The 537,514-nt window shown below is 42.5% G+C and overlaps 3 protein-coding genes, 1 long non-coding RNA gene, 1 other non-coding gene and 1 pseudogene across 7 annotated transcripts; 3 read left to right on the top strand and 3 right to left on the bottom strand.

Moving 5' to 3' along the window:
• Positions 1-94,692: 94,692 nt before the first annotated feature.
• LOC132432982 (U6 spliceosomal RNA) lies at positions 94,693-94,796 on the top strand. The gene has a single exon (XR_009521036.1). It is a non-coding gene; the product is annotated as a U6 spliceosomal RNA (small nuclear RNA).
• A 20,521-nt stretch (positions 94,797-115,317) lies between these two features.
• TMEM170B (transmembrane protein 170B) lies at positions 115,318-155,952 on the bottom strand. The gene is made up of 3 exons (XM_060023641.1): positions 155,363-155,952; positions 131,129-131,299; positions 115,318-120,529 (listed from the first exon to the last, which is right to left on the bottom strand). The coding sequence occupies exons 1-3, from the start codon at positions 155,676-155,678 to the stop codon at positions 120,399-120,401; spliced, it is 618 nt and encodes a 205-aa protein (XP_059879624.1). The 5' UTR covers positions 155,679-155,952; the 3' UTR covers positions 115,318-120,398.
• A 440-nt stretch (positions 155,953-156,392) lies between these two features.
• Positions 156,393-257,890, top strand: LOC132432829 (uncharacterized). Its single transcript, XR_009521001.1, has 5 exons — positions 156,393-156,506; positions 208,255-208,360; positions 242,416-242,466; positions 246,997-247,126; positions 257,738-257,890. It is a non-coding gene; the product is annotated as an uncharacterized lncRNA (long non-coding RNA).
• On the bottom strand, positions 179,522-208,161 carry LOC132431866 (52 kDa repressor of the inhibitor of the protein kinase-like; annotated as a pseudogene).
• Positions 257,891-263,636: 5,746 nt separating the features above from the next.
• On the top strand, positions 263,637-450,954 carry NEDD9 (neural precursor cell expressed, developmentally down-regulated 9). Of its 3 annotated transcripts, XM_060023642.1 has the most exons (9): positions 263,637-263,912; positions 307,546-307,659; positions 338,746-338,933; positions 426,493-426,939; positions 443,982-444,083; positions 444,571-444,672; positions 445,473-446,699; positions 448,045-448,134; positions 450,328-450,954. In XM_060023642.1, exons 3-9 carry the CDS (start codon positions 338,922-338,924, stop codon positions 450,835-450,837), a joined length of 2,490 nt encoding a protein of 829 aa, XP_059879625.1. In that variant the 5' UTR covers positions 263,637-263,912; positions 307,546-307,659; positions 338,746-338,921; the 3' UTR covers positions 450,838-450,954. The 3 variants fall into 3 exon arrangements, with proteins under 3 accessions (XP_059879625.1, XP_059879627.1, XP_059879626.1); XM_060023644.1 differs by lacking the exons at positions 263,637-263,912; positions 307,546-307,659 and adding an exon at positions 313,765-313,953; XM_060023643.1 differs by lacking the exons at positions 263,637-263,912; positions 307,546-307,659; positions 338,746-338,933 and adding an exon at positions 407,889-408,091.
• Positions 450,955-497,062: 46,108 nt separating this feature from the next.
• On the bottom strand, positions 497,063-512,558 carry SMIM13 (small integral membrane protein 13). Its single transcript, XM_060023645.1, has 2 exons — positions 512,454-512,558; positions 497,063-501,331 (listed from the first exon to the last, which is right to left on the bottom strand). The coding sequence occupies exons 1-2, from the start codon at positions 512,527-512,529 to the stop codon at positions 501,144-501,146; spliced, it is 264 nt and encodes an 87-aa protein (XP_059879628.1). The 5' UTR covers positions 512,530-512,558; the 3' UTR covers positions 497,063-501,143.
• Between the last annotated feature and the right edge of the window lie 24,956 nt (positions 512,559-537,514).

Raw genomic sequence — 537,514 nt, 5'->3', positions numbered from 1 at the left:
CTGCGCTCTAGAGCCCGCGAGCCACACCAGCTGAGCCCATGTGCCACAACTACTGAAGCCCGTGCGCCTAGAGCCCATGCTCCGCAACAGAGAAGCCACCACAATGGGAAGCCTGCGCACCGCAACGAAGAGTAGCCCCCGCTCGCTGCAACTTAGGAAGACCCAACACAGCCAAAAATAAATAGATAAATAAAATTTTAAAAAAAGAAAGATATTGTGACCATTAAATTGATTTTCTTTTTTTGGCTGCAGTGGGTCTTCCTTTCTGCACGTGGGCTTTCTCTAGTTGCAGCGAGCGGGGGCTACTCTTCGTTGCGGTGCGCAGGCTTCCCATTGTGGTGGCTTCTCTGTTGCGGAGCATGGGCTCTAGGCGCACGGGCTTCAGTAGTTGTGGCACACGGGCTCAGTTGGTGTGGCTCGCGGGCTCTAGAGAGCAGGCTCAGTAGTTGTGGCGCATGGGCTTAGTTGCTCCACGGCATGTGGGATCTTCCCGGACCAGGGCTCGAACCCGTGTCCCCTGCGTTGGCAGGCGGATTCCTAACCGCTGCGCCACCAGGGAAGTCCTTTAAACTGATTTCTTAATACAACAATAGGGTTGCAACCAATAAGCTGATCAACGCTGCACTCCACTGTACTGTAGGATTCATTCACTCACTGAACAAGTAATGGTAAAGTGCCTACCACGTGTATGGCCCTGGCCATATGCACGTCATGGCCTGAGGACAGGAACATGGTGGCCATCACCCAGGCCCTTGCATTAGGGTTTGGGATTTGTATCCTTTCATCCTGCAGCACCTTTGGGAAAGCAGAACCAAGCCTTGTTTTTCCAGCTCATTCTGTTAGCAGCTGCTCTGCCAGACTCAGCTCCTCTGAGATGCTGACAGGAAGAAGAGAAAAAACACTTCCACTACGAGAGCTTACAAAACCTTCCGCTGAGGCTTAAGTCTGGCCTGAGCCAATATATTTGGTTATACTTTTGGGATTTGTTTTCACTCAACACTTAATTTTATTAAGATTCAAATTATGAAGTTAGATGACGTAGAGTTAGGAAAACAAATGCTATACGACTTCTACTTTGCCAGGAATCTGGTACAGGGTTCTTAAAACTCTCAATCTAGGCACGTTTTACTCCATTTGAAAAATTTTCTAACTAAAGTCTAAAATGCACTCGTGTTGACATTTTATGTACATGCATTGACTCAACTTTGCCAATTTTTAAAGTCATGGGGTTAACTAAAATTCTTTTTACTGTAAAATAAATTGCATTGGCACTGCCTATATTTTCCTCTGCCAGACTTCCTGCCATCGTGACCTTTTAGTGCCCTTATATCACCCAACTCAGAGGAAGAGGCCGAGAGATCTATCTGCAGCCAATTCAGTCAGTCTCCCTGCCCAGCGAAGTGGATTTCTGGGTAAGCTTCACGTCAAGAGAAAGAAAAGACCTGTTGCAAAATATTCTTCCAACGTACAGATGAACCTCTCCCGGGCCCACCTGGGAGCCACATTAGACCCTAGGCATGGAGTATTTGCAGGGGTTACTTGTGTGACTGTATCACCAACGATAAAGGGAGACTTTGCCGTACATTCCAGTGGGTTCAACGAAAATGTCATGTGCACATGAATCTCTGGTCTGTGGCTGCTTATTGGGACAGAGATTGAAATCACAACTGCAGGAGCGGGTGTCCAAGGATGAGAGCCAGCAAAGTCTGAACTAGCTGAGTGTGCGTGTGTTTATGTGTGCGTCACAAAGGGTTGTGCTAGTGCACCTGAGATCAAAGGGCAGGGAGCCCTTTTCCCCTGACTGGTGGGTGGACGAGCCCAGGGCAGGCGGCAATTTGATTTTTACGTATTGCCTTACTGCCTCTCACGTGGCCCCCTGCTACATGCAACACTCGTTATTTCACTCCATCTCTCAAACGGTCACCCTTGAAAGACCCTCCAGGTGCCAGCGGCCTTGGCTCCTAGCACAGAATATCATCAGACTAGGCTGTTTATCCAATATCTAAATAATCCTAATTAACAGTTAGCTAAAATTTTACCATTTCTAAATTTAATTATATTTACGATATAAATTCATTTATAGTTCCAATAACCCAGAAGTACTATATTACTACCTAAATTGTTTTCCTAGAGCTACCATAACAAAGGACCACAAACCAGGTGGATTAAAAACCCCAGAAGCTTATCCTCTCACAGTCCCAGAGGCTAACGGCCTGAAATTAAGGTGTCCGCAGCACCATGTGCCCTCTGAAAGCTCCAGGGAAGAATCCTTCCTTCTAGTGGCTTCTGATAATCCTTCACCTGTGACCACATCACTCCTCTGCTTCCATCTTCATATGGCATTCTACTTGGTATGTCTTTGTGTCTCTTACCTTAGAGGAAATCTGGAATCTGTGTCCAAATTCCCCTCTCCTTTCTTGTATAAAGACATGAGTTATTGGTTTTAGGGCCCACCCTAAATCTAGGATGATTCCATTTCGAGATCCTTCACTGATCACACCTGCAAAGACCCCGTTTCCTAATAAGGTCACATTCTGAGGTTCCAAGTGGACATAAATACTGGGGGGATGCTATCCAACACAACACATTATCCCTGTTTTACAAATGAGAGAACTGAGGGTCAGAGGTCACTGGACATCAAATTTTGGCTTTTAATTCCTCTGTCTTGTCTGTCTTAAGTCAAGCAGTTACCAGCAGTTCATACCATCTATTGAACGCCCACTACAGGATAGCCATTTACTTATTCATTATCTCTAGTCCCTCCCTATCTGAAAAGCAGACATTATTATCCCAATGTTAAGGATAAAGAAACAGGCTCAGTGAGGCTGATGAATTTGCCCAAGGAAGAATCACCCCAGAAAAATGGAGCCCAAGCCCAGTCTGGTCAGTTCAGATGCCCCCTTTTCTTTATACCATGTAACTTCTACCAAATCTTGCTTCTGTTTCCTTCATGATGTCTAGAAGATCAACCCTTCCTGCTGGCTCCTCAAGGTCAAAACGTTAAACATTTTAATTTTAAACCCTCTGATACAATGTGAGAAAGTGCAGGCCCCAGGAAAATCACATTATTGTGGAAAACTCCCTTTCCAGAGCCCTAGCAGCTTGAATGGCCATGGAAACGGGTTAAATGGACATTGGGGGAGCCTCACATAGGGGAGGTGGGGAAGGAAATGCAGCTGACCCTTGAACAATGCAGGGATTAGGGGCGCCGACTCCACACAGTGGAAAACCTGTATATCACTTATAGTCAGCACTCTGTATCCGAGGTTCCTCTGTATTCACTATTCCACATCCACAGATTCAACCAACAGCAGATCATGTAGTACTGTCGTATTTACTACAGAAAAACATCCGTATAAACGCGGACCCGTGCAGCTCAAATCTGTGTTACTCAGGGTCAACCGTAGAACAAAGCTGCTGGAGCTGTATATGGCAGAGCTGTTCAGCCTGGCCCGTGCATCTGGAGTCACCCGGGGAGCTTATAAAAGTACTTGTGCCCAGACCTCTCCTCGAGAAATTCTGAAGTGTTCCCAGCTATGGATTAGGCATTGGGAGTTTTAAAAACACTTCTAGGTCATTCCAATGTGCAGCCAAAGTTGGAAGCACTGATATATGGGAATTCTGATCGAATATTATTTGGAAATGGCAGCAGCTGAGGTCTGATTGAATATAAGAAGTTGCAGTTGCTTTCAACGTCTCCTGGGAGAGCCACCGTCTTCTACCCTAGCTGCCTTCTGAAACCCCGCCATCCTAGTGCTTGGCAGACCTGGTGGCATAATTGACTGCTCGCTTCGCACGCAGTATCAGAGGTGACCCTGAGGCAGAGTGAGGGGCCAGGCTCTGAGGATGCTTCACAGTGCTCTCCGGAGCGTCCCGGTTGGGCTTTCTCACGTCTATCCGCCAATCTCAGCACAGCTCCCTAGCGGTGACAAATTCCAGACCGGCAGAACGCAGCCGCAGCCGTGGGGAACTCTGCCAGCAGTCGGCCTTTGGGCTTGACTGCCGCCTGGGCTCTCCTGGGTCTCCAGCCCACCGGCCCTCCCTGCAGATTTAGGTCTTGCCAACCTCCGCAACAGCATGAACCAACCTCCCTGAAACCTCTCCCTCTCGCTCTCCATCCCTCCTTCTCTCCACACACACACAGCCCTCTTGGTTCTGCTTCTCTGGAGAATCCTGGTTAGCCTCATTCACTCCTCTGCCTTTCCTCTTCCCAGGCTTCACTTCCTCCCTCCCTGTCTGCACCCCACCCTTTCCAGGCTCCGCTCCACGCCGGCCCCGCACTCATTCACCCCTCTCCCCATCACCTGCCTGCAGCCCCTGTGACTCACAGGCCTGTAATAAGCCCTCAGGTTCTGTGTGACAAACTCTCTCTCCCCTCTCTTCATTCAAGAGTCTCCCAAAATCCCACATCATCCAATCAAGGAAACAACAGTCTGTCCTCCCTCAGATGAGTCCATTCAGTGGAACAGATTTCTGAAAATATCTAATAGTATGAGTTTTGCTAAGAAAATTAAACTCTGAGACTGTTCCACACATGACCATAAGGGGACTTGGTGTTTCAAAATTCTCTGCGTTAGGGGCCAGGCTGCAAGAGGCGGGGTCTGCACTGCAGAGGTTTGTCTTTGGCACATGTTCACATGTTCTAATGATGCTCACGAGGCCATGGTCTTGGGAGTGGCTTCCGGACTGAGTGCTAAAGGCCACTGCCCTCCATGGCTACAGATTTTATAACCAGCCTCACACTACCATCCTGCTCACGTGACACTATTTACCAGGTGAACTGGGTGAGGAGGTGTAAAGGGGTCAGGACAAATCCAGAAGCATACGTCCTCCTGGGGGCAAAGCCCATTCTTACACAAGCTCAACACAGATGATCAATATGTACAATCATTCTGGTGGCTCATCCACCCTGCCTGTGTTTCCCTGCAGACCATCCAACGGTCAGAGAACGTTAGTGTCTGGGATGAGAATAGCCAAGGCCAAACCATGGCGGTTACTGCAAGAGACCTGCAAGGGTCTTGTCACTGCCCCCTGCACTCCGGATGATGGAGGGCTGGGGGACACTACCCCTCCCTTTCCTACCACCTGTGTGGAGGGGCCTTGTGATGCTGCTGCAATCACCATTAAACCACACTCTCGGCACACGCTGCAGAGGCTACGGAACACACTGCTCAACCAATGAGCTACACTTCCAAAGACCCCTGAATGGCCTGGGGAGAGGACTCCTTGGGTAGCCAGAGGGTAAAGAAAACCCAAGGTATAAGCTCACATTATGAGGGCTACTGCAATGTCAGAAAGAAGATGAGCTTCACGGGTAGGCAAAATCCAGTTCGCCCACAACATTTACCATCTTGGGTGACTCATTCCACCTTTCAGGTCTGGGTTTCCTCCTATATAAATTGGGGGAGCAATACTTACCTTGTGTTAGAGTTACTTTAGGGATGGACTATAATAATGAAGCTAGAACACAGCCCAGTGTGTGGCACTCAATAAACATCCACTTCCTTCTCTGCTCTCTTAACTCAAAGGCTCTATTAATCCAAGGAGGGATACATTCATAGGTTGTCACTTGTGACCTTGGTGGATTCAGTGTGAAATCACAGAGCACAAAGCAGCCAGTGGGGGCACCAGGAGTCAGAAGATTTTAATGGGAAATCTAACTTACTGTCTGCATGACTTCACAAAATCCACAAAAGGGTCCCAATCATTCCCTAACTTAAAATACAAACAGGAGACCATTACGAGTGACCCAACAATATAAAAATGAGAGAAGGCAATGAAAAACTGTAAATGCCATAGACTCCAGCAATCCTAGGTTTTAGAACCCTCTAAGTCTTCATAAAGCCCTAACATTTCAGCAAACATCACCACTTCAGGTAGCTTACATTAGGCCTCACTGTAACTCCCCACTTCTTTCCACCCGACATATGGGAATACCTCCCACGCGGTCCTTGCCTTATTATAGGGCATGAGAGAGAAATTCATTTTTCGATTAACAAAAGACAAGGAGCCCCTCCTTGCCATTTGGAGACAGAGTATTTAAAGCAAGTTTGCTAGTTTCAATTCTCTCATCTTGTAATAAGATGACTTGGCAGGATGTCCTTACAATGGTAGTATAAAGTCAATGGAGTGGGAAAGGATATATACCCTCTTCTGGTCTTCAACTGCACTTTTCTCTATCTCATGAATAGTTCTAGGCCTACAATAAAATGGAATGATGAGAGCCCTCTGCTGGCTAAATTTACTCTTCCCTTTCCTTAGAGATATTAAAACAAACTGTCTTATGTTTTGAAAGCCCTACGCATTGTTCTCATGAGCAACTTGCTGCATGAACTTCACCTTTTCTCCACCTGTGATCCCTCACCCTCAGATAAAGAGATGATGAGATATTTTATTTTCAATTTATTTGAGGCTCACACTCTGCAAATATCTGGGCAGATAAATCCTTCTGAAAAGATAAAACACACTTTTAAAAATTAATTTTCAGACATTTATCTAACAAATATCTGTTGGGCATCTATAACAAGTCAAAGACCATACTATGTACTGTAAGAGATACAAGGAAATTGAAAATATAATCTCTAATTACAAGAAGCTTATTGAACAGTACAGAAAACAAGAGGCTTTAGTTTTTTAAAATGCGGCTTTTCTATAAAACTTAATTGTCTTATAAAATATATATATTTTCTTCTAAGAGCTATACCCTTAGGTTCTCTACCTTTCTATCCTCTTGGGTGCCTGTAGCAGGAATCTGAGCACCTTTCTGGACACTTCCTTCTCCTACTCACCACTCCAATTACTCACCATGTCCTGCCAATTCTACTTCTCTTTGTTTCTACTGACACCAGTTTAGCTTAGGGCACCATCATTTCAGGTTATTACAATATACTCTTTAAAATATTTTAATTATTTTTGAGTGGTTAATGCATGCACATATTATAAAATTCAAAAAGTACAACAGGAATGCATAGAAAGTAAGTCTCTCTCATACCCTTAATTCCCTAGCCACCCAGGTCCCCTCTACAAAAGCAAACGACGATTCCAATCTCTTGCGTATGCTTCTAGAGATACTATATTCATGTACAAGCATATATATATATTTTTCACAGTAGTGACATGCTGTTCTGCACCTTGTTTTCACATCTTTCAGTTCATGTTGGAGAAAATCATAAATGTGTGTAAAGAGGGCTGCCTCATTCGTTTTTAAGAGATTAAAAGAATTCTATTATATGTATACTACCGTAATTTATGTAATCAGTTCCCTATTGATGGAAATTCAGATGGTTTCCAATCTTTTGCTATTATAAGTGGATGCTGCAATAAAGATCTTCATACAGATACCATTTTGCATATGTGCCAGCATATATTTAGGATAAATTCCTGTAAGTGGAATTGTTGGATCAAAGGAAATGTGGGTTTTTTTTACTATTGATAGTTATTGCCAAATCACTCTTCATAGAGGTTTTACCAATATCTATACTCACTGACAAGATATGAGACCCTGTTACCCCAAATCCTCAACAATACAGTGGGTTATACAATCTCATGGGTAGAAACAGTATCTCAATATAGTTTTAATTTACATTATTCTTATTTTGAGTGAGGATGAGCATCTTTTTATGTTTAAGATATTTTAGTATGTATAATTTATATATATTTCTATGAACAGACTTTTATATCTCTTTTCCATTTTTCTGTTTTGAGGGGTTTTTTTTCCTTATTGAACTGTAGGCACTTGTAGCAGGCAGCCCCCAAGATAGCCCCAGATGACCCCCACCTCCTGATATTCACATCCTTGTGCAGCCCCGCTCAGGCTGTACCAGGGTTGGTCTGAGTGAACCAATACCAATAATGGCAGAAGCGATGGTATGTCATTTTCAAGATTAGCTTGTAAAAGATGTTGTACTTCTCTCTTGGAGGTGCGCTTTTTTTTTTTTTTTTTTTTCGGTACACGGGCCTCTCACTGTTGTGGCCTCTCCCGTTGCGGAGCACAGGTTCCGGACGTGCAGGCTCAGCGGCCATGGCTCACGGGCCCAGCCACTCTGCGGCATGTGGGATCTTCCCGGACCGGGGCACGAACCCGTGTCCCCTGCACCGGCAGGCGGACTCTCAACCACTGCGCCACCAGGGAAGCCCAGGTGCGCCTCTTTTGAGTTCCTCACTCTGAAGGAAATAAGCTGCAATCTCAGCCAGCTGCTGATGGAGAAGGCCAGTGCTGAGGAACCTAGGCCTCCAGCAAGTGGCCAGCAAGGAAGTGAGATTTCCTGCCAAGAGTCACATGAATGACCTTAGAAGTGGGTCCTCTAGCCCCAGCTGAGCTTTTAGATGAGACTGTAGCCCCAGCCAACAGCTTGACTGCAATCCCATCATGAGAAACACTGAGCCTGAGCCTCCCAGCTGAGCTAACTGCTCCCAGATTCCCGATCCTCAGGAACTGAGAGATAATAAATGCTGGTTGTTCTAAGCTGTTAAGTTTTGAAGTAATTTATTAGACTTTAATCAATAATAATGTATAGCTCTAAATATATTTTTTAAAACCAGTCCTTTCTTTCCTTTGAGTATGAGCTTATTTATATGAGTTTCAAATGCGTCTCTCCATTTGCTGAATGTTTATTACTGGTCTTCTTTGTGATTTCTTTTTTATTTCTTTTCTTTCTTGCCATGCAGAATTTTAAAAATTCACTATGTAGACATATGTAAACATAATTAAATTTACCAATTTAGGGGAATACTTTTATACTCAGAAATGGTGAAAAAGAGACCATTAAAAAATGTTCCAAATTTCATTTTCCCCCTTTTCCCATAATAAAGAGCTGGGCCATTTGCACCAACCCTCCTGCTAAAAATGTGTCAGATAATTTTCCTAAAAATTTATAAAATAATTTTCCAATCTCCTTAAAAGCATCAAAGGAAGGACAAGATAATGAGGAATTACCAGACCAAGTTCTAAGAGACTCCAAGAACCCAGAAAGGCAAGAAAAACAACCAAAACCTTTTGCCCTGAGGACATATGCTGGGGGACTTGTGTTACTGTTTTGAAGATCTCACAGAGTAAGAGAGACAAGTCAAAGCTCAGGGTCCACCCAGGGTGAAAAGTTAATATTAGACACCACCTCTTATGTTAACCTAGAATCCCAAAGGGAGAACCTACAGGAGAAAGGTAAAGAAGTAAAACTACCTACCCCTCACTCCCCATTTCCCAAAAAAACCCAACGGTCCAAAGACAGAGATGTCTTAATAGAGCAAAGAAGGGACACACACACACACACACACACACACACACACACACACACACACACAATCTGTCCTCATGTAGTTCTACCCAGTGATGAGCCCTCTGAGAATTTATAGCATAAATTCAAAACCCAGGAGTGGTTCAGAAAACTTCAAGCCATTACTTTAGTTTGAATTGGTTACAGAGAGGCAGTGCCCCTAAATGTCTGGAGAGGCAAATGCAAGACTGCCTGGAGAAGGGCTCCTCACCCAAGTCACGGGAATCACCCAAAACGATGTCTCATGGGCAGTGAGCAAGAAGCAGCAGCAAAAGATGTAACATACATGAAGCACAGTGCAGTAGCTGGCACTGAATAACTGCTCAACACAGAACTGTTGCTGCTGCCCCCCTTGGCTTGTTCACACCATGGTTCTTGTTCATATTTCCATTCCTGGCCAACTCGTCTCTCCCTGGTAGGTAGGAGGGCTTCTAATCAGGCTCCATGATTCTCCCTCTCTCAGCCATACTAAAGCTTTGACCAAAGCAACCAATCAGAATACCCGTTAGAAAAGTGCCTGTTATCAGTCACATCAGGTTCCAGCAATAATCAAAGTATTCGCAAACATCAGTGTCCTTTGTTCTCTCAAGACCTTTAATTTAAAGACTGCAGTTCTGATTTTTCACTAATGTGAATAAAGTGAACTGTGTGTATAAATCAGTGATCAATTTTTCTAAACATAAAGTCCCTCACATATAGACACATTCACTTTTATATAAACCAAGGAATATAACTTAAACTTTGTTTAGCTGTTTGTTAACTTTTGAGCCTTGAAATACTGAAATTATATTATCCTTTACTGGAAGCATCATTTTCATAGGAAATTTAAAAGCTACGAGGTCTCACTAAAGCACAGGCCATGTTCATAAACACAAACCGAAGGGACAGAGGCAGAGCTCCTCTGACCTCATATCAACCAGAGGGGTTGACGGCCAGGTTGATTCTGCTGCATCCATTGGCACACAACCATTATTCGCAGCCAAGCCTATGCCTGCAAAATAAAGCGACCACACAGATACCATCGGGACTCTAAACACTGCCAAGTCCCCTGGCCACCCCCTGTCTTCTCCCACGCTGGGGGATGTACCATTAATGTCGAGTCAACATAAGGCACCTCAGGGTAACAGGTTCCTCCAGGACAGATCCGGCCAGGCCTGGGACTGCCTCTAGACTGCTCCTCTAAACCTGTCACCCACCTCAGTTTGGGTCTGATGCCAGTGACGTCAGAGGGCAGGCCTCCTGCCCTTGCTCTGCTTTTCCTGCAGCTGCTGCTTTTACCACCAATGCACTCGGTCTCCCCACTGATTATCACTTGGTTCCTGGCTTTCTGATACAATCATCATTTCTGTTCCAAGCGCTACAGGTAAACTGCTACCCGAGGTTGCTATGTTTATTCATTTTGCCAGCTTTCTCTATTGAGGCCATGTTGGTAGCTTTTTCTCTATTTAGGAACTTCAGTGAAGTCCTCTGCTTGTTTTACAGGGGAAGCTATTCAGCAAAGCTCATGCGACAGCCCAACTCCTCTTCCTCCTACCACGTTCTCTGTGCTCTAAAGAGAACTCTTGTTCTCTGACTGCCTCCAGCCCCAAGTTGGCCTTGAGCTCTCCAACCACAGCTCAGAGGCAAAAACCTCATTTTCCCTCGCTGGAGACTAAATGCAAATGTCTTAAGTGGAGAAAGTTAGGGTTACAGTCTTTTCCCTTAAAATACAGGGCTGCCTTTTTGCATAAAGGGTTCCTGGAGCCCCAGTGGCCATATGTGAACTAACCCAATGGTACTGGGTTTAGACAGTCAGAACAAATAGATCAGCCATCATCAAACTTTCATAGCCTCAAAACCCTAACATGTAAATCTAAGAGCATGGCTGCAAGGACTGCGTGTAATTAGCTGCCCAAACTCCTATCCCCTGAGGTGGCTCTGATAAATGCAGTGCAAAGCATGTAAAGCCATGCTTTACAATCATTTATTTTCACAGATGATTTTTTCCATTGCATTTATTCCCCAATCTGCACCTTTCAGTGGCAGGGATATAGGAAGTCTGTGAAGATGTGTACAGATTTGTGGTTCACTGCAAGTGAAGATGTGAATCTGAATCAACTGCAACATATGCTTCCAAGCCTCAAGTCCATTCAGAAGAACGGTCAAGGAAGCATCCTGCCTGGAGATCCTCACAGTAGCAGACACATGTTTTCTAAATGGTTTAAGGCAGGCAGAGATTGCTCCGTCTGACCCTTGAGTGTTACTGAAGGCATGTCCTTAAGCCGAAATAAGCCCTACAAATTCCCAGAAAACAGTCCCTCTTATGAGCTCCTAAATGTTCTCTTTTTTTTTTTTTTTTGCTAATAGTCTCATTTTCACACAGACTTACATATTACTTCCATTTTTTTTTGGAGTAAAGGCATATTTATTTATTGGAATATCAGCATGCAGATTGACACCAAGAATTATAATAACTCAAAGAGAGCCAAAAGTCAGACATATGAGCCTGAAGGAAAGTGAAAGCAGAGAAATAATTAAAATGGTAGTTATGCTTGTATTATTTGTCAAAGTTTACAAAGCACTTTTACACATATGATGTATAATAATCCACATACTTGGTGGCAAGTAACAGAAGCTATTTCTGGCTATTGCAGTGGAAATAAATGTATTAGAAGGATAAAGAGTAGTTCACAGAATTTACATACACACCAAAGCATGGAGAACAGTCAGGAACTTAAGGGACTTTGTGGCACAACCGAAGTCATGCCACAGTCACTTCTGGTCTGAAAGCTGCCCCAGACTCTGCCACCACTGGGAATCTGCCACCACTGCTGCCATTCTCTGGGGCTGACCTCTTACAGCACCGGAGTCTTTGTATCCTTCCCTCCAGATTCAAAGTTCCAGGTGGGCACGTCTGATTGGCCAAGCCTGTGCCCTAGCTGTTGGGGGCGGGTAAGAAAAGACAATACCCACTTCCTTCACCTCTCACCTCTTGGCGTTCGGTACTGAGTATGTTAGTTTTTATTGCTGCATAGTAAATTACCACAGACTTAGCAGTGTAAAATGACACAAATTGATTATCTCACAGTTTCTGTGGGCCAGGAATTCTGGCATAGCCTCAGCTGGGCTTTCCATTCAGGGTCTCATAAGGCTGTAATCAAGGTGTCAGCTAGGCTGCATTCTTATCTGGAGGGTCAACTGGAGAAGAATCTGTCTCCTAGCTCCCTCAGGTGGAGACACAATTCATTCATTTGCAGCTGTGTGTCTGAGGTCCCTGATTTCTTGCCAACTGTCAGCTGGGGACCATTCTCAGCTCCTAGATGCCACACTCAAGTTCTTGCCATATCCACAGGTCCATCCCTCATGGGCAGTTCACAGCAAGGCTGCTTGCTTCTTCAGGGCCATCAGGGTATCTCAGGCTTCATATCTCCCTTCAGGAAGGCCCCACTTCCTCTTTTAAGAGTTCACTTGATTAGGCCAAGTCCACCCAGGATAATCTCCCTTTCGATTAACTCAGAGTCAAGTGATTATTAACCCATTCATAGGAGTAAAATCCCATCATATTCACAGGTGGTCACCCACACTCAAGAAGAGGGGGTTACACAGGGTACGTATACCAGGGGTTGGAATCTCGGGGTCCATCTTTGCATTGTTTATCACACTTACCAGAAAATGACAAGAACTATCTCATTTCATCTCATTGGAGCAGCAAGTCAGGCATAAATGTTTTAATTTCACAGAGGAAAAAAATAAGACTCTGAGAAGTCAGGTGATCTGGCCGTAGCCACAGAGTTAAGAAGTAGCTAAACTGGAGCGTGACGTCCAAACTTTTGACAGTGCTTTTTTCAAAGACAAATGGAAGCAATAGCAGTAAATATAAACATTCATGAAAATAAATGATTTGACAACTGATGCTACACGTTCTGATGGAAATAAGAAAGGAAGAATGAAAATGGAGAATTATGACTAACGAGGCTATGGCCTGCTAGGGGAGGCCATTCTTCAGCTACGGGAAACGATGCCAACCAAGAACATGAGCTGTCTGTTTGATGTTAGAGAGAATGACATGCATCTGTGACATGACTGCTATTTTTTTTTTTTGCGGTACGCGGGCCCCTCACTGTTGGGGCCTCTCCCGTTGCGGAGCGCAGGCTCCTGACGCGCAGGCTCAGCGGCCATGGTTCATATAAGCAGCAATTGAGAGCAAGTTTCAAAAGTGAATATTCAAGGTGACAAAAGTCTCCAGAAAAGCCCAAGCAGGAGCTAGAAAGATCACTGCCAAGGCCCTGTAGTTTTCACCAGCTCTACCCCTCTGTGTGTTCTTTGCTTCCTGTTCTCCCCTTTACAGTTCAGAGACCACCCTGTATTCCGAGGAACCCTCCTTGGGTAGGATTATCAAAGAGAACTTGAGTTTATGTCAAGCTAACCATGTTATTTCCTTTATCATCATAGTGAAAGGTTACCAAAGAAGCTTTTGAAAGGCAGGATTTAGAAGGATAAAAGGGGTAAGGTTCTCAATGATTTAGTTTGATATTCTACAAATAACAACATTTTGTTGTCTAAGGATATATAAGTAAAAGTTTAATAGGTCTTTGAACCCATGTCTCTGTATAAAAACCTAAGTGTAGAGAGAGCAGTTTTAAAAAAACATTTAAATGTGTCTGAACACATAACAGCACATTTAACCTCTTCTAGTTACATGTATACCACATGCAATGAGCAACAGTAAGTTACTGGAAAACCTCTGTGCTAATTTGGACCCTGCCACCATCCAGCTGCGTGATCTTGGAGATATAATTTCACCTATCTAGGCCTCAATTTTCTACTGTAAAAATAAGAAGTTAGAAAATTTGATTCCTAAAAGCCCTTCCACCTTTAAAATTTGGTAATTCTTCAATTGGCTAGATAATGCGCAATAGTCAATATTTGGGGAAGACCATCTTTAGATGGAAGGATGTTAGTTCACTTTAATCACAGGTGACCATGAACTTGGTTACATTTTGAATTACATTCAGCTAAGAACATCTTCCAGCCCCTTTCATCATTTTGGGATATTTGTCTACTGTAGAAATACTTACCATAGCCATATATCTAGCTATCTAGATTCCCCCCATGCCAACACACACCAGAAATATAAAGACAGTTAGTGACCAGGTTAACAGAGTGGAAGAGAGGAGTAGCTGAGTTAGCAGAGATCTGCAGAAGGAGGGAAAATAGAAGAAATAGTACACAGCTTTCCCAAATTGACATTATCCATATGCATCACCATTAATTATAATAATCATCTCCTTCTACAACAAGTGCACTGTTTGACCCTATGCCTATGTTTTACTTACTTTTTTTTAGCATTTCCTTTCTCCTTTAGGCTGTTAATTAACTGCAGTGAAAGATTAAAGATCTCCATCACATGGTCTTTTTGGCCTGTCTCTGCTCTCAACTATCTTAAAAGACCCCCAACACTTTTATGAACAGCGGTACATTTTAGCATAACCAACAAGATAGCCAGCTCTCTTCTCTCCTCTTAACCCCTCGTGTTCAAGTTTTACTGCAGAAGAACAAGGCACAGGAATGCTAGACCAGCGTCCAAACTCTGTCTGAAACATAAGTGGAGTATCTGGGATATGTGCCCATTTTGTCTTTCCAAACTATGCAAGAGGAATGCATATTCTTGCTAAGACCTTCTTAAAAGCCAACTGTATTCTTTCCCAAAGAGATATGGAAACACATTTTTTAGGAAAAGAAAAAAAGACTTTCCATTTTGTTGTCATTTCGGCTTCACATATTCCTCCAACCAATACAGACTGAACATCCTGTAAAGTCTTTTTCATTGAGGTAACTTCCTCACTTAACAAATGGTATTTCAACTTGATCTATAATTCAAATTTCAATGACGCCCTACCTGTGTACTATCTTACACTATTCTCTTCACAGCCAGAAATTACCTACAAATTGCCTTACTCAGTGGGCATGTGCTTTCACTGCCCAGCCTGAGGTCAAGTCACTGTTAAGCACTGCCTCCCTCCTTTGGATCCGGTGCCTTCTCCTTCTCTTCCCTTCTACCACTCTGACCACTCCTTTTCTGTCTTTTGGGGGGGCTTTCTTCCTCCGCCTGCCCTGAAAATGTAGGCATTCTTCAGAGCTCCATCCCATGGCCCTCTGCTCCTCTCATTCTTCACACTCTTCAGGATTACATCCAAACTCATGGTTTCACTTACCACCCACTCAATGACTGCTTCTAAATGTATTTCTCCAACAAAGACCTCCCTTCTGGAGTCCACAATTATGTACTGAAATACCTACTAGAAATCACCATTAAGATGTTCCCCAGATACCTCACACTCAACTGGGCTGTTTTAGTGTGCTCAGGCTGCCATAACAAAATACCACAGAATGCGTGGCTTCAACAACAGAAAGTTATTTCTCACAGTTCTGGAGGCTGGAAAGTCTAAGATCCAACTGCCACCTGATTCAGTTCCTAGTGAGGCCCCTCTTCCTGGCTGAAGATGGCGCCTCTTGCTGTGAGCTCACATGGCTTTTACTTGGGGTGTGTGTGTGTGTGTGTGTGTGTGTGTGTGTGTGTGTGTGTGTGTGTAGAAAGAGAGAGAGATTTTTTGTTTTCCTCTTCTTTCAAGAGCGCTGATCTCATCACACCCTCATGACCTCATGTAACCCTAATCACATCCCAGAGGCCCCATCTCTAAATACCATCACATTGGGGATGATGGCTTCAACATATGAATTTGGAGGGGACACAAATATTCAGTCCATAACATGGGCCAAAACCAAATGCCTCACCCTTCCCTCTTACATATGCTCCACCTCTGCTGTGCCTCAGCTCAGTGCAGGACAGCATCACCCATCCAGTAGCGTAACTGGTAACCGGGGGCCACCTTCTAGGTTCTCCAAGCCTGTTTTCTCACCTGTAAAATAAGGATACTAACAGTATCGACTTCACAGAGAATGAGATTAAATAAGTCAGTACATGTAAAATGCTAATAAAATACAGGACACAAAGTAAGTTAACAGTAATGTTGCCTATCACACTTTTTCTTAAATCTCTTCTTTTTACTAACCCCACAAAAATGTTTGAGATCTTACCTTACATAATATTCTTTGACTTGCAAACCTTCCCCAGCCCTGGTCTATCTCTACTACCTTGGTTTTGGGCAGTTCACTGCACACATGGTATACTGGAATTGCCTCCTAACTAGTTTTTCTGCATTCTCTCAGCTATCTATCTAATCCTTTCCACACATAGCTATGTGAGTAATCTTTTCAAATTCTGGTTATCATCATCACAGTTCTCTGGTCAGAAGTCTTCAGTGGCACCTCAGGCTTTTGAACATAGCTCAAATTCCTTAGCACTGCCTAAAATTCCCTTCATGGTGTAGCCCCTGCTTAACTCTCTAGCCCCTGTTGGAAGAGACAGTCTACCATGGGTGCTAAGTGTCTCTGCCCTCTGCTGAGGGTGCCAAACTGCAAGACTCGTCCATCTCCTGGTCCTGAGCAGCTCCTATAGCTAGTCGTCACATAAGGCAACCACAGCATGACTAGTGCGTCCCTTGGAGAGGGGGACTGGACAGCTGGCTGCCTGCATAAAACGTGCTGTGCCCCGGCTCTGGGTTTCTCGGCTGCTATGCAAACCCACTGAATATGTAGCAACCACCTAGGTCCATCACATCACCCGTGTGGGACGTTGAGGGGAAGGGAAACCAATGCAAATATGCTGATGCTCATGATATGCTTGCTATACCATTAATAATGAAGTCCTTTGTCTCTGACCCAGTAACCTTGCGTCATCTGCCAGCATCCACAAGACTGTACCAAGCTAACTTATTAGCTTGCAAATAGGGGGAAATTCCATATCCTTCACTTTTTGATAGCCCTACCTCCTCCTGTCTCTTGTTCTATCTCTTGTCCTATGCTCCAGTTGTACTGAACTATTTCCTGCCCCTGTGCCTTGAAAGATGCTAGTCTCTCTACCCCAAATTTTATTTCCTTTGTTTTCAACCAGCTAAAAGCACTATTTCCTCCAGGAAGCCTTCCAGACTTTTAGCGTGATTTTGAACCCTTTCTCTCTTCTTCTCAGTGCCCTGTGCAAGCCTCTGCAGAGCTCTTGACACACCGTGCTGTGGCTTATTTGACTCATGCACTTCTCCACTGGACAGAAGGCTTTTTGAGGATAAGGGCCATGTTTTATTTGTCTTTGTATGCCTGGTGTCTAGAGACTTTGTATCCTGCAACACTTGGCATGTAAATGTTTAATAAACGGTACATGCCTGAATGAATGACTGGACCCTAATAGGTTGAACTCATTCTGAAAGATGAGCTTAGAAATAAATTACCCACTATCTCCCTCTTTGCCCTCCACACATTTCTTTCTCTTTTTACCTTCCCACCACCTTTTCTTCTATTCTAAGCTACACCCTATTCTGTGTGCTTAGCTAGATGCAAACAGACTTAAGTGAGGCAGAAGTATGACTGCAAAGCAATGAGGTGGATTCCACGCGCCATATGGGAGAATTAATCTCACCCTATATAATCAGTGCCTAAAGAGAGAGACTCAAACTTCCTTCCCTCTCTCAAATTTCCTGAGAGATTGCAAAAATGGATTAAGTAGCAGGGATTAGGTAATGTTTCTATTTTTTAATATTTTAAAATCAATCTCTCTCTCTCTCTCTCTCTGTCACACACACACACACACACACACACACACACACACACACACACACACACCCCTTCTGATGATAAAGAATGGGCCATGGTAAAAAAACAAAACAAAACAAACTGCTTGGCTTCAGACAAATTTGCTACTGCCACAGTGGAAATCTCAACTTTAAATGAGCCCTCTGGGCTTCCCTGGTGGCGCAGTGGCTGGGAATCTGCCTGCTGATGCAGGGGACACGGGTTCGAGCCCTGGTCTGGGAAGATCCCACATGCCATGGGGCAACTGGGCTCGTGCGCCCCAACTACTGAAGGCTGCGCACCTAGAGCCCGTTCTCCGAATTGAGAGAGGCCACCACAGTGAGAAGCCCACGCACCACAACGAAGAGTAGGCCCCTCTCACCGCAGCTAGAGAAGGCCTGCGTGCAGCAACAAAGACCCAACGCAGCCAAAAATAAATAAATTAAAACAAAAACAAACAAAAAAAAATGAGCCCTCTTTTCGGGAGACAATCCCCAGGAAGCAACACCGTAAACCTAGAAGGTACATCTTGACATATGTTAAATAAATGTATGAGCTAATAAATAATGTTCATAGTAAAAGTGAGTAATCCCATGGAGGCTATTTCAGAAATAAACATTTTCGCAGGGAAACTAATAATATTTTCCTTCCTAGGGAAGGTATGTGTCCTCTCCTACTTGCCTAATTACTGTCCTGACTCTCACCATGTCTATAAGTGTACTAATGATAAACGGCTAGGATTTCATCCTAGTGCACTTTGCTAGTGAGCCAGTTATTAAGCTACTCTCTCTCTACGTCAAACCCATCCTTCCATACTTGGCTTTGTGATTCTGGCACTGACTCTGCAAACTCCATTTCTGCTTTGCCATTCCCTTCAAGTCTGCCTCTTCCATTAGGGCATAACAGAATAACAAGGGACTTGCTCCTTGTTTGTTTACCATTGGTGTCAGTGTCACCCAGCCTCACTTCTTCATAATTCTAAAGAACCTAATTCTCCCATAAATGGCAAAGAGCCCATCCCCGTGGGGCAGCATCTTCATCGCTTGCTTTCCTGTTCACTTTTGCTCGCTAATAGCACTCACGGCAAACACTCTGCTCTCCTTCCAGTCATGTCATCGTGCTTGTCTCTTGCCTTTCTTCTCTCCCTTTTTCAGCACTCTGTGAGATCACAGCATTGTCCATTTATAGAACAATCGCTAAAATAGCAACTGAGGTGCTACCAAAAACCAGCAGCCAAGAAATAAATATTTGTGGTTGTGTGCTTAAAAATAACCGATCTGGAATGACATAATTGGAAAAATCCAGATAAAACAACATTTGCCCTGCCGTGAAGTCACAAGTAGCTTTACTGCCGGATGCACTTTTTCCTGATGGTACCACAAATATTTAAAAGCAAAAGTAATCTCCTGCATTCCTTAATCTTCCTTCTCTCCAAAACACACTAAGCAATTAAAAATTTTCACTTAGTGTCCAGCATTACTTATTCCATTTGAAAGAGGAATACACTGAGGCGCCAGCAGTTTTAGTATAAATCTCGTAAATTTCAGCTCAAATAAAAACTTAAAGCTTCATTAATTTCTTGAAGAGATTATGCAGCTTTGTGGGGGTGTAAAGAAAAAGGAAAAAGAAAGGCAGCAGCAGCGACTGACACTGCTGCCTGAGTTGCTTACCAGGTGAGCACCACCTTGCACTGTGCTCCCCTCCCCCTCCCCACCTTTCTGTGTTCTAGAAGTAGATGGGAAACTGATGAACAACCTGCAGAATGCTGATCAGCAGCCTGGTTGTTGCCCCCAGAGTCGTCTGAGAAATCTACCCTAGAGCTCTTAACAATTGTTCAGGGTTAAACGACTTGAATAAGGATGTCAATAATGTTCAAGCAACTGTAAATGGCAATTGGTAGAAACGCTAGCTAAAACTTTCCACGGGCAAAGGAGAGTCCAAAAAGATCTCAACGAGCAGATCAACAAGATTAATTAGGACATTCAGGTCCAAACTAATGTGTAAAATAAAGGAAGGCTGGCACATGTGATACAAATGAGGCAGTTTTATTGACTGAAGATTCAATATGAATAATTCATATGACATGGTTATTTATATGATCACACATGATTGCATGTTAGGGACCCCTGCTATGTGTTCTCTCAGTGCTCTGGGCTGAATGAACCCTATTACAATGCTCATCACACAGTACTGCAATTGTCTATCTTCCCATGTACACTGTAAGTTCTCTGAGGGTGGGGACTGTCTTTTTTCTTTTTCTTTTTAATCCACAAGTCTAGCATAATATATAACCCATTGTGGGAACTTCATGTCAACTCTCAAAATGAAGTGGACAATAGCTTTTAACTATATTTATACTATAACAAAATGAAGTTACTTGAAGACTGCAATACTATTTGTATTGTATTGAGGTGAAGTTACATGAGACAGTACAGTAGTGAAGGATGAGTGCTCTGCAATGAGTCGGCCTCGGTGCTAATCCTGCCTCTGCCACTTACTGGCTGAACAACCTTGATCAATTTCCTTAGGCCTTTTCATACCTCGGTTTTTGTATCTATTAAGATGGTGATATATAATAAGCACCAATTTCATAGGGCTACTGTGAAAATTAAATGAGGTAATACACATACAGTACTTAAGCGGGCCCGGCAAAAGGTAAGCACTCAATATATTTTAACTATATGGGTATTATTAATAGCATTAAAATGATGATGATGATGATGTGATGATGATGATGATAACAATGACTCTGTAACTGAAGTTATAAGACAGTGACATACTGGGATACAATATTTGCAACGTATGAAACAAAGGAGTAGCATATAAAATATATATACATAAAGAACTTCAAACTTCAATTTTAAAAAATAATATCAAAAAATGAGGAAAAGAAATAAAAGGCAATTCACTGCAGTAGAAACTCAAATAGCCAACAAATATTTAAACCCAAGCTTATTAATAATTTGGAAAATGTAAAGCAAAATCCATGAAATAACATTTCTCACCTATTAAGGTGGCAAAAATTTCAGTCTGATGATATCAAATGTTGGCAAGCATCTAGGGTGATGGGAATGCCCATACACAGGTGGTGGAAGTGTAAATTGGCCAAACACCTTGCAGGGCAATTTGGCAATATTTGTTAAAATTGAGCATGTGCATATCCAAGAATTTGGTTGTCTTCACACCAGAGCTATTCAAAGAGTTCACAAATATAGAGAGTTTTACTGAACTGGCCTAAGAGCCTGCAAATGTTCGCAAAAGCCCTTTCTCTCCACATCCATCCCAAATCTTCAGTGTATTGCTCCTGAGTTCCAAAACCTTTTGTTAACTAAACAAAAGAAAGCCTCTTTTAATGATTACTTAGAGCACCATAAAGCCTTCTGTCTTCCAGTCTTTCCTATGTAACACACATTTCTGTTAAGAGTGAAGTTTGGAATTAAAATGGGATACTCTGTTACGTGGTAGAGAGGCATGGAAGTGATAACTTCTATTTTTTTTTACCTCTATTATTTTGCCTCTATTATTCCTAGACTAATGTCAAAAATTGCAACACTATTGGCAGTGGTGGGGTAGGGGCAGTTCATGAGAACAAATAATGGGTAAGATATTTTTAATACTCTAACTTTTTCAGGTATAGGCAATTTCAGGTGTAGGCAATTCCTTTAGGCTATCCTCAAAATTTGTGTCTAAAATGTATCATCAGCTGGAAAGAAAAGCAGCATTGACTAGCCAAAGGAGTATATGTTAGTGACTGATTTTTTTAAGTGTACTTGAAATGTTTTCCTGGAACTACCAAACTGCCCAAAGTAAACTGAATAAAATTCACATATGAAACATGTTCATAATTTCTTTCTGATCTGCTGCGTGCGCTTCAATAAAGCAGTTAAAATTCACATGATAAAAGCGTATCATTAAACATGTATTCCAGTTGAAGTTATTTCTCATCTAATTTTACTTATAAAACACTTAATGCTTTCTACTCCTGTAACAAAAAAATAATAAAATTATATGTTTGCTTCTAGACCAATGAGTTTTAGCAGTAGGTAGCTTTCTCTTCCTTTAAATACTAGGAAATGTTTTATCCTGAGGTCTAGAAATTAATAGCATTATTTATGATATAGTTGGTTCTAATTTAATTATTCCTCATAGCAGAATACCAACAATCAATATACGCACATGAACACGTCTGCTAAAGAAACACCATGCTTTTTATCATATACCTCACTTCAAAAATAACTTATGATTTTTGCTAAATAGTACGTTACATTATTATAAATTAAATAATGAGAAATAATATCTCAATACATTTTCTTGTTTGTATAACTTACTATAAGGTAAATAAATTAATTATATTACATCTGCATCACTTAAATCTCTTTACAATATGCATTTTGAAATTTATTTCTTAATAGTTTTAGTAGTATTTAATATTTATTCAATATTAGATGCAAATTAAATTCAAGGCATACTTAATGAGATTTTTGAATCCAGTATTAACATTTGAATTAAAAATGAAGCTAGGGGCTTCGCTGGTGGGCCAGTGGTTGAGAGTCCGCCTGCCGATGCAGGAGACATGGGTTCGTGCCCCGGTCCAGGAAAATCCCACATGCCGCGGATAGGCTAGGCCTGTGAGCCATGGCCGCTGAGCCTGCAGGTCCGGAGCCTGTGCTCCGCAACGGGAGAGGCCACAGCAGTGAGAGGCCCGCGTACAGCAAAGGAAAAAAAAAAAAGAAGTTAAACTATTTCCGTCAGAAAATAAGTCTTATTTTGATGATAGGTTTAAAAAGGGTATTGGTTTTGTTTACATGGGGAGGATATTGTTTTATAAATTAAATTAGATAAATCTGCAGTTTCAGGTTTGATGAAAATATATTTTAAAACATGGTAAGAGAAATATTTTTATCAGTAATAAAGTTAACAATTTTTTTTATTTTTCAGCTAGTTCAGGAATTATTGATATCCCGCTGTGTATCCTAATGGCCCACCTGTTGAGTTCACTTCACCTAGTGCAAAGGGCCCAAGTCTTTCTGATTCTCAGCTGTAAAAATGGGGTTGGGGCAGAAATAAAATCAGTGCAGAAATCTGTACTGTTCTAGCATATGCCACTCAACAATGGATACAAGAACTAATTAGAGAGAGGAGCACCATTTCAAGAGAAGCATTTTCAATGATATTTTTTTTTTCTGTTTAACGAATTACAATATTGTAAAAGAATTTTATCTTGATCAATTGTGTAACAATAACAATTGCAACAACTCAATCTACAAGAAAGTTTAAACACAGCCTTATGATTCAGGAAACAAAACATATTTTAAAATTTCAGTTTCTATCTACAATTTTGTCAAGGAGAAGTATGATAGGGTGGTTCAAAAAGAGACTTTCTGGCATGAAAACATATTACATGAAGATAAAGTTCTGTGGGAGAATTGGAATAGAAAGGAGAAAATGGAAAGAAAGAAACTTTCCACAGGAAATTACGCATGCATTTTTCATAATGAATTATGGTTACTGAGTCAAATTGTTATGGTATTCAGATTCCTTTAGATACACTTAAACAGGTAACCGTTTTATTTTAAAGTGTTAATATTTACAAAATGCCAGAAATTTTATTCTTTGGAACTTTTTAACCCTATGATTTAAATCCTTAAATGTCAATGTTAAACTGTGTGAGGGGCACATAGTTTTTCTAAATTCTTTTAAGGGTTATACAAAAAATCAATTTGCAGACTTATAGGTTGAATTGTGTCTCCCCACCAAATTCATGCATTTAAATCCTAATCCCAGTACTTCAGAATGTGACCTTATTTGAAGATAAGACCTTTATAGAGGCAATCAAGTTCAAATGAGGTCATTAGGGTGGGCCCAAATCCAATACGACTGGTGTCCTTATAAAAAGGAAAATTTGGACACAGAGGTAGACAGGAATGACAATATGAAGAGACACAGGGATAAAACAGCCGTCAACAAGCCAAGGAGAAAGGCCTAGAACAGATTTTCCCTAAGAACCCTCAGAAGGAACCATCCTTGCTAACACCTTGATTTTGGCTTCTATCCTCCAAAACTGTGAGAAATAAATTTCTGTTGTATAAGCCTTCCAGTCTGTGATACTTTCTTATAGCAGTCCTAGCAAACCATATACAAAGACCACTCTCCTGGATAAACTCTCTCACTTGTAGACAAAGAGAAATATAAAGGGACATTACTGCTTCATTCTTTGCATTAGGGGAATGGATAATTAAAATGCGGTATCCCAGCATTCCCTGTTTAGTGCCGGGAATGGGTTCCTGGAAATGGGAATGCAAATCCAGGTCCGCTCCTGGGTATCTAGAACTGGCAACTGCTCTTCCATTCTTTTCAAATGTCCTAAGGGCATGCATGCTTTGGACCAGTTTCCTTTAGCTTCTTTCCATGCAAATGTTTGGCAATCTTTGCGGTTGCAGTGATATTTCTGACACCCTTGACAATGTCAAAGGACTTCTACCAGTTCTTAAATTGCAGGCTAATTTTTATCCTTCACATTCTTTTAAATGTGCCCCTTCCCCCTCATCTATAAAACTTGGATTTTAAAATCCAGCATGATTCTCTTCCTTTGTTTCTTTGCAACAAGGCTGATTCTATTCCCTATTCTGTTAAAGGGCAAAACTGGCAGAATCTAAAATAAATGACAGCATCAGAAAAACAAGGTGGATTGATGTGATAGATGGCAGAATGAACAGACAGACAAGTATGTGATAAAGTGAGTGTGGTAAAAGACCAACAGTAGAATCTAGGTTGGGGATGTATGTAAAAAACTATCGTAAAAACTTAAAACTTCAACTTTTCTGTATGTTTTCAAATTCTCAAAATATTGGAAAACAATGAAAAACTAAATGGCAGACAGAATGGCTACAGCACAGAGTAAACAACACAAATTACAGAATATATCTAACTTGGGTGACCAAGGTTGATATCAACTGTGATAACTCATGTTGATAACATGTGTGCTTGATATGATGTGATGAAAATGGCACTTCACCTCTGTGATTTTCTTACCTCACCCTGTTATCTAGGCCTTCCTCTGTCTCCTGGAGTCTCCTGCTATTTGTTCACTGAGCCGTCTCCCTCAGCCATTTAACTCTCGCTTATTCCTTTTTAAAAAAGGCTTTAGTTGGCCCCCAAAAAGGTTTAGTTCCAAAGTTTTGGGTTTTTTAAAAAATGACATTATACTGAAAATTGCCAAGTCTTTCCATATATATGAGCTCGTTTGATTGTTACAGAAATCTTAAATACTCCTTTATTGGCTAAGGAAACTAGCACATTGAGGGTAAGCTGAAGGGCATCCCTGACTCTTGACATTGGCCATTCTTCCTCTTGTCTACGCAGCATCTGATTACCCTTGTAGCATGCGGAGAATCCTCCATCTTATAAGGTAAGCATGCCTCTGTTCTCAGCCTCTGTTTCAAAGTACACACTTTTTGTCTGGCTTTTTTCACCCAGCATAATTATTTTGAGATTCAGCTTGTTGCAGGTATCAATAATTAATTCCTTCTTATTGCCGAGTAGTATTCCATTGTATAGGGAGACCACAATTCATCTATTCATCTGCTGACGGGCATTTGGGTTGTTTCTAGGTTTCGGCTATTATAAATAAAGCTGCTATTAAGACTCACATATAAGTCTTTATATGAGCATATGCTTTCGTTTCCTCTGAGTACATACCTAGGGTGGAATGGCTGGATAATATGGTAAGTAATGTTTACCTTAAGAAACTGCAAAGAACTTTCCAAAGTGATTGTACCATTTTACATTCCCACCAGCAATAAGAGAGTTTCAGTTTCTTCATATTCTCTGCAACGTTTGGTATGATAAGTCTTCCTAAATTTTAGCCTTTCTAATAGGTATTAAATGATATCTCACTGTGGTTTAATTTGTATTTCCCTAATGACTAATGATGTTGAGTATCTTTTCATGTGCTTATTTACTATCCATATATATTCTTTGCTGAAGTATCTGTTCCAATATTTGCCCATTTTTAATTGAGTTGTCTGCTTCCTTATGACTGAGTTTTGAGAGCTCTTTACATATTCAGGATACAAATATTTTCACATTTTCTCCAGCCTGTGACTTGCCATTTTATTATCTTAAGAATTTCTTTTAAAAATCAGAAGTTTGGGCTTCCCTGGTGGCGCAGTGGTTGAGAATCTGCCTGCCAATGCAGGGGACACGGGTTCGAGCCCTGGTCTGGGAAGATCCCACATGCCGCGGAGCAACTAGGTCCGTGAGCCACAACTACTGAGCCTGCGCGTCTGGAGCCTGTGCTCCGCAACGGGAGAGACCACAACAGTGAGAGGCCCGCGTACCGCAATAAAGAGTGGCCCCCACTTGCCGCAACTAGAGAAAGCCCTCGCACAGAAACGAACACCCAACACAGCCATAAAAAAAAAATAAAAACAGAAGTTTTTAACTTTGATGTAATTTACTTTATAATTTTTTTCCATTATAAATTGCTTTTAGTATCACATCCAAGAAATCTTTGCCTAACTCAAGGTCTCAAAGATTTTCTCCTATATTAACTTCTAAAAGTTTTATAATCTAAGGTGTTACATTTAGCTCTATGATCCTTTTGGAGTAAATTTTTGTATACGGTGTGAGATATGAAGTTCTTGTGAGTGTGTGTGTACACACAGGTATTTGACTGTTCTAGCAGCATTTGCTGAAAATACTATTCTTTCTCCTTTGTGCCTTGATAAAAAATCAGGTGTCTAAATATGTGTAGGTCCATTTCTGGACTCTACTCTGCTTCACTGACACTTTTATCTATCTTCATGACAATTTTTATCACTCTAGCTTTAAAGTAAGTAAAGACCTTTCTCTTTACTTATAAAGGCATTTAGTACCATAAATTTCCCTTCAAGTACTACTACAGTGGCATCCTACTAATTTTGATATATTGTGTTTTCATTTTCATTTAGTTTAACACATTTTCTAATTTTTCTTTGACTCATGGTTTACTTAGAAGTACTATTTTATTTCCAAATATTTGCACAGTTTTCAGATTTCTTTCTCTTATTGATTTCTAATTTAACTCTTTTGAGCAAAATAACATACTCTGCATTACCTGAATCCTTTGAAAATTGACACTTGTTTTATTGCCCAGAATATTGCCTATCTTGGTAGATTCCACATGCATTTTAAAAGAATGCCTATTCTACTGTTGTATAGTGGGTCTTCTATCAACGTTGAATATGTCAAATGGGTTGATAGTGGCTTTCTCACTTTCTATATCTTTACTTATTATCTCTCTTCTTGTTCTGTCAAATATTGAGAGTTGGGTATTGAAATCTGAAACTAAAAATGTGGATTTGTCTATTTCTCCTTGCTTTTGCATTTTAAAAATGCGTTACTATTGGCATAAAAGTTTAGGATTATTATGTTCTCTTCATAAATTGACATTTTTTCATTAGAAAATGACTTTTTATTTCTTGATTATTCTTTGCTTTGAAATCTACTTTCTCTGACATTAACATTGTCACTCTAGCTTTCTTTTAATTAATGTTAGTATGGTATATCTTTTTCCATGATTTTATTTTTAATCTATTTGTATCATTATATTTAATGTGGGTTTCTCGTAGGCAGCAGACAATTGGACAATTTCCATTTTTAGATTGAGGTATTCAGACAGTTAATGTGATGACTGATATGATTAGGTTTAAAGCCATCATCTTGCTATTTGTTTTCTACCTATTCTTTGTTACATAGCTCCTATTTTTCTGTGTTCTTTTGAATTAATTGAACATTTTTATAATTCTACGTTATCTCCTGTGTTGGCATCTTAGCTAGATCTCTTTGTTTTGTTATTTTAGCAGTACTTTAGCATTTATAGTATATAGTACACATCTTAAACTTATCACAGTCTACTTTTTAGTAATTTAGTCTGGGGCTAATTATTTTCCCTCCTACTGAGGTAAGACTCTTCTAAGCAATCTATTGAATGACCCATTTTCCAGTCAGGCTGAACACAGGAACTATTTGTGGCATTGTATGAGCTCTAGATACTGTTTCCTCTAACCACCCTTTCACCTTTTAGGAGTTCATTCTCTGGCCTCAGGTAAGGTTTGTAACCATGAGTGCTCCTCAGCACTCATCTGAATACTCAAGGGACCCTTATGCATATCTCCAGAGTTATCTTTCTGTACAGCCCTCTCCGTTCTCATACTGCAACCTGAGAGCTCTAGCTACCTTGGACTCCCTAGAAGCTCCACCTCCTCAACTCAGGTGTCCAGCTGGCTCCTCCTCCCTGCACTGTAGCCTAGAAACTCTCAAGGCAGCAAGGTGGGGCATTTGAAAGGCTTATCTCCTATTTTCTTTTTATCATCTCTCAGGGATAACTGTTCTTCATTGCTTAAATGTCCAACATCTTGAAATCCATCGCTCATATATTTTTTCTAATTTCTTAGTTGTTCCAGGCAGGAGGGGAAATCTTGTCCCTATTATTCCATTTTGGCTCCAAGGAGAACTTCATTCTGCCAATACCCTTCTTATCACTTCCTTTCAACTTAAATATGACAGAGGCACTATCTATTGTTCACAAATAAGAATTCAAACACATACATATGTACCTCTTGCTTATCTCATATACTCAATTTATTTCCTGGTCCTGTCAGTTTTATCACTTAAACATCTTTTTAACAGTAATAGTGTAAGTTTAGATAGATAGATAGACAGACAGATAGGTAGATAGGTGAGACCAAACTCCTTAAAATGCCTGCAGTGCTCCCCAAGGCCTTGCCCTTCTCCACCCAGCTTCAACCCTGCTTGCCTCTTTCTCTGCCATCCAGCTACAATAGACTTTTTTCAGAACTCTTGCTCTCTTCTGCCGAAGGCTCTTATTCACGCTGTTCCCCCCACCTAGAGCACAATTCCTGACCCCTTTGGGGCGATTCTTTGTCTCTTTTGACTCAACATAAGATACCCAGCACCTGGCATAGAGTTGAGCACACTCCATATTTTCCAAAAATGAATAAGTGAATGAGTTAGGTTAAGTTCCTTGACTACGGTGACACGGCAATAAGTTGGGAAACTGGAACTGGGCTTCTGGTTACTGGCCCAGCTGTCGGTTTCATGTGGCATTTGAATTAAAAGCTTGAAAGAACTTCTTAACTGCTGTCACCCTCTCATATCTGTTTTGGAGATGTTAGTAATGATACCCAGCCTGTAAATCTCTTAAAGAGTCAGTCCCTCCATGTCCCACGATTAGTTGCTGGTGCATTTTGCCTAAAGAACTGTTATGCTCTGTGGTTATTTATGGGTGACTCTAGTCTTTAGGAATTTCAGTGGATCCAATAATTGGTCTAAGCATTAGTTTCTGATGATTTAGCTGTGTTCTTTGTGAATTAATGATGACTAATGATAGGGATTTAGAACTGACACCCCAGGTATTGAGCTGTTTTAAATAGCACATTAAACAATATAACACTTAAAGTTCATGTGCCCTAAAAAATATTTTATGAAAACCCAAGAGGTGAACTATAAGTGTTGTATTAGTTGCATTGAGAAGTAATTTCATAGCTCCAGAGGTGAAGCCAGAAGCAGATTCTTTTTCCTCTAAATGAATGTACCCTTCACTAAGAACACAGGTTCATAATGACTGAATAGTATACACATTCCTGTTCCCAAGCTTCTAAGACCCAGTGCCTAAAAGGGAGAAGCATGCAAAACTGAATTTAGCCATGAGTAAAAATCAGATAAAACTCAAATTGAGAGACAGGTCTCAAAAGTATCAAGGTCATGAAAGACAAAAAGACACTGATGAACTGTCCCAGACTGGAGCCATGACAACTAAACGCAATTGTTGATGCTGACTTGGATCCTAGATCTTAGAAAAAACATTAGTGTGACAACTCATAAAGTCTGAATAAGGTCTGTCAACTAATCAAAGATATTGTGTGTACTGTTTCACAGTTTTGGTTTTGGTCACTGTACTATGGTTACATTTGTGGAAACTAGAAGAAGAGCATGTGAAAACTTTTGGGACTATTTTTACAATTTGGTTATAAGACTAAAATTATTTCATGGTAAAGTGTTTAAAACATACCCAAAATGAATTAATAAACAAAAAACAGAAACAGATTACTACATCCAAAGAGAGAGACACAATTTCTATGCAAAGAATGTTATAAATATTTAAAATTTCAGGGAGATTTCAAAGCACAAAACCAAGATGAACAGAAAAACAGAACTGATTCTCTTGAGCTTACAGCTCAAGAAAACTCAGTTCTTCTTTAAAGCCACCACCACTGGTCTCACTAGATGCCATAACAGTAGCACAGAACAGACACCTGACCTGTTGCCTCGGGCTGCCCTGCAGATGGGGGCCTGGAAGCCCTAATTCTTATGGGGCCTGTTGGGTATAGGCCTATTTTTTCTCTTTAGAGTTGCCTTACACGTTCTAGTTCCTTTGCCTTTCCATGAACATTTTAGAAAAATATTGTCACTATCTACAAAAATTCTTGCAGTAATTTTGATAGGAATTGTATTTAATCTGTATATCAATTTGGAGAGAATTCACATCTTTACTGTGTTGAGTCTTTCAATTCATTAACATGGAATATCTCTCCATTTATCTAGATTTCCTTTGATTTCTTTCATCACTGTCTGGTAGTTTTGAGCATATGAATCTTGTACATGTCTTGTTAGATTTACATTGAAGTAATTTATTTATTTTTTTTAGGAATTGTAAATAGTATTGTATTTTTAATTTCAGGTTCCACGTGTTAATTGCTAGTATATAGAAATACAATAGGTTTCTTATGTTGATCTTGTATCTATACTGAACTCACTAAATAGTTGCAGGAGTTATTTTGTACGTTCCTTGGGATTTCTATGTGGAACAACATGTAATCTGAAAATAGGGACAGTTTTATTTCTTCCTTTCCAATCCATACGCCTTTTAATTCCTTTTCTTCCTTACTGCACTGGCTAGAGCTTCCAGTTCTATGTTGAACAGCAGTTGTCAGAGTGGATATCCTTGCTTGTCCCCCATTCAGCTTCTCAGCATTGTCTGATGTTAGCTATAGGCTTTTTTATGAACATTCCTTACTAGATTGAGGAAGTTCCCCTCTATCCCTATTTTGCTGATAGTTTTTATCATGAATGGGTACTGGATTTTGTCAAGTACTTATCCTCCATTGACTGATAATATGATCATGTGACTTTTCTCCTTTAAGCTGTTAACATGGTGGATTACACTGACTAGTTTTCATATTGAACCAGGCTTTCATCACAGAACAAACCCCTGTTGGTCATGGTATATAATTCTTTTAAATTTCATTTACCATTGCTGTTATACAAAAATAATTTTATTCATGCACACTGCCCTAGAATGATCTTTTAAAACATAAATATGACTGTGCAATCACTCTGCTTATATTCTTGAGCTACTTCCAATTTCCAGCTGGAAGTGGGGATTACTCCCTCACTGGCTACTCTTAATGATAATGACCTCCAGGATCCCGGGCTAGGGGCCAAGTTCTGCAGCAGGTTTCAGGGCCCCTGGATCTCCCAAGTTCTTTTATTCAGAACCCTCCCACAGTCTGCTCCATCGTAATATAGGGCTGGATAAAGAAATCCCTGGCTATGTCATATGTGGATGGTAAGATTTTATTGCTCTTAATTCCCCATAAAATCTTTTCCTGAAGAAATGGAGATGAGTCCCAAATACACTGAGTACAGTTCAGCTCTCTCTGGAAATGAGCTATCTTCTTCTACCCCAAGAGTGAGAGTCCTGAGAAAATGATTCACATTTCCCTACTCCACTGATTCAAGGGAATGTGCATATTGTAATAATTACTCTGTGACCGCAAAGTAACATTTCTCATTACCTCCTTAGTGCAAGATTAGCTAAAATAGGGGTGTGTGTGTACGTGTGTGTGTGTGTATGTGTATGACTCAGAAACTTTTTTAAAGTTTCCAGCTGCTCTGTTTGCTCTCTTAAATCTCACCACTGTTTTTCTTTCTAGATGCACAGGTTCCCTATGCACATGTCAGCAACTCCAGAATTTACATTTTTAGCCTTGACTTCTCTCCGGAATTCTACCCCTAAATGTCTATCTGCTTGACAGACCTTCCCTCTGGAAAATTAACTGTGAATTCCTTGAAAGCAGGAGCAATGTCAGATTTAATTTTATATCCTCCATGCCTAGTGCAACATGTACTACAGAGTAGACACTCACAGATACTAAAAAAATGAATGGATATTATGTAAGACTATGAGATTATGGAATAATGTCTGTGGAAAGCACTTAATAGTCAAATGTGTTGCCACTGGTTACTATTTTTTTAAGTAACAAGAATAACAACCAACACTTGCATTACATTTGAAGATATGTTAAGATTGAAGTAATGGATTAATATCTTAAACTTAATTTATCACCATCTTACTCAGTGTGGCTGCAACCTTAGCTCCTACTCCTACGAACTAGTAAAATTACTCTAGTTACTGTCTCTGGAACACATTATCTTTATTTCTTTGCTTCTATAATCCCTTTCTTCTAAAATTGGATTCCTATTTACTCTTATTTAAGTTTTCTTCGATGATCCATCTAAACTCCCACTTCCTGTATAAAGCATCCACGCAGCCTTCAAGCCAACACATCTCTTTTTATCTTCCGAATTCATAAAACTCATGGTCTAACCTCCTAATGGAGAGTCAAGATACAACTATATGTCTAAATTCCAGCTTTAGCACATTCTATGTAAACTTTCTCAGTTACTTAACCTTCCTGAACCTTGATCCCTGATCTGTGGAGAAGAGATACTAATATCTACCTCTCAAGATTCTCAAGGGTTACATGAAGTAATGTTTCTAAAGAACTTAGCTGGCATGTCTTAAGTATTCAATGAAGAGCAGCTATAATGTTATTATATGGCACGTACTATCTGCCATCTTGTTTCGTTGTGGACTTTCAATGTATATATCGTAACTCCCTAGACTGGAGGTATTTCTTTGTAATTCTTTAATCACCAAGAGCTGTGTCTTACTGAAGTGCTTCCTGATTTATTTAATCATGATTGTTATTGTTGTTGTTATTGTTATTATTATACCTCCGGCTTGTATAATACTTTACAGTGTACAAAGCAATTTCATGTACATTATCTCAGTTTATCTTCATAACCATCTAGTGAAATAGGCCAGGCAAATATTGTTAGAACCTATAATTTACTGAATAAGAAATAGACTCAGAGGACTTTCACTTCCATCCAAATTTAATTATCTAGTACTACACTTTTTCTTGCGCTGTAAACAAATATAAACCTAGACAAAAATGTATGAAACAAGTGTTTTTAGTTACTGGAAAGTAGGCAGTGCAAAACTGTAATCACTGAAAGAACAAAAGCAAGTAAGGTGAGCATGACAATTTGGCCATCTTTCTTCCTGCAGGCAGTTTCTGGACCTTGACACAGGACAAGGGAACCCAAGCAGAGCATGTCAGTCTCAACGAATTGCAAATACAGACATCTGAATCCAGGGAGGCTAAAGTGGTTAGAACATATGGGACAAAGTACCGGAGAAATCAGAGCTACATAGAGAAAATGCTTCAGAGAGCTGAATAGGGCTACCCTTGAATTTTTGCTGAATATTAAGTGGTATATATATACATATATATATATATATATATATATATGTATATATATAGGGTGAATTTCCACAAAGTCAGGCCTAGAACAACTATCATAGATTATAAAGCTGAACAATATCTAGAGTTCATCGTAGCAGTAGGAGCATTTGCATTCCAGCCAGCTACACCGAAGAGAACACACTGAACACCAGGACATTAGTATGGGCCCCAAAAGAGCCATACTTTAGAAGTGGAGCTAAATTAACCCTAAAATAATGGCTACCCTCGGGCTGCCTTAATAAAACTTTAAAACAGCCTAAAAAGAACCAAACTGATCCACAAATAACTTAACTACCTGGCAAAACAAAATTCAAACTCATTAAAAGATGAAAAAGGAAAAATCCAGCTCCCAATCAATTCACACCCTCCATCATCCCACCAATAATCCCTGGACAAAGAAGCAGGGAAATGGGACAAACAATCAAGGGGAAAATCGGTAAATCAAGACAGACTCAGAAATGACAAAGATGATGAAATTATCAGAAAATACTGTTGATACAGCTATTATAAATATGTTCAAGTGTGTAAAGAGAAACACGAATGTCTTGGGGAGAGACAGAAAATATTAAGAAGAACCAAGTGGGCCTTCTAGAGATGCAAAATTTAATGTCTAAAATTTTTTATTTTTTGGCTGATAAAACGAGTTAGCATGTTACGTTGCTTTATAAACTGCTGATATACGGGCACGCCTGGGCAGCAGAGGGCCACCTGGGCCACCGGCGCCCTGAGCCCCTAGCCGAGCCCCTAGCCCAGCCCCCAGCGCACTGACGGGAAGGGTAGCCGGAAGCGGAAGCGAGGGGCCCCAGGAATCTCTGGACGGCGCAGGCGGTGACACCCGCGAGGCACCCAGGCCTGTCCTTACCGTGAGAAGGCCGTGCCGTCCTTCACGCCGGGACAGTCTCAACGCGCTGGCTAATCTCCTCAGGATGAGGGGCCCCAGGCCCAGCGACGGGAACTCGCGGCTGTGCCCACAGAGCCGCCGCCGCTGGTGGACAAACAACTTAATGAACTCGTAGTCAGAGGCAGGCACGTGGTCCTCGGGCCGCAGCGCGCGAACGTCTGGAGCAGCGACCCCAGCTTGGGCGCGGCGTCCGCCTGCGTTTAGGCCCCAGCTCAGTTGTAGGCGCGCGGGTGGCGGCGCCGACTTGTGGTGCCGGGCGCGCGGGGCCTGGGCGAGGCGTGGCTGCGCGCGCACACCCGGCAGAGGCCCCGCCCGCCTCGGCTCGTGCGGTGCCTGTGTCCGCTTCTGTGGAGACACGGTCACTTTTTGAAGGCCCAGTGGAGGGCGGGTGTGGAGGCCTCGTCAAGTATGTCTCTGTCCAGCACGTCGGACGGGGCCTGCGCGTCCACAAGCAGGAAGACCCACTTCTCCGTGCCGGCGTCACCAAGCAGCACGTGTACCCAGGCCCCCCCGCTCGGCTTGGCGGGGGGGGGGGGGGGGGGGGGGGCGAGCGCCCGTGGTGGAGCCTCTGGAACTTTGCGCCTGCAGACTCTGTCTGGGGGAAATGCCCCGGTCCTGCGCTGTCTTCAGGACCACCAGGTGCTAGGCGTCATCCCAGAAGTAGGAGGTGGCGGCAGTGTCATGGATGCGAACCCTGGATGGGGTCGCCCCCAGCCCTCCAGGCCGGCCCGACATTGGAGGCAGACAGGCTGGTCACAGCATCATGATCCCGGACAAGTGGCCGGAGCCGGAGGGCTCTGTTTGGACTATCAAATGCGGGACCTCCTTCCTTCTGGAGACATCCAGGCATCCTGGCTGGACGTTAACCCACGTGAGTACTTCATCTCCTCCTCCATATTGGCTCTCTGTCACCTTCTCCTGGGCTTTCTCCTCTCCACTCTTTCCACCTTTTTTTTTTTTTTTTTTTTAATGAACTTCCCTAGTAGAGTTCAAAAAATGAGAAAAGATGAGGTCCAAGCAAGTTAAAGATCACCAATATTGAGGAAATTATCAAAGGGAGAAGAACTTATGGAGAAGCTAGTGAGAAAAAAAACAAACAGGAGAGAGTGGTCTCATGGAATTCAAGAATTCGGTACAGTGTGGTCAACAGGATCAAATGTGATTAATAGATAAGGAATGAGACCATGTATTATATTTGGTAAAAAGGTCATTGTTGACTTGTGAAGAGCAATTTCATTGGAGTGGTGGAAGCAGTGTGGGAAGCATATACTGAAAAATGGAAAATGAGAATAGGAAATACAGAAAACTTTTTCAAAAAGTTTGCCTGCCAGGAAAGAGTTCAAGGGAATTTTGTAGTCAAGGGCTTTTCCCCCTAAAGTACAGGAAAGTCTTAAGTATTTTAAATGTTGGTGAGAAGGAGCATGTAGGTTCTGAAAAGGAAATGATGACAACTTTTTTATCATTTATCAAGTCCCATATTAGCTGGACCCAGGACTCAGAGGAACAAGGAGAAGCTTAAGTGTCTGGGCAACACTTTTTTTTTCTTTTCTTTTATTTATTTTTTTATACAGCAGGTTCTTATTAGTCATCCATTTTATACATATTAGTGTATACATGTCAATCCCAATCTCCCAATTCATCCCACCACCACCACCACCACCCCCATCGCTTTCTCCCCTTGGTGTCCATATGTTTGTTCTCTACATCTGTCTCAGTTTCTGCCCTGCAGACCGGTTCATCTGTACCATTTTTCTAGGTTCCACATATATCACTCTCCACCTTTTAGCAACACTCACTTAAATGGCGACACAGTTCCAGGCTTCATGCCCTTATTGCCCGCCTCTTCATGCCTCTTGCCTGTCATCTCATACAGACCCGCCTCAAAATTGAGTGACATTAGAGCTAGATGGTATTGATCAAATTGTAATGCATTAACCCTGTCTTAATTCAGTGTTTTATCCTGGTCATAGAGAGGAGGACTTTTGGCTTTATTATAAAGACAGTTGTTTTTAGAGCTCTTCTATACAAAGTTGAGAGGAATTTGCATGTTTGATGGTTTATAAAGTTAAAAACTCCACATCTTAGGAGTTCTGTAGTTTTGTCTTCAATGTTATTTTAGTTGTCAGATTTCATCTATTTCTGGGCATAATAAAACCCTTATGCACACAAACAAGATTTTTGGTCACAATTTAAAAAGCTATTTGGGGCTTCCCTGGTGGTCTGGTGGTAAAGAATCCGCCTTCCAACGCAGGAGATGTAGGTTCGGTCCCTGGTCAGGGAACTAAGATCCCACAGGCGGCAGGGCAACTAAGCTCATGTGCCACAACTACATGCCACGTGCCCAGGAGCCTGCACACCACAACTAGAGAGAAGCCTGCATGCCACAACGAAGAGCCCTCATGCCTCAACAAAGATCCCGCCTGCTGCAACTGAGACCCGACACAGCCAAAAATAAATTAAATAAATAAATAATAAATAAATCTTAAAAAACATAAAAATAAAATATAAAAAGCTATTCTTAGATAAGATGATATGTATATATGTATAAATATATAAATACAGGTTTCCCCTCCTATCCAAAAGTAGAGCATTCGTAAGAAACCTTTCATAAGCCAAAATGGTATAAAGCAAAAGCAATTACCTCAGAACAGATCTTGCTAATGCATACCCAGAGTAAGTCAAGATAAAATACAGATGCTCACAGACACAGTTCAAAGCTCTGGTGGCTTGATGATGAGATGCCGAATGTAGTTCCCAGGGAAGGAGCTTGATGATCCACTCTCCCTGCTTGGGATGTGTGCTGCCCCTATAATGGCTTGCTGCAAAACAAATACCAAATGCTATTTTCACTTTTTGTCTTTTTTTCATAAAACTGAAAATCCTCTTGGATTTCGTTCACTTAGTGTAAACAGGTACTCATGTAAGTCTTTAATAATAGCAAAGTGGCATAAAGCGAACTTTTGAAAAGTATGAGATACCTGTATAAATATTAATATCTATCATGATAAATTATAAATTTTTTCTATGTTAAGAAGTAGTGTGTAGAGCAGTTAAAAAACACCACCTCTAAAGCAAGTGATGGCTTAATATATGTTTATCACTAAAACAACTTTCAAGTATCATTAATTTAATTAAGGAAATAGGATGATTTTATACATTTTTATTTTATTTAACAAGATTAGGGCTTCCCTGGTGGCGCAGTGGTTGAGAGTCCACCTGCCGATGCAGGGGACACGGGTTCGTGCCCTGGTCCGGGAAGATCCCACATGCCGTGGAGCGGCTGGGCCCGTGAGCCATGGCCACTGAGCCTGCGTGTCTGGAGCGTGTGCTCCACAACGGGAGAGGCCACAACAGTGAGAGGCCCGCGTACCGCCAAAAAAAAAAAAAAAAAGATTATATGCGTAGTTTTATTTAACAAGATAATACGTCTTTCACTGAAGTCCTCCAACAACCAAATCTAGAAAACTATGAAAGGGTGAGATACTATTTAAATAAGTCAGACCACTGAATGTTCAACATTGTCTAAATATAACGCAAATGACTAAACATAATGCAATTTTTCAAGTTCCAAATTCTTCAGTACATAGTATCAATAGTGTATATATGTCAATCCCAAAAGATAACTAGTGAGAACCTACAGGAAACTCTACTCAGTGCTGTGTGGTGACGTAAATGGGAAGGAAATCCAAAAAAGAGTGAATATATGTATATGTACAGCTGATTCACTATGCTGTAGTAGAAACTAATACAACATTGTAAAGCAGCTATACTCCAATAAAAATTTTAAAATAAATAAGTAAAGCAAGCAAGCATTGGTGTTATATGTAAATTTCTGATGTAATTGCCTCTTGGGCTTTTAAATACTAAAACTATATGATTGAAAATACTATTTTTATTTATTATTTCATTAAGATTTTAAGCAAACTGATAAAATGTAAGATTTTAGACAATAGCCTATTTCAATTAAAGTGACATTTTATTCAAAAAAAATAAAATAAAAGTTGTGTGTGTATAGAGCAGGAACCAAAACTGATGAAAAGCTAAAATAGGATAAGCATCTAGAGAATTCACATTCCTGGGGTCAGCTATTATCTCTAATATAAGACTTGGGCCAGGTCTAGAACTATCAAGATCAAGATTGGCTTAACACTAGCTTGTAATTCAGCTAGCACTTGTTAAAGTGGTTCTGCGTAGAAGCCCTAGGGTAGAGGAAGTCATATTGGTATTTGTGTAGGATAGAGTACTTCCAGCTGGTCTCAAAAAGTTCTATTCTTATGTCTAAAAAAATGTTAAATCCACTTGATGGGAATATCAACAAATTAAACAGCACAGAAGAAAAGGTCAGTGCCCTTGAAGACAGAGGTGCAGAAATTATCCAGACTAAAGCACTGAGAAAAAGATTGAAAAAAAAATGAATAGAGCCTTAGTGGCATGTGGGATAATATTAAGAAATCTAACATAGTATAAATGGAGTCCCAGAAAATAAAAAGGGGAAATGGAAATATTAAAGTCATAATGGATAAAACATTTCTAAACTTGATGGAAACGGTAAACTCACAGGTACAGGAAGTTCAGTAAACCCTAAGCAGGATGAACACAAAGACAACCATACCAAGGTACATCATAATTGAATTGCTCAAAAGCCAGTGAGAAAAAGAAAACCTTAAAAGCAGCCAGAGGGAAAAATATGACTCATACACGGAGAACAAAAATAAGTATTTCCAAAGACTTCTTATCTGAAACAATGTGAGCTAGAAGATATTGGAAGAAAACCTTTGAAGTATTGAAATAAAGAAAAAACTGTCAGCATAGAATTTTATGTCCAGAAGAAATATCCTTCAAATATGAAGGTAAATTTTTTTTTAGTAAAACGAAAGCTGAGAGAATTTCTCACCAGCAAATCTGTACAATAAGAAATGTTAAAGAAAGTTCTTCAGGCAGAAGCAAAATACTAACAAATGGAAACTCATCTCTGTCCAAGGATATGAAAAATGTCACAGATGGTAAATATGTAAGTAAATGTGGGTAAAACTTGTGTATTATAAGTGAAATGACAATATTATTTGAATATATTCTGTGATGATTTTAAGATTCGTTTTGTGAATCTTAGAGAAATCACTGAAAAAGGGAACCAAAGAGATACAGCTAATAAGCCAACAGAGGAAATGAAACGGAAAACTAAAACGTAATTGATGGAGAAGAAGTCAGAAAAAGAGGAAAAGGAGCAAAGAACACATGGGACATACAGAGAACAAATACCAAGATGATAGACTTAAACCTAACTCTATTGTTAATTACATTAAATGTGTATAAGTCTAAGCACTCCAACTGGAAGACAGGGATTGTCACAGTGGGTAACAAAGCAAGATCCAACAATTTACAGAAAATCACTTTACTATAAAGATACAGATAAGGTAAAAGTAGGAAGAGAAAAATATGTACTATGAAAACACATACACATAAAAATCAGTATTGGAAACCATAATCAACCCTTCTGACTTAATTAACAGTTATAAAGCACTAGACCTAACAACTACAGAATGCACATTCGTTTCTAGTGCGTGTTGAACATCCACCACGCCACACAATATACTGGACCATAATGCATATCTCAATGAATTTGAAAGGGTAGAAACCACACTAATAATGTTTGATTAAATTAGATATTAGTAACAAAAGATATCTGGAAAATATCCACATATTTGTCATCAAACAACAAATTACAAAATTTCCAAGAACTGAAAAGGGAAGTTCGAAAATATTTTAGCTGAATTATAATGAAAACACAAATATCAAAACTTGTGGGATGAAGCTAAAGCAGTACTTAAAGGGAAATGTATAGGTTTGAATGCTTAGAGTAGAAAAAGATCTGAAATTGATGATCTCTACTTCAACATTAATAACTTAGAAAAAGAAGAGCAAATTAAACTCAAAGTAAGTAGAAGGAAGGAATAGTAAAGATAAAAGCAGAAATAACAAAAAATGGATAAGCAATAGAAAAAAATCAATAAAAACCAAGAGCTAGTTCTTTCAAAAGAACTATTTCAAAATAAAATTGATAACCTCTACCTAAAGAGAGAAGATACAAATTACCAATATAAAGAATGCAAAAGCAGACATCACTAAAGATCTATGGACATTGATAGCATAAAAGGAAAACATTATGAATGATTTTATGCCAATAAATTTAATAGCAGAGGTGACATAGACAAATTTCTTGAAAAACATAAATTGTCAAGACTCAAGAAGAATTAAATAATCATTATAGCTTTATATCTAATAAAGAAGTTGGGGCTGATGGAAAATCATATATCTTGATTATGGTGAACATATCCATTTATCAAACCTTATCAACTGTACACTTAAAATAGGTACACTTACTGTATGTAAATTATACTTCAATAAAGTTGATTTAAAAGGAAGGAAGGGAGGGAGGAAGCTCAGAGGATTTACTCGATTTACTGAAGACCAGGTCCCAAACCAGGGTCCTCTGATTGCCAATATACAGCTTTCCCCACCGGAGCACATTGCCTTGGGATTACCATGGGGGAAATTTAATCATTACACTCTTTGAGATGAGAAAAAGTAATCACATCTTTTCAGAAATTGCCACTCATCATCTGTTTCTAATCGAATTTCCAAAATTTTAATTCAGTCTGCGTTCTGATCTCTGCTCAGGGCAACACACACATGAACCTGGTGAGTGAGCCTAGGCTGGGGTAGACCTGATGGCTGCCCATGGGAGTGATTTGTGACTAAGTAAGGAGCGTGCTCAGAACCTCTCCTTTGCCTCTCATTGCTCTGCACCACACTCCTCTCCTTCCTGCCAGAGCTGCTAGGACTGTGCTCTCCCAGTTCATGGTCCAAGGCTTTTGCTGCTACGCTAGAAGCAATATCTACTGTGAATTAGTGGTGTTCAGCCCTATACTCACAGTTTATATGGATGTATGCTTTAGAGGTATTGGATTGAAATGGACATCTAATTTACTCCACAGCCTCAAGGCAGAAAGACCTGCTGCTGCTTTACCCTTCTCCCATTAACATATATATTAACTAGATTAGCAAGCTATCAGCACTCAGTCCTGAGAGCCTGGGTAGTCCATTCAGTGCATTTTACAGTCTCCTGACTGTGCATTTCAGTGAGAGTAAGGAAAGCTGAAAATAAAGAAGGAAAGAGAGTGAATGTAGGGCACTGGCAAAGACATGCATGCCAGGATGAGATAGCTCAGGATCTGAGCAGCATGGGAGACACCGAGGCATCTAAGAGAATGCACCCAAAATCAGGGGAAAGAAAAACACCTAACGCATGCAGTTGCTGACTAATGTTTTCCTTAGAGCATGGGACAGTGCAGTTTGGTGGAAAGTACATGACTTTCAAAACCAGACAAATCTTGGTTGAGTGCTGTTTAGTTTCTGAGTGAACTCGAGCAGGTGACTTAACCTCTTTGAACTTCCACTTCCTCACTATGCAGTGAAAATAATAAAGTCTTCTTGGTATTATTAGAAGAATTAAAGGGCCATGACACATGAAAAAGCCACAATGCCTATTTTTGTTCTTCCCTTTCTTCTTTTCCTCCATCCCCTCTTCCTACCTCCCTCGATATATAAAATGGTAGAGATAGAAAAGACCCTAAAATCCTGTACTGCAGCACCCTCCTCATACAGGTACGAGAAGCAAGAGACTTGCTCGTTTCCCACCACTGGCCACTGGCAAGGCTGAAGTCTCCTGAATATAGTGTGATCTTTCCACCATCCCATTTGGGGTGGGGGGCACATGTAGCTGGATTAGAAATTCTAAATACCAGTTTCCAAAATGTACATGTGCATGAACTTAAAGGTCCAAATCCAAGGGGATATCAACAAGGATAGCTCTCTTATCTCATGCTTTTTACTCAAGAACTTGAACTAGACCATTGCCTATTTTAAAAGCTGCTCTGATGAATAAACCTCTGGTAGACTTTTATAACTCAAGATATAGTTGATGTCTCCCCACAAGCACTGCTGAGTAAATTCTACTTTCTGGAAGGAGGCAGTACCAGGAGTTCCCAAGATGGAGCCCTCAAGATCCTCAAGGTCCACAGCTGTTCAGAAGACCTAGACCTCCTTCAGTCTTTGGGAGGAGAACTCCCCTATTTTGTGAGTCTTAGGGGAAGTCTGGACTCTGACAGCTGCAACAGAAGGACAAGGGGGCAGATGTTCCTTCTTCCCACTCGTACAACTAGAACTGGGTCACATGATATATCCTCTGTCAATCAGATGTTCCTATCAGACCGTGATCCTTAAGAGAGTGATGCTATGATTAGAATTCAAGGCAGCACCATCAGGGGCAGCAGTACAGCATTCATGTATTCACTACTGTGTCTAGAGCTGTGTTTCTCAATCTTTTTTTCATTATTGCTCTCATAAGGAGATTTTTTGGACTTTTTTTTCCAAATTTCCCCCACCATGTAATTTTAAGACAACAGATATTCAGTATATCTGCTTACATACTGTATATATATATCCATGCATTATACATAAAGAGTAGAATTTATGTATTTTGCCCCTTCAGGGGTGGTATCACTCCTGTTGAGAATGCAGGGTCTAGGAGATACGGTGTCCAGCAGGGGCATCCCAACCAGATGTTCCCATGAATCAGTAGTGGCAGTGAATCTTATTCCCTGGCATCTCTGTCCCTCACTCGTCTTCATCCATTTGTGAGTTCCCTGGGATTTTTCCAATAAGGTTCTATCTTGGTTTGGATTTGCCTGGAAGCAGATCCTGAGGTAAGAATTCTAGTACAAATAGTTTATTTGGAAGGTGAGCCCAGGAACACCAGCAGGAGAGCTAGGAGGGAGACGGGAAAAGGAAGCCAAGCAATTGGGTTCATTACCAAGCCAGTTACCACCATGGGCAACTGGAGCTCAAGCCCACGGTGTGCTCTAGGTGAGAAAGTAAAGCGTACGCCAGAAGCATCCCACCCAAGGGACACGGCAGCTGGAGTGTTTGTACACCAATTCCCACCAGTCATTGGTCGAGTGCTACTGCCACGGTTGCTCCTCCCCAGCCCTTCTAGTCTGCTGTGCATGGGCAGAGGAGTTGTGGAGGCCAGAGAAGGGCTTGATGTAAAGAACATACACGCTGGCAGCTAGAAGTCTGGCATGTGTGCACTGAAGTGAAAAGGGTCAAAGGGACATGGTCAGGGCACTGACATTGAAAGACAGATGAAAAGCATGAAGTCATGGACTTTAACCAAGGATTTCAATGACTGTGCCGAGAGGATGGGGCCAGGATAGCTGGAAACCAAAGGTGAAGTTTGATCTGAGATTACTGAATTACCTTATCAGCTGAACCCGTATCTTCATGGTGGCTTTTTGTCTGTTTTGTTTGTTTGTTTTGCATGTGTAAGGACATTGATCAGAAGAGAGCTGAAATGGGGATGTGTGGGAGGATATAGAGACCTCCAGTTTTCCCAACCCTCAGCCCACTCTTAGCCCTTCTTGCCTCCCTTAGCATCCTCCTCTTCCCTACCTTGATTAGACTCTTCATGTCTGGCCTGAGAACACTGCTACCTTCTCCAGAGGCCATTAGTTACCTTGGAAGAGGGAGCAGATTCTCTTCATGCTCTATCTCCACCCCATATACAGTGATTCTTGATATTCTGAGACCTGTAGCTGGAGTCAGAGTCCAGCATTTTCCAAGGGAGGAAGGATATTTACAATGTCAAACCCAGTAGGAGATTTGCCCACCAAAAGATTTACAGGACTTTACTCAACTATATTGGCAAAGTTCTGAAAATGTGTGAATCAAGGGATCCCAAGGGCTACTGATCACGGAGGAAGGAACATCATTTTGATCAACGTAAATTTGGATGCACTTAGCAATAACTCTGGGTGTAGTGATGCTAGTTGGAGCAGCTGAGAGTGGTTCTGATAGTTTGCTTGCTGGCTAAAGAAGACTTGAGATCAGTTGGGAGTGTAGCCTAGGGAAAGTTGAGATGCCGGAAATGGTGACGTTCAATTAGAGAAAGGAATTCAAAGATGTCAAGAGATAGGAATGTGGCTGTAGATTTAGCCCTATAGATGATCTCTCATCATCAAGGCCTGAGATAGACACCAATAAGGGAAATGCCAGCATCTTTGAAAAGCAGTGTAGTGGCTATTCTCTGTGGGTTTGGGAGACTGGTAGAAATAGGACTCCTTGATTACAGTGAATGTGAAAAAGTCCCAAGATGGCAAACGGCAAGTAGTTACACTAGAAGAGTCAGATACAAATGGGTGTGGTTACTTTAATAGACATTAGGGCTCATTAGAATAGACGGACCTGGTGAGATTTTAGGGTATGGTAGATTGGTCATGGAGATTCTGGCCCAGCTTGATGTATGTAACTGAAAAAATTTCAAGTCTTTTGAATCAAGACTACCACTATATATGAAAGTTGGGGCCATTTCATTTTTCTTTAATTTTTATTGGAGTATAGTTGATTTACAGTGTTGTGTTAGGTTCAGGTGTACAGCAAAGTGAATCAGTTATACGTATACATATATCCACTCTTTTTTAGATTCTTTTCCCATATAGGCCATTACAAAGTATTGAGTAGAGTTCCCTGTGCTATACAGTAGATCCTTATTAGTTATGTATTTTATATATAGTAGTGTGTATATGTCAATCCCAATCTCCCAGTTTATCCCTCCTCCCCTTCCCCTCCTGGTAGCCATAAGTTTGTTTTCTACATCTGTGACTATTTCTGTTTTATAAATAAGTTCATTTGTACCATTTCTTTTAGATTCCATATATAAGCAATATCATATGATATTTGTCTTTCTCTGACTTACTTCACTCAGTATGACAATCTCTGTCTGACTTACTTCACTCAGTATGACAGTCTCTAGGTTCATCCATGTTGTTGCAAATGGCATTACTTCATTCTTTTTTATGGCTGAGTAATATTCTGTTACATATATATACCACATCTTCTTTACCCATTCCTTTGTCGATGGACACTTAGGTTGCTTCCATGCTGGCTTTTGTAAATAGTGCTGCAGTGCACATTGCAGTGCGTGTGTCTTTACTAATTGTGTTTTTCTCTGGATATATGTTGAGGAGTGGGCTTGCTGGATCATATGGTAGCTCTAAATCCCAGTCAGTTCACAGAGCCACATCGTCTAATGATGGGGGAAAGAGAATGCCTAAGGAATCATGTTCTACTAATATTGCAGCTATATTCTATAAATTTTCCTCCTTGCCTTCCCCAAAGGTACTTGTGTCTATTTATATAATTCACTGTAATGGGGAATGTAAAATGCCCAGACTTTTCAGAAATACTAGGTCATTGACTTCAAACCAACAATACTATAAAAGCAGGAAATTAGTGGGGATCAGGTGATTAATAGACTTTTGGAGTGTGGGTGTTGGCCTTTTTTATTTAATGGAGGGAAAATATAATAAACACAGAGAAGAGTGCAAAAATCATGATGAGTTTTCACTCCTGTAAGAGCATCCATTCTCCCCTTCCATCGCTGAGTTCCTTCCCGACCTGCAGCTCCGTGTCTTAAACTCTCCCTTCTCCCTCCCATCCCAAGGTCTTGAGGTCACTGCTGTCTGGTGTGAACGTTCTTCCCAGCTCCTCCCACCCCTTCACCTAACTAATTCCTCCTCATCCTTCAAATCTCAGCTCTAGGCAGGGTCACTTCCCTAAGAAACCTTGACTGCTTTCATTTCCCCTCGAATCTAAGTCAACTTCCTTGGTTCAACAATACCATGCGATAGTGTTCCTTTCCTTCAAAGCACTTCCCTCAGTTTGTTTCTATACATTCATGTGGGTGACTTGATTAGTATCTGGTTCTTCCACTAAACAATAAGCACCACAAGAGCAGAAACCACATGTTTTTCTTCATCACTGTATCCCTGGCTCTTTAGTACAATGTCCAGCATGGTGGACACTCAATAAATATTTTTCAAATAAATAAATGGTAAATGCATTACCATGCCTTTTTATTTTTAAAGTAAAGTCTTATAAGAATGAAAATTTGGCACAAATTGCCCAATATTTTTCAGGATCCTTAGTATGGCAGAATTTTCTTCTGGTGACTCTGAACAGAGGAAGAAAAATATCCCCTTCACCACACACCTGAAAGTGTGTGTCCTTCCAAAACAGGGCCTGGATCAGTAACGTCACTTTATGATACTCTTTTCTAAATAGGACAAAATTTTAAGCAGACTGTAAAAGCTGGGTTGGTGTCTGAAAAAAATAAGGTAGTGATAAAAAGGGAAAATTGAACCATCCACCATCTCACTGTCCTTTGTTTCAGCATCCTGTGTGCTTGCAGGCCTAGAAGGGGCTGGCGGAAGGGTTTGTAGGCTGAGAGACTGGACTTTAATTGGTCGGCAAAACTCTAATAAAGCTTTGTTTCAAGTCTTTAATTTCACCATACTTCCCTTTTAACAAACTTCAAGGAAATAACTCACCCTGAACTACAACAGTGTACTGCCAAAGAGCTACCAAATAAGAAATGCACATGTTTCCTGAATTTGAGTGAATGAACCACAACACTCACCTAAAAGGCTTTTTTACTAGCAGGGAGGATGCAAACGAGGTTTTCTTTCACAGTGTTATTTTTCTAATGAAAATATTTGGTGCCACCTGCTGGCAAAATCCACGCTGACTTCTTAGCATTCACAGAGTGTAAATACGTTCGTTCTCTCAAATGAACTAGATATGAAAAACTCTGATACAACTTATTTGGTAAACTTCTAAGAATATAGAGAATTTACATTTCTTACTGAAAAAAATTCCCATCTGCGATACCTCACTACTTGGGGCAATTTGTGTTCCTGCAGAGGTGTCCTTCTCTAAGTGAAAATTGTTCTTTAAAGTAATATATTTTATGCAGAGTTCATTTTTGAGCTAAAAGAAGGAAAAGTGAGAGAAGGAGAAGGAAATGCCCAGAAATTCTTTAGGCCCCTTCCAATCTCTAACATGCTAGGATTCCAAAAGGTTTGAGAATGTTTCTGATACTAACACTTGGTCCAAGCAAACTCACGCTTTCACTTGGAGAAAAGGTTTACATTCCACACCCTCAAGTAAAACATAAATAGACCCAATTAGTCCCTCTGATGTTTTATGAACTGGAAGTGTACTTCTTAACCTACCATTCATTCCTGAGTATGAGAAAAACAAGAAGAGTGATATTTAATGTCTTAACAAACCCATGCCAGGTTACCAATTTTAGCTAGCTGACATAATTAACACAAATTCTGTTTCAGGGAAATCCACCCCCTTATAAATCAACTGTGTTTTAAAATCTCCATATGCACAAGCCATATATTTGAATAACAAGGATAAAAAAATCATTTTCCTGGAAATGTGTAGGTTGATTAGCAGAGACAAGCCCTATCTCCTCGTACTCTAGAGGAACATTTATGGTAAAGGCATTATTTAGTGTGCCAGGCGTAGGAAATTTGGTCCCAAGTATCAGCCAGTACAGAAAAACATCTACAAGACTTAGCAGAGTGGTAGTGTCTCGTGCACTGGGTGGCTCATCACCAGAATTTAAGTCACTGTTTGAGAGAGAACAGCCCCCAGAAACAGCCCAGCAAGAGCCTGAAGTCTCTGAAAGATCTTTCAGTTCAAGCCTCTCTTTTTACAGACAAATAAACGGAGGTCCCAAGAGTTTAGGTGACTTTTCCGTGGGCCCTTATCAAGTTAGAGAAGAGCCAGAGTTGGATGTGAGGTCTCCTGATTCTGCACTTTCTGCTTCTCCCTCCCCATAATGCTTGTTGTAACCAATGTCCTCCTTTCGGGTGATGCAAAGTACAGAGGTGACGGGAGAGGTGGCAAGAGCCACTCTGGAGTATAATAATATACATCACTTAGACTGAATGTCTTTCTCCTTCAAAGAAAGAAATAAAGCTCTTAATGTAAAGTAAAGGGGGAAGGGAGAAAACCCTGTCCCAGCTAGGCAGAGGGCATGCAGCAAAGCAAATGCTGCTGCCCATGTTGTTAAGCATGTACTGTGTGCCCAGATACTTTTCACACATTGTCTTCAAGTCTCATAAACACTCTCTAGTATAGCGTGATTATACTGAATAATGTCCTGCTTCAAGAACCTAAGGAGGTGCTGTTTCTAATAAGCGAAATTAATACAGAGAGCTACCCCAGGCAGTGTAACCTCAGTAGCTGTTGAGCTCAGCATTTGCCTTTAAAATGAGAATTATTGACTCTGGGTGAAGACTTCAGTTCAAGCATGAGTCATGCAGCCTAGGAGACCTGGTTTGTTTTTAGCCAAGTGTCGGGTGTGTGTGCTCACCAGCAAAGCATGTCACAGAGGATGCAGATACACACATACACTCATCTGCCTATTAAGGCTGCCCCAGACGTCTCTCGCCTGACAGAGCAGGGGCTGTTTCCGACCCCTACACATCCTTAAGGAATGTGGTCTTTGTGGAGATCATGGACAGGAAATGACCTTGAGGAAAGTTGCTTGATGTCATTCTTTGAATGTTCTGCTGTCAGCTCCCAAAACTGTCAGGAATGAGGTAGTATCTCCTTCAGCTGTACAAACAGGGACGACCAAAGGATTTCAGGAAAGAAAAAAGCTGGTAGTCATAGTAATTTACATTTGGACCAAATATGGCAGCACCAGTAGGAGGCTGCTTGGTATTGTGATTCGGACAAACTCAAGCTTAAACCGTACAGCTGTGATTTTTCAGGGTAGGACATTGAACAGCATATTATAACGTCTCAGTTTTCCCATCTGCTTGGTGGGCCTCAGAGCATGGTACAAGCAGTCAGTCCCCGATAAATGCTGCTTCTCATTCTTTATCTCTCCAACTCCCATGATGTGGTTAGAAATTGCTGGTGCCCACCCGAACAAAGGACTGTGGCCTTGCAAAGGGCACGCCAGCCCAGCTTCCCCGCCATTGATGCTAAAATGGAGCAAACTGGCAAGCTTGATGTTTACTACAAAAGTGCTTACATCAGATTCTCAAAAGGGTACATTTCCCCCCAGACATGTAAGAATCACTACTATAAATTCTTCCTCGGAGCTCCCAGAACTGTTCCCTCTTCTTCTTGGTAACTGTCATCACTTCAGTTCGAGGCCTCTTCACTTCTCTCCAAATACTGCAGCCCGTCCTCCCTGTCTCCCTGCCTTCAGTCTGCCTCCACCACCCCATTCTCCACACTGCTGCCAGACTGAGCTCTCTGACATGTCAGTTGAAGGCATTGGAGTTACCTCCCAGCATCATTTCGCTATCTCCTTGGATTTTATTCAGGGATCCATAACTCCCTTTACCGCCTTGTGTAGAGGAAACTGTCCCTCCCTCCATCTCCTTAAGTGTGCCTGATTGGTCTAAGAGTCAGACTATTTGCCATAGCAAAAAGTTTAGTGTTGGTCCACATCTCAATTCTGAGCAGTGATACGTGAAGAAAGGATTTTGGCTGTTCCTTGAAATGTTCGTCATCACTCTTATCTGTAGGCCTTGAAACATTCATAACTCTGTCGTGATACAACCCCCCTGCTTTATTCAATGACATGTTTTGGTCCCCACTGAGACTATAAGCACATGGCGTAGACCTTTTCTTATGCTGCTTTTCAATCTGTTCCTAATGCAATATCTGGCATATAGTAGGCCCTACGTAGGTAAAGAGACAAAGATCCTCGTTCACAATAAAAAAAAAATATATCCACTTGGTGATTCTGTTTGGCTACAAACTCTCACCTGTTGTAGCTGTTTTCTAGAACATGACGCCAGGCCAGATTTCAACCTTCTTTCCTAATTAGGAAATGGTTCCTAAATGATAGCACACAAGGAGACCTCTCTACAGGATGTTATGGTCACAACAAACCAAGGTTTTAGGACACCAAAGACAGAGAGACTTTCAACACCCTGTCTTTTCAGCAGAGACAGTATCACGTACTGGCCTGAGTCATCAAAATCAACAAGACAGGTAGTCAGAAGGGATCCTGGCAACACCTGCAATAGGATGAAGTGGATTTAAGATATACGGTCTACTCCCCTAATCACCAAAATCATTAAATTAAAAATCCCGCCTGTCCCTACAAAGTCCAAATTAGCAGCCTTGTACATAGACCATTTGCAATTAAGAGCAGTAATTTAGCTTCTGTTCCTGTAATTACAACTTCTCCTGTGTGGACAGACAGATCCCTCATTGTGTCTGGAACAATCACAGCATTCCAAACACAAAGCAAGCCAAAGTAGCATACCCCAGGGCCGACTCTTTCAACAATCTGTCGCTCAACAGCTCCATGCTGCAGCCAGCTCGAGGACCCGGTTTCCTGCCATTGTTAGCACATTGAGCCTGGAATTCCATCCAAATGGATTTGACCCCTTTACTAAACAGCAGTGCATATTTCCCTGATTAGTATATTCCTGTGTTTAGACGGGAAGTGGCAGGATTGGGGGAAGTGAAGGGAGAAAGACAAGAAAAATAACAAGAGAAAAAAACAACTTCATTCTATTCATGCTATAATGATAACAACCTGGAACTCTGGCTTCATCCACAAGTGTAATAAAAGTGCTCACCCGTACATAAATACACATACATCTATCAAAAACCTTGTGTTACATGTGTGCAATAAAGTAACCGGACTGGGCATGAGCAAGCGCACCTGGCTTCATTAATAAACAGTTATTGCTACGGGGCTCTGTTTATTTTAAACAGGAGAATGCAGAAAATTATAAACTATAATCTCTTATGATTGTCCTTTTCTTCATGAGTTCTGTTCCCTAAAGATATTGTTTCTTCTCATGATGACACTGATTAGGGGACCTTTGGTATTATGCAACTGGAGTGATTCCTAGTTATACAAGACTGCAAGGGCCCTTCTCTACAAAACACTTTCAGACACCACACCCTACTGTTTTGCTGTTTTCTCTAATATTGAAGCATCTATCAATTTTATTGTCCTTTAGGAAATTCCCTGGTGGTCCAGTGGTTAGGACATGGCGCTCTCACTGCCAGGGCCCAAGTTTGATCCCTGAAGAGCCCACGAGCCGTGTGGCATGGCCAAGTTAAAAAAAAAATCATTGTCCCTTATATCTAGCTGAAACTACCTCACATAGATCAATACACTGTATGTTCTTTAGCACATATTTAATTACTACATGTATAATAAGGTCTATATGTAAATGACCCAAAGACAGAGAAAATATAATTCACCATTTGAAAGCCTATGAAGTTACCAAATTTTAAAACTTACGTGCCTTAAAAGACACCATCAAGAGAGTGAAAAATCAACCCACACAATGGGAGAAAATTTTTGTACATCATATATCTGATAAGGGATTTGAATCTAGAATATACAATACAGAGAGCTGTTACGACTCAAGACAAATAACACAATTAAAAGTGGGAAAGAATCTGAATAGACATTTCTCCAAAGAAGATATACAAATGGCCAAAAAGCACATAAGAGATGCTTAATATTGCTAGCCATCAGAGAAACACAAATCAAAACTACTGCACATCCTCTAAGATGCCTATAATAAAGAAGACAGATAACAAATGTTGGTGAGAATGTGGAGAACTTGGAAGCCTCAGACACAGCTAGTGGGAATGTAAAATGGTGCTGATACTTTGGAAAACAATCTGGCGGTTCCTTAAACAATTAAATGTAGAGTTACCATATGATTCAGCAATTCTACCCCCAGGTATATACCAAAGAGAAATAAAAACATATATCCACACAAACACTTGTACGTTAATGTGTATAACAGCATTATTCATAGTAGCCCAAAAGTGGAAACAGCCCAGTGTCCAACAACTGATGAATGGATAAACAAAATGCGATAATGCCATACTGCGGAATATTATTCAGCAATAAAACACAATGGAGCGCTGGCACATGCAGCAACACAGGTGAACCTTGAACACATACTAAGTGAAAGAAGCCATCTGCAAAAGACCACATATTTTATGACTTCATTTTATGAAATGTCCAGAACTGACCAGCAATAGAGAGAGAAAGTAGATTAGCAGTTGTGCAGGGTTGAGGGGGCAGCATATCTGAATAGAAGTTTCTCCAAAGAAAATGCAGAAATGGCCAAACAAGGGTATTTGGGACTGACAGCTAAGAGGTGTGGGGTTTCTTTTTAGGGTAATGAAAACATTCTAGAATTGATTGTGGTGATGGATGCACAGCCCAGTGAATATATTAAAGGCGCTCTGTACAGTTTAAAGGGGTGTGTTAGGTGAATTGTATTTCAACATTAAAAAAAACAACTGTGAGCTTTCTGCATACTCATAATTTGCTGACAAATTTCATTGCAAGAGCATGAATCTTCGCTGTCTTGTCCTAACACTGACCCTACTCTAAACAGCTAAGTAACCAGGCATGTCCCTTTAGTCTCCAACCTGTGTCCTCACCTCCGAGGTGAGGTGAGCAAATGCTTTCTGAGGACCTTCTCACTTCTAATTCTTTCCAAAAACAGTGACATCCCAAACAATTGTGCCGAGAAAACAGTCTAACTGTTCTTTGAACTCTCTAAAGTTATAATATTCTTTTCCTTGGTTTTTAAAATTCCACCAAGAACTCCATTGGGTAGTTAAAAATAGTAAGTTAATTGTGTTTGATTTCAATGAAAGCAAAGCATTTTAAATTAGCATGATTTGTTTACATGCTGATAACAGCCTTTTTCTGTGTGCTGGGCTGGGGGTGAACTAGCAAAATCTGCTTACTTAGAACCGGGCTCTGGGGGCACCCAGCTGAGGACCTGGGAAGCCCCTTTGTAATCACTCTAAGTAGGACCCACGAGTCCTTCTTGTTTCTCCCATGCTCATTCTTCTGTCTCAGGGCCTTTCCTATATGGTTTTGAGACTATTAGGTTGCTAGCCCAGCAACACATAGACCTGCAGATTAATCCTTGCCTGTGGGTGAATCATATCATGGTCTAACATGTTTTGGACATGAGTTTTGTTGTTATAGTTTTGCCTTTTTTATTTTTATTTTTTTACTTAACGGTGGTGGCACAGGGTGCTCTGTCTGCTAAGCTGCCACGTAAATCACTGGCCAGATGCCTGCTTGACACAGTGTAATTCAGCCGAGACTGGCTGCATAGAGGAGGGGACAGGGCCCTTGTCTCCCAAGCCCTCGGGTTTATGGGTGACTCCGCTGCACTGATGTAGAGGACTGTTTGCTTTCCCTCTTCCCCGTGCCCAGCCCCTTGGCTCTGTTCCAAAGATTCCATTTTCCCCATCAAAACAAATGTTTATGTTTTTAAACTACAGCTTCAGTTCAAATCCTATCTTCTTTTTAGAGCCTTCTTGTCTACCTACACTGATCTCCTTTCGCTGAATTCCATTACAATAATGGCCATGAGCACAAAGTGCACAGAATAGGTCGCTAGTTATTTAATGCCTGTGAAATGGGCATCTTCAACCAGCTCTTGAGGCCAGAACTGAGTCTAGTGTTTCACCACTCTCCCCCTCAGTGCCTACGTAGTCATAATAGACATTAAATAAACATTTAATTCGTTTTGCTAAACATGGAACTCGGAATACCTACAAAGATGTCCATGCCAACACCGTGAGACAAGTAAAACGTTCACAGATTTCTGAAAACGGAAGTAGGAAGTTTTCAGAAATATTATGGTCGTGCCCTACTTATAATCCAGTTAGAACTTTTCTCGAGGTACATTTAAGCATTTTCTAGAAACAACAAAGTCATCATTTTCCTTCTCTAACTTTTCTGTTGGGATCAGGGCGAGAGGTGGTGCTTCTGCTCATTGTTTCCATTCACTCCGTCCAGAGACGAGGTCTCCATCCCTCCATGCCTCCACCTGTCTTCCCTGGTGCTTTAGAGCAGATCTTCACCTATACTCTGAAGACCTCCCCTAAGCTGTCTTTTTATACTTGCCTTTTTACACCTTCTTCCTCATCTCACTAAATCCTCTTCAACAGTAGCCTGTTTTCCTCACACTATTTTTGGAGTAATAAAAATGTTCCAAATCTGCGTATGTAAATTCTACATTACATGTACAGTTTGCAACCCTCTGAAAAATAGAATTATTGGAAATAACTTAATTCACTTGGGTCATGGACAACTTTTGGAGTTTGGTTTAGTTTGCTTTGGTTTGGTAGATCACAGTAGCCTTCAAAAATATTTGAATGGGCAATAATTAACTTTCCTCTGCAACCTCATTAGCAAGTCATTATGAGAGCAAGGCTCAGGCCAGATCTCTTACACAGACAGACACCTATTTGATAAACATTCATTAATAAAGCAGGCTCAGAACAGTTCGTCGGCTGGTTCTCTAAATGTGACCAAATCCCAACTCTCTGTTCCTTTAGGTACTCTAAACATGTCCTGTAAAATGTTTGCTCATAGCAGATACAGCAGTATTCCTAGGTAAGAGTCAAAACGTTGTCATTGACACCATCTCATCTCTTAAACCAATGACTGGATGTAGGACCAAATAGGGCTCAAGCTAAGAAAATATCCCCAAGGGGACTGGGTCCATTGTTGAGTCGATTCTTAGGAACTGTTCATTCACAGAGAAGGAGCACCTCTGAGCTCTGATTTACACATTTTGAATCCCTTTAAATTCACCAATGAGAAATAATTAACAAGACTCTAGTTTCATCAGTAAAACCCCATTGTTGATACCTAATATAAGAATTATCAAAGCAATGGTAATTGAACAAGGAGGCCTTGTGAAAGATGGGAATGGCCTTTCTGATATAACCCTGGCTGGCCACCTCCTAACTAGGTCTTCTTGATTAGCACCTGAGATTGACCTAAAGTAACACACACAGTTGCCAAGTATTTCTAAGAAACTTGTAGGTATCACAACAGGCCTATAAATTAACATTTTATAAATTGAACCTCTCTTACATGTGACAAAATGCTGGTACTATACCAGGATCACTGTACCTGTGAGCATTTGGAGGGTCTTCTGAATAAGTAATGAAGATGGAAGATGAACGTCCACCTAGTGACATTGCCTGCTGCCTGAAGAAAGGCCTTTTAAGCAATGTTGGAAGCAGCGGGACTACCGCTCCCAGCCTGGACTCCCCACTTCACTTGTGGGCCCCTATCTCTTCCCAAAACGGTTGTGTTTGGGGACCTTTCTTCCATGCCACTCCAGTTACACACTGAAAAGGCTGAAGGTCTTAGTTTTGTGGTTCAAGGACCACTTTGAGAATGTAGTGAAAATCTGTTCGATAAAAATGCATGTATGCATGTATGAAAAGTAAACTTTAAATACCATTTCGGAGAGTTTACAAACCCCGCACTACCACCACAGTCACCACCACCACCATCATCACCATCATCACAATCACCACCACCACCACCACAGTCACCACCATCACTACCACCGTCATCACCATCATCATCACCATCACCACCATCATCATCACCACCACCACCATTACCATCACCACCACCACAGTCACCACCACCATCAGCAGCATCACTGTCACCACCACCACAATCACCACCACCATCATCACCACCACCAACACCACCACCACCACCAGCTTCATCCTCCAATTTTCCAGGAGTCCCACTAAGGTTTTCAATAGATCACCTCTGGTAGTATGACATCAGGAAAACCAGTTCGCCTCCCTGAGTCTCTGAGTTTCATCTTCTCCATGATCTTCTGTCACAGTGCTTCATCCTACTCCATCACAATACTCTGAGGAGGAAGTGAAATATCAATTATGGAAGTGCACTGGAACTGCAGATTGCTGTGTGAATATGTGGTGATTCTCTTAATGAAAGTACAGCCCACAGGGAGGATAGGCTTTAGTCCTCTGTGCCTCTCCCTGGACATGTAGGATATTACCTGGCACCAAGTCTGCTCATGGTCTTCTGTGTTTTATCAGAAGCAGACAAGCAGCACTGTTTTCCAGGACGGCCCTCTGCAGTAAGTGAACCTTACCTTGGGTTTCTTCTCCCCTCTCAGAACATTGCCCCATGCTTTTAACCTCTCAGTTTTCCTAACCTCTCAGTTTTCCTTCCTACCCATCCTCACTCAGAGCTAACACAGGGCCCTGAACTGCTGAGTTAATTCACACTGAAGTCATGTGCAGTGTTTACCCCAACAGTATTTCGCATTTTAAAGGCAAGCTGTACTGTTAGGGTTACAGTCAATGCTAAAGAATGAATCTCTAATATTGGAATTCCAATAGCTATTGCACTGGTCTGGGGTAACTAGTTTTTAAGTCAATTGTGTAGGCTATCACATATTCCTCATAAGCTGAAAGACTAAGTTTGCCATTTGCTTGAAATTTTTAGGGAGATAAGATCCTCCTGTATCTAGGCAGGAGTATTTCAAAAGAGATAGTGAAGAATTCTACTCATTTTTCTGTAAGAGCACAGCTTTTCCCTAAAAGGAAGGGGAGAATCAGGTCTCTGTCAATATTTGTGGTATCAGAACCCAAGTTGGATGACATTGGTTATCCCAAGAGCTTCCATTTCCACTAGTCCTGGGGTAAGCTAGCACTCCTGGCCCCCCTGAGCTCATGGCATGTGTTCTGGGTAGGTGTAGGAGGACCACTAAGGGACTGCTCTGGGATGGAAGGCCCACGACCTTACCCCACCTCTTACCTCAAAAGCACTTGAAGATTCACGGTCGAGAGCCCCATTTACCTGTTCCCACCTGGCCCTTTCCCACCAGGAGCAAATCTGGGCATAGACCCCTCTGTGACAGCTATTGCCTTACTCAATTATTTTGTCTTACGTGAAACCAACAGCCCGGCCCTTGCTGTTCTTCCTCCCGTGCTGCATTTTCCCCATCCATGACCTCTCCCTGCCCAGGATCCTGCTTGCCTAATCAAGTCCTGGCTTGAATCTATTTGAGAGCCTCTAGGTCCAACTCATGCCCCTCAACAATTCTAGGCCACCCCAGTCCTGCAGGGCAGAAACAAGGCTCTCCCTGGCTCGGGTTGCCCAATCCTCTAAGCATACAACCAGCTCTGCCAGTTTTTAACCAGAAACTTACATTCCAAAGGAGAGACTTGTAAGTTCATATGCTTTCCTAGAAACCAGTGATGATGGTGCAGAGTCTTCTAATGCAGTCATGTCATTTAAAGAAAACCTGAATCTTCCTTAATTTCGTTTTTCATGTAGTCCATACAAGAATCCTGGACCCTATATTTCCTATCCACCTTCTATTCCATCTTCTGTTGCTTCTCTGTCCAAGTTTGAATGGCTTAGCTGGAGTTGAGGCCATATTTGCTCCTCATGTTTGTTTGAACACTTCGGTTCTGTAAAAATATTTGCCTCCCAAATTCCAAATGACAGATGTCCTAGCTCATTGCTGTTGTTAAGTATCTTGGCAGGGAGAGAATTGGCTTCATATTTCAAAGAATCCCTTCTTTACTAAAAAGTTTTGGTAGCACCACACATAAGCACTTACAACATGCATTCACAAAGTGGGGCCATCAGGACCTCTTAAAAAGAAAAGGCAGTGCTTCATTTTCTCTCAAGCCCCACTAATTAGGTCAGTGACCTCACGCTTAACCTCTCCAGGCCTTGGTCTCCTCATTTGTAAATGGGGGATTTGATTTTCAGGGTTTCTTGCAGCCATGACCATCTACGATTCCATCAAAATAGGTCATAGGCAAAGGAAACTATAATTTTATTCTGGGCACAGGGATTTTCAGGAGAATATCACGAATCTACAAATAGAGTTTAAGGTGGCATCAATCTGCTTGCTAACAACATGCATTTCCATTTGCTCCTGCTGCACTCTTTCACTGAGTAATTGGAAAGAGCCTTGAAGGGTAAAGATCTGATGGGCCTCTAGGACAGCAGGGTTCATTCTCCTGCCTTTAGATTCCAAAGTTCAAAGACTATTGAAACCAGTTCCTCTCACCAGGCAGATCCAGCAGCAGCCATCTCAGTTGGATCCATCTCAGTGTCAAATGAAATGAATACGAACACATGTTTTCATAAATGGGACAAGTGTGAGAAGGACCCTAGCTCACTCATTCATTCCTTGTTGTTTCACTGGCAAGGCACGCTTCCCCCTTCTGGAATCAAAAGTAGAAGAGAAAATCCATGATCTGTTGCAGCTACCTTTGACACATGCATCCACCCAATCATTTGTTCATTGAGTCGGGGCTGCACTGGGCCCCTTAAGTTCTGAAGGTGAGGATGTAGGCGAGTGGGGGAGACACAGTCAGTCATCTGATGATTTCTCCTGAGCCAAGATGGGAGTTGACTAACAGAGGTACAACTGCCACTCCGTTCCTACAGCCCCTGACTTCCCAGCACGTTTCTAAAATGTCTCTGCATAGGAAAGGGCAACTCAGCAAAAATGTCCCTGATCACTTTAACTGCACCGTGAGTCTAATAAAGGCCGAGGGGTGAGCTATAAAGTAGTTAGCTGCAGAAACTTGGCCTGTTTCCTGGGGGTTATTTGGCCTTTTCTCTCCCCTAATTCCCTGGACACTGTGTCTGTCACTCTGCTGTTCCTTTGGGCTCTTATTCAAACCCACAGTCTGTGTTTCTATGAACTAGTACTAAATGGAGAGCTAAGGTGTCAGTTCCGTGCACCAATCAAAACAAGTCGCCAGTTTTAGCCCTGTCCCCTTACAGAGTTACAGTCACATAGGAATATTTTTGGCTCACAATTCAGTCTTCAGCCTCCACTCCTCCACATACCTCTTTTCTAATGAAAAACAGTCTGGGGGGGAAATGCACATACACAACTAGCTGCATCTTCATTTTGTTTATTGTTTTCTGTGAACAAAAATATAGCTTTTCATTTCTTTCCATTAAGCACATGGTTATGTGTAAGGGGAATGGCTTGGAAGAGGTATATTATGTTCAAGATTTCATATTTCTTTAAAAATATTTGCTGTTATGTTTTAGAATCCTTTCTACCAACTATGGGTTCAGAGAGGTCAGGGAAAATATTCACTGCCAATGATTCAGTTTATAAAGGTCTAGGGAAACATTCCATATGGAGAAAAATAAGACCAAGCAAAGAGGAAAAATGGAAGCTTCCTCTACCAAAATAGAGAAAGGGCCCTGCAAGAAACCAGGTGACAAGAACATCTCAAAGGAAAAGCATTCCCAGGTAGCAAAGGCACACGTGCATACACAGACACACACATATACACATATATGTATGGACACATAAACACACACTTATACACATAGATCTGGACCCTTTGGGTGGGTGCAACTATGCTCATGTTTCATGGGCTTCTTTTGTGTTTTGTCCATGATAAACCAGTAAATTGTAAATTCTGCTACAGACACAGAGCTCTGTAAAGGTGAAACAGTGTCTCTGTAGTTGTTGTTGTTGTTGTTGTTTTTGCGGTACGCGGGCCTCTCACTGTGGTGGCCTCTCCCGTTGCGGAGCACAGGCTCCAGATGTGCAGGCTCAGCGGCCATGGCTCACGGGCCCAGCCGCTCCGCGGCATGTGGGACCTTCCCGGACCAGGGCACGAACCTGCGTCCCCTGCATCGGCAGGCGGACTCTCATCTGTAGTTGTTTTTTGGAAGCACAGTAACTCCTGACTGTATCTCTTTTGGCTTTCTACCAGAGATGACTATTCATTTACTCAACAAATATATTTTGTGGTGAACCTCTACCATACTGTAGGCACTATGCATCCTAGAACGCTGGCCTTGACTTAGGGCACTTCTGTCTGGTGAGTGAGATGGTCGCGAAAAGAGACAATTAGAATAAAAATGTTTGGTGTGAAGCAGTGTATACACCACATGTGAAAACACAGATAAAGGACTGACTAACTCTGTGTAGAGAAACATCTGTGCTGAGTCTAGGAGAATGAGGAGGGTCTCACTAAGGAAGCAGGAAGGGCATGATGAGCAAAGGGGAGAGCATGAGCAACAAAGGAGGAGAGGAGGAGTGTGGAGGGTTCAGTAGACAGCAGGGGATCTCCTGTGGCTGGACCTTACGAGGTGATTCAGATTTTGAAAGTCTCTGACCACCACACTAAGAGATTTTAGCTTTATAGCATAAGCAATATGGCAGCATAAAGGGATCCTCTTTCCCTCTCTTTCTGCCTGTCTGTCTCTCTCCCTCTCTCTCTTCCACCCCTGACAAGCATCACTGTTAATTTAGGGATTTGGTGAGATCTTTGCTGCTGTTGGATAACTTTGGCCATAGTGAGAAGAAAGGTCAGGAGGTTGGTAAGGCAGGGAAGTTAGTTAGGAGGCTGTTGCAGTACTCCGTGTAAGAGCTGATGCAAGAAGCCCTGAGTTGGAAAGTGAGAAGAGAGAGGAGGATTCTTAGATGTAGGCCGGGAATGAGCCAGACCATCCTGTGTCCTTCGTCTGCTAGATTCATCTCTCCTGGGGGCATCTGTCTTCTTGGCAGCCCCGTGACTGCAGCGTCCTCCATGACGCTGCTGGGAACAGCTGCCAGGCCCCGTTGCAGAGGGGCGGAAGCACCCAGCTCTTACTTTCACTCAGGCCCCTCATAGGATCAGAACTCCTGTGAGGTTCAGAGCATGGGGAACACAGGCGTCCTTCTCACAAACAACCTTCAATCTGGCTCATTATGAGGATAAAGCTGGCAGTTTGACTCACCTTTGAAATCAGTTTGAAAAATAAAGAATCCGTTTCCTGGGTTATCAGAAGCAGCTTAGTACTGAGGATGAGACGCGAACATACTTTTTTGTAGCTCTGTCGTTACACACCAGGATCTCCCTTGCCTTGAACACTGTCAATTCACAGTTTCCAACAAGGTGACCCAGTTATGAACAGATGAGAAGATACCCAGACAGGCTGTCCCACAATTAGAAATGTGGAGGGGAACGAGGGAGGCTTCTGCGAGAATGAGCATGAGGTAGGGTTGAGGTTCATCCAACTTCTGAAGGCAGATTCAGAAAAGGAAGGTGGATGGTGAAAGTCACACGCCCTCACTTCATCCACACAGAGCCCTCACCATCGGCAGCAACCTTCAAACAGGGAAGCACAGTTAACGAGACATCAACAAGGATGGCTGACTTCCCATATTTACTTTTTCTTTTAAGCCCCAATCATGGCATATTATTGGTGCTCAGTAAATGCCTTTTGAGTGAATAAGAAGGTTCGACACAGGCGGTTTTCAAACTGGTCTTTACCAAGGCCTCAGGTTTTCCCAGAGAAGTTATGGGACCTGCGGTAGGGAAAGGTGTGCTGGGGCCCAGCAGAGCAGCTTCATCTGTGTTCCTGTGACTGTCTGTATCTTCTCTGATGTCAAGAAGAGTCTCCACAGTAAGACTAGGTGATTGCTGAAATCCTCCCCTTCCTAAGGTACCCTTTGGATCCTATGCAGCAGCCAGACCTCAATGAGCTGATTGCCAGTGCTCAGTGTGCTCTAGCAAGTCATGGTTAACATATTTTTAATTCAGTGGTGACAGATAAAAACCAGCTCTCTTCCCTCACATTTGGGGGAAAAAGGATTTCTAGAAATAGCCTGGTTTAGGAGGAATGAGGCTGCCATCATGGGGTTTGCCCAGCTTGCTTTATACATATTATTCTACCCTGTTCTCCAGTTCTTCAGACAGTTGGGGATACAACTGTGGCTTAAGATGACCAGCTCTTGCCTGCTCTCTGGCCCTCACTAGTCCCCCCCAAACATTTCTAGAGAAGCTGGACTTCCAACCCAGAATGAATTCATCACCACCAAGCAATGGGACCCGTATTTTTCTCTTCTTAGGGTATCTTGCTAACTCATTATTTCCATAATTAGCTTTAATGACCCTCCTCTTTTCTTTCTTTCCAAACAACACACATTCTCATTCTTGGTGGGTATGGCAGACCTCCAAGCTTTTGGCAACTCTCTGTTTGACGGAGATCCCAGGGGAGAATTTCAGACGGTCAGCTGAGGGTGCCGAGGACAGCTGTGTGAAGAATGAGGCTTAGATGGGGGGGGAGGGGGTTAGGGAGGAGGAGTAGAGGGAGAACACAACATTACAGTGGAAAAAGGACTCAGACAACATTTATTCCAATCCCCATTTCACAGATAGGAAAGCTGAGACCTAGCGAGGTGAAGCAGCTCACAAGGCTGCCATGGTGAGGTCTTGGCATACATCAACCTATCAAAGCTGGGGCAGGGTTGAAACTGAGACTGTCCTTTGTTGGCTTAGGTGGTGATCTGAACTTTCTGTACTTTTCCAAGTGAAATATGGAGCCGCAGGGTCCAGATTTTTCTGGAAACATATAAGGCATATATGTCTCAACATATAAGGCATTTAGCTGGTGAGGCCTCTTTCGTAGATACAGCCACATGTCCCTGCTGGCTCTGCCTCAGCTCTCTCTGCCAGCGTGCTCAGGGTCTCCATGGCACCAGGTCCAGGGCAGAAGGAGATGGGGAACCCCCTCATGTAGAGAAGGGGGTTCACCAGCACAGCAGACAGCTCCCCGCTCTTCTCCTATGGTCTCCTCCCCTCCACGTGCTTAAGCCTACCACGTTTCACACGTGTGATTTTGAACACAACCTCTCATACACTCATTTGTGAGTCTTAAATTACTGGGACATACAAGCACCGTTCCCTGTGCACTGCCCAGAGGTTCTGTTCCCCCACGGCCTCCAGCCTGGGGTGCGTGCCCAGCCTAGGCCTGCTGACGGAAGGCAGCAGGACATACTTCCTCAGGCTACAGGGCCGGAACTGCTGCACCCGAAGCACTCCAAGAGGAAAAGACTGAAGGAGGCAGAGCAGTGGGCAGAGAGGGTCTAGGGGAGGAGAAAGAAGGACTTTGTCACATGGCTTTAGTTGACACAGTAAGTTCATAACTGGGTAATAAAGAGACAGAAGCCAGTGAGAGCCTCTGCGATTTCCCCAGAGAATAGAAAGGTGACTTGAGGTCTGGAAATTTAGAAAGAAGAATTTAGAAAGCATGACTACATAAAACTAAAGATATGGGAAGGGAAGGAATGAAGTAATCTGTGTGCTGGGAGCAGACAGCCTTGACAAGGGACATTGGGGAGCATGTTGTCCAGGGAGCCAAGGAGTCCAGTGCCAAGATGAAGCCTCCTGCAGGGGCGACTGCCCAGTGCAGCCCAGTCTCAGAGAGAAGCGCTCGTAAATTCCTCTTAAATTCTCCGTCAGCAAAGGCAGCCATCCTTCCCTTAGGTAACACACTGGACTGCATACGACATAGAAGAAAGAATGACATGGAAAGTTCACGGTACATTGGGCTTTGTATTTATTACAAAGTAATAATCAGTACAATACAAATTATTTATTATAAAGTCATAAATAGAGCATGAACCCATTTTGTTAAAAGTAAGCACACATACACTCTCACGCACACACACGCACACAAAACACCCACATTTCCCTAAACCACCTGGGCCTCTGGGAAGAAATGGAGTCACTTTAATGACAGTTACTGGAATTTCTCACCTTGTGCTCCCTTTGCTAATACGGAACTCCCAGCCCTCTGAAGCCACCTCCAAGTGGTTCTGGAGTCCCTTGCGGGTATCTTTCATCTGGCTCATCACTGTGTCTCGGCGCCGGTTCTGCCCTGCTTCAGTGAGGTCTAAGCAGCGTGAGAACAGTGAGGGCAGAGTAAGAGGCAAACCGAGCACGGGTGGGTGGACACCAGGCCCGGCAGCACCCACCTCAGTATGAGTGAGTCAGATCATGTCTGGGCCGGTCCTCCTCCCGATGAGCATTCGGCCCACACCTGTTTTGTTCCTCATGCAAACAGGCATCTGGTAAACCCCTCTCACCTAGCTCAGCCAATTCCTCTTAAACTCAACCTGAGGCCCCAGAAAAATAGACACAGGCCGGGCCACAAGCTCACACACGTACAAAGACATCACGGAGAAAACCAGAGAACAGCAGGGAAGGATTGCTTTGTGTGTTTTTTTTGGTGTTGTAGTTTCTTCTCTTGGTTTATGTCTCTTCCTAAATTTTTCTCGAGTTCTTTTGAATTACTAATTCAATTTAAATACCTAATAACAAAAATAAATATGTTATTTATAAAACTCCTGTGAAAAATGAGTTAAATAGGCACAGTGTCTCCTGCATTATGCTTCATTCATTCATTCAACAAACATTGGTTTTTACCTCGTTTGCACTTAATGCTAAGGATTAGAAGGGGACTCAGAGGTTATTTCTGTTCCCAATCTATCACTTATAAAGAAAAGAAAGATACATTGAAGACATGGGTGAAATAAATTGTGTAAACTCAACCCTGATATTACAATATGATCACAAAAGATTTCTTAGCATCAGTTAATGATCAGTGTGGAACATTATCTCCCCAAAAAAGTTTCCAGCTCAACCAAAGAGTTAAAAACCAGACATTTCACACTCAGGCCAAAAAGCCCACAGGTCCAGACAGCCTCTTGCGGTGGCTGGAGGCCTTGCTGGCCATGCCTTTCATGCCTGCCCCTCCCTCAGGTTTTGGGGTGGTGTCAGACAGTGACAGCCAGGTCACGGTGCCCTGTCCTCCCGGCAACGCAGCTAGGGGCCCCATTTTGCTCCTACCTGACAGTCCGTGAATTTAGTTCTCCAGGCTTGGGGCTACCAGCCAGGGCCAGCAGGAGCCAACAGCTCTTTCTTGACTTTTTCTCTAAAAGAAAAGGTGTTTTACAAGATATCCCTCCCTGGGATGGAGTCAGGAGTGCTGGGAATGGATAAGAGGCTGAGCTCTGTCCAGGCAATCGAGATCCATCGCTATATTTCAGTTTCCCCAGAACATGAAAAAGAAATGCATTTTTCCCCCCTCCATTCAAATTGCAAACACCTTAAAATAAAACAATGGCCTGTAAGTACGTCATCCAGTAGCCAGCTGATTTTTGTACCCCAGGAAATCCCTGGAATGAGCAAGCCGGTCCTATCTGGCTCCATCAAGGAAATCTTACATGGGCTCAGAAGTTCCCTGAGTGACCCTCTCCTCCACTGAGCCCTCCTTTGGGCATATTATAATTTTTATTAGTAATCAGATCAAATAAAATTATTAATTACATTATTACCTAATCCTATTAATGGTTTACAATATGACTAGCCCTGTGCTTAAAGTCAATTATCTCATCTAATCCTCACGGAAATGCTGTGGAATGAGGTTTATTCCAATTTTATAGAAATAAAAATAAGGTGTGTAGGTGACACCCCAAATAGAGTAACAAATCCACAACATGATGGTGTTGCTGATGTGACTGTTGTGTATTGTTACAGGTTATTTTTCAGAGTTCCCTGGGAATCGTTTTTTCCTCTGTGTTGTGATAGTTGAAAGACAATAATGCCACCTGAGCAGAAAATAAGACCTGCGCAGGCACAGAGTATACAGTCGTGATCAGATAAACTTCAGAAACCAGGTTAATCTGACATGTGAAGCCAGTCACGGCCAGAGCTTGGCTGCAAGGTACTTGAGTGAACTGTATAGGAAGGGAGTAGCCACACGTAAACTTCCCCTACTTAAACGTTGGCCCCTTCTGGCCTCCAGCCTCTCACTTTCCAGCCCAGCTTCCCAATGTTGGCTTCTCTGAGTCTGGCCTGCCTCAGGCTGACTCTGAGGCATCCTGTGATCTAGAAAGTTGTAAGACCAAAAGAAAGTGATATTTACAGTCCAGTTAACTAGGACCTAGCTTATGCCTCACACATAATAGATGCTCAACAAATACTTGCTGAATTACTTACTCTTTGCCAGAAACTTTTATTGGCCAAGTGAGAGCGGCCCCACTCCACCCCACTGTGGTCCTGAGTTGGGCTTCTTCAAAGAGACCCATGGTGCTGTGGATGGCAGATTATTGCCAAACTGACATCTCCAGCTGGGTCCACCAGAAAAGCTAAGCACGGTGCATGTGGGTCCATGTGTTGACCTCTACTGGCTTTTCCCACCCCCAGGCCTGATCTCAGGCATGCAGGACTGAAGGGTTTTTTTTTTGCCAGGTTTGGAGGCTTTCAGGGTCCCCCAAAGCTGAGAAGCCACTCAGGACTGGTCCTGGACATTCATGGAGCAAGCCTTTGTCTTTGCTGCTGCCTGCTCTCCTCTCTGTTCCTAATCTTCTTGGTGTCCAGTCTCCCATTCCTCTAAATATCCCACTAAAGCATTAATTGATAACTAAGGTAGAATATTTACATTTTAAAAGCAGACTCATATTGGGAAACTCTCACACCCAAAAGAAGAGAGTCCTGATGAGGGAATCAGTGAGGATGGGATAGGTGAGGGCAGGAATCCTTGCGTGATTTCCCTAAAAATCATACACCGGCAGTTATTACTTGGAACAGCTACTCAAAAGGCTGATGCTGCTGCCCACACTCTACAAAGGTCGGTGTGCAAGGAGGTCCCCATTATAACAGCCTCACCTGAGAGATACCGGGGTATGTCAGCATCATTTTTTATAAACCATCTGTTTGAGGAGAAGAGAGAGAGGGAGAAGGAGAAAGAGAGAGGGGTTCAGCAAATAGTTTCAAGACCTGCTGTTTACCAGCCACTCTGCTAGCCCTGGTCCTGGGCGCAGAGAAGATAGAAGATTAATGCCATCAAAGAGCTCATGAAATATAAGCAGATACTGTCAACATCATGTACCAGGTCTTGTGAAACCAATAGGATCAGGGAACACATGGACAGATAACCCACCCCTAGCCTGGGATTTCAAAAAAGTTTCCCCAGAGAGACTTCACTCACATTAAAAGATACATGTTTGGCTTGGTTCCCGATCATTTAATGCTGGAGATTTCCCCCACCTGGCTCTCCTCCATCAATACTCTTCATAGAGCAGCTCTCTGTGCGTCAAACACCTCTAGCTGGAAAGCACCTCAGTTCAGCCATGGAGGACCGACTGCCTATCCTGCCTGGCCCGCAAGCTTCAGACCCATGAAGGAGAGGGATTGCCAAGTGTCGTGGGCCAAAGGTGTAAGGGGCAGGAAAAGCAAAAGTTTGCTGAATCTCAGGAAATGCTTGTCAACAATGTCATCAGACAGACCCAGGTTTTGTGGATCCTGAAGTTCAGACAGTTTAGGGGACCTCTTTAAGAAAAAGAATTGGAAAAGATTCCTTCCACAAGTTGTCAAAAGCCTATTACTTATGAACACATTGCCTGGGTCCTTCGCAGAAAGGAGCACCTTTGCAAATGAGGGACCCCAGAGCTCAAGCTTCACGGACTTCATGGCAAACCCACCTTTGCTCAGAAGCCAAGAAATGGTCTTTCTCCAGAGAAAAGAATTGGGATCGACCCCACCTCCAATAACTTAACCATCATTGAACTGCAAAGGCAGAGCGGCGGGTTGTCTAGGACAGTGAGAGGACTCCCTCCCTGTTCCCATGGGTCTCTAGAAAGATGCCATGCTATTTTTGGAGCACACACTTTCTTCAGCCTTTCAGTTTGGCCTCTTGAAATTTTCACAGCAAAGCAAAATATAGGACTGGGTGGAAACAAAATAGCTTTCATATTGCTTTTTGTTGTTGTTATTCTAATGAGCCAAGGACAGAGATACTAATTTTTAAACAACATATCAAAAATATTTGCCCTTAATGCTTTTCTTTCTTTCTTTTTTTTTCTTGGAGATTAAAAAGGTCAGAGGTTCAAACGCCTTGTATTAATGGCAGCAGCATACTTATTTGTTTTCCTCTAACGGACAGCATTGCTTAAGATTAAGAAAAGGAGTCTCCTGAGCAGGTGGATATTGATAACTCTTATCTCCATCTTTATTATTGTTATGTGCCTGTTACTAATACTAATTAATAATAGTAGCTAGCTCTTTCCCTCGGAGTTCACAAGTGAAATGAATAATGAATGGAATCATCAAATACCCATCTAAGCAGAGTTTAGGAAACGAAGAGTACTGGAAATGCTGGCCCAGTTGCGTTTTTCACTTCAGATCCCCACCCATGAGGCCTCCCATGATATTCCAGGCCTTGAAGCACCCTTCCTCTTCTAAATGCAGCCCAACGCTTAGAATAGGGCCAAGGCAGCAGGCTAACTCTTTAGCAAAATCCATCCCTCCTTCCCCAACTTTCCTCCTTAAGGAAGCCATCAGCCATGTGACACAATCCTGGCTGGTGATATGCAGGCTGAAGCCACTGGGGAGGAAGAGCCTGCTAAGAGGAAGCTCTTCATTCTTTGGGCCACTTTACCTTCTTTTTCTCCCTCTTCATCTCCCTGTGGTACAGCCTGGAGGTGCAGCTGCCATAGTGGAAAACAAGGGATGGCAAGTATGATGAAGGGCTCTATGTGCTAAGCATAACACAGTGGGAAGACGAAGGTCCCAGTCCCTGGGGCATGGGGAGCCACCCCTCAGCCCTGGCCTGGCCTCCTCAGACTATTATTATTATTTTGTAAGATGAACAAATCCTCATCTCTCGAAGCCACCACTAGTCAATATTTCTGATACTGGTTGCCAAATACACTTCTAATTGATGCAATAGAAAGAAATAACCTGGTCCCCTCTGATTCCATCGTAAATGTATTAGCAAATAATAGAATAACTATAATAGTTCTGTGTTCTCTAGGCTTTAGTCTTCTCCGGGGTAACATAGGTAACTATCCTTGGCCTCCATCCTCATTGAGCTCCTCTGAGGGCAAAATAATATACAGGCAGACCTTGGAGATATTGCAGGGTCCATTCCAGACTGCCGCAATAAAGTGAGTCACAAATTTTTTGGTTTCCCAGTGTATATAAAACCAGTATCACTGGCATTGGTTTACACTATAGTGTATTGGTTTACACTGTACTGTAGTCCATTAAGTGTGCAATAGCATTGTGTCTAAAAAAGTATGCATACCTTAATTTAAAAAGTACTTTATTGTTAAAAAATGCTAACCATCATCTGAGCCTTCAGCAAGTCATAATTTTTTGCAATAGCAGCATCAGAGATCACTGATCACAAATCACCATAACAAATACAACAATAATGAAAACGTTTGCCATGTTGCATGAATTACCAACATGTGGCACAGAGACACGAAGTGAGCAGGTGCTGTTGGAAAAACGACACTGAAGACTCGCTCAAAGCAGTGTTGCCACGTAAACCTTCAATTTATTAAAAAAAAAAAATGCAGTATCTAAGAAGCACAGAGGAGCGAAGCAGAATAAAACAAGGTATGCTTGTATGTGAGAACACTATGAAAAGTGTTCATTGTACAGCATTAACTGTAGCAGGCACCATGCTAGGAGCCTCGTTTGGGAGCCTGCCTCCCGTAGGGTTTTAGGGTCAGTGAACAAGAGGCCTATTTTGTAAGTCTTCCTATTGCTGCACTGGAGAGAGTAAAGGATCAGCTAATAAGACCTATAGAAAGCAGCAATAAAAATTAGAGTGGGGGTCATAGTGCCCCGCTAGCAACGCCAGAAGCAGCACAGACGCGTGGATGATCAGGATTTTTCAGGTACAAGCCTCTATTAGCTTGCTGGAGCTTCTGCAACAAATTACCGCAAATTGCGTAGCTTAAACCAACAGAAATTTATTTCTCACATAGCTCTGGAGGCCAGATGTCTGCAACCAAAGTGCCTAGCAGAGTCTTTGCTTCCAAAGGCTCCAGGGGAGAATCCGTTTCATGCCTCTCTCCCAGTTTCTGGTGGCTTCCAGCAATCCTTGGTTTGTAAGTTGCATTATTGCAGTCTCTTGGTGTTCTCCTCTTTGTGTTTCTATGTCTCCTTCTTTTTTAACTCTTGTAATAACACTCTGCACTGGATTTAGGGACAACTCTAAATCAGTTTTATCTCAGTTTGAGCTCTTTACCTTAATTACATTACCTTAATTATCTTAATTACCATAAGATACTTATTCCAAATGAGGTCACTTTCTAAAGTTCCACTGGGCATGTCTTTTGGGGGCCACAATATAAACTGCAGTAGTGACACCTAAATGCTCTTTGACCAGGGCCCTGGGTAACTGGCCCACATTCTTGCGAAAAGTGGAGTCCAAGATCCCGGCTTTGAAAATGAAGACTTTAGTGCCTACTGCTCTTGGTCCCCATTGGGCATTAACTTTGCTGAGTCACCCACCAGAGGTCACTCGTCCTCCTGGAACAACCACCTCCAGTAGGTGGCTGACTCAGCGTATAAATGCCTGGTCCCTCTTGCCAGCTCAGGACGTCTCTGAAGGGCCATCCCTGCTTCAGAGCCCCTCCCACCCTTGGGGTCAGCTGAGACCTTGTGATGAGGCCGCATTGTTGCCCAGCTTCTGCCTCTGCCCCCACAGGCCTCGATCCTGAGAGGATCAAATCCCTACAGGCAAATATCCCCAGTCAAATCTCTGCAGGCAAATCTCCATCGCAGAGTCGGCTTCCCTGGGAGCCAATGGGCAGAGTTGTCCTAATTACAAAATGTAAGAAGGAGAAATCTCAGCCTGCACTTAGCAGTCTAAAGTGCTCGCATTAAGGCATCCTCATTTTTACAAGAAAATAACTTTTTTCCCTTTTAAACAATCACGTTATAAAACAGTTTTGTAAAAATAGCATTAACACCAAGCCAGGTCTTATGTAGCATCCCATACTGGCTTAACAAGGGCCTGAAGTGACTTCTTAGCCTACCATGGGTTCTTTTAACTTTTTAACACTTGGCGTAAATGTTAACAACCTATTGTCTGATTTTTATGGACTTTGAAACACTGCTGCCAACCCTTCTGGAAAAGATCTGGTTTTGTCAGCAATTCAGGCATGAATATTAGAATTTGAAAACAAATAAAAAAGATCTAGTAAGCTCATGGGACTTATACTTAAAATAGTTCCCATGTATAAACACTGTCCTCCTACAAAGCCATGTGTGCTCACCGTTCTACAATCATAGGTATATTCATGACCAGATGCATTCTGTTTAGGACTGGAGTAATCATGTATAATTTAGATAAAATGACTTTGTGCCAACATCTGCCTGAGTTATGGAGGCATGAATTTGAATTCCATGCCACCCAGGTGGGCTAGGAATTCTGGGTAGTCATAGGAAAGAATTGTAAAGATACTTAAGAATTTTACAAAGAACTGTGGCTTGGAGAAAACTGTATAGTGAGTTCAGTACAAGGGACCTGAGCATCGGAAATGATCAGAGGAGGACTGAGTTTGGTTCAGGGAAGTTTCATGAGCTAAGTCCTAAGAAGTCACTGAGTTTCAGTTTGGGCAACTGCAACACAGAGAAGGCCATCTACGAGAAAGTTCTTGGTCTCAGAATGGAGTGTAGAAAAGGTCTCAGAAAGATTTTGTTATCATAATAAAGAGAACTGGAAACAGCTATGAAAGTTAGATTTTCTAGCCAATCTTGAGATTTACCTCATGTTACGTTGAATAGCAGAGTGTCTTGGCTGAAGCGGACACAGTGGGCAAGTGGTATGGCAGTGGCAGGCGGGAAAGAGCAAGGCGTCAGGGACCTGGGCAGAGGCAGAGAAGCCCTTAAGACCCCAGGTGGGGATCACTCCTCCAAGTGTCACTGGAGTTGGAGAGAGGGCCAGAGGGATAGATGTCCTGGCTTACCTGATGTCAGTGGTTCTTCCCTTTCACACACATCACCACATCACACAAATCACTCCATTTGTGTGAACAAAAAGCCCAGTTCTGTCCACAGATTTCAAGAGACAGGGAGCACATATCCCTATGCAGAGGGATGGGCCTGTCCATGCCACAGATGCTTTTTCTTCTTGGACAGAGCTAGCTCAGACATGCTGGCTTCCCCATGCCCATGAGGTGGCCTTCCCCAAAACTAGGAGGCAGGGTGGGGCTGTTGATTATACAGAATCTTACAGAATAATCCTTGGCAAGGCAGGCATTCAGGGAACAACCTGTTACAAGCTGAACTGTGTCCCCCTAAAATTCATACAGTGAAGTCCTAACCCCCAGCATCTCAGAATGTGACTGCATTTGGACATAGGGCCTTTAAAAAGGTGTGTAAGGTAAAATGAGGTCATACAGTGAGCCTTACTTGAGTATGACTGGTATCCTCATAAGAAGAGGAGATTAGGACACAGACACATGCAAGATGATGTGAGGACACAGGGAGAAGACAGCCTTCTACAAAACAAGGAGGGAGGCCTCAGGAGAAGCCAATACTGCCGACACCCTAATCTTGGACTTCTGGCCTCCAGAACCCTGAAGAAAATAAAATTCTGTTGTTTAAGCCACGCAGTCTGTGGTACTTTGTTACGGAGCACTAGCAGACTAATGCACCATCTCAAGACCAAAGTTTTAAGACACCCCTGAGTGTGCTCATGCTGGTGGGACCACATCTATCTGGCTTACCCTGTCTTCCCAGGGCCAAGCCCAGTGCTCGTCCTACAGGATACTCAGTCATTGTTTGTGGAATAAATGAATGACTCAGGATAAACTTCTCTGGAATTGAAACTTTCCAGGTGGTCTCACTTGGCAAGCAAGTTATATCTGAGTGGCTGCCAGGAATCTTGCTCTGTCCCAAGAGGCTATAAATGCATAGCGGTAGTAACCTGTCAAGGATAACAACCCTCTGGGGAGAGGAGAGGGCTCACCCTTTGTAGTTTGCTCTCTTCAGTACTCAGCACAGCTGCCTTAGGCAGGTCAGTGCTTAATTAGTGTTTCTTTTGATAGTATGGGCTGGTACCACAACATCCGTGTTTAGTAATACTAATGCTGTCTAAGAATTTTTCCCTTATGTACACATTGCTGCAGGACTGACCCCATTTGATTCCTCCCCCCATCTATCAATGGTATCCCCAGTCTCCCGTGGCTCAGACTCAAACCCTCGGAGTCAGAGTTGATTCTTCCTAATGCTTGAAGCTCTAAATCCCATCAGGAACAAAATCTTTTCCATTTTGCCTTTCACTTGCCTCTCCTATCTCTCCCTCTCCAGTCTCATCACCATCGTAGCCCGGCCCATGCCTCGTGGCAGGGGAATCCTCACTGATCCCCCTTGCACGCCATTGCATGATGTGTTCTGCGGCCAGACTCACCTTTGTCAAGCCTCAGAAACTCTTTCATAGGGCCCTGGATAGACAGTAAAGAAGGTTAATCCTAGTGATTTTATGCCTGGCAGCAGTAGCTAAGAAGTTTGAAGAAGTGGGGAGTGGGAGGCTAGTGAAATTGCTGGAAATACCTGCTACACTAATCTACAACCATTGCTGTGGGGTCTCCTGGAATCAGAAACCCCATTTCCAAATGCTACTATATAAAATGCACATAACCAGATTCACCTTAGGTTGTTGGATACAAGAACTCAGCTTTTACAACCTACCAGAGTTCATATGCAGACTGTTAATTATACACTCTTTCCTGTTTGTTTATTTTTGCAAGAATTGTTATATGATGGGGCGGAGTTAGGGGTTGGGAGGTGGCATGTGGAGGCCAGAGGGACATGGGGAGAGAAGACTGCTCCCAGGAACACAGAGTAATCGCCAAGAACTATAATTCTAACCTTCGCCCTACATGGTTCAGTGGCTTGTGGGCTGGAAGAAGGAAAGTGACATCTGTGATGGAGTCCATATGAGATGCTTGACCTCCCCAGCTTCATGCTTCAGCAGGCTCAGTGTGGGGCTGAGGCCAGCAAACAGAGCAGGAAGTACAGAGCAGGGGAATGTTGACAGAAGAAACATTCATATGTTCTCTGGATGCTAATTACCGAAAGCCTATCCTCCTACAGACTGTTTCGTGGTAAATTTTCTGCTTATATAAATTTTTATAACAAATCAATCCATTTGGTTTGGTTAGCCATGGAAGGATGACTTCCTGAACACTGACACAATTAAAACACCTGCCTCTGTCCTGAATTTTTCCTGAGACCACGTTCCTGCATGTGTCACTGAAGTTTCTGTAGCTGAGAGTCCCATAATGGCCCATGGCTGACCCCAGCTCTGGGCCTAGGATCTCCATGCTTGACATGCAAAGATGGTTTGGAATTAATAAAGGACTTGTGAAAAACAGGAATTGTTTTTCTTGTTAATTGTTACAAGTTTAGGCGGAGGCCCATCATCCCTGACGTGTCCACCAAAATCCCTGAACCCTGGATTTACTGCCTCACTCTGCCTCCCCTGCCCTCCCCCAGCGAAGCTTTGACCACCCTGTCCCTGTGGCTACCCTAAGAGCTGAAGCTTTGAGGGAAACGCACAGAAAGGCATCTCCAAGAGGATCTGGCTTGGATCATCCAAAAAGAAGGATTCAGAGCTCTTCTTATTGAGTCAATTCTGTTTCCTCGTCTGGCAAATGGAAAAATATTCTGGCTGATGTAGGACCTCTTCCAGCACACAGATCTATGATTTTTAAATATTGCTCTCTTAAGCATTATTAAACAAATGCTAACACACATTACCATTTATTCATATCGTTAATTGATTACCTATTTTAATTGACTCTGGTAAACACACAAAACGTATGTGTTGCTGAGTGATGTGCTGGCAAACTGGGTCTTCAGCTGGCGGCAGCTCCATTTCCATCAAACTCTTACTGAGCTATGTGCCAGGAACCCAGCTCAACCCATGGCCCACGAAAGATATTCAATAAAAGTAAATTAAATATGAATGTATTCTATAACAGGGTCTTGAATTACAACCATTAGGACACTTTACAGTTTCTGTTTTCATCAAAGTTAAGCAGATACAACAGGCTGTTGGCCAATTAAGTGGGCAAAGAAAGTAATGAGTGATACACCAGAAAGCAAGATAAACACTGTTGTCTCTAATGATGTCTGGACTCATTCTGCTGATGCCCTAGGTTAGACCAAGTTTACCAACAGCAGAGAGTTTCTGGAAAATCTATAAATATACTTTCTTCAGGGAATGTAACTTTAGTTATTAAAAACCACATGCAGAAACAGCATCTCTACTAACAAGTTCCTGAACACTGACCTAAAATGGAAGATGTGCAGATAGCCCATAATACTTGTACAGTCAGTTTTCTCATCTTTAAAACAGGCACCAATGCTTGCTTTTCTGACCAGTTGTGCAGATTAAATGAGATAATATGTGCAGAATGCCTAGAACATGCTAGAAGTTCAGTAAGTATGTTTGATGATTATTACATTCTTTTAAGCCTCCACAACCCTTTTTTATGCTTTCTTAGTTTTTGATACTGACTTTATCCCAGTAAAAACACATCCCTAAGGTCTATCAAAAGTATGGTTCTGCCTCCTCCTCTCTGAGGCATTGTTACGTAGTATGATTCCAAGCAGCTCGAGGTATAGGCAGTAAGTAAAATTCCACCTTAGCTGTTGGAACAGGCTGAAAGGTCACAATTTCAGTATTTTTGTCTTTTAGGCTATGGTAGACAGAATAAAAGCCCCTAAAGGTGTCCACATCTTAATCCTCAGAACTATGACTATGTGATCTCACCCATGGCAAAAGGGACTTTGCAGATGTGATTAAGTTAAGGATGTAATCACCAAGGTTCTTATGAGAGAGAGACAGGAGGTCAGAATCAGAGGAGATGTAATGATGGAAACAGAGGTTAGAATGATGCAGCTGTGAGCCAAGGAATGCTGGCAGACCCTAGAAGCTGGAAGAAGCAAGGAATGGATTCTCCCCTAGGACGTCCAGGAGGGACCAGCCCTGCTGACACTTGGACTTCAGCACAGTGAGACACATTTGGACTTCTGATCTCCAGAACTATAAGATAACAAATTGTTGCTCTAAGCCTCTACATTTGTGTTAATTTGTTACAGCAGCAAGAGGAAACAAATACATAGATAAACTAAGAAACATGGGTCATGAGTCCCAGAAGGGGAACAATCCTTTCTCTCCAAACCCCACGTGTAAGAAGAAAAGATACAGTCTCCTTGACCTATGACGGTGTCACTTTCTCAGATGAGATTTCTTCAGAGCAGGAAAGTACTGGTCACCAACAGGCCCTGAACCCTCCAAGAACGTACAAGAAATATAACTTAAGTCAGGGAATATAAAATGAAGAAGGCAAGCAGTTAGAGGTGTAGTGTGTAAAAAAGTTATAAGCCATCAGGATTGTTGAACTCAGGTGGTATGAGTATATATGTTTGTTTGTTTTTTAATTTTAGAATGGTTCAGAGCAATGACATTGTAAGTGGATCAAGGAAACTAAGTGAAGGATTTTCCAAGTAAATATTTGAGGAGAATTGGAAAATGATGACCTCAACTGAATTATGGCCTAGTCTTCCACGAAGGAATAAAAGCTCCAGCTTAGAACAGATTAAGGATGTTGTAAAGCAATTGGAAACTATTTGTTAAGAAACAATCCCCTCCTCGCAGGGGTCCTGGAGCTCTTTCATGACCTCATGGGGAGTGTAGCCTGAGTCTCCTAGTCTTTGCTGGCCCCATCCACTGACTGTGAGCCACAATTGTAAACTCCAGAAGGACACAGGTCATTGGCGAGTGTCCTACGTATTCTGTGGGGTTGGCAGAGAGACCTGAAGAAAACAGAAAGGAAGGCAGAGGTTGCTGGCCATCTGGCTGACACCCTGGACTACCATTTGGTTTGCATTGTCCTACTTTGCAGAAGGCCCCTGCTGCTTTCTCTTTCAGCAAAATGCTTTTCACACAGAGCTGCTACTTTAAATGGAAGGCTTTTCAGTGGGTTCCATCTAATATGTTTTCATTGTGCTAGCTCAGAAAGCATATGGAAAAGGAATCATTAAGAAAGATTTTCATTACATATATATTGTCAAACATAGAAGCACAGGAGTATCTTGGGTAGGATACAAGTGAAATTGGTTAACAGTATGTACTTTTGTGGGTGGAATTAGAAAAGCAGTAGGGGGACTTCCATTTATTTGTTCATGTTGTTAAATGGTGATATTAAGGGTGTTTTTCCTTTTTTTGTTTCATTTCAGCTTTTTTTCCCCAAATACATTTCTTTTAATAGAAAATAAAATTTTCCTTTTGGCTGAAAAATAGTAACACAACAGACCAGAAAACAGGTAAAGTTCTGATGGTACCCACTGAGTTTCCTGAATTCAGTCCTTTCTTCTTAAAACAAAACTATCCTGGACTAGTGCAGTGAATGGCTGACCTGTCTCGTGGACGTATAGGACAGTGGACGTATAGGACGTATAGACAATAGCCTCTATTTCAGGAATTCTAGCACAGAGCTTCTCAACCTGAAATGTGCACGTGAATCACCTCAGGATCTCGTTTAAGTGCAGGTCTGATTCGGTAATTCCAAGGTGGGGCTGAGATTCTGCATTTCTAACCAGCTCCCAGGGGATGCGGATGCCGCTGGTCCATGAACCAACTGTGTGTTGCAAGGGCCCAGACCATTGTCAGACCAAGTATCAAGTCATGTGTTCTGATTTAGGGATCAGAACGCAGAGCAAACCAGCAAGTGAGAAGCTTCATAAAGCTCGGACCAAGGACTGCCCAAGATCAAACAGTGGATTCCAAAGCCAGGTAGATAACTGGTGGCTAGAGGCACTTGCTTGAGGCTCACTGATCTCAACACTGGATGCCTAGGAAGCGCTACCATAGCACAAACTGTCTGGGTTTGAACGTCAGCTCTCCATTTCTTTACTGACTTTTACCATAAATGGAAAGGCTTTCCCTGGGAGCTCCCCAGGGATCTTATGCTGCAGTGTGGTCACTGTTGTTATCACCAATATTACAGTAAGGACTGTGATGGTAATAAGCTGGAATGTTTGTTCCAAACGCCAGGATGTCGAGTTCTTTGTGATTACCCTTCAACGAGAACCTCTGGTATTTTGAAACTGACACACTTATGAAAAAAATTAAATACTAGATGATCAGCCAGGATCTGAGGGAATTTCCCACCCTGAATTGCACATGCCAAAACTAACCAAAACACTTGGTGGTGTTTTCCTTTTTTACTGCTGGCACACAAGCAATACAAGCATTGAAGTTTATGTGGGAGATACGGTATAACCGCTAACCAACAAAAGATCAAAACAGGCTTTATTCTAGGACTCTCTGTTCTGTGGGCGAGGAGTTCATGAAGGATTTCTACTGGCAGGTCCTTGGAGTGCAAATTGGATTCCTTTAAGCCCCCAGTAGGCTTTTTCCTATAACCAAGACATTAATAAGGACATGGCTGCCTGACGTTGTCTGTGCCATTGCTTCTCTGCAGTTCCAGCCGTAAAAAGGCATTGCCCATAGTGGGGGTTTCCCTTCTTGCTGCGATGACAGGGGGCCAATCTCTGCCTCCACATGTCTCTGGCTTCCTTACCAGTCTCTTAGGGCCATTCGGATTCAGAATCGTAGAAACCGATTTTTAACAAATTTCGGAAATCATCAAGCATAATCTCTTCAATTTAAGGATGAGAAACCCAAGGCCAAAAGGAGTGAAGTGCCCAAGCTCATCTAGCCAGTTCGTGGCAGAGCCAGATCCAGAACTCTGTCTTCTGACCCCAAATCCATGAGTCCACTGCCCTCCCACTGCCCTCAGATCATGGCTGACACTGAGGGGTCTCCCACCCCGCACATCCCAAAACCTCCTTCAAAGTCCAATCCACCCACAGTGCATGGACACCATCTCCAGAGTCACTAACTAAGAATCTGAATATCTAAACAGTATCTAATTATCAGATTAATAGTCAAAAAAAAAAAACCCTCACGGGGTCCAAAAACTGAGTTTACTTCTAACGTTGAGTATATTCATGGATGATTCAGTAGTTCCTAGGTCCTCTTCTGATTCCCAAGGTTATTAGAAAGGTCATTGGGAGGAGGCATTATTCTAACAATCATTGCATAGTTAGGTTTGATGTCCACATACCTGAGTTTGATTCTTGCTTACTGCCAGCAGGCTTTGAACAAATTCTTTAACTACTCTAGCCATCAATTTTCACATCTTTAAAAATGAGGTGAAGACTTTTATCTCATAACTTTGTGGAGGAATAAAATGAGATAGACATTACATCGAGTGCATAACAGAGTGCCTTAAACATAGTAAGCATTCAAAGATGCAACCTGCTACTCCTCCCTCATCATCGTCATTGTGTATCTGGTTTTCCTTAACGAGACTTTGACTTCCCCACAGATTTGGTTTATTAAAGTGAAAGGCTGACACATAGGAGACACTCCATAAATGCTTTCAGTTCATTTCAGAAGCAGAAGAAAACAGGATGCTCTCCCTTGAGGAGCTTTTACTGTCTGCAGAAAAAACAGGAAGATGAGCTAACATGTCGAGCATGTAACGTGCTAAGTACTTTGCATGAGTTCTTTCATTTAATCCTGTGGTACCTCTATAAGACACATGCTATCACGAAGCTCATTTTACACTTGCAGATACGTAGGCCCCAAGAGATTATTTTACCCAAGATCACAAATCTACTGAGTGACGGAGCTGACCTTCAGAACTCTTCGCACCTGGAGCCAGGTGCATAGACTTGCCACCTTTCATGCCCTCAGACTCTGATGCCACATCATTTCTTCCAGGGTCCACTCTAGCAAGGAACTGTGTTTCACAGTTTTCTTACGGAATTTTTTCTAACCATGTGTAGTTGTTTGCCCAGACCACCATAACAAAGTACCACAGACTTGGTGGCTTGAACAGCAGAGATTTACTCCCTCTTAGTCCTGGAGGCTGAAGTCCAAGATCAAAGTGTTGGCAGGTTTGATTTCTCCTGAGGTTTCTCTCCTTGGCTTGTAGATGGCTGTCTTCTTGCTGTGTCCTCACATGGTCCTCCTTCAGTCTGAATTTTCTGTGTCCTAATCTCCTCTTCGTATAAGGACACTGGTCATATGGGATTAGGGCCCACCCTAGATACCTCATTTTAATTTATTTACCTCTTTAAAGACCCTCACTCCAAATACGTCCTGTGATGCTGGGGGTTAGGACTTCAACAAATGAATTTTGGGTGGACACAATTCAGCCTATAACACCATCATTAGCATTACACATGTGTGTCTCCTCTTAGCTCCTGAAATCCATGGTGTAGAAATGATGGACAAAGGTGAGGGGTGGGGGAAGCAGGGGGTCTAATCTCTGCTTAGAAAGAGCACAGATTTCTCTTGGAATACCTTTCTGTAACCCCTTCTGCCTCCTTGAATGATTTTACTACTTCATCATTCCCCACACCATGCATATGCACTTTATACTATTTGTCTCTGCTCAGCACCACCATGTACCCGCTCCATAGGTTGTGCTCTGCCCAAAGATGCTTGGGTCGGGGGTGAATGATGGTTGAATCCAGCCCTGAGTCCACTTTCCAAGGCAGGGGACACAGGACTACATCTTCCTAAGAGTGGGATCTTTTTCTTGACACAAAAAAGCACATTTTTCATCTTTAACGTTCATCATTTGTGGCTCAATGCTAGAATTTCTTCCCTGTCTGTGGGTATGGAGAGAGACAGATAAAGACAGAAAGGGAACAAGTGGGGTAAGAGGGAGAAGGAGAGATGGGAGGGGGAGTATTTGATCTCTTTAAAAGGATCTTTGAGAGCAGATTCCTCTTCCTTTACATCATTGGGTGTTTAATAACTCCTAAAACAATTACTCAAAGAGAGAGAGAAATTTGCATAAATTTATTTTTAGGACAGTAAACCTGGGCCAGGGATGGCAGTGGAGGTTTCAACTTGAGAGTCTAAATTTAGATTCCTATCTGTGCTTCCCCATACCTCTAAGATTCTGCCTTTTCTCCTGCTGACCCCTAATATGCCAAGTCAAATTTTCAAGTAAACTCTAAACTCTGTATGTTGTTAAATTCTTCCCATTCATTGTCACTTTCTTCTGTTATTTAGAATCTCAATAAAGGAAAGAACTATAAGAGTCTCTCAGAAGAGTCTCTCAGAAGCAAGCGCACAAAGGAGCTTTAGTCCTCTGCCCCTGGCCAAAAGGAAGGGCTGCCTTCCTCTAGAGTCTCACTTAGCATCCTTGTCTCCAAATCCCGCCGCCATCACTAGTATCTTTCTTCTTCCTTTGGTCCTACAGCACAAATAAGATGTATTTCTTGCTCACATCATGATGCTGAAGATCAAGTGCTTTCCTGGGCATTTTTGTTCTATGTGGAGACTGGAATCTGGAGAGGAGCTATTGGGAGGAACTGATGTCATGGATGAGGGGACATTGCTGATGCTCTTCATTCCTTTGTGTAGACCCAGCTTTTTATCTGGCATCATTTTCCTTCTGCTTGCAAGATTTCCTTTAATATTTCTAATGGAGCAGGTCTTCCAGTGACAAGTTATTTCAACTCTCAGATGTCTGAAAGAGGCTCTATTTTACTTTTGTTTTTGAAAGTTAATTTTGCTGGGTATAGAATTTAGGTTGATAGTTGTTTGTTTGTTTTTTCTTTCAGGACTTTAAAATGTTGCTCCACTGTCTTTTAACTTGCATTGTTTCCAAAGAGAAGTCTTCTAAAATTCTTATCTTTGTTCCTTTGTATATAGTGTGTATTTTTTCCTCTGGTTATTTTTAAGATTTTTCTCCTTATAATGACTTTTTTAAAATTTAAATCTAAATCTAAAATTTTTTTTTTCATGGACTTTATCCCCACCACCACTTTTACCCCAGGTTGAATCTGATTATGATATGCCTTGGAGTCATTTTCTTTATATTTTGTCTGCTTGATTTTTGTTGAGTTTCTTGGATCTGTGAGTTTATAGTTTTCTACAATTTTAGGAAAATTTCAGCTATTACTTCTTCAAATATTTTTTTCTGTTCCCACCTTTTACAACTCCATTTACATGCAAATAGGGCCACTGGGGGTTGTCCCACGGTTCACTGATACTCTGTTGAAGTCTGTTAGTCTTTTTTCCTCTGTGTGTTTCATTTTGAACAGTTCCTATTGCTAAAGCCCTCAAATTCACCAATATTTTCCTCCACAGTGTCTAATCTGCTGTCAGTGCCATCCAGTGTAATTTTATCTCAGACATTGTATTTTCATATCAAAATAGTTGACTCAGGTCTTTTTATTTTAAACTAGATTCCATGTTTTCCCTCAATATGTTTATGATTTCTTCTATCTTCTTGAATTTATAGATTGTATTTGAAAGGACATGATAGGGTTCCTTAGTCATTTGTGTTTCTTAAAAACTCACTGCCTTCCTTCTGCATTCCAAGTGCATTCTGGTTCCAGTGGGAAGTGTGCCATCCTGGGAAGGAAGTGCCCCTCCTCCTTCCCCACCCCCACCTTACTCAGCAATAGACATGCTTACCTTGTGTTTGCTTGGAGTCTTCCCTACACTCTGTCACAATCGTGGGTCCTGTGGAATTCTGTGCTCATGGGGCATCATGAATGCTACACGTGAACGGGCAGCGAGGACCAGTGGACACCCATATATCTCCTGACTACTCAGATCACATGCATGCTCTGCTGACCCAATGGACTTCGTACAAAACATGAGTTCAAAGATAACATTATTAAGGATTTCCAAACGGCAACAGCAGACCGTTAAACCAAGTGTGGGTCCCTTCTGTCAGCTGCACGGGTCACCGGCTAGCCCTCATCCCCAGGCGGCAGAGAGAGGGGAATGCAGGCACACTGAGTACCGAGAGGTGGGAGTCACAATTCTGCATCACAACCATGCTTTACCCAATGGGATGACCAGGGGCAAGGCTCTGAACTCTTTGGCCATCAGAGTCCTTATGAAACGAGTGTCTTGTATATGATATTTACAAAGGTCTTATTTCTACAATAGTATCATCCTACCAGAGTGAGAGGGCTCCCTAAAGTTCTTTACCGTGTTTGAGCAGGTCTTAATGAAGACCTAGAAAGAATTTAAAGGACACGCCTGCCCCTTTCTTTGGGGTTCCCCTGCTCCCATGGGTGCCACTTAGAAAAGTGAAAAAAACCCCACAGCTTTAGAACATATTTGGCAAGAGCAGAATTCTTTCTAGACATTAAGATAAATTCCACGCTTATTTTTCCCTTAAATGCTAAAGGTTTTGCAGGCTTTCCATAGAGTGGGTTTTAAGCCTGAGTGTAGCCATGGACACACACGCCTTTGGCTTCATCTCAGTGCCCACGTCCGCATGGTGTGGTCACTAAGGCTGCTGTGCCCCTGGACCTGCGGCCTGTCATGTTCCCTGATTTCCAGCTGTGTTCACTGGGCCTGCCTTCACCTCTGTTCTGCACGTTGCTGGTTTTTCCATATCAGGTCTGTGGAAGAACATAAACATTTCTCCTTTTCTGAACGAGACTTCCAGTGAGTGTGTGTATGTGCGTGTGTGTCTAACTTCCTAGAAACCAGGGCTGTTTTCTCTTGCCAGGCGCCACAGCGGGCCTTCCTGTGCAGGAGGTCATTTCAGTAAGGACTCGGAGCTTAGTAAACGGAGAAAAGAAGGTCATTCTCAGACAGGATGTTGGGAAGACGCCCTGAATGAGCCTTGCTGGGCAAGAGACGCCAACGGGACCAAGAATGTGGGCCAGTCCCCCAGGAAGTTATTCATGAGCCTGCACTGTATGATAAACAGGCAACCAAAGCCTTTTCTAAACAACAAAAATCACAATGCTCCAAATTCCAGAAAATCCTCAAACAATGACTGGACATTCCTTATCCCCCATTTGCTTATTTGTGTACCAAGTACTTTCAAATAGACCAGAAACTGGAGTCCTGACTTGGGTTTTGGAGCAGGAATGAAGTGTGCGAGAAATGTGCTGGCAATGGCCGTGCCTCCCCAGTGTCATTCCTCCTTTCAGGAGAGCGTGAGTCTCGCTCACTGTGCCAACCCTGTTGTCCGGAATCCCTTCTGCTTCCAACAGCCACCTTGGGCTGAAGGCCAGCACGAAGCAGCTTTAAGCCTGATCAGCAGGACAGGGTCAAAAGGCAGGGAGATGCTTCTGTGGTTCATGTTACCACGAGATGTGAATTGGTCAGGTTTGAAAGTCCTTCCGGAATAAACGAACAGACTATTTGGAGAACTAGAAATTTCCTGTGTGTCTATCTACCTGACTTGAAAGTTATCAAAGCTCCTTGAAGGTACATATTTTTCAATTAAATTGTAACGTACATATGATTATATATGTGTATATATAATTATAAAATAATATTCTGAATATTATTACATAATTATTTTATATTCTGAATATTATTTTATAAATAAATGAAAATATTTGCAGAAAATAAAATGTTTCCACAGATAGTGATATGTTTTATTGGCAAGACCAATTCTTCACAAGAAGGAATAGAAGCACTTGTTTGTCATTTTTCTCACTCGTTCAGTAAAGTTGCACTTGAAAATTTTATTACAATCTTCCCTTCCCCACTCCACCTGCACACCAGATGTCCCTTTACCTGCTGTATGTTTTCTACAGTATTTATAACTTCTAATATACCACGCAATTTATTGTTTATTGTTTACCATCTGCTTCCACACTCCCTTCCCACCCTTATAACGTAAGCTTTCAAGACAACCATTTTTGTTGTTGTTTCCTTGTGTGTCCCAAGTACACGGAACAGTGATTGGCATACATGAGACACTCAAAATTAACTTTTGAATGAATGAATGAGTGAATGACTACATCTGCCTTACCTCGAAAAATCAAAAGCATCGGATATTTACACAGAAGCAACAAGCACTTCTGGTCAGTGTGAATCTAAATGGAAGGCTGGGTAGGTATTGGGGTGGCGGGTACACTCTGGAGGATGGATGACTCAAACTCACAGGCACGTAATTAAGATGTGACAAAAGAGGTGTCCGGGTGGGTATAGAACAAACAGGATCGATTTTAAAAGGACCAATGCAAGAACCTGAAACCACCTGGAACAAAACACAGAAATGAGCCCCCAGAAAGCCTGTGGGATCCCCACTCTCAGATATCTTTGAAACCAGTTATCTGAAGGGGTCAGTTTCCAGAGTGCCTGCTTGCAGGACACAGGCTGCACAGAAAGAGTCTTTATAAGCTTCCCATGCTCTCTTTTTCTGAGATTCTGTGAATTTCTCAGTCCATCCCAGTGGCAGGAATTCACACCACATCAAACCAACCCCCTGACAATGCTGGCAACACGACTGGTGTGAAAGGGACTCCAGACTTGGATCAAGGAGAGAGAGAAGAGGGTGAGGTTGAAGTCAGAAACCAAGCCGAACAGCCTGGGGAAAGAGCTAGGGGAGGGCTGGCTTTTGCTCTGCTCCCTTGCTCCGGATTCTACCAGACGCACATTCATTCTGCCGGGCTTTCAGCAGGTCTTTCCCTGGCAGCACTCAGAGTATCTCTGAAATCAACACAATGCATTTTACAGCTCCTTCCACAGACTGTGATGTGGTGATGGAGATCTTGGGGAGCCACAGGGCTCAAGAGCTGGAGCCGGGTCATGAGGTTGAGTCCCTGAGGAGTGAAACAGGGTGTCTTTTGGGTTGAGACCTTAATTCCATCCATTTTACTAAATCCCTATCCCACTCGTCCACCTGCCCAGCCCATAACTGATGCCAACTGTGTTATCTAGTCTCTCTTCTCTGCATTCCTTAGGTTGTCTATTTTAATAAGGCCAGTGAGATCCTTAAACCACCTTTGGGTTCTCTGAATAAGATGTACCTCTGTGGGGTTGTGGACGTGCATTCGTTTTCGTGTCACAAAGACGCATGTGAGGGCCTCTTTTGGCGTGGCTGAGCGGAGCAGAGCATGCTATATATTTCATGTCTTTGAGACAGTAATCTTGTTAAGAATGAGGACCATTCTCAATTAAATCATAAATCACCATCCCACCAACAGCAACAAAACTCAATACAAATCTCTTTATAGGCAGAGATAGCTTGGAATTAAACTTGGAATTGAATTTGGGGAGGAGCGTCATTTCTGGCTTTCAAGGCAAGCTCAGAATGAGGCAGTACCACTTCCTGTTGGGGGCGCTTTCCACCTCGAAAGTGAACAGTAAGCAGGTAGATGACAGTTGTTTAAAATTTAAACCGTTTTGATCTTAAACCGCTTTGGTCCTGTCATTCAGCCCTGGCAACTGATGATGAGACACTGAGCTTGGGTCAGTAGCTGAGGGGGACTTGTGTTTGGAAAAGTTAGCAGCAGCCCAAAGACCCTCCTGCAGACCTAATGGCTTAATTCTTACTTTAATCAGAAGGCCCAGGTTTCTTGAAAGGCCTCTTCCTTTCCTTCATTTTTTGACCCAACTGGCTGCACTCATAGCTGATGGTTCTAAGCGCACTTCAGTGGCTGCCTCTGTCCTGACAGGGCAAGTGGCCAACTGGATCTTAAACCAGCCAGTAAACAAGATGTACTGGAATTGACGGAGGGTTGGTGGAAGTGCCTGCCAGGGGCAGGAAGCCGACCACGGTGCAGAGTCGTTAACTCCGAGGTTAACTACCCATTGAAATGCAGTCTAAACCGAGCCCTGCCCTTTCTTCAGCAGGTTTTCATTAGCTGCTTGATCTGCAAAGGAATAGAGATACTGCATGAGATAAGGGCTGGGGACAGCCTGCCTTGGTTCACTGGGTTCTAGCAAGCTTGCCAAAAAGCTGAAGGGGGTGGGGGAGAGCATCTGCTTTTTAAAAAGAGTCTTAAATGTAAAATTAACGTACCATATCTTGTTTTAGGAACACACACGCCGCAGCAGCTCTGCTGCCATATTTCTATTTGAACTGTTAGCGTGGCTCATGTCAAAGGCCTACCCCACCCTCCCACTGGCCCGGCTACACTGCATTCAACCGGGGCAGCTTCCCAATAAGCCCATTGCCCAAGGCCAGGGTACCTTGCTCAGAGCAAAAACTCCAAAGCAGTGGCTTCACTCCACTCCATCAGATGGCTTTACTCAACGTGGCTTTTCAAATTTCACTTTCACACCGATTTTACCCACGGTTTGTTTTCCTGGGAGGCTCAGGATTTCTTTGCAGATGATTCCCCAGGAGGCCTCCACTGTTTCCCCAGTTCTGATTGCTTTATATTCTATTTTCAGCCTCTGCACACAGATAACTCTTTTGTTGTGTTCGGAGCTGTCATGCTGACATGGCGTCCTTCCCCCTTTATAATGTCTGTCTTTCTGTATATTTATCTCTGCAGGCATGTAGCTCCGAAGAAAGAAGAGTCAGCTACGCGTTGATTCCCTGCAGCCTACTTGGCTGTTTATGTCTCTACAAAGCACTCGCCCCAAAAAGAACGTGTACAGCGCTAAACATCCCAGAAAACAAACCATCGCAACATCAGGTAACCGAGTCAGGCACACAGGGAACTCACAACAAATCTGTTTTTTCCTTTGTATGAGAACAAATGGTGCCCAGGAGTGCCCACACTCGAGTGGGAAAAGGCGGGTGTTAGGAGAAACAAGACAAGTGGTGTTGTGATCAGGATTTCTTCCTTTCCCAGAGCTCCTGCACCCGCCCTCAGGGCAGCCAGGCCAAGAACAGGAGAGGATTCTCCAGCGGAAGCCTCCAAACGAGACTCCTGAAGGTTCTGCCCCGGAGTTCCTGGAGGTGGTGGTGTGTGTGGATCTGGAAGTCCTGTCTGGCTTCCGATGAGTCCCTTGTAGTTATGCTACCCATTCCAAGTTCCTAAAATAAAGGTGATTAACAGATGATTCCAAAAGGAAACTTCTGGAAGCTGACAAAAATGGGCTGCTTTAGGCTCTGAGGAAGAATGGGGTTTTGTGCTGTTGTATTCTTCCACAGGACCTTTTACATAGACATGATGAAATTTTAAAAGGCAAGGCACAGTCTAGGTAGTGTAGTTGTGAAAGATGCTGGGGCCCTCCTGCGTTGAACGACTAACCACGACAGAAATCAAATGAAGAACCAAAGCACTGATTGTCAGCCAGGTGTCCTCCCCTCCCCACACCTCCTTTCCCTCTCTTTCCCACTTTCCCAGCCAACTTAAATCATCCCGGTGTTACTGCTGTCTCCAGGGGTTAAGGTTTCTCTCTCAGGGCTACTGTTTTGGGCTGGCCTCAGCCTATCAGTAGAGATGCTATCAGCTAGGAATGCCTGGGAGTGCTCACCTGGGCCCCTGCTACTGCTAGGAGCCCCCCGCAGACATTTCCCCACGGAAGCAGCAGTTGAGACTGGACCAGCCCTTGTGGTTCTTGTTGTGATTGCAGGGCACACCTCACTGACGGCCACCAGGGAACTTTGAAAAGCCAAGGTACCTAACTCACAAGTCCTGGGGGCCAACAGCGAGGTCGTGGGGACAGAGAGAGAGAACACACAGACCTGGGGTTCTGCCTTTATCGGGGTCGAGGGTGAGGCGCCTAGGGTTTCGTGGGCTCACTCTTTATTGGTGAATTTAAAACATGAGTGGGAATTAAAGCACAGGAAGGGGGAAGCACGTGACTCAGATGGCCAGCAGTGTAGGTCACCCAGGGCTTTCTACCAGGGGAGCTTCATGGGTGGGGCGGCCTGGCTCTGATCTAGCTGTGTAGCTGGAGAAGTGTTTACTCCAGATGGATGTCTTTGAAGTGGATGCCTCCGTAATCAAAAGGTTAATGTCATGCACTTAGAAACAATAAAAATGCTGATTGTCTGGCGCTCACACCACAGCTACCCTGTGAGAAAGCATCACTTCAACCCCGAAGGCCAGTCCCTACCACCTGAGCACCGTCCTGAAGCTGAGCCTTGTGTAGGCAGTCTGCTCACCTCCAGACAGTGTCCTACACATTCAGTTCTACCCACATACGTGACTGGTCGTTCGTCTAGCCACTGTCTTCATCCAGGAGGGCGAATTCTTGATTCTTCTGTTGCTTTTCTCTGTCACTTCGTGCTCTGCAATCTTAATTAGCTGATAATGTGCTCTGGCCCAGCTCTCCAGGGTAGGATCCAGGGGTGACCCTTATCTATATATCTCTTAGACAACCCCCAGCTTGGATGGGGGCAGCCCAAGAGTTTGGGAAATTCACAGCCTGGCCCCTAACAACCCGAGTGTTACTGTGGGTGAGCGGTCCTGGGCTGGAACCTCCTCAGGACTTTGAATTTCAGCCAGGATCCTTGAGCCTCAGCCTGAGTGAGGCCTTCAGGATGGAGCTTGACGAGAATGGTCTCAGAAGGGAACCAAATCATTTTCTCTCCTGGCATGAGAGCTTCTCTCCAACCCTGACTCCGCAGCCTCCCTCGCAGAAAGGCTCAGTCCCAGGTGGCAGAGAGACCCCAAGAATCAGCCCTTGGTGTCATTTCTAAACTGTAGTCCAGACTCAGGATCCCATCAGCCTCTCTGGCACTGGCAAAGACATTAGCTGCCTGGCCGTTGCTAGTGGAACTCACACAGGAATCCCCAGAGCAGCTAAACACTGCACGTGTGTTCAGATAAGTGCAGCAGTGACATGGCCAAGGTCTCCCACAGCTATAGTCCTGATGCAGTTGAATGTGGCAGCATTTATCTAATGCCTGTTACAGGCAAGATGGTTTGGCCATCACAAAAGGGAGTAAAAAACCAACTGTTCCAGTAATGAAGATTGATACCATACGCAAATAACTATAATAAAGAGCAGGGTGTTTATGAATAAGAATGTGTGATTACAGACCCAAATAAAGTGCTGTGGGAGCACAAAGAAGGAAGCAGTGACTTCCACTGGGAGGGGGAAGTAAGAAGAGGGAGAGGATCGAGGCTTCCTTCATCTGGGCCTTGCAGGCAGCATCTTGAAAGGATTCTTACTGAGTGAGACCAATAAAAAGTCCTTCAGGGTAGCTGTTTCCCCTGGTTGAGGCAAATGGTAGAAGCTCATGACACCAGAGTTGCATATGTTATTTTATGGTGATTTGACAGTTTTTGAGGAAAGAGTGATATTCAAAATACTTCAGGAAAATATCTAAAAGTGGAAGTCTGTGGATTGATTGAATGAGGGTGAGACTGGAGGTCTCGGCAAGAAAAAGAAGGGCTATAAGAACAAGGGATTTTTTTTTAAGATTTTTTTATTTTTATTTTATTTATTTTGGGCTGCATCAGGTCTTAATTGCAGGTCTTAGTTGCGACACGCGGGATCTTCGTTGTGGTGCCCAGGCTTCTCTGTAGTTGTGGTGCAGGTTCCAGGCGCTCACGGGCTCTATAGTTTGAGGCACGTGGGGTCTCTCGTTGAGGCATGCAAGCTCAGTAGTTGTGGCGCACGGGCTTAGTTGCCCCACGGCATGTGGGATCCTAGTTCCCTGACCAGGGATCAGATCTGCATTCCCTGCATTGTAAGGCAGCTTCTTTACCACTGGACCACCAGGGAAGTACACAAGAGCAAGGGATTTTTGAATGGGAATGACAGAAGGAGAAGAAGACACAGATGGTGGAGCCAGTGTGAGGGGGTAGCAAACTAGAGGAGTCAGGTGTGACATTATGGAAACTTAGGGAAACAATACTGGCGTGGCTTTTGCTGACACAGCAGCACCGGAAGAACAGGAAGAGATAATCCGTTCAGTTTGAAACCTGTCCAGTATGAAGTGTCTGTCACCAGGGGATGCCTAGTGAGGTGAGGATATGCTTGCAAGAAGGAATGAGAGGGGCGAGGCGGCAGAAGTCACCAGACTTTCCCCCAAAACTCACCCTGCCCTTCAGGCTACCCCTCCTCACATCTCCTCCTAAACACAACTTCCTTAGGGAGAGCCTTTCCTCACCCTCCCTTCTCGCATTCTGATTTAGGTGTCTCTGCTGGGTGCTCCCGTAACATCCTGTACCTCCCACCTCACAGCACTTAGCACGTTTTACTGTGATCGCTGTTTTAATTTTATGGTACAGAACTTGGCCCACAGAAGATGCTTAGTAAATATCTACTGAATAGATGAGAGGAAAGAAGGGAGGGAGAGAGGAGGAAAGAAGGGAGGGAGGGTGGGAGAATGGGAGGGAGGGAGGAAAATCCGAAGTTCAGAAAAGAAGTAACTCCTAAAAGTGCTAACTTACATGTTATTCACAGATGAAGTCAGAATAAAGGGGAAGAAAGACAAGAGAGTGTTTGTGGAGGAAATGGACTCTAAGCCAGGACAGAACCTGCATGTTTGGAAAGGAGGAGGATGGGGAGAGGGGACGAAAGGAGGAGAGACACACACAGTAAAGGAAGCACAGTGAGTTCAAGGGTTAGAGAAGAATCACGACGGAGAAGGACCACTGCAAGGGGCAAACGGGAGGCTTCAGGCCTCGGCCGGGGGTGTTACAGTGCAGCATGGAGGATGCGCATAGTGACCACAGGGAAAGAGGGTTTCGGACTCGACCTCCAGGAAGCCTGTGGTGGGAGTTGGGGAGAGAGTGAGGATGGGCCCATGCACACCTGGGCTGAGAGCGAAGGTTCAAAGAGGAAGCACCGGAGGGGTAGGAGGATGTGACGGCAGCTCAGAGGAGAACGGGCCACAGACTAGTCTCCACTCAAGGAGACCAGGGGCTATTCACAACCTATGTGGAGAGAGCCACTGGGCCAGAAAGAGAAGACGCATGGTAGAAGAAAGCCAGTGGGTTTGTAGGAGGACTCCAGGTCAAGGTCAGAGACAAAGGGCGTTGGCCTTGGAGAGGAAGAGGGGGCAGGAAGGAGGGAGGGACAGGCAGGGAGAGCAGGCAGGTGAGAGAAGCGGAGGGCCCCCCTAGGATGAGCCAAGGTTATTTGCTGAGTGAGGGAGTCTGGTAGGAGGGCAGCAGAGGTGGGACTGGGTCTTGGCAGGAGTGAAAACGGTGAGGAAATCCCTCTCTGGCTAAATAGGAAAGAATGTTGATGCGTGGGAGGCCTGGAGCCCACAGAGCCCTTAAGATAGCAGCACGCAGGCTCTGGAGGTGCGTTCCTCTCCAGCAGCCCTCAGGGGTCCAGGGGAGAGGGAGCTCGACGAGATTTTCCGGGCAAAGGAAAAGGCTTTGCATCCATTCCAAGAATGGTGCCAAGCAGTGAAGTCAGACTAGTAGAGCAGCTGGGACGACCAAGTCACTGCCTGCAGGGATGGCCGGCCCGCTCTGCCACCTCCACCTGGTGACCTGTCTAGTTTTCACCCCTGCAGCCTGCTCCCTCTATCCAGCAGTGAGTATCCTGGGAGTCATGACCCCGGTCGTATCTGGGGCCAGCCTAACCGCAAGAAAGAGCAGGGAACTCCCTGCAGGAAGGTACAACTGGGTGTGCACTGGAAATACCTTACTACTTTGCAATTGCTGCCTATTTCACTGTTGGAGATGAGCCTTTGAAATCGCAGTGACGAGACAAACACAGCAAAGAGAGGGGCCATTCATTGTGGTCACCTGTGGACTGGCTTAGACTCATGCTGACTCCTAAAAATTAGCCGATATCAGCTATCCCAGGAAATGAGAGTGGCGCAAGGTCACTGGGACAGGCTATTTCGGAAGATAAGAAAGAGGGCAGAAGTGGACAGGTGCTGCAGTGAACTAGACAGCAAGACCCCTCGGGATTTAGGGTGAAGGGAAGGAAATGGAGATGCGGAGCCTACAGAAAGAGGAGGTAGACTGGAACTAAAGCAAAACAAAACCCTGTATGCTCCGTAATTTTACTTGGAGTTGACTCTTTGGGGGGCAGTGGAGTATTCTGAGAAAAAAAACCTATTATCAGAGAATTTTGCAGAACACAGAGTGGGATTAGCTCAGTTTCTTCTGTCAAAATAATCCACGCAGGCACAACGGAATAAAGTCAGGGAGTACTGGAGTGAAAACAGAAAATACAAAAATCAAAGGAGGTCTGGATTGGGCATCCAGACCTGCTGGCTTATCCTGCACTCATGTCCCCTTGGGCAGACAGTCAGCAGGTTTCTGCAAGCTCCTCCCTTTCTCCTGAGAACTCAGTTTTATTGAGCACATTACATGTGCTCTCTCATTTAATTATCCCAACCACCCTGCGAAGCAGGTACTATTGTTCCTCCCATTACACAGATGGGGAAACTGAGGCCCAGAGAAATTTAGTAACTTGTCCAAGGTCACGCATAGAGTAAGTAGCAGAGTCCAGACTCAGATTCAGGCCAATATGACTGAAGTCTGTGCTCTTAACTGGAAGCTTCATCACCTCTCTTTTCCTGGAGACAGTAAGGAAAATAAGAAGGAAGAAAGGGGCAAGGAAGGAGGAGGAGGGAGGGAGGCTGTATGGGAACATTTTGAGAACTGAGAAATGGTTCTGCAGACACATTCCGATAGGCAAGGGATGCAGTTATACCAGATGCAAGCGCAAAGCTCCAGTACCAGCCAGTCCAGAAAGACGAGCTTCTGGGCACACAGGCCCCCAAAGTGTATACCACAGACTTGGATATTTTTACCCCTGGCTTATCCCCCCACCTTCCTGCCTCTCTTCCAAGTATTAGTAACATAATATTCTATGATAATTTTTCCTTTTAAAGGAGATACTACTCTTACTAAAAGGTCAACCACCGAAAAATACTTTGCTCTGATTTTCCATGAGCTTTTCTGCATGACTTCTTTGCTTCAAGTCTTACCTGGGAGAAACAACTGGAACATTTTTCACCCACAGAGAGCCGTTTTCCAGGCACTGGTGCCACGGTTTCTCTTCTCCTTGTTCCTTCCTGTTTTATCCCCTTTGGTCTTATCAGTAACTTTCAGAAGAACCAAAAGAAAGATTTTATTTTCAAAGAGAGAAACATTGCTTTGACATTTAAAGGCAAAGGCCCTACATTCCTTTTTAGTAAATCCCTTTACAAAAGCAAAGGCAGGGTGCAGTTGTGCGTGAGTTATTGAAATGAGAGTTTTGCTTGGGGCAGGTCCTCCAGGTGCCACGGAGCACCTACCAGTGGACAGCTCAGCAGCTGTGCGCCAGATAGAGAGCTTTGAGAGGTGCAGGTTTCCCCTGCAATCCACAAGTAGAGCGTTCTTATGAAACCTTTCATAAGCTGAAATGGCATAAAGCAAAGAAGAAATGACCTTAAGACACATCTTGCAAATAGATGCACAAAATAAATCGAGATAAAGCATCTGTTATTTTTGCTTTTTGCCTTTATTCTTAAAATTAAAAATCGCCTTCAAATTTCTTTCAGTTTGCAAAAACAGGTACAGGCATATCTCAGAGATGTTCTAGGTTCAGTTCCAGACCATCACAATAAAGCAAGTCACATGGTATTTTTGGTTTCCCAGTGCATGTAAAAGTAATGTTTACACCATACATAGTCTAGTCTATTAAGTGTGCAATAGCATTATGTCTAAAAAACAATGTGCGTACCTTAATTTAATAATACTTTCTTGGGACTTCCTGGTGGCGCAGTGGTTAAGAATCTGCCTGCCAATGCAGGGGGCACGGGTGCTGCAACTACTGAAGCCCACATGCCTAGAGCCCGTGCTCCACAACAAGAGAAGCCACCGCAATGAGAAGCCCGTGCACTGCAACAAAGAGTAGCCCCTGCTCGCCGCAAGTAGAGAAAGCCCACGCGCAGCAACGGAGACCCAACGCAACCAAGAAAAAAAAAAAAAAAGGACTTCCCTGGTGGCGCAGTGGTTGAGAGTCCGCCTGCCGATGCAGGGGACACGGGTTCGTGCCCCGGTCTGGGAAGATCCCACATGCCACGGAGCAGCTGGGCCCGTGAGCCATGGCCGCTGAGCCTGCGCGTCCAGAGCCTGTGTTCCGCACGGGAGAGGCCACAACAGTGAGACGCCCGCATACTGCAAAAGAAAAAAAAAAAAAAGTGTATTGCAATGCTTGCTTCAGCAGCACATATACTAAAATTGGGACGATAGAGAGAAAATTCGCACGGCTTCTGCACAGAGGATAACACACAAATTCATGAAGCAGTCCATTTTTATGAAAAAAAAAATTTAACCCTTTGAGCAGCAAAACATTTTTTTAAATACTTTCTTGCTAAAAAATACTAAACATCATCTTATCTTCCAGTGAGTCGTAGCAGTAACATCAAAGATCACTGATCACAGATCACCATGACAGATATAATAGTGAAAAAGTTGGAAATAGTGTGAGAATTAGCAAAATGTGCTACAAAGACATGAAGTAAGCAGATGCTGTTGGGAAAATGCTGCCACTAGACTTCTTCCTCCAGTGTAGTCATCCCTACACCATGGTGCTGGTTCCCGACTGAACAGAGTCAGCCCTACATTTTTTACCAGTGTCATGAGTAATTTTTTATTAACACATTCTTTAACCAAACCCAGGGCACTGACAGGGGGCCGGGGGTATGGACCTGGCGGGGGTGCTCTGGCCAGGCAACCTGAGGCCTGAGGGGAGGTTGGGGTCCCTAAATACCAATGTTCACCTCCATCCCTGGTGTGCCTGCAGCAAGCCCTTGCCCTCAAGGTGTCAAATTCTCCTCATGTCCTATTAAACTTTCAACCTGTTACTACTTCCCAGTCAAGGAGGGTTTTTGGTTTTGGTGGGTTTTTTTTCTGCCATTAAACATTTTTCAGTTTAAATATGAAAAGTAGTCTGCCTTTTTTTGGTTCAAGGTTTTTGATGTTTTGAGGGTATCTTTCAGGCCAAAAACAGTCCTCGTGGGAAATTCTTGTAAGACTCAGAAACTTAGGAGGCCAGGAGTGAACAGTAGAAAGTGGAGGTGCCCAGGGGAGGGTGAAAGTAAAAGATGAGTGCAATTAGTTTTTAGCCATTTTCCCTCAGGATCATCTCCTCCCATAAGGAGCTTCCTTTTAGCACAATACTCTCCTGAGATTTTAGAACTGGGTAGAGATCATCCGATCTATCCCGGACACACCAATGCTGGTTACAAGCAAGAAGAAGAAAGGCCACAGAGGCTGAGATAGAGGTGAAAGTACTTGCTGAAAATCCCGACGCTTTCCAGGAACAGGATCAGGACGGGAATCTCCAGGTCTTAACTCTCAGCTGCTGGCAGAGCTCAGCGGAGCAGAGCATAGCGCCCTGACTTAAAAGAAGCTGCTAACTTGTCCAAGGACATTTTTAAAGAGTTCTTTACTTTTTATTGGAGTATAGTTGATTTACAATGTTGGGTTAGTTTCAGGTGTACAGCAAAGTGAATCAGTTATACATATACATATATCCACTCTTTTTTAGATTCTTTTCTCATACAGCCATTACAGATTATTGAGAAGAGTTCCCTGTGCTATATAGTAGGTCCTTGTTAGTTATCTATTTTATATATAGTAGTGTGTATATGTCAATCCCAGTCTCCCAATTTATCCCTCCAATCTCCTTTCCACCCGGTAACCATAGTTTGTTTTCTATATCTGTGACCCTATTTCTGTCTTGTAAGTTTATTTGTATCATTTTATTAGATTCCACATTAAGCGATATCATATGGTATTTGTCTTTCTCTGTCTGACACTTCACTTAGTATGATAATCTCTAGGTTCATCTATGTTGCTGCAAATGGCATTATTTCATTCTTTTTTTTGGCTGAGCAGTATTCCATGGTATACATATACTGCATCTACTTTATCCGTTCCTCTGTCAATGGACATTTAGGTTGTTTCCATGTCTTGGCTATTGTAAATAGTGCTGCAATGAATATTGGGGTGCATGTATCTTTTGGAATTATGGTTTTCTCCAGATACATGCACAGGAGTGGGATTGCTGGATCATATGGTACTTCTATTTTTAGTTTTTTAAGGAACCTCCATACTGTTCTCCATAGTGATTATAGCAATTTACATTCCCACCAACAGTGTAGGAGGGTTCCCTTTTCTCCGGCATTTATTGTTTGTAGACTTTCTGATGATGGCCATTCTGACTGGTATGAGGTAATACCTCATTGTAGTTTTGATTTGCATTTCTCTAATAATTAGCGATGTTGAGCATCTTTTCATGTGCTTTTTGGCTGTCTGGATGCCAAGGACTTTTTTTTTTAAGTCGAAGTATAGTTGATTTACAATATTGTGTTAGTTTCAGATGTACAGCATAGTGATTCAGTTATTTTTTTCAGATAATATTTCATTATAGGTTATTACAAGATATTGAATACAGTTCCCTGTGCTATACAGTAAATCCTTATTGCTTATCTGTTTTACGTACAGTAGTTTTATCTGTTAATCCCAGGACTTTTTCATTAGTTCACCTCATTTGAATCCTGAGGTTCTGAAGATTTGCTTACACAGGAATTCTTGTGTAGAAATAACCTAGTGGTTGTATTTGGCAATTTGCAAATAAGCCATTTAACTGGCATTTTATAGCTGCTGGGAAAGGAGTTCCTGCTACTTCTCTCTCTGCGATAATCAGGGAACACAGTGAGCCGGGGAAACCAAACGTCAGCTCACAACGGGAAACGCAGGGAACTCACTCTCAGGGCTCCTGCACTTTACTGGCATGCCTGGTGTGGAGGCAACCACCCAATAGACAGTGCAGTTTGCAAATACACCCTAAACCAGAATCACCTGACTCAGCTTATTTCATGAAAATATCAGCTGGAGCCATCTCAGTCTAAAGGTTAAATTCAAAATGTGGATATATTATATATGTGTATTATAAATATATATATACAGTCGTCCCTCTGTGTCCTCAGGCTGTGCATTCTGGGATTCAAGCAACAGTGGATGGGAAATATTCAGGAAAAAAATTCCAGAAAGTTCCAAAGCGCAAAACTTGAATTTGCTGCACTTTGACAACTATATACATACCACTTACATGGTATTTACAACGATTTACACAGCATTTACATATTATTAGGTATTGCAAGTAATCTGGAGACGATTTAAAGTACATGGGAGGGAGCATCATCCACCAGAGGGCAGACAGAAGAAGCAAGAAGAACTACAATCCTGTAGCCTATGGAACGAAACCACATTCACAGAAAGATAGACAAAATGAAAAGGCAGAGGGCTATGTACCAGATGAAGGAACAAGATAAAATCCCAGAAAAACAACTAAATGAACTGGAGATAGGCAACCTTCCAAAAAACGAATTCAGAATAATGATAGTGAAGATGATCCAAGACCTCGGAAAAAGAATGGAGGCAAAGATTGACAAGATGAAAGAAATGTTTAACAAAGACCTAGAAGAATTAAAGAACAAACAAACAGAGATGAACAATACAATAACTGAAATGAAAAATACACTAGAAGGAATCAATAGCAGAATAACTGAGGCAGAAAGACGGATAAGTGACCTGGAAGACAGAATGGTGGAATTCACTGCCATCCATGGAACAGAATAAAGAAAAAAGATGAAAAGAAATGAAGACAGCCTAAGAGATCTCTGGGACAACATTAAACGTGACAACATTCACATTATAGGAGTCCCAGAAGGACGAGAGAGAGAAAGGACCCGAGAAAATATTTGAAGAGATTATAGTCGAAAACTTCCCTAACATGGGAAAGGAAATAGCCACCCAAATCCAGGAAGCACAGAGAGTCCCATACAGGATAAACCCAAGGAGGAATACACCGAGACACATAGTAATCAAATTGGCAAAAATTAAAGACAAAGAAAAATGATTGAAAGCAGCAAGGGAAAAATGACAAATAATATACAAGGGAACTCCCATAAGGTTAACAGCTGATTTCTCAGCAGAAACTCTACAAACCAGAAGGAAGTGGCATGATATACTTAAAGTGATGAAAGGGAGGAAACTACAACCAAGATTACTCTACCTGGCAAGGATCTCATTCAGATTCGATGGAGAAATCAAAAGCTTTACAGACCAGCAAAAGCTAAGAGAATTCAGCACCACCAAACCAGCTCTACAACAAATGCTAAAGGAACTTCTCTAAGTGGGAAACACAAGAGAAGAAAAGGACCTACAAAAACAAACCCAAAACAATTAAGAAAATGGTCATAGGAACATACATATCAATAATTACCTTAAATGTGGGTGGATTAAATGCTCCAACCAAAAGACACAGACTGGCTGAATGGATACAAAAACAAGAGCCATATATACACTGTCTACAAGAGACCTATTTCACACCTAGGGACACATACAGACTGAAAGTGAGGGATTGGAAAAAGACATTCTATGCAAATGGACATCAGAAGAAAGCTGGAATAGCAATACTCATATCAGATAAAATAGACTTTAAAATAAAGAATGTTACAAGAGACAAGGAAGGACACTACATAATGATCAAGGGATCAATCCAAGAAGATAAAACAATTATAAATATATATGCACCCAACATAGGAGCACCTCAATATATAAGGCAAATGTTAACAGCTATAAAAGAGGAAATTGGGGCTTCCCTGGTGGTGCAGTGGTTGAGAGTCCGCTTGCCGAGGCGGGGGACACGGGTTCGTGCCCCGGTCCGGGAGGATTCCATATGCCGCAGAGTGGCTGGGCCCGTGAGCCCTGGCCGCTGAGCCTGCGTGTCCCGAGCCTGTGCTCCGCAACGGGAGAGGCCACAACAGTGAGAGGCCCGCATAACGCAAAAAACAAAAAAAGGAAATTGACAGTAACACAATAATAGTGGGGGACTTTAACACCTCACTTACACAAATGCACAGAAAATTAATAAGGAAACACAAGCTTTAAATGACACAATAGACCAGATAGATTTAATTGATATTTATAGGACATTCCATCCAAAATGGGCAGATTACACTTTCTTCTCAAGTGCACACGGAACATTCTCCAGGATAGATCACATCTTGGGTCATAAATCAAGCCTCAGTAAATTTAAGTAAATTGAAATCATACCAAGCATCTTTTCCAACTACAACGCTATTAGATTAGAAATAAACTACATGGGAAAAAAACGTGAAAAGCACAAACACGTGGAGGCTAAACAATACGTTACTAAATAACCAAGAGATCACTGAAGAAATCAAAGAGGAAATCAAAAAATACCTAGAGACAAATGACAGTGAAAACACGATGATCCAAAATCTATGGGATGCAGCAAAAGCAGTTTTAAGAGGGAAGTTTATATCAATACAATCCTACCTCAAGAAACAAGAAAAATCTCAAATAAACAATCTAACCTTACACCTAAATAGAGAAAGAAGAACAAACAAAACCCAAAATAAGTAGAAGGAAAGAAATCATAAAGATCAGAGCAGAAATAAATGAAATAGAAACAAAGAAAACAATAGCAAAGATCAGTAAAACTAAAAGCTGGTTCTTTGAGAAGATAAACAAAATTGATAAACCTTTAGCCAGACTCATCAAGAAAAAGAGGAAGGGACTCCCCTGGTGGCACAGTGGTTAAAAACCCGCCTGCCAATGCAGGGAACGTGGGTTCGAGCCCTGGTCCGCATGCTGCAGAGCAACTAAGCCCATATAACACAACTACTGAGCCTGTGCTCTAGAACCTGCAAGCCACAACTACTGAGCCCACGTGCCACAACTACTGAAGCCCGCGAGCCTAGAGCCCATGCTCCACAACAAGAGAAGCCAACGCAATGAGAAGCCCGCGCACCGCAACGAAGAGTAGCCCCCACTTGCCGCAACTAGAGAAAACCCGCATGCAGCAACGAAGACCCAATGCTGCCAGAACTAATTAAATAAATAAATTTATTAAAAGAAAAACAGAAAGAAATGTTCCAACAAATTCCAGGACCAGATGGCTTCACAGGTGAATTCTATCAAACCTTTACGGAAGAGCTAACACCCATCCTTCTCAAACTCTTCCAAAAAATTGCAGTGGAAGGAACACTCCCAAACTCATTCTAGGAGGCCACCATCACCCTGATACCAAAACCTGACAAAGATACTACAAAAAAAGAAAATTACAGGCTATTATCACTGATGAATATACATACAAAAATCCTCAACAAAATACTAGCAAACAGAATCCAACACCACATTAAAAGGATCATACACCATGATCAAGTGGGATTTATCCAGGGATGGAAGGATTCTTCAATATATGCAAATCAATCAATGTGATACACCGTATTAACAAACTGAAGAATAAAAATCATATGATCATCTCAATAGATGCAGAAAAAGCTTTTGATGAAATTCAACACCCATTTATGATAAAAACTCTCCAGAAAATGGGCATAGAGGGAAGCTACCTGAAGATAATAAAGGCCACATATGACAAACCCACAGTAAACATCATTCTCAATGGTGAAGAACTGAAAGCGTTTCCTCTAAGATTAGGAACAAAACAAGGATGTCCACTCTCGCCACTATTATTCACCATAGTTTTGGAAGTCCTAGCCATGGCAATCAGAGAAGAAAAAGAAATAAAATGAATCCAAATTGGAGAAGAAGAAGTAAAGTTGTCACTGTTTGCAGATGACATGATACAATGCATAGATAATCCTAAAGATGCCACCAGATAACTACTAGAGCTCGTCAATGAATTTGGTAAAGTTGCAAGATACAAAATTAATGCACAGAAATCTCTTGCATTCCTATACACTAACAATGAAAAATCAGAAAGAGAAATTAAGGAAACAATCCCATTCACCATTGCAACAAAAAGAATAAAATACCTAGGAATAAACCTATCTAAAGAGGTAAAAGACCTGTACTCAGAAAACTATAAGACATTGATGAAAGAAATCAAAGATGATACCAACAGATGGAGAGATATACCATGTTCTTGGATTGGAAGAATCAATGTTGTGAAAATGACTATACTACCCAAAGCAATCTACAGATTCAGTGCAATCCCTGTCAAATTACCAATGGCATATTTTACAGAACTGGAACAAAAAATCTTAAAATTTGTATGGAGACTCAAAAGACCCTGAATAGCCAAAGTAATCTTGAGGGAAAAAAACGGAGCTGGAGGAATCAGACTCCTTGACTTCAGGCTATACTACAAAGCTACAGTAATAAGGACAATATGGAACTGGTACAAAAACAGAAATATAGATCAATGGAATAGGATAGAAAGCCCAGAGATAAACCCATGCACCTATGGTCAACTAATCTATGACAAAGGAAGCAAGGATATACAATGGAGAAAAAGTCTCTTCAACAAGTGGTGCTCGGAAAACTGGACAGCTACATGTACAAGAATGAAATTAAAACACTCCGTAACACCATACACAAATAGAAATAGAAACTCAAAATGGATTAAAGAACTAAATGTAAGACTGGACACTATAAAACTGTTAGAGGAAAACATAGGAAGAACCCTCTTTGACGTAAATCACAGCAAGATCTTTTTTGACCCACCTCCCAGAGTAATGGAAATAAAAACAAAAATAAAAAATGTCATGAAAAACCTAGCGGTGAAACAGGAATAAAGACACAGACTTACTAGAGAATGGACTTGAGGCTATGGGGAGGGGGAAGAGTAAACGGTGACAAAGCGATAAAGAGGCATGGACATATATACACTACTAAACGTAAGGTAGATAGCTAGTGGGAAGCAGCCGCATAGCACAGGGAGATCAGCTCGGTGCTTTGTGACCGCCTGGAGGGGTGGGATAGGGAGGGTGGGAGGGAGGGAGACGCAAGCGGGAAGAGATATGGGAACATATGTGTATATATAACTGATTCATTTTGTTGTGAAGCTGAAACTAACATACCATTGTAAAGCAATTATACTCCAATAAAGATGTTTAAAAAAAAATAAATAAATAAAAAAAATAAACTAATGGGACCTAATGAAACTTAAAAAGCTTTTGCACAGCAAAGGAAACTATAAACAAGATGAAAAGACAACCCTCAGAATGGGAGAAAATATTTGCAAATGAATCAACAAAGGATTAATCTCCAAAATATATAAACAGGTCATGCAGCTCAACATTAAAAAAAACAAACAACCCAATCCAAAAATGGGTAGAAGACCTAAATAGACATTTCTCCAAAGAAGACATACAGAGGGCCAAGAGGCACATGAAAAACTGCTCAACATCACTAATTATTAGAGAAATGCAAATCAAAACTACAATGAGGGCTTCAATGGTGGTGCAGTGGTTAAGAATCTGCCTGCCAATGCAGGGGACATGGGTTCGAGCCCTGGTCCCGGAAGATCCCACATGCCGCAGAGCAACAAAGCCCGTGTGCTACAACTACTGAACCTGCTCTCTAGAGCCTGTGAGCCACAACTGCTGAGACCGTGTGCCACAGCTACTGAGGCCCATGCACCTGGAGCCCGTGCTCTGCAACAAGAGAAGCCACTGGGATGAGAAGCCCGTGCACCACAACAAAGAGTAGCCCCCGCTCGCTGCAACTAGAAGAAAGCCCGCCTGCAGCAACAAAGACCCAATGCAGCCATAAAAAAAATAACTACAATGAGATAACACCTCACACCGATTAGAATGGGCATCATCAGAAAATCTACAAACAAATGCTGGAGAGGGTGTGGAGAAAAGGGAACCCTCTTGCACTGTTGGTGAGAATGTAAACTGATACAGCCACTATGGAGAACAGTATGGAGGTTCCTTAAAAAACTAAAAATAGAATTACCATATGACCCAGCAATCCCACTACTGGGCATATACCCAGAGAAAACCATAATTCAAAAAGACACATGCACCCCAGTGTTCATTGCAGCATTATTTACAATGGCCAGGACGTGGAAGCAACCTAAATGCCCATCAACAGACGAATGGGTAAAGAAGATGTGGCACATATATACAGTGGAATATTACTCAGCCATAAAAAGAAATGAAATTGAGTTATTTGTAGGGAGGTGGATGGACCTAGAGTCTGTCATACAGAGTGAAGTAAGTCAGAAAGAGAAAAACAAATATTGTATACTAACGCATTTTTGTGGAATCTAGAAAAATGGTACAGATGAACCGGTTTGCAAGGCAGAAATTGAGATACAGATGTAGAGAACAAACGTATGGACACCAAGTGGGGAAAAAGGGGGTGATGGTGAGGGGACGTGGTGGGATGATCTGCGAGACTGGGATTGTCCTGTATACACTAATATGTATAAAATAGATAACTAATGAGAACCTGCTGTATAAATATATTAAAAAATTAACTAATTAATTTAAATTTAAAAAATGAAGTATATGGGAGGATGTGCATAGGTTATATGCAAACGCTATGCCATTTTACATAAGGAACTTGAGGATTCTCAGATTTTGGTATCCGTGGGAGTCCTGGAGTCACACCCCAAGGATCCGAAGGACAACTGTGTATAATATATGGCCATACTATATATGTGTATTATAAATATATATATATATATATCTTAACTTTTTATTTGAAATAATTTCAGAGTTACAGAAAAGTTGCTAAGATAGTACAAAGATCTCTCATACTCTCTTTACCCGGGTAAACCAGATTTTAACATTGATCCACATGTGCTTTATCATTCATTCTCTCTTTATGTAATTATTATTATAATTTATAAATATTAATATAATTTATATAACATTAATGCTAATATAATGAGTCGGTTACATACATGATTCCTCTTTACCCCTGAACGTACCAGTGTTTGCCTGAGAACAGAGATACCCTCTTATGTAACCACAGTATAGTTATCACATTCAAGAAATCTAACAGTGATGTGATATTGTTATCTAATCCACAGTTCATAAAATATGGCTACAGTGTATCCCAGAAGTCTTAGTGCAGCTTTAAGCTATTTAATGTTTTAATAAAATGAAAAATGTTCTACTCACTGCAGATATCATTCATGAGAACCTTCCTACCGATTTATACTAAAAACAAATCATTTGCTCCATAAATTATTTATTGATCTAGCTATTTTTAGTTTGTTTATCACCTAGCACTGAAAGCTTCTAAATACCTGTTTATAAATCCAGGAAGATATTCTGACAATCCTGCTGGTATCACGTTGATTTGAAAGATGTGTTATTTTATTATAAATGCAATTAAACAATAAGAAGTTAAAAAGGTAAAATATAGGCTTTAAAGTTTTAGCAGGATTTGGGCTTCTGGGGTACACAAGAATGAAAATGTGGATTAGGAATGTTCTTTATGAAAATTACCCCAGTGCCCATAAGGCTAGGAAATGCACAGTTAACAGCCACACCAGAACCCAACAGCGAGAGTCACTAACCAGGGTACAGAACCGTCTTGTTCCAATGTTCTTCCTTCTTAAAGGGAAGGGGAAAGTGATGTTTTCCACTGGGAGGATGTGTGTATGTGTGTGTGTGTGTGTCTGTAGTCATTTCATAATAATGTAACACAGAACTGTAGCAATACCACCTACTTACCCTCAGGCACACTGGATCTTACCTCCCTTTCTTCAGAGATGTCTTACCAAGTCAGGGCTTCCCCCCAACAATCAATCACTATCTCTCTCTCTCCTCCTCTTTCTCCCCCTCTCCCTCTGTCACCTTTCCCTCCCTCTCCATTGGCTTTTTTCCTTACGACCTGGAGCCTACTCAAGTCTTTCCCCGGGAGCCAAGTCCAGGTACACCTCACCTGGAGCAGGCTGCAACGGTGGGTGTCGTGCCTGGGGGGAGGTGGAACTGGAACGTGCAGGGTCAGAGACAAGGGGCCGAATGGACACATGAGGAAGGAGCTACCACGTGAGGACAAAGTGAGGCCTTCAGTCCAGAAGGAGAGAGCCTGGGTTGATGGGAGGAAGTTAAAATTAACTTTATAAAATCCCCCATGGAGAGATAGTGTATGGAGAAACAGTACATCAAAGGACATAAATACATTTCTGGCTAGTAATAGCTATTTGCTAAATGTCTTATTGTCTAAAATAAACTCTCACAGCATAAGAGTTTACTTTTACTTATTTTCAGTGCCTTGAGCCCAGGTAGTGTCCTGATAAGAGACATTACAGAGAATTCCCATCTGGCATTCCTTCCCCCAATTAACTAGCTTTAAAAAGAAGAAAGGGAGAAGCTACAAAGGGAATTTTAGTTTTCCAGCTCTAGGCAAAAACTGCCGGGTTGGGGTCAATTGGTTTCACCTCCTCTGACCGTCTTCTTTGCTTGGGAGGTAACTGGGCAGATTGGGTTTCAAAAAGTCATACTCCCAGAGCCAGTCCAGGTGGCTGCCTCTGTCTGTTGATGACAGCAGACACTAATGCTAATGAGGAGAATGGAGAGATAAGGGCCTCACCAGCGACCAAATAACGCAACAACTCAAGAAGGAAAAATAGGGTAACAGCATGGTTCTCTCAGTTGTGGGCAATCAGGGCGGTGTGGACTCAGGGATCCTGCGAGGCACGAGCAGCTGACCACGCAGCACGCCGGTCACGTTGCTGGAAAACTACAGATCAGAATGATCTCTAAGTGCACGGCTTTATTGAGCATGTCTGCAGCTGTGTTTTATTCCAACAGCACCGTCACTTTACAAGTACTGCACTGTTGAAGCCTCACAACAACCTGAGGTAGCTTTTGAAATCATGCCATACGTGAGGAGACTAAGCTTCCGAGAGATCATGTAACTTTCTCAAGCCCATAAGTGGCAGTAATAGGTGGGAACAGATGGAGGATTCTGACTCAAAAGCCCTCGTTCTTTCCCACTAATATCTAGAAAGCTGACACGTTGATGTAAAGGCAGCACTACCCCACACGCGCCTTCCGTGAATTTCAGATGGAGGTGTACTTTTCCTTCTCAGAAAGCTTCTGGTTTTCCTCTGCCTGTAGGATACAATTCAAATTTATGTGCCTGGTATCTGGTGTGTGTTTACGTTTCAGTCTTACCTTCCACTGTCTCCCACTGCAGCCTCACCTGTCTGTAACTCACTTCACATATCCTGATCCCCCCACCTGGGTTTCCGTTGTTCTCCCACCTGATCTGTCCATGTCCACCCTTTTCCTCTTCATTATGGGCCACCACTTCTGCCTTTAAAAACATCCTTCAAGGCCTGTCCTACTGCCAGATCATCTGTGAAGCTGCCCCTGAACTTCCCAGTCCCCAGGGGACTTCCTTTGCTGAAATGCTGTGACATTTAGCCAGCACCTCTCATTGGACACTTGCCAGATGCAACCTTGAACTTTATATGAGGGTCCCATTTAATATGACTAACTTGAGCCTGGGCCATGCATAGCAAAATGCCATCCAGGGAGCTTGGGCCTGGGACGTCCCCAAAGGACGTGTAAGTTAGGAAGCGCCTGACACAGACCTGCCAAACAGGGCTGGGAAGGTACCGCTATGCAGAGTCCAAGCAAAGGATGAGGAGCCAGAGGTCAGCAGACATTGGAGGCCAGAGAGGAGCAACACTGGGAATAAAAAACACAGGTTAAAACTTAGATATTAAAACCCTGCATCATCGGGGCTTCCCTGGCGGCGCAGTGGTTGGGAGTCCACCTGCCGATGCAGGGGACGCGGGTTCGTGCCCCGGTCCAGGAGGATCCCACATGCCGCAGAGCAGCTGGGCCCGTGAGCCATGGCTGCTGAGCCTGCGCGTCCGGAGCCTGTGCTCCGCAACGGGAGAGGCCACAGCAGTGAGAGGCCCGCGTACCGCAAAAAAGAAACCGAAAAACCCTGCATCAGATTTAGTGTGATTGAGCCGGAGATCTACCTGGTGATGCCAGGTAGAACTTTTTAAATATGCTTGGAAATGCTTTCTAGGAGTCCACAGAATCAGCAAGCTAGAGATTTCTCTTATCATGATAGACATTCTTCAGAGAATTCATGGCAATGAAACAAAGCCAAATAGGGTTCCTAACTCAAAGCTTTTGAAAGTCTTTAACATGCTTGTGTGAATTGTGAATCTCTAAGACAGGGATGTAGAAGACAAGTTTTATCACACTCACTTGTCCAGCTAATTCTTTTTCTCAAGATCCTCTCCCAGCGAAGGCTCTTCAGCACACACTTAATACGTGCTATTTACATTTAGTCTGACCCGTGTTTCATTGTGGCTTAAAAAACAGATAAGCCTGGGAAGTTTTAAAGAGATTGGGCCTTATTTTACCAAATTTATCATTATATAAAAAGCCAGATTTATTGGTAGCTTTGGACAAGAGGATGAGCCCAGACTGGATTAGTAACAGCTAAGATAACCATCGAATTTTTTGAGGTATACGTCATAAAACTGGAACCTCACCAGATGATTTGATACATTTCTCAGGTTGATACTTTCCAGTATTAAAGGTATTAGCTTGATTGTCCTCATTTTAGCTTATGGAAAAAGCCCTGCTTTAGTGACAGAACCTATTTGAAGGGCTCATCTTGTTAACTTTGGGGACCGTTCTTTTGCAAAAAATCATGTCTACTTGGTCCCTCTTAATTCTCCATCTACTGTGCGTGTAAAGAAGCCCTCTGACTCTTGACCACCTCTGCCCCCTTCTGGACATGGTGAGCGAATACAAGGTTTATATCCATTTGAGAAAGAAACGCTTGAAAATATAAAGAGATCTTTGCAAAGTGGTGCAAATTTCAATGTCAGGCAAAAATTCCTTTAGGGTTACTTGTCAGGTTATTATCTCTGCCTCTCGTCCTTCCCTTGTAGATGGGTTGTCATAACGTTGAGCTGGCCTTTGTTCATGGGCACTGTTGTAATCTAAATGTCTGTTCAGGCCTTTAATAGTTTCCCAATACAGTTTCAGATACCACAGATTCCTGATGTCATGGGTGGATGTGTTTTTTCTTGATCCTGATTCTGAGGTTAATCAGCACGCTGTTCATGTTTTCCATCGTAGCCAACAAACCTGCTGCTGACACACTGCAGGCCTCAGTCTACAGATTTTAGTAAAACGCTGCCTCCCATTTCTGTGATACCAAAATCACCCTTTTTTCTTTTGGTCTGTTTTGGATTCAAAATGTCCAGGAAGACTTAAGTGTTTTGCTTTGACTTGGCAACTTTTCCTGTCCAGATAATTGGTGGTATGGATAAACCAGTTAAGGTGACACAAGGGTCTCTGAAAATCATGCTGTTTTATTTATGAAAGAAAATATCTGCTCAGTTAAGTGAAATCTTGGAAAACAATTAAATTTGGTGGCACCTCTACTGATAATGAGCATTCTGTCAACACTGTCATGTAACTCTTATGTCTGAAGATGTCCATCACAAGTAAGATATTTCTGATAGAAGAAAACAGGTTAATGCCCCAGTAAGATCTTGTGTGAACACATGTGGGCCTTTCTGCATCCTTAAGAGTTAAAAACTCTTAAGCCGAAGCATTGTGGCAGGAGAATGAGCCGATCATGGGTTACCCAGGAAGTGATCAGTTTCCACGGGGATCTCTTCAGGCCTCTAGGCTGCTGCGGCCACTTCAGGTCTGCTCTTATTATTGGCATTTGTCCAAACAGCTGCCCAGTTCTCATGAAAGACCTGTGTTTAACCAGGTAAATTACTTTGATTAAAAAAACAAAAACAAAAACATTTTTTTCTTTTCCTCCAAGTAAGAACAAATTGTGCGGGTAAAATGAGATTATAGATGTGAAAATGGTTTGAGAGTGAAAGTTGAATGCCAACATTATTACAAGGTCTACCTTATCAATAATATAGGCCTTACATAGTTTATCCAGATACTTGTTAAAAAAATACAACAGAAGTTATACTTTAGATTTGAAATGTTCATCCCTTCTAATTCACCTTGCAAAAAGTCTCCAAGTTAGACAATCTTCAAATAAATCTAAAGATGGATTAAAGCTTAAAACTATAGTAGATATGGCACATGTCAAGTTCAAGGTGTCAAACTGGTCCAGGTCTAAAAGAGTTCCAAGAACAACAGACCTATACTGATGTTGTCCCATTGAAAGTTTCAACCTGCATTAAAGAGAAGACAAAAGAAGCTAATCTATTTCCATGTTTATCGCAGAAGAAATTGTCATAGAGAGATTAAGTCTAACATGAGCTCTCCTGTTGCACAAGGGGTCAGAACCAGGGAGAAGACCCAGGTCTGATACCCTCCCACTCAGTCAACATGCACAGGGCCTTCAAAAGTCTGAAGTCTCTCAAAATTGTTGTTCCCTCAGCCCTACAATGCCACCCACCCATCTCTGTACCTTCTATTATTTTCCACATCAAAGACAACACAAGTGTCTTCTTGTAGCACATCCTGTAGTCACCCACCAATACCAGTTCCCACAAAAAAATAAGCAAAAGGGACAGGAGAGGCGTCATTTTATGAAAATCTGTTGGGTCCCTTCTCTGATCTCTTAAGTGCCGTTCTGATTGCTTTAAGACCTGGAGTGCATGTTTGTCTCCGAGGCTATTACAGACCACGCTGTGTAGTAAGACTTGAGCTTTTAAGGTCAGACATTCTGGAGCTGAAGAGACCAACACTTCTCTGTGTTTGAACCATTGGCTGTCTCTGCAGAACAATAAACAAAGCCAAGAAGCCCACTTGCAACAGGATCTGAGGTGGTGGATGACTATGTGCACAGCTGACAGGCGAGTCACGACCATCTTTCGGGGGATTTATGTTGGCTGCTTTGGCTTCCTCATCTTGTACATATTTGGTTTAGAGAATGCAAGGAATTTGCTAGCTGAGCAAGTTTATCCACTCTGTTCTCTAACCAGGCTCTTTTTCACTGAGGTCTGTTTCTGAAAAATTCCCTCAGCCAACTTTGCTGCCAAAGCAGCCCACGGTTCAGTGGAACAGTTTAAACCTGAAACAAATCCTCTCTAAAATCCCAGTGTGCACTGTATGGAAACAGACTTTGAAAATAGAGGTACCTGAACTTATTATCAAAACTCATATGGCAAAGTCCAGAACAACATCATCTTTCTATGTGCACATGACACACGAGAGGAGGAAGCCCATGGGACAGAGTGTTTGCTGAGCCCCCAGGAGGTATTATCCTCATTTACTGATGAGAAAACTGAAGATCACAGAAGTAAAATAACTCGGCCCAAGTTAATATCCTAAGTGGCAGAGCAGGACTTCAAAACCAAGTCTCATGGTGTAAGACTGATTGTGATACGTTGGTATATTCCTTTTATCCCAACAAGTTGACCAACTATGCAATTAAAAATCATTAAAGTATAGACTATTAAAGACCATTATGCATTGAGCTGGAACACAAATTTATGAAGAGTACATAAATCAAGGTCCAGATTAATGATTTGCCAAAATCACAAAATTAATGTGATTTTCTAATTTGTAAATAACCCCTGAACACTGCTTCTTAACCTTCTTTGGAAAATTAGTGATAACATGGAAACTCTTGGTTTTTCTTGTATTTAATTTCGTCACGTGTATTTTTATCCGAACAAAATAAAATGAATGTATTTTATGGAAATGAGTCCAGAAGTACAGACTGATTTAATTCGGGTTGGTTCATAGATAAGAATGGCCAAGACAAAAGCAAGGGAAAAATAAAATAGAACTACTGCACCATCTAGTGATGAAACTCTTTCTTTGCCAGAAAACCACCTAATGCAATTCCATTTTGCAATTCAATCCCCAGAACTCTGAGCCTGAAGAATACTCATAAAATTGGCCAAAAGAAAAATGTCTGATAACAATGAATAATGGAAAATTAAAAGCAGATAAACGGGAATAGTGAAATGGGACAGACTCTTCTGTTAAGATTCTATTGGAAGCTGGAGGTGAACCCCAATTCTCCTCCTCAAAGATCTGCCATAGATCCTGTTTACTTTTTTCTTTGTACCCTAAAACTTTAGGTACCATTTTATGAATTAACAAGGGTTCAACTTCAAAACATAGATGACACAAGTATCCATTTGATAAGTCTGAGATATTCTTCCTCCACAACTCATTCTTCATCAGAAAGCAAGCTCAATGTAAGAACTGAGCATCTTTCTTCTAGATTACCTTTCCCTCTGGTCTTGTTCTAAACAGGTGGCAATAAATCTGAAATTCAATGCATGCTTTCAACGCTCAGTGAATATCAAAATACCCAAAGATAGCTTTTCCTATTACAAATACTATAAAAATATTACTTCAAGAGCCAAAAAGAATAAAATCAAGAGAAAATTTCTTTTTAATCTCAAGATTTATATTTTGTTCAAGAACTCTTTAAGACTCACGGTCAGGAAGGAAATATATTTAATAACTTTATAATTCTTACGGTTGAATGAAGAAGTTACCTAGAAAAAAATACATTTCAATGTAGTAATTACATGAAATATGTCAGTATGTGTGAAAAAAATGTTTACTTCCACTTTCCTTGCACAATTTTTAAAGTTAAGCGAGTTTTTATTCCATCAGGGTTTGTAACAATTTCAGTGACTGGCTCTGTTGGCCCCAATCTCTCCTCAGGCAGGAGAATTAGTGGAAGCTAGTTGGGTACCTAGTACCTTCCCTTAGGAATCCCTAACAAAAATTCAAAATATGCATAGTTTTGGCAATACAAATTCTGAGTTGATAATTTTGAAAATCCCCATAATGCTGTCTGGTCTTTGTCAAAAATGAGATCTTATCTCATTATAAGAGCTCCCAGAATACTCTATTGAAACCAACATAGCACGGTGGGGAAAAAACATAGGTTAGAGTAAGAAAACCCCAGTTGAGCATTAATAGCTGTGTGACCTTGAGAAATTCATCACCTTCTCTGAACCTCAAATGCTTCATTAGTAAAGTGAAGGATCACGTTCATAATTCTTAGTAATCCCTTTAACCTAAAGGTTACCGTAAGTGTTAAAGAATGCTTACGAGGTGTCTAACAGATACTAAGCACTCAATAAAGCATAGCCATTTATTAATAAACGTGACAGTAGGCTCTTTAAAACAGTAATTCTTAGAAGTAGATGCTTATGTGGCCTAGCACTGGTCCTTGGTAAAACTATGAACTAGGCCAAGTTTGTCTTTTAAACTCCTTGCTCACCTTTTCAATGCTACCTTCCAAATCCAGTGTAAAACTGGCCCAGAAAACCTGACAAAAGGGTAAGAGGAAACACTTGAGTCTACAGTGAATGAGTTAAAAAGATATGTCGTAAAGAATCAAACACCCCATAAAGCTTTTGAAGACAGGTTTATTTATATATAAGCGCATGAAACTGAATACAGAAACTTTATTAAAATACTGTATATTACAAATTTTTAATCCAATAAATTCTGTGTAATGACATTTAAGTGCTGGATTCACTTTTAACAGTTGTTTTGTGTGTATCAGTAAATAGTTCACCCTGTATATTACAAAGAGGAGAGACACATGTGGACCTCAGAAATGGTCCTGAGATTAGACAGTGGATGATGTTAATTGTGCATCTTTTCTTTAAAGCAGTGAATTGGAATCTAGATCTTGTCTTTGCAGACCAACTTTCTATAATCAAAAATAACTTGCATATATTTATTGCTGCCCTTTGAAGAAAATGAGTGGTGAAAAATAATTTAAAATAAAGAGCAACATTTCTATGCTTACTACAATTAAAATAATTAAAATTCACTGCAAAGTCTGTGTTATCCAGGAAATTATGCTATATACACAATGAGATTTGTACATGAATTGGAAATAAAAAATTGCTTATATAAAATTAAAAATCAATAGTATACAATATTTACAGCTTGTTAGGTATTATAAATAAACATACTTTTTAAATAACCCTTCAAAATTAAACTGTATTATGTAAACATGCAGTACACATACTCATACAGTGTGGTTTATAGTCTTAACAGAAGGGGGAAAACTGTGTTCACATAATGTAGGATACTTCATCACATACGCCTTTGTTTTTATGCGTTACCCCTCCAAGGCTGCTTCTTCCTGTCTTTAAGCTTCACAGTACGTTAAGTATTTCTATAGTAAAAAAAACCAAAAAAATCCCTGATGGTAAACATATTCCTAAAAGTTACATGAAGTGTCTGCCCTTGTACTACAATATAAAGCTCAGACTGTTCACGCTAGACTCTCTAATTTACAACAAAACCGAATTTTAAAATTCCACGTTTAATTGTCTTGACATTTTCTCTCATTTCAAACTTACTTGGAAAAAGAAAAAAAGACAAATACCACATCATGAAAATGTAATGAAAGCAGTTGTCATCTGTCATAGTCAATGGTGAAATAACTGATTTTTACTAAACCGCAAGGACCTAATTCAATTACACTGTTCCTCACCTCTGAATCCCCAGCAATAGGTGTACCAATCCTGAATCTTACTAAATTCACTTTGCGAAAGTATCTTAACTTCCAAGGCACTAAGGCATCATTTAGCTTTTAAAAACTGCACTGTGGTTTACTAAATGATTCATCAGTGGTCTGAGAGTTAACACAATTTGAAAGTGAGTTTTTAATACCTAGCAGGTAAACTATATTTTTGCTGTGTGAATAAAAACATTTTCATTGATTAAGGTAAAGTTGATCCCCTCATTCTAGAATGACTAGAATTGAGAGTTAATACTTTACAGTAGGATCCTATGAATTTTACCTAGTTATATGACTGAAATGAAAAATACTGTGGAATTTTATATTGGTAGAGCTCGTGTGTGTGCATGTGTTTGAGAGACGTACAGAACTTTTAAAATTCCTCCATCGTAAATGCATCCGATATCACAAATACCAAGAAAGTGTCAACAATTAGACTATCAACTCATCCAGTATTAAAGTAAATCATTTTTGATTACTTTTCAAACAAGTGCCTCTATTTTGCCTTCTATGGAGAAAACTTTAAAATGTTCCTTCCCAAAGATACTCAGTGATGATGTATAAATACTTTAATTTAAAAACAAAGGAAACTTTTCACCACCAATAGTACTGTCAAGTTATCATTCATTTATACAGGGCTATAAAAAAATGATGCTTTTTAGAAATTATCAATATGTAATATGTTTAGGAGAGAAAGTGTTATAGTTATGGTGATTATGCATTATAGTTCCTCTTCCTATATATTTTTGTAACACTGCTTTCCAGTTTCAGTTACATACGTAAATACAGTTCCCAAATGGGGACAGTCATGTCACCACTGAGGGGAGGTATATACGGGCACAGGATATAATTTAAAAAAACATGCAGGAGGTCCACGCTCTCTTGACTTGCTTATAGTATTTAATTTTCAGCAAGATTATAGCTGCATAACCATAAGGTGTTAAGAACATTCTCTTCTAAACCAGCACTTTTGAGTCTATCAACAAACTGTACATATGTTTAAACTTTACCATATGACATCTGTATGGAAGGGGGAGGAATATTTTTAAGAAACTGCTAAATTAGTTCTCAAAATCAGGAAAGGGTTATTACATAAGTTCAACATATGTGCAATGAATGTAAAGAATGTGAAAATGAGTCCCCTAAGCTCAGGGTAGATGGCTACAGTTCACAGCTTAGTGCTCTCAGAAATTTGGGTGTTTCCACTAATGTAATAGTGTATTAACTGGTATATCTCCACATTTACTGAAAATACTTTATATATTAAGCATTACTTCCTCTAAACAAATTCATAGATATATTTTTAGATAACAACTTCAGCAACCTCCTCAAAAACACTGCATTGCCTACACTGAACAGACATCCTTAAGTTAGTAGGCAAACCTACCACCACACGCACGAAAATGTAGTACGATTTCAAAATGCTTTGTGGTAAGTTTAGTCTCACATATAAAAAAACACTGCATTTTGCAAACATGCACTAAATGTACTCATACAGTGTAGTTTATAGTCTTAACAGAGGGGGAAACTGTGTTCAGTTTTTTGTTCAGTGTTCACATAACGCAGGGTGCCTCATCAAGTGTGTCTGTGTTTTTGTGTGTAACCCTCCGACATTTCTTCCTGTCTTTAAACTTCCCTCTGCTATAAATGCTACCACATGTTAGAAAAAGTTAATCAGTTTTTAATCAAATAATGTCCTTTTTATGCTGTAGAGTCTTCCTCCACGATGTTATAAAAAGGACAGGAAGATAAGGGAAATTACTAGTCAACTTTAACCACTGAGATTCTCACCCGATTATTAAAAGAAACAACCGTTTACCCAGTTACCCAAGTGTTGCCAAACTTCTCTGCAATCTAGGTCACTAGAATTTCTTCAGTAACTTTCCACATTCTTCCATCTTAAAAACAAATGGCAACTCTTTGAAGAGTTCTGATTAAGACTTTCTGGGAGAAACATTTGTAATAGTGAGAGTGAAGTAGCTTGAGAACATTTCAGAAAGTCCTTTTAACATCTTGTTACTTCTTGAATTATAAAATGGACATAAATTAAAAATAAAAGTATTTCCTTTTAAGTTAAAAACAAACAAACAACAAGTAGGGCTTAAGCACTTTTGGTCCATGGAAGGAGGGACGTGGCAGACACTGCAGCCCAGTTCTGTTCTCACCCGGCACGGTGAAGCCACAGGCTGGGGCGGTGGGAGGTACACAGAGAGAGGGGACACCCCTCCACCCCGAAAGCAAGGAGAGTAGGTTGCGTGTAGTGGAGATTCAATGAATATTGGCTGAGTAAATCCAAAAGAAGCAAGCAGGATAAGGTAAGGGCTAAATCCCGGCTACTTCTCCCTTTCCCTGTTTTAACTGGTAATAAACACAGCCTGGTGTTGAATCCGGCTTGCCTGCCATTTCCATTGCCACCAATTCCCAAAAGTGCTCTTAGAAAACTATCTGCTGATTTAAAAACTAAAGAGGTGGAGAGGAGAAGCAACATTATAAGAGAAATTTTTGAGTTTCCATCTTAAAATACATGTAGGGAAAATGTAGAAATGGAAGAAAACAGTTGAATCTTACAAAACAATATATTCAATTGGTATTGCAAAGTGTATTTTAAAAAAAATTATAATGACTATTGATCATTTACTGTTAAATACTGAGTCGTCTCTTAGTATCCATAGTGGATTGATTCCAGCACCCGCATGGATACCAAAATTTGAGGATGCTTATAGAAAATGGCCATTATAGAAAATGGTGTAGTATTTGCATATAACCTATGCATATTCTCCCATATACTTTAAACCATCTACTGGTTACTTATAATACCTTATACAATGTAAATGCTATGTAAATGGTGTAAATAGAGTGTAAATGCTATATGAATAGTTGCCTGTGTGGGGCAAATTTATGTTTTGCTTTTGGAACTTTCTGGAAATTTTTTCTGAATATTTCAATCCAAGGTTGGTTGAATCCCTGAATGCGGAACCGCAGATATGGAGAGCTGACTGTACTGTTTCGCCATCATAAACAAAAAGTCAACAAGTGGGAGGGCCTGGATTCAGATCTATGTCACGGTATTCCATTTGGTTAATAAACTGAGAAAAATCAGAATTGGGGGAAAAGACAGGACGTAAGCTCTCAGCTAGAAGCAAGATATTCTCCCAACTGTTTTAGGATTTAAATCATCTTGGTAGTTCCTGGGGACTCAAGGGTGGGAACCCCATCTTGGTCATCCTTGTACTTACTACAGAAAATACCAGGTTCAGCACTTTGTACATAGTAGATCCACCAAAAATGTTTACACAACTGAATTCGCTAGCGTGTAACTGCCAGCTTGGGCACACTGACATGGCAGCCCCACTCTCCTCATCTTAATTAGAGGTTCTCTAAAGACGTTTTCCAAGAACATTTTAAAAACTATTCCTGTTCCTTACATCACAAATATATGATACACAGGGCAGCTCATTTCTTTATTTCTCACTTAAAGTACAAACAAAACCCTCACATTTTGGGGGGGCAGTAGAAATGTATGCTGCAAATACTAAGAAAGTACATTGGGTTACAAACTATAACACTGTTCAGTAAACACTAAGATCTAAAGTAAGAATAATTAACCTGCAAACACTGAATATGGCCACCATTTAGGACTCTCCTTATGTTAACTCCCTGTGTTAACTAATTAACAATTAGTTTGGGCATATAGGACTCTCTTCTCTGAGGAACTGATTTCACTGTCAGCAATATTTTATTAAGCATTTTTAAAAATAATGAAGTGTAAACTGCAGAGGATTCTCCCCTTCCCTCCTGCATTTTTCACAAAGAAAATTTACTGCTAAGTCACATGTAAATTTTAAGAAGATTTAACCCAAATACATCAATAAGGGCTTTTGTCACATCACAAACAAGGATCTCTACCACTATTAAACCAAGAAAACTTTCCCCAAATTAAAAAATCTCAAAGTTCCTTAAACCTATTTAAAAGATCACTCAACTGAGCAAATGTATCAAATTCTCCACGATAATGTCCAAGTGTTCATTGAACAAAAGCTTTCCAATTAGACTGTATTCATATATAGCAGCTTTATATATATATGTGTATATAATGATATATGTGTATGTAGATATATATCATTAAATGTTACTTGTCTCTATAAGAAAACCAATAACATTTTAAAAATCTCATCACAGAAACAGCTATTAAGACATTTCATCAATTCACACTATCAACTGCATTTCAAAACATCGAAATAGTAACAGTTGCACAAAATCCCAATGGAAGCAACTAAAAACAACAAAGAAACCAAAAATTCCCCCAAAAGTTAAAAGCACACACACACACACACACACACACACACACACACACACACACACACACACACACACTCTCCTCATAACGTAAAGCAACTTGATAATGAGATAACTGCAGGACACTCTACAAACTGATCCACCTTCTCATACTTCATTCTAGAGCAGAAACAGGAGTTTCATTCTCTTTGGTCCATGCAGCCATACACTTAATGTGTCCAAGTTATTTTCTGGCTAATTTCAGATTCTGAACCATGTGTTCCATGTTACCTTACCATGGTAACTTTCTGAAACATAAAATAACCATGTGTTAAAATAAATATTCATTTCTGTAGATCTCAAACCATTTCAACATGTTACTGGTAATTCCTCCCAAAGAATATGAACACTTTAAATTATTGACCAAAGAATTTAAAGAATTTAAAGAATAACCAAAGTAAAGGAAGAACACAATTTAAGTCTAACAGAAAAGGAAAAATCAAATTGACTTGGAAGATTTAGGCCTAAATTTAATTTAGGAAAATGTCAGGAATATAAAGAACACATGAAAACAATTTCAGGCTTGAACATAATAAAAAGAATCAATTTTAAGATTTACTTTAAAGATCTCTAAGAATGCATACTTGCTTCTTGGGTTTTTAAAAACAAATTTCCAAGCCACAGTGTTATTAAACTCCCGCACCGCCCCAAACTGGCTTCCGTACTGGTAAAATACCCCCAGTTCCTCATCGGTGAGTTGCTGATACTACTCAGCTTTTTGGTGGAGAAACGGTGCCGTGGGTAACAAAGGTCTTATATTTGCATGGAACCTAATAGAAACGTACGTTTTTCCAAGTTAGGTTATAAAACAGTGAGGCTAGAGTATCAGATTATTGTTTGGATTGTCCTTAACTTACATCTTCTGCAGTTGGCTCTTCCTTTGAGTTACCATATATATAATTGTACCTGGTATTAAAAAAATCTCAGTAGGAGACAAATTCCACCAGGTTCTGTGTTGCCCTTACTTCTTGTACTCTTAAATACAATTACATATTGCCAAAACCTCTTAAAACCTCTAAGGATTTTTTCATTCTAATAAATGTCATCACAGATTCTAGTAAACTTAAATAACAGCATAAAACAAGAGCTGAACAACTGAAATGAATAACTCAAGTATGCATTCAATACTGTGTTGATATGCTGAGATTTGTTGCCAAATTTTATAATTATTTACTATATTCCCCAATTTTTACTCAGAGAAATTATGATGCTACCACATACCCAAAGTAAGATAGCTTATTACTCTTCCTATATGTTTCTTATCTACAAATGAGGCTTCTTGTTTTCATAGCCTAATTTAGGCCACTCTTTAAATACAGTTAATACTCTAGAATGAAAGACTGCTTATGTTTTGTCAAAAATCAAGGTATATGCAACAAGTGATATAATCCCACTGAGATACTAGTTGTAAAGATGTTTCCTCCATGAGCTACATGGCAAAAACTTTCTTTAGAAGGGTCAAGAATGCAACGTGCATTTCAGATTTCTTACAAAATTTATAAGAAAATTTTCAAATTATACTTTTGTGACACACAAGCTACAATCAATGTGTATGACCCATAAAGTTTTTAAATTCATATCAATAGAATGTTTATGTATGAGGGAAACTATTAGAAGAGTGTTACTTAAGTGAGTGAAAAGGATGCACCCTATAGATCTACTTTGAGTCCTTAAAAGAGTTCAGCAGTTTTCCATTAAGTATTATTTTTCACGTAAGTAACAATAATGCCTAATTTATATGAAAGCCCTAAATCCCAGAAACGTTCAACATTAAAAATCAAATAATTTGTCTCCTATTAAATGATTCGGTATGCAGCACTCATACGGGATTTAGCATTACAAAACAAAACTCTCACTACACCACCTGAATTCATGTCAGATATGTTCACAGCACTCATCTACATCTACACTTGCAAATTTCACATGATCAATGTTAAAAAAAAAGAAAAGAGTTTGGCACATATGTCAATTCTTCAAAACGTCCCTGTAACTTAACACAACACTGTTAAGAACGATGATTCAACGCCAGTGTTAACCTGATTGGCAGCTAAACAAGGTGCTTTTTCTTGTAGCTTCACGTAGTGTCATGCGCCTTGCCTGGGACGGAGGCACGTAAGGTGCGGTGCGGTAGTGCAATCACTTGAACACCAGAGGGCAATCTTCCCACACAGCTCAAGGCCTTATGTTTTGACCTGCTCCTTCCACATTCTTGTACAATTTCATTCCCTTGTTAACAATGCCATTTTCAGAGAATCTGTACATCTGCTTCCTTATGTGAAGTAAGACATGCCCACAGAAACCTCAGAGTGTGGCGAGAATCCTTGAAAAGGAGATGATTAATGTCAGTACGGTCTGTCCAACACCCCACACCAGTGCTTCCAAGGGGGCCATGTTCTTCCCGGCCACTCTGTAAATGCCGGCGACTGCTGCACCTAGACGAGAAAGAGGGAGAGACAAATAACACCTTCATTCATTCTGAGACACGCTACATGGCTGTAACTTAAAATCTCTTTTCATCTGAGCCAAACAGTAAATCATCAGTCATTCTCATTTTATAATTTTCTATGAAAGAGTTCCCGTGTGATTGGTAGAAGTTACTCTACCATACCGCATTTACCCACAAAATTGAATAACAGACTTTTCTATTCAACTGCAAAATATGTATTTATGGTATATGCTGCTTACTTGACATAAAATATGTTCATAAAAAACGAGTAATTCATTATTGTAATCTCTCAGCTGGGTGTTAAATCGGCCAGACCTCATCGGCACATTCATAAACATATGACACAATATATTGGTAATTATAAATAATAATACAGAAAACTATACAATTTAATATAATTTCTAAATTATTCAAGAAAAAAGTTAATATTAAAGGAATTTTAATTTATTTCAGTAAAATGAATGAATTCTTAAATGTCCCATAAAATATCAGAATTGTGACTAATGTGCTTCACAATCTACCATATAAAATGGTTTCAGTGTTTTAATAAAGCATACAACTGTAAAGTTATTTGGAGATGAGTATCTTGACATCTAATAAAAGTGGAGTATGAACCTGACATCCATCTGTTCTAGGAGAAATTTTTAGATAACGTGCATTTCTGAGAATGAGAGAATCTCAGGAGCTTCAGAGCCCCGAGGCTCGGTTCATCTGATTGCTATAGTATGTATAATGATGTGGTATCTATGAGGCTGATTTTAAAAGTACATTCAGAAATCATAAAAGGAAACATTTAAACTATGGTTATGCCATCTCACAGGTTGAGATGGCCTTACAACTCTTCTCTAGAAAAAACTGTCTATGTATCCTAGAATGATCAAACAAAAAGAACAGAAATAAATTATTTGAAGACACTGAATTATAATTATTTGAGATAGAAATTCTACTCATAAAAATTAGCTAAGAATTAACTCCAGAGTTCACTTAAATTCAAAATATTATATTCCTCCATAGAAGATTTAAATAGGAAAAGCAAATTATTAATTTAAGCCAAGGGCTTTCATAGACATATTTTAAAGAAGGAATTAAAATATACAGTATATTTACAGCATACTGTGTATCTTGACAGGAACTTTATCATCTTAAATATGATACCACTCCTGAGTATTATTACTTAATTTAAAGATGAAAAAAACAGAGGTTCAGAGAGTTTCATTTACTAGCCCAAGGAAATATAGTAAGTACAGAGCTGGAATTTCAATCCTGGTTAGTCTGGCTATAAATTTCCAAATTATTCTATTATTTCACATTTACACCTAGTGAAAAAGAGAATAAGGAATTAATAAAATAATAAAGTAACTGATAATCATCTCAATACTAAATAAAACTCCTAGTAGCACCAACGTTTACTTAATCAATTAATAAACTTCACTAGTATAATCATATCCTCAAATTTTAGAACTGGATAACATTCTGAAAATATTTTAAAGATCTTAGCCTTCTTTGGTATCAGAAATTATGTTAAAATAAACCTGAGAAATACTGTCTTTACTTTGGGTTCACCCTAGATTTCCATGACAAACTTAATTTTAAAAACTACAATTTGGCCTCCATTTCTCCAGCATTAAATTTTCAAAAATGATCCAAAAGGTGAAAAACATAGCAATTACTAGCTCAGGCTGCCTGGGAAGTGCCAGTTTGTTAATTCAAACATCTCATGCTTATATAAAGTTAAGAGCATGGATTTTGGAGCTAGACTTGTGGGTTAAAATCCAAGCTCCACTAATTAGTAGCTGTGTTACACTGAGCAATCACTTAACCTCCCTGTGCCTTATTTCTTCAACTGTAAAATGGGTGGGTTTGAAGATAATACTTGGAAAGTGCTTAAAATAGTGTCTGGTCCCAGTATGTACTCCAAATTTTGGTTAGTAGTTGTTGCAGTAGTAAATGATAAAGGAATTTCCAATCAGTGATTCATCATTCAATAAATGGTGTGGAACAACTGATAGCCACTTGGAAGAAATAAATTTAGGTCCCTACTTCACACCACTCCCCAGAGCAAATTCAGACGGGTTAAAAACCTAGACGTTAAAAGCAAATAAATAAAATGAATTTCACTTTGGAAGGCTTGCTGTTTGAGGAATAACTTACAAAACCACCAATAACCCACTTTTCTTTATACTCTTTCAAGAAACAGAGGATAAGATCTTCAACCCTATAATGTAAGGGGAGAAAAACCACTGTAAAACTCCAGAGTTTCCAAAATCAAGAGAGATATTTATAGTGTTACACAGAAAATAAAACCAACTACTGTTTTCCGCCCAGCAGATAATCAGGAACCAATTTGTAAGTTACAACTTCCCTTCAAAAGAAGCAGATTTACACTAGCTCCCATTGCACTATATCATTTCACAACCCAGAAGCACTAGTCAGAAAAGACTGTTCCAGTGGAACTCTTAATCGAAAAGATCTGAAAGAAAACAATTTTGTGTGCCTATTAAATGATTTTGGAAACACTGCTATTAAATATTGAGCAGATATGAAGGAGTATTTATAAAATACGTGTAGACTGTTAAAAAAAACACACAACAAATTCCCAAGTACCACCATCCAACTGAAGAAAAGAACATTACTATTTCATTTGAGGTTCCAGTGCAGTCTCCACAGTCACATCCCATTCCCTCCCAAATTTGGTTTTTATCATTCCTTTGCTTTTCTTCAGCTTTACTGCCTGCCTATATCCTAAGATATCTGTTATTTAGTTTTTTAAATAAATGAATTTTATATAAATTGATACTCTAAGTATTTTGGAATTTTGGGCTCAAGGTTATATTCAGAAAATTATCCATCTTGTTGTATACAGCAGTAATTCATACATTTCCAATGTTGTACAGAATTCCATGTATGAATATACCACAACTTATTTATCCATTCTACTGGGGATGACATTGTTTCTAGTCCTTAACAATGACAAACCCTGCTTCTGTGAACATCCTTGTAACATGACCTCTGGCACACATACGCAATCACGAGTTTCTCTACAACGTGGGTAAAAGCAGAATGGCTCAGTCCTATGTTATGGGCATTTTCAACTTTACTAGGTAATGCCAACTTGTTTTCCAAAGTAATTGTACCAATTTATATCCCAGTTACTCCATATCCTCAGAAGCAGTTGATATCTTTAAAAAAAATTTTTGTCAATCTGGCAGGTAAGAGATGTTATCTCTGCAATTAATTTGGGTTTCCCTGATTTTTAATGTCATTGAGCTTTTCCTCACATATTCTTCACATTTGGCCATTAGGGTTTCTACTTCTATGAAATGTTTGTCAAATCTTTTGTCCATTTTTCTAGTGGATTGTCATTTTCTTATTTGATTCATAGGGTTTTTTAAAATATAGTTTGGATATTAATCTTTTTACATTTATATAAGCTAACAAATATCTTCCCCAATTTGTGCTTTAGTTTTCACTCCTGTTAAGATGTATTTTGCTGAACAACAGCCAGTTGAAGGAGTACAAATATTGTGATCGTTATTTTCTTGGTGAAGTGTATGCAAGAATGAAGAAGGCAGAAGTGTATAGGGTGCCTGAAATAAATGAAACATGTTTGGAGCTGCCACTGTGAACAACAGCAGAAGGTATCAATTAGAAATATGTAAAGATTCCCAAAGTATTAAGGAGCTAGAGAAGACTGGCATAGCAAAGATGAAGTGGAGAAAGCAATTCTGCTGAGCTGAGCTGAAGGTAAATAACAGATGTAAACCTGCAAGGACAAGGGTGACTAGGAGAAGAGTCACCAGTGACAGAGATGTCCATATACAGCAACATAAAGTGTCTGCAGAGAGGTGGACCACTGAAAAGTGATTTGATCTGCCCTCCACATTCCTGAGAGAATGCAAATATAAAGGTTAAGGCAGATTTGGTTCTAATGGTGTTGATTCTCTGTTTGTGTAATCAGATCAGGGGTCAGCAAACTATGATCCACAGGTCCAGTCTGACTCACCACCTGTTTTTGTACAGCATGTGAGCTAAGAATGGTTTTTACATTTTTAAATGGTTTAAAAAAAATCAAAAGAATAATAATATTTCATGATACATAAAAATTATATGAAATTCAAACTTTAGTGTCCATAAATAATGTTTTATTGGCATACAGCCGTAGTCATTTCTGATACTGAACTATCTTTGCACCCCTAGGATAACATTCTTAAAGTAAATGAACCTATACTTTTCCATCCTTCTGTAGTCTTCAACTTGTTTAGCAACAAGATTACTTTGATCCAGCAAATATGCTGTGCACAGTTTTTAATCTTTCCATTTCCTGCAATAATTTGGAAAAAATAGGAATTGTTCCCTGAAAATTTGGTAGAACTCATCTGTAAACCTCATTTGAGCCTGGACTTCTTTTGGGAGGAGGAGTCTTCAACATTTCAATTGTTTAAACATACTTATTGTATTATTCATATTTTCTCTTTCTCCTTATGCCAATTTTAGCAACTTATATTTAGGAATATATAACTGTTTACAAAACTGTCATTTTTATAATCCTTTATTCTACCTTTATTATTGAGTCTGTAGTTATTTCTTCTATGTTGTTCCATATTTTACTTTTCTGCCTTAACTATTTTAGAGTTACGGCAGCAATCTATTCACCTTATTATCTTTCCAGAAAACCAGTTTTTTGCTTTGTTATTAATCTCTCATAAACTCAACTTAAAAACTTAAATGCATTTCTCTATAAATAATATATATATATATAATAAAACTAAACAATGTAATTAAAAAAGATACCATGCACAACAACCGTAACATAGTAAGAGTTTAGGAATTAACTTAATCAAAATATACAACCCTCCTATTGAAAAAAAAAACTTTTAAACTCTAACAAAAGATGTAGAAAATGATCTGAACAAATGGAGATATATTACATGTTCCTGGGTGGGACTTAATTTAATATGTCAATTCTTCCCAAATTAACCTCTACAATCAATTAAATCCCCATAAAAATAACAGTTATACTTTTTGAGGAACTCAGTAGACATATTCTAAAATTTATATGAAAGAATAAAGGTCCATGAATAGTTATGTTAACTTTGAGAAAGAAAAGAAATGAGAGGGACCAGCCCTACCAGATATTAAGAAATACTACAAAATAATAGAGACAAAAAAATGAGGCCTTGCTGCAAGAACAGATAAAAAGACTAACAAACCAGAACAGAATTTGAAGGCAGGTCCATGTACCTTGAGAACACAGTACACAAAAAAGGATGAATCAATGGATAGATTTTTTTAGTGACGTGGTAAAAATTGACTTACTACATGGGAGGAAAAAAAAAATACACATGGAATCCTATCTAATTCCAAACACAAAGATAGACTCTAGACCAGAAGGCAAATTATGACCTGAATGTCAGACATCTGTTTTTGTAAATAAAGTTTTATTGGAAAAAGCCATGCCTATTCATTTACCAATGTCTATGGCTGCTTTTATGCCCTAATGGCAGAGCAGAATAGTAGTGACACAGACCCTCTGGCCTGCAACGTTTAAAATAGTTACTGTCTGGCCTTTTAAGAAAATGTTTGCTCAGTCCTGCTCTAGATAAATTAAAGACTTTAATACAAAGGTAAAACTATAAAATTAACAAAAGAAAATATATCAGAGTATCTTTTGACCTTGGTGTGGAGGAGAACTTCTTAAATAAAATTCTAAATTAGGCAAAAAGACTCTTTAAGCTGATTATATAGAATAAAGATTTCTACTCAATAAACAACATCATGGATGAAGATACTGATAAAAGACAGAGAAGTTATTTGCAAAGTTCAAAACCAATAAGACACCAATACATCTAAGAAACATCTATCGTTTAATAAAAAAACAAGAACCCCAAAAGAAAAGCACAGAATTTAAAGAAGCAATTTGTAGAAGAAATCTAAAAATATGATAAGAATAGAAAGAGATGTTCAAATTCATTAGTAATCAGAGAAATGCAAATTAAACCAACAAAGAGGTGTCACTTTAACCCTCAGACTCGCTAAAATTAGACAGCAATACAATGCCAAGCAATGGCATTATAGAGAAACCCATTTCCTCCCAATTCTGGTATTAACTATCAGTACTAACTGAAATGAAAAATCACTCTATTCGGGAAACAAAAATCTAAGAGGGGGCTTCCCTGGTGGCGCAGTGGTTGGGAGTCCGCCTGCCAATGCGGGGGGCGTGGGTTCGTGCCCCGGTCCGGGAGGATCCCACGTGCCGCGGAGCGGCTGGGCCCGTGGGCCATGGCCGCTGGGCCTGCGCGTCCGGAGCCTGTGCCCCGCAACGGGAGAGGCCGCAACGGTGAGAGGCCCGCGTACCGCAAAAAAAAAAAAAAAATCTAAGAGGTAGTAAAATATAATAGATACGTATCTATATTCAGTCAGCCATCATGTGCTGAACTGAATATACAGCTGTGATCGTGCTATAGCACTCACAAAATACATTAAGAAAATAAATGCAGTTAAATATTCACAGTGGCTAGTTTTCTTAATTCAAGTGTTTGCAGGTCAAAAAGCCAGAAGAAATTTATATGTTTTATTGTTAACCTGCATATAAATTTTTACTTGAAATTGTGTCAGACATATTTGTAAGGATTTTTAAATATAACACTGTGGTTTCCAAAATCATTAGCTTATTTTATTCCTGACTGAATTGAAAGCAGGTAATATGTAGATACACATCATTAGGGAAGTAGAATCATGTTCTCTTTAAAATTTCACAATAATTTACAGCAATAAACACACATACAACACACATACTACTTTTGACTTGGGAACAAGCTGCTCCTTCTTCCTTCCTCCTCTGTTTACGGTTCCACAGTTGTAGCAGTGGCCCACATCAAGAATGTCAGCAGTCCCTTTCATGTCTCTTTGTATGCCACCACAGTGAATAACAACTAATTTGGATTTTTCCCTTTGCCACAGTCCTGACACCAACTCCTTTTCCAACCCACCGCCACTAGTCTAGTTCAGATCTAGCCTCAATTCAGATCACAGCTAATGCCTCAACTCCTCTTCTTTCCCCTTTTTCCTCCCTTCTTCCCTCCCCCCACTTTCTTCCTTCCTTTCCTCTGTGCTTCCTCCCTTACTACATCCATCTATCCAACCAGTATTTTCTGAGTATCTGTTCTATTCCAGGTACTGTTTTATTGTTGGAGATTCAGCAGTGATGAAGACAGACAAGGTCCCTGCCCTTTCAGAGTTTCTTCTTGGTTCTTTCTTCACATATATTCTACATTCAGCCATAAAATAGATTTTCCTCTTGAATTGCTTTGCCCCTTTCCAACCCCATTCTAAAATATCTAGTTGTTTTCCATGACCCACAGAATAAAGTCCAGACTCTGGCTGGCCGTCCAAGACCCTTGAGGATCTGGCTCTTTCCAGTTGACTTTCCTGCTACTCCACTCTGCACATTCGGTGCTTCAGCGAAATCTGATTTCTTGTTTTAAACTCTACCTATGGCAAAATGAATGAAGTACCACATGAGAAATTTACAGGTTGGATGCAGCACAAAGAAAACCTAACGCAAGATAACACACAAAAACCAAATAGTAAATGAAGACAGGATGAGGAAATAGACTACTCCCTATTTCCCACAACTATTTTATGACTGTCTTATTTGTGCCACAGGACAAACCCAGAGACGTGGGAACAGGGCTCTCCCCTCAAGGCAAGGCATGCTGATCACTCTGGGAAAAGGTGACTGTGGGACACAGAAGGAGGGAGGCCTTGGAGCCATGGAAGAAAAGGACTTCCTCTCATCTCTGGGGCTAAGAATGAACTTAGAAAGGAAGAAGCCCTCGGTGGCGAGTCTTGAAGCAGATCCAGCAGCGACAGCCAGCTACCCTAGCCTCCCAGAAGCCGGCCAGAGTGAACAGCAACAGAAGCTCTGCTGTTCACCTGCAGTGACGAGACCACACAGCAAAGAGAAGCACCAGTGTCCGGCAGAACCACACGAAGGAAGCAGCTGAGGGCCCTCCAGGCTCAACAGGATGCATCTAAGTTCTAGCTCATCTAGCACAGCAGAACCCAGGCTGGAGTTGGGGCCTAAGTACAGCGCTAAGAGGAGAAGGTCAGAGGGAGTGAACCTGAGGGCTGTAGGACACGCACATAAGGCAGCACAGGAGAAAACTTGCAGACAGCTGGAGGACACCGTAAAGTGGCTAATTTCTAGTAGGCCAGGGGAGACTTATGTCATAATAATTTGTGTTTAAGAAGGAAGTGCACTATTATGGTCAATTAATCTGCATACGACAGAGGAGGCAAGAATATAAAATGGAGAAATTCAAAAAGTGCTGCTGGGAAAACTGGACTGCTACATGTAAAAGAATGAAATTAGAACCTTCTCTAGCACCATATACAAAAATGAACTCAAAATGGATTAAAGACCTAAATGTAAGACTGGATACTATAAAACTCCTACAGGAAAACATAGGCAGAACACTCTTCGACATAAATCGCAGCAAGAGTTTTTTGGATCTGTCTCCTAAAGTAATGGAAGCAAAAGCAAACAAATGGGAACTAATTAAACTTAAAAGCTTTTGCAGAGCAAAGGAAACCATAAACAAAATGAACCTATGGAATGGGAGAAAATATCTTCAAACGATGCGACCGACAAGGATTGATTTCCAAAATATACAAACAGCTCATACAGCTCAACATCAAACAAACAAACAAACAACCCAATCAGAAAATGGGCAGAAGACCTAAATAGGTATTTTTTCAAAGAAGACATACAGATGGCCAATTAGGCATATGAAAAGATGCTCAACATTGCTAATTATTAGAGAAATGCAAATCAAAAATATAATGAGGTATCACCTCACACCAGTCAGAACGGCCATCATCAAAAAGTCTACAAATGATAAATGCTGGAGAGGGTGTGGAGGAAAGGAAACTCTCCTACACTGTTGGTGAGAATGTACATTGGTACAGCCATTATGGAGAACAGTATGGAGGTTCTTTAAAACACTAAAAATAGAGTTACCATATGACTCAGCAATTCCATTCCTGAGCATATATCCGGAGGAAACTCTAATTTAAAATGATACATGTACCCCAATGTTCATTATAGCACTATTTACAAGAGACAATACATGGAAGCAACCTAAGTGTCCATGGACAGATGAATGGATAAAGATGTGGTATATATACACAATGGAATATTACTCAGAATAAAAAAGAATGAAATAATGCCATTTGCAGCAACATGGATGAACCTAGCGATGATCATACTAAGTGAAGTAAGTCAGACAGAAAAAGACAAATATCATATGATATCACTTATATGTGGAATCTAAAAAAAATGATACAAATAGACTTATTTACAAAACAGAAACGCACTCACAGATGTAGAAAGTAAAGTTATGCTTACCAAAGGGGAAAGGGGGGGAAGGGATAAATTTGGAATTTGGTATTAACAGATACACACTACTATATATAAAATAGTTAAACAACAAAGATCTACTGTATGGTACAGGGAGCTATATTCAATATCTTGTAATAACCTATAATGGAAAAGAATTTGAAAAAGAATACATATATATGTATAACTGAATCACTTTGCTGTATACCTGAAACATTGTAAATCAACTATACATCAATAAAAAAATTAAAAACTTTAAAACCCAAGAATTTGAAAGGAAAAAAAACATGTAATTGCTACTTCTAAACTTGCAACTGTTCTTAAAATATAAATAAACCAATTTGTCCTGAAATTTATTAAAATGATTAAAAATTAAGACTATGTGAAATAACAATAACTAAAGCTTAAAAAATATTTCAAGTATGTCAAAATTAGAATTTATTCCAATTTTAATTTCCTGGTTTTAAAGAAGGCAAATTATCTGTAATATATTTAGAATATCCTTTTAAAAAAAGAAGGAAGTGCACTTTTATTTTGTAGTCACAGGCAGATGACATCAAGGACCTAAGAGCTATATCTTCACTTTTTTTTTGTTTTTTGGTTTTTTTTTTGCAGTACGCGGGCCTCTCATTGTTGTGGCCTCTCCCGTTGCGGAGCACAGGCTCTGGACGCGCAGGCCCAGCGGCCATGGCTCACGGGGCCAGCCGCTCCGCGGCATGTGGGATCTTCCCGGACCGGGGCACGAACCTGTGTCCCCTGCATCAGCAGGCGGACTCTCAACCACTGCGCCACCAGGGAAGCCCTATCTTCACTTTTTTTAAATGACAATTATCACTGGCATATTTGTGTGCCTACCTCTCTCCCTTACCACATAATGAGCTCCTTTAAAGCAGAAACTACATCCACTATAAGATAAATTTTCCCACGAACTGCTTTACCTCTTGACAATTTCTACAAGCTTTTCCATTTCCCCAAAACCTTCCATAATGAGTATTCATACAGCAGAGGTACCAAAACTATCTGTTCAGTAATTAAGCGAACTGATCTTTACCTTCTAGATGAAGTGTGGTTAGTGCTGAAAAATATTCTACATGAAAGATTACACTGTTGCATTTACAATAAGAATAAAGTTACCAAAACTGTAAGTGCATATAAAATTATGTGCTTAAAATTAAATCAACTTACTAGTAATCATTGCTCCAGTCACGGAAGCCAGAAATCCGATGCTGACTGCAATGACAGAGATTACTCTCCCCTGCCGATGCCTCTGTAGCATCACGAACATCAACACTCCTGCAGCACCATGGACAAACAGAGAGGAGAAGAGAGCCCAGAGGAAGATCCAGTACCACATCTCTGAAAGGAAAAGCAAAATGTTAATAATTCTGTTGAAAAACATCTTAGAAAATCCAGTTTAACAAATAGTGAGCACCTATGGTCTGGAAAAAGGTTAAATGAGATAACAGATTAAAAACATGCCTCGTACAGGACTTGATACATAGTAGTACTAAATAAATTTTAACAGTTATCATCATCACTATGCTTGATGGGGAAGTCATTCCCTCCATGACTTCAGAAGGTCAAAGCCTCTAATTTCCTCTAAATGTGCCCATCATATAGCTATAATCTATTAATTTCTCTAATAAACCCTCATGTCTGCAAATCTCTTGCAATAAATTATATAAGTTAATTAACTGCTGTTAGATATATAATTTTCTATCTTCTATACTAAGTGCCCAGACATTTTTAAAAACTACCACTTAATTCAAATAATAAGTACAATAAGTACAAAAACTATCTGTTCAATAAATAAATGAACTGATCTTTACCTTCAGAATTCAGAAATAAGTCAGTGATTTTTATCTTTTATGATTTTAAGAATTTCAGTCCATTTCCCTCTTGGCTCTCACCTTTACATACTAAAGAATCAGTCAGAATTTTTTTAATGCTTTGTCTCTCAGGTCGTATGCTAGTCCTCAGCAGGAACTCCTCAAGCTCTATCACTCTTTCTTCAATGTAGTCTCAGTTACTGTTCATTGAAGCCTGGTTTACAGACAGTTGATGAGCATGCCTTTCATTCTCTCTCTTTCTGGCTGAATGGTGGTTGCCAAGGACTTGGGGGAGAGGGAAATGGGGGACTTCTTATTTTAAAATGGCTACAAACACAAGGGATCTTTGTGGCAATGGAACTGCTCTGTATTTTGACTGTGGTGGTGGATACATATACAAGTGATAAAACTGTACAAAACTAAACACACACACACACAAATGAGTACAGGTATACAAGCAACACTTGTGGAATCTGAAAAAGGTTGGTGGGTTCTATCAATGTCAATATCCTGGTTTTGATATTATACAGCAGTTTTCCAAGATGTTCCCATTGGGTAAATGGGGTAAAGGGCATGTGGGTTTTCTCTATACTATTTCTTACAACTGCATGTGAATCTACAATTATCTCAAAATTAAAAGTTTAATTTTTAAGAAGAGAGAATATATAGAAAACAGATTTTTTTAAAAATCAGTTTCAGCCTGTTAAATTCTTAAGAATTGACACTTAGAATGGACTTATAATTTGAAATCATTTCAAGGAAGAGACATCTGATATATTTTTCTGTGTTAAAGTACCATGCATGCTTCCCTATGGCATAAGAGAGAGATGCTGGTGATTAAGGAAAAACAGACAAAGCTTGCCTTTTAGAGGTCTTTCTCTTCCAGCTTTCAGAGAAGTAATGCTTTCACACTGTCACTCCCAAACAAATAGCTTCAATTTATAAAAAATAAAGACAAAAATGCTTAACTTGCCCTGAAGAATATTTATATTTTAAAAGATATAATTTTCCAGAGTGACCCTAGCAAAGCGAGACTATGATACAGCAATAACAGGGTGGGGAGGGATGCTCATCAAGGCGGTTCTGAGATGAGACAGGCGCTGGAACAGGCACCTACTCTTAATAAGAGCAGCCATTTGCCTTGATCCCCAGTCCTGCTTCTCACCAGGGCGACCCCCAAAAGCACTTTTATTTGTTGTCCTTATAATACAGGTAGAGTGAAAATTTTCTTGACTATATGTAACACTATGAACAGGGATTATCTGACATTATAAGTAATGTTGTTTGCCTACTGACTATATAGCTATAGTCAGCATACCTAATAATTAGGAAAATTAAGTCTAATGTCTTATAAATCCCCAAGCTATCAAAGAATTATACAACTGAAACAGAATCTCAAATGGTCCTCTAATGTCCAATCCAGGATTATCCCTCAAGAAGACTGAGCACAATCTGCCCAAACTCAAATTTATTTTTATGTTTCTTTGTTTTTCTTAATCACACTATTTATCATGGAAAAAAAAACGAATGCTGCTGAGAATATCTACAATTAATTTAGGTTTCATGTTGTTACTACTTTTTTTTTTTTTTTTTTTTTTTTTTGCGGTACGCGGGCCTCTCACTGCTGTGGCCTCTCCCGTTGCGTAGCACAGGCTCCGGACGCGCAGGCTCAGCAGCCATGGCTCATGGGCCCAGCCGCTCCACGGCATGTGGGATCTTCCTGGACCGGGGCACAAACCCATGTCCCCTGCATCGGCAGGCGGACTCTCAACCACTGCGCCACCAGGGAAGCCCGTTACTACTATTTTAAATTACCTGATAGATCAATACAACCATGTCAGTGAACAGGGCCTCTGAAGACCTGGTTCTACTCCAGATAAACAAGTCTGTCTAAGGTCCGACTCACTATTGGCAAACACAGCAAACCTGGAGAACTGCAGGAGCCTAAGAGTAGAGCGAAGACAGATGCCCCAGGGCCCTAGAGAAAGAACAGTTGCTAAGAACGGGAGAGGAGTATGACAACCTTTTCTTAACTTGTGCAGGCTTGTATGGCTAACGTGAACACCCAGAGGCCCAGTTTTCTCTTTCCACCCATATCCCACCTAATCCAAGCTTCTTGCAACTAAGCAACAATAAAAGGATGAAGCCAGAGGGAGAGTTTTCTGGTGCTAAACAAAATACAAAATGAGAAATTAAAAATACACTTACAAAACAGAAACCTTGAAGCATGCCGTCCATTCAATTACCATAATTCACTGAAAGGAGATATTCCGTCTTCATTAAAGCCCTTTCATTATTTTTCCCTATTCAAGGCTGTCCATAATCTTCATCTTAAACTGAATTGTTGCAGTGTGTTTGTTTACTTTTAGTGGGATAAGAGGCAGAGGAGTAGTGATTTGTTCCAGTCTCCAAACAATTCTAGAAATAGCCCTGTTCCCAATCTGTATCTCTCTCAGCCCTGGTTGCCAAGTCACTAAAAATTATCTTCTGTGCTTTTGTTTGTTTGTTTTGTTTTTTTGCGGTACGCGGGCCTCTCACTGCTGTGGCCTCTCCCGTTGCGGAGCACAGGCTCTGGACGTGCAGGCTCAGCGGCCATGGCTCACGGGCCCAGCCTCTCCGTGGCATGTGGGAATCTTCCCGGACCAGGGCACGAACCTGTGTCCCCTGCATAGGCAGGCGGACTCTCAACCACTGCGCCACCAGGTAAGCCCTCTTCTGTGCTTTTGATTTTAATCTTTGGACAAAATTATTTATGAGAAATAAATTTCTCTAGATATCTAGAATATATTAACTAAGTAAAAACAAATCAAAGAATGGTACATATTGTATGATCCTTTTTGTTCAAAAATTATAGGTACAGAGAAACACATAAACAGATTCTAACAATGGCTATCTTTTAAAGATAAGAGAGGAGATGGGTTATATTATTTTATTCTTTACTGATTATTTTTTAGCAACCAGCCTGGTATTTTTTGTTTGTTTTTTTACTTTACTGCAGATACACTGTCTTTAAAAGATAGTTTTTCATTCTAGAATTCATCAAAGGAGAACATGCTCAATGAAGCCAATGCTTCTCAACCCAGACTGCTCACAAGAATTACCCACAGAGCAACTAAAACTATCACTTGAGGGGGGACCTAGACAATTATATTTTCATCAACTCTACCAGATAATCATGACATGCAGTAAAGACAGAAATCACCACTCTAGGCTAAGGTTACAGAAGAGGTACTTACTAAAAAAATCCAAAAGTCATAAAAACAACAAAACCTATCTCAATAGACAAACACTAAACATAATTTTTAATCCTCTATAGCATATCTAACCCTTCTAACAAAATCATTAGCAAATAGATACTGAACATTTATATGTATTCAACATACTCTAAGCCTCAAGGTGAAAATAACAAACCAGTAAGACTAAATTTGGGGGCTGTTCGTAATTTCTATCTTCTTTATAGAAATGGTCCTCATTATATGTTTAAATAATCTGTGTTCAAATTTGGTTATCTCAAGTTTGTTTTTTCATTCCAGCAAATCTAAGGTGAGGCAATCACTCCCCTTAGTTTCCAACACCAGTGACTTCTCAGTTTGGGGATGTGTCCCACACAGGCAGCTTATTAAATTCTCAGGGAGATGATGCATTTATAATTTGAAAAAATCCCCTAGATCAGGGATTGGCAAAGTATGGACCATGAGTCCTATCTGACCACCAACTGTTTCTGTACAGTCTGCGAGGTGACAATGGTTTTTACATTTTGAAATGGTTGAAGAAAACCCAGAAGAACAATATTTCATGACACGTAGAAAGTACACAGAATTCAAATTTCAGTGTCTATAAAGTTTTCCTGGAACACAGTCATACTCATTCATATTGTCGATGGCTACTTTCATGCTACGATGGCAGAACTGAGTAGTTATGACAGAGGCCACGTGGCCCACAAAGCTGAAAATATTTACTGCGGTTACTATATATATGCTGAGTATGTTAAATACTGGTCCTTTATAGAAAAAGCTTGCTGACTCCCGGTATAGATGATTTTGACATATGCTCCAGGGGGCTGGGTTGTTACCCCACACCTCACTGAAAATTACAGTCACAGTACTTTCATATATTATCAAGACCTGATACTTTGGGTGTTTAACTAATGGTATGTCAATGGCATATATTCTAACACCACAGGTTCTTCAGGGCACAGTATGCAGCTGTCGCTATGGGGTACATACACCCATAGTTACACAGAACAAGAGGGAGAAATGTCAAGAAAGATCCCAAGAGAATTCGTTGCCACCTGAATTTTTTTTTTTTTTTTTTTTTGCAGTACGCAGGCCTCTCACTGTTGTGGCCTCTCCCGTTGCGGAGCACAGGCTCCAGATGAGCAGGCTCAGTGGCCATGGCTCACGGTCCTAGCCACTCCGCGGCATGTGGGATCTTCCCAGACTGGGGCATGAACCCGTGTCCCCTGCATCGGCAGGCGGACTCTCAACCACTGTGCCACCAGGGAAGCCCGCCACCTGAATTTTTAAAATAAACAGGACTGAACCAAATGATAAACACACTGCAGATGGAATGAGGGTGAGGAATGGCGAGTGGGGCACTCGAAGCTAACGGTTCTCAGCCTTGGCTAGATGTTGGAGTTACTTGGGAGAGCCTGAAAGAAATATCACCCTCAGAAATTCTGACTTAATTGGGCTTCAGAATTTTTTAAAGTTTTGATTCTTAGGCACAGCCAAGAATGAAAAACTGCACTAAAACAAAATGATCTAATCATGGAATTATGTACAACTGAGAATATGCAATTGCAAAACCTCCAGTTTGGCTAAAGCCGAGAAATGTGGAGAGAACTGGCTGCAGATTATAGAGGTGTGCTGGAGCAGCTTTTGTGGGGAAGGGAGGGCGCTTACAGACCCTAAAGGTGTGGACTTTATCCTGAAGATTGAAGGTTATGCGGAGCCAATGAAGGACTTTAAATAAGGAAGTGATACAATCACATTCACCTTTTAAAAAATTAATTATCCTGGCAAGTATGGGAAAGGGGGACTAGAAAGAGATGAGAGACTATCAGAATATTTCAAGAGTCCCGAGAGAAACTCAGGCCTGGACTTAGGCACTGGCCTCAGGATTGAAAATAATTTGAAATATTTAGGATTTGCTGATGGCCTGGATGATGGAGGTGAGGAAGATGTGATGTCTGGCCTCCCAGATTTCTGCTATGGACAGCTGAATAGACGACAATGCTGTCAGGTTTGGAAACATGGGAAAATGTTTCATGCATCAGCAATACTATTCAAATGTTGGTGAGAAGCAAGGAGTAAAGAAGCTAAAGGCAAGAATATGTCAAGTAGGGCTTCCCTGGTGGTGCAGTGGTTGAGAGTCTGCCTGCCGATGCAGGGGACACAGGTTCGTGCCCCGGTCCGGGAAGATCCCACATGCCGCGGAGCGGCTGGGCCCATGAGCCAGGGCAGCTGAGCCTGCGTGTCCAGAGGCTGTGCTCTGTAACCGGAGAGGCCACAACAGTGAGAGGCCCGCGTACCGCAAAAAAAATAAAAAAGAAAAAAAGAATATGTCAAGTAGAAAATGTGAAGATTACCTATACATGCATATTATGGGCCATGTTTTAAAAAGCAGTAAATCTCAAGTTTGTTGTGTCAGCAATCTTCCTAAGTTCATGATCTGTCAAATTTTAAATCTATGATTACTAAAACAATTCTGTTATTAGATATAAATTTGAATTAAATTTAGGATATAGAAAGCTATAAAGAATGTCACTCTCATCCTAACAATGAGAAAAAGATAAACTACAAAATCATAGCTCTTCTTTAGCCCATCAGTCAGGTGACACTACAAGATAACAAAGTAACCTGAATTTCAAAGAGGGACAAGACCCTCCAAGGAGACAGGTGACATACTCACTATGTTTCCTGTGGCAAAGCACAGGAACAGGAAGTGGGTACCATACAAGTGGGTAAAAAGAAATCTGCTAAAATTTTAACTGACAGTTAAAGTCCAAGTGTGCGATTAATCGGTCAGCTTGGAGTAAGTGACACAAGGAAAGTGCACAGTCACCTGCAAGCTCTTTTCCACAGGTCTCTACCGAGCACTCCCTAGAAAGACAGAGACTGGAGAGAGCCACCCCACTGGTGTATGTCGGCCTATAGGAGGTGATCAGTGGCTGCTAAGGGAAACAGACAACCTGGCGTGCTTCTTGGATACCTTTTTCCTATTCAAAACAAGCCTTAGCCATTGCTGGAAGGCAGCAAATCCTGTCACCCTCAGGGGACAAGCAAAGACCCACTGCAGCTCCAGCTTGGGGAAGAGTAGAAGGAAAAATCCTTTACCCCTGGGGCAGGGGCAGAAAACCATCCAGGACCCAGGATCCTATTCTAAGCAGAGTCGGTTACTGCTGAGGGAAGGATAGAAGACTCCTGCCCAAGACCAATCACAGATACTAGGGAGAGTGTGGCTACCACGGTTCAGAAAGGCAGGACCGTGGACAACCCCACCCAGATACCCCACCACACAGAGCTTGCCTGAGACTAAAACTGGACAGGACAAGAGAGAAATTTCCCCTGCCCCAAGTAATGAGCAACACAAGGCTGTGGCTGGGGGAAGGCAAGGGTGTGGAGAGACACTTCTTCCATGGTGCAGGCTTGCAGAGATGGCTAAAAGCTGACAATACAGCACTAACACTGATACTAACCCTGCAGCACCCAGCCCCCACCCTGCGTACAAGGCAACAACAGCACCTTCTGGGGAATTTGAAGCCTAGGGTGTGCTGAAGGTAACCATAACAAGAAAGCTCAAACTCAGCTCACTCCTGACTAAATTAAATCAACCTTCACCCTACTGGTCTAGCAGAAGAAGCCCATTTCCAGGCATAAATATTGATATTACATACCTCAGTCACTACTGTTATACATATAAAGTCCTTAATTCAATTAAAAAAATATTGAATTAAGACACCTTCAGAAACAGGAAAACCAATTTATTGTCAAGAAATAAAGTGATCAGACTTAGAGATGATCCAGATTTTAAAACAACCAGACAGAGACCTTAACTATAATTAACATGTTAAATACTCTCCTGGAAAAGGTAGACAACGCACAAGAACAGATGGGGAATTTCAGCAGAGAGATGGAGAGTCCAAGAAAAAGTCAAATGAAACTGCCTAAAAGAAAAACACAAGAAAATGCAAAAACAGAAAAACCATAATATCAGAGATGAAGACTTCCTTTAATGAGCTCACCAGCAGACTTGACATAGTTAAGCAAAGGATCAGTGAACTTCTCATAGCAGCACTATTTACAAGAGCCAAGACATGGAAGCAACCTAAGTGTCCATCCACAGAGGAATGGATAAAGAAGATGTGGTACATAGGTACAATGGAATATTACTCAGCCATAAAAAAGAATGAAATAATACCATTTGCAGCAACATGGATGGACCCAGAGATCATCATACGAAGCGAGATTAAGTCAGACAGAGAAAAACAAATAGCAAATGACAGCGGTCCCCAACCTTTTTTGGCACCAGGGACTGGTTTTGTGGAAGACAATTTTTCCATGGACCGGGGCGGGGGTGGATGGGTCAGGCAGTAATGCAAGCAATGGGGAGCGGCGGATGAAGCTTCACTCACTCACCTGCCACTCACCTCCTGCTGTGCGGCCTAGTTCCTAACAGGCTGCAGACCGGTACCAGTCCACGGCCTGGGTGTTGGGGACCCCTGGCATATAATATTGCTTATATGTGGAATTTAAAAAATGATACAAGCGGGCTTATTTACAAAACAGAAATAGACTCACATAGAAAACAAACTTATGGTTACCAAAGGGGAAAGGGGGGGAGGTATAAATTAGGAGTTTGGGATTAAAATATACACACTACTATACATAAAATTGATAACCAACAAGGACCTACTGTATAGCACAGGGAACTATACTCAATATCTTGTAATGACTTATAATGGAAAAGAATTTAAAAAAGAATCTATTTACCTATCTATCTATCTATGTATCTATCTATATAACTGAATCACTTTGCTATGCACCTGAAATGAACACAACATTGTAAATCAACTACATTTCAATAAAAAATTTTTTAAAAATAATCAGTGGGCTTCCCTTGTGGCGCAGTGGTTGAGAGTCCGCCTGCTTATGCAGGGGACACGGGTTCGTGCTCGGGTCCAAGAAGATCCCACATGCCGTGGAGCGGCTAGGCCTGTGCGCCATGGCCAATGAGCCTGCACATCCAGAGCCTGTGCTCTGCAGCGGGAGAGGCCACAACAGTGAGAGGCCCATGTTCCGCAAAAATAAAAAGATAATAATCAGTGAATGTAAAAGTAGACAAATAGAAATTATTCAAATTGAAATATAAGAGAAAAAGAGGGGGGGAAAACAAAGAAGCAGTAGGAGGGAAAAGAGGAACCATCCAAGAGCTATGGAATAATTTCAAATGGTTTAACATACATGTAATTGGAGTCCCAGATGGAGAAGAAAGAGATAATGGAGAAGAAAAATATTTAATGAAACAGTGGCCGAAAATTTCTAAAACTAATAAAAGATATCAAACCACAAATCTAAGACTCCCAGAGAATCCTAAGCAAGAAAAAGACCTCCCAAAAGAACTAAAAAATAAAAAAACAAAAATAAAGCACACACACATACCTAGATTCACCACAGTGAAATGACTAAAAAAACAAAGATAAAGGGGAAGTATTGAAGAAGAAATAAGGAAAAAAGAAAGAGAGAACAAAAGACATTACACACACAGAGGGACAAAGATAAAAAGTACAGCAAACTTCTCATCAGAAGCAACCAAACCAGATGACAAATTACAGTAACACTTTAAAAAACTAAAATGCAAAGTCAGAACCTATATTCAGGAGAAACATTTTTCAAAACTGGAGGTGAAATGAAGATATTTTTCCAGGAAAAAAAAAAAACTGGAAAAATTAACTGCCAGTAGACCTGTGCTACACGGCATATTAAAGGAAGCTCTTCAAACAGGAGTGTAATTCTAGATGGAAACTTAACGCTCCACAAAGAAGTGAGCAACAAAGAAAATTAAAATGAAGGTAAACATAAAAGATATGTTTTCTGGGCTTCCCTGGTGGCACAGCGGTTAAGAATCCGCCTGCCAGTGCAGGGGACATGGGTTCAAGCCCTGGCCCGGGAAGATCCCACATGCTGTGGAGCAACTAAGCCCATGTGCCACAACTATGAGCCTGAGCTCTAGAGCCCGTGAGCCACAACTGCTGAGCCCGTGTACCACAACTACTGAAGCCCATGTGCCTAGAGCCTGTGCTCCGCAACAAGAGAAGCCACCACAACTAGAGAAAGCCTGCGCACAGCAGCAAAGACCTAACGCAGCCAAAAATAAATAAATTTTTTAATATGTTTTCTTATTTTTAATCATTCTAATATTTTAACCAGATTTAAAAATAAGTTGTTGCGTTTTTTCACTTGAAGCCTCATTTAACATAGAAGTTAAAGCTATTGTAGATATTTTATAGCTGCCTGCTTCCACTTCTTAAAAGAGAGCAAAAACATTAGTTTTTAAATTTAATTGTGACACCTTCAAGAGCTGCTTGAATATACTGCCTCTCTCAAAGCTTACAGCAATACTGTTTATTACCCACTTAAACCAAATTACCCTTTCACCAGCTAATTATATAATTTTAAACTGTAAATTACAGTACTCATCATTGAATAGAAAAAAAATTCTTAGAAAAATAAATTTTTAATTTAAAACAATCAGAATATCATTTGCTGTAAAAAAAAAATCAGGTTAAGGCTATTTAAAATAGTTCAAAATTTGCTTTACATTTAAGCCACAGCACTACCTTCCTAAAAGATGCCATTCAATTTGTTCTTTCCCATAATCGATTAGTTACTCAGTTATAAAAGTTATAAAAGATCTTCCCGGACCGGGGCACGAACCCGTGTCCCCTGCATCGGCAGGCGGACTCTCAACCACTGCGCCACCAGGGAAGCCCTATCTTGAAATTTTAATAAGTCTTTAGCTATACTAAACACTCCACATTAACTTGCATTATATATCACAACACAGTTACAAATTGATCACAGAAAAGCTTCATTTTAAAAAAATCCAGTGTTCCCAATCCTTGAGTTCTCAGTAATAAAATCGCCTTAAGAGCTAGTTTAAAATGTACCTTCCTAGGCCCTGGTCTCAAGGATTCTAATTCCATAGCTGTGGACTGGGTCTATGGACTGTACCCTCAACCAGCCCCAGGTAATTCTGATATGTAGCAAGATTTAGTAACCATATTGGATTAAAGTAATTCATGGTAGGGACTGGAGAGAGGGAGAATTTTATAATGAAAACATATTAGCGGGACTTCCCTGGTGGCACAGTGGTTAAGAATCCTCCTGCCTATGCAGGGGACACGGGTTCAATCCCTGGTCTAGGAAGATCCCACATGCCACAGAGCAACTAAGCCCATGTGCCACAACTACTGAGCCCACGTGCCACAACTAATGAAGCCCGTGTGCCTAGAGCCCGTGCACCGCAACGAAGAGTAGCCCCCACTCGCCGCAACTAGAGAAACCCTGTGTGCAGCAATGAAGACCCAATGCAGCCCCAAAATTAATTAATTATTAATTAATAAAACATATTGGCTACAGTTATCCAAAAGCAATATAATACTTTAAAATTTAATCAAGTCCTGGTGGTATTCCTGAACCATCCTCAAAACAGATCACCTCTCCTCTCTCTCCATCATCCCTTAAACAGGTTCTTTCTCTACTCTCTACCTCTTTTGTTGTCTTCAAAGTCCCATTACCTGGTTCTCCCTGAACTCAGCAAGCCGCCGAACTACGACTTAACCTGAAGGTTAGTTCGCCTCTCTACACCATGAGCCCCTTATGGAGAATGATTGACATTTTCATTTTTGTTTATCAGTGTTTGCCACAGAGACTGGCAAATGCTCATGATCAAGAAATATCCAACAAGCCTGATCCTTGAAAATGCTAGACACTGCTTCTTAGTATAATTCTTCTATATGCATTTAATAAAATACATTGTATGGCCACTTCAATTATAGTAAGTAAAATGCACGCAAAATGCTTTGTACAGTACCTGACATATAGTAGGTGTTCAATAAATATAGCCATTGTTAGAATTATTCATCTGATTCTAAGGTAAGTCCAATGCACTGAATTCTCTGGGCTCTCCTCTTACATCTGACCGTTCTTAATTCCAGTTTCCTTCCCTGGTTCCAATTCCTCCTCCCCATCTCTGCCTCATCCTTCCTCTTCTGTTTAGAATTCCTTTCTACAGGAAAAATATCCCTAGTTATTCTAACTTTTCCTCCTGAATTATCTTACTTTTCTGGTCCTTTATTCCAATCACTAAACAAAGCAAAGATAAATATATTTATATTCTGATAGTTAACCATTTAAGAATCAAAATCATAGCTTACACAGTCCTAAGACCTATCTGGAAATTGCTTTAGGTTTAAGAAACATCATCTGGACCTTGGACATGGTACCGCCAGAGGATACTGATATATGATTCAAAGATAAAGAGATGGGTATTAGGAATGTAAAAACCTGAAGATGGCAATTCTAATTTTTGAAAAATTACAGTGGCTTCATTCTCGATAACACAGGTAAGTCTTCCAAATGGCAAAATCCTATAAAGTACAAATCATATCAGTACTTATTAATTGGCTCAGTACCACAAAAGAGTAAGGGATTTTTCACATGTATTTCAGAAAAAGTAAATTTGGGGGTCTGGCACAAATATTGAAGAGTAGCACATTGTCTTTAGGGCTACATTTACAAAACATAAATTTCTATAATTGGACATCTGAAATAATTTTATCTGCATAAACTCACCTCCTATAATAGAGCATTTAGGAGGAGGAACTTAACCTAATGGGACACTAGAATACGTGCAGGGACTGAGAGAAGCATACCAGTTTGGGAGCACCACCAAACGAAGTTGCTGGCTCTACTAGTATGAGGTGTGAACAATTACAAGTACGTATACTAGGTACCCAAGTTTTCCCCCTTTCTCTCTTTTTTTTAATCTGATAATCACTATTAACACTAAAGTGGCTTAGCAACTATAAAATCTAAATGGGAAATATAACAGTGTGTATGTATATAGTAAAAATAAATAAGCACATATATATTTTGTAAACACACACACACACACACACACACACTTGACCTTCATTCCAGTTTGAATTCCCAGCTTCCCGATGTTTATACCAATAGAGAGGTGCATCTGCGCCCACATTTGCTGCTGACACAGAGAGGGGATGAGCCTGAAGCCAGACTTTGCCTTTTTTCCAAGGAACCAATTATTCCTTTCCCAACCCGAGCCCAGCTCTGTGTTTATCCGGGGGTTTAGGGATCCTGCCTCCTTCTAAGTAAAAAATTCTTCTCGAAACTCTTAGCAACCAAATTTGGGTGGGAACACAAAGTTGGGAGCCAAAATAGTTGAAGAAAATAAAAGTAAAGCAAAAGGAAACATTTCATTGTAGATCGTTATTTTGAAGTTAGGTTACCCATAAAACTGAAAGAGTATATACATTCTGACTCTAATTTTAGGTTGTGGTGGGCAAGAGGGATTTAGGACATATTCAGAGAAAGAAAAACTGTATGGGAAGGAAGGAAGCCACCTATCTCTCTACTTGAGTGAGCTGAATAAGCATATAACCTATACACAGTTAACAAACAATTTAGGAATCCTGAGAATCACACACTGTGGGAAGTGACATACAGAAGAGAACTCTGGCAATAGTTACCAAGTGACAAAGATGGGGTCTCCAGGTGTTAATCTCTATATGAAATCCCCATAGTACTACTGTCTTCCAGGAAGGAGAAAAAACAGATTGAACTTGGTAGGATTTCTAAAACTAGATATATAGTAAATATGGATCACTAACTTTTACATAGCCTATGGCAACTTAAAATTTTAGAAAGATTATTACTATTATCACTATTCAATAATATCTTACATTGTACAGTATCTTTTATTTCTGGACAAAAATTAGTTCCATTCATCCATTCTTGGGCTCATTTGGGGCAAATACTTACACAGCTATTCTTAAGTGCCTTAAGATTTATCATCTATCAGACCTGCCTGAGTTAAAATCAGATGTGGAATAAAAGCAAAAGGCACAGAACTGAGAGTCAGTGAACAACAGTTCTAGTCCTGGCTCTGTCATTAAATGACTGTTTGATCCCAGTCATGTATATCTCAATATTTCTAAAAGGAAGTAATCAAACTACATAACTTCTAGCTCTAAAATGTTGGCTAATTCTAATTTCTAGTTGTCGTCACTTTTAAAAAATATATTTCTATCAAAGTAATACATACACAAGACTACTTTCAAGAGATTGGCCTCTGAGATAAAAAGGTCAAAATTCTGCTTCACCTATGGGATAAGATACAGACAGAGGAATAAATCATACCTGTTAACTGAAAAAAAAGATGAGGGTACATTACCCTTTTATTTACTTTTTAATTAACCAGAATTCCTATTAACGAGATTTCTGCAAATCCTTCACAGTCATTTCTTAAATCTAAATCAGTCTGGTTACACTATGCTCCTTTCTATTACCTGTTTCATTTTCAAGTTTATGATGATGACAAAAATGCCTTCTGACTTAATATGTGTTATCATAATCTGAAAAAAGGTAATAATTTTTCACTTATTAGCTACCAGATCTAAGCAAGTTACTCTTTGCTTCAATGTCTGAACCTGTAAAATAAGGATAAACACTAATCTCTCTCAAGATGGTTGAAAAGATTAAATAAAATACATGAAAGAATGGTAACTAGCACAAAAAAAGCATTTTTGTGTTTTAAAAGTATGACAATTATCTATATAAATTGCTTAAACACTTTATGTCCTAGTTAAAAGCATATTCACTCTAGAGACTTTTTCTTCCCTCTTTGTTTCCTGGTGCGCGAGGAGAGGGGATTAAGAGCACTGCTTAAAAGAGCTCCAGAGACGGGCGCAAGTCGCGGCTAACAGCGCGGACCCCAGAGACGGGAATGAGGCGCTAAGGCTGCTGCTGCCGCCACCAAGAAGCCTGTGTGCGAACACAGGTCACTCTCCAAACCTCCCTTCCGGGGAGCCTGTGCAGCCCGCCACTGCCAGGGTCCCGGGATCCAGAGACAACTTCCCCGGGAGAAGGCACGGCGCGCCTCAGGCTGGTGCAACGTCACGCCGGCCTCTGCAACGTCATGCTGGCCTCTGCCGCCGCAGGCTCACCCTGCATCCGTACCCCTCCCTCCCCCCGGCCTGAGTGAGCCAGAGCCCCCCAGTCAGCGGCTCCTTTAACCCTGTCCCGTCTGAGCGAAGAACAGATGCCCTCCGGCGACCTACACGCAGAGGTGGGGCCAAATCCAAAGCTGAAACCCGGGAGCTGTGAGAACAAAGAAGAGAAAGGGAAATCTCTCCCAGCAGCCTCAGGAGCAGCGGATTAAAGCGCCACAATCAACTTGATGTACCTGCATCTGTGGAATACATGAATAGACAACGAATCATCCCAAATTGAGGTGGTGGACTTTGAGAGCAAGATTTATTATTTTTTACCCTTTTCCTCTTTTTGTGAGTGTGTATGTGTATGCTTCTGTGTGAGATTTTGTCTGTATAGCTTTGCTTTCACCATTTGTACTAGGGTTCTATCCGTCCGTTTTTTTTTCTTAAAAAATTTTTTTTCTTCTTAATTATTTTTTTATTTTAATAACTTTATTTTATTTTATCTTATTTTATCCTCTTTCCCCTTCCTTCCTTCCTTCCCTCTTCCTTTCTTTCTTTCTTTCTACTTTTTCTCCCTTTTATGCTGAGCCATGCGGATGAAAGGCTCTTGTTGCTGCAGCCAGGAGTCAGTGCTGTGCCTCTGAGGTGGGAGAGCCAACTTCAGGACACTGGTCCACAAGAGACCTCCTAGCTCCACGTAATATCAAACGGCGAAAATCTCCCAGAGACCTCCATGTCAACACCAGCCGCCAGCTTCACTCAACGACAAGCAAGCTACAGTGCTGGACACCCTATGCCAAACAACTAGCAAGACAGGAACACAACGCCACCCATTAGCAGAGAGGCTGCCTAAAGTCATAGTAAGTCCACAGACACCCCAATACACACCACCAGACGTGGACCTGCCCACCAGAAAGACAAGATCCAGCCTCATCCACCAGAACACAGGCACTAGTCCCCTCTACCAGGAAGCCTACACAACCCACTGAACCAACTTTAGCCACTGGGGACAGACACCAAAAACAACGGGAACTACAAACCTGCAGCCTGCAAAAAGGAGACCCCAAACACAGTAAGATAAGCAAAATGAGAAGACAGAAAAACACACAGCAGATGAAGGAGCAGGATAAAAATGCACCAGACCTAACAAATGAAGAGAAAATAGGCAGTCTACCTGAAAAAGAATTCAGAATAATGATAGTAAAGATGATCCAAAATCTTGGAAATAGAATAGACAAAATGCAAGAAACATTTAACAAGGACCTAGAAGAACTAAAGATGAAACAAGCAACAATGAACAACACAATAAATGAAATGAAAAATACTCTAGATGGGATCAATAGCAGAATAACTGAGGCAGAAGAACGGATAAGTGACCTGGAAGATAAAATAGTGGAAATAACTACTGCAGAGCAGAATAAAGAGAAAAGAATGAAAAGAACTGAGGACAGTCTCAGAGACCTCTGGGACAACATTAAGCGCACCAACATTCAAATTATAGGGGTTCCAGAAGAAGAAGAGAAAAAGAAAGGGACTGAGAAAATATTTGAACAGATTATAGTTGAAAACCTCCTTAATATGGGAAAGGAAATAGTTAATCAAGTCCAGGAAGCACAGAGAGTCCCATACAGGATAAATCCAAGGAGAAACACACCAAGACACATATTAATCAAACTGTCAAAAATTAAATACAAAGAAAACATATTAAAAGCAGCAAGGGAAAAACAACAAATAACACACAAGGGAATCCCCATAAGGTTAACAGCTGATCTTTCAGCAGAAACTCTGCAAGCCAGAAGGGACTGGCAGGACATATTTAAAGTGAGGAAGGAGAAAAACCTACAACCAAGATTACTCTACCCAGCAAGGATCTCATTCAGATTTGATGGAGAAATTAAAACCTTTACAGACAAGCAAAAGCTGAGAGAGTTCAGCACCACCAAACTAGCTTTACAACAAATGCTATAGGATCTTCTCTAGGCAAGAAACACAAAAGAAGGAAAAGACCTACAATAACAAACCCAAAACAATTAAGAAAAAGGGAATAGGAACATACATATTGATAATTACCTTAAATGTAAATGGATTAAATGCTCCCACCAAAAGACACAGACTGGCTGAATGGACACAAAAACAAGACCCATATATATGCTGTCTACAAGAGACCCACTTCAGACCTAGGGACACATACAGATTGAAAGTGAGGGGATGGAAAAAGATATTCCATGCAAATGGAAACCAAAAGAAAGCTGGAGTAGCAATTCTCATATCAGACAAAATAGACTTTAAAATAAAGACTATTAGAAGAGACAAAGAAGGACACTACATAATGATCAAGGGATCGATCCAAGAAAAAGATATAACAATTGTTAAGTATTTATGCACCGAAGATAGGAGCATCTCAATACATAAGGCAAATACTAACAGCCATAAAAGGGGAAATCGACAGTAACACATTCATAGTAGGGGACTTGAACACCCCACTTTCACCAATGGACAGATCATCCAAAATGAAAATTAAAAAGGAAACACAAGCTTTAAATGATGCATTAAACAAGATGGACTTCATTGATTTTTATAGGACATTCCATCCAAAAACAACAGAATACACATTTTTCTCAAGTGCTCAGCGAACATTCTCCAGGATAGATCATATCTTGGGTCACAAATCAAGCCTTGGTAAATTTAAGAAAATTGAAATTGTATCAAGTATCTTTTCTGACCACAACGCTATGAGACTAGATATCAATTACAGGAAAAGATCTGTAAAAACTACAAACACATGGAGGCTAAACAATACACTACTTAATAACGAAGTGATCACTGAAGAAATGAAAGAGGAATTCAAAAAATACCTAGAAACAAATGACAATGGAGACACGACAACCCAAAACCTATGGGATGCAGCAAAAGCAGTTCTAAGAGGGAAGTTGATACCAATACAATCCTACCTTAAGAAACAGGAAACATCTCGAATAAACAACCTAACCTTGCACCTAAAGCAATTAGAGAAAGAAGAACAAAAAAACCCCAAAGTTAGCAGAAGGAAAGAAATCATAAAGATCAGATCAGAAATAAATGAAAAAGAAATGAAAGAAACGATAGCAAAGATCAATAAAACTAAAATCTGGTTCTTTGAGAAGATAAACAAAATTGATAAACCATTAGCCAGACTCATCAAGAAAAAAAGGGAGAAGACTCAAATCAATAGAATTAGAAATGAAAAAGGAGAAGTAACAACTGACACTGCAGAAATACAAAAGATCATGAGAGATTACTACAAGCAACTCTATGCCAATAAAATGGACAACCTGGAAGAAATGGACAAATTCTGAGAAATGCACAACCTGCCAAGACTGAATCAGGAAGAAATAGAAAATATGAACAGACCAATCACAAGCACTGAAATTGAAACTGTGATTAAAAATCTGCCAACAAACAAAAGCCCAGGACCAGATGGCTTCACAGGCGAATTCTATCAAACATTTAGGGAAGAGCTAACACCTATCCTTCTCAAACTCTTCCAAAATATAGCAGAGGGAGGAACACTCCCAAACTCATTCTACGAGGCCACCATCACCCTGACTCCAAAACCAGACAAGGATGTCACAAAGAAAGAAAACTACAGGCCAATATCACTGATGAACATAGATGCAAACATCCTCAACAAAATACTAGCAAACAGAATCCAACAGCACATTAAAAGGATCATACACCATGATCAAGTGGGGTTTATTCCAGGAATGCAAGGATTCTTCAATATACGCAAATCAATCAACATGATACACCATATTAACAAACTGAAGGAAAAAAACCATATGATCATCTCAATAGATGCAGAGAAAGCTTTTGACAAAATTCAACACCCATTTATGATAAAAACCCTGCAGATAGTAGGCATAGAGGGAACTTTCCTCAACATAATAAAGGCCATATATGACAAACCCACAGCTAACATCATCCCCAATGGTGAAAAACTGAAAGCATTTCCACTAAGATCAGGAACAAGACAAGGTTGCCCACTCTCACCACTCTAATTCAACATAGTTTTGGAAGTTTTAGCCACAGCAATCAGAGAAGAAAAGGAAATAAAAGGAATCCAAATTGGAAAAGAAGTAAAGCTGTCACTGTTTGCAGATGACATGATACTATACGTAGAGAATCCTAAAGATGCTACCAGAAAACTACTAGAGCTAATCAATGAATTTGGTAAAGTAGCAGGATACAAAATTAATGCACAGAAATCTCTGGCATTCCTATACACTAATGATGAAAAATCTGAAAGTGAAATCAAGAAAACACTCCCATTTACCATTGCAACAAAAAGAATAAACTATCTAGGAATAAACCTACCTAAGGAGACAAAAGACCTGTATGCAAAAATTATAAGACAGTGATGAAAGAAATTAAAGATGATACAAATAAATGGAGAGATATACCATGTTCTTGGATTGGAAGAATCAACATTGTGAAAATGACTCTACTACCCAAAGCAATCTATAGATTCAATGCAATCCCTATCAAACTACCATTGGCATTTTTCACAGAACTAGAACAAAAATTTTCACAATTTGTATGGAAACACAAAAGACCCCGAATAGCCAAAGCAATCTTGAGAACGAAAAACGGAGCGGGAAGAATCAGGCTCCCTGACTTCAGACTATACTACAAAGCTACAGTAATCAAGACAGTATGGTACTGGCACAAAAACAGAAATATAAATCAATGGAAGAGGATAGAAAGCCCAGAGATAAACCCACGCACATATGGTCACCTTATCTTTGATAAAGGAGGCAGAAATGTACTGTGGAGAAAGGACAGCCTCTTCAGTAAGTGGTGCTGGGAAAACTGGACAGGTATATGTAAAAGTATGAGATTAGATCACTCCCTAACACCATACACAAAAATAAGCTCAAAATGGATTAAAGACCTAAATGTAGGGCCAGAAACTATCAAACTCTTAGAGGAAAACATAGGCAGAACACTCTATGACATAAATCACAGCAAGATCCTTTTTGACCCACCTCCTAGAGAAATGGAAATAAAAACAAAAATAAACAAATGGGACCTAATGAAACTTCAAAGCTTTTGCACAGCGAAGGAAACCATAAACAAGACCAAAAGACAACCCTCAGAATGGGAGAAAATATTTGCAAATGAAGCAACTGACAAAGGATTAATCTCCAAAATTTACAAGTAGCTCATGCAGCTCAATAACAAAACAACAAACAACCCAATCCACAAATGGGCAGAAGATCTAAATAGACATTTCTCCAAAGAAGATATACAGACTGCCAACAAACACATGAAAGAATGCTCAACATCATTAATCATTACAGAAATGCAAATCAAAACTACAATGAGATATCACCTCACACCAGTCAGAATGGCCATCACCAAAAAATCTAGAAACAATCAATGCTGGAGAGGGTGTGGAGAAAAGGGAACACTCTTGCACTGCTGCTGGGAATGTGAATTGGTACAGCCACTATGGAGAACAGTATGGAGGTTCCTTAAAAAACTACAAATAGAACTACCATATGACCCAGCAATCCCACTACTGGGCCTATACCCTGAGAAAACCATAATTCAAAAAGAGTCATGTACCAAAATGTTTATTGCAGCTCTATTTACAATAGCCAGGAGATGGAAACAACCTAAGTGTCCATCATCGGATGAATGGATAAAGAAGATGTGGCACATATATACAATGGAATATTCCTCAGCCATAAAAAGAAATGAAATTGAGCTATCTGTAATGAGGTGGATGGACCTAGAGTCTGTCATACAGAGTGAAGCAAGTCAGAAAGAGAATGACAATTACCGTATGCTAACACATATATATGGAATTTAAGGGAAAAAATGTCATGAAGAACCTAGGGGTAAGACAGGAATAAAGACACAGACCTACTAGAGAATGGACTTGAGGATATGGGGAGGGGGAAGGGTAAGCTGTGACAAAGTGAGAGAGTGGCATGGACACATATACACTACCAAACGTAAAATAGATAGCTAGTGGGAAGCAGCCACATAGCACAGGGAGATCAGCTCGGTGCTTTGTGACCACCTAGAGGGGTGGGATAGGGAGGGTGGGAGGGAGGGAGATGCAAGAGGGAAGATATATGGGAACATATGTATATGTATAACTGATTCTTTGTTATAAAGCAGAAACTAACACACCATTGTAAAGCAATTATACTCCAATAAAGATGTAAAAAAAAAAAAAAAAAAGCATATTCACTCAAACAGATGTAGCTGAAAATAAGGCGACTAGAATGTTTTAATCATGCGACTGTTAAGTATTGTTTTAAAAGCTCAATTCAATAAACATGCATTGAGCATATACTACGTGCCAGATACAATACGCTAGGATTCTAGAATTCCATGATTACAACAATGACCCCACCCTCAAAAAGCTCACAGTCTAGAAGAGACAAATAAAAATTATAATGTAATTGAAAAATATAACAACAAAAGCATGTATAAGGAGCAGAAGGAACAAGATGAAGCACTTAATTCATTCTGTTTATAGAGAACAGAGAAGAAGTAGCTAAAGCAGCTTGGAAAGGGGGAAAGAGTAATTCTGTAGGCAGAGACGGGTTTCAAGCCTAGCTCAGCCATTTCAAGCTATTTGATGTGGGCCAACTTTACCTCTCTGAGCTTGTTTGTAAATCTGCTTTGGAGAGTTACTCTGAAGATTAGAAATAATATATGTAAATTTCCTGATACATAGCAGGCACTTAATAAATAGGAGTTATCTTGTTTTAGAAGTTGTGTGTTTGTTTTTAATAGACTAAGTTCTAAATGGCACTGTAGATGCAAGAGGGAGGGGATATGAGGATATATGTATACATACAGCTGATCCACTGTGTTATACAGCAGAAACTAACACAACATTGTAAAGCAATTATACTCCAATACAGATGTTAAAAAACTAAACAATTTTAACTTACATCTTAATTATGAAGCCAAAAACAAATAAATGGCACTGTAGGAGGCATCACTTAACTAATGACCAAGCTGCATCTGGGATCGCAAAGGTCACCAGCATGGAGAAGGTCATGATGAACCACATCAGAATGTTACCACTTACGGAGTCTACTTTTTAGCAGTGATGGGGTTCCTAACGTGGTACATTCACCTGCTGGTGAAGCCTATTTCTAATCTATTTTCTCCATTTTTACAGAATTTTGCGTACTCAGACTCTATTTAAATTTCCTAGAAGAGGTTCCCATGCTCCTCAGTCCCCACTCAGTCCTGGTTTTGGATGGTCAGCATATCCCATATCCTTTATAAAATGGCAAGTCCAATGAGCAACAGCTGATTATTAGGACTATGTTAGGAGATAATTAGAACTAACCCTGGGTTGAAACTACTATTGTTAGCCTAACGGTTGACCTATGGGAACAGGAAGCCACTGTAATGATTCAGAATGTTAAAGTAAACATTTTAAAATATTGTTAAATCTGTCCGAGAGGTAAGTTACATTTACATTTACTCTATGGTTCCCAAAGCTAATTTTCTCTAAATACCCACCGATGAGCTAAGCCAGTCATTAACATATACAAATACATATTCTTAAATCCTTATTTTTCATTTTACTCCAATAAACATAATTCATACAACATTTGAAACAGTAACAGTGGATAAACACAAGGAACGCCATAAGTAAAATAAAGCGGTCTATCTCAAAATTCAATTGAATTATGAAATGGTTCTTATGTCAGTGTAGGTTTTCAGAACTAAAAACATGTTCCTGACCTGCAACCAGCATGTAAGGTCAGTGTGCTCCAAGTTAAATAACCACAGATTAAAAGTGAGGGCACTATAATCCAATCCAGAATCCACATTAATTTTATTTATTTATTATTTATTTACTTTGCGGTACGTGGGCCTCTCACTGTTGTAGCCTCTCCCGTTGTGGAGCACAGGCTCCGGACGTGCAGGCTCAGTGGCCATGGCCCACGGGCCCAGCCGCTCCACGGCATGTGGGATCTTCCCGGACCGGGGCATGAACCTGTGTCCCCTGCATCAGCAGGCGGACTCTCAACCACTGTGCCACAGGGAAGCCCCCCGCCCCATGTTAATTTTATATAGCAGTTTCCACATTCAAGGCACACAGCGTCTTTAAACTCAACCTTGTGGTAAATAATCCCAATTTTTCTCTATGAATATCTGAATTCCATGTAATGCTAGATTTTATAATATCTTGTATCCTATCAAGACAGGTTATATTTGTAAAATATTCTCCATAGTCTTAACCAGTTTAACATAATGCATTCTGAAATACTAATGCTCTATCAAAATTAGCTGTCTTACACATTTCCAAAAATTAAATCCTGAGTATGTTTTTAAGATTTTTCCGTGAGAAGCACGCACTGAGGAGTCATCAAACTGCAACTGAAATTACTTTCTTGTAAACACTAATCTTTAGCGAGTATTTTTTAAAGTCAGGGTATAATACAAGCATTTCTGCATTAACCAAGCCAGAAGTTTCTCCACAAACCAGACCTACAAATTTGATTTTTAAAGTTTATGAGTATTATTGCTCACTTTTACAACTAGAAATTGATGTTAATTACTATAATATATTAAGTCCAATTCCCTCCTGATAGCCTTGACGTATGAAGGGAAATACACAAAATTATCAAATGTCACAGAAGCAGCAGCTTGAGGCCAGAGGGAGTCAGACAGACAAAAGGAAATAGGAGAGGGAGGAGATATACGGTTAAAGCAAAAAGTGCTTAGAATTCACCAGACCTTGACCCAGCCCGTGACCTAATATAATCTACTTAATGAGTCATTTATATCGCAAAAAAACAAAAATTAACAGTTGAAGCAAACTGATCATTGTGAGCAGGGAATTTAAGTCCTGCATTCGATTTGAGATTTGCAAGAAAGAAAAAGAGCTAAACTAGAAAAAGACCTAAAGAGCAAGAAACGCGCGCGCGCGTGTGCGTGTGCGTGTGCGTGTGTGTGTGTATGGAGGTGGGGAGATAAATAAAGGCTAACTGTACTCAAGTCTCAGCGCTAAAGCTATTCCACGCGTACTACAGAAGCAGGGCGGTCGCCGGCCCTCCCCATGCAGGAAGGGAGGGGAGGCGGGGGTCGTGGATTCTCCCCCAGCGCTTCTGGAGCCGGGGTCTCGGGGGACTGGCGTCGGCGCCCCCAGAACAGGAGCGGAGCGGATCCAATTAACACCTTCCTCGCCAGGACTTGGGACCGCGAGCTCCCGAGCGGGGCGCGCTCGGGGGTGGGGCGGCGAGGAGCGCTTCCCCTCCGAGGGAGGGAGAAGGGAGGCAAGGGGCGGCACCGCATCCCGGTCCCCACCCCGGGCGCATCAATTACCCGTAAGGTTCCTCAGCACCGTCCCGTGGGCCCAGAGGCTCAGGACCTGCTGCACCGACAGGTTGATCATGGAGTGGTCGCCCCCCTCCGCCTTCATCTTCCCTGGGGGGCGCCCGCCGCCCTCTCCTCCGGCGCCGGGCGGCGGCGGCGGCTGCGAGGCTCCGGGGGCGGCGGCGGGTGCGCGGCTCCTCCAGGCCGCCGCCGCCGGGGGAGGCTTCGGGTCGCCGGGCTGGTCGCTGTTGCTGCCGCCGACGGGCCTCCGGGGGGGGCCGCTCAGCGCGTCTCCCAGGCAGCCCCCTCCCCGCCGGGGAGACATCGAGGACGGCGGACTGGGGAGGGGAGGGGGCCGGGCGCTCTCCCTGCTCGGCCCCCGAGCGATAACTCGGGTCGGAGGAGGCCGCTGCCGCTCCCTCTCAGGGGCAGCTCGGAGCCGCGGGGGCCGGGCACGCGAGGAGGCCGAGGTCACGCCGGGAGGTCCGGGGTGATGGGCAGCCGGCAGGTGCAGCCCCCGACGGGGCTCAGCTCATCACCGCGAGAGGACGAGCAGACCCGGGACTCGGAGGAGGCAGAGGCGGCGGCGGCGGCGGCGGCGGCGGCAGTGGCCGCGGCAGCACCTGCCGCCAGCCTGCCAACCCTCCTGCCGCCGACACTCGAGGAACCGCCCCCTCCACCCGCGGCCGCCCCGGGCCGATCGTGCGCGCGCGCACGGGTCCCCACCTCCCCCGCCCTCCCCGGAGCTGCTGCGCATGCTCATTCTCCCTCTTCCCGCGACCCGTCGCCCTTCGACAGCCGGCCGGCCCCAAAGCCCTCCTCCTCCTGCTTTGCGCGCGCGCGAGCTCGCGAGGCTGACGGGGCTGAGCCTCGGCCCGCAGTGGGGCGGAGGGAAGCGCGGCCTACGTCACTAGCGCCACCGCCGGGCCTCGCTGCTGACTGGGCGCTCCAGGGGAACCAGCTCCACGCCCTCCCTGCCCCCCGGCCCCCCGGCCCCGGGCGCGCGCCCTGGGAGAATCCGGGCGGTGCTGGAGCTCCAGGCTGAGCTGCAGCCCCGACCCTACGTGACGGGGAGCGAGGTGTCAAACTCCGTCAGGTGGATGCTGTGACAGTTCACATCTTTGGCTTCGAATGAAATACATTGGATAAAAAGGTTTGAGTACAACTTTTTCTAACAAGTGTAAATATCTCAACATTGTAGATTTGTCAATTTGTGGGTTTGGGGTTTGGGGTTTTTTTTGGGGGGGTGAGTCACATGACCTGGGTAGGTTACTACTTGCAGAATATGTCCGAAAGCCATTAAAACAGAAACAGACCCACTTTACGATTCATCCAGTCCTACCCACAGCCAGAACCTGGGCCTCCCGTGGTTCCGGCATCTGAAATCACCTGGAGTCCCGGGGCTAGGCAGGTGGCCTACACCTCAAGGCCACCCTCGGGGCTAGCTCATTTTTCGTTGCAGTACTCTCTTTACCTAAATTGTAAAAGTCTCCGTTATCTCCCCCCAGCCCCGCCCAGCTCAGGACTTAAACTAGTCCTCTCTTCCCGTGGTTTGCTGCCTTTCTCCATATCCACCGTTAGCCCGAGGAACTGTCTAAAATTCAGCCACAACAAAGTGAACTCCTCCTTGAAGTCTGAAACCTTTTATCTTGAAAAATAAGAATTAAATTTTGGCAGTGATCACATATGCACCAGTCAGCCGCCTCTCCCCATCCTTTTTCAATCTCTTTACTGTCTGAAAAGAAAATCTGCAAAGGACGCCGAAGTTCATGCTGGAGCTAAATCATCAAGTACTTTGGGCAAAACGCAGGAGGGTTGGCTCACCTGTAAAGGGTGTTCTTGGGGACCACCTTAAAATATACATATGCATATTTATATACGTATGTACGTGTCAACGGAAATAATGTACAGCGAGAGAGGTGTGAGTTAAGTTTTATTTGGGGCAGAACGAGGACTGTAGCCGGGGATACAGGCTTTCAGGCAGCTCTGAGCAGCTGCTCTGAGGAGGTGCGGAGGTCAGTATATATGTGACTTTGGTGAAGGGGACGTATGTGCCCTTAAGCACACATTTTGGCAGAAAGTTGCTGCTGGTCACAAGAAGGTTGGTGCTGGTCACGAGGAGCAGGTGTCTCTGTTAATGATTTTAGTGCTTTTGTAGATGTGAGAAGAGGCAAGAAATTGGGCTCATAAATTCTCCTGAAAATACCTAACTGAAGACCTGTTGTGCCAGTTTTTCCTGGAGCACGGAGGGCCTCATTCCTGATCTCCACCCTGAACTCCTTTCAGGGTGTGGGGAAGTTTAGCGGCTGCAGTGGCTACTGACTTCATTCTTATAGAACCAGAAGGCAAAAAACAATTTTTAGTTGGCATATGTATTGTCTGTTTGATGTCGCAACACAGGAGGAAAGGGAAGAGTCTGCATCACTAATAAGAACTGAGCCAAAACTCATAATGTGGAGTTATCGTCTTCTGAGGATATAGAATTCATGAGATCTTAATTTAAGATTATAAAATAATCAAACTTAAAAGAGGCTTTACCACTTTGCTAATTCACTTTATTCTACAGATAGGGGAAACTGATTCTGCAGAATTAAGTGCCTTAGAGAGGTGACACCACTTCACAGCCTAGTTTCTGAATTCCTAGTCTGTTCATTCTTTCCAGTAGCCACATCTTCCTTACCTAACTATCAACTCCATACCTTTAAGGTTCTGGATGGGGAGATGCAGGTTACCTAATGATTACCAATAAGAGATTTGACATGATATGATTAGCGGTATTAGAGAATATGACTACATTCAATGAAGGGTTCATATCAAACTCTCTAAGCAGCAGCTCATTAAACTCTCACATCAGGAACTTTTAGTTAGTTTACACGGAATCAGTGGGGTTCTTATTATTACACACTACTGTTTACAACATGGTAGCATGCATTTAAAATATTCAGAACCTGGGACAGTGCCTAGCACATGGTGTTCATCAAATATTTGTTGAATGAATAAATGAATAAACTTAGAAAAGTCAGCATTTTTCTTGTTTCACATAATTTTTTTAATGGAACCTAAGTGTTGATTTCTGGAAATGAGAAAGTAAGACACAACAAGGAAGACCCAAATCGATAATGCACTTTGATAACCAGACAACGTTTCCCTTGCTATTCAGCTCAATTCAGTAAGCATTTATTTGGCATCTGTTATCTGTAATAATGTTCTGTGCTAGGCATTACCTACAGGATTTGAAGATTCATAAGGTCTCAGCTCTCTAGGCTAATACCTTGCATTCAACTTGTGTTTGCCTTGATAAAGCTAATGATAAACATAATGATATGTTGGAAGCGTATATTCTTAAGTGAATTGAACATTTCCCAATGACCAAGGTTATGAAACCCAAAACTGAATTAATGCAGGTGGAAGTTGTGTAATTTCTTTCAGTATTGAGTTAATACACCGGTCAAGGAATGGTTTAGTCACATTCCTGCCAGAAATCAGGGAACACCCCAAATAAATTCTAGAGGTCTCTTTTAGCCCCGTGCCCTTGCATGTGAAATAAATAACAATTCACAAAGAGGTCCTAGTTTATTTCTTACACACAAGTAAGGGAACACCCATAAGTCTTAGGAATCCTATTAATTGTCCAGAGAGGGCCCAGAAGAAAGCTTTTAAAGTCAATTAGAATATAAAATGATATTGATCCTTTGAGAAAAACATTAACTATGAGGACATCTTTCTCCTTTATTATCTTCCTTTCTCGCTGTACAGTACTATATCACAGAATCACATTACATAGGCAACCTAATTTCATCTCACGACACATTTCAGCAGCTCCAAACTCTGAGTGATGGGGCAGGTTTAAAAGATTCATTATCTGGAAAATATGGTTTGAACACTGGCTGCATCACTTACTAGCTTTAAAATGGGAATACTAATGGTACCTCTTCAGATTTTTGGCATCATTTAACTAGTAGTAATAATCAACACAGCTCCTTCCTCCTGCCAGACCTTGTGCCAAGTACAACATATTAGCTTATTTAATTTTCACAAGGATGGGTTGAAATTTCATAACACTAATTTAATAGTGTTAAATTTTATAACACTATTAGACAATTTTTTTTTCAAAATCTATACACAAAACCTCACTTCTGCCCAAATCTTGTTTCTTGTTCTTATACGCACACGCACACACACACACACACACACACACACACACACAGCGAAAGCACTGTTGGTTTTTTTGAAGAAGAATATAAAATTCTGTTGGAAGAAATGACAGAAATAAGAGGAAGAAATGGTCGTGCATATTATTTTAAAATAGGTACTGCACTGAAATTTACTTGTTGAAATATTTCTCAGAACCCCTGTTAAGAGTCAAGAGACATTTCCATCACAGTAAAGCAGAAAAACAAGGTATGTCCTATTTTGTCTCCGCAGTAAGATATGGCATACCTAGGGTGCCAGGTCACCATTATGGGGCTACTGAGGGGTCCAGCCCTGTCCAGAAAAGAGCAGAGAGATGCTCCATATTGGCAGTGGGAAATGACATCCACCCACAGTCCTGGAGGGTTAGGAGCATGTTTGAGATGGAAGGACAGGCAGGTAACTGCCCGTGCCTCTAGCTCCATTTTCCACCTCATCCTTGTTGTCTTCCCTCCACCTGTGCATACAAACCACCTACCTTCCAATTTCTGCCAGATGCTGCCCAGCCCACTCCCCACTGCCGTGTAGCTCCTTGTTTATTATCCTAAGTCTTTAAAAAAGGTAATATACGACATTTGAACTCTAAGAATTCATTCTCTGAGGCCTGAATATGAGTGTAAAGAAAGACTCTGCTAAAATCACACGCATACAAAATCCTGCATTTGGCAACACAGGAGACTCAGTTTCCCCCCTAAAAACCAGTATCTGAAATTACCCTGCATCCAGTCTGGTCATATTATGGATGGAAGGCCAAACATAAAACACATAAAATAGTGTGTTGATTAAATGCCACTTGTAGATTCATGATGCATAATCCACACTAAACTCACTTCTTAAAGTACTTAATTGTTGAGCTAAACATCATAACACATTGTATGCCAAGAACAAAATGGTGAAAATGGTATTTCACTGTATTTTATTGGCGATTTTCTGATTTTAAGTGAGGTGACACATTTTATGTGTGTGTGAAGGAACATATTGATTGCCTTTTCTAGGCACTTCTGCCCATTTTTCTTTGGGGTAATTTATCTTTTAAAACCTTACATGTAGGAGCTTTTAAATATTTAACAAATTAACCATTTGTGCTATGTACTGTATACATCTTTTTCAGTTTGTCCGTAGCCTTTTAGCTTTAACAAAACTCTTTGGTCATGTAGAAATTTCTGATACTTATGTCGTCAGCCTTTTCTTTTATGGTATCTAAGTCTTCCGCCATGCTTCCCTTCTCAGATTTGATTTTTTTAAGTCTCATATCTTTTCTAAAAATTTTATGGGTGTCTTTGTTTACACCTTTGGTCCACTTGGAATTTTTTTAATGTAAAACGTTTAGTAGAGATCTAATTTTGTTTTTCCAGATGGCAACTGAATTGTCCCAAAACATTTATTGAAAAATCCATCATTTTCCCACTGACCTAAAACACCAGCTATATCATGTTCAAAATTTCTGTGTATACTTGGATTTATTTCTGGACTTTCATTTTTGTCCTATCTATCTATTCATGTGTCAGCACCATACTATTTTTATTTTCTTTAACTGTACAATATGCTTCAGATTCTTCTAAGATAGGTCTTCCTTTTCTATTCATCTTTCGATTTGTTTCCTGATTAATCTTGAATGTGTATTATTCTGGAAGAACTTTAAAATCAGCTTCCTAATTCTAAAAATATTACTGGTTATATTTTCACTGAAGTCGTGTTACATTTATAAATAAATTTAAGGGATGTTGAGATACTTTAATGTTTTATTTTATTAAGAAATTTGATTTTGAAAAGTTGTTGAATATGTCTCTTTTTAGCATCTATGGATATGACAATGTGATTCTTCCTTTGGTCCTAAATATATGAGGATTATATTAAAATTTTCCTAATACATTTTCTTTGAGTTTCTAGAGTTAATGCCACTTAGTCATGATCTCTCATTCTTTTAATATGCTACTTAATTCCATGTCTTAATCTTTTATTAGAATTATGTCATCAGTATTGTGAGTGAGATTGATCTGTACGTTTCTCTTTAGAATTGTGTTTAATTTAGTTTGTGGTTTTTATTTTTATTTTTTATTTTTGCTAATTAATGTTGTGTTGGCTTTATACAAAATATTTAGAAGCTGTCCTTATTTAGATTTTTCTTTTCCTTTGGTGTTTGGTGAAATTCAACTGTAAAACTGCTGTCGATGCTTTAGGGAAGCAGCTCTTTGTCAGTTTTTTTCTAGGTAGTGTTTTTTCCTATGGCAGTTTATCCATTTCGATATTTTTTCTCTTCCTGATTTCTTTCTGTAATTTTTTCATTTGAACCATTTTTATCTATCTGATACAATTTTTAAAAGTAATTTGCAGTTTTAATCAATACCTCTTGCAAATCTTTTAACTTCTCCAACAAGTTGCTTATTTTGCGAACGTACACATTCTCTAATTTTATCTTAATTATATTTGCTAATCATTTTATATTTTTTCCAATTAATCAGCTCTAAGATGTATTTATCAGTTCTCTGTGTTTCTGTATATTCACTTTTTTTCTTTTATCATTATCAGTTAGTTTCTTCTGCTATTCTTTGGATAGTTTTGTTATTTTTATAAATATTTAACTTTGAATTTGCCCTGAGCACTCCTTAGGTTGTATCGTGTAGCTTTTTTTTTTTTTTTTTTTTTTTGCGGTACGCGGGCCTCTCACTGCTGTGGCCTCTCCAGTTGCGGAACACAGGCTCCGGATGCGCAGGCTCAGTGTCCATGGCTCACGGGCTTAGTTGCTCCGCGGCACGTGGGATCTTCCCGGACCGGGGCACGAACCCGCATCCCCTGCATCGGCAGGCGGGCTCTCAACCACTGCGCCACCGGGGAAGCTCTATCCTGTAGCTTTTGATACATGATGTTCTAGTAACATTTCCTGTTGTTACCTTCTAGAAATTCTGCCATCTTACTTTTGATTTCTACTTTGAAGTTATGTAAAAGAGAGATTCTTTTTTAACTTTCAACTTTCAAAGGGAGGCAGTTCTATATTTTTTTAGCAGTTCATAGTTTAATTACTGTGTAGCCAAAGACTGTTATTTATACCATTTCCACTTTGAGGGATTTACCGATGTTTTCTTTGTAGCCCAGTATATGGTTAATTTGGGGAAGTGAGTACACAATTAAAGAAGGTGCATTCTCTGTTTTTAGGGAATAGTGTGGTCTATATGAATAAAATCTACCATATTTATTACGTTACTAAAGGTCTTCTATAATCTTACTTATTTTTGTCCACTAGATCTGCTTTAGGCTATACCTTAGGTTTCACTAGACCATGCTACATAACAAAGAAACTTAGAATCTCATTGGTTTAAACAACAAATCTTATTTCTTTCTGGTGTTGCATGAGAGCTGCAGCCCTGTTGCGGTTCCCCTGGGATCTACCTGGATAGTAAATATCTGGGGTAACTGGGAATGAAATGAGAACATCTGGCCCACTGTAAAAATATAAGTTTGAACTGAAGTTAATAATTTTCATCACTTATCTTTCATTATACTAATCATATGTGTTAAAAAATAAGAAAAACACTGTTCCTTCCCTTAAAGACCCTAGCATTGGTTTAAGAGAATAAAACATGCATTAGAAACAATAGAAGACACTTAACAACAACCTGTGACTGAGTATACGCTAACATTGTATAATTATATATATGTAAATGTATGTTTATTATGTATACGTGTATAATGTAGTGCATAATGTGTTATTATACATGTATATAGTATACATTTTAATATGTATTATATGTAACGTATAGTAATATGTATAATAATATACATATATGTATTGTATATTGCAGGAATAATATATATTATATATTTTACATATGTTACATAATATATGTGTGTAGTCAGTAAATAATATTACATATATGTATATATTTATATATGTAATACAATGCGTAAACTCAGTTACGGACATATATATTTACTATATATATATATATTCCATAAGTGCTGAGGGTATTATAAAAATAAGACAGGATGATTAGAGCCTTCTTCATAGCCAAGGTCACGTGACCCAGTTCTCAGTTGGGGAAAAGGTAGTATCAAGTAGGGCACTTGGCTCCTTCTCTTAGTTTCTCCATCACTCCTGATGACCAAAGGAATGGAAGACTGTGTCTTAAAATCAGATTAACAGGGGCTTCCCTGGTGGTGCAGTGGTTAAGAGTCTGCCTGCCAATGCAGGGGACACGGGTTCGAGCCCTGGTCCAGGAAGATCCTATATGCTGTGGAGCAGCTAAGCCCGTGCACCACAACTACTGAGCCTGCGCTCTAGAGCCCGGGAGCCACAACTACTGAGCCCGTGAGCCTAGAGCCCGTGCTCCACAATAAGAGAAGCCACCGCAATGAGAAGCCCGCGCACTGCAACGGAGAGCAGCCCCCACTCACTGCAACTAGAGGAAGCCTGCATAGGGCAACAAAGACCCAACGCAGCCAAAAATAAATTAATTAAATAAATAAATTTTAAAAAAAGAAATCAAATCAAATTAACAGATGTTGATTGAGTGAGGAGTAAGTTGTGCAATTGTTGAACAGATGTCATCTCTCACGATTAGCCAAGAGTTCTGCGTAACCAAAAAGTTGTACAACAAAATGCAACTTCCTCTCTGCAACCAGGGCGCATTTCTTGCTTCTCAGAGTCTGGCCTCCGAGGGAGCCTCCTCTTTTATTTCAACCTCCTTATATTTTTCCTGGATTTCCAAGCTCAAATAAAGTGCAGGCTAGTATTTCACTGTGAAATATGACACAGAATGCAATAGAAGGATGAATAAAGAATTTAATTTACTCCAGCGTGAAGATGAGGCAGTGAAAAATTTGTGTTTCATGTGAACTAAGAGTCCCATTAAAAAGATCTCATTTTAAGCAAAGTGACTTTTTTTTTCATGAAAAGGCATTTTATCTTAAATATAGCAGTGCGTACATGTCAATCCCAAACTCCCAATCTATCCCTCCCCCAACCTTTCCCCACAGTAACCGTAAATTCGTTCTCTAGGTCTATGAGTCTGTTTCTGTTTTAAGCAAAGTGATGTTTTGTTAATGATCTTTTTTTCTTTCTTTCTGTAATTTCTGGGAAAGTTACAGCAGGGTCAAGTTAAAGATGACCCTTTTTCCCTTTGCTTGTCCTTCTTCCTTTCTGAAAATCTGAACACGATGTGAATAGCTTATTAGGCGTTTTGAAATCATAGTTTATTCCTTTCTGTTCTTTGTAAGCCTTTGAAAAACAAGGCCATTTCCTTCTCATGCATATTGAGGTATAAGAAATAAGGAGGAAAAAATAAAGCCATGTATTTAAATGTACTTAGAAATTGCTGAGTGGACCTCAGTTGGAAATTCACAAGTAAAAATACCATCATTGCTTCAGTGAGTAGCCAGTTAGGGCTTAACTGTTGAAGTATCCGGGGAAAAATTGATATATAATATGTACTTAAAAAAACTTTTGTCAAAAGCCTTGCCTGGTTTGAAGTCATCAAGCATGTATGCCAACAAGATTGATACTCTATTTGAAATCAGAATGTTTTCTTTCACATTTGGGTATTTAAGACTACTTTGATAAATATTTGGCACACTTTTAAAAAATGCCCTCAATGGTACTAATGTTTATAATTTAAGGGTGGACTTGGCATTTGGAAAGAGTCAGAAGTTGCTTGGTGTAATGTCAGTTGAGTGGCCAGCCTGGCAAGAAACGTCTTCTGAGTAAAAGTGAGGTGTGTCATGAGTGGTGAAACCTTTGTGTAGTTTGGAACTACCTGGTTTGGAAGAAAATTAAAATGTGTTTGAAGTAATGGCAACGCCATTAGAATAACAATCTACCTTCCAGATTGTCTTCTCTGAAGAATTATATCATTTTGGAACTATAAATGGTAGTAAGTCATTAAAACATGCAATCTATTACTTTATAGTCACATCTCATGAAATCTTTCATTTGCCCTGGATTTGGTCTTTGATGAAGATATATATTATCTCTAAATTCTTTAGTCTGTTCCTCTCTCTGGAGATTTTATTTATTTTCTGTGTTTAAATATGCACACATAACTCCTACTTAAAAAGAAACAATTGGCCCTGAACCAAGATGGCGGAGTAAAAGTACATGCTCTCACTCCCTCTTGTGAGAGCACCAGAATCACAACTAGCTGCTGGACAGTCATCGACAGGAAGACACTGGAACTCAGCAAAAAAGATACCCCACATCCAAAGACAAAGGAGAAGCCACAGTGAGATGGTAGGAGTGGCGCAATCACAGTAAAATCAAATCCCATAACTGCTGGGTGGGTGACTCACAGACTGGAGAACACTTGTACCACAGAAGTCCACCCACTGGAGTGAAGGGTCCGAGCCCCACGTCAGGCTTCCCAACCTGGGGGTCTGGCAGTAGGAGGAGGAATTCCTAGAGAATCAGACTTTGAAGGCAAGTGGGATTTGATTGCAGGACTTCGACAGGACTGGGGGAAACAGAGACTCCATTCTTGGAGGGCACACACAAAGTAATGTGTGCATCGGGACCCAGGGGAAGGAGCAGTGACCCCAGGGGAGACTGAACCAGACCTACCTGCTAGTGTTGGAGGGTCACCTGCACAGGCGGGGGGTGGCTGTGGCTCACCATGGGGACAAGGACACTGGCAGCAGAAGTTCTGGGAAGTACTTCTTGGCATGAGCCCTCCCAGAGTTTGCCATTAGCCCCACCAAAGAGCGCAGGTAGGCTCCAGCGTTGGGTTACCTCAGGCCGAACAACCAACAGGAAGGGAACCCAGCCCCACCCATCAGTAGTGAAGCAGATTAAAGTTTTACTGAGCCCTGCCCACCAGAGAAACAGCTCTACCCACCACCAGCCCCTCCTATGAGGAAAGTTACACAAGCCTCTTAGATAGCTTCATCCACCAGAGAGCAGACAGCAGAAGCAAGAAGAACTACAGTCCTGCAGCCTGTGGAACAAAAACCACATTCACAGAAAGACAGACAAGATAAAAAGGCAGAGGGCTATGTACCAGATGAAGGAACAAGATAAAACCCCAGAAAAACAACTAAATGAACTGGAGATAGGCAACCTTCCAGAAAAAGAATTCAGAATAATGATAGTGAAGATGATCCAGGACCTCAGAAAAAGAATGGAGGTAAAGATTGAGAAGATGCAAGAAATGTTTAACAAAAACCTAGAAGAATTAAAGAACAAACAAACAGAGATGAACAATACAATAACTGAAATGAAAAATACACTAGAAGGAATCAATAGCAGAATAACTGAGGCAGAGGAACAGATAAGTGACCTGGAAGACAGAATGGCGGAATTCACTGCCGTGGAACAGAATAAAGAAAAAAGACTGAAAAGAAATGAAGACAGCCTAAGAGACCTCTGGGACAACATTAAACACAACAACATTCGCATTATAGGGGTCCCAGAAGGACAAGAGAGAGAGAAAGGACCCGAGAAAATATTTGAAGAGATTATAGTCGAAAACTTCCCTAACATGGGAAAGGAAATACTCACAAAATCCAGAAAGCACAGAGAGTCCCATACAGGATAAACACAAGGAGAAACACACCAAGACACATAGTAATCAAATTGGCAAAAATTAAAGACAAAAATTGTTGAAAGCAACAAGGGAAAAATGACAAATAATATACAAGGGAACTCCCATAAGGTTAACAGCTGATTTCTCAGCAGAAGCTCTACAAGCCAGAAGGGAGTGGCATGAAATACTTAAAGTCATGAAAGGGAGGAACCTACAACCAAAATTGCTCTAACTGGCAAGGATCTCATTCATATTCGATGGAGAAATCAAAAGCTTTACAGACCAGCAAAAGCTAAGAGAATTCAGCACCACCAAACCAGCTCTACAACAAATGCTAAAGGAACTTCTCTAAGTGGGAAACACAAGAGAAGAAAAGGACCTACAAAAACAAACCCAAAACAATTAAGAAAATGGTCATAGGAACATACATATCGATAATTACCTTAAACGTGAATGGATTAAATGCTCCAACCAAAAGACACAGACTGGCTGAATGGATACAAAAACAAGACCCATATATATGCTTTCTACAAGAGACCCACTTCAGACCTAGAGACACATACAGACTGAAAGTGAGGGATTGGAAAAAGACATTCTGTGCAAATGGACATCAAAAGAAAGCGGGAATAGCAATACTCATATCAGATAAAATAGACTTTAAAATAAAGAATGTTACAAGATACAAGGAAGGACACTACATAATGATCAAGGGATCAATCCAAGAAGAAGATATAACAATTATAAATATATATACACCCAACATAGGAGCACCTCGATATATAAGGCAAATGCTAACAGCTGTAAAAGAGGAAATTGACAGCAACACAATAATAGTGGGGGACTTTAACACCTCACTTACACGAATGGACATATCATCCAGACAGAAAATTAATAAGGAAACACAAGCTTTAAATGACACAATAGACCAGATAGATTTAATTGATATTTATAGGACATTCCATCCAAAAACAGCAGATTACACTTTCTTCTCAAGTGCACACGGAACATTCTCCAGGATAGCTCACATCTTGGGTCATAAATCAAGCCTCAGTAAATTTAAGTAAATTGAAATCATATCAAGCATCTTCTCTGACCACAATGCTATGAGATTAGAAATGAATTACAGGGGAAAAAACGTAAAAAACACAAACACATGGAGGCTAAACAATACGTTACTAAATAACCAAGAGATCACTGAAGAAATCAAAGAGGAAATCAAAAAATACCTAGAGACAAATGACAATGAAAACACGACGATCCAAAACCTATAGGATGCAGCAAAAGCAGTTCTAAGAGGGAATTTTATAGCTATACAAGCCTACCTCAAGAAACAAGAAAAATCTCAAATAAATAATCTAACCTTACACCTAAAGGAAGTAGAGAAAGAAGAACAAACAAAACCCAAAGTTAGCAGAAGGAAAGAAATCATAAAGATCAGAGCAGAAATAAATGAAATAGAAACAAAGAAAACAATAGCAAAGATCAGTAAAACTAAAAGCTGGTTCTTTGAGAAGATAAACAAAATTGATAAACCATTAGCCGGACTCATCAAGAAAAAGAGGGAGAGGACTCAAATCAATAAAATTAGAAATGAAAAAGGAGAAGTTACAGCAGACACTGCAGAAATACAAAGCATCCTAAGAGACTACTACAAGCAACTCTATGCCAATAAAGTGGACCACCTGGAAGAAATGGACAAATTCTTAGAAAGGTATAACCTTCCCAGACTGAACCAGGAAGAAATGGAAAATATGAACAGACGAATCACAAGTAATGAAATTGAAACTGTAATTAAAAATCTTCCAACAAACAAAAGTCCAGGACCAGATGGCTTCACAGGTGAATTCTATCAAACATTTAGAGAAGAGCTAACACCCATCCTTCTCAAACTCTTCCAAAAAATTGCAGAGGAAGAAACACTCCCAAACTCATTCTATGAGGCCACCATCACCCTGATACCAAAACCAGACAAAGATACTACAAAAAAAGAAAATTACAGACCAATATCACTCATGAATATAGATGCAAAAATCCTCAACAAAATACTAGCAAACAGGGCTTCCCTGGCGGCTCAGTGGTTGAGAGTCCGCCTGCCAATGCAGGGGACGTGGGTTCGTGCCCCAGTCTAGCAGGATCCCACATGCCGCGGAGCAGCTGGGCCCGTGAGCCATGGCCACTGAGCCTGCGCGTCTGGAGCCTGTGCTCCACAGCAGGAGAGGCCACAACGGTGAGAGGCCTGCATACTGCAAAAAAACAAAACAAAACAAACTAGCAAACAGAATCCAACACCACATTAAAAGGATCATACACCATGATCAAGTGGGATTTATCCCAGGGATGCAAGGATTCTTCAATATATGCAAATCAATCAATGTGATACACTATATTAACAAATTGAAGAATAAAAACCATATGATCGTCTCAATAGATGCAGAAAAAGCTTTTGACAGAATTCAACACCCATTTATGATAAAAACTCTCGAGAAAGTGGGCACAGAGGGAACCCACCTCAACATAATAAAGGCCATATACAACAAACCCACAGCAAACATCATTCTCAATGGAGAAAAACTGAAAGCATTTCCTCTAAGATCAGGAACAAGACAAGGTTGTCCACTCTCACCACTATTATTCAACATAGTTTTGGAAGTCCTAGCCACGGCAATCAGAGAAGAAAAAGAAATAAAAGGAATACAAATTGGAAAAGAAGAAGTAAAACTGTCACTGTCTGAGATGACATGATACTATACATAGAGAATCCTAAAGATGCTACCAGAAAACTACTAGAGCTAATCAATGAATTTGGTAAAATTGCAGGATACAAAATTAACACACAGAAATCTCTTGCATTCCTATACACTAATGATGAAAATCTGAAAGAGAAATTAAGGAAACACTCCCATTTACCATTGCAACAAAAAGAATAAAATACCTAGGAATAAACCTACCTAGGGAGACAAAAGACCTGTATGCAGAAAACTATAAGACACTGATGAAAGAAATTAAAGATGATACCAACATATGGAGAGATATACCATGTTCTTGGATTGGAAGAATCAATATTGTGAAAATGACTATACTACCCAAAGCAATCTACAGATTCAATGCAATCCCTATCAAATTACCAATGGCATTTTTTACGGAACTAGAACCAAAAAATCTTAAAATTTGTATGGAGACACAAAAGAACCCGAAGAGCCAAAGCAGTCTTGAGGGACAAAAATGGAGCTGGAGGAATCAGACTCCCTAACTTCAGACTATACTACAAAACTACAGTAATCAAGACAATATGGTACTGGCACAAAAACAGAAACATAGATAAATGGAACAAGATAGAAAGCCCAGAGATAAACCCATGCACCTATGGTCAACTAATCTATGACAAAAGAGACAAGGATATACAATGGAGAAAAGACAGTCTCTTCAATAAGTGGTGCTTGGAAAACTGGACAGCTACATGTAAAAGAATAAAATTAGAACACTCCCTGACACCATACACAAAAATAAACTCAAAATGGATTTGAGACCTAAATGTAAGACCGGAAACTATAAAACCCTTAGAGGAAAACATAGGAAGAACACTCTTTGATATAAATCACAACAAGATCTTTTTTTGATCCACCTCCTAGAGTAATGGAAATAAAAACAAAAATAAACAAATGGGACCTAATGAAACTTCAAAGCGTTTGCACAGCAAAGGAAACCATAAATAAGACGAAAAGACAACCCTGAGAATGGGAGAAAATATTTGCAAACAAATCAACGGACAAAGGGTTAATCTCCAAAATATATATAAATAGCTCATGCAGATCAATATTAAAGAAAGAAACAACCCAATCCAAAAATGGTCAGAAGACCTAAATAGACATTTCTCCAAAGAAGCCATTCAGATGGCCAAGAAGCACATGAAAAGCTGCTCAGCCTCACTAATTATTAGAAAAATGTAAATCAAAACTACAATGGGATATCACCTCACACCAGTTAGAATGGGCATCATCACAAAATCTACAAACAACAAATGCTGGAGAGGGTGTGGAGAAAAGGGAACCCTCCTGCACTGTTGGTGAGAATGTAAATTGATACAGCCACTATGGAGAACAGTATGGAGGTTCCTTAAAAAACAAAAATAGAATTACCATATGATCCAGCACTCCCACTACTAGGCATATACCCAGAGAAAACCATAATTCAAAAAGACACATGCACCCCAATGTTCACTGCAGCACTGTTTACAATAGCCAGGTCATGGAAGCAACCTAAATGCCCATCGACAGATGAATGGATAAAGAAGATGTGGTACATATACACAATGGAATATTACTCAGCCATAAAAAGGATCGAAGTTTGGTCATTTGTTGAGACGCAGATGAATCTAGAGACTGTCATACAGAGTGAAGTACGTCAGAAAGAGAAAAACAAATATTGTATATTAATGCATATATGTGGAACCTAGAAAAATGGTACAGATGAACCGGTTTGCAGGACAGAAATTGAGGCACAGATGTAGAGAACAAACGTCTGGACACCAATGGGGGAAAGCCATGGCGGGATGGGGATGGTGGTGTGATGAATTGGGCGATTGGGACTGACATGTATACACTGATGTGTATAAAATGGATGACTAATAAGAACCTGCTGTATAAAAAAAAAGGTGCCTTCTTGATAAAACGTTTAAAATAAAAATGTAAAAAGAAGCAATAACAATATTTACCTCACCATATGTGTGGTTTTTTAGGACCACTTTTTCCTTTCTTCCACACCAAATTGTTCAAAGAAAAAAATAATATATGACAATATATAACTGGGCTCTTCCAGTGGGGCAGACACTGTGCTAAGCATTTTTCATATTATATTGCTAACCCTTCCTATAATGAGAGTGTTAGTATCCTCACTTTAAGGATGAGATTACCAAGAATATTAGTTTACTGGAGCTGCCATAACAAAGTACCACAAAATGGGTGGCTTAAAACAACGGAAATGTTTTTTCTCATAGTTCTGGGGTCTCGACGTCCAAAATCAGCCCTGTTAGCAGGGCTGTACTCTCTCAAGTTTCTAGGAGAGAATCTGTTCTGTGCCTTTCTCCTAACTTCTGGTGTTGCCAGGCATCCTGAGTTTTCCTTGGCTTGCAGTTGCATATTAATTCCAGTCTCTGCCTCCATCCTCACGTGGTCATCTTTCCTGTGTGTGTCTCTTTCTGTGTCCTTTCCTCTTCTTATAAGGACATCAGTCATATTGGACTAAGGGCCCACCCTACTGTGGTATAACCTCACCTTTACTAGTTACATCTGCAACAACCCTATTTCGAAATAAGGTCACATTCTGAGGTTCTGGCAAGGACATGAATTTGGGGGGATGCTATTCAATCCAGTGCATGGAGACTTAGGTCAACTTCTGTGTGTTGAGTTGCCCAGTCTGGTTGGAGCCAGGATTCAGGTAGAGTTGCCATCAGACCCTGTCCTCCTAACTGCTTCATTATTCTGCACATGTCCACTCACTCATCACTACATAGCTCCTTCCCTCCCTTGTCTATGTGATCTGGTTTCCAGTCCCAGATCACTATTAACTCTTCTCCTAAAGTCCTCATCTTCTCGCTCCTTCACCTTCTTCCAGCACTGGTGACAGCGTCCTCCTCCTTAACCACTCTGCTGCCTTAATTATCTGGCAACACTATCTGAGTCTCACCTACATCCCAGGCCACATGTTCCCTCTTGCATTGGCTCATTTTATTTGTCCTATGCCCTAAATGTGGGTGGTTTCCAACTTTCATTTCTCTGTTCTCTCCTCCACATTCCTTCTTTGATGAATCCTCCCTCATTCTCTTGGCTTCAGCTGTCGCTTCTATATCATTGGCTAGTAAATCTATGTCAATCTACTTCTTCATGCTGTCCTCTTCCCTAAGTTCCAGCCTCATACCTCCCAATTCCTTTAGACAAGAAGTTCTACCATCATCTCTGACTCAGATTGCTCAAGATCAGGTAGTTTTCTTGTTTGGAAAGCTCTTATTGGTCCTTCCTATTTGCGATGACACTGCCCTCATTACCTCATGGAAGGATCACTACAGCAACGCCCTGGCTACCTTGCCAGATGCCAGTCTCTCTCCACCCTTCCCAAGCACCTTTCATAACCTTGCCCAACTAATCCTCCCAAACCAATTTTCATCCTATTATCCCTCTGCTCAGCAATTCCCTATGTTCTTCATGTTTAAAATCCTTTGACTTCTCTTTTTCACCATGCTCACCCAGTATTATTTCCTATGGCTTCCAACGCTAGTACGGTTAATTGCTCCTCTGCAAACCTGAATGTATTCTCATCTCCATACTTTGGCTTATGTTGTCTACTTAGCCATTTATCCTTTCAAATCCTGTGTCTTCCTTCAGGTCCCAAATCAAATCAACTCTCTAGGAAGTTCTCTCTGACCATTTCAGCTTCAGTTCATTTCAGTGGATCCCCAAGAAGGGAATGACAGAAAAGTTGTCATAAATGCAAGATATACTCTCTCTATATATCCTCTGTTCTTAGCTTCTTTGTTTACTTTTTTTTTCCATTTCTCTCTCCCCCATCTCAGAACTTCTAAAAATCAGCATACGCATCACTCTGCACTGTCTTGTTTTATTACTCTTACTCTGTATCTCTTCCCAACTACTTTACCAGGTAAAGGAGGGCAAAGGCCACATGTCTTTTTTTTTTTTTTTTTTTGGCTATAACACCCATATCACCTAGCAAATGTTGAATATTTATTGAATAATTTTTGTTTGATTCACTTAATTTAATAAAGTTTCACAATAGTTTGAGAGTGTGAAGAAACCAAGTTTCTAAAACATAATGTGTCCTACAGACTGGTTTTCTAAGCTAAAAGTATTTCACCCAACGTAGAGTCTGCAATATGACTAGTAAAGATAATTTTCTAAATCATGTGATGAAAAATTAGTATCAGGACATTTTAGGGTTGTGTTAATTCTCTGCTATCTTTGGTTTTCTAGACATATCCTTAGAGCTACACTAACCAATAAAAATTATATTGGTAATACTGGAACTTTTTTATTAGCAATGTGAGTGAATTTTCCCTCAGTCACTAAAAATATGTCATGTAAATTTATGCTTCACCCAAGGCAAATTTCTGAAAACAGAACTCATTGACATTCAGAAGCCAAAAAATCTCAAGTGCTTTATTCTCACAGTATTAAAATTATTGACTACCTTGGAAATAATAGTAAGACAAATAAAACTTGATTTCCTTTCTAAGAACAACGCAAAGGAATTAGAATTAAAAACATCTGCAGGAGTCACTGAATATCAAATCCTATGCATTTTCTGACAATGTGCTCTCTCAAATCAGGAAACTATACATAAAAGTTTGACATTGATGTTTCAAAAGAGCAAAGACGATCTAGGTAACCCTACAGTCAGCACCTTAGTGAGTGAGCAGGGAACACTACAAGTTTACAGCTAACATGGACCCTCAGATGGAGGGAGTAGATCAGAGAAAGGCCATCATCCAAAGCCAAAGGATATACTGATCACGAATATGTTAGTTGTTTAAGGGATAAAACTTCCCATAGTCCATACTCATTTCTGTATTATTTGGGCCCCTTTACCAAAAACTTAATTCAACAAAAAAAAAGTTAGAAGTTGGTATTACAATGATTGAGGGGTTTCACAGAACCCAAAGGCAGGAACGCAACTGGAGTTCTGGAAGGAAGTGAAACCAGCAATTAACAGCTGGCAGAATCCAGGAAATGCTCTTGGTCCATATCTGCTTCTCCTTTTTGCATTTCCTCTTGTCTTCTTTCTCTTTGAAGACTCCGTTTCTCTGGCCTTCAGTCCACAGTGTGTGCTACAATTGCAGGCAAACTTTACTCTGGACTTAATTTCGGAATTCCTGTGTGAGAGAGTAATTGGCCCATTTAGTTCAGGTTGCCAGAACTTTAACAATCACTTGTGGCCTTAGAACAGATTATCTACTGTAAATTTGGCTGCCTAGAGATTGCTTCTGTGGTTTTTCTTGTAACAGGATACTTAAAAATAATTTTGAAATGCTCAGTTTTGTGACCTGCCGTAAATTTCATCAGGGGCAAGAGAACAACTAAACATATGAAATAAATTTAAAGTAACAGTTTAAATTTAAAATAAAATTTGTTCCATGATTGCTTCCCTGAGTCATGCTTGTTCAATAGTACAGTTACATTTTAGATAGGGGATTGTGAAATGGACCATTGCCATGGAAGAAGAGTCATTTATGAGTTTGGCAGATACTCCAGAAATAGATGTCTGTTGGAAGTGCAGTGTGGATGTAGCTTACAGTTAAAATTTATGTCTTCAGGAAATGCAATTACAAGTGTCATAAAAAGATGTTAAAATGAAAGCTAATATCATCATATTACATGCAAACAAAAATAAAATCTCAGAGTCTTGGAGAAAGAAAATTACATGCAAAATAATATTAGATTAAAAATGCAATATACAATTTTATGACACTATATACAGAAGATTAGAAAGACCAACCCAAAAGGTCAACTTGGGTGATTTCTGGTTTTCTTGTGTAATCATGGGTAATTTTGTTTACTTTATACTTTAACATATGAGTTGTCATAAGTGAAAAACTATTGCTTTTAAAACTTAAAAAGGTTATTTTTATAAAAAGAAAAATAACACTTTTGCAGTAGGAATATTATTATAATAGTGGAAAAAGTGCTTTGATAGGCTAATGTATAAATAGAAAAGAACAACACATCAGATTAGTGTATTGAACAAGAGTAATGCTGAAGAACATCCAGGTTCCTTTTGAATAAACATTTCCCAGTTGAATATCTAATTATTCCAGTACCTTTCATTAGAAAGATTTTCCTTGTCCCCCAATGTATTGCTTTGGTACCTTTGTTGGAAATTAATTGATTTTACGAGTGTGAGTCTATTTCTGGGCTCTCTATCCTGTTCCATTGATGTTTCTCAGTCCTTATGCCAGTATCACACTGTCTTGATTAATGTAGCCTTAGTAAATTTTGAATTCAGATAGTGTAAATCCTCCAACTTTGTTCTTCTTTTTCAGATTTACTTGCGTCTTCTAATCCATTAACATGGTACATATGTCCATTTATTGGGGTTTTCCTTAATTTCTCTCAGCAGTGTTTTGTAATTTTTAGTGAAGAGGTCTTGCATGTTTAATTCACTTCTAAATTTTTATGTTTTAGTTGCTATTGTAAATGAAAATTTTTAATTTTATTACCATTAAATCAGTAAGTTATAAAAGAACAATTGATTTTAGAATATTGACAATGTATCCTGCAACATTTTAAAATTTGCTTATTAGTTCTAGTAGTTGCTTATAGGTTCCCTAGAATTTTCATACAAACACATTAAGCTCTTTACTTCATTTTATTGCCCTAGTCCACTGGCTGGGGCCTCCATTGCAACGTTAAGTGGAGACATCTTTGCCCCGTGTCCAGTCTGAGAGGAAAAACTCTTATTCTCTCACCACTGAGCATTATATTAACTGGAAGGTTTTCATAAATATCCTTTTTTTTCCTGGCCATACCGCACAGCATGTGGGATCTTAGTTCTCCACCAGGGATCGAACCCATGCCCTCTGCGGTGGAAGCGTGGAGTCTTAACCACTGGACCGCCAGGGAAGTCCCCCATAAATATCCTTTATCAGGTAAAGGAAGTTCCCTTCTGTTTCTGGTTTACTTAGATTTTTTTTGTTAATATAATATCATGAGAGTTTTTTAAATTTGTCAAGTACTTTTTATACATCTATTGAGAAGATCCTATGATTTTGTTCCTTTTATCTGTCAATACAATAAGTAATATTGATTGACTTTTAAATGTGAAACCAACCTTGCGTTCCTGGGATAAACTCTACTTTGTCATGGTATATCATTCTTTTAATATATTGCTGGATTCCATTTGTGAATATTTCGTTAAGGAGTTTTGCATCTATGGTTATAAAGGATTTTTTTGTAATTTTCTTTAAAAAAATAAAATGTATGTTTTGTTTAGATTAAAACACATTGTACAACATTTTTCTCACCAGAAAAACAGCAATAATTTCTGTATTATTTTTATATAAGCAAAAAAAATTCCTATTTTTCCCAGGTAATTTTTATAAATCAAAACAAGGCAGGGCTTCCCTGGTGGTGCAGTGGTTGAGAGTCCGCCTGCCGATGCAGGGGACGCGGGTTTGTGCCCCGGTCCGGGAAGATCCCACATGCCACGGAGCAGCTGGGCCCGTGAGCCATGGCTGCTGAGCCTGCATGTCCAGAGCCTGTGCTCCGCAACGGGAGAGGCCACAACAGTGAGAGGCCTGCGTACCGCAAAAACAAAACAACAACAACAAAAAACAAACAAAAAAAAACAAGGCAGTAGGTATGGTCATGGAGAGAAAAAACAGTCAAATAGATGGTCAGTAGCCTTGGCTTCTGATTCTATCTTGACCATGAAACAAAAGTGTTCAATGTACACCTGCTAGAAAGACTACACTCAGCTAAGGTATAAATTCGACAATGATTGTAAATAACATCCAGAAGAAGAACCACAGTGGATTGCTTTCTATTCGAACTTCAATTTTCTACTTAATGGAGACAAAATCTACATTGCAATCTCTGTTTGGTGATCTCAAAGTTTATTCTACTTGTTGGTAATTTCCTTAACTGCCCATTACAGATTTTTAACCACATACTAAAACACCTACTAGTCAATGGTCAGTCCTGAGCTTTATTGCAGTATTTTATGAAATATATTCCTTCTCCCCACACCTCTCCAACATTTATTTCCTCAAAGAACTGGAAACTAATACCTAATAATTTGATTCATGGCAATAATAATGTTCTATTTCAAGTGACTCAACTAAAATTTCCCCGGAGTACCACCAAGAGAAATCACAGAGAAATGAAATGTTCTTTCAATGCTGTCTTCTGAAATGAGAGGTTTTCAGAGAATAAAAGTTCAAACAGCAGCCATTTAACCAGCAGCTTATCAATGTTTAATGCCTTCAATGGAAGGCTCAGAAGCAAATAGTCAGTGATTGAATGGCCTACATACACCTTAGAGCTTTTCCTCCAAATATCAACTGTAAGGATAAAACCAATTTTTAAAACTTCTCTTAGGTATTTTCAGTGTTCTTTTTTTTTTTTTTTTTTTTTTTGCTGTACGCGGGCCTCTCACTGTCGTGGCCTCTCCCGTTGCGGAGCACAGGCTCCGGACGCGCAGGCTCAGCGGTCATGGCTCATGGGCCCAGCTGCTCCGCGGCACGTGGGATCCTCGCAGACCGGGGCACGAACGCGTGTCCCCTGCATCGGCAGGCGGACTCTCAACCACTGCGTCACCAGGGAAGCCCCCAGTGTTCTTTTTAAAGTACTTGTAGGAAACTCTGGCTTAAATTCATAGTTTGATATATGTGTCTACCATTAAATTAAGATCATATTTTATATCAAGATTTATGTTAAACAAAGTAAAGTTATTTGACCTCTGGTCTGTTGAAATATTTCTTAATTATGCTTAAGATGCTTTCATCTAATTTCATTGCTCTCATTCTCAAACTTCATCAGGGAAGAATACACAGGACCTTCAGCCATGTATAGACATTAAGAAAAAAATTGAAGTGAGACAGGTAGGGGGCTTTGTACATGGTTAATGGAAGTTCTGTGTCCTTTTCTCTGTGTTTTGTTTGATTCTCCAACAATGAAGGTTGGCAGAGAGTGTGTTGGAAATGGATAAGTCACTTTGGTACATGTTGGCATGGTGTTGAATGTGAGCTGTTCCAGGACTGGTGCTATAAGACATAAGCATTTAAGAACTGTGAGGTGCCCATACATTTGTTTTCTACATCTGTCTCTATTTCTGCTTTGCAACTAAGATCATTTGTACCATTTTTCTAGATTCCATATATATGCATTATTATATGATATTTGCTTTTCTCCTTTTGACTTACTTCACTCTGTATGACACTCTCTAGGTCCATCCACATCTCTACAAATGACACAATTTCATTCCTTTTTATGGCTGAGTAATATTCCGTTATATATATGTACCACATCTTCTTTATACGTTCCTCTGTTGATGGACATTTAGGTTGCTTCCATGTCCTGGCTATTGTAAATAGTGCTGCTATGAACATTGGGGTACATGTTTTTTTTGATTTATGGTTTTCTCTGGATATATGCCCAGTAGTGGGATTGCTGTATGTATGGATACCAATGGGGAAAAGAGTGGGGTGGGAGGAATTAGAAGACTGGGATTGACAAATATACATTATTGATACTATGTATAAAATGGACAACTGATGGGAACATGCCGTATAACACAGGGGAACTCACCTAGTGCACTGTGGTAACCTAAATGGAAGGGAAGTCCAGAAGGGAGGAGAGGGGATATCTGTATGTGTATGGCTGATTCATTCTGTTGTGCAGTGGAGGCTAACACAACATGGTAAAGCAACCATACGCCAATAAAAATTAATAAAAAAAAAAAACTAAGAAAATTTAGAAAAAAAAGAACTTGTGAGGTGCTATTGTAAGAAAATATCTTTAACGTCCTGAATAATGTGTTTCATTGTTGGGATACTAAGTATTTGTTTATACTAATTCTCAATGGTTAGTTGAGATTATCTTGCTGAGCCCAGAGGAAGTTCCAGGAAATTCCATTTAAATATCAAGTTTGGTGCTCAATCATGGCTTTCTCAAATCAAAATTTACGATAAACATAAATATTTCCATCTCTTCATAGAGTGCAACTCTACTGCAAAGAAATATTGGAAATGCGGCCCTGGAAGTTTTTTCCAAAGGCTATTTTAAAAAATAGGATATTTTTATGAACAACAATAATAATTAAAACAAAATCTGTTAATGCACTACAGAGAACAAAAGCTCAACCAACTATAAAGTTATTCTATCTAACATTCGTTAGATTCGTATCATTATTTATACCATCTAAACACAAAACGAGTATTTACAGGAGTTCTACAAAATTTTCAAAAGCATCATACCCACCTATTCATTGAGACTGGCAAAATTCCTTCAGTTCATGTGCCTTTTATCCTTCACTGTTCTGAAAGAGGACAGATATTACATTGTTAAGTTCTAAAGTAGTTGTGATCAACAGAAAAAAGAACAAACATCTTTAATTTCTCCCAAAGCAACAGATACTCCCACAACAGACGCTGCTTTTGACAACTACGTATTTAAGGCAGAGGAAGAATAGACTGTGTAGATATTTTGGGGTTGTTTCTCTAAAAGTCTAGTTACCATGAGTTGCGTTTGGGAGAAAGTCCACTAGACATAATCTAAGCCAGACCACATCAGTGCTCCATGTTTGTCCCCCACTCGTCCATTATCATAGTGTGAAAGTTCATAGCCAGAATTTCTGCATCAACTTCAGAAGGTAGAAAGCTCATATTCCTCTGTCTGGATTGAGATTCATTGATGAACCTCACCAGTACTGGTGATTGCTCCTCCCCTACTATGTCCATCTTATTATCAGTGATAATGGAAGAGGTGAGTCTCTCACTTCCCTGTTTCTCTCCAGTGGCACTCTTGCAGTGTCCAGCACGTATTTCTGCTGTGTTTTCAAAAGGATGGATGTGTAACTGCTACTGTCTCGAAGCACTTTCTCAGAACTGCCTCACCAGAATATCCTCTGCACTCCAGCAGGAGAAAAGATATCTTTAGAGATTTTGTCAGCTTCATGTTAATCCAGACTTGTGCTTTATAAAAATCAAACTTCAGATGAAGATTTTAGCTGCTCCTTGTTTTCTTTCTCTGCGAAGTTTAAGGATAAAAATGCCTTCAAATCTTGTTCTTTACCTTCTTCCTCTGCGTTGGAGTGGTGAGGATTGCTATGGTTTCTTTATTTCTGAGTTTGTTCCTGTTCAGAAGTTTTACCATTTCTTTTTCTGTTTGTGTTCTCATTTCATGATCACTCAGTTATTCTACTAAATTTCAATGTCTCCACGTGGATTGTTCAGATGACTGGTGAAATCAACTACTGCTGGCATAGCATAATCTCAAAGAACTCCTTTTTAAGTACTCGTTCTACAAACCATAGGTTTCTTAAAGCATTTGGCAGTAATGTTTGCTTAGCAGATCAGGTGTTTTATCTTCTAAGTCACATATCTTACATTTCTTCACCCACTTCTGGCTTCTGTCCAGATCTTTCAGGAACCTAAAGAAAGTCAGATTGGACTGCATTATCTTCCATGTTCAGTTGGGGGCTGTGCAAAAGTTTGATATTGTCGCCCACCAGCCAGCCAGCCTGCTCTTCCCTCCCCTTCCCCCAATTCAGGGAAGCTTGTTTGCCTGTTGGTAGTGGAGGAAGGAAACTAAATTAGGTGGGCAGTTTGACATGACTGGTGTTTTAATTTTCTTTTTTAAAAATGTCTGTGTCAGATTTAGTATCAGGGTCATTCTAGCCTCATAAAACACATTGCAAAGTGCTTCCTCCTCTTCTGTTTTGGAAAGCATTTGTGTAAGATTGATCTCTTACCTAAATGTTTAGCAGAGTTCACCAGTGAAACCGTCTGACCCCGATGTTGTATTTGAGAAAAGATTTCAATAACAAATTCAATTTACTTAATAGATATAGGGCCAGTAAAATTTCCTATTTCTTCTGTGTCTGTTTTGGTAAGTTGTTTTATTCATAAATTTCATCTAGTTGTTGAATTTATTAACATAAATTTGTTTACAATATCTGTAGCATCCGTAGTATGTTCACACATTTATTCCTGATATTGGTAATTTTTCTTATTTTTTTCTTTATCAACCTATGTAGGGCTTATCAACTTTGTTATTCTCTGAAAAAGAAAAAAAATTTATGTGTTAATTTTCTCTTTCATTTATCTATTTTCTATTTCATTGATTTCTCCTCTTTACTATTTCCTTCATTCTACTTCCTCTGGATTTACAGATCTTCCTCAACTTACAATGAGGTTATGTCCCAATAAACCCATTGTGAGTTGAAAATATCCTAAGTCGAAAATGCATTTAATATACCTAATCTACCAAACATCATAGGCTAGCCTAGCCTACCTTAAACATGCTCAAAACACTTAACAGTAACCTGCAGTTGAGCAAAATCATGTCACACAAAGCCTATTTTATAATAAAGTGTTGAATATCTCATGTGATTTATTGAATACTGTACTGAAAATGAAAAACAGAATGGTTGTAAGTGTATCAGTTGTCTACCCTGTGATTGTGGCACTGACTGGAAGCTGCAGCTTGCCACCACTGTCCAGCATCCCAAGAGAGTATCATACTACGTATCGCTAGCCTGGGAAAGACCAAGATTGTAAATCCAAATCCTACTGAATGCACATTGCTTTTGCACCATTGTAAAGTTCAAAATTTGTAAGTTGACCCATTGTAAGTTGGGGACCGTCTGTACTTTGCTCTACATTCTCTAGGTCTTACTGTAGACTCTTAGGTCATTGATTTTATACCTTTATCCTTTCCTTATCTAGGCATTTAAAAGCTATAAATTTTCCTTTAGCTGTAGCTCACAAATTTTGATATGCTATATTTTCATTATAATTCAGTTTGAAATATTTTCTAATGTACCTTGTCATTTTTCCTTTACCCATAAATTATTGACAAGTATGTTGTTTAATTTCCAAATATTTAGGTTTTATCCCTCCTACATATCTTATTGTTGTTGATTTCTAACTAATTGCCTGTGATCGGAAAACATAGTCTATATTATTTCAATCCTTTAAAATATATTAGAATGTGTTTTATGGTCCAGCAAATGGTTTGTCTTGGTTAATATGCCATGTGCACTTGAAAAGAATGTTTATCCTGCAATTGTTAGGTGTAGTGTTCTATAAATGTCAATTAGGTGAAGGAAGTTATAGTGTTACTGAGATCTTTTGTCTATTTGTTCTGTCAGTTGCTGAGAGAAGACTCCACTGTAATTGTGGATTTGTCTCTTCCTTTAATTATGTTACTTTTTCATCTAATGTATTTGAACCTCTTTTAGTAGGCACATACATGTATGATTCTTATGTCTTAATAAATTTATCCTTTTTATTGTTCTAGTGTGTCTCTCTTTATCTCTGGTAATACTCTTTGCCTTGGCATCTGTTATATCTCATGCTAATCTACCTATTCCAACCTTCTTCTGTTTTCTGTTTGCATGATATATCTTTTGATATCATTTACTTTCAACCTGTTTGTATTTTTATATTTTAAGTTCATCTCTTACGGAGAGATTATGTTGGGTCTTATTTTTTTTTATCTATTCTGAGAACTTCTGACTACTATTTGGAGTGTTTAGTCCATTTACATTTAATCCAATTATTGATATGGTTGAGTTTGGACCAACCATTTTACTAGTTGTTTTCCTTTGGTCCCATCATTTTTGTATTTGTTTTTTGATTCTCTGTTCCTACTTTCTTAATTTCTTTTGATTTAATTGAATCTTTTTGAGAATCCCCTTTCAAGGGATTGTGGCATTTCAGTTATATCATTTTGCATTATTTCAACTGGTTGCTCTAGGAACCACAATATATACAGTATCCTTAATTTTTCACATTTTTCTTACATTTAATATTGGACCATTTCATACAAAATATAATGATCTTTCAAAAATATAGATTTTTAAGCTCCTTTCTTTATTTTTTAGTTGTCTATATTTCATCTACAAATATTATAAATCAAACAATAAAATGTTATAATTTTTGCTTAAACAGTCATACGTATTTCTAAAAAACTACAGAAAAAATCTTTTATATTTAGCCACACATCTATCATTTTTGGTACTTCACTTTCCTCTGAACATTTGAATGTCCCTTTGGCATCAATTTTTCTCAACTGATGAACTTCTGTGGTTTTTTTGTACTGCAAGTCTGCTGATAAAAAGTTCTCTTAGTTTTCATCTATCTTTATTTCGCTTTCATTCTTGAAGGATATTTTCACTGCACTGAATTGACTTCTTTCTTCTTTCAGCATTTTAGAGATGTCATTCCATTATCTTCTTGTGGCCAGTGTTTCTGACAACAAATCATTGTTAAATCATATCATTCCACTGCATGTAATAAATTAATCTGTAGCTAGTCTGCAGTTGCTTTCAAGAGTTTCTTTTAAACTATGGCTTTTAGAAGTTTGACTCTGATGTGCCTAGATATGCTTTTCTTTATCTTTTTCCTGATTGGGGTTTACTGGACTTGTTAGATGTGTAAATGCGTGCCTTTCACTAAATTTGGGGAAATTATCACTATCATTTCCTTATATTTTTTTTCTCTCTTATTCTAAGACAGCAAGTACACAAATGTTAGACCTTTCTACGGTGCCTGCATAGCTCACTGACACTCTTTATTTTCTCCAACCTTTTCTTTCAATTTTTCAACTTAGACACTTTCTATTGATCTATTTTCAAATTTACTTACTCTTTTCTCATTTTGGTCTGTGTCAAGCCACTTTGTAAATTTTTAATTGTAAATACTATATTTTCCATTTCTAGAATTTTCAATTGGTTCTTTTTTGTGGTTTCGTTTCTCTGCTAAGATTTTCTATTTGTTAATCATAAGTGTGTTTTCCTCTAAATCTTTGAGATGGTTATAAATAGTTGCTTTAAAATCCGTATCTGCTAATTCTAATATCTGGGTCATCTCAAGGTCAGTTTCCACTTATTGCCTTTCTTTTAGATTTAATTGGCCTATTTGAAGTTTACCCCATGTGTATGTAGTTCAGGGATCAACCAGAGATTTTGGCCAAGTTTATATACAGAATCCCCCTCTCCCCACCATGTCTATTGCTTTCACCTTTCCAGGATTCCAACCCCCCTCAGGTTCCAGCTGTGTGGTCTCCCCAAACTCTGACCTATGGCTTTCCAAGCCAGTAAGACTACGGATTTCTATTAGAATTTTAGCCACTCAGCAAGCTGAAACTAGGGCTTAGCCTCAAACAAAAATCTGTATCAAAACAGGAAAATTACCCTGTGCCATTTACTTCTTTCAAATATAGATTTACTTCGTTTCTTTTAGTTCCGCTGACTGCCTTCAACTTATTATATTTTGTATTTTAGTAAGCGTTTATAGTTGTTCTCTGAGAGTGAGTTGACTGATAGAAGCTACTTTTCCACTACTGGAAATCTATTTGCATTACTTTTTAATTCACTGAGAAATCAGAGATTACTAATTAGTTTTCCCATTACCTCTTGTAGCAGTTGCCTGGTGTTGGTTGTAAGTAGATTTTCTTCGACTCTACCACTGTAAAATGTTTAATTTATTCTTTTTTTTTTAAGAGATTCTCTCTTTTTTAAATTTATTTATTTTATTTTTGCCTGGATTTTGCCTGGAATGGGTCTTCGTTGCTGCACACGGGCTTTCTCCAGTTGTGGTGAGCAGGGGTTACTCTTTGTTGCGGTGCACGGGCTTCTCATTGTGGTGGCTTCTCTTGTGGAGCACGGGCTCTAGGCACACAGGCTTCAGTAGTTGCAGCACGTGGGCTCAGTAGTTCTGGCACACGGGCGCTAGAGCACATGGGCTTCAGTAGTTGTGGTGCACAGGCTCAGTAGTTGTGGCTTGTGAGCCTGGTGCTCAGGCTCGATAGGTGTGGCTCATGGGCTTAGTTGCTCCGTGGCATGTGGTATCTTCCTGGACCAGGGATCGAACCCGTGTCCCCTGCATTGGCAGGCAGATTCTTAACCACTGCACCACCAGGGAAATCCCTTGATTTATTCTTTGATTGATTGGTTGTGTTTATCCCCACATATTTATCAAGGATCTGCTATGTCCTAGGTACTGGATACATAAAAGTGAATAAGGTACAGTCTCTGCCCTCACAGAGCTCAGAGTCTAGTGCTATACTTTTATTACAGTAGTGACTAGAATACATATAGAACATTTCAATCATCCAAAAAGTTCTAATGGACTGTCTTGGTGTAGTGGAAGAGAATGATATGAAAATGCATCACTAAAATATAGCGTGAGAAAGTGTAAGAATAGAGTTGTATATAAAGGTATGGCAGTTGAGCAGAGGTGATACTACTTACTTGTTATTAGAAAGATCCAAAGGGGAAATGATTCTTAAGCTGAATTTTTATTGATTAGAAGGATTTGATCAGTTATCTTAGGAAATATAAATAGCGTATCAATAAACTCTGAAGACTTGAAATGGATAAGGGAACTACAAGAAAACTCCTGATTCTATGTATCTATTTTAGGGTTAGTTTTACTACATAAAGCTGTTCTGTAGTACTTTCTCACAGGAATTAAAAACATTTACTTAGTTAATTATATTCAAAAGAGTATATATTTTGTTTTTCTTAATAAGAAAAAGAAGAGCAACTACAGACATGACTCTGAAGCAACTGCATAATCAAATTTCAATTCACGTAGCCTATCCCTTTGCCAAGATAGTTAGTGATATTGAGGAAAGAGCTGTCTGTCAACAGATTTGGCTACCACTGCTTTTAGATAACTGAAAATAGTAAATCTCAGGTGTTAGAATATCAACCAGGAACTACATAAAAGTTCTTCTCCATTAGGTTTTGGACAGGTAACATATATTTGCTTTTAAATATCTTGTTAAAACTGAAAGTTTTACTGTATAAAAAAAGTGGTAGTAATTTGTACCACCCACCAATTGAAAATGCTGCATGAATGATTAAAAGAGTTTCATGTCTTTGTAAAGAGTTCTAAGAACATAATGATTTATTAGTGTTCCAACTGCTGTCTTTTTCTTTCCTTTCGTGTCTTGACAATTTTTATCATACATTCCTTACTGGTGATCTAGTAGAAGTAGTAAGAAGATCTTAACTTGAAAATTACACAACTCCCTTATTTAAACTGCAGGCTATTTGTTCCAATTGCCATTTTACTTATTTAACGAACTTTTATTGATACCTCATTATATGCCAGATATTGTTTGAAACTGGGGGCCCCAAACTGAAAGCATAGTCTCTTTCTTTAATGAGTTCATAGTCTAGTGAACATATAGAGAAATATTTGCGGTAAATTTTGTAGTAGAGGGATGTTCAAGTTGCATGTGGCGGCTAGCCTAGGCAGTCTTCATAAAGAGGTTAAATTTCAGTGTGATATTGGGAGTATGTCAATTTTTAAACCTCATTAAATTGAACACTTATAATTTATGCATTTCAATGTATTTAAATTTTACCTGAAAAAACTGTAGAGAGATATTGAGCCCTAGTTAATAGGATTGCTTTTTACAGGGGTATGGGTTGGCAATTCTGAGAAGTCCTTCTGTGTATTGTAAGCTTAATTTTTATATATATGAATGATATAGATATAGAAATATGTTCTTAATGTTAAGCATATTGATTGTGATAAATATACTATTGTTTATAAGGAAAAGTCCTCACAAAAATGATGTTTAAAGTATTTAGGGTAAAAGATACAATGACTCCAGCCAGTTCTCAAATAATTCATAAGATATATAAATACAGACATAGGTAGATAAATATATATAAAGAGAGAGAAAGGCAGAGAGACAGAGAGAGAATGATAAGGCAATGAGGCACATGTAGATAACTGATGAATCTGGATACAGTTTATTTAGGAGCTTCTCATACTATTTTTGCATCATTTATCTAAATTTTAAATTATAACAAAATTAAAAATTATGGTAAGTTTCACTTATCCTTAAGATATAGAAAACTAGGGACTTCCCTGGCGGTCCAGTGGTTAAGACTCTGCGCAGCCAATGCAGGGGGCGCAGGTTCCATCCTTGCTCTGAGAACTAAGATCCCACATGCCGTGCAGCACGGCCAAAAGATTTAAAAAAAAAAAAAATACATATATATATATATATATATAAAGCTATATTTTAGAAAGAAAACATCACTTCCACAATAATACAAGAAAGTGCAAGATAAACTATAAAATTATAACTCTTTTGAACCCGTCAGAGAACTAAGTTTGCAGGATAGCCAAGAAGTCTGAAATTTAAAGAAGACAGGCCCTTCTAAGGATATAAGCACTGTCACACCTGGGTCAAAGCATGAGAGGAAGAGAAGTTGATGCCATATAAGGAAAATAAAAGAGAAAGAATAGGACAGACAATATTTGAAGTGCTAACAAAAACAACGTAAGGAGAAAGACTTCAAAATGCACATCCAGGAATTACAGGAAACCCCAAGCATCATAAATGTGAGAAAAAGACATCCACCTATAGACAAATAACACTTAAACTGCTGGAACCCAAAGATAAAGAAAAAAGCTTGAAGGCAGTCCAAATAAAATTACAGCAGATTTCTCAGAATATATACAACCCAGAAGATAATGGAGTGACATCTTTAAAATACTGAAAGAAAAAAGAAAAACCTACCAACTCAGAATTCCACATAGATTCAGAGAACTGCCACTTCAGGGAAGTTTTCAGAAGTGCAGTTGTCAGGTGCACACTGGATATCCCCTCCAAAGCCGAAGACGAATCGCTGCATCTTGAAGCCCCACCTCAGAGAAGGAAGCACGGTACCTCGTAGGCCTCTTTGAGTTCTAGAGGCAATTCCTTCCACAGCTAAGAGCACATTGGGTGGCATGATGGCTACCAGCTTTGAGTGGTGCCTGAAGCAGGAAAGGGCTCTGCAGTAGATGCAGACCAGGATGCAGGCCTGTAATCTGTGAAAGGTTGGTTGGGAGGCAGAAGAATATGTTAGGAAGGGTCTCAAATTGCAGTGTTGCCTTGCAAAAGTCTCAGCCAGCCCAACGGGAGGTCCAGAGCAAAGGTTGCCTGGTGGAGGGTTTCCACATTGATCAGAAATGGCCTAGGCCCTGGGCCATTTACAGAGCCTGGCCTAATCAATAGTAAATAATCAAACAAAGTTACCTTCCCCTAAAACAGTGGTTCTTAATGGGGCCAGAGTTGCAGTCCCCCACCGAGATATTTGACAATGTCTGGAGACATTTTTAGTTATTACAACCGAGGGGAGGGAGGGAGGGGATGCTACTGACATCAAGTGGGTAGAGGCCAGGGATGCTGCTAAACAGCCTACGATACACAGGACAGCTCTTACAACAAAGGTTACCTGGCCCAAAATGTCAGCAGTGCCCAGACTGAAAACCATGTACAGATAGCACTTCACATGGCTTATTAGACAATGCTCCAGTATGACATACAAAGGACATATGAAGCACAGTTTTAATGTCTCTTGACCTCATTCCCTTAACTGTAAAATTGGGATGATGATAGTAGCAACCTCATGTAGTTTGGGGGAGAATTAAGTAAAACAATTGTCGATTGTATTTTTATACAAATGGCCACCAAATATATATCCCATCCCAGGTGGGGTTTACGTTCCCTCTCCTTGAGCCTGGGTGGCCCTCTGTAACTGCCTCTTTCAGTGGGGCACAGCAGAGGGGATACTGCATGACTTCTGAGGCTGGGTCATAAAAAGCAATGTAGCTTCCCCCTGGCCCTCTTCGTTGGGATCCAACCTGAAAGAAGTCTGGATATTCTGGGGAATCAGAGGAGGGTCTACAGAGAGGGCTCTGTAAAGTTAACATTCACTTATAGAAGATCTATACATTGCAATTTATTCCTGTCCAGTAGAAAAAAATAAATCCTACCGATTGTGCTTTTATTGTTTTATAGGACATTGATCGGTTTCCATCTAATTTGTAATCTTATTTCAGCATTCTTTTCATCCACTGACTGGATATAATAGTTCTTCCTCTCCTTCTTTGAACTATCGTTGTCACTGTGCCAGTTCCTTCTTTAATGCACTAAGTAAATCTGTGCGAGTTGCACAGACACACACAGACACACACACCAGCATCTTGGTAGAAAGCAGAGAGAGAATTCTTTCCAAAGGGCAGGTACGGCCATCATGGAGAGACAGGGAGAGGTGCTGGATGTTCCAGCCCCAGCTCTTCCAGTCTCACCAGCTCAGCCACCAGACGTGAACAAACGAGTCTTGGAGATGCCCCAGTCACCATCTGACTGCAGTCTCGTGAGGAACCTCCAGCCAGAGCCATCCAATGGAGCTGCTGTGGAATTCCTGGCTTACTGAAACCGTGGGAGATAATAAACGATCATTATTTTAAGCTGCCGTGTTAGGGGACGGTGTGTCCCACTGCAGTGGACAGCCAAAGCACCAATGCTCATCCGGCCCTTAGTGCAATGCTTGGCACATAGTTCGGGCATAATTGGTCACTTTTTTCCTGTAGTGTTAGTATTTTGTAGTTTTCATTTTTTCATGAGTATTTAATTAGTAATTAGCATTTAATTTGTAGCTTTACTCTGCCTCTATGCGCTAGAGGGCACTCTTATCCGTTGGCAGATGGTCTCAGACATGCAGCTGCGGTTCTCCAACCAAGGCACCAGGGGGAGCCAGCCCCTAACTTTTCACTATCCCTTTCGGAAGGTGAGCTTGACGGAATGGAAAAAGGCTTCAGTACCAACGAATTAGCATACATAAGAAGACGTTTTCGAAAACCGTCGTAAACACAGTCTAAAAAACAAGAAAGCTTATTTCTGATGAATAATGCTGCCCCCAGACTGGATGTGCAGACAAAGGAGAAGAAAATCCCCACCCACACTTCTTTTTTTCCATTTTAAATGTGGTAGAGAAGGGATCTGCAATGCTATGATTTCTAAACAACGTTGTACCGAATCTTTACTACATCTAGAAACGTGGCAAAAGCAGTGTCTCTGCCGCAGTTAGCTTCTGATGGCGAGAGGGTAATTCTGATTACTGTTTCACAGTGTCCCAAACAATATTTGTACCACTACTTTAACTTACAGATTTTAAAGTTCCCATTTTTTTCTAGGTCTTTATTTTATATACACAGGATTTGATAGTCTAGTGACTGTGAAAATGGACCATGATTATGATTGCAGGAAATTGGGGAACCCAAACCCTTAAAATGAATTGCCTGAACCAAATACATTGTAAGTCTCCCCCTCTTCCAACAAATTCAAAGCAGACTTTATCTATAATCATTCACAGTAACCTGAGAAGGTTGGCAGCCTGCACGATGATGACGGTCTGCCTGTCTCTAAGTACCTCCTGAAGTCTGGCCCTCCCCTGAGGGGGCTCAAGTATAGCCGGGGCTTGAATGGAGCAGGGGTTTTGAGAATAAAGAAAGGTTTATGGTGAGCTTATCTGATTAGAGCCTTACGCTGTGAGGTCAGAACTCTGCAGGCTGGTAGATTATAAATCAAAGGGGACTAGAGTGGGAGAGAACTGAACTCTGAAGAGCTGATTCTTCGAGGGTGTCCTGTAACTGACTCAACCCCCGCTCTAGCTGACCTACCATCTTGATGATCAACCACAAGGGATTTGATCAACTCCGATCCTGTTATTTTGTTTTAATCCCCACCGTAGGGATTAAAACAAAGCCAAAACAAACACAAATGTATGGTAAAGGTAGTAGAATGATGTTTCTATCTAACACGTGTCTGTAAACGATGGGATTGCTTTTCGGGTATAACTTGTGGCAGTGTCTCATCACTTGGTGTTCAGAGGATGTATATGTAATATACTTATCTGTAACACACTAACAAACGCTGCGCTCTTTGGCTTAACCACAAATTGTGGACTATGAGACCTCAGAGTATCTCCAGTCTCTCAGCTAGTAATGGAAATTTCTAGAGCATTTCATAATGCACTCCTAAGAAGCCCTAAAGCTCCCCAAAACCACTTTGTAGACCCGAAGTAGCAGATGTGACATACCCAGTGTGCTGTTTAGAAGCTGCGTGGCTGGGTCCCCAGGTCACTGATTCTGCCCGTGAAGAAATGGTGGTGGATGACATTAGGGTGCATCATTTAAAATTCTATGAGAATTCGCAGGACAAGGGAATAACTTTGAGTTGGGAAACTTTCAAGGACTTCATGGAGGACAGCCCCCCCAGTTAGGAGTAGGGTTGGGCATACAGTGATGGAGTGAAGGGTACTCTGGGCGGGGCTGGGTAAGCTGAGGCATGAAGGCAGAAGTGAGTAGGTATATTTGGGAACAGTTCAGTCTAACTGGAGCATTATATGAAGGAAAACAGCAGCAGAAGGGCCTAGAAAGAAAAGATTTAAGTCCTATATCAAAGTCAGAAATTTTAATCTAGTGAGCTAGGCCAGCTCTATCCAATAGAAACTTGTGCAATGATGAAAATGTTCCAAATAGGAGCTGTGCAATATGGTGGCCCCGAGATACATGTGGCTATCAAATACTTGAAATAGGCTGGTGCAACTAATGAACTGAATTTTTAATTTCGTTTAAATTATTTTTTTAATTTTTATTTTTTTACATTAGGGTTCATTCTTTTTTAAAATGTTAATGGAGTATTGTTGATTTTCAATGTTGTGTTAGTTTCTGCTGTACAGCAAAGTGAATCAGTTTTACATATACATATATCCACTCTTTTATAGATTCTTAATAGTCATATACGGCTAATGGCTGCCGTATCTAGTAGTGCATTTCCAGACAGTGGAGAAAGGACATGAACAGAAGGGTGCTTCGCTTTAAATGACCTGAAAGCCAACTATAAAGCGGATTGTAAGGGAGGTACTCTGAAGATAGAGTCTTATGATGCGACAGAATCAATACGTGGGCCAGTGGGGTTTTTTAAAAAAGTAAAATAAAAAAGGTTTTTTCCAAGAACAAACAAAACAAAACACATAACTGATCCTGTTTAAATGAGGAGGCAGGAACAGTCCCTGTGAGGGGCCACACCACTTTCTTGCCTTCTGTAGGACACCTACAGAAGTCCTTGAGGAATCTCCCTGGGATTTCCAGGAGCTATTCAGAACTCAGTTTGTTAACCACTAAGCCAGGTCAAAGGTAGTGGGGAATTCTACCAGGGTGACAGGGATAAAGAAGAGGAATAGATGTGAGCAATATTATGGAGGTGGAATCAATAGATCTTAGCGTCTACTTGGGTATAAGGAGTAAGGCTTAAGCATCTGCACATCTATTTTTTCATTCATCTGAGTCCAAACATTGGTGTTATCTGGAATTCCTCCCCATTACTCAATCATCGCAAATGTGATAGGTACACAAAAATAAATGTATTGAATGGAATAGAATTAACACACACAGTGCTGCACAGATGTTGAGTGGGGAGAATCAGGATGCAGATCCAGAGCCATTGACTCCAAGGCTTTCCCTACAGCTTGTGGTCCACTTTCCATCCCCTGAATAATGCAGTCACAGAAGCCAAGGCAAGAGGCTTTGCAAGTAAGGGTGGTCCATCAACAGTTTTAAGTGCAGCAGCAAGTTTGAGGAGAAAATGACAAACTGATGTTAAAATTGGAAGATAATTCCAGTTAGAGTTAAGGAAGGTGGGCTCAGAATTTCAAGGATTAGGATAGTAGTGGATGAAGGTGAGAGAGTAAAGGCGATGAATACAAACTACTCTTTAGCTTCCTGGTCAATGGAAGGAAAAAGGTGAGATATGCTGCGAATAGTTAGCGAGTTGACTGCTGGCTCTACTTTCTACTTTTTTGAAATCTTAGAGTACCTAGAACACCTAATGTCATCTCAAAGGAAGTCCTCGGCCATTAGTCACCTTACTTAGAGCCATGTGGTCTCATCATGAGGTTGATAGGACCAGACATAGACAGCTGACAGGAGCCAGCCATTGCTAAGCTAACCAATATCCAATGGGGTGGCTTGGTAGAAGAGTTCTATCCAACAGAGGCAGTGCATGCGTACTGACTGATAACTGGCCAACCACTCGTCCTCTGTGTCAAGGACGTAGAACTCAAAGACATCAGAGAGACTCAGGGAGCAGTAGAGGTAGAGATAGAATGATCATTTTGTCACCCGAAGTCACTCTGAGTAAAGAACAACGGATATCTTCCCTGAAGAAACGAGCTGTCTAGAACCTTGGAATTTCATAGTATTTTTAAGTGTTTCATCCTCTGCAAAGCCTTGCTGAGATTCTGTCTTCCTTACTTGCCCTTGTATCCTTATGGAAAAATAAAACAACTCAACAAATGATTTAAAAAAACCCAAGCACAATTCTGTTTCTTGCAATCTGAAAGAACATAAACAACACGTAAGTCTGGAAGGCAGAGTAAGGTGGAAGTGTTGGCGTCCTTGCAAAAAATAATTGCAGAAAATTCTCACAGTGCCAGGTCCTTAACGAAGAGTCTCCAATGGCCATGGGCTCAATGGTCCTGTCTTTAGAAAAAGTGCAGAAAATTCCTGTTGACCCACCTACTGTCTGGAATGGTGCCGCCTCCCCTACTGAGTAGCTTTAACTTAAACGGAGGAAGACTACAGACAGCCTAAAAGTGCAGCCTCAGTTCCCTGCAGTCTATAAAGATAGCAGGCTGAGTCTCTCCATGTTAGAAAAGGGAAGATAAGCTAATGAAAAGGCAGTATTTGAGAGAGAAAAGAAATCAGAGAACTCTGGAATTGAAAGGTACCCTGGAGACTGTTATGAGCTGAATTGTGTCCCCCCAAAATTCATATGTTCCAACTGCCAGTAACTCAGAATGTAATTGCATTTGGAGATGGGACCTTTAAAGAGGTGATTATGAAGTCATATGGGTTGGCCCTAATCCACTCTGACTGGTGTGCTTATAAGAAGAGAAGATTAGGACACAGACATGACGTGAGGACACGGGGAGAAGACAGCCACCTGCAAGCCAAGGAGAGAGATTTCAGAAGAAACAAAACCTGCCAACGCCTAGATCTTGGACTTCCAGGCTCTAGAACTGTGAGAGCATACACTCTGTTGTTTAAGCCAGGGGTGCCCAACTCCCGGGCCATGGACCGGTACCTGTGCACGGGAACCGGGCCGCACAGCAGGAGGTGAGCGGTGGGCGAGCGAGTGAAGCTTCATCTGCCGCTCCCCCTCCACTCCCTGTGGCTCCCCATCGCTCGCATTACTGCCTGAACCAACCCCCGCCCCCCTGGTCCGTGGAAAAACTGTCTTCCACAAAACTGGTCCCTGGTGCCAAAAATGTTGGTGACCACTGGTTTAAGCCACTCCATCTGTGGTACTTTGTTATGGCAGCCCTATCAAACCATCTGGTCTAACTCTTCCTCTTGACTTCTGAAGAATCTGAGGTCCAGCATCACACAGCTCGTATCAGTTGGTAGGTCCAGGCTCCAGGGGTCCTCATTCTCAGCCCAGAGGACTTACACCAGCCACACCCCTGAATTTGACTTGTGTGCATTTCCAGAAAGGAGGGAGAAGGATGATGGAAAGAGCAATGACCAGAGTTGGCGTCTAGTCCATTATATGGAAGGAATGGATGGGAAAATCGTTCGCTGGTTTAATAGCATCTCATAAAATCCTATGACTCTTGGGCTACCTTACTGATGACTTTTTGTTGTTTTCTATTCTACTTTCTGTTTGTTTTGTTTCTATTGTTTCTGTTTCTATTGTTTTCTATTTCTACTTTCTGTTGTTTTCTATTCTTATTCCCATTCTTACTGGGAAAAATTCCTAACTGGGAAAAATGATTGGTTGTAGACATTCCAAAGTGACTTCAGCATGATTTTTAAATACATGAAACCATGTTGGACTAATGGGCATACACGTAACCAAGGAGATCTTATTCTTTTCTTCCATGTTTACATCTCTGATCTGTTGATTGTATTACAGAACCTCCTTTGATGAGAAAAATCTGGGACAGCTGGGCGATTCGTGGTGGGAGAGTTTAAGTAATTTGTAATTCAATTTTATTTTAGTTTTAGTATCTGTTGTTGTCTTTTTTAAGCACGTGGACTTTTCATTTATTTTTAAGGCAAGGGCCTCAGAATGCACTAATTTTCTCTCTCAACCCCGTGTTGGTTTCAGATGACAAGCTTTTAAAAGCACAGCTCTTGTTAGTTTTAGGGAAGCTTAAGACTCATTGTCTTGTCGCCTTCCTGTCCCCTGCTACACTCTTGTTGTTGCCACATCCCAAGGTGTTCTAAATCTCTGATTTCCCTCTTTGAGTGGTTGTCTCCCACTTATTTTATTTACAGATGAGGCCAAGCTTTTGAATCTGAATAAAGCATGGCGGACTGAGCTTAGTCTGTTGGTATCTCTGGATAATCCTGATGTTAAAAAAGGGGGAAATGCCTACAGGCTCTTTCTCAGAAAACCCATCCTCTTCTCCACGCTATAGGTGCATTACAAGCTTCCCCACCTGTTTCCACTGATTGGTGTGATGGCCCAGTGCCGGGCATTGTACTGTGAGCCTGGTGGCTGGTGGCCTGGGCTGCCCGTCACAAACACCAACATATGAAGCTGAGACTACTGATCGAGTCTGCACAGACTGTCTGCGGTTATTCTGCTCATGGATACTCCAGATCAGAAGCAGGGGGCCATGGAAACTGTGCTTCACGTTCATTTTCAGCAAACGGAGAGGAAGTAAAAACAGGCCTGATTCGTAAGGACTAGTAAGGGATACAAAAGGTAGTGCTTATTTAAAAATAGGATTCAAAACAAACATTCTAATCAAGGATTTGACTTTGGCACCGTAAAGTCGTTGAACTGCCAAAAAAGATGTATTAGGAAACAAAATTCTAGTTTTAATTGGTGTTTTGTTTTGTTTTGCTTGTTTATTTTTGACAGAACTTTAGAGCGCCTTTTAAGTTCTGATCCCTGAAATTTTTTCTTAGTTATGTGGTTACCAGCAAATCATATGTGAACTAATTAATATTAAGCCTTTCAAATTAGCTTTTTAACAATGATAAACAAATGCATTTTATTCTAATTAAAAATAGAAACTCTTCATACTGAATTTCTTTTATAGTAACTAGGTCCAGATGCAAAACCAATTGCTTCCACTTAATTCCTTATTAATCTACTGCTTTCCCCCCAATAAAGTGAAGTTATAAATTAAAGAAAGAAACTGTCTTCCTTGGATTTTATTAACCACAGGATTTTTGGGGAAGACAAGCAAAGTTCTTATTTCTTCTATTTGCAATCACTTAAACCTCCTTGGAGAAGTTTCTTCAGTGCATGGCTCAACTATTTGGAACTCTGGAGAACTTTCAAGGAAAGAGAGCACAAGTGATAAATAGTTTGGAAATGAAGATCAAAAAGAAAGCATTGGGAGAACTGGGAATGTTTAGTCTAGAGAAAAGAAGAAGGAGTAGAGTCGTACTTTTCCTAACTGTCATAAGCAGGACGAGGGTCGTTCTTCTTTTTCACCAAAGAGTTAGGAAGAACAAGTGAATACAGGCAGGAGCAAAGCATTTAACTAACATAATTTATTTTAATTTTTAAAAAAATAATAATGGAATGCTTAGGGACTCAGGAAATTATCCTAGAATCATTTCAGAATACTATTCCACAGATCAATCTGGAGATTAAGAACACAGCAATACCTACCAGGAGGAGTGGAGAATTAAGTTATTCACATAACAGAGTCAGAAATACTTTCCACTGATAATTGAAATAGTAGTGATGTTTACTTCCAACAGGAATTTAACATTCATCACACATTGATTGAAGGCCTATTCAGCCGTGGGCACTGAAAAATTCATCATAGCGAACACTTGCAGAAGGCTTGGTCTCTGAGCACTGTCCAAAGTGCTTTGCACACAGGAATTAATTTAATTTTCACAACAGCCGTATGAAGTTAGTGCTATTCTTTTCCTGTTTTTGCAAGTGAGGAAACAGAGGCAAAAAAAAAATTAATTATTTGCCTGAAGTTACATCTTGAGGTTATAAAATAAAAGAGCCAAGATTTGAACTTGTACCCTTATAGGTTCTCTGAGAACAAATACCAGGGTGAGAGTAGACACAGATGAGGCTTACTGGGACAAACATCTATGACAGATAAAGAAGGAAGAGGCAGGAGGAGTGGGCAGGGACAGGCTTCAGACTGAGATGCAGGTGTGATATTTGTGAAAGGCAAGAAGGAAGGAAGGACTGGGTAGCGAGAGCCTCAGACTCCTGTGCAGGTCTGGGAAAGCCTCAGACAGACTGATGGATGGGGAGTCCCTGGGTCAAAGTGGGAGATTCCCTCAGGCAGCATGAATGGTGGAGTTTCATAGCCTCCTGTTGCTCAGTCACGGCTGGGAGGAGTCTAAGAGAAGTGTGGTCTGCCACCAGTGCTGCAGGGGATCCAAAGAAGCCACTGGGGGCTCTGCCCCTCTCTCTTGAAGGGAGGTCTGAATGGGGGGCTACGGAACCCAAGCTGTCTGGCACCAGAGTCCATGCTTTTACTCATTCTGTTATGCTGCCCTCCTCATACCTTGAGGGTGTGCAGTGAAGGATGTAACCCTGTAGCGATGAAAGGCCTCAGTAGGAAAAGGGGACACTTTGTTACAAAGATCTGGGGCCTCCACTCACACAGAGCTCAGTGCCAGCAGTGCCCCGAGGTCGTGCAGAGCGATGGCTCTGGTAGTAAAGAGCTGAACAGCAATCTTCCGATCCAAACACACTGTAGTTTTACCCTGAATCAGGCACCTTCATGTCATAAAAATCTCGTAAAACTTTTCAGCCAATATTTAAATATTTATTCAATACTTACCAAATACGAGGCATTGTGTTAAGTGCCATCAGAAATATTAAGATCGGAAAGCCTGAACCCTTCCATCCAGGGTTTACCCAATAGGGTGAACTGAAAATAACTAAAAATAACCATATATACATGAGAACACGTGAAAAGTGGCGCAGATATGGTGCTGTGGGAGTTTAGGGAAGAGAGAGATTACTTCCTGCTGGAAAGATTGGGAAAGATTTCATGAAGGAAAAAGCAATGGTGTTGCTTCCTCAAATGAAAATATGAAATTAAAAATTTGAAGCTGTCTTTAAAATTTGTATCTGCCTAGCCCACCACCCTTACCCCAAGCACTGGTCTTTAGGAACTGGTGGGAACATATATCGTAGGTTAGAAAATGGGGTTCAGATCATAAGATTGAGAACAGGGATATTCTGGCCGTGGTGGAAGGTTGGAGAGAGATCAGAGATGGAAATGGAGACTTAGTGTGACTGTTTATCCCTTTATTTTTTGGTAGCAGTGTCTAATCTTTGAATCCATCCCAAGCTCCTAATTACACTTAAAGAAAGTGCCAAGTTTCATATTCACTGTATCCAAGCGGCACCATAAACGTACAATTTTCTGTGCACCCTTTAGTCCCCAGACAACACATTTCCTTTTGTATATTGTCCTGATGGCTCAATGGGATTTTTCCAGATTCAGGTCTCACTCTTATTTATATGGTGGAATCATGATTTAAAAGTACACTATTAATTTGTCAAAGTTTTTCAATAATTTTTCTAAAACTGTACTCCTTCTGCCTTGCATTTTATTCACTTTTTCTTTTTTGTTTGTTTCCTCAGCTAAGTTCATATTTAATTGCTCTCTAAACTTAGAGCCATTTCATTTGAGAAAATAAAGTCCTTTTATTTTCTGACATTTCCCAAGGTGGCAGGGGGTCTGGGGTCTGGGGAATGTGTTTCCACCTTTAAGCTGGAGGAAGCTTTGAAAACACTTTAGCAAGTTTTGGATTCTTGTCTGATTAAAAGCTGCTACAAATAATAAGTGGAAGAAACAAAAATAGAAGGTAGATAGGTATGAATACGAGTGTTAAAGATGCTTCTTTATATCCCTGCTCTGTGATTTTAGGAATTATAGAAAACAAATTGCAACACTTTTACTCAGACTTTATATTTTTATTACAGAAGGCAAAAGATTTGTCTTAGAATACACGTTTGAGACCTGAACATTTCCTAGGTGTGGCAGTGTCTGCTTTCACTTGGGTAGTATAATTAGCTCCGCCACTGAGGGCTGGCTTCACTCCTGTAAGTGCCCTCCTTCCTGCATCAGCAGGCTTGCAGCCCTTCTAGATCATTCCCTCTGGAATACTAATCACTTGTCTGGCTCTCATCTTAAAACAAAACAATGCAAAACATACAAACAAAAACGTCCTTTAACCCCACATCCTCTTCCAGCTTCTGCCTTTTTGTCTTCTCCCTTTTGTAGCAAAATTCTCAACAGAGTCATCTATGGTTTCTGTATCCACTTCCTCACCCCTGCGGATTTTCCTAAGATATTCTTGTCCACATCCCAGAAAACTTCCATGTTGCCAAATCCAAGACTCTTTTCAAGGTCCTTCTCTGACCCAGTCCCTCAGTATCTTTTACCACAGCTGACCACTTCCTTTACTGGAACCTCTCATGTCTCTTAGTCTGTATTTACCTGGTTTTCCTCATACCTCTCTGGCAGTTCTTTGTATCTTCACTGATGAAGCCTCCTTTTCAGCTTAGTCTCTAATATGTTGGAGGGCTCCCAGGGCAGAGTTCCAGGCCCTTTTCTCTACCTGCATTGTCTTTCTAGGGAAATAATCCTTCCTATCCTAAGGCTTGAGATGTCATTGATATGCCATGACTCCCAGGTTCTCATTCATTCCTGAACTCTCCTCTGAGCTCCAGACTTGGATATCCAATTTTGTATTCATTACCTCCATTTGGCTCACTAAGAGGTATGGCAAATATAGTTAATTTTCTCCTACCCTCCATCCTGCTCCTTCCCAGTCCTCCCAGTCTTCGATAATGGCCTCACTACCCACTCGGGAGTTCAAGCCTTGATTTTTCTTTTTTTTTTTCCTAATCCATCAGTGAGTCTGGTAGCTTCATCTTCAAAATAGATCTCAAATCCATCCACCTCGCCTTATCTTCATTGCTATCATGCTAATCCAAACCATGATCATCACTTTGATGACTGCAGTCGCCTCTGAATGTCTCCCTACTTCTGCTTCTCCGCCACGAACAATCCACTTCCACCCAGCAACCAGAGAGATTTTTTAAAAATATAAATCAGAGCATGTCATTTCCATGCTTTAAACCAACCAGGTATTTCCCTTCCAAAAGCACTTAGAATAAAATGCACCTCTGTTCCCCAGTTTGCAAGACTCCAGTTAACTTGGCCCCTACCTAACTGCTTGTCACCTTAAACCATTTTTCTACCTCACTTCCTCTCTCCCAGCCATGTTGGCTGTCTTCTTGCTCCTTCAATATGCCGAGATGCTCTCCCTCTATCCCTTTGCTTATCTGGCACCTTCTTATTTGTCTCAATTTATATGTTACTGTTAGCCCCTTAGATCAAACCTCCCTGATGACTGTTCAAAGGAAGTGCTCTCCCAGCAGCACACCCAGTTCATTCCTATTAAAGCCCTTACTACAGGTTGTAATTATAGGCTTGTTTTCTCATTTGCTGTCATTCATCTCCCACAAGAATGTGAGCTCCATAAGAGTAAGGACTTGCTCTGTCTTATTCATACCTGCATCACTGCTGTCTAGAACAATGACTGTCCACAATAGATGTTCAATAAGTATTTGTTGAGTGAATACATCAGTTTTTAGATTATTCAAGCCATTTGGTTGTCCTTGATTGTTTGCCAGTCTACTCCTTGTAAAGTATCTGAGCATTAGAGTAAGGAACATGTTTCATTTGCAACTTCTGTTCAAAGAGGATATGGAACTTTAATAGATTAGAGGGAGATCCGAAGCTTTTAAGTCTTAGCTTTTCAGCAGTATATCCCTTAACGATGGCAAAAAATCAAAGATTAAGTTGTGAGAGCTATCAGAGTTTCACTAGCAAAATTTAATTTTTTCTATTTTCTGTCTGTTTTGTGCATTTCATTTTATCTGAATTTAGAATGTGAGCAAAGCTGTGGAAGGGTTAGTGTTGCTTGTACGTGATTTTCAATCATTGGAATTCTAAAAATGCTACAAAATTAACATTTTTATTTCAAATACATTGATCCCAAGACTATGTGATACTAACTCTTCTTCTTCTCAAGAATTACAAAATAAAGATGCTGATATGGAACTCATTGCAACAATACCTCGGGATATGAACTTGTATCTATGAAACACTGATGTAATGCTATGAGCTCATAATATAAATGGATGCTAAACCATCTGTGTTTTGTGACACACTGTATCATCAAAAAAATTTTGTGTATAATTCTAAAGTAAAAAATAAAACAAAATTTCAACTAACAGGTGTGTTACTTCAAACATACAATTCAGCAATTCTAAATCCCGACTTGAAACAATGCCTGAAACGCTGAAGGTCAGGTGAAGATATTACATTTAACACTCTTGAAAATGTCAAAGAATTACCTCTAAAACATAGGGAAAAATTGGTAAATTAAATATAAGATGTTGCAGATCAGGATAAAAGAGTTAATATAAAATACTTTTTTACTGGAAGAAAAGAAGAAAAAGGGAAGAAGGAAGGGCAAGGAAAGGAAGGCAGAGTTTGCCGAAGAGGGGCCACTCCTGAGTCAGTTTAACCACTTAGCTCGGTCTCTTGGGCTGTGCACTCAAGAAAATGACGGTCAGTATTTACCTGCGTGTGCTTGGGATTTCCATGTTCTGCGCGTGCCTCCGCTGTGGAAAGCGTGAAACTATGATGAGGACTATCAAGGCAGTCAGAGTTCAGCAAGAGGCTAAAGGTCGGTGTGGACTGGAGAAGCAGGAATTACTCTACGGACTGAGCTGGACTTCCGCTAAATCTTGTTGAATGCAGTGGATTTTGATAGAGACAGATGTGAGCAGTGAGGAGAAAGTGTGAAGAGAGACACATGCACAAAAACAAAATAAAAAAGGTAGAAAAAATAAGTTAGAATTCCCTATCCCTAGGAGAAAGTTTTAAAGGGTACCCTGATTGAAATGGAAACATTTAGAATAGTCATAGGAAATGATGGCGTGAAGCGGCTGTGGGTTTTAAACTCCAGGCTGCAGGGTGAGAAGGCAGTGAGAAGCTGGAGAAAACCTCAAGCAAGGGCGACACGAAGGAAGTGATGTTTTAGGAAGGGAAAGGATTGATGGCATAAGGCAAGGTGGGTTGCAAGGAGGTAAGCTCGAGGTCTTATCATGATGCCATTTCTGCAATAAGGTTGTAAAACGTAATAAATTAAAGATCTGCACTCTGATGATGGTTATTTTATTTTTATTTTATTGAAGTATAGTTGATTTACAATGTTGTGTTAATTTCTCCTGTACAGCAAAGTGATTCAGTTATACATATATATATTCTTTTTCCTATTCTTTTCCGTTATGGTTTATCACAGGATATTGAATATAGTTCCCTGTGCTAAACAGTAGGACCTTGTTGTTTATCCATCCTATTCAACTAGTTTGCATGTGCTAATCTCAAACTCCCAATCCTTCCCTCCCCACACCCCCTCCCCCTTGGCAACCTACAAGTCTGTTCTCTATAATCTGTGAGTCTGTTTCTATTTTGTAGATATGTTCATTTGTGTCATATTTTAGATTCCACAGATAAGTATGGTATTTGTCTTTCTCTTTCTGACTTACTTCACTTAGTATGATCATCTCTAGGCCCATCCATGTTGCTACAAATTGTATTATTTCATTCTTTTTCATGGCTGAGTAATATTCCACTGTATGTATATGTGTGTGTGTGTATATACATATATGTACAGCACATTATCTTTATCCATTCATCTGTCAATGGGCATTTAGGTTGTTTCCATGTCTCGGCTATTGTAAATACTGCTGCTATGAACATAGGGGTGTATATATCTTTTGGATTATAGTTTTGTCTGGATATATGCCCAGGAGTGGGATTGCTGGATCATATGGCAATTTTAATGGAGATATAGGAGTAATTCCAAGAGGCAGTTTGAAGGTAACGGAAATAGACATTTATCAAGGGTTACGTGCTCTATACTTTACTTAATTCTCACAACCACCCTTCCAAATAGGTATTATTATTCCAATTTAGAGATAATTGAGTTCCAGAAACTTATTAAATAACTTACTCAAGGTCAGACAGTGAAACCAGGTTTGAGAACCAGCAGATTGGATGGGTGGTAGACTAGGATGAATCAAAGCATTTTCGTTTGTTTGTTTTATAAAAGCTGTATTTCTACTTTATTTTATTTTTTTCTCCTAAGTCTGGGAGCCAAACATTCATTTGTATTTGATTGTATATCAAAGACAAGGGCTGAGTAGGTAATGCCCAAAGCTGAGAGTGATGGCCAGATTGGTTTTAGTTTTGCTTCTTCATCCTTAAAACTAGCATTTGGTTTTAGGTGAGTGAAAAATGAGTTCCTAATAATAATAAACAACCGTCTAATAAAGACTTATAATGAGGGATTACCAGCTGGTTAAGGCAAGCAGCCTTCAGTAGGTTTGCTCTCAGTGAGTTCCTTTGGGTAGCTGTGACCGAGGGGTCACAAAGCAGAGGTCTCTGGCAAAGGGAGTCTAGCCTGCATGTCTTCCACCCAATATCCTGGTGCTCAGTGGGACCAGGTCACCCACTTGGGCAGCTCTGAAACAGCATAAAATAAGCTCGCAACACCAGGGCTAGAGAATAAGGTGGGCTGAGAGCTGAGGACACAGCACAAGTTTTAGATTCAGATTTTCAAACCTGGAAAACTCTCTTTTTTCTTTTTTATAAAGAAAAACAGAAGTTCACGGTCTCGTTTCATTACCCACCGGTGCTTTCGAGCCATGAACTTTCCCCCACTTCGGAAACTTCTCTGGAAAATTCATTTCATGCTTGTCTACTCCAGTAAAACCCTTGACTGAACTCGTTACAAAACAGGAGACTTGGCCGAGGGAATGTGAGAACTCACCCGACACGGCAAAGCCAGTTGGCATCCTTGAGAGCTGTGTGGGCTTTCAACTTCGGGTTTACCTGTCTTCTTGGACTGTGACCTTCTCCCAGCGGAGGGGGAGTTCTGATTGTTCCTGTGCCCAGTGACTGAGAGGGGGCGGTCACAGCACACGCATCACGTTCCTTGACACACTGAAGAGTGCCTCTTAGGATGAGGGGGGCTGTGGATGTCCTGACTTCAGGGCTCCGCACTCACCAGCATGTGAGAGGAAGTCTTAGGAGGCTTCTTGGTAACTATCAAATGTCTCTGAAAGCCTCAACTAGGACTTTTGCTCTTACAAGGTAGTGCCTGCATCATTACCTTATTGCTGCTAATGCTGCCCTTAAACTAATGTGATAAAACACCCCTGTCTCCTCTAGAGCAGATTTTTTCCCAAGGATCCTTACACGGATCCTTCGCCAGTCACTCTGCCCTTCTCCAGCACAGTTGTTTCTGAACGTAACTTCTTTTCTTAAGTTCTCACCCGATTCTTACCCCCTTTACTCTCAGGGGGTGATCCAAGTTCTTAAGAAAAGGGAGTATTTTCAATAAGAATTCATTGGGGGTCTTCCCTGGTGGCACAGTGGTTGAGAGTCCGCCAGCCGATGCAGGGGACGCGGGTGCGTGCCCCGGTCCGGGAAGATCCCACGTGCCGCGGAGCGGCTGGACCCGTGAGCCATGGCCGCTGAGCCTGCGCGTCCGGAGCCTGTGCTCCGCAACGGGAGAGGCCACAACAGTGAGAGGCCCGCGTACCGGTTAAAAAAAAAAAAAAAAAAGAAGAAGAATTCATTGGGTACCTGCTATGAGGCAGGAATTATGCTAAGTTTTTGGAACATAAAGACAAATAAGTTGTGATCTCTACCCTGGAGGGGCTTATAGCTGGGTAGAGGGAGATAAATAGACAGGAAAACAAGTAAGGGCAGTCAAACCATGTAGGTGAATTAATGCATAGGTGTATAGGGTAAAGGGAGAGTAGGGGAAGAGTCATTAATTCCACTTAGAAAGCGGGACAAGCGTCACAAAGACCATCTGGGATGAACTTCCTAAATTCCCTTCCCTCTGCTTCCCAAGTCATCTATAGCTACAGATATTCTTACCATCTTTCTTCCTATCTTAGAAGAGGTGTCTAGTCTTTTCTAAGGCTGTTCCTTCAGATGGCTCTTAAAAATAAAGTTCATCTTCCGATATAAAAGTGAGGTAAAAGAACTGCAAAAATATGTAAAACAACAACATAGAAAAATTAAGAAAGAGAAAATATCTCCCATAACCCAGCCAGTTCCTTAACATTGCTGCCGTCATCCATTTTGTGTATTTTAATCTCCTTTCTCGTCCTATGCACATTTTTAAAATAAATTTTATTTTATTTTTATTTTTGGCTGCATTGGGTCTTCGTTGCTGTGCTCGGGCTTTCTCTAGTTATGGTAAGAGGGGGCTACTCTTCGTTGCTGTGCGCAGGCTTCTCATTGCGGTGGCTTCTCTTTGTTGTGGAGCACAGGCCTGAGGTGCACAGGCTTCAGTAGTTGTGGCACTCGGGGTCCGTAGTTGTGGCTTGTGGGCTCTAGAGCACAGGCTCAGTAGCTGTGGCACACTGGCTTAGTTGCTCTGCGGCATGTGGGATCCTTCTGGACAAGGGCACAAACCTGTGTCCCCTGCATTGGCAGGAGGATTCTTAACCACTGCACCACCAGGGAAGTCTCTGCACATTTAAATAGGTATAATCATCCCCCTGTAGCCATCTCCATTCCTCTACCCGCTCCTCTGGGACCCGACTCCTTCCAATTCTACACCTTGACTGTCTTTCCCATTGGAAAGTTCCATTCACTTCCCTACTCACTTAAATCTCACCCATCCTGCAACACTGGAAGCCACCACTTCCTTAGCTGAGCTAGAGCTAGACTGTTCTTGCAGATTCTTTAATGACCCGTTAAGGAGATCAAGTCAATTTTCTTGTTGATCCCTTCCTTCTTTCTGCAACTTTTCTCCCTTGACTCCCTTAGTTGTCCATTTTTGAAGTTATTTTGGTTTTTTTCCCCATCTTCTCTGATAACTCTTTCCTCCTCCATCTCTATATTAGTTCCTCTCCCTCTGCCTACCTTTTAAAGACTGGCGGTTCCAGGGTCTCACCACTGTCAGTTTCTCATCCCTCACTCCAGACTCTCCTGGGGCCCCTCCTATGATGTCACATAGTCACTGAGTACTTCCAGACCTGTGTCCCCACCCTAGACTTCTTGCCTGAACCTCAGCCCCACTGGTATCTTACTACTGGGCATCCTTACCCTGGCATCTCCAACTCAACAGTTACCAACTGGATTCCTCTTCTTACTTCTTAGCTTGGTCAAAAGTATTACCTCTTACTTCATCCACTGTGTCAGGAAAATGGAAACCATCTTCATTTCTTCCTTCTTACTTAGGCACATAAACTCTTCCTACAAGTGTGTCTCAAATCCATCGCTTATTCTCGCTGCCACTTTTTAAAATCAGACCCTGACTATTTCTATCTGGTCTATTGGATAGCCTCCCTAACGAAGACTCTGTTTTCCATTTCTTTTGACTACACTTTTTCTTCCATGCTATTTCACAAATTACGTTTCTAGAATACAGATTCTTTTTAAAAAAATCATTCCTTAAAAAAGAATTAATTGGGCTTCCCTGGTGGCGCAGTGGTTGAGAGTCCACCTGCCGATGCAGGGGACACGGGTTCGTGCCCCGGTCCGGGAAGATCCCACATGCCGCGGAGCGGCTGGGCCCGTGAGCCATGGCCGCTGAGCCTGCGCGTCCGGAGCCTGTGCTCAGCAACGGGAGAGGCCGCAACAGTGAGAGGCCCGCGTACCGCAAAAGAAAAAAAAAAAAAAAAGAATTAATTAATTAATTTAAAAAAGCATTCCTTAAAATAAAAATTGTTGATGATTGTCCACTGCCTGCACCAAAATTCAAATATCTTACATAACACTCAAGAGAGTGTGTCCTTGGCCCCCAGTCTACTTTTCCCACCCTCCCTTCTTTCCTGCTCCATCCCCATACATCCTCTGATGTAGCCCCTCGTGATTACTACATGCTGCCCTGCTTCCCCAAACATGCCGTGGATTCTTACACCGCCCAGGACCTACTGTGGTTTACCCTCTACCTAGAAAAGCCTCATGCATTTGTTGAAATCATATTCATGCTTCTAAGCCCAGCTTAAATGTCACCTTCTCTGTGAAGTCTTCCCAGCCCTTGTTTTCTCCTGCCCCCTGGAAAATCAGTGGCTCTCCCCTCTGTGTTCCCATATCAGAGTGGTTCCCAAACCACTAGAATCAACTTTTAAAAGATCCCGTTGCCTGAGCCTTACCTCATATGTTACCCCAGAATATTTCAGGGTAACCTCTGTGCATTCGTAATTTTTGAAATCAGATCTGAGGTGCTCAGAATTTGGCAAGTTCAGATATTTATTCATGACTCGATGCACAGATTACGAAGCGTCATCGAAGAGAACAAGACTTACTTTATTCTGGGATAGCCTGGTTCTGGAACAAGGAATTACCTTCCTGGCTAGTTAGATTGTCTCCAGGGTCTCTGTCCTTGTCCCAGAAACTGAGGTTCTTTGAAAAACCAAAGAAGACAATGGACGAAGTGATCTGCTGTGGTATTCGCATCTTGAGAAAATTACCAGGGTACTTTGGAATAGAGTTCGGACATCCCATCCTGCTGTTCTTTGGTTGTAACATTTAAAATCTCCTCTCTCCCAGGCAAGTGTATGTGTCAGAATCTCTCCAGTTCTACCAACGTACCTACAGACAAGACTAAATGAATCGAAATGAAGTGTTCTCTGCACCACTAAACTGGGGTCTGAAGGTAAGTCTGCTGAATACATTAAAAAAAAAAAAAAGATAGTATAACATTTGTAAGTGAAATATTCTCAATACTCACAGTGAAGTTTTTTATGGTTCAGATGGGAAGTAGTGTAACAACTTACAGTTTGTCTTGGAAAATCAAAAAGGTTCTCATTTGAGAACCACTGCAATAAGTTTGCTATTACTGGGATGGACAGGAAATCAGCAAGTTAATAGAAACGTTTTCTTGGAAGCTTAAATTTATTAAATAACATTTAACTATGATTTGTAGGAGTTTTTAAATTCTAAAATTCTTTCCTGTGTCACCGAGCCCAGCCATCGTCCTGACCCTCAGGGATGTTAAATGATGAAGTATTTGTATGTTTCCTGAGTTGGGTAGTGCCAGAGCTCTCCACTCTTCCCACACACACCTGCCCTTTGCAAGGATGTGCACACACCACACACGTGTGTACAGGGACGGATGTCCACGCCCACAACAGCTGGCCTGTCTACAGCCTGGGTCTAGAAGAAACCTGACTTTTAAGGTTGCTGTTTCTTTTCTTTTAAATCATGATCTTACTGTTGAATCCAAAGCTCAAACAAACATGATATCAGGGAAAGTCACAGCAGGGTAGTTTACGGAGATTAGATTTCTTTAAGTTACCAAAACCGTGAGAGCAGGAGGTCCTTAAAATCAACAATTTATAACCTGAATCATGCTCATGTTTTTGCTCCTTTGCTTAGAAAAACAGTATAGCAAGGTTGACCTAAAACTGGCTAGCAGTGCGTGGCACAGTTGGAGAGAAGCGTGCAAACACTAAGTAGCGTCCGAGGAAGGCTCCTCCTGCCTTCTGGATCTGTGCCAGGCTGAAGTTCTGAGACTCTGGAGAAGATCCTTTTCTTCACTCACAGAAAAACATTTATATAAGAACAGTGTATTAAATAATATTTTTATTTAAAGGTTTATTTTAAGTTCCACTGTTCTGAACCCTAAAAATGAGCATAGGTGAATAGACCTGCCACCGATCCCCTACTAGCAAAACTGTCTCTTTACTCTTCGAAGTTCAGTTGAATACAGTGGTTCTCAAAATGCAGTCCCCAGACCTGTAGCAGCACTCCAGAACTTGTTAGAGAAACAGATCTCAGGCCCCACCCCAGACTTGCTGAATCAGAAACTCTGGTGTGTAGGACCCAGAAATGGGTGCTTTAACTGGCCTTCTAGGTGATTCTGATGCAGGCTCAAGTTGAGGACTACTGGATTCATCCAATTCACTCTGTGAAAAACCGACTGGTGTTGAATATAAGCCAACCATATGCCGTTGCTTACTGATAACATAGAAAAACCAATAGAGTCTCCAGAGCACTTGAGCCTTATTCCTAACATTTTTCTCATGTCAAAGAAAAGGGAGTAATGCGGGGATGAAGAAAAAACATGTTTTTCAACCAAGTCCCATTGATGTAAAAAGTGAAAAAATTAATTTAGTGTCACATAAAGGTACAAAAAATAAGCCCACTTAGATTATCTTTTTGTTCCTTCCAATAAGAAATAGAACATGTTCAATTTGCCTTTTTTTCCAGTTAACTATGAGGAACAAAAGACAAAGCCAGGAAAAATAACTGTTTTTTATTGTGGTTAATTAAAGGAGAGATACCAGATTCTACAGAAGAGCTTATTTTCTTGAAGGGCAAAGGCTTTCCCTATATTTCCTTACGCACTTAGCGCACTCCTTAGTCTGAAATAGGTATCTAATAAATGTTCATTAAAATTGACAGAAAAGGCAAATAGGGGAAAAGGAAAAGAAGCAAAAAAGAGAAAAATAGAAAAACACCACAGGGAGAAATATAAACCTGAGAGAGAAAAAGATAGAAACATCTACAAGAGAAGGAAGACACCAGGCAGAAAATAGGAGAAAATGACAGAGGTCAAAAGAAAAGAGATGATACCCCGAGAAACAGAGAACTAACCTGATTTATCAATTATATAAATAAGGCTCATGAACTTCAAATGCAATGATCTAGCTACTCAGGCGTGCAACCGTTTCCCTTTTAAAAATTATTTCTTAAACTCTTTGTCCCAAAATGCTGGCCAAGTTTCAAGGACCAAGAAGCAGACTCTTAGGGACACAGGGTTCTACCTAAAGAAGGAACACCTTTTGTCAAGAAGAGATACTTGGATCTGAGATGAGTTGCTTGTGAGGCAGCGAGCACTCCGTCACAAGGTATTCAAGCCAAGGAGGACAGGTGACAGATGCTACGAGGAGTGTGACAGATGCTATATCAAAAGAAGAGGGGGAAGGGGGAGGTTGGTTCTTTCAAAATCCTCCACTTTACTGAGAATGTTTCTCAGAGTTTCAACTCATAGCTGCTGTTTCACAGATAGGTAAGCATGGGAAACATGGCTCAATGGACCAAAGCCTGTGAATTCTCACCTTGAACCAAAATTCACCTTAACCTCTGAACCAGTCACTACCCTATCTCATGCTTGGTTTCATCTCAGCAATGAGAATATGACCTAATAGCAGACAGTGCAGATAACTAAGAAAAGTGGTCCCGAGAACTTAAAAAATGCAAATGCTCAGTGATTACCCTTTAAAATTTGTGAGAAGTGCTTTATAGCAATAACTGAAGAGTTCAAGAACAGTTGTAAGCAGAGTTGGCCTAAGGGAAAAACGTGATCTGACTTAAGTGTTGGCAGGAGACATTCTACTCACTCCCAAGGAGGGACCTACTTGTTCGAGAAAAGACATCAGAAATCATGAACTACCACAGCACACAAAAACAGAGCTGGTGGCCACATCTTAAAAGTCAGAAATGATGATCCAACTCTGGAAAATGGTAGTTTTTCCAGTTAGTTCTTCCATTCAGGAAAGCACCAGCCCCTCCATACAGCTTAACTGGATACTGGCCTTTCAACCTTTCATCTCAGGCAATAAACAAGAGAGAGCGATGAGGAAAGACAACCCACACTTCCATTGTCATTAGACATTATACATTCACGTCATCATACATTTGTTCAAACCCAAAGAATGTACAACACCAAAGGTGAACCCTGATGCAAACCTTGGTCTTTGGGTGATAATGATGTGTCAGTGTAGCTTCATCAGCAGTAACAAATGTAGCTCTCTGGTGGAGGAGGCTGATAGTGGGGGAGTCTGAGTACATGTGGGTTATAGGGGATACCTCCATATCTTCCTCTCAGTTTTGCTGTGAACCTTAAACTGCTCTAAAATAATAGAGATAGTGAGAAACTACATGAGACATATATTTGTTTCATATACATGTGTAAAGATGCAAGTATGTCCACATGGGGACATACGCTATCTTTCAATCTCTATGAAGAAACTCCTTCTCTGCTGTCTGGAAAGTCTTCTTTTGAGAGGGGCAGGCCTGGATGTATGTGCATCTCGTTGGTCCCCTTAGTGCTTCACTGCATGTCTTCAAAGCAAAGCGTCTTGGGGCAATTTGAAGAAATCTTTCCTTGTGCAGCACTATCCTACCAAGTATGATCATTCTTGAATCAACTGAGCTAAGTGGACAAATAATATCTTAGCTTCCATGTGAGTATTGTTTTATCAATAAAATAGTGGATTTTATAGCATTTTCTACTAATCAAATTGTTACACCATTAAAAAAAAATCAAATCAAGGGAAGAGGCAAGAATTTGATTATAAGGCTGTGAAGACATGATTACACAATTATGGCCTTGGGTCAAGGCTGGGAGGCAGTTCTTTCTGTGCTGGCAATGAAGGCTGATTTATGATGAGTGCTCAAAGTCGTGTATTCTGGAGCAAAGGGAAGGAGGATACAGGTACAGCCCATTAACTGTGCCCCTGATCCTGGCATTTGGAGTTCCTTCCCCACTTGAAGAAAATACGGAGTTGATTTTTATCAGGACCTACCGTTAGGTATCCAACATAGCATGTCTCTTGTATTTCTGAACAGACTCTGGCAGAATGCAAAAGAGAGAAGAGGCCATCTAATTAAGTACCTTGTGCATAGAAAAATAAAGTGGAAATTAATGTGTTTACGCAGTGCAGGTTGTTATGAAAACACATATCACTTTTTTGAGATCACATTCTTCTCTTGCCTCATAAAAGTTAAGAGAACTAGCATTTATTGAGTACCTACCAGGAGCTAATTATTTTATAGACATTATTTCCTTAAATGTTGACAACTAAGCCAAGTAGATATTATATTGCTCCCATTTCCGGGTGAGGAAACTAAAGTCAAGAGGATAAAACACTTGGTCAATGTTATCAGACAGTTGATGGGAGAGCTAGGATTCAAAGTTGTGTTCAGTTACAAAACCAGAGTATTTTCTATCACATGTTGTTGCACCATTTTCTAGAATTATCATTTTGGAGTTCTAAGGGGACTTCTTTCATTGCTGGTTGTCAAAAAAATAACAATTATAGACATACACACACATACACACCTATTCATATATGTGAAAAAATGAGATACAGTGTAGTGTGGTGGTAAAGTGCGTGAATTCTGGAGCAAAACTACTGGGGTTTAAATATCTGACTAGCTGTGTACCTCTGGGCCAGGTGCTTTGGCACTCTCTGACTCATTTCCTATTTGTACAACAGGGATACTGATAGTGTAATAGTTAAGAATGGTGTTTGGAACATTTTAAGCACTTTGCAAGTATTAGCCAATACTGTTGTATCAACAAGGGTAGAACTCTTGAGTAATATTTTTCATTCAGTGCATCTTGCTGGAACAATGGAATTTAGTGCTAAGGAGCTGAAGATTAAAACTGAGATAGATTTATAGACCAATTAGCTTCATTTCTGCTCCGTGCCCACCGATTTCCTAACACCCCTCAGCCATATCAGTGAGGATCATGGGCCAAAAGGGCTTCCTGAAATAGAGTGATTTTACACTCTCTACAAAACACCGTTTCTTGAGGATCAGACAGTAAGTTAGTCATGAAATGGAATTTGAGCCTTTTACCATTGTAATTAAAAATGCTGATTTCATAGACCAATGCTTATAGCAGCATTATTCACAACAGCCAAAAGATAGAAGCAATCCAGGTGTTCACTGGCAGATCAATGGATAATCAAGATGTGGTATATTCATAAATGGAATACTATTCAGCCTTTACAAGGAAGGAAATTCCAACACATACTATAACATAGATGAAGCTTGAGGACATTATGCTAAGTTAAATAAGCCAATCACAAAAGGACAAATACTATATGATTCCACTTATGTAAGATACCTAGAGTAGTCACCTTCAGAGACAGAAAATAGAATGGTGGTTTCCAGGGGCTGGGGGAGAGAGGAAATGGGGAGTTATTATTTAATGGGTACAGAGTTTCAGTTTTGCAAATGAAGAGATTTCTGCAGATTGCTTGCACAACAATATGAGTGTACTTAAAGCTACTGAACTGTAGACTTAAAAATGAGTAAGATGGTAAATTTTATGTTCCATGTATTTTACCACATTTAAAATTTTTTTTAAATACTGATTTCCATCAAACCAACTGTAGCTACCACAGTGGCCACCAGTTAGGGGAAGGGTGTTCCATTGTTACTGATCTATCTGATGAAATTGTTAATGCTTTTTCCTGTCAGCAGCCAATCTCAGTGACAGGCTGCAGCTGCTGTCTGTGCTCTCCAGTCCAAACAAGAGTCCAGGTCACCCACTCTTGGCCTCTGATTCTTTCCTAGGGGAGCTACAAATATGAATGCACGTGTGTATCCCTAGGTGGTCACCCTATTGAACCCCTTTACATAAGGGAGAAGAAGGGGCGGCGCTAAAATCTTCCATATAGGTCAGCTGTGTCATATCACACGCCTGTCAGATGTAATGTTTGTGTTTCTGATGCCATCGGTGGAGCTCCAGGCAACATCCCATGGTCTCTGTGTTTGAACTCTGTGTCTTTGCATGCTCTATGAACATCAAGTCTGCATTTGGAACTTGGGCTATTCCCCCCAAGCAGGGAATGCTTGAGTCCCTTTGTTAATTAGGGCCACTTAGATTTCTCTGATCAGTGGTTTCAATGTGAGTATTTTAGATTAGATTTGCTGCCTGTCGATTCTTTTAAAATGTGTTTGAGTTTCACAAGTATGTGTGAATCTTGGATCTTTTATTATTCCCAGTTGGAAAGGAGGAGGGGGGAGGACAAACAGTTCATGTTTCAGCACAAGTTAGAGCCACTTTCAAGTCCAGCATATTAATTAACTAACAGATGATTATCCTTCATAATAGTAGTCTAGTATAAATAAGATTCTACTTATTTTACTCATAATTATAATAAATTCTTCATGCTTCCTTCTCTGACTGCTTCCACACTTCCATGTGTGTGTGTAAGGCTGTGTGAGACAAAGTGTGTGTGTGTGGTATATCTATTATGTGGCATCCTGAAATTTGAAACAAGGGCAAGTCATACTATTGAAAGAGCAGAGACTTTTGTTTCTGAGACCTACGACACTCCTACAAGCTTATGTCAAAAAGCCAGCTGTCAAATAGCTTATAGAAAACAAGCTTTACAGAAAATTAAAAACAACGTGACAGTGTTTTACCCTGAATGTCTCTTGATTCAAACTCTCTTGAAAAGTAGAGGCCAAGTGCCACCTGTTACTGGAAGGAGGCCATGTGACCTCCGAGCAGACTGCTGCCAGGGAGGTTTGGCCACATCTGTGATTTCCATCAGCTACCACCTTCTTTGGCCCACGAAGAGACTGGGGCAGAACCTGGTTAAGGAGCGGAAGTTGCTTTCAAAAGACTGAGATGAAAGAACTGCTGGGATCAAATGGTGATAACAATGACTGATTCTCTTCCGCACAATCCTAAGAACTGACCCGTCCTTGACCTTCCAGAATATCAACCTGTCAGGACCGTGGAGAGAAGCCACAGCAAATGGTGCGACCACTGGGTGTGATCTGTTCATCTTGGTGGTAAAAACAAAGTGACTCTTCCTCTCTTTCAGCCCCCAGACTCTCAGGTACAGTAGGACACCGTCAGGACTGAGCCTGTGCCCTGAGAGAACCTGGATGGCCTGACTCAGAAACCAAAAGTGGGCTTGGCAGGAACTATCTTAGCAGGGATCACAGACTTAAAAGAAGGGGGAGCAAGAGCTTTAAACAAAGTTTCCCTTTGCGTTCCGCCAAGGACAGGTGTTTGCTTTGCTCAAAGAGAGATTTCACAGAGTGATTTCATGCATAGCAAAGAGCAGTAGTAGGATTTTTCGGCTATCATAGCTGGGACTGACTGACACCATCAGGGCATTATCACCCCAGTGGTTTTCTACGAATATGATATTAAACATGTACGTGTGTGTGTGTGTGTGTGTGTGTGTGTGTGCGCACGTACACAATGCCTGAATCAGGTAAAACCACCACCCACCATTTCCCCAGCATTCTTGGGTATATTTGCAATATTAGGGCAACTCTCTTATCCTCTGGTTATTCACTATTAACACAAGTACTTTATTCACAACATCTCCTTTGATTTTCGTTACAATGCTATGAGATAGGCATTATGTCTCCACTATATAGATGGGAAAACTGATGCTTAAAGAGGTTGAAGAACTGCTAAGGTGGCATAGCCAGGAAGTGGCAGAGGTGGGATCTGAGCTGAGGAAGTCCAGAGCTTTGCTCTCAATCCTGCTCCCACAAGATAAGTAGCACACGTTGTATCAGCTGCACAAAGTCACTAAAGAATCCCAGGTGAACATCTGCAAAGCCCATTCACTAATCTTCCTCTCCTTTGCAGAGCTGACCCACAAGCACGAAGTGTGGCATTGCCTCCCCTGCCACCTCAGCCAGTGTCCCTCTGCTTATGCTGATTTCATTCCTTTCCAATATTAACATTGGACCTACCTTCTTTCCATGACCCCGATGGCCAACCCTCCCAACAGCATGTCCTGAATAATAGACTCAGGTGAAAAGTCCTCGCCCATCTTTCCTAGCAGAATTGCTGTCCCTCTGTGGACTCCTCAAGAGGCGCCGTCTGTGCAGCCAGAACTAACCGCCCAGTCTCCTCTTTAACCAGAGTTCCCAAATATCAGATCCTCTTGACAGCTACATACAAAGGAGGCAAAGTTAGTTTTTTAGCTGTTGATCACCAGCTTACTCTTTCTGCTGTCTTCTGGATTTCTTTATCCTTTCTCTTCTAGCTCTTCAATTGTCTGGATTCTTTAAGAAGCTGCACTGTGTTGCTGTGTTCAAGATGATAGATGATAGATCGATAGATAGTTAGGATCTAAATAGATAGAACAGGGCATGGATAAGTATTGTATGTGTATATATATTATTGATTTGGGTTCCTGCAGAAGCAGACCCTGAGGTAAGGATCCACATGCAGGTAGGGAACACTAGCAGGAGAATAAAGATGTGAGAAACAGGGAAGAGAAGAAAACTAAAGGAGAGTAATCGAACAACTTCCCATTGAAGGCAAAGGGAACCTAATTCCTCTGGGGGATTCTGGGAGACTGTAAAACTTCTACTCAAAGTGGATTATCACTATTATCTCAAGCTCCACCCCAAATCTACTAAATCAGAATGGGAATTTTTTTTTTTTTTTTTTTGCGGTACGCGGGCATCTCACCGCTGCGGCCTCTCCCATCGTGGAGCAGAGTCTCCGGACGCGCAGGGTCAGCGGCCATGGCTCACGGGCCCAGCCGCTCCACGGCATGTGGGATCCTCCCGGACCGGGGCACGAACCCGTGTCCCCTGCATCGGCAGGCGGACTCTCAACCACTGCGCCACCAGGGAAGCCCAGAATGTGAATTTTTAACAGTATCCCCTAGTGATAAAGTTTATAGAGTACTGGAGCAGAAAATGTTTCAAAGTTAAACTAACGAAGGGGTAAGAAAGTTGTGACATTTATCCCTCAGCTTCCCCATTTGATACTGGTTTTGGGCCATTTCTGAGGGTATTAATTCTCTGGCACTTCTGGCTTAACCTTTGTATTGTTGGAACAATCAGGATCCAGTGGCCAGAAAGAAAGTCCTCAGACAGAAATTGAAAGGTATTAGCGGTAAGCAGCTCTTGGCACATACAGCTATAATAAGTTCATCTATGATTCAGCTACATATAAATATGATATTAAAGCTGAGATTAATTGCAATAATAATAACTACCATGACTGTAATACTGATTCAATGTTAACATTAGGTAGATTGAAATAATAAGATTTCATCTGGGCTTTTGTTCTAAATAAAGTAGTTAATTTAACTAGCAGAGAAATACCATTATCACAATTAACTTTAGAAGCACTACAATAAATATATATATAGTTTTTTCTCAGTAGTTATCTCAGGCTGTCTCAAGCAGGCCATGAGGGAGGTCAGGAAAGGGGCTCCATATTTCACTTACTTATTATAATTCCTAGTATTAACCCTCAGGAGGGGTTGGGAGGCAGGCAACCAGTGTTCTTCATTGCAGTGTCAAACAGTGCACCATACGTATTCTGGAGTTCGTTCAGGAGCTGAAATTATAGTGGAAAAAAAAAGAGAGACTCCTATTATAATGCTAAACACGGTAAAGACATTTGGATGACATCCAGAAAAATCCATCACTGCTCCCAGACACAATAAAGTAACTACAATAAAGCGATTTCAAGGAAAATGTTAGTTGTGTTACCCGTCACTTGCATTTTAAGGGGGTATTAGGGTATTTCATATCACACAAGGAAAAATTCAAAAAAAATTCAAGGTGCATCAAAAGTTTCTAAATCAGCTTGGAAAAAAATTAGAATAGTAACCTCTTAGAAACATCAAACTTAAACAAAAATCCTAAATAAGATTTTAATGTTTAAACAATAGGGTTATAGAAAGGTGGGAATCCAAATTTTTTGTTCCTCACAGGATGTATTAATTATGAGCTCCAATTACAAGTTCAACATGAACTTCATTAAATAAAATTTACAATAAAAATGAATGAGCTATATATCCTGTTCTACATGTTTTGCTCAATACAACACCAAATGAATTTTAAAATACTGTAAAATTACACTTATTATTTATTAACCAAGTACAAAATAGAAAAACCTTTCATTTAGAAAATAAAAAATTAACGCATGGAGTATATTCTTAACATTCTTAAGTTATGAAATCCTACGGCATATATTCTTATGCCTCCTTCTCTCCCCTCTGTCTCCCTTCTCTCTGCCCTTTAGCTTCCAGCAGCAAAATCAATTTTCTATCTATTAAATAAGTCTCACCTGAATTCACTGAGCACAGTGTTTTCTGTGCACTTCCTCACACTACGAATTAGCTGCCTTCTTTAGAATAAAGTCTAGTGAAATCCTGCTTTTGCTGATGTCTTCTCTTTCTCTTTATGAGTCTCTGCTGCTCCGGCCAAGACACTGAGGAAGATATCCGTGGCTTTAAATCATGTATTTATTTATAGTACGGTTGACAGGCTCATTGGTGTTAGAAAGAAACGTCCTGCCAAATTTGACAGTTCAACTCCTTGCTGTGATCCAAATTTCAGCTTAAAAAACCCCACAGTGTGGAATGTCAGTTTGGATTGAGGAGGGGGGTATTTTCTTCAAAGAAATAAAATGATTTCCCCTTTCCCCGAAGTCTGTGTAGGAAATAACTTGTAGAGGGATCAAGGTATGTCTGCTGGGGGTAGGCTGGGCCCACTCACCAGCAAAGGACTCACTTCTGAGATTAGAGTTAAGAAGAGTGCAAACTGTGACGGGTCTTTGGGATGAGAACATGTCTGTGAACACCAAAGGTCCAAAGCTAAATGGGTTGGTATCAAAAACTAACTGGGTTCCGGACCAGTGCTGTCTAATAGAGACAGAGCCACGAAAGCAATTCTAAGTGGTCTGTAGCCCCATTAAAAAAGTAGAAAGAAACAAATAAAGTTCATTTAAATAGTATATCTTTAACCCAATTTGTACAAAATGCTATCATTCTTAAGGCTGGTGAGATATGTAAGTGCTTTTTTCATACTAAATCTTCAAAATCAAGTGTGAATGTTACCCTCACAGCACATTTCAAGGGTCCCGAAGCAACCTGTGACTAGTTGCCACTGTGCTGGTCAGCCCACGTCCAGACAATATGAACCAGATTACTTCTAAAATACTTGCAGGATCAAAAGCACTAGCTGAAATCATGAAGCCAAACTTGATTTTTATTATTGTGAGGTCTGACCTCTTTCATGTATACTTAGAACTCCAGCTACCTAAGAGACTTTTCTCTAAGGATTATTTTGTCATCCAAAATTTCACGTACTCTCATTCACCGGAAACACATGTTATGAGCAGCACCCCTCCACCACACATATAACCCTGCAGTATCCGATCCTCCAACCCTTGGGAATCGCTTTAAATTAGGAAAGTACTTTAATTCTGATTTGCTTTTTAGTACAAAAAGCAGCGTCAGTCTGTTTTGTTTAAAAATGTGTTCTGCCTAAGGTACAGAAGAGCCCAGAAGTCAAAGCTTCATCCAGGTTTTTATGTGGCCAGGGGAAGGACATCAAGAAACAAATAGTTCTGTTATTTGAAAAAGTTATATATGCTAGGGCTCATTTTTAATGTGCTGTGGGCCTCTGGTCAAGTTGTGGAATTAGGAAGGAGACAAAGGCCAACCTGTCACTTCAGTACATCATAATGTATATTGCCATCCCCTTGGGGAGCAGTCTGAACACAGTTTCCTGTAATTAGAAAAATGTTTCTTATCCTCAATATGGATCTTGATTGTGATGTTTCTGAAACTTAATGTCTCTTCTGAGACATGAGTTACTTCTGAGATGACTCAGAAATAATAAGGCATATTTGCACATTATACTACCAGGGAAATCTCAAAGAGCACTGAACTTGTAGAGCCAACATTTATCCTGGACTGTCTTCAGGAAGCCCCCTACCTCCCAGTGAGAGTCTAGCTTAACTTGAGAAATGTTTTGCTGCAAGTGGTTGTCCTAGGAATTGAGCTGGTTGAGGTATAGAAATGAGTAGGAAGGGAATTCTAGGACGTAACTGCTACCAGTGAGTAGGGGACAGGTTTCTCCAAGGGGAGAGGAAGATTCACATTCTATTGGTTTGAAGAAGGAAGCCCTCCTTGCAGAGAGGTAACACCTCAGAATCAGGAGCCAGGGCTGGGTACTCTGTGTATCTGTGAAGGGTTTAACTTTCTGAGTAATTTTTCTGTTGGGCTATTGGAATAGTTTTGTGAAGGGCACACTAATAATTTCTCCTCCTATATTCTTTTACAGCTTTTTGATAAAAGTTTTCTGTGATAGAATAAAAGCAGAACTAGCTACATAATTGCAGGGCAAGTGCAAAATGAAAATGCAGGAACCCTTGTTCAAAAATTATTAAGAAGTTCAACAGAATGTGATATACACTTATAATGGAATATTAGTCTTAAAAATGAAGGAAGTTCTGAGACATGGTCACTAGCAAGCAGCAGGATACTAAAGACAAAAGAAAATTTTTAAAACAGTCAGAATAAAAAGTAAACTACTTACAAAGGAACAATAATTAGACTAACAGCAAAATTCTCATTAGCATTACTAGAGGCCAGAAAACAGAAGAGTATTGGGAGAACATAGTTGTCAATCTGGAAGGTCCTATCTAGCTAAATTATTATTCAAGAGTAAAAGTGAAATAAAGACAATTTCACACAGGGGCTTCCCTGGTGGCACAGTGGTTGAGAATCCGCCTGCCAATGCAGGGGACAAGGGTTCGATCCCTGGTCCGGGAAGATCCCACATGCTGCAGAGCAACTAAGCTCGTGTGCCACGACTACTGAACCTGCGCTCTAGAGCCCGCATGCCACAACTACTGAAGCCTGCATGCCACAACTACTGAAGCCCACGTGCCTAGAGCCCGTGCTCCACACAAGAGAAGCCACCACAATGAGAAGCCCGCACACTGCAACGAAGAGTAGCCCCCACTCACCGCAACTAGAGAAAGCCTGTGTGCAGCAACGAAGACGCAACGCAGCCAAAAACATGTAAATAAAATAAATAAATTTATTTAAAAAAAAACAGTTTCAAAGAAATTGAGCCTGAGAGAGTTTATAACTCACGGTCTTTCCATCATTGAAAAAAACTACAAGAGGATGTACATCAGTAGGAAGAAAACTAAACCCACTAGGAAGGACTGGCACACAGAAGTATTTTGCAGTTTCTCATTCTATCACTATGTCTCTTATAACTTTTCATATTTTCTATTTCTTTTTTTTCTCTGTGTTTCATTCTGAAGAATTTATTCAAATTTTTCTAGTTTACTATTTCTCTATTTATCAAGTTGCTAATAATTTTCTGTGATTGTTAGGATTAAGTTCTGGTAAAGGAATAGAAAAACCCAATATAGCCATGGCTTTAAAAAAAAAGGAGAAATTCAGTTTTCAGTCAAGATGGAGTAACAGGGCCTGGATTTCTCCTCCTATTTGAGAAAAAAAAAAGAACAAATATAAGAAGCAACAGTTTTTAAGACACTGGACATCAAGTAACAGAAGATAGTGATCCTAATGAGAAACAAATAAGTCCTATAATTGCTCCAACTTGCTGCCTTTCATTTGCAGGCTGTGTCACTAGGAGAGGGAACACAGGTGGAGCCTGCTGATCTCCTTGAGTTGAGGAGATGGAGCTGAGGGTCTCAGAAGAGCAAGACAGATAGAGTTCACAGGACACAATCCTGAAAAGAGGAGAACTGCATGGAGAGAAAAACATGGAGATCTGCAGCAGGGTCTCCGTCAGGAATCAGTTGAGCAATCATCAGTGTATGTGTATGAGGAAACTATCTGAAGCTAGAGAAAGAACCACCCAAAATGATTAGAGGAAACCGTACCTGAGCTCACACAGGAATAGCGCCCATTCATTTGTTGGTGGACACTTAGGTTGTTTTCATGTCTTGTCTATTGTAAACAATTCTACAATGAACATGGGGGTGCATATATCTTCTCTAATCAGTGTTTTCATTTTCTGTGGATAAATACCCAGGAATTCTGGTTTCAGGTTTTACATTCATGTCTTTAATCCATTGTGAGTTCACTTTGTGTATGGTATAAGATAGGGGTCCACTTTCATTCTTTTGCATGTGGCTGTCCAGTTTTCCCAGTACCATTTATTGAAGACCCAGCTACTTCTTTTTTATTTTTTTAATAAATTTATTTATATTTATTTTTGGCTGCGTTGGGTCTTCGTTGCTGAGCGTGGGCTTTCTCTAGTTGTGGTGAGCGGGGGCTACTCTTCGTTGCGGTGCACGGGCTTACTCATTGCTGTGGCTTCTCTTGTTGCAGAGCACAGGCTCTAGGCGCACGGGCTTCAGTAGTTGCGGTGCACAGGCTTAGTTGCTCTGCAGCATGTGGGATCTTCCCGGACCAGGGATTGAACCCTTGTCCCCTGCATTGGCAGGCGGATTCTTAACCACTGCACCACCAGGGAAGCCCAAGACACAGCTACTTCTTTAAAAGACTTGAAGTAGCTACTAATTACCTAGGAAAATAGCCAAAGATTTATTACCTGACATATATATTTTATACCCTTGTGTACTTCCCCAGTTTTCCTTCAATTAGAGGGAGATTATTGAGTGACTTATACTCTACAGTACTACATAATGGAGAAAGAAACCATAGATCTTATATATGGTTTCCACTGTCTAGACTTGCTTGTTTTAGATCCATCTAATGCATGAAGGATAATGGGACATTTTCCAAGACTAGGAAGAGCAACATGTAAGTGGAGCTGACGTCATAGTCCTTCTTGTGTTAGGAAATTTCCCATCATTGTTCCAAGAGAGCAAACACTTGGGAACCACACTGCAGGAAATGAATGGTTTCACATCGATGGTCATTTGCCACGTAGTCTGCAGTGTCATAAAATGTCTTATAATGATGGCATCTCCTACTCGATCTTCCCTTCCTGAGGAAGGTTTGATTCTTTCTAGAGAATAAATGGCTGACTGCGGATTTACATTTTCTCTTGGAGAGAAGTTTTTCTCCATGTTCATGAAAAATTATACTAACAATAAATGATGCTGAACGTTAGGCTTTAGGTTGATCTTTCCAAGGCACGTACTGCTTTTGATAGGAATCAGGAAAGTCTTATATGTGTGATGAAGATGCTATACGCTGAGGAGGGGGTTTTCTGAGTCCATGAGTCTTCAGTATGCTTCTTTGGGATAGTGAAGAGGACTTTCCATTTACATTTTAAAAAAAATTTTATGGGAGTTAGTTGATTTACAATGTTGTGTTAGGTTCAGGTGTACAGCAAAGTGACTCAGTTATACATACACATATATCCACTCTTTTTTTAGAGTCTTTTCCCATGTAGGCCATTGCAGAGTACTGAGCAGAGGACCTACTGTATAACACAGGGAACTCCACTCATTTACATTTCTAAAATAATAATAAAGGAGACAAGCACCGTGCACTTTCATCCAAACAGGCAAGATAAACATCCTATTTTTTCCAGAGTCTGGGTTTTGGAAAATTACGTGCTGTCTGCATTTGAATTCTGTTCCCATTTTTATGCTGCCTGTAGTGACCTTTCTATATACAGACAACATTTCTTTTCGCTTCCCAGTAACTATTGGTCAAACTCCCTTGTATGTTTCCCCAGAATCTTCATGATCTGGCCCTTGCTTACCTCTCCAGCTTCATTTTTTTATCCCTCAGAAACACACACATATACACATGCTAACTTCCCTCCAAAACCTCTATCTCGTCCTCCGTGACAGGGCACCACACTCACACACTGCAAAGTAGCCGTGTGAAAATGATCTCAGTTCCATATATGGCTACGTTCCCACCAGCCTCTGGGCCTTTGCCCATGCTTTTTTATTTGCTTAAAATACTGCTTTACACATAGTCTTTGTTTCGGACTTTGCATGTTTGAACGCTCCCAAATTCATATGTTTAAACCCGAACCCCCAAGTGGATGGTATTAGGAGACAGGGCCTCTGGAAGGTGATTAGGTTATGAGGGTAGAACTTCCATATGGAATTAGTGTCCTCATAAGATGTGGAAGAGAGTAGATCTCTCTCTCTCTCTCTGCTGTGTGAGGCTCCAAAGAGAAGTTCTGTAAACCGGAAAGAAGACCCTCATCAGAACCTGATCATGCTGGTGCCCTGACCTTAGACTTCCAGCCCTCAGTACTGTGAGAAATAAATGTTTATTGTTTAAGCCACCCAGCCTATGGTAATTTGTTTTAGCAGCCTGGACTAAGACAGTCTTTAGCTAACTTCCACTGAGCCGCCATTTCAGCTTAGTAGGCACTTCCTTTGAAAAATTACTGGTTAACGCTACCAGCCAAGATTAGGTCCCTTTATATGTTCTCCTGTCCTCCCTACCGTAGCGCTTATTTCACTGTATTTTGGGCATATTTATTTTCTCAAGATGGCCACAACTGTATCTGTTGTGGCCCACACAGTCTTACCTTGTTCTCCTTCATCAAGAGGTTGGGGACAGAGGTTGGAGGAGTCTGATTCTCCTTCCGTGGGATCTAGGCTGGCCTTAGTAACCAGTAGAAGGTGGTGGAAGTGATGGCCCATGATTTCTAAGGCTGGTTCAGAAAAGGCCCTGAAGCTTTAGTCTGATTTTGTTGAGACACTTGCTCTGGGGGAGGCTAGTTGCCATGTGAGAAGTCTCCCTTAAGACGGTCTGCCTTAATATAGTCATGGTGGAGATAACTCATGTAGGTGTACCAGACAGTAGCTCCCAGATGACAGCTCAGCAAGGACTGCCAGCCAAGTGAGTGAAGACATCTTCAGATAATTCTAGCCCCCAGCCCTTAAGTCACCCTCAACCATGAGTCTTCTCAGCTGAGGCCCAGACATCATTGAATCCTGTACCCTATTCAAATTCCTAAGCTGCAGAGCCGTGAACATAATAAAGTGGTTGGTTTAAGCTGCTAGATTTGGGGATGATTTGTTACAGAGCACTAGGAACTGAAACATTATTGTATAAATGAATGTTCACTTATCTAGGCTGTAAGATCCCACACCAGATTCTGCAAGCATGAGGGGGGGGGGGTCTATATCTGATTTGTTTGCTATTATAACCTTAGCTTTTAGCTCAGTGCCTGGCATATAATAGGTATTTGGTAAATAATCTTAACTAAATAAATAGATGACTGGATTGGTGCCTTCTTTCTCTGGCTTTGTGTTTATCCGCCTCTTTCTCACACCTTAAGTTTGGTCATCTAGTTACAGACAGCTGGTTTGCCCAAGACACTGATTTTCTTGTCTGTCAAGTTCTACGTCATTGATTCCTACTGTGTTCCTCTTGACTATTCCTTGTCCCGATGTTTGGGATAACGAAGGAGCCAAGTGAAAGGCCTTGTGCCTTGTGGGTCACTAACAAGTCAATAAAAAGCAATTCCTGTCTCACTTCCCCAGCTTCTCTCTGGCTTTCTTTTCTATCACCTGAATGCCTCATCACAGCCAGAAGAGAGCCTTTATGTTCCCCGTCTGTCTTCAGAGCAAACGAGGCTGGACACAGGAAGAAAGGGCTCTCAGGTCCCTGCCTGGACAGGTTGGCTCAGTGCGCTCATCCCTGGCTCCATTCCAGTTCAGTGGAATCTTGCTCTGGACTATTCGCCCCTGTCCTTTGCAGGCTATAGGACTGGCCCAGCGATGAGCAGCAGCGGCTGTGCAAACATGAAAGAGAGGCAGCACTCAAGCCTTTAGCAGCCCATATTCAGCTCAGGCCACGTGCACGCTGACATTTGATAATGTTTTGGTGAAAAAGCTTCTGAGTAGCCCTGCTTTCACCAAAAGGCGACTGGAGTGAAGGGAAGGGTGACTGGATGCCAGCAACCCTCTGAATCCCGTCAACCTGGGAGTAGTCTTCGTGAGGGTGCAGAACCATCCATTAGAAAGATACCGCCTCTCTCTTTCCACACCCCCTAGGACATGGGGATTGGAGAGCCTGCAGAGTTAGCAATCATATCAAAAGAGCACGTCATCCGCTCTGGCTCAAGGAGCCTAAGCTGTGAAGGAGGTGGGTGGGGAATTCAGGCACTGGGCTGCATGAGACAACACCTTTGCCTTAAAAAGTCTGTCACCTTCTCCCTCCACCCAAAACCCTTTCCCTGCTCTTACACATGCGTGCACACACACACACACACACACACACACACAAGGCTGGGAGGAGGCCCAGCATCCTGAATCACACCTGGTTCTGTGCACGATGGTTGCAGCCTTCTGTGCTGAGTATTTGCTCCAGTTACAGAGACAAAATAAAAATAATAAGAAGAAAAATACGAAGGATAAGAAGAGCAGGCAGAGAGGAAGAAGGGCTATCTTTTATTTGGTATTTGCTGTATGCCATGAATTGTAGTAAGAACTTCTTTTGGTATAATCTCATTTAATCTGAAACAACAACTTACAATATAGGAATACATTCTAATTTGTAGATGAGGAAGCTAATGCTGCTCAAAGAGTTTAAGTAATTTACCCAAGATCACACAGTAAATGTTGGAGCCAGAAGTTTTAGCCACATTGGGCTGCCTCTAAATGCCATGTTCTTTTCATCCAACTAGGCTATAGGTGGTTCTATTATAGCCTAAATGTCTCCAAATAGCCTACAGGGATGAGTGTTCAAACAGGATCATGACGTGGGGATCACTTTGACTCTGCACAGAATTGGACACCCCAGTGTAACATCTGTTTGAATTCTACTGCCTCTCACATGACTACCTGGACGCCTAAGCACTGCCAGGAATTCCTAACTGACCTGGAGTTCACTGTCCTGGCCATGCCTTGAGGATCAAGAATTCAAGCTATGGGGTTCCAACACAGTGCACTACACCACAGAGAAGACGGTTGAGAAATCCAGTTGATGGCCTTAAGCCATACATTGATTTATGCCCAAGAATGCATTTCTGTTTCTGGCGAAAGGAAAGCAACCCTCTAAGATTTATTCTGGTTGACCACATTAGCTGTTCTGATCACAGCAGCCACTGTGAATTGAGTTGGTTTTGTTAATTCCCCACTATACAGTGCATTTACAAGCTGTGTCTGCTAAGGCAACACAGAATCAGTAATTTCTTCAGTTTACAGTCAGTGATAAGAAAATGAAAGACTAGAATCAAGTGCTTAGGCTCTGAATCAAGTTACTCAAAGATTACAGGGATTCCCCAGAATTCAAGGGAAGAAGAGAAAAGCCTATTCCAACAGGCAGCTGCAGATTTGATTCTGATCAAGGGTTTACTCCTTTAGTTTGATTCACTTTGACCTTTGAAGCCTTACTGTGAGCTAGACATTAAGCTACAGAGCAGAAATAAATGGTCCCACATCCTGAGTTTAACTAGCTCACTCTACCTAGTGATTATAGAAAAGAAGTTACATATTTTGACAGATTGCTTTGTCATTTACTGCTCTTTGGTAGGTCAGAAAAGAATTGCTCATAACATATGCATGCTGATTTTTGGTTCTCAAAGTCAGAATATATGGTCCAATATGTAATTATAACAGATGATAACTTACATATAAGTTACGGTGCCAATAAGTGGTATCTACATCCTTCAGTTTTAATATACTTCACATGACCACTTTCTCCTACATTGGAGGAAAAAAAAGAGCTTCTCTCTACCAATCCTACTTTTTCGAATATGATTAAGAAGTTGAATTTTACCTACTTGGCTGAGCAAGTAGGTAATTCAGACCTACTTTGCTGAGTGGCGTTTATCCTCAGGATGGAAAACTCTGGACTTCCCAGTGGTGATGGTTTACATTAACTCCAGAAGAAAAAAGGGAAAAGTTAGAGCAAGTGAGAAGGAAATAAACAAAAAGAAACAAAACTTTAGCTCCAGAAGAAAAGACAGAGGAAGTTCAGGAGTTTAGAAAGAGGAAAGAAGGCAAAAGAAAAGATAGACCAAACACTGTTAGGAAAAACATTTTTTAAAATCTGAATAGCAGGCCAATTTACTATAATCCTTCATTTCTTTGCTTACATACCCAAAATAGGATTCAACTTAGCTTCAAGTAAATGACATCAAACACCAAAAGCACCAAACAAATGACTCATAACTTAGAAAATCAGTTGAATGAGCTATAAAAATGGATCCAAGTTTATTTTTAGAATTTAATAGAGCGGTTTCGTCTTCCTCTAATAACATGTCAGAATATACAATGGCATTCTCTAGGGTCTAAAAAACATATTTAAAGACATTGTCAATTCTATTTTAACATGGTACTCTCCTCGTTTAATTTTTTTTTTCTTTTTTTAGTTAAGTGAGTAGAACATTACAAAAGCACTCACAAAGCTATCTAACCATCATGCTTGAGAAAGACAAATGAGGAATGATTGTGTATGATAGTAGGATGAATTACAGAACTGGAGCAGTAAAAATGGTATTAGAGATGGTGCTTCTCACCTTAGTACCTTAGTATTTTCCCAGTCTTCAAGAGTTCATTGCCAACACCCCCAATTGTGGTCCATTGTAATGGTGGTCACATTCTTTAATGGGCCCTATTTTACTGAGTCTGTGTTTTATTTCTCCACCAGTGCCTTTCTCACTTGACTTTTAGCTTGTAGTCATTCACCACATAAAAATAAGATGATTGGATGAAAATGCAGAATAATAACCATGTAATATGAAATATGCCATAAATGCGGTGTATACATATTATATATTATGGCAAAACCTTGGTAATTGCCTGTCTGGTTTAATTTTCAGCTGAGTAAAGGGAAAAAATTTTGAGGTTGTGCTATCTTTTGCTCTATTATTATTATTATTACAAATATCTGTATTGGTCAGGGAACCACATAAATCCATCACTCCAGCTTTATAGTTTTCAAAGTTTCTGGAATTGGAAGCTAACCTAAGGTAAAACATTTACTCAAGCACAGCTTTCCAGAGTTTTCTTACTTTTCTCATCAGAAATGAATTTCAAGTTAACCTTTAAATAATAAGAAACAAGAGTTTCCTATGCAATTGTGGGGTAGCTAAACCCCAGGGTAGGAATGGGGGCAGGACCCAGGGTGAGGACATCGTGTTCTCTGTCATCCTCGTTAGTGATGGCTCTAAACACAAACAGCCTTCTTGGATCTTGGAGTCCTGCTGGGGTCTCTGTATTGAGAAGGTGTCATGATTTGGGGGTGGAGGGTGGGTGGTGACAGTAAAAGCTTGGGCAAAATTCTGGTGTGTACAAATTCCAGCCTCTCATTTTTCTACCCTTTTTAGCCTCTTGTCCTCCAACTTAAAGTCTGAGGAAAGCTTGCCTTAGAGGCACTTCAAGCCTCTGTCACGGTGAATTAATCCTCAGATTTCTGCAAACATCTCGTGAATATGCCAGGTGCTAGAGATTCCAGGATAAATTACCCCAATTCAGAGTCTGGTGCAGAACTTTATACTAATTTCCTAGGGCTGTCGGTTAACAAAGTACCACAAACAGGGTGGCTTAAAAGACAGAAATTTATTTCCTCACAGTTCTGGAGGCTGGAACACTGAGATCAAGGTGTCTGAAGGGTTGGTTCCTCCTGAGGGCTGGGAGGAAGAATCTGTTCCATTATTTTCTCCTGCCTCTGGCAGCCCCAGGCATTCCTTGGCTTATTGACAGCATTCTCCCATGTCTTCACATCATCTCCCTTCATGTGTTTCTGTCTCTGTGTCCAAATTTTCCCTTTTTATAAGGACACCATTCATATTGGATTAGGGCCCAACCTAGTGACCTCATCTTAACTTGATCATCTGCAAAGACCCTATTTCCAAATAAGGTCACATTCACAGGTACTAGGGGTTAGGACTTCAACATCTTTTGAGCAATTTAACCCATGACAGTTGTTCAAATGGGTAAAAATTCTAGAGTCTCTGACCCTCCATACTGAACTTCATCACTTCCTGAGATACCGCATTATGGGCTTCTACAACCGGTTCCATTACAGACTCCTCTGTTACTTCACTGCTTTTGTCTCAACAATTTCAGCAACATTTGAGGCCCCATTTTGACTTGAAAGTTCCTACCTAACCCCAGGAGGCTCCCTAGTCTTTGCCCAGCGTATCTCCCCCATGTCCTTCCCTGCACACTGACCCTAATTTGTATCAACGATTTAACTCTCTGTTCCAAGGATTTCACTGAAAAACATCTTTCACTCAATAAGCATTTTCTATGCCTATTGCTCTAGGCTCTGCTCCTGGAACTCAGCACACACTCTTGCCTTCAATGAGAAACTCAGTCTAGTGAAGGACATTAGAGAGTAAAACACAGAGGAATAGAGGTTTTGGTAGGAGCCACCACGGTGTGCTATAGGAGTGCTGAATCCAGGCTGGGGTGAAGGAGAAGAGAGCAGGGAAGGCTTCATGGCAGAGGGGACACCTGAGATGAGTCTTGACATACATGCACTAGGATTTATCCAGGTAATTATGTAAAAGCAGAAAAGATAAGCAGTGAGGTGCAAAAGGATATTGGGACAGATAAAAAGATAAAGGAGAGTACATAAAAAGATGCTAATTAAATACTACAATTATTAGGTGAATAAAGAGAAAAGAGGGTAGTATGCTTAAAAGAGTTGGATGTGAGCAATTTTCTTTTCAACAAGTACAAACAGCTTGTCTTGGTCAGCTTGTGTTGCTATAACAAAATACCATAGACTGGGCAGCTTAGGCAATAGACATTTATTTCTCACAGTTCTGGAGGCTAGGAAGTTCAAGATCAAGTTGCTGGCATATTTGGTGTCTAGTGGGGCTCTCTTCCTGGCTTGCAGATGGCTGCCATCTTGCTGTGTCCTCATGTGATGGAGAAGTTGTCTCTTCTTGTAAGGGCACTAATCCCATCATGGGAGCTCCACCCTCAGGACCTCATCCAAACCTCACTACCTCTTAAGACCCCACCTCCAAATACCATCTCTTTGGGGATCAGAGATTCAACGTATAAATTTGGAGGCACACATTTAGTTCATAGCATAGCTTTTGCTGATATTAAGAGGGGAAAGGAATGCACGGTGAAGAAGAACTGACTGACAAGTTCTTCTGGCCCACTCCCAACGCGCATGGACTTGATTGCTGAAAACCATAAGACTCCTCTTTAGTCAGTCAAAAATATGATCGGGGGCTTCCCTGGTGGCGCAGTGGTTGAGAGTCCGCCTGCCGATGCAGCGGACACGGGTTCATGCCCTGGTCCAGGAAGATCCCACATGCCGCGGAGCGGCTGGGCCTGTGAGCCATGGCCGCTGAGCCTGCGCGTCCGGAGCCTGTGCTCCGCAACAGGAGAGGCCGCAACAGTGAGAGGCCCGCGTACCGCAAAAAAAAAAAAAAAAAGGATCATCAGTTAGCAGGACTCTAATAATGGTTCATCACTCAGTATAAGCATAGGCCCATCTAAGACAGTCTTTTATTATTTAGCCATACAAACAGAGACTTCTCCAGAAACCCACAGGTTTGCCCAGCTCAGGGCCACAGAAGGGTGACACAGCTCTTCCCCAGCCTGGGCGTTAACAATCTCAGCTAGACAGGAGAATTGTTCAGTTTCCTCTCCAGCCATCATGTGATTCGTGGACTCCTGTTGCTCCACCACTCTGGTCACCTGATGTCATGGGGTCCCCCAGAAGCCTATGACCTAATGGCTAATTTAAGACAGGAAGCCTACTGCATTTAGCCTCCTTCACCTCAGCATAGAGCTCCTCATGCTCTGACACCTTAAAGTGCACAGCCAACCCTCATGTAAGTGTGAAGTTTCACCAGATTGTCAAGTAAACCACAAAGCTTAAGGAAGATGACATGAGGGCTGAAATTTTTAATTGAGTCTGTAATAAACAAAATATGGTGAGAATATAGATCTCATTGGTTACATAATCACCAGTGTATTTTTATAAACAAAACTTCAGTGTTGCTTTAAAGTAGTGGAGTTATCAGGAAGGAAATAGCTGATGTCATTTGTTTTTCTTTTAAGGCATCAGGAGTCTTGACTGGGCCTTAAGCTGTAGAAGAATGCCAGTATACGTGCCATTTGCCATCTTTTAGTATGTTGGTGTTGGTGGGAAGGAGGAACTGGTTAGGAAAAGACACAGTGTACACATGAGAATGTATGTATCAGAGAACAATGTCAATAGTGAAGCAATGTGTCTAACCATAATGAGGCTTCCAGGATCCAGACTGTGGGTCACTGAGCAACTGTGTTCCTTTCTGTCCCGTCTGTCTTTTTTCAACCCCTCTGCTAGTGGTCTGTGGGCTGAGCTAACTCCCAGCCCTGTGGTAGGCATCACCCAGAGAGGGTCTAAACACGCAAATACCCTCGGGGCTTAGCTTACATCCTGGGGAGGGAGAAGAGAACTGGTATTTCACAGGTCAGGCTCTGGAATTCCAATCTCTGAGCAGGAAGGGGAGATGTTTACAACCGCTGTCTGTCTTGGGGGCTGGGGTGTTTCTCTGAGATATGTTTGATAAAACCGGAATTCTACATTTGTTACAGAAAACAATCACACGCTGTTTTTAATAAGAGTGAAGTGTATTCCTCTTCTTTCCACACTCAGCTTTGGTTATTCAGAAGGGTTATTTACAGTGTTGACTCAAACTCTGTACGGCATTGCACGAAAGAAAGAAGGACTTCATTGGTTAATCAGTTCAGTAAATTCGACTGAATTCTTACTACCTTCTGGGAGGTACAAGGAAGTGTTACACCCAGTCTTCCTGTACAAAGAACTACAAGCAGTCTGGGCACCAACAATAGGACAGAAAGCTTTGTGTTTCATCCATCGCTGTATCTCCCAGAAGGAGCGTGATGTTTATTTAGTGCATACTAGCTGTTTAACAAATATTTGTCAAATAAATGAATGAGATCAGCACCACTTGAGCACAGAGAATCCTCTCCAAGTTGAGAAGTGAGCTGTCCTGGCTCAGTTGATTCCGGGCAGGCTTCATGAAGAAGGTGGAATTTCAGCAATGCTTTCAGGAAGGGGTAGGACTCAATGCAGGGGATGGGGGGATGACAGGAAGAGGTTACTCTTTCAGGTCAGGGGGCAAGGGTGAGTCAAGCCAGGAGACTGGGAGGCCCAAAGCATTTTCAGGAGGGGAAATGACAGAAGTGCAGAGGCCGGGCAGTGGGAGAACAGCCTGAGAAGGATGGGTTAAGCGTGTGGGTGAGGAGGGCATCTGAAATCACCTCCGAGTTGACTCCCCATGTAGTTGAGGAAGGTGAACCGTGGATAAAGTGGGAAAGATACACAGACAGCCCATCCCAGCCGAGCCCAGTGGAGTGATGCTCTGCTCCTTCCTGCCTTAATTTTACCCTTTTAGAAAAAGCAAATCAAAAAAAAAACACCTGACTTCCTATGTCCTTTCAAGCAAGTCATAAGGATTATTATGTTCCTAGTCAATTTTGACGTAAAGGTATGAATAGGAATAAGAACAGATCCCAGAAACTCCCAGGAGGCTGCTCTTAGCCATAAACTGTCTTAGGGGGAGAAAGACCTGCCCAGTGTCCCCTCTTCCCACGGCCATGTTATGCGATGGAAGACTGAAAGGCACCTGGTAAGCCCAGGTCACTGCATTTTAGGACATCCCAACACAAAGGGGTGTGTGTGTGTGGTGTACGTGGTATGTGGTGTGTATGTAGTGTGTGTGGTGTCTTGTGGTGTGTGTGTGTGGTGTGTATAGTGATGTGGGGGGCACTGAAAGGGTTTAAGGAAGAGTAAAAGTGACATGGGGTTCAGGCTAAGCCATGGCCCTGTGTATGGCAATCTCAGTGACAGTTACACACACACACACACACACACACACACACACACACACGCACACACACACACATACCAGAAAAACAAATTAGTCAGGAAAGGGACCAAAAAAAAAAAAAAAACCCTCATGAGATTAGATTTCTACATAAAAGAATTACAGGAAATTGTTTCTACTCCAGGAGAGAGGAATTCTTTCTAGAATTCACTTCACATCAGTGTTTAATCATCTTACTCATCTAAATTGGGCTATCAGCCTCCCCCTGCCACCGCTCTGTGTACCCTCTGCCTTTGTCTTCTCTGGCCTCCTGGCAGGCTGTGACCTCCCGGGGGGTGGGAACTGGTTCATTTACATAGAACATTACTTGGCACAGAGTAGGTGCTCAATGAATTTTTTGACTGCATGGGATCTGGGAGGGGCTTTGAAGTACAGTCTCCTTGGGGGTCTCCAGAGTGGGCCACTGAAGGAGGGCTTGCTGATTACACACACACCATGCACACTCACCACCTCCAAAAATAACCAGTACTTTTTAACATCAGGGGATGTACTTCAATATCCAGGAACAAGCATGTTTTTTGAATACAGCATAACCCATTCCACACTAATACAGTGTAATTCTAGCCTGTGAAATTCATAGTTTATATCAATATACTGAAAAATGTCAAGTGTCGTCGCCCCCGCCCCCGGCTCCGCTCACCCTCAGAGGGACTCCAGGCTGCCCTTGGAACCCTGACCCCTGCTTAAGAAACCCCAGATAAGTCAGGACCCACTAATCATAGACGACTGCAGGAAGCCCTGCAGAAGCTCTGAAATGCTACTTTTCTGTCCGTTGGGTCACCTCCCTGTCCTAGGGAGGCCTCTCTCAGAGGAAGAGGGAGTGTGAAAGAAGCGCACCGCGTAGCCCCTGCCTTGTTCGAGGTGGTCGGCAGTGTGGGGAAGGGAGTGAAGGGATTGGTTTATTCCACTCTTCCAGTTACAAAAACAAATTTCCAATTACAGAAACGGGACAACACAGGCATGTGACAGACATTTAGAGAAAGTAGAACGTGGATCACCTTGAAAGGCCTAGGGAAGAATTCTCCAGGCTCTGGGATTGGAGCCCATGATTTTGGTGGATGGCATGGGGGGCAGGGAGGGGGAGGGAGGGCATTCCTAGCATTCCTGCGGGGAGTCAGCTGAGGTGGGAGCTGGGAGTGGGCACAGTGTCGGGGCTCCGCGGGACCACTCTCTGCCCAGAAGTCAGAGAGAATGAGTACCTTGCAAAGACAGTGTATGTGCACGTGTGTGCGTGTGCATGTGTACCAGCACACGCATGCATGCACATACGTGTTTTAATAGAAATCTTTATTTGCACACTCTTTCTTAAATCCTTTTACCTCCCTTTTCTTCATCTGAAACATACAGTCTGTGTATTAGTAATGATAACAATAGCTCACATGCGTCAAAGTGCCAACAGCTCCAAAGTGGCTTTTCACATCTCTGTCTCACTCATTACACTGTATTATTAGCTTGGTTGAAGTGAGCCTACATCCACCCACTCCTGGAGCTTTCAGGAATGCTTATCAGCTTAATATTGCATTTTTGCAATGCCAGTTATTTCAAATGATTGGTAAAGTATTCCTTCTGTGCTTTGAGAAGCAGATAAGATTATGCACTTAACACTCACTTGCTTTCAGAGGTATGCCTCCTCCAGGAGGGCCCAGGAAGAGAAGCAGGACCGCCCAGGTATCTCTCTTTCCAAAGATGAGGGTTTGGGCTGTGAGTCAGCTGTCGCCACACTGACGCTGCTGTTTCAGCACTAGCTACCAGCTAGGGCTGGTAATCAGGAGTCTAGGAGGGACCCCACCCCAGACTTTCTTGCCTCCCGTCACCACTTCTCACCCCGTCCAAATAAGGACAAAGCACCCTTTAGCAAAGCCAGCTTGATAACCCCCAGCCAGAGGGGGCTGAACCAAATTTTTACTTCTGTTTGTTGAAAGCTACGTGCTGTGGGGTATCACGAGCGCTGTCCCCACTGGGCTGGGGTGCAAAGCCGGCCGATGGCCCCAGTGCACAGAGCAGGGTATTCCTGAAGACTGTGTTGAAATTTGCTGGAAAACCCCTAAGCACATTCTGCTGCCTTAAAGACTCTGGAACCCGTGACAGGCCCAGGTCTTTGTCCAGATCCTTGAAGGAATGTGACTTAGCCCTGAGGTTTAAACCTCTGTGGTTGAAGTGAAGGTTCTGAATTCTAACAACTGGTTCTGAGTGCTAACAACTTTCTGGGTGAAAAACCACTGGAATAGTGGTGCATTTTTTCCAGATAGCCGTCCTCTGTTGAGTGCTTACTGCAGGCCAGGTCCTGAGCTTGCCTGAGCATTTGACATCATCTAACCCTCCGTTGACCTATAAGGTACATATTATTGCTCATTTCATACCTGAGACACCTGAAAGCCAGAGAACTTGCTGGAGCTCTCACAGTTCACAAACCAGAGCGCTGGGATCTCAATCTAGGCTTCCCTAGCTCCACTTCACTGTTTGAAAGAAGGCAGGATTCTTGCGCGTAAATTCATTCTTCCATTCAATAAAGCTTTACTGGGCTCCTGCTAAGTGCCTGAGGCAGGAAACACACCTGTGAACAAAACAAAGCTAGGGATTTCATGGAGGTTACATGCTAGTGGGTAGAGGCAGAAAATTAACAAGTATGTAACATGTTATGTGGTGATAAGTGCCATAGGGAACGATAAGCCATGGCAACGGAGATAGAAAGAGCTGGGGGTGCAGCAGTACTATTACTCCTTACATAGGAAATGACGCATTCCTGGTGCTCAGGCAGAAATATGTTTCCCATCATGTCAAGAACCATTTCTGAGTTCCTGGAACCTGTCATATCCAGCTGTGATGACAGCATGATGGTTCCCCAGCCAGCATAAGAGGAGTCCCTGCCCAATAGGTGCATCTCAGCTCATTGGAACATTCAGTCCGGATGGAAGTGTTACAGCACAGATGGACTGAACAACATGGGTAACGATGCAGTTTTGTCCGGAGCCTCATCGCCACTACCTTGATTAGGAACTAATCCCCTCCCCTTCTTTCTTCACAAGGAGCTTTTGAAAACCAACCCCTCACCGATCTGGAAACCATTTAGAGATTCCAAAGAGAAAAGGGCTATGTACCAATGTGATTACTGGTATTGTTCTCATTAAATATAACATGATTGGGAATTACTGGGGAAAACCACTCCCCACGAAGGAAGGGGTTTCAAAATATGTGACAAATTAGCATGTCTAAAGATTGGCCATAAAATCAAGAGGTTGATGAACTATCAATGTTTCTAAGCTGTAGAAATAAACAATTTTATAAAGGAGTGTGATTTCGAGATCTTGAGAGAAAGTAGTCCCATGGTTTAGAAAACAAGTGATTTAACAATGTAACCAAGTATTTTGAAAGGATTACTTTCCCCGGAAGTAACAAGGTTTGTTAATACCGCACAGGGGCAAGGAGTTTTTGCACCCAACAGATCTACCTAGGTGTCTGAGATACCTGAGATGTTAGACTGTAAACAGCCTTTCAAAATCATTGTTAGAACACTCAGAAAAACCAAATATCCTATGTCTAGGGGGAAATGAAAATTAATCCTAACTGAAAGAAAATCCATATAAACTCATAAAACTCCATCATACTTTACACTTCTGACACCTAATTCTTACTAGCACCTTCAAATGCTTTTCAGTAGTAAATGGAGTTTAACTTCTTAATTAATTCATTAAGTAATTAACGTAATGACCATTTCAAACCCTATATATCTCATTTCCTGTCACTCAGAAAAAAACCAAAAACTTTGATTTTTCAGAAACCAGTTTTTCAAGATTGAAAGCCTAAATGGTCTTATTTCTGTCGTAAATTTGTACACACAAGACTTTCACTATCTTTCCTGAGTTTAGAAAAAGCAGCTAAGGAAAGTTCTCCAAATATACTAGCATTGTGATGACAAGTATAATATAGAGGACCATACAGCTTTTGCGACCGTCTAAATTTTGCTCTGTGTGTCTTAATTACTTAATGAAATTCTTGGAACAAAAGAAGTTTAAAAAGTCCAAACTGGTGATGGTGGTGATTAGATTTACTATTATTTTATAAATACTATAAATTTGCACCATCCAATATGGAAGCCACGAGCCACATGTGGCTGTTGAGCAATAGAAACATGGCTCTTCTGAATTGAGATGTGCCGTTAGTACAAAATACATGCTAGATTGCATAGAATTAGTGTGAAAAGAAGAATAATGATATCTCATTAATAATTTCATATTGATTTTATTTTAAAATGATAATATGTTGGATATATTGGGTTAACTAAAATATATTATGAGAGTTCATTTCACCTGTTTTTTAAAAATATTTTTACTGTAGCTGCTAGAAAATGTAAAAGTATATATGTGGCTTGCATTTCATTGCTATTGGACAACACTGCTCTAAAGTTTAAGAAAGCATTAAGAAAGTGTTTATTTCAGTTGGGCTCAAATTATTTTTAAAGCAATTTGGAAATTGTATTTAAGCAAGAATCACCCTAAGCAGGTATTAAGATTATATTAGTAAGTATATGCTTTTTATACTCAATCCCCCCTTCAAATAAGTACAATGATAGGTGAAGTATAAATAAAAAAGTAAAATGACATAAGTAGGTTCAAAACACAATAAGCACCTACATGGACTAGGTATGCGTACCAGCAAAGCAAAGCAATCAGTAGCATATGGCACAAAGATCTGGGCCTGCTTCTGGGGCAGGAAGCAAGCAAAGATATCTGGGAGTTTTGTTCATCTGAGATTACAGTAATTAAAATTACTCAGTATGAAGTGGCAACAGGACTCAAGCTGGAGACTGGGATGGAATTTCCCCTTATTAAAAAAAAAAACATAAAAACCCCAGTAGTATTATTAGTAGTAATAATAAAGGTTGAGAAAAGCTCTGCTAATTGTTGCCTGGGAATATTGCCTCTTTGAATTGGTAAGACATAAAAACAGCCTCATTTCCAGGAACCAAAAGGAGCTAACTTCTGGCTCTATGACCAGATTGGCCATAAACCTTAATCCTTGAGGCCATAATCCTTAAGGTATGTGAGCTCCAAACCTGTTAACATAAGACTTGTTTGGTCAGCAAGCCCCAAGAAGCCAAATGGAGGCAATTGTAAAAACTAGAGAGAGAGGGATAAACAGAGAAGGAAAACAACAAAAAGAAAACTTAATTCCTTCTCAAAATGAGCCTAGAAACCATGATACCAAAAACAAAGAAAAGAATGCTAAGACATAGCCAATATAAATCAATATAAAAAAGGGTGTACATTTAGCCCAACAAAATTAAAGTACAAGAATAGCCTGACAGAGACTTTCAGGATGATAAAGGAGATAAGTGAAAGAATAACATCCACTAAAAATAGAACACCTAATTGGCAAGCAAAATCAGGAAGAAATTAAACAAAATAGGTAGATCTAAAAGAAACAATGTAAAAAATTTAGACATGAGAAAAGTATTTATTGAAAAAAATTTTGATAAACAACTAGACAGTACAGAACCAGGGAATTGGAAGATAGCCCTGAGGGTTTTACTAGACTGCATCACAAAAAGATAAAGAAAGAAAAATATGACAAAACAGTTAAAGGTCTTAGAGGATAAATGGAAATGTCTAATTTATTTAATAGAATTTCCCAGAAAGATAGAAAAGCAATATTTGAAGAGAGATTTGCTAATGTTTTTACAGAACTGAAAAAAGACATGAGTCCTCAGATTCAAAATTAAATCTAAGGGCCCAGAGGGATAAATAAATATTAATTACTACAAGGTAACAAATGTAGTGAGACTACAAATCATTGAGAACAAAGGGAGGGGAAAAAAATCTTTAAAATGACTAGAGTAAGAAGACAGATTACTTACAAAGGACTGACAAATTGACAGCAAGAGTAGATACGCGGCGATAAAAGAATAATATCCTCAAAATACTAAGTGAAATTATCTAAGTCTAGACTTTCATACCCAGACAAACTATCATTAAAAAAAAACAAAAAGAAGAGAAATAAAGGTGTTGTTAGATTCATAAAGAAAGAGCAAGAGAGTTTACCACCAATTGATGCTTATGAGCACAAATATTAGAGAATATATTTAAGTTTAAAAAAAAAGTGGACCCAGAGGGAGGGCATGGGATACAAGAAATGGTGATAAACATAATATTAACAAAACATGTTGATTAATTTAATAAAATATCAACAATTTTAAAAGCTATTTTAGCACATACCATAGAGTTCACTCACTCAGAGTGAACAATCCAGTGTTTTTAGTATATTCACATAGTTGTGCAACCATAACCACAAACTAATTTTAGAATATTTTCGTCACCCTCGAAAAAGAAACCCTCAGCCCCTCAGCAGTTACTAGGAAATCAACCACTACCAGGTGGTCATCAGAAAACCACTAATCTACTTTCTTTTTCTCTACAATGTAGTAATCAAAGAACTTTCCAGAAGGAAAAGCCCAGGTCCAATGGTATCACTGGTGCGTTCTATCAAACGTTTAAAGAAAAATACCAATCCTTCATAAGCTTTCCCAAAAAAGAAAAAAAAAGGGGACACTTTCCAACTCATTATACTAAAGCTAGTAGTATCCTGTTAGCAAAACCAGACAAAGACATCTCAAGAAAAGAAAACTGTACGTGCAAACTCTATGACTTGACAGGAAGTTTTTGCATCACTCCTTTTCGAGAGTCAAATCTGTAATCAGAAGCAAGAAAGTTAGTTAGCCATAAAGAATGTGTGATGGATATAAATGCCTAAGATTTCTGAAAAGAAGTCATTTTGATTTGCCCACATTGACATAGACGGTGATGCCCATGGATGGGGCCTCCAGAGATGGGAGCTGGCCTTAGATTCCATTCCTAGTTACAAAAAAGTTTGGAAGCTCCTCCTTTTGGAGGAATTGCGCTAGTTTCCTGACTGAGAGCAAGTTCATCTCATGCACAACTGTTGAATTAAGCAAAGTCAGGATTGATTGATTTCCACACTCAGCGAATCTTTCCTCATTATCACCCAATAGCACCCAGTAGCTCTCCCCTCCACTCTAAGTCACAACTTCTCAGGGTCTTCTTTTACATTAAAGTCGAAATGAATGATAACAATATAAAGAATGTTTCAATCAGACAATGTGTATTTTATCAGAGATTTGAGCTTACACATGAAGACTGGAAATTGATTGTTTCTGTCATCAGACAATTTTTTAGTGAATAATTTAAAGGGCAAGATCATGTGAGTACAGAGGGCCTCTGGATTTTCCTAGCCCCTGAAAGCAATACATATACTAAGAATGTACTTTAATTGTGATGTCAAATTCTAGGTTGCTAGAAACATAAAGAAGGAAGCACTATAAGTATGCCTGTTTGCATAGAGTTCATGAAGTTTGTCCAGGACATACACAGTAGAGGTTCTGTAAGCAAAGTAAACAGGACACACTAAGGAAACATTTCTATATCCATGTCATGCTTTCTTGAAGAATTAAATTTGTCTTTCCTTCCAGTGATATATATGACCAAGATTATTGAATACCTCTGTAGATGCAGCTTCAGAAATATAATAAATGACTTTAAAACTCATTAATTTTAGTAACATGGGACCATCAAGCAGACCTTTCAATCCTTTCATGATTTAGAAGATGTGTCTAGTATCTGATAACCAGTCACTTTGAATCATGAGTATTTGGTACTATAATCACCGGGGAATGTGTGGCCAAGACCTCAGAAAGCCCTATTTCCCTCATTTACCTCTGAGATTAAGAGCATCCAAAAGACAGGCATTGTGTTTGCTCCGGGACCATACAGTCCCTTAATTCCCATTGGCACCATCTGGACTAATTCCATCTTAAGACCAAGTAGGTGAAGTCTTCTAATCATTGGCAGATCTCTTATCACTAAGCCAGATCTCTGTAACTACCAGTGGCTTAATCCTCCCCTTGCAATGCCATATAAAGTGTCAGTCCTCCACTTGTTCATTAGAAAAAGGACAGAGGGCTGAAATGTAGGAAATCTGATGGATCATAAGAATGAGCTCATGGGTTAAAAATGGGGACAACTGAAATACTAAATGAATGGTGGAAAGAACTTAAATTTCTATCAATGTCTTTAGGTTACAAAAGTAGGGCATATGAAAAAAAAAAAGGAAGGGGCTCATAGGAAGGTAAACGTGAAGATGGAAGCAGAAAAAAGACATTTCAGCTGAGGAATGCTTCTAAGAGGAGGCACTGGGAGACAGCTCATTTTATTTTATTATGTAATAAAAAGGAAAAAATGGAGATTTGTTTGAAAGGATCAGGCCAAAGGAGTTTTCAGCATGTGTTATGAACTCATTCACAGAGGCACCAACATATTTTAGGGCAAAATTGTCTAAAAATAACTTGCTTCATCAGTCTGGGACATTTTTTTCAGTCTTTTGCCAAGAATCCAACTAATGTGTGTTGTTTTTTTCTTTCAGGCAATTTTATGTGGCTTTTATACACCCACGTTGATGTGAATCCTATGATATGTGAGTATCTGAGATGCTAAGGCTCATAACGCAATTACTCGATTCCCGCTGGCACAGGACATTTGTAAAGATCAACTAACTCAGTTTAAGCTACTCTTAAAGCTCCCTTCCTCTCCATCCCAGGTTCTACCATATTTCACTTGTGCAGAGAGCTGACACTCAGACTCTCTGCCTCTATGAAGCTGGTCGTGAGTGGGCAAGTGAGGAAAGACTAGGAAATAGAAGCCAGCCAGGGACGTTCAGCCTTGCTCAGAGCTTATGCGTATAAGTAGGTGGAAATACTTAAATCTGAAGGTGGAGCTGGCCTATCTTCCTGGGGCATCAGTGAATAATAAAACCATTGAATAGCACTCATGTCAGATATATTAAGGAATAGGATGCACATGGACCTCTAAGGTAGAACACGGTAGACTTCAAAGATATTTCAGGATTATTTTTTTTCTGAGGGGACCCCTTTAAGCTGAGCCTCCAACCTCCTGGAAGCCTCACAATATAAAGCATAATTTCAGAAAACAGCTGGGGTGGCATATTCATTTGGGGGAGTATTGCTATCAGTCTAACAAAACATTCAAGACAGATCACCATTAGCTATGGATTTTAATATTGGTACAGACTTTAAAGATAATCTGGTCTAATGAATTATTTTAAAGATGAAATTGAGAACAAGGATAAAAGGTAGAAGAAGTCTTGGATGGGTTTTCCTTTCTTCTAACAGGGTCCAGGACTAAAATTTTCCATGCTCTAAGCTGTCGACCATTCTTTAAACGCAGCATTGTGTGTTGGCTCACAATCTCCTTTTGCACGCAATGCCATCTTCCTCTGGAAAAGTTTTACTCTTTCTTCAAAACCCAGCTCACAGTTATCTCCTCAGGGAGACCTCCTTCTACTCACCCAAGCAGAGTTATCTGCTTTCTCTCTGTGCTCTAATAGATCTTTAAATATAATTTGGTTTTAGTACCTCTCATCTTTAAAAAAATAAATAAAATAAACAATATCCCTCTTTGATCTCCCTCTCCAGTGCCATCCTACCCATTCCTCCCCTTTACAGCTAGGATTCTCCAAAGAATTGTTTCCAAACTCAGGCTTTATTTACTTCTTCACCCCCATCTCCTCCTCAATCCACTCCACCTGGCTTCTGACCTCTCACTTCACTAAATTTTTCTTGGTAAAGGCACCAATGACATCTGTGCTGCCCAGTCCCATGGCTGCCTTTCAGTTCTTATCATATTTGCCCTCTCTGGAACATTCTATGTAGTCGATCACCACCTCTTTAAAACACCCTTAGTATCTGGGACACCACATTCTGCTGGTTTTCCTCCAATGACTTAGGACATTTCTCTCAACCTCCTTGGGAATTCATCCTCCTCTCCTGGATCTTTAGTGTTAGAGTTCATCAGAGCTTAGACCTCAGTACTCTGTCTCTTTCCTTTCTTTCTTGGTGACCTTGTCCACTCCCTGTCTCAAATGATATATCAACAAGCCTCAACAATATATCTACAGCCAAGGTCTCGCTGTATGAGTTCTAGCTAATAAATCCAACTGTATATATTGCTAGCATTGTCATGATTATAAGTGATAAAATCCCACCCAAAACTAGCTTAAGATAAAAAACAGACAAACATACAAAAAAAAAAAGGGGGGGAAGAGAGACAGAGAAACAGAAAGAGTCAGAGAGAGAGTGCAAGATTAATAGACACATACTGACTCTTAATTCATGTAACCGAACCAGGGGCAGAAGCAAGAGGACACTGTTATTCTCAGGATCCTTTCTCTCCGACTCCTGTCTCTCTGCACATTATTTTCATTTTTCTAAGCCAGTATAATCCCCATAATCATTAAGAGCTCTGAACATATATCCTCACAGCTCTGCAATCAGAGTGTAAAAATCTCTCTTCTGTCCACTCAGACTAAGAGAAGGAATTTGATTGGTCCATTGATGTTCACATGACTTCTCTATAAATCAGTCCCTGTGGCCTGGGAGTCAAGATATTACAATTGCCTTAGATTGGGTCACATGCACACCTCATAATTATACTAGAGGAAGAATGCTGGGCCAGGCAGTCACACCATATGTATCCATTGGACTGTTTAAAATTTCCATTTGGATCTCTCACAGGTATCTCAAGGTGATAGTATCCAAAACCTAACTAGGTTAGAAACCTAATGTTCCTCCAAAGCACGTGATTCTCCTCCAGTATTTTCAATCTCAGAAAATGACACCAACATTTATGGGATTGACGAGAGTTATGCTTGACAACCTCTCTCCTTTACTGTCACCACCACGCACCCACAATCCAATGATCATGTTGTATTGATCTTACAACCAAGATATACTTTGGATCCATCCACTTCTTTCTGTCTCCAATATCACCCTCCTAGTTCAAGTCAATGTCACCTCATACCTAGATTACTGCAATAGCCTCCTAATTGGTCTCCTACTGTCCATTCTTGATCTCTTCCCATTCTTTATCTTCAAAGCAGAATGATTTTCTAAAAATTAAAACCCATCATATCTTGCTCTTAAAATCTTAGAAAAGCTTCTCACTGCTCTCAAGATAAGCACTGAACCCTTAACTTGCCCTCACATCTGGGGATCTCGCCTTAACACCGTGGGGATCCAATCTCTGCTTTTCTTCCTAACCTTGCTCTTTCTACTCTCTCCTTTCCTCCACTCAAAATGTTTCAACCATATTAATCTTTCAGCTTTTCAGAAGTAATCTGGGCTTTATTGAGTTATAGGGCTTTCTCATGAGCCGGGTAAACATATCATGTTTTACGCTCTCTAGACCCTACACTTCTTCACATTACTTATCATAACTCCAATACTTATTTGTGCAATTTTTTAACTGTAAGGTTCATAAGGGCAAGGACAGCATCTGTCTTGTTTGACATATTATGTAACACTTAGAGATATTCAAGCAATATTTATTGAATGAATGGTCATCCTACCTTATTACAGTTCTTTATATATCTGTCTTTTCAGCCAAAATATGAATTCATTCTTTTGCTTCGCAGATATTTATTGCGTTCCCACCTTGTGCTAAGGAGTTAAATATTGGGGACAGGGTCATGAAGAAGACAGATGGGGGTCCTTTCCTTTGGAAATTTATATATTTTTTTACTATGCAGAAGATGTGTTTTCCTTTCCATCCATATACCTCAATTCCTGGCAGATACCAGCTATGTAATGCTTGCTAAATGAATTAATTAATGGACACTCTGAAGATGACCATCAACTATTCCCTGTTCTTGACACTGTTCCTAATTTTGTGTGTTTAAAATGACAAAAAGACTCATGGCAGATCAAAATGGGTCACAAGCCATGGGTTTTTTGGCTGGCAGTGAGCGGACCAAATGGAATAATCACCCACTAGGCAAAAGTGAGATAGAAAAGTCCAAGATGGGATATTGGGCACAAGGGTGGAAGGAAGGTTCTAGATACATGACATCTGGGAGCCTTGGGGCAAAAGGATGGGAGAAAAATTATAATGTCAATGGAGTAAGAAAGGAAGAGGAAGGAAAAGGACCAATGGGAGATGAAATATGCCCATTTTTCATTGACGTTTCTTACTTAATGTCTGTCTCCTACTCTGCATTGTGAACTCTGTGGCAACAGGAACAATGTCTGGGTTATCAGAGCATCCCCGGTGCCATTCGAAGTGACCATGCTTCCTTGATGAATGAATGAATAAATGAATGCTCAGGCAGAGTAGGCTCAGTGTCTCAGAATCACAGTTCCCGGAGTTAATGAGGCCAGGACACCTGTTCCTATACCTCACATCACTCAGAGAACACACCTCCTGTGACTGGTTCTGGAGCTCACCCTCTCCAGATAAGCAGGAAACCCTTGAGAGGAAGTTCTTACACCTAGATATTCCAACCAGTCACCAGCCGAAGACATCCCCAGACCATAGTAGAGACAAACGGATCCTTTATCCCTGAGTTGATAGCTGAAAATTCTCAGAAAAAAAAAAAACACAAAAAACCCTCTTTATGGTTAGAGATAAAAAAATTTTTAATGCACTTATGCCTAGAAGGCATAGATAGCATCAGTGTGAATGAGTGAATTATACTAGGTAATTTTTTCAGAAAAGAGGTGGTACTGTAGTGAGGTATACAATATAGGAGGGCTGTAGGTACCTTAAGTGATGAGAGGATGCCTTTAGGGAGAAAAAGGAGACAAAAATTAAGGGACCTAAAGACCTCAAAGATAAACCTACGGGCAAGTTATACCCAGAGCAGGTATAATTTGATGACTTTACTGTCTCAGTGAAAGGTGATATCCCATAACAACTAAACATGTGATCTTAAGAATCTGGTGGCGTGGGTTTGAATCACAGCACCGTTGATTTTGGATAAGTCACGTAGAATCTCTAGGGTTCAGTTATTTTATCTGGAAATGAATATATGAATGAGAAGCATCTCCTAAGATGTTGAGAGTAAATGAAGGAACACTGTAAAGCGCCTGGCGTGTATTATATGCTTGATAAATATTAGTTATTACTAACACTCATATAAATGACTTGGCAGGAGGTGTGTTCACCATTTGGGCTCATCTCTAATACTGGAGATTCCGAGGAGAACCAGAGGAAATGAGGAGGCCCTGAGAGAACCTTCGCGAGATGTGTCCAAGCAGACCCGGGCACACAGTTGGCACTCAGTAAGTGATGACTTTCCTTCCTTCCACTTTTGTCATCTCCCTGTTTCTGTGAAGTTGACTGTCAAGTGTGCAGTTCTCCCTGCCCTACCTTGGAGCTTCCCTGTGCCCACGAGACCTTTTCTGGTTTGGAGATGGCTGAACACAGCCCAGCAGCAACACCAAGGGAAAGTGGTCAAAATGCAGATCAGGGTTTTCTTTTTAAAGAAATGCATATTTTAAGGTAACCATCCAGATGCATGGTTCACATGAGAATCTAAACGAGCACAGCTAATGCAAAGTTATAAAACCAGATTATTTTTTCTTCTTCAGCAAACAATCTAAGAGCCCTTGGGCTCAGGAAGGAGATGGGTGGTTGTTTCCTGGCTCCACGCAAACGCGGGAAGGAAGTGAAGTTGAGTGCCCTGTGCCACCTCCTTCCCCTTTCCCCTTCCCCATTCTACTCCCCAAGCCTTTCGCCCCCAACTCTGGGCACAGAACTGTCCATAGTTTCCCAGACAAAATTTTCTCTCAAGAAGGATCTGAAACTCATTTACATTAAAATACAAATGAGGACTGCAACTGAGAGCATTACGTCAAGGTTTTTCTTTTAAAACCCCAGCAAAGATTCACACCAACCCCAGCAAGGAGCAGAGACTTCTTTGGCAAGCTCCAGAAGCTTAATCGTTGGTATTTTCATTGTGGATTCATCCTGGAATCCTGAAATCTCACCACTTAGGTTGTAAGTTAATCAGCAGAGTTTAAAGAAAAGCAGGAAGGGTTAGAGAGAGCGATTGGTGCTTATGAAATGGTAACCACCTTCATTCGTTTAGACAGAAGGAGGTGGAGATGCAGCAAATCAACCTCCCCTGAATTTAAAATCACCTGAAGCATTTATGTACTGACAACCAGATGCCCTTGGATTTCTTTTTCAATAGGTCTGGGTTAAAACCTCAGAAACTGATTTTTGTAACCAACATTGTGGGGTTATAGAGAGGATTAAACGAGGGGGTTAATGAGAAAGTACTAGCTTAAGAGCGTTGAGTACTATTTGAATCTCTCATCTCGCTTCCTGTAGCCTCATTTGGAAGTGTGAGTCTGATTTCCCCAGTTTGTGCGTCCTTAACTCTCAATTGTGCACATTTCTGAAGAGCTTCTGTTCTCTGAGCTATTTTATAAGTTGTTGACAGATTCATCTTTCTAAAGTACAGTTCTGAGCACGTCCAAGGAATCCATGTTCCACCAGACCTAACAAACATACGGACAATACAATCTTCACAGAGTAGCAAAAATGATCTTTTAAAAATTGGATTATTTCATTCCCACATTAAAATGAAATGCAAACTCTTTAGCGCAGCTTTCAAAGCCCTCACATGACCTGGCCCCTGCTCATCTTCCCTACCCCATCTCATACCACTTCCCTTTGTTCGCTAGGCTCCAGTCACTCTGACTTGATTGATCCTCCTGCCTCAGTGCTCACTCCTGCCTCAAGGCTACCACCTTGCTGTTCCTTCTGCCCAGAATGCTTTTCCCCCATGCTTGCAGGACTGACTGGTTCCACTGCGTGGTTACCTCTTGGCTCAACAACTACTCCCACTAGAGCAGTCCCCCCAGGCTCAATCACGTGAATCCTTTTTATTTTCTTTACAGCACTTCTACAGTCTAAAATGTCCTTGTTTATTTATTTGTTTGCTTACTATGAGCTCCCTAACCCCTCCAGGATGCAAGACCCCCGGTTTCCCTGTTCACAGCGTTATCACCACTGTTGAAGTAGCAATTGACACATGGTTGACCTTCAATGAGCATTTTGCAATAGAACCATGTTATGCTCTGTTCAGATCCTTCCATGGTTCTCCATACTTCTCAGAACTGAGAACACATTCCTTGGCCTGCCAGTTAACAGTCTCCATGGTTTTGCCTAATTCTTATGCTGAACTATGTCCATGTAGTTCCCTTTTTATTATAACTCTGAACACATTAAATTGAAATGATCTGCATGGGTTTCTTTCTCCTACCCTTTACCCCTCAAAGTGAGGTTTATGAACCTGTATTGTTGGCATCATCTGGAAATTTCTTAGAACTACAGACTCTGAAGCTTAGCATTAAATCTACCATCTGCATTTTAGCAGGAGCCCCAGGTGAACTGTGGCCTTATTACTAAAGGAATAATCAGTCAGCCACCCAATGTGTGTCAGCTGAACTCCTCACCACTTCCAATTGGATCTCTCACTGATATCTCGAGTCGATAATGTTCAGACTGAGCTAATAATGGTCCTTCCAAAACGTGATTCTCTTCCAGTGTTCTCAACCTCAGAAAATAAGAAATATTTTCCTACACTAGTTTATGAGTTATTCAAAGGCTTTATTATTCTGCTTTGGAAACGGGGGGCGGGGGGCATGGGAGTGACAGTCACTGAAATAGGGAGCGTAGGAGGATTGGCTGGAGGTGGGCAGAGAGAGAATGGCTTTAATTTTCCCACGAGAAAGCCAGGGGACAAATACCAGTAGATAGCTGGATATATGAGTTTGGAGATCAGGAGCGACACCAGTGTTCAAAAATAGATATGGGAGCCAACACGCAGTAGCCAGTGTTGATTCAGTGACCCTACCACATTTCCCTAATTCATTCACTCTTCAAGATGACTATCTCACATCCTATCCTTTCTCCTTAAACCTCCATCACCTCCTCCCCAGACTTCAGTCCTGGCTGATAACCTTATTTTCTATTTCACAGGAAAAAATAGAAGGGTCAGCAGCGGTCATGCACCCACTCACACCCCCATACCTGTAGTCTGCCCTTCCTCTTCAGGAGAAGCTGTTAACAACTTTGTTAGCATTTGTTAAGGAAAGCACAGGGTGTGAGATGGTGAATGATGTTCAACAAAAGACCACAAGAAACATTGAAATAGGTTCATTACTCATTGGTTCTGGAGGAAGTACTGGGCAGGCCACCAGGGGCCATGAGGGGAGGTCAAGACAGGGTACAGGCTGTGAGAGTGACAGGTCCTGGGACATGTGCCTTTATTAGGGTCATGGGGGGAGTGCCTTGGGTTTCCCAGGCTAAGGCCAGATTGGTCAATTCAAACCAAAATGAGTGTGGTTTTGCTAAGCTCCATGGGGTCTTATCTAAGGGGCGCACAAAGGGAAGGCCCTGGGAGACAGGGGAGCCTGTTTGATCACAAGGGCTGCTGGGGAAGTCATATCAGGAACTTACATTTGCTTGTGACTCTGTGGGCTATTCTTTAGGCCATTGGCTGGTATGAGGGGCTGGTGTCCGTTTAAGGCCCCTGCAGGTCACTTGGCCAAACAACATGAGCGCTGAGGCAGAAATGCCACGGAGTAGTTTAACTAAACTCTTGACAGAAGCCAACCTCTCCACTATTTCCTATATCCCATCCCCTTACCCTTTTCAAGGGCCTCACTCCAACAATTCACTCCTCTCTCCCCTGTGTCATAAAAATTTTCCTATTAGATTGTCTATTATTCGAGCATATTAAATCTCCTATCAATAAAACCAAACCAAAAAAAAAAAAAGCCTCCCTCGACCCTCTACCGTCTTTCCATTATCACCCCATTCTTCTGCTTTACAGCAAAGCTCTTGGAGAAGTTGTCTACACTGCAGCCTCCAACTTCTCCCATTGCCTCCCACCCACAACTGAAACTGCTTTGTCAAGGTCATCGGTGGCCTCCGCATCCCCAAATCCATCGGGCAGTTCTCAGCCCCCGTCGTACTTCCCCTTTCAGCAGTTGACACACTTCATGTCCCCCTGGACACTCTTTGCTGACCTTTCAGGGCACCATGCACTGGCGGCGGTCCTTAGGCCACTTCTCAGTCTCCTCTCCTGGTGACTGTCCTCTCCCAGCCTCTCCATGTCACATGCCCAACGCTCACTCATCAGTTTGCTTCCCTTTTTCGAACACACACCCTTGGTGATGTCACCCAGTGTCACTGCTTCAAATGTCACCCTACATGCTAGTGACTCCCAAGGGTCTATCTCCAGACCTCTCCCCTGGTGTCCACATTCATATATCCTACTTCCTTCTCAACAGCTACACAGGGTCTAAGATCCATGTAGAACTTAGCCTGCCCCAAATCTAACTCTCCCCTCCCCACCAGGTCCCCCACAGCCTTCCTTATCCCTGAAAATGACCACGCCTCCTTCCACTTGCCAGAGCCCAAACCTTTGGGCTTAACCTTGGTTTCTTTCCTTCACTCCCACATCTAACAGAAAATCCTATTGATCTCACCTCAAATTAGAGCCAAAATTCATCCATTTCTCAACACTGCATTGCTACCACCCTGATCCAAGCCCTCATCGTCTCTTGCTTTGATTATTGCAGTTGTCTCCTAACAGAAATTCCTGCCTCTGCTCTGGCCTTCAGGGTCTCTTCTTAACAGAGACACCAGAGTGATCCTCTAAGGGTGTAAGTCAGATCCTATCACTCTTCTTAAAATCCAGTGGCTCGGGCTTCCCTGGTGGTGCAGTGGTTAAGAATCCGCCTGCCAATGCAGGGGACACGGGTTCGAGCCCTGGTCTGGGAAGATCCCACATGCCGTGGAGCAACTAAGCCCGTGTGCCACAACTACTGAGCTCGCGTGCTACAACTACCGAAGCCCGTGTGCCCTAGAGCCCATGCTCCACAGCAAGAGAAGCCACCGCAATGAGAAGCCACGCACCGCAACGAGGAGTGGCCTCTGCTCGCCGCAACTAGAGAAAGCCCGAGCACAGCAACAAAGACCCAACGCAGCCAGAAATAAATTTTAAAAATAAAAAAAAACAAAAACAAAAACCCGTGGCTCTCCATTTCCCTCAAAGGCGAGGCCAAAGCCCTGACATTGCCTGTGAAACCCTCCCCACTGCCCCCTGATCTGTTTCCTTCCTCTTTCCCCTGGATCACTTCATTCTAGCCCCCTGAGGGTTTCTTGATGATGCCAAGTTCGATCCCACTGCAGGGCACTTGTGTTCTTTGTTCCCGCTGCCATGCCTCACGTCTTGGTCACTCACACCTTTCAGGTCTGTGTGTAAATGTCTTATCAAAGAAGCATTCCTAGGCACCCTGTAAAGGAGCTGTCTCTCCCTCCTGACCTTCCTTCCCCACGTACCCATCATGATATTTTCTACGGCACTTACTTCATCTCTAACAGGAAATGTTTGCTTATTCATTATCTGTCTCTTCATTAGTATGTAAGTTCGCAAGAGCAGGGTGTGGTCTGTTTTGTTTATTGCTATATCTCTATCTATCTTACTGAAGAACAGTAATGGGCATATAGTACCAGGCCTTCAATAAATACTTGTTGAATACATGATTGACTAAAAATGGATGAAAGAAATGTGTATTGAATGTCTAATATGTGTTGTAAATGTATAACTAGGAATTGAGGCTATAAGAAAGGATGAAATCTCACGTCGGGGATCGACAGGTGAGATTGCAGCAGGGTTGAAGAACACAGTTCTGGGGAAAACCATAAAGAGGACCTTTTAAGGGAGCATGGAAAGGAGATGCTAGAGAGGAAGGCGGTAAACCCAGATAAAATCATCACAGAACACAAGAGAAGATAGAGTTCCAAAGGAAAGGGGATTGACAAGAGTAGCAAGGCTGCAGAAAGATAAAGTAATAGGAAGAAATGGAAAGGACCCATTGGAGGTAGCTACAGCATTTTGGGGACCTTACTGGTTCCTGGCAACTGTGATAGTAATACCTCCCCCAGGAAGCCTCTGTAAATCCTAATATCCCAGTGTTTATCAATCAGAATATAGGCTCATTGACTTGTCAGTTATCCAGCCATTTAGACTTGAGCAGCCTGAGGGCCTTGAAGAAGGAAATGGCATGTTTGGGGCAATTCCCATGGGCCAGGCACAGTGCTAGGTATTTTGCAAGTACTAATATATTTGATCCTCAGAGCAACCCAGTGAGATAGGTATGATTTCCCATTTTACATATTCAGAAATTGAGGTTCCAGGAGGCTAAGCCAAGATCTTGTAACTACTAACGGATACTGGAACCTCTGTCTTTTGGACTCCTTATGAAAAACCTGTATGTTGGGGAGTGTTTGTCCCGTCCTTCCTATGTCATCTGGAAGTTCCACAGAGGTGGACGTGCTGGTTTCTTATCCAATAGCTAATCCTATCTTCCTGCTGACAGAACTGGATTTTCTTTGTGTATGGGGTAACCCTGTGCTTCAGCAAAGACTGAGCCCTTTCCTAATTCCAGGGCCAAAATTTGACTAGTCTAAGCAAATTATGACCATTTCATTTGTCTTGCTGTTGATCAGCTCAGGGACAGGCTTGTGATGCAGTTCTGCCTCCTAGGACGTGAGGGCATTTCTGCTGGGGAGTGTCTTCATTTTGGCTTTGTTTATTTATGTCTTTATTTGCATTTGGATGTGGTTGAGAAGGTACTACCTAAAGCTATTGCAGCCACTTTGCAACTGTGAGGGAACCAACCACCTGAGAATAAAACTGACATGAAGATATTCATTGATCTACCCCCAGACTTCTTGCCTGGTGAGGCAACAGGTATTTATTGTTCAAGCCACTTTAAGTTCTATTTTCACATTATTTGTAGCCAAAGCATCCAATATACACAATATACTATGTATATTTTTACCCACTGGTTTATTCCCAGCTCCTAACACAGTGGTAATTGCTCAAAAAAAAATGTTTTGATTGCCAGCATGAAGAATGTTGCGTATTTCAGAGTAAAGATGAATGAATTCAATGAATTATTACACGGTATAGAAAATTGAGGTGACAGCATGCCATTGGCGTTCTCTCTAAAAGCACAAGAGGAGGAGAGAAAAAGAGCACAACACCACCTGGAAAAAACCCTGGTTGTGTGTAACATGGCAGCATCTCAGTACTCTGTCACCAGGGAGAAATATTTGTGTTAAGACCTCTGTCTATCAGACGGCCATTTCCTCCCATGTAATTAGTTGAAATTTAAAATCAATTTGTGTCCCTGGTTACCAAGGTCCAGACTAAAGAACAGCCTAGATTGTGTTTTCAGTCAGGAGGTGGCTGTGTTCAAGATTTGTGTTGGCATCTTTGAGCTGCGACCACAGCTCACATTTTTGTGGGAAATATCAGATGAAAGTTTTATGGCAACATTCTTCTATCAGGAAGGGCGGGAGGGGGCAGGGGGTACGGGCTTCAGCATGCCCAAGAGAGTTTTTCTCCTTCTGAAACATGTTTAGACTCATTCTTTCCAAATTAATGAGGCCACTTTCCCCTTTCAGAGCAAATGCAGATAGAGAAACAAATGGGTGAAAATTTAGAAACATCAGGGTCCCCTTTCCAAAGCCTCATTTCACAAGGCCCTATGTGGTTTGTGGAAGCAAGTTGAGGTCCTGGTGACTGATAAATACGATATAATTTTAGAACTTTCATAAGCCTGTGTGGCCTTTTTGTTGAAGATCAGCAATTAGGGCCTTAAAGTACTGAAAACAATTACCTAAATCGTTTTCAAAATGTCCATATTCAGTATTAGTTCTGGGCAATGTCTCTTCCTCTTGTTCAGCCCCTGCTTATACTCTTTCATTCAGCTAGATTATTCCAGTTGTGGTTCCCAGATATGGTTCAGCTGCAGTGTATGCAGGGGTGCGTGGGGAAGACGTTCTGGCCGAGGCTTTGGAGAAGAGTCTCTTTGTGCCCACTTGCTCATGGCCCTATTCTGAGGGAAGGGACCCTAAATGATTTCCTACAAACAGATCATCACATTTGACCCCCTGATCCTGGCTGATGGAACCAGGAAGGGGCAGTTGTTTTTGAAGATGGCCATCCGTAGGCTGACCAGCAGCCAATGAGATAATCCAGTAGGAGTCCTCTATAGGACAGGGGTGTCCAGTGGCCTGTCGTGGCCAATGGACTCTATCAGATCCTTTCTCTTAAGAAGTATGAAGGTGACACAGAGAGAAAAATATATGTGACAGAAGGGTTCAAAAACCAAGAGACTCATGGAGAGGAGACCATGGGCTAAAGCCATGAATCAGTAGAATTTAAGATTAAGAAGCTAAGCGGGACATTGGAGGGAGCTAAAAAGGGTATGAGAAGTATTAAGAAAGAGGCAGTGGCCTCGTTTGGTGCTGAGGGTGGCCGCTGCTGAGAGTCAGCAAGATCCTGGGGTCTGTGGACTGAGGATGAAGTGCCAGTTCCTGGGAGGCTCGGTCCTGCCTTTATGCCAACTGCCTACCGTTGTCCCTTACGTGCCTTCATCATAAATCTCCATTTGCTGAGAATCTGATTGGGTCAAGCTCTTGCAATCTGAAAGAACTTAACTACTAGGTTCAATATTTACAAACTTTGTGATCTTGGGTAAGTCACTTAACCTCCGTGAACATTAGAGGTTCAATCTCTACCTGCGATAGGCAGAATAATGACCCCAGCATGTCCATGTCCTAATTCTAGGAATCTAAGAATATGTCACTTTACATGGCAAAAGGGATTTTGCAAGTGTGATGAAGTTAGAGACCTTGAATTGGGCTCCTATATTATCCATGAGAGTCCAAGCTAGTCACATGGGTCCTTAAAATCAAATAGGAGAACTTTTCCCAGCTGAGGTTGGGGGAGATATAACTATAGAGGAGCAGTCATAGAGGTTCAACATTACTGACTTTGAGGATGAAAGAAGAGGCCAGTAGCCAAGGAATATGGGCAACCTCTAGAAGAGAAGAAGGCAAGGAAACAGACTCTCCCCTAGCCCCTCCAAAAGAATGCAGCCACGCCTACACACTAACTAGCCCAGGAGACTGTGTGGGACTTCTAACCTACAGAACTGTAAGATGATAAATGTCTTTTGTCTTAAGCCATTAATTCTGTGGTAACTTGTTACTGCAACAATAGTAAACTAATCCACTATAATATCACTCTACATATATATAGGAAAACATTTAAACGAATACACATTCCAATGTAATATTGGTTATGTCGTCTTTTTGAATTCCTTACTTTTTCTGGTTTCAACAATGAGTATATGTTACTTGTGTAATAAAGAAGTGGTTATGTGTACTTTTGGTAAGATTTATTTGGTAAATAATAAGTCCAACAAACATTTCTTGAAGGTACTTTGTGTAGTCCTGAGGTCATTTAGATACTGCACGTTTTTTAGTCTTTGTTAGGCCTGGTATGGTGCACTGTGACAGAGCTCAAGGTCATGTTGATGGAGTTCAAAAGTCTACTGAAGAAATTTTAGAAGGACATTTTAGAGACCCTGTGGCTTCACAAGTCCATCAGCCTCACCCAAAGTCTAAAAACTCTTAGGCTCATTCACAGCTACCCAATGTCAATAGGGGAGGACTATTAACTGATATTAGAGTTACCAATACTGGTGATAAGCACAGCAAATGAGACAGTGAGACTCCTTTGAAGGTACTTCTGAACCACTTAAGGTTAAGAACTTGGCTTTGGTGAGTTAAAATTGCAGAGCATGCCCGAAATACCAGTTCTCACTTGAGCAAGAATTTGTTAGCTCTTATCACGACCAACCATCTTCAAGGCTTTGAATGGCCCTAAACCTAATTTCGCATTTAGACAGGACAATAGGTGCTTTGCATGACCTGATTAGAGAATAACGCAAAGCTGTTTCCCATTAGGTCACTTTGACCTGCGGCAGAGCCAAGTTCCCTGGACCTGTCTCCAGCCAAACTACACCCCAGAGGAATGAAGGAAATAGAGCAGATTTTCAGGAGTAGAGACCTTAGCACTTTTCATCGTGTCTTTATTCATCAAATGTTTGTTGGATGTTGTAACTGTGTCCCCAAATGTTCATGTGCATAAGAATTAGCTGGGAGGGTTCCACTCCCCAGAGAAACTGATTCAGCAATTCAAGGGTGGGACCTGGGGATCTGTATTTAACCACCTTGTGGGTGATTTTGATACAAGACCTCTACAGACCACTTTGTAAAATGTTTAGTTTGGTCTAAACAAAATGAATAAGCAACAGTTCCTTGCCATCTGGAGCCTTGAAGTCCAAGGAAACAGACACACTATTATGATACTATGTGACGAGCACAATAATAGGAGTTTTGGTGACAGTGAAAGGGGGAAAAGATTCTCTGTCCAGGGGAGTGCAGTCTTGAAGCATGTCGCCAGAAAGAGAAGAAGGAATGGCATTCTAATTAGGGGAACAGGCTTTACAATCCCCAAATCATGAGAAGACATGAAATACTAGGGAAGAGTGAGCAGTACATGGTGATGGGAAGGTGAGGAGAACTCTAGGTGTGGATAAGCAGGAGAGAATCGAAGAAGAGAGCATGGATCTCGATTCACCATCTAAGTCATCTCACTTTGTTTTGTAGGCAACAGGGAGTTGGTGGAAGTTTTTAAGCAGACAGTGACATGAGAAGATTTGAAATTTTCTATGAGAACATCTAGTATTGTGGAGATGCTCATTCAACTAATGTCTCCTGAGGACCCACCTTGTGCCCTGTCACAGTTAGAAATTGTTGTGACAGTCCAAGCAATGAAACTAAACTAAGGTATCAGCAGTGGGCATGTATGGAATTGGTCAACAAGATTTAAGATTTAATTTTTTAAATAACAGGATTTGGTGACAGGTTAGATTTAAGAAGCAAGGAGATGTTTGTAATGTTTTAGGGCAGAGAGACTGCCATGGACTAAACGTTTATGTCCCCCCCAGATTCTTATGTTGAAGCCTAATCCCCAATGTGATGGCATTAGGAGATCGACGTTGGGGAGGTAAGTAGGTCATGAGGATGGAGCCCTCATGAATGGGATTAGTGTCCTTATAAGAAGAGACAAAGAAGGATCATCTCTCTCCCCCATGTGAGGATACAGCAAAAAGAGAGCCATTTACAAACCAGGAAGAGGACCCTCACCAAAACCCAACTGTGTTGGCACCCTTGGTTTCAGACTTCTTGCCTCCAGAACTGTGAAAAATAAATGTTTGGTTGTTTGAACCATCCAGCCCATGGAATTTCGTTAAAGCAGCTAGAACTGACTAAGACAGAGACTGAAGGGATGATAATGACATTAGTGGAGAGTCAGGAGGAAAAGACTTGCCCCAGACCTAAATGGGAGTAGAGGAGCCCATCCAGAGGGAGAAGTAGAGTGAAAATATGTGAGGTCCAGTGGTGGAACATGGGTAGCAATAAGCGGGGGGATGTAGTGAACTGTGAAGGAAGTGAACTGAGCTGAACGGGATCCCCCAGAGAAAGAAAGAGGGGTCTGAGAGGAAAGAAGTGATTGGTCATTTTAAATGCAACAGAGGAAAGCCATTGTGATGTCTTTTGGTTTCACCATCTAGGATGCCATGGGTGACATTAACAGGGACTACTGCATGCAGAGCTGGGGGTGAGAGCTAGAGGTCAAGATGGAGGGAACGCAGTGAGGAAGAAGGGAGTGGAAGGTGTGGCAGTGGGAGCACACAGTGTAGACGAAACAACTCTTTCAGGAAAGCTGAGCATGAAAGGAAGGAGGCAGAGTAAGAAGAAGAGTGAATAGAATTAAGGCACTAAGTATTAGGGTTTCCGTGAACCTGTGGGCACAGGGCTTTTCGCTTATACAATAGGAAAAGTTGTGGTGAAAATAGAGGAGGGATAAGTTGGATTTCTTTTTAGAATTTCTATTGTCTTAGAGTAAAATACTTATATCAAAACTAAAGGGAACAAGTGTGCTGGGGCTTTAAGTACCAGGAATCAGTAAAAAAATATTTCTAAGTCTTTAGAGTAGGAATCTGTCAATATGGGCTTGTGAAATGGAGGCTGCTCTGAGAATCAGGAGGAGGATGTGCTCAAGGGAAAGGAAGGCTAAAGAACCAGCCATGGCAGAGCAAAAAGGGGCTGTAAATTATCATGATACTTGGCAGTCCCTCCCTGGGACTGGGTCACTGTCAGGGCAGCAAACCTACCTCGAGAGAGGCATGATTTGACTTGATTTTTTGGTTAAGTGATTGTGTAGGCATAAAGGAAAATCCAGAAAAATCACCTTATCAAATGACTAATCAACCTTTGGTATTTGATCTGGGAATCTCTACTCAGGGGCAAACCAGTTGGATGTAAATCCACATTTTTGTATATTTAGAAAACAAATGGTCAAAAGTCAGATAGATGGAGGAGTCTAATCTCTTCAACCATCGAAAACAACAGTGTAATTTTATTTTGTGTATTCTTATGAATAAGATGTTGCTTTCAAGTTCCTATTTCATGTGAAACCAGAACATCAGTTTGTACAGTTCCCTCAGAAACCGAGCATAATGTGATGGTTTCAGTCTTGTGTTCTGTTTGTGCACAAGAGCGCGCTCAAGGGCAAGGTTGCACATGTGCATGTTGCAAATTGACGGTGGTTACGTATATTCGTGTAAATGCCTAGCAGATGTCCTCGAAGAATACATACCAAACAGGTAGCAGGGGTTCCCTTTGGGCAAAGCAGAGGCGAGACCTGAAATTAGGGTTGATGGTTGGAAAGCACTTTAATTTTACCTTCAACGTTAGTTTTTTTACCATATAAATTTACTAGTTGTATATTTTAAAAATTAATTTAAAAATTATGGTGAAATCAACACTGACAAGATTTTGCTAATTATTCTTTGGGAAGTCAAAGGTGGTTATCATTTAGTAGAGGGATAGGTGATCGAGATATAAGTAATGGAGAAATCAGTGCTTGGTGTTTGCCGGATGCTTAAATGCAACGAATGCCTCCAATAAATCAGAACCCTTTATGTTTGTCGTCAGTTCTGTCTTAAAAAGAATTCAGTCTTCCTGCCTTTAGCTCTTCTTGGAACCCATGTTTCTTCAAACAGCTATTCTGTGAGCTAGAAGAATGGTTTCATCTATGAAAATGTCATTTTCCTCCTAATGATAAACATCAAAAATGGTAGCGGGCTTCCCTGGTGGCGCAGTGGTTGAGAGTCCGCCTGCCGATGCAGGGGACGCGGGCTCGTGCCCCGGCCCGGGAGGATCCCACATGCCACGGAGCGCCTGGGCCCGTGAGCCATGGCCGCTGAGCCTGCGCGTCCGGAGCCTGTGCTCCGCGCGGGAGAGGCCACAACAGTGAGAGGCCCGCCTACGGCAAAAAAAAAAAAAAAAAGTAGCTATTTTTATTAATCCAATGATAATGATTGAAACTATAATTCAAAGGATTGAAGAATGAGCAGAGAGTGAGGATCTGGATGGATGACAGAGTGAAATTCTGCAGAGATCATGAGGGACGCTGAACGAGCTCACGTCGGCATCTTACCTCTGCATGGTGTGAGCTCAGGGCTGGGCTCAGGGCTTCTGGAGAGAGAGGAAAGTTTGGAAAGAAGACCTGAGACCTGAGAGTAGGAAATGAGTGAGAAGATTCCTGAGCAGCAGAAGGGCCTCAGCTGAGGTTATTGAGAGAGAGATGCCAGGAAACAATTTGGCCTTTGTTAACTTTTCCCAGTGAGTCTGGGTTGCTCTGAAGCATGAGAGAAAGTAGACTGAACTTCCACTTAGGGCTGGGAATGGGTGAACACCCAGAAGAACAAGAACAAGGAAATCGACATTAACATGTCACTGGAATAGCTTTCCATGGGGTTCTGGCAATGTAAGGGTGCGACACTCTAGGACTTGGTTGATGGACGGGAGAACAGAAGAGATGGAAGGCAAAGACGTCCTGTTACAAGAGAGAGAACAGGAGGGTTGTAAGCAGCAAGAGAACAAAAGAGGAAGGTGAATAAGGTTCATTTTGTCATGCCTACTAGACTGTAATTTCTCTTAGGAGCTGATTTTCATTCATTTTTGATTTATCATAGCACTTGTTCAATAAATGCTTTTAATATCATGAGTGAACCCGTTAAGGGGAATCATGATCTCACTAGATAATCTACCAACTAAGCTCTGAGTCTCTTGAGTGCAGGCCCTGAGTCTTGCGAACTGATATATCAAAACTGTGCGGGAAAGATCAGAGGAGTTTGCAGGTCCACGAGAGTTACCGAATGGACAAATGAGCTGGAGCTTTTTGAACTCTGATTTCTTCATCCAAAAATGAAAACCACAAGACCAACTCACAGTCCCGAGAAGGGAGGAGGCATGCATTACAACACTAGACAATTCTGCTCAGGAAACGTGCCAGACCAACGCTCAGGCATATTCATTTAAATTCCCCCGTGGGCAGCTGATTCCCCAGGGCTAATGCTGTCTTCAGTCGCGGAGGAAAATGAGTCAAGCAAATGGAATCATAAATACACACACGCACACGCGCACACACACACACACGCACGCACGCACGCACACGGACACGACTTGGCCATAGACTTTTTAAACTTTTTATCTTCTCAAATTCTCCTCACTTCTTTCTCCTTCACCCCTCAGCCTCCACTTCATACAGCTGGCCCTGCTTGGACCAAATATCCATGACATTCAAAACCACTGCCTGGAGGTTGGCTACTGCTTAACAGGTAGTTATAAACCATTCTGTGGTGCTGAGATTCCAGCCATCTGAGATGGCATGAAGAAACTAATTAAAGCAGTCAGGAAGACTGTGTAAATAAAGATGAAAATGTAAACACAGTCTTCATTGGATACAGTGATTACAAATTACACTTGTTTGTTTTTTGTCAGAACCATCTGTGGTTTGTCAGAATTTTGATATGTGGCATAACCTGCCACTAATCAAAAGAAGAAAACAAACCACATACACACACAAAAGAAGGAAATCTAAGACTGTAAGTAGGAAAACAGACGTAGGAAACTTCCATCTTTCCAAGTGGGAAAAATATTTAACTTGTTTTTTGCAAACAAATCTGATCTGTCTTTGGACAAAGTCTGAGCTCCTTAGTTTGCCTTGACAGATGTGCCCTCTCTCCATCCTGAAGAGCTCAGCAGTGGGAGGTCCAGGCATGAGGGGGAAAGTGGGGAAAGAAGCCATGAGGATGTAGATGAAATAACAGAGTTAAGGATAATCAAGTTGCCAAACTCAAGGACTTTATTTAAAAGAAGCCCAAGCTTAGTTTTTTTTTAGAATATCTAGGGTATCATTGACTTATGGAAACAACTAGCTAGCATTAATCTTCAAGTTACACTATATAACTGTAAAATATTTTTTTCTAAAATTTAGCATTTAAATTTATACTGCATAAACATCTAATGAAGCAAATAATATTTTACTGATATGGTATTTAACTGATATGGGAAATGCATAGAAGAGCATTTTGAAAAAATTATTTACTGTCTATACTTCTCCTCTACCTCTATTGATTTATCATGAATAAATACTCTGCACTATAAAATAAAAACTTAGAATAACTCTACCTCAAATCTGGACCAGTTCCTGATATATAGCATGTACTCAAGAATAGTTTTTTAAGGAGAGGGAAGAGAATGAAAAAAAATGGAGTACCTTAATGGTATTTGTACCATGAAGTTTGCTAATTATGTACATGTATAAAGATTAATGTAGATCTTCTTATTGTTGATGTATTTATAAAGTCCCAATTGCACAAGGCATTGAGCTGAGTTCTTGTTTCTTTGTTTAAAGGTAGCATCTGTTTACGGACAGAGTATTTCTTAGCATGATTCAGGCCAGCTCGACATTTAAAAATAAATAACGTGTGGATCTGAGTTTCAGAGAAGTATTACAGGAAATTAAAACTAAACAAAACAACAAGAAAACAGAAGTCACAAGAGTGCAACAGACAACATGAACAGAGTGTAAAGATGAGGGGAAGGCCAAGGACAGCCCTGTCCTTGTCTCGGGGCTGGAGCAGGCAGGAGCAGAAACATCAGTCACCACCACATCATTTCGGAATATCAGTCATTCAAACCACCTCCCTCTTCCCTCAATCCTCTATGCCCCCAAGTCATTTCCTAGGCACCAGCAAGGGGTGGGAAGTGGGGCAGAAAAGGAAAAAAAACCAAGGACTGAAGTTATGTATAATTTGCCACTAATAATAATGGTAAGCACGCATATGCTGTTTACTTATTTATTGTGCCAGGTGCTCTTTGGATACATATACTAACTCATTCAATTCTCACAGCAGCCCTTTTATTATTCCCATTTTACAGATGAGGAAGTTGAGGCACGGAAGGATCAAAAGTGTTTAAAGAGTAGAGCCATGATTCAAACCCAGGTGGTCAGTCTCAGAGTACATCCCCTTGTCTGCTACTCAAATGCCCAGCTGGAAGAAGACAAGGGTTTGGGATGAAATCCCTTCAATTTCCCTTTCACATAATCAAATCTAGGCTTCTATATCACATTGTACATAGAAATGATCTGTTTGGGTACCTAGCCCCCAGCACACAGAGTACAGGCTCAGTAAATACTTGTCAAATGAAAGGATGTTTCGTGTCAATTTATAGTAGAACTCTTTAGAACATACTGAGCTCATAAAACCACAAAATCCTAAATTGATTGGTCTTGAAAAACCTAATTTTTGCCTCAGTGCAGCCTAGAAAGGTGCTTGTGCCACTTAGAAAGTACATCCCACAGAATTTCATGGTGATCCTAATCTAAAGATCTCTTTCTCAAAACAGCAAACGGTGCCGATCAGAACTAGATGGCTCGCCTGTCCCTAAACAACCAGTGGTCCTCAGCATATCAGGAGGTCTGACAGAGGAAAAAAAAAAAAAAAAGATGCACAGAGAGGAAATGAACTGAGACAACATCACTTCACAGCAACCGGAAGGAAAAACACCCACAAGGTCACCATTCACAGTCTGCCTGTGCAGTTGCTCCGTGGGGAAATGCTCACAGCTGCCTTCAGAAGCAAGTCTAGTGGCTGCAGCAACACAGAAGCACGGCCATGAGGCAGGACTGAGCCAACCACCTCCTGCCTGCCCGCCCAGAGGGAGGGCAAGGGCCCAACCAGAGGATCCCGCAGCCGTTCGCCCGGGGTGAGTTCCCAGACACTTGCTGTGGCCTGAGGGGAAGGCGGGGGGGTTCGCTCAGACTCTGACTTCCTGAGCTGGTGTCAGACAACCAGCTGTGTTCCCTGCTGGGGGCGCCCTTATCTGCAGCTTCTGGGAGGGACTCAACAGGCCTCAGGAGGAAAGAGTCTCCCCCTTCAGGTTGACCCGGAGGCACTGCTTTAGTGCAACTTAAAACCTATGTGATTCTAGTTTCATATCTTCCTGGGTAGGTGCTTCCTGGTGTGTAAAATACATGGCTCCTCCCCCTTCCTACCGGCCTCGCTCCTCCCCCTTCCTACCGGGCCCGGAGAGCTTACCTGAAATGACCCTGAGCTTTTCCTTTTCCTAATTATTTCAGAACCTCTAAGTGTGGGCTGTCACTTACAATTTATGGTGGATTAGAGTCATTTATGATGTCGTTTTCAGCCTCTATGGGAATGACGGAGGGGCAAGAAGTGATGAGAATCAGACTCTGTGTGTGTCCAGGCTCTGCAGAGAATGGGTCATTAGTACCCCCTCTAAGGGGTTGGGGACAAATTACACTGTTCTCTGTGTCCACACTGGGCCACCCGAACAGCTCCACCCTTACTTTTCTCTGTATTTATTAATCCATTTAATGTGTTCATTCATTCGATTGCCTTTCTTCCGCAAGAGACTTGAGGCAACTTTTTATCTTTCTGAAATTACTTCAAAATGAAGAATACATACAGCTTTAAAGAGGAAAGGCCCTTCTAGAAGGGTCAGATGCTATCTCAAGCTGCCAGGAGGTTGGTGAGCAGGCTAGTCCTGGAGCTAGTGACCAGAGGTGAGGGCGGGGGCTCTGGTCTTTTCAGCTCCTGCCTGGAGAGCCCCTCCCTTCCTCCCAGCAGCTGGTTTCCCACCCAGAAGTGGGTGTGAAGAACTATCCTCCAGACAGAACCCTGGGAACCAGCCAAGCGGTTTTCCTCCTTGTTTCTGTTTGCTCCCAAGTTTGCTTATTTTTAAGGACATTTCTGTTCTAAGAATGGAGCAAAGGGGAGCAGTGGAAAGGGCAGGGTGTGAACTCAGTTTCGTGTTAGAGCTCCACCGTTTCTCGTGAATTAGGTCACTAAATTATTGTACAAGTCTCTAGTGAGTATTCACGGTGTGGAAGCCACTTTTAAGTCAAAACTTAAGTAAGATGGAGCAAAACTGACATTGCCCTGCCCCCCAAAAGCTTGTAGTCTGTTGATTAATCATTACCCAAGTGCAATGAGGACCAGAGCACATCGCGGGGGAGCCTGATCTGTCTGGGCGTCAGCGAGGTTTCCATAGCACAGGGGCCACGACAACTGGAGGAGAACAGGCGTGAATAAGGCAAAGGGCTGGCTAGTGCCAGGTGTAGGGAGCAGCTTATGGCGCTCCCTGAGGCGGGAGACCCGAATTGTCCAGCTAAATTAAGGCCAGTGTGGCCAGAGGGAAGAGAAGAGTGGCTCAGGACGAGGCTAGAGAAAGAGGCAGCGGTGAAGATGCTGCTTATTCTAAAACTGGTGGAGAAGCTTGGGGTGTCGTGGTCTGATCTGCATTTTTAATAAATCCCTTTTGCTACCGTGTGGAGAGTGGATGGGACGGGCCACACCTGCTGACAGGGAGACTGGTTAGAAGGCTGATGAAGTCAGCCAAGCAAGGATATCAGTGGGAGTACAGACGAGACAAGGGTGGTAGCAATAGAGGCGGAGCTAGACAGATAAAGAGTCATCAAGAAAGGAAAATCAACAGGACTTGGGGGTAAATAGGAGAGGAGATCCCAGGGGGAGTGTTGAGACGCTCCCCCGTTTTCTGGCTGGGGCGTCCTCGTGGATGTCGACGCTGCCTGCCGCTCACAGAGACTAGAGTAGCTGGTGAATGGCCGGGCCTGGCGTGAGTTCCGTTCTGCAATGGATGATTCTGGAGGGCCTTGAACACATCCAGAGGCAGATGTCAGCCAGGCAGTTGACATGCTGGTCTAGAACTCAGAGCAGTGTCCTGGGGATCCTGAACGTATAGATGCTGATTGATGCCATGGGTATGGATGAAACATCCTTGAGAGAGAATATCAAGTGAGAAATGAGGGGGGTGGCTTAGGAAGGAACCTCAAGAAATCCTAACATTTAAATAGAGGGAGAGGAGAATGAACTCTCTAAGAAGACTAGGTAGTTTCTTGAAAAGTTAAACACAGAATTACCACATGACCCAGCAATTCCCCTCCTAGCTATATACCCCGAAGAATTGAAAACAGGGGCTCATGCTTTCATACCAGCACGATTTCACAATCGCGAAAAAGTAGAAACAGCTTAAATGTCCATCAGCAGATGAATGGATAAATAAATTCTGGTATAACCATACGATGGAATATCATTCAGCCACAAAAAGGAATGAAGGTTCTGGGGCTTCCCTGGTGGCGCAGTGGTTGGGAGTCCACCTGCCAACGCAGGGAACACAGGTTCGATGCCTGGTCCAGGAGGATCCCACATGTGGCGGAGCAACTAAGCCCATGCACCACAACTACTGAGCCTGTGCTCTAGAGCCTGCGAGCCACAATTACTGAGCCTGCACGCCACAGCTACTGAAGCCTGCACACCTAGAGCCCATGCTCCGCAAGTGAGAAGCCCGCATACCACTACGAAGAGGAGGCCCTGCTCGCCACAACTGGAGAAAGCCTGCACGCAGCAACGAAGACCCAAAGCAGCCAAAAATAAGTTAAAAAAAAAAAAGAAGAATGAAGGTCTGATACATGCTACAACATATGAACCTCAAAAAACCAGGCCCCCAAAGTGTATGATTCCATCTAAATGAAATGTCCGTAATAGGTAAATCAATAGAAACAGAATGTAGATTGGGGTCTGGGAGCAGGGAAATATGGGGGACAACTGCTTACTGGGTATGGGGCCTCTTTTGGGGGTGATACCAATGTTTTGGAACTAGATAGAAGGGGTGGTTGCACAGCACTGTGGATATATTGACTGTTACTGAATTGTTCCCTTTACATTGGCTAATTTACATTATGTGAGTTTCACCTCAATATTTTTTTAAAAAAGAAAGGAAAAAGAAGACTAGAAAGGTATAACCAGAGGTGCAGGAGAACACAGACTGTATGACTTTGGTCAAATGATATAACTCCTGGTGCCTCTTCCTTTATATGTAAATAAGGGGAAATTAATCGCTGTGGGGAAGGGCTGTGGGTAAGGATTAAATGTGGTAACAATTTTTAAAGTATCTAGCAGGGAAGGGGCATAGTAGAAGCAGTCAGAGTCCTGCCTACATCCTTCAGGCCTCAGCAGGACTGGGCTGACTTCTAACAGCCTGCACCTTTCTCTCATGACCTGAAGGCTTTCTCCAGGCCAGGTAGGGTCACTGTAATTGCCCAAAGACAAATGAAAATGTCCAGAAATTAACTCTCTAATGGGCTGTAAATATCCCAGCTCCTTGGGCCCGAGTGGAATAACTCTAAGACAGTCTTTCACCTTTTCTCAAAATTTCCACCTGGACTTGTACTTCAGTTGCCCACAGTGGTAGCTGGCTTGGTAATGTGCCCTTTATGGCTTTCCTCTCCTCTTTTCACCCTTCCCTCCCTGCAACACACCTCATATCCACTCAAGGGCGCTGGGATGGGGGGAGGGTCCTTCTCGTTCCCTTGTGAGGTCCCACTTGGAGAAAGGACCCAGGTACCAGCATGGGGAAGCTCCTTTAGACTTATCCTGTCCTGTACGAAACTACACCACGTGAAGACACATCCTACCGCAAACCTCCTCCACTTTCCCTCTGCTTCTCTGTCTCCCCATAAACTCATTTGATCAAAAGTTCCAAAGTGTGGGACACAATATGATAATTTGATCTGGTACTTGGTACCCAGATATGGCATTTAATCACATTGAGTCACTAGACATTGTCATACAGAGAAATCTTTTCCATTTCTCTCTTTGATCCTCTGTCGTAGGCCTGATCTAAAGACCCCTCTGACCTGTGGCCATTTACCTTTGGCACAAAGAGAAAGTAGACCTCAGGCTATAAGCCATCAGCAGGCAATGGTAGCTAGCTAAAATTTAGTATCATGGTTTCGTCTTCCTGCATTTATTTTTTTAATGACTACCTTCTAGTAACAACAATGGCAATGTTTTTTTTATTTGCAGGAGTGGCATGAAAGTAGGTTTTTATTTTTTAATTTACATGTCTTTAATTTTCAAAAAAGTGTCTATTTTTCTTTCTTTGTTTTCTTCCAGTTTTATTGAGATATGGTTGACATATAGCACTGAATAAGTTTAAGGTGTACAACATAATGATTTGACTTACATACATCATGAAATGATTATTATAGTAGAACATTCATCATCTCATATAGATACAACATTAAAGACATCGAAAAAAGTATATTTTCCTTGTGACAAAAATTCTTAGGATTTACTCTCTTAAAAACTTTGCTATATAACATAGAGCAGTGTTCATGATATTTATCATGTTGCACATGACATCCCTAGTATTTATTTATCTTACAACTGGAAGTTTGTGCCTTTTGACCACCTTCCCCCAATTCACCATCCCCCACCACCCTAAAAGTGAGTCAGTTTAAAGAAAAGAATCATGTTACTCATTGTACTGGCGGCACACTTGATATGGAAACGCTGCAGGGCCAGGAATGGCCTGGACGTCCTCGGAAGGGAGTGTCCAAGCCACCCTGTGTGCTGCAGGCTTTTTGGTCATCAAAATAAGCAACTTCACTGCGACCACAATGGCTCCCAAATGTCCAGGCAGTGATGGGAAAGACTGCCTGAAATTGACACAGCCCCAGGCTCCAATGCAGGGTAGTTCTGCCCTGAGGACAAACCCTGGGGGTTCAGAGTAACTCGCAGAGGTGAAATAAGGTAACAGGCAGAGAGATGCCAATGCATCCACATTCCTTTTCACATTCACTTCAGATCAGAAGCTTTGATTAAAGGAGGTCTATAACTCAACTCTATTTAATTTCTATAGGCAGCTGTTCTCCCCCAAGGCCCTCCCTCCACTTTCCAAGGAAGGTGGTAAACGAGAGTTGATAATCCAGATAAGTTTCATTTTAGAAAAATTGTTAAATAACGTGAAACATTTCATACTACAAAGAGGTACACGTAATGTGTACATACATTCCAAATAATAGGAAAAATAAGAAAACAAACACACGTGTACCCACTGCCCACCTTCCCAACCCTTGAAAGGAACTGCGGTCTTAAGTTTTGTGTTAATCACATTCCGTTACTTTTCAGATTGGCCTCATGTGCCTATATGTATACATATATGCATATGTGTATGTGCAATTTATATATAAATTCATTTATATATAGTTTATGTGTATATGCAGTGGATTTCTGCCTGTTTGGGAACTTTAAACACGTGTAATCGTACCATATGCATTCCTCCGTAACTGGCTCTGTGGCTCAACGTTGTTTTGGAGGGTTATCCATGTCGATGTAAATACTGACAACTCATTTTCAAGGCTATAGAGCATTCTGCTGTGTAAACAAGTGACAATGTATTTATCATCTCTATCAGTTGACAGTGCTAGGTCATTGCCAAAGATGAAGACTTGGAGTATGATTGCAGGAAGGCACAATGCTTCCCAAATGTCTCCGTCTCTCATGCACGTCTCTAAACATGTTAGAAACAGGTTTTAACTGGGGATAAAAGGTGAATGAATTAGGCACTTGAGAGCCAAAAGGAAAAAGACATCAAAGGAGGAAAGGGGCCTTAAATGGAGGAAAAGAAGAAATAAAAAGGACTCCTGGGTGGAGAAATGTGCTGGTTGTGGGCACATTAAGGAAAGCTTTCACTCTCACTGGCCACTTCCCCTACCGCATAAACCCTTGGTGCAAGGATCTGTGTGAAACTTCGTTTTCAAAAGCATCCTCTGCCCAATCAGCAAATGACCACCATGAGTATTAACCACATTACTAGATCCTGAAGAGTCCACATTCCATACAAAACTCCCCTGGCGCCTTCCCACTGATGTCTTTTTATTTATTTATTATTTTATTTTATTTTATTTTGCGGTACACGGGCCTCTCACTGCTGTGGCCTCTCCCGTTGCAGAGCACAGGCTCCGGACACGCAGGCTCAGCGGCCATGGCTCACGGGCCCAGCCGCTCCGCGGCATGTGGGATCTTCCCGGACTGGGGCACGAACCCGCGTCCCCTGCATCGGCAGGCAGACTCTCAACCACTGCGCCACCAGGGAAGCCCCCACTGATGTATTTTTAGATTCATCTTTTCCTTAGAGTATATGGGACTAATGAGCACATAGTCATCATCAAATGGTACCGTGTCCGTGAACCTTTCATAACCTTTGGACTAGTTCCGTGACTCTGAAATTCCCCACCCACAGCTTCACTTGTAAAGAGTGGAAATATTTAGAGGAAGTGATACTATCAGTGGCTCAGCATAACCATGGCAAGTATTTTCCCCAAAAAACACAGTAGTGAGCCTGTGCCTTCTCACATAACAGCATCGCAGCATGGCTGTAGCAAGTTCTGTGTTCTCTTAGCACCTGTTTCTCTAGAGGGAAAATATGCAGGGCTTTACATTACAAGAGAGACAGAACATTGAGGAGGTAATGCCCTCTATCCCTCCACCAGAGTGGAGAAGTTGAGGTCAACTGCTAGTGTCAGGGGTTGTGTCACTGATCTGGCTTCGTTGACTGTAGGGTCTTGGTGGGTGAGGATACTTCCTGGTAAATTACATTTATATATTGACTAATTCACTGAGAGAGGAAAAGACTAAGGGATATTGCAGGGAAACAGAACCAGTAGGATGTGTGTATATATGTACATATAGAGATTTATTTTAAGGAAATGACTCATGCCTTCATGGAAGCTGGCAAGTTCAAAATCTACAGAGTATAGACTGGCAGCCTGGAGGCCCAGGGAAGATTTGATGTTGCGGTTGAGCACAGAGTCAGTCTGCTGGCAGAACTCTTACTCAAAGCGGAAGTTGGTCTTTTTTCTCTTCAGGCCGTCATCTGATTAGATGAGGCCCGCCCAGAGTATGGAGGGTTCTCACTTTGCTCTGAGTCTACAAATGTTAATCCTACTTAAAAAAATAACTTCACAGCAACATCTGAAATAATGTTTGACCAAATATCTGGGTATGTTTTTTAACTTAATTTTTTTTTATCTGAAGTATAGCTGATTTACAATGTTGTTCCAAATTCTGCTGTACAGCAAAGTGACTCAGTTATACACATACAGACATTCTTTTTTTTAATTTCTTTTCCATGATGGTTTACCACAGGATATTGAATATAGTTCCCTGTGCTCTACAGTAGGACCTTGTTGTTTATCCATCCTATATATGATAGTTTACATCTGCTCATCCCAAACTCCCAGTCCTTCCCTCTCCCGCCCCTCTCCCCCTTGGCAACCACAAGTCTGTTGTTCTCTATGTCTGTGAGTCTGTTTCTGTTTTGTAGATAGGCTCATTTGTGCCATATTTTAGATTCCACATATAAGTGATACCATATGGTATTATATTTGTCTTTCTCTTTCTGACTTACTTCACTTAGTATGGTAATCTCTAGTTGCATCCATGTTGCTTCAAATGGCATTATTTCGTCCTTTTTTATGGCTGAGTAATATTCCACTGTATATACATACCACATCTTCTTTATCCGTTCATCTGTTGATGGACATTTAGGTTGTTTCCATGTTTTGGCTATTGTGAATAGTGCCGCTTATCCGGGTATCTTGGGCTGACCAAGGTAACACGTGAAATTAACCATCACAGATAACATATCTCCTTTTAGAAAATAACTTAACAGTTATTTATTCAACAATTGTTAAGAGCCCCGTTTGGGCCAGGCACTGTGCATGGTGTTGAGGATCTTGCAGTGAAGCCAAGCAGGTAAAGTCCCCATCCTCAAGGAGCTCATATGTGGGAAGTGGTCAAGGAATTAAAACCACTTACAGTAGGTTTCATGCCTTCAAGAAGCACGGCAAATATGACTCGAGTCCATCAAATCCAGTTTTCCTTATAATACAGTATTGGATTTAGTGAGGTTGTGTCTTCATGGACCTTATGGCTGACAAGGGACCTGAGTTGTGAGTTATATGACGACCATAAACACATTTCAACAATGGTACACCACATGCTCTCCATTATACAGCTTTCAAAAGCCCCTATGACTCAGTTATGAATGGCAGTGAGGATTAACAAATTGCATACAACTGTATTTAAAATAAAATAGCCAAGGTATTTAGTACATAGGTATTTCATTTTCTCAAAATTTCTTCATTTTTATGGCAAGACAGATAAAAGAACCACTGAATGAAAGCGCTATGATTTTGGAAGGATTGATTTGGGAAGACTTTAGACCACTAGACGGTATTTGTTTGTTTCTTTGGTTGCTTTAAGTTGTTTACTTTCTTGGTTTCTTTTTTCCTTGCATTTTTGTTTTTTTGCCTGAAGCAAAGATAGGCATTAAATAAGGCGTTACTTCATATTGTTTGGAACTGAGAATCCATTTTCTTAAAATGATGAGATTATCTGTGCTGGCTTGCTAAGTGCTATAGTGGCCGCAGGCATAGAAGTCTCACACACCTGACCTCCACTCTAAGAACATCAGTATTTTATTGGGATATTGGAGCTGCCAAAAGCTAGGGGTAGTAATCCAATCAAAGTTTTAGGTAAGGGCTGGAGAGGGCCCAAGGATGTATACTGCAAAGTGGTGTACCTCAAAGAGTGGAATTTTACTGAAGAAAGCATGTCAAAATGTGTCACCTATTATCTCCAACATAAAGCCCCATTCTCAAGAATCTTACATTTGAGTTGAGGAGAGAGCATACATTTGTAAACCAAAAATCACGTTTAACAAGTAGCTAAATGGCCTCCTTGATGTTCCCCCAAAGGCCAAGCATGTGCCCAACTCAGGACTTTTGAACCAGAAGGACCTTCCAGGAGATAGGTGCAAGGTTCCTCTCTTTTCTCATCAGGCCCCTCCCTTTCCCCATTCAGCTCTTGAGTCACATGTCACCTTATCATGCCACCCTCCCCTTCCATGCTTTATAAAATAGCCCCATCCCCATCTCACACACCCACTCCACTACCTGCACTTATTATCACCTAACATAGGAGTACCTGTGTATTTGCTTATTGTCTGTTTCCTCCCCTGGAATGCCAGCTCCGTGGGTGCAGGACTTGTTTTGTTCACTGTTATATCTCTAGCACTTGGTAGGTGCTCAATAAATATCTGTTGAATGAATGAATGAATGACCTAGTGAGTGTTAGGAATGAGCCTACTGTGTAGGGGAAGAAAAACCGTTCAAGCCAGGAAGCCTGCTCAGGAGAGGTAGACTCAGGATGGTCTTTGTAGAATAGGAAGGATATAGAAAAGCATGAGGAGATTGTGATGGGAAGAAAAAGTGGCCTGAGCAAAGAAGCAAGGCATCCGGGCACCAATGCACTTCTGGGGACCTGTGAGCTGCTCCTTTTGACCCAAGTGCAGGTCATGGGAGGGCAGAAGGGGAAGTCATCCCATCCCCTCCCAAGCCCCGGTGGGAGCTGCCACCAGACGAGTGGGCAGCAGGCCTGGCAATCCTTTGTGAAAGCAAGAAACCCACCCTCTTGGGCTGCACATATTGTAGGCAAAACAGACTTTCCGCAGGAAAGCAAATTTGAATCTGGTCTAGTATTTTAATCACAGCTTGATTGAAAAACAGAGTTGCACTTAATATAGCAGAGCAAAGAATACTTTTGCCCTGAGCATTTTTTTCAGAGAAAATATTGCTGGCTGTTTGCTTTAGCTATAGGGAAACTTCAGTCGTGCTTTTGTGTAATATCTTACTCTAAGCAGGCCTCTGATGCAGGGATTGGCCCTCCTGGGTTCCTGCCAGGATGATTTAGCAGAGAGATATATCTATTTCATAGTTAAACAAAGTATTGCAGAGGGAAAAGATTGTTTCACGTACACCAATTAACATTGGCGTAATTGGTGTATTGTTTCACATACACCAATTAACAATAGCATTCCTTGAATACCCAGTTAGAGAAGTGCTGGTCTGTTCTGTGTCATATTTCCTTTCTGATGAATAACTTATCTCTTAATAGCATAGATGATCTTCTTGGCCTAACACTCTCAAGTTGAGGTTGAGCTCAACCGAGCACAGGTTTCTTTTCTTTTGAGGCTGAGATGAAATTGTGCATGTTACTCAAAATATGAACACAATCAGAATGTCCATCAGTGACGTCCTCATTATACTTTGGCAATCCGCACTTTGAAATACTATGTTACTGTTAAAAAAAGAATAAAGATGATGTACACACCAAGACATGAAAAGATGTGAACTAAATTCAAAACAACAGATACAATGGAATGTATAGTATAAGCCCATTTTTAATGAAATGGTCATTATTATCTATATTGTAAGAAAAAAAAAAAGTGATCATTGGAATTCAGAAAATGGGCAGATCCAGCAGGGCTGAAGTAACTGGTGGAGTCTTTAAGAGGGCAGCTCTGGAGCCAACCGCTTGGGTTAGAATCCCTCCTCTACTACCCAGCCGCTGTGTGCTCTTGAGCAATGTACTTTACCTTTCTGTTTCTCAGTGTCTCATCTGCAGAAAGGAGGTAATAACAGTCCTACCTCACTGGTTGGTTTTGAAGGTTCTGAGTCAATACATGGCTTTGAGTGTTCAATATACACCAAGTATCTAAAGCAGTATTTGACACATTAAATACTCGATACTTATTAGCCGGTAGGAGGAAGAGGAGAGAGAATAAGTTTTCAAAAATGAGAAGGAACCTAAAGAATAAGTAGGGTTTGACAAGAAAAGAGAATTCCAGAAGAGGCGAGTGTGGAAATATATATATAGAAAAGTCTTCTAGGATGAATGGAACAGTCCAATTTAATTCAATTCAACCTCCATAAAGAAAGTCAAAATGGTATATATCTCATTATCTAGGTGACAGACAGGATCACAGAGGTACCATTATTGAAAGGAAATACAAGAAGGATTTTTTAAAGTTAGCTTTCCTTCGTTATCATGTCGACCCACCTGTGTATCAGTCATCAGTCAACGAATATTAATGGAGTCCCTACAGGGTGCTGGGCACTGAGGGGGACAAGACCAACAGTCCCTGCCAACATGAAACTTTTTTTCAAGCGAGTTTAAAGTCGGAAAACTACTGGGATCATTTGTTTCATTTGTGTCGATTTGTAAGGTGCCCAAGTGGTCGAGTATTTACCTCAGAGTGAGTCATTAATAAATAGAAAAAAAAAAAAAATCATTGTATTACCTTTTTTTTTTGGCCACACCACGTGGCTTGCAGGATCTTAGTTCCTTGACCAGGGATTGAACCCACACCCTCTGCAGTGAAAGCCTGGAGTTTTAATCACTGGACCACCAGGGAATTCCCTGTATTAACCTTTAAAGCATAGACAACTCTTGATTTTCTGTGCTAGTGAGAAATCACAGGAATAAATATAGTTGATAGATTAAATTATGTTTATTTTATCTGTAAGTTAAATAAATCATCATCGTTTGCCTTTTAAGTTCAAGGCCTTCCTCCATCTGTTTGGATTTCTGATTATCCTCCATCCCCATCTCTCCTTCTCAACTTTGCAAATGGCCATGTGGGCCCAGGGGAGACGGGAAAAGCAGCTGTGGTTATCCACGGTAAGTTTTGAGCAGCCCCTAGGTCACTGAATGGGGTGACCTTGGCAAACACCTTATCACTTTCTCCCAGTAAATAAATGCAAGTGGGTCCCTGAAACACTGAGGCTTTTGCTTACTACCCCTGACCACACTGAAGAGGCCTTGTGAGAGCCAAGATCCTGTCTTGTAAATCTCTGATTGTTCAAACAGAAAAGCCAGACGTTTCATAGTTCGGCAGGATTAATTTGCAAGGGATACTGTGTGGAAGATGCCAAAACAGCTAGTAGCTAAATTTAAGAAATCACAGTAATTAGTTGGTCCCAAAGGGTATGGTATCATTCACTCTTAGAATCGCATTGCCAAGGACTGAGCTGGGGAGTTTGGTCTCCAGGGAAGAGTTAAAAAATCAGACAGGAACATTACAAAAATTTCCGCTGAAAAATAAGTTCCTTGGGAGACAAGCTGAGAGCCTTGCTAATTGCAACTTACTCTGAGCCTAATGACGGTCAGCTGCATTCTGGGAGCAAGCACAGGATGTTACAATGATGGTGACGGGAGAGGGGCCTCCAAGCAGATGGACCGGAATCCAACAGGGCAAAATGAGTCCTTTCGAACAATGATCCATTTTAGAGTGAACTGCACTGGGAGATGAGTCCAATTCGCTTTCTCCAAGATTCTTACCAACAGGAAAGATTGATAAAACACATTTGTGCCGCTGTGTTTTTCAAAAGTTCAACCATATAATAACTTTAGCAGGCACGTCATACTACACTGCCTACATTTCAAACATTTCCTTGATGTAGGATGATCACACTAGAAAGGAATGTTATTCTTATCCAGCCATTGGTAAGATTTTTGTCTTCCTTAACCCCAGAAACTAAATCACTGGCTACTTCAGAGGCTCTGACCTAAATCTTAATTGATGCCATTGCCTGTTTAGACCACTGTGTGTGATTTCAACCAGACAGACCCAGGAGGAAGGATTAAGGTGGTTGCAATGGGGAAAGGCTAATATTTTGACCAGTCATGTAGTGAGTTTACTGCAGCACCCTTTCCATTTGTAATTTAGCTCTATAAGGCTCTCCTCCTGAGGTGACCCTCCTTTCCTGACGTCCGGTACAGTGAAAACTAGGTCATTGTCTTATGTTTGGTTTTTTCCTCTTCCATCTTGATTCTGGTTCACATCATTGGATCAAAATGTTAATAGCTAACATTTAGGTACTAACTTACAATTCCGTCAGAACGTTGACCCACATCAACCAACTTATTTAGTGTTCACAGGGGTACTGGGGAGTATTATTATATCCTCCACTCTACAGATAATGAAACTGGGGAGACCGTGTGAAGTCAGGCAAGTGATCATATGACAACGGCTAGCACTGAAACCCCCGTCTTTTAACTAAGTCATTTGCTTAAAGACATTCATCTAATGACTAAGAAACTCCTTGTGGTGGGTCCTTACAGCATAGATGCCTTTGGTGTGAAGACATTGATTTTTCTTAGATGAAAAATGCATTTACTTGAAACTAGGAGGCTTTTAAGTTTATTTTCATCTCTCCTCTATTGCTTTTAAAGTGCTAACCACCAAAAGCCAAGATTTCCCATGGAAACATCTGCTGTATTCATGAAGTGATCCTTGGGTACCACCACCAGTTTTTCTTCCTAAATCCCATTTCCTTTTTCTGGCACTTGTTATGACAAAGTCCTCTTTTCAAACACCTGATATCCATGGTCTCCATCCAATTTTACTTTTATCAAAATGTGCTTGTAAGGAAGGACTTGATCTCATTGATTTCAGTTGGTGGAACGCCAAGCCATTACTTTCCTGCTAGTTACGTTTTAAGTCATATTCCTTACTATGAAATAAGAAGTTTGCTTCTCTAGTAAAGGGGATTTGGGGGAGTAGATGGAGATGAGGTTTTAAAACAGGGGCATCTTCCTCTACCCTCCAAATTCTACCATGTGGATATACTGTGCTTTAGGCAACTCCAGCGCTAACTAGGACATCTTGATTCACCAATTAAGCCATCATAGAAACTTGCCATTCATTTGCTGTGATGCAGAGAAAACAGGCATTTAGCAGAAAGTTGTTTCTCTTTGAAAGCAGAGCAAGAATAGGTCTGTGGAGGGCTTCCCTGGTGGCGCAGTGGTTGAGGGCCCGCCAATGTAGGGGACACGGGTTCGTGCCCCGGTCTGGGAAGATCCCACATGCCGTGGAGCGGCTGGGCCCGTGAGCCATGGCCGCTAGGCCTGCGCGTTCGGAGCCTGTGCTCTGCAATGGGAGAGGCCACACCAGTGAGAGGCCCGCGTACCGCAAAAAAAATTTAAAAAAAAAAATAGTGGGATGAGTGCCATCCCATTCCCCTCCCTTTTTCCTCCTCATAGATGTTTCAACTTCTTGAAGACATTCTACTTGTCATTGAGCTGTGGGAAATGTATGATAGATTTCCTGATTAGCAGGTGGAAGGGATAGATGGCTGTTGCATAACAAAATAATAGTAGTTTAATTGAGCATTTAGTATGTTCTAAGCAAACACTCCTCCTTTGACTCACAATCACCCAATGAAGGAGGTATTGCTCCTATAATTCTAGAGTCTCCGTAGGGGTCAGAAGCAAGGGCTCTGGAACCAGACTGCCTGGGTTCAAATCCTGGTTGTGCCATGTGCCTGCTGTGTGACCTTAAGACAGGTACTTAACCTCTCCATGAATCAGCTTCCTCACCTTTCAAGTTGAGGTAATAACAATGTCACACATCTGTGTCAGGGTTCCTAAGCCCACCCCCGGGTTCAATGTCTCACTAGGATGAGTCACAGGATGAATCATCCTAGTGAGACATGACGTATGTACATGTACTTACGTGTACATCATCCTAGTATGATGTCACAGCATAAATCATACCCACAGCTGAGATCTATTACATCAAATGGATACAAATTAAAGTCAGCAAAAGTAATTATCGGTATGTATGTTCCCATTACCATTTTCTTAATTGTTTTGGGTTTGTTTTTTTTGTAGGTCTTTTCCTTCTCTTGTGTTTCCTGCCTAGAGAAGTTCCTTTAGCATTTTTTGTAAAGCTGGAGGGACCTAGAGTCTGTCATACAGAGTGAAGTAAGTCAGAAAGAGAAAAACAAACACCGAATGCTAACACATATATATGGAAGCTAAAAAAAAAAAAGGTTCTGAAGAACCTAGGGGCAGAACAGGACTAAAGACACAGATGTAGAGGATGGACTCGAGGATGTGGGGAGGGGGAAGGGGAAGCTGGGACGAAGTGAGAGAGTGGCATGGACATATATACACTACCAAATGTAAAATAGGTAGCTAGTAGGAAGCAGCTGCATAGCACAGGGAGATCAGCTCGGTGCTTTGTGACCACCTAGAGGGGTGGGATAGGGAGGGTGGGAGGGAGACGCAAGAGGGAAGAGATATGGGGATATATGTATACGTATAGCTAACGCACTTTGTTATACAGCAGAAACTAACACCATTGTAAAGCGATTATACTCCAGTAAAGATGTGGAAAAAAAAAAAAATCAGCAGAAGGAAAAGTACACAGGGCAAAGTCCAGAGGAAACCAGGCAGAAGCTGCCAATATTCATCTCCCAGGGAGTCACACAAGACATGCTCGATTCCTCCCGCAACGAGTTATGACTGGTGTGAGGTACTGTCTACCAGGGAAGGTCACTGGAGACTCAGTGCTAGAGTTTTGACTGAGGGCCGGTCACTTGGGTACCCTCTGTGTGGCACGTACCAAAATTCCGGACTCCCGGGAGGGAGCAGGTGTTCAGCATAAACCCCCTTGTTTGTACAAATGGTTAGGTACAGTGAGTAATTCTCAGGGAATGGCGGGAACACTCTTGAAACCCAAGTTCCCAGATGCCTGCTCAGGGTCAACCATGTAAGCAAGGCTTCTTAAGGACAGCAGCCTCAGGCCAGCCGTGTTAACTCTTTTTTTGCACATCACCTCATTGGATTATTGTGAAATGAGATGAAGTAAAATATATCCACTGCTTACAACAGTGCTTTACACTTAGGAAGCCCTAAAAAAAATTTAGCCATTATTATTAAATGGAAAAATTTACTGAGGTTTAGAATGACTACACAGCTAAGAATCTAAATTCACATCTACCTGACTTAAAAACATCCATGCGTTTATTCACTCATGCAAGCAGAAACGAGAGTATTCTTCAGACCTCTGCTAGGCAGGGAGATCCCTCCCTTGTCACACTTGTAGCTGATGGAGCCTTTAAGTGTAGCTGTTTTGAAGACATAGCTTCCTCCAGCTACAAGTAATATCACACTATGGTGCAGAATCCTCGTTGATTAAACCTACTTCTAGAGTGTAGACATGGTCTAGTACTTTAATGCCCTAAATGAGCATATCTTGGATTTACCACAATCTTTCCCTCCTACTCAGTTAGGCATGCTTTGTCGATGTCTCTCATTTTTCAGAATACGTATCTAAATGCCCTACGAATTTTATTTTATAAGATCTAGATAGTGAATCTTCACTTGATACTTGAAATCATCCAATTGTAAATCATTTTTAGGCTTCAAAAAATTCTGACAAAGGCATTTCTCCTGCCCACCTCCTCCCAGTGCAAACCAGTTCATCACTCTCCTTAAATCACAGGATTCCCTCTACTTCATCTTTTGCCAGGTTTCTGTGTCTTTGGCTTTGTCAGTGGGATGGGTAGCAGATGTATCCATCAGCTAGCTGGGAAGGTGCTGTCGACAACTGTGGCACAACTTTATTAGGCGGAACCGAGGGAATCTCTGTATTGAGTTGGAGTCCTTGACTGCAGCTGACTGAGAGGGATCTTTTAGTTAAAAAAAAAAAAAAAAATTTAGAAATGGAATCGGCCTAGCAGAATCCTTTGAATGTTGCATCAATAGTTTGATTCTAAAAGAGAAACTTTGCAAGGAAAGAAATTTAAGTTAAAAAATAGTGCATTATCCATGGCTATTGCAATATGGTCATACAGTATGATGAAAGGAAGAGTCTTGGAGCAATAATTTATTTCCACATTAGCTTAGTTCATTGTTATGTATCTGCCTCTTCTAATAAATGAAGCTTTTTGTAAACTTCTTCGTCATTTCTGTCCCCCATAGAGCCTCGTATGGAATCTACACATGGTAACTGGTCAGTAAAGGGCTGTTCCTTTAACATTCAATTCCTAATGTACTGCCATTTAAAAAAAGAGATTCACCTTCGGGCTTGGCGGTTTATCACTTAGCCCACGTGTGTAGGTGGGTATTTCCTGCATGGCCATAGTCACCCCAGTGCCAGATTTTTGCACCTACTCAAATCTTTTCCTCCAGTGAGAAAATCAAACTGAGAAGGGAATTAAATGAAAGAATAATGTGACTGGGGTTGTTTAATAGTATAATTTGAGGAATAAATAATGGAGTCTAGAAAAAAATAAGAAATGAAGCTCATAGAATATGGAGGTCAAAGTATTCGTTGTGGCTCTCGTTGCCAGTAGCTGGGCCCAAGGGTGCTACTGAAAGGCTTAAGACATGCAAGGGAGAAGCAAGAGGCAGAACACACAAAAGAGGGAGGGAGAAAAAGAGAAAGACGAAAAGGGAAGAAAGCTAGCATAACACCGTTCATTAAGACTTTATTTTTTTCCTATGCAATTTCCCAAATATTCCTTGAGTATCTGTGCCTCTGCCATTGTTCAGACTAATTTCTCCTCCTGCCCATGTACCAGGGTCGCATTTAGATTATACACACACACACACACACACACACACGCACACGCACACACACACAAACATATATCTACAAGAGAAATACCCATTTTCCCCCTAGAGTAACTTAATTCTCCAAATAGAGAGTTAAAACTTAAAAAAAAAAATCCTCAGTTTTATTTATTATCTAACATGATATTTTCCTGTCAGCCAGGGAGAGACGTTTCCTGAAACACAAATGTCATGAACACAACATCAAAAAGTTCTGGAACGTTCTAAACCTCCCAGACCAGTTTGCACTAGAGAACAGTTCTTCACTGGCTGGCAGTTCTGCCACGGATGGCATCAGACAGGCATTGCCCCTGTCATGCTGCTGACATTATGAAATAGCAGAGTGGTTGCTCCTTTAGTTGTTGACTAGTTAGCTCTGGAGGCGGGACCCACAGTGACTGGCTAATGAATGGCTTTTACTCATTGCCACAGACTTGGCCATTCAGCTAGGCTGATGTAGAACTGATCTAGAAGAGATTATTTCTCCCATGTATCGACTCTGATCAGAACCAAACCCTCTTATCAGGGAGGAAAGTTAGGAAGGCTCTCTGTTTCCTGCCCGTTTGGACACTCATTTTCTCGAGGGTAACGAGACAGTATACCAACTAAGCAGCTGTTTGTAATATCATTATGGTAGCAGGAATCTGAAATAAATAGGGAATCTTTAAATCCTATTATTAGTATTATTACTGTTTTTCTGGGTGCTGTTTCTTATTTCAAGCACTTACATAAAAGTTGCAAAGCCACTTGAACACCATCTGAATGTTCCTGCAGAACTTGGACAGGATGCTCCCCTATTTAGTGGCTAATAATGGTCAGTGGCTTTCTCTTCCTTTCTAACTTTGTTTGGGGCGTGTCTGGGTTGAGGTCTGGGTTGCAGCCATGCATAGATCTCTGTAGTCCAAGAAACATTCCTTTAACTAGTGAAGATGCGTGGGAAGACAGTGCCAAGGTGCCCACAGCTATGCCGGCACCAACAGAGAACAAACAGGCCAGAGGATGCAGGGATCGTTAGGGGTCCTGCACAGCCTGAGCAGAGATTGGAATAGCCATTCTTAGGCTTCCAGAGAGATAATGACAAGTTTACCCACAGGAATAAAATATCGTTGCAACCAGAATATGCTTGGGTAATGTCCCAGGAAATCAATTTAAAAACGTAAATGTGACGACAAGCTAAAGAAAGCCAGCAAGGAGTGAGTGGGTGCAAAATAAACCTACCAGCCTTAGAAAGTGACAAACAAGCACAATGAAGTCTTTGAGAGAGTCCAGTGGGCGTGGCTGGAGGCCCCAGGATAGAGGCAGCCCTCACTTTATTGTATGCAGCACAAAGCCCCTGAGGCTGAGAGCAGGAAATCCTGTCGTCCCCACTCACGTCCTCAGCTGAGGTCCTGTAATACTATCAATATTCCTTAGATAACCAGCAGACACCTTTCTGACATGCTAAGGGGTGCAGGACACAGTATTCTTCAGGAAGTTGGTGGAAAAGTCACTGTCATTGAGGCCCGTAAAACATTCATCCACGTGTTCATTTATCAACAATTTACAGACTACCATCCTAGGGGGAGATAAGAGAGTAATAATGATAACAAAGATTAAGGAGACCCGACTAGACCCTCAGCTGAGCTTACAGTCTGCAACGGTGCTACTCAAGGTAGTTGATGGCCTCCTGGAAGCGTCTTGGAAGGGCAAATTCCCTGTCACCCCAGCCCCACAGAAGCAGAAAGCCTGAGGGTGGGGACCAGTGAGCTGGGTTTTCACAAGCCCTCCCAGTGCCCGGAAAGTTTAAGCTGAACTGGAACATGGTGTCTCAAACAATGGTATGTCTTAGCCATTGGTGAGGTGTGTGGAAAGTGATTTATTACTAACGATTGTTAACATACCGACATTTGTGAATAATTTATATGTATATGTCACTTGCAAAGATTTTTAAAAATACAGACCTCTGGCTCCACCCGATTCCACCTGAGTCAGAACCTCCAGGTGTGGCAGCCAGGAACCTATATCGTTTTAAAGTTTCCCAGGTGACTTAGGATCAGCCGGGTGCGGGAACCAATTTGTCCTGTAACAAAAATAAATAAATCATGGAATTCTAGAGGGAGGTCCCTCGGAGAGCAGGTTTCCCTCCCCCTGATGAAATCTCCGACTTTTAAAACATACAGAAGAGAAACCCCGATGACCAAAGCAGAAGAGGTCACTTGGCACCCCGCCCCCTTCTGCAGGGGCCCCTGTGACGCTTTATAAAAACCTGGAGCTCCCCAAAACATGGCATTACTCACCGTCCAGGGACTAATGGAGTCCAGAGAATGGGGGACTTGCAGTTTTCAAACAGGGAGAGTCCCACTGGACAAACCTGGATGGGTCGGTTGCCCTAGGTCGGAGCCTAGATAAAACCCACACTTCTTGCCTTTGGGATGAAATGATGAGGATGGTGGTGGCGGTGGTAATGATGCCATATTACTGCAAGGATTCAGATTATCATGTTTTCTTGAACTTTGTCTTTATTCCCTAATTCCAGAAGGGTTTAAAGAAATAACACCATCATTTTGTGTTTTAAAATACTCTTGTAACCATTCCTCTGTTTATACCCTCTCTATTTTACAAGCCCTCGGGTCCAATATGCCCTGTGCATACAGGTTGAATCTTCCGTCTGGCTTCTATATACTTTCGTGGTATGTGCTGTGGTCCTATTGTGTCTTGCTGAGGTCTGCGTATTAGTCAGAACTCTTTAGGTTGCCGGTAAAAGAAACCTAACTGCTAAGGGCTTAAGAAAATAAAAGGATGGAGCGTATTGGCTCATGTAACAGAAAAGAGCCTTGGGCACAGCTGGATACAGGGGCTCAGTCTCATCAGGACTGAGTCTCTCTCTCCATCCCTGAACTCACTCAAGCTGACTCTTCCAACAGTAACAAGATGCCCCCAGCAGCTCCGGGAGCACACTGTTCTCTCAGCCACCCATCTGACTGCATCTCATTCCCGATATAGTTTGTACAAAAGTCCCTAGATTGACTCTCTTTGGGCTGACGTGTGCCCTGTGCCCATTCCTAAGCCAGTTCTGTGGCCAGGACAATGGAGAGTTCTGATTGGCCGGCGGTGGGCACGTGCCTGTCCCCATCAGATCTGCTCATGCCTTCAACAGTGTGTACCCCAGTTTCCTCCTCCGTCCCCACCCCTGAGCTCTAAGGACTATTTTTCCCTGAAACTTGAGGCTGTGTGAGTCCAAGGCCATTACCATCCATTCTAACTTTTAAGACCTACACACATTTGGCTGAAGCTCGTAGCAGCCCCAGAACCAAGAGAGCTCCATTAGAATCATGACGAGCCTTTGCTGGGCTCCCAAATATGGAGCTCCTGGAAGCGGGATGCTGGTGACTCATACCCCTTCAGCCCCATCTGGCCCCATGTTTTCCTGCTGGGTCTGTGACATGAGACTCGATCTTTTCTTCAGCATGTCCCGCAGAAAAGGAATAAATAGCCTTAGAGCTCAGTTTCTTCCTTCCTTTCTTCCTGTAATTCATACACAGGCCAACTCAGTTTTGTTCAAACCACGGCATCTCACGCTGGCCTGCAAGTTCTGACAAGCTGCTTGCTTTATTCTTTCAGTCTTCAGTTAAGCCAGGAGTAAAGTTGTACCTTGTGTCTAATTTTTAGTCTGTAAACCTCATCCCTTTTTTTTTTTTTTGCGGTACGCGGGCCCACTGCATCGGCAGGTGGACTCTCAACCACTGCGCCACCAGGGAACCCCTGTAAACCTCATCTCTTCATAAGCTGGAGTCTTAGATCAAATCAGCACGAAAATGCCAGCTACCCAGAGACATCTGAACCATGACCTATTATTCTTCCTGCCCTGACATTCACTAAGACCCTTCCAGCTCTTACAGAAAGTTGCTGTCTCTTATCCATCAGTAAGGTAGTGTTTTGAGTCTTCTTAAGCAGTTTTTTTCCCCTTCCTCATCAGCCTAACCTTACTCCATTTGATCTATTTTATGGTATACATAATTGCATAATACATCCCTAATTTGGATAAACAACTAGTTAATCCTAAAGGTGGGCTTAGGAATGTTTGTTTCACAAATGAATAAACCTCTCAGTCATGTGAACTCAAACTAGTAATGGAGCCAGTGTGTTCGTCTCCTAGGGCTGCATAACAAAAGTACCACAAACTGATTGCCTCGAAATTACAAAAACATATTCTCTCACAGTTCTGGAGACCAGAAGTCTGAAATCAAGGTGTTGGTGAGGCTGTGAGCTCTCTGAAGCGTCTAGGGGAGGAGGCTTACTTGTCTCTTCCAGCGTCTGGCAGCCCCAGGTGTTCCTTGCCTTGTGGTGACAAAACTCCAGTCTCCCTCCATCTTCACACTGCTGCCTCCTCGCTGTGTGCCTCTAGCTCCACGTGGCTTCTCTTATCTTCTTATCAGGACAACAGTCATATTGGATTAGAGCCCACCCTGATGACCTCATCTTAACTTGATTAAATCTGCAGACCCTAGTTCCAAATAAGGTCACATTCACAGGTACTGGGCCTTAGGAATGCAAGGTACCTTTTTTGGGGAGAGAGTGAGGGACACAATTCAACCTATAACAAGCAAGAGAGAACAAGAGAGAAACAAGGGACAGAAAAAAATGACTCTTCCATCTTGGGCAATCCAAAAAGGAGAACCTCATCTCAGAGGCCGTTTGCCTAGAAAGCACTTGAGACCCCTGCCAGGAGCATCTCAAGATGGAGGGAAAGGGCCTAGTGATGGATGTGACAGCTAAAAGGGGAAGGATGCCCTGGAGGGCGAGGAGGCAGTGATATACCCATGCTCCAAGAGCCCACTGTGTGTTTGACACATTTTTATCACATTGGATCCCCAAATAACTCTACCAAATAATTGCTATTATCCTCACTTAATAGATGGGAAAACTGAAATTCTAAGTCAGTAGATCCAGGGCTGTGAGTAGAAGTACCAGATCATCATCATTAGTACTACTGTTGTTTTTATTATTAATAGCCATCCATACTCCCTTGTCTACTATGTACCAAGGACATTACCTAAGTTAGCTAAGCTCTTCACAGCTCTAAAGAATAGATATTGTCGGCATTACACAGATGAGGAAATTGAAGCTCAGACAGGTTAAGTCACTTGCCTGCAGTCACACAGTTAATAACTAGCTGAGCCAAGATTCAAACTCAGATCTTTCTGAGTCTGAAGACTCTTCTTACCATTGTGCCACGTTGCCTGGGGGAAGGGGGACGTTAAGACTCTCAGATTTACATTGACCTAGGTTCAGAGAATGAAGCCGCAGGAAGAAGCTGAGTAGTTATACTTGAGGCATAAGGAAACAAAGCAACATAAAAAGAGCATGTTCCTGGGGAACAGGCGAGAGTGAAGAGGAAGTGGTCGGTGGCAGAATTAGTTACTCCACGAAACAAATGCCAGGCGTTGATTGTTATAAAGCACAGCAAACTGGGCTCAGTGCTGTGTAAACATCTGTGCTGCCCAGCCGGAGAGGATCCATCTGCTCCATCTGTGCTTGGATGGCTGTGGTGTAGACCTGCAGTCCCCAACCTTTTTGGCACCAGGGACCAGTTTCGAGGAATACAGTTTTTCCTCAGATGGGGCCACTGGGGGAATGATTCAGGCGGTAATGCAAGCAATGGGGTTGGCGGGCAGATGTAGCTTCGCTCGCTCGCCCACCGCTCAGCCCCTGCTGTGCGGCCTGGCTCCTAACAGGCCGCAGACTGATACCAGTCTGTGGTCTGGGGGTTGGGGACCCGTGGTGTAGACAACTCACTTCTCTAGAGGAGAGATAAGAGGAGGAAAGCTGGGGTTTTCAAGCCCCATACTTCTGGGGAGAAACCCTCCTGTGTCCTATGAGAAGTAGCAGAAGGGACTGGGCTTGTTAACGCTGCGGCAGAGAAAAGCCCTGACTACTCGCCTCATCTCCCTCCGCCCCTGACCTTGAACTGGCAGCTCCCCGGACGTGCGAGAGCTCAGCAACATCCCCCGACCCTGGTCTTCCCTCACTCCTCTTCGCCCTCTCGGTCTCCCTTGCTCTCTTCCCACCTCTTTTCCTTTCTGGCCTCTGTGCCCTGCACAGGCTGTAAACTCCACTTAGAATGTCTTTCCATCCACCCCTTTGATCATCTTCGGGCTCACTCCTCTCCTTCCTTCAAGACTCCACCTCTCCCCCAAAACCTTCTCTCTCTTTTTTTTAATTAATTAATTTATTTTATTTATTTATTTTTGGCTGCGTTGGGTCTTCATTGCTGCACGTGGGCTTTCTCTAGTTGCGGTTAGCGAGGGCTACTCTTCATTGCCGTGCGCGGGCTTCTCATCGCGGTGGCTTCTCTTGTTGCGGAGCACAGGCTCTAGGTGTGCGGGCTTCAGTAGTTGTGGCACGTGGGCTCAGTAGTTGTGGCTCGCGGGCTCTAGAGCGCAGGCTCAGTAGTTGTGGTACACGGGCTTAATTGCTCCGCGGCATGTGGGATCTTCCCGGACCAGGGCTTGAACCCATGTCCCCTGCATTGGCAGGCAGATTCTTAACCACCGCGCCACCAGGGAAGCCCCCCACAAAACCTTTTCTGATTCTCCCAAGGCTGGCTGACATCCCATCCCCTCCACGAGCTGCCAAGGGTACAACTACACTCTGTTTATCCGAGCATCCCAACTGCTTGTCTCCTTGCCTGCCACCCTCCCTCGGGGTTAGAAATTGGTCATGTTCAGCATCTTGGTCGTATCCCCTCCAGCCCTCGCTATAGCATCTGGCACAGAGTAGGTGCTCAATAAGCACGTTCACTTGCTGGTGACATTGAGGGCAGTCAGGCCTGCCAACATCCGAGTTCCCATCTACTCTGAGAGTCTGTGAGTCTCTATTTCTGCTCCCACGGTTTGTGACAGAGGACAGGAAGTTGCCAAAGCCAGATGATAAGACGTCTGTTTGGGGTTGCCCAGGTCTGCTTGGTCTTTGCAATTTGTAATCAGGGTATTTAAAAGAGAAACTGAACCAAGAGAAAAAAACGTGGTTTTGATGAGGCAAGAGTTGCAAAGTAACTGGTTGTGTGTTAGTGACCAGCTGTGGCCCTGTCCAAATTACATGAGGCTCTGCGGGGGTCGGCTTTGCGTATGAGCCAAAAGGACAGTCGTCAAAACTATGTCCTGAGTGTTTCAAAGCCCCTTCTCTCTCAAGGCATTGCCTCTAGAGGTCAGCCTGAAACCTGACATCCTCACCTTAAATGATTTCTCCTTAAGTCTGGATAGACAGGAAGAGATTAGACAGAAATGAAAATATGTTACCCAAATGGTATAACCCTTGAAGCCACTCTTGGCCATTAAGGGCCAAACGTAAATTAGTTTATTTTGTACTAGATCAAACTGTATTGCCCAGGCTAGCTCCTGAAAAACTGTGAACTGTGAACTTCTCAGTTCAGAAGGTTGGATAAGACTCTGTACACCATCCGTCATCTCTTTTGAACCTAAGGATACTCTGAGCCAGATAGATTGGGCATTTTTGTCACAGACTTACAAGGAAAGAAACTGAGTCTCGGCGTGAAGTGACTTGCCCAAAGTTGCAGCTGATAAAGTGGCCGGGCGCCCCAGTCTTCATGCCCCGGTGACCCCCTTCACGTGCACCTCCTGGCTCTGCTCCTTTGGTGGAGAGGTGGGCTGAGGGCTGGGCAAAGCAGGCTGGCTACACTGTGGCCAGAGCAGCCCCTTTGCCCAGATGGAGACCCGTGAAGGGCAAAGGAGAAGGGGCTGGGGGGTGGAAAGGCGGAGGTGAGAAGGGGCGACCGGGAAGACTGGCTGACCTTTCACAACTCAGCTTCAGGGCAGCCCTGACTCAGGAGCTCTGGGCCGAAGCTGGCTGTTTGGGCTCCCACAGACAGGAGAGGTTTTCACACCCCCTCTCGGGGGGCCCTGAGCACAGACTCAGGGCTGCAGCAGTTACTGGTTGAGCGATCAAAGCAAGTCAGGGTGAGCTGACTTGAAAAGCTGAGCGGGTGGCTGTTCCGTCAGCGGCCAGCCTGGATCCTCTCTGCAATGCCTGGGCTCCCCAGCCCTAGCCTCTTCCCCAGCAAGCGTCCACGCGGCGTCAGACAGGGCCACGCCCTCCCTGCCTGCGAGTTCTGGTGCGCGCCTCATAATCAGATTGATTCTACCCAGCAAACCGAGGGGACTTTGAACTCACCTGGGGGCCTCTGAGCCTTCTCGTGACCACATAACAGAAGTGAACTGCAGATAGTTGCCTCCTCAATAAAGAGCATTGCTCTTCGGGGTGAATCTGTAACACCTAACACTGGTCTCTTGTCTTTTAAGGACTGTCCTCATCGTTGTATGAAATGGTAGGGCTGGGAGAGACTGCTGAATCAGTACCTAGTACAGAAAAATGCCTTCTACGTAACATAAAAGATACAAATACTATATCCACGGGCATGTTTACTCGTTCAGTGAGCACTTACTGAGTACTTCTGTGTGCCAGACGCTGTCCTCGGTGCAGGAGAGGATAGACAAAGTCCCTGTGCTCATGGAGCTTATATTCCAAAGGTGGGGACACAGATAAGCCAAGTAAATAAATAGAGACACTAGACTGTGCCAGAGAGAGCTAAGTGCCACCATGAAGCAAAAGTGGGCGACGTGGCCTAGGAGACCCTTCAGACAGAGAGGTCTCAGGAGCTGTGACCCTGAGGTCAGGGGTCAGAGCCTTCGGCAAAGCGAGCGGGGGCAGAGGTCGTATTTAAGGAGCGGCAAGAGGCCCGTGGGCTGGAGGGCCTGAGCTGGGGAAAGCAGCACGAGGTGAGCTTGGGAGCTGTTTACACCCCCTTCTGTCACACTGAGTCAGCCTTTTGATCTCAGCCTAAAATACCTTTCACTAATGCTGTTATGCGGACTTCTATATATTGGTATTTACAACCAATGCATGATGTTGTGTACTTTCAACTCGGAGATAAGTCCTCTACAGGTGTTTATGGGGTTGAAAAGAAGACCACCCGTCCTCCAGAAAGTCTCTTTGGAAACTTGGGGTAGGGGACAGGGGACTAAGGACAGATTCAGTCTTGGGCAATCTGAGGTTCCCCTGGAAATGAAGCCATGACAGCAGGGGAGGAGGCAGGCTCCTGCTCCACATACTGAGCTAAAGTGAGGCACACACACACACTCTCACACTCTCACACACACACTCACATGCTCTCACACACACTCTCACACACACTCTCACACACACACTCACATGCTCTCACACTCACACACTCACATGCTCTCACACACGCTCACACACACACACTCTCACACTCTCACACACACACTCACATGCTCTCACACACACTCACACACACACTCTCACACACACACTCACACACTCACATGCTCTCACACTCACACACTCACATGCTCTCACACACGCTCACACACACACACTCTCTCACCCACTCGGACACACACTCTCACACTCACACACACACACTCACACCTGCTACTTTGGTGTTCACTTTTCCATCTCTTCCACTGCTGTCCAGCACACCAAGATAACCAAGATAACATCATAAGTAACTTGAAGCCCCCAGATTCCTTCACACTGCCCCAAACTGTTGAAATAAGTCATAAATGTCATGGTGTCTTGTTACTAAAGACAAGTTTCCTTGACTTGGTTCAAAGCACCAATCAGCACATCTTCTCCATCTCCCATGCTCCACTCCCAGCAACTCCCTGTTACGTGTTAGATATTCCCTTGGGTGGACTTCTTGTCCTTCTTTCGTCTCTCAGAACCTTTAAGTTTATTTCCTTCTCACTCCCATCCCCTCTCCGTCCTGCCTCACCCTGGTCCCTCTTTCCAGTCACCTTATTCCAGACAAGAAGATCTTTTACGCAACGTCTTTCTTTTTTGATGTCTTCTCTACTTTTACAGGAATGCTCCCAGATTCCTTTTCTTGCCATTGGAAGGGCTGACTCCTGGCATTTATAACTCTAACACTCAGAAGGTCATGGAATGGGAAGTATGAGTTCTCCCCTCCTCTCCCCCATCCTTGAGTCTCAGTCTCCAGTTTCTTTAAATACTACCTCTCTAATGGGGTTTGGGGACAGGAGTCGGGGAAAGGAGAGGGATGAAGAAGAAGAGAAGAAAGTTGTTGTTGTTTAATGATAAGAATAAATAAAGGTATCTAGTTTCTGAACTTTGGAGCTGGAGAGGCTGATGGTCACGAGGGAGGGTGGGGAGCGGTCAAGCTGGCTGACAACCAGGGATGATACCCAGCAGAATGTGGTCCCTGGAATGTGTGCTATGTAATCTAAGCGCAGTAGACGTCAAAGTGAGGTTGCCGTCTGCCTTGGAGGAGGCGGCAATGAGGGCACGTACTTTAGAGCCATCCAGATGGCTCTGCAGGTACAAATCTTATTTTATCAACTATGACCTGGAATCAACATGCCCTTACCTGAAACTTGGAATCCAGTGTGCTCCTTTCATTGGAAGGGTGTGACACTTAGGACAGGAGCACAACTGATGCTGTTGGATATCTCGCACACACGCCCCTTCTAAACGTTCTCCTACTTTGAATGACTTCCCTCTCTTCAAGGTAAATATCTTCAATAGGATGGACCTTCCCATAGGATTGACTAGGTGGATTTTTCTCAATTGTCTGGAATTTGATGCTAAATGAGGGGCCTAACTCTTAGGAGTTGAGGCCACACATATTCTAATATTATGTCCATCACAAGTGCTTATCAGTACCTTTTGTAACCAGAGGTGTGCCAGGCCCAGTTGTCACAATGTCTATACCTCTAAGAGAGTTTATTCTTTTTTTTTTTTTTTTTCCTGGCTGCACCACGGGCATGCAGGATCTTAGTTCCCTGACCAGGGATCAAACCCATACCCCCTGCAGTGGAAGCGCAGAGTCCTAACCACTGGACCACCAGGGAATTCCCAAGAGAGTTTATTCTTACTAATTTTCTAAAAGAACCAAAAAGGGGCCTCCAGGTGCTATTTATCTTCCTTCTCAGGAAGATGAATAGCAGCCTACCCACCTCTATCTCTTGCCAACTACAACCCCACTTCCCTCTCCCTTATTATCCTAACTCTCAAGTTACACCTCTATTTTCTAGTGGGTGAAGTACAAAAAAAAAAAAAAAGCTGAGGTAATATTTATTGTAAACATCCTTAGTTCACCTGAGAGCCTGGGTAAAGTATCTCATATGACGTGCCAACGGTTTGTTTATGTATTTAGTCCCTGTTACTTTTTTACTCAGGTTTCTTGCCTTTTAACTTTGAGTTAGACTAAAATACAGTGTCTCGAGTTTCATGATATTTCAGTGTATCTTTATTTTAGCCTCTCTACTCAATCTTACATTTGATAACAGTAAAGGATTCAGTAATTCATTCACTCATTTATTCATCCATTCATTCATTCATTCAACATTTATTAAGTATAATGTGCCAACTACTGTTCTTGGCACTGTTCACAGAAATGAAAGAAATGGGCAAAAGTCCTTGCCCACATGGAAGTTACATTCTAGAAGGGAAGATAAAACAAGATAAATAAAATACACAGTGTGTTAGACAGTGATATGTACTAGGGAGAAAACTGAAAATAAGTAGTATCGGGGTGCAGCTTTAAATAGGAGGGAAAGCCTCCCTGAGACAGTAGCTTAAAAAAACTTTAACCCACCTTATTAATTTATCTGCTGTAAAGTTCACACATTTTAGTGTACAGATTGATGACTTTTGACCAACATATACACCCACTACCCTAATCAAGCTATGGAAAATGCCCATCTCCCCGGAAAGTTTCGCCTCACTCTTTTATAGTCATTCTGCTAGCCCCACCCCAAGATACCACGGATTTTATTTATATCACGATAGATTAGTTTTTCCTGTTTTACAATGTCATATAAATGGAACATACAGCACAAAGTCTTTTGTACACATACAGAAGACTTCTTTTTGTCAGCTTAATCCATGTTATCGCATTTATTAATAGTTACTGCTCTTTATTACTGAGTATTAATCCACTGGATGAACATACCACAATTTGTGTATTTGATTATTTATCATTTCTCCTCCTTTTCATCCTTTCTGTAATTTCCATCTGGTATTATTTCCCTTTGGACGGGAGGACATCCTTTGGCATGGTCTGCTGGTGATGAATTTTCTCAGATTTTGTTTATCTAAGAATGTCTTTATTTCACCTTCAATTTTGAAGAATATTTTTGTTTCATATAGAACTCTGGGTGGACAGGGTTTTTCATGCAATACTCGAAAAATGTCGTTTCCTTGTCTTCTAGCCTCTCTTGTTTCTGATGAAAAATTAGCAATCATTTTTAACTTTGTTCCCCTGTATATAATTTGTCTTTTTTCTCTGGCTGCTTTCAAGATTTTGTCTTTATGTTCAGTGTTCAGTTGTTTGACTATGATGTTCCTATGTAGGATTTTCTTTATCTTTATTCTTGAGCTTGGATTTGTAAGTCACTTTTTAAAAAATCCGGAACTTCTTGACAACTCTTACTTCAGATATTTTTTTCTGTCCTCACTCTCTTCTCTTTCTGGGACACCAATCACACATGTGTTAAACTGTTTGATACTGTTCTACGGGTCCCTGACCTCTGTTCATTTTTCCTTACTATTTTTTCTCTCTTTGATAATTTCTACTGATGTGTTTCCAGCTTCACTGAGTCTTCTACCATCTTCACTCCAAGCCCCTCCAGTGAATGACTCACTTCAGGTATTGCACAATTCTAGAATTTCCATGTAACTCTTTTTATGGTATCCATTTCTCTACTGAGATCCTTACCTAGTCACTCATTAGGACCTTTTTGAAAAAATAATAAGTATATTTCTAATTTTAATTCTTTGAATATATACTGTAAAATACATATGTCTTAAAGTCTTTATCTTCTGAGTTCAACATTTGGTCCATCTTAGAATCAGGGTTTTTTTTTACTTCTTTTATTGTCTACTGTGAATTACACAATCCTGATTTTTGCTTATTTGTGTTTTTGGACATCTAGTGATTTCTGACTGACTGCTGGACATTGTGAATGGTGCACCGTAGAGACTTGAGATCAGCACTGTTCAATAGAACTTCCTGCATTGAGGAAAATATGTCTGCACCATGCACTGTGGTAGCAGCTATTAAACCCTTGAACATGACTGAGGAACTGAATTTTAAATTTCATTAAATTTTTGTTCATTTAAATACTCACATATTTACCCCTAGAACTGCTCAACCTTTATGACATTTGTTTCAGTCTCAACCCCATAACAGCTGATATGTGGTAAGGCTTGGATGGCTCTGCCTGGCACGTGCACGGTCCAGCCCTCAGCCATGGGCTCATGAGGGACCGCCCCACACATCTACATAGACTTTTAAGGCTTTCTTTCTGCACAGATCCCAGCCATTTCAGTTGCCTTGAACCCTGATCCCTGCCTTTTCAGCTCCACAGGACCACTGTGCTCTGTGCAAATTCAGATCTCCAGGCACAGAGCTGGACAACAGTGGGGGTCCCCTCAGGCTCCCCTCTCCCAAGCACTGAAGTCTTGTGCTGGTTATTTTCCATTGCCTGAAAAGTATCTTACCATGCTTGTCTTGTCCAGTTTCCTATATTTACAGGGGATGAGCTAGTTTGGGACCAGTTACTCCATCACAGTCATCAGCCCAAGGAGTTTCCTTTTAAGTAACAATTCGAAGAAGATGAGGAATATTTGGGGGAAGAGAATTTCAGAGAGGAAACTTCAATGGAAAGGGCTGTGAGGCAGAAGCATGCCTGACTTGTTAGTAGAACAGCATAGAAGCCACACTGCTGGAGAATGTGAGCAAAGGAGAGAGAGTAGGAAATGAGGTCAGAGAGGTTGTGGGCAGGGGCGGAGTGGTGGTGGAAACAGCTACTGTGTAGCTTCATAGGCCATTATGAGGACTCTGGCTTTTACTCTAGGGAAATGGAAAGGCATTGGAAAGTTCGGGGGCCAAGAACTGATTCGAGTTATAACTGGATCACACTGTCTGTCGAGAAGAGACCTCTAGGACAAAAGCAAGGAGCTGAATTAGAAGGCCATGAAGTAACTGGTTGACAGAACTTTCAAATTAATTAAACCTCCATATTATACAAATTTGATGGCTAGATTTTTATCAGTTTTGTAGATTTTAGGGCTCGCTAAGAGACAGGCATCTTAGTGTCTAAGAATACATCATCTAAAGTCAAAAAGTAGCTGTGTGATTTTAGGCAAGGGGCTTAAAATGTCTCTCTTTATTTCTATAAAATGGAGATAATAATAATAATATCACATAAAGGATATTATGACAATTAAATGAGATAATTTGTGTAAAATTATTTAAATGATGCCTTATGTGTATACAGTGAGTGCTCCATACATGTTCACTATTGCTCTCTGATGGTCTGAATGTGTGATGGTCATCTCTTCACCAATGGATACTGACTGATCTTCTCTGTCTGAGGGGCACAGACAGCCAGCTTTTATCCTCCAGGCATGTGGGCAGCTTAGGAAAGGAAGCCAGCAGGGAAACAATATCTTAAGCAACACTGAAAGAAGCAAGAGCTAAGCAAGAGCTAAGTTTGCTCTTAGATAAGGAGGGAAAGCTATTCATTAAGACAGGGCAGGTTTTGGAAGACTCCTGGGGTGTAATCAGACACTGAAGGATGAATGAGATACAGATATTTTTGGAAAAAGAAGGAAATTTATATCCTGCACATGGGCTGCTTGGCCTGTTCAAAAATCACAGACCCACTAGGGACGATGTTCCGTGCACATACGGCTTGTGAAGATCATCTGAATTTGTGGCCACGGCTAATGTTTAAACAGCGTCTTAGATTCAAGGTGAAAATTAATGAGTTGCACGTAGCCATTAGTTCCTTAAGCTCACATCAGAATCAATCATATGAAGTAGCATGTAGTTATTTATATGACAGCTGAATGGCTTTATTAGCTTATTTTGGGAAATTAGATAACGAATGCAAGTACAATCTTGTTGAACCAGAAGCATTTACCGAGTGTCTCTGTGAGAATGTAAGAAATATTCAAGAAATGCAAGCAGAGAGAAGTCAGGTGAGTCCTGAAATCCCAGTGCAGTAGCATTTGGGAAGTGAATGATGGCCCCATGAGCCACAGGAAGGTAATGGATACATTACTCAAAGGTTTTGATTAACGCATGTGGTCTCACATTTCATCTGGCCCAACATGTAACTAATTGGTCATTTCTAGCAGAGCCCATGGGAGAAGAAAAACTTGTTGAAACAGGATCTAGTGAGCCAAGATGGGCCAGTCGTACACCAGACATAAGCTGCTGTGCTTTGGAGATACCTGCATAAAACATGAGGAAAGCCAGCTTTCATGGGGTTTAAAGCTTATCTAACAACCTCTGGTGACAAAGAAAGTATCCATCTCTTTAACGGCATAAGAACCGTGGCAGGCTCAGCCCTGTCCAGACTGCAGAGAGAACTTTGGGAACGCTTTCTGTTTGTTTTAAGAAAAGCCGGCCGAGAAGTTATTAAGAACAGGCAGAACATATTTGTCAAAGAAAGACAATGCAGTCCTCAAAAAGGGTGAGGCATGTTTGTGTATTTTAATAGAGAATTATCTCCAACATTGGAAACTCAGCAATCAAATCAAGGTACAGACAGAATGATGTTTAGAGTATATGATCATTAATGTAAAAAATGCAATATACATACACACAGACACAAAAGATGTTGCCTCTGAGGAGGGGAGTTGAGTAGCTGAGAGTAAGCAGGGGACTTATTTATCCTTTCACCTCTTGAATTTATTTCTATATGTACTTAAATTCAGATACGTTGTTTTTCTCAGTTGAAAATATTTAAAAGTTTAGGGAAAAAAATAAATAACACCCATAATGAAATTTTCAAAAGAGGTAGAATAGGTCTTTCCCTTTCCCATTTGCGAAGTGAGCCATAATCATGCTGGACGCTGGGACCAAAACGAGCGTTCGTGGAGATATAGGATAAAGTGCTCCTCTCTGATATTTCACTCAAGGGTCCCTGAGTGTATTCGTTTGCTAGGATTGCTGTTAAAAAAAGTACCGTAAACTGAGTGGCTTAAACAACAGAAATTTATGTCTCACAGTTCTGGAGGCTTAAAGTCTGACATCAAGGTGTCAGCAGTTTGGTTCCTACTGAGAGCTCTGAGGAAAATCTCTGCCTCTCCCCTGACTCCTGGTGGTCTTCTGAACATTCTTGGCATTTCTTGGCTTGTAGGAGGATCACCCCCATCTCTGCCTTCATTTTCATATGGTGTTCTCCTTCTGTGTGTGTCTGTCTGTCTGTCCAAATTTCCCCCTTCTATAAGGACAATAGTCATATCGGATCGGGGCCCACCCTAACGACCTCACTTTAACTCAACTAATTACATCTGCAACAACCTGATTTCCAAATAAGGTCACATTCTGAGGCACTAGGGGGTAGGACTTCAACATATGAATTTAAGGGGGACACAGTGCAACCCATAAGACCAAGTAACATTCACTTATCCAGAGTTACCTTGCTACAAAGGGGAAGTATATTGAAGTGTGTTTATAAAGCACAGCTAATGGGTTGCACCTCATGTCCCAAGTGTATAAAGTAGATAAATGCTGGCATCGTTGAATATCTTAAAATTTTCAAGTGCATTACCATCCACTGAGGAAAGAGAGGCCCTAAACTTGGTCAGCGAAGAATTAACAGTTTCTACAGTCACAGCAATAAATCAGTAGAGCTGATTCCCTCAGCCCCCTCCTCCCGTCAACGCCAGCTCAGGGTATAGCCTTTCACTAATGTCTATTAAGCACCTCCCTAGTGCCTGACACTGCTCTGGGAGCTAAGCACAGAGTAGGACAGAGCATCCGCCTTCCCTTCAGGTGGAGAAAAGAGACACACAAAGTAGTAATTACGTGATGTTGTAAGTGCTCACACGGAGATATGAACAAGAAAAGAGTACCCCTAACTGCAGGCAAGGAAGGCTTCCTGTGAGAGGTGACGCTGGGGTTGACTTTTTTTTTTTTAATTTATTTTTGGCTGCGTTGGGTCTTTGTTGCTGTGCGCAGGCTTCCTCTAGTTGCGGCGAGCGGGGGCTACTCTTCGTTGCGGTGTGCGGGCTTCTTATTGCAGTGGCTTCTCTTCTTGTGGAGCATGGGCTCTAGGCGTGCAGGCTTCAGTAGTTGTGGCTCGTGGGCTCTAGAGCGCAGGCTCAGTAGTTGTAGCACATGGGCTTAGTTGCTCCTCGGCATGTGGGATCTTCCCGGACCAGGGCTCAAACCTGTGTCGCCTGCATTGGCAGGCGGATTCTTAACCACTGCGCCACCAGGGAAGTCCCTGGGGTTGACTCTTGAGGGTGGAGTCGGTACATGAGGACAGGGAGAGGCAAGAAGGAGGAGAAGGGGGTCCCAGGGGATGCTGTGTTCAAAGAAAGAGAGACCCAGACAGCCTTCCAGTGACCTGGGATGGGCACATTAAGAGTTGGCGTTGAACCTCAGGTGCAGATGAGCTTCTGAAGCATTTTAAGCTTCAGCTGGAGGGTTTTGGACTGCCTTATTCTATAGGAAACCCTGGAGGATTTAGGGGAGCTACTGGGTCAGATTTCCTTTACAGGAAGACCTTTCTGAGAGAGCGTGAATAAAGATGGGACAGATTAAAGAGAGGGTGACATACAAGGAGATTTTTGTAGGTGAGGGGAAAAAATGAGCAATAAACTATGGCGGTGATGACAGGACTAGAGGAGATAGGAAATAATTGTTTTCTCTTAGTTGCATGCATTCATTTCATTTTCTTAAAATTCTGTATTACTTTTCAGATTGTAAAAAATTGGAAAAAAAGTTTTCAGTGTCTGTGGAATAAACCAAAATGATCTGGGCTTCCCTGGTGGCGCAGTGGTTAAGAGTCCGCCTGCCAATGCAGGGGACACAGGTTCGTGCCCCGGTCTGGGAAGATCCCACATGCCGCGGAGCAAATGGGCCCATGAGCCATGGCCACTGAGCCTGCACGTCCGGAGCCTGTGCTCCACAAAGGGAGAGGCCACAACAGTGAGAGGCCCGCGTACCGCAAAAAAACAAAAACAAAAAAAAGCAAAACAAAACGATCCTTAATTGCACTCCGGGAATGAGCGTCATTAGTTTTGTGTGGCTCCTGTTTCTTTTCAGAGTCATATATATGAACATATGTAGTCATTTACTCAACAGCTACTTTTGTAAGCCGATCTCTCCACTGCATATATCACATTTCCCTATGCCGTTAAGCGACTTTGTACAACTTGATTTTAATTGATTTAGCCAATCTAGGGCACAGATTTGAAAACTGTTAAAGGATTATAAATAGTATGAAGCGGTGACTGATGAGCTGATGAGGTATGTGGAAAAGGGAGAAAACCAGGAAACCCCAACTTCCGAGCTGAAGCCTCTCGCCCTACAGTTGTCTTCCTGTTTAGGCCTGAACTGGAGGAATGGCCGGAGGAAAAAGACACCCAAAAGGATCCGTGAATACATGTTCTAGTCAATCTCAACAACAGTGAAAATAACCACTCCTCGGGGCATGCAGACACAGCCCCGTGTTCAGAAATGGCCAGAGCATTCATTAAAATAGATTAAATGGCCTGCCCTGAAATCCTCAAAGGATGTGGTAGATAAAACAAATGCACTCCTAAACACAGCTGCGGGCCGCCCAAAGCCCAGCTGCACCTGAGGAGCCGTCTCAGCGAGAAGCGAGCTGAGACGGCCTTCTCTGCCAGGAGGCCAAGCCTGTCCAGGCACTGCGGCCCTGCCCAGTCTCTGCACCCGTCACTCACCTGCCATCTTCCCCGCATCCTGGGAGGGCGCCCTTGTCCTGGCACTCCCTTTCCGCAGCGACAGGGAGAGGAGATGGAGCGGTTGTTTCCAAGAGGGGCCTCAATCCCTGAGGGGCACAATAAGTCCAGTGGAGGCGAATAATGAAGCTTATTCATTTCCAAAGAAATGAAAAGGGGAGGTACTGGCAAACAGACTAACGAATCAGGCGCTCAGGTTAAGTGCAGCTTGGTTTCCATTGTCTAACGCAACTCCTACGCTTCTGAGCTTCTTTAGAAAAGGTTTACGGTTGAAATATAACTTGTGTCTTTTGAGCAGTCAGGAACTGAAAGACATTCCTCTTTTAATCTTATGAATGGAAAGTAATAAATTTCAGTGGCTTTCTTCTTTATGTTCATGGACCAAGCCTCAGAACAAAATAGAAATAATCTCTTCTCTTGTGCCTGAGGTAGACTTTCAAAAGCAAAGGACTTTCCTTCCTCCTTCCCTCCCTCCCTCCCTTCCTTCCTTCTTACCTTCCTTTCTTCCCTCCTTCCTTTTTCTTTTTCTGAAGTGTATGAACTATTTCTGTTCTTACTTTAAGGGAAACTGCGGGGTTTAGAGTATATCTTTATGTGGAGCTGATAGGAAGGTGCTCTCATATCAGCATTTATTGCTCTATTGCTCTTCTCTCAGCAGTTATTCTGCCAAAGAGAAAATATGGGATGCACCTTTGTCAAAAAGCTGTCCATCATTTGCAGTTCACTGAAACTCACTCATTCCCTCATTAAGCATTTATGGACCTGCTACTACTTCTGTGCCTGGCATCATGCTAGGCATTCAGGAAGTGGGGATGGCTGCAACATAGCAGCCAGTCCCGGCCTCAGGAATCTCACAGTTGAGTTAGGTAATTTCAATAGGACGTGATGGGGGCTAAAATGAAGTGAAGCACAGAGTGCTTCACAGAGAGAATCTATTGATAGTTCAAGGGTCGTTGAGCTTGGTTTTGCAGGGAAGATGCCTTTGACTGTGAGGGAAGAGCACGTGCAGGGGTGTGGGGTTACAAGAGAATGTGAAGCATTTGGAGAACTGGAAGTACCTCAGTGAGATGGGAGCAAAGACGAGAGGTATAGGTACTCACCAGGAGACCCCTGGCCCCATCCTGCAGGTAATGGAGGGCCTCCGATAAGGATTTTAAGAAGAGGCGTGATATGGTCAGATGTGCACTCAGTAAAGTGTTTCTTTGAACCTTTGTTCACTGCACCACTATATATGAGTGTCATCGTCTTATTAAACTAAAAGCTGAAATTCCCATTGGAAACCCTACCCTACAGTTCTCGTAATGGAAACATGAAGGTAACTCAGGACTTACAACCCTGGCTTGAAAAAAGATCAAGGACATTTCATAGATCTTATTGCTTTACTTTTTCTCTCAGGGCAAAGCACACATAAAAAAGACCCTCACATGTTGCTCACTGCTACCAAGATTTTCTGTTTTAATCTTACATCTTTCATCCTAAATGCTCATGAAAGACATGTTGCTTTTTGTTCAAACTTGGGCCAGTGACAAAGCTTTTCAAGTTTGTTGACCCAATAATCAGCCATTGCACTCAAAGACTTAGAGTGGATCAGTTTAAAAACAGCTATCAGTGCATCTGAACTACAGCTCCCAACCCCATATGCCTGGGCTTGCTGCTGCCACAGGGAAGCTCCCACTTCTTCCCAGGGGGGTACTGTGTTTCTCAACCTGTTTTAGCACTAACATGTAAAAGCTGCTTGTGTCAAACATGGGTAAATGGCAAACTCACTTAGGAGATGAGCTCACCTCTATTCCACAGCGGGAGTGGCCAAATGAGATAAACCCCAAAGACTTATGGCAAGACGGATCTAGTGTCCCGTTTTGGAGAACGGCACAGGGGTCCTTATGGGAAGGAGATGGAGCCCCTCTCTGTGCTTATCTCAAGAGATTAGCTTTAAACACCGTAGTTTTCTCCAGTCAAGAATTCATTATGGAACTGTCATTTTCTATTTAAACACCTTTGAGCTCTTTATTTCTGCAGCCCTTGGCATTGAGATAAAAGGCTCTTAAATCACTCCTCCCCGCCCCAACTACTACACTGTATTAATAATTACCATAGAATGAATGTTTGTCCCCCACCCCCCACTCATATATTGAAACCTAATCCTCAACGTGATGGTATTAGGAAGTGTGCCTTTGAGAGGTGATTAGGTCATGAGGGTAGAGCCCTCATGCATGGGATTAGTGCTCCTTTAAGAGACCCCAGGGAGCCCCCTTGTTCCTTATGCCACATGAGGACACAGCAAGAAGATGGCTGTCTAGGAAACAGGAAGCGGGCTCTCAGCAGAAAACAAATCTCCTGATGCCTTGATCTTGGAATTTCCAGCCTACGGGGCTGAGAGAAATAAATGTCTGTTTATAAGCCACGCAGTCTATGGGGTTTTTTTTTATAGCAGCCTGAACAGACTAAGACAGAAACTGCTACTGAGAAGTGGGGTGCGGCTGTAACAAATACTGTAAAACATGGAGGCATTGGGTAGTGAGGATAATGGGTAGGGGCTGGAAGAATTTTTAGTATGCTAGAAAAATCCTACATTGAGATAAATGGACCGTTAAGGGTGATTCTGGTAAGAGCTCAGAGAGCAAAGAGAACCGTAGAGACAGCCTCAGTCTTCTTAGAGGATACCTAAGTAATCGTGAAAAGAATGTTGGTAGAAGTATGGACAGAAAAGCCATTCTGAGAGGTCTCAGAGGAAAATGAGGAACATGTTATTGGAAACTGGAGGAAAGGCCACCCTTGTAATAGACTGGCAAAGGACTTGGCTGAATTGTGAGTGACGAAATTGGATGTGTAGCTGAAGCTATTTCTAAGAAAAGTGCAGAAGGTACAGCTTGGCTCTTCCCAACCACTTATAGCAAAATTTGAGGGGAGAGAAAAAACTTAAAGATGGAATTAAGCAAAAAGGAAGCAGAACTTCAAGATTTGGAAGATTCTCAGCCTGTCCATATGGCAAAAAATGAGAACGTGAAGAGTGTGGCCAAGCGACTATTTTCTAAGGAGCTGAATATGACTCAGCTGTCTCAAGCCAAGTGTTGTTCTTCAAGACTATGGAAGAATGACCCTGAAGCCAGTTCAGAGGCCATGACACACCACTCCTATCACAGGCCAGAGTGCAAGGGCCTAGGGAGCAGAGTGATTTCAAAGGGTGGGACCACCTTTCTGGGTCAGGCGAGGCAAGATGCCCCCTCAGTGCTTCAGGTGTGGGTCCCTGCAGGGAGGTCCCCCAGCTTGGGCTGCATCCAGTGGAACCATGGCATGGATAGGGTCCCCTGGGAGAGCCACAAGGCCCCAGAAGAGAACCACGGTGCGGCAGAGCCCTAGCAGAGAGCCGCTAATGGGCTGTCCCACTGACACATGGGGTGACATTGCCACCCCAGTGGGCCTGGAAGGGAGAACACTAAGCCAAAAAGGAGTGTTCTCAAGCCTTGAGTTTTAATGCTGTTTATCCTGTTAGGTTTTGGACTTACTTGGAACCTGACATCCCTTTCTTCGTTCCTATTTCTCCATAGGAATGGGAAGGTCTATCCTATGCCTGTCCTACCTTTGTATTTTAGAAGCACATAGCTTGTCTGGTTTCAGGGATTCACAGCTGGAGAGGAATGTGCCACGGGTTGACCTTGAATCTTGCCAATATCTGATTTAGATGGTATTTAGTTGAGACCTTGGACTTTAGACTTTTGAACTGCTGCTGAAAGAAATTAAGACTTTGAGAGCTATTGGGATGGAATCAAGGCATTTTGTGTGCAAAAAGAATATGAATTTCAGGGGGACAGGGACAGAATGCTGTAGACTGAGTGTTTGTGTCCCCACAACATTCATATATTGAAACCTAATCCCCAATGTGATGGTGTTGGGAGGTAGGGCCTTTGGAAAGTTGTTAGGTCATGAGAGCGGAGCCCTCATGCATGTGATTAACGCCCTTGTAAAAGAGAGCCCAGAGAGCTCTCTTGTCCCTTCCTCCATGTGAGGACATGCGTATAGGATGTCTATAAACCAGGAAGTGAGCCCTCAGACACCAGATCTGCTGGAGCCTTGATCTTGGACTTCCCAGCATCTGGAACTATGAGAAATAAATTTCTGCTGCTTATAAACACCCAGTCCATGGTATTTTTTTATAGTAATCTGAATGGACTAAGACAGAAATACTTCCTTTTACTGTCCTAAATTTACCTACCTTCCCCTCTGCTCCCCTCTCACCCCTGCCACGTTCAGACAAACTAGCGATTTGTGAAAAAGTCAAAGTTCGCAATTCTGTCTTCTCTCATCATGTATCTCTCTCACCTTGTGTCTTTCTTGACAGAAGAATTCTCATCTTTTTAGCTCTCCTTATATCACAGTTTCCAGCCCCTGTCATAATTTTGGTGGACTTACTCTTTCTGTTCAATCTCCACTGTTCCCCTGGGGAATGACGAAAATCGATGCCACCAGGACCTCCGGTTTGAGCCCTATAGAACATTTAAGGAGAGAGGATTTGTGTTTGGTTTGGTTCAGTTATATTCTTTCCCCATCTCAAGAAACACAGGTAGATGTAGCTTACCAAGTGAGGTAGGTGATGTCCTTCTCTAGAAAATTTTATAGTTGAGTACACAATATTTCATTGAGGAAAATTTGTACAATAAGCTAGCTATTCAATGGATTACAAAGACTGTAAGCCCTACAACTAAGACCCTAAAGCAGAACTAGATTAAGAAGGAGGCGCTTACGTGCTTAGGGCACTAGCAGAAATCACAACCATACAGCTTTAACGAGGTTATCCAAAATTTCATAATCAGATCAAAGGGAAACACCATTTTGTGTTTTATTACTGCTTTTATTTGGGCTACATAAGGGAGGGAGCCCCATAATATCTTAGTGGTTGGAGACTTGGCCTAAAAGCCAAAGGCAGGCAGAGAAGGAGCTGGAAACAGGTTCTCCTTTGTGACACACTTGGTCTCTTCTGCCTCCCTTTGGCTCTAGTCTTCACAGAACGTATATCTGAGTGGGAATTGTGAGTACAGTGGTTCTGCTTCCATGGGTTCTGCTTCCGGTTTCTCTTCCACGGGTTCCCCCCATCCCCGCCAACCCTGTTCCAGTTTCCCTGGCATCCTCTTCCTCTGGTTCCACAGACCAACCCTGTTACACTATTTTACATAAGGGGCCTGAGCATCTGCGGATTCCAGTATTTGTGGAGGATCCTAGAACCCACACCCAGCGGATACTAAGGGACGACTGTATTTGGCTTCTGTTCTCAGCAGAGTTTATGTGATGAAAGTAGGCACAGGTGGCCTTTGCTACCTCTAGCACATGTCACCACCATGCCGCCCCCAAGCCCCCCATCTCATGGTGTCCCCTCCTTCACTTCAGGGCCCCCCAAACATTTTTCAGATCCATGAGTCATATTAAATTAGCATTGGTTGTTGATAAATTAAAGGTCGTCTCCCTCCCAGGGTAATATACCAATATGGGTCAAAGTCTTAGCTAAAGAAGGAGTGTCTAGCTGTGGAATTCTAATTATAAGCTGGTGGAGTAGATAACCCGCGAGGGCAGGCTCTTCCACTGCTTCTAAGCTCCCATTATATGGACCTGCATTGTCCAAAGCAGTAGTCACTAGCTGAATGGGATGATTAACATATAATTAATTAAAAGTAAATAAAATAAAAAAATTTGGTTCCTTAGTCACACTGACCACATTTCAAGCGCTGAAGAGCCTCATGTGTCTCCCAGCTAACGGATTGGACAGCACAAATACTAAGCATTTCCATTATCACAGAAAGTTCCATCAGACAGTGCAAGTGTAGATAATTACTTTCTTGGCCTATGCAGAGGTGGTCTACCCTTACCCCAGTGCAGGGTTTCTCAGTGTTGGCACTACTGACGTTTTGGACTGCATCCTTCTTTGTTGAGGGGGATTGTCTTGTGCATTGTAGGATGTTTGGCAGCGTATCTGGCATCCATCCCCTACGGGCTGGTAACGCTTCCCATCCAGCTGTGATCATCAGAAATGTCTCTAGGGACCTCCCCGGCGGTCCAGTGGTTCAGAAATGTCTCTAGGGACCTCCCTGGCTGTCCAGTGGTTAAGACTCCATGCTTCCATTGCAGGGGGCACGGGCCCGATCTCTGGTTGCAGAACTAAGATCCCACATGCCGCGTAGCACGGCCCCCCCCCCAAAAAAAAATCTCTCTAGACATTACCAAACGTCCCCCACAGGACTAAACTGCTCCCAGTTGAGAACCACGGCAGTAAAGCTGGCTGACACTTTGGGGGTCGTAGAGGACATCTGTAAGCACACTTGTGAGCAAGATAGGCCCAGGGAGCTGAGAGCGCTTAGAGGACAGGGACTCTGCAGGGGCCAAGCCGTGCACGTTTCACATGCTCTTGAAACGTTACAGATGAGAAGAATTTCAGAGCGATGTTTATAGCCCAGAAAGATATTCTTCCCCTGGTCTTGAGAATTCCCTTGATGCTAAATTGTCACGTATGTCAAAGCTCTACAGAGCTGCAGGGAGGGCCGTAAATCAAAGGAAGGCAGAGAAGAGGCCCAGGGGGCAGACTGTGCGGTGAGTAAACTTATCCCAGCACGGGTGAACGGGGCTGTCCCCACTTCGGTCTGAGATTTCCAGCCTGGCGTCCTAAGCCCCCTGTTCCCAAAGTGGCCGTTCATGCGCTAACTGGCTATAACTGCGTCATCAGCAGCTTGCCAGCTGTAAATTCTCATCCCAGGCCAGGTCTCTCTTCCCAGGACCAAAGTCATGAAGATGTTTGCCCTCGCACAGGCCGTTGACATGTGCTGGGCCGCATTTGTGTATTTGTCTGAGGGCCCTCCAGAGCTTAGTGCTTCCCTCTGGCCCAGGCGAGCCTTTATGTGCCGTGCATTCCTCCTGACCATGACGTCATGCTTGTACCTCGCCACTGGAGATTGAAACCGAAGACCGGAGGACTTAAAAGTCTTAAACAAGCAAATGTTTTCCATTATTTAAGATGTTAAGGAAGGCAAACTCTGAAATATTTATGGCCACGGTCTCCTTTGTGGGTCGTCAATGACTTCTTCCCTTTCAGGAGGCATCTTACAGAGAGGGAGCCCTGGTCTTCTCCCCCTGGGGCCACTAACTCACAGCAAAGCTGAGTCAACCATTCCACGGGAAGACTGGTGCAAAGTTGATTCGCCACACACTTCTAGCTGAAATGAATGAAAGCAAACCCAGGAGAAGTCCAAGTTTACCATAGAAGGCAAAGCAGAGACCAAGGACCGCCCTGTTTCCTGCAGACATGCATTTTAGATTTAACTCGAGTTGTTTTTCTGTTTTCAGGGACGATGTCAATCATCTCATAAGTAAATGAAGACAATGATTCAACAGTTCTGTAAACATTGAGAGAAAAAAGAAACCGCCCCACAAAATGCTTGGTGTACTTCAGACTAGGGTGGGGTTGAGTTACACGGTGCCTTCTGGTGTCACCTCTGCCCTTTCCTTTTATTCAGGGCCTGTGAGAACTAAGTGGCTCCATCTGGAAGTTCTGCCCAATGCTCCGGCACCATAGCAAGCCGTCCAGTGTGATCTGAGCCTCTTCAGAGGGTCTAAATTATTCTCTACAGGTAAGACTGAAAAGCCCATTCTTTTATGCAGTGTTTCTCGGTGGGGATGCTTTTAACAACTGGGGCGGGATGACTGTTCGCTATGCGAGTGTCTCTGGCTTATAGCAGGGCATTTAGCATCCCCAACTTCTAGGCACAAAATGCTAGTGGTGTCTACCTTCCGTCATTGTCACAACCAGCCATCCCCTAACACTCATTTCCCAATAGCACTTGGTGGGCAGCACTGCCCCCACTGAGCACATTGCAAGTGTACTGCGGTAGAATCTAGAATGTTTGCACTACCCGTGGAGTATTTAGGTAGCCAGCTTGCCCTTTATTTATTTTGCCAGCTGATTCTGCAGACCTCAGGTCTGAGACCCACTTTGCCCCATCTGCAGAGGGGTTTTGACCATTGCATTTCTTCCCCTAGAGTGAGATAGTATGGGTTGGGAGTGGGGAAGACAGGAGAAGAGAATGACCAGCTGCTCAGTTATTCCATTCCTGATCCCTGCTGATCACCTAAGGTTGTAAAGACACTCTAGGAGAACTCTCCTAGGCGTGGAGCAAGAGGCCTTAGTTGGCAGGAAACATGAGGAAAACATGGAGATTGAAGTTAAAGAGGAGGTCCTTCATGGAAAAAGGCTGGGAAGATTGTAGGTTGTCTCTTTCGTGAAAAGAAGTTGAGGCTCAGAGATGCTAAGTGACTTGCTAAAGGTTAGACAGCTAGTTAGTGTCCTGGAACTATGGTGACCATGCCATACCAGGACAGTCCCCATTAGTCCTGTTGTCCCAGCAGAATTATCAGCAGTAATCTCTCTCAACCTCAAAGGAGTCCCAATTTGGATAATAAATTTTATGATCACCCTACCTAAAACCCAAGTCTCTCTAACCATCAGTTCATCACTTTTCCCACTATACAACCCTTCCTCTTTCTCTTTTTTTTGTGGTTCTCAAAACTTTTCCTCCTATTTGAGTCTATTTCTCATGTTTTCATAACTTCATCATCCTCAAAGTTTGGGAGGCTATAAATGACAACTCCAAGTCCAGATTGCCTGAACTATGGGGCCGTTGGTTCCTAAGTGGACGAGGAAGCAAGACACTCCAGAAACAGGATCACTTGGGCCTCAGGCAAGTCCTCAGCCTTGACCAAGCCTTAGAAAGCCACCCATGTGCCACATCCTCAGTGCCCAAGGCTGGAGGTGGGGGGTGGGGGCGAGGAATCTGGTGAACATCTGTGATTTTATTTTTAATGAATCCAAGATGAATTGAAAAGAAATGCAGTGTGAAACACCACCCATTAGGCTATGAAAGTCCAGTACGCCCAGATGATTCAAGCATGGTGTTCATATTCTTTGGTAATACTTTGAAATCCTTTGTGAACTATAAAATTTAAGTATAAGCAAGAAAGTGCTTCTCATAACAAAATAAAACCCCTTTTCCTTGTCTGCCCCATGGGGCAAAAAATACCAGTGTCGTTAATGGGTATATCAGTACCACCCTCAAGAATTTCTTTGTGTCATAAACACACAATGCAATTTTGGTAGAGTCCCCCAGCAAGCTATAATCACAAACTGGGAGGACGCTGGTTCTGCGGCTGTGCTTGGTTTCTTTATTGCTGTTAATTTGCAACAGAGCTAAATACCTGTGTAACAAGACCTTCTGATACCAAAGCTCAGTGGACTTGGGAGAAACTGGTTAAAATGAAAATTGGTTCCATATAGAGTTGGGAGAGTAAAATGGCTTCTTTTTAAAGTAAGGAATTTTGCTATTCTGATTTTTTTTAACACCTTTATTGGAGTATAATTGCTTTACAATGGTGTGTTAGTTTCTGCTTTATAACAAAGTGAATCAGCTATACCTATACATATATCCCCAGATCTCCTCCCTCTTGAGTCTCCCTCCCACCCTCCCTATCCCACCCCTCTAGGTGGACACAAAGCACTGAGCTGATCTCCCTGTGCTATGTGGCTGCTTCCCACTAGCTATCTCTTTTACATTTGGTAGTGTATATAAGTCCATGCCACTCTCTCACTTCGTCCCAGCTTGCCCTTCCCCCCCCATGTCCTCAAGTCCATCCTCTACGTCTCCATCTTTAGTCCTGTCCTGCCCGTAAGTCCTTCAGAACCTTTTTTTTTTTTTTAGATTCCTTATATATGTGTTAGCATACGGTATTTGTTTTTCTCTTTCTCACTTACTTCACTCTGTATGACAGACTCTAGGTCCATTCACCTCACTGCAAATAACTCAATTTCGTTTCTTTTTATGGCTGAGTAATATTCCATTGTATATATGTGCCACATCTTCTTTATCCATTCATCTGTTGATGGACACTTAGGTTGCTTCCATGTCCTAGCTGTTGTAAATAGAGCTGCAATGAACATTTTGGTACATGACTCTTTTTGAATTATGGTTTTCTCAGGGTATATGCCCAGTAGTGGGATTGCTGGGTCATATGGTAGTTTTATTTTTAGGTTTTTAAGGAACCTCCATTCTGTTCTCCATTGTGGCTGTATCAATTTACATTCCCACCAACAGTGCAAGAGTGTTCCCTTTTCTCCACACCCTCTCCAGCATTTATTGTTTCTAGATTTTTTGATGATGGCCATTCTGACCAGTGTGAGGTGATACCTCATTGTAGTTTTGATTCGAATTTCTCTAATTATTAGTGATGTTGAGCATCCTTTCATGTGTTTGTGGGCAATCTGTATGTCTTCTTTGAAGAAATGTCTATTTAGGTCTTCTGCCCATTTTTGGATTGGGTTGTTTGTTTTTTTGATATTGAGCTGCATGAGCTGCTTGTAAATTTTGGAGATTAATCCTTTGCCAGTTGCTTCATTTGCAAATATTTTCTCCCATTCTGAAGGTTGTCTTTTTGGCTTGTTTATGGTTTCCTTTGCTGTGCAAAAGCTTTGAAGTTTCATTAGGTCCCATTTGTTTCTTTTTGTTTTTATTTCCATTCTAGGAGGTGGGTCAAAAAGGACCTTGCTGTGATTTATGTCATAGAGTGTTCTGCCTATGTTTTCCTCTAAGAGTTTTATAGTGTCCGGCCTTACATTTAGGTCTTTAATCCATTTTGAGTTTATTTTTGTGTATGGTGTTAGGGAGTGTTCTAGTTTCATTTCTTTACATGTAGCTGTCCAGTTTTCCCAGCACCACTTATTGAAGAGGCTGTCTTTTCTCCATTGTATATTCTTGCCTCCTTTATCAAAAATAAGGTGACCATATGTGTTTGAGTTTATCTCTGGGCTTTCTCTATCCTGTTCCATTGATCTATATTTCTGTTTTTGTGCCAGTACCATACTGTCTTGATTACTGTAGCTTTATAGTATAGTCTGAAGTCAGGGAGCCTGATTCCTCCAGCTCCATTTTTCTTTCTCAAGATTGCTTTGGCTTTTCGGGGTCTTTTGTGTTTCCATACAAATTGTGAAATTTTTTGTTCTAGTTCTCTGAAAAATGCCAGTGGTAGTTTGATAGGGATTGCATTGAATCTGTAGATTGCTTTGGGTAGTATAGTCATTTTCACAATGTTGATTCTTCCAATCCAAGAACATGGTATATCTCTCCATCTGTTTGTATCATCTTTAATTTCTTTCATCAGTGTCTTATAGTTTTCTGCATACAGACCTTTTGTTTCCTTAGGTAGGTTCATTCCTAGGTATTTTATTCTTTTTGTTGCAGTGGTAAATGGGAGTGTTTCCTTAATTTCTCTTTCAGATTTTCCATCATTAGTGTATAGGAATGCAAGAGATTTCTGTGCATTAATTTTGTATCCTGCTACTTTACCAAATTCATTGATTAGCTCTAGTAGTTTTCTGGTAGCATCTTTAGGATTCTCTATGTATAGTATCATGTCATCTGCAAACAGTGACAGCTTTACTTCTTCTTTTCCGATTTGGATTCCTTTTATTTCTTTTTCGTCCCTGATTGCTATGGCTAAAACTTCCAAAACTATGTTGAATAACAGTGGTGAGAGTGGACAACCTTGTCTTGTTCCTGATCTTGGAGGAAATGGTTTCAGTTTTTCACCATTGAGAACGATGTTGGCTGTGTGTTTGTCATACATGGCCTTTATTATGTTGAGTTAAGTTCCCTCTGTGCCTACTTTCTGGAGGGTTTTTGTCATAAATGGGTGTTGAATTTTGTCAAAAGCTTTTTCTGCATCTACTGAGATGATCATATGGTTTTTCTCCTTCAATTTGTTAATATGGTTTATCACATTGATTGATTCCCATATATTGAAGAATCGTTGCATTCCTGGGAGAAACCCCACTTGATCATGGTGTATGATCCTTTTAATGTGCTGTTGGAATCTGTTTGCTAGTATTTTGTTGAGGATTTTTGCATCTATGTTCATCAGTGTTACTGGTCTTAGTTTTCTTTCTTTGTGACCTCTTTGGCTGGTTTTGGTATCAGGGTGATGGTGGCCTCGTAGAATGAGTTTGGGAGTGTTCCTCCCTCTGCTATATTTTGGAAGAGTTTGAGAAGGATGGGTGTTAGCTCTTCTCTAAATGTTTGATAGAATTCTCCTGTGAAGCCATCTGGTCCTGGGCTTTTGTTTGTTGGAAGATTTTTAGTCACAGTCTCAATTTCAGTGCTTGTGATTAGTCTGTTTATATTTTCTATTTCTTCCTGCTTCAGTCTCAGAAGGTTGTGCTATTCTGTTTAATTAAGAGGCCGTTGTACAGACAAGTCTGCCTTCTAATGAGCTCTCTTCCTGGCCACCTTGAAAAAACCTATTCACCGACTTCATTTATTCCGTGGTGAACAACACAGGCTCTGGTGCTATTTGACTCTTTCCTCTGGCTGGGGAGGCTGTGTGATCTTAGGCAAGATCTTACTTAACCTTCCTTGGCTTCAGTTTCCTCAACGGTAAAACAAGGGTACTAGTGCCCACCTTATAGATCCTAATCATGTTGCTGTGAGGAGGGAAGACAATAACGCATGTGAAGTGCTCAGTGTAGGGCCTGGTTCATACAGCTGCCATTATGGTTATTTAATCACATGCTTCTGAGATCAGTCATATAACAAGTGCTGCACCAGGTTGTGGGGCTTCAAAAATGAGTAAGATATGGGGCTTTCCTGGTGGCGCCGTGGTTAAGTCTCTGCCTGCCAATGCAGGGGACACGGGTTCGATCCCTGGTCCGGGAGGATCCCACATGCCGCGGAGCAACTAAGCCTGTGCACCACAACTACTGAGCCTGCACTCTAGAGCCCGCATGCCTAGAGTCCATGATCTTCAGCAAGAGAAGCCACCACAGCACAGTGGTTGAGAGTCCGCCTGCCGATGCGCGGGACACGGGTTCATGCCCCGGTCCGGGAAGATCCCACATGCCGCAGAGCGGCTGGGCCCGTGAGCCATGGCCGCTGAACCTGTGCGTCCGCAGCCTGTGCTCTGCAACGGGAGAGGCCACAGCGGTGAGGGGCCGGTGTACCGCAAAAAAAAAAAAAAAAAAAAGAAGAGAAGCCACCATAATGAGAAGCCCACGCACTGCAACAGAGAGTAGCCCCCTCACGCCGCAACTAGAGACAGCCTGCTCACAGCAATGAAGACCCAACGCAACCAATAAATTAATTAATTAATTTGTTTATTTAAAAATCAATAAATTTTTTAAAAAGAATAAAGTAAAGGTTCTGACTTGAAGTCCTTACATTCTAAGGGGGCATAGCAACCATATACGCAAATACTCACGTGGGGCTCTGAGGTGGCAACGGGAAAGAGAGCCTATTGACGTCGTGTTGAGTTCTGAAGCATGGATAAAAATTCTCCGGGCAAAGAAAGTGAAAGCGCTTCCCAAGACTGTTCAGGATAGGTAACAATGTACCTGGATGAGTGGAAAAAGATGATAAGACTTTTGTTTTGGTTCCAGACCAATTTTTACAGAAAAGATTATGACTCATTTAAACAGGTAAAACAAAGCCTGCTGTTTGTACATTTTATTCTCTTTTCCCCGAGCCAAGCAAACAGAGCTGGGGACACTGTGACGTCAGGAGGCTTGTTAGGTAAATAGAGCATGTTTCCGTGAGGTCAGAGCCGTCCGCTCTTCTCTCACTGGGCTCTTGGCCCAGACCTGCCCAGAACATTGCCTGCAGTAGAGTGACCCATGATGGAGCCCGCTCTCCAAAGTACTCTCCAAATTCCCTCTGACCTGCACGGAAAGATGTTTGAATAAAACGTTTCACTGTAAACCTTCAAACTCAACGTTTCTAGAAGACTCCTTTGGGAATGTCCATGGCGTTGGGCTTCCTGCCATCTACCATTGACACCTCACAAAAAGTGGCCCTGGCAGAGACAGATCACAGAACTGAGGAAGACAGGTGAGCTCGTCCACAGACCCTTGAATGCTTCAGCTGGCTGGGGCCCAGATTTCCAGAGATATGGACATGGCATTTCAGGTCAAATGAAAGTGGTCGTTTCAGAACTCTCCCCAGGAAAAACCGGTAAGGAGTGAGGAAGTGGGATCATGGAAAGGCACACTGCCAAGAGCGAAGTTGGATAGAAGGTGACTTGGATCAAACCCACAGGGGAGCTTGGAGCTGGTCCAGGCCACATGACAAGGCTGTCCTGAAGGGGCAACACAGGAGCTGGGGTTTTTGTACCTCCCATTGCATCGGACATTGGTTCAGTGCCGCTCCCAGGGGACTTCAGTTCCTGGGCACTCACTGCCTGTGCACACAGGCTAATAGATCCCTACAGCCTCACAGCAATCCACTGTGGCTGTAGGAAGAAGGCATACAGGCAGGGCCTGGTGCAAAATGAAAATGTGGGCGCCCTTTTTTAAAAAGCAGGGGAAAGGTGCCAAATAAAAGGTACTAAACTAAAAGCTTTTTCCTTTCTTCACAGTCTCTCTCTTGGCTTGTCATCGTTTCTTTTGTTGTTGTTGTTGTTTTTAAATGCCACTATTGAATGCCACTCTAAGTGAAGGAAAATTTAAATTTTAAATCATTAGCATATATTTTACCCCTTTCATTTCAATATTGTGTGATGCCTGTTTTAAATGCAAATATAAGAGCATTTAACGAGTATGCTAATCGCCAAAAATTACACAATTTGCATATTTCATTCTTAGCGTAACAGTGGAAAAGCTGCGCAAAAGTAACTCATCTGCTTTTATTTCATTTCTTGATGCATATGCACATGTTACTAACAGTCCCTACCTTCAGCTTACTGATGAGTAAAGAAGGATTGAAAGGGAAGGGACTATGGGTGGCCTAACCTTTCCCTTTCCTTCTCTGTCATCATTTTTAGCATCAGTCAGGTCCTTGGCTAGGGCAGGAAAGTAATGTGAGGAAGAAAGAACATGAGAGGGCTCTTTGCTCATCCATGTTTCTTAGAAACCACCGCCTTCTTTCTGGGTTAGAAGCAAGTCTTGGTTCAGATGGAAAGTGTGGCCTCTTGGTGCCGTCAGCATCCCTCCCGCTCCCCAGCTAACTCAGTTGGAGACAAAACACACTTTCCTTGTACTCGCCTTGAGTCTCTGTGAACTCCCACACATTGAGGGTCCACTGGAATTTGGTGCTCATGGGACCGTCTGTGAGAGTGGGGCAGGAAGAAGGGACAGACACACGGACCGTGTGGATCTCCTCTGTTCGTGTGCATGCTCTGTTGCCCCATCAGAATTCACTTACAAAATGCAAGTTCAAAGGAAAAACATTTAAGAATTTCAGAATGACAGTAGAGCATCAAACTCAGCATAGGGTCCTTCTGAACATGAAGTCCTGGTGACCACAGGGGTCACACACCCCCATGACACTGGCCCTGCAGGCAGGAAGGCCAGATGCGTGAAAATGGTCAAGGGATCCCAGGGGATGTGGATGGAGTCCTGAGAAAGAAACCCAACCGGTAGGCCAGCCCTGCCCACGGGGAGTTTGTGCAGAAGGAGTCTAGGGCACACAGAGAGATTTGTTTCTGGAGCTATAGCCCCAGAACACAAGCCATGCCAGGAAAGAGGCGACAGCAAGAGACAGGGGACCAAGGAGAGGGAGAAAAGCCAGGGAGCTAGCTGATGAGCACCAACCTGACAGAACCAGGGGAGATCCACGAAAGCAACCGAGGATCATGGAGGGAAGCAAGATACTGGCAAAGGAGTGTCATAGAACAACTGCCATTTGGACCTAGTCCCAAACCCGATGCCCTGCCCCGCATCCCTCTACACCTGTGAGCTATGCTGAACGAGCCTGGGCGTGGCTCCTTAGCGGGGCAAACCCCGGTGGATGGCCGGGCTTCCCAGTTCCTTCTTCTTGTTCTACCCTCGTGGTAAAAATAGAGACAATTGCTAGGAGTGAGGCGGCCTCCTCCCTCCCCTGCAGAGAACACTTCTGCTTTGCCAAAGCTCTAGGAACACTTTCCCCGATTGTTTCATCGTGGAAACAAGCAGGAAACCAGCTACGCTGAACACGTGATATGGAAAGAGGTGAGCGGTGATCCTCCAGCTTGCAGGACACCGGGTCGCTTGGTCCATCTGTGAGACTTTGCAATCCAGCAGCAGAATCCTGTGACTCGGGAGGTGTTTAGTCTCCTTCCATCACCCGTGACTCAGTCGTCTGCGTTAGCTTAGAGCAAGGTTTCTCAGCCGCGGCTCTGTTAGCATTTTGAGCCGGTTAATTCTCCACAATGGGAAACTGGCCTCTGCACTGGACGATGTTTAGCAGCGTCGCTGGCCTCTGCCTGCCAGATGCCAGAGCATCCCCCGGTTACGACAATCAAAAATGTCTCCGGACTTTGCCCGCTGTTCCCTGGGGGACATAATTGCCCTTGGTGAGGATCAGTGGCCGAGAGCATGTGGGGGTTTTACCCTATGCTCTTAGCTAGGTGTATTATTACACTTTTTTTTTTTTTTTTGCGGTACGCGGGCCTCTCACTGTTGTGGTCTCTCCCGTTGCGGAGCACAGGCTCCAGACGCGCAGGCTCAGCGGCCATGGCTCACGGGCCCAGCCGCTCCGTGGCATGTGGGATCTTCCCGGACCACGGCACGAACCCGTGTCCCCTGCATCGGCAGGCGGACTCTCAACCACTGCGCCACCAGGGAAGCCCTATTCCACTTTTATATTAGCCTGTGTCTGCCTGTCTGAAAGCATCTCTTTGTCACATTTTCTTCCCTGTAGCACCATATCCTCCACTCCTGGCTATGTTAGGAAGGCTTTAGTGGGTAGTCAAGCCACTTGGTGTTAAATCTCTGTGCTCTGTGTCCGTCCAGAAAAGGTTGAGCCTTTGAAGATTGCTGTAAACTATATGCACCCTGAGGCCTAGAAAGATTTTCCTTAGCTCACCCTCCCTTTTCTGTCTCTCCTGGGGTCCTGGCTGCTAAAATCTAGCAAGAGCTCAGCCTAGTCCTGTGTCTTATTGCATTGAATCCTCAAGGAGAAGAAAAATCAGTCTCATAAAATGGCATACCCATGCTTACAGGTGGGGAAATGAGGCTGGAAAGTAATAAACAACTTGCCCAAGACGATCTAGGTAGTAAGTTGAACTTGGGTGTTTTGGCTGCTCATGGGAGACCCTTTTACTTCTAATGATGCTTCTCAACTTTAGTGCCTGTAAGAATCACCCAGGGGAGTTTGTGAACAGTGCAGCTACCCAGGCCTCCCCACAGAGACTCAGTAGGTAGGTCTAGAGCAGGCCCCAAGAATCCGGATTTTAAACCAGTGTCTCCACAGATTCTGATGCAGGTGGTCTGTGCATCTCACCTGAGAAACACTGAACTCCATCCTGCTCCGTTAGGCCATGATTTCTGGTGAGCTGCTGGGGAGGGGAGAAGAAGAAAGGGGGACATACAGGAGAAGGGTTGGGAGCGATTAAAACTATCTGGGTCCCCTCCCACATGCCCGCAGGCTCGGCCAGGTGTCTGCCTGGCAATACTGTGTCCAAAAATCCAGTCGCCACTGGACGCCCCTTGCCTTCTCCTGCTTCTCTGCAGCCAAGGGGCATTTGAATGGCAGGCGGGTTCCCCCAGCTCAGGCCCCAGGTGCCAGGGCCCAGGCCACAGTCAGTCTACCTGGCAATAATCCACAAAGCACTTTCATCAGTTTAGCTGAGTTATGGGAATTAGCCCAGTCATATTGCATCTGTTTGTCCACAGATACTTTCAGAAATCCTTGGCCTTCCCAGGAGACTTTTCCTGGAATCTTTGCCTGCCCTGGCTTGATCATGAAAAACCTGGATCAGCCCGGAAGTTGGATGTCTGCTCATTTGAGCTTTCAACTAGTCTGGTAAAAGAAGGGGTCCAAGACATCTTGGTATGATGTGTTTCCAGCAAAAAATATTAGCACCACATAATAAGAATAATATTTGGAGGGCCCAGTTCCCATTAGAATTTGGCAAATAGAGCCAGAAGATATCCTAGGTTCAGATCTAGTTTAAGGGAAAATAATGGCCGATGCAGGTTTGAGTTTCAGAATTGGGTTTCTTCCAGCTCCCTCGAGAGACCAAAGAGAAAACCTGCAGAGAAGCACAAAACGCTGCTCATTGTACCTGCTACTTGTTTGCAAGCAATTGTGTGTCTGCCCTAAAAACCCCACTGGGTTCACCACACTTTGAAATCAGTCTCCGTGATGTAACACACCTGACTGTTCGCCCACACTTGGTGCAGGGTTCAGTGTCTCTGAATCATGACTGCAGTGGCTGCACTTCTCTGCTTGAACTGTGGCTGCTGGTGGCTTGGCCTTTATTCGGAGAGCCGCAGCTTCAGGAAAGAGCCAGTCTTTTCCTGTGGCACTGGTCTAGCACAGCTATTGTCTTTAATTGTCCTTCTGTGGGCCCACCTTTTCCAGAAAGCTAAATTGGAAGCTTAGCCTCCAATCCTATGGACTGTTCAGAAGACAGGTTGTCAGCTCACCAAGCTGGAACCTGGGGGGACCGAGGTTCAGAGAAGACAGGCCTACCACCTGTGGGGTTTACACATCTCCTCTGTCCCTGGGAGGAGGGCTGCTGGGACCTGTGTTCACTGTCATCGTGTGTGTTGTAATTGCAGAGCTGGCCGCACATGTAGACGGCGGGTAACCCAAGGTGTACATTCCAAGAGGTCTTCCCATGCAGGAGAGTTTTCTCTTTGATGGAGGAGGAAAGCTGAGCGGTGTTCCATGAGCACGATCTGTGCCTTGAACCAATGAAGGGCAGATAAAGAGCTGACATTCCTGAGGACAGGCTTGCTCCCCTTCTCTGATGGGGGGTCACAGTCAAGACTTGAGCAGGCCCCCTCATAACTGGAAAGATGGTCTCTGCTGTGGGAGTGATGTTTCACCAGAGCCACCCTCTTCCTCTCAGATGAAGCAGCTGAGATGATGGGCTACCACCTTCGAGGCTTGCCAGGTACCTTGGCACCTAGAAGGGGCTGCCTTGGACCATGCTCTGGTTGCTAGAAGGGGGTTTCTTGGCAGAATACACAGTCATTCTGTCTTTTTAAGTCATGAGAGTGGGTGGGCCAGGTGAGAAAATTTGGGAAAGCAGCACAAATCCATATTTCCTATTAGAAACACAAAGTCCATCAAATGTGATGGTTGTGAGCTTCACCCGTCCGAGTGAAGGGGGTATTCGTGCTTTCTCTTTGGGACCTAGAGCAGTAGCAGAGGCCTGGATGGTGGCCATTTGCTGGGGCAGGAGGTGGCAGAGAAATTAGCAGCGGTTGTCATGCCCATCGGGGCATCTGGTTGGTTGTTAGATGAGTGGGTGTCTGGTTGTCATTTCCTTGGAATGATGGAGACCAATGGGCTTTCCCACTTGTGTCTCAAACCATGGAGGCTGGAGCTTCCACTCGGGCAGGCTAGTCCCTGGGGCCTGGGTTGACGGATTCAGCAAAATATAAATACAGGCCACCGGTTAAGTCTGAATTTCAGATAAACAACAAATAAATTTTAATATAGTTTTCAGCATATCACTTTAGTATGCAAAGCATTTGTTGTTTATCTGGAATTCACATTTAACTAGGAGGCCTGTTTCCTATCTGTCAGCGCCACCTTGGGCAGTCCCAAGTAAACTCGGAAGTTGTTTCTTCAGACTTTATCATCCACAATGAAGGTGAGGTATCCTCATTTTCAAGGAAAAGAGCAGTTTAAGGTTACTTACCTTAGTGTGGGTTTTGAGTCACTGTTTTCTCTCTCTCTCAGACATGGTAAAATGTTAAGCATGGTTTCTATCGTGGACTATGAGAAATAGGAGATTTTGTCCCCAGGGAAGGAACTTCCAGTCTCATTCCTACAACGCTTCGTGGAGCTGTGGGTTCCTCTCATTCATGCACTCTGCTCTTTTCACTTGGCAATCTTTCCATACAGAAAGACCTTATTCATTCCTTTTTACGGCATCATAGTACTCCAATTGTGTGGATTTGTACAATTTATTTAACCAATTCTATATTAATAGAAATGTAGATTGTTTCTGATACTTTGCTCTTCCCAACGATGCTTTACCGAGTGACATTCTACTGTGTCTTTTTTGCACCTGTATGATTATATGTATATCCTTCTTTTTTTCTGCACCCATCCAATAAATTATCTGTAACATAAATTCCCACAAATGCTCTTGCTGGGTCCACAGGTGTATGCATGTGTAATCCTCATGGATTCAGACAAGTCACCTGTCATAGATATCGCACTGACCACACCTCCTCCAAGGGTGTAGCATTGCCTGTCGTGACTACTTCCTGAGGCTTTCTTGGGATGAGGAAGAGGCTAGAGAGTATGGGTAGTTGTTTAATTAGAACATTGTGTTCCCCAACACACTGTTCCCAGAAGTTACCATTGAAATTCTTATTTCAACCCAAGAAGGGAATATTTTTATTTTTTAAATTATAGCTAAATAAATTAGGACTCTTTTGGCTGCAAGTAATAAAATACAGTTCAACTCAGCTCGGTGGGGGATAGGATAGTGAGAAAGGAAGGGAGGTGGTCATCCTAAGGACAAGGATATAGCTCATGGTACCAGAGGCAGAAATGCAGCCACGCGCCCAAGTTTGCACTTGGAGAGGGTCTGCGTGAGTGACTCAGTGTGTGTGTGAAGGACTTTGACTCCGAACTTCGGTCAGGCACCCACCCCAGGTCCAGGCAGCTGTGAACACTAAAGCATCATGTTGTCCAAACTGAAATCTGGAACCTACTACCCTGAGTGAGCAGAGAGGCTGGGCAGATATTCCAAATGGCATCGGCTACAGCCACAAATAAAATGATTTATCTTCGTCACTTTAATAGTATAACAAAGAGGATTACAAAAATAGAGCAGACATGAAATGAATTCTGAGTGCCCAATACATCTCTCATGTAAATCACTCCGGTCGTTTCTGAGGTTATCATATGGCAGAAATGAGGCAGGTATGAAGTGGACAAATTCTCACCTCTGCTACTGTTTCTATTCAGCACATAGTTTCCTAATAACTGGGTTATCAGAGAAGCTTTTTAGAGTAAAAAAAAATTATTTTAACATTTTTTAAAACAAAAATTTCTCTTTCATGGGTTTCCAAAAAACAAAACAAACAAAAAAACCCCCCACAGATTTCAGGCTGGCCTGTAGAGCATATTTCAAAGTGATGTGTGATGTCACTTTAGGAAAGTGAGCTGTTTCTTTTTTCAACCTAAAGACAAAATGGCCAGGGAGAAAGCAGCCAAGTCTCTGAGTAATCTTATTGAGGGTTCAATTTTCTAAGTATGACCTTATGCTAGCAACAGCTCCTAAGTAACAAGAAAACAAGCCAAGCTAGGAAGTCTCGCTTCTGCAAGACAAGAGACTCCAAGGCAGCAAAGTCTAAAGGTTAATTCTAGTTACATAACAGGAATGAGTCCTCAATGCCATCAGAGATTACAGACAGCTAAACGGTCACCCGCTCTCTCCCTACAGTTTTGAAGCTCGTAGGCTCTCACGGACTTCATCCACCCCACACCTTCCCTTTACTCTCCCTTCCTGCCTTATTTCCTTTTTTTTTCCCTTTTATTTTCCATTCTATGCTGTATTAGTCAGAGTTCTCCATAGAAACAGAAGCAATAACCTGAAGACATGTATATATGATTTATTATAAGGAAGTGGCTCATGTAATTAGAGAGATGGGCAGGTCCTAATATCTGCAGTGTGGGTAGGCAAGCTGGAGACCCAGAAGAGCCAGTGATCTAGTTCCAGTCCAAGTCTGATGGCCTGTGAATGAGGAAAACTGATGGTGGAGTCTGAAGCAGGTCCAAAAGCTGACAGGCCCAGGAAGAGCCAGTGCCTCGAGTCAAAAAGCAGAAAAACACCAATGACCCAGTTCAAAGACATTCAGGCAGGAGGAATTCTCTCAGACTCAGGGAGAGTCAGTCTTTTTGCTCTGTTTAGGCCTTCAAGTGACTGGATAGGGCTCACCACATTAGGCAGGGCAATCTGCTTTACTCAGTCTACTTACTTAAATCATTAAAATTATAATACTTACATGTTAATCTCATCCAAAACCATTCTCACAGGAGCACCCAGAATAGTGTTTGACCAAATATCTGGGCACCCTGTGGCCCAGCCAAGGTGACACATAAAATTAAGCATCACAGTTGCCTTTCTATTCTCTTGTGCACAGGCCACTGCTACATGCTCCTAAGACAGGGACCTTGCATGTCATCTTTTCTGTGTCCCATTTCTCCACTTGTTTTTATGGTAAAGTGTCTAGAAAGGGAAATCTAGACTCACTGTCTGAAACGTCTCACCTCTCACTATTCATCCCAATGGCATTTGTCATCTGTCCCCAACTCTCCATTGAAATTGATTTTCTTAAGAACGTCCATAATCCAATCGTCAAATTCTTTCCTCTCTTGCTTTCTGTAACAGCACAGCATCCTGAATTTCCTCTTACCTCTCCAGCCCCTTCCCCTCTGTGGCGTTCCCTGGGGGCCCACTGGCTTCCTTTCCTACTTTATAAGCTCTGTCCACTAGTGTCATACTTTCCCTGGCTTTAACTACCAGCTATAAACACAGACTCAAAATCTGTGTCTTCAACATTAACCTCACTCTGAATCCCAGACTTGTATGTCACTGCTCATGGATTCACTCTCCACTTGACATTCCCCACATGAAACTGGAACTGAACATGTCATTAAATTCATCATTTTCTCACAGATTTAATTCTTAATTGCCTCTTTCTCATAATAATACTATCATCCACCCAGTCTCCTAAGCTTCTACCTGGGAGACATTTATAACAAACACTCCCTCTCCCTTGCCTTCTAATTCCAACCAGTTACTATGCTCTATCCATTCTACTTGCTTAATACCCACCTCCTCACCTCTCCATTGTCTCTGTCATGGGCTTAAACCGGACCCTCCTCATTTCTCATCTAGACCCTAGCAGAGCTTTGTAATGGATTTCTCTCCACCACCCTTCCAGACGCCTTTTCAATTCATCCACTAGATTCAGTGTGATTTTTGTGAGAAGGAAATGTGATCACGTTCCTTCTCAGTTAAAACTCTTCAAAGTCTTCCCCATGTCTTGAGGATGAAGTGTGGAGACAATTCAACAGTCCAGGAGAGAGGCAATGAGCTAAGACAGTGGCAACTGAGATGGAGAGATGGGGGGCAAGGGAGGGGTATGGAGGTCCTAAGGAGCTAGAAAGGACAAGATCCCATTACTGATTAGATGTGGGGAGTGGGAATAACAGAGGCGCTAAGGAAAACTCTCCAATTCTGACTTGGAAAATTGAGTGATCACGGCCTCGTTCTCTGAGCCTGGGAATCAAGACCTTCCTTTCCTCATGGACAACAGCAAGTTGACTTACCTGGGTGGGGCACCACGTCTGGGGAAACAAGGCCTCAGGAAACCTGTCAGTCTGGGCAGAGATGAGTCAGAACCTAGTAAAGAAGAAGAAATAAAGATTAATACCAGATGGGAGAAGGAGGCAGTTGAAAGTCCCTATAAATAGCATCTAAGAACTCGACAGGAGTGGAAGGTGCAGAAAACAGTGCCTGAAACAAAGGCCTCTTCTGCCAGGAGGTTCCTAAAAGTTCGCTGACAAAGACCAGGAAAAGAACCAGGGCCATGTGCTCAACAAGACATTACCTAAGTGCAAAGGGGTTTAAAGGACTTAGAACTCTGACTTCCATTCTCATTTATTTCATGAGCACTGCCGTTCCCTTTTTTCTTGGTCAGGGTTTTGGCTGTAGTTTGGAATATCTTGCTGTTTGCAGAAGATTTTTAAACATGAATTACCTAGTTGCTATGCCTCCAAGGTGCACATTTGGATGTGCACGCGGATGAACTAATAGCTCTTTTCACCTCACTCTCTTTACTGAGTCTTACCAATTTAAAACAAAAGAAAGGCTTATTTTATAGATCTTTGAAACATATCTGAGCATTTCCAATTCACTTAAGAGCCAGTCCCCTCAGGGATCACGCCTAGAGAACCAAGGTCACTTGAAAATCTATACGCCAAGGATATTTAAACTGGTTACATTGAGCCAAATCATGCAATTTGACTGTTTAGTCAAATTCAAGTATGTCCAACGCATTAAGGTGTTAAATCCTCAACAAATTCTTCTTTGGCGTGGCCCGATGAGATAAGTGCTATTTACTTATTGTTTTTACACAAATGGAAAATATATATATACCATAATTCAGAAGTTTTCACAGGTAACCTGGTTAGAATTCTGAATGGGAACCAAGAGAAGGCTGATCTTTCTGCCAAAGAAAGGCAAACAAATCTGACTTTCTGCTCTGCGAGCAGGTGGCTGATGGACTGTTTTATGAAGTGTTTGGTTAACTCTGTCTTTCTGTCTTAGTTACCTACCAAAATAAACTGCACGAATGCCAACATGATAGAAGGACTCTGTCACCAGCTGGCCGGCATCTAGTAAGGCTCCACAGCCTGGGGAACTGAAATTACTAAGGAAGACAAGTCAATCAGTATGCAGTTTCAAGAGGCCTCTGTTTCAGGTATTGTCAGTGGCCGGACAGTAACAGCCAGTATGCTCTGCTGGCTACACTAGTCCTGGGCCCAGAGCTGTCCTCGGAGCCATAAGGGGGACCCAGCTGGTTTCTGCCCTGGGGCCCTGCTCCCCCTCTACGGAACACCACCTGGTCCCCTGGTGAGGGTCTTTCGGACCCCTTTACCCATAAATCTGACCCAGGGCAAGCCCCATTCCCTTAGGACACTACCCAGGTGGTGAAAGGGGGACCAGATAAATACACTCAATTCATGATGTTCACTACTGATAAATGCTTAGCTTCTGTGCCTTTTAATTAAATAGCACTGCATTTTCACCATTGCCTTCAAGGCCTTATCTCAAAGGCACAGCAAGGTGGAAACATCACACAGTGTGACAGGGTCAGAGACAGAGAGTCAGAGACAGAGAGAAAGAGAGATACTGTCTTTGGTTAATAATATCTTTCATCGTATCCTACCGATTATATATCCAAGCAATAACCTAAATAAGACACAGAATTTTTGTGTCTGAGTCCTTCATCTTATACGTGAGGAAACTGGGGCTTAGAAATGGCTGAGTTGCCCAAAGCCACACACCTGGGACTAGAGCCCAGGTCTCCTGATTTCAGGCCACTGGTCTTCCTGCCTTGAACATCCTACCGCATTGCCAGTTGTGTATGGCCAGATGGAAGATGAAGGTTGCCGAACCTGGCTTATCTTAGTAGCAGCCCAGGCCCCTTCCCATCAAGGACCTTAAACATAAGGATCAGATACCAGACTAGGGAAACACCCAGTGAGAAATGGGGAAAATGTAGACTCAGTGGTCCACTGGCCTCAGTGTGGGAAATAAAATAGGTTGCCAGGAAACCAGGAACTTAGACTGTCCTGAGGGAACCATGAGAGCTGCCTTTCTCAACGGTGAATATCCCATCCCACAGAAATAACCATCCTTCACGCAGAAGCCCTGCCACTTTTACCCATTCCTGCCCCTCTTCTGGATTCCACTCCACCCTCCCCTTCCTTTAGAAAGAAGTTCTTTTTCCTTCTTACCACGAAGAATTCTCACCGAGCTCCAGGGAAAGAGTCTACTTCATCATATGTTCTCATTCAACAAACTTTTATTAAGCACCTACTGTGTACCAGATACTGAGCTGGGTCCTGGGGAAACAAAGATGGAACAGGCACAGTTATTCTTCTCAAGAGCTCATCATCTGAAGGTCCTATTTGTGTACAAGTGCTTGCTTGCACATGGGTCTCATAGCCCCATGTGGACAGCGGGCATATTTCTAAACCCCAAATCCCAACATATGGTCCAAAAAAAGATTGCTTTTCTAATTTACGACTGTTCTATATGAAGGTCTTTAAAAGGCTTAAAAATTAAATTGCTTTCATAAGTTCTTTAACAAATTTCCTTTGCTGAAAAGAAATAAATTTTATTAAATCAGGCTTTTTTTGAGAAAAATCTGTGCTATGTGTTCATCAAACCCATATGTGTTAACTTGTAAAACCTTGTAATCATAGGCTCTTGCAGTTGGAAAGGATCTGAGATATCACCTAAGCCAGTAGATTTGAATTTTTTAATTTTATTTTTTAAACAAACACTTTTTAAGTCAAATATTACCAAAAGTTCCCAAACATAAAACAGTTAAAACTGGACCTGCTTTGGTCAAAGGAGAGATGGAGAGCTCAGAGCCCTCTCTCCTAAACTCCCTCTCCCATCCCACCACCTCTGTTTCCACAGATTTTGGAACTGTACTCCACAAAAAGTACTATCCAACTACCCCTCATGTCCCAAATGGGGACACTGAGATCCAAAGAGAGTATGACCTCATTTTAATGAATTACATCTGCACCAATCCTGTTTCCCAACAGGGTCACATTCTGAGATTCTGGGCATGAGGACTTCAACGTATGAACTGGGGAGTCGAGGCAGGGGTGGGGGGACACAATTCAATCCATAGCGCTGCTTCCCGCCCTATCTGGGTGAAGATCTTTGTCAAGCCAAGGAAGTCCCTGATACCAGGTCCTTAAGGGCGAGATGTGAGCGTATTTGACCACTGCTGGGAGGAAGTGAGGGGAGAGAGCGGGTGCATAGAGAGATGTCCCTGGGAAGATAAGAGAGGATGGCCCTGAGGCCAGGCAGAGGGATTAGCTTAAGTAGGAGGGGAGACACTTCCTGTATTATCACAAGGAGGTGGGAAGGAGAACGGGATGAGTTTGGATGCAAAATGATATACAAATATGGAGGAGGGAATTCAAGGGAGTTGCTTCAAATGGCCCCGCTTTCTTCGTGAAGCAGGAGAGCCTGCCTATTGAGACTGACAGTGGAGTTTGGGGTTGGGGCTCAGTAGATGGACAGAAAATAGAACCAGAGACTTGAGGAGGGTGGGGAAAGTTTGAAATAGCCCTGTGTATAGTGGACAGTAGCCAGCTTTGTCTTGAGTAGGCACCCAATACATCATTACAGAAGAGGATCTGTTATCGTTGTATCAGAAAAATGGGAGAATGGGAGGTGAGCTGACCAGGGGAACAGAGAAGGGCTGCCTGACAGTAACAAGGGTCCAGATGGCGTTGGTGACCAAAATTTATAGTAGCACCACCTGCAGGGTGTGAGGTTTTTCCAGCAATGCTCAACAGCTGGGAGACTGATGTAGAGAAAGTAAACAGTTGAGTCGATCCAGAGCTGGGCTTTGCCCAGGAGGGTGCATTAAAAGGACAAAGGGGCAAGGAGGCTGAGGATGTTAGCAAGAGGAGGGTGAAGTGAGGAAGCTCAGGGGCCCAGGTAGGTAGAGAAGGAAGTGAGCTGGCTGTGCCTGTTGCTGCAGACGAGCCTTGCACATGCCCCTTGCTTGCTGTTGACCAGAGCACACGGTCATGGCTGCCTCCTGGAGGGACAGATGCTGCCAGATGTGGCATGCTAGTGAGCTGCGGCCAGTGGGCTCCTCAGCTGATCTTCCTCCTCTAAGGTGGTCCTGACTGGCCCAAGCTGGGTAATTTAGCAATTTGTACCTAGCCACAAGGGTCAGAGCACACTCTGGGGACACACATATCCCTATGAAAGGATGAGGTCGACACCAGCTGCATATCTGGATCTTATGACTGTGAATCTTCCAAGGCCACAGATCTTCTCTTAATATACATCTACAGACATTATTAGCAGTCAACTCAGAACTCCAAGTTACTAGAATCACTTTAGTATCTTCCAATACGAAATAACTGGGGTGGGGGGGAAAGAAACTTTTTAGTGGCATACTAAAAATACTCCTAGTACAGAATGATTAAAACTAAAAACCAGTACCAAACTTTGTCAGGAGCAATGGAAACTCTCATACCCTGCTGCTAAGACTATAAATTGGTGCAACCACTTTGGAAATTTTGGTATTTTCCATTAAAATTGAAGATATGCATATCCATCATCCAACAGTTCCATTCCTAGGTATATGAACAACAGAAATAGATAAAGATTTGCATAGCATGAATTGTTCATAATGGTCTAATACTAGAGACAACTCAGTTGTCCATCAGCATTAAAATGGAAGGATATCCATACAATAGAACACTATACAGCAATGAAATTGACAAGCTACAGCTATAGGCAACAGCGTTGATGAATTTCACGAACATAATGCCAAGTGGAAGAGGCCAGCATAAATACATACTGTATGATCTGTCTATTCAGAGTTCAAAAACAGGGAAGAGTGACTAATAGATAGGAATGCAGACTTCAGTGGGTAAAGTATAAAGAAAAGCAAGGAGGGATTACCATCATAGTCAGGATAGTTGCCTCTAGACAGGCTTACCGCTAACATCTGTGGGGCTTATATGGAGAACTGCATACCATAGCCCTAAATATTTAAAAGTTGTAAATTAAACTAATAAGCTATTAAATAACAGACGTTCTATCCTCCTACCTTGACAAATGTATCTTCACTGCAACCTGGAAGACCAGGTTGGACCTGAGAATTCTTGGATGGCTTAAAGCTTCTTGCTGGAACGCGTGACACAAGAAGAGCCGGCCCCCAGACCCTCGGGCCATCCGCCTTCTCCTCCCAGCCCTGCTCCATCCCATACCTCAAGGGCCTTGTGCTCAAGTATGTGTACTCCCTAACTTTCATCCACAGCATCCTACAAATATCTGCCCCTGGGCCCCCCATCAGGAAGGTGGAACTGAGGACGAGCCCCGGGAAGACCTGGGAGTGGGCCTGGAATCATTTGGACGGGGAATTCCAGCGCCCCCGTGCTTGGTGCCTTGTCCGGAAAGGGGGACATGGGTTCCAAGTGGACATGGCCTCTTGGCCTCACAGACGCCCCTGTCCCTTTGGAAGGGCATGGCTGGAGGAGAGCTGAAGCCCCGAAGCACAGGCCCAGCAGAGAGCCCCTGTGTGTGGCTTAGGGCAGTACCACTTTTTTTTTTTTTTTTTAAATAAATGTATTTTTTTATTTTTGGCTGTGTTGGGTCTTCGTTGCTACATGCGGGCTTTCTCTAGTTGCGGTGAGCACGGGCTACTCTTCTTTGCGGTGCGTGGGCTTCTCATTGTGGTGGCTTCTCTTGTTGCAGAGCACAGGCTCTAGGTGCACGGACTTCAGTAGTTGTGGCTCACGGGCTCTAGAGCGCCGGCTCAGTAGTTGTGGCGCATGGGCTTAGTTATTCCGCGGCATGTGGAATCTTCCCGGACCAGGGCTCGAACCCGTGTCCCCTGCAGTGGCAGACATATTCTTTTTTTTTAACACACACACACACTGTATTTTATTTTATTTTTTAAGTTTTATTTATTTATTTTTGGCTGTGTTGGGTCTTCGTTTCTGTGCGAGGGCTTTCTCTAGTTGCGGCGAGCGGGGGCCACTCTTCATCGCGGTGTGCGGGCCTCTCACTGTCACGGCCTCTCTTGTTGCGGAGCGCGGGCTCCAGAAGCGCAGGCTCAGTAGTTGTGGCTCATAGACCTAGTTGCTCCGCGGCACGTGGGATCTTCCCAGACCAGGGCTCCAACCCGTGTCCCCTGCATTAGCAGGCAGATTCTCAACCACTGCGCCACGAGGGAAGCCCCCTGTATTTTATTTCTACAAGAGATAAATAAACTGACACCAAGCATTGTAAATGGATGACCACAACAAAAGCAACAGTGATTGCAATTACCAAACACGAAACACACTCACACTATGTCATAATATTGACATTCAGTCCAGAAATCCTCCACTGTAACACCTCCTTTACTTTGCAGTGAAAATTGATTTATATATGTTTTGCCTTTGAGTCCTTGTGGGATGTTTTTTTTTATTCAAACAGAAAGTCACAAAAATTATAATCATCCTCATCAGTTCACTCAGTCCCATGTAATTAATTTTTTTTTTCATCTTGATCTTTTGTTAGCACTTTTATGAATTCATCAGTTTTCCATTAGAGTTCTGAAGGGCAGCACCACTTTTAAAGGAAACAGAGGGCTGTATTAGGAAAGGCACTGGAAAACTTCTGGGGTCCAGGCAGTATTCTATAACTTGACCTAGGGGGGGTTACAGTTACAATAATTTATTAAGCTCTACATTTGTTTTATACAGCTTTCTGTACGTGTGTTATATTTCACAATAAAGAATTAATGAAATCTCTATATATTCTATTCCTGGTGCTGCAGTTTATGGGATCCCCACAGACAAATCAGCTCAGAGTGGTTGCACTTAAGCTCAGACACCTTGGGCCGTTAAAATGCCTCAAGGTGTGAAGACCTAAGGGGGAAGTGGACAGATGCTGGAAACACAGTAACTCTCACGGCTGGTTCTCTCCACTGTCCAGACCGAGATCCTTGAGTGGCATGGACAGATTTAGGCAGAACGATGAGTCATGGGCCTGTGTCCTCCTGCCTAGCCACTGCAAGTGCCTCAGAGGGAAATTCCTTTTCCTCCCTCTTAAATAAGATTACAGATACTGTGTTTATCAAACCGAAATTATAGGAGGCTGTTCCTATCCTAGCAGAAGTGAAAGAAGACCAACTCCCAATTATCCTCAGTTTGGAAAGCAGTTCTAGGAAGACTTCTCTCCATCAAGGCAGCTGGATGGGTTAATTACACAGTTTGCTGAGCTTCTGTGTCCTAGACGCAACCCTTATTTTTCAGCTCCACATTTTAAAACATTCATTTAGTTTTTATTTTTTTCATTCTTGATAGGAAAAACATTTTCCTTTTACAAAGATTCAGATTTCTGATTCTCAAAAAGATTTCCAAGTGCCCCACATGGTTTAAGTATCAGGGTTTTTCTAAGAATATATATTTCTTTTTTTTTTTCATTTTAACATCTTTATTGGAGTATAATTGCTTTACAATGGTATGTTACTTTCAGCTTCACAGCAAAATGAATCAGTTATATATATACATATGTTCCCATATCTCTTCCCTCTTGCGTCTCCCTCCCTCCCACCCTCCCTATCCCACCCCTCCAGGCGGTCACAAAGCACCGAGCTGATCTCCCTGTGCTATGCGGCTGCTTCCCACTAGCTATCTACCTTACGTTTGGTAGTGTATATATCTCCATGCCTCTCTCTCGCTTTGTCACAGTTTACTCTTCCCCCTCCCCATAGCCTCAAGTCCGTTCTCTAGTAGGTCTGTGTCTTTATTCCTGTCTTACCCATAGGTTCTTCATGACATTTTTTTCCCTTATTCCAAATATATGTGTTAGCATACGGTATTTGTCTCTCTCTTTCTGACTTACTTCACTCTGTATGACAGACTCTAGGTCTGTCCACCTCATTACAAATAGCTCAATTTCGTTTCTTTTTATGGCTGAGTAATATTGCATTGTATATATGTGCCACATCTTCTTTATCCATTCATCCGATGATGGACACTTAGGTTGTTTCCATCTCTGGGCTATTGTAAATAGAGCTGCAGTGAACATTTTGGTACATGACTCTTTTTGAATTATGGTTTTCTCAGGGTATGTTCCCAGTAGTGGGATTGCTGGGTCGTATGGTAGTTCTATTTGTAGTTTTTTAAGGAACCTCCATACTGTTCTCCACAGTGGCTGTATCAATTTACATTCCCACCAACAGTGCAAGAGGGTTCCCTTTTCTCCACACCCTCTCCAGCATTTATTGTTTCTAGATTTTTTGATGATGGCCATTCTGACTGGTGTGACATGATAGCTCATTGTAGTTTTGATTTGCATTTCTCTAATGATTAGTGATGTTGAGCATTCTTTCATGTGTTTGTTGGCAGTCTGTATATCTTCTTTGGAGAAATGTCTATTTAGGTCTTCTGCCCATTTTTGGATTGGGTTGTTTCTTTTTTTGTTATTAAGCTGCATGAGCTGCTTATAAATTTTGGAGATTAATCCTTTGCCAGTTGCTTCATTTGCAAATATTTTCTCCCAATCTGGGGGTTGTCTTTTTGGCTTGTTTATGGTTTCCTTTGCTGCACAAAAGCTTTTAAGTTTCATTAGGCCCCATTTGTTTATTTTTGTTTTTATTTCCATTTCTCTAGGAGGTGGGTCAAAAAGGACCTTGCTGTGATTTATGTCATAGAGTGTCCTGCCTGTGTTTTCCTCTAAGAGTTTGATAGTTTCTGGCCTTAGATTTAGGTCTTTAATCCATTTTGAGCTTATTTTTGTGTATGGTGTTAGGGAGTGATCTAATCTCAAACTTTTACATGTAGCTGTCCAGTTTTCCGAGGACCACTTATTGAAGAGGCTGTCCTTTCTCCACTGTACATTCCTGCCTCCTTTATCAAAGATAAGGTGACCATATGTGCGTGAGTTTATCTCTGGGCTTTCTATCCTGTTCCATTGATCTATATTTCTGTTTTTGTGCCAGTACCATACTGTCTTGATTACTGTAGCGTTGTAGTATAGTCTGAAGTCAGGAAGCCTGATTTCTCCAGCTCTGTTTTTCGTTCTCAAGATTGCTTTGGCTATTCGGGGTCTTTAGTGTTTCCATACAAATTGTGAAATTTTTTATTCTAGTTCTGTGAAAAATGCCAGTGGTAGTTTGATAGGGATTGCATTGAATCTGTAGATTGCTTTGGGTAGAGTCATTTTCACAATGTTGATTCTTCCAATCCAAGAACATGGTATATCTCTCCATCTATTTGTATCATCTTTAATTTCTTTCATCAGTGTCTTATAATTTCCTGCATACAGGTCTTTTGTCTCCTTAGGTAGGTTTATTCCTAGATAGTTTATTCTTTTTGTTGCAATGGTAAATGGGAGTGTTTTCTTGATTTCACTTTCATATTTTTCATCCTTAGTGTATAGGAATGCCAGAGATTTCTGTGCATTAATTTTGTATCCTGCTACTTTACCAAATTCATTGATTAGCTCTAGTAGTTTTCTGGTAGCATCTTTAGGATTCTCTATGTATAGTATCATGTCATCTGCAACCAGTGACAGCTTTACTTCTTCTTTTCCGATTTGGATTCCTTTTATTTCCTTTTCTTCTCTGATGGCTGTGGCTAAAACTTCCAAAACTATGTTGAATAAGAGTGGTGAGAGTGGGCAACCTTGTCTTGTTCCTGATCTTAGTGGAAGTGCTTTCAGTTTTTCACCATTGAGGACGATGTTGGCTGTGGGTTTGTCATATATGGCCTTTATTATGTTGAGGAAAGTTCCCTCTATGCCTACTTTCTGCAGGGTTTTTATCATAAATGGGTGTTGAATTTTGTCAAAAGCTTTCTCTGCATCTATTGAGATGATCATATGGTTTTTCTTCTTCAATTTGTTAATATGGTGTATCACGTTGCTTGATTTGCGTATATTGAAGAATCCTTGCATTCCTGGAATAAACCCCACTTGATCATGGTGTATGATCCTTTTAATGTGCTGTTGGATTCTGTTTGCTAGTATTTTGTTGAGGATGTTTGCATCTATGTTCATCAGTGATATTGGCCTGTAGTTTTCTTTCTTTGTGACATCCTTGTCTGGTTTTGCTATCAGGGTGATGGTGGCCTCGTAGAATGAGTTTGGGAGTGTTCCTCCCTCTGCTATATTTTGGAAGAGTTTGAGAAGGATAGGTGATAGCTCTTGTCTAAATGTTTGATAGAATTCGCCTGTGAAGCCATCTGGTCCTGGGCTTTTGCTTGTTGGAAGATTTTTAATCACAGTTTCAATTTCAGTGCTCGTGATTGGTCTGTTCATATTTTCTATTTCTTCCTGATTCAGTCTTGGCAGGTTGTGCCTTTCTAAGAATTTGTCCATTTCTTCCAGGTTGTCCATTTTATTGGCATAGAGTTGCTTGTAGTAATCTCTCATGATCCTTTGTATTTCTGCAGTGTCAGTTGTTACTTCTCCTTTTTCATTTCTAATTCTATTGATTTCAGTCTTCTCCCTTTTTTTCTTGATGAGTCTGGCTAATGGTTTATCAATTTTGTTTATCCTTTCAAAGAACCAGCTTTTAGTTTTATTGATCTTTGCTATCGTTTCCTTCATTTCTTTTTCATTTATTTCTGATCTGATTTTTATGATTTCTTTCCTTCTGCTAACTTTGGGGTTTTTTTGTTCTTCTTTCTCTAATTGCTTTAGGTGCAAGGTTAGCTTGTTTATTCAAGATGTTTCCTGTTTCTTAAGGTAGGATTGTATTGGTATCAACTTCCCTCTTAGAACTGCTTTTGCTGCATCCCATAGATTTTGAGTTGTCGTGTCTCCATTGTCATTTGTTTCTAGGTATTTTTTGATTTCCTCTTTGATTTCTTCAGTGATCACTTCGTTATTAAGTAGTGTATTGTTTAGCCTCCATGTGTTTGTATTTTTCACAGATCTTTTCCTGTAATTGATATCTAGTCTCATAGCATTGTGGTTGGAAAAGATACTTGATACAGTTTCAATTTTCTTAAATTTACCAAGGCTTGATTTGTGACCCAAGATATGATCTATCCTGGAGAATGTTCCATGAGCACTTGAGAAAAATGTGTATTCTGTTGTTTTTGGATGGAATGTCCTAAAAATATCAATGAAGTCCATCTTGTTTAATGTATCATTTAAAGCTTGTATTTCCTTATTTATTTTCATTTTGGATGATCTGTCCATTGGTGAAAGTGGGGTGTTCAAGTCCCCTACTATGAATGTGTTACTGTCGATTTCCCCTTTTATGGCTGTTAGTATTTGCCTTATGTATTGAGGTGCTCCTATGTTGGGTGCATAAATATTTACAATTGTTATAGCTTCTAATTGGATCAATCCCTTGATCACTATGTAGTGTCCTTCTTTGTCTCTTCTAATAGTCTTTATTTTAAAGTCTATTTTGTCTGATATGAGAATTGCTACTCCAGCTTTCTTTTGGTTTCCATTTGCATGGAAACCTTTTTCCATCCCCTTACTTTCAGTCTGTATGTGTCTCTAGGTCTGAAGTGGATCTTTTGTAGACAGCATATATATGGGTCTTGTTTTTGTATCCATTCAGCCAATCTGTGTCTTTTGGTGGGAGCATTTAGTCCATTTACATTTAAGGTAATTATCGATATGTATGTTCCCATATTCTTAATTGTTTGGGGTTCGTTATTGTAGGTCTTTTCCTTCTTTTGTGTTTCTTGCCAAGAGAAGTTCCTTTAGCAGTTGTTGTAGAGCTGGTTTGGTGGTGCTGAACTCTCTCAGCTCTTGCTTGTCTGTAAAGGTTTTAATTTCTCCATCAAATCTGAATGAGATCCCTGCTGGGTAGAGTAATCTTGGTTGCAGGTTTTTCTCCTTCATCACTTTCAATATGTCCTGCCACTCCCTTCTGGCTTGCAGAGTTTCTGCTGAGAGATCAGCTGTTAACCTTATGGGGATTCCCTTGTGTGTTATTTGTTGTTTTTCCCTTGCTGCTTTTAATATGCTTTCTTTGTATTTAATTTTTGACAGTTTGATTAATATGTGTCTTGGCGTATTTCTCCTTCGATTTATCCTGTATGGGACTCTCTGTGCTTCCTGGACTTGATTAACTATTTCCTTTCCCATATTAGGGAAGTTTTCAACTATAATCTCTTCAAATATTTTCTCAGTCCCTTTCTTTTTCTCTTCTTCTTCTGGAACCCCTATAATTCGAATGTTGGTGCGTTTAATGTTGTCCCAGAGGTCTCTGAGACTGTCCTCAGTTCTTTTCATTCTTTTTTCTTTATTCTGCTCTGCAGTAGTTATTTCCACTATTTTATCTTCCAGGTCACTTATCCGTTCTTCTGCCTCAGTTATTCTGCTATTGATCCCATCTAGAGTATTTTTCATTGCATTTATTGTGTTGTTCATCATTGTTTGTTTCATCTTTAGGTCTTCTAGGTCCTTGTTAAATGTTTCTTGCATTTTGTCTATTCTATTTCCAAGATTTTGGATCATCTTTACTATCATTATTCTGAATTCTTTTTCAGGTAGGCTGCCTATTTTCTCTTCATTTGTTAGGTCTGGTGGGTTTTTATCTTGCTCCTTCGTCTGTTGTGTGTTTTTCTGTCTTTTCATTTTGCTTATCTTACTGTGTTTAGCGTCTCCTTTTTGCAGGCTGAAGGTTCGTAGTTCCGTTGTTTTTTGTGTCTGTCCCCAGTGGCTAAGGTTGGTTCAGTGGGTTGTGTAGACTTCCTGATGGAGGGGACTAGTGCCTGTGTTCTGGTGGATGAGGCTGGATCTTGTCTTTCTGGTGGGCGGGTCCACGTCTGGTGGTGTGTTTTGGGGTGTCTGTAGACTTATTATGATTTTGGGCAGCCTCTCTGCTAATGGGTGGGGTTGTGTTCCTGTCTTGCTAGTTGTTTGGCATAGGATGTCCAGCACTGTAGCTTGCTGGTCGTTGAGTGAAGCTGGGTGCTGGCGTTGAGATGGAGATCTCTGGGAGATTTTCGCCGTTTGATATTATGTGCAGCTGGGAGGCCTCTTGTGGACCAGTGTCCTGAAGTTGGCTCTCCCACCTCAGAGGCACAGCACTAACTCCTGGCTGCAGCACCAAGAGCCTTTCATCCACACGGCTCCTTAATTTGGGATGATTGGTTGTCTATTCATGTATTCCACAGATGCAGGGTTCATCAAGTTGATTGTGGAGCTTTAATCCGCTGCTTCTGAGGCTGCTGGGAGAGATTTCCCTTTCTCTTCTTTGTTCTCACAGCTCCCAGGGGCTCAGCTTTGGATTTGGCCCCGCCTGTGCGTGTAGGTCGCCAGAGGGCGTCTGTTCTTCGCTCAGACAGGACAGGGTTAAAGGAGCCGCTGATTCGGAGGCTCTGGCTCACTCAGGCCGGGGGGGAGGGAGGGGCACGGAGTGCGGGGCGGGCCTGCGGCGGCAGAGGCCGGCGTGACGTTGCAGAGGCCGGCGTGACGTTGCAGAGGCCGGCGTGACGTTGCGCCAGCCTGAGGCGCGCCGTGCGTTCTCTCGGGGGAGTTGTCCCTGGATCCCGGGACCCTGGCAGTGGCGGGCTGAACAGGCTCCCGGAAGGGGGTTGTGGATAGTGACCTGTGTTCGCACACAGGCTTCTTGGTGGCGGCAGCAGCCTTAGCGTCTCATGTCTGTCTCTGGGGTCCGCACTTTTAGCCGCGGCTCGCCCCCGTCTCTGGAGCCCCTTTAAGCAGCGCTCTCAATCCCCTCTCCTCGCCACGAGGAAACAAAGAGGGAAGAAAAAGTCTCTTGCCTCTTCGGCAGGTCCAGACTTTTCCCCGGACTCCCTCCCGGCTAGCCATGGCACACTAACCCCCTTCAGGCTGTGTTCACGCCGCCAGTCCTCTCCCTGCGCTCCGACCGAAGCCCGAGCCTCAGCTCGCAGCCCCGCCCGCCCCGGCGGGTGAGCAGACAAGCCTCTCGGGCAGGTGAGTTCCGATCGGCCCTGATCCTCTGTGCGGGAATCTCTCCGCTTTGCCCTCCGCACCCCTTTTGCTGTGCTCTCCTCCGCGGCTCCGAAGCTCCCCAACTCCGCCACCCGCAGTCTCCGCCCGAGAAGGGGCTTCCTAGTGTGTGGACACTTTTCCTCCTTCACAGCTCCCTCCCGCTGGTGCAGAACCCGTCCCTATCCTTTTGTCTTTGTTTATTTTTTTCTTTTGCCCTAACCAGTTACATGGGGGGTTTCTTGCCTTTTGGGAGGTCTGAGGTCTTCTGCCAGCGTTCAGTAGGTGTTCTGTAGGAGTTGTTCCACGTGTAGATGTGTTTCTGGTGTATCCGTGGGGAGGAAGGTGACCTCCGCGTCTTACTCTTACGTCATCTTCCCGGAAGTCCTCTAAGAATATATATTTCAACTACGGTCCATAAAGATACACACCTCATCCCAAAACTGAACCTTATGGCTGAGAGATGATGAAGGGGAAGTGAAAAACTGGCCAGTACTAACCAACCAAAAGCCCAGGCAATATTTTTTCCCAATCTAATTTCTGAGCTTTGCATCTAAGCTGTTTAAAGGCCACATTGCCAAAGTGCCAGTTTTCCTCATTTTTGGGAAACAAGAAACATGTATGGCTCCAGGGACCTTCACAAACTGCTGCTGAGAAGTGGAGCCAGGCACATTTGGTGGCTTCAAGATTATCAAAGTGGCAACATATTAGATGAGTTTAAAGGAGGATGATGAGGCAGTGGGGTGGAGGGGTAGGAAAACAGGTTAAATCAATAGGAGGACTAACGTTGTAGATTACAGACAGTGAAAGATCACTCATTTCTACCATTTTGCCCCAGTAAGAAACACCTGACAGACATCTACCCATCACTTAAGACTCCACCCAAAGTTTACCTTCTCCCTCCTTCGAGCCTTCACCAGACCCACTTAGTATTCTGCCAGAGTTGCTGTAACGTTTTACAGGACTGTACTGTTTGGTTTGCCTTCCTAGACTGTGGGCTCCTTGAGGACGGGACCATACTTTATGCATCTTCAAAGTTCCAGCTAATGCATAGTATGAGCTCCACAAATGTTATCCTTGGCTGCGTGAATAACTGATGGCTTCCATTAATATAGATTTGGCTTTTCCAGCTGCTATGATGCCACCCTTAAGTGATGAAAAGCATCTCAGCCTCTGCCAGAGTCTACCCACTGTGTCTTGTTTGTTTGTTTGTTTTGTTTACAGGCTGCGTTGGGTCTTCATTGCTGCGCGTGGGCTTTCTCTAGTTGCGGCGAGCGGAGGCTGCTCTGTGGTGCGCGGGCTTCTCATTGCGGTGGCTTCTCTTGTTGGGGAGCACAGGTTCTAGGTGCACGGACTTCAGTAGTTGTGGCTCACGGGCTTAGTTGCTCTGCGACATGTGGGATCTCCCTGGACTAGGGTTCAAACTCATGTCCCCTGCATTGGCAGGCGGATTCTTAACCACTACACCACCAGGGAAGTCCCTACCCACTGTTTTTAACTTCTCTTTTCAGCCTCAGGAAGCTGTGAATTCCTTAATGTCATACACTGGCCTGAGAACATCGTGTATTCCTTAAGCAGAGTTATGAGAAAGAAGAACCTGGTCAGCCGACTCAAACACTGGAATTGTCCTTTTCAAGACCCAGAGCTCCAACATTCCTTGGCGTAACAGACAGAAGCACCTGGGAAAATGTGGGCAAGGGTGAGTAGTGATGAAAACACCAGGCATTTCGTGTGCGTCTCTTTCGTGCAACTCAACTCAGACAAATTCCTTTGAAACAGTAATACAAATGGCATTCCTTTCCCACCCAGGACTGCAACTAACACTTGAAATTGAAAGGTTGATTTTAGGCCACCAGATTTTGCTCTGTTAGGTGAATCTTTTTACATGGGGATGCTGATGCCCACGGGAAATCCTCTTCCATTCAGAAATCTCAGGGGAAGCAGTCTTGTGGGATAGAGGTAGAATGTTCCAGCTAGTGTAACTAGTGCCCAGGTCTGGAGGTTACAGTTCTGAACTTCCAAAAGCTGATCACCTAGGTTACCGATAGCCAGTTCTCTGGTGCCTCCTTTCTCTGTCTGCCAGTCATCTCTGAACCATTCCTTTTCCGCTCAGCCATTCCCCAAGGAAACCACCTTGGCCTGGGGTGGAGGTTAGGGTTAAAAGAGTCACCTCTCCTATCGGACCAAGGTTTCCTAAAGGTTTCATGGAAGCTAAGTAGGAGAAGTGATGTGTAATTGCACCTATTAATTGCCTTCTATTGGAGACGGGCGGCGGGGCCTCGCGCGGTGACCTTGGGAACAGAACTGGCTTTAGCCTCTCTCCTATGTGAGTGTGAGCCACTTCCTGGAAGCTTTTGAAACTCTGTTTTCAAATTTATAAAATGGTGATAGAAGGATTGTCTTGAGGATGAAATGAGAAAGTGCACATAAAGTAACTTGTGCTTGACAGAAAGAAAGTTAATTCCCTTATGTGTTGAGATCAGTAATCCGTTGTGTGTGTCACGTGGAGAACTAACCACCAACATAAATCAGAAAGCACCAGGCAGCCCCGTCAATCCAAACAGGGCCCTATTTCATTTACAGAGAAAGGCTGTAAGTTACGCAAAATGACAAATGTTTTCTTAAAACATTTTGGTAAGTAATAAAAGGATTTTCCTGGAAGCCTTTAAAAACCAGTAAGATTGTCATATCACTGTAGTGTTTTAAAGTAATGATCCCTTAAAAATTCCTCCTAGTCTTAGGATTCTATGACAAAAATCTGTCACAGAATTGGCCATTTTGAGGCTTCAACCAAACCAAAGTATGAATTCAAACTGGAGCAGATTACATTTATTTGTGATTCCTCAAGTCATTCAGTGTGAATATTAACTTCTTTTTTTTTTAACATCTTTATTGGAGTATAATTGCTTTACAATGGTGTGTTAGTTTCCACTTTATAACAAAGTGAATCAGTTATACATATACATATGTTCCCATATCTCTTCCCTCTTGCGTCTCCCTCCCTCCCACTTTCCCTATCCCACCCCTCCAGGTGGTCACAAAGCACCGAGCTGATCTCCCTGTGCTATGTGGCTGCTTCCCACTAGCTATCTATTTTACGTTTGGTAGTGTATATATGTCCATGCCACTCTCTCACTTTGTCACAGCTTACCCTTCCCCCTCCCCATATCATCAAGTCCGTTCTCTAGTAGGTCTGTGTGTTTATTCCTGTCTTACCCCTAGGTTCTTCATGTCTTTTTTTCCCTTAAATTCCATATATATGTGTTAGCATGCGGTATTTGTCTTTCTCTTTCTGACTTACTTCACTCTGTATGACAGACTCTAGGTCTGTCCACCTCATTACAAATAGCTCAATTTCGTTTCTTTTTATGGCTGAGTAATATTGCATTGTATATATGTGCCACATCTTCTTTATCCATTCATCTGTTGATGGACACTTAGGTTGCTTCCATATCCTGGCTGTTGTAAATAGAGCTGCAGTGAACATTATGGTACATGACTCTTTTTGAATTATGGTTTTCTCAGGGTATATGCCCAGTAGTGGGATTGCTGGGTCGTATGGTAGTTCTATTTTTAGTTTTTTAAGGAACCTCCATACTGTTCTCCATAGTGGCTGTACCAATTCACATTCTCACCAGCAGTGCAAGAGTGTTCCCTTTTCTCCACACCCTCTCCAGCATTTATTGTTTCTAGATTTTTTGATGATGGCCATTCTGACTGGTGTGAGATGATATCTCATTGTAGTTTTGATTTGCATTTCTCTAATGATTTGTGATGTTGAGCATTCTTTCATGTGTTTGTTGGCAGTCTGTATATCTTCTTTGGAGAAACAAATATCACCTCTTCTCATTTTTTTATACCTACTCAGCCAGTTTTACTAAACTGAGAAAAAAGCAGAGGAAGGAAAGAAGGAAGGAAGGAAGGAAGGAAGAGGGAGAGAGAGAGGGAGAGCGAGGGAGGGGAGATAGCATTCTCTAAAGCAAGTCAGTATTTCATTTCATTTGAGTCCCTGCAGTGAATATTAGCTCCGTGGTATTTCAAATACATGTTGCTTCTCCACTTTTGGTGCCCTAGACCTGAAAACCGGACAGTCCTACCTCCTGGAATCCTCAATTTGCTTTGGAATTATCTATGTTCAGAGTCCAAGGGTCCTTTAAGATCATTAATTCCATCCCTTCTGGGTAGTGTTTCCCTCATTATACACACACACACTTACATGTAACTGTATACTAGACTACGTAGAATGTAACTATTGGGCAATTGCTAGTATCTCCTATTAAAAAGGAGCATTTATTCCCAGTTGTCAGCGCTTCCTAAGGCTATATTCCTACTGCTCTTTGTGGGGCAGTGTGCTGGTTAAACTTATGGCTGTGAAGCCATACTGCCAGATTTGAATCCCAGCCCTGCCACTGACAGTAGTAGGACAGGTTACTTAACCTCTCCGTGCCTCAGTTTCTTCATCTATAAAATGGGGGTGAGAATAGCACCTACCTTGAGGGGATGTTTTGGTGATGAAGTATGTAAATAGCTTAAGAGTTGTGTTTGGCACAAACCAAGCCCTCCAATGAGACCTGGAGCTCCAGAGCACAGAAGAAAAAACAGTCTCTGCAGCTAAAGGAAACCACTAGAGGGGGAAGATGGGGGAAGCAGAGAGTAAGGAAAGGCCTGGAGAGAGAATGGGCCTTTAAGAGTCGACCTTAGGCTGACGTGGCTGTTCTCCTGAGACCCCTCGGGCTGCGGTTTTCTGGTTCTAGGAGAAGCAATGGAGACACCGTGAGTCCATGGCCAGAAACATCATTTGGGGAAACCTGTGCTCCATTCATAGATACTCTTAAAAGAAAGCCCCTTACAAAAAAAGCTCCGCAAATAACAGCAAGCCCTGAGGTAACCATGAAAATGTCAAGCCCTGAGGAGAAAGTGGAGAACACAGGCCCCACCTGGAGGGCCACCTGGAGGGCCAGCTGAGGGTCGCCAGCGGACGACCTTCTTCTGCCGTACAGCGGGAATCGGCACATGTGAAGGCAGCTGGTCCGGCCCGCAGACCCACGGTGCACTCCCACCTCGGTAGCCTGATGCCAGCCATAATGGGGGTGTTTACACCACAGGAATCTGCAGCTTCTTTTTGTTTCATTTTTAGAAAGCTTGTAGTTAAACGTTCCCTGATGCACTGCTGGGGAAGATACAAAGGCTGGCTTGGAAAAACTGAAAGAAAAATGTCTTAAACTGCAAAGCATTTTCTTTGGCATTCCTTAGTCTTCCCCTCTGTACGAAGGCAGGAAGCTGGCAGTGGACATGGTCTGTTAGGGAGTACCTAAAGAAGAAAAGCCACGCTGACCCCTTGCTTCACAGAGGGCCAGAAAAGTGCTGACTGACGGAACTTGAAAATGGTGTCCTTTTCCCACGAAATATAAGTTCACTCCAGGCCCGACACAGGTGTCACACGGAGGACTTACAGGCTTCTGATGACTGTCCTAAAAGGGAAATGCAACGAAATGCGGTCGTTCACATACTCCTCTTACACCGATTTAAAAATATGATTATTTCGGACTTCCCTGGTGGCGCAGTGGTTGAGAGTCCGCCTGCCGATGCAGGGGACACGGGTTCGTGCCCCGGTCCGGGAAGATCCCACATGCCGCGGAGCGGCTGGGCCCGTGAGCCATGGCCGCTGAGCCTGCGCGTCCGGAGCCTGTGCTCCGCAGCGGGAGAGGCCACAACAGTGAGAGGCCCGCGTACCGCAAAAAAAAAAAGAAAAAAAAAAAAAGATTATTTCGACATATTTTAGAGAATATGAAAACTGTCTACTGAGACTTATTACCTTACCTCCTTGCATCTAAAAGACCGTTTAACCTGTTCAGATTTCTGGGTGTTCCTTGAGCATAAAGATGGAAGAATAGGGACGGAAACGAAGAAGCGCCTCGAAATCTGCCTTTATGAGTCTGCTGGGGCCGCCATTACAGAGCTCTGCAGCCCAGGGGATGCGACAGGACTGTATGTTCTTACCGTTCTGAAGGCAGAAAGTCCAGGGTCAAGCTGTCAGCAGGTGTGGTTTCTTCTCAGGCCTCGCTCCTTGGCCGGTAGTTGGCTGTCTTCTCCCCGTGTCCTCACACGGTCTCCCCTCTGTGTGTGCCTGTGTCCTGATCTCTTCTTATAAGGACACCAGTCTTATTGGAGTAGCATCCACTCTAACGACCTCATTTAACCTGAATCACCTCTTTAAAGACCTTATCTCCAGACACAGTCACATTCTGAGATATGGGGAGTTGGGACTTCAACCTATGAATTTGGAGGGGGACATGAGCCCATTAATTGACTAAACATAAGCATTATTTATCCACAGGACAAATTTGATTTAACAACCTCACAGGTCGAGTTCCCAGAGAAGCAAACTCTGGAAAGATGGAGACTGGTGTGCAAGGGGTTACAGGGAGTGCTCTCAGGAACACATACGAGCAGCAAAGGAAGCAGGATTAAGCAGAGGGAGAGCTGGACCGCAGTGCCGTCACAATAGAGGCCCCGGCTCATCACACAGACCCTCTGGGGTGGCCCTTCAGACTTGTCCGGAACCAAGGCAAAGGGGTCGACTAGTCACAGGACGTGGGCTGCCCCAGGGAGGAGGCATGACCTGCCTGAGAGGCTGTCTTCGGTTGAGGACGATCTCAGGAGGGCTCGGTGGAGAGCTGCCAGTGGCCGAGTCTTCAGACGTTGACAGAATGATGGCTCGGTCTCAAGTGGGGCTTCTGGTCAGTGCACTGCAGTGTCCACAGCCATACACGTGAACAGAAGTTCCCTAAGTGCATGGAAGAATTTACCATCATCTTCTTAAGAAATTTCTCATTAGGTCTCTAAGTAGGTTAAAAGGTGACCTATTCTGAACCCTAAAACATTGAGCCCAATTCTGGACACGTAGAGGAAGCCGAGCAGGATGGTGAGTGAGTGAGTGGCTTAGTGGGAAAAGGATGGATGCTCTTTGGAGCCAGAAAGATCTGGGTTCAAATCTCTGCCCCACTATTTACTAACATTTCTTACCCTCTCTCAACCTCCGATTTCTCCTCTGCAAAATGAGGGTAATAATGCCAACTTTGTTAGACTGTTGAAAGATTTAAATAAAAAATGTATACTTAGAGCGTGTAGCATAATGTTTCATACAAAGAAGTGATCCAAAAAGCATTTGCCCCCTTCCCTTTCTTTCAGCAGATAGTTAGTCGGTGACAACTGGTTACAAGCCAGAAAGAGAGGTTTGATCTCCTAACTTGAAGGAGGATGTTTCTCAAATTCTGGTGTGACCTAAAGGTGCCTGAGGATACTTCTTTCCGCTGTCCTGACTGTCACCAGTTCTGTCAATGTGGAAATACACATCACATCACAAAGACCTCTCCCCCTTGCATAAATACCAAGTCTATTCCAAAACTAAAACATGCATAAATTATGTCAGTTATACAATCAAACCAATTCTCCTTTTCAAGATGTAGTTTTATCGAGGTATAAATCACTACTATAAGGCAATTTGGTGCAGACAGGAATTTTATTGGGGGACGCGGATCCCCTGAGCTTGTCTGGAAAATGGGAAGCATATTCCAAGATGAAGTGTCCTGCAGGTGTAAGAGTCGCTGTGCCTGCAAAGAAACATGCCTGGTCAGAGATTTAACTTTCTCATCTAAATCAAGTCAAATTGAGCTCCCCTGGATGGGATTGCTGAAGGTTTACTGCGTTTGATTATGGATCACAGAGCCCAGAGGCACTGCAGAAATTACACTGTCAAAGAAACACCTGACTTAGGTCCAGAAAGTAAACAGGAGCCGGAACACAGAAAGTGACCCCTGAGCTTGGACCAGGTTTCTTATCCCTACCAGACGTTTCCCCTGATTTAACACGGGGCCACGTGGTTTCCCACTGTCTTCTGTGGCTTTCTTTTCCCATAGAGAGGTCCCATTTATTCGAAAATATGAAGCTTTGGGGGTTTCTTGAAAATGGTACTTTCGCTCAGTAAAAATAAGATGAAAACGCTATCTGTGGGAATCCATTCTGAAAAGAGATTAGACTAAGAACATGGGAAGAACAGTCTGTTTTCCCCAAATGATCAGTAGCCACCCAGACCTAATCACTTTCCATAGGACAAAAAAAAAAGTTCTAGAAGAACACAACAAAAATACCACAATCACTAAGAAGTCTGAGGTGACTCTATATTCACCATCTCCACACAAACATCACGAGTGTGGGAATCAGTGAGCTTTTTGTCCTTAGCCCTATTCTGAGTTCTCTTATTGATGAAGGAGGTTTCTGTCGTCATTTTCCCACAATCGTCGTTTATTCTCTTTTTAAAAATATTTCTCCGGGTTTGACCAGGGCCTTGTAACACACACAGAGTCACCGTTACACCATAAAGAACCATGCATCCCCTGTGCTTTAAGTATTATCCACAGCCCTCTCTGTCTTTTCACTGGCTCTTTGAGAGAAGCATCCTTGAGAATGACATCCAAGGAAACAGTAGGTTTACATCTAGTGCGTCCCTCCCATGTTCACATCTCTTTCTGCCTCTGTCCTATACTTGCCATTCCTCAGACACAACAGAGCTGGAAGAACACACTAGTCAGCGTAGCGTTGCAGTGAGCTGCTGTAACAAGTAAACCCTGTAATTTTGGTGGTTTAGCACAATACAGTTCAGCCCTCTCTCCTGTGATAGTCCGTGGCTTTCTTGGGCAGCTCTCTTCAGGAATCTGGGTTTTCCACCATGTGGCCCTAACATCTCAGGGTCTCTCCCTTCCAGCAGCTTAGATAAGAAGAGAGACGGTGTGGGACCTTTTAGGGAGCAGGCCGGGAAAGTGGAGTAAATTGCTTCTACCAGCATGCTACTGGCCCAAAGAAGGCTGAGAACTAAGAAGCGCAAAGATGATAGTAGTGTTTGCCTCAGAGAGTCCTTAAATGCCCCTTGCTTTCAATCCTTTCAAGTTTTTTTTCAGTTAAGGCAACGAAGACCCAGAGAACATAAGCTACACACAGCTAATCAGTGACAGCTCAGTTCAGTGCTGGCCAAGAGGCCTCCTACCCATTCCTCTTGCTTCCAATTAATGTGAAAAAGGACTCATAAAATCTCAAGATAAAGCTGGAGCATTGTTTCTAGAACCTTCTATCCAGGACTCCAGCGTGAGGAAGACTATGACCACCCTGCTCTGAACCCACAATTCCAGCACAGTCCCCTCAGTCTGAGAGCTGGACAGATGACTGTTTCAGGGAGCAAGTGCCGGTCTCAACCCTAATTACAGGAAATGCCTCTTGGCTCCTTAGGGATATAAAATTACTTTGCAGAAAGTCAAGAAAAATAGAAGCAGAATACCATGTAATGCTTTATTCGGAGGCCAAAGTCACCTATTAGGGCTTGTGCTTTGTACTTGGTTCTGTCAAGAGAACTTAAAGGGTGGAGACACGGAGTTTATAGGAAGAGAAATTCTGGATGGTGCCAGCCTGGTTTACAACCATCACATTGTCTCGCGGAAAAGACGCCTTGATGTCCTCCTCATGGTTGAAATCGAACATGAGAAGACACAGAGCCTTCCAAAAAACACCTGGAGAAGAATGAGAAAGTGGGCCCAGGGAAGGTTGGTCTCCTTGTCGGGTTCTGAAAGTTGTCTGGAGAGCAGTGCTTCACTCGTGGAAAGAACTCCCGTGTGGAAATCTGGGTAAACCTTGGCCACACCTCTGACCATCTGCATGTCTATGGAACACTCAGTTAGTTATACAACTGTTTTTTAAAATTCTGACTTCACCTTCACACAGGTTCTATATCTGGATTTTTTTGCCTGAATTTTAACATTCTCATCTGGAAATCTGACACTGAGGAGTTAAAGGCTGCACATTAGTTCTCTTAGTTTCTCTAAGAATCTTAGTCAAACTATTTAACATTCTGAGGTCTCCCCTCCACCACCATAATAGCAAGGGAGGGAAAAGAAATAAAAATAATAGCAGCCACTTGGCTGGAAATTATGGTGCTGATTTACTCTAAACATTATCACATAAAATCAAGTAACAATAATAATAGGAATTAGATTTCTGGCAGTGCCAATTATATTACTTTAGCCAAAATACAATCACATTTCCAGGTTTACAGATCAGATACTAAAAATAGTACAAAATTTAATTACATGCGCCTTTATTTTACACTCTTTCTACCTCATTCTCTATTTTCTTTTTTTTTTTTTGGCTGCATTGGGTCTCCTTTGCTGTGCGCGGGCTTTTTCTAGTTGTGGCGAGCGGGGGCTACTCTTCGTTGCGGTGCACAGGCTTCTCATTGCAGTGGCTTCTCTTGCTGCGGAGCACGGCCTCTAGGCATGTGGGCTTCAATAGTTGCAAAACATGGGCACATGGGGTTAGTTTCTCTGCAGCATGTGGGATGTTCCCGGACCAGGGCTCGAACCCATGTCCCCTGCATTGGCAGGTGGATTCTTAACCACTGAGACACCAGGGAAGTCCCTCATTCTCTATTTTCCATGCTCACTGCTCCCCTTCTTTAAAAAAAAATTATTCTTGCGAGTTGGGGAAATATCATGGCCATCTTATTAAGACAGTGAGGGGATTAGGTTTGTTGGCAAAGCTTGAACTCAAATCAGTGGTCAGTGTGGGGAGCAGGAAAGGTGGAGGCAGGCTAGTTAGGTGTCTTTAAGGAACTTGGAAATAAGGTCGCTTTCAGAGTGAAACTAGTAAAATGCACGGATAAAATGCATACAAACTGGCAACAACAGGAAGGATATAATTAGCCAGCTGTGCAAGTGAGCCAAGAAACTATCCAACTGTGTATAAAATAGAAGGTGTATGGGAGCATCTCAGCCTTCAGCCCCACAGATCCTGGGGTAGTTAGTGAGTAGAAAACCAATTGGCTGCATCTTGCCTGTTTGGATGAAGGCTATGTAAACAGGAGTTGGTTAGCCAAGGAAGCAGTGAAAAGAATCAGGGTGTCACAGAAGCCCTCTGGGTGGCAGAGCCCATGAACGTGAAGCATCTAGGGAAGACACAGTCTTGGCGGTGTTGACCAAAGCATTATGGTTCTCTTGATGAAACCATCCCTGTTGTGGGCATAAGTGCCTCAAACCATTGACGGTAACATCCTAAGACCAATTAAGAGCCTTTTCTTTTTATGGTTCTGTGGACACCAAGCAACCTTGTCATAATTTGGCCCCTCACGTAGTGAGCCTCCTGACAGAGCTGCCTCAAAACTTTCTGGTCTACTTGCCAGTTGTATTTATTATTTTAAATCACTTTAACTACATCTGATGCTGTGAGCCAGTTCCACCTTGAGCATGCCAACGACATCAGTTTTATGAACCTAACTGACCTTAGACCATGGTATATACGTCAAGGTAAACATCACCTTATGGGGTGCACCTGGGCAGGCAGTAATGTTACCCAGCAACAGCTCAGGCTCACTCTACACTCCTCTGGAACTGCAGCTGAGCCAGCCTCGTGCCATTTTGACTGAAACGTAGATAAAGTCAAGATCAAGATGTTCTAATAATATGAGTGTCTTTAGTGATCTGACAAAACAATTGCCATATTGTAAGCCAGAAACAGTCCACAGAGTGAAGGGATGGAAAGAACCTGAACCATTTTAACAGGCTACACACTGATTTTCAATTACATCTGGGACCCCACCGTAGACAGCTTCATCGAAGGTACTAAGGTCATTGACAGGTAATGTTTTCCAGGTTTTTTCTCACCTTATCCAATTGCAGTAATTGTTAGGTGATAAATACAGTGACAGCTCATTACAAAGTTCAGCTTCCAGAAACTGAAAGGTTGAGTGGCACCTCTCACCGGCTGGGGGGTGGGTTAGCATCTAACCCCTGTCCCTTCTCCCTACTGCTATACAGTAGGTCCGTCTCCATTCTCCACCCCACAACTCTGTCTGGAATCTTGTGCACTCCAGGCTTTAGATTTTACACAAACCTGTTGAAGTGAAAATAAAGTCAGAAGGTTCTACTACCGAACCTCAGGGATATATAGGACAGTACATAAAGTGCAGAGTTGCAGGGGATAAAGAATACGGCCTGAAAACTCGAGAGCATTATCCCTAGTCTCTACAGGTGTTTTATTAGTGTGTGTACGTGTTTCTGTCTGTCTGCCTGCCTGTCTTCCTGTGTGTCTAGGGAGAAGGGTTTGTATACTCTGTGACGTCATGCCAGCTTGTCACACACGTATAAACCTATCTCCACAGATGTTAGCTACTTGGTTTTTTTAAACAGCTTTATTGAAGTATAATTGGCATACAATAAACTACACATAGTTAAACTGTAAGTTTTGATAATGTTGACATACACATACAGCTGTAAAAACCATCACTAAAACCAAGATAACGAACATATCCATCACCCCTCCCCCAATTCCTCATGCTTCTTTATAATCCCACCTCTGCCCCTTCCTACTCCCATCCCAGAAAACCATTGATCTCCCATCTGCCATTGCACATTAGTTTGCAATTCCTAGAAATTTATATAAATGAAGCATATAGTACATACCCTTTTCTCTGGCTCCCTTTACTCAGCAAAATTAAAATCTTTGCATAGATATGTGTTTTCTTCTCTTTTGGTTAAATAAATACCTAGGAAGGAAGGAATAGGTCATATGGTAAGTCTATGCCTAACTTTCTAAGAAACTGACAAACTGGGTTCCAAAGTGGTTGTACCATTTTACAGTCCCGTCAGCAGTATATGAGAGTTCCAGTTCCTACAACACTTGCCAACATTTTGGTACGGTCATATTTTTCTTTTAATTTTAGCCATTCAAATAGCTGTATAGTGGTATTTTACCGTGGTTTTACTTAGCATTTCCCTAATGACAAATGATGTTGAACATCTTTTCATGTGTTTATTTGTCATCTATATGTCTTCTTTAATAACATGTCTCTTCATATATTTTGTCAAGTTTTAACAGGTTGTTTTCTTATTGTTGAGTTTTTAGGGTTTCTTATCAATTCTAGATGTAATTATTTGGTCAGATATCTGTATTGTGAACATTTTCTTCCAGGCTTTGGCTTGTCTTTTCATTCTGTTAACATTGTCTTTGGAAGAGCAGACATTTTAAATTTTGATGACGTCTTATTTAGTAATTTGTTCTTTTATGGATTGTGCTTTTGGCGTGGTGTCTAAGAAATCTTTACCTAACCCAAGGTACATCTTCTACATCTTCTACATCTTCTTCCAGAAGTTTTATAGTTTTTGGCTTTACATGTCTCTCTGGTCCATTTTGAGTTAATATTTATATGATGGAATGTATAGATTGAAGTTCGTTTTTTTATGTGGATATCTAATTGTACCAACACCATTTGTTGGGAAGACCACGTCTCCCCACTAAAGTTTCTTTGCACCTTTATCAAAAATCAGTTGCCTATATATGTATTTGTTCCATTGATCTATTGGTCTATCTTGAAGCTTGAATAGTGTACCTTATAAGCCTTGAGGTCAAGCAGCATTAGTCCTCCAACTTTGTTCCTCTTTTATCTTTTTGTTTGTTTGTTTTTAAAATATTGTTTGTTTTATTTCGTTTTTGCTATTCTAGGTCCTTTGTATTTCCATATGAGATTTAGAATCAGTTTGTCAATTTCTACAAAAAAAAACAACCCACTGAGCTTTTGATTGAGATGGTGCTGAGTCTATAAATCAATTTAGGGAGAGTTCACATCTTACCAATAATGAATGTTTTGATCCATGAAGACCTCATATCTCTCCACTTCTTTAGGTCTTCCTTAATTTTCTCGGCAATGTTTTGTAGTTTTCAGTGTACAGAGAACTGTGAACATTTCTCAGTCACAAACCATAAGGAAGGATGACCAATTTCTTCAAGACTAACAACTTAAAAGCACCAGACGCTTAAGCCCCTGTATCGGTTTATGGCAATTCAATGCAGGGATTATAAAGAGGGGATGATAGTACCTATTTCCTAGAATTGTGACCATTAAATGAGAGGGCACAAGTATGCAGTTTAATATAGCACAGGCTATGGGTCAAACTGCCTGGGTTCAAATCCCTCACTTACAGCTGAACGATCTTAGGAAATTCATGATCCAACTAGAACTCAGTTTTCTGATCAGCAAACTGCAGAAAATACTAGCACCTTCCTTATAAGTGTTCTCATGAGGGTCAAATGAGCTTGTTAAACACTTAAAATTATGTATTCTTGTCATGTAGTAAGCCACAAATAAATGTGAGCAATGGGTGTTGATTTTATCATTATAGCACTCAAACAGCATCTGAAACAGAGTAAGCACCCAATAAAGGGTAGATTTTATTATTAGCTTATACAGCTAAACTAGGCTACTTGGTTAACACCTTCAGGTATGCCTCCCTTCTGCTTTGAATATCGCAGACTGAACTGAATTTTCTGGAAGGAGGTTTGTTCTTAAAAGACCTGACCCTGATACTGAACACAGACTCCCCATTCTACAATCTGGATGTTGCATTTCTTTTCCTCTTATTGCTTTTAAAATCCTTAGAAAGCTAACTCCTTCATGAAGATGCATCTACTTGCTATAGGGTAAAGAAGGGTCCAGGTTACATACTAGACTGGTTTTGTGGTGTGATATGATATCCAAGTCCAGGAAGACTCTTTGCACCTCTTGTCACCCAGCACTCCTACCCTCCCAGCACTGCACACGCGTGCACGTACACACACACATGCACACATAATCTCCCTCCTGGCTTGCTGACGCAAACTGCCCAACTGGAAACCCATTTCTGTGCTTGATGACTTTGTTCCCTATACAATCACAAATTACCTTTGAAGGAAAAATAATCATTAACTTATTCAGGTATGTGACAGTATAAAGTAATAGAAAGAGCCCTGGACCAGAAGAGTAAAGGTTTGGGTCCTAATCCTAGCTGCCTTTTTCCCTCTCTCTGTAACCTAAGATTCCACTTAAGCTCTCTGCTATACAATAAAGGGATAATGGATTTGAGCCATTCATTCATTCAGCAAATCTTACACAGCCAGGTGTTGTTTAAAGTGGAGACGTAGCAGTGAACAAAACAAAATTCCTGCTCCCACAGAGCTTATATTCAAGTCAGAGAGACAGGTAATAAGCAAACACATATGTAATTGACTGTCAAGGAGTGGGACATTATACGAATAAAAATAAAGCGGGGTAAAGAGATGGAGAATGAAAAGAAATGCTAGTTTGGCAGAGTGTTGAAGAGTGTTAACGTTCTGGCAGTGTTAAAGTTAAGTTCTAAAGTTTTAAAGTGTTAAGTTTTGGTCGAGTGTTAAAGTTCTTTCTGAGGCGGTGGCAGTTCAGTGAAGACCTGAAGAAAGTGAGTGGTGTCAGTTATAGAGAAAAAACTAGTGGTTACAAATGGGAAGAGGGAAGGGGGGAGGGGCAAGATAGGAGTAGGGGATTCAGAGGCACAAGTTACTATGTATAAAATAAATAAGCTACAGGGATATCTTGTACAGCACGGGGAACAGAGCCAATATTTCGTAATAACTTTAAATGAGTATAATCTATAAAAATTTTGAATCACTATGTTGTACACCTGAAACTAATATAATATTGTAAATCAACTATACTTTAATAAAAAAAAATTAGTGAGTTATGTGACATGAGGCTAGCTGGTAGAAGAACATCCCAGACATGGGGAGTGGTCAACACAAAGGTCATAAGGTAGACATGGGCCCGAGGAAAAGAAAACATGTTCAAGGAAAATAAAAGAGGCCCATATGGTTGCAGTAAAGAGATAGTTGAAGTGGGGTCTGGGGGCCAAATCATACGGGGCATCGTAGGCCAGCATAGTGACTTTTGAGTGTATTTAGAGTGAGATGGGAAATCACAGGGGGGTTAAGCAGGGGAATAACAAGATCTGACTTATTCTAGAAAAATCATTGGGTCTGATGTGCCGAGTGCAGACTGTAGGGTGGCCAGAGAAGCCACAGGAGCCAGAAGGAGCTGTTGCTATGGTGCAGGACAGAGAACCCTGTGGCTTAGACTAGCAGTGGTGAAAAGAGGTAATGAAATGAATGGGACATTTGTTAAACAGTTAGGTGTAGGGTGTGGGTTGCATGTTGTGGAATAAGAAAGGAGTAAAGTATGATTTCGATACTTTGGCCTGTGCAAAAAGAGGATGCCATTTACTGAGACGTAGAAGCCTGGAGAAGAAGAAGTGTTGAGGGGGCACCCCAAGACTTTGTTTCGGACGCGTGAAGTTGTGGTTGCCCATTAGATGGCCAAGGGGCCGGTCAAGTAGGCGGCTGGATATACAAGGCTGGGCAGCAGGGGAGTGATCAGGGCTAGAGATTTACTTGTGGGGCATCAGCGTCTGCCTGGTAATGACATTTACGGCACCGGGTGAGGGCACCCACGTGGTGACTTTGCTGGAAAAGAGAAGAGTCCCAACGAGAAGAGGAGAATCTAAGAAAAGAGTGAAATGGGATAGCCAGTGGGGCAGAGGAAAAAGCTGGAGAGCGCAGTAACACGGAAGCCCAATTTTAAAAGATTTTCAAGGAGGGAGTGAGCAAAAGCTGCTGTGAGGCTTAAGATGACATTTTTAATCTCTATGGTTCATTACTGGATTAACTGAGATGAACAGCTGGAACAGTTTATTAGGGTACTTTGGGCTGCTGGCTGAGTACCAGAAATCTCACGTAAAAGTAGCTTAAACAATCAGAACATTTACTATGTCACATGATATAACTCTGGAAGGAGAGTAGTTCTAAGTTTGGTCAATTCATTGACTCAAAGATGGCATCAAGGCCCAAGATCCCTTCATCTTTGGGCTCCACTTCCCTTACGGTAGCAGGAGGGTTGCTGCAGCTCTGGATGTCACAGCCCTCACAGTGTCCAGAGGTGGGGTAAAGGGAAGAGCCTTTTATTGTGTCTCTTTTTTTATGAGTGAGGAAATTTTACTAGCAGCCCCTCTGATGAACTCCCTTTCCAGCTAATGCAGAACGCGTCACACACTCATGCCTAAGCTCATCTTAGCAGGAAGAATGAAATAAATCAATATTCACATTTTGGGGCTGAGGAACAGCCCAGAGTCTCTTGAAGGACATGGCTACTCTGAGGGTGAAAAGAGTCAGAATTCTGTGCGAAAGAAGGGCTTGTAAGAGGGGTTCTTCGTCCGATGACTGATACCGTCTGCAACGCAAGTGCTTGGCATTCCCAACATGCCCGTCTTTCCTCCACAGCGATGGCACAAATATTTATGAATAAATATGCATTATCCCTCAACCAAGCTGAAGAGACTTTTCTCCTCGGAGTGCTGTTCAGGCAACTATTGAAACATTCACCTTTGCCTACCATAGCATCATAGATCTGGGGATCAGAAGAGGCCTTGAAGGTCTGTGTATCCTCAATATAAAGTCGCCACGACTTTGCCTATTAGACAAGGTCCCAGCTAGAAATATATGATATCCCCAAATTATCCTAATTTAACAGGAACTCAGAGGATTTGCTGCCAGGACCAGCTACGAGTGAGGGCTGGGCAGAGCAAACCCACAGGGTGGTGTGGCCGCCACGGCTGGTCCCTGAGGCCTCCCTGGCAGGAGGCCAAGCGCGCTGAAGGGCGGCCACCCAACTGGAGCTGAGGCTTTGTCGGGGGCCCAGCCAGCCCGTAGCAACCTTGCAGGATGAGGGAACACAGGGAATCAACACCCTGACCTCCCCTCCTCCCTCCTTCCAACTAGAAGCCGGAGGGCAAGGAAGCCCATCCACGGAGTCCCTACAGGTGAGAGTCTGGGCCACATAGAAGGGGAGAGAAGGCTGGAGATGGTTCTGGAAGGGTGAATAGAGGATATCCAGCCTGCCCTGTAAGGGAAGACCAGCCACTCCGAAGCCACTCATTTCACCTTGGGACAACTCTGACTGCTGGAAAGTTCCCTGTCAACCTGGGGGTCCATACAAGACAGGTCTAACTCCTCGTCTCCATGACGATGCTTTAGTTAGAGGACAGCAGCCCACGCATCTCACAGCCAAGCGCTGGCACGAAAGTCACTGAGCCTTTAGCTTAGTCCTTGACCCCAGCATCCAGTGGAAGTTGAGCGTCAGGGTCTACATCTGTGGTTCTCAACCAGGGGTGATATTGCCCCCCAGGCAATGTCCGGAGACATTTTTCATTGTCACGATCTGGCGGAAGGGATGCTACTGGCACCTAGTGGGTAGAGGCCAGGGATGCTGCGAAACAGCCTACAACACACGGGACAGTTCCCGCGAGATGATGCGACCCCAAATGTCACCAGTGCCGAGGATGAGACACTCAGCAGGAACTGTCTGTGCAAGGCTGTCACTGTAAGACGGTCCCCCGGAGCCACACCCTGAAGTTCCCCCAGTGTACCTGGGCTGAAGCTTTATTTTCATGGTGAGCTAATAAAAAAAGAGCACTAGGGCCCTGTGAGAGCAGGGAGAGGGGAGAGGCATTAGTGGGAGTAGAGGAGCAGGGGTGAGGCGGGTGAGAGGAGAAGAGGGGCCCTTGCTTGCATTGGAATGGCCACTGTTGAGTTTCCCCTCGGTCAGTACCCCTGCTTCTGAGCTCCTGGTGGGTGGGGCGGGGGTGCGGTGAGTGGACCAGCGCCAGCCGCCGGGCAGCGTGCAAACCGTCATCACATCGCACATTAGCTTTGTGCGGCAAGCATGTAAACAAGAAGACCAGCCACAAGAAACATAAGAAAGGAATAAAAGTTGTTTGGTCTGCCGTCAGGAACAGATTGTTGGAATATTCCAACCCCAGTCCAAAGGGAACAAGCAACAATAACAGCTAGGAGACCGCATCCGACATTCAGTTACACGAAGCCTGCGTCTTCCTTGTGCCGACCGTTTCCAAGAGGACCAGCCGCTGGCAGCACCCTCTGATTTTACGAAGGCCTAGCACCCTTGTTAGGACTGAAAGATATAAAAATGTCCACTGTGACCATGAATCAAGAGCAGGTGAGCTTAGCTTCCGCTAAAGGTCAGCAAGTGTGTTTTGATAAACATTTGGTGTCAAACAGCAATTCCTCCTTTATCTGGCATCCGTAGATCAATCAGAAATAGTGTATTGTAACTGTATCTTCCAGGTACCTGACTCTACCTTATTTAAGAATAACCTTACTGATGTAATCTTTGGGAGTAAAACGTTTTCTAAAAGGTATACATGTCCTTTGCTCCAAGAAACAAAGTATAGTGACAATAATTCTACCTTTTAAAGTGACTCGGGACAATTACTATAATGTAGTAATAAGAAAAAAATAAAATGTCTTCAGACTTAGGAGCAGTTTTCCCAGGCACTAAATGAATCCAGATCGCGCTTTATTTTTTATTTATTTTTTTGGTTCTTGGGCAAACTCTCCATGGTTCCCCTTCATCCTCCATTCGGATAGCTGCCAGCTGTTACCCTTTACTTCTATCACCAGGCCTGTCCATTCATCAGCCCTGCCTTCCAGGAACTGCTGCTGTGGGTTGGGACAGTTCTCAGATGCTCAGACTTGGGCAGCATTCTGAAATCCCCTGGGAGCTTAAGAAATTATCCAGCCTGGGTTCCATCTCCAGAGCTGTGAAAGCATTAGTCTAGGGCATGGCCTGGGCATAAGGATAGATGAAAACTCCCCAGATGATTCTGTTGTACGACCAAGGCTAAGAACCACTGCGATGGGAAATTTGATAGCCTATCCTGTCATAATTAGGCATAAAACGAGAGTGAGTTGTGATCTGAGACATTTGCCTATGAATGAGCTTTAGTAAATGAACTTTTGGGGCATGTATTTTAGGGCCTTTGGGTCTCACTTTCTCGTTTTTAGCTGTGCTCCAGGGAAGTGACTCAAGCTAGAGAAAGGTAGGATGAATCAGTGGTTAAGTACTGAGTCTAGAGTTCAAATACCTGGGTTCAAAGTTGACTCTGCCACTTACTGTGTGACCTTGGGCAAATGTCTTAACCTTTCTGTGCCTTGGCCTCATCAATAAAGTTTGGAAGGATTAAGTGGGTCAGTGCACACAGAGGACTGAGAATAGAGCTTGGCACATAATAACACTCAACAAAGTTAGTGTTATCAGTTCAGGGTTTGGCAAGAGACAAATTTTAAACACTTCGGATGGTCAAGGTGTTGAGATGGAGTTGTGGGCAGGGTTAAGGGAGCAAACCAGGAGTGTCGTGGCATCCAGAGACTGGCCGCGGTGTGAAGTTGTGATTAGCCTAGCCTGGAAGGGGAAGGGCAGCAGTAGCGTTACCAGAATCCAGTGGAAGCTGAGGCTGTAGAGAGACATGGCAGCTGCCAAAGAGGAGACACAGAAGCAGGGACGGAGCAGGGAAGAAATGCCACGACCTCTCTCTCCTTCCAACCTCTGAATCCAGGGAGAAGCCAGGGGGCAGAGGGGAAGCAGCCCTCAGGGGTCAGCCTCCCAGGGCACAGAGCTGAGCAGAAAAGGGGGGAGAATGAATCTGAGTGGGTAGGAAGGCAAACGGAGAAAAACCAGCACACGTATCTGTTATTACTATTACCTGAGCTGCGAACTCACCAGAGAAAGTCCCTGTTGCCCTACCTGGATGAACTTGACATGGCATCAGCTGTAGAATCAGAAAGAGAATTGCCCCTCAAACCACACTCATTCTGGGAGAAAGGTACCATCGCCACAGACCTTTCGTGCCAAACTGAGGTGGCTACACACGGCTGTGGGCAAAAGTCCAATTTCTAAAAAGTATCCTAAGCTCTTTGGGTGTTTCAGGGCTCAGGGCAAAGCCCCTCCCCGCTATGGACTAGTTCCTGCTCCTGTCTGAGTCCTTTTCTCACTTGCTCACCCTGGTCTGTTTCCCATCCCCTGCACCTGTGCTTCAGAAAACAGAGCTCCTGGCTCTGTCCCTTTGCTAATTGAAACACATTCCTGAGCCTGACTGGCAGCATACTTTGGAATGTCTTCATCTCTTCCCCAGCCCCAAACACCACCTCTTTCTTCTCACTCATGAGTGTTGACCTTTTGTCCAATAAAGACTCCAGTCTTCCAACTGCCCACTTTCTACTTAAGTAGCCATTCTCCGATGTGTTTACATTTGACCTACAAAACAGCCCTTGGAGTCTCACTACCTATGAGTACTGAGCTGCTTAAACAGAAGCAGAAGCCCCTAGCTGCCAGCGGCTTCTAGGCAGAGCGCTCAGGGTGACTTTCCCCATACACATCTACGCAGTGTGACAGATTCCTCTCCATGTTCTGCCACTGCCCCATATTGCAAATGAAAATGATTAACTTGCAGATTCACGCCTGGGTGCATCTGGAAAATTCTGATTCTGTGCTGATACACAGGCTCGGTTGCACTGGAGACCCTGCCATGACCCTGTCCTCATTTCCATCATCATGTTTTCTCCAGATCCTATAACTAGATATTCCTTGACCAGATTTAATTGAACTATTCATCCTCATTACTCCATTATGTTCATTCCAAATTCCTTGGGACTCATGCTTTCCATCACATACACACTGTGCTATCATAATACCCACTGTTCGGCTCTGTTCCCCCTCGGGAGCCTGGCAAATGTTACTATTGGGCTCTTCTGAATAAAGAGAGAAGATGAAATCCCTCCTGTGCCTCTCCCAGGACATAGGTGCCCGTAAGCAAAAGCATCACAGGGGTGGTGCCAGTGCCCCAAGAAAGAGCTGGATTGAAGTTAAGAGAGGCCTGGTGAGATGTGAGTTGGCAGGATTTTGACCACTGATTCGGGGTCAGAGTGGGCCAGAAACATTAATAGCAGAAGTAGCAGCACTCATAAACACATAGTCCCTAGGTATTCAATAGATCCTGACCCTTACGGAGCTTACATTTTAGATAAGGAGGGAGGACACAGCACGCACGCGCACGCGCGCGCACACACACACACACACACACACACACACACACACACACACACACACTACTAATAATGCAGGCTAGCATAGGATGAATGCCAATTAAATAGTATATAAATAATAATGATTGAATTGCATTTTAAAAATCTGTAATGTAAGCATTTCCCTTAATCAAGGTTGGTTTTCTACCCAGGTAATTTCCATTTCAAATGGTATAGGTGGGATTTTTACTATACTTCTTAATCCATCTCTGTTTTCTTTTCTTTTCTTTTCTTTTCTTTTTTTAAATCTTTATTGGAGTATAATTGCTTTACAGTAGTGTGTTAGTCTCTGCTTTACAACAAAATGAATCAGTTATAATATATACATATGTTCCCATATCTCTTCCCTCTTGCGTCTCCCCCATCTCTGTTTTTATATGCATAATTTCAGTGGCTGAAAGATGTCTCCCATTTCCAAATCTAGTTTATTGATTGAAATTTTGAATTCATGTCACATCCACAAATTTACTCAAGATCAGTATCCATCAGTATCTGAAGACTTGTCTTAAGATGATGTCAAGACAAGAATACTTTAAAGTAGAAATTATCCAAGGATAACTCCCTGTTTAAGTTGAAGTATGCGTTTTATATCTTCAGTTCTCATTTTTTTTCAAGGTGAGCTCTATTTTAGCAAAGCCAATATCTCCAAGAGCATTACCCCTCATTTGTCCACCTGTGTCGCTAGAAAAGACAAGGTCCAACACTGAGCAATACGAGTGATTTTGAAGAACGTCTCAGCTTTCGGGTCATAGTGATGAACGTTATTGCAAGTAAATGACGAACTTGTCATGGTGACGTCTGCTCCGTGTGTTTTGATGCTCTGTCTGCCCTTTTATCACAGCACCTCTCGCAAGATGCTGTGCTTGATGGCCATGCACAGGGTGGCCTTCTCCCTGGACCGTGAGCTCTTGGGGAACATGCAGTGGGTCTTATTCAGCTTGGCCTTCCCAACATGGAATACTTTGTGTGCTCTGTGTCCAGCAGGCCAGGGAGGGGTGGATGAATGAATTGATCAAATAACTGACGAATGGAAAATGGGAAAACATAGGCGTTCAAGCTCCTGGAGAGCAGGAATAGGTTTAGGAGTAATTGTGGGAAAGGGAGGAGGTGTCCATAACCTTCCCTGGCAAAGAGGCCCAGAGTGTGGCAACAGCCGTAGCCCCATTTGCACCGAGGGGTTAACTGAGCCAGTGACTGGGGACTGGGGAATCTCTTCCTGGGCTGGGAAAAGCTCTTAGGGGCAAGGCCTTCATCCCCCTTCAGACACATGGCAAAGACGCTCCATGATGATTGGGCAGCCTAGACAAGGACCAGATTACTTAGTCCCTGATACCACAATTATCATGATTATCATTCTCTCATTACTCCCATAAAACTTGAAGACCAGATTATGTGTAAAACTAAGGTACGTTCGAAAGGCTCCTAACAAGTAATAATTCAAATTCTAACCTAGTTCTCAGGTTTGACATAGAAAGAGTTGAAGAATGTGGTCTCAAAAGGGCATTTAGATGTGGTTTGAAAACATTTCAAGAAAATCATCAAGGACCATAAGCCCCGTAGCGTTCAATGATTTAACTGGAGCGTGTGGCTGAATGCCATCATTACACAGGGAGGAAGTGTCATTAACCACTAATGCAGGCAGCCTCTTCTCTTGGCTCAAGTTGGGGAAATGCTACTGAGGAAGGAACAGATGCAGCACAAGTGGTCAGAGCCCTTGAGTGCAGGAATCACATCCATGGAGGTCAGCTGGTCCAGACGGACAGAGTCATTTTCCAGGGAGTAGCCACACATTGAACGTGCTGATAACTGCTAACAGATGCTCTACAGGTTACGGGGTGTCAATCCTGCCTCCAGCTGTGGGATCAGTTCCTTGATAACAATGACATCATACTGAGTCACTGGCAGAATGGAATTTGCCAGCAGGAAAGGAGCAGTGAGTTGATGGCTGACGGGGACCACGTCAAAGGCAGTCCAAGTGAGCAGACAGAGATGAGTGTGCACGCCTCAGCCTCGGTGGCTCTGTGTGACACGTGGCACGATGCCGCTTGCCCTCGCTTTAAGCAAATTCAAACTTTGATGTACTCTTTTTTATGGAAACTAAATTAGAGAAGGATTATTCATTTATTGAGTACTTTTTCATTTCACCAGAGTCTTAAATAATACCTCTGCACTAGTAGTTATAATAATTTTTTAAAATTTCAACATCAATACCCATTTTCAAGAACATAGCTATTGAGACTTCCCTGGTGATGCAGTGGTTAAGAATCCGCCGACCAGTGCAGGGGACACAGGTTCGATCCCTTGTCCGGGAAGATCCCACATGCCGTGGAGCAACTAAGCCCGTGTGCCACAACTACTGAGCCCGTGCTTTAGAGCCCGAGAGCCACAACTACTGACCCCACGTACCACAACTACTGAAGCCTGCGTGCCTAGAGCCCGTGCTCTGCAACAAAGAGAAGCCACCGCAATGAGAAGCCCGCACACCATAATGAAGAGTAGCTCCCGCTCGCCGCAACTAGAGAAAGCCTGCGTGCAGCAACAAAGACCCAACGCAGCCAAAAATAAATAAATAAATAAATTTTAAAAAACGAACATAGCTATTACAAAATATACACTCCTGTAAGGAAAGGTAAATAGATAATCATTATGGCTGTTTAATTCACAACACCATAATCTCATCCCTTTCAACAAGCCTTCACCTTGCCTACCCTGAAGAAACCACTTCCTTGACTGGGTTAAATTAGGCAACAATTAAGCAACAGGGATATCGTTCACACACCAGCACAAAGCCGTGTGGCAGATCCATTCACTTTGGACAGACCAAAGGTTTCAGCCTCAAGAGAGAAGTGATTAATCAAACCGGGAGGGAAGAGAAATGAAAATCAAGCAGACAGTTATGAAGACCAGGTGAGAAGCCCAACAATCCAACGTCTGTGTGGATCAGCAACGCTCTCCTCTGCACAGCGCAGAACGTGCAACGACGTGGGAATAGGATAAGGCCAGAAAGAAAGAAATGGTACTTTCAACTGCAGTTCCCAAGCATGGCTTTTCTTTCCTTAACTTGGAGAACCCCCCCCCCCCCCCGAGGCCTCATTCCTAGAGCTCTACACCTAGATCACATACCTCTAGGGTCTGTGGAAGCCAAGGCCTGTGCAAGGGGGAGGCAAGGATCCAGCCTGAGGTTAGGGAAAGAGGAAGGAAACATACCTTCTGCCGTTGGTGGAACATGGAATATTCCCAGTTCATGATCTCGAAGAAAATTCATCTGACAGTGGTATTCTCCACTTTTTTACCTGGTGCTCACACATCCTACCTTAATTTAACACATTGCAAGCCAAGAAGACACATCTAGGTCAACCTGCTGTCAATTGTACTTGTAGCAAGAAACCTGGAAAGTAGGAGGTGATCGCTTTGTTTCCTTTTATTGAAAAAGCAATCATAGCTTTTGGGAAGTGCTGAATGTTAAGAGGACGTCTCGCATCAGTCCCTCCTTCCTTCCTGGGCCTTGGGCAGGTGGGCGGAGCCACAGATTGCGACCAGTGAAGAAAGACGTGAGAATGGAAGGAGTGACTAGATTTCTTATCTTCGCATAAGGAGCGATCCGGGAGACATGGGGATGCCATGTCTTCAGCTTCGGGAGAGAAGGGTAAACTGAGTCCCCAGGCTCAGGGCCATTGGAGGAAGCAGAGGGGGAGCGTGTCCTGCTCTGGTTTGCCAGGTCTTCACTGGGCTGTCCTTTGATACGACAGCTATCTTCTGCAGTGGGACCACCTAAGATGAGCTTGGGGAAATGTCTCAATACAAGAGCCAGACAGAAATATGCTTTAAGGGAAGGGATGCGTCTTGTTGCTCGTTGTGGTTTTATAATACGCGAGCCTGGTTTACACAGCAGTGGTACAGATGCAGCTCTGTATAGTATTGTCATACTTAAACTATGTGCATGTTTACTATTTCCTTACCAACGACAGCTGGAGAAAACGGCTCAGTGAGGTTGGGGAGGAGGGAAGGAAGATGGAGAGAAAATTAAAACATCAGAACAGATGACCTACAACTTCCCTGATGAATGAAGCTGCAGATTCAGTTGTAATGTAATTGGTGTCAAAGTGTCATGACTCTGCGTTTTTCCTTCCATACACAGAAGGAGTAAGGGTGGACCTAAAACAGGACTAAAAATAAAGCAGATGACGTTCTACCTTTACTTCTTACAATTCCAGGGTGTATTTACCCCCTCTCTACACTGGGCCCCTTTTTTTGCAGGTGCAATATTTTAACTGCTTAGAATGCACCTATCGGCCCTTCTCTTGGGGCGCTGGTGTCTCCCAAGAGCTCAGATTGCAACTGCTAACTGCAACGCTGCAACCCGGGACAAGCCCACACTGCCCGCAGGGCTTTCTGCCCTGCCGAAGACTCAAAAGCAGGGAAAACACATCAGCAAAGGATTCTAAAGTCTCAGGAATATGTCAACTGCGAGCACTAATCAGTTGCTGTTTCTCAACAGCTTCTCTTGGCTTTTCCCATCACCTTGGCTTGGAACTCTCTCCCACACCCCACCCACCTTCAATTCCCTTCTGTCAGCTAATTCCTCTTTTCTTCCCCAATACTCAGCTAAGGTGTTACCTTCTCCTAGAAGCCTTCCCTGAAATCCTCAAGCAATTCTCTTTCATTGATTCCCCCCTTTGGATTCCTAACTATCTCTTTGGGTTTGTCTGTCCAGCTAGACTGAAAACCCTTCGGAGGCAGGAGCAGTGTTCTTTTCATCTTTGTGTTCCTAAAACCAATCGCCATGGTAGGCACTCAGCTGGTGAATAAATGAGTAACACTGATATATGTCTGTAGCCACGTAACCTCCTGGAGTTTCAGCTCGTGAATGCAGATGTGACATTGCTAGGGATGCCGCTGTTCAGGGTAAAGTTAAGTGCTCAAGACTCTCTTGGCTTTGCAGCTGAGTCACTGGGGGCTGATAAGCTGTGGCAGAGACTGTTCAAGGTCTCCGGCTGTCCTGAAAGTGTCTGCTCGTTTATTTTAGGTAGATAAGTGTTGCTATTATTCCTGGGAGGGTAGGAAATGCCCGGGGGCGGGGGGGGGGGCTGGAAATCACTGGAGACTTTTTAAATTAGAACCGTGTGAAGATATGTTGGCATCCCTGGCACATTAAAAGTTGGGGGGCGGGAAGACAGCACATACCCTGCATTTGATGATGCTGTAATTATAGCTTCCCTTAAGAGCAGCTAATAACTACCTACTGTGTTGTAACCTCGGGGTAATGAACACTGTAGCTTTGCTTGTTAATTGAAGTTGACAGAAGGCTAGAAGGAGCCTTATGGCACACCTCTGGTATCAGGGGAGTATTTTCTCTTTGTTTATCAATAGGGAGTGTTTGTTTACTTTTTATGGCTTACTCTAGGCTTGCACCGGAGGAAGTAAAGAGATTATTCTCAGGAAGATCCTTGAGGGAAGAGTCCAGTTATTTGTCGTGAGCACCACCTCAGTATTTAGCCCAGCACAAACCAATAATAAGTGATCCATTTTGGCATTGTAATATATGTATCCCTGGGAATAAAAACAAAACAAAACAAGTGGGACAGCTACGATTCTCTCAATCTTCTTCCCAAAGTTCCCACCAGCTTACTTAATAGCCTAAGACATGAGAGAATGTCAGAAACTAATTGTTCAAGTAGTTCCCAGCAGCTAGAATGCCCCATGACCTAATCAAACAGAGAGCAGGACAGAACCACGAGGGCAGAGGTTCCAGAGGCCTATCCTGCTGTCACCAACCCTCCCCCAGCCCAAAACCTTCACCAGATACCCAGTTTGTAGTGAACGGGTTAGAGTCACTGACTACAGTTAAATTCAGACCCTTGGGCTTGCGTTAGATAATCTAGAACTAGAAGAGAACAGCACTTTTGCAGGATAAGGAATCTCGGGAATTTGGGCCTTTAAGTTCACAAATTCTAATTTCAACTTTCAACTTTGCTGAACTTTCTTATAAACAAGTAAAATTTCTCTTCCTAATTTCAAGCAGATGTAAATATCTCTGAAACTAGGTTAAGGAACTAAGATGAAATAAAAATAAATTTAGTCCCTTTTTTCCAAACACTGGAAAATTCTTTATTATCATGAAAAGCCAACAACTTTAACGTAGTCTTATTCTATTTCCTATATCTGCTCTTTTGTTCCTCCTGTGTTAGAAAGTGAATGCCTTTTCCAAGTATAGTGGTTTTATTACTTACCTTGATTGATAGGCGTCCAATATGAAAATCGCTACCTTATAGTTTATAAATCAGAGAATAACTCGATGTAAATTAATTGAAGATCTATTTTCATTTTCTACCATGTTACAGCAAACAAAATAGCAACATATCTTTTGTTATGAATTTCCCAGAAAATACGTCCTTTTGTTTTTTCCATTTGCTGCGTTTCAGTTAGAGGTCGAGGAAATAGAGCTGCTAAAAAGGAGAGAACAGCCAGGCAACTAAGCCACTTGCCTCCTGTTCCCAGATAACGCCACATTCCAGGATTTGCTCCTAGAAGCCAAAATAGATAAATAAGTAAATAAACACACAGACAAATAAATAAATATTCTCTTTGTCCCGGAACTAATCAGACTCTTGGGAACTTACAGATTAGTCAACTGAGTAAGAAATTGATGTATAACCTATAGAAATCAGATGAGAAAGAATAGGTGGGAAAGTCAGGTGGAGCCCAGGCTAGGCAGCACCCCACAGATTGGTACTTCTAGAAGCTACTGGGTCGGCCAAAGTTCGTTTGGGTTTTTCCATAAGATGGTACGGAAAACCCCAAGCGAACTTTTTGGCCGACCCAAATAGTTATATTCTAGAAGCTTCGTGCTCTGCTTTGGAATCCCAGAAACTTGCTCTTATCTGTGTCCTGGGGTGACATCAACCAAAATGCAGATGTGCTTAGGGAATCCTCTAGAATGCCTACTCTATTCAAAATACCATGGACCAGACCAAGCCATCGTGTGGGCGTGATCCCTTCCCAGTTCTCAGGTTGTACGGGAAGCTCTGTCCTAACCTGGAGCCACTCGGTTGGTTCATGTTTTGAAATTATTCTCATAAGAAACAGAATGCTGGCATTTCGTGTGATCCCTACCTGCAAACTTACAGAGAAAGCCAAGTAATAACCAGAAGGGGATATTGGACGTGGATATATTGTCCGCTCAGGAGTTTTTCATCAGATTTTTCAAAGGTTTAGGCCAAGTATCTCTCCAAACCTCAATTCATTTTCCCTAATTCCGTACATTTTCCTGATACCTGATTCTGCCGCCCACATGGCCTGCTCTGTAAAGGGGGTGTCCCAAACAGTAGACAAGTCACTGAGAAGGACATCGTACATTAGTAAATTGACATATTGGCTCGTGTCTTCGGTATGTGGGAGCTCCTGAAAGGTGCCCTAGAATAACTGGAAAATTGAAAAAATAAGATTTCCCCTTGAGAGTTAAATTGTACGCTCAGTGTGTAGAATACTTCAAAGCATGCTTATTTCTGTATTCTCCCGAGACTCACAAGAATTGTTCAAAGATGCCATGTAAGATTGCCTTTCTCCCCAGCTGCCAGGGAAAGGAGCTAGAATGCGGGTGAGGGTGTGGCTGGCTGATCCCGGGGCAGGTGCGTTTGCCTGGTACACACACCAGGGCTGATGGGGGGAATGAGAGGATTGTTCTCCCTCCTCCCCTGATTTCCTTGTACCTGTTACAAAATCAGATAACAAAACGGCCTGCCTGTGGAAATGACTTTGTTATAAAGCAGAAACTAATACACCATTGTAAAGCAATTATACCCCAATAAAGATGTTAAAAAAAAAATATGCTATGCATACAGAATTATATGATTTACAGCAAAGTAAAAAAAAAAAAAAAAAAAACACAGTGCTATTTAAATGTAATATGTTAATGGTAACAGAAGTCTCTATTGTTGCTAATACAAAACGCCTAATGTTCCAAATATTACAAATGCTTTAAACCTTTAATGTTAAAATAACATTTCTTTGAGAGCCAGTCAAGGCCATAGAGGACGATGATAAATGAGTCCAGATCAAGGATAAAATCGGGAACGTTGATCCCTTAGAAAATCTAGTGAAAATCAGCACAAAGTGCCCGGATTTATCCATGACCAGGAATAGTCATCTTTGAGGTGCTTTGTAAATGTCTGCTAGGGAGATTTAGGAAATACACGCGTCCCTGTCAAGGAAGTATCATTTTGCAGTAATTTTCAATTACATTGCAAAGTGCGTGGGGAAAGGCTTGTTTGCAAAAAGGCTGGTAGACCACATGGGGTCTAGAGAAAGGAAGCCGAAGAATGTGTCCAGGGACTTCCCGAAGAATGTGTCCAGTGGTTAAGACTCTGCACTTCCTCTACAGGGAGCCTGGGGTTCCCTCCCTGGTTGGGAAACTAAGATCCCACAAGCCAAAAAAAAAAAAAAAGAATGTGTCCAAGTCCATGTATGGGCAAGGGGCATACACTGAGCCCTAAGGATTTGTCTTAAGCTTCTTCTCTGAAATATGACTGGAGAACACTATCCTCGTGGTTTTAAAACTTCCCAAGTAAGGGGGAAGCTTGCAGGGAGGTGGGGCTTTATTTTAGATGCAAGAAAGCTCTAAGATTCTCCCACATGTAATATAACTTTTTCCTAAAAATTGTATGCAAAATTCCCAACCTTAGACTTGCTAAGGCCCGACTGCTGTGGACAGAGGCACTGTCGGGAGAGGCCTCCGAGGTCAGTTGCTTCCCTTTTTACGTTTCTCTACTTAAATTCAATCTACTTTTATGGAATATGCTTAGAAATAAACCTTATTATAAGCCTTAGATATAATATTCAAATATAACGAGTTTACGGAAAAGTGAAGTCGACTCTTCTCCCCCAGATAAGATCCTTATCTCAAGAGACATGATAATAGCTTTGTTTTTTCTTTTCATACTAGCTCAGTAGTGCTACATCTACACCCCCCCTTCCCCCTAGGATCTCTGTTATACATTAATAATATATGCAGCAATCAGCATATTTAGCTGAAAACCAAAGCCTCTAACAGCCCTGGATGCCTAGCTTGCTCTCCAGAACCAAAAGATTCTCTACTACCATAAAGCCAATTCTACATCTCTTAAGATATATACGTTAGAGCCAAGTCAAAGTACAAGTCTTAAGGCATTATAAAAAGATATTTGGAAACTACACGCCTGCAACCAGGAAGTGGTAGCTCTTTCTTTTGCAGAGCCGTCTGACCTCGTCAAAACTTCAGACCAAGAGTTCAGCTCATCAGTTCATCGGGCATCTAATAAGCCCGAGAGTCATTTGTTCTTGGCATGATAAGGTCGGATGGCGTGTCACAAGCCACTTCCAGGTTGAGTTTTCTTGAAAAGACACATTTTCAGGAAGTGCTGCCAGAGAAATGACTGTGCCTGAAATAAAATAACTGACATCAAGGAGTACTGACTTCAGAAAGAGCTGCTGAAAGCAGCAGCCGGAGATGCGGACGTTTCCATATGAGGGCCGTTTATAACCATAAGCCAGACAGGTAACTCCAGCACATGCAGATTCTCTTTGGCACATGCGTGCTGTAAAAGCTGTTGGGCTGACAGCAAAATCTCTACTCCGCTGAAGCCATCTCCGCTCCCATCTGTTGATGGCTTTGCTCCTGATTCAAAGTGATGGATGGTCCTTCTGGTGAGTGAGGGGAGGGGAGTTTGTTCCCTACATGCTTATACACCAAGACGGGTCCAGTCTTCCTGCGTTAACTTCCTGCTTAATGCGGCTGATCCGGACCGTCACCCGGTTTCACAGAGACTTCAGGTAGCCTGGCTGGGCTTGAAGCACTGAGACCGGAGACCAGCTCAGTCAAAGCACTACTGGAAACTACATCTGCCCGTGGTTAGACTTAGACCACTGATTCCAATGGCAATTTTTCATCTGTCAGTGACAAACGAATCAATACTGTAGTCGAAGACTAATGAGAGACCAACACAAAACCGAAAACTTGTTTTTAGTAAACGTGTTTGGCTAAAAACCCACGTGTCCAGAAAGAATAAACTCAGCTTCTTAGGGAGCTTTCGTCTCCAAAATAGGCGCCTCTGCCTCCGGTGAGTGAATTAATTGTCTCTACAGTGGTTTCTTTTCCAAGACTTTAGGGCAGGGTTTCTCAACACTGGCACTATTAACATTTCGGGCCAGGTAGTTCTTTGGTGTGGGTGCTGTCCTATGCATCTCATATGTTTAGCAGCATCCTTAGACCCTACCCACTAGACGCCAGTAGCACTCCCCCACCCCAATTGTGAAAGTCAAAAATGTCCCCAGACATGGCCAAATGTCCCCTGGGGGCGGGGGAGGGAGCAGGGGGGCAGGGGTTGTAAAATCACCCCCAGTTGAGAACCACTGGTTTAGGCCATTATTTAATAAACACATTCCCTCTGTACCCATGACATTTCTCCCCCAACTCCTCACTCCCAAGCCCTATAAAAGAATTGCCTCTTGTTCTGTGGAAAGATGACCAGCTTTCGTTTATACAACTTTCCTACCAATATTTCTGGGTCACAAGGACAATACATGAATCGATTCAATTGTTTTCCCAGATTGGAGCTCTTAGAGAAACGTGTTTCCATCCACACATCCTGGAGAACTAAAATTGAAAACTCTAAGTGCAGACTTGTTGAACGAATAAAATAAGTTAAACCCCAGCAAATATGCCTGAAAAATTCAAGTGATAGAGAAAATTTTGAAAAACAACATTTAAAAATCACCTAAAATCTCACCATGCAGAAATAACCGTTACTGATGTTTTGTGAATGTTCTCAGAGTACTCTCCATGAACACAGACAGGTATACAGCCTAATTCTATGCAGAAGTTCTTCTCCAAAATAGTCCAGGGTTAATTATCCCAGGATTCCATATTGAAATTTACAAAAATGAGTTTATACTCGTGCAGTTTTAAATTAAAAGAATTATATTTAATTTTCAGATGAGAAAGAAACTGAAAACTGAAGAAACTGATGATTTTCAAATAAATGTTTCTTCAACTGCTAGAGAGACAGGTTCTTAAAAGGTCTCCCTAAATTAAGAAAATGTTTATGCAAAATTTTAAGAGCTGAAGTAATTGTTATTTTTAAACTTCTCTTTCAACATTAAATGGTATGTACTGACTCTCTAACAGGAAAGATGAGGAAGTTCGCTAACTTATATTGTTCTCCTACCCCTGTTCCTCCTATCCCCAATTTGATTGGTTATATTTACATGTGACCTTTAAGTTCTCTTCCTCAGCCATACTTCCTACAGTTGTTTGGTCTCAGTTCCATTTTAAATGAATCCACAGCCTCTCAGTTCCTGAATTCTTTATTTTGACTCATTTTTTTTTAATTGGCTGGATTGTTTTCTTTATTGAAGTATAGTTGATTTATAATGTTGTGTTAATTTCTGCTGTACAGCAAAATGATTCCGTTATTCATATATATATTATTTTTCATATTCTTTTTTTTTTTTTTTTTTTTTTTTTGCGGTTCGCGGGCCTCTCACTGTTGTGGCCTCTCTCGTTGTGGAGCACAGGCTCCGGATGCGCAGGCTCAGCGGCCATGGCTCACGGTCCCAGCCGCTCCACGGCACGTGGGATCTTCCCAGACCGGGTCACGAACCCATGTCCCCTGCATCAGCAGGCGGACTCTCAACCACCACGCCACCAGGGAAGCCCTATTTTTCATATTCTTTTCCATTACAGTTTATCACAGGATATTGAACATAGTTCCCTGTGCTCTATAGTAGGACCTGTTGTTTATCCATATTATATGCATAATGGTTTGCATCTGCTTGTCCCAAACTCGCAATCCTCCCCTCCCCCAGATCTCCTCCTCCTTGGCAACCATAAGTCTGTTCTCAACAATGATGATAATCTCTAGGTCCATCCATATTGTTGAAAACGGCATTATTTCATTCTTTTTTATGGCTGAGTAATATTCCATTGTATGTATATGTGTATATATATATATATCTCTCTCTCTCACATCTTCTTTATGGCTGGATTGGTTTTCAAGACAGTTCTTATTTGCAAAAAAGACCCATCGAGGCTGTATTTCTTGAGCTTTTGAATCCTTGATGACAGCTGTCTGCCACTTTCATACTCCAAAGACAACTTGGCTGGAGATTCAATTCTTGAGTGACCATTTCTTGCCCTCAAGCTTCACAGGTGCCACTCCAGGATCGTTGCTGGAGTCGATGGCCAGTTCCCACTGCGGTAACCTACTGGACGCTGTGGCTCCACAGGGCTCCCTGGTTCCTCCTCTCCAGGACGTCACTTACTGAGGCCACAACTTGGCCTGCTCCAATCACCTGAAGGCCATTGCTGCCCTTCAGAAAGTAGAGGTGGTGGACTACTAGCTCTGGGCAAGTCTCTTCTGGCCTCCCTACCCTGTGCTGTGCTCAGAGCCACCATCTCCTCCTTCACAAGGACAGGAGCAGACCCTCCTTCCTCTCCCACTGCCCGCCTTCCACATGAAGGGAGCTCTGGTGGCTCCTTTTTCCCTTCTTCCCTCTCTCTTCCCATTGGATCTAGAATGCACGGAGCCATCGCTCCCTCCCCTTTCCCTGAATAAGCCACCGTTTCTCTCTCCTCCAGTCTTCTTTCTGCTTAATTTTCCCACTTAAGATCTGCAGTTGAGTTCTGCCCTTTGGGCACACCTTGTTATTGTAGTTCTTCTAGTACCCTAGTGGGTACCAAAGAGGTCTTCTTATATACTCTTAATATTCCCATTCATTCCAAAATGGTACATATGAAATAACCAAAGACTAAGCATCCCATGATTCCATGGCGACATTCTGATATTAAGTGCTTATCTATCTTTCAAGGCAGGTAAACCTCCAGCTTCTTCAAGTGTCACTCAGCTCACTATCACCTACTCTCTCCCTGCTGCATTTGGACTGCATTTTTAATCTCAGCACGTGGAAGGTCCAGACTGTATGAATAGTTATCTTTTTAGATTGTGTCAAAAAGCCTCTTAAAACAGAACACCCTACCCACAGAGGTATTCAGTAAACATTTGCTGATAAAGGGGATGTCTTAAGATTTCTATTAACATGCTCCAGGGCTCAGGAAAAAAGGATGCATGAGGGAATAGCAAAGTAAGTGAAACATCAGGATATAGAATTTAACCATAATGATAGTTACCGGAGTGCTTCCCATGTACCCGGCACTGCTTTAAGTTGTCTACAGAGGTCATCTCGCTCCATCTTTACAACGACCCTAGGAGAAAGGTACGATTACTGTCCCTGTTTTAAAAACAAGGAGACTGAGACATAGAGGAGGTAAGGAATTTGCACACATCTTACAACTAGTAAGTGGGGAGGTCTGAACCTGAACCCAGGAGGGCTAAGAGATGCTCTACAGGGATTATTGTGAGGGAAATAGACTGTCCTCCATCTTCACTTTGGTTTGCAAAGATATAGGCTTATCGAACCATGAATTAAAATTTTGGTTAGGACTAATGAACTTCCTTTCTGTGAAAACAACGGGGCTCCATCCCCAAGAGGTTACAAGCTCCCTGTGTAAGTGTCCCAGACAAAAATGACACATTTCCGGGCTTCCCTGGTGGCGCAGGGTTGAGAGTCCGCCTGCCGATGCAGGGGACGCGGGTTCGTGCCCCGGTCCGGGAGGATCCCACATGCCGCGGAGCGGCTGGGCCCGTGAGCCATGGCCGCTGAGCCTGCGCGTCCGGAGCCTGTGCTCCGCAACGGGAGAGGCCGCAACGGTGAGAGGCCCGCGTACCGCAAAAAAAAAAAAAAAAAAAAAAAAAAATGACACCTTTCCATGTGTGACCTTAACACACACTCTTCCATTCCAACCAAACGATGACCTCATGCTGTCGAAGGCCAGGAATGCGAGTTGAGGAGAAAAATAACAGCTTGCTTTCACTTTCCAAGCGCAAGCACTGCCAGTCCAAGACGGCTCTCCCTGCCGTGCACTCTCTACAGCTCAAGAGGGCCTTCCGTGTGCCAGACAGATTAAACACGTGGGGAATTTGATACAATTACTCCTGGGAGGGGGTTTTTCCACTGCTCTCTAATCCAATGAAGCCTGGGCTGGCAAAGGCAGATGAATTGAGAGAGTGACTAAATAAGCAGCGTCCTTGGAGGTTGGAATACAGTCTGTCTACAAGGGGAAGGCATTTTGCCTTTAGTCTGTCTGGATTTCTAATATCTACTGCAGACTATTAATCATGCCGACCAGACTCTTGAACTTCTTTGAACTGTTTTACATTTAATCAGAATCGCACCCCACCCCCCCCCCAACCCCTGCTCCCCACAAAAAAGCTACAAAATTCTGCCTGATTTTAAACATTTAAACAATGGTTTACCTGGAATACATACCCAACATGGAACATAGCTTAAGAGCTTTGAAATGGACTCAAACAAAACCAAAAATGCAATTGCCATGCATATCATGAAATCATGAGAATTAAAAAGTAGCCACAGACTCATTGTTCATTTCCTTTAGATTTTCTGTTAAAACGTTGGCTATCCTAGATTTCATAGAAATGCTATGGACAAAAATGGAATAACTTATTTCAATCTAATTTTCTTAGGTGAGGATGTGGCCCAGAGTTTACACTTTAATGTAGGATTCTGTATGTTGCAGTGTCACCTGATTTTTATCTGTGACCTTTACATAAAGCAGGTGCCGTGATTTACAAAACCACACCTATCTGAAATCCAGGAACATCCCTCCTCCCTGCGCCTCCACAAACATGTTTTCCATGTATTTGCTGGGCTTTCACTTATTTTAGTCTTTTAGCAAATCTATATTATGTTTAACTCAGAGTTTTCTATTTCAGTTTTCTGGGCTCTGTGGATGGAAATGCTTTTCTCTAAGAACCCTATCCCGGGATAACAATTGAAGCCAAATTGGAAATGTGGAGTGGTATGCAGGTTCCAGAATCATCAAATCCCCATTCCAACCACACATAAATTCCTAAACTTGCTTCAAGCAGTGAATCCGGGAAGTGAACAAAGTCTATGTGTTCCTTCTACACTCAGGTCGGGTGGCATGTTTCCACCTTAGGGCGGGGAGGGACTCAAGACCCATATGCTCTTGACTGCACAGTCTGGGAGGGAAAAAAAAGAGCAAACATTTGCCTAGGCCAGAAGAATGTTGCCACAGACCTGTCACCAAGATAGCTGCCAGAATTTTTCAAAGTGCAGAAAAAAGTAAATCTTTAAAGCAAAGCTCCTTTGGTGCTTTCTTTTTGAAACTTACTTGCTAATTTCCTCTTCTGGCCATCTGAAAGCCGGAGCTTCTGCACTAGCAACTCACAGCAAATAGAACCTGGTCCAGGGGGCTGCAAGACAAAAGCCTTCAGTAAAACCACAGCCCTTTGCAAATCTAGTCTGGACACATGTTCAGCACCAAACTTCCACATTGGGGAATATTCCAGAACACTTGAGGCTTTTGATTTGTCTATTTCTTTAAAAAGATAATGCTTCAAAGTCAGATGAAGTTGAGGAATTTGGGAGGTGGTTAAGACGAAGGTTTCTTCCAAGAAGATCAGTTCCAAAGTTGACATCCTCAGGGTAAGACGAGAATCTAACAGATCCCAACAATGACTATGTGGCGGTCTGCAAGCTTCACCACTGGGCCGGTGTGACATTTCACTGCCCAGATTTCACCCATTTGGGGTTTTGGTGGAGCAAGAATAAGGGGAAGCAGAGAAAATGAGGTAAAAACATGGTGGAAGTTATCAACAACCACCATATATCCTGGATTTTCCATCACCTGTGTTCATATCATCTCTCCGGTTGTTCCCATAAAAGTAGTCATACTTGCCAGGTAGTATGTCTCCGTTTCTAATTACGAAAATTAAAATTATAAACTAGGTACAGTTTGTAAACGACAGGATACAGTTTAACTGCTCCCCGAGGGCAATGACTGTGACATATTTATCTATAGATTCCTAATACCTTATATGACACATGGCAAATAAAAAGGGCTCTGTATATGTTGAATGAATGAATTGAAAAGCAACTAAGCTGATGAAAATTAAGATAAATATGATTTGTGTGTGTGTGTGTGTTTGCTTGAAAAGGCAACCACTGAACTCCTGTCACTGTACCATTCAGTCAGCCGTCTGATCTCTCATAGTTCTGATCTTATTGGTGTGGCTCTAAATGTCTTTATCCTAGACGTAGAAGTGGCTATTACTGACATTAGTATTTGGTCAGTCTATCTTAAAACAATATCCTAAAGATCTGACTTGTTTTTCTAACTCCAGGGATGGAGAAGGAGTACGTTTCAGACCACTCATGTCTGTGTATTATTTTTGCAGGGTGTCACTTTTTGGCTTAGAATAAGAGCATACAAACAGAATTCCATTGTATAAGCAGTCAATTTTGCTAATAATAACACATGCCGAGAGCCCTAAGATTGGATATTTATACATAAAACCCAAAAAATTGTTCGCAGAGGCACCCCTTTTTAAGGCTGGTTTGGGGGGAGAGGACTAATACTCATCTTCAAAATCTGCCTTTTACATCAAGTTTTCTTAGGGCCCTGCTCTTTCCAAGGATATGATCACATGCTTAATTTATAGAAATCTAAACAATGATTTGCCTTTTAAAAAACTTGGGATTCACCATTTCTGCCCCTCTTTCAAGTTGGCCTTTGGAGGTGGAAGGTTAAGCTTAGGTTAACTGGAAAATGCTCTGAATAACCAGGTTCCAGGTGGGGAGTGCTTTCCAGGAATACCTTCACTGGCAGAAACAGCCCTCCCTGCAAGGCTATCAGAGTAAAGGCGATGGGAGGAGTCCTCATCTCTCCAGAGGGTCTTATTTCATAAGCCTTCTCAGCTGGCCTGGGGTCACCGGGTGAGGAGAGGCAGGGACACCCATTTCGTGTAGCACAAAGGCCAAGCATGTTTCCCTCCGGACCTGGAAGCCACGTCCGGGTCCATCACGTGAACTGCCCAGAGCTGGGTCATGTTTCCAAGTTCCCCGCAATCCTGCACAAAGAGACTCCCTGGACCCCCAGGAAAAACAGCAGCACCAAGCGCCAACAGAGAGACATGATGTGTGTGTTTTCTGGTTTCACACTGCAGCTCCTCTTACGACAGAATAACATCTGCAATGCCAGAGACCTATGAAGTAACAAGTAGCCTTTCCCCCAGCTGCTTACCAGCTTTACTTTGCTCAGAGACACCATCAGCCCTGAACAGTTTATGATTCTGTGCCCTTCCACCTGGAGCGACAGCACCCCTTCGGAGGGTGTAATGACCTCACTCAGCTTCACGCTCACTCTAGGAGGGAAGTGTGGGCACGGTCACCCATGGGCTGTCACCACTTGCATGGCTTCGGATGGTTCAGAGCCTGCAACCTCCAGTCCAGATTCCAGGCGAAGGGCACAGATGGCAAACTAGCTTTCAAAGCAGGTCCTATAGCAAAAACGCAGCTTCAGACCAATAAGTGAGTGACCCAAAAGTTAAATGAAAAAAATGCATTAAAACCCACAAAACCACTTCCTTTCAAATTCTTTATAGCAAACATGTCAGATCATTAAGTAAGCAAAGTTCAGAGAAGAGCATTCACACCTTTTAGTACAGAACGCATCTGGGTGCTGGGGCCCAGCTCTCACACTGCTCTCCTGCGAGGAAAATGCTGATATGCAAGCAGTGGGGGCCGGACTAAGCCCCTGAGCCTTCCTGGTGGGCACATACAAGCCTCAGAGCATTCCATAGCTGAAAGGTCCAAGTCTTGTAAACATGTACTTATGCCAGGAAATTGTTGTGTATGCTACAAGATGCTGGGATGAAATCTGAGTTCGTCTGCACTCACTTTGGACTTTGGTTTTAGATGATTCATTTAGAAAGAGGTCCATACTTAGGTGCTACAGAAGTGCCACCAGTTACATAGTTGCAACAGAGCCTCTTGCGTCTGCACTTTGCCTCCTTCAGGTTAAGCCAACTCTGCAGAAACTTATCATTTGTGGTTATTATCAGTTATTCATATCTTGGTGTGAATGAAGGCTGTAAGATTCCGTTTTTAAAGCAGCAGATGGACATAGGACACTTGTCTATGAGCAAGAGACTAATCACTGGAACAGGAGACAAGGAATAAAAAAGATAACCTTCATGCTCCTCAATTAAAACACACACACACACACACACACACACACACACACACACACACACACACACACACACACACACACAGCATCTGTGTTGTGCCTGGAGCCCTGCGGGCTGGGGGAAGGCAGAAATGAAAAGCCTCAGTTCTCATCCTGTTTAGAGTTTTGCCTGAGCCCAGCTCGTCTGTTGGCTTGGAACTTGACTTTGCAAATCTCCTAGTGCTTCTAGGCAGACCTCAGGAGCAAGAGGACCCCAAAACGGAGAAATTAGAACAGAAGAGAAGGGGAAGGAGCAGTGTCTAGAGTGGGGACAGCGGCAGAAAAATAGCAAAGTTCAGAAAAATGGTCTGTTTGGGAGACAGACCCAGTCTAGGAGTCCAGAGACCCAAGGGCTAGTTCCACGTTGTCCCCATGGAATCGTGGGCCCTCAGGAGGCATCCTTCCCTCTCCAGGTCCTAGTTTTCCCATTAGATAAATGAGGAAGGTAGACTCCACCAGGGGTTCTCAACTAAGGGCTATTCTGCCCCCTTGGGGGTATTTGCCAATGTCTAGAGACATTTTTGGTTGTCAAAACTGGAGAGAGAGGGCCTCTGCTTAGGACCTGCGTGCAGAAGGGGAGAGGCAGCACGTCCAAATGAGGGCCTCTGGAGTGTGGAGTTCCAGAGTTTGGAGTATATATAAACCAAAATTGGGACTGACAGCAAGATGAACTGAACATATGAGGAATTCAGGCTCCCAACTTGGTTGTCATTGAACAGTATGATAAATCTGAAAAACAGAGACCTTCTAGATGGCGGAGGAGTAAGATGTGGAGATCACCTTCCTCCCCACAAATACATCAGAAATACATCTACACGTGGAACAACTCGTACAGAACACCTACTGGATGCTGGCAGAAGACCTCAGACTTCCCAAAAGATGATTATCTACTGGGAAAGTTAACGACAATCAATGAAAAATCATTAGACTAAGAAAAAGAGTTCTTCCGGGTTTAGCCAGTTATAAAATAAATGCTCTACGGTGGTAATAAGAGACTTAATTTTCTTCTTCCCTGAAAATTACCTCCAGACAACAAAGAGAATAAGAAATAAGAATGTAAGTATCATCCATAATCCTAAATTATAAGTATTCTCCAATGCAGTTTACATCCTCTCGATGTGGGAAGACCAAACACTGGATTCCTGAACTCAAAGAGCACTGGCAGGTCACTTTTCCAAAAGAGGGGATGCAGACTGAGAGGTGATGCAGACTGAGAGGTGATGCAGACTGAGGGGTGATGCAGACTGAGAGGTGATGCAGACTGAGAGGTCAATCCAACTATTTCTTGTTGGTATAAGAGGGACAGCAGTTCCAGTTGGTAATGAGACTTTCCTGAACCTCATTTGGCATCATGGAGTAGTATACTAAAGGAGCGAAGGTGAAAGGATCAGGAAAAAATGAGTCAGATGAAGAATGCTCAACCCCTGCCGCCCCAAAAGAGTTGCAACTAAGCTAAGCAAATAAAAAGTGTAACTACACTTATCACTCTGCGTCAAGTAACTCGGTAAAGGAACACGCGTCTCAGTACTGAGAAAAAGAGCACAAGGCAACATAAAAAAGGTGAAACAAGAGATGGCAGTGTTTGGGAAAAGAAATTAGAGAGAAAGGTAAATTATCACGGAAGTGTTCCATACCAGAAGCAGCTTAACGAGAATAAGAAATGCTAAAAACAATGACAAAGGTGGAGAAGTGGATTTTATCAAACGGGCAAAATGCTCTGGGAAGGATTGTACTGTTGCAAAGGCTTATAGAGAAAATAATCGCTGTTAAATGTGATGTTTGAGCATCAATATGTCTTAATTAGTGTTTCCAATGAAGAGAATGAGAAAATGGAAAAAGAAAACTATACAAACATAATTTTTAAACCTTCCAGGAAAAAAAGTGCTTCAAAATACTGAAAAGTTGTATGATGTCTATGGATAAGTTGACAGAATTATTATCAACAGCAAGCTCTATCCTAATTAAAATCCTGGAGGACAAAGGAAAAGAAATAATCCTTTGTCATCTTAACAATCAGGCTGACCATGGGCTTCTGCACAACATACGCTTGTCTAAGTGACATTAAAGTCATGCCTGTAATGTCTTCAGGGGAAGAAAAATATGATCCAGGAAATAATTAAACTGCAAATATGACACTGGAATGTAAAGACAATATTTTCAAATTAACAAACATTCTTCTAAAAATGGTTTCCAGACAAGGAAGAAATGAATAAGAAAAAATAATATATAAAAATAAAAAGGGGGCTTCCCTGGTGGCGCAGTGGTTGAGAGTCCGCCTGCCGATGCAGGGGACACGGGTTCGTGCCCCGGTCTGGGAAGATCCCACATGCCGCGGAGCGGCTGGGCCCGTGAGCCATGGCCGCTGAGCCTGCGCGTCTGGAGCCTGTGCTCCGCAACGGGAGACGCCACAACAGTGAGAGGCCCGTATACAGCAAAAAAAATAAAAATAAAAATAATAAACAAAAAGGAAAAATAAGCAAGAGTATGTCTGGTGACCAACAAAGCTATTTAATAAATAAAGGATTCCATGTTAAGCTTTTGTAAAACTTTAAAACAAAATGTAAATTTTATACACCATGGCAAATAAAAATTCTACAACCAAAGAAGATGGAAGGAAAAGAATAAAAGCGTTCGGAGTAAAAAAAAAAAAAAAAACTGGAGCGAGAGGGTGCTTCTGGCATCCCGTGTATAGAGGCCACGGACATTTGAAGGGTCTACTGAGATCCATGTGGCCTATGGCCCCTCAGAAGAGGATTGGCCTAGAACCAGGAGTCCAGTGGCCATCCTTTGCATTTTCCCAGGGCCTGAGAACCAACATGACCCATTATACTTAGAAATTTTGCCTTGTTTCCTGGCATTCATGAGCATGTGTCCAGCGTACTCAGAGGTTGACGACTGCTACTCAAAGGGAGGTTCGGCCTGCAGAAAATTTGGAAGGTGCATGAACGTGGACCAGTCAGCAAACGTGCCATCCACGTGGAGGCTGCTCTGAGTGTGCACAGCATACAGCTTTGCCTGAATCAGTTCATACCTGCTGATCCTAAAAGGCTCCTGCAAAGGTCCTTTTGAATCCACAGAGTTTGTAACAAGTATGTATATAATATAGAAATTAAATATAAGAGAATACTTTGAAAGAGATGCCACCAACCCTTCTTGGCAATTTTTTGGTGAGTACAGCCAACTCTTAAGAGCAGAGGTGCCCCTGTGGTTTTAGAGTGGGCTGGAAAGGGTCTAGAGTTTGCCAAGAGTTATAGAACATTTCTGCCCTCCTGCCCCCGGTATACCTGGCAGGAAAGGAACCAAGGGAAGGAGAAAAATGTCAGTTCCCTGAAGATGCCACAGGAAGACGCCTGCTCAAGCAGTTGGGGCTCTGCCTTGTCAGGTACTTGGCACAGCAAAGGAGGTTCCAAGCTGCCATGGCCAGTAGGCTTGTCAGTCTGCCTGCATTCCGCTACCCACCTGGGGCCTAAAATATCCCCTTAGCACTCTGTTGAACAGGTATGAGACCACACACCTTGCTACACTTTAGCAATAACCACACGTAGTGACATGTGAAATTCTTCTCACTTTGCTGGGCCATCAGGACCCAGATGCTCTGTGATATGCTGAGTAGAGGCCTAGTGGTGCTCTTCCCCAATCCCTCTGGAAATGTAGCAAAAAAATCATCAGGAAAGATGGAGAATACAGGTGTCCCTCAATTCCTGCCCAAATTACTGAAGTCGCCTCCTAACTGGTCTCCTCACAGCTATCCGGTTCCCCTCCAATCTCTTCTCACCAGCGTAGTCAGACTGATTCTTTCAAACTCAAAGTGAATTATGTTATATAATTCGCTACTTAAACAGATAGAATGGCTCTGTAGTGCTCTGGAGATTAAGATGGAATTCCTAAACGGATCCCAAAAGGCCTGGCATGGATCCAACTGCATCCTGCCTCTCAAACATAATATCCCACCATGTTCTCCGTGTTCCAAACACACTGGCTTTCTTTCAGTTCTTTAAAGGCTTCCTGTTTACTTCTGCCACAGGGCCTTTGCACATACTGTTTCATCTGCCTTATGTCCTCCTCCTCCCAGGCCCTCACCACCCCTTGTCACCTGGTTAATTCTATTCTCGCTTGAGGGCTTAACTCAATCACTGCCTCCATCACAAAGGCCTTGTCCCACCTCCCTCACTAGGTCACGGCACCATGTGCCTCATCTTCATAGCTCTTTACACAATTGCCGTTATCCATTGATGTGTGCAGAGATGTTCAACAAGCACCTACTGAACAAGCAAGCGAAAGAATCGTTCCCTCCTGGATAGAATACTCTCTCTGACCACACATTCTTATTTCTGTCTCTTTAGTGTTTCCATCCTCTTAGCATGGGAAGCTGTTGGTTTGACTCCCCCCACTGAGAGTTTTCCTTTCCTGCCAAGCCCAGTTCACCCACTCTTTCCTCTGTGAAATCCTCTCATCTCCCAGTGCTCACAAAATTTATTTGTCCCTCTCTGTGATCCTGTAGCTCTTTATTTGTATCTTTCAGTTTATTTCTTATTAAATTAAATATGTAAAATATATTTTTAATTATCAAATATACGGTTTAATTAACATCCATTGTAGACATGTTAGTATCCTCCTTTGAATTCTGAACTCCTGGAGAAAAGAGATTCAGCCTACATTACTCTTCTGCAAAGTTGTATGTGCTTAATAAATATTTGTTGAACTGAAATGCCACTCGTTAAAGCTCCAGGATAGGAATAATCTCAAGTAGCCACTCTCAGATAACACTAATATCAGTGACATTCTACCCACTTGAGCTTCTAAGAGATGATACAGAATGCAGATGGGAAGAGGTGCTTTCTTCGCAGAGGGTGAGAAACTAGGTATATAGTGAACATCTTCTAATTAACAGTAAGTTACTGTCATCTTTGGGAATTCTCCTCTTGTTCCAGATGGCTGTCAGGGCAGTAACACTATTTCTCTGCGTGTAAGATTATCAGGTTTAGCAAATAAAAATACAGGACTCCCAGCTTAATTTGAATTTCAGAGAAACAAATATTTTCTTGCGGAAATATGTCCCCAATATTTCATGGGATATACTTATACTAAAAAAGCTATTCATTGTTTATCTGAAATGCAAATGGAACTTATCCTGTATTTTCTCTAACAATCTTAACCACATGCTTTTACCATATGGTTGGAGATGCTGTGATATTAACTGGTAGTTCCAAATAACAGTATGCATGTGTGCACACACAAGAATGCCAATACAAAATGATCACATGAATGTAATTCCTTCTCAGTGTTTACTGGTTCGTCTCTAAGGCTGTCATATCACTGACTGAATCATCACTGTCTTAAAGGGCGGGTGCTGGATCTATTTTATCATTTGGGTACAGTCCTTAGGCTGATATTGCAGTCATACGAGCCATTAATGCATACTTGTCGTGCTGCCTATTATGTTCGGGAAGAAGGAATGGACTTTGTTGATAGTTTTTTATAACATTCTCACAGATTTAGAATTAAATTCCAAAATAATACCATAGTTTCCCATACAAAAATTATACGTTAAAAAAAATAGAAAAGCAGAAATCAATTTTGAACATTTTAAATAAGTTAACCTGAAAGTTCAGGATTTAACTCACAATCAAATGTGGGTTTGTCCCAGGGCATAGGGTTGTACAGGGAGAAGAAGAAGCGTATATTTCCTGCAATTTTCCTGGAGACATATGACTTCAAGGAGGAGGAAATAAAAGTGAAGAATGAGACCGAGACTCTGATCAAATTTTCCCTTCAGAAATACACTGCTGCAGTACACTTGCTCCGTGTAACCTCGAGGGAGGTGGCCAGATGCCCACAACCGGGGACACTTTGTTTGATTTCATTATATCTCTTCCTCCCTTACAATCCTTCAAGGCGAGACTTTTTTATTATTATTAACAAGAATTAAAACTCATTTTGATTTGACAAGTTTTTTTGAGTTAAGGGACCACGTGCACATGTGAATGTTGCAAGACCAACATAGGACTTTACCTTGAGAACCTATTAGGACTAAAGTCTATGCATTTTCTTTTGACCATGATCTAATCCTTGTCTAAAGATTTTTGCAAGAATATGTCCTGACCTCCTTGGGACTCAGCTGTGTGCAAGAATCTTAGATTATTAAGACAAACAGTCTTGTGTCCCTACAATTTCCTCAAAAGATAATGTTTTATTCCTAGGCAACCGTCAGGAAGCGTCAAAAACATCTAGCTCAAGCCCAGTTTCCCAAAAGAATGATTTCTGTGTTGAAATGGAGCAGGGGGAATGCATTCCTCTCATCTCTCTCTGTTCTAATTTTTATTTCTTTTTTTCAAAAATGATATGTTGACCATAGGATACAAAGTCAATTTACACACCAAAACAAACCATGTATTTGAGAGACAGCACTTTTTCTGGGAAAATAGAACTACACCAGGCTAGGAATGAGTTTCTCTCCAATAGTCACCATTTCTGACTTTGCATAGTAAGATAGTGATGCTTTGCCTGTGCAGAAGGCTCTATATAATCAAACAGTGGAAGTGACATGGAACAAAGATGTCGATTTCCTAGCGGCTCCTTTCTGATCTCTGCAGTGTGTCTTTGACCATGGAAGGGGATGCTTTCAGGAAGCCTGGGAAAAGGTCAACCATAACTTCCAGGGTCTTTAACGCCAGTCTCCATGAATCATGTTTTAGTGTTTATCTGTGTGTGTGTGTGTGTGTGTGTGTGTGTGTGTGTGTGTGTGTGTGTGTGTGTGTTCATACGGAGGGTTTGGGGAGTGGGGTGTGTGTGTGTGCATGTGTTAATTTGTTTTGCTCTCTTTAAAGGAAAGGAAGGGCCCCCTCGGACCCACAGAGAGTTATATTAGCACAGGTTTGCGGAGGCACTCAAAGCAGGCAGAGATAAATGAGTTAGCACAAGGTAGGGACACGAGAGCTGGTTTGGATATTTCAGTGGGAACCTACTGCTCCTTCACTTGATTGGCACCTTCTTAGAGCCTCCAAAACCCTTTTTTGATTTTTGCATTCATCTGTGTTTTCAGCTGCCCGTGGGCCAAAAAGTTCATGACACGCTCAGGCTGGTAGAAAATGAGAATACCAGTTGTTTCTGGAGAGCCTTCCACTGCCACAGCTGAGAGTCCAAGGACAGACTTGAAATGAAGATCTAGCAGGGGTAGAGCTACAACACCCAGGACTGAAGATTAGGCTCTAACTCACATGGTTCACGTGGGGAGAGCAAAATACAGCCTGTGGCTGACACGAGTCAAATAACATAGCCTCAAGCCGTGGGGCAGAGCAGAAGCACACGAGTTTGTGGGGAGGTATTTGTGTGAAGTCAAAGCAGGAGGTAAGGGGAGAATTCTGCCCTTCATCCCCCAACACACACACACAGACTCACACACACACACACACACACACACAAACTCAGCCTGAGGTGCGAAGCAGCAGAGCCCATGGCAAACACCCTGGAACTGATCCACAGAGAAAAGAACTGTATTCTTCAGTTAAACCTTGCCTATGCCCAGTTTTGCTTTGTTTTCCCCTTGTAACTGTTCCTAAATCCCCAAAGTGGTTGAGTGTCTGTCACCGAGACCCTCATGGGTCACTGGAAACAAACCTGTCAGTGGGAGGGACCTGGATTCGAACCAGGAAGCCTGGAGTCAGGCCGAATTGGCTCGGCTGCCTGGGCAAATCACTTCCACAGAAAATGAGCAGACCTCAGCCTTTTCCCTCCAAAACTGGGATCCTAACATGGGTCCTGCCCACCTCAGAGGGGAGAGAGAGAACCATGAGAGTCGATGATACTCCTGGACATAACTTCTCCACAAGGAAGGCTATTATTTTCCTCTACAGTGTGGACTGAGCTCCTTACTTAACTGCCCGAGACTCCAATATCCCCACCTGGTTAATACCAAACCCTCTGAGACGTCCCTATCATAGGTGCCCTGTTAATAAAGGACAAGAGACCCAGAAAGGTGACTTAAACAAAACCACAGCCACCACAGCAAAACATCTTTGTTGTTCCCCAAAACCTTTATCTTACCTGAAATGTTAGAATGGGGCCAACTATATTAGTGAAATCTGAATTAATGTTTCCATGTTGAGATACTTAAGATCAAGAGAATGAAATAATAGGCAACCAGTTTTTATAGGGCTTTATTTTTTATAGGATTGCATGTATTCTTTCCATTGTAGGTTATATTTCTTGAAAACCCCAATTAAAAGGCCACTTATCCCATACTCCATCGTTTCCGTATGTCTCCTCATAGGAGTGAAATTCTGGAGACATCTCCACAGGTGGAAAATCCAGGCCCAGTACCTAGAGAAATTAAAATATGGTACACTGACCCGCGGTTAAAGATTACAGTTAAAGGTAGTAAGGAATTTGCAGGTGTGTGGTTTATTCCCACTCCCCCCGCAGCCCCCCACTCCCCCCCCACCCCCCCACCTCCCCCCCTCTAGTCAGAAGAACCATTTTAATGGTGTTAAGGTGGGGGGGGGGTTCCACCTGGGGCCTTGTTAAATTGATTTGCAAATGAGAACTTTGAAACTGGGCAGGAGGGTGAAGTTTAAAGGAACCTCAGTGCTCAGAGGCATGGGACGGGGTTGCTGTGCCCAGTTCTGGAATCTCAGAGCTGAAGTCACAGTACATTCCCCAAATCCTTTATCCTAAGGAAACAATGGTAGTCAAGCTGAAAGACCGGCACTGGACTCAGCTAACAGGTCTCTCTGGGATCTGGGGAGGAAGGACCCCTCTGCTGGGTGAGGCACGTGGGGAGGGTCACAGGACTGTCAGCTAAAACCTCCTCAGTAGATTCGGAATGTGATTCTGGGCACCAAGCAGCCTCTCTCCTCTACGGTGGTTAAGGACACCAAGGGATGCTTTCCCTTCCCGTCTGTGATGCTGAGGAAAAGGAGAGATGCTGGAAGCCACCCTGAGGAGGAAACCCATGGAGGGTGACATGTGGGGATTCCAGCATGGTTGGCGTACAATGGTCTCATTTTCATGGTGTGTCAAATTGAATTTACGCTTTGGCTACTATGCTTGTCATGGGGCTCTAACTCATCCAGAGCCAGCATTTCACAAATTTTATGACTTTACACCGTCTTTGACCTCTAGGGACAATGGCCAGTTGGGAGAAAGAGCAGCGGGGGCTCTTTCCCCTCCTGGCCCCAGTTTTCCCTCCCTCCTGTTCTCTCTGAAACACAAGCTGGGCGGGTGTCTGGCTCTGCTTTGGCCATACCCATCCATTTGCACACCTCTTCCCGTGGAGTGTCGGGAAGAGTGGGGGCTCGTGACCCAGACATCTCTGTGGTTGGGGAAGGCTGGGAAAGACCTGGTCCTGGCAGGAGCCTCTCGGAGCCCCTGCACCAGGACCTCTACACTTACGTCATCGTGCCCTAGGAGGGCAGACCAGCAGTAGAGGCTGGGAGGAAGCCCACGCCAGCAGGCAGAGCATAACCTCTGGGCAGGGGGAGGGAAATGCAGTGGATAACCTGATGACCCAGTCTGAGTATCTGCCGTGAGCAAAGGGCTATCCTGACAGGCAGACAAAGCCTGAGGTGTATACATTCAGCAGTTTCGAGCACTTACTATACATAGTTACACTGTTTACCTAGTAGGTACTCATGGCTGACACTGTCATCCTCTAATGCCCATTCTCCCCTTCCCTAGTCATGGAATGACCACCCAGAATAAAGACTACATTTCCCTTGCAGCTAACTGTGGCCATGTGACCAAGTCTGAGTAATGGAATGTGGAAAGAGGGTCCATGGGCACCTTTCAGGGAAAAGGCACATTTTTTTCACCCCCCTCTTCCTGCTGGCTGGAATGAGCAGCCTTGGACCTTGTACTGAAGATAGCAAAGCACAAGACAGGAGAAACTTGAATCTCTGCAGACTTTATGAAGCCCTCAAGTAGCCCTGCAGCCAGCAGAGCAGCCTAGACCCTTTCCTGTCCAGACTGGGAGAGTGTTTGTAATACCTGTCTCTGTGTTCTGGCTGTTTTCCATAGAACAGCAATTTCTTCATCAGGGTACTTTTCTGACACCAGTTTGAGGATCTATATAAGCACGATGTTGAAAGCGAATAACAAAGTTACTAGGAGCATGAGATTTGAAGCCTGCTGAGCCTTGGTTAAACCCTTGCTGTGTGACCCTGGGCAAGGCGTTCACCTCTCTGAGCATAGGATTCCTAACCCCTACCTGATTGGTTGTTACGGTATCTGGCATGTGATAAGACCTCTTTGTGGTAAATTACAAAGAGAATAATCTCTATGTCTCAGGGAGAACTTATTTCTCCTCTCTCTCTAAAGACTTCACTCTCCAACTCTCTCCAACACTCCCTAACTTCTGCTTTTCCTTTCTATATTGAAATACCATTGTTTGGTTGTTATCACTCTACATTCTCTCACAAGTACTAAATGTATCCTTGTGTTCATACAACTGATGCCATCCTGTTAGATGCATACAAAAAATGTCATAGCCAATCTCATGTTTGTGTTAGCCTTTGGAATTTCACTAGAAAGACACGCATGAAGTCAGTTATAAATTGTTATTGCTAGATGGAAATTAGAATGGTGGTTATAGTTGCCAGGGATTGAGGGGGAGGGGTGGGGGAGGAGGGTTGGAGAATGACTGCTCATGGGCGTGGGGTTTCTTTTCGGGGTGACGGAAATGTTCTGGAGTGAGCTAGTGATGATGGTGGTACAATTCTGTGACTATACTAAAAACCACTGAATAGCAAACACTAAAATGGTGCATTGCATGTATGTGAACTGCATCTCGATAAATTGCCTGAGTCAGATAGGGGATGCCTACTTCCGAGATCAACTGTTATGCAAACGAGAGGCACTGGCCACCACCCTTAGAGATTCCCAAGTCAGACACAATGGCGCCAGGACGCCAGCGTTAGATGAGGTGGCACAGACAGTGAGCATAGCACGAATTCAGGAAAAGGACTCATCCATAGAGACGGGAGTACGTTTCAAGAAGGTGAGACTTAAGCTGAGGATGAGGGAGGAATGGATGAACTTGAAGAGGTGAAATAAGAGACATTCTGAAGAAGAACCCAGAAGGAGTAAGAGATCGTGGTGTTGTCTTGTTGTTGTTGTCTTTTTAATTTCATTTCTTATTACGGTATTTTCAAGGGGAGATAGGAAGGCTGGTCTCCAGGGCAGAGGAGTTGGGAGAGCAAATCCTGGCAGGACAGGGCGGAGTAGACGGGTCTACTCTGATACTAATTCAGCCTTGTCTTGATGTGGGAGGACCCAGCATGTAAGCATCTGGGGCCCTGGAGCCAGGCAGTCACTTATCACTCTTTCAGATGCCTTTGAACACCTGCATCTGAGGTCCTCTAACCTGACGTGAAGATGGCCTGTTGGGATGAAAACATCTTGACTGGCCTGGCGTTTGCAATTGTTCATTGCAAGAGTTGTCTAAAGTCTGAGGGAAATGAGGGTTCTTCGTTTGAAGGAAGCACAGTGCTGCCGGGCACAGGGGGAATTCCTAGACAGCCATCTTATTTTATGTGGGCGTGTAGTGAAAAACCTCTCATGCTTTGTAAGCCGAGCAAAACCGGGGTAAGGCAGGAGCAAAATGAGTATGCACGGGCTTAAATGCCACTTTGAAAATTCAGGGCAGACTTCATTGGCTAAACCACAGCACATCTGGGCGGTTTCAGTGAAGAGGTTGGTTCGAGACCTTGATTTTTTCTGTAAAATGCCATGGGGTAGTCGCCAAACTACCATGCCAGGTAAGCCGGTCGAGCTCAGGGCCTGGAAAGCCATACAGAGGCACAGATGGCCACATTCTTATATTCCATTTCACAGGAATATTTTGCAAGTTCCCTCTTTGGGGTGATGGAAGTCTGCGTCTCTGGCATCCTTTTATCCTTTGGTATTAACGTGATTATTATTTTGTTAGCAGTGTAGTATGACTGCTATTTAAATATCTCTCCCCCGTCCCGTCCCCAAGTACTTGTCTGCCGTGGAGAGAAGTGGTTTGGCATAAAGTGAAAGTTTTTAAAAATCCATTTTCCAGATGGACCTCTCTGTTAAATTTATATATATATATATATACCAAAAAAGCTAAACCATGTGGAATGCTCCTAAGTGAATATTATTGTTTACTAGACTTCTTATTCCCTCTTATGGCATTTTATAATAAAATATCTGCAAGCTCGTAAGGAGGGCTTTTTTCAAGGTCCATAATCTTTCTAACAATAACAAAAGAGCGGTAAATATATTGTACAAGAGTGCAATAGAAAATGTGCTAAAGTATTTCCATAAATCAAACGTAGCACTTTGGCATTGACGCTAAAGTATTAAATTTAGTAAATTAGAACCAGATGATTTTAAAATAGAAACTTACGTAACTTTACGGCATGCTTTTTTTTTCCTACACAAGTTTATCTTCATGAAGTCCCTTTGGCTGCTACCGTAATAGGTATTTAAGAAGTAAGAGCAGCATCTGGGTGTTATACATCTTTGTAATTCCCATGGTGCCTGGCATTCTGTTGGGCAATTAGTTAAGTACTGGTGGACAGATGAATGAGATCTCAGCAGTGATTAACGAGTACAAGTTAATTGGCAAAAGAAATGTAATATAAATATTTATATGGATCTCCAGGTAGACAAAACACTGCTACCCTGCACTTAGCAGTAAAACTATGCCTCGCTTTTCCTTTCACTGTTAAATCTGTGTATCTAAATCAACGAATCTGAAATAAGAGGGTAGATCTGCTTCTCATTTGGGTCACCAAATTCCCAACTGGAATTTTCCTAATACATAAGTCTCCATTTTATTTCTGCCTTCATAGGAGCTAAGGAATAATGCTCCTTCCTGTCATTTCTCTCTCTCCTCTCATTCACACACAATTTCACAAGGCAGCTGGTAGCTTCAGGACAAGTTGGGAATTCAGCGCAACACAGAGACTGAGAAGATCCTAAATGCAGTGCCACAGGGGATACAAATGAATAAGGTATAGTCCATGCCCTTTAGGAGAGTACTTTTTTGGCAGAGGCTTAGTCAGGACACTGTAGTTGCAAGTGAAAGAAGCTCAGCCCCAACTAGGTTAAGCAGAAAAGTGTGCTTACTGCTTTAGAAATTGGGTTAAGATCAGAATTCAGGCATGGCTGGATCCAGAGGCACACACACCAGGATCAGAGTTCTCGCCATTCCTCTGCTCCAAATATCTTGGCTTCTTTTGTGTGTGGACTCATTCTCTCTTGCTGCGGACACTCTCTACAATGAGGAAGAGATGTGCGCTGTCATGCAGACATTTGCATTTATTACCCAAGGAAAGAAGTGTCCTCTCTTTCCTAAGCTTCATTTATAAAATCTCAAAGAAGATTCCGCACTAGGAACTCTGGTCGGAAGAGCCAGGTGCGAAGCCTCTGCACATAGCCCCCTGTGAGCGAGTGAAACCCGACTAAGCACAAAAGAAAAAAAGAAGCCATTTCAGAGCTGTGACTATCTTCAAGGCTACTGTTTTTCTCTGTGGAACACTGCCTTGGGGGCAGAACAAGGAAGAAGTAGGTGATTCTAATGTGCAGAGAAGAAGGACAGCCACTGCAGGCCAGCTTCTCCAACTCTGAAGGCACTCCAGCCGTGTGGCTGACAGGGTCTTGGTGCTGTGGCCGGGTGTCAGACCTAAGCCTCTGAGGTGGGAGAGCCAAGTTCAGGACATTGGTCAACCAGAGACCTCCCGGCCCCACGTAATATCAGTCGGTGAGAGCTCTCCCAGAGATCTAAGTCTCAACGCTAAGACCCAGGTCCACTGAACAACCAGCAAGCTACAGTGCTGGACACCCTATGCCAAACAACTAGCAAGACAGGAACACAACCCCACCCATTAGCAGAGAGGCTGCCTAAAACCATACTAAGTTCACAGACACCCCAAAACACACCACCGGACGTGGTCCTGCCCACCAGAAAGACAAGATCCAGCCTCATCCACGAGAACACAGGCACTAGTCCCCTCCACCAGGAAGCCTACACAGCCACTGAACCAACCTTACCCACTGGGGGCAAACACCAAAAACAATGGGAACTACGAACCTGCAGCCTGCAAAAAGGAGACCCCAAACACGGTTAAGTTAAGCAAAATGAGAAGACAGAGAAATACGCAGCAGATGAAGGAGCAAGGTAAAAACCCACCAGACCTAACAAATGAAGAGGAAATAGGCAGTCTACCTGAAAAAGAATTCAGAGTAATGATAGTAAAGATGATCCAAAATCGTGGAAATAGACTGGAGAACATACAGGAAACGTGTAACAAGGACCTAGAAGAACTAAAGAGCAAACAAACAATGATGAACAATACAATAAATGAAATTAAAAATTCTCTAGAAGGAATCAATAGCAGGATAACTGAGGCAGAAGAACGGATAAGTGACCTGGAAGATAAAATAGCGCAAATAACTACCTCAGAGCAGAATAAATAAAAAAGAATGAAAAGAATTGAGGACAGTCTCAGAGACCTCTGGGACAACATTAAATGCACCAACATTCGAATTATAGGGGTCCCAGAAGAAGAAGAGAAAAAGAAAGGGACTGAGAAAATATTTGAAGAGATTATAGTTGAAAACTCCCCTAATATGGGAAAGGAAATAGTCAATCAAGTCCAGGAAGTGCAGAGAGTCCCGTACAGGATAAATTCAAGGAGAAACATGCCAAGACACATATTATTCAAACTATCAAAAATTAAATACAGGGACTTCCCTGGTGGCACAGTGGTTAAGAATCCACCTGCCAATACAGGGAACACGGATTCGAGCCCTGGTCCAGGAGGACCCCACATGCCACGGAGCAGCTGAGCCCATGCACCACAACTACTGAGCCTGCGCTCTAGAGCTCATGGGCCACAACTACTGAGCCCACGTGCCACAGCTACTGAAGCCCGCACGCCTAGAGTCCAGGCTCCACAACAAGAGAAGCCACTGCAATGAGAAGCCTGCACACCGCAAGGAAGAGTAGCCCCTGCTCACCGCAACTAGAGAAAGCCCGTGCACAGCAGCAAAGACCCAACACAGCCAAAAATAAATAAATATATTTAAAAAAAATTAAATACAAAGAAAAAATATTAAAATCAGCAAGGGAGAAGCAACAAATAACACACAAGGGAATCCCCATAAAGTTAACAGCTGATCTTTCAGCAGAAACTCTGCCAGCCAGAAGTGAGTGGCAGGACATATTTAAAGTGATGAAAGGGAAAAACCTACATCCAAGATTACTCTACCCAGCAAGGATCTCATTCAGATTCAACAGAGAAATTAAAACTTTTACAGACAAGCAAAATCTAAGAGCATTCAACGCCACCAAACCAGCTTTCCAACAAATGCTAAAGGAACTTCTCTAGGCAGGAAGCACAAGAGAAGGGAAAGACCTACAAACACAAATCCAGAACAATTAAGAAAATGGTAACAGGAACATACATATCGATAATTACCTTAAACGTAAATGGATTAAATACTCCAACCAAAAGACACAGACTGGCTGAATGGATACAAAAACAAGACCCATATATATGCTGTCTACAAGAGACCCACTTCAGACCTAGGGACACATACAGACTGAAAGTGAGGGGATGGAAAAAGATATTCCATGCTAATGGAAATCGAAAGAAAGCTGGAGTAGGAATTCTCATATCAGACAAAATAGACTTTGAAATAAAGACTATTACAAGAGACAAATAAGGACACTACATAATGGTCAAAGGATCAATCCAAAAAGAAGATTTAACAGTTGTAAATATTTATGCACCCAACATAGGAGCACCTCAGTACATAAGGCAAATACTAACAGCCATAAAAGGGGAAATCGACAGTAACACAATAATAGTAAGGGACTTTAACACCCCACTTTCACCAATGGACAGATCAGCCAAAATGAAAATAAATAAGGAAACACAAACTTTAAATGATACATTAAACAAGATGGACTTCATTGATATTTTTAGGACATTCCATCCAAAAACAACAGAATACACATTTTTCTCAAGTGCTCATGGAACATTCTCCAGGATAGATCATATCTTGGGTCACAAATTGAAATCATATCAAATATCTTTTCTGACCACAACACTATGAGACTAGATATCAATTACAGGAAAAAGTCTGTAAAAAATACAAACACATAGGGCATCCCTGGTGGCGCAGTGGTTGACAGTCCACCTGCCGATGCTGGGGACACGGGTTCGTGCCCTGGTCTGGGAAGATTCCACATGCCGCGGAGCAGCTGGGCCCGTGAGCCATGGCCGCTGAGCCTGTGCGTCCGGAGCCTGTGCTCCGCAACAGGAGAGACCACAACAGTGACAGGCCTCCGTAGCGCAAAAAAAAAAAAAAAAAAATCTTCTAACAAACAAAAGCCCAGGACTTTTGGTGGCTTCACAGGCAAATTCTATCAAATATTTAAAGAAGAGCTAACACCGATCCTTCTCAAACTCTTCTAAAATATACCAGAGGGAGGAACACTCCCAAACTCATTCTACGAGGCCACCATCACCCTGATACCAAAACCAGCCAAAGAGGTCACAAAGAAGGAAAACTAAGACCAGTATCACTGATGAACATAGATGCAAAAATCCTCAACAAAATACTAGCAAACAGAATCCAAAAGCACATTAAAAGGATCATACACCATGATCAAGTGGGGTTTATCCCAGGAATGGAAGGATTCTTCAATATGTGGAAATTAATCAATGTGATAAACCATATTAACAAATTGAAGGAAGAAAACCATATGATCATCTCAATAGATGCAGAAAAAGCTTTTGACAAAATTCAACACCTATTTATGATAAAAACTCTCCAGAAAGTAGGCATAGAGGTCACCTACCTCAACATAATAAAGGCCATGTATGACAAACCCACAGCCAACATCGTTCTCAATGGTGAAAAACTGAAACCATTTCCTCTAAGATCAGGAACAAGTCAAGGTTGTCCACTCCACCACTATTATTCAACATAGTTTTGGAAGTTTTAGCCATAGCAATCAGGGACGAAAAAGAAATAAAAGGAATCCAAGTCGGAAAAGAAGAAGTAAAACTATCACTGTTTGCAGATGACATGATACTATACATAGAGAATCCTAAAGATGCTACCAGAAAACTACCAGAACTAATCAATGAATTTGGTAAAGTAGCAGGATACAAAATTAATGCACAGAAATCTGTTGCGTTCCTATACACTAAGGATGAAAAATCTTAAAGACAAATTAAGGAAGCACTCCCATTTACCATTGCAACAAAAAGAATAAAATACCTAGGACTAAACCTACCTAAGGAGGCAAAAGACCTGTATGCAGAAAACTATAAGACACTGATGAAAGAAATTAAAGATGATACAAATAGATGGAGAGATATACCATGTTCTTGGATTGGAAGAATCAACTTGTGAAAATGACTATACTACCCAAAGCAATCTACAGATTCAATGTAATCCCTATCAAACTACCAGTGGCATTTCTCACAGAACTAGAACAAAAAATTTCACAATTTGTATGGAAACACAAAAGACCCCGAATAGCCAAAGCAGTCTTGAGAACGAAAAACCGAGCTGGAGGAATCAGGCTCCGTGACTTCAGACTATATTACAAAGCTACAGTAATCAAGACAGTATGGTACTGGCACAAAAACAGAAATATAGATCAATGGAACAGGATAGAAAGCCCAGAGATAAACCCACATACATATGGTCACCTTATCTTTAATAAAGGAGGCAAGAATATACAATGGAGAAAAGACAGCCTCTTCAATAAGTGGTGCTGGGAAAACTGGACAGCTACATGTAAAATAATGAAATTAGAACACTTCCTAATACCATACAGAAAAATAAACTCAAAATGGATTAAAGACGTAAATGTAAGGCCAGACACTATAAAACTGTTAGAGGAAAACATAGGCAGAACACTCTATGACATAAATCACAGCAAGATCCTTTTTGACCCACCTCCTAGAGAAATGGAAATAACAACAAAAATAAACAAATGGGACCTAATGAAACTTAAAAGCTTTTGCACAGCAAAGCAAACTGTAAGCAAGATGAAAAGACAACCCTCAGAATGGGAGAAAATATTTGCAAACTGAGCAACTGACAGAGGATTAATCTCCAAAATATATAAGCAGCTCATGCAGCTCAATATCAAAAAAACAAACAACCCAGTCCAAAAATGGTCAAAAGACCTAAATAGACATTTCTCCAAAGAAGGTACACAGATTGCCAACAAACACATGAAAGGATGCTCAACATCACTAATCTTTAGAGAAATGCAAATCAAAACTACAATGAGGTATCACCTCACACAGGTCAGAATGGCCATCATCCAAAAATCTAGAAACAATAAATGCTGGAGAGGGTGTGGAGAAAAGGGAACCCTCTTGCACTGTTGGTGAGAATGTAAATTGATACAGCCACTATGGAGAACAGTATGGAGCTTCCTTAAAAAACAAAGAATAGAACTACCATATGACCCAGCAATCCCACTACTGGGCGTATACCCTGAGAAAACCATAATTCAAAAAGAGTCATGTACCACAATGTTCACTGCAGCTCTATTTACAATAGCCAGGACATGGAAACAACCTAAGTGTCCATTGACAGATGAATGGATACAGAAGATGTGGCACATATATACAATGGAATATTACTCAGCCATAAAAGGAAACGAAATTGAGTTATTTGTAGTGAGGTGGACAGAACTAGAGTCTGTCATACAGAGTGAAGTAAGTCAGAAAGAGAAAAACAAATACCGTATGCTAACACATATATGTGGAATCTAAAAAAAAAAAAAGAAAAAAAAAGGTTCTGAAGTACCTAGGGGCAAGACAGGAATAAAGATGCAGACGTAGAGAATGCACTTGAGGACATGTGGAGGGGGAAGGGTAAGCTGTGCCAAAGTGAGAGAGTGGCCTGGACATATGTACACTACCAAATATGAAATCGATAGCTAGTGGGAAGCAGCCACATAGCACAGGGAGATCAGCTCTGTGCTCTGCGACCACCTAGAGGGGTGGGATAGGGAGGGTGGGAGGGTGGGAGGGAGGGATATGCAAGAGGGAGGGGATATGGGGATATACGTATACATACAGCTGATTCACCTTGTTATACAGCAGCAACTAACGCAACAATGTAAAGCAGTTATACTCCAATAAAGATGTTAAAAAAAAAATAGTCGCTTCAAAAAAAAAATTCTTAAAGAAGATCTCAGCGTCACTGTCTCTGGGTCACATGCCAATTTCTTGGACCAATCACTATGGACAATGTGCGGATACATTCTATGACAGACCAGGCCTGTCTGGTGGTTGGGGATCTCCATTCGTGGATGAATGGAAAGTAGGGTATTTATGCCATAAATATTGACATGGCTGATTGGATGTGGGAAGAGGAGGGAAAAAGAAACAAAAGATCAATTTGAACTTTTGATTCTAGGCACCTGGGACAATGGTGGCATCATAAATATAATAGAATAGTTAGACGTAGTCACAGTTTCAATGGGAAGTTCATGTGCCAATTAGCCACGTTTCTCCAAAGAAACAGAAGCAACAGGCCAGTAGGATGTGTGTGTGAGCGCACGTGTGTGTGTGTGTGTGTGTGTGTGTATGTGTGTGTATGCCCAGAGAGAGACTGATTTAAGGAATTGGCTCACATAATTGTGGAGGCTGATGAGTCCAAAATCTGCAGGGCATGCTGTCATGCTCTGGGTCTACAGCTGTGTAGACCCAGAGCAGAGGTGGTGGTGCAGCTCAGTCTAAAGGCCCATCTGGAGCAGAATTCCTTCTCCCTAGAGCGGCGTTAGTCGTTTTTTCCTCTTAAGACCTTCCGCTGATGAGATAGACCCACCCACATGATGGAGGCTTATCTGCTTTATTCAGAGTCTACAGATTTAGATGTTATTCTCATCTAAAAAATATCTGCACAGCAAGTCGAGACTAGTATTTGACCAAATAACCGGGTACTGTGGCCTAGCCAGGCTGACACATAAAATGAACCGTCACAATATGTGCATATGAGGAGGTGATGAGAAGCCTCTGGAATATTTGGGTGCAGGAGGAAATGAGGGTTTGGAACGCAGAGCACGGGTCGGGGGGATGTGATTGTCATCAACACAGAAACGAGAGTAGAAGTCATTGGAGAGGATAAGATAGATAAAGGAGAAAATGCAGAAGAAAAAGGGCTAAGGATGCAACCCTAGGGAAAGCCAGCCTGAAAAGAAGACTAAAATGCAGTGGTCCTCGGCAGGACCCTCCCACGAATACCAAGATCTGAGGAGGCTTCATCCTCGGGCTCTGCATCTGTGGATTCAACCAGCACTGGACAGGAAATGCTACACCATCTGCGGCTGGCTGAATCGTGGGTTTGGAACCCGCGAATACGGAGGGCAAGGGTGCCAAAGTGCACCTATCGGTGAGAGAGGCAAGAGTAAGAAGAGCCCACCGCTGTGGAAGCCGAAGGAGGAGGACGTTTCAGGACAGGTCGGGTCGGGGTGGGGGGTGAGAATGTCGCGAGCAAGGGGATGCAAAGGACCGAGGAAAGCCCCCAGCTTGGGCAAAGGAAGACGAGGATCTCAAGCCGTGCTCCTCAAAATGCCATCTGCAGACCCGCCCCAGGCTGCACACCGCCCAGGCCCACAGAGGGAGTGAAACTGAGAGTGGGCACTTTGCAATCTGATGGCATTTAGGGGTCATTTTATATCAGTTGAATTCAACAATAATAACAACAAACAAGGCTTGTATTCCCTAAGTCTTTTTCATTGCATTTTCCTAGTAATGTATTTTTTAAGTGGTGCGTGATGGCTTGGGAATGGAAAACGCTGGTCCTTTACAGTGGAGAGCTTGGGCTGCACTGCCCGGGATGGAGGTGGCTGGCGAGGATGGCAGAGGCAGAGGAGGGGGCGGCCAGGACTGGGCGGCTGGCTGGCAGATGGTGGCAAGGAAAAGAGAGAGCGGAGCGCTTGGTGTGGTGCTGGGGGAAGGAGAGTTGTCAGAGGGGAGTCCTGAGGAACTGGAGAGTGTGGTAGTGGTCCAGGCTCGTCCACCCACGATTACAAAGCATAAAAGTCTAGAGTTCTTTCGTGACTCATTTGGCAGCAGAACCTGACTGGCTTGGCCCAAGGTGGTGCACAGTGTTCATTTACCCACCGTGGTAGGAATATGCACACATCTGCTGAAATCTGAATGAGTCTGCGTGCGGGATGCTGGCCCAGGTCCCACTGGGAGTTTTGTAGCATGCTGTATAGACACGAAATCTGTTTCTAAAAGCTGAAATATTCTGAATTCCACAACTCGTCTGGCCTCCAGGTTTTTGAACAAAGAACCGTGGATCTGTATTTAGGACGAGGAAGGCCGAAACGTTCTTTTAGAGAGCAGAATGCCAAGGATCAGGGCTGGGAATGGGAGAAGGGAGAGGTGGAGAGCTAAGTCCGGGGGTGGGTTTGAGAGGGGACGATAAAAAGCACAGAGCTGTGGGGTAAGGAGGGAAGATTTTTTTTCCCCTGGTGAGCTGACTGCACAGGGGTTGGCTTTAGAAGACAGCGAGTCTGAGATGGGAAAATCTAAAGGTGAGAAGCACGTAGCCTCCACCTTCTAGGGACAGGAGGGCCGTGGCCTTGCTGCTTCTCCCAACCCTCGACCCTTCCTCTGACCAGAAGCTCCACAGGCTGGTTAGAGCATGAGTCATGAGAACCGCAGGCATCAAAGTTCAAGAAAACCCTCGCAAACCTCCCCGCCCTTGTCTACATCCTCTGGTCTGAATCACAGGGTGCCAGGACTTAAGCAAATTAAGGGAACTCGTACATAACATCTGTAAACCTCAGTGCTGTGAGTGAGTGAGCCTTTAAGTCCTGTGCTTGCCCGTTAGCCGAGCTCCTCTCCTTACAGAGAAGAGAGCTCCTCTGTATTTCCCAGCTCCAGTGGGCAGGAAGGAATGCGCCGTCCACAGGCGCTCGGCAAGTCAAGGGTGGACGCTGGTGTCTCCACAGCCGCCCAGTCTCCGGCCCACGCTGGAAAGGCATTCCTCCGGCAGACGAAATAAAAGAGTGCTGAGAGCTGAAGTGCTTTGTTTGCTTTCTAAAATGAATCAAACTCTTCAAAAGCTTGGATTCAGCAGTGCCGGGTGTGCTGCGTTCCCACATCACATTCCTACCGTCTTGCCCTCCCCACTCCGACCCCAGGCCCTGCATTACTCAGATTCCTTCGACTCCCTCATCAGCGCCAGCTGGCGGCCGCCTGGGCTGCTCAGAAGGGCCGGATGCCCTGGGACAGGGCCTGCTGGACATTCACTGGCCTCAGCTGATGAGGGCGGTGGGGACAGAAAGCAGGGGCCCTTGAAGGACTGGGTCAGCGGGCTCTCGTTGGGCCCCAGGCGGGAAAATGCGTCTCCAAACCCTAAAGAAATGGTTTACCCTGTGCCTCCAGTTAAGTGGCTATTGGGGGTTTGAAACACCGCCCCCCCTTTTCTTCCACACCCACCTCCACCCTGGAGTCACGCTGGATGCCAGATGGGGAGGGTGACTTTTAGCGGCCCATGTGTCTGGAGCATGGTAAAGCTCAGGAGTGGATTGGAAACAGAACATCCAGCCCCATCTGGGAATTTAGGGCACGCAGTCCATAAATCTCTCCGCTCATTCCACCTAGGTGGTAGCAAAGAGTGGAGAGTGGGAAGGGGATGGCAAAGCTCTAGCATAAAGCACCGTGATCTCACGTCCTACCATCTAGAGGGTGATGCTACGTACGCGACGAGGGCTCAGGAAGACTTTTCAGATTTAAGAATACACAAGGGAAGAACAAAAAGTTACCAAGAAGGAAACCATGGCGCCTTTGTCACTGCTTATTTAATACCTATTATGTAGCAATCTCACTGTGCCGGGCCCTGCCTTCAGAAAAGTAGAGGCCGTCTTCCATCCAGTCACGCCACTCCTGTTTATTTGGTCTTGGCAAATCACCTTGACCTTTGTAAAAACCCACAGTCCAAGTTTCTACCCGCAGAAGAGATTTCCATGACAGTTTCATATAACAAATTGTTTATTTGGACAAACTAAAGCGTGCAATAATAGAATACCTCAGGGCTGGAGAAAACAGGAGGGAGCGTTTGCCAGCAGCCTGCACAACTTTACTGCTAAAAACTCCTTCTCTTCTACTGAACTTCATTCCTTTGTCCAGCTGGATACATATGAATAGTAGCAGTCTAAGCCTTTGCACATTTACGATGATGAATAAACCTAAATCTTTATTACGTGTTTCTAACTTTTCTTATTATTTCACCCCTAAGTTAACTTTCCCAAATCCTTCATATAAAGAAAACACTAAATGGCGCCTCACAAATGCTTGTCATGTTTCACTAGAATTGAGTGGGTTTACTCGACATATAATTTAATCTGTTACGTTTTTTAAGTCCTTTGTGGGGGGGAAAGGTAGTAATTAAGTATTCTAAAGTTATAATATCAGTAGTATGTAGGTGTGTATATATATCATCAGAAACTTTACAGCTGCACGAGTTTTTCAAAAATCAAGTCAAGGTATTGCCAACAATCGCCCCATTTACAGGAGTCTTTGTAGCATGTTAGTGACACGGTATTACGTGTATTCTTGCAGGGTGTACCAAGGACTCAGAGGGCCCTGAGACACTCAACGTTAGCACTTCACCCTTGATAAAATTAAAAGCCACCTCGTAGAGTCTGGGATGGATGGCAGAGGGCAGTGGGAAGGGGGAAGAGGGTGGTGGACTTTTAAAAGGATGGTGACAGTGACACACTTATAAACTTGACTGAGTGAAAAGGGGCAGTCAGACCTTGTAAAGGCTTCATAGTGTGGGAATCCACATGTCATGCGTGAAGGTGAAGAGAGACCTGGAGGAACCACTGCTAATCTCTTTAGAGCCCCACCTCACCCCAGGTGGCTCGTCATTGAGCGAAAACAAGAAATAAGTCAGGGAGGAACCAAGGCAGAAGTAATTCGACGATCGTGAGTCAACAGCCTTTATAGTAAACACCACCCTCCATCTGCAGAAACTTACGTTAAAACAGTGCTTTGAACACCTTTCAGAAAACGGATATTCTTCCTAGGACACTGCTGTGAAAAGGGGGGAAGATGGGTGGGCTCTGGGTGGCCTTCATGAGGTCTCTTGTGCCAAAATAGGAGTGGAGGGAAAGTGAATGAAAGCTCCACCCCACACACGTAAAGAAGCCTGGAGACTGTTCCGAGCGTCTCTCCAATAACAGACTTTCGTTCATTCCAAGAGCTTGACCCGCTCAACAGATACACGAGGGCAGTTGCCTAGAGTGAGAGGTGTTCTTCCCCTGCCTGCTGAAAAGTGGCTTATTTTTTTCATATTGACATCGATGAAGGCTGGGCGCGTGGACAAGGCCTAGGGCTTTGAGAAGACATAGATGCGATGCAGTTACCTACACAGGTGCAGAAGGGGATACGGCAGAAGGAAAGACAGGATCCTCTTCTACACGTTGCTTAAAATCTCACTCTGGGGGAGGCACCCTCACGGGTGAAACAATACAAGGCAATAACTAAGCACTAAACGATATACCACACACAAAACGCTGTATACAGGATCCTATGAGGATCTTTTCTCACGTGTAGATTCCAAGGCCTACAGAATCCAACTGAAAGGGGAGAAGCCGAAGCATCCACAACTGGTTTTTAAAGGAGCTCAGATTTGGGAAGCCCTGACCTAAGCCATAGGTGATGAAAGACACAGGGGGTGCGGGGGTGGGCAATGGGGTAACCAACAATGGAGAGATTTTCTAGAAAAGGATCCATGCAGGAGATGGGGTGCAAACTAGGGGGAAAACGGGATTTAGGTAAGCAGATGATGAAAGGAAGGCAGTCTAGGCAAGAGGGACCACACACACACACACACACACACACACACACACACACAGGCTTGAAAGTTTGAGTAAGGTGTGTGTGTGTGTGTGTGTGTGTGCACGCGCGCGCACTATTAGCCTTAGTCACAACTCCAGAGCAATACATGTTCCTCAGGTAGGCTTAGTCCCACTAGGGTAGAGATGCTAGTTTATCAAACTGACAAATGGGGGCTCAGATAATGAAGGCACCCAGAGGAAGCCTGGCAGCCACGTAGCACACAGACCCGGGAGCCAGAAAGCCTGGGTTCACATGCCAGACCTGCCACTCCCTGGCCTGGATCTTTGTGCAAGTTGTGGAAACCTCTCTGAGTCTCAGTTTGGTTACGTGTAAAACTAGAACGCTACGACCCACCTCATTAGGGTTGTTAGATGAATATTGAGAGAAATGATGTTTGTGACGGACCAGCACAGGGCCTGGTCCCTGAATGAGCCAGTGGACTGAAGGAGAAAACTCTCAATGGCTCATCTTTGTTTGGGGACGTTTCTGGAGACCTGTAGAATTGAAAAGTTGCTGCCTCGGATTATTTTTTGGAAATAACTTTGTTATAATGAAGATTTTTTTTTGAAATTGGTATCAAACTAAAAATGCTAAAACATGGCTCTAGAGTGGGTATTTCTATGTTGTTTCTCTGTGGCTGTGGCAGAATCTATACTTATCTGAACTCAGGGATGGATACATCTTGCACTCCTCTAGAGCATGCGTCAGCAAACTTGCTCCAGGGAGGGCCAGATAATACATTTTTTCGCCTTTTCAGTTTTTAACCACCTCTGTCGCAGCTGCTCAAGTCTGCTGTTGCAGCTCACAGGCAACGTGGAGATGAACGTGTGCGCCTGTTCCAATAAAACTTTATTTAGAGACATCTCATGAAATATTATCCTGCTTTAGATTTTGCTCCAACCACTTAAAAATGTAAAAGCTATTCTTAGCTCGTAGGTCATATAAAAACAGGCGGCCCACAAGCCGTAGTTATCTGACTGACCTGTGCGCAAGAGCCAGGACTGGCAACAGGCCTGACCTGGTTGTGAAGAGGTGCATCCTAGCTCAGGGGTAATAAATGTAAACGGCACTCCCGCCCTCAACCACGAGTTTCCCCACTGCCTTCCTAAGCAACAGGCAGAACCTCAGGATTACACAAGTCCTTTGAAGATGCACGGGTTCTCTTGCTCATTCATTCAGAAGGCATTTCAGCTTCTATAAGGTATAAGCCCGCAGGGCACACAGAGTTGAACAAGATACCAGCTCACCTGGAAGCTGGGGAAACAGACATCAACAAATCATCATGATACAATATGTCAGAACCTTATGCTAGGGCCCTGGTCCAAGTCCAATAGGGGCAGAGCACAGGGAGGGAGGGATTCGTTCTGAAAAGGCGAGGTGGGCAGGGTTGGGGGTGTAGACAAGGAAGCACAAAAGAGCAAGTGTTGGCACTGGGCTTGATAGCAGAAGAGTGAAGGGAGGACATTCTGGGCAGAAGGACCCGTCCGTGCAAAGTCAGGACTGTACGAGCGTCTTGGATTCAGTGAGTTCGCCCCTCCACCCTGCCCCAATGTGTGGCTACAGTGTGGGATGTGGGTTGCGAGGGGAGGTGAGATGAGGCCAGAGAGTGAGGGTGGGCTCCGATTATAGTCCAGCCCAAAGTGTGTGGATCCTGTTTTTAAGGCATTGGAGTGTTCCTGGAGGTTTTTAAACATAGTAGTAACGTGATCAGCTCTGTATTCCAGAAACTAAGCAGGTAGCAATGTGGAACATAGAGCAGAACAAGGAGCCATTTCAAGCAGGGTAACTAAAAGGAGTGGCTGGAATAAATCAGACAGGAGATACAGAGGACGGACCTAAAGCACTGTCTGTGGTTAGGATGCAAGCTGGTGGCCCCCGGGCAGGGCACCCCCAGAGCAGCAGCCCCGTCCTCTCTACCAGGGGCTGGACTGGATGATTCCCAAGGTTGCTTTCTGCCCTCGCAGGCTCTGACTTGCCCCTTCACTCTCAGCGAGGAACCATATGGGCTCCTCCTAAGTTGTGGACAGAAGAATCTCTTCCCTCTAGCATCCTGTCTGAGTTTTTGCTGTATCCGCACCAGTGCCCAGCGGCAGCTGGAAAATGGTTTGGATGGCATCTGTGCCATCTCCCTTGCTCCGGCCTGCACGGGCGTCTGGGGAGGCCGAGAGAGTGCTGGTGAGCACACGTTAGTGTCCGAGCCCTGGGGTCCTGACCCGTTTTATGAGGCTACCCATGGGAGCATTAGGGTGGCTGCATAAACCAATCGACGGTGTTTTTATAGCACAATTTAAACAGTATCTTTTCATCCAGAAGGTCAGGTGATATAGATGGAGATATAGGTGGAGAGGGGGCTGCTTCTGTATTCACTGAGAGCATTTGTGTTTCCCCAAAGGGTTCTGAAGGAAACAGAGCAGATGACACTAATAAAGTAACAGCTATCAGCATTATGTGAGCTGCATTAAGAAAGAGTTCAATATTTTTTAACTAATAGTCTACTGTCCCTGAGTGTTTAAACAAACCAAGGGTAAAAACAGAGAAATAGATCATATCATTCCCTGCTCAAAACATTCCCGTGACTTCCTGTCACACTCAGGAGAAAATCCAAATGGCTGTCACCTCCCTCTCTCCCTCCGTCCCCTGGGTACCCCTCTCTGGGCAACCTGGACTGCTCACTGGTCTTAAATACACCAAGCTCACTTGTATCTCGGGCCCTTCCCATGGGTCACTTCCTCTGTCTGGAACATTCTTTCCCCAGATCTTTGAGTGGATCCCTCACGTTGTTCAGATGCCTGCTTCAATATTACCTCCTCAGAGGGCCTTACATGACCACTCGCTCTAAAATGAGACTCTCCTCACCCACCTTGGTCTGTTTTCCTCTAGCAATTTTTCCTGCGTAATTTTTCTTCATGGCATCTACCACACCAAAACTGTACTATATATTTCTTTAATTTTTGTCCTCCACTCCTACTAGACTGTAAGCTTTGTGAGGGTAAGACCTTTAACTGGGCTGTTGTTGTATTCTCCCTACCTAGAACAGCCGTGGCACGTGGTTGGTTCTGAATTGATACTTGTTAAATTAGAAAGCTGCCCGGTGATAGGATGGCACAGAGATGGAGGGATTCCTCCATCATTTTCTGAATGCCCACCACACGTATAATATCGATAATAGTCTAATAGTGATAATAGTTATAATTAACATGATCATTTAAAATTAATTTATATCATATAACAATAATATTATAATGATATATGATGTTAATGTTATATGATATAGTAATAAAATAATGTATAATAAATTTAATATTAAAATAATAATTAATAATGTAATAATACTAATAAGCCATCATTTACTAAGGTCTTACCATCTGCCAAATACTATTAACTTCTCTCTACATTAGTTCATTTAGTCCTCATTATAACGCTAGCAGGTTGATATTATTGTCTATTTTACACTTCAGGACACCAAAATTAGGAAGTTAGAAATTTGTTGAGATTCTAACACACGTTTAACTGACTCCAACACCCTCATGCTTTTCTCTAGATAACTAACAATACAACGACCCAAACCACCTTGAAATAAACTTCAGGTAGGTTTTCAGGTATATTCTGTACAGGACAGAAACAGGAGAGCAGGAGAGCCACTTGGTGTGAGTTAAGCTTTTACCTAGAGAAAGAAAGAGCCCTGGCATATGCTTTGGGAAACTCTTTAAAAGCATTAAAAAGGGGTGAGATAGTGTTCACTATTCAGTGGTACTCATCAAACAAAACAGAAGGCGGATTCAGCTTTACTGCTTAGGAAGCCAAAGGAATGTTATCTAGATCTCCTGGAGGCCACAAGACTCATCTTACAGATGAGAAGGCCTTTGACTTATCCAGGCAGACACCAAAAACAATTTCCTGCCAGCTAGACTCTCACATAAGTCTGTGGGACCCTTAGGAAGATCCTTGCAGTGTAATATGTCTCATGCTTAATGTGTATTCAGAAGGACCTTGCAAAATCACTCAGGCTCATTTTCACTCTAAGGCTAAATGAGGGAAAGAGGTCGAGTGGAGGTCCCAAACCTGTGTGTCAACCTCACTATGACCACCTTGGTGGTGGTGGTGGTGGGGGGGGGGTCCTGTCCAGGGAATAAGTGCCACATTAAACAGTGATCTAAACTCTGAGCCCTGTACCCTGTATCCGGAAGCCACTTTTGTAGGACAGCTGCTCTCCTGTTCTTTTTGCTTAGATCATAAAAGTAGAATTTTTTTAAATAAATTTATTTATTTATTATTTTGTTCTGTTTTTTAATTTTTGGCTGCATTGGGTCTTCGTTGCTGTGCACAGGCTTTCTCTAGTTGTGGCGAGCGGGGGCTACTCTTCATTGCGGTGCACGGGCTTCTCATTGCAGTGGCTTCTCGTTGCGGAGCACGGGCCCTAGGTGCACGGGCTTCAGTAGTTGTGGCTCACGGGCTCTAGAGCGCAGGCTCGGTAGTTGTGGCGCACGGGCTTAGCTGCTCGGCAGCATGTGGGATCTTCCCGGACCAGGGCTCGAACCCATGTCCCCTGCATTAGCAGGTGGATTCTTAACCACTGCACCACCAGGGAAGCCCCATAAAAGTAGAATTTTAATCCATTGGGAATTGGGAAGGAAAAAAAATCAAACTGATTCTGATCCAACTCAGTCAGGAGAAAAATAAAGGCTGATTTTTCCATCCAAGTCGTGTAGTCTAGTTGGAGTCCTTCCCATTCAGGGACAGCTATTGTCTGCACTCATCGAGTCTCAATCCTGAGGTCCCATGAAAAGGAATTTTCCCCTCACTGCTCCATTCCTCAGAAGAGTTGCTGAAGATGACCGTTTCTGTTCTCTCCTGGGTGATCCTCTCTCTCTATAGAAAGCATGAAGTTGAACCAAATGCTCTGTGCTTCACTGGGAAAAGACTGAGTTTTTTTAACTAGGCTCGTCAAACAGTGGGCATGTTTTGTTCCCTGGATAATAAGTGTTGGTGGGTTAATGGGTCATCTTCAAGAGAGAGGTCAGAAGGAAAAACTGCAGTGTTCAAAGCTGGAACTAGAAATGCCAGCCATCAAAGAACACAGTACTTGGTGAACAGTGATGATGTATAGGGCGTGCACTGGCCAGCCCCATCTAAGAGGTCACAGCTAACCTTTATCCTCAGCAAAACCAGAGAAGGTCTACTGAATGTGGCTGACACTCAACTCTGTGAGGCCCTCGTGAGAAGCCGGCCAGGGAATCCCTGGTGCCTGAGCTACCAAGTTCCTTTTCACTGAGGGAGAATTGTATTCTGGCTCCTTGCAGACTGACATTGCAAGTACTTTGAACATTGAAAAGAACAAAAAAAGCAAACAGCCGCAAGAAAGGGGAGGGGAGGTAGGAGAGAAAGAGAGAGAGAGATATCAGCAGGGGTAGTTAGTAAAAAGGGGCCCGGAGACAGAAAACCTTTTGTTCCCCGAGTTTGTTTCATGTAGAGATTGTGAGGTGAACGGCTTTGAAATGAAATGGGTTTATGAAGGAGTTGCTAGGTCACAGGAAGCGCGACTGTCAGCCCGCTTTCTGAATTCCATTTCTTTAAAATTTGGGTTAAGCTTAAAAAGAATTTATCTCCTTTTCCAGGAGTTTTGGGGATGGGGGTGGAATAAGGTTCGGGAAGGTTCCTGACTTTATTTTCCACCCTTTCTGACAATGTAAAAAGAAATGATCACATTACAAGTTCTTCGTCAGTTTTCAGGAGTTAAGGGTGGGCGGAGCGTCCGCATTACCTTGGCCCACTAGCCAATGGCGGGGCGGTATGCAAATTAGCTCCGTGCTCGGCCTGCCTCAATCAAAACAGTGAGCTCAGAGGCTTGGCGGGCGTAGCGGTGCCGGAGCTCCGCGCTGCGCTGACAACTGGCTGCAGCTGGGCCGTTCTCACTTTCATTTAGCCCAGCGCTCGATGGAGGGGCGGACACGCCAGTGCTTAATGCAGTCTAACTAGTGTAGGAAAACGCCTCAATTCACCGCTGCCGAGATGAAGTATAAGGTAAGAGAGTGCCTTTTACAGAAGGTCTCCGTGTGTGTGTGTGTGTGTGTGTGTGTGTGTGTGTGTGTGTGTCCGTCCGTCTGTCCTCTGCAGGACACGTCCTCTGCAGGGACCCCTACTGTGCCCGATTGTGTTCTGTTTTGAGATGGGTCTCAGTCACTGGGGTTGGCATACAAGCAGGCAGGCAGAGCTCCAGCCTCTAAGACCCACGCCGGGAGCTCACAGCACACCCGGTCCACCTCCCCTGAAAGTCTGGCGGAGCTGCAGTGGCCACTGCAGATCAGAGGGTGTCTAACTCCACGCGGAGCGCCCCTTAGCTCAGCACTCCGCGCCCGGGCCTGGCCGCCACTGTCCCGGGAGACGTAGTAAGAAAGGAATCAGAACTGCTGAGCCTCTCAGCCTGGCTCTTAAAGCAGTTTTCAGCCTTTGCTTTAAAGCGTTTGCTTCGGGAAGCAGTTTGCCATACGTACTTTTAGTGGAAGAAGTTCAAAGCCCCAGGTACCCTTATACAGCTGATGATGGAGAATTTTGACATCCATAAATGACATTGGATTCAGAACCAATGAGTACTTGCCATTTCTTGAAAACACTTTCATTGGCGTTTGAATGGACTGAGGGTCTGAAGGCTCCAGCGAGCTTATTGTCCCTGAAACTCATAGTAGTGTCAGAACACTCAGCAGCATATTTTCCCAAGCATTTCGCACCTTTGTGTGTTTATTCTCGGCAAAAGGATTACAACTTATTTAGAATATCCCCTTTTGTCTAAGTTGCCCCCATCTAACCAGGCAAGCAGCTTCCAGAGACCCCCTATTCAGAGCAGATTGCAAGGGATTGGATATGAATTTTGCTTGGAGGCTGACTACGTGTGTTTTAGAATAGATACAGTCCCAGTGCGTTTAAACAAACATGCTGTTGTTGAAAGGCGTTTAGGCCAGGTGGTTATGCTTTGGGATTGGCAATTTGAGTTACCTGTCTGACCTTCAAGATTGTGCTAGCTGAGAGCTACTTGGCTTTCTTTCTGAATTACCTAGGTTGTGGCTCATCCTTTTTTAATGTGAGGTTGTAAATACTCAGTTCTGGCTAATAGCCGCTGGCTAACCTCAGTGATAAACCTGTTATTCAAAAGCTATAAATCTTGTTCAGTAGCTCTAAATCTAACTGTTGAAAGTCTCTATTGTGATGCATGAGTTATAGCTCTCCTTGGAAAGGTTAGAACTCTCTGAAAGCAGAGGTATCAGTTAGCACTGTACTATCAGCTTTCCATTTTCTACCTCAATAGGAGAGATCAGGGGAATGGATAATCCTGAAGATTCTTAATATTTTTGACTTCAGGATGCAACCAGAAACAAATCCTTCTACCTGGCAGGAAAGCTCTTTTTCTTGAAATGGCTCCCCCGTATTTCCACAGTTCCCTTATTTAGAACAGTGATAGGACATCATAATCTTTGCCCCTCTTCTGCCTATCGTGAATGCCTTTAGTTTCATAAAAACCAGCTTGAGGGGGGAAAAAAGAGAAAATACGTTCCTACATTTATTATTGGAAAGTATAAATGGCTGTTTTTTAACGTTGAGTGCCGCAACCTGGAAAGTGACAGAGAAGTCTAAAGTCACTGTTATTCAGCGACCTCATCATGTTTAGTTTTACTTTTGTGGAAAGAAAACATCACAGCAGCTGACGCTGTGAACTGTGATTGCCGTTCATGGGGAAAACCTGCCTCTCTGCCGGGTCTTACCAGTGCCGAGCACCCTGCCAAGTGTTGTATGATTTTTATTAGCTTGCGCACGTCTTCACCAGCAAAACTACTGACTTCCCCAACTAACCAAATGACAGATTGACACCTTGTGGTGACTATAAAAGGAACCAATAGCTGAAGCAATCTACTTTCCCTTTCTCATAAAGCCTATTTTCTCTCAAGTTAATAATGGACTTTGTTTCAGGAGAGGATTTTGTAATTTTAAGTAGAGGAGGTGGCACAAAGGTAGACGAGTGATAAATAACAGTTCTTAAGACTCACCAGGCCAATACAGAATTCCATATTTAAATCTCCAATTAACTCCATGAGGTGGTGTTAATACTTCATACTCATTTTCAAATGTGGAAATGGTGGCAACGAGAGGCTAAGTAATTTATCCAAAGCCACACAGCTAAAAAGTGGAGGAGCTGGGATTTGAACCAAGATGATCTGGCTCCAGAACTTGTGACTTTAAACCACTATTAAAGAAAGAACTCTCTGTGACCTCCCTAAAATGTGCTGTGTGACTGGTGTTTTCTTCTCCCAGGAAGTTTAAGACTCTATGTCATCTAGAGTATTCCTGCACATCAAGGTAACGATTATATAAAAGACCTTTCGTGCTTATTGAATAAATCATAAGAACTCAAGAAAAAGTATTCCTGCAGAATACTTTTTTTTTTTTTTTAAGACAGTAACTCTACAAAGCAAAGTGAAATGCATGTTTGGTAGTGTTGTTTAATTCGAGCCACTTAGGTAGTAAAACCAGATAATTATTAGATTGTAAAATCCTGGAGTCAGGATTACCTTTTAGACACGATACTGCTCTAAACACTATAAATTTAGCACAGTCAGACTTAAAGATACTCACTGAGTGATTTATAATCTGGCCACTCTGAAGATATTTTTTATATACATTTATTTATTTATTATTTTTGGCTGTGTTGGGTCATTGTTGCTGTGCTCGGGCTTTCTCTAGTTGCGGTGAGCGGGGGCTGCTCTTCGTTGCGGTGCGCGGGCTTCTCATTGCGGTGGCTTCTCGTTGCGGAGCATGGGCTCTAGGCACACAGGCTTCAGTACTTGTGGCACACGGGCTTAGTTGCTCCATGGACATGTGGGATCTTCCCAGACCAGGGCTCGAACCCGTGACCCCTGCGTTGGCAGGCAGATTCTTAACCACGGAGCCATCAGGGAAGTCCCTAAGGCTTTTTTTTTAACCAGATTATCTGGTTTGGCTACTGCAGGGATCATAACTAGAGAACAACCAAGCCTCCCCTCATTCTGAACTTACACACAGCTCCAGCTCAGCCAGCTTATATTTATGGTAATCTTGAGCACTGTGGAATGCAAGCTATTGCTCTGGTGAATTTTTTCTGGTTAGCCTATATCTAGTCTATTTTAATTGCATTGTATGTATTTTTATTTGTTCACAGGAAGGGTGCAGTCACTCTCATATGCACGTAGAGTTCCATTTCTTTTTAAAGGATTCCGTCTGAGGCTCGCTGACAGTAAATTGCGGGGGACTTCATTTATCAAGAATTTTCCCCAAGCTCCTTGGAACATACACAGCACCTTCTGGATACTGGGGTTGAGGGCTGTGCCTCAGTGGCCGTGGCTTGCTCAGGGAAAGCTTCCCTCCTGAGGGTCTGGGGGTGGGTTATCGCTGCTGTCTGCCAGGAGGGTAATTGGAGGGTGGGTACACAGCTGTGTTTGAGCAGAGGCCCGAGGCCCCACCCACGTTGTGCAGGCCCAGGCCTGGTCAGTGCCCCACGGGCCCAGCCTGCTTGATCTCTAATAGCTGAGCAGCTTCTGTGGCCGAATTTCTGTACCCTGTGTGCCTACATTAAAATGCTAAATTACTTCTCTAGTCTGCCATTCAGCAAACTCATTCATGAACGTTCCGACTGAACGTTAGAACAGGTAGAGCTTAGAACACGAGTAAGAAAACTACATTCTGAAATTCAGATTCCTGCGTCGTGGATGAACATGGTAAAGTAGGTTAGGGAAACCAGAAAGTGTGTACAATGAAAAGCTTTCTAGGGGACTTTGAAAATATTTTTATTTTCTCAAGGTGGCTTGAGAACATTTGATCAAGTGTCTTTGATTGAGTCAGCATGGTCATTTATAATCCATATAATTTCTGATTCTTTCCTGGCTTCAACATTTTGGTTTTAAATTTTTTATTCTCTTCTAAATGATGTGTTGCACACCCTCCAAATGAGGGACTCCTGCCCCCTGCCTCCTTTTTAAAACTTATGTGAGATCTATGCATTTAAAAGCACCAAAAGATGCTTTGAAAAAATTATTTGGTTACATATTTATTTCTTAACTGAGCAAACCCATTTTCAGAGCTAAACGATTTACGTATACAGAAATCAGAGTCTTTGTAGAACTGAAGGTGTTCTGAGAACACCGATCTAGCAGGTTGCACAGTAACGAAGATTCCTTCAGCATCCTTTTCTTGCTGGAATATACATCAGTCCTCTTCTGAGAATTCATCAGTGGCTTCCACTCTGCGCCCCGCCACCCACTTCTAAAGAAACTTCCTCTCCACTTTTCAAGTCTCTTTGCCAATTCCATCCCCTTTTGTGCCCTTATGACCTCATCGTCTCTCTCTCTCTTTTTTTTTTTTTTTTTTGCGGTACGCGGGCCTCTCACTGTTGCGGCCTCTCCCATTGCGGAGCACAGGCTCCGGACGCGCAGGCTCAGCGACCATGGCTCACGGGTCCAGCCGCTCCGCGGCATGTGGGATCTTCCCGGACCGGGGCACGAACCCGTGTCCCCTGCATCGGCAGGCAGATTCTCAACCACTGCGCCACCAGGGAAGCCCATCTCTCATTGTTTTCATTCAAGCATTCTCTATGCTTCTCTAATACCGACTTCTGTAGGGCTTGCCTCCCCACCTACACAGACGTGGCACACTTAAAGCACACTCTGTACCCCCTACCTCCCTCCTCTCTTTGGACTCTGCTGTGGGAAATCTTGGTCCCTTGTTGCTCCCATTCATTTGCCCCTGTCTCTTTGTGCCTACGTGACTTGGTTCGTGTGTCACTTGCCGTGAGTCAAACCCCCTCATCCATCCACTCTATAAGAGAATCAGAAGACTAAACCTTTGTCTCCCTGACTGTCCTATAATCCCTACAATAGGCTTTCTGTTTCTCACCGCTGCCCTACTCTGTTAGCACTACCTTACTCATTAACCTCTTTCAATCAAATCACTATCTAAATGATACCTGGAACTCACATAGGTTGCCCACTGGGGCTTTGCAGTTTTAGGTAAGCCCCACTGAATACGAGAGACTCACCCTTTATTTGTATGTAGCGGCAGATTGACAGACAAGTCCCTTGAATAAAAAGTATGATCCAGGATCTGTTGTGGCCTTGGGGGTGGGAGGCAGAGGTAGGGACTTGGTCTCTTCTGTGTTCTTGCAGTAGAGACAAGATAGAGTATGAGGTTTGGGGAAAGGCATTTCTGTTTCCTGTGACATGATGCTCTGTAACCTTGGGCAAGTTAAGCTCTCTGGGCCTCAGTTTTCTTATCTGTAAAGTAGGGATAATAACTGCCTCATAGGATTGTTCTAAAGCCTAAGCAAGACATTTTCCATGGTAAGGTATTTACCATGGCTCCTGCATAATGGAAGCAGACAATGCTAGTCGGCCCCAGCTCTCCTTATATAAGTAGGTGCCCAATAGATGTTGAAAGGATAGTGTGGACTCAAGACTTGGTGACAGGATTATGTCAAAACCCCAGTCACTAGGTTAAGATAATCGAGTATTATTGAATATTCCATGGGCCTGGAGATGTCTTGCAGAAATGCAGATGCCAGACAGGGATTTACCAGTACACCTCTGTCCCCACTTGCTAATATTTTAATGACTTGGTATCTTCATTGTTATTAATAAGATTTGATATTCCTGAAATCGTAGGACCTTGCTCACAGTAGGTACTCAACAAACATTGAATTGAATGTTGAATTACATATAATACTTACACAAATAGCCGTTAAAAGAGTCTCGCTGTATGGCAAAGTGGATTTTGTTTCAAATCCCACTTTTGTTACTTCCTAACAGTATGATTTTAGGCAAGCTACTTCAGGTCTCCATTTCCTCATTTATAAAATGGGAGTAATAGTACCTGTCTCATCAGATAGTTGTAAGGATATAATGTATGAAAATCATCTGTTTCTAGTATATAATAAGCATTTTAAAATGGCAGGTATTATATGATGCATTATAAGATACATATAATATATATACTCAGACATATAGGTGCAGAAGCATTATATGTATAAAAATGTAAGAGGAAACCTTTGCTACAATTGTTTATCCACAACAAAACTGGTACGGAGGGAAAGAGAAAGTCATGACTGTAAAAATTCAAGGGGGAAGTGCACAGGAGGTGAGTGGGGCTCAGGGAAACCATATCTCTAGCCTACTGCCCTCAGTTAGAGTGATGGAGATGTAAAGTAAGAGGCGTTGGTGATCTATTTTTAGATCATTTTAGGGTTAGAAAGAAACTTAAACAAATTGGTTTGAAATCCCAGCCCCTGGGACCATGGAGTTACTCTGCAGTAACATATAGACTTAATTACCAAGGCTCCTTGCCAAGATAAACACAATGGTGCCACTGGGAAGAAATCCTCTATTTCCAACTTAAAATGAAGAGAATAGCTACCAGTTACCTAGGCAATGGATGACTGCAGAGTATGGGCACGGAAAAGGGACCAAAAAAATAAAACAAAAAAACCCTGTTTATACTTTGTCAGCAACACCCTGTCCGTCTTATTTACTTTGAACATTCCAGTCACCCCCCTGCGGGAATTCTTACTAGTTAATGAGGACGCCGCAGGCCTGGGGAACATTACAGCTTAGCTGCAAAAGACTGTCTTCCTGAGGAATCTTCATTTTAAGATAAAGGCCTTATTGGTGACCTTTTCCACCCTCCACTGGAAAGAGTGATTCAGAAGGTGGACCATGTGATCTAGGTGAATTGAGGCATATGCTTTGAGGAAGATGGAACGGGCACTCCAGAAAATAGAAGTAGTGATGGTGTGTGACCGTGAGTTTTCATGATTGAGATGGAGGGTGGGACAGCTGATCATGGAGATAATGAAATTGCCAGTGCAGTGTTTTCAAATACATATACTTGGGCCTCACCATGGATTACTAAATACAGGTTTATTCTTTAAAAAAAAAAAAAAGCTAGTCCCTTACCCTCAACCTCTTCCCCAATTAATTTAGCAATTAATTGTGCTAAATGGTATTCAGGTAGGTGGTTCATGAGCCTTATTCAAAGGCTGGGTTCACTCACATGGAGGCATCTTATTTCTTTGCAGATCTTGGTGTGTATGTTGCAAATGAGAATTCCTCCTGATAGTTCTAATATGTCAAGGTAATAGTTATGTTACCAAAAATGTTCCTTATGTGGAACGTTGATGTTTATGATTACCAGAAATAAAGACTGATCAACCATGAATACGTAAAAGTGCAAGCACTGCACCAAAACGCTTGATAGCTCATTTTGAATTTAATTCCTTTCTTTGCTCTTTGTGTGTGTGGGCAGGGCGGGGGGGGGGGGGGGGGGGGGAGGGGGGGGCGGAGGGGTGTGTGTGTGGGAGGGTGTTATTTGTGAAACTCAGTAGAAAGTTGCAACCACCAAAAGGCATAAATGGTTAGGATTTGAACCAGATCTTTCTATTTAATTAAAGCAATATTTATTTAGACAGTATGATGTCATTAATATTTTTCCTACTTTATTTTAGTTATGCTGTCTCTTGTATGAATTAGCCTTAATCTCATTGATTTGTGGTAGTCAGTTTATTGCCCTTAATTTAGCACCTCACTCCCACAGAAGATGGGGCTGACTCAGGACTCAGGCTTCTCTGTCCCCAGGCTCTGTGCTCTACTGAAAGACTGAGCTGGGATTCCGTCCCCCAGCCCCCAATAACCATAACAAGCAATGCCAGCCACTGGGAGGTCAGGAAAGTGGACTTCTAGACCCTCCAGGCTTCTAACAGGACATGTCAGTGATCTGTCCATGAGTTCGTTGTTACTGTTTTTTGGTTGTTGTTATTAATCATCCGTGGTATGACTTAGAGTTAGCAGGAAATGGCTTGAGTGGACCAGCAGTGCTGCAGAACCATCACAACAGCATTGGTAGAGCAAAAATTTGACGTCTTTTTTCCCTTGAGTGCTCCTCTGGGTTAGAACTTGCATGTTATTCTCTGATTCTCCAATCTTTTCCACTCAGAGCTAAGTTCGATGAGCATTCCCTTAAATGGTGGGGAGGGTAAAGGAAGGGGGTGATAGGAACACAGTTAGCCCAGTGGCATTCACTGTGAAGCTGGACTGCTTGACAGTCTCACAGAGGCCAGGATGCCCTTGAAATAGATCTCGTTCCCTTATAAAGATCAGCTTGTCAATGAGAGAACAGTCCATTGACTAAACCTAAGATTCTTATCAGTACTTATCTTCTTTCCTCCCAAATCCTAAATTCAGCGAAGGCAGATCCATTAGCAAGATATATACTTGGATGCCTGTCTTTTATTTTTAGTTTAAAATATATATCATTTCTGTAGGTATGTATCCACGTTTCACAGACCCCAAAGTGGGACAGATGGTCTGACAATGAGAAGGATATTTGAAACGGGGACCGTCTTGGAAAGTTTAGGAACACATGGTCGTTCTAGCTGCTTCAGAGATGAATCAGCCATCGAAAGCATTATCCCTTTTGCCTTATGCCAGCCTTTTATCTAACTTGTTTTCAGCTTCGTATCAGGAAGTTATCTAAGAGGCTTTTTTAAAGTGGATTCCGGCAAATTTTTTATATTTACCTGTAAATAATATGTACCACGTGACATTTGCTGGTAAATAACGAGGTGGTCCTTTTCTTTCTCCTTGCAGGAGTAGGAATCTTTAGCGATGAAGGAAAGCCCGTTTTGAAATATGGACTGTGCAGAGAACACCTGAGAGCACTAGGCAGCGAGGGGGATTGTGTTTCAGTTGCTCTTGTTGAAACCTGGCAGGATAGCTCTGTGCCTCACAGCCTGCAGCGTCTGTATCCAGCCTCCTACCTCCCTTATTAAGATCTTAATTACAGATGCAGCCTACTTCATTGCTGGAGGGAAAGAATTTAGTTTCTCTGAACTGTGTCTGTTTTTTGGTGTGGCAGGTGTCATCATCATGAGATCATTTCTGGTTTGTTTTCTTTCCCCGGAGGAATTTTTTTTGGGGGGGGAGGAGTACAGTTCTTAAGACAGAACTTCATGAGCTCATACTAGTGCAGTAATCATAACTGTGCTTTGATTTTACAGAGACCCTTTCTTCTGAAGATATCAGAGTGTTTTGCATGTATAGTTTCATGACTCCTCGTGATATTATTAAGAACATGTTCATTATCCCCATTTTGCAAATGGGGAAACAGAGGCATAAAAGGCAGTGCTTTCATTGTCATTAGTCTTACAAGATGAGGACCAAGATTAGACTCTGTTAATTTAACAGTGTCATGTCCATCCCTCTATCCGGGGTTTCTCCACCCCAGCACTATTGACATTTAGGACTGGCTGATTCTTGGTAGTGGGGACTGTCCCTCGCATTGCAGGATGTTTAGCAGCGTCCCTGGCCTCTCTACCCACTAGATGCCAGTGACACACACACACACAGTGTGACAACCAAAAATGTCTCTGAACCTTGCCAAATATCACCTGGGGGGACAAAATCCCCCCCCTAGTGAAAAATCACTGGCATAATCTCCCCTATTTCCTTCTGCTTAAAAATAATTACCTTACTGGTTTTATGTAATAGAAGCCCAAAAATGCAATCATAAAGCCGCTGGCCATAATCTTATCATGACCGAGGTTGGGCTTAATGTTAACGGTTCCTAACCAAAAGGAAGCTTCCTCTTCTGTGCTTAGTGCGAATTTGTTCAAGTGAATACCACAAAATACCAAGAAGCATAGGGTCTCATTAGGTCACGTGTAAACCATCAGACCATCGCAAAGGCAACCTGAATCCTCTGAAGTCTTCCTTTGGCTTCATTTTCCTAATAGTCCACCTATTATATATAAAATATATAAATAAATAAAATAGCTTTCTTCAGGGCCCAGTTCCAAATGCGTGTTCCATTAATAATGGGCCTCGAAGAAAACTGTTTTATTCTCATAAACTGCTGTGGCATATGTACGTGTAGGAGCTTGTCTATATCCCCAGCCACTAAACAATTTCATTAGTTTCATTCTGAGGTTTTCTTCTCCTCCATTTGCTTCTGCCATCTTTCCTCTCTCTTCTAGCTGAGAAGCTGCAGCTTCTAAAAATGCTTTCTTGGGACTTCCCTGGTGGTGCAGGGGATAGGACTCCACGCTCCCAATGCAGGGGGCTCGGGTTCGATCCCTGGTCAGGGAACTAGATCCCACATGCATGCCACAACTAAGAGTTCGCATGCTGCAACTAAGGGGCCTGCCTGTAGCAACTAAGACCCGGCGCAACCAAATAAATACATAAATATTAAAAATTCTTTCTTGAGGCAACTCTGCAACTGCAGTGCTGACAGTATACGATTGTACACACCCTCTCGGCCAAGTGTGCGAATCCATTTTTTAAAACTCTTTGAGGACCTCACAAGTTAAGTAGGATAATAGCAGTCAGGCACCAAACCTAGTTCAGGGGTCATCTAAAAGAGTTCCAGTGAGGGGTGATGTCCAAGTTACATCACTTGGGTTCTGGCTGGGAGGCAGATGAGGGTTGCTAGTATGGGTACATATTGGCACTCGTGGGTTTAGATATAACTTCATACTTGGGGGTTGCATACCTTGCTGTAGGAAGATAAGATATATGGGAATGTAAAAATAGGAAGATCTTTCCCTTCTTTCAGATACTTTATTAGATGTTAGAACTTGTGTGTTTTGACTATTGAGAAATGATACAGTTTTTGGAATATACTGTAATATTTGTGGGCTAGAGTCTCCTACTCCTTTATAACTTAATTCTCGTTTCACTTCCCCAAGTACCTGGATGTTAGAGGGATTTGTCTAGACAGGCAAATAGAAGTGATTTGATGCTAATACTGTAATGTTGGCTGAAATCCAGATGGTTGTTTTACCATTAATAAACCTATCTTTTGGGTGAGTGGGTGTCAGACCTTCATCATTATATGGCGCCTGTCAGATTTATCTAGGGACAGACCCTGAAAAGCGTTTGTGCCTGCCCCGTGTTTTTGATCCTTTGCCAATACACTATGCTTAAATCTATCAAAACCAGGCAACCTGGGACAAATGCGTATAAATTCTGAGGCTTAATAGCAGCGTTACTAAATTCTAAGATGGAGAAGGTTCTCAGGAAGCATACCCTGGTCCAGTGGAAAACATTCCTAGATTAAGAAGGGAACCAGATGCTAGTTCTGGCTCTGCTGCTGATATAATAAGAGACCCTCTGGGCGGCAGAACAAGAAGACTGGGCAAGAGTGATCTCTGGGATCCCTTCGTAGTCTAATATTCTAGCCTAGTCGGTCTGGTCAAGCCATGGGTGACTTCTGGTTCTAAGTACCCACAGAAACCTAGGTGTTCTCCCACCGTCTTTCAGACCCTCAGGAGTTACTCAAGAAAACCCCAAAGACCACAGAAGAGTGGAGAATTGAGTTCTTCAAGACATAGGTATTATTTATGATCATCAGAGTTGGGAGGAAAAGCTAATTTATTTTTCTCACATACTATTAACAATCAAATCCATCCTCCGCAAATGGCCAAGAAGTAATAGAAGTTGGCCGTGAAGTCACACATACACATGTACACGCACATGAAGAGGATGCTATGGCTAACCATCTTAGAGGATGTGAGGACTTGGGGCAAAGTAAGTGACATGAATATTTAGAGAGAGTCCAAGATACTCATGTAAGCTTTATAACTACCATAGGGGTTTAGAAGCACTTTCCAGAAAATGAAAATCATCGGCTGAAATGCGGTCCAGGTGCTAAAGGGCTCTTTGGTGGCATGTGTTGGACACACCTCCCCAGGGGTCAGGAAGTATGAGCATCATATCTTCTAACTCCTAAACCTAAAAGCCTAGTGCCTACTACTTAACAGTCTCTAGAGGATTCAACTCTTAAAAAAATTCAACATTCCAGATATCCAGTGTAAACCAATATTCCAAGAATCAAAATCCAGACACTTGGAGATATCCATGTTTTCTGACTATGGCTGTGTCCTTCTCTGGGGAAATCCTGCATCCCCCTGTATCCTAAAGATGAGGGTAGGAGGAAGCCAAAGGGGTTGGATGGCCCTCAGACTGAGTTGTTTTTTTTTTAATTGAAGTAGAGTTGATTTGCAATATTGTGTTAGTTTCAGATGTACAGCAGAGTGATTCGGTCATACGTATATATATGTGCATATATCTATATTCTTTTTTTCGATTCTTTTCCATTATAGTTTATTACAAGACACTATATTCGAAATCTTGTAATAAACTATAATGGAAAAGACCTAAGCTGGTTTTCGTCGGCAGACAAACATAAAAACACAGGATCCTTTCTTTCTCTTCTCCAGTGTGTCCTGAGACTGACCTTTCTGATGCTCATCCCTCAGCCACTTCCTTTGGGACCGATTTTCTTGACAATGGCCATTTCCTTCTTTACTGTGTGTGCGCGCGTGTGTGTCCCTGCCAGAGTCCAGGGCTAAAGTTTGGGGGGTTGGGTACAGGAAAGCCACATTGTTGAGAATGTGGCAGCCCTGAGGCTTGGCAGGAGCTCCTGCATGATAAATATAGAATGAAGTAAAATAATAAGAGGAAGCTGGGCCATTGATGATGCTATCAGTCCGGGGGGGAGGGGGGGACACACCAGGCATTGTGTCTCATTTTTCTTCAAACAGCAGCATGAATGGTCATGGAAATTATGTCACACACCTCTCTGTATTTGGAATAGCAGATAGTTTCCCTGGCAATAGGAGTAATAAGCTTTCTTGACATTTTGATAGTAGTGGGGGAACAAAGAAAAGGGCAGGGAAGAGCAGGGTGGTGTGGAAATGGTCATGTGACCTGGAGCTCTCTTTACTTGCTGTAATACTGCACGTCATTTTCTGCCCAGTCCTTGGGCATAGCCTGGGAACCAGGAACCGCAGAACCCAAACATTCTGGCGAAGCATGAATGGTGCTCGGTCATCTACCGCCAGATGCAGGTTGCCACACTAAAGGGAGAAAAGGCCTCTTACGGAGACCATTGTATTTAATCAGACGGGGATGGCCGGCTCCTCCTGGCCTTCCTGTTTGCTCAGTGGTTGTGGCACTAGCTGCAGCCTCCCCATCTACGTCATCATCCTGTTTTAACAGGGAGGGACGGGCTCTTTCCTGCTCGCCGTCTCCCACGTTCTCTGGCCGTGAGGCTTAGGTGACTTGGACGTGCCATTTATCTTTCTGGTTCTGTTAGTTCATCTTCCCATGTCCACTGGAAAATTTCAACCGAATATCTTGCTGACATCTCTAGAAAACCATTTCACCCTCTCTGTAGAGAACCAGGAAATCAGAGTCCAGAATCCATTTCAATTTAGCAAACACTTAGTGAGTGTGTATTTTGTTTCACACACTGGTTCTGAAAATGCCAAAGAAAGAACAGCTTCCCTGAACTTAAGGAGTTCCCAGTCTTGAAAGGGACAGTACAAGTCGTACTATAAGAAATACTGTCACAGAGAACTAGAAAGGAAAACAATGAGATAGATTTTGGGAAGAGAACTCTTCCGGTGATGTGGAAGATGAGTTTGGAGGTGGGAAGAGGTTGAACGCAGGAAAACCAGTTGGGTAGCAATTGTCATTCCTTCCCCCCGCTCCCCCCCCCAAAAAAAAAAGTTGCTGAGGACCTGAGCGAGGAGTGGCAGTGAGGAAGAAAAGCCAGGTCCCAGCTGACTGAGGTTCAGATTGTGAAGTGACTCAGCAAACCTCTGAGGCTCTGATCTTGGGCGGCCTTATGCCTGCTGTTAACTGAGAGAGATCAGGAGAAAGGGGTTTTGCACTTGTTGAGTGAGAGGTGAAGATACTCATTAGACAACTGGAAATATGGGACTGGAGAGCAGAGGAAATATCGAGGCTGGAGCTGTGGATCTGAGTGTTACCTGTGTGTTTAGATGCCATCGGCATGGATGAGACGTCCTGTAGAGAGCAAACTCATAGAGACGAGAGATCCCTTTGGAACATGATCACTAAAGGGACAGGAAAAGAGATTAGTCTGTGAAGGAGGAGAAAGAACAGTGGTCATGAGAACAAGGGAAGAGGGAGGACCGGGACGTGGAATCATGGGAACCAAGGACAGTTTCTTCGCAGAGATCGGGGTGGGGTCAATGCTAGAGGCTGCTACAATTAGGATCCCTCAAGTGGGGTCTGTGACTCTAAATGCGGATTTCCCATCCTAATTAGAACCACAGCGTCTGTAGCACATGCCTCTGACTTTATCCAACACCGTCCTAATTCTGGAGCTGGAGACAAGAGGCCCGTGTTCTTAGCTCTGTGACCTTCTAGCCAGCTGACTTGGCAAATCATTAACTTCTTGGGCCTCATTTTTCTCATTTGTAAAGTGAACGAGTTGAACTGTAATTGTTTGAAGTGCCTCTGGCTTTCAAGTTCTATGACCCAACTGTTTGGGTGCTTTGCCAAGCTCTAGCTGCATTTCTAACTGCCAGCCTCTGGAGCCTAACCGTCCAGCTGGATAAAGGATTACAGAGCTCTCTTATCTTTCCTTGATGTGTTTCTGTGTTGACCTTTCCTGCCCTGGAGATAAATATCCCAGGGAGGGTGGGAGAAGGAGTAGGTCTTGAATAGACAGACTGCCTCTCCTGGGTTTCTGTAAGATATTCAGATAATCACCTTCTGACTTTGTGGCCTTAAGGAATCACATCTCTGCCCTGCAGGAAAGGGTCCCTCCACCTTGTCCTAGCCAGAGAAATTAACTCTTGATCTGCCTGCACTTTTAAATGAGAGGGTTTGGTTCCTGGCTGAAGTTAACTTTGCTGTTATCTCCTTACTAAACTCTTGCCTCAACGCACCAAGTATTTTCAAAAGCCAAGCTCTTTACCCCGTGTTATTCCGTACTCTGGATTGTACTCTTCTGGAATCTAATGAGATGTATCCATAATTTGTCCGTAATGATAATAATAATATAATATCAATAATGTTATAATGATATAATATTAATAATATTGTGGTAATATTAGTAGAATGATATATCATTATAATTAATATAATTAATTATATAATAATTCGAATAGTGTTACATTAATATAATTGATTAATTATATTAATATATAATAATATTATTAATTATATTAGTAATATATTATTATTTTGTCTCTCGAATGCAACCAATAGTTTCATTATTGTTGTTTAGAGGCAAATACTCAACAAGAGGTTACAGTGAGCAGAACTCATTATTAATTCAGAGAAGTACTGCTTCAAGATACAGTTCTCCTGAAGCGTAATTGTGAGCAAGAGAAATATCAGATGTGTATAAAAATATATATAATAACAACATTAGAATAGAACCAGCCTTTGACGGAGAACTGTGGAGGTGATCCGCTAGGAAGCTGAAGATCAAAGCTCCATCAGCACATTAAATAAATAGTCATATCTTCCCAAGTCTCCCACGACGTTAAAGCACTTGACTGGAATTAACTCACTGAATGCTCACTGCAAACCCATGGCGTAGGTATGTTACCCTCATTCTCATTTTACAGATGAGGAAGTTAAGGTGCCAAGGGGAAGAGTAACCTGCCCAGGTCACACAGCCAGGACCCCAAACCCCAGGAACTGATTTATTCCGTAGACATGACAAAAGGAATTGTCACCTTCAGAGCTTTACCGTAAAATGGGACGGAGCCCAGTTAGGAGGACATTGTGTAGTAGGGCTAAGGTGGCTTAGAGCTCTGGAAAGAGAACTGAGCCAAGAGACCACAGTTCTCTTCCCATCTCTGACTCCACCGGTGTGGCCTTGGGCAGATGATAAACCGCCCCCCACCCCCGATCTGTTTCCTCATCTGTAAAACAGGGAGGTCAGGTCCAGGTGTTCTCTGAAGGTCTCAGGAGCCGTAACCTCCTGTGTGGGAGAGTGGCTGGCTGTAGATATTGGCTCCCTGTAGCCGGCACAGATATTAAATAACTTACTCGCATTCACCCGAGGCTGAGAATAACTCCCAGCATGTGAGGTGTCAAGCTGGCACCGGGTGCTTCCACTCGCGGCTGCCAAGCTCTCTGAATCCCAGTCTCTGGGAGTGGTGGTGGCGGGGGGGAGGACAGCTAGTCAGAAATCACCTTGTGATCATCTTGTGCATCTGCAAGAGGCTCTCCAGGTTTTCCTGGAGAAGCAGCTCTGGAGGCCTGTCTGGAAACAGGTTGCTGCTTAGCTGGTGGTGGGAAGGTCACTGGAACAGGAGACGAAGACCATCCAGAGCAGCCTTCGTACAGGGATTTCTATCTGCCTCGAGTCGGGCGTGGTCTGGGGCTTGATGGAGCTCCGTGGACGTGACCCAACTCCGAATGCCTGGAGTTCATGTATGCTGATGAGGTCTGCGGTCCTTCACCTTCTACTGTTTTCTGTTTCTTTTCTTTCCCTTCTTGGTAGCCAATGTAATCGCACAGCTCTCCACCCTCGGCTCCCATAGGACTGGTTCCACCCCTATCACTTCTGACTTCACCACAGGGCCTCCTTGCCAGCCATTCCCAGTTGTTGAATGGGCCCCAGAGAAAGGGGTGGAGACCAGAGCCATCAGCTCACCTCCTGTTCTATCATCACAATAAAACTTGGGTGGAGTAATTTCCTTCTGATCATTTAGGTACAAAGGACCAGCATCTTGTCTTCTTCAACTCGATGACTTTTCTTTCAATAACGGGACACCCAAACGATGGAAGAAGAGAAACAAGAGATTTTAGGATTAGGACACATCCTTAAATGGTTCCTCAAACCAGGATACGGTGCTGTATGGTTTTATCTTTCAGTATGTGGACTTTTAATTGTTAGAAGGAACACAGAGCTTCCTAGAATATAGATACTAAGTAAAACGTTCACCTGGAACTCAAAGCCCTCAGTATCCCTTTAGCTTCCCTTACTGCTCACCTGTCCACATCATAGACTTCCTGGATCAGAAAACTGTCAAGAACAAGGACTTCAACCTTATTCTTAAAGAGCATCACCAGGCTTCCTGGGCACTGAGCTCTAGGGCTTCGTCTCTTTTCCTCACTGCCTAAGAGGACTGTGGTTAACAGTAAAAGTAGGAGCCCCTCAGCTGCTGGCTGGGGGAAGACCCTCCCACGGCACAGCGCCTCCACAGCAGAGAACCAGCCCACAGTGCAAGACCCGCGGTTACGGGGCGGATTACAGGGGGAGATGATTAACGGATGTCAGTGGTAAAGGAATGAAAAGCATGAAGCTGAAAGATCGAATCCACATTTTTAGAGAAGAAAACGGGGCAGAAGTCCAAACAACAACAGCCCCCAGTGCCACGAATGTGTAGTCACAACACACTCCGGCCAATCAGCGGTCTTTTCCCCACAGGTGATCATCATCACAGTGACACCTAGTGCATCCCAACTCTCTAGCAAAGCGCTAGAGAGATCACTTGGAGTTTTCTGACGGCTTGCTATGAATTTACAACATTCCCCGACTCCTCTGTGTGCTGGGAAGGAGCAGGCATGGGGTGATGGCTGCCATCGTGCTGCGAAATGTGACTGATGCCAAGAAGTGAAATCTTTGGAGCCTTTGAAAGGCTTCCAGGAATGTCAGCATGTGCTGCCTGCCCGCTCTCCGCTGAATGCCTACTTTGGCTGTCTCCTTAGTACTGAGAGTGCCAGACAGGCCTTCACACAAAGAAAGAAAGTGTTTGGGGCCCATGAAAGGGGAAAGCAGAGCCTTTCCGATGTGAATGGTGAGATTCAAGAAGTAGGAAATAAAGTGGCAGGGTGAGGAGGGGCCCTCAGGAAAGGTAGGAATAAAAGACCAAAGAGGAAGCGATGGTATCTATCTACCTACGCGGGGTGACTTCTTTGTAGCTCCCCGCGATCGAATCTGGAGATGTAGACTTACCATCACACTACACTCCATGCTTGCTTCGCATGGAAAGATCGCTTGCTTGTAGATTCTCCACGTATCCAAGGACCTCTTGATCAACTGAGAATAAGAATTTTTACGCCCTGCCAAGTCAGAGATCAGTGTGCCTCTGTTTCCATTTTAACACCGAATATCAATGCCATTTGTGCTGCTTGTTGTTGGGGATTTTCTTTGACTCGTTTTACCTCCAATATATGAACAAAATAAGAGATGTCTGTTGTAGTACCTCTGAATATCTTGGAATATTTTATTCCTTCGACTGGGTTTAAGAAAGGAAGAGAAATGTTTTGTAGAATGAACCGTTCTCTAACCCTTAGCCATGCTACTCATAACTCCCTGGGCACGGCATGTACTGCTGGAAGAAAGCACTCTGTGGCGTTCTGAGCTTTTCCAAGGAGGCGGTCTGATGTCATTGGTGGCAGACAGTATGTATGGATCTGTCTTCTGTCTGCACCATCTGTTTTTCTCCTTACAGGCTATTGTTCAGATTCTTCTCTTCTCTCCAGGAAGTGTGCCTCTCCATAAGAGCACGGGCTTTAGGTGTTAAAGGGACTGAGCTACTATTCTAACGTGGATTCCCTCTGTTCTTTCCTTCCTAGAATCTTATGGCAAGGGCCTTGTACGACAACGTCCCAGAGTGTGCTGAGGAGCTGGCCTTTCGCAAGGGAGACATCCTGACTGTCATAGAGCAGAACACGGGAGGACTGGAAGGATGGTGGCTCTGCTCCTTACACGGTCGGCAAGGCATTGTCCCGGGCAACCGGGTGAAGCTTCTGATTGGCCCCGTGCAGGAGACCTCCTCCAGTCAGGACCCGCCTACTTCTGGACTGATGCACCAGCCCTTTGGCCAACAGAAGCTCTATCAAATGTCAAACCTCCAGGGCACCCCTCGAGACACCATCTACCAAGTGCCACCTTCCTACCAAAATCAGGGAATTTACCAAGTACCCACTGGCCATGGTACCCAGGAACAAGATGTGTATCAAGTCCCACCATCAGTGCAGAGAGGCATTGCAGGGGCTAATGGTCCCCACTTAAGTAAAAAGGTGAGTGAACAACAGACTGGATTTTTGTTCTTAATTTTTTCCACTGTACTCAAAGTGTGTGTGTGTGTGTGTGTGTGTGTTTGCGCTCCTAAAATAAGAACTTGAAGCTTCCAAGAAGTACATCAAAGTAGTAAGTATATCTTCCAAGAAGTAAGAATATCTGAATACCTTCGCTTGAGTATTATTTTTCCATTCATTGGTCAGCAAAACCTTCTTGAACGCCCACCCCGTGCCAGGTACTGTTGATCCCTCACCATTATGAGTTCCCGAGCCGTGCCAGGTCATACTGCATCATCAAGTGTTTCTCTCCAAACTTCTGATAGACCTGCTTTTAGACCTGGACTCTGCACTCAGTTTCCAGTCTTTTCTCTTTCTCCCTTCAGTGGTACAAGGCACCACATTTTGCACTGCCCTAACAATTTGAGATAAGTAGAAAATCGATTTAATTTCAAACATCTAGTATATTTTCAATGCTTGTGATACAGTGATGAATTCAAGAGTGAATCTGGCCTCCATGATACTTACGCTGTAGTAAGGAGACGTAAGCAGACACTGAATGTCAGGTGGGGAATTGTGCTGTGAAGAAAATAATACCAGTGAACTTGTGGAGGGTAGTAGCCAACACAAAGGCGATGCTCCTGGGAGCATTGCAGGGGAAGGCTTTTCTCTTCAGTTTGCTGGCAAATTCCAAGGGCCTACAATGGGTCCAGTGAGGTTTGGTATTAAGAAGGGACTAATTTAACAGAATAAGAAAAGATCCCTGAATCACAAGAGGAAAGATGCAGTTGGACGCCAGAAAGAGCTGTTGATGCTTAGAACACGACGTATACATGTGCCCTGCCTTGCGAAAACCTAATACAACATTTGAATTTACAGTCCCAAGTAGATTATGGAATATCTATTTGCGTGATAATGGAATCCTCTGTTGGAAAAAATAAAGGAGGGGGTGACTTACTGTTGGATTCCTTAAATAACGAAGCCACGAATGTATTTTCAAATCACCTTTTATACAAAACGTGTGTTTTACAAAACACTGCTCAAGAGCACAGGTGTTACATAAGCTGAGTGTATAAACATTAGGAGGAATTCCTCAAGAAGTTAACAGTTTTCCGACTTGTATTGCCTGGGACAGTGATCCCTGTCTGGGGGTCATAGACTGCGCCCGTGACCTTTCAAAGTCCTTCTCACCCCAGGGATTTTAGATTCAAAGGGAGAGTCAAACCAGGCCTCTGTCTCCAGAGGGAAAAAGAACAGTTGAAAGGTGTGACTATAAATAAATAACTTCTCTCATTCGTAGCCCTGCTTGTGTGCATCTTAAAAATAGCCCTCCCTCATCGGAGCTGGTGTGAGGCAGACGGGGGAGGCCGGCATGGGAAATGCTTGGCTGAAAGGTGGTGGGGTCTGAGCTTTCATCACAGTTTATTTTGGCAGGAAGGTGACATGTTTTTCTCTTTAGACTCTACCTTTTTAGTTCCAAGTCTGAAAAGTCTAAAACTTCGGACTTCCAGCCATGTCATTTGCTATAACTGTACTTCAGGTTTGTTCCTGGACCCTTGATCCATTTAGAGGGGAGAGAGTTTGACACACCTTCCCTTCGACGGAGGTTGGAGTGCCGGGGTTACCATCGGGCACTTGAACTCAGTGTTTTTGTTTTTGTTTTTAATTCTAAAATCAGTGGAAGCCTTTATGTTTAGCAAGAGGTAGGTGGTTCCTGTAGCGGGAAGCCAGCTTCCGGAAAGGCACTCTGCCAGCCCTCCCAGGGGACGCCACAGACCCGGGGGAGGCTTGACCAGAGCTCAGGGGTAGGCAGTGCCCCGAGTGCTGCGCTTCGAGCAGTCGGGGTCTGAGGTGGTAACGTGGTGAGGCAGGAGGGGACGGTCCTGGCTCTTCCCTGACAAACACCGTGTTCTCTAGGACACCTGACCTCGCCCTGAGTCACCTTAGTGCCACTGGTCCTCAGGCTGCCGCCTCCATCCTGTCCACTGGACCATTGGCTCACGCCCCATGGGAGTGGGTGTGCCCTTTCCTTTCCTCTCCCTCTCTTCCTTCTTTCCTTCTTTTCTCTCTCTCTCCCACCCCCTGTTTTTGCTTTCTTTCCCTCTCCCCCTTTCTTTCTTCCCTCCTTCCCTCCTTCCTTCCTTTGTAGTGGAGATGGCTTGGCTGCTAACAGGTGATTTTAACCTTCTGAGTAAAAACAGCTGCTTTAAAAACTTCCATCAACATCTCCCTCGGTGACGTTTCTGACTCAAGACCTTCTCAATGGGTGAGAATCATACTAATGACTTAAGCCACGGCTCCAAGAGTTCATCTCAGTACGGGGGATCCGGCAGTGTTTGCTTTGAGTTCTCATTGTAGTAGTTTTGCTGACTTACTAAACAGCCCCACACCCGTTTCTCTCTTTTAATTTCCCATCTGTAAAATGATGGTCAACCCAGAACTGGACATTCCTGGTGGCTTACGTCATAGTCCTTAAAAGTTATTAAAGGAGAGAAAGAGGAGGCAGTAGAATCTTGTTCTGAATCACTAAAGTGTGGTTCTAAAATCTTAGGGAACGTAAGAATCACCCAGAGAGCTAGAGGAGGTGAGTTGAGATGCAGATTCCCAGGCCTCCCCCAGTGTCTAGCCCCAGGGCCGGGGAATCTGCATTTTAGTAAGCTCCTGGGATAGTTCTGGGGGAGGTGGTCCAGGACTGCACTTTGAGAAGCATTGTTACAGGGCCATGAAGGGGGTTGGATATGTTCCAATCTGTGATTCGGGACTTTCCACAGTTAAAGATTCCCTTGATGTTGCTACAGACTGCAGGCTTCAGAAGTTTTATCCACCACAGTTTTTTCTACTAATGAATCACATAGGAAAAAAAAAGACAGTGAATTCTGCCTTGTATCACTCCAACTTTGCTGTCTGGGAAACTCCAGGCCCCACCCACCTTCTTGCATTCTAGCCACGTAAAATGAGATTCATCACTTATTAAATCAGTGGTTAGAGAGAGAAAGAAAATCATATCATCTCCACCCTTTCCTGAAACAAGGAGACAGCATGAGGATTGTGAAAAGAGCCTGGGCTCTGGGGTGAGGGCGACTCCTGGTTCTGTTTCTTTGGTAGCTGTTAATCCCTTGGCAAGTTACTGAACTTCTTTAGACTTCAGTTTCCTCATCTGTCAAATGGGAATAATCATAACTATCTCCTAGGGTTGCTGTGAGAACTCAGTGAAACACTGTATGGAAAGGACCTGGCACAGAGTTGCACAAAGCAGGGGCTTAAAAAAAATTAGTGCCCCTTGCTTTGATTTTCTTTCCTTTCTCAGAGTTTATTTTGAACTGATCAGCCCTGTTTGTGTTTCATACTCTGCACTGAATCAACTACTCTATTGCTAACATATATTCTGTTCTCTTTGAGTGTGTGGCTCCCTCTTTGGTTCTCCAGAAATTTTGTACAGGGTGGAAAGAACTCTCAAAGTTTATACACTGACACCTTGACTTAATTTCATTGGTCTTTTTCACTCTGGGTTTTGTGTGCAGGGCCGTTTTATCCATTAGGCATTGTGGGCAGAATGCCGGAGGTCTACGAGAACGTTGGAGCACTGAATAAAAAGTCTTGGCTCCGAAATATGAAACACAAAAACTTCAAAATAGAAATTAATAAACGTTTAGACAAACGTGCAGGAAACAACACAACGTCAACCTCATTAACTGTCACATTTCGATGTCATAACTGTTTCATTACATGTGAAAACAATTTGTAGGTTAGATTTTTCTCTCTTTGCAAAGACTTCTAAATATGCCTGTGATTGCCAAGAACTCACAGGCATTTCTAAATTAAATGAATTACTCATAGTCCAATAATTTGAAAAGCTGAATTATATTTTTAAGAAGTGTCCTCGATTTTTTAAAGGCAAAATTGTAGTTAATATGGGACTGTGGTTTGGAGGGGACGATTTAGACCCAAACATCAAAAGCATAAGGTCTACAAAGGTCTAAAAGAGCTTAATTTCTCTCCTTCAAAGATCAAAACCTGCCACCTGACTTGATCCACTTTGTGCCTGACCTTCACAGGGAATTACGTGTGTTTCTCTGATTATTCTTTGGACATGTCGCTTTTATTCTAACTGGTGGAATTAGATTTGCTTTGCATCCTTCTGAAGATCAGTTTGGGGCTAAATTATGAATTCCATTAAGGCAGGCAGAGGCCATGGCTGTCTCTTTACTGCTATAGGCCAAGCTCACAGTAAACCATCAGCACACAGATAACGAGTGAATGCACAGGCAGAAGTGAGAAACGAAGCATTTGATTTGAGCTGACCTTTAAATAAGCTGAAAAGTGGTTCTGATCTTATCACCCCTTCACCATCACACACGAGTCAAATCCCGTGTCCAGCTCATTAGTCTGTTACGACATATGTCAGATTTTACATGGTCATTTTCCCCCAGAAGGCTCTTGGAGAGTGTCACCATCTGTTTTCTGAAACGTTAACTCTCCGTTCACAACAAGTGAGCATCCAAAGCATGATGTCACGTTCAACTTTTCTGAGGGCCTAACTTGTATGCATTTTGCCAAATTTAGACAACAAGATTAGTTAACACGTCTGTAGTCGTCTAAAAAGGAGAACCACACTTTTCCCACTGAGGAACAGTGCTTCCTTTACCTATGCTATTATGTATCTACTGCCTTTCCTCATCTGTGCTACCTGTGAACTCCTATTCATACTTTAAAACCCATTTCAATGTTCATCTCCTCTGTGAAGCTTTCTCTGCACCCCAACAGTTTCTCCTGCCTCTGTGGTCCCAAAATATGTTGTAATTTCACTTAATCTCAAGGGAGCACACAGGCTTATTAAAACTTTAATGGCCCACATTTATAGTGTGTATGATGGACTGGGCAAGTACTGCTTTGGGGGTGGCACTCAGTAAACTCAAGTAACAGTAGGATTTATCCAAACCCCATGACATCATCTTTAAAGACCATTTCCTACCTTCCAAGGTGAGACATAGCCCAATATTGGCAGGAAATGATTCAAAGATTTTAACCAGGTCTTCCAGGCCCATTCCTTGAAAGGTAACATAAGAACCATAAATAGTTTATGCTGCAATGTTTGTGCCTTCTTAGACGCTGAGTCATCATAAATTACACACACATGCGGGCACCCACACACCCAAAGCCACTGGTTAGGGAACTGAGGACTTCCCTTATTGGGATGTGAAGCATTGTGAAATCTGGTTGCCCAGAACAACACTCATATACCAGCAAACCAACTGCTATATATTAGCAGTATGATTGTCTACCAACAAGTAAAAATAGATTAAGAGGAGATGAAAGCTCCCAGAGAAGATAAACTCTGACTTCACCTCACATTCCTTTGTTCCCTTCCTACACACACACACACACACACACACACACACACACACAAAATCATACACACCCTCAAAAATACTGGGGAGAATCAGAGTTTGACAGGGCAGAGGGTACCTCCAGTTTCTTCGCTTATAAACTCAATAAAATATGACCCTGTTCCAGAATTATGCATTCCTATATAAAGATAATCCTGATTTAAATGAATTTTTTTCCTCAGTACCATGGCTTTTTAGTGTATGCAAAGAAGTGATTGTTCACCTAAAATCTCCACCCTCAAGAGTCAAGATAAAGTTTAAATCTTACACAAAATTCAAGGTCCTTGAGCATTTCAAGGGCTCTATGACCTCACTTCAAAAAGGAAAAGTATCTCTTCCCAGTTAAGTCACCCATGCCAGTGGAATGAGCAAACCGTGATACCTCCTTAGAAATGAACAAAAGTCTTTTTTGTTTGGTCAATGCCAAGGCCTTTATAAAACTCATAGATAATGCATATTTCTAGGAAGGATTTAGTAACTTCTTACAAACTCACGACGAAGCGAACAGAGGTAATCTTCCTTCCTTCCCGAATGATTTCATGCTAAGTGACTGTGCTTATCGGAGAGACTAGGTCAGCATCATACGTAGTATGTTGGCTGGCTCAGTAGGTAATGCTCTATTTGTGAGGGAGAGAAAAGAATACGGAATTTTGGTGCTTTGACAGTAAAACTGAGACTTACTGTTGGTTGAACGCGTTTTTAAAAGCAGACTTGTCTGAGTCCCTTGTGCAAAATGCAGAGCTGGGCGCCTTCTTAAATAGCTGTGCCGTGAGCCTTGTTGTCCAGGTCCCCGTCCAGAGAGGCACCCTGCTCCTGTCTAAGGGGCGCAGGTGCGACTCACTCGGGACATGTATGTCTCCCTTCAAAGCTGTGATTCCAGCAACGTATGAAGGGCACCAAGGAGTCCCATCTTTAAAGGGACCCCACAGTCGATCAATTTTTGAAGCCAAAACAAATCCCTTAGCAAGGCCATCATCACATCGGATTTATCTGAATAATTTTTATAATACTTGCTTTTCTTAAAGCATGGTGTGCTTAAACCAGTTATTTCTCAGAGTAGTTACGCGTTTTCACGTTTCAGCATGTTATTAAGCTACTCACTTCTTTTAAGGATCATTTTAGATCTAAAGTGGGGTGACTTGCAGGTGCCTTTGAGCTTGGTCGCACATTAGGGGCGTTACGTGCATAATCTCATCTAACCCTCCCAACAGTCTCACTAGGTGTTCGTCACAGCCTCCACTTTACAGGGGAGGAATCTGAGGTCTGAGAAATGAACTTGCTGAGGGACATACCTCTAGGAAGAGGCAGGATTGATACTTGAGCCCACGTCTGTCTGACTCTGAAGCTAATGACTTTTACGTCCCAGCTAATGGTTGATGTTGCCAAGCCCTAAAATAAGAGGGCATATTTAAACACCAGAACCCTGTGTGCTAAAAAGCATCCTGTTGGTCAGAAAGAATGAAAGGCACTGCCAAAGGCTCCCACCTCAGATCCAGAGCATAGCCTCAATGCTGAAGGAGTCTGAGTTAACGACCAAGGAGATGCCCGCCACCCGGCTGCAGTCACTTGCTTCAGGGCAGGCCGACCCTCAGAAGGCCTGAGTGGGTCATCAAGGTGCTGTAAAGACCGTGGTACCAACGTACTGCTACATTGGCTTTCTCTGCCATTGGAAACACCGTCTTTTCAAATGACTTCACATTGCTCCAAGTGAATAACTTCATTTAACCAGATACAGTCAAATCTCCCAGAACTGGCTTGCCAGTGTGAAAGGGACACCCCCAAAATATAAGATACCCAGATTTCAAGTTTCGCTTCTCAAATAAGGAAGTGACTTTCTTTAGGAGTATTTATTTGTGAAGTTAGGGAAGTATTTATGTGTAAGTTAATCTGTCTCACCGTGTAGCCTATAAACACTGTGTAGCCAGCGTGGCACTGGAAGAGGGGGGCCCCGATGGGCTGCTGGACCCCATTAACCGAGGTGCTCCTTCACACCCCTGTGGCCATCGAGCTGAATAACCTCTGAACTTTAGTCCCCTCAACTGTGAAAGGGAAAGTAGGGTTGGATTATCGCTTAATGGTCTTGGCTAAAATTTTATGACCCAGACATCCTTATCTGATTCTTTCCCAGAGTCACTTGAAAAGTTGAGTAAAATGACTTGGCCTCAAGATTCTTAAGAAAGAAGAAAAGACACTCAGGCGCTGATGTAAATTTCAGTTGACCCCTACGTTTTGGCATATCCTTCTTTTACCTTCCTTTAGGATCCTGTCCACCTTTTATCTGGAAACCGCAGTCTCCTTCAGAGGATAGAACCATGTCTTAGAAAGCAAGGAGCAGGCAGGAGCACGGGAGAGGGGGGTCTGGGGTGCTAAGCGGGGGGCCACAGAGTTCGCGGACTTGGTCCCATACATGAGAACGCTTCCGGGGAGCGTCCCGTTAAGAACTCTCCTCCCTGCTTTGTTACCAAGAGCTAAGAAAGTGTGTCATCCTGGAACTCGTTTTCCGCCCATTTTCCTCTGTTTCACCCTCTCGCCTTGGGTGAGACCCTGGATGAGTCTGATGCCTCTTGAAGCGACAGCCCTGCCGCAGCCTTGGGTCAGTGCCGTTCAGAGTTGGCAACAAGTTCTGCCACGTGAGCTGTTTGCTCCATCCTCCATCATGTCGGGTCTCCCAGTTAAGTCACAGCGTCTTTCCTGTCCCTATTTAGGAGGAGACGATACCCATAGGCACCTGGGTGCAGAAATTCCCATCCCTTTCCTCTTTCCATAATCGCATCCCTTGAGGGCTGTCTGTGAGCACCTCTCTAAAACCCAATTCAAAATCTAGATTTAGTGCTTCGTGGTTTATTGAATTTATTTGGACAAAAAAAGAACCAAAATGCTCGTGCCTTTTATAGTTTTCACTCAAAGAACATTTCGGTCCATGAGATATAAAAAAATGGCTGTGCTGTGCCCATCTCTGTCCCAGACTGTATTCAGCTTCGTCCAGAGAAACACCTCAAACACTTGCAGAACCCAGGAGTCATTTCCCGTCATGTCCTTTCATGTTTAAACGCTTCTAGCTGCTCTTTGGCGCTTGGTCACTCCATAACTAAATATTGCTTTAGCACTTGCTATACAAAGAGCTTCCTGAAAGCAGCAGGGGAGACATGCTGGAGGCCTGACAATCGGGGCACTGTTTGTATGCAGTGGTTTGCCGCCCGAACGCTGTGTCAAAGGAAAGGGACCCAAGAGCGCCATTCCACCTCTGAGCTTTCAGCTGTGACTCATTTGAAAAAAGAGCCTGGCCGTGATTTAGACGTGGCTAGCAAAAGGCTACGTTCTAACATAAAATCAGACATCAAAATGTCTTTGAGGGAAAGTAAATCACCTCCCAAAATACAGGGGGAGAAATCTTGATGAGCACGAGAGAAGCAGTAGGAAGGGTTAACGGTGCACAGGGCCCATGAGGGTGTATTTTAAAGGCCGGACTCAGTTTTCATTATATTGTTGCTATAACAAGTAAATAAATGAGCTCACTGCTACACCCAAGTGGGGCAGAAAGAATTTATAGAGAATTAATAAATCCAGTCAGAGAAAAGCAACAAGTAATCTTGGATTTTAAACAGACAAACCTCCATAACTTTGCAGTTTCTGAAAATGGGATCCAAGTTCTAATGAGCAGCCAGTGATAATTCTGATGTTTCTTTTCCTAGGGTTTTCTTTAAAGGGAAAGGGTCACACAGTTCATGGGCTTTAAGACAAAGAAGTTATTATAAGATCAAATAAATACTGTGGTGGCTCTGTTAATGCTTTTTAAGGGCATTTCAGTGAAATAAGTCCTTTCCAACAGGCAGTTTTAGAAATCAAAATACTCTTGTTAATGTACAGGTCCCAGAGATAGTATAAATAAAACTGGGTGTCAAGGAATTAAAGAAAGACAGGAAGCAATGTAATTTTACTTTCCACATATGTCTAGAAAAATGCAAAAGATGGCTGCTAATCAGGGAGGCCTGCTTTTGCGTTCAGATGATCTTAGGTGCTGTTAATGGCGAGGTTATCAATCTGTACTGTAATCATCATGGACCACCTGGGCTGCCCAGTTCTTGGCTAGGCCTTAGGGCAGAACACCAGGAGCTGGTTACACACCTTCCTGCTCTGCCGGGATCCGTGGGTAGAACCCCACTGGGCCATTATCGAGGCATTATCTAGATATCAGAAGCAAAGCATGGTGTCATTCACACCATTCCTAATGTTGCTTTGGATTGTAGAGACTTAGACACAATTAAATCATGGGATACAGAAACTTAAAAGAGTGACAGAAGACTCCTCCCTATACCCCTCCAAGTGGGATTTCATATTACTTTTTAAAATTTTGTTAAAGTTATAAACAATTCTATTTTTATGATTTTGAATTTCTTTTTTGATACGTACATACATCCAATGTAGAACTATGAAGAATAATAGTAATACACTAGAACAGGACCAAGGCCGCCGAAGTTCCCTGTGCTTCTCGCCATCCCATCTTGGTCTCATCCACTCTACCCAATTCTTTCAGTCAAACAGGAGGGTTTTTCTGCATCCTTTTTACTGTTTTGTTCTTCTTTCGGGTTGCTGATAGCATGGAAGGAGAGAAAGAGTCAAAACAGGGGCGAGCGTTGAATGAGAGTTTGTGATAAGTATGTGAGCAGTAGGGCTTGTGCAAGGGAGCACAGAACATGGCGGGACCTGAGACCCTATTAATCGGCTTTCACAGGGTCGATGGGTGGGCAAGGAGGATCTGCCTTCATGAATGGTACAGCCTGCTCCCTTCCCACTTCCCCTAGCGCACCCCTGAATGGGCAGCATCTGGCTGAAGCTCTCCTAACCACAGGGCCTCTGTTTCTGCTATGCCCCATCCCAGGCTCCCACCAGCTCAGCTTTAAGGAGGCAAACTAGATGCCCAAGTAGACTTGCTGAGACCTTGGTGCAAGTGATACCATGTGAACAGAAGTTGTCTTTATAGAAAGTGTTTTGCTTCTAGACACTCCTCACGGGTGTGCGTCCTACTTCTCGGTGAGATCCTCTTGACACACCCAGCATGTGCTCTTCCACCGAAAAGAAATGCAGAGGAGAAATTCAATAACGTCTCTTGGGTTTGGGACTTTGCTGTCTTTCTCTTGGATAAATATCTTTATCTCTCAGATTATAAAGCACGTTTTGTCCTGGGGTTTTCCACTGGTGTGTCTTGTGCTGTTACGGTGATAACTGTGACAATGGCAACACTGATATGACCAGAGTAAAATAGTAACCCAAGTCAATACACTGCTGATCACCAAGGGCAAAAGTCTCTTGTCATCTATCACTTTAATTTGAAATTCCCATTGCCTCGTAGACCTCACTGGGAACACTGTATACATTTGTGAAGATTAGTCTCTTTTTCTATGACTTAAATCTAGGGATGATTCAATTTTGTATTCCCCTACGGTTCAGTCATGAAACATTTTGAAAGCAAACAGCCTTGAGATCTGTGATCACCAAGACAGAAACATCCTCATCCTATTTGGAAGGAAGCAGGAATGGGCTGTTTTGTTCTTGTTTCTGCTGCCTTGTCTCCCGAATTCCTAGTTATCTTTGATTGTGTGCTGGACATCTGTGGTTTTTAAAAAATATTTGCAGAAATAATACAAGGCCTGTAAAGCTGTTCAGAGAGAGTAAAAATCCAGAGAGGATTTTACCTGCTCTGCCAGCCTCACAGACACACATAAATCTGATTTCAGGCTTTGAGGTGTCCTTGCCAAGCCTGATGACGTAAAACCTAGCTTTAGCCTGTACAAGGGTAGGTTCACTTCCAGCTACTCCTTACTTTCGCATGCGGCCCTTAGGGTCCCAACCCAAACTGCGGGTTGGTTATCAGGGTCCCTACCTTGGTGAGCCCTAGAGTCCAATGTTTCCCTTCCCCCATAGAAGCTGAAAAAACGCAATGTACCCCCTCAGACCTGTCTTAGATCAGCAAATGCCACCAGAGAAAAAGCAGCCTCAAAATTTGGGCTCCCCTCTATGAATTCCTTCTCCACTTTTCAGTTTTGACCTGGTAATCCTTTACTATCTTTTAACTTTTGACGTTATCAAGAAGATTTTTCATATATTCGCCTCACTTTTTTAAAGCTGTCTTCATTAGGGGGATTGATCTGAATTACCTAGTCCACAGTTTAAGCCCAAAAGTAAACTCTGCTTAACCTAGGTAACAATTATGATAAAAATAGCTGAGGCCTACGGGTTTATGCTTTGCCAGGTACTTTATGTACTTGGTCTCATTTAATACTCCTAATAGCCTCTAAGTATTATTACTTCTGTTTCACTAATGAGGAAACAGGCCAGGACATACCTTGGTCATGTCGTCACAGCTACTAAGTGGTAGAGCAAGAATCTAGATCCAGCTCTGCCTGGGTCCAGCTTACGTTCTCAATCACTCCCCTCATCAGACCTAATCCTTTCAATGAGCCAAAGACCCAATGTGGCCTTGGCCTTTGGTAGAAGACTTCATGCAACACGGGCCTGTCGCATATTTTCAGAACTAGAGAAAGCATGACTCCTGTTCCTTTCTATTGTATTTTTTTTTCTGATGTTAAGGTAAAAAGCAGAGTTAGTTTTCATTTCTTTTTGTAAAACTCCCCCATATATTTCTGGCTTGTGGCTGAGAAGAACGCAGGTGTTTGGGTCACATGCAAGCTCTAGATTGAGGAAAAGGAAACCATCTAGTGGCCCTTCTTTGCCGCCATCCAACCGTGGTTTGCACCAGATAGTGGTGCAGGTGATAATTCTTCCATGGTGTCTGATTTCTCAACTTTACCTAACATTCACCCTGCTTTCTTGGCCACGCCACTTGCCCAGCACTACCATGCATGGCTGATAAAGACATGTCCCTTATCCCATGGGCCCCGCTCATCCTAGAGCTGACTTACCTGGAAACCAACCTCATCCTCTACAGGCAGACCTGTTTAGTGTCCTCTCCAGATCCACACCAGTTTGCTTAAGAAAAGCCTTTAGTTTTCCTTTAGTTCATTAATATATTCAGTCAATACGTTTATCTAAGATCTACTATATTCAAGGCACTGTGCTAGGCCCTGCTGTTTATATACAAATGGAGGAGAAATGGGCTCTGTCTCCACAATGCGAAGAGAAGAGATGGTCTGAAACAGTGAAACCTCAAGGGTTAAGCAGTGTTAGAGAGGTATATGCACACGTGGAAGTTTCCAAGGACGGAGATATTGTATCTGTCTGAGAAAGGCTTTGTGGGAGAGAGGCACTCGGGTTGGTCCTGAAAATTGAATGAAGTTTGCACATGAGGAAAGAAAGATGAGCGTCTTGGACAAAGACACAGTGTGAGTGAAGACGCAGAGGTGTGGTACGCAGGGCACCTGTGAAAAATGGAGTGGTTCAGTCTTGCCAAAGCACAGAACTAGTGAAGAGCTTTCAGGTCCTGCCCTCGGACTGAGAAGGAAGGAAGAAATACACAGATGAAAGCAAGGACTGGGCACCCTGGGGGCCAGAGACGTGTCGTTTGGCCAAGATGCTGTTTGAAATATTTGAGCCAATTTCCAAAATCAGATATCACATAAAAATCCAGATTTCTTTTTTCTTTAATCATTTAAATTTTATTTATTTTTTACACAGCAGGTTCTTATTAGCTATCTATTTTATACATATTAGTGTATACATGTCAATGCCAATCTCCCAATTCATCTCACTACCACCCCCCACCTCCAGTTTCCCCCCTTGGTGTCCATACGTTTCTTCTCTACATCTGTGTCTCTATTTCTGCCCTGCAAACCAGTTCATCTGTACCATTTTTCTAGCTTCCACATATATGCATTAATATATATTTGTTTTTCTCTTGCTGACTTACTTCACTGTGTATGACAGTCTCTAGATCCATCCACATCTCTACAAATGACCCAATTTCGTTCCTTTTTATGGCTGAGTAATATTCCATTGTATCTATGTACCACATCTTCTTTATCCATTCGTCTGTCGATGAGCATTTCAGTTGCTTCCATGACCTGGCTATTGTGAATAGTGCTGCAATGAACATTGGGGTGCATGTGTCTTTTTGAATTACAGTTTTCTCTGAGTATATGCCCAGCAGTGGGATTGCTGGGTCATATGGTAAATCTATTTTTAGTTTTTTAAGCGACCTCCCTCTGACTTCTCATGAAAATTGGGAAGATCTGGCAACACAGGGAGTATTTTTTCAGGATGGTGGTCGGCTGGAGCTGAGGACTGGCTGCCACCTTTCAAAGAGTACGAACTCTGTGCCCCCAACACAGGATCCCGGCTTCTCTCTCCCTTCACCCAGCCTGCTCAGCCCACAGGCATCTAAGCGTAAGGCCCTGGCTCTGCTACAGGTGCAGACTCAAGCCAACTGAATGTGGAGACACGAATGACAGACCTCAGGGCTCTGTCCCAGCCCACTGACTCTCACACCTGATGGTTTTCAGGGTTCCCTAGCCCTCGCTGCTACCCCAGACACAGACTCCCTTTTCAAATTTCAGCATGCACGGCTCTCAAAATTATGAGACTCAGAAGTCTTAACAGCATCTCTAAAAAGCTCGTGCTGCCCAGAATCTGAGGCTCAAAATGGTGTGAATCAAAGTGTGTGTGTGTGTGGGGGGGGTAAGTCATGTTTGTTTGTTTGTTTTCTACAAGCGGAATTGGTAGAGAGCTAACGTGACCCCAGTCTCCAGGCTTTAGATCCTCCCCTGCTGGGGTCCGGCCTCCGAGATTTAGTCTGTGGACTCTTCCCTTTCTAAACGTCTATAGTCTGCCCTTCTCTGCTTCATAGCTCTTCTCAAAGTGTCCCCCTTCAGACTCTTCCATTAGTTGACAAGAACAGTATACTAACGTCCAAGGGAGGTTGGATCCCTCATCTGGACAGAAAATCCATATTTGGACAATGCACATCCTCTGCAGGGCAACCAGGAAAGTAGGCGGTCATAGAGCCCTGGGGAGCCCACGGTTCAGCCCCCTTTGTGGCAACGCTGAAGAGCTAAGAGGTCAGTTTGGTAATTCCTAAGGCTAAGCCCTTATAACTATAAATAAATACGCAGAATGAAAGGAATGCAGGAAAGAAAAACAAATGGAGGAAAAAAGGAAATGAAAAACCTGACTTGATTTCATTGAGAAAATTAGTTTTTAAGATGCCCTTTGTGTAGCAATTACATCAGTGCCTTGCCGTGCAAATGCCCAGGAGATTTCTTCCCAAATGTACATCCCCTTAGCTAGACCTTGGTGTTCCTCATAGGCTGAGGTTCAGTAATCCTGGGAAAGTAGAAAGGTTTTTGTGGACTGTGTCAAGCAGGAAGAAAAGGCCTTATGAACCACAAAACTGGATACTTTGTAAGGTACAGAACAGTCAGCACTTTCCTCTGAGGAGAGAACACACAATTGGCATGAAAGTGACCCAAGCAATGGGGTGAGTTGGAGAAGGTCCAAAAGTAGAGGAGGTCCAGCTCCTTTTGTTCTCTGGGGCGTCACAAAGGGGCTCACTCTGTGCCCTGCCTGTGTCTGACCAGATGCACAGCCCCAGTCCCATTTCCACGCCATTTGTGGACCGATGCGAATTGGATAGTAACATCAGGATGCTGGCATCGGGGAAGGTTGTATTTTGTTGGCTTTTTCCCCCTGTGGTTTTTCACCATCTGTTTCTTTTAATGCATAAACAAGGAAAATGACTGGTTTGGAATGCAAAGTTTTTAAAAAAACAGATGACCACAGGCATCCTCTAAATGAGAAAGAGAGAGCACGCGGGGGGTTCTGTGACATTTGTCAGGAAGTGAGACCTTAAATACTGGGAAGCATTAATGCTCCCTGCCAGGGACGATCTGCAAAGGCAGGGCAGAGCCTCGCTGGCGACCCGCCTTCCTGAGGTTGTGCCTTATGTTTACATGTCACCAAGCGCTATTTTCAGATACTAGCACCACCCCATCTATCTCCCAGCCCCGCTCCCTTTTTTAAACTAAAGATGAAACCCGTCTGCTGGCCTTCAGCATAACCAGCCTTGGTTTTCCATTAGCGTTATTACTAACTTGGCAACCTTGGATAGAAGCCACTCTTAGAAACTTGTAGACTGAACAAAAGCTGCGCTGTGAGCAGGTTTTATTAAACAGCCAAAACAGAGAGCTATAAATAGAGGAGCTGATGAGATAGATCAAGAGAAGATGCTTCATTTCTCTCCTGGACAATAGCGAGTGAAGAAAAAAATTATATAAGGGCATTGGGAACACAGTGTATCTTTCTTGAGCAAAGAGCAGCCTGCTTTAAAAAGGAAGATTTGCTCTGCACAGCACAGTAGCCACTTTGTAAGCTGGTTCTGTATGTTGCATGCCAACAAACCTTAAAGCAAGAGATTCCTTTTTCAAACCCGAGGCAGTGGCGAGATTGGATGGGATGGTGGCTGCATGCTAATCTCGTTTACCTTCATTGCAAGCCATAATCAGCTACAAGCACCAGGGATTTAAAAGCAAATTGAACCCGGGCATTTAGAGCCCCCAGGGAGAAGGGCACTGGTGCATTTGGCTGAGTTCCATCCATTTCGGGGTAAGATGGATATGAGCATTTTTTGCATAGTTTTGCAGGCAGCCTGACGCCAGAGTTTTCACATTAGAGAAAGGATAAAAGATGATGGTTTCTTAGAGAACAACAAACTCTTCCTAATTTGCAGTGTCTGTTCTCACAAATGTCATGAGCAATACTTAGGTGGGTGCTGTTAGCATTCGGGGGACAGGGGTTAGGCAGAAACAAGACCCTAGTCGTTTAGAAGCTTTGGGGGGATTAAATATATTTTCAGAGGAGTTTAAGTTCCAGTCGTTTCTCTACCTGTGCTTAGGACACAATGAAGTGTGTAGATATGAAAATGCGAGCCTGTCGGGTGAGATTTGTTTCATTGACATTGGTTCCAGATGCTCGAGCTGCGATGAGTGTACTTGACTTTTGACATCACTTGGACGTAGGTACCGTCTGGATGTTTGCTTCCCCGGTGGAAATGGGAAAATGATTAGACCTCAGCTCTCTTCCTGGTCGGCTCCCAGACTCAGTATTTCATGTGTTTCATTCGTTAAAATGAAAGCTCCTGCAGGCTTCTAAGGGCAGCGCTGTGTGAACCTTCATAAAAGTACTCTAGTGGCCTATGGAATTTTAGTTATAATCATAATAACGTCAGATGAAGAGGCTTCCTGGGGAAGGTATGAGAGGAATTTTAAGTGGCCGAACTCTATTTACAAATAGTTTCAGAGCCTTTTTTTTTTTTTTAAATGCTGTGCTTTTGATGCTCCAAAGGGTTGATCTAGCACTTTCATGATTCAAACATGATTCTCCTTTCAAGTACCTTTTGGGAATTCAGACTTTATCTGACTAACTTTGAGGTGATTTTGTTACCACGAGGAATGGGGACAGAGGTATTTCAGGGAATGGTTCTTCACTGGGATTCAAGAGGGATTTAAAAGTTTACCGTTGTCTCCTTCCTTTTGTCTCCTCCCTCTTTCTTTGTGTGTGTGTGTGTGTGTGTGTGTGTGTGTTGTGGGTTTTTTTTCTTTCTTTCTTTTTAGTTGGGTGAAAGATGAGGGTGGAGTGTCTGATTAGGAGGCTAGGAGATGCCCTCAGGACTCGGCTTGGAATTTTACCCCCGTGTCTTCCTGTCCACAGGTGATCACGCCGATGAGGACAGGCCACGGCTATGTGTACGAGTACCCATCCAGATACCAAAAGGACGTCTATGATGTCCCTCCTTCCCAGACCGCTCACGGGGTGCGTACCAGAAATGTGGTCACTGGGGAAGAGGGCGGCTTTGCTTCAGGGCTACAGAGGAAAGGGAAGTTCACAAAATATGTACAGGTCATGGGACGCCTTATTTAGGTTGTCTGTCCAGGGGCCGTTTTAGCCAATGTTTTAAGGTATGTTTTCTGGCTTTGCTTTAGTAGGGCATCGAGGCTTTGATCTAACAAAGCTCTTATTGCTTATCAATTTATCAGGCAGCGTAAAATTTAACCTACAATTTAAAATACAGACAGTGCAGGCAGTTTACGTAAGATCATTTTTATATTCAGTCTAAGTCAAAGAATACAAAATTGAAAAAGAAAAATTCCATCAATCCTTTATTACATAGAATTCAGCCGAAGAGCAAGGGAACACATAACCTGGTAAATAAATCCGTCATTAAAAGCTTAGTACATAAAAAATGACACGTATAAGCCATTTCCGTGCCGGGTAACTCTGGGGGGGTGTTTCTCTTCAGGTGTACGACATCCCACCGTCGTCTGTGAAAGGCCCCGTGTTCTCAGTCCCAGTGGGAGAGATAAAACCTCAAGGGGTCTATGACATCCCTCCTACCAAAGGGGTAAGTGAGCTGCTACAGAGCAGCAAAAAACGTGTGTGTGTGTGTGTGTGTGTGTGTGTGTGTGTGTGCGTGTGTGCGTGTGTGTACTGGGATAAACAAACCAAAGAGGAGAAGCTAGCCTTTGTGAGAGTACAGGGAGGGAAGAGAAGGGGGGAGGGAGGAAGAACCGGCAATAAAGATAATTCTAGGAATTCCATATTTAGGGGCCCACACTAAAAAAATGGGGAGTCGGTAAGGAGAGCCAATAAGAAGGTAATCAATTCCGTTTGGCAACGACTGCTGTATCTCATATGGCTCACGTTTATATAGGGTGTCACAGCTTACTCAGGCCGTACATATATGGGCTAACGCATCGGACTCATTCTGCCCAGGAAGTACAGTTATCCTGATTCTGCGGATGAGGGAACCGTGTCTCAGAACACTGAAGCGGCTTATTGGGCAGCACACGGCTGACAGGTCCGGGAGAGACCCTAGGCCTCCTGACGCCTGGCCGGGGCTGCTGATGCATCACCTGCCCTCCCAGCCTGCAGCAGCTGAGGAAGGAGCCCCAGGAGGCGCTCAGCAACGCAGGCCCAGGAGAGCAGCGCAGGCAGGAGGGTTCCACGCAGCGCAGCGTGGAGGCCAGGGGAGGATGCACTTGTCAAAGGGCGGGGGAGGTGAGGGCAGGGAGACGCTTAGGGGTGGAGGGCGAGCGAGAGGGAGGCAGCACCTGGCCCTCATCCTGACGTACCGCTCAGCTTCCGCACCGTCACGTGAGCCAACTGAGCGAATAACAGCTTCGCTCTCCACTTGCTTTTCAGGGATACGCCATTCCACCTCCTGCCTGCAGAGATGAGGCCGGGCTTAGGGAGAAAGAATACGACTTCCCCCCTCCGATGAGACACGCCAGCCGGCCCGACGGCAGACCCGAGGGCGTTTATGACATCCCCCCAGCCGGCACCAAGCCCCTGGGGAAGGACCTTCACGCTAAATATAATGGCGACGCTGCAGCGGAGCTGGCGCCACGGAGACACCAAAGCATTTCCCTGAGCCACCCGGCCCCGCAGCTGCGCCAGCCCGGGGGCTCCCAGAACGACGCCTACGATGTCCCCCGGGGGGTCCAGTTTCTGGCACCACCAGCAGAAGCCGGCGGGAAAGCAAACCTCGAAGAGAGAGACGGGGTTTACGACGTGCCGCTGCGCAACCCGCCGGACGCCAAAGGCTCCCAGGATGTGGTGGACGGCATCAACCGGCTGTCCTTCTCCAGCACCGGCAGCACCATGTCCACGTCCTCCACCACCTCGAAGGAATCTTCGCTGTCTGCCTCCCCGTCCCAGGACAGAAGGCTCTTCCTGGATCCAGACACGGCCATCGAGAGGCTCCACCGGCTGCAGCAGGCCCTGGAGATGGGCGTCTCGGGCCTGATGGCGCTGGTCACCACCGACTGGCGGGGCTACGGGTACATGGAGCGACACGTCAACGAGGTCCGCGCCGCTGTGGACAGGGTGGAGCTGGCCCTGAGGGACTACCTGCACTTCGCCAAGGGGGCCACGGCCAACGCCTCCTGCCTGCCGGAGCCCCCCCTCCACAACAAGATGAAGCGGGAGCTCCAGAGGCTGGAGGACTCCCATCAGATCCTGAGCCAGACCAGCCATGACTTAAACGAGTGCAGCTGGTCCCTGAACGTTCTGGCCGTCAACAAGCCCCAAAACAAATGGGATGACCTGGACCGGTTCGTGATGGTGGCAAAGACAGTGCCAGACGATGCCAAGCAGCTGACCACGACCATCAACACCAACGCGGAGGCCCTCTTCAAGCCGGGCCCTGGCAGCTCGCATGGGAAGAGCGGGCCTGAGAGCATCACGAACTCCGCGGAGTGCCCACACGCCAGCTCCCAGGTACAGCGGCTGCATCCCGGGGACCACAAGGCTCCAGCCCTCAACAAGCCACTGCCCCCAAGCCTGGGCAAGGACCAGCCCCCTGACTGTAGCAGCAGTGACGGCTCTGAACGGAGCTGGATGGATGATTACGACTATGTCCACCTCCAGGTAAAGAACCAGACTCCTACGGCACCTACACTCACATGCAGGGGCCTGGGGCTCATGCCTATAAGGCTGGTAGCTAGACTACCAGAGCCGAGACCAAGATTAATGTTCAGAAACACGATGAATGATTCACAGATTAGAGGCAATGCTGTCCAGTAGGAAGAATACTGGCCTGAGAGTCCTGAGTCCTCTAGACTTTTCCGTGACACTGTGTCACCAGCTTCTGTAACCTCATGTCACTGCCTCATTTGCAGAATGAATGAAGTGCGGGGGTGGATCAGATCTGATAGATATGCCTCAGGCGAGCAGGAGGAGACTCCCCAAGTAGGTTAGCGGGCCGCAAATAGACATGCCAGCTCCACTTCTGTTTGCATTTCATGATACGGTTCTGCACGATACTTTCTTTGGAAAAAAGAAGTAGGGCGAGGGGTGTTTCACGGTTAAGGAAAAAGATTTGAAAACCTCTGAATTTCTAAGGTCCCTTCAGCTCTATACTGTGTATGTGTGTAGAATTACTCACAGAGAAACTTAACCCCACCATAGGCTGACCTTGAAGAGCACTGGGCATTTGCCAATTGACCTAGAACTTAACGGCATAGGGAAATCGGGCCGTCACAGTCTGTGTCCTCCAGGTGGAAATTCCACCAGGTTGACTCAGGATCCTGACAGCTTTCCCTTCGGGGGATTAAAACATTCTACAAGATCCATTATTTAGAATTTGCTTCACTATCTTATTCTGCCATTCTTTTCATTTGACTGACAGCCACGAAGTCTCCTGAGGATTATTACACACAGTTCCTTTGCCTACAACTGGGGAGGGGAGAGCAGAGCCACACCTTGTGCTGAAAAGAAGTATGGGGAGAGAGTAGACCGAGGCATTAAACACTGACCTGGCTGGTTGTCCAACTCTGCCTCTTGGGAGATGCTAATTTGGTGTAGAGCTGTAGATGATTGAAAGAAACTAGAAATACAATGTGGACCATGTTTAGACCCCCGTTAGGGGGTTTATGGGTTTGCATATAATCTATTAGAAAAGAGCGCTGAGAAAAAGTACCGCTTACGGAGGTTTGAAGGGGGCCATGGTTAACCCTCCAAAAACGGTAAAGTGGAGCGGACAGCATGACACCCCACATGCAAATGGGTTTTAGTTTTCGGTTCTCATCCGCACAGTGACTCTGGAAGTCTGGCCGAGAAGCCCTTTCTGGGGTTCACAGGGCCTAACTGGGCATGCGGGAAATTGCCAAGGCAGCGGAAAATGGAAGAGTATTCACGTGTCTGTCAATGAAATTGTTAGCATAAGCGAATCCTAGTGGTGACGTCATGTTTTCTTTATGTTGGAAAATAATAGGGTAAGGAGGAGTTTGAGAGGCAACAGAAGGAGCTCTTGGAAAAAGAAAATATCATCAAACAGAACAAGATGCAGCTGGAACATCATCAGGTACGTTCGATCAGAACAAAAACTACTTGGTATTGAAAAGATTTCCCACTTAATAAGGAAACTATAACTTCAAAAGATCATGGTTTTGATCCTCCCAGTACACTTTGGCATAAACAAGCTCCAAGGCACATAATAGGGTATAAGAACAAAGAGAAGGACTATGGCCTTAGTAATCTAGCTGGGTGTACCTGGACCATGTCCAAATACAGTTTTTCCAGGCTAAGCCTGTACATCTAACATATTAAGACTATTGGGCTAAGGCGGTTGGTCTCGAGGAGTAAGACGCACTCAAGCTGGCCCAAGCAAACAGGTTTTGTAGTAAAGCCACAATAGGGGAATCCGAGAACAGAAAATGAAGCTATAGCCATGTCTTAAGGCACTAGGACTGTCAGTGTCCTCTCCTTCCTGGACTAACTTGGTGTCTAAGTTGACTTCCTTGGCCTCTATTTTCTGGTAGTTTCCTCTGATTATCTACTCATATGGTTCCCCTGTAACTTTACAGAACCCACAGCTGGACACTCACAGCTGGACACTCAGAGCCTTTCCTATATATAGTTTTTCATCTCAGCTTCCTCGCTAATAGTCAGCCCCTTTTGTGGTTTATCAAACTCCTTAAAAAAGAGTCTGGGCCATTATCTATCTATCTATCTCCCTCTGTCTCTCTGTCCCTATCATCTCTATCTCTGTCTCTCCCCAAGCCTGTGGCTTGGCTGTTCTTGGTCCAATCTAAGGGGAGGAGGGCAGGATCCAGTGTTTTCAAAATATATCCAAGTCCATTTACTAAGGGCTTTGGGCAAGGCAGTTTCATTCAAAAGTTGGGCATGAGTGGGGCAAATAATAATGGGTATTGCTAATACAAGGGCACAAAAATAACGAGAAATGGATGCAGGATTTATAGGCCTTTTAGGATGAACTGAAATGGCATGTAGGGACATGAAATGGCGCACTGAACTCAGGAAACCAGAGTTCTAATCTGTGCTTTCTGGCCAATCAATCATATGACCTCAGGCAAGTCACTTAACCTCCCTGAACTTCCATTATTTCTCTATAAAATGAGAAAGTCCCTCTCCCCTCCGACCTAATGAGATGATATATTTATGAACATACTTGGAAAAGCATAAGCGGAATATCTTGAAGCATCGCCCTGTATCTGTTTATGTTTGCTTTGGCATTTGCCCAAGTAAGACTGCAGGGCTTTGGGGAACTTGTTGAAATCATAGTAATTCCTAAGAAGAAAACAGAGTCTACAGAAAAGGAAAGCTCGCTGTGCACTTCTCAGGGGAGAAGCTGAGTGAGGTTAACCCTGCTCAGACTCAACCCTATTTCAGGGCAGAAGACTGAGTCCTAAACTCCGGTCACAGATAGATAGTCTTTGCCTGTAAAAGAGAGCCTCTCCTGACACTTGTTGCAATAGCTGGAAATTATTATCATTGCAGTTTAAATAATCCACCAGCTGGGGGCAGTGAGGAGAGAAGGGAGAAAGCTAACACTGAGTCTGACCTTGTGTGAGGCCCCTTCCTTTCGACCGCTCTGGGGGGCTAAGTGTTATGATGCACAGCCTGCGTTCAGATTCCCTTAGAGAAGTTCTCTTCCACAGTGCACATGTATTCATATGCAGTGGTCTATCCTGTAGTGCTGGATAATAACATTTATAAATCTGGACAGAAAGAGTAGGAGAAATAGAAAAGGGTCATGGATTGTCATTTATCTAAGTGCCTTGAAGGGACAAAGGCTTTCCCCCAGAAGGAGCAGACTGTCAGTGACTGACCTGACAAAGAGATCCCCACGTTTGCTTTTCCCTGGCCACCTCTCAACATGTAATAAACATTTACCTAGAGTCTCCATTATACCAAACACTATTCTAAGCACTTTGCAAATATTAACTCATTTAACCTTCGTAAAGGTGTGGGTAACAGAGCTGGGTTTAAACCCTATGCTGCCTTCCAGCCTGAGGAGAGAAGAGACCCCTCGTGTCCGATCACAGAAGTCAGAGCTGGAGGACTCCTCAGGGATCCTCTGTCAGCCTGTACAGTTCACAACTTAGGAAAGCCAGGCGACTGGACAAGCCTTGGCATCTAATAAGCTCCTCACACTGGGATGAAGGTCCCTGCGTTTTAACTGCGAGCCCTGGTTAATTTCCATGTCGGCACATCGCCTCATCCTTAACAAACTCGGCTTTTTCCTTCCCTGCAGCTGAGTCAGTTCCAGTTGTTGGAACAAGAAATCACAAAGCCCGTGGAGAACGACATCTCCAAGTGGAAGCCCTCCCAGAGCCTCCCAAGCACCAGCAGCGGCGTGGGCGCACAGGACAGGCAGCTGCTGTGCTTCTACTACGACCAGTGTGAGACCCATTACATCTCCCTCCTCAACGCCATCGACGCGCTCTTCAGCTGCCTCAGCTCGGCACAGCCCCCACGGATCTTCGTGGCGCACAGCAAGTTCGTCATCCTCAGCGCCCACAAACTGGTGTTCATCGGAGACACGCTGACGAGGCAGGTGGCCGCCCAGGACGTTCGCAACAAAGTGATGAACTCCAGCAACCAGCTCTGCGAGCAGCTCAAGACTATAGTTTTGGCGACCAAGACGGCCGCGCTCCATTACCCCAGCACCTCCGCCCTGCAGGAGATGGTCCACCAGGTGACCGACCTGTCCAGGAACGCGCAGCTCTTCAAGCGCTCTTTGCTGGAGATGGCGACATTCTGAGCAGCAAAAGAGAGACTGACTTGGATTACTGAGGAAAACTGGAAATACTCTCTGGTTTTTGTAAATCTTATCTATTTTTGTAGATATTTTATATGAAAATGAAATATTTTAACACTTGATGGGTTAGACGACATTCAGAAATTCAGGGAACTCTAGGGGAACTTTTTTTTTTCCTGCGTGGTTCTTGTGTACACATCTAAGCATCTAAGACGTCAACTGTACAGAATCCTGTCCGTGTGTGTGTATGACTGTGTGTTCATGTTCGTTCATAGATGTTTGTCTGATACATTCCATTGAAAACCATGAATTACGAAGCACCTTAGTAAGCACCTCCTAATGCTGCATTTTTTTTTTTTAGAAAACATACCAGCTGGTTGTAATATTGCTCTACATATACTAGCGATTATTCTGAGCCTGTCACTCCCAAGTCTGGGAAGCACAGTATATTTGCAGGTGTGCACCTTCCAGTAAGGAGGCATGCTATGCCTTGTTTTTGTTTTTGAAACCCCTTCCAAAACTGGCTATCTTGGGCGCGTTATTGCAAGATGCCTCATTTCTGGTTGAAAAAGCCCTCTTAGAAAGTTTCAGAAAGTGTACGTTAGTCCAAACTCTGACGTGTTAGGTGCTGGAGGAGTGACACGTGTACTTAGGGGCCATGTCCCCACTTAGGGTTGTTTCAGCATGGAGAGGACGTGTTTCCGCAGGGCTTTTTGCTCATTGGCATTTATGAGTGACTCGGCCATGCGATTTTCCAAAGGATGTTTTTAGATTTGCAAAAAAATATATTATTTGCAGCAGGAATTCATAAAGACACATCAGACTATGACCATCCACAAAAGGAAGGATGGTCCCATCTGCCAGTTGTAAGCAGGGGCCTTTCTGACTCTCAACATTCCCTTAGGTGCTACTACCCCGTTACCTGAGGGAAACTGGCCAGTTCCTTGATCACCGAAACATTAGAGCCACAGGCCACATCCCACTCTAAGCAAATCCGGTGCTTGATCCTGTAGCCTCCCTGAAACATGCAAATGCAGACCAGCACTCAGAGCAGCTGTATGGAGCCCATCTAGGCGTCACAGCTCTGTCTGGACAATGACCCTGTGCACACTGCTCACGACCGTCTCCCAGCTCGGCACAGCATCCGTCCGTTCCACAGTCTGTCCTCTCGTACCTGCTGGGGTTGGCACAGCACAAACACACAAGCCGTCAGATTCATCACGCTTCTTACCCCAGGGGGTGAATGTAGTCACATATTGCCAAGTCAAGGAGCAAATTACGGTCTGTCAGTCCGGTTTTTATTTAATAATGCTATTCCAGCCAACTGGAAAACATTTTGGTTTGCGATATATGCCTTGACTTAATTGAGCTTGCTTGTTTGAAACAACCAAGTCATTGGAACAGGAAAGGATCTAGGCGAGAAGGATGCATGATCTAAGTGGGATACGAAATGATCAGTGAAACTTACCCTAGAAGTGCTTTGCAGAACCACCGCTCTTGTAGTTCTTGACGTTCTGCTGTGCCAGAAGAAGCTGTATTGTTACAAGAAAGAGAGTGTGCACGAAGGAAGAAGCAGGTTGCTGAAAATCAACGAAGAGGAGGCTGAAAAGTGTCCTTGTAGATTTCATTGTCTAATGTGCATCTCTTAGGAGACGACAGACTTGAGCAAAGTGGTGGCATTTCACGTGTTCCGAACCAAAATGTTCAATCTGTATCTCTCTCTCCCACATTGTATATACAGGCTGTTTTCAAATCATTAAAATTTTAGATGTCTGTTTTCATAGGCATTGGGTTTTCGTTTTCTACATTTCTTTCCTTGTCTCAAAATTAAATATTAGCTTATTTCGGCACTCCTAATATAGAAAGTTAAATTATGGAGATTTTATCGATATTATAGATCTGGATTTTTGAGTAAAATTGAGTGCTGTTTTTTCATTTTGCATCATTTAAGGAAAATTCTGGAATTTGTGAACATTACCAAACCCAGACATCTGGAACAAAGCTGCTCTTCACCAGAAAGCCTCTATATTTAAATGACGGGTGGAATGATTTCTGCTACCGTAATATGGATGTTACCATTCACATGGTTTTAGAATCAAAGGGAATTGCTCGATTCATTCTGGAATGGACATCAAGAAATATTTAAAACTATATTTGATGAAAATAAGAGATTCGTAACCACATAAATTATTTTTAATGCTTGGCCCACTCTTTCACTCTGGTATCCTACTGCGAGTTACAGATAAAGTATCTGAATATACCTTGCATATACCTTTTTCCCACATCTATAAACATTTTCAAAGAAACTGACAAGGCACTTCTTGGGAAATGGTAAGTCCTTTGAAAAAAACGGCACTAGAACAACTAGATCTCTCCATGGAAAAAGAATGAATATTCACCTTAACATCTTACAGAAAAATTAACTCACATGGATCATAGCCCTAAACGTGAAACTAAAAACTCTCCTAGAAGAAAACACGGGAAAAATCTTTGTGATCTTAGGAAGACAAGCGTTCCTTAGGTAGAACAAAAAAGCATAAATAGTAAAAAAAATTGATAAATTGGACTTTATCAAAATTTAAAACTTTTCTAAGAAGACCATTAAGAAAACAAAAAGTTAACCAAGAAACCAGGAGAAAATATTTGTACCACATACCTCAGCTAAGGACATGTATCAGAATAAGGAAACAAGTAATTTTTTTTTAATTAATTAATTTATTTTTCACTGTGTTGGGTCTTCGTTGCTGCGTGGGCTTCTCATTGCAGAGGCTTCTCTTGTTGCGGAGCACGGGCTCTAGGCGCACAGGCTCAGTAGTTGTGGCACGTGGGCTCAGTAGTTGTGGTGCACAGGCTCTAGAGCGCAGGCTCAGTAGTTGTGGTGCATGGGCTTAGTTGGTCTGCAGCATGTGGGATCTTCCCAGACCAGGGCTCGAACCCATGTCCCCTGCGTTGGTAGACGGATTCTTAACCACTGTGCCACCAGGGAAGTCCCAATAACTAAATTTTTTAACTGGGCAAAAATTCTGAACAGAAACCTCACAAAAGAAGACATGTGAGGGGACTTCTCTGGTGGTGCAGTGGATAAGAGTCCACCTGCTAATGCAGGGATCACGGGTTCAATCCCTGGTCCGGGAAGATCCCACATGCTGCAGACCAACTAAGCCCGTGTACCACAACTACTGAGCCTGCGCTCTAGAGCCCACGAGCCACAACTACTAAGCCCGTGAGCCACAACTACTGAGCCCACGCGCCGCAGCTACTGAAGCCCACGCGCCTAGAGCCAGTGCCCCACAAGAAGAGAAGCCACCACAATGAGAAGCCCGCACACTGCAACAAAGAGTAGCCCACGCTCACTGCAACTAGAGAAAGCCCACGTGTAGCAATGAAGAACCAACGCAGGCAAAAAATACATAAAATTTTTTTAAAAATAAAAAGGAACCGGTAAAATTAAAAAAAAAAAAACGTGAATAGACAATAAGTAAATGAAATACAAACCCACCAAATAGAATCATTAAAGTTAAAAAGATGAGCCATACCAACTGTTGGTGAGAAAGGGGAGCAAACAGAGCTCTCACACACTGCAGGGGAGAATGCACAACAGTACAAACACTTTGGAAAATAGGTTGGCAGTTTAAAAAACAAAATCAAATGTATGCCTACCATAGGACCTAGGAATTCATCTCCTAGGTATTTACCCAAGAGAAATAAAAGCATATGTCCATATAACACTTGTATAAGAATGTTTATAGCAGCTCTATTTGTAAAGCCAAAAGCTAGAAACAACCCAAATGTCTATGTGAATGAATAACCATTGTTACATATCCACACAATGGAATACTATACAGAAACAGAAAGGGGAAAAAAAGTGAAACAAAAAACAACGTGAATGAACCTCCAAATCATTATGATGTGTACAAGAAGCTAGACGAAAAAGAGGACATATAGTATGTTCCATTTATACCGAATTCTAGAAAATGCAAACCACAGTGACAGACAGCAGATCAGCGGTTGCCAGGGAAGAGGAGTGGAGGGAGGAGTACATTACCAAGGAGCTCAGGAAGCCTTTGGGGAAGATGATGAAAATGCCCCTTTTCTTTTTTTTTTTTAAATCGTGACCTCTCTTGTTGCGGAGCACAGGCTCCGGACACGCAGGCTCAGTAGCTGTGGCTCACGGGCCCAGTTGTTCGGCGCCATGTGGGATCCTCCCAGACCAGGGCTCGAACCCGTGTCCCCTGCCTTAGCAGGCAGATTCTCAACCACTGCGCCACCAGGGAAGCCCCCCCATTTTCTTGATTGTGGTGATGGCTTCACGGGTATATGCATGTCAAAACTCATCAAATTGTACACTTGAAATGCATACAGTTTATTCTTTGTCAATTATTATTTTTTTACGTAAATGGTCTAAACAGAACAATGAAAAGTCAGAGATTCTCAGACTGGAGTTTTTTTAAAAGCAAGACTAAATTATATGCTATTTAAAAGATGCCCAATTTAAGTAAAAATAGATAAGTTAAAAGCAAAGAGAGAGAAATATACCATGCACATTCTAATTTTTAAAAAGAAAAGCTGGAGTGACTATCAGCTGACAAAGTAGAATTCAGAACTTGGACAAAAAGGGGCATGTCATCGTGAAAGGGCCAGTTCATAAAGAAGACAAAACATTCTTAAATTCGAATGTACATAGTCGTAAGGTTCAAAATATTATGAAGCAAAAACTGATAGAACTGAAAGGAGAAACGGAAGATCTGTCATTACAGGTGGAGATGTAGACACTATCTCTCAGTACTTAATAGAACAAGTAAACAAAAAATGGTAGTAATTGGTAACAATCGGAGTCCTCTGGAACTCCCCTACATTGCTGGTAGGAATGTAAAATGGTACATCCATTTTGGAAGACAGTTTCGCAATTTCTTATAACGTTAAGTATACACTTAGCATATAACGCAGCAATTCCAAAGGTATTTAGGCAAGAGAAATGAAAATGTATGTCCATTAACAACAAGGACCTGCTGATAGCACAGGGAGCTATAGTCAATATCTTGTAATAACCTGAAAAGAATCTGAAAAAGAATATATATAGATATAACTGAATCGCTTTGCTGTACACCTGAAACTAACACAACATTGTAAATCAACTGTACTTCAATTTAAAAAAAAATTTTTAATAAAATATATGTCTACAAAACTCACTGCTTTATTTAGCATAGTCCCAAATGGCATCAGCAGGTGAGTGGATAAATAAATTGTGGTCTCTCCATACAACGGAATACTGTTCAGCACTAAAAAGGAGGGAACTAGTTACATATGTAACAGCATGAATGGATCAACCTTACAAACATTACGCTGAGAAAAAGCCAGGTAAATGAAGAGTATGTACATATGAAGCTCTAGAAAACACAAATCTAATGTGTAGTAACAAATCAAATCAGTGATTTCCTGAAATCAGGATTGGGAATTAGGAATTCTCTGGAAAAGAACACAAAGGAACCTTTGGGTGTGATGGCTATGTTTTATCTCAGTGCTATATGTATGTTTTATATCAGTGCCGTGTGTGTGTGCGTCAGTGTGTATTTGTAATTTTCACTGTCTGATACAGTAGACAATAATCACATGTGGCTATTAAGCTTATGAAATGTGATGAGTACAACTGAGGAACTGTTTTTAATTTTAATTTAAATAGCCACATGTGGTGAGTGGCCACTGTTCTGGAACTATATCTATATCTAGATTCCTAAGGTAATTATGTGAATGCAAATTATTTGCATAATAGACACATAAAGTGGGCACATTGTATTGTATGCGAGTCATACCTCAATAAAGTTGATTTTTTTTGGGGGGGCGGGTACGCGGGCCTCTCACTGTTGTGGCCTCTCCCGTTGCGGAGCACAGGCTCCGGAAGCGCAGGCTCAGTGGCCATGGCTCACAGGCCCAGCTGCTCCACGGCATGTGGGATCTTCCCGGACCGGGGCACGAACCCGTGTCCCCTGCATCAGCAGGCGGACTCTCAACCACTGCACCACCAGGGAAGCCCTAAAGTTGATTTTTAAAAGACGTAAAAATATTTCCCAACTAACTCTAATGTCCCATTGTTTTCAAATCAATATTAATATTGATATTAATAATATTGACATTTTTTCAAATCAATTATTATCATCCACCAACTCACAGAAACCCTGGAGGGCCCACAGGCAAAGGTCCAATCAGAAAGTTCAGCTTTCTAAAGAGTCCATCCTGGGCTAGGTCATGACCCACCCGAGAGACAAACACGGTTTTCTCCTCGCCTAGTCAGTAAAAGTTGATCTGGGCTTCAGATGTTTCCCCATAAACCACATCTACATTCTTCATAGTGTTTGAGGAATTATGACAAAAGAAATGTTGCTATTCACCAGAGGACATGAAAAACAAGGATTCGTTTATTCATTGAAAGTTTCCTGCCTGGCTGAACAGAGTTGGCAAATCCGCCCTGTCCGTCAATAAGCGGCAGCTGTCCCGGCCCGAGGAGCCACCCAGCCTCACAGCCTGTGCCTCTGCACCAAAGGGCAGGAAAGAAGGGGGAGCCCCGCTCTCTGCTTTTCTTCATTTGGGACCAAAAGTAAACATGCCTCTTAAACAACTCAAGTCAGGTGAGGGACACATGCCCAACTGAAAGCTTCAGGAAAAGACTTAGGAGTACAGCGAGAGAGAAAAATCAAAGTGATCTAGGCTGGGTAGAAAGCACACACCAAGGGCAGGGAGCCTGGCTGAGGCTGGCCGTCGGGAAGGAGCAGGACAGAGGTGGGCAGGGGGCCTGCGGGACCGGCTGGGGCTCCAGCGCACAGGGACGCGGGCTTTGCGTGGGGCACCTCCAGAGAACTGCTGAGCTCAGAATAGGCGGACACCACATCCTTTCACGCAAGAGAAAGGAGAAGTAGCAGGAGAAGGGGTCAAGAGGAGACAAAAGAGATGAGAAAGACAGTGAAGATTATGGACGTATGGAGGGAGGAGAACGGAGACAGGAGGGGAGACTGGGGGCGGCAGGAAGGGAGACTGGGGGCGGCAGGAGGGGCGGGGAGAGGCGCAGAGTCGAGAAAGACTACTCAGTACTCTGTGATGACCCACACGGGAAAAGAATCGGAAAGAGTGGATATATGTGTATGCATAACTGAATCACTTTGCTGCACACCCAAAACGAACATAACATTGTAAATCAACTGTACTCCAATATAAAATAAAAATTTAATTTAAAAAAAAGTGTCGGGCTTCCCTGGTGGCGCAGTGGTTGAGAGTCCACCTGCCAATGCAGGGGACGCGGGTTCGTGCCCCGGTCCGGGAAGATCCCACATGCCGCGGAGCAGCTGGGCCCGTGAGCCACGGCCGCTGAGCCGGCGCGTCCGGAGCCTGTGCTCCGCAACGGGAGAGACCACAGCAGTGAGAGGCCCACGTACCGCAAAGAAAAAAAAAAGTGTCAGTGGAACAAATATGAGCTTCAAGAGATGCATATTCTAAAGCAATATTTTAGGCTCTTTGATATTCCAGGTTCTCAAGATATTTTGAGAAATAAATTGTTGGTGGATATGCTGTCATCATTTTGGAAAATACCACAGAGTACGTGGTGCTACACGGGAGCAGAGTAAAGGCGGGATGGAATCTCGCAATAGAGAATAGAGTCTTGTCTACTGTTTCCCAAAACTTTTTTGACCCTAAGATCTGCTGTCTCTCTACACACTTACGAAAACTTCGTCGAGGATATTCAGATAGTTCATCTTTGTTTTCCTCCCCTCTCAAAAGGCCGAGGCCTGCTAACAAGGCTCGCAGAGTCAGTGTCAGTCTCACCCCTACTTGTCAAAGTCCAGACCTCTCCCGATGATAGCGCTTTAGAACCAGCAGGCTAAGAGGCAGCATCTTGACCTCTGCCACCCAGACCCCTGAATTTACACAAGGCACCTAGAGAAACACACAAACACACTTCATTGTTTCCGCAATCCGTTTCTCATCATCTGAATGTCCCAGAATAAAAAAAGAGAAAACCCATGATTCATTTGGATGAACTTCCCCCAGATAATCAGCTCCTTTGGATGAGTTTTTTTTGGTTTTTTTGTAGAAATGCTTTGTGAAGGTCAATCTTATATAAGGAGTTTAAAAATACTGTAGAAGTACTTTTCAGATGGAAAACAAGAAAGTGAAAGAAAAATAAAATCCATACAGATGGGAAGAGAAATCCAGTCAGAGACAGATTAAGAGGTGCTTAATACGTGGGAAAGCTTCCTGAAAAGGGGCCAATGATGATAGACAAGCACATACTTTGCTCTGAAAGCAGCGCTCTGAGGTGTGGTAAGTGAGAGGAGGAGCCCTGTAGACCCTAACAGCTCAGTCTGGAAACTCTTGTCAGTCCCGGGAGAAAGGGCAAAGGCAGCCTGAATTCAAGAGGAGGAATGGAGGCTGAAGTGGATGGATTCCAGGTACGTAGGAGGGGAGTCAACATGATCGGTAAAGAATTGGATGTGGGCTTCCCTGGTGGCGCAGTGATTGAGAGTCCGCCAGCCGATGCAGGGGACACGGGTTCGAGCCCTGGCCCGGGAAGATCCCACATGCCGCGGAGCAACTAAGCCCATGTGCCACAACTACTGAGCCCACGTGCCACAGCTACTGAAGCCCATGCACCTACAGCCCAAGCTCCGCAATAAGAGAAGCCGCCACAATGAGAAGCCTGCGCACTGCAAAGCAGCCTCCGCTCGCAGCAACTAGAGAAACCCCACGCGCAGCAATGAAGACCCAATGCAGCCAAAAATAAATAAATTTAAAAAAAAAAACAGAACTGGACGTGGTGTCTGATGGAGAGGGGCCCAGGCTGCAGGTTCCTGCTGTGGGCATCTCGATGGATGTGGATCCATTGGGACACCAAGGAAGCACCAAGGTCTCGACATCTCCATGGAACCAGCCTGTGTGAACTCCACGCTTACTGCACCATCCCCGCCGGGCACTCGATGCTGGCTTCATAAAGAACAAGGGCAAAGGAGCAATGCCAGCCATGAAACCCCAAAGCGTACCAGGAGGAGGAGGAGCCTACGTTAAGCTCACCTCACTTCTTCCCAGGTCCCGAACAAGTAGGCACAGATTTATTTTGTGGCTGAAAAAAAAAGAAAGAAAAACAACCTTGAAAGTGTTTTAATGAGTAGAGGCCAACGTGCAGGGAAGAAACCTCTAACAAGGGGCAACTGAAAACACTGAGAACTGACTTTTATCTCAGTGTTGACTATTACCCCGGCCTCTAAAACAAATTCCTCTGCAGCGGGGGCAGGGGGGCGGGGGAGGGCTGCAGAGGAAGAACCCGTAGCTCTCACAACATGATCTAAGGCATCTCCCAACAACTATAATTAAGAACACTGAGTTAACAGAAAGGGCACCTTATTTTTTCTCCTCACAGACAATTTTCCAGGGAGACAAGAGTCAGCAAGAAATGATGTTAAATGAAAACATACCCATAATTTTCTCTGGCCAGCCCATCGGTCAGGACACCATCAGACACCAGACACTACCCAGCCCTCCCCAGCATTTCATCCAAAAGCCATTTATGAGTCTCCTTTATGACCCAGAGAGCATAACGGGGTTTTTCAGAACTGCCTGGGCCCTTTGTGGCCTAAATCCCTATTAAAGAAGTTGAATTCTCTAAGGAGGATGGTTGTGAAGGGGACATTTCAGACATCTGTAGGAGAAGCTGCATATTCCTGGGTCTTGCCCGAGGTCGAAACACCAAGAGAAAGGAGTATGCAGGTTTATTTTTAGGAGGATGTAAAAATGTAAATGGACAACGTAGCTAAAGTTGCCCTTGCCCTTGAGCAATTATTCCTACCTATCTGTCTAGACATCCAGTCAACACTAGAAAAGCCCTAAGATTTGACAAAAGAAGGTTATCGTTGAATAATGGGTACCCCTGTCTTGTTTGCAAAAGGAAAATCAATAAACAAGAAAACAAAAGGAGTGCAAGGAACATTAAGAAAAGGGCGGAGGAAAGTTTTCTAGAGAAAAGTTACCCAAAAGGAGTGGACTCGTGCGGGTCCCAGGCCGCTGCCCTTGTTGGAAGGGGCCTCCAAGAGTCTTTATTTCCCCGCAGGGGCAAATGGCCAGCCCCCCGTCACTCCAGGTAACAACGTCTTAATCTGGGCACCACCTAGGATGGTTCTGAAGCTTTTACGCGTCCAGCATTTTGCGGATCTAAAGCAGAGTTCACTTGGGACCCCTCGGATGGCCACACACATCACCCCCTTGTGGGCCGGTGGGGAAACAAAAGCCCTAGGAGGACAATTTGGTTTTTCTGCCAGATTCCGCCACCAACCTGCCTGTGAAATGGGGATACTAAGCTGACGTTGCTCAATGTTGTGAACGTAAGCTTTTAAAGTAATTCCTAAGTGCTCTACAAACACGCAGCAGTACTATGACTTCTTTGTCTGCACGTCTCCCCGTTCTATTGTACGTTTCAGACCTTAGGGCCTCTTGAGTTCATCTTCTCCATCTAATGGCCTGGTTCACACAAGGAGCTCAATTCATGTTTGTTGACTGACTAACTGACCAAATGAATGAATCTAACTCCCTAGATACCCCCCACTAATCTAATCCCACATTGGAGGAGCCCTTTGCAAACACTGAAATCTCTCCAAAGGGCAGGATTGCAAGTGTCCATAAGTTACTGTTGTATTGCTTCACATTATATAAGTACTTTCCCATCACTTACTTTAGTGCCTTTTTTTGTTGCTGTTGGATGTCTATGATTTCTCTGTTGCAAGTTCCTGAGGTTGGAGACTGTGTTTCATAGCTCCCTGTGGGCCAAGCTCCAGTGCACTCCCTTGCAAAGTTGGTGTCACCAGACCTAACCAAACCCTCAGTCCCTGGATTGCGAACCCATGGTTTTGGCTAACTGCGATGTTACCTCACCCCATGTGCTCTCTCAAAACGGCTCAACACTTTTGTTACTTCCCCATCCTGATATTCAGATCTTTAGCACATCCCAGCATTTATGGACCTTTCAACTATGGCACCTACAAGTAAAAATCAATTGCAGGGCTTCCCTGGTGGCGCAGTGGTTGAGAGTCCGCCTGCCGATGCAGGGGACATGGGTTCGTGTCCCGGTCCAGGAAGATCCCACAGGCCGTGGAGCGGCTGGGCCTGTGAGCCATGGCCACTGAGCGTGCGCGTCCGGAGCCTGTGCTCCGCAACGGGAGAGGCCACAACAGTGAGAGGCCCGCGTACCACAAAAAAAAAAAAAAACAAAAACAAAAACAAAACAAAACAAAAAAATTCAATTACAGAGAAAATCGACAAAAGGCTAAATGGAAGAAAAGCTTTACTACCAGTAAGCAAATTACAGGCAGATGTATTCACATTTAAGCACTGGGGAGTGTTTTGTTTCTCCTGAGGAACAGACAAGCTTTTTCTCATGGAAATGAGATTTTTTGTAACTAACTGATGTTCTCCTTTTTGCCTTTTACTACCAAGAAGGTCAAAGACAAACGCAGTAGCCAGTAACCTAAGGCTTGACTATCTGGGTTCTAAATTTTCTCTTCATCTAATCCTTTCTACTTAAATTATTCCCTGTCCTCTCTTTTTAGCCACTGTCTCTAATAGTACGCGGGTTCATGTGAAATATTTTGAGCATGTAAGAGCTTGGGTGCTTACGGGGTGTGTACCAAAGCATAGATTCTGCTTCTCCTTCTGTGAGGTCAAGATGTTCCCCAGTAAGATGGACAGGGCCAGTCCTATTGGGCTTGTAGCCAGTTCTCTCCTATAGAAGCCCACTGCCGGGGGGCTGGCTGGGCAAGGTTCTTCTATTGGCTGTTTCTCACACCCCAAATCTATCTTTCTCATTGCAACTTCTCCCAGGCTTGGGTATGAGCCCTGACTGGATGTCCATTTCTCCTACTGTCAGTCTCCCCTCAGGGAACTAAAGCCCTTTCCTGAAATCTGGTCTCAGACAGTTATTAATATATTTGATCCTTAAATGTAGCATTAAGGGTTAGAACCCATTCCTGTTTCTTTCAGGAGGCACGCCGGCCACTTCATCATTTCACAGATGCAAGTTGAGTCATCAGTGCCTGGAAACATCCAAGCCCCTGTACTCTACCTGAGAGCCTCAGCCCTCACAGATCACCCTGTGACACCTGCAAGGCTCACAATCAGAGGCGGGCAGAGTTTCCAGTTACAGGCGGACGGAGCGCAAATCCCACGCCCCTCCCATTCCCATGGGAGGGAAGAACTGCCTTCCGCCTTGTGACTCGGGCTTCCTAGTGGCAGAGAAACATCCCTGAGTCTCCTCACAGACTGCACATTAGCTGCAAGGGAAAAATAGTAGCTATGCGGTGGAGAAATCAGACAGCCCCTTGATGGAGCGGGGTGATCACAGGCAACACCACCAGTGAGGGGCAGATGGATGGGGTGCCTCCTCCAGGAGGGAGACCCTGAGCCGGTTGTCACATCACAGAGGTAACACTGAGCTTCCTCACCTGACCACGACGAGATGGCAGCGCGCACAAAATGGAGACAGCCTCTCCTAGTTTTTAAAGGCGGAGGAAACCTATTCTGCAAAACTGTCAGCGTTACACAAGACAGAGGAAGGCTGTGAAAGACCTTCAGATTAAGGGAGGCAAGAGAGAACCAATAACTGGTGGAATACGTGGCACTACTGGCCTGGACCCCATCGTGGAGGAAAGAATCGAGGACATTATTGTTGGGTTAATTCTCGACACTGAAACACAGACAGTACCTTAAATAGAAGTACCAAATCCATGCCAAACTGACCAAGGTTGATCAGTACTCTGGTTCTGTAAGAGAATATTCTCATTCCTAGCAGAGAGGCACTGATGTAGGGTAAAGGGCCACAATGTAGGCACTGTGTTTCACAAAAAGAATTTTAAACGTCTCAATAGCAAGTGATTCTCAGTAAAATGTGCTATCCTCCTTCTTAGAACTTTTCTGTAAATTTGGAATTCTTTTCAAATAAAAAGTTTTTAAAAACAACAACAATAACACTTCAATCTTACCTATACAAGCTTGGCCTCAGTTATTATTGAGGTAACTTGGGTTTAAATCTCATCTCTGCCTCAGCTGTGTGGTCTTGAGCTATTACTCTCTGCAAGCCTTGATTTCCCCATCAATAAAATGGGCCTAATGATAGCAGCTGTGTCATAGGCTCTTCACATGGCTTAATATCACAAATGAATGTTTGTAAAGCACTTAGAACACGTCCTGGCACGAAGTCGGCACCATACGACTCTTTGGTAAATAAACTGCTACAATTCTGAAATTAAAAACACAACAAACACAGAAAACAACTTTCTCCAAGTCTAAAAATTCTCTCTTGGGATCCACGGACTGACTCAATTAATATGTCAATGTTTTCATAGATTTAGCATGAACTATGTGTTCATTGTTGGGTTACCAACCAGACAAGTATGCTTCATCGAGCAGGGTTAGAAACGTGGAAAGGCTTAAGTAACTCGTGTAACTGCTTTTGTCAAAGCCGTGGAATATACTACAAATCAGATGTTGACTTAAACACAGAGGAAATAAGTACTCGTTACTCGTCTGAACATACCTTTGAATATTATATTGAGTTTCCAAGAAATAAGGGGGGAACGTATGATAATATCCCGATGGCCCAGTCTTGTTTTAGGATGCTATGTAATTAGAAAATCAGAAACTGCCTTCTCTCAGCCATCACTCGTTCAGCCTTCATAGGAAAACGTCTTATTCCACACCAAAACCCCGAAGAAGGAAAGGGAAATTTCTCCCATTTAGGGCCTCGGCTATAATTTTTCCTGGAAGACAACAGGGTTGGGGCAACTCAGAGACTTATTCGCAAGGATCCTGAAGACTCTTGCCAGGAAAGCCCTCCCGTCTGCAGGGCCCGAGGGAGCGCCATCTCCAGCCATCCCAGGGCCGCAGGCTTCTCAGGAGGCCACCTGGTTGGTCCCAGAGGTTCCAGGAAAATGACCACCTATAGCATCCTGGGGGTGGCAGTGCCTCTGACCCAGCAGGTCAGGTGACAGCAGCCTGGGGGCAGTAATGAATACTTACTTTGGTGAAGTAATGCATATTCACCTTGGGTTACCCCAGCAATACCTCCAGCTGTGCTAAATTGTATCCCCGTCAAGTCATTCCACGTGCTCCTAGAACACACAGGCCCCTCCTGTCTCACAGAGGTACTATTAGCCTCTGACTCGATAACGCACAGCCCTGCCCCGATGGCCATGCTATAAGAAACAGCCTCACTGCTCTGTTGAAGCAGTGATGGACTTTTTTATATTATTCTTTTAAACAAGAAGTTCATTTAAATAACAGGACATTGACTTGAAAGGAAATCTATTTCGGATTCATTTCCTTTAGAGAAATTTATTCCAACTTAAAAACACACTGCCCTACATGTAATTATGATTGTACAAAAAATCATAAAATTGTGCTTTGTTTTACAATGATAAATAAAATATGTTGAAATTCTCCAATCAAATAAAGTAGGCAGGGACTTCCCTGGTGGTGCAGTGGTTAAGAATCCATCCTCCAATGCAGGGGACATGGATTCAATCCCCGATCCAGGAGGATCCCACATGCCACGGAGCAACTAAGCCGGTGCGCCACAACTACTGAGCCCGCGTGCCACAACTACTGAAGCCCACACACCTAGGGCCCATGCTCTGTAACGAGAGGCCACCGCAATGAGAAGCCTGCGTACCGCAACAGAGTGGCCCCCACTCGCCACAACTAGAGAAAGCCTGCACGCAGCAACAAAGACCCAACGCAGCCAAAAATAATAATAAAAAAAGAAAATAAAGTAGGCAAAGGATTTTGTCGTTGTTATTGTTTGTCAGGCAATGAGAGCAAAATAACTTAATGACATAGAAAAATAAAAGTTGAATGAGTATACTGCTAGTGGGTCTTCTTACAGAAAGTCTTCTTTCCACTCTATTTCCTTTTGATGTCAACAGAATATATCACTGACCATTTAGTAAAAAGTAATAATAATAATATAATAGACAACATTTAACATATGCCAGTTACTTTATGTGCAACAAAAGAAAGGGAGAGGGGAATGACAGAGCAGAGAAAAACGGTAAATACAAGTCAGGATGCGCAGAATCAAACTGCACTTTTCTTGGCACATTTTCTTGCCTATGAGTTCCGGAGTGAAGTAGCACATCGTCTGTATTTTCATCCTTCATTTCAAACAGTGCAAGTGCATCTATTTCATTGATTATCTGCCCATCAAACTGGAATCTAATCTGCCTCGGTGACAAGCCCTGTCATTCACACCAGGTTTTCATTTGTCCACGAGCGCTGGATTCTTCATCTTCAACAGAATTACCACCTGACCTCCTTCAACTTAATTTGCCCACTGTCCCTGTCTTGACCCTTCCTGGGGGTTTGCATCAGCCACATGAGTGCTTGAGACCCCTCAGCTGCTGCATCACTAAAGAGGAGCCGGGTCTGCACCCAACACACCAGCTGCACAGGAGGGTAGGAGGAGATGGGACAGTAGTGATGCTCTCAGGGGGTATTCTATGCTCCACGAGTGTCCCTGCATGAAGACACCCTGAGACTGTCTCTTTTGTCTCAGATCTAGAAAAGCTGAGCTTCCCTGCACGGCTATTCTGGCTGTTGGAGGACCCGGGGCTTGGTCCCTGTCCCCTTCTCTTCTCACCACGGGGTTTCACCGGGTCCCATCAACCTCATCCAAGCTACAGTCGTCTCTCTGCACTGGCTCCCGGTTTCCACACTGGCTCATCTACTGTGCAGCGACCACAAAGAAGACAACCTTTTAAAAACATGAATCAGAGGGCGGAAGGGAAGATGGCGGAAAAGTAAGACGCGGAGATCACCTTCCTCTCCACAGATACACCAGAAATACATCTACACGTGGAGCAACTCCTACAGAACACCTACTGAACGCTGGCAGAAGACCTCAGACCTCCCCAAAGGCAAGAAACTCCCCACGAACCTGGGTAGGGCAAAAGAAAAAACAGAGACAAAAGAATAGGGACGGGACCTGCACCAGTGGGAGGGAGCTGTGAAGGAGGAAATGTTTCCACACACTAGAAGCCCCTTCTCGGGCGGAGACGGCGGGTGGCGGAGGGGGAAAGCTTCAGAGCCGCGGAGGAGAGCGTAGCAACAGGGGTGCGGAGGGCAAAGCGGGGAGATTCCCGCACAGAGGATTGGTGCTGACCAGCACTCACCTGCCCGAGAGGCTTGTCTGCTCACCCGCCGGGGCGGGCGGGGCTGCGAGCTGAGGCTCGGGCTTCGGTCGGAGGCAGGGAGAGGACTGGGGTTGGCGGCGTGAATACAGCCTGCAGGGGGTTAGTGCGCCATGGCTAGCTGGGAGGGAGTCCGGCGAAAAGTCTGGACCTGCCGAAGAGGCAAGAGACTTTTTCTTACCTCTTTGTTTCCTGGTGCGCGAGGAGAGGGGATTGAGAGCGCTGCTTAAAGGAGCTCCAGAGACGGGCGCGAGCCGCGGCTAAAAGCGCGGACCCCAGAGACGGGCATGAAACGCTAAGGCTGCTGCCGCCACCAAGAAGCCTGTGTGCGAACACAGGTCTCTCTCCACACCCTCCTCCCGAGGGGCCTGTGCAGCCCGCCACTGCCAGGGTCCCGGGATCCAGGAACAACTTCCCCGGGAGAACGCACGGCGCGCCTGGTGCAACGTCACGCCGGCCTCTGCCGCTGCAGGCCCGCCCCGCACTCCGCGCCCCTCCCGCCCCCCCCACCCCGGCCCGAGTGAGCCAAAGCCCCCGAATCAGCTGCTCCTTTAACCCCGTCCTGTCTGAGCAAAAAACAAACGCCCTCCAGCGACCTACACGCAGAGGCGGGGCCAAATCCAAAGCTGAGCCCCGGCAGCTGTGAGAACAAAGACGAGAAAGGGAAATCTCTCCCAGCAGCCTCAGGAGCAGAGGATTAAAGCTCCACAATCAACTTGATGTACCTGCATCTGTGGAATACATGAATAGACAATGAGTCATCCCAAATTAAGGAGGTGGACTTTGAGAGCAAGATTTATTATTTTTTCCCCTTTTCCTCTTTTTGTGAGTGTGTATGTGTATGCTTCTGTGTGAGATTTTTGTCTGTATAGCTTTGCTTCCACCATTTATCCTAAGGTTCTATCCGTTTGTATTTTTTCTTAATAATTATTTTTTAATTTAATAACTTTACTGTATTTCACTTTATTTTCTTTCTTTCTTTCTTTTTTCCTTCCTTCCCTCCTTCCTTCCTTCCTTCCTTCCTCCCACCATCCCTCTCTCCCTCCTTTCTTTCTTTCTTTCCTTCTTTCCTCCTTTTCTTCTTTCTTTCTTTCTTTCTTCCTTCCTTCCTTCCCTCCTTTCTTTCTTCATTTCTTTCTTTCTTCCTACTTCTACTAATTCTTTCTTTCTACTTTTTCTCCCTTTTATTCTGAGCCGTGTGGATGAAAGGCTCTTGGTGCTGCAGTCAGGAGTCAGTGCTGTGCCTCTGAGGTGGGAGAGCCAACTTCAGGACACTGGTCCACAAGAGACCTCCCAGCTCCACATAATATCAAACGGCGAAAATCTCCCAGAGATCTCCATCTCAACACCAACACCCAGCTACACTCAACGACCAGCAAGCTACAGTGCTGGACACCCTAGGCCAAACAACTAGCAAAACAGAAACACAACCACACCCATTAGCAGAGAGGCTGCCCAAAATCATAATAGGTCCACAGACACCCCAAAACACACCACCAGACGTGGACCCGCCCACCAGAAAGACAAGAGCCAGCCTCATCCACCAGAACACAGGCACTAGTCCCCTCCACCAGGAAGCCTACACAACCCACTGAACCAACCTTAGCCACTGGGGACAGACATCAAAAACAACCGACACTACGAACCTGCAGCCTGCAAAAAGGAGACCCCAAAAACAGTAAGATAAGCAAAATGAGAAGACAGAAAAACACACAGCAGATGAAGGAGCAAGATAAAAACACACCAGACCTAACAAATGAAGAGGAAATAGGCAGTCTACCTGAAAAAGAATTCAGAATAATGATAGTAAAGATGATCCAAAAGTTTGGAAATAGAATAGACAAAATGCAAGAAACATTTAACAAGGGCCTAGAAGAACTAAAGATGAAACAAACAATGATGAACAACACAATAAATGCAATGAAAAATACTCTAGATGGGATCAATAGCAGAATAACTGAGGCAGAAGAACGGATAAGTGACCTGGAAGATAAAATAGTGGAAATAACTACTGCAGAGCAGAATAAAGAAAAAAGAATGAAAAGAACTGAGGACAGTCTCAGAGACCTCTGGGACAACATTAAACGCACCAACATTCAAATTATAGGGCTTCCAGAAGAAAAAGAGAAAAAGAAAGGGACTGAGAAAATATTTGAAGAGATTATAGTTGAAAACTTCCCTAATATGGGAAAGGAAATAGTTAATCAAGTCCAGGAAGCACAGAGAGTCCCATACAGGATAAATCGAAGGAGAAATACGCCAAGACACATATTAATCAAACTGTCAAAAATTAAATACAAAGAAAGCATATTAAAAGCAGCAAGGGAAAAACAACAAATAACACACAACGAAATCCCCATAAGGTTAACAGCTGATCTTTCAGCAGAAACTCTGCAAGCCAGAAGGGAGTGGCAGGACATACTGAAAGTGATGAAGGAGAAAAACCTGCAACTAAGATTACTCTACCCAGCAAGGATCTCATTCAGATTTGATGGAGAAATTAAAACCTTTACAGACAAGCAAAGCTGAGAGAGTTCAGCACCACCAAACCAGCTCTACAACAACTGCTAAAGGAACTTCTCTAGGCAAGAAACACAAGAGAAGGAAAAGACCTATAATGACAAACCCAAAACAATTTAGAAAATGGGAATAGGAACATACATATCAATAATTACCTTAAATGTAAATGGACTAAATGCTCCCACCAAAAGACACAGATTGGCTGAATGGATACAAAAACAAGACCCATATATATGCTGTCTACAAGAGACCCACTTCAGACCTAGAGACACATACAGACTGAAAGTAAGGGGATGGAAAAAGATATTCCATGCAAATGGAAACCAAAAGAAAGCTGGAGTAGCAATTCTCATATCAGACAAAATAGACTTTAAAATAAAGACTATTAGAAGAGACAAAGAAGGACACTACATAGTGATCAAGGGATTGATCCAATTAGAAGCTATAACAATTGTAAATATTTATGCACCCAACATAGGAGCACCTCAATACATAAGGCAAATACTAACAGCCATAAAAGGGGAAATCGACAGTAACACATTCAAAGTAGGGGACTTGAACACCCCATTTTCACCAATGGACAGATCATCCAAAATGAAAATAAATAAGGAAACACAAGCTTTAAATGATACATTAAACAAGATGGACTTAATTGATATTTATAGGACACTCCATCCAAAAACAACAGAATACACATTTTTCTCAAGTGCTCATGGAACATTCTCCAGGATAGATCATATCTTGGGTCACAAATCAAGCCTTGGTAAATTTAAGAAAACTGAAATGGTATCAAGTATCTTTTCCGACCACAACACCACGAGACTAGATATCAATTACAGGAAAAGATCTGTAAAAACTACAAACACATGGAGGCTAAACAATATACTACTTAATAACGAAGTGATCACTGAAGAAATCAAAGAGGAAATAAAAGAATACCTAGAAACAAATGACAATGGGGACACGACGACCCAAAACCTATGGGATGCAGCAAAAGCAGTTCTAAGAGGGAAGTTTATAGCAATACAAGCCCACCTTAAGAAACAGGAAAGAACTCGAAGAAACAACCTAACCTTGCACCTAAAGCAATTAGAGAAAGAAGAACAAAAAAAACCCAAAGTTAGCAGAAGGAAAGAAATCATAAAAATCAGATCAGAAATAAATGAAAAAGAACTGAAGGAAACAATAGCAAAGATCAATAAAACTAAAAGCTGGTTCTTTGAGAAGATAAGAAAAATAGATAAACCATTAGCCAGACTCATCAAGAAAAAAAGGGAGAAGACTCAAATCAATAGAATTAGAAATGAAAAAGGAGAAGTAACAACTGACACTGCAGAAATACAAAAGATCATGAGAGATTACTACAAGCAACTCTATGCCAATAAAATGGACAACCTGGAAGAAATGGACAAATTCTTAGAAATGCACAACCTGCCAAGACTGAATCAGGAAGAAATAGAAAATATGAACAGACCAATCACAAGCACTGAAATTGAAACTGTGCTTAAAAATCTTCCAACAAACAAAAGCCCAGGACCAGATGGCTTCACAGGCGAATTCTATCAAACATTTAGAGAAGAGCTACCATCTATCCTTCTCAAACTCTTCCAAAATATACCAGAGGGAGGAACACTCCCAAATTCATTCTATGAGGCCACCATCACCTTGATACCAAAACCAGACAAGGATGTCACAAAGAAAGAAAACTACAGGCCAATATCACTGATGAACATAGATGCAAAAATCCTCAACAAAATACTAGCAAACAGAATCCAACAGCACATTAAAAGGATCACACACCATTATCAAGTGGGGTTTATTCCAGGAATGCAAGGATTTTTCAATATATGCAAATCAATCAATGTGTGATAAACCATATTAACAAATTGAAGGAAAAAAACCATATGATCATCTCAATAGATGCAGAGAAAGCTTTTGACAAAATTCAACACCCATTTATGATAAAAACCCTGCAGACAGTAGGCATAGAGGGAACTTTCCTCAACATAATAAAGGCCATATATGACAAACCCACAGCCAACATCATCCTCAATGGTGAAAAACTGAAAGCATTTCCACTAAGATCAGGAACAAGACAAGGTTGCCCACTCTCACCACTCTTATTCAACATAGTTTTGGAAGTTTTAGCCACAGCCATCAGAGAAGAAAAGGAAATAAAAGGAATCCAAATCGGAAAAGAAGAAGCAAAGCTGTCACTGGTTGCAGATGACATGATACTATACATAGAGAATCCTAAAGATGCTACCAGAAAACTACTAGAGCTAATCAATGAATTTGGTAAAGTAGCAGGATACAAAATTAATGCACAGGAATCTCTGGCATTCCTATACACTAAGGATGAAAAATCTGAAAGTGAAATCAAGAAAACACTCCCATTTACCATTGCAACAAAAAGAATAAAATATCTAGGAATAAACCTACCTAAGGAGACAAAAGACCTGTATGCAGAAAATTATAAGACACTGATGAAAGAAATTAAAGATGATACAAATAGATGGAGAGATATACCATGTTCTTGGATTGGAAGAATCAACATTGTGAAAATGACTCTACTACCCAAAGCAATCTACAGATTCAATGCAATCCCTATCAAACTACCACTGGCATTGTTCACAGAACTAGAACAAAAAATTTCACAATTTGTATGGAAACACAAAACCCCGAATAGCCAAAGCAATCTTGAGAATGAAAAACCAAGCTGGAGGAATCAGGTTCCCTGACTTCAGACTATACTACAAAGCTACACTAATCAAGACAGTATGGTACTGGCACAAAAACAGAAATATAGATCAATGGAACAGGATAGAAAGCCCAGAGATAAACACACGCACATATGGTCACCTTATCTTTGATAAAGGAGGCAGGAATGTACAGTGGAGAAAGAACAGCCTCTTCAATAAGTGATGCTGGGAAAACTGGACAGGTACATGTAAAAGTATGAGATTAGATCACTCCCTAACACCATACACAAAAATAAGCTCAAAATGGATTAAAGACCTAAATGTAAGGTCAGAAACTATCAAACTCTTAGAGGAAAACATAGGCAGGACACTCTATGACATAAATCACAGCAAGGTCCTTTTTGACCCACCTCCTAGAGATATGGAAATAAAAACAAAAATAAACAAATAGGACCTAATGAAACTTCAAAGCTTTTGCACAGCAAAGGAAACCATAAACAAGACCAAAAGACAACCCTCAGAATGGGAGAAAATATTTGCAAATGAAGCAACTGACAAAGGATTAATCTCCAAAATTTACAAGCAGCTCATGCAGCTCAATAACAAAAAAACAAACAACCCAATCCAAAAACGGGCAGAAGACCTAAATAGACATTTCTCCAAAGAAGATATACAGACTGCCAACAAACACATGAAAGAATCCTCAACATCATTAATCATTAGAGAAATGCAAATCAAAACTACAATGAGATATCATCTCACACCAGTCAGAATGGCCATCATCAAAAAATCTAGAAACAATAAATGCTGGAGAGGGTGTGGAGAATAGGGGACACTCTTGCATTGCTGGTGGGAATGTGAATTGGTACAGCCACTATGGAGAACAGTATGGAGGTTCCTTAAAAAACTACAAATAGAACTACCATATGACCCAGCAATCCCACTACTGGGCATATACCCTGAGAAAACCATAATTCAAAAAGAGTCATGTACCAAAATGTTCATTGCAGCTCTATTTACAATAGCCCGGAGATGGAAACAACGTAAGTGCCCATCATTGGATGAATGGATAAAGAAGATGTGGTGCATATATACAATGGAATATTCCTCAGCCATAAAAGGAAACGAAATTGAGCTATTTGTAATGAGGTGGATGGACCTAGAGTCTGTCATACAGAGTGAAGTAAGTCAGAAAGAGAAAGACAAATACCGTATGCTAACACATATATATGGAATTTAAGGGAAAAAATGTCATGAAGAACCTAGGGGTAAGACAGGAATAAAGACACAGACCTACTGGAGAACGGACTTGAGGATATGGGGAGGGGGAAGGGTGAGCTGTGACAAAGCGAGAGAGAGGCATGGACATATATACACTACCAAACGTAAGGTAGATAGCTAGTGGGAAGTAGCCACATAGCACAGGGAGATCAGCTTGGTGCTTTGTGACTTCCTGGAGCGGTGGGATAGGGAGGGTGGGAGGGAGGGAGACGCAAGAGATATGGGCACATATGTATAACTGATTCACTTTGTTATAAAGCAGAAACTAACACACCATTGTAAAGCAATTATACCCCAATAAAGATGTTAAAAAAAATAAAACCATTAATCACATCCTGGTGCCCGCCTTCCCAGCGCCCTCCAGCCCTCCTCTCTGCCCTTTGACTCTAACCTGGACTTGGCAAGCCCGTCGTGATCACTGCTGACCTCTGACCTCCGCTTGGACCGTGCTCGCCCTGACCCTCATGTTCCAACCACAGCGGCCTCCCTTCTGTTTCTCAAGAAGCCCAAGTCATTCCTTTGCACCAGCTGCCCAGCTGCCCCTCTGCCCCGAGGCTCCCCTCCCAGATGGTCAGCATCAGTTCTCCATTGTCACCCAGACCTCAGCAGCTTTAACCTCCCAGTCTAAGGTCACCTCCCAGCCATCTCCTAGTGCATTCCCTTCTCTTAATCCTCGCAGAATCCTGATTAATAGTTTTTTACTTTCCGCTTTTTTTATTCTGCTACTTCCCCCTAAACTGTGATCCTGGGCGAAAAGAAATCCTTTCTGTCTCTCATCCACTCTTGAGATCTCAGAGGCAAAAGTAGTGCCTGGAATAGGCATAAGCCACCAAGCGGGTACTGAGTGGGTCTTAAGGATCTCATAGACTTTGCAACCATCAGTGTTCCTGTCACTGCTATGATCCCAGGACTTTCAGGGTCAAAGGCGGGACTCACTTCTACTCCCATCAGACCTCACAACATGCATTTCAGGGCAGCATGCTTTACTCCGGGCTTCCTTATGTTTCTCACCTAATTTTCCTCTTACCCTGATTTGCTCATCTTAAAAAGTGGTTATAAAGGGCCCAGTGGACCGCTAAGCTTTCCTCAACCCTTAATAACAGGTGGTGGTGTGAAAATAAATCCTACAGGTGGCCTTCTGCTAAATATTATGAGCTCGAGGAATCAGCCCCCTGCGTGATTTACCAACCAGAGGTGGGTGAGAGCAAAACCCGAAGCCCTCCCCATGAGTCAGGGCTGGGGAGGGCGGGCAACAGGAAAAATCAAATCCTCACATCACGGCCAACATCAGTTACTGGGCGTCAGGACAGCAGACACCAGGCTGAGGGCCCCAGGACCAGCGAAAGTGAGCAGGGCCAGAGGAAATTGTGGGAGGAGCCTGCTCAGCTCGTCCCTTCAGCAGAAGGGACACCTTTGTTTTAAAATTGGGAATCAAACTAAACATCTTATTGCTTATAGTACGTCTTTCTTTTTAATTGTGGCTTTAAAAAAACATGTAACATGAAATTTACCGTCTCAACCATTTCTAAGTGTTCAGTTCAGTAGCGTTAAACATGTTCGCACTGTTGTGTCACAGCTCTCCAGAACCTTCTGGCCTCCCCTTACTGAGATTCGACACCCATTAAACAATGGCTCCCCATTTCCCCCACCTCACAGCCCCTGGCCACCCCCATTCTACTTCCTGTTTCTATTCGTTTGACCACGTTAGATAACTCACATAAGTGGAATCACACAGTACTAGTCCTTTTCTGTTTTTTTTTTCACTTAGCATAATGTCCCCAAGGTTCATCTGTGTTGTCACACATGACAGGCTATGTTTCTTTTTAAAGGCTGAATAATACTCCGTTGTATGCATATACCATGTTTTGTTTATCCAGTCATCCAACGGTGGACGGTCAGGACAGCCTCCTGGCTATCGGCGGATGGAACACTTCTGCTACCAGGTATCAACAGTCATTCTATTCCTCCAGGCCCCATGTCCAACAAGTGACTGAGAGAGTAATCGAATTTCACCTCTAATATCACAAATCTGTCCACTTTTCATTACTCCCATGGCTAGTTCCTTAATGCCCGTTACCATAGTATCAGCGAGATCACTGCAAGGGCCTTCTAACTGCTCACCTGACTCTTTCCCACCCATTCTCCATCCAATTCCAGTGTGATTATGCCACCCTAGGGGGCGCTCCAATGCCCTCCTTGGTGGCATTCAAGGCCGTCCTTGTCGGGAGCCTAACCCCTTACATCCTGCCCACACTTGCTTCTGCCACTCGTGAAGCCCCTCTGCACACATCGGCCACCTCGCACCTTCCCAACTTTCTCATGTTGCCTCTCCTGGCTGGCACACAATCACCACGTTTCTTCACTAGCCTAATTCTTCTTCGTCACCCAGGAATTACCTCGGGCCTCTCTCCAATTCCTAAACCCAAGCTCTGTCCTCCTGTGCAGCCTCCCAGCACTGGAGCTTCTGCTTCACAGTCTCCATTCAGCGTTTCGAGGAATCGTTTCTTCCCCCAGATTCTCACGGGCATTCTGGGTTCCTCGGTCATGTTCTCAGGGCATAAGGTCATAGTCTCCATCCCCTCACCACCTTCTCTTCCACGCTAAGCAGACATTTCACAGCAAAACACTACGTAGGAACTTCTCAAAGCTCCAGTGTTAAGCGCAAGTAACATATAAACAAATTCACTTAGAAGGATGTTTAAATTGTGAATTATAGGTAAAAAGAAACTATAAACAATTTAAACTGGTGAAGAATTGCCCTGCTGTGTGCCTCAGTTTTATACAAGTCTTCATGCATGAGGGCTGAGTCACAGAACAAAGAATGGCCGTTCAGTTCCATGGCAGGAACCACAAACGCTAAGGTCACAGACATCCATTCTGTATCCCGTTTTCAGTAGTGTATGAAAAATTACCCTTTCTGTCTGAGGCTTTCTTTGTGTAAGCTCAAATTTCATTTCGGAAATTCTGAACAGGCTCTCTTCAATTAAAATTAATCACTTTTCCACATTATAAAAAATTTTAAATGTTTCTAAACAAAGTTGGTTGAACTTGGAGAACTGGGTGGTCAAAAAGGAATGATACCTGTCAAATAATATTAATAATAAAGATTTGGGGTAAGTAGGGTGACATTTTTAAAGGAAAGATGTTCCTTGTTCAAAAAAGAAACAAAAATAGTGTTCCTTTTTTGAATACCAGCTTTAGGAAATGGGAATTTGGATTATCCTTGGTTCAAGTAGGAATAAAAGAAGAGAAACACGGTCATTCACATTTCTTAATGTCTTCATAGAGAGATATCTTTTTAATTTCCAAGACTAACTACAATCTTCTTTTCTCGCTTGTATATCTAACTTCATATCTTCATGTGAAATCTCTCAGATTGATTCCTTAAATACGAGATCACAATTCATACAGTACCATAGTTGGAATTTGGAAATAATGCTTTCAATTCTCTTGAGAAGGCATCTTATTTATTTAAATAAAGAACATCAAAAAAATATTGGAAACTAAGGAAATAACTAAACTAATTTTCACTCAAAATTTTAAAATAAATAAATCAAAATGAAGTGGAAAAAAAGCCTCAGTAGAGATAAAAGCAAAAAGTAATAAATTAGAAAACAAAAAGTAGAATTAATCAGTAAAATCAAGATTTTTGCTTTCAAAAGTCCAACAAAAAAGATAAATCCCTGGCAACTGTGTGCAGGAAAGAAAAGAAAGAAAAAAAACAAACATATGAATCTGTAACATAAGAAATGAAAAGAAAAATGATTACAGAATAGAGGAAAGATTACTATATACAATTCTGTTAATGTGTTTGAAAACCTGGATGAAGAGGACAGTTCCTAGAAAAGTTAAATCATCACAGTAAAATCAGGAAGATGTAGAAACCTGCATGGGAAATAATCCTTATGGGAAAAACTGAAAAAGTTACAAAGAACTACGCCCAAAATATGACATGAGATTCAGATGGATTTTAAAGAGTCCTATCAAGGAAGATATAAATAATCCTTACGTGAGTTAAACTCTTCCAGAATACAGAGAAAGATGAAGAGTTTCTTTTTTTTTCAATTTTTTAATTTAATTTAATTTTTTTTATACAGCAGGTTCTTATTAGTCATCAATTTTATACACCTGAGTGTATACATGTCAATCCCAATCACCCAATTCATCACACCACCATCCCCACCCCCCTGCCACTTTCCCCCCTTGGTGTCCATACATCTGTTCTCTACATGTGTGTCTCTATTTCTGCCCTGCAAACCTGTTCATCTGTACCATTTTTCTAGGTTCTACATATATGCATTAATATATGATACTTGTTTTTCTCTTTCTGACTTACTTCACTCTGTATGACAGTCTCTAGATCCATCCACGTCTCAACAAATGACCCAATTTCATTCCTTTTTATGGCTGAGTAATATTCCATTGTATATATGTACCACATCTTCTTTATCCATTCGTCTGTAGATGGACATTTAGGTTGCTTCCATGACCTGGCTATTGTAAATAGAGCTGCAATGAACATTGTGATACATGACTCTTTTTGAATTTTGGTTTTCTCAGGGTATATGCCCAGTAGTGGGATTGCTGGGTCGTATGGCAGTGCTATTTTTAGTTTTTTAAGGAACTTCCATACTGTTCTCCACAGTGGCTCTATCAATTTACATTCCCACCAACAGTGCAAGAGGGTTCCCTTTTCTCCACACCCTCTCCAGCACTTATTGTTTGTAGATTTTCTGATGATGGCCATTCTGACTGGTGTGAGGTGATATACCTCATTGTAGTTTTAATTTGCATTTCTCAAATAATTAGTGATGTTGAGTGGCTTTTCATTGCTTCTTGGCCATCTGTATGTCTTCTTTGGAGAAATGTCTATTTAGGTCTTCTGCCCATTTTTGGATTGGGTTGTTTGTTTTTTTAATATTGAGTGGCATGAGCTGTTTATATATTTTGGAGATTAATCCTTTGTCTGTTGATTCGTTTGCAAATATTTTCTCCCATTCTGAGGGTTGTCTTTTCGTCTTGTTTATGGTTTCCTTTGCTGTGCAAAAGCTTTGAAGTTTCATTAGGTCCCATTTGTTTATTTTTGTTTTTATTTCCATTTCTCTAGGAGGTGGGTCAAAAAGGATCTTGCTGTGACTTATGTCATAGAGTGTTCTGCCTATGTTTTCCTATAAGAGTTTGATAGTGTCCAGTATTACATTTAGGTCTCTTATCCATTTTGAGTTTATTTTTGTGTATGGTGTTAGGGAGTGTTCTAATTTCATTCTTTTATATGTAGCTGTCCAGTTTTCCCAGCAGCACTTATTGAAGAGACTGTCTTTTCTCCATTGTATATCCTTGCCTCCTTTGTCATAGATTAGTTAACCATAGGTGTGTGGGTTTATCTCTGGGCTACTATCTTGTTCCATTGATCTATGTTTCTGTTTTTGTGCCAGTACCATATTGTCTTGATTAATGTAGCTTTATAGTATAGTCTGAAGTCAGGGACTCTGATTCCTCCAGCTCTGCTTTTTTCCCTCAAGACTGCTTTGGCTATTTGGGGTCTTTTGTGTCTCCATATAAATTTTAAGATTTTTTGTTCTAGTTCTGTAAAAAATGCCATTGGTAATTTGATAGGGATTGCATTGAATCTGAAGATTGCTTTGGGTAGTATAGTCATTTTCACAATATTGATTCATCCAATCCAAGAACATGGCATATCTCTCCATCTGTTGGTATCATCTTTAGTTTCTTTCATCAGTGTCTTATAGTTTTCTGCATACAGGTCTTTTGTCTCCCTAGGTAGGTTTATTCCTAGGTATTTTATTCTTTTTGTTGCAGTGGTAAATGGGGGTGTTTCCTTAATTTCTCTTTCAGATTTTTCATCATTAGTGTATAGGAATGCAAGGGATTTCTGTGCATTAATTTTGTATCCTGCAACTTTATCAGATTCATTGATTAGCTCTAGTAGTTTTCTGGTGGCATCTTTAGGATTCTCTATGTATAGTATCATGTCATCTGCAAGCAGTGACAGGTTTACTTCTTCTTTTCCAATTTGGATTCCTTTTATTTCTTTTTCTTCTCTGATTGCCATGGCTAGGACTTCCAAATCTATGTTGAATAATAATGGTGAGAGTGGACATCCTTGCCTTGTTCCTGATCTTAGAGGAAATGCTTTCAGTTTTTCACCATTGAGAATGATGTTTGCTGTGGGTTTGTCCTATATAGCCTTTATTATGTTGAGGTAGGTTCCCTCTATGGCCACTTTATGGAGAGTTTTATCATAAATGGGTGTTGAATTTTGTCAAAAGCTTTTTCTGCATCTATTGAGATGATCATATGGTTTTTATTCTTCAATTTGTTAATATGGTGTACCACATTGATTGATTTGCGTATATTGAACAATCCTTGCATTCCTGGGATAAATCCCACTTGATCATGGTGTATGATCCTTTCAATGTGTTGTTGGATTCTGTTTCCTAGTATTTTGTTGAGGATTTTTGCATCTATATTCATGAGTGATATTGGTCTGTAATTTTCTTTTTTTGTAGTAACTTTGTCTGGTTTTGATATCAGGGTGATGGTGGCCTCATAGAATGAGTTTGGGAGTGTTCCTTCCTCTGCAATCTTTTGGAAGTTTGAGAAGGATGGGTGTTAGCTCTTCTCTAAATATTTGATAGAATTCACCTGTGAAGCCATCTGGTCCTGGACTTTTGTTTGTTGGAAGATTTTTAATCACAGTTTCAATTTCATTACTTGTGATTTGTCTGTGCATATTTTCTATTACTTCCTGGTTCAGTCTTGGAAGGTTATACGTTTCTAAGAATTTGTCCATTTCTTCCAGGCTGTCCATTTTATTGGCACAGAGTTGCTTGTAGTAGTGTCTTGGGATGCTTTGTATTTCTGCGGTGTCCGCTGTAACATCTCCTTTTTCATTTCTAATTTTATTGATTTGAGTCCTCTCCCTCTTTTTCTTGATGAGTCTGGCTAATGGTTTATCAATTTTGTTTATCTTCTCAAAAAACCAGCTGTTAGTTTTATTGATCTTTGCCATTGTTTTCTTTGTTTCTATTTCATTATATCTGCTCTGATCTTTATGATTTCTTTCCTTCTGCTAACTTTGGGTTTTGTTTGTTCTTCTTTCTCTAGTTCCTTTAGGTGTCAGGTTAGACTGTTTATTTGAGATTTTTCTTGTTTCTTGAAGTAGGCTTGTATTGCTATAAACTTCCCTCTTAGAACTGCTTTTGCTGCATCCCATAGGTTTTGGATCGTCGTGTTTTTGTTGTTATTTGTCTCCAGGTATTTTTTGATTTTCTCTTTGAGTTTGTCAGTGATCTCTTGGTTACTTAGTAACGTATAGTTTAGCCTCCATGTGTTTGTGTTTTTTACATTTTTTTTCCCAGTAATTGATTTCTAATCTCATAGCGTTGTGGTCAGAAAAGATGCTTGATATGATTTCAGTCTTCTTAAATTTACTGAGGCTTGATTTGTGACCCAAGATGTGATCTATCCTGGAGAATGTTCCATGTGCACTTGAGAAGAAAGTGTAATCTGCTGTTTTGGGATGGAATGTCCTATAAATATCAATTGAATCTATCTGGTCTAAAGCTTGTGTTTCCTTATTAATTTTCTGTTTGGATGATCTGTCCATTGGTGTAAGTGAGGTGTCAGAGTCCCCCACTATTATTGTGTTACTGTCGATTTCCTCATTTATAGCTTTTAGCAGTTGCCTTATGTATTGAGGTGCTCCTATGTTGAGTGCATATATATTTATAATTGTTATATCTTCTTGGATTGATCCCTTGATCATTATGTAGTGTCCTTCCTTGTCTCTTGTAACATTCTTTATTTTAAAATCTATTTTATCTGATATGAGTACTGCTACTCCAGCTTTCTTTTAATTTCCATTTGCATGGAATATCTTTTTCCATCCCCTCACTTTCAGTCTATATGTGTCCCTAGGTCTGAAGTGGGTCTCTTGTAGACAGCATATATATGTCTTGTGTTTGTATCCATTCAGCAAGCCTGTGTCTTTTGTTTGGAGCATTTAATCCATTCACATTTAAGTAATTATCGATATGTATGTTCCTGTTACCATTTTCTTAATTGTTTTGGGTTTGTTTTTGTACATCCTTTTCTTCTCTTGTGTTTCCCACTTAGAGAAGTTCCTTTAGCATTTGTTTTAGAGCTGGTTTGGTGGTGCTGAATTCTCTTAGCTTTTCCTTGTCTGTAAAGCTTTTGATTTCTCCATCAAATATGAATGAGATCCTTGCCGGGTAGAGTAATCTTGGTTGTAGGTTCTTCCCTTTCATCACTCTATCATGCCACTCCCTTCTGGCTTGTAGAGTTTCTGCTGAGAAATCAGCTGTTAACCTTATGGGAGTTCCCTTGTATGTTATTTGTCATTTTCCCTTGCTGATTTCAATAATTTTTCTTTGTCTTTAATTTTTGCCAATTTGATTACTATGTGTCTCAGAGTGTTTCTCCTTGGGTTTATCCTGTATGGGACTCGCTGCGCTTGCTGGACTTGGGTGGCTATTTCCTTTCCCATGTTAGGAAGTTTTCAACTATAATCTCTTCAAATATTTTCGTGGGTCCTTTCTCTCTCGTCTCCTTCTGGGACTCCTATAATGTGAATGTTGTTGCATTTAATGTTGTCCCAGAGGTCTCTTAGGCTTACTTCATTTCTTTTCATTCTTTTTTCTTTATTCTGTTCCGCAGCAGTGAATTCCACCATTCTGTCTTCCAGGTCACTTATCTGTTCTTCTGCCTCAGTTATTCTGCTATTGATTCCTTCCAGTGTAGTTTTCATTTCAGTTATTGTATTGTTCATCTCTGTTTGTTCTTTGATTCTTCTAGGTCTTTGTTAAACATTTCTTGCATCTTCTCGATCTTTGCCTCCATTCTTTTTCTGAGGTCCTAGATCATCTTCACTATCATTATTGTGAATTCTTTTTCTGGAAGGTTGCCTATCTCCACTTCATTTAGTTGTTTTTCTGGGGTTTTATCTTGTTCCTTCATCTGGCACATAGCTCTCTGCCTTTTCATCTTGTCTGTTTTTCTGTGAATGTGGTTTTTTTCAGATGAAGAGTTTCTAATTTATCTTACAAGGATTGCATAATCTTGATACCAAAACAAAAGAAAAAGAAGAAAACAGAAATATAGTCTAAACTAATTAAACAGATGCAAAGATTCTAAACAGGATATTAGTAGATTAAAAGAATAACATACCTCAGTGCCTTAAGAGAATCTACCACAATCATGATGCAAAACATGAAAACACCATTTAATATTTCTCATAATAGAAGCTTACTTGCAACATATGTGATCTATAACCTCTGGGGTTTTTCTCTGGAGATATCTTTATTTTGCCTCCACTTTAGAAGGATATTTTCACTGGGTATAGAATTCTAAACGTGTGTTATCTCCTTTCAGCCTTTAAAGCTGTCATTTCATCGCTTGTTTTCCATCATTTCTGCTGAGAAGGTAGCTTTTAGTATTATTGTTGCTCCTTTGAAAGTAATGCATCTTTTTTCTCTACTTGCTGTTATGATTTTTCTCTCTTGATTTGCTGATGATGAACCAAAGTGTAGTATTTTTGTCTTTATCCTGCTTGGGGTTCTTAGTAATTTTTGATTCTGTAACTTGGATTTTTTAGCCCTTTTGGAAAATTCTTGGTTATTATCTCTTCAAATATTGCTTCTGCTACATCCTCTCTTCTTCTCTTCTTGAACCCCAATTATGTTTGCTAGAATGTCTCATGATAGAGCATGTCACACGTCTCTGACACTTTTCTGTATTTTCCATCTTTTTTGTTCTTTGTGCTTCTGTCAGGATATTTTCTACTGCCCCCTCTCCAGCTCACCAGTCCTCTCTTCAGCTGTGTCCAATCTGCTGTTAAACCCCATTTTTGAGTTCAAATTTTGATTACTATATCTTCTTGAGTTCTAGAATTTCTATCTGCTTTTTGACAATATTGATTCCAGTTCTCTACTAAAGTGTTCTTTTTTTTTTTTTTTTTTTTGTGGTACGTGGGCCTCCCACTGCCGTGGCCTCTCCCGTTGCAGAGCACAGACTTCGGATGCGCAGGCTCAGCGGCCATGGCTCACGGGCCCAGATGCTCCGTGGCATGTGGGATCCTCCCAGACCGGGGCACGAACCCGTGTCCCCTGCATCAGCAGGTGGACTCTCAACCACTGCGTCACCAGGGAAGCCCCATTTATTTTCTTGATCACATTAATTACAATTATTTTTAAATCTGTGTCTGATAACTGCAATAATCTGGGACACCTGTGAGTATATTTCTATTATGCTTTTTTCCCTTGGCTCTCTTTCTTGGATCCTAGTAATTTTGGATGGGATGCTTATCCCTGTGCCTGAAAGAGGGATCTGGATGAAGTTATTTTCCTCCAGAGAGGATTCACTCTATGGTCCAGCAGGCAGCTAGAGTAGGGGCAGTTTGTCTTAATCCAGTCAAGGACTCAGGTGATTCAAGTTTGAGCTGTAGTGAGGCTTGATCGACCCTAATGCACCCGCTCTTAAAGATCCCAACTGAAAGCCTGCAGCATTTACAGAGGGCAGCCTCCTGGTCAGTTCCTGATTTCCAGTTTTCATCTCCACAGCAACGTAAGACTGCCAAAAATTCCACTCTATTTTCCAGCTGCTTTTCTTGGCTTCTTATCCTTTTGTTTTATATGACTAAGATTCACCAAGTACTTCAAAGAGAAAACCATCAACTATCAGGCTCACTTCTCTGTACCTCCCTTTTCTTCTGGAACCTTGACTTCTGGAATCCTGGCTGATCTGGGAGCCCCACAGTCCAAGTTTTATTTCCTCAGAACTACAAGACTGCCGAGAGCTGTGATACTTTTCTGCTTCTATGAGTGTCTCAGCCTCTTTGTCAATGCCAAGAGTCACCAGATGTGAAGAGGAGAAAAGCAGCTTTCAGAATGTTGGGCTCACTTCAGTGAGCTTCTCTTCTCTCTGGCTGCACTGTGCGGCATGAGGGATCTTAGTTCCCCCACCAGGGATCGAACCCACGCCCCCTGCAGTGGAATCGCAGAGCCCTAACCACTGGACTGCCAGGAAAGTCCTCTCTCTGGTATCTTGACCCTTCAACTCAGGCTGTTGCAGTGGCTCTCTGAAAACTTCAAACAGATCAATTTTAATTGTATCCATCTTTTTCAGTTGTTCTCAGTGGAAGCAGCAGTTTTCTACTAAATACTCCATCACAGAAAGTAGGAGCTGTCTCATTTCTTTTTACAACTTCATAGTACTTCACTTCATGGATGTACTATAGCTTATTTAACTGACTCTCTACTAAGAGACATTGGGTTGTTCCAGCCTTTTGCTATAAAAAATAAGGTCATGGTGAATAGCCTTCTGCATATGTCTTCATATATTTGCAGTTGAATAGTTGAGATAGAATCCTAGAAGTACAATTGCTGGATCAAAGAGTGAATGCATATGCAATTTTGCTAGATATTGCCAATTTCACTTCATAGAAATCGTACCATTTTGGGGTCCCACCTGCAGTGTATAAAAGTGCCTATTTTCACATAGTCCTGCCAAAATTTACATTGTCAAACTTGGGAGTTTCTTTTTTCAATCTGATTGATGAGAGATGGAATCTCAGTAGTTTTGACATGCATTGCTCTTATTGTGAGTGAGAGCTATCAGTATACCTTTTCTGTGAACTGTCTATTCATACCTTTGCTTATTTTTTAAAAAATCAGTTTGTGGATATTTTCTATTTCAATTTTTAGGAAATCCTTATTACATTAAGTATGTGAGTACTTTGTCATACAAGTTGCAAAATTCTTCCCAATTTGTAATTATCTTGTGACTTTACTTATTTTGTTGTTGGTAATGTTGTCAAATTTCTTTGTCTAGATTTTTTTAATTAGTTAGAAATTCCCACTTTGGGGTTATAAATATAAGATTTACCCATGTTTTCTTCTAATATTGTATGTTTTTCTGTTTGTGTTTAATTTTCATTTAGATCTCGAATACATTTATAATTTCTCCTGGAATACATTGTGAGAAAAAGATCCAATTTCTTCCTTTTTCTTCATAGCTATCCATTGGGCACAACACTGTTTAAAGTTAATTTTCCCCTCTGATTTCAGTGCCTCTTTTGTCATATACTAAATTTTCCTGGACATTCTATTCTGATCCATTTGTTTATAAGTCTTTTCCTGAGCCAATACCTCACTGCTTTAATTTAGAGGATGTTAACTGTTTTACTAACTCTAATAGGATTAGCCATGCATTAAGTATTCTTTCCAAATATTTCCTGGCTATTCTCAGTTGTTTATTCTTCCATATAAACTTTATAATCAACTTGTCTACTTCCAGAAAAAAAACCTGAGGAAATTTTTATTGAGATTGCATTAAATTTATAAAACTAATTTAGAGAGAAATAACATCTTTATGATGTTAAGTTTTCCTATTCAATATTAGGGTGGGGGTTTTTTTCAGTTTGCTCAAAGCTATTTTTATCTCTTTCTTGAGTGTTTCGCAGTTTCCCTATTATTTTTGCACATACTAGGTTTCTGTCTATGTATTTAAAATTTTGTTATTGTATACAGGGTCTTCCCTCCCCTTATACCTTCAAATGGCTTATAATTTATAGTTACAAAGGCTAGTAATTTTACTATGCTAATTTTATGTCCTGCTACTTTATTATCTTATGGTTTGTAGTACTTTTCCATTGATTCTTCTGGTTTTTCCAGATATGCAATTATAAACAAAGAGTTTGCCTCTTCCTTTACAGTTCTTACAAGTCTAATTGTTTTCTCTTGCTTAATTGCATTAGCTAACATTCCAGTGCAATGTTAAATCATTGTAGAGGTAGCAGGCATCCTTGTCTTCCTCCTGACTTGACTCCCTAAAGGTGTTTGACATCTGACAGTCAAATAAAAAGCTAGCTTTTGGACAGACACACACACACACACACACACTTTATTAGGTTTTCAAAAAAAAGTGTTTCGGGCTTCCCTGGTGGTGCAGTGGTTGAGGGTCCGCCTGCCGATGCAGGGGACACAGGTTCATGCCCCGGTCCGGGAAGATCCCATATGCCACGGAGCGGCTGGGCCCGTGAGCCTGAGCCTGCGCGTCCGGAGCCTGTGCTCTGCAATGGGAGAGGCCACAACAGTCAGAGGCCCACGTACCGCAAAAAAAAAAAAAAAAAAAAAAAAGTGTTTCCATGCTATTTTTTCTGTGTATGCTAAACTTTTTTTTTTTTTTTTTTTTCACTTTTTCAGCTGCACTGCATGGCTTGCGGGATCCTAGTTCCCCGAACAGGGATCGAACCCGGGTCTGCTGCAATGGAGGCACGGAGTCCTAACCACTGGACCACTAGGGAATTCCCTAGACTTTTGTATTTGAAAAATTATTTGTAGAAATAGTTTGATGACATATTTTGCTCTAGGCCAAGAGTAGCCCCCAATACTAGGCTCACTTTCTTGAATTCTGTCTTCTTCCAGATGTTGGTTGATAATTTCTTCTATCTTGTTAATTCTTTGATGATTTTAAAACTGCATTTTATGTTCTCTCTAGCTTTACTTTAGCTTTATCTTTAGCAAGAGGGTTGGTCTGAATCCCCTCATCTTCTGTTACCAAAAGCAGCACTCCTACTTGATGCCAACAAATTAAAAATAAGTTTTAAAAGCAATAAAGAGGAAAAAGAGAGGAAACAGATTTTTGAAGTCACATTTTTCAGTGTGTGAAAGATTTCCAGATGTGTCTGAACTACCATTTAGAAACAGGTACTTCTCCACAAAGAGATAAGAACATAAACTTTTTTTATATAAATTTATTTATTATTTTATTTATTTATCTTTGGCTGTGTTGGGTCTTCGTTGCTGCGCACAGGCTTTCTCTAGTTGTAGCGAGTGGTGGCTACTCTTCGTTGCGGTGTGTGGGCTTCTCATTGTGGTGACTTCCTTAGTTGCAGAGCACGGGCTCTAGGCGCGTGAGCTTCAGTTGCTGTGGCACATGGGCTCAGTAGTTGTGGCTCGCGGGCTCTAGAGTGCAGGCTCAGTAGTTGTGGCACACGGGCTTAGTTGCTCCACGGCATGTGGGATCTTCCTGGACCAGGGCTTGAACCCGTGTCCCCTGCATTGGCAGGCAGATTCTTAACCACTGCGCCACCAGGGAAGCCCAAGGACATACACCTTTTGTGACTAAAAAGTAATAAAAATAATAAAATTTCCATAACATGGCCCCCCAAGGAGCATAACTTTATAGTCACACCTTACATTTTACCCAATTTATGTATCATCTAAGCTCTCCTAGCCTTACCTATGGCACAGCAGATGTTATTCTCTTCTGAGAAAACATTAAGCTATTCCTTGATACTTTTCTGCTGCTATGCACATTTTTCCAGGGTAGTCACTCTCCTCACATACATAACAAGCAAAAAATAAACAAACAAAAGAAATAACCAAAAAAAAAAAGCAAAAGGCGCTTCTACCTTTCTGACTTACAGGAAATGCTTGGTACTCCTTTATCGTCCCACCAAACAAAACATGATGTGAGATCTCTTCACTGAACCACACACTTCTTTGGGACTCTGTCCCCAGCTTTCTCAATCCAATTTCTTGCATGGCCATTCAAAAGCATGCCTCATGGGTTTAACAACGGTACTTAAGAATTCAAACCAACTACTTTTGTTAGAGCTTAAAAAGCAACTACCCAGACTTTGAGTACCTGGGCAGGAGGTTAGCTAATATATTTGGAACAGGATCTGACATATAATGGGAATTGGCAGGGCTAAAACAGCACCTGAAGGTGACAACTGTAGGGGATCTCGGGAGCGATAGAGAGGTGGACCCATTTCACGCTGGGCCCAAGGTGCTGTATTTGTGGTTTCCAATATTCAAAAACACATATCGATTATGAGAAATCTCTTCCGGAAACGCAACAGACTAAGGTGTTGCACACAGGCCTTCCTATCTACTGCAAACATACGGAAGAGTTGGATGTAATAGTTTTTTTTTTTAATGCAGTATTTCATAATCCAACTGAAAAAGAAAGAATGGGAGATGACCAGGGGCCAAGAACAAAGATAGAAATCAAAGCTAGAGCAGGGCCTGGAGTTGGAAAGTCTCACCCGCACAGGAGACGCAGCCTCCCAGTTCCAGGGGGCAGAGGAGCTGGAACCAAGCCCAGGCAAGAATCTTTGAGTCTTGTTTATGAAATGGGGACTAGAAATTTCTGCACACAGGCACAAGAAGGAAACAAGGAATTTGGTCCTCTATGCATCCACTGGACTGCTAAAAAAAAACGTACATATGTGCACTATAACAGGAAAATTATTTGAATAGGAAGTATAACTTCTTGCAGAGAAAAAGGAGGAAATAAAAATAACTTAAGACAATAGAAGGTAGAAAAAAGGGGATGGGGGTTATTTGTTTCCTCGGGCTGCAGGAACAAGGTTCCACACACTCAGAGGCTGAAAACAGCAGAAACGTAGCTGTTCTCTCATGGCCTGGAGGCTGCAAGACGCAGATCCCTTTTTGGAGGCTCTGAGGGAGAATCGGCCTCTCTCCTGGCCTCTGGCGGTGGCCGACGACCCTTGGCGCTCCTCGGCTTGTACGCGCATCCCTCCAACCCCTGCCTCAACCGTCACCGGCCTGCCTCGGTGTCTCCCTGTGTCTAAATCTCCCCTTCTCACAAGGACACCAGTCATTGGATTAGGGCCCAACCTAATCCAGAACGACCTCGCTTTAATCTGCAAGGAGCCTATTTCCAAAGAAGGCTTTATTTACAGGTTCCAGGTGGACACGAATTTTGGAGCGACACTATTCAACCCAGTACTGGGGGGTTAAACAAAAAGGATCATAATCACCTGGGGGAACAGGTTAAAAACACAGATTCTTAGTTCTGACCTGCCTGAGATTCTGAGTCAAGTCGACTGAAATAAGGAAGGGCCCCAAGTTTGCATTTAGCACCCCGGTGACTCTGCGCACTGAGTTAGCAGGACAGATCACCAGATAACCCGAAGTGCTCTGCGGGGGGCCAGTAGGGTGGGGCGGGCGGGGGAGGGGAGTGGCCGGGAGACACGTGGCTCTTGAGGGGGAGTTAAAGGCAAGAGGAGGGCTTCCCTGGTGGCGCAGTGGTTGAGAGTCCGCCTGCCGATGCAGGGGACACGGGTTCATGCCCCGGTCCGGGAAGATTCCACATGCCGCGGAGCGGCTGGGCCCGTGAGCCATGGCCGCTGAGCCTATGCTCCGCAACGGGAGAGGCCGCAGCAGTGAGAGGCCCGCGTACCGCAAAAAATAAATAAATAAATAAAGGCAAGAGGAGGTGACCAGACAAGGTGATCCACATTTGCAGCAGCACAGAGCCCGGAGCTCTGCTCCCCCAGTGGACCCAAGATACGAGAGGGGGAGGGAGAGGGCGAGAAAGGTCAAGGCCTTGGGTTTCTTCCTGTGTTTCTGTTTTGGGTCTGGGGAGGAGTTCTAAGAGCTTGTTTTTAGATGTAATCATTAGTGAGTGTGGAATAACTTGACAACACTTAGTGCAAGACTTGTTACGTGGTTTGCTTTGCATTGTTTTGTCCAAACCAAATGAGCAGTGACCCTGAGCCTCTCCTCCGTCTTAGTCATTGCCGGCCAACCCATCCCCCTCTCTCTCTCCCGAAGGATCCGACACAACCCAGGAACCTCAGCGAAAGCCTTAGCTCTTCAGTCCATCAGGGCTGCCTTTGAGATGCTCACCATTCAGCCCCGTGAGATCCACTCCCAGCATCACTCCCTGGGCCCACCGTGCTCACAGAAAACCTGGCTGCACTTTGCAAAGCCAGAGCTTAGTCTTCAGATTCCCAGTACCGCAGGTCACCCCCATCAGGGGCCTGCCACCTCCCAGGGCTGTGTAAGAACAGGATGAGGGCTCTGCTTTCAGTCCTTGGGAATCCAGCTGCATGCGCCGCGGGTCACTGGCTCACTTTCCCCAAATGTCCCTTCCCTCCCAACCTCTTGCAAGTCCTTCTCCCTATTGGACAATCAGAACCCCAGTGAGCCCAACTTGCTGAGCCCCTCCTGGGGTGAGGCAGGGCCAGCGCTACAGGACACAGAGGCCGGCTAACCCTTTCTCCATTAGTTTATCCCACCACATATGCTCATATAAGTCAGGGCTGCACCTTGTGTTTGTATTTGAACATGTACTTATTTCCCTTTGTGCTGAATGACGTAAGGTGATTTGGATGCTTTAAGCAAAAAAGAAATTGTTTCCCTTCTCTAAGCAACAAGGCGGGGGGTCCAGGATTTGGCACTATCATGTCCATGGCCAAGCTGCTTTACCTCCTTAAACCTCAATTTCTTTACCTGTAAAGCAAAGATAACGTTTTCCTTGCCCTTCTCATATTCACAAAGCTTAGGAAGGCAATATATGAAAAAGGACTTTGCAAATCAAAGGCACTTTCTAGCGACACAGAGCCTTCCGGTTCCACGGCATCTCACCCAAGGTGTGGGTCCTGCTCCCACAAGTAAACACGCGGGCCTCTGGACCAACCATCTTCCCATCTGCCTCTCATGAGACTGACCAGCTTCTAGAGTCATACGCCGGGAGGTGGAGTTCAGATGCCGTTTGTGAGCGCTCCTGTTTCTCTGACTACAAGCCCTCATCAGAGGGACCGTAAATATTGTCGCCTGGCCCGCCTCAGCTTTAGATGGAGTGGAAAGAAGTCCTGGGTGGCCCAGAACAATCCTGGTTTATATCTGTCCTGGCCCAGTGATGAATAATCCCCCATCCCCTTCCAGTTTAATCAACGATTTATACGCGCTCACTTAACTGCTTTAAGCAAAGAGGATTAGGTTAAATACATATGGTGCAAAACAGGGTGCCGTATAATTACCAAACCCGTCAACATCCTTTTAACGGAACACACCCCTGAGAGGAAGCGCAACTAGACTCACTGGCTAATTCTTGAAATCTGTCGCCATCTTGTGGTTAAAAGTTGCTGTTTGACAGGCTATTTGGACCTTTTCAGAAGGGATGGAAGAGTAATGGACACAGAAGACCCAGAAAGAATCGGGGGCTTGCAAAATAAGCATCTCATTAACATACACTTTTGTGTTTGTTGATTAAAGAAAACAGTAAGCATCGTCAGGAGATACTGATAAGGCAGAATTAAGCCTCTCAGATTAGACTCAGATTCTGACTCAAAGATTGAATATATGCAGCTTGCGGGTTACAATGTCATTTTGATTTAAGTTCTACCTTATACTGATATATTGATTAGTTCAACATAGGGGATGATAGCACTTCATCAAATAAATGCACCAAGAAGTGTTTAACCCTTGTCTGGAGGAGAAGAGGACCAGTCTATGTAACAAAGGAACTGCCTGGAAAGGGGTCGGGTAGTGTTCAAAGACGCTCCCCTGAGAAAGTGACTTTGAGCTGAAATCTGACGAATGACTAGGAGAAGGGGTGCAGGGGGAGGAGCCAGTGCAGGGACCCAGGGACAGGGGTGCCGGTGATCTCCAAGTATGTGTGTAGCTGAGAGGAGGCTCACCTGCTGTAAGTGTAGGTGGTGGGGAGGCCAGTGGTGGGAGAAGGTGCCTGACAAGCTGGTGAATGAAACCCTGCAGCATGTCCTGGGCGTGTTGAGGATTTTCCACCTTTTCTCTAGGACAGTGGGAAGCCATTCCCACGATATAAGCAAGGAGCCGACACGGCCATATTTGAGTTTCAAAAAGATCACTCTGGTGACAAGGAGGAGAGAAGGCTGGAGAGGGGCTGTCGTGGATTTGAGACAGCCACTATCACAGGATCCAGGTGGGCATCAGAGCAGTGGGGTCTGGGCACTATTCTACACGTTTGTGTGTGTTCACTTATTCAATCCTTACAGAAGCCCTATGAGATAGGTACTATGATCATACCCATTTTACAGATGAAAAATGAGGCACGCAGAGATCACAACTCCAGAGGCCACCCTCATGCCTGCTACACTTCATTGCCTACAGAGGGTAATAGGAAAATGGACGAAAGTAGAGAAGGTTCCAAGAGCTATTTCAGAAGTAAAGTCAACCAGACTTGATGTGTTGAATAAGGGACCCGAAAGACCGGTCAAGAGGGACTTCCCTGGTGGTCCAGCAGCTAAGACTCCACGCTTCCAATGCAGGGGGCGAGGGCTCGATCCCTGGTGGGGGAACTAAGATCCACATGCCACAGGGCACAGCCAAAAAGTAAAAGAAACAAACAAGCAAAAAAGAAAGGTCAACAGTGACACCTAGTTTGTCAACTTTACAACGGTCAACAGGCAGGCTGGTATGACCCCCGTATCAGAAGCGGTTGCAGATGCTGGGTGAGACCAGTGTTTAAGACAACCAAGAGGGGATACCGAGAAGATCACTGGCTCAAGAGACAGGAATGTGGCTCCACTGGTCAAGAGGTGGCAGCTGAGGACACAAACTGGGCTGCCCGAGGAGACAGGAAGGAAAAGGGGGTGAGAACCTAACCCCGAGGAACTCTGACATTTCACTGCAAGATATGCCTGAAATGAGAGGAAGGATTAAAACCAGTAAAGCCAGAATTTAGTATCATTAAAGCCAAAGGAGAAGAAGGTTTCAGGGAGCGAGGAAGAGATGAGCAACCACACGAATGCTGTTGGGAAGTCAGGCAAAGCTGAGGGCTGGAAAATGTCCTTCAGATTTTGCACCAGGGTCATGAAGACACCTACTCAGAGAAGTCTGGTGTGACGTGGCAAGGCAGGGGCCACTGGCAGCTGAGGGGACAGAGTAGGCGGGACCTTTCCTTCTTTCAAGATAGAATATATTTACTGAATACGTTTAGATGTTGGAGAGAGCGATCCAGATGACAGAGAGCAATTGAGTGTACAGAAGAAATAACTGACAGTGTTAACTTGCTGAAAGGTAGAACGGGATCCAAAGCACAGGAGAAATTCGTTTCAGAGAGCAGAGGGGTCTGTCCTCTAATGAAGGAGGGAAGGAGAGGGTCGGAAGAGATATAGACAGATATATGAAGGCTCCGTGGAAGGGTAAGGAGATTCCAGGCTGAGGCTTCAATTTGCTCTGTGACATGAGATGCACAGTCCCCGCCTGGGTGGGGAACCTAATCAAGAACAGAGGATTAGTATCTTGTATGCTCACATATTTTTCTCACCAGATGGCTTCTGTCTAACCCAAATGGTTCCCAAACCTGCTTACTTCAGTTGTCTCTGATATCGCAATTACATAATGAAATGTCACAACTAAATATGAGTGTGAGTAAAGGGTTGCTGTTTCTATGAAAACTTAGTTGAATGTTTCGGAAAAATTTGATAAAGACAAGATGCAAAAAATCCTGTCCATCTAGGGACAAGCAAGGCAACTGTCAAAGACGGAAAAACACTACAGTAAAAATCTTTGCTCTGCAAGACTCTGTTCTCGTTCCGGTTTTAAGAGAACAAAACTGGAGATCGCCGAATTATAAGTCTGGCTTTTGCAAAGAAAATGAGATTGAACTCAATGGATCTATATTCAGTGATAAAAAGCCTAGGCCTTACCTCAAAAGACTGTCGGATGAACGTATGTGTTTTTGTGATTCTCGCCATTTCAACTCTTCTCAGTGAACCGAAACCAACCCCTGGACCAAGCCGTCATTAGGAGGCTGCCTCGGTCACAAAGGTAAGAAGTAAGGAAAGGCGGGTGGGAGTGAAGCTATGGGTTGCTTACTATATATTAAGAAGTGTGGGGACTTCCCTGGTGGCACAGTGGTTAAGAGTCTGCCTGCCAATGCAGGGGACACAGGTTCGAGCCCTGGTCCGGGAAGATCCCACATGCCGCGGAGCAACTAAGCTCATGCGCCACAACTACTGAGCCTGTGCTCTAGAGCCCGCAAGCCACAACTACTGAGCCCACGAGCCACAACTACTGAGCCCTCGAGCCACAACTACTGAAGTCCACGCGCCTAGAGCCCGTGCTCCGCAACAAGAGAAGCCACCGCAATGAGAAGCCCGCACACCGCAATGAAGAGTAGCCCCTGCTCGCCGCAACTAGAGAAAGCCCGTGCGCAGCAACGAAGACCCAACGCAGCCAAAAATAAATAAATAAATTTATTTAAAAAAAAATTTTTTTTAAAAGAAGTGTGCTCAACAGGTGTTTTTAAAAATTTACTCCTTACAATAGCCCTGCACGTTCTCATTCTCACTCAGCAGACCAGGCAACAGAGAGGTTAAATAAATTGCCAACTATCAAGTTACAGCATCTGGGTAGGAACTCAGTTCTGACCTGTATCCTCAGGGTGGCCATTTCCATTGGTCTTCCATGCACCTGGACGTATCCCCTCTAACATGCTCCACCCATGCCCTCCCTCAGCCCTCCACCAATGATTCATCCTTGCCCTTCACCTTCCATAGCTAATCAATCACCAAACCCTGTCCAATTGACTCCCGTCAATATCTATTCCATTTGTCCCCACTGTCACCTTGCAGAAATTTCACATCTTCTTTTGCACAGACTTCTGCCAGAACTAGGTTACCCCAATTTCTCAATAATCAGATCTGAGCGGCATCATTCTTTAATATATATCAGTTTAACACTTGCTCTTTCTGCAAGCTCTTTCTTCATTGGCCTCAAGCACACTGCCTTCCAGGTATATTCCTGGTTCTCCGCAGTCCTTCTCAATGTCCTTGGTGGCCTCTTTTTCTTTTACCAGCCTCTGAAATATTGATGCTCCTTAGGGGCCATTCCTTGGGTCTCTCCTTATTCTGGCTTATTCCCTGGCAGATCCTATTTTTGCCAACAGCTCCAACTGCATTCACACGCTGATGATCACTGATGGCCCTCTTACCATTTTCACAACTGTTTAGTATTTCTGTCCACCCAGTGGCCTGTAAGCACCTCAAATACAAATATGTATGCCCCAAACTGGACTCTCATCTTCCATGTCCCTTCAACCAGCCTCAAGCCTACTTCTTCCATACACTTCCCTCAGCGTTGTCCATCTCAAATGTTGAAATCATCCTTCACTTCTCCTTCACAACCCAGTCTCAAGCCCTGTGGATTCTTCATGTCCTCAAACTTCCCATGGCCGTCACTCCTTTCAAGCCTGCCGCTAGCTTTCTATCACCCTGTTTCCATTGTGTCTCCAAAGGAGACCTCCTCGGGGCAGTCAGCATGAGCTTCCTAAGCCATCTGTACTTTGTCCAGGTGCCTGCAAGAACAGCCAGCACTTAGCACGTTAAACAAAGCCGTTGACATTGCATACAAGATCTTTGATGACCTAGATCTTTCCTACTTCTCCAGTTTCAAAACGTTGCACCCCATAATCACTCTCCATTCCAGGAACAATCAACTATCTACGGTTCTCCAAACAAGGCATCTTCCCTCAACTCTGACTTGGCACCTGCCCTTTCTCCTGTCCAGAGCCCTGGAGAACTCCTACTCCGCCCTAAGATTCTTAGAGAAGCTTTTGTTGTCCTCAACTCCTTTCTCCTCCCCCTTCCCCAGCAAAGTTCTCCATAAACAGCATCATTTTTATAACCAAAGTACTTAATTGTATGTAACAATCACGTGCTGGCTTGGAGAGGTGCTGGGGGACAGGATGAAGAGAAACCATTCTCACAGATCCTCTTTCATTTTCAGGAAACTCCTTCCTCCTTTTAAGGGCCACCTGACATCCCCGACCTTAAGGTCAGTCCTCCAAGTCCCCGACCTGGTCCCCCAGGTCATGGTCGTCTTCTCCATCCCAACTCCAGCCACGATGCAGAACTATGAGTGGCCATGATGACAATGCACATGACACCCTAGAACGTGTCACAGTTCTCAGATTCCCCTTTGCCGTGGTTGCTTCACCTCTAAAGTCCTAATCTCCACCCCAAACTTCCTATTCTATCCACTATATACATTACGGCACATGCATTTTATTATCTTCAGTCTCTATCCCTTTCCATTTGCCCCATTTATCAGTGCCTTACTGATCCGACTTCTCTCGCAACCCAGCCCAAACCCCACGGCCAGTCTCCGGCAATCTCAAGTGACCGTGCCCTTTGGACACTCCTACCTGACAAAGCCTGACCCTGACACGGTCCACTTTTTCCATTCTACATTCTTGGCAGCCGAGCACTGCAGAAGAAAAATCAGTACTTGGCACTCAGCCACTGCAATTCATGGTTTCCTATTGCAAATGGGTTCCAAGGCATCCCTCCATCTTTTCACTTGGCTTTGGTCCATTCCCTCACTCAGTCTTCCTGGTGGTTAATACTAACAAAATGTGAGACATGATCTATGGTAAACAGATTTGCAAAACAATCTTGAAGGTACTGGATAAAGCGTGAGAAGGAAAAAGGCTAAACTTGAAGTGTAAATGAGCTCTAATGCTATGTGCCCTTAGGTTCCAAGTCAGTTACTTTCATGGCACTAGGAATACTACTGAGAGGTTGTCTTAATTCTTATAGATGTTTAGAGTTTGACAAAGGAGGTGAAGGGTGAACCACTGGTAAAAGTGGCTGGTTTCCAATCCCTCATGTCCAAGGTACCCTTCACGCTTCTTATTCTTTATCAATGAAACAAACACAACTTTTGTTTTCATTTTAATTTATTCTGTGTAAAGTGAAGCATCATACAAACCACAGAAGCTTTAGATATAGTGTTGACCAGTTCTAAAACAGTGAATAATCGTTTACACAGCCTCATCTCTAATTTTACATCTCGTTATACAAAGGTACTATTAACACACACAGTTCTAATTCCTTATAAACCTATTTGTCAAGCAGCAAGATGACAATACATCATAGCATAGCACAGAATGTTTCCTCTAAGAAACCAGAGCAGCAGTATTTGGTGAATGGTTATGCATAGAACTGACTTAGAGGGGTAAACACTGGTCATAAAACAGGCGACACATGTATAGTAACAAATGCAAAATGCAACTTTTTAAATTAATATAAGATAAAATGTTACTCTTTATGCTTTAAGTTAAAAACTATAGAATACTTTAAAGGCAGACAATAATCCTAGACTCCATAACAAAATACTATTCCATTAATTGCTTAAGGATCCATAACCTCTGAGTACTGCTCATTGGCTTTTTAAAGTCAACCTGAAATATAAAAGCACTTGAAGTTTACCAGTCAAAAGCTAAAGTTACATTGGTTACATGTCACATTAAAACACCTTTTAAGAAAAACTGACTTTAAAAAATACTGCATTGTTGACTTAAAATAATTTCAAAAACTGTTGCTCTTAAAAGTAAAAATGCACTACTTTCAAACCTTTCAACACAGTTTGGTTTAAAATGCCCTATTTTGTGAATCCGTTACTTAACATATTCCCAACTTTCAGCAAAATAACAGTTCAAAGTTGTTTTTAAATCTGATAACACCTGAAGAAATGGGTCAGCATGTCTATAAATTGGCTATCCACCACAAAATGACGTATTTATGTTTCCACCATGAAAACATCACTACAAAAATCCACTGGATGAATTCTATTTTTAGCTTTATGTAAATATTAAAAACCTTATTTAACAATGTCACACAAATACTTAGCGTTTTTTGGCCTTGAAATCAGAGCAATGCTACCAATAAATTTGATACAGGCAATCTTCACAAAAGTTTCAGAAGCAAAAGAAGAAAAAGATTTGGAAATGGCTGGTTGGGAAGGAAAAGCACCCACCAGAATCCTCATTTTAGAATTAATCCTCAAACGATGACGTCCTTGTTCGCCATCACTGTTTGTGAGGATTCAAACAAGACTAATACTTGTGTCTTTAATGCTCAGGACCCTCTAAACTTTAAAACTGACCACAGGCTACTCCGTCTCCTACTAAGAAACTGAAAATGCACTTACAATGAGTTCTATAAGTTCAGCTACAAAAGCACTAAAACAGGAAAAAGAACAAAAACACTATATCACACAAATAATTCTGTGTTAACAACTATTTCTCCTGCCTCTCTCAGTGGCCTTAGAAATATGTACTATGGCGAGTGTACTGGGGGGAAAAAAACGTTTTAAACAAAGGAATTCGTTTGTAGAATTCTCATATTGGCAGCAGTGACTTCACTTTCCTAAGAGTTAAAACACGGTAGAGTGTGAGCTATTAATATGCTTTGGTTATATTTCCCAAGCAAGTTAAGCAGAACATTTCACACAATTCTATCTTAAAAAGACATCCATAAAAGCATAAATATTAATAAATAATACCAACATGTACATCTTTCAGGGATTAATTTGTGGATGACCCTTGCAGATTTTAGGGGTTATATCGGCCATCATTCTTAATACTGACACAAGAGGAAGTTTACCAGCTACTTAAAGTGTGTCAGCAACCATTACCTAAACCTAAGGTACCCACTACAAAGCGGAATCCACAGCTCCAAATATCAGACTGCAAAAGATCTAATTCAAATATCCTCCCAGCACCAAGAAGCATTAACGTTCTTTCTAACTGATGAGCATTTTAATGTGATACTTAGCTAGTATGAAGCATTCAAATTAATGCTTGAAACTTGTGTCACTGTTCTGTTAATCAATATAGTCACATAAAAACAGAAAACTGCATCCACTAAGGAAATAAAGACAAAGACTGTGCCCCACTCTCAGCTGCTAGGGACCTCTCCTTAGCAAATACTTAAAAGTAAAGTTATACTCTGTAAATTCCCTTTTAGTACATCCAAAGGGCTACAATGACAGCAGAGGTGTTCACCACCTTAGGGCAGAGCAGATGAACTGTTAATAAACAAACGAAACTATCAGCATGAAGTATGAGGTATCAAACAAAATTACACACCATCATAAAATAGAGGTGATATTCTGTAATGACTAGTTCTTGAGAAACAAAGGTTTAAAACGTAAAAAGAACTTGGATTAATAAAATAACTTGGCTTCGCATTTCATGCTTGTATAAAGCAGGCAGCACTAAACAGGAAGGTTCTTTAATCCACATCTCCCTTCCCCAGGCAACAGGCAGTCCAAAGTTCAGTGAAGACAAACGTGGGAACCTGGCAAGAATCATTTTACAGTAAAGCAGGCATTTTCACCCACTCTCTATTTTTTCCTCAATACCCAGTACCTCTGAGGTCTTGTCACTGAATTGCTGTTTGTGAAGAAGTATTTTCTCCACAACACATGCCTTGAGCATGAAGTCCTCCCATACAAAAGGAGTAACTAATCCTACTCTTCCTAAAGTAGAGGATAGGGCCTAGATTCCCAAGTTACTAGTCTAAAATCTTGAATAGGGTGCTCCAAAATGTATCTCACAGAGGATAACTATTTTAACAACATTCTAAGAGTCAGAATTAAGGTCCCCAATAAATAATTGCTATCCTAGAAAGAAAAATAACTTTACAGACTACTTTTTTTCCTAACCTAAGATGCCATCAGTTGTAAGACGCACCACATGTATCACTAAGAAAACACATAGGCAATTAAACTATGACACAATGCTTGTGTATCCTGTAGAACGTCTACTTTTTTAATTTACTCAAACAGCTTTTAGAGTTAAACAGATCTTTATCACGTCAATCTTGTGCATACGTAAAGAAAGTATATGATGAAATAAGTTGGTTAAGTTATGACTATAACTTCACAGTCTTGAGTCTAACTCCTCTGAATCACTCAAATCACAGCCATCGGTGTCTGCATTCTCCCAGACCACAGCACCCTTGGCATCATCAAGAGTGCCGGCAATGCAGCATCTCTTAATACAGCACTCCAGCACTGCCTGCGGTTTAATATCAGCAGGAAGCGCTGGACAAAATGATGTTTGACGCCTTAACGACAGTCCTGCTCGATGCATGAATCGATCACACCAGCCTCTTGTTGCTTTGAATTTTGTTTCATCTATTCCAAGGGTTTTGGCAATTTCTCCTGCCTTCAGCTGCATCGCCTGGCGTGTGACAGGCAGTCCTTTTGCACGTGTCTCACTGACAAAATGTAGCACAGCTTCGTCTACTTGTGGGTATCTTCCTTTCTTAGGTCCCGTAAAGCATTTTGTTGTTGCTTTACAAGAAAATATGGAATTTCGGTCATTCCTCCAGCGACGGATATTTGCTTCACTAATATCGAACGTACGCCCTGCTGCTCTGTTTCCATGCTTTTCTGCATACACGATAACTTTTCGTTTCAATGCCGAATCATAGTGTAATCTTTTTGAAGACATTTTTAAAAGCCAATTAAACCTGACACATTTGATACCAACAACAGGACAAACCTTAAGTCCACACAGGCACAGGCGAGGATAATTGCACCATGACTACTGCCTGCTTGACAGTAATCATAAAATGCATCCCGATTTCAGACAAGGTATAATGTGCGGGGAAAAAAAGTACAACATAGAACTAATATTAATAAAATATGGTTTTTCAAGCCTGTAATATTTACCAGATTAACACCAGTGCAAGAAGATAAGCCCAAGAGTCAAAGAATAAGTATATATGTAGAAGTATATAAGCAAAAATTATCTTTATGATGAAATCTGCAATGGTCCAATTTGGTTGTAATTCCCTTTGTTTTCATATGGCTTACATGTAAATCTTTTTTTGAATTGGACTTAAGATCCAAGAATGAATGTTCTTCAATCTTTTAGCAGATTGCAAAGCCAAGTCATTACAGAGAGAGACTCCCAGTGTCCTTTGTCATTCACTATCAGAGGACCACGGCTCAGGTCAGTGGCCTTCATCAACAGGTACCCTCCTTTGGCGAGCAGATCTGATCCTGTGTGGAGATGATGAAGCATCTTCTTCTGTTTCAGACCCTGAAGGTTCATGATCTCCCTCCTGAGATCCTGTGTCTCCCACCAGTTCCCGAAGAAACTTGAATTTTGATAAAAAAAGATGCCAAACAAAATACCAACCTAAAGAGAGATAAAAACATTAAGAGAAATTATGACACACAGTATTATCAGTTGGGAACATTTCAGTTAATTGTGTGTGGGGTGTGTGTGTTACGAAATAGTATGTGTAATTTAAACGTATATGTGATTACAATTTATATAACAAACATTTATCAAGCACTTACTATGGACACGGCATAAAGATAAACTCTGGGATTCTACAGAATGGCAAAAACAGTTTCTGCCTTTATGGAATTGAGAATTCAAGCTTGGTCCATCTACATCAAATTTATAATGAGATTATGATATCTAAGTAGAGTGTTTATTGTATTAAACTCAACTTTTTGAGAGCATTTTCCTGGGGAAGAAAGAATACACCTCGCTATTTACCTGGACATTCGCACCCCAATGCCAGTATTTACTAAAAACAAGTGTGCTTCAATCAGAAAGCAAGACAGTAAATGGCAGGATTTACTAAATCACCTGCACTTTGGTAAAAACTTCTCAGGACCAAACTATTCAGGAAGTTTCTAGAAATAATAAACTTTCACAGAAAATTAATAAATTTTCTTTAATTACACAATGCAAGATGAAAAGCCAGAGTACCAGTATCTTAAATTCAAGATTTTAAAAAATACAGTGTTTTCATGTCAAAGCCATTAAAAAGTCTGAATAACTCTCCTAAAAAAAAAAAAATTACTAACCAAGTTTTGCTTGTTTTTGCAAGGAGTTTTAAGTTTTAGACGTCCACTAATATAGAACTAACAGTCAATAAAGGAGAACACAGGAGATAAAACTCCTGAAGCCATGACTGGTTGCCCTGAAATGTTAAAGAGTACTTCATAAACAAAACTAACCACTGCTAACAGTTTTCCATGCTAGCGTGTATTCTCGATGCCTTCTACTTTAAAACTCTCTAGTTTCATAGAAAAGCAATGGACCATAGCATATTCTGATGACTAGCATTTTATGGAAACAAAATCCAACCAGCTTTTCTACCCCAGCATTACAAAGGCCGAGATGAATGGCCACTTAAGGAAGTTTCTAATTTTACTTGTTTCTTTCTTATAATCTCTGGGGGGAAAGATGAACATAAAATCCTTGGTACTAAAAACGTAACTTCAGAGATTTAACCCTTTTCTCAAGTTTTTGACCTCCTTTAAGCTTGAGGGCTGAGTGCTAACTGAACCACACCACAAATATATTTTAGTCAACTGTGTGAGGAAAGCACCTAGCTCTGTAAGACAGTATTTTAACGATACTCCAAATCAGCAAGCTCTCTCTTCACTCAAAATTCTTTGTAAAAATAGGCACAGCGAGGTAGAGGGAAGAGCACTGGAGGGGTCAGGGGGCCCAGGCCTGACAGAAGACTGATAAAGCCACTGTGAGGAATAAATAAATAAAGGGCTTAGGCGCCTAGCACCGAGCCCACATTTGGTAAACTGCTCTATCGACAGGAGCTGTGGCTGTCCCTGGGCAGTGGGATCTGGGGTGACTTCTCTTTTGTTGTTGATTATCTTTTTTATTGAGATACAGTTCACCTATCATAAAATTCACCATTTTAAAATGTACAAGTCAATGGTTTTTAGCATATTAACAAGGTTGTGCCGCCATCACCGTTATCAAACTCCAAAACATTTTCATCGACCCCCAAAGAAACCCCATACCCATTAGCAGTCCCCTCCCCAGTTCCTCCCTCCCCAGCCCCTGGGAACCATTAATGTACTCTCCTGTCTCTGGATTTGTGTATTTGGAGCGTGGCATACAGACGGAATCACAGTACGTGGTCTCGTGTGCCTGGCTTCTTACACTTGGCATATATTTTCAAGGTTCATCAAACACGTTGTTGCATGTATCACATTATTCCTTTTTATTGTTGAATAATATTCCATTGTAAAGACACATCACATTTAGTTTTAACCATTTACCAATTAACAGACCCGGGTAGTTTCCACTTTTTGGCTGCAATGACCAACTGCACAAGTTTTTGCACTGACGTGTTTTCATTTCTCTTGGGTATACAACAGACCTTCGAACAAGACAGGGGTTAGACCCTCCCCACAGCTGAAAATCCACCTGAAACTTTACAATCCACCCTCCATATCCACAGTTCCACATCCAAGGATTCAGCCTCAGATCATGTAGTGGACTGCAGTGTGTCTTTAGTGAAAGAAATCCGCATGTTAAGTGGACCCACACAGTTCAAACCCATGTTGTTCAATGGTCCACTATACCTAGGGGTAGAATTGCTGCGTCATATGGTAACTTATGTGTAACCATTTGTGAAATTGCTAGTCTTGTCCAAAGCAGCTGTGCCATTTTACACTCCCATCAGCATGGTAAGAGGTTCTCAACTTCTCTACATCCTCACCAAGACTTTTCATTGCCCGCCTTTTTTATTACAGTCATCCTAGTGGGTGTGAAGTGGTTTATCATTGTGGCTTTTATTATGACATTTCCCTAATGACTAAATATGTTAAACATCATTTTCTTGTGTTTATTGGCAATCTGTAAATCTTCTTTGGAGAAATGTCTATTAAATTCCTCTGCCTACTTTTTAATCAGGTTGTTTGTCTCTTTAAGTTGTAAGAGTTCTTTATATATTCTTGATACCAGACGCTTAACAGATATATGATCTGCAAAACATTTTTTTCCCATTCTGTGGGCTGTCTTTTCACTGTCTTGATAATGTTCTTTGAAGTACAATAGTTTTTAATTATGATGGAGCCTAATTTATCATTTATTCTTTGAGGAAATCCAATTTATCTTGTTTTCTTTTGTTGCTTGTGCTTTTGGTGTCATATCTAGGGAACCGCTGACTAACCCAAAATTATGAAGATGTATGCCTATGCATGCTTCTAAGAGTTTTAGTTTTAGCTGTTACACTAGGTCTTTGATCGATTTTGGTTAACTTTGGTGAGAGAGAGAGATCCAAATTAATCCTCTTGCATGTGGATACCAAGCTGTTCCAGAACTCTTTGTTGAAAAGATTGTTCTTCCCTCCATTAAATTGTCTTGGTAGTCAAAAATCAAATGATCGGGCTTCCCTAGTGGCGCAGTGGTTGAGAGCCCGCCTGCCGATGCAGGGGACACAGGTTCGTGCCCCGGTCCGGGAAGATCCCACATGCCGCGGAGCGGCTGGGCCCGTGAGCCATGGCCGCTGAGCCTGCACGTCCGGAGCCTGTGCTCCGCAACGTGAGAGGCCACAACAGTGAGAGGCCCGCGTACCGGAAAAAAAAAAAAAGAAGTTCAGCTCCTACAATTCCTCCCACCCAAACCTGATATGCAGACACGAGAAACTCCCTACCTACTCTTATTCTGTGGGGCGTGGGTCTTATACCTTATCCTGAGATTGTAAGAGAAAAATGGGAGGGAGGGACAGAGGAATAGCAGAAAGGAGGGGGTGGAGGGGGCAGGGAGAAGGACTGTCCACAATTATATGTACTTAGTCAAAAACTTACACTAATTGTTAAAACAAGTATTGCAGTTTTTCATAGTTTAAAAGGCAAGTCTGTGAGTCAGAAAAACCGGCTGGCAACAGGGCGTGTGTCCTGGGATAAGCAAATAAGCACTCAACTTGTGTGTGCCAGTAACTAAGCATTAGTTCACAGGACGGATCTCATGAAACATAACCGTATATTGTTTTTCTATGCAAGATAAATGTGCTGGCAGCAGAAGGGTAGCAATGGCAGATGAACTTGAACGACGGACCATCACTGTCAACACACCACAAACCCAGGGGACAGTAGTAATCACAGAGTTCTCAGTTCATGAAATGCTTTACATTCGACATCTCATTTAATCCTCTCATTAGCCCTCTGAATTAGTGAGACTAGGAATCATTATCCCCATTTTCTAGATAAGAAATCAAAGGCTCAAAGTGACTCATAACCATTGAAAAGGGCTAGCTCGGCAAAACAGCAATGAATTCAATAAGTGTATCAAATTTCTCATATTTTCATAGTGAAAGTATGGCTAAAACACAAAACACTAATTAGGGAATGAGAATATGATTTCCTACCCAAGATCTTTTTAGTTCAAAAAGCCCAGGTGCAGTAGAACAAAAAATTCTTATCTTTGTGGAATCATTCCTCCCGTGGAGTTAATCCCACCTTCATGATGATATCTAAGTGGTTAACTGACTGGCTCAATACCGATCTTGATTTGTATAAAGCTCTTTTCCACCTTCAATCCTATAACCTTATTTTCCGTTTACACAGAAGGCAGCTAAGGTTCACTGCTAAGTAATATGTCCAAGGCCAAGACACAGGCAAAGTGAAAACAGAATCATGCTCTCCAACCCTTCCCACCAAGCTCCCTCTACTGCACATCCTTCTGTAAAGACACACTGGGCGGCCCCAGCAGACAAGCCCCCGGAGAAACCATCGCTGACCCAACACAACGTGGAACCGAAATACCTCCACACCCAAAACCCTGTTACCCAGTAAATGGAAGACAGATTTAAAGTTCCCTTTAAAACCTCTCCTCTTTTCATTTTCCTCTCCTTCCAGTGATCACAACACTCCCATAGATCCAAATATTACCCCTATTATAGAGGATGACCAAATTTTTCATCCACACTTTCTACCTTTCTTAAACCCCAGGAAGGAATCTCTACCTCTGGCTTGAAGACATCTTTAAAAAGTATACTCGTTCAACAGCTCCTTCTCCGGATGTTCACATTTCTGTAATGGGTGTTGTATCCTTTCCCCATCTCTCAGGTGGGAAAGAGCGTATTTCAGCCCTACCCTGCTTTACTTCAGTGCTATAGATTCTACCTTAATAAACGCTCTCCCATCTGTTTCCTTCGTTATATTCCTAGTGCCATTCTCTATCCTACGTCAAATCCTTATTATCTGTCAACTGGATTACCACCACAACTTCTTATAACTCAGAGGCACACTGGAGCCACACTGCTTGGCCATGAATCCTAACTCAACAGCTCACTCGAAATTTGGGCAAGTTAACCTCTATGTGCCTCAGTTTCCTCATCTATAAAATAGAGACAACAGCACCCACTTTCAGAGTCAATGTGGTAATAAAAAGAATTAATGTGTGGAACCTAAAAAGAATGCCCGCACATAATAAACACTCATCAAATGTTATCCATTGTTACCATCTCTTAGGCTCCAATCTCTTCCTCTCCAGGGCAAACTCCACAGACAAGAGGTTACTACCACTGCCACTGAGCTTTTTAAGCATCATGAACACATAATTTTTGCGTCTTTCTACTGTACTATCTCTTCAGTAGAGTACTCTCTTGGGTGGCTGCTTTAGCATTTCATGCTCACTTCCATCCTTCATTGTCTTAATAACTAACTGTCATCCCCCCAAGACATGAGTTTCTTAAGGAAAGAAAATTTATGGTTTATCTATGGTTTCCACTATGTCCTCTATGTCTTAGAAGAGTATCTGGCACAGAGTAGGTAGTCCAAACAAACCATTCAACTTCCATCCTCCAACCCCAACACACACCAAAAGTACCATAAATTTAAGTGGTTAATGACTTTCACCAATTGATCCATTTCAGAGCTCTTAAGATTTCTACTATGTAACAGAGTAGCTGATAAAAAGACCTGCTGAACGATGTTATTGACAACATTGATATTGAACAATGTTATCAACCAAGTTGACCTGACATGTACAGAACATTCCACTCAATAACAGCAGAATAAACATTCTTTTCAAGTATAGGCAGAACATCCACCAAAACAGACCATTAATTCGTCTCATTAAGTGTAAACCTTCCTAAACTTGATACACTTTTCTCACCATAACAAAATTAAACTAGAAAATGATGTATGGGGGGAAAATGTCCTAAATAAGTCATGGTTCAAAGGAGAAATCACAAGTGAAACTAAAAAATATTTTGAACCAAATAAAGTTGTTTTAAAAAAATCAAAAGTAATACCTGGAAAGAAATTTATATCATCAAATAGCTATTTTTTTTAATAAGAAGGGTCTAAAATCAATAATCTAAGCTTCCACCATAAGAAACTAGAAGAAGTGCAAACTAAAATCAAAATAAGTAGAAGAAACTAAAGATATAAGCATAAGTCAATGAAATAAAATATGGACAAGAAATAAAAAAAATCAATAAAACCAAAAACCAGATTCTTTGAGATCAATAAAATTTATAAACCTCTAGCCAGAGTGATAAACAAGAGAAAAGAACACAAATAAACAATATCAAGAATGAAAGAGAAGACATCACCACAGATCCTACAGATATTAAACGATAATGAGAGAACATTAATTCAGATTAAATAGACATAGTGCTTGAAAGACACAAACTACTACAAAAGCTCACTCAAGAAGAAACAAGTAACTGGAATAGCCTAACATTAGCCCAAATGAAAGATACTGAATTGCAGTTAAAAGGTTTCCCCAAAGTCCTGGCCTAAATTAATTCTACCAAACAGTTAAGAAAGTATACTAGGGATTATGCTTTAGTAATTTTTGGACACTCATGACCTCCATCACAGCACCTGAACATAACAGTTCATTAAGTGTATTTTATTGAGTAATACAAGGGTTATCCACCTTGAGACAGCCTTGGTTTGTACCACATTTAAGACTGTATTTGTAATAGAAATTTAATAATTTATATTGAGGAATCTGTCTTCATTTCTTCTTCAAATGTATGAGGGCCTTCTACATGCTTCTACTCTCTAGGATCCAGGAATAGAGCGGTGAACAAGCCAAAGAAGGTCCCTGTCTTCACTGAGCTTACGCCCTAACTGGGAGAAACAAACACATAAAATACAGTCAGCCCTCCGTACCCATGTGTTCCACATCTGCAGATTCAAACCACCACAGACAAAACTGACAAACATAGACTGAGGAGATGGAAAAAGGTATTCCATGCAAATGGAAATGGATAAAGACGATGAAGTATATGTATACAATGGAATATTACTCAGCCATAAAAAAGAATGAAATCTTGCCATTTGCGACAACCTGGATGGATCTAGAGGGTATTGTGCTAGTGCAGTAAGTCAGAAAGAGAAAGAAAAATACTCCATGATTTCACTTATACATGGAATTTAAAAAACAAAACAACTGAACAAACATAACTAAACAGAAACAGAGTCATAGATACAGAGAACAAACAGGTGGTTGCCATAGGGGAGGAGGTGGGGGGAAGGGTAGGGAATATGTAAGGGAGATTAAGAGGTACAAACTTCAGTTGCAAAATAAATGAGTCACAGGTATGAAATGTACAGAGTGGGGAATAACATCAAGATTTATGTACTAGGGCTTCCCTGGTGGCACAGTGGTTAAGAATCCGCCTGCCAATGCAGGGGACACAGGTTCGAGCCCTGGTCTGGGAAGATACCACACGCCACAGAGCAACTAAGCCCATGCGCCACAACTACTGAGCCTGTGCTCTAAAGCCCATGAGCCACAACTACTGAGCCCACATGCCACAACTACTGAAGCCCACGCACCTAGAGCCCGTGCTCCTCAACAAGAGAAGCCACTGTGATAATAAGCCCGTGCACCACAATGAAGAGTAGCCCCCGCTCACCACAACTAGAGAAAGCCCGCGTGCGACGAAGACCCAACACAGCCAAAAATAATAAATAAATAAAAATAAATCTATAAAAAAACTATAAACAAAAATAAATCTATTAAAAAATATTTACATAATATCTTTGTACGGTGACAGACGTAACTAGACTTTCATGGTAATCACTTTGAAATGTATAGAAATATCAAACCACTATGTCCCGTAACAGGAACTAACAGTGTGGTAGGTCAATTATACTTAAAAACAAACAAACTCAAGAAAATGAGATCAGATTTGTGGTTGATGGAGGAGGGGTGGGATTGGATGACCATACAAACGTCCAGTTATAAGGAAAGTAAGTACTAGGGATGTAATGTACAACAAGATAAATAAAAGTAACACTGCTGTATGTTCTATATGAAAGTTGTTAAGAAAGTAAGTCCTGAGAGTTCTCATCACCGGAAGAAAAAAATTTTTTTTCTATTTCTTTAATCTTGTATCTATATGAAATGATAGATGTTCACTAAACTTACTATGATAATAATTTCATGATGTATGTAAATCAAATTATAATGTTATACACCTTAAATTTATACAGTGCTGTATGTCAATTACATCTCAATAAAACTAGAAGAAAAAAAGACAAAACTGACGCGACTTCCAGATGGAGTTGATATTTATAAGGAAAGGAAAGGGCAAAACCAAGGATGACACCCAAGTCCTTGGCTGCTGACAACATGTGAGGAGGGAGGGAGAAACAGATGGTAGAAATCAAAAGTTCTGTTTTAGATGTGTTTAGTTTGAGATGGTTATTAGATCCTCAAGTGGAGATATTGAGAATAAAAGTTTGATGCACGAACCTGGGGCGCAGGAGAAGAATAAGAGCTGTAGATTTAATTTTAGTCATCAGTTACAGTTACTATTTAAATCTTTAGAACTGGGTAAGATGAGTAAGAGAACAGAAGTAAGGCGAAAATAGAAATACTATATATTTGTATTATAACGTAATGTAACATAAAAATACAATAGAAAATAGCATGCATCTCATGGAGTAATGGCAAGTACTAGTCTGTAAAATTTTTATTTCAGAGACAAGAGAGATAATGGGTAGATAGATGTGGATATAACTAATTGATATACGTAATTTATCTATATATACTTACAAATGTACTGGGAGCAATGAAAATTTATTTCCTATCATAGATTGTGATCAAAAAAAGTTAAATTCTAGCGGATGAAAAGCCAGGAAAAGATAAACAATTAACCACTATGGTAGGAAGAACACCATGAAAGTATAGTGTACAAAAGCCAAGAGAAACGCTTCATGGAAGGAATGCTCACCTGTATAGAATGAGTATGAGAGGTTACGTATCAATACAATTACAACTCATAAGGGACCATGGACTTGGTAATATGGAAGCCATTTGTTATGAACCTTGACAAGGGCAGTTTCAGTGAACAGTGGGAGTGGAAAATATTTTTAGAATGAATGAAAAGCAAGAAAGTACAATCAACAGAGACAGGAGAAGGTAGACCTCCCTAAGGAACCTGAAATTTGAAAATCATAATTCACTATGTGAAAGAATCGGTCAGAGTTCTAGAATAAACTAGGTTATGAGTTTCTTGGGGCAGACCCGTGTCATCAATTTTTAATCCCCAATGTAACTATATTTGGAGACAAGGCCTTTAAAAGGTTATTTAAGGGTAAATGAATTTATAAGGGTGGGGCCCTAATCCAATATGACTGGTGTCCTTATTACATAAGATTAGGACATGGACACACACAGATGAAAGTCCCGGAGAAGACCGCCATCTACAAGCCAAGGAGAGAAGCCTCAGAGGAAATCAACCCTGCTGACACAACGATCTTCAACTTCTAGCCTCCAGGCTACAAGGAAATAAATTTCTGCTGTTACACGTCTGTCGTACATCGTTACAACAGGCCTAGCACACTAATACAACACCCTAGTTTCTCTCTCAAATTTGGTGGGATCCTTCCCGCCTCTTCCTAAGCCCCAGGCCCCTCCTAGTCAAAACATGAAGCTATCACGTCATTCACTCTCCCAACAAAAAAGTGCTTGGATTACTTCTTAGAGCTATTAGTCTTGACCATCTCAATCAAAATAAGGCATTCTTTTACTTACCATAGGTCACCTCTCATTCTATAATGTTTTCTGAAACCAAAGGCAGGGTACTTTTAGAAAAATGAGTAAAATTTAAGTCAAATAGCTATTGGGAGCGGAGAGAGCAAGTCTAATGTATGCAGCAATTCGGAATTTTGAGGCCCCAAAGGCAAGTTTGGCAAATATTCTATCTAAGGTGTTGTTACATGGTTTACATGTTACATTCCTATCTCCAGGTAGCTTGCTTCTTCAAGTTAGAAAAGAAAGCATATGTTTACCTCCTTCCTCACATCCAAACAAATCACATAGATCTGGTTTTCCTTACTTCAAGGATCTTAAACACCTACAATTAGCCCAAAATCCTGACATCACAAGCAGGAAACTGAGAAAGGCTTTCCAATTGTTTTATCATCAGAAAAGAAAGGCTGTAAGTTAGAAGCTTTAACTCTAGTGCCTTAGTAAAAGCAAGAAAATTAAAAATATACATACAGGTATATAAATACAAATACATATACATGTCTATGCACGTATAAAAGCAAGAAAATTAAAAATATACATACTAGTGTATAAATACAAATATGTCTATACATGTATATGCACGAGTGTCTCCAAACATGGCTGATACTGAGCATTTAGTACATTAATCATGCAATGAATAAGCCCTATAGTATTTTGAATACTGACCAAATTACTGCATCAACCTGAACCCCTACTTCAATAGTGTAATTATCAAAAAATACTCACTGACATCTGGTTCTAAACACTTACCAAATTTTCACAACTGCTCAGCCACTTGGCTAAGAGAGCTGTGGTTATCAGTTACTGTGCGTTAAAAAAAAAAACTACAATCGCGCTAATATTACCTTGAGAAAAAAGTTTCACGTCCTCTCGTTCCATGAAGGAAAAAAAAAATCACACCAAACAAAACAGCACCATTATTACAGAACTAAGAGTTAGGTTACCTGACCCTGGAAGTTTAATATAGCCGGTGTTTCTAAGTCCTGCCGCGTCTCAACATTTCTGCTTGGAATTTAGTTTAAGCCTGAACTCCAAGGAAACAAAAAATGTCACGCGTGCTTCAAACCCAACTCTGTCCCTGCCCCTGGTTAAACGAAGGTACTGAAACCTCGCTTTACCATCAGAGTCAGAACGTGTCAAAAAAGAAAAAGGAGTAATCAAATCACTTCACCTTCGGATACAGGCCAAGGTTAAAATCTAAGCAGACTGCGGTAAGAATGGCCATCCTGCCGGTGAAGCAGGACCTGCTTTAAGCCCGAGTCAAGATGCCCAGCCCTGGATGCTGTTCTTCCCTCTCCTGGATGACAGCGGGCCTGTCGTGGATCAGGGCTCACTCCCGAGAGGTAAGTGAAAAACAGATGATTTGAAGACACTTGCCCACCCAGGCCTTCTTTTTTTCTTTTAAACCAGACAAAACAAGCCAGTCGACCAGACGCAAGCCGGCGTGTGTACCGCGGAGTGTAACTGCCCCGCGCGACTCCTCACTCACCGCACACCATCAGCAGCAGCACGATCAGCAGCGTTGCCACGAACACTAGCAGGGTCAGCCCGACGCTGTGCCACATCTTGGGGTCAGGAGGGCGGCCGGCTCCGGGCGGCTGGGCGGTGGGCGCGGGCGGGCCGGCGGACGGGCGGGCGGCGCGGCCGGGGCTTCAGCGGCCGGCGCCGGGCGCGGCAGGGCGCCGGGGCGGCATGAGCGGAGGACGCCCGGCAGCGCCCCCAGGAGGCGAGGCGGGGAGGGGCGGCGCGGGGGCGGCACCGCGGCCGGCCGGCCGGCAGACCCACGGTCCTTCTCGGTCCGGCCGACTGAGCGCGGGCGGGAGGAGGAACGTGGGGCGCCCCTACCTCCTCATCGCTCCGGGGAACCGGGGACGCGGCGCCCGGAGACCCCGGTGGCAGCCGGATGTGCTTCCATGGCGGACGCCGCGCGCCCGTGGAGGGGACAGAGGGCGCGCACTGGAACGTGCGGCGGCCACCCGGCCCTCGCCGCCGCCCGCCCGAGGGTCCCTCGACCCCCACTGCCCACAGATAACGTCTCCCTGCGACGTCTGCGGCGCTTACCCGCCCCAGGCCCTCTCCCCCAGCGGCAGCTCATCACCCAGCGCCCCCACCGCTCGCCGCCTCTGCGTCGCGGGGGCTGCTGGGAGTTGAAGTGCAGAGCCCGGTGGAACCTTGAGGAGGGCACCCCCAAGGGGACTACAACTCCCAGAATGCACCTCCCACTCAGCTGCTTTGCTTCTCCCTCCCTCTCCCCCCGTTCCTTTGGTTTTCCTCAAGCCAGAATCTCTGTCTACCGACTGCTGTTCTCGGAACCCGTGCCCTTGGCTGCCCCTCCTGCGCTGTGCCAAAGCGCCAGAGTGATTTCAAACGCACAGTCGTTTTGTTTAAAGCCGTGACCGACGAAGCACGAAGAAGGAAGAAAGGGCAGGCAGCTGACTGAAAAACTGGTTGCCTGTGAACCTAGCCCTATTGCTGGGGGCGGAGGTTGGATACTGGGGACTTTTGAGGAAATACCAACGTCCCTGCCAAAGAAAGGGGTCAGAGGCACGGAATCTCCCTATTTCCCGTGTAATAGATGTTGTTCTATGTTTTTATAGCTAATGTATTTCGGAAATGGCCCGCGAGGGACTTAAGGACATGGATTTGCCCTTAATTCGCCTGAGTTACGAATTTAAGTCAGCTGCTTCCTTGAGACCAAGTGACAGACGACCCACAAGTGAAGATTTTGCCGCACTGGCTTGAACAAACCCCTGCGAAACAGGACGATGTCATAATCTCAAGCACTCTGAAATTAAAACTCCTCAATTCCGCCAGATTACACTCATTCGTTAAAGAGGTGCCCCCCAAAGAAAAGAGGATAACCGTGTATCCCACTTTTAGAAGGAGCCAGCTATAGCCTTCATGTTTTCCTGTGAGTCTGTTGCTCCCTGCCATACCTTTCCATTCTTCTACTGATTCCTTTCCCCTGTCCTCTTGTAAGCAGGTAAGGTAAAGCGTCCTCAGAGAAAGAGAAGGTAAGAAGCCATTTTTGGCCTAAGCCATTTCGTGATGTAAGCCTGGCCGCAATGCTTGCCTGCCCTAGAACAGTCATAATCTTAAGGGAACAAAAGACTTACCAGGCGAGAGAAGTAACAACAGCAAAGATAATAAATCAGTTGTAAACTCCCAGTTCTGTTACAATGGTAAAGATTAGCCTGAAGCACTTTCTTGAGCTGTTTTGAAAAATTTAAACGCCCCTCGGGTGCTCAACCATCAGATCAACTGGAGCTTAAGGGAGGATGAGGTTGACCTCTTCTGACCCTTGTGCCTTCAACCAACTAAAGCTTGGACTCTGTTGACCTCCCAAGCCCCTTCATGAATATGCATGTACCCTTAGCTAAAAACTTCCCCAGTTTTGCTGTTCAGGAAGACACTGCTTTGGGAAAGACCCCCAGTGTTCTCCTTCCTTGCTGCAAGTAATAAATGCTTCCTACTCCCGCTCTTTGGCTTGGTTGTGTCTTCTGGCTCAACACCCACCAAGAGGCCAACCCAGTGTGAAATAAAATTCATATTTTATTGGGACTTCCCTGGCGGTCCGTGTCCCCGCTGCAGGGGGCACGGGTTCGATCTCTGGTCGGGGAACTAGGATCCCGCGTGCCACTAGATGTGGCAAAAAAAAAAAAAAGAAATGTTTTAAGGCAAGACCGGAAAAGTTTAAACAAAAGTTTTTCTCTGCTCTCTGGCCTCCTCTCTCCCCACTACTGTGCGCTGTGTATCTGCATTATGCCCAACCTTCCCCATCGGCAGAAATGCCTACTTAACCATGAAGAGCAACATTCTCCTTGCATCAAGACAACTCCTTCTTGATCTTGTAAGGGGTCACATGACCCACCACGATGCTGCTCAGATCTGGATTATGTAAACTGTCAATAATACGTCATTTAATGTACAGCCCTCTGTCTCAAAAAACTTATATAATTGTGCGGAGATGCTCTTCCTTTTGAGGGTTATAATCCTCAAATTTGGCTCAAATAAAATTTGGGGTAACACTCTTGTCTCCAAAAACAAGCAAACAAAATCTGAGCAGCAATGCCTTGATTTAATAAATAGACCCTGGCCATACCCAGCTGCTCCATTCTGTGAGCTGTATTCCCTAAGCAGCAGTATTATGAACAAATACTGTATATCAAAATATATTAAGGGATGATGACTTTGCAGAAGATTTAATTCAGGGCTCCTATGAAGAGAGAATGAATCTCGTGCTATTATGATACATTTACAAAAAAAGCCGTTGACACTTTTTTCAGAGATAGTTCAATTCTATTGCATAAATAAAGCACATTTTATTAAAATCCAGTTAAACAGTTGAAAAGAACAGAGAACTGGAAGAATTTATCTTAAACCTTTGTATCTTCTCTTTCATTCACAAACATTGAATACCTAATAGATGCCATGCACTGTTCTAAGTGCTGAGGATACAGCAGTGAATAAGACAAATGTGTTTACACTCAAGGTGTTTATGTTAGAGTTGGAAGACACAGACAATAAGCTTAAATAGGGAAACCTCATGAACTGCTAATTTCTATAATGAAGACAAGCAGGGCAATGTGCTATAGATAGGGGTGTTATTTTGTTTATTTATTTATTTTGGCTGTGTTGGGTCTTCGTTGCTGCACTGGCTTTCTCTAGTTGGGGCGAGCGGGCGCTACTCTTCATTGCGGTGCGCGGACTTCTCATTGCAGTGGCTTCTCTTGTTGCGGAGCACGGACTCTAGGCGTGCGGGCTTCAGTAGTTGTGGCACGTGGGCTCAGTAGTTGTGGCTCGCAGGCTATAGAGCACAGGCTCAGTAGTTGTGGCACACGGGCTTAGTTGCTCCACGGCATGTGGGATCTTCCAGGACCAGTGCTCGAACCTGTGTCCTCTGCATTGGCAAGCTGATTCTTAACCACTGTGCCACCAGGGAAGTCCGATAGAGGTGTTAGTTTAGGTTGGGGGTGGGAGTATCAGGAAAAGCCTACCTGAGAAAGTGACATTTAGTCTGAGACCTGAATAATGACAAGAAGGATCCAGCCATGGAAAGATCTAGAGGAAGAGTGTACCAGGTAACGGGAGCAGCTAGTGCAGAAGCTGTTACCCGAAAACTGGATCCACCTCGTGGTGGGTATTGAGCCAAAAGACACAACTAAGCCAACGAGCGGGAGAAGGAAGGATTTATCACTTGCAGCAAGAAAGGAGAACACTGGGGGTCTTTCCCAAAGCAGTGTCTTCCTGAACAGCAAAATTGGGGAAGTTTTAAACTAAGGTCACATGCATATTCGCGAAGGGCTTGGAAGGTCAACAGAGTACAAGCTTTAGTTGACTGAAGTCACAAGGGTCAGAAAAGGTCAACCTCATCCTCCCTTGGGCTCCAGTTGATCTTCTGGTTGAGCACCGGAGGGGCTTTAAATTCATCAAAACAGCTCAAGAAAGTGCTTTAGGCTAATCTTTACCATTGTAACAGAACTGGGAGTTTACAACTGATTTATTATCTTTGCTATTGTTACTTTTCTTGCCTGATAACAGTCCTATGTTTCTGCATTCTTTTGTTCTTACAAAAGCCACCAGGAGCAGACAAATTTTGCTGTTCCTTTAAGCCTTGGTAGTGTTTCTCAACCCTAGCTGCACATCTTGAATCACCTAGTGTAAGTCCCTAGAGAAAGAAAACCAGGCATAGCTTTCTTGACATAAGAGAAGCCATTTTTGGTCTAAGCCATTTGGTGATCTAAGCCTGGCTGCAATGCTTGCCCTTGAATAGGTTTCAGTAGTTAATGATCTTAAGGGAACAATGCAGTAAGTGAGAAGTGGAGAGATTTGGGATATGTTTTGGAAGAAAAATCATCAGGGTGAGCCAATGGATTAGCCATGGGGACAGGTAAGGGAAAGAAATCAAAACATGACTCTCAGGTTTGTAACCTGAGCTTCTAGGTGAATGGCCGTGCTATTTCCTGAAATGGGGAAGACTGTGTAACCACCTTCCCAGAATGCTTTAAGAACTCCAGTCTTTATGTTAGGGAACCATTGACCAAAACCGCCCACCTTGGCCAGGCATGATGTTAACCGCCTGCCTGAGTTGTCTCAGGACAGGAGGTCCTGATAAAGAATGACTGTGCTGCTGCTGAAAGTAACTCGGGAGGGGCCGAAAGGCGGGAGGACATGCCAGCCCATAGTAGGTCTTGTAAAACTCCCCTGGAAGAATTCGGGAGGTGCCAAAGGAGGAGGGGGGGAGAAGATATGTCCTGCCAACCTCCCAGAAACCCCTCACGCTGGAACCCATTTTGGCTGAGAGATGCTCAGGCCACCAGGAAGGACCCTGAGTCCGAATGACGGACCAGAGACAACCTGGAAACTAACCCCGTTATCATAAAATCCAAGACTGTGAGCCACGTGGCAGAGCAGTTCTCCTGGGCTCCCTTACCCTGCTGCTCTCCACCCGGGCACCCCTTCCCAATAAAGTCTTTTGCTTTGTCAGTACGTGTGTCTCCTCAGACAGTTCTTTTCCAAGTGTCAGGCAAGAGCCCACTCTCGGGCCCTGGAAGGGGTCTCCCTTCCTGCAACATTTTCAAACAAGCCTTAAATATCTGGGTGAAGGATGTCATGACTGGGCCAAAGTCACACAGCCAGGAACCAACGTCTCCTAACTAAAAAGTCCAAGATCTTTTCCTCTAAGCCATGCTGTGATGTCTTGTCATTTGCTGTGTTAGCATAGATCATTCTCCAGGCATAAATTTTATAAGGGTTTTCAAGAACAAGGTCTTGAGTTTACCCTTGAGCCACAGTTATTTCTGGAGTCCTCTGCTTACTGTTCTCTGCCCCATACAGAGTGCTCTGCTATCTTTCTACCTCAATCGTACTTGTCCTGCAGTGTCTGTCCAATTTCCTCCTCAGTAAGACCTCCCAGACTCCCGATCCCTTGTCTAACTCCTGTAAGTCAATGGTTCTCAGCCACACCTGCATACTGAAATCGCCCAGAAAGCTTTAAAATCAGATTCCTGGTTTCATGCCAAGCATATTGAAGGGAGGGAGGGGTTAGAGAGGGTCTGTAATTACTTAACATCCTTCAGGTTTTGATAAAAACTCAGACTCAAGAAACACTAGGGTAAATATATATTTAGCAAATAATTAGGTACCTACTTTGTGATCGTCCTTGGATTGTTTTATCATTTAGTATTTTATATACACAAATACATACTATATTTATGTACTCAGTTGGTAATATGTCTGGTCTCTCCATACCCTTTTATCCCTTCTGTCCCTGGTCAGGGGGAGAAGTGACTTATCTAATTGGTACAGTTAGGAAAAACAAACCGGGTTTGCTGAGCTCAGCTCCTCCCACATTCCTCTTGGGTCTGAGCTGCCTTCTGCATAGGGAGGGCACCCTAGTTCAGCATTGTCTCAACTTAGGGTTTAGTTAACAGGCCAGACTGGCTCTCCTGTTATTATATGTTCTCTGACCTAGTGTTTATTATTAATAAGGGTGATATTTGGGCCTCCATATGTGTTATTACTTTTTTTAAATTAATTTTTTTGGAGTATAGTTGATTTACAATGTGTTAGTTTTGAAACCGAGTGAGGCCCCGTGGGGCTCCCACTCACGGAGGCGTTTTTGTCCCCCCCACCCCGTTCTTGTAGGCCAGACTCCAGCCTCCATGACCTTCCCTGAGTTCCAAAGGGCAGATTCCAACAGTTGCCAATCAAGGGAGGAGTGGCCAAGAAACCACCTGAGGGGAGATTAAAGGGACCAGAGAAGCTCATCAAGGTGAGGAGACGACCACCTGAGACTATAGGGGTACAGGCCCTGCACACCGCAATCTTGGAGATCCCAGCCTCGAACCACTGCTGTAAAACCCTCCATCACATCCTCCTGGGTTGGGACACATAGTTTTTGAGGGCAGGAGCCCAGTGTGTCCCCCTCTGCCTGGCAAAGCAACAAAGCTGTTCTTTTCTACTTCACCCAAAACTCTGTCTCTGAGATTCGATTTGGCACCGGTGTACAGGGCTGAGCTTTCGGCATCAGTATGAATTCTGACTTGGCTGAATTACTTCATCCGTCTAAGAGTTTAAGCCGCTGTTACATTTGTAAGGGTTGTAATATTTGTGAACATTTGTAAAAGAGGCATAATAATAACCCTTTTTCATAGGGTTGTTTTGAGAGTTTTTTTAATATATACAATTTTTATTGGTCAATTATATCTCAATAAAGATGAGGGGAAATGTTTGAAAATTGGAATTCATTCATTCATCCAATAGCACTGAATGCCCACTCGAGTTTAGCTACCACGTAATGGAGCTGAAGTGTGAGGCTGAGGCAGGAATACAGTAGGAGAAGAGGCAAAGGAAAATTTGGGAGTACAGTCTGAAGGACCAAGAGTTCATAGGAAATATTTAATTATATTTTGTTTCATATTGTTTCCATAAACAGGGTTATACCGAGCCTATTTTTCTGTCACTTGATTTTCTTTCCCCCTCAATATGTCTTGGAGGTACTTCCATGTCCATATCCGTAAGACTGTCTCATTCTTTTTTTTAAAATTTATTCATTTTTGGCTGCGTTGGGTCTTTGTTGCTGCCCGCGGGCCTTTTCTAGTTGCAGTGAGTGGTGGCTTCTCTTGTTGTGGAGCACGGGCTCTAGGCACACGGGCTTCAGTAGTTGTGGCACACAGGCTTCAGTAGTTGTGGCACACGGGCTTCAGTAGTTGTGGCTCGTGGGCTCTAGAGCGCAGGCTCAGTAGTTGTGGCGCATGGGCTTAGTTGCTCCACGGCATGTGGCATCTTCCCAGACCAGGGCTCGAACCCATGTCCCCTGCATCGGCAGGCGGATTCTTAACCACTGTGCCACCAGGGAAGTCCCTGTCTCATTCTTTTTTAATTTCTGTATCATGTATAGAAATGGGCTATAACTTGTTTAAGCACTTTCTTATTGGTGAATATTTAGGTTGGGGTGTTTTGAGAATTTAATAAGATGCTGTAAAGAGCTTACTTAGCATCGTGCCCTGCACTTAGGAGGTCTTCAATAAATGTTAGTTAGTAATCTTAATAACCTAATATATTCTAATATAATGGAAGGAACTGGGTAGCAGGACTGGTTTCATTCAATTCATTTTTACTTAATTTGGAAGAGCAGACTAGGACCTACAAAGACAACTGTTGCCCAGAAAGACTAACTGGAGCCCACGTTTGCCTCTCCCCACCTCCAGCCTTGATGCTGTATTTGATGTGTAGGAGAAGCGGGTGCCCTTCACTAGGGAGCCACACACGCACTCAGTCCAGGATTTGGAGAAAATGGAGGAGGAGATCTGCCAGGAGGTGGAGTGGATTCGTTTCCTGGGGCTGCCATGACCACAAATTGAGTGGCTCAGAACAACAGAAATGTACTCGCTCACAGGTATGGAGGTCACGCGTCTGAAATCAAGGTGCTGGCAGGGACATCCTCCCCCCGAAGGCTCTAGGGGAGACTCCTTTCTCACTTCTGGTGGTGGCTGGCAATCTTTATAGCTGCTTCACTCCAATCCCTGCCTCTGTTTTCACATGGCATTCTTCCTTATGTGTCTGTATTTCTGTGTCTTCACATGGTCTTCTTATAAGGACATCAGTCTTCTTATAAGGACATCAGTCATTGGATTTAGGGCCCCGCCCTGTCCTAGTAGGACCTCATCTTAATGTAACTAATTACATTTGCAAAGACCCTATTTCCAAATAAGGTTACATTCTGAGAGTCTAGATGGATGTGAATTGGGGGAGAGGGGAGGGGACAACACCCACAAGTTCAACCCCCTACACGGAGGAACTGTGGCTGAGCCCTTCCCATGACAATAGGTGGGATCTACCTGCAGGTCAGAGGCAATGCGCCTGGCACCTCCCACCAGACATAAAAACATTAAAAAAAAGAAAAAATGGGCAGCTGCTTTATTTCTACCTCCCAAATAGCATCCAAAGTGTCTCTGCTGGCCAACGCTGATCCAGAACCATTTAGGAAAGGAAATTCTGTGAAATTCCAGTCTAGCTAAGTTGACATAGTACAGAGCTATCACACAGGGCATGAGTGAGGACTTTTTTTTTTTTTAAAGCAGAGAAATGACTTGATGGAACTGTTGTTTAAAAAGTATTGATCTGGCGGCAGAGAGGAGAGATTGGGGAGGAAGAAAGATTGGAGATGTTAAGAGATCATTGGCACGGTCTAGGATAGTGGCCCCTAAACTTTCTTTGATTGTGCTTTTGGTAATGATAGACTAGGTAAATGGGGCTGACCCTCTGGCTGAACACAACTGCAAATCTGCATTAAAAAAAAAAATCTAAGTGTCAAAAAACTAAGAAGATAATGAGGAATAATTGCTCCAATATAGGGAAGCCGTTGGAAATGGAAATCCAGAAATGCGATCCCGGCATTTAGGGCTCTTTTACGGTGTGTGTGGCGGCGGGGAGCGGGGACTGGAAGGTCTGAAGAGCAGGCTGAGAAGTGCCTCCCAAGCTCTGGGGGCTTCGGGCTCAGGACCCTGGGAGACAACCAGCCGCATGGGGCTGACACACCGAAAGTTTGCATCACAGGAGAGGGAGGGAATGAAAAATAAACCTGCAGGCTAGGTCAGCTTTGTCTGATCTTGCTGACCCAGAAAAGCACAAATCCTGAAATTGGATTAGGGGAATCCTGGATTACTACAGCCCTGAGGCCTGGCAGAAACAAATTAAGAAACTCAACATCCAAGGCCTCAAATTATTTCTACAAATAACTTTTCAAACACAATTTCCAGCACATACGCAAACATTTTTTTTATTGCTTGCCATTCTTAGTTTTAAAAATAAAATTGAGCACACACCTTTAATACATATTTATTCACTTACAAAAATGAGATAGAGATGAAATAAAATATTTGAGTTTTTAAAGTTTTATTTTTAACGGTAGGAAAAGGTTTTAACAACACTTTAGTTTTCTACAGCTGCTATAATGAAGTATCACAAACTGGGTAGCTTGAAATGACTGAAATGCATTCTCTGACAGTCGTGGCGGTCAGAAATGCAAAGTCAAAATGTCGGCAGGGCCATGGCTCCTCTGAAGCTTCAAGGGGAGGATTCTCTTCCAGCTTTTATTTATGTGGCAGCATAAATCCTATCTCTGCCTTCTCTTCTCATAAGGATACCAGTCATTAATTTAACTAATTATATCTACAACGACCCTATTTCCAGATAACTTCGTGTTGAGGTACTGGAGATGAGGATTTCAACTTTTCCTGGGACACGATTCAACCCATAGTAATTACCATCCAGTCTTCATTATTTAAAAAAAAAATCTTTTGAAAATGATGAACACTTTGAGAGTCAGCAGCCCCACAGCCTGATTGGTTTATCTCAATAATTAATTTTACTTTATTTATCTTTCGGGGCCGGGCCTCATGGCATGCAGGATCTTGGTTCCCTGACCAGGGATTGAACCCATGCCCCCTGCAGTGGAAGCACGGAGTCTTAACCACTAGACCACTAGGGAGGTCCCATAATTAATTTTAATGTTTGTCATAATTGCAAAAGATCCTTCCAAACATCTGAGACCCAGATGAAAGCAGAGCGCCTCCAACTGACTTTCTGAGTTGTGACACACATTTCTTAATTCCATCCACTTACTATCCAAAGATTGGTGTTGATCTTCATCTAGTAAATTGTTAATACCATCTTTTTGATGTTAGTTTTCTTGGACACTCATTGGAAGATGTTGCATTTTTGTTATTTTCATGAATAGGTTAATGGGAACTCTTTGTGTGGGAAATTTTTAAACAAGTGAAATAATTCTGGTTCCAAGTTTGTGTGCAGATAGGAGACAGAATTGTGTAGTTTTGGACAATTTAGTTGTATAACAGTGGACATGTTTTCAAACTATTCTCTCTATAAGATGTTTCTTTTAAAAGCAACAACTTTCTTGTTTATTGTTAAGACATTTATTTTGACGAAACAGATTAAATGTGGCTATTTTTCCAAACTGTCTGCTACGTACTACGTGACAGTCATTCCATCATTTTACTGCAGAAAAGTCCAGCAAACTTTGTATAGTCATCCTCTAGGTGGACACTGTTATCCACCACCCATAAGCATCCTCCCCGGATGTCGGGCAGTGGCTTCGGCTGTAGGGAGTGCTGGTAGCACTTCAGGGATTGCCTGGGGCGACCCCCATCCAAGGGAATGACCCACACAGGAATATAAAGATCTGGCTGTCTGAGCCCAACTCAGGACAACTCAGAAGGAGTATTCCAGCCGAGGGGTCTTCTGCCTGCAATGCAGCTCAGCTTCGCCCTCTGCTCAGTCCTGCTTCCTTCTTCCCCTTCCTTCTACTCTTGTGGAAACCAGAGGCTTGCACTCCTAAGTGTCCTGCAGGCTGTGTCTCAGAATTTTCTTCCCAGGGACCCAAACTGTGACATCATCATTTAAGAGAAAAAAAAAAAATGCATAACGTGTCTTTACAATCTTTGCCAAGAGAAAACCAGAAAACTTATGTGCGGTACAAAAGGTTTGCCTGGCCATTGTAATGATGGCCTATTATTTTAAAGTCTTGCTTTTACAAAATGAAGCCCATCAAAAACAAGTCATAGCAAGGAAAGAGCAATGCAGAGATACTCCGAAAGTGGGGCTCCGACTATGCTCTCAGGATATTTCCTATTATTCTATTTGATATGTGACCGTATAACATAAGAACCAAATGAGGATCCCAGTGAATACTACGAAAGTTTACATTTTTTTTTTTTTCTTGCGGTACGCAGGCCTCTCACTGTTGTGGCCTCTCCCGTTGCGGAGCACAGGCTCCGGATGCGCAGGCTCAGCGGCCATGGCTCACGGGCCCAGCCGCTCCATGGCATGTGGGATCTTCCCGGACCGGGGCACAAACCCGTGTCCCCTGCATCGGCAGGCGGACTCTCAACCACTGCGCCACCAGGGAAGCCCGAAAGTTTACATTTTTACCTTTTCAAATAAACATATATGCTTTCTCATATTGTCTTTTTATGTTCTCAGTGTATCAGATTGCACATTCCACTCATCTGGGCCAAAAGCCACAAGAACGGAACCTAGGGTGTGACAAAGGAAGGGCAGGAGGGAGAGCACGATGGACACAGACACACGAGTTGTCTGTGCTGAGGAGGACGTGGAAAGAACCAATGACAATGTCCAAATCATTAGCCTAAATTGACTGAATGAAAGTCAGGGCCCTGGACAGAAATTTTTGACCTGGGGAATAAGGTAACGTCTGCCTTGCTGGATTTGGACGATGGTGGTTGGACACCTGGATAAAGATGTTCAGCAGTGATCTCACTGGGTAGCTGGAAGTCGTTCAAGAGAGCAGTCAGGGCTCAAGTAGCCATCTGCAAATTTGGGAAGGTGAAAGCTGAAGGATTGAGGAATGTCTAAGAAGAGAGGCTGAGGAGATCAGAAAAGTATTTTTAAAAGATTGATCTTGAAATAATGACTCTTTATCTCTTTTTTTCTGATTTTGAGTGTGATGCACATTTGTTGAAAAATTGTCTTCCTGACAAACTCATTATTTAAAACTCCTTGAATGTATTCTTCTGTGAAATCTTTATTGCACAGGGGTGATTTATCAACTTCTCTATTATGGTATACCTAGATCACGTATTCACGTTGATTATGTATTCATCATTCAGTAGTCTCTCAATTTTTTCTGTCTCTCCCACTAAATTGTTTTTTTTCAAGGTAAAGGCCTTGACATTTGCGTTCCCTGCGTGCAGATACTTACATGCTAGTCTCTCAGTAATTGCTTCCAAATGCATAAATTAATGGGAAAAAAAGAGAGATTGGGCTTGAAAAAAAGAAGAAACTTTGGAAAAAAAAAAAGTTAGGTCTAGCAGTGGAGTTGAAGATCTGTTGGAAAAACCTTAGGTCTTATAGGGGTTCCGAGTGCATCACCCCAAAATTTGCCACATTGGCATATTGATATTTTGAGTTAAAGGCACTTGAGAAACAGCACATGTAAAAAGGTCACTTTGACCTTCCTTTTTCTTCCTGAAAGCAGGAAATAAAATTCTGCTGTGATAGGTGCCCTCCCTGTACCAGAGGAAAAAAGCCTTCTCATCACTGGAGACAGGAAGTCATGGCCGAGAGAAATCCGTGCAAAAAAACTTGGTCAAAATAACCCCTATCTTCCCAGCCACTTCTCTACGATTAACTGCCCTAATTCAAACCCCTTAGTCTCGTCTCGTGTTCACAGTTCACTACTGTTTGTCCAACCTAGTGTATAAGCTTGGACCTTAACTGCTTCTTTGGGTCTCTGTTACTCTTGTGACGGCTCCCATGTACATGTAAAAATTACTATATAAGGTTTGTATGCTTTTTCTCCTGTTCATCTGTCTTATGTCCATTTAATTCTTAGGCCCAGCCAGAGACCTAAGAGAGTAGAGGAGAAGTTTTGCTTCACTTACGAGTCTCAAGGCCACCTAGAGGAGGCTTCGGGGATACAGACGTGGGCAAATGAAGTCCATAGGCAAGGGCATGGGGAGGACAGAGGGATGGATAGGAGAGGAGGGGTTCAAGAGACGTCACTAAGAAGGGCAAGCTTTGTGACTAACCAGCTCTTTGTGAGAAGCCAGGGAAAAGAAAGAATTCAACAGTTCCTTTTGGACCTTATTTGGAAAAATATCTTTTTTTTGGCCGTGCCCGGCAGCTTGCAGGGTCTCAGTTCCCCAACCAAGGATCAAACCCGCAACCCCTGCAGTGGAAGCGTGGAGCCTTAAGAACTGCATAGCCAGCGAAGGCCCTGGAAAAATATCTGTGTTCCAAATACACTGTCCTCTGTTCTCATCCTTACCTCATGCAAACCCACATAAATATGGTATAGGTCTTAGAAGTGGTTTAGTTCAATTACAGTTAGGCACTGAATACACGCCAGTTTCCCTATGGCAAATTAAACAGCTAACTATAGCAATAGATTTTTATCTACCCAGACAGCAGCAGCTTGTCATGAGCAGGAAGGCACACATGGCTGATACTCATTTCCTTTCTTGGTCTAATTATTCCCATGACAGAATATTTGCTTTTAGACCATATGTATAAAAGTTTATGTTGTAGCTGTTTAGGCTAATTAGCTAGTTTTTGTTTTTAAAGAAAGGCTAAACAATTTAGAACTGTAAAAGATAGCTATACTATTATTTTCACAGTTTAATAGGTTGAACATTTATAATGGATGTGGTCTTAGTTTGTTTGGGCTGCTATAACAAAAACACAGGAGACTGAGTGGCTTAAACAGCAAACATTTATTTCCCACAGTCTGGAGGCAGGGAAGTCCAAGATCAAGGCAGCAAGAGATTCAGTGTCTGGTGAAAAAACACTTCCTGGTTCACCCCCTTGTTTTGTCCTCACATAGCAGAAAAAGAAAGAGAGCTCTCTGGGGTCCCTTTTACAAGGCCACTAATCCCACTGATGAGGGCTCTACCCTCATGACCTAATTACCTTCCAAAGGACCCATCTCCTAATACCATGATACTGGGAGTTAGGGTTTCAACATATGAAACACAATCATTTAGCCCATAACAGATATCATGTTTCTTTCCTTTAACAGCCCAACCTAGCTTATTTCTTCTGCCTGCCAAAAAACTGGGTAATATCACAGAGGGGGGGAAAAGTTCTCTAAGAGAAAAGAAATTCCTAAATCATGTCATGCTTTCCTTGATGATACAAAGAATGAAGTCTACATCCTTCAGTTTGAACAATAAAGCCCAGATTCTTACATTTCTAGGGAAATGTGGTATTTTGCTGGATCTTTGTATTCTAGTATAAAATTTTAATTTCTGTTAGAATTTTTCCCCCTGGTATAGTTGTAGTATGTTAATCAGTTGAATCAGTTATTGCAGGTCTATCTGAATCAGGACTAGGGCAAGATGCCTTTGGGGACTATTAAAAACACTTTTATTGGACTTAATATTGTAGCTCAAGCCACTACTTTAAAGCCACTCTTTTAAAAGTACTTATCAATAGAGTACTTTCCTACATCATCACGAAAATGTAAAGTTAGGCTCGAATGTTACATTGTCATTTAGTTGAAGTCTGGCTAACAGCAGCTAGTAACACTCCTGTTGTGCTTATCTACTGTATTAACTCATTTAATCTTCACCTCAATGCTATTAGGTAGGAACTATTATTATTCCCATTTTATAGATGAGGAAGCTGAGGCACAAGAGGTTAAGTAACCAGACCAAAGTTACATAACTAGTAATGGGAGAACCAGATGCAGACCCAGTCAGTCAGCCCCAAGTCCACGCTCTTAACCACTGTGCTTCTTCTGGCTGTTTAAGTGAGAGTTAAGTGCTTACAGGGGAAAAAAATACTTCCACTTGCCTCCGTAAAATTCTAAGAATCAATCATGCAGTTATGTAGTAGATTGGGAGAAAAATAAAGTAACTTAGGGGGACAGAGTCAAGATGGCGTACTAGGAGTATGCGGAATTCACCTCTCCTCACAGTGGGGCAGCTACCAGTCACCAGTGGGGGACCACGGACACCTAAGGGGACGGGAGGACACGCAGCGACCGGGTAGGACGTGGGACGTGGGGGAAGTGAGGAGGGAGGAGAAGTGGAGGCGGGACAGGACCGGAGCCCCTGAGGGGCGGCTGGGGGAGGGGAAGGGATCCCCAAGGGGGAAATTGGGGAATCACTGGGAGGGCAGAGGATCAAAAGGGAGCGTGGCCAGGTTTCCCCTGCCCACTTGGGCCCCCGGGAACCTGCTGAGATCCCGGCCCTGATCCTCTACCCACCGAGGCCCCCTCCAGAGGCGGGGGTCCTGAGGGAGTGGGAGGGAGGGAAGGGGGAGCAAAAGTAAAGGCCGGACTTCCGGGACCGGCACCCCTGAGAGGCGCCTGGGGGAGGGGAGGAGTTCCTACAGCAGCAGGACCCAACCCGGTTAGGGGTCCAGCAGCGACGGGGGAGAACTTTTGGGGGCAGAGGAACAGGAAGGAGCGTGGCCAGTGCTCTCCCTGGCCACTTGGGCACCGGGGAGCCTCTTGGGCTCCCGGGCCTAGTCCTCTGCCCTCGGAGCCTCCGTCCTGCCGCGCAGAGCCCCACCCCTAGCCCCCACCCAGGGCCCCACCTCTACCCTCGGAGACCCCCTCTGAGACCCCCCTCCAACTGGGCCTAAGCCCCACCCACACACCCTCACTGTGGGCCTTACCTCCAAACTCCAGAACTCCACACTCCAGGCCCTCCTTTCCACCTGCTGCCTCTCCCCTTCCACAAAGGTCCTAAGCCTAAGCTCTGCCCGACGCTTGAACGTCTCATGCCATTCTGTTGATGAATAGCGATGAAAAATTAAAAGACAGAAAAAAAGCTGAAAGGGTCCTCGAGTTCAGATTTTTCTAGCTTCAGGTCACCATGCATTCATGAATTGTGAAAAGCATTTTTTTCTAGATGGATTGCAATAGAAAAAAGAAATATTAGAGTACATTTCACAGAGTAAAGGTATTGTCTTATTTATGAAAATTTTATTTATGGACAGGATCATAACCTAAAATATATTTCTTACTGTGAATTTCAAACAGAAACTTTGATATCTATGGATCTAGTCTAAACCTCCCTTCCTGTTAGACTGGGTCCAAGAGATCCAAACAAGATCAACCCAAAGAGGACCGCCCCAAGACACACTGTAATTTAAGTGACAAAAATTAAATATTACAAATTTCTAATTTTCACAAAGCGTATTTTTACTTTGTGAATGTGTAAATTATATACACATTAATGACTCCATGTACATTTCTATTTTTCCCCCTATGGGATTTGCAGGAGACAAATACCACTGGCAGCCGGTTAGTTTGTCAGAGGCATTTGTTTAAAGGAGAAACTTCTTTTAGTACAGACTATAAATAATACATCCTCCAGAACCTATATTTGAAAAGCACAAGTCAAAAAGATCACATTGGCCGGAATCACCTGTATTTATCAGAAATGCACGCAATTTCTCCAGCAGAGGGCGCTAAAATATAAATTCGGCACTTCTGCTAAGTGAAGCTTAGCAAAAGTTTGTTTAGTTGAATAATAGATTTGCCTATTCAGTCTTGGTTGTCAGGTTCCTATAGAAAATATACGTAAAAAGGGCTAGTCTTGTGGAATATGGGCATAGGAGGTCTTAAGAACCAAAGTTTTTAAAATGTGAAATTTTTAATATTAAATCAAATACAAGGGTAATTTCCTCCATGTTGCCTTGTCAAAATAGAAATGAAAAATTTGGTGCTCAGCAATCCCTTTTTGCTTAACCTCGTCAAGCCAGAGAAACAGATTTCTCTAATAAAGATGTAAAATGAAGTAGTCCTTCCAAGTCCTGGAAAGAAGAGCTCCCTTTCTTAATGGAAGAGACCTAGAAGGAATCTCAGGTGGATCTGCCACTAAGCGCCCGGGTCTGACCGCCTCTGGCAGTGATAGCTGTCATACCTCACCAAGAACAATCCAGGGTTGTAATCAGGTTGTAATCAGAGAGGCACAAAGCTGGTTATCTCCGGCCCTGAGGCTCTCCTGCCAACGTTGAGCTGGCAAGTTGCCTGACCTCAACAAAGCCCAAGGATGCTTTAGGTCAGAAGCAGGCTGATGAGGTAAGTGGCAGCAAGGGTCACAGGGACCATGGCCACTAGTAATCCAAAGACAATCTGGGCTTTTTTAAAGGGACCAGCAAAGAGATCGTCGGCAGCTAATACGGATGGTCAATACACCCCTACTATTGCCACCTCAACCTGGATCCTGCCTGGAGTTAGTTCCCATCCACCTGTAGTGCAAGGTGCTGAGTTGTAGAGAAGCTGGAGGGACGCTTTGTGTATTTCCATAAAATCAACAGGGGGAAACAGCAGCCCCAAACAAATGTCATCGGGATGTGGTATTACACCGTAATGCTCGTCATCTTCACTCCCCGTGCACCTAAACTTTATCTTAAACCTAGTATCCTATTCTCCATTCAAAAGCCTTGCAGCTCCCATGCTCTCCAAAAGCTTTTTCAATTTAGAATTCTTCTTCTCCGTTCTGCATTACTTTTCATCGGTAGCTCTTTGAGAGCACACACCACGGTCCCCTTTGCGTTGCATCTGCCTGTGTTATCTGTCTCCCTCCCTTCACACCAGCCTCTGGATTGGGAGCATTTGGAAGGCAGGGATCAAATGTTGTTTATTCCACCCAGCTCCTACCCAGTTCTGTGTACACGGAAGGTACTCAGTACATGTCTGTTGGTTTAGATCAACTACATGGACATTTTATGATGGTCAATTTCCTTTGTCAACCTAAGAAATATAAGAATAATAAAGCCCACACTCAGAGTGGCATTGGTTTCTCCTAATGCGTTTAAAACCCCAGGCAGTGTAGCCTAGAGGTTAAGAACATGGACTTTGGAATCAGAATAATGTGGTTTGGGATCTCAGCTGTTTCTTATTAACTGGGCGTCCCCAGGCAAATTACTTCATCTCTCTAACCCTCAGCTTTCCCTCTGTAAATTGTAGCTGATAATACCTAACTTGCCAGATTCCTTTAAGGATTAAATGAAATAATACATGCAAAGCACTTGCCACAGCGCCTGGCTCATAAAAAGGCCGTAAAAGGCAGCCATTGTTAGTATCATAAGCGTGACTACAAGCTCTTGTGACTCCAAGCATGGTAATCCTAAACGTCAAAAAGTATACTGTTTAAAAACTGATGAGGGGGCTTCCCTGGTGGCGCAGTGGTTAAGAATCCGCCTGCCAGTGCAGGGGACACGGGTTTGAGCCCTGGTCCGGGAAGATGCCATATGTCGCAGAGCAACTAAGCCTGTGCACCACAATTTCTAAGCTTGCGCTCTAGTTTTGCGAGCCAAAACTACTGAGCCCGCATGCCGCAACTACTGAAGCCCTCACGCCTAGAGCCCGTGCTCCGCAGCAAGAGAAGCCACCGCAATGAGAAGCCCTTGCGCCGGAACGAAGAGTAGCCCCCTCTCGCCACAACTAGAGAAAGCCCGCACACGGCAACAAAGACCCAACGCAGCCAAAAATAATAAATAAATAAATTTTTAAATATATATTAAAAAAAACTGATGAGGGCTAGAAAGAGAACCTATAGACCAAAAGAAAATTCAAAGATGTATCAATCAGTTGCAATTTAGGGTACCTTATATAGATACTGATGGACACTAACTGAACACTGGCTTTGTTGGTATTAAGGAATTACTGTTAATTTTTTAAGATGTGACAATGGTATTGCAGTTACAGTTTTTAAAAAGAAGAGTCATCTTTTAGAGATACATTCACAGATTATAATTTACTATTTCTGGGCTTTGCTTCAAAATAAGCTAGGGTGGGACTGGAGGAAGCAAATGAGGGTTTAGGTGAAATGAAATTGGCTGTTAGTTGATAACTGAAGCTGGGTAGTGGTTGCATGGAAATTCCACTCATTTGAAATTAGTTTTCCATAAATATTCAGCTACCTGAATAGATTTGTCATGGGTCAGTTTCCCCTTGGGAAGCAGAAGATGGAGAAAATTTCCTGGGAGAGCTCTTGGGATCGACATCTGTGAGGGAGGGAAGGAAGCAGGATGAGGCCATAGGGAAAGGACTCATTGGGTCCTACAGGGGCTCTGGGGGTGGGATAGCCCTTCAGCGTCATCCTGAGTTAGGTCGAGGGAACTGGGCCTTTCTGGTCACATGTGACCACTCACTGGACGTGGGCACAACCTGGGCAAAAGAGGGGGTGTGACTCTCAGCAAGTCAGCAAGGCTCTCCAGGCTAGAGTGAGTCCTGAAACATACTCGGCTACCTGAAGCCAGGGCTCACAGCAACTGGGGGTGTAGGTGGACGTGAATAATGATAAACAGTGGTCAGTAGCAAGACAAACAAGCGTCCAAAAATCAAAACCCTTATTTATTCCATCCGAAGTACAATGACTGGATCTTTCGTAGCCTTAGTCAAGACTGCCTGATAGCGGGTATTTCATTTTTGTACGTATTTCAGGTAGTCATCTTTCTCTCTGTTACTCTATCTACCAGCTATAGCCTAAGGAAGACATTTCCGTTACTCGGTAGAAAGGATGCAGGTGGGTGAGGCATGTATGCTTATGTGCTTCTTCACACTGATAATGGGGAGCTTTCTCTTGAAACCTTGAGAGGAAGCTAAAGAAAATAAATAGAAACAGTGAAAATTCCTAGACAGTCACATTCAAGGACACATTATCGCAGCCAGTTTTGTTTTCTCCTGAGGCTGAAAGGCGGGCTTCTGATTCCATCTCAGGAGAGAGTCTCCGCTCACCGAGTCCAGACACAATGCTCGAGCCTCCGTGTACACAAAGGCTTGTGGCTGAAGAGCAATGACTCGATTTCAACAAAGGCTAGAACAATCTTTTCTCTCTTCTGCCACAACGCATTTTAACATTTGAATGAAGGAAAAAGTGCAAGATTTTTTTTCCCAACTGAAGAGTAGATCCTGAATATCTGAAGTCTTGGCAAGTGTAATTGCAGAGGAGGTGTAAACTATATTTAATGAAACTGATAGTTGAATGTACATAGAAAAATTACTGTTGCTGGTCCAAGCAATCAGCTAGTGGACACCTAATTATCTGGAATTACTAGAAAGTAGGCGAACTAGAGCTATGCAATTTCAAGTTTTTTCACTCTTATTCAGTGGCATATCAGTGGAGGGGGAAGAGTTCTATCTGGGTGCGAACAACAAGGGGGTGTACCTTCTGTGGGGAAAGTAAAAACATCTTTAAAATGGACTAAACCTCTCACTTGTTCTCACCATGTGGTGGGGTTTGGAATCTGGGCAGGGATAAGGGAATTTGCTCTGTGTCGAATCAGCTGAGGTCACTCTCTCAACGTCATTTAGCAGGTAGCTGGGCTGCGACGGAATGTCCAGGAGGGCTTCACTTACACATCTGGTGCTTGGTGTTCCCCCATGTGGCTTTTTTCTCTTCACATGGGGTCTCATAATTCAGTAGTACGCTGGAGCTTCTGTATAGCCAGGTGGCTGACTTCTTAAAGCAAATGCAGAAGCTGCCAATCCTCTTATAGGCTGGCTGGACTCAGAATGGGCACATGATTACTTCTGATTACTTCATTCTGAGAGTCATAAGACGAGCCCAGGTTTAAGGGGAGGGGAATAGATTTCACTCCTTGATGTGCTTACAGGAAAAAAAAGGGATCGATGGCATTCATCTTTAGACACATATTTACCTCAGGTAAAGTATTTAAAATCTCACATAAACATGAAGCAAACAAAAACAGAGAATTTATTACCAGAACATCTATACCACAAGAAAAGGTCAAGGAAACTCTACAGGCAGAGGAATATGCTGGTAGACAGAAAGTAGGCTCCACACAAAGAAATGAAGATCTCCAGAAACGGTTCAACTGAAAGTAAGATATAAAAGACATTTTTTAATTGAAATATAGTTGATGTACAATATCACATAAGCTACAGGTGTACAATATAGTGATTCACAATTTTATTTTTTATTTTATTTATTTATTTTTTTTTTATTTTAACATCTTTATTGGAGTATAATTGCTTTACAATGGTATGTTAGTTTCAACTTCACAACAAAATGAATCAGTTATATATATACATATGTTCCCATATCTCTTCCCGCTTGCATCTCCCTCCCTCCCACCCTCCCTATCTCACCCGTCAAGGCGGTCACAAAGCACCGAGCTGATCTCCCTGTGCTATGCGGCTGCTTCCCACTAGCTATCTGCCTTACGTTTGGTAGTGTATATATGTCCATGCCTCTCTCTCGCTTTGTCACAGCTTACCCTTCCCCCTCCCCATATCCTCAAGTCCATTCTCTAGTAAGTCTGTGTCTTTATTCCTGTTTCACTCCTAGGTTTTTCATGACATTTTTTTCCTTAAATTCCATATATATGTGTTAGCATACGGTATTTGTCTCTCTCTTTCTGACTTACTTCACTCTGTATGACAGACTCGAGGTCTATCCACCTCATTACAAATAGCTCAATTTCGTTTCTTTTTATGGCTGAGTAATATTCCATTGTGTATATGTGCCACATCTTCTTTATCCATTCATCTGATGATGGACACTTAGGTTGTTTCCATCTCTGGGCTATTGTAAATAGAGCTGCAATGAACATTTTGGTACATGACTCTTTTTGAATTATGGTTTTCTCCGCGTATATGCCCAGTAGTGGGATTGCTGGGTCATATGGTAGTTCTATTTGTAATTTTTTAAGGAACCTCCATATTGTTCTCCACAGTGGCTGTATCAACTTACATTCCCACCAACAGTGTAAGAGGGTTCCCTTTTCTCCACACCCTCTCCAGCATTTATTGTTTCTAGATTTTTTGATGATGGCCATTCTGACTGGTGTGAGATGATATCTCATTGTAGTTTTGATTTGCATTTCTCTAATGATTAGTGATGTTGAGCATTCTTTCATGTGTTTGTTGGCAATCTGTATATCTTCTTTGGAGAAATGTCTATGTAGGTCTTCTGCCCATTTTTGGATTGGGTTGTTTGTTTTTTTGTTACTAAGCTGCATGAGCTGCTTATAAATTTTGGAGATTAATCCTTTGTCAGTTGCTTCATTTGCAAATATTTTCTTGCATTCTGAGGGTTGTCTTTTGGTCTTGTTTATGGTTTCCTTTGCTGAGCAAAAGCTTTTAAGTTTCATTAGGTCCCATTTGTTTATTTTTGTTTTTATTTCCATTTCTCTAGGAGGTGGGTCAAAAAGGACCTTGCTGTGATTTATGTCATAGAGTGTCCTGCCTATGTTTTCCTCTAAGAGTTTGATAGTTTCTGGCCTTATGTTTAGGTCTTTAATCCATTTTGAGCTTATTTTTGTGTATGGTGTTAGGGAGTGATCTAATTTCATACTTTTATATGTTCCTGTCCAGTTTTCCCAGCACCACTTACTGAAGAGGCTGTCCTTTCTCCACTGTACATTCCTGCCTCCTTTATCAAAGATAAGGTGACCAAATGTGCATGGGTTTATCTCTGGGCTTTCTATCCTGTTCCATTGATCTATATTTCTGTTTTTGTGATTCACAATTTTAAAGGCTACACTCCATTTATAGTTATTATAAAATATTGACTCTATTCCCCATGTTGTACAGTTTATCCTTGTAGCTTATTTTATACATAATCGTTTGTACCTCTTAATCCTCTCCCCCTATATTGCCCCTCCCCTTCCCTCTCTCTACTGGTAACCACTAGTTCGTTCTCCATATCTGTGAGTGAGCTTCTTTGTTATATTCACTAGTTTGTTGTATTTTTTAGATTCCACATATAAGTGATATCATACAGTATTTCTCTTTCTCTGTCTGACTGACTTAGCATAATGCCCTCCAAGTCTATTCATGTTGCTGCAAATGGCAAAATTTTGTTCTTTTTTTATGACTGAGTAGAATACTACATATCACATATTCTCTATCCATTCATCTGTTGATGGACACTTAGGTTACTTCCATATCTTGGCAACTGTAAGTAATGCCGCTATGAACATTGGGATGCATGTATCTTTTTGAATTAGTGTTTTTGTTTTTTCAGATAGATACCCAGGAGTGGAATTGCTGGGTCATATGGTAGTCCTATTTTTAGTTTTTTAAGAAACCTCCGTACTGTTTTCTACAGTGGCTGCACCAGTTTACATTCCCACAATGGTGCAGGAGGGTTCCCTTTTCTCCACACCCTCACCAACATTTGTTATTTGTGTTCTTTTTGATGATGGCCATTCTGACCAGTTTGAGGTGATATCTCATTGTGGTTTTAATTTGCCTTTCTCTGATGATTAATGATATCAAGCAACATTTCATGTGCCTATTGACCATCTGTATGTCTTCTTTGGAAAAATGTCTATTGAGTTCTTCCACCCATTTTTGAATTGCGTTTTTTTTTTTTTGATGTTGAGTTGTATAAACTGTTTATATATGTTCGATATTAACTCCTTATCAGTCACATAATTTGCAAATATTTTCTTCCATTCAGTTGGTTGTCTTTTTGTTTTGTCGATGGTTTCCTTCGCTGTGCAAAAGCTTTTAAGTTTAATTAGGTCCCATTTGTTTATTTTTGCTTTTATTTCCTTTCCTTTAGGAGACAAATCCAAAAAAATATTGCTATAGTTTATGTCAAAGAGTGTTCTGCTTATGTTTTCCTCTAGGAGTTTTATGATTTCCGATTTTACATTTAGATCTTTAATCCATTTTGAGTTTATTTTTGTGCATGGTATTAGAGAATGTTCTAATTTCATTTTTTTATGCATAGCCGTCCAGTTTTCCCAACAGCACTTATTGAAGAGACCGTCTTTTCTTCATTGTATAGTCTTGCCTCCTTTGAAAAGATATTTGTTTTTAATTGCTCTAAAAGATAACTATCTAAAGCAAAAATAGTAGCAATGAATTGTAGAATTTTAGTATTATGGTATATATAAAGAAAAAATATATGCCAACAACAGCACAAAAGGTAGAAGCAGGGAATTGGAAATATACTCTCATAACATTCTTGTATTATATGAGAAGCAGTATATTATTTGAAGATAGCCTGTGATTAACTAAAGATTAGAGCAACCTGAAGTAAGTCAGACAAAGACAAGTACTATATGATATCACTTATATGTGGAATCTAAAAAATAACACAAATGAATCTATATACAAAATAGAAGCAGACTCATAGGCATAGAGAACAAACTTATGGTTACCAAAGGGGAGAGGGAGGGAGGGAGGGACAAATTAGGAGTATGGGATTAACAGATGCAAACTAGTATACATAAAACAGATAAGTAACAAGGATTTACTATATAGCACAGGGACTTATATTCAATATCTTGTAATAACCGATAATGGAATATAATTTTTTTCAAGATAACTGGATATCCTTATGCTGTACACCTGAAACTAACACAGTACTGAAAATCAACTATACTTCAACAACAACAAAAAAAAAATTAGGGAAACCTAAGTATATAAAAGATCTAACTTGCCTTAGCTGACACTGAGTGAAACCAACATTCTACCCAACAACAGAATGCACATCCTTTTTAAGCACACATGGAACATTTACCAAGATAGGACATAATCTGGGCTCAATGAATAGATTCATATTATGAAATGCTTCCACAAATTTAAATGAATTGAAACCATAAAAAGCGTGTTTTCAAACTTTAACAGAATTAAACTATAAATCCATAACAAAGGGATATCTGGAAAAACCCCAAATCTTTGGAAATAAAAAATTACTAAATAACACATGGGTAAAAGAGGAAATCATGGGGAGAGTAGAAAATATTTTGAATTGCATAAAAGTGAAGTCACAACATATCAAGTTATGTGGGATGTAGTTAAAGCAATGCTTAGAGGAAAAATTACAGCATTATATGTTTACATGAGAGAAGAAGAAAATCTTAAGTCAAAAATCTAAGTTTGGGACTTCCCTGGTGGTGCAGTGGTTAAGAATCTGCCTGCCAAGGCAGGGGACATGGGTTCAATCCCTGGTCCAGGAAGATCCCACATGCCATGGAGCAACTAAGCCCGTGCGCCACAACTACTGAGCCTGTGCTCTAGAGCCCGCAAGCCACAACTACTGAGCCGATGAGTCACAACTAACAAAG

The sequence above is a fragment of the Delphinus delphis genome, chromosome 10, assembly GCF_949987515.2.
Source record: "Delphinus delphis chromosome 10, mDelDel1.2, whole genome shotgun sequence".
NCBI classification, from domain to species: Eukaryota; Metazoa; Chordata; class Mammalia; order Artiodactyla; family Delphinidae; genus Delphinus; species Delphinus delphis.
The sequence above is the reverse complement of the archived record's forward strand: the minus strand, read 5'-3'. Positions and strand labels throughout refer to the sequence as shown.

Excerpts from the sequence above, each read along its gene's own strand:
- SMIM13 (XM_060023645.1), bottom strand. The coding sequence starts at position 512,529 with ATGTGGCACAGCGTCGGGCTGACCCTGCTAGTGTTCGTGGCAACGCTG. Across the intron at positions 501,332-512,453 it reads GCTGCTGCTGATGGTGTGCG|GTTGGTATTTTGTTTGGCAT; the intron begins GTGAGTGAGGAG and ends ATCTCTCTTTAG.
- TMEM170B (XM_060023641.1), bottom strand. The coding sequence starts at position 155,678 with ATGTCTCCCCGGCGGGGAGGGGGCTGCCTGGGAGACGCGCTGAGCGGC. Across the intron at positions 131,300-155,362 it reads GGTGCTGAGGAACCTTACGG|AGATGTGGTACTGGATCTTC; the intron begins GTAATTGATGCG and ends TTTTCCTTTCAG. Across the intron at positions 120,530-131,128 it reads GACTGGAGCAATGATTACTA|GTGCAGCAGTCGCCGGCATT; the intron begins GTAAGTTGATTT and ends TTTCTCGTCTAG.
- NEDD9 (XM_060023642.1), top strand. Across the intron at positions 444,673-445,472 it reads ACATCCCTCCTACCAAAGGG|GGATACGCCATTCCACCTCC; the intron begins GTAAGTGAGCTG and ends CTTGCTTTTCAG. Across the intron at positions 446,700-448,044 it reads ACGACTATGTCCACCTCCAG|GGTAAGGAGGAGTTTGAGAG; the intron begins GTAAAGAACCAG and ends GGAAAATAATAG.